Below are 576,716 nucleotides of genomic sequence, written 5' to 3'. Positions count from 1 at the left end.
CTGAAGGGAATTTCAGACCTAAATCCAGCTAAGCTCCTTAGGCCAGTCTACAGGATGTAGTGTTCAAGAAACCCTGCCCATGCAACGGAAAGACCAGCTTATGTGCAGCTCGTCTGCAGGAGTGGAACTCAAGTCACTCCTGAAGAGACATCAGTGCTCGCAGAGAGTTTTTCGTAGGCAAGTTTAGGAATGTCTTCATAATCTGGGACGACGTACAAAATACTGAAAAATTGTACAGATGACTACCCAAATCACCCATTAAAATGTAGAATGAGGTTTTGTAAAAAAAAAAAAAAAGAAAAAAAAGAAAAGAGTTCTACGAAATAAAAACATTCTGTTAGGACTTCAGGGAGAAACTCTCCGTTCACGCTGTACATTCAACTTACACGTTCAACGAAGGTGAACAGCATGAAAGAACGACCTAATGTCACCTGACTTATGATAAAATTATACTCAAATTATGTTGTTGAAATGTAGCATCTCTTACATCTGCTCTCATTTCACAGAGTATCTTGAAAATAATTTAATCCTACGACAGTTAAGCAAGTTCTAAATGGTCTCTCAGTAAATGTTTACGACAGCGCTGAAACTTTACGTAATTTTCATAAAAGTACAGCGCACTTGTGAGAGGTATTTGGAGAAATGGCCGTGTCTCCAGTTGTTAAATGGACGAGGAAGAAAATTTGTAAGTAGAATCTGCGTATGTACAGACGCACTTCACAACAAGTTTTCGGAGATACATGGCCGTGGGGCCAGAGCACAACCGTGATTGGTCTCTAATGTGTGGTATTATACTGGAGTGTTTGACAGAAACTTTAATTCCTTCGCGGTCCACTTCAACTTTCCAGTTTAATCGTAAGTTATTTATTCCCACACTTGAAAATTATTACTGGTGGATAGCAATGTTCATTAAACGAAGGTCTTAACAATGTTGGAGAAGAATCTACTGGCATTGAAACAAAAACTGCTCTACGATGGCATACAAAATTAGAATACCACTGGGTCAGGAGTGTGTTAACTGTAGAAGGTGGAAGTAAGGTTCTGTCATCTGCTAACACCTACATTTATAAATCCTGTTGTCTGAACTATGCGTTTCTTTCTGGCTGCAACTTATTATTTCATACAAATTTACTATTTAACACAGTTTCGTTTGTAGTTGGTAAAATGGTTAGTCCTGCCACTGATCCACGAGCACAAAACTCTGAAGAGAAGGTGAAGACGATGTAGTATTTTTGAGATTTATAGCTACAAGAAGTCAAGCTCCCACCAGAAATAAGTATTTTTAATGCAGAAGTCATTGCAATCAACGTTTCAGATGGTAATGCAGCCAATAGGTTAGACGAGAACCACGTATAAGAAGCGCATAAGAATTAACAAATCACAAATGGGACCCAAAACTAGTCGCCATGCAATGGGCACACACAAATTTCACCAGAAATACCAGCAGTTACATAAACGTGTACAAACAGCGGGAGGTCGAACGCTACTGATACCACACTAGATGACACAGTGGAAAAACGGAGTTTGAGACAAGGTCTCCTGAAAAAAGTTTAACGACATTTCGGAACGGAACGCCGATGCGAAAAATTACTCCAGAATCAGTTAAGAGCATATATACTCTACACCTACAAGGAGCCGGTGCACAGTGCACAACCGGGAACACTTGTTACCAACACTGGATTGTGATAAATAATATACACTGAAGCACCAAACAAACTGATATAGGGATGCGTATTCAAATACGGAAATATATAAACAGGAATAATACGGCGCTGCGGACGGCAACGTCAATATAAGCCAAGTGTCTGGCGCAGTTCTTAGATCGGTTACTGCTGCTGCAATGGCAGGATATCAAGATTTGAGTGAGTTTTAATATGTTGTTGTAGTAGGCGCACGAGCAATGGGACACAGCATCTCCGAGTTAGCGATAAAGAGAGGATTTCCCCATACGACCATTTCATGAGTGTACCATGAATACCAGGCATCCGGTAAAACATCAAATCCTCTACATCGCTGCGGCCGGAAAAAGATCCTGCAAGAACGAGGACAACGACGACTGAAGAGAATCATTCAACGTGACTCAATTGCAACCCTTCCGTAAATTGCTGCACATTTCAATGGCGGGCCATCAACAAGTATCCGCGCGAACCATTCAACGAAAGACCATCGATATGAGCTTCCGGAGCACTTTATGACTGCACGACAAAGAAAGCTTTACGCCTCGCCTGGGCCCGTCAACACCGACATTGCACTGTTAATAAATGGAAACATGTTGCGCGGTCGGACGAGCCTAGTTTTAAATTGTACCGAGCGATGGACGTGTACGGATTTGGAGACAACCTCATGACTCCATGGACCCTGCATGTCAGCAGGGGACTGTTCAACTGGAGACGTCCCACACCATTAGAGAACCTCAACCAGCTAGGAGTGATATGGGACCCAGATACGTCTAGATATGACTGACAGGTGAAACGTACGTGAGTATCCTGTCTAATCACCTGCATCAATTCATATCCATTGTGCATTCCGATTAACTTTGACAATTCCAGCAAAACAACGCGACAACCCAAACGTCCAGAATTGCTAAAGAGTGGCTCTAGGAATACGCTTCCTAGTTTAAACACATCTGCTGGTCACAAAACTCCGCAGACATGAATATTATTGAGCATATCCGGAATGCCTTACAACGTGGTGTTCGGAAGAGATCTCCGCCCCCTCTTACTCTTTACGGATTTATGTACAGCCCTGCAGGATTCATGATGTAAGTTCCCTCCAGCACTACTACAGACACGAGTCGAGTCCATGCCACGTCGTGTTGCGGCACTTCTGCTTGCTCGCGGGGGCCTTTCACGATATTAGGCGGATGAACCAGTTTCTATGGCTGTTCAGTGAATATAATATTGGAACATATCAATGTAACCAATACAAACAAGTCTGTCCCACGTCACTCATATATGGAACGATGGAAAAGGAATTACACGACCCCACAAGAGCCGTAATCTCTTTTCGTCTTATTCTAACGATCCCAACGAAAGATGTAAGACGAATGCAGCAAAATAGTCCCGCACTCTTTCTTAAACACTCGTTTGTTTATTCAACACTTTTACGTGAAACAGGCTGGAGTGGCCTGTAACAAACATAGCAGCACTTCTCCGAATTCGTTCGAACACTGTTGTCATGCGTACTACAAACGCTAGAGCAGTTGTCAGAATATGGTAGTACTAAAAACTTATCTGAGCCTTTCTACTGCACTGTCCCATAATCCAACTAATCGTCGTTTGGCTTCCCTACTGCAGACGGCATGTTCGTCACATTTCGTTTAGCTTCTTAGTAGTGTTACCTCTGAATATTTCTGTGTTATGTGATGTGACCCGTTCCAAATATTTAGCACAAATCTTTAACTGGGAACTAGCTCGTTTCCTTATCTTTGTTATGCACATTATCATGCATACATTCAGTTTGGAAGAAATGTTATTAAGTAGGTCGACACTAATTGGAAATTTAGTCCAATGCGCTGGATTCTATTTCTGAAACATCCTTGTGGGCACATTCCACATGGTCGCATCTCTGTTACTGGTGGGCAGCGTAGGAAGCACAATGTCGAACGAAATTCCAGAAATCTAACAACGCTGTATGAACCTGTCCACCGGTATCTTATCTACTCTAACTCATCAAAAGTATCCGCACACCTCTACGTAATATGTAACTGACTACAAGACGTCGCGACAGACGGACCCGCCAGGTTAACAGGCGGCGGGGACTACGGTGTTGCCAGTAGAGAAGCAGTAACAGCAGCGTGGGTCTGTCAGGAGAGCTCAGCGACTTCGAACGTGGACTGCTCACTGGATGACACTTGTGTAAGAAAGCCGTCAGCGGCATTTCAATCCTTATAAAACTGTCCCAGTCGATTGTTCTTGACTTGAGTGTGAAGTGGAACGCTAAGGAACACACACAAATCGAAACCAACAGGAAGATCTCTCGTACTGACAGTGACCGTCAAGCATTGCGGTGAGTGGTCGTAGAAAGTTGCTTAAAATCAGAGGACGGAATCACTCTTGAGTTTCGAAGTGCTACCAACAGTCGGACTAGCCCAATGACTGTGCGTGACGAGTTAAAATCCACGGGGTAGGATGGTCGAGCAGCTCCCCTCATAAGCCACTAATTTCTAAAGTCAATGCTCAAAGCAACACTTGAGGTGGTGTAAAGGGCGATGTCATTGGACAGTGGATGACTGGAAACGATCGTTTTGGAGTGCTGAGTCACGATATACCCTGTGGCAATCCGACAACGATTTGGATTTGGTGAATGCCTGGAGAACGTTATCTTCCAACGTGTCTGGTGCCAACGGTGAAGTACGGAAATGTTACGATATGGGGTATATTTTGTTGTCACGGTTTGGCCCCTTTATTGCGCTAAAGAAAACAAAATGCGCAAGGAACTGAACACGTTTTACAAAGCAGGATCTGTGAGGCAATGGTGTGTGGACAATAATATTTCTGAAATGGAGCGTCGAGCCCAGACTCCCGACCTGAACTCAATGGCCCATCTTTGGGATGAGTCACAACGTAGACTTCGCTCCTGAATCCCGCGTTCAGCCTCATTACTTTCTCTGGGCTCGGATCTTTAAGAAAAATGCGTTGCTATTAGATATTCAGACACCTCACTGCGGGTGTTCTCAGCAAAGTCCAATCCGTCACAAAAGCGAAATATGAACAGGGCCCATATTAATGTCCACTAATACGTGTCCAGATGCTTTTCATCGGATAGCGCACTTTTAAGATATCGAGGTGATTAGATAGGCGTGTTTCACGCGAGTGAACTAACTGCCTACTGGCTACAGCGAGTATCACTGCCACTTTGGAGACATTACGAACAGATCGGGGAGTTCACAGGATACGAGTGTACCACGTTCCCTGCTCTGGTAATTTCTCGCGTCAGCGGGCAGGGCGAGTGGAGAACCAGACAATTGCTTGCTACGAGCCTCGCACGCGGCCTAATCAGTTTACTGGCGGTACTCGAAATAATCCGCAGTCATTTGGCGGGCGGCAGCTAAACGCTTCCACTCGATGCTAATTGGCCAGTCAGGCCGCCTCCCATGTAATCTGCCTCGCCACATGACATTCAGACGAGCAGGCGCGCGAGGAACACTATATGTAGCAAAGCTGAGGTATCGGCGGACGTTGGTTCTCTTACATCGAACTGCAGGCCAATGCCCCTCAAGCCGGCGGTCTTCTGTTTCAGGGCACAAACTCATCCCACTGGGTTAAGTAGTAATCGCTACGGTTATTGCCCCTGAATTTTAGGTACATATAATGCATACATCGATTTAGCCTTTATACGTACGATTGTCACCCAGTGATGACGCGCAAGATGGTCACCTTGGAGGGCCGTTTTTCAAAGTGTTTTCTTCTGATTTATCAGTCGCGTAATGGTAATTTTGTCATAACGTATTAGTGAGAAACGTGGCATGTCTAAGCTGCGAACCGCATTTTCTGTACTGCTAATCATTACAACAAATAAGCACAGGAAATAAAACACGTTTCAAAAGTTTATCTTCATCGGGGGTCTTCTCAGACGGACAGATCAATTATTTCGCATTTCTTTCCTTTCCATGTTCGACTAACAGCTACGTCAGTAGTGACTACACACTAATATTCCAGAAGAGAGAAAAGGGTCAAGTAAGGAATATTTGTACAGCAGCCTATTAATCTCTTCAGCGAAATCATTTAATACGAAATTGTATTAGCCCCCGTAACCTTTGTATTAGATCCTGTCGAAGCGAAGTATAGTTATGATCTCCAAGGTTTTGAGTCTGCATCGACTTAACGTTTTCAGTAATGGAGTCCAGTAAGCTACTTCCCAGTTAGCTCGCTCTTTTATCCATTACCCGTAAATTTCCTTACGTCAAGTGAAGCAGGTCATCAATACGTTTGTTCGAAAAAATATGCTGCAGAGGAAGGTCCTGTTTGTAGTGTGTGTTTCAGTACGTCTAACAAAATTCTCCGATTTGACAGTCATTGCAACGTTTAGCTGAAAAAATTTCACTTGCACGCTTTAGTTAATATTGAGATGCTCTGCTAACGAACTGGCAGCTTACGAAATATCTAGTTATTACACGCCTTCATCAGGAGAACCATTAGTCACAGTTGCATGCAACGACGAAATTTATGTAATTAACAAAATTTGAATTACTTCCACGATTTTTAAAAAAATGGAATTCATGATGACTGACTGGAATAACTACACAGTTAATGATTACATAGAGAATTCAAAGTAGGGCTTGCAATTTGAAAAAGGTGACTGCTGGTGTATATTAGCAGTGTCTCACTGTCTTTCCGCCTTTTACATCTCACTAGTGAGGGGAAGCTAGAAGCTGATACAGTTTTTCTGACAGGCAGAAAGAGAGCCAAGGGGATTTGATAAAGCCGTGAGAGGACAGCAGTACTTCTGGAATCAACTGCACGTGTCTTGGGTTATGTTCAGTGAAAAAACTAAATAAACCAGAAATAACTTTATATGCTGTTTAAGCTAACCTGTTGCGCGCATGTAAAAATTTAGGGGAACTACACATTAGGTAAAACAGCCTGAGGTAGTGCCTTTTAACACACGGTCCCAAATTCGGGAAGATGGAGGGTCATATTCTATTCGGGCATGTTGAATTAGTTTTCCATAATCATTGCAAGCAAATGCCGGGTGGCTCCTTCAAAAGGCCACGGCCGACTGCTTGTCCTATTCCATTCTCTCCTCATTAAACGCATGTTTAAAAATCATACGTATGTATATATGACTCATGTTTTCCTTGTATTAAATTGGCAGACCCTGTATCGTAAAATGATCTCTGGACAAATTATTAATGATACTGTAATTCCAAACACTGCTCCGTGCCTAGCTGTTACCTCGGCTGGAAAGCTAAGTATCAGCAGCGAAGCCTCCAACGACGGTGTCCTGCACACGCTGTCTCAGAAATACACAGCGCTGTAAACGTCTTGAGACAGCACTAAGGCATTCCCGACTATTCCTGTCTGCCCACAACGCTAGCTGCGAGGATACGGCGGAGCTGCCGTCGTGAGGCAGCCAGTGGTGTTAGAAGATTGAAGTGCCTGTACGGGAAGTTTCCGCAAAACCTGAGCTAAATGCATTTCCCATTTTTGTGTGAACTCGGTGGCCCGACAGTAAAAAATGGTTCAAATGGCTCTGAGCACTATGGGACTTAACATATGTGGTCATCAATCCCCTGGAACTTAGAACTACTTAAACCTAACCAACCTAAGGACATCAAACACATCCATGCCCGAGGCAGGATTCGAACCTGCGAACGTAGCAGTCACGCGGTTCCGGGCTGAGCGCCTAAAACCGCTCGGCCACCACCGCCGGCGGCCCGACAGTAAGGCTGCACCTGACTGATCTCTTAGCAGGTACCACAATTGCGTCCTCTGTGCTGAAAATCCACAGTGGAATGAGCTTTTTTGTGGAGTTCACCTAATTGTATTGTCTTCACAGTACTCGGCGTCATGAAAAAACAGATTTTAGACAAAATGTCATACCACGTTCCTAATGTGGTTCGGTATCACCTTTGGTATCGATATAACTTAGTACTTCTCGCAAAGATACTGTACAATACAAACAACAAAGGAGTATTCGTCACTTTTAACACGGAAGATGAGTTCCGAAAACGAGGATCTACATTCGCGAATTTACGTTGCTGGTGAAAAATCAGGAATTGCCATAATTGTTGTGTGTCGCTTTAGTAAAACAGCGAATTTCAGTCACGGAACGGACCATCCTGAAGTATCTATATGCAATGAAAAAACCATAACTGAGCACGCAGGAAACAAAAATAAAATGGTATCTACATAACACATTCGTTATATAACCTATTAATTTAAAGAAATAGGAGGGGTATTACAGGCTATCCGTCCTCTCATCATCATTCGTATCTAGATCAACGTTCGCGTTAACTTACTTACCAAAATCATACGTTGCAAAAATGTACCCATTGTGTGCATCAGGGAGTTTGTGAACACAGCGAAGGTCAGATATAAGTGGCATGTCCTCTTGTGTCACGAAAGCACTGACAAATGTTATTGAAGTCATTCTTGAAGTGCTGTACATGGATAAATGAACACTCATGTACGTGTGGTACCAAGAAAAAATTTGAGAAGTATAATATGGAAAAAGATATGGAATTACACAATATTACATACTCATGTGTAACTGTATAAAACTATTATCCTTAGGAAATTTGCGATGCCAGAAGACTTATTAAATGCAAGATGATCTGCAAAGGATCGATGAATGGTGCAATGAGTGACACTTGACCCTGAAGGAGTGGCAGTTGACCTTGAAGGAACGTTGTTGTTGTCTTCAGTCCTGAGACTGGTTTGATGCAGCTCTCCATGCTACTCTATCCTGTGCAAGCTGCTTCATCTCCCAGTACCTACTGCAACCTACATCCTTCTGAATCTGCTTAGTGTACTCATCTCTCGGTCTCCCTCTACGATTTTTACCCTCCACACTGCCCTCCAATGCTAAATTTGTGATCCCTTGATGCCTCAAAACATGTCCTACCAACCGATCCCTTCTTCTAGTCAAGTTGTGCCACAAATTTCTCTTCTCCCCAATCCTATTCAATACCTCCTCATTAGTTACGTGATCTATCCACCTTATCTTCAGTATTCTTCTGTAGCACCACATTTCGAAAGCTTCTATTCTCTTCCTGTCCAACCTAGTTATCGTCCATGTTTCACTTCCATACATGGCTACACTCCAAACAAATATTTTCAGAAACGACTTCCTGATACATAAATCTATATTCGATGTTAACAAATTTCTCTTCTTCAGAAACGCTTTCCTTGCCATTGCCAGTCTACATTTTATATCCTCTCTACTTCGACCATCATCAGTTATTTTACTTCCTAAATAGCAAAACTCCTTTACTACTTGAAGTGTCTCATTTCCTAATCTAATTCCCTCAGCATCACCCGATTTAATTTGACTGCATTCCATTATCCTCGTTTTGCTTTTGTTGATGTTCATCTTATATCCTCCTTTCAAGACACTGTCCATTCCGTTCAACTGCTCTTCCAAGTCCTTTGCCGTCTCTGACAGAATTACAATGTCATCGGCGAACCTCAAAGTTTTTACTTCGTCTCCATGAATTTTAATACCTACTCCAAATTTTTCTTTTGTTTCCTTTACTGCTTGCTCAATATACAGATTGAATAACATCGGGGAGAGGCTACAACCCTGTCTCACTCCTTTCCCAACCACTGCTTCCCTTTCATGCCCCTCGACTCTTATGACTGCCATCTGGTTTCTGTACAAATTATAAATAGCCTTTCGCTCCCTGTATTTTACCCCTGCCACCTTTAGAATTTGAAAAAGTTTACAAATGCTAGAAACGTAGGTTTGCCTTTTCTTAATCTTTCTTCTAAGATAAGTCGTAAGGTCAGTATTGCCTCACGTGTTCCAACATTTCGACGGAATCCACTGCACATAAACAAGTGAAGAAAGCACTACTGGTCGTTTATATTATTAGCGGCAAACAAAACAGGAGTGCTTGTTCTGCAAGGTTCGCAGGAGAGCTATTAAATTTGGAAGATAGGACAGGAGGTACTGACAGAAGTGAAGCTGCGAGGACGGGGCGTGAGTCGTGCTTGGGTAGCTCAGATGGGAGAGCACTTGCCCGCGAAAGGCAAAGGTCCGTAGTTCGATTCTCGGTCTGGCACACCGTTTTAATCTGCCAGGAAGTTTCATATCAGTGCACACTCCGCTGCAGAGTGAAAATCTCATTCTGGAAACAGTAACTACCGTAAAATCGCTATGGGATAATCATCCTGTGCGAACTGAAACGGAATGACAACACAAACTGTAGGAACAGCAGATTCCAGGGTAAAATACAAAACACTTATAAAAAACAAAACACTTATAAAATACAAAACACTTATAAAATACAAAACACTTATTATAGCAATTTCCGAGTACTGCTCATTAGTTCGAGACGCTTACCATGTTGGATTAATAGAAGAAAACGAAAAGATCCAATGAAGAGCAGTGCATTTTGTCACGTGATAGTTTGGCCGGGGCGAGAGCGTTACCTAGAGGTTTACTACCTAAATTCCGAGTGAACATTTACCGGAAGAATCGGGGAACACATTGCTCCCTCCTCGCGAAACGAGCATGACGAGAAAATTTAGAGAAATTAATGTTCATGTGGAGGTCTGCCGGCATTCACTCTTCCTGAAAGCCATGTGCGTTGGAACATGGGTAGGATGAGGGAGGGAGGACGGGGAGATGTGTGTGTGTGGGGGGGAGGGGGAGGGGGGGGACAGTGGTCCTCAAAGTATGCACCGCCATACACCGTAAGATGGCTTTCGGAGTATATCAGATAGATGTAGATTTCTACATTCTACTTCTAGGGCATTTGGTTGACACCAGATATACAAAATTGCATAAATATGGATTTATCCATATAGAGAATATTCAACTTTTGATAGTGTTCCTGCGACGAAAGAATATGCCTCTTAAGTGTCACCTGTTAACATACTGACTAATGTGTACATATGAGTACCTCCCAGCATTCTCTAATTTGGTGCAGTCAATGTGTAACCTTCATCTAGTTAGATAATATCAGGATTAAATAGTGGCCCTATAACCAACATAGTCATTCTGAGAATAGGTTGTTGTCAAATGGTTTATGGATTCTTGATTCTTTTGTTTTGCGATCATTGTGCCTACTATCTATCTACTTTAACTACGTATAGACATCAGTTTGACCGAAACTGGCAATTTTAATTAAGTGAGAGGCAGCTGTTGTCTACTGTGTACTCCACAAAACACGGGGCACAGCCTACACATAAGAGCGCCAAGCAGCCTACGACTCAGGTGCAATATAGGTTAGGCAGGCTCCAAAAGAGGCAGCACTCGCCAATGACTGTACTACGTCCTCGACGGACGTCACACAAATAGTTCCCACGTGGACACTGTCCGACAAACGTGAATGTACCACAAGATAGTACAGGGTTGTTATAACTATAGCGCAGCTGATCGCAGAATTTCAGTGTAGTCTGTAATTATCGTAGATATTCTAATGCATTAATGTGCATACGTTTCACGATGGAAAAAATTAGTTCCAATTCTAGCCACCACGTGCAATACAGGCGCTGTGAATGCGAAAAAGACAGTCACGTTTCCATACGTAATGGATTATGAAAACGAGGTTGGCAGAAAAGTCGAAGAAGTGAGGAATGCATAACGTTGATTTTATTATTAACCACCGCTTACAGTTTGTTCAATATGAGCACTGGAGACGTCGACGAGATGCTGCATCCGTAAAACGCAGAAATTCCGATGGAATGTGAGCAATGTGTCCCTGTATACCGGCATCAGATGCTTCAGGTGGCGATACTCTCTCAATGCAGCACTGTAATCGCTGTCATACACACAAAATAATTTCGCTAACAGCGCACGGTCTCTGTTCTCGATAGCCATACTGTTCACCCATGTTACGATATGTCAAATGACGGCCTGGATGTCACACCGCCATAGAAACTGTGTGCAGCGCCAGATTTACGACTGGAGGCCAAAACTAGAACAAATTGTTGTCCAGTGTGCCTAGGTTCCGCATTAACGCATTACAATATCTACCAAGTTTCGCTGCAATATATTAATTGCGGCCCACTCTGGACATCCGTAAGTAGCTGCACGTTAATTATAACCACTCGGTACCTCAGGAATATGTCTCAGCTACTGTAATCAAGAGTAAGAACCAACTAACATTATGGAAGAGATTTTATCCATCGTTCACTGGATATAGGACTACACCAGGTTTATAAAGAAAGATCGGTGGAAGTATTTCCACATACCATCTTCATAATCTAGTTCAGAACTCCACAACTTTAATGAATAAATCATTGCAAATTGTGTTGTACCCATTTTTGCCGTAGCTGTTTAAAATTTTAAAAGATGTATAAATCATCGCCCCCAATAAATAATACATTACATCGTCGGAAACAGAGCGCTTCAACGACAGTTCCGCAAGGAGGAGAACGAAAAGGAATACAAGCTGGGAAGAGGCGACTAGGGGATTGTGGCGGCGCGGCGGTGTTGCAGTGTTGTGGTTAGCAGGCGGGCGCAGGTGGAGAACTTCCGCTGTTAGCCGGAGTGGGCCTGCGACGGCGTGCAATTAACAGAGGCTGGAGGGGGCGGGGCCAGCTCGCGAATAAAAAGTCCGGCCGCCAGCACTCCAGAGTGGGCGCCCTCCGCCGCGGCCTACAGCCCTGCGATAAAAGGGAGAGCGGGAGGCGAGAAGGCGGCAAGCAACAAACCTTAAATCCCGTCACAGTGTGTCCACTCAGCTTATTAACATACTGCCGTAGTGTCAAACTTTTGCAATCGCAAACTCGCCGGGTCGAATCTAGTTAGTAGCTAGAAGCTTATTTAAATAATTATTTACGGAAAGTATTGCCAGAGCTGTAGTTCACTTAAATCCGAAACACTGCTTTATGCAGCTCTTCATTCTAGTCCACACTGTACAATCTTCATGTCTGCAGAACTGCTGCATCCTACACACATATGGATCTACATTCTGTACTCATTCCCAGGCCCTCCCTCCACAATTTTTCCCAACTTCCTTCCCCTCCATTTCCAAAATCACTATTCCTTGATGTCAGAGAATTGTCTTCTCAACCAGTCCCTCCGTTTAGTCATACTATGCCATAAATTTCTTTTTCCCCGGATTCCATATCTCCTTATTAGTTAGTCGAGCTACCCATCTAAGCTCCAGTATTCTTCTGTCACATCTGAAAGGCTTCAAATCTCTTCTTGTCTGCACTATTTGTCGTCCACATTTCACTTCAACTCAAGACTACTGTCCAGACAAGTACTTAAGAAAAGACTTAACACTTAAATTTATAACCAATGTTCACAAATTTGTTTTTCTGAAAAGCTTTCCTTGCTACTGGCAGTCTGCATATCCGAAATGGATTACATTGTCTTACTCCCAAGCTAATTCCCTTAGTAACGCCTGGTTTAATTCGACTACAGTTTTTTTTTTTTTTTTTTTTTTTTTTTGGTGATGTTGATATAACCTCGATTCAAGATTCTGTCCATCGCATTCGACTGATCTTCCACGTTGTCTACCACCTAACAGAATTAGACAGTCACTGACATACCTCACACTTACCTTCTGCCGGAAATTTAATTCAATTTCCATTTTCTTTATTTGCTTCACAGCTTGCTCAATACACGGACTGAACATCATCGGGCATCGGCTACAATCTTGTAAGGCATGGGAATCTGAAGAGTTTCTCAAGATGACCAAGACAATTTCCCGTAAACAGTGACAAAGGTTTGCGTAAAGAATGACAATTTTCTCGGGTCAATTGAAAAAGCTTTTACTTATACAAACATGTGGTTTGGAGCTCATTTCTGTTGCACTACTGACGTTTGACAGTCCTCTTTATTTTATACAGTGAATTAGAGACAGATTCGGGGAAGGCCCTGATCTATCTACTTGCGTGAGTAGTTGGAGGTTGTGCATAGCGGGAGGGGACGGCTGACGGGTGGCACGTGTCTGCCAGCACGCGGACTTGGCTGCAGCTGTAGGGACGCAGCGCTAGGCGTAATAGGCCACACCGCCACACAGCTGGCAACCTGTTCCGTTCCCGACTCTTGTTTACCGTGCCAAATCGACGGCCAACTGCCTGCCTCACGCAATCGGCGGACGCCTTGGTCCGGCCGTAACTCCAGACGCCAAGGGTCACAGCTGTAACGAAAGGTGCGTGTACACGGGACAGTTTATGGCAACAGGTGACTGCAATAGTGTTGCCACCAACATCGCTGCTGCGTGGCTGCAATACGCGGCAATACTGATGGTAGGAACACTCGACAACTATCTCCAACAGCAACAACCGAGGGTGGACAATGTTCCGCAAGGCCGTGCTGTACCTATGTCTTGTCTGTAAATGCTTCTCTCTCTCTCTCTCTCTCTCTCTCTCTCTCTCTCTCTCTCTCTCTCTCTCTGTCACCCTCACTTCCTCTCGCTCACGCCGACAGCGCTGGAGTGCCAAGTCAAGTAACCCTGAGCGCTGAATCAATATTATTTCTCCTCAATTTGGAAGAAGGCGCGAGTATTGCCAGGCAAAGGGAATTGCAGACCTGGCCAGTGTTGTAGCATCGTCGTGATTACGACAGAGAATCAGACAGAGGAGGTAGAACCAGCGTACAAACCAGTGCTCATATGTACGATATTGCAGTGCCAACACCTCCGAAGGAAAAAGCATTGCGGCGATTACAGCCGTTATGAAATACATGACATTTATTCTAAGTTGACAATATGGACCAGCATCAGCTGTATAATGAAATGACAATGAGAATTTGCACGGGATCGGCACTCGAACCCAGATTTCCCTCTTATCGCGAGCGGTCGCCTTAGCATTAGGTTATCTGACGACTCACAGCCATATCCAAACCTCCGTATGTCGTCAACCATTTGTTTACAACATACAGTCTTACATCCGTTACGTAAATTCCCGCATGTTTGTCCAAAGGAACACTGCATCGTAATTCAGAATAACAAAAAAAGAAAAAAAATGGTTCAAATGGCTGAGCACTATTGGACTTAACATCTGAGGTCATCAGTCCCCCTAGAACTTAGAACTACTTAAACCTGACTAACCTAAGGACATCACACACATCCATGCCCGAATCATGATTCGAACCTGCGACCGTAGCGGTCGCTCGGTGCCAGTCTGAAGCGACTAGAACCGCTCGGCCACAGCGGCAGGCTCCGAACAACACAGGCAATGCACTGTCACATTTATCCGCCAGCATCGAGCAAGGGACTTTCCAGTAAAATGTCTCGCCTGTACGGGAATATACATAATGGATGTACGAGTACACGTTGTAGACACATGATTGACGATTTATGAAAGTTTAGGTCTGGTCGTGAACCATGCTCCGATAGCCTAATAGTAAGGCGACCGCTAGCGAAACGTTGAGGGTCCGGGTTCGAGTCGCGGTCCGGCACAAACTTTCATAGTCGTTATTCCTCCATACAGTTGATGGTGGTCTATATTCGCAATTGCGAATACATTTCAAGTACTCATACATGTGGAGCACTGCTACAGGCTACGTGTCTGCCTCGGGCCTGCGTCGCCCAACCGTGAAATGAAAGGCCGATCAGCTAACCAATGTTCGCCGCATCAGTGTGCTAACATTTATTCGCAGTATGTCACTAGAAATCGGCATTTCGTCTATGTAAACCACTGGCTACGTTTATTCCGTTAACTCATATTTTCGTAAGACTCTAATGCAGTCAGTCTATTCGGAAACTACAGTTTCTCCCATGCACAATGAATACGTCGTTTGTTCTGGCGCCTTTTCAAAACATGTTTCGTTAACAGATCAATGTTTCTCACAAGGGGACAGCGTGGGGTCGAGGTTGGCTATTGGAGCACGGACTGAATGCTGACTTAGTTTAACAAGGCCGCTACTTTACAACAACGCCGTTCACACTGGTAATCTTTGTAAAGGAGAAATCATCCTCCGAAACCAATTTCCGCGTAATCCATTAAAACAGACATTGTCCTGCCATTGGGAACACTCAAGCTTTTATGGTTTATGGTTTTGGTATGCTTGGGGAATCCTGTTCGATGCTAATCGCGCGACTTCTTCTTCCTTCCTTCTTCATTAAATTTTTGTCGGCGAAAAATGCGCTGGTGTACACGATCAAAAAAAAGGAGAAGCGCGCTGAATTTGTTAGTCGCTGGTTTTTAGCTGCAAAACAGCATGAAAAACCTATATCGCAAAATGTTAATTGCGTAAGTTTCCACTCACATTTATTGAAAACTAATGTCGCTGCGGCAAATTGACCACATAATGTTCAGGGTGTAAGAAGAATTTAAGTTACTTATATTTCTGCGAATTACTGTCACTCTAAAAATTACAAATTGTAACAAAACAAATATTTTTGTCTTATAGTCGAGTTTTGCTACTCAAGAAGCAGAATGAACGAAGATGCATACACTGTGTAAGTGAAACGATACAACATGCAGATTGGTAATAGTAAGAAAAGGTTTTCTGACAAAAAGAAACTTTTAGTATAAAATATATGTGTTATACTTTGTTTTGAATGTATTTACACGAAGTTTAGCGTTAAACGGAAGTGAAAATGGTGCAACAGGGATACCCAATGAAGATGCACTGAATCGAACTTGAGAGGAAGAGTACTTACAACGCAACTTGACTAAAACACGGCACCGGTTCGCAGAACATGTCCTACGGCATCAATGAATTGTCAGTTTGATAACTGAGGAAAGTTTAGGGTGCCGGTAAAAATTCTACAGGGAGAGCAATGTTTTCATACAATAAGCAGGTTCCCAATGTATTAGGTTGCAGCAGTTCTGCAGGGATCACAAAGCTTACACGATACGAACTAGCGTGGAAAGTTGCATTAAACCTGTCTTCCAAATGAAAACCTCAAGTCATACTCTTCTCCATGATTTAGATACGCAGTTTCGTTTTTGTCGAACATTAATACGATACCGTGACCGTAAAACAGTGAGACAGAGAAAGAGGAAAAAAATAAATTAAAAAAGACACAGCTTGTCCACTCCACCACTACTCATTTACTTCCAAATACGTGATGCCTTATCTTTTAGCTTTATTATACGGCGCAGCTTTTTGCACCTATACGCGTGAATCATTATCTTTCCTTTATCAAAAAGGTAACCAGGTGCTTTGAACGAATGCGAACACTCGTAACGGTCATGTGATGAAACGACACTTAAACACGGCTTTCAATTGACAAACCAACAGCACGTAAAACATTATCCCAGTGACGGTCGGATACTGAACTAACAGCTGTTCGCTTCAGAGCACTAACATAAAATTATGGTCGAGCTGCGATCAAGTGGCTGCGAAATGTCTTTGTATAGGGTGCTCCACATCAAATCGGTACGACTCAGTGAGAATTCAAACTACACACGGAATTCGCTTGGGGTTTACGGGAAATCCCCGCAAGTCGGTAAGGAAGTTACCACTGCAAACTGGTGTATCTCGTACATCACATCATCGCGTACTGAAAGATATGAAATCAAAATCGTGTGAGTGCGGTGCAAGAGCTGAAATTTGAAGATCAGGAAAAAAGACTTCATTACTGAAACTGGCTGTTAACATCAATTGCTAATAGTTACTTGGACCCTTTGCTTCAAGTCAGATGAGGCCTAGTTTCATTTATCAGGTGATGCAAAATTTCAGAATTGTAGATACTGGTCGCAGAACAACCCACATTCTGCACGAAGAACGTCTCCACTCAGACAATGTGTGTGTGTGTGTGGGGGGGGGGGGGGGGGGGGGCTGGCGCATGCGCATTATTGGCCCCATATTTTTCTATTGCTGTTTAAACAATGGCACATATCTAGAGATCTTTGACATTTTCCATGCACAATTAACAGATGGTGAGAAGCTGAATGCAGTATTCCAATAAGATGGAGCAATCGCTCACACATCCAACCAAGTTGTGGCTCACATCACCAACGAGTTCCCTAGAGGCAGACTTGTCAGAAGATGCCTCTGTCACCCAAGATCCCTGGACATGTGATTTTTATTTATGGGGCACATTACAAAGTAAAATGTATCCTGACAATCCTCGCACAATAGAAGATAAACGGAATATTAATAGAAAAATTAAGAACACCACGCCTGTAGAATTACAGTGTGTTGCTGGTAACGTCATCACCCTAACTTAGCGATGCCTGTATACCAACGGCTACCACTTCCAGCACATCTTGTAATAAGATGACTACATTCTTTTTAATGTTACTATCATCTATTCTTTTTTAGTTCATTATTACTTGAATCCAGGGCGTGAAGCATATCGGTTTTACGTGGGTCACAGTGAAGTTCACAGGGAAATGCAATTTATTCTACTTTACGTCCCATTAGCATCAATTTTTAAGCACAAGGAAACGTACTGCAAAAAAGCGCCAACATATTCCAGATCTTAATTAAATGAAAATACTATCTAATGAGGTGGTGAGGGGCCTATTTTGTCTACCAGAAATTTGACCGATTCCCAAAAACAAATAATGGAGAGCCTTTACATAATTTTATGTATAATAAGATGGTGACTCGCCACTGCCACACACCTTTCGTTAACCAACTGATTTACAATTTTTCTTGACATTACACCAAGTTTCTTCTCCTTTGTAAGGCAGAATGTGAGAAACAATAAGAACAAAATCTGCTCTGACTATAATATTCGATTCAAACCACACTGGCGCTCTAGTAACCAGGCTGATTGATCGTGCAAGTCAGTTTTCACTGAGATCATTTTGAGACCAGGACTACAAAATTGCAACAGTATGTGCGTATTCATCTATCAGTTTGGAAATATTACTTCTATAATTTCTGTAGTACGAAAAGCATTTCATCCCATATTTTTAACTAGCAGTAATTTCTCCATCAGGAGTAACAGCATCGGTAGTAAGATTCCATCACACCATTTCTAAAAACATCATGCAAGTGCCTCCGTGAGTAACTGTTGAAGTAAAACATGTGTCTAAATCAGCTGCTTCGAAGGTTATCTATCATCGGAAACAATATGATTGAAGATTTGACAATAGTGGTACACAACAGAATGGTTGGGCTCAGAATGGGTTCAGCGTGTGGTGGAAGAGACTGAGAACGTTATCGCCAAATCCTCCATTTACCCAGAAATCACAAGCACAATGGAAAATAACTTTCCTATGTATACATAGTATTCTCTGTGGTCTTATATCTAGGGCGCGGTCGTGTAACAGGCCAAACTTGTTCCAGGCCACCTACGCAGTGTGGTTTAGACTCCAAGTTATTATTCCTTAGGTCGCAGCGTCACATATTGCACCACCACCACCAAAGAACTTTTTCTTTTGATACACCAAGTGCACCTAGTGTTTTGAAGTCTGTTAACTTTCGTACTGCTGTACACATACATTTTTCCAATTCGTCTCACTGCTTTCCGACCACCACTGACAACTGCACACTAGTTTCTAATTCTGTTGGCAGACTTAGGGCTACACATTACGGTTCATCATACCAGAATGAGATTTTCACTCTGCAGCGGAGTGTGCGCTGATATGAAACTTCCTGGCAGATTAAAACTGTGTGCCGCACCGAGACTCGAACTCGGGACCTTTGCCTTTCGAGGGTATGCGCTCTACCAACTGAGCTACCCAAGCACGACACACACCCCGTCCTCACAGCTTTACTTCCGCCAGTACCTCGTCTCCTACCTTCCAAATTTTACTGGCGGAAGTAAAGCTGTGAGGACGGTGCGTGAGTCGTACTTGGATAGCTCAGTTGGTAGAGCACTTGCCCGCGAAAGGCAAAGTTTTCGAGTTAGAGTCTCGGTCCGGCACACAGTTTTAATCTGCCAGGAAGTTTCATGGTTCTTCGTACACTGAATAAAACATTAGTCTTTGAAAGAGAATCTTCATCAGAATTCTGAACAACCGCCGCCCCTTAAAACATTGTCGACTTCTGTAAGTTCGAACACTGCGGTGAACAAGTGTCCGAGAAGTAATAACGCTCAGACTGATCACTGACCAATAGCAAGGCGATCGCCGCTCAGCGATTCTATTAATTCGTGCGAATCGTAATGTTCTCGAACAGCAGCGCTGAGCAGCTATAGAGCGATGTTCCAAATCGACGAATGCGAGACTCACCCAGCCTGGCGACACAATGAGGCGTGAACTCGAGGACGCCTTAGGATGATGTAACGCGTTAAGTGGAGAGCGCTGTGTGATTACAGCCGACGACGAGGTCGCGCGCCTACGACACAGCAGACGGCTCCATCACAACTAACACGTGGTTTCGAAGACTTCGTTCGTATCTATGATGGAACTCTAAAATGGATTTCCTACCAGCAAACCATGTCTGATTTGCAGTTACCGAAAGGAAGATTCTGTCTCATTAATAGTAATTGACACAAAGATTTTTCTTTTTCTTTCTTTATAATAAGTTTCGTCTCAACTACATGAGCAATAGCCCAAATCTTTTATGTTCCGCACTGCCTAGTAGTCGGCACTGAGGAACTGATATGTCGAATCAGCAAAGGAACAAGGATCAATAAGAAAATGCATATCAAGGAACATAATGAATCTGCGAGAGAAAGTTTGAGAAATAAAATGCATATTATCCAGTACAAGAAAAGCATGTGCAATTAAAAGAATCAAAATCTCACCTGTTGAACAATTTTCCCATACGATCTCGTCGGAAGCCAACTGATTTCGACTGATGGTCTAGTTACGTACCAACTCTCTGCAATTCTGATTTCAATTTTCCGCTACTACTACATTTATTCATTCATCCTACGCGCATTCATTACTATGACTAAGTCTAGATCACTATTGCTAGAACAGTTCAAGTTTTACGTGTTTATTAGCAATTAATCACTACGGAAATATGCATATGGCTTCCAACGTTGCGAGTCGATGTTTAAATTTGTCAGATATAAACAGCCACTCCAGACTAAGTTTTCAGCCGGTGGCGTTTCATCGTATCGTGCTCACCCTAAGCGACTAAATATGAAAATACAAACGGCATAAAATATTTCAAGCGATGATTTCCTGGCATTTATGTTATAATTTCATGCTTCAGGTATGTCAAATATAAACGAAGTTCTTCCGAAGGTTTTCCCGGAATCACAGAAGACACTTCGATACTGTGCTAGAAGATTCCACATTTTGTTCACAGTACTCAAGGCGGAGAACCTAGTGGTCTTTATTTAATTAATGGCGTGGGCGATGTCTCTTAACCTATCTGAGCATGGCTCGTGCCGTTTGACAAAATCTAACAGGTTAGTTGCCAAAATATTGTTAAAAAGGAAATGCTCATTTACTTCAGTGTGCTCTTAAAGGGCGGCAGGCGCTGATTTCGCCTTAGGAAGATACGACAGACGCTGATCTTCCTCAATGTACAGCAACAATCTCTCCCGACACGGAGAAAGTTTGCCCATAGCGAGACGTGTCATTGACGCTGAGTTTACGCCTCTGACAGTGGGTGGCTTTACACACGAACCTACCGTCACCCCTACAAAAATTACGTAAAAGTAATCTTTGATTTCTTTCATTGCTACATGTCTCTATACGGAGTAACGTGTTACCGTTAAACTCTACACAAGGCCGCTCACGCGCTGCGTATGTTCACGTTACGGATTAGATGTTGCTCACGTATCTCCAAGTCAAGTTGGATGCGGACAATAGGAGGCGTAGGAAACTAATGAACAACTGTTGAACGGATGCTAGTATGTGCCGTTAGATTACGAATTGATCTCATTTTGTGGACCTTTTGCTTCATATTGATGTTTATGTTAATTTATACGCACATATCTGCAGCAATTTTGCACCTCTTATGTGGAAATGTTGTTAATGATTTCACCTGAGTGGTTGACATTATTGTCTAGAGTCGTACAGACGGCTGTTACTTCACTTCTGCTTTGCCCCTTGCATGAATTTCTTTTACTGCTATATACAGCAGAGAGAGAGAGAGAGAGAGAGAGAGAGAGAGAGAGAGAGAGAGAGAGAGAGAGACCGTGCGTTTTGAAATATAATTCATGATTTCGTCTCAAAGGCGGAATCTGCGCTATGGTAAAGGACTCACTCAGAAAGTAGGCGGATATTTATGTTAATTTGGAATCTGGTGGTTTCATTTCCTATTAATTTCTGCTTACTTGCGTCCAAATTCCTGTAGCATATGCATTAATATGCTGCAAAAGCAGACTCAGTTTTGATTAATTATTTTGTGTGTGTGTGTGTGTGTGTGTGTGTGTGTGTGTGTGTGTGTGTGTGTGTGTGTTACTCTCTAGCAACTAATATATTATCATTGTTATGTTAACGAGACTGCGTAATATTTACCCCTCGATCTAAATGGGAACATCTTTAGGTCACTGAGCAATACAGACCAGCTATTCTGCCATCTTAACTTCCCATGGCCCCTCGCGACATGTATTACTAACATACAGCTCGAGATTAGGGCGTGGACGGCCTTACTTGAAGTTTTACCAGAGTTCTGTGAAAAAGGAGCTGGAGATCTGTGTACAGCGAGTACGTTTGGCTGTGGGTCTAACCAAGTAATCTGTGAAACTGTTGTAATATCTTTGGCTTCACAATGCAAAATTTCTTTGAGGCCGTATTAATGAAACACTTAGCAGGCGTACTGACGCTGCTAGCACCTTAATCCCAACATTAAGTTCGCTGTGCTGAAAAAGCTGCAGTGGGACGTACCCGTCCGTACTTTGCTCCATCGGTGGGCGTAACGCAGCCTAAACGCAACTGTGCCGTCTACGCAACGGCGACCTTGACCCACAGCGGACGGAACGGCCTTCATCTCCTCCCCTGCCGCCTCCTCTCCTTACCCATCCTTCCGCGCTTCTCTTGTCGGCCACACTCCTGGCTAATGCCGACTGCCCCACTACTGCCTACCTCCCTCATAACACCATACTTCCTCTCTCCAATAATACTTCCAACAGTCTCGCGCGAGCACGCTCATCGTAACTCTCCTCGATCACTCCGACGCCCAGTACAGTGCAACCTAGGTTCCTTCGCTGTTCGCAAGTAGAATACCACATCAAAATCTGTGAAGTTCAACGAGAGACGGAAGGTCGGCGACACGAAAATAAGGTAACTCACGGTCCAAACGGGCTACTGTTCCCCCGACAGCGATACATCGAAGTCGACCGGAAGGAGAGGAGTCATCTCGCGTCTCCGAAACACCTAAGCGCGATAGAGTTATTTCTAAAGACATTTCCAAAATCAGGACACTATCCCATTCAAGTGATGATACAAAGTCGGCACTCGAGAGGAGATATATCTTACGAGTCCCTAATAGCAATTGAAAATTTGTGTCAGAACGGGGAATCGAACCTGAATCACTGATGTTCAACTTTTGATTTTCGAAATCCACCGCCAGAGGTTCTCCTATGAGATACGTGGAAATAGACCAATAGCGGGGAGGCGGGGGTAGAGGGCATTGCGGGAGAGTTGGTTGAGGACCGTGGGTTACCATGCCACAATGGATACCTACGGAACGAATTAATTGCACTGCAATTACTGTGAGCACATCCTCTGACGCAACATTGCTGTGGACGCGTTACAATGGACCACTTGGCACACTGTGACATCATGGAAGTTAAGGCAGACATCGTAATAGCACTGACTCAAAAGCAAATGATAAACCACTGTCATTTAATGTATGATTTCATGTGCATAGTGTAACGGGACATCCTACTCTAACATTACTTTTCCTCAACAGTAGTTTTCGATACTAGTATTTTTCGAATTTCGGACAGGTCAGTACTATCTCAGTTGATTTTCTCAAAACTTTCACACAATTTTATACGAAATATGTTATATTCCAAGCAAAAAATTGTGAAAAGGAATTATTTTATAAAATATTTTAGTTTCGATGCTTTAATTCTGATGTTTTGAATGTACAGTTAAAAGTCTATTTTAGAAACATTTGAAATTACGAATTATTGGCACACTTAAAATTTCTATGATTAATTACGCAATCCTTTACCGTTAACTATGTTTAATTCTGAATTCGTTTATGAAATAATAATCGAAATTAATGATGTAACAGAAACTAGTAGAAATTCATTTGTTAAGAAAAATTGTAAACCCTTCCGATTGTTACTTCCGCTGAGTGTGGGAGTCGTAAGCTTGCTTCTGATGTGATCGGACGCATTTTTTCATTTTTGTGCAAACAATGTAACTTGGGCTACGTTAATATGAAAAATCAAAATACTGTATGATGTACTAAAATGTGAGAAAATATATTTACGTAAAAAAATGATGCAACGACAATATTAGATTTATTTAGTTCAAACCAACCGTGAAGACCTGATTGTAAGATTTTTAGCTTCAAGAATCAGACAAGACAAGAAGAACTGGAGCCATCTCAACATGACAAGCTAAGTAAATTAGAAAGTTTATTGTAATTATCGCTCGTCTCAAATCTTCATAAAGCACTTTGCTTATTAATTACTTGGACTGAACATTGTTAAATGTAGACAATAGATGGCAGAAGGAAGGAGAGGGGAGATAACAGTCGGTAGCAACAGTCGGTATAGTAGTCTAACAAGTCTGTTGAGATACGAAGTTCGAAGATGTCTGTCGACGTCGTGGACAAACAGGAAGAACAATCATTTTCAGCCGCGACAAATTAGGGTTGCTCTTTTCCGTGCGCATGGTGCGCCGTGCTGCCGATAGCAATTTTACTGGATGCGAGGAAAGAAGGTAATGGGCTGACGTCCCGTTGATGTCATTCGAGGCGGAGCGGGCGCGCGCACACAGATTTGACAGCGATGGTGGAGCAAACTGGCAGTGGTCTTATCAAATTAACCATATCGGCATGCGGCTTAACCCACTTGAGGAAACCACGGAACGTCTCAAGTTCTACGGCCGATGAGGATTTGAACCAAAGTTCAGAGGCTAACTACCGCACCACATCGGTTGATAAATGCCGTACAAGGTAGAGATTACTTATCGTGTTTTGCCACCACTGACAATCAGACATTGCACCATACTAATCTAAGGCTGCTTTATCTAGATATCGCATGAAACTCTAGATGTGATGCGTATTTGGAACGACTGCATGAACATGTTACAAGAAAAAAAACTTCGAAAACACCAACCAAAACAATTAGCCGTCACATATCTGCTTAAAATACGACGGCACAGTAAAAGTGAGGGCAGATCTGCATATGAATGACTCCAATACTTCAAACGTAAAGTCTCCTGGAAAGCGAGAAACGAAGATCAAGTTCCCTCTAAAAATCAGATGTAGAATAGCAGTGAAATGAAAGAAGCCAAAATTAGAACCATAAATGAAACGTTGAACAGTAACCAAAGTAAAATTCACTCTCAAGATGTGGCAAAAAGCCCCCAAAATGTCGGTCTTATGCTAAATCAATAAACGAATCAAAGCCATTGGTCCATACGCTCTGCCGTAATGCCATATACGTAGAGGATAACCGCGAGAAGGCCGAATTCCTTTTCCCAAAATTGTCTCACTGAAGATCGCATCGGGGTTGTTTGTTTAATTAGTTGCACGAACGTCAAAATACATATAGAAATAGAAATTCAAATTAAATTGTTGAATAGAGGAATGGTCACTGGACCTGATGTATCTATACGATCCTACAAGTAGTGCGCGAAAGAATGTGTTCCTGTTATAACCGCAGCGTACCGTACGTAACTGGGGCAGCGAAACGTTCCTACTGCCTAGAAAAAATTCAGCACACCGAAGACGTCTCTTCTGTGGAATCAACATGGATTCTGATAACAACGATCATGGGAAGCCCAGATCGCTCTGTTCGCCCACGAGACCCAGAAAGCAGAGGATATATGCGCGCATGTATGTACCCTGTTCCTTTGCTTCGCAGTGAAGCGCTTGGCAGTTGACCCTAAACATAAAAAAATGCAACGTGCTGCGCATCCATAGACAGAAAGACTCATTATTATATGTTTTACATGATTGCCGAAGCAGTCACATCCATTACATATCTGTGAGTATGCGTACGGAGCGATATGAAGTGGAGCGACCACATCAAATTAATCCCGGGTAAGGCGCTGCTATATAGATTCATCGTAAGAATCCTCACGGAGTTCAGTCCATGCACGAAAGAGGTAGCTTACAAAATCCTCTTTCGACCAATACTGAATACTGTTCGTCAGTTTGGGATCAGTGCCAGATATGCTTGACAAAGTACAGAAGTGCGTTGCGTTGCGTTACAGGTTCATTTAGTGAATGCAGAAGGGTCATGGAGATGCTCCGACAACTTTAATGACAAACGATGCAAGAGGTGTTTTGCATCACGATGTGGTCTATTGTTAACACTTTACCGTCCGCACATCTCTCACAAATTTATTCGCTTAGCGCCGGCAGCGCTAATTCGGATTACTCGACTTGTCGCCGGCCGTTCTTGACATTACCGGGAGATATAAACTGTTAAGTTCTACTAATCTCATGGTCAGTTCTCCTAAGTTCTCAACTCTGTTCCCTACTTTCATGAAATTCCGAAGAGACATATTTAAATAAATAAAAAATTGTTTCATATACTTGTTTATTTGCATTGTCTTCAAGATGTCTCCAAGATGTAACGCAACTTCTCAAGACTCGCACATTAATTTGTTGGTTTTTTTGTTTTGTTTTTGGAACATACATGGCAGTTTCTTCGTTTCGGAGTTGGTGTCGTTTTATGTGACCGCAAAGTCTGTCAACCGGATCATGATGAGACGTACGTGATGTAGTGGCAACCTTCAAGACTTGCTCGGCGTATTCATCGTAAATAATCGTATCGTCTCTTTCGTCTGCCATGATGAATGGGCAAAAGTACTTTAAGTACAGAAATCTTGTTGACCTGTGTAACTTATTGTTACCTATACAAAACAACAGAATCCAAGGGACACTAAAGTGCTGTCGCCGGCAACTGCGCAATACTATGCTCACCACACCACTGCAGTGTCGCTGCCCGTTGGCCGCTATTTCGCGCACGACGGCAGAGTGTTAAAAACCCCGAGAACGTACGTCTACAGTCAAGTCAACAAATATATTCGGTCTTCTTCCTTATACCTAACGAAACGACCGTTAAGGTAGAATTAAGAGAAATATGAGCTCACATGGAGACTTACCAATAATCATTCTTCACGCGGATCAATCGCGACTGGAACAGGAAAGGATGGGGGAGGGTGTAACAGTCGTACACTAAGTACCCTCCGCCACATATCATAATAAAGTTTTCAAAGTACAGATGTACCAGTACGTATGTCTAGGAGTGCCTTGCGACCAGAACGAAGAGAAAAGGGACGTAGGTTTTTGTGGGGTGTTTCACAGCACGCCTGTCTCTGACCGCACGTGCGATGACAAGTAGAGTTATCTGCTCCACCGCGATGTGACCAAATCCGGCAAATGGTGAAACTGTTCCCGGGGCAGCGGCCAGATAACCGCCAGCACAGAAGCGCACTGCGCTGTTCCTCAACGACAGGCATTTCTAATTCCGAAATAATTTCAGCGCCGAGTCGAGCATATTTGTTGCAAGTTATCAGCATTTACAACAATTTGTGTTCTCCTATAAACAAAATTTCTTATCGATGCCGTTGGGTCAAAAATCACTGGTTCTAAAACCAGAAATTACTGTGTCTACTGTGCTAAAATGTGACAGGCTGGGTAATTTCTGAACAGGTTATAAAAAAACAACATAACCAAAGCTTCTCTAAATGTTGGTTGATACAAAATTGTGGAAACAAAGCGAAAATTAAAGTGGCTTAGGCTGAGAACTTTAAACAGAAGACGATGGTGCAAAGCACTGACTTTACAAAAGACTAAATGTTTTCTTAAAACATCTGGAAGCAGTTCTAGCATCACACTGACAATGGATTTAATCGAACAACTAAGTACTTAGAAACGCTAACAACATTCATGCGGATTTCAAAAATCGACAAGTCTTCAGTGCTGTCGTTATGACGATAATCTTTTAGAATGAAACATGTTGACCGCGGATGAGCGCAGGTGGCATTATCACTGAAAGAAAAGTTAAGTTGTTCGAGTGTATTGTCCCAAGATCTTCGCAAAATGTCCAGATGAGTTGCAGACGCCATTTTATATGACTGCCGTGGCATGCTGTCAAACTGAATAACAGCGTGTAATTAGAGTCAAATCGCAGAAATGAACAAATGTCGCAAGCTTGGATAAAAAATGAAGTAAACAAGTATGTGGTGTCCTACACAGTCCCTCTGAATTACGAAATGGCCACTGTCCTCTAAAAGGAAAGCAAAGTTCCTTCTTTAATTGACGGAAAGTTACAATATGAAATGTACTGTGTGTCTATGTTAACTGCGTTAAATGATCTCTAAATATGAGATGTGGCACACTACTTCACGACAGACGTTGATATCATTTGCCTGAAGATACTTTTAATTAAAAATATCATCTGTGCACTTGGAGCGATCTGAGGCGTTATCATTGTACCACACTGATTTTGCGTCAGTACTACCAGAGTGAATGTTTCCTACTTTGGAATTTTGTTTTTCCGTAACAACAAATGATGATAGATATCTTTACAATTAGCTCAGGTTCTCTCTCTTACTCGCTCCCTCCAAGCAATCAACAAAAAGACTTAATATTCAATACTTTCTCTTTTACTAGAAAATCTCACCACAAAAACAATCTAAAATTGTGCATTCATAACGGAAAACTAGTTCTGGCCAAGGCCAATATTTGAAAATAGCATAATTTTTTATTTTGCAGAGAAAGTGCTAGTTCTAGAATACATGAAATATTCTGCGCACCAAACTTCCTTTCTAAAAGGACGGTTACGGTACAGCTACTTTGGAAGAGATACAAAACGTAATCTGCCACACACCAGAAAGATTAGCTTAGAGGAGTCTAGTACTACAGACAACTATATCTAAACGCGGAGAAATGCAAAATAATGTCCACACCAAAAACAAAGGAGAACTATGCGATTACAAGATCTGTGGTTAACATGCAGGGTTCGTCACATCGCTTAAATATTTGAAGGTAATACAAAGAAGCGATGTGAAATGGGACGAACATAGGAAACAGTTGTATGGGAATTGAGCGGAGTAATTAGATTTACTTTGAGTGTTCTAGGAAAAAGGGATGTATAAACAGATAGCATACGAGACGTTAGAATAACATATTTTAGTACACTGCGCCAGTACACGAAATCTTTAGCAAGTGGACCCTACGTGAAATAAATTCAGAGCCACAATAGTCAGACAGAAACAGATCCTTATATGAAAGCTTAATACAGATTCTCAGCGTACTTAAATGGGAATCTTTGGAAGAAAGTCGACGTTCTCGTAAAATCGTAAATTTAAAGAACCGGTATTCGAGTTTTGCAGCCTCTATCAAGCATCTCAAGTACGCATATTGATGTGGACAAAGCGCATAGGCTTTGCCCCTCGCTCAAAACACGCACTAAACAGGATAAAAAATCGCCGACATCGGAAAGAACTACCATCCGCCATCCACTATACATTGGCTAACGAGGTATATATATATTCAGACGTACGAGTAGCTGATCGCCAATTTTTTTTAGACATCATGCCCTGTAGCTAATACTTATGTAAAATATTTATTCGGATTATCTTTAATATATTATTACTCTACTACTGGACAGGTTCCGCATACACATTCCATTTTTAAATGCCCTCGTCAACAAAAAAAAAGCGCATGTACTTTCTATACATGTCCTGTATGGGAAAGGATATTGTCGCAACCTGAAAGTAACTCAAAATTCCATCATTCCTTCACGAAGCTGCGGGTTTACCCTGCCAATTTGAATGAAAAACTATTCCATTAGTCCCTCGTGGATTACCCGGGGCATGGCCAAGGTGAGTGAGTGTGCGTGTGTGCACGAAACGCTCTCGCTCTCTCGCTCTCTGTCTCTCGCTCTCTGTCTCTCGCTCTCTGTCTCTCGCTCTCTGTCTCTCGCTCTCTGCAGCGGGAACGAAGTAACTGTTCCACGAGAAAATATTAACAGTGTTTTTTCGACATTTGAAAGACATTGGTTTTTTAAATTTTATTATGGTTTCTGTGATCAAATAAAACTGCTCATCGAATGAAACAAGTCTTTCTCATTTTTAAAAATTTCGTTAACTTTCAAAATAAACAAGGTGTTCCATCAGAGTATCGGGGTTTTCAAAGTGTTCCGTCAGACGAAAAGTTTGAGAACTCTTTGGCACAGATTACTATCATGCCGCGATTATTTCCCTGACGGCACTAGCCATCGCGTCTATTACCCGGCAGTACAGGACTACAGTATTTTATCCATTTTGGTTGAAGAACGCCGAAGATGTTTCCGTAAATTACGCTGTAGGAAATAATGCAACCACCCACAAGTTCTCTTGCAATGATTTAATTATAGTATTACAATTTTCCGACGTGAGCCCGTCTGTGCCTGCTCTACATAATATACGACAGTGATTTGATTTTCTTTCAGGAGAACACAAATGTAAAACTTGCAAAGAAGTAAACGCTACCATCTGACGACAAGCTCAGGCGCGAAACTAGAAATGGCATAACAAAATCATTACAAGAAAACTTGTGGCTGGTTGCAATATTTCCTACAGTGTAATCTAGAGGACTACAGGTTGTGGCGGACTTGCGACCAGCGCGGCCGGTGTCATCGATTGCAACTGTTTACTGCTGCCAACGCCGAAGGCCCCTGTCGACAGTTTGTATGCAACCTCCCGAGCGAATTTTGTTCTACTGGCATCGCTTAACGCCGACGCAATACCAAAGTCAGCAGTGGGTTGTGATCATTATCGCTAAAAACTTCTCTAAACGACTGCACTACCTCTCTCTCAGGCAAACCATACAAACATGCCAGGTGCATGCTCGTAGGCTGTCTACGGAAGTGTGCACTCTTGAATCTACTGAAGCTCAAGAAATACTGAGCTATTAGTCGCGAGGACAAATCGCTTTTTTAAATTACATACATTGTCTGCCAACTACTACAGTCCATAGCAGATATTGCTTAGCGTGCAATAAAATCTTAGCGTTTCTTCCGTTCAAGTCGCCCATAGAGCACGCGAAATCTGAATATGTCTGCTGGTGCTGTAATTACTCTAACCTTTCCTTCACGATCTCTACGGGGGCGGTACGTACGAGGGTGAAGAACATATCTAGAAATTCATCACGTAATACTCGTTTCCTAAGGTTTATATGTAGGTTTTCACAATAATTGTACCTATCTACAAAAGTCTAATACTTCTGGATTTTGCACCACTTTGACATCAAAATCTGACCTATTTGTACACCTTTTTTTCAGAGGTACTTCATTACAGATAACTGCGCCACCTACGATAAGTCTGGGGTTACTATTAATGGAGTTTGCTGGATCACTAACACACAACATGAACAACAAGGATCCCAACCAACTTCCCTGCGACACTCATACAGTCGATGATTTGCTAGCCAAGACACATGCTGCGTCCTCAGTAACTAGTAAACCTCGATCCAGCACCACTTTTTGATAGCCACACCGTTAGAATTTGTGCTGAACCATCCAGTAGCAAATGAGCTTCAATACTTAACTGTGTCAATAGTTGCTGAGGAATCCGACGCGGCTTTGTCCAAGGAACTACCCGGCTATTCGGCCGACATGGTTTTGGGAGAGCTCAGGAAGCGACAATATATTGAAGAATAAACAGTCTTCAGTGCGAAGTTTTATTATTTTATATTTTGCCAATAACACGTTTCGCCTTGTTTAAGGCACCTTCAGGTTAGCCTACAAAAAAAATACCAACTTTTCTTAAAACGGCATGATCTCGATTTAGTAAAAATTTGGACTACCAAGGAAAATACTAAAACCAACTTAATGGCACAACACTTGTTAAACACAGAGGCTGCAGTGCATACAAATGTCTTAGCAGGCAAATGCCTGTCAGTATTTTAGAAACGGTGCGTGATGCCCCTTTAAAATTAAAATAAATGGAATGTAATAGCCAAAAGTATTCTGACGCCAGTAACTGATTTGTCCATCAAAGACACCAATACACACAACAGAATTTTTCTTAAAAACAAAAATGTTCAAATGTGTGTGAAATCTTATGGGACTTTACTACTACGGTCATCAGTCCCTAAGCTTACACACTACTTAACCTAAATTATCCTAAGGACAAGCACACACCCATACGCGAAGGAGGACTCGAACCTCTTAAAAACAACTTACTGACATACAATAGTGTTGAGCATACGGGAAGTCACGTTTAATATACATGAAGGCCCTCGTCGAGTTTTAAGAGGCTTCGCACAGTACCTCATTAAAATAAAATGGACCAAAGGATAGACAGAACGGCAATCAACACAGTGATGATCTTATTCCTTTAAGCTACGTACTGCAAAATAAAGAGGCAGTACATTACCTTGTAGAGTATATAGAACTGTCCGAAAGACACCGAAAACAGAATCAGGCCTACAAAAAGGCATCACAAAATGTAAACATGTAAGAAATGTCGTTGTACATGTTCTTCCGCGCAAATAATACTGGATATTGGACTAATAGAGACGTATTGCTAGTGTGCGCTGCTCACAGCAGGGCAGTCCAGTATCGTCTATTATTTGCGCGCCCCGAACATGTCCAACGACATACTTTCAGCTATTACATTCCATTTATTTTTATTTTAAGGGGGCACCAAGCAATGTTCTAAAAATATAGACAACGTTGTTCACCTGCTTGGACATTTGCCTGGACAACTGCCTATATCTTTAACACCTGTTGTGCCAGCAGGTTGGTTTTAGTATTTTCCTTGGTAGTCCAAAGTTTTACTAAATTCATGTCCTGTCTTTTTTAAAGAAAAGTTTGCCTTAAAGTGATACGCGTTATCATCAAAATATAAAATAATAAAGCCTGCAGCCAAGATTGTTTCTCTCTTCAAAACATTTATCGCCGGTTGCTGTATCATCCTGCAATGAATTGGGAAAAGTTCAACAACATATCGCATATGAAGAAAGTTCTTTCTATTAAGAGTATCCCGTATTTCTTTGTAACGCCACACCAATCTACTACAATATAAACGAAACACAGAGACGTTCTGATATAGGAGCTGATAAAACATGTGCTAAACAAAATCTCACTAGAGCGAACTCCTATAATATTAACGTTGTTATGCTTTCCCAACAGCAGCTCAGGCAACACACAACCCTTATCAGCATTCCGGCAATTACCAAAGCAGAGTTTCTGAAAAAGATTACGTGTATCTAGGGGATGTATCTGGTCTCTTCTATGCCCACGGGAAGAAACAGTCGTTAATTAGTCGAGAAAGTGGCATAAAACAACAACAATAAGAACAACAACAACGACGACGATTTAAAGTTTTATCACGTCAGTGGGTCTACTCTGCGCTGTTTATCACTACAGCTGCAATGACACGGATTTGTGTGTCTTCATTATTTCGAAACCACACTGATGTATATTGTAGGAGCGACTGATGTGTCAGTTTTAATGAGGCTACGCAGGTTCAAGTAATTAGAAGTGTCAAAGTGTTTTTATCCTGTGTGTGAATTGGGCTGAGTAAGTACACCACATACATGAAGCTACACAGCTAAGCAGGCAAGAATACGGGCAGGTGAATGTCCCTGAACAACAGGACGACATTAAGACACTGCGAAAGGCTGCCGGTGACTTCTAAAGAGAGTGCTCTTCAAGTGTGACTGCGTAAGCTGTGAACTACACGCAAAACCTATCGCATCAAATGATACAACACCAGGTTGAACAGGCATTACACTGTACAACGGGAGACAGGGAAAGCGCAGCTGATCCGCAGAAACACCTTAATAACTGGACGAAGGGCCAGCTTTGGTGAGCACCAAAAGTCTAGCTAGATCAGACTCCTGCCAAATACGCTACATTTAGAAACATGCAAACGGATGTAGAATTCAATTCCCTTCTGTTCCTGTTTTCCCACAGTCCATGTTTACCCGAATTGGTTCAAATGGCTCTGAGCACTATGGAGCTTAACATTTGAGGTCATCAGTCCCCTAGAACTTATTTAAACCTAACTAACCTAAGGACATCACACACATCCATGCCCGAGGCAGGATGATTACCCGAATTAAAACTGTCACAAACGCGATAGCAAACTGGACTATGCGCCTTGTAGGAAATCGTTTAATGTCCAAGGTAACAGGGCAAAGTCGACGAAGATTAGATAGTGGATATATGATATACTTTTTTTTAACGGACGACAGTCACGCATCAGTATTACGATCAAATTTCAGAGTATACGGAAACTGGATTCATAAGTAATATGATCCAGACTAAAAATGTGCGCAGTAGCGTATCCGACACCTGCTACCAAAACTATCGCCTAGATGCCAACGTATTTACTGTTTAACGACTAGTTGAAGGAAGGACATCCGACCAGGGAATCCTTAAAAATCGTTATCACCACACTTATATCGGTTTCTCTCACGCAAGACGCAAATTTTCCATAATTCACTAACTCTGCCTTAAGTCTGCATATACATTACTATTTCGTCGTAGGAACTTACTATTTGAAAATGTGTGGCTTACCGAGACAGTCAAAACCTTGTACTTCGGGGAGAAGGTTGCACCACTGAAGACGTGAAAGCCCAAGGACGTCGGCTACCTAAACGCTCGTCGACTATGACACCAGAATCGAAGACGATAGAATAAAGGCCGGAATACTAATTTCTATCTTTAACAAAGAAGAGCACAGCGCAAAGCCCTTCGTTTGATCATCTGAAGAGTAGGAAAATATATATAAATTAGTGACCGCGGAATGGAAAATAATTTAAATAGCTCGACAGAGGAAATGCTGCAAGGCCTAATGTGATGGCCATTGAGTCTACATTGAACACGCGGTCGAACTACTCCCTCTTTCAGCATCACTTAACCGTAGTCATTGGAAAAACAGAGCGTCTCACGTGGCATGAAACAATTTGTAAGAAATACCCAACAGAACTAAAGACCTATTTCGCTGACACACATTTCTTGCAGAGTTAAGGAACATTCATTTGTGTACGCGTATAATGGCTTTTCTGAAAACCGAACAATTACGTATGTGATGTGTTCCAAAAGTAGCGGGGAATTTTGTGATTTCCCGTGTTTTGGCGCGATTTTTAAGTTTTGTGTTGGTAAACATATCTGTGAAGTACCCGTGCAGTCTTAGCCACATCCGAAATTTAGTCTGATGCCAGGTGTCAAAAAAGGTACTTGTGTCCTCGTAGTATCGGCGATTACTTATTTTGCATAAAAACAGATTCAGAGAATTTGTATGAAGTTTTGCATAAAAAAGGAGTATGAAGTGAAGCAAATTTTCAGAAGTGGGTCTGCTACAAGTAAAACGTGGATGTCCGAATAGTAAAGGGTGGCGCAGTCAAGAGTGGCTCAGAACCCGAATACAACATTTCGACTTCTGTAATAAGAGTAAACAAACAGCTACGACGACGGAGAGTTTCGTGTAATGACCGGTTGTTAGCATTTCAGTCTGTTTCATCAGTGAAACTAGACGTTTCTCTAAGCAGTCTGCAAAATGACTGACAGAAGAACGAATTAAAATTGTGAAAACAGGTTATATTAACGAAATTCGCTAAATTTTCTGAGTCAAATGTCCGGTCAGAGAACTAATAGCAAACAGAGCAATACAGAGTGTATGAAAATCGGCACACCTACGGCAAAGAAATCCTTCACTTCGCTCAAAAGTCGTTAGGTCACATATTCGCTGAAGAATTATTCAGAGTCCAAAGAAGTCTGCACGTAAAGTGGCGCCACATGTCCATGTAAGTAGGCGGAGTTGCAAGCGGATAGAGAGTCCTAATCTGAAGCCATATCGTGCGACGCTTATGACAGTCAGGAACATGTACATTACTGCACGTGGCTTTTAAGTAACATAAATGGTGATTTGTTAGACCCTTTCCATAACATCACGCGCGATGAAGCATGGTGTCAATTTCCCAGTCTTGTTAACTCATAGAACATGAGATACTGAGCAACGGAAAACCCTAACACCGTCACCAACCTTTTCAAGATGGCTGCATATATTGAAATTTGTGATACATTTTGTGCTCAACTCAATGAATGATGAAGACAATGCTTCTTCCAGCAAGATGGGGCAACATACCATACGTTTAAGTTATCGCCGGAACGAACTGTCAGAAAACATTTACGGCCATCACGATCTAACATCAAGTGATTATTTCCAGTGGGGACACTTGAAGAGCGAAGTCTAGGAAACAAATCCCCACACAATATAGAAACTGAATGATAACATCAGTCGTCAAGTTGCCGCCACCGACATCCAAACTTGTGTAAGTTGCAGGACGTCATTTTCAATATCTGTAAATTTATCTTTCGCAGTATTTTTCACTGTACATAAATGTTAAGTCCGTTTCTGTAATTTCACTGCATTTCCTTTATGCTTAGACAGGCTACTTTTATCTGCGCCCGTCTGTATAAGCGTTTCGAAGAAAGCAGTGAAGACGTCGAAAATGGCATGCGACCTGTACGCCCTAACACTTCATCAACCAATGCAATCGTGGAAAAAGTGAAAGAAATCATCACGAATGAGTGTCTAATCAGATAAGATAATAAAATGTACGCATACCAGTTTCCTCGTGCTTTGATATTTTTTCATATTTTTGGGTACGAAACGTAAAGGCAGCATTCGTTCCAAAATTAGCGAATTTCGAAGGAAATCAGCGGCGAACGGTAAATTGATCAGGATAGATGAAATCAACAATAACGCAGAACTATTTGAAAGTGTCATAACATATGATCAGTGATAGTCTTGCTAATACAACAAGGTTCAATCGTCGCAGCGGTAGAATTCTGGATTGCCAAGACCGAAAAAAGCTCGACAAGTTCGGTAAAATGGGAAGTTAATGCCCACTTTGTTCTTCGATTTTAGCAGCATGCTAACATTAGACTTGTGCAGCTTTAGAAGCTTTGAAATGTCCCTGATAGATTTGTTACTCCGGTGACATCCAATGAGCTCAGCTGATCGACCCACTCTGCTGTTAGTGCTTCTCAACTGAAGAAACAGTGCCCCCGCCTCCTTTTACACTAAGCTGACGAAGTCACGGGATATCTTCCATTATCTTGTCGAACCACCTTTGGTCCGATAGTTCAGCAATTCTGTGTGGCACGGACTCAACAAGTCGTTGGACGTCCCATCCAGAAATATTGAGTCACACTACCTCTGCAACTGTCCATAATTGCGAAAGGGCAACCAGTACAGGATTTTGTACGAACTGACCTCTCGATTACGTCCCATAAATGTTCTATGGAATTCATGTCTGCCTCTGCTTGGCCAAATAATTCGCTTGAATTGTCCAGAATGTTCTCTTCAAACCAATCGCAAACAACTGTGGCGCTATGACATAACACATTGTCATTCATAAGAATGAAGTCTATCTATGGCTGCAAATGGTCGTTTCCAGAAAACGATCAGATCAGTTGGACCAGATGATCCAGTCCGTTTCTTGTAAACACCACTATGGCGCCACCAACAGGTTGCACAGCGCCTTTTTGAAATTTGGGTCCATGGCTTCGTGGGGTCTGCACCATACTAACCCTACCATCAGCAGCTCTGAACACTTGCAGTCCAGGACTCACTGACCAGATCACGAGTTCCCCAGCCGTCTAGGGTCCAACAGATATTGTCACGAGATCAGGAGAGTCGCTGCAAGCGATATCATGCTGTTAGCAAAGGCACTCGCGTCGGTCTCTGCTGTCATACCCCATTAAAGTCGCACGTCCCACATTGATTTCTGTGGTTATTTCACGCACTGATGTTTCTCTGTTAGCACTGACAACTATGCGAACGCCGCTGCTCTTTGTCATTAGGAGGTGGCCGTTTGCCACTGCGTTGTCCGTGGTTGTAAGTAACGAGTAAAATTTGGTATTCGCAGTATCTTGACACTGTGGATCTCAATACTTAATTTCCTAATTATTTCCGAAATGGGATGTCCCATGAGCCTTGCTCTAACTACCATTCCACGCTCGGAGTCTCAACCCCGTCGTGCGGCCATACTCACCCGAGTACGTATGACAGTTCTGCCAATGGCCTGCCCTTTTATATACAATTCGTACGCGGTACTGCCGACATCAGTATATGTGCATACCGCTACACCATGACTACCTTCTTCACATTGTATACTGGAGTGTCCGCCTCTCGTGACAACTACTGGTAGTTTCCCAGCACAATGTAGCGGTGTCCGATACTTTTGATTGGGAACTGTACGAGTATAACGCAAGGTTCTATGTTCGAGTCTCGGCCCGGTGGACTTTTCATCTGCCAGGAAGTTTCGAAAGAGATTCTCGAACTCCCAATGAACAAGCTATCATGTCACAAATTCCTCCACCCTGGTTGAAGACCAAGGAAAACACGGCGCACGCAATGGAAGGGACGGAGCATTGGTAGGCACATTAGGGGCGCGGCGCGGCGCGATGTGATGTGGTGTGGTGTGTCGTGGCGTGGCGTGCGGCCGTCTGCATCGGCACAGGCGCCGCCCCCGCGTCACGCGATGACCACGGTTTCTGTGAGGGTGAGGGTGTTGGCGGCGGTTCGATCAGAACTGCTCAAGCGGCAGCCTTTATCCGCCACTACTGGTTCTCACTGGATGTCTCCGCTTACACAGATGTTACCGTTCTCTGTGCAGAACACCGCGACAACTTTACATTCGGAGGAAGGGCCATGTTTAGTGTGTCACTTAAATAACCAGTAAACACCCAAGTGTTCAAAGCATCGCACTTCCACGTATAAAATAGCTTCAAACGTCTGATTACTTTACAAATGAGTTAATATGTTAAACATTTGACATTAAGTATCTAAGCGAGAAAAAGATCAGAAAACGTTTCAAATTATACTTAAAAGTTTGTTCGAAGTCGCTAAGTGCTGTCATTATGGAACACTGTATGAATATTGGCTAGGTAATTTGCTTTCCGTTTGAAGCAAAACCAAGTTTCCACGCATCTCAATGTTCATGACGTTACGTCATGAACTGTGTGTCGTACAATGAGATAATTTTGAACGTCATTCACCGGTACGTATGGATACTGTCTGCAAACTGTGTTGCGAATAGCGTCGGCTACGGCTGATGCTGAAATTTGATTGCCTGAACAGTTTTTTAGTTATTTACAACATGCTCCATTGCAACATTTGTTTACTGCATGTATGTATTGTGTGTATGGGTACGAGGGGGGTGTAGCATAATGTGTGTTGGATGAGGATGATGTAACAGAGGGAGAAACCCGGTGCCGGCACATAACCCATTCCTCGCGAATAGCACCTAGGGGGGCCGCCAAGCTGAACGTCCACATCCGAGGGACACTGTTACATACCCTCACTTCATGAGACACTGAGGGGAGTCTGGTGTTTAAATCCGGACATTTGGGGCAAAGTCTGGTATCAGCGACTTAACGCCACGACGTCTCCTCCCACTGCCGTCCATATTCTGGCAGTGGAATTTTTGCATCAACAGAATTCGAACCGGCTTAGCCACAAAGTCGAACGCTACTGCACACAAGCGTGCGTTAAAGACATCGGCCACGGAGGGGCCAAACCGCAGGAACGACAGAAACGTAGTAAGCACGAACAGTGACATCTAGAACGAGTTTCCTAAGAGTTTGAAATTATGCTTGAAGCTTGCTGGAACTCGCTGACTGCTCTCGTTCTCAAACACTGGATGAATAAACTCCGTGCATTTGCGCGCCGCCACGATGCCTCAAGGCATCTAACTGCAGAGCCGGTTTTATTGTGTTAAACATTTAACTAAGATTATACGTCTTACTGAATGGATAATAAAAGCATTTTAATTTTTTATATTCGGGCAATAACTACGGGAAATACTGAAAAATCAAATTTTTGTTGCCCCTGTAAGCCGTTGCATAGGCAACCTACGACTGGAGACATTTCCGGGATGCTCAGTAGTACAGATATCTAAAATACGATGCATTAAGAGAATGTAAATTACATCTCCAGTCTAGTGTTGGATTCTTGTTAATTACGTATCTGAAACAGTGGAGAAATCTAACTAAAGACTGTTTACTCTGACAAGCAATTACAGATACTAAAAAAAAATCACAAATTAAGAAATTATTCCTTAACTGATATTAAAATGTGCGAAGGACCTACTTCTGGACGTGGACCGAAATATATTTTTTACACCCTTAGCATCTGATGCGACTCTTCGTCTACTAGCATTTATACTATCAGTCACTCGAAGTCCTGAAGGCACGAACTACACATGCGATAGCGTATTTTTATCAAGAGCACACTAAACATAAGAATTTTCAAGAAAAGTATCTACATTTCCGTGTAGTACACATGTGGTCTTCTACTTTCACAACACACACATGTACAAGATCCGCACAGTGGATTTTTGCAATAACGTTGCAAATGCTTATCAGTTTTCTGTAGGATACCCACAGTTAAGAAAAAAGCACGCTAATTATTTTTGGAACAATTTCCTGCTACCACTTGCTGACACAAAACTACAAGAGAGACAAATTATGTGAAGGTGCGAATTATTCTGAAAAGTAGTGCGTTTTCTAACGAAGTATTGCAGTTTTATGATGGTCAGGTAGTTCAATCCTTCGGCAACCGTAACAGTAAACAAAATGAGATTTACAACCAGAAGCAAATAAATAATTCGGTATCACGTATGATCGAAGAAAACGTTTTGGGTAACTACAATATGGTGGACGGTGCAGACGACAGTAATTATGCTCAGATACCAGAACTCTACATCCAGGAAGTAGACAGAGCACTGTCCATACGCCAGAGACACAGCGCGGGCAATTTAAATCTGTCGTTCAATATAAATTACTGCATGGACGAAATAAAACTGGCACGGAAAATATTTGTTATATATGACAGGCAACTCAATTTACATCATTTAACCCCGACGTAACTTCAGTTGCACGTCTTTTCCGGGCCAGTTTTATTTCGTCCGCCATATATTTTGGTTCACCGACTTCGATTTCAATGAGGAAGACATAAATGATCATTAAAGACTTATCAGTATTCATAGAAAGATGCAAACTATTGTTTAGCACCATTAATTCACGATTTTGTGTACAGAGATTGAAGACCAAAAATAAATCTTATATTCTACCGAGCAATTATCCTTGACATTTATTAACAATTGTTTATGGAGAGTTTTGTTACGGAGTAACATCTTCATTTCTAAAACTGTTGCTCTTTATTTCAGCCAAATGACATATTGCGGTGGATATATGGGTTCCTGTTAGATCACCGACGTTAAGCACGATCGAGATTGGCCAGTATTTGGATGGCTAACCGTCCGACAACGCCGCGCGCTGTTGGCAGTTTTCCCTGACAGGAGGGTGCACCTAAGGTTTCGATAAACATATTGTCTACGTCTAGTCTCCAATAAACCTGCGACTTCAGTCCTTAGGTCCCGAACTATATCCAGACTATGATATTTTCGTCCTTAGGACGCCACAAATTCCATCTCTGACTGAACTTATTAGTTTCTCGCAGTCCATGTTTCGTTTTGTGTCAGTCAAGAAAATAAACTGATTTGAATTTCACCGATTGCCGTCCGAAGTCTGTTCGGGCGATGAGATAGGCTCGCTACATTGTGACCGCGCACGTAGTGCCGTGTACAGGGTTCCGACAACTTCTATTGGCACTGCTTGTTTTCTAAGTAACTCGCTACCATCGACTTCGTTTCCTTTTGTACTGAAATATCATTGTCATCACTGTGGCTTTTATGTACTGTCATGCCTGGCCACACTATCTATGCCATCGTTGAAAGTGTCGGGTGTCTACTTATCCTGTGACAGCTGTCTTATGTCTTTGACGGGTATCTACTTATGCTGTATCAAATATCTGGAAATCATACTGAGTTATCAAGAGAATTTCTGCTACTATACATACCAGAAGAAAAAAATATAAAATAACGCACAGAAAGGGGGCGGAGGGCATTAAAGAGAACGGTAATCAGAGAATCATATTCACAACAGTGAATGATGAGTGTAATCTGCGTCCATAGAGAACATAGTGCCAACGACAACTATGGCAGGAAGTGCAACGGCAAAACGCTGACCGTGGAGTTTCTACTGCAAAATCTGAAACTGGGGTGGATGCAAGGAAGGGATTCAGATCTGCAAAGAGAACACAACTGGGAAAACTAACCAATGGGGACATGTAATGCTCCCCGACGAGTCAAATTTTATTCCTTTCCCTCCAGCGAAATGTGTATACGTCTTGAAAATACAACAGTATTCACACCGAACTGTTTTCTTCCATTTGAGAAAACATGGACAGTTTATTCTGCACGTGATTCAACTGTTGTACTTTAATTTTCACACAAATTATTGTCAGACAAAGTTCTGAAGCGAGGTCTGAAGACCAGATTAAACCGCCGCGTTCGTTTAGTAGTTCCGGGCAGGTGGTTCCATCATCTATGACGATAATTACACCACAAAGACTGTTTGTAACGTCCGAGAATGATATACACGGCGATGAAATGAAGTTCTCCTTGGCCAGTACAATAGCGATAGTTTATTATTACGCAGAAACTGTGACATACACTGGAAAAATGACGAAAGGTTCGTTATCTCATTCCATATCTCTCGCGGAACTGGAAATTTTGATGCGAGTAATGCCATAAAAAAATCCATTCAGGATGTGTAAGCATAAATCACCAAGACGACGCAATCTGATTTGTATGTCAAACGATCATGAGGTGGGTGTGTACATCTCACACAGCTCCAATGGAAGGCACCTGCGAATGTGGGCGTGCATTACACCTCTATTTGTAGACTATGCCGCAACGTCACGCAGGCTAAAAGCGCAGAAATCAGGACTTGGCTCAGTTTATCCAAGACATTACAAGGAGGATGAAGACAGACGAAGATCGTTATGGTCATCCCAACCGTAATAACACCAATATGTTACTTTTCTTAGTGGGTTAGCTAACCGTCGACAAGAGGAGGAGGAGGAAGAGGAGGAAAACTTTAGAGCAGTACGCAACTCGCCAATTATTTGGAGTATGCTGTGTATTACTGTAGCCTCGTGTCGGTTGAAATGGACGTTGGTCTCACTTTACATGAGCGAGATAGATCTGCACAGTTATCAGTATCTCGTACACGCAGTATGAAAGACCAAGATTATTCCAGCCAATAGAGCATAGTATAACAGCTCAGGAAGGCTACAATCCGATATTTGTGAAATAACGCAAAAACAATAACAATGGGCCTAAAGATATCTATCCCATTCTACGCGTTAGAACTTCACCACGTCGCTCAATAGCGTAATTGACATCCTAGCCTGTGAAAGCCATTGTGCCTGCAACGCTGGGTGACTCCACAAAATTATTCATGAAGATGAAAGTATATTTTAACGGGAGGGGGAAAAAGGTCGAATACCTTGCATGAAACGCTCTCAGAAGTTCTGTTTATGGATGGCTCCTCATAAATAAAAATAAAGACACCTTTGTAATTTCACAAGCGTTGAACGTGACCTTTTCGACCATCGGACAAAAGTCCAATGGAAACGCCCACATCATATATACATATATACTCCCGATATAAAGAGATATGAACCGAAGCGTTACATAAGGCAAGAGAAATGTCAGAACTATCCACAAAGCGAACAGAAAATACACTAAAGTATTTCAACGGCAACAAGGTCCCTACTAGGTTGGGTGAACGAACAATTTTTAAAGTACGTATAACTCTGCAAACTACGGACGCTTAGCTTTCAGTCACGTGCGTTGTATTAATGTTCCACTGCGTAACTTGTAATATAATACTGTGTGAAAAGAAGAGTTTTAAAGAAGCACGATTCGAAACGGAAAGGTTATGGTACAACTTCTACCAACATCGGAGAAACTAGAGAAAGGCGTTCTCTCAGACTGGTTAGCGATGACTTGTTGAAGGAACCAATATATCAAAAAGAGCTGACAAAATACAGAACGACTATATTTGTACAGCCTGGGGGAATCGAGAAGCCGACCACTCCCGAATATTTGCCGCGTATTACCTCGGAAATTCTAAAAATCATTGGGGGAACTTTCAACCGAACCACTATTCAAATTGATTTGTAGAACCTATGGGGATACCAACAAACTATCAAAAAAAAGAATTCGGATATCCCAAAGAAAACAAGGGTAGGTAAGTGCAAGAATTATCGTAAAATCAGTTGAACATCTTACGAATCCAAGCTATAGGCAAAAATACTACACACAAGAAAAAATGATGTTGGATTACGGTCAGTTTGGGTTTAGCAAAGGTAAAGGCATCAGAGACAGTTCTATCAGTGAGCTTTATAATGAAAGCAATACGTCAGGAAAATCAATTTCTACTGTTGCTTTGAAGTGATGAAATGAAACGTCCAAATTCATGATAGTGAATTATAGATAAAACTGACTTTTAGTTTATAAGTAGTTTAAATTCCTGTTAAGCACAAACTAATAATGACAAACTTTGCATTCAAATACATCGAAATCTTCTGACGAAAATAGACATGTAGCTCGATCTTCCCACGCTTCCTGGTACAATCAGCGCTATTATAGTCTAAGTTGGGTGGCACAAAATCACAGAATCCGGAAAATCCACTATGACCAGAGCACCAGTCTCCACCTTACGTCATCCACGTATCGAACGAAATGAACACTTAATAATACTGCTGTGAGAGCAATCATTTTCTGAAACATGGACGTAAATGTGCAAGTACATGGTTAAAGCACAGCTGTGCATCCATACAGTTGCAATATTTGTAATGAACAACTTATTTACAGCTCTTACAATCTGAACTGTTATTAGGCAGTAGTGATTACAACCGATACTATTAGACGGCTTGTACCTTTTAATTAATATTATGTTAAACAGTGAAATCTGTATTCACTAACTTGATTGACACCTTACTGTATTCTAGTTCTTATGTCGCGTTGCACACCCATGAGACCATAACGCAAAAATAATTTGCACTATTTGGTTTCCTGTGATCGTCCTATCAGCCTTCAGTAGTGGAACTTGAAGTAGCCCAGCAGGTAATCTAATCAGCTTCAGCAAGTTAAAGTAAACAACTACGACGGCCTCGAGTCAGAAGATCAACAGCGTACAAGTCTGATAAGATCAGGATGTATGAAGTATACAGAAGCGTAGGAACCTACTAATGACATCTTCAGCAAATTTTATCACTTTAGAACACGCGACCAAATGCGAAGTTGAGATGAGTGATTGAAAAAACTTATTTGAGCTGTTTTCACAACTAATTTGTGAAGTTAACTGCTTTCCTTGTATTGGAACTATCTAGGGCTAACCGGTAAAATTTTTGGAAAATATGAGCTAAAGACGTAATTGAAGTCTGCCGCTGTACAGCTGCTTTTCGTGTGACAATAGAGAAGCGAGTCGATGGCACGATCGTTACGAGAGGCCCTTACGTAACTTAGTCGCCCCAATAGCAGCCGTTCGCATTCTTCCGTGCCACGGATTGGTTCGTATTATAACTGACAGAAGGACGTCACGACGTTCGGATCATGGATTTACCTCACACTTGTAATAATCCATAAGGACAACATAATGTGCAAGTAGTAACGCGTACTGACAATAGTTCGGGCGAGTTTGTGCAACACCTTACTCACCTGAAGATAGCGGCCAGGTGGAGCGTGGAAACATTGTGTCAAGATATCATGATTCTCCCACAGACCCAAGAAGAATTATCAGTTTACCCCGGCAAGGCCTAGGCAATTTCGAGAAAATCGCAAGCGAAATTTTACGCACAAAAGATGTACCGTTGCGTAGCGACCCTGAGTACGATGTCAGCCGTCATGTGGTTGACGTTCCAGCTCTGTAATCTATGGATCGCGACACGCACTTTTTTTTTAATTTACATTTTTCAGTACTAGTCACATTTCATACATGTTTGAAAAATAATATGATGTGAAGACATCTATTTGCATGAGATTTTATTGAATTTCCAAAGTTATTTGGCAGTTTACTACTTTTTTATTATTACGGCAAATAATATGCGACTGTAATTTCTACAGCCAAATTAAAAACTTTATCAAGCGCCCTTCAAACTTGACAACGAACGAGAAACTGCTTCTCGTAAAGATGCTATTGAAACACATTCAACCGTACATCGCTAATTTTCGGCACCGATGTTTACGAAAATGTTGCGTTACGCATGGCTTGCATCCAAATTGTTAGAAGAAAGAAATTTTTCAAGAATATCAACGAGCTTTATTCTTCTTTAGCAACTCTTACGCTTTCTTGTGCATGTGGGAAAAATTGCATTCTTTGGTGTAATATATGTTTTATGTATTTTATGTCTGTATGAAAAAATCATCCTGCAACTTACATCGAAAGCACATCGATGATTAATCGCAAATTACCCTCATTCTGTCGTATTTTAACACATATTCCTGAATGAAGTTCCACGTATATTTATCGATGTTTGACTTGCGACTTCAGCGCCTGTCCCTCGTCCTTGAAACCTACGTCTGCACACCAAAGCATCTAGATGCAAAGCAATTCTCGCTACTTTACCCGACTGAAGGTAAAAGGAATTCGGAAATCAGGGCAGATATAAATTTTCAGGACGTTTGGTCGTTTATATGTCGATGGTTATATATAGTTCTAATAAAAAAAAAATCAAACAACCAAGTAACGGAAATTCAATAAAATTTCATGCAAATACACGTGTCTTTTCATCATACTACGTTTCAAATGTAATATGTATGAAATCAAAAAACGTAAGCGGGACTCAATGCAGCAATCCAACTATAACGGAGCTTGACCGCTAAATTCATGATCGCCGCCGCCTCTAGCTCAGGATAGCAACGCACTGGTAGATCTCTAACGCGTAGATCTTCTCTTGTGATTTTCTCGAAATCGTCTACGCAGTACGTCTTATTATTGCTCATTACGTTGCGCTAATGGACTACTGAAAGTGTACTGTGTTTGAAGTACATCTGTGATTCGAACTTATTGGTCTCCGCTCGTATCTACAATGACAATTTCCAAAGTGGGCAGTTCTCCATTATACTTCAAATAACAAAGTTACAATGCTCGGCTACAAGAGGGCGCGTTTTTTGTCCGCTAAAATTCTTTTGCTTGATATGCAACATGCACAAACGCAGTTAAGTGTCTTTCACATGGAGAGGTGCCCAGTTCGACTTTCTGAAACCACCTATACGGTGGCATAAGTCAGAGTTCCAGGTTTTACATCCCGCACACCGTGGTGGCCCACGTTAATGAGTAATCGACAAAAAGAAATTTCAAAAGTTCTTATGATCCACAATAGCCTTAAAAATACCATTAATTATAAAACGGCGCTTTAGGCTAGCAGTTATACGACTTGTTTGCTGAAGGTTGTGGGTTCGAATTCTGTTGTCTCCAATCCGCTTTTCTATATTCTTATAGAAACGACTGCGATAATTGTTTTATTCAGTTGGTTTCAGTACATATTTCTTTTCTAATTATGTGTTGCGTCAATTTAAACATAGTATCAACTTTCATATTTGCTCTCATTTCTTGTTCCTACTTTTTTTCATTTGGAAATTTTGGCCGTGTGATTTTAATTATTTTTATGTATTTACGTCGATTTAATGTCTTCATTCCACCATTTCATATTTTCGGCCATGTTATTTATTGACCTCATTATTTATATTACCCATTTTGCATAAATTTCGGTTTATTTACTAATCCATATTTCGTAAAAATCTGTATTATTTGACCCATGGTACGACATTTTATGTTTTAAATGTTTTGTATGACGATCCCCATCTAAAAATATGTACATCTTCTAACGAAAAATTTTTCACATCGCTGCACAGTCAATATAAACGGATTTTTTCGTCTTTTGTTTTTAATCGATATGTCGTTATTTTTAAACTTTTGAATATTACGATGGTTAAATAGAAATAGCTAATATCACACTGACAAAGATTCCCGACGAAGAGAGCAAATAAAGTTAATATGCTGAACAAAACGATGAGGCAAAGGATAAGAAATGAAATAATACTTGAATCTGTTAACTGAATAACAACAATCATCATATCCTTTTCGATAAGAATGTAAAATAGTGGACCTCAAGTCGGGATTCGGACCCAAAACCTTCACCGCACAACTCCAATAACTTAACGGCTAGGCGAAAGCCGTTTTGTAAACAATCTTATTTTTAAGGCATCATAATAAATTCTCAAACACTCCTTGCCCTATAACTCGCTAACTAGGGTTCTCCAGGGTAAATGGTTGCAGAGTATGATACGTGGGACCCCAACCTACACCACAGTATAGGTGGTTTCAAAAAGTCTATCAGACCCCTGGAGATATCACCTTACCACACGCAGTACGCGCCTCTATGCCGTTACGCAGCTACGTTACGTACACGGAACGCTTAAAGAGCCTAAGGCAGGTCACAAATCAGAAGGGCAGTACCAACAAAGCTACTGTTCCATTCCCATGATCCGTACATAATTTAAAAGGCATTTTAGACTCACTGCGACACGGCAGCTTCCTCATTAACAAATATCGGCATGCATGTAATAATGTAATATATGTAATATATGTAATATATGTAATAAGGCACTTTTCTACGTACAACAAAAAAGAAGGAAAGAATATACGAAAAATAACCGTACATGCACAGGTTAACAATTTTTCAGTTTAGAGACTGTTTTTGTTATTAACAAAAGATAATAATAGCAGTTTAAAGAATTCTAAAAACAGACGATTTCTTGGAAATCTACCGACAGGCTCTTCTCTAAATCCCTTCGATTTTGTTTCACCAATGCTGCGAGTCTTAACACAACTTCAACTTCGCATCTTAACAATACAAATCCGTACCAAAAATCACACTTGTTATTTGTGTAAAAGAATCTGTAAGATTTGAACAAAAGTACATTAATATCAGGGAATTTTAATAAGACTACATAATGTAAACATGTAATCAAAAGTACCCGGACACCTGGCTGAAAATGACTTACAAGTTCGTGGCGCCCTCCATAGGTAATGCTGGAATTCGATAAGGTGTGGTCCACCCTTAGCCTTTATGACAGCTACCACTTTCACAGGCATGCGTTCAATCAGGTGCTGGAAGATTTCTTGGGGAATGGCAGTCCATTCTTCACGGAGTGCGCCACTAAGGAGAGGTATCGATGTCGGTCGGTGGGGCCTGGCACGAAGTCTGCGTTCCCAAACATCCCAAAGATGTTCTATAGAATTCAGGTCACGACTCTGTGCACGCCAGTCCATTACATGGAAGTTGTCGTGTAACCACTTCGCCACAGGCGGTGCATTATGAACAGGTGCTCGATCGTGTGAAACATGCAATCGCCATCCCCGAATCGCTCTTCAACCGTGGGAAGCAAGAAGGTGTTTAAAACATCAATGTGGGCCCGTGCTGTGATACTGCCACGCAAAACAAGGGGTGCAAACCCGCTCCATGAAAAACACGACCACACCGTAACACCACCGCCTCCGAATTTTACTGTTGCCACTACACACGCTGGCAGATGTTCAACGGGCATTCGCCATACCAACCAATGCCATCGGATCGCCACAGTGTGTACCGTGATTCGTCACTCCACACAACGTTTTTCCAATGTTTACGCTCCTTACACCAAGCGAGGCGTCGTTTGGCATTTACCAGCGCTGTGTGTGGCTTATGAGCAGCCACTCGACCATGATATCCAAGTTTTCTCACCTCCCGCCTAACTGTCATAGTACTTGCAATGTATCCTGATGCAGTTTGAAATTCCTATGTGATGGTCTGGATAGATGTCTGCCTGTTACACATTACGACCATCTTCAACAGTCGGCGGTCTCTATCAGTCAACAGACGAGGTCGGCCTCTACGATTTTGTGCTGTACGTGTCCATTCACATTTCCACTTCACTATCACATCGGAAACAGTGGACCTAGGGATGTTTAGGAGTGTGGAAATCTCGCATACAGACGTATGACAAGTGACACCCAATCACTTGACCACTAAGAAGTCCGTAAGTTCCGCGGAGCAACCCATTCTGCTCTCTCACGATGTCTAATGACTACTGAAGCCGCTGATATGGAGTACCTGACAGTAGGTGGTAACACAAAGCGCCTAATATGAAAAATTTATGTTTTAGTGGGTGTCCTGATACTTTTGATCACAAACTGTGTGTGATTTTTTTCGTATTTACTGTAGCTGAAGACTAAGGATGATCAAAAGTAGTAAGCAAAAATGTAAGAATACCTGAGAGGGTTTGTATGTTAAATTCGGCTTTTAACATGAAGGTTCCTATGTATGACGAGCGGAAGTTTACAATCAATGTGTTCTGCAAGTTTTGCACCAGTCAGACAGATTTCTGAGGTGACAATCGTTCAGATACAGATGGCTTCTCTGAGAACACTGGAGGGAAGTACGGGTACGTTCTGAATTGTTAGTAGAGAGGAGGGAAAAAGTGCTCACAAGCAAAACCGAAACAGAAGACGGAGAAACGAAATGGCGATGGATATGCAAACGGTAAGGCGAACGGGTAATAGTACACGAATCTAGAATTGCTAGCGTCCGAAAGAGAAGAAAAGACCATGAGAAGACTTATCCATCAGTGAATATCAAACTCATACGTATAAGAAGACAAGTCTATTACGAGACTTAGTGAACCATGTTAAAATCATACCTTCCCTTAACCACTTAAGACGATGTAACGTCACAATGACCAAGAACAGCGGAAAGCTTTCCGTTCAGATGTGAGGTATTATTATTGATCGAATGATGTAGTGTTGCTGTGCTCGCCCTACAGCGGTGTTCTCCCATAAAAAAACTAGAGCTCCACGAAATGACTGGACGTATTTGTCTGGCACTGCATCATACAGAGCATGACAAAAAGAGAAAAGGAGGAGAAAACTAAACTTGAGGAGTTGGGAGGTTATGGGACATTATTTCAGTGATGACATTAGAGAGAGAAATTTACAAAGACTTGTCAATATAAGCCCATTTACCAGTATGACATTGAACCCCTATCGTCCGTACATATGCAGCAATTCTTTGACAAGGCTGTCAAACCTGCTGTATCCTCTCCTGAGGAAAGCTGACCGTAAAGTGTTGTAACTGATGCTCGATTTCCTGAGTAGTGCCAACTAGACAGAGATGACGTCCAAGCTGGTCCAACACAGTCTATCGCGGACGGATCTGTGGATCTTGTTGGCTATGGGAGTGCTTCAACAAAAGATAGACAGTTTATCAGACATGTGCCTGATGTGGAGAGGGCTATACAATGGCACCACGACACTGTCACATGAGAGGTAGCATGTGGACGCACAATGTCAGTGACGTACCGTGTCGCTATCAGAGTTCCCTCAATCACTACCAGTTGCGATCTTAAGGCATACGCGATGGTTCGCCCCACCATGACGCCAGGAGTTGGTTGGTTTTGGGATCTGATGTGGGCTAAACATCGGGGTCATCAGTCCCCTGTTCCAGACAGACAAACTTGCAAAAAGCCTATACAGTAAAAGCGTAAACACTGCACCCAGGGGGAGGAACACCAAGGGGTACAGAGCTAAAATGAACACCGCAGTAACACAAAATAGAGGACACTTAAAAGGAGCAGAGCAAATAGTTGAGTAGAGTAAAACAGACTATAGTGGTTGATGGATCAGGTAAAAGGTCAACCACTCAACTACAAACGAAGAACCTCCAGCTAGAAAGCGTTGATAGAGGTACCAACACAACTTGTTACTATAAAACACACTATTTTGTATCCACTCCACAATTAAAAGCCGCTGGAGTGGGTGTAGCCTGAGAAGTCATGCGGAGCGCCCACACTAGAGCGAGTGATAAAACCCAGCTGCACGGATAAAAAGTAAAACTGAGTCAGTTATAGAGCCATTGTCACCTAGAATTAAAGGATGTGCAGCTGGTAAATTCAAGGACTGCCGCAAGGGGGGCTAAAAGGGGGCAGTTCATCAGAAGATGGACCATTATCAGCCCTACATCACAGCGACACTTGGGCGAGGTCTCACGACGAAGGAGGTAGCTGTGGGTCAACCGCGTGTGTCCAATTAGGAGACGGCAGAGAACAACTGAGTCCCTACGCGTGCCCTCCAAGATGAGTTCCATACGGCCGTGGACGACTTGACCATGCGGAGCTTATTTGGCGTATTCAAGCAGACCATTCAGAGCTCCAGACATCGCGGACCCTGCGATGTAGGGCTGACCGGAGGTCTCGTTCCACGAGGACGCCAGAAGTAACACCGTTGTGCCTCTCCTAAACACTGGGAGAATGGGACCTCTCCCCCATGTCGCGCCACAAACGCCGATGATTGTCATGCGGGGTAATACAGAACCGCAATCCATCGCTAAACACAATGCGACGCCATTCATCTACAGTCCACGTTTCTCAGTCACGCCATCATTCAACGCAGTCGTTTGTGTTGTGTTGACGGCAGCTTTCACAAGGGTCGTTAATTCCCTATTCCAGCTGCTCCTACTCTCGCACAAAATGGTGTGGGTTGACACACAATGTTGCAGGGAGTCATTAATTGTTCTTGGATGGCCGACGCAAATGTTACTATGTGCCTAGTACACAATACGCCGATCATATCTTGTGGTGTTCATACGCGGTCGACTTGAACCTTGACGAGGTGGTGGTGTCGCCTATGTTCCCAGAAAAACATCAGACCTCTGTCACATCCGAATGCCCGATTAGTCTATATATTGCACGGATCTTCCAGCCGGCGAAATAGTGACCCCACAATGAGATCCCTTCCAAACTTTGCAGGTGCTGCGGCATCTCCGTGTTGTTCACACCGACCACTGAACATCTGACGCTCTTCACACACCCTACCAGGACTGCTAACAATACTAGACATCAAAAATACTGACGCACTCTGGTGGCGGTTCTTTCTGTCACAGTCAATTGCAACTCTGATCTTTTAAGGACCCGTCGATGACTAACATATATGGAGTTACATTGACATCCGACCATGTCTTTCGGGTCCTTCGCTGTTTCCTGTCAGCCAGTTTATTACCGAAGGAGCCAGCTTGAGCTTCTGTTTAAAAATATTCCGATGTTGAAATTATTAAATCACTAACTAGGTGAGCTATGCTTGTTACAATATATCTGCTTAGTGCACATCTTTTATCTACTTTCTGCTCTTTTTCCGCGCACGATGATAAGACTGGTTGTCTTCGTTTACAGCTAAGTCATTCTGAGGTAAGCATCTATATGCCGCAAGTGAAGGACGAACTGTGGTCGGTGAAGCAGATTATCCAACCAAGGCGTACTTCACATGGGTCACTCCGGTGGGACGAAGTAACCCTGACCCGTCAGACTCAGGACACTGTCCCGAGACGCATGGTTTCGACCTCCAGCGAGAGGTTGACAGAGTACGAATCAATGTCGTATTTTAAGTGGGTGTATTTTACACTGCAATGAGAGGGCAGAACCAAATGTGCGCATTATTTTACGTAACGGCAAGATGGGCGTGCCAAAGCTCAAAATTGTGTGTTAATTCTTGCCAGAGCTTTCACGCGGCTAGTTTTAGTGCAGTGCAGAGCGGCTGGCACACCCTCTCGGGCGATCAGGCGGGTCACCGCAACTGAACTAGCATTTTGTTTCAACTGAATTCCTCACTTATTACAGATTTTACACGATACTAAATGTGTGATTTTAGTATGTGGAAGTTTTATCATTCTACCTTCTGTAATACTAATTTTATTTTATTTGGATCCGAACAATATGTTAAAATTAAAAAATCTACCTCCAGGTTTTCTGAGCATATCAGCAACTAAACTAACGTGGAACTTACTTAACAGTAGGGTAGAAGGCTCCAAATTTTTGGATGTACTTATTGATGAGAACTTTAACTGGTAGATGTTTTTCAAACAAGTTCAGCTACTTTTCCTCTTCATATAACAGCTAATCTTGGAAACAAACGTATCAACCTCTCGACATATTTTGCATATTTCCTCTGAGTAATATCTTGCTGAATAATTTGATGGAGTAACTGAGCACTTACAAATGAAGTATTGATTACACAAAAATGCGAGGGAAGAATAATATGTGGTGTTCACCCATGGAAGACATGTCGGTACCTTTTCAAGAAACAGAGTGTCAACAGCGCCACATAACACGTGTTCGCTTAATAAATCCATCACAATTTGAGAGCAGTGACGTCCATACCTACAAAACCAAAGGGGAAAATTAACCTTTATTACCCATTGTTAAGCTACCACCAGCTTAGAAAGGAGTTGAATATGCAACAACAAAAAATTGTGATCATGTGCTAAATAACAAAATGTCCGACACGTCGCGAAGCAAGTTTTAAATCCGATTAAAATCATTTCTCCTTCACAACTATTCCTATTCAATGATGAACTTGTTTAAAAACTGGTAGCCGAGAAGTAAATAAACTGTAGTTGCATGACTAAAAATAACAAGTTCATAAATGTTAACACCCATCATATATGCATTCGCTGTTAACTTGCATGATCCACATTATTTCGATGAAAGATTCATTCGAATTATTTATGGAATTTGTAACTAACATTCTATCTCTACGCTGGCAACCAAGCTCTATATATATTAGGGCGCCAAGTAAAGCAACGAGAAGTGAATGGAAAGCAGGAAGGCCGTACGACGAACTCTCCGGTGTAACCTCGCCCGGTACAATCTCAACTGAGCTGTGCGGACAGGTGACGTCAGTGGAAGCGCGCCGTTGAATGACTGCAGCCCAGGGCACAATGCGGGCTAGCAGCTGTACCCCACCCTTCACCGCTGTCCCTTTGTCGCCCACACTTCACCCCAGCTCGCTGATAACCGCTACCGCTCCGCCAGTTGCCGGCGTGTACTCTGTATACCTTTGGGCCACGTCGAAACGAACAACGCGCGGGCGCAGCCTATATCCAACGTCACGATCAGTTTAGAAGTTTCGCAGTTCGGAAGTACTGATTTGTTCAGTAACCGTTTAATACAATGTCTATTCTCAACATTTATTTACACGGAAACAACCAGATTCGGAACAGCAACGCGATATAATACAAGGTTTCACCTAGACACTGCTATTTTTCCATATAGTCACCACCACTCGTTATTCACCTTTGCCGACAAAGAACCACGGCTGCATGCAACGCTCGTAAAAAGCTGACCCAATGCTACCCAGTCTTAAAGCTTTGACGACAACGTACAAGGCTGGAAAATACTGGCCACGTTGTCCATCTTTCATAGGCCCAAGGTATCACGACTGTACAGTGAGTATGGTAGCACAGTTCAACCAAATTTGGAATTGTGGCCCACAGTCGCAAAACTGTTGTGGGGCCTAGCGTTACAGGGCTGACCCTGGAAATTCGGCATCTCAGCCCTATCACTGTCGTTTGGTAGTGTTGTGAATATTCAGTTGCTTTAGCCTCAAAGACACGCAAAAGCAGCACACCTTGCCTTACTTATAAACATCACTGCCTGCAGATGGTTGTGTTCTGAACTTTTATGTTGGAGAATTTGCATGTCAGCAGTCCATGGACACTCTTTGATGCTGGGTCGCTGTGGTGACACCACGTCTCCTCGACGACGATTGCGTTCAGAAAACTGTCACATTCCGTCTCATATTCGTCTAGCAGGTCCTGACAAATTATATTCGACGGATTTTTTGATCTCGTGTAAGCATCCGCGCGACCCATATCGCGCAAACTTTGTGATAAAAGAGGTTGCATAACATCTTGTCGATAGCATCACAGCAGACATTCAGCTGGGCACACAATTCCTTGGTCGTAACCCGCCAGTTTTCACATATTACTTGACCTGGACGGACTTCATTACGAAGGATGGCAGCTGAGCAGAGTGGACAGTTGCCTCGCTTTCCTGTGTGTATCCTTCCCACCAACACTGGAACTCAATACCACATTATTGACGCCGCCGGTACTGACCATTAACCATTAGTAAGCGACGACAGATCACAACTGACGCAATTTGTTCAGCGGTGACAGCTTCGATGACTCATTTCCGTTTTCTAAAAACCTCGATGTATGACGCCATGTTTGTACGTCCCCCTTCCACTATCATAAATAAAATTATGTCTGAGCACAACGAAATAACAGGTCATTCGCGGGAGATTCGAAAATTAGTACCGCACGAACATAATCCGATTAGGACACAAAGTTAAAAAAAAAGAAAAAAAAAGAAAACCACAGGAGTAGCTAGTTTCGGAATGACCCTCGTAAATATGAAACGTATTCGTAAGTAAGGTAATACTCAAGAGTTTGCAACTCAGAACAAAGATACACAAATGGAGCGCCATCTGTCGTAAACAAAGCTACACAAGTCACTGGTTGGATTGCCTGTGAAGAAACAATGGATACGCAAAATCGTCGCGACCACCAATTGCATACTGCATGCTTCAATTCGATTTATACGTGGAAAAAGTCATACAGCTGCTCAAATTCTTCGGAAGTTCGGCCCAAAGTAATGAATGAAGGAATGGTTAGACAACCGCATTGTGACTTTAAAAACAGTCGTATGAATGTGCATGTGCAGTGGCTGGCATCGTATCCACACCGATGAAATTGTGCAACAAGTACACCAAACACTGCGTTCTGCTAACCAATAATTTGCGATCTACTCGTAAATTTCTTCGTGTTGGAGTTGAGACGTGCCATCCAAAATCGGTGGCGCGAAAAACTGTCGACCGGTATGTCCACAACCCGTGTCCACATAACTGCCCATATCACAAATGATATTCAACACTTCCGTAGGCGGTTTTAGACCATCCTCCCTGCGCCTATTACTTCTTGTTGCACCTGAAACAATGGCTTGATGACCGACGGTTTTAAGTCACTGGAACAACCGATTACTCCGACATGTACCAACACTTGGTGCACAGACGCGTACTGCGGTGATTGCCACATGTGTAGTTCTTGTATACCCGTCACTGTGGTGTCAGTTTGGAACGATCATCTCAATCTTCGAGAGCCAGATAGAAAGTAAAGAACATTTTCATGTACACGCTGCTTCGTAGTGGTCATTAATATGCTGTTCCATAACGTGAAGACGATAGCCTACGTAGTCTCGTATTTACCGTTACTTGTAAAAATGATGCCTGCGATGTATACAGTCCTCGAAACGCGAGTGGTGACAGCATTCGAAAAAGTACAAGAATGAAAGGAGTTCCATTATAGAGGAAGCACAAGTTGGGGGTGGGGGAAAGAAACCTGTTAAAGGAAGTGTCAACATTTACCGTAAGCAAATTTTGGAAACCAAGAAAAGTACACTCCTGGAAATGGAAAAAAGAACACATTGACACCGGTGTGTCAGACCCACCATACTTGCTCCGGACACTGCGAGAGGGCTGTACAAGCAATGATCACACGCACGGCACAGCGGACACACCAGGAACCGCGGTGTTGGCCGTCGAATTGCGCTAGCTGCGCAGCATTTGTGCACCGCCGCCGTCAGTGTCAGCCAGTTTGCCGTGGCATACGGAGCTCCATCGCAGTCTTCAACACTGGTAGCATGCCGCGACAGCGTGGACGTGAACCGTATGTGCAGTTGACGGACTTTGAGCGAGGGCGTATAGTGGGCATGCGGGAGGCCGGGTGGACGTACCGCCGAATTGCTCAACACGTGGTCGGCGGAAAGTGCACGTGCCCGTCGACCTGGGACCAGACCGCAGCGACGCACGGATGCACGCCAAGACCGTAGGATCCTACGCAGCGCCGTAGAGGACCGCACCGCCACTTCCCAGCAAATTACGGACACTGTTGCTCCCGGGGTATCGGCAAGGGACCATTCGCAACCGTCTCCATGAAGCTGGGCTACGGTCCCGCACACCGTTAGGCCGTCTTCCGCTCACGCCCCAACATCGTGCAGCCCGCCTCCAGTAGTGCCGCGACAGGCGTGAATGGAGGGACGAATGGAGACGTGTCGTCTTCAGCGATGAGAGTCGCTTCTGCCTTGGTGCTAATGATGGTCGTATGCGTGTTTGGCGCCGTGCAGGTGAGCGCCACAATCAGGACTGCATACGACCGAGGCACACAGGGCCAACACCCGGCATCATCATGGTGTGGGGAGCGATCTCCTACACTGGCCGTACACCTCTGCTGATCGTCGAGGAGACACTGAATAGTGCACGGTACATCCAAACCGTCATCGAACCCATCGTTCTACCATTCCTAGACCGGCAAGGGAACTTGCTGTTCCAACAGGACAATGAACGTCCGCATGTATCCCGTGCCACCCAACGTGCTCTAGAAGGTGTACGTCAACTACCCTGACTAGCAAGATCTCCGGATCTGTCCCCCATTGAGCATGTTTGGGACTGGATGAAGCGTCGTCTCACGCGGTCTGCACGTCCAGCACGAACGCTGGTCCAACTGAGGCGCCAGGTGGAAATGGTATGGCAAGCCGTTCCACAGGACTACATCCAGCATCTCTACGATCGTCTCCGTGGGAGAATAGCAGCCTGCATTGCTGCGAAAGGTGGATATACACTGCACTAGTGCCGACATTGTGCATGCTCTGTTGCCTGTGTCTATGTGCCTGTGGTTCTGTCAGTGTGATCATGTGATGTATCGGACCCCAGGAATGTGTCAATAAAGTTTCCCCTTCCTGGGACAATGAATTCACGGTGTTCTTATTTCAATTTCCAGGAGTGTATAAATCTCAATGGCCGGACGAGTATTTGAACTACAGTCCTCTCGATAACGAATCGAGTCATCTAGCTCGGGTCAACTAAACAAAAACACAGCATCATCAGGCATGCTAAGTGCAAGAACGCATGCAGATGGTACGCATCTGGTGCGATAACTGGTCATTTTCCGTAATACAAACGAATACATAAGCAGGCGGAAACGCAGTCTTGGCTTTACACTTTAATGAGTCAGTTGAATCAGGTATGCATTACTTACTACAGTTAACCGTTTGGAGCGATTTAACAGTAATAGAAAAAAGATCTTAAGTTTAATTCATTCACGGAACAGATCGCCGCCTCAACAGTGACGCTTACAGAGTTGTGCCTACGAAATATGAGAAAATCAACTATAACCTGCGTGATTCGTAACTGGTCGGTGTTGTCGGCGCGAAGAGTGTGGCAGAAATTCCCAATCATTACGGCTTACATTAAGCCCAGCAGACAGACTTTCTTCCTGCACGCCATTCAGGAGTTGCGAGAATGAAGGAAATAAAGAAAGGAGCGCAAAATGATACAGCAACTGCCTCATTTCCCTACTCACCTAATCCAACCACATGCAACCACCGTACTATGGCTTGCTGTGAAAACGTTTAAATTTAGAAAATGGTACAACCTCACATTCATCACACTTTTGTAGTGTATCACGTCACTATTCCGAGTTAATTATTGGGAATGGCCAAACTGATACCATTGGCAATGACAAGTTCAGAAGACGTTCCTTTAGTATGAAACACCGCAAGAAATGATAGCCCTATCATTATACAGAACCACCGCACGTGACAAATATACCAGTGCCGGTAAGTGTACATTATTGTTTATGAAACTGTGATAGAACGTCTGAATTGACACAAAATTTGTGCACACTGGGTGCGAAGAATTCGAACAGATCAGTATAAAAATAGTACCCCCAATGCTCTTCTTACTACATTAACAATATAACGGCAAAAAATGCGAGATGAAAAATGTATTCTGGAGTGGTCTTGCTGAATCACTAAGCGAACGTATGATACAAAGGTAAGACAATATAAGAGTCAAGGCAGATCTGTATGTAAGCATGGTATGTTCTAATAATACCACACTGTTTGGGCGAAACTTGCATTGCTTTCCCCACAGACGTGTTCCCCCTCGAGGAAGCGTGAGCTGTCTGTCTCACAGACGTTGATATCGTTGAACTGTTCTTCAAATGAGGCATAGACAATATCTTTGACCAAATGTCAGTGTAGAGTGTGGAAGGTGCACACCCATCTCTGTCCAAATAATTCCATCTCCAAAGTCATAATAACGTCTCTAAAGATGAATACACGCAGGTCACAAGTCTCCAGCATAACCTGGCTACATTTCGACGGTGGTATCAGTTGGCCAACATGAATGACCACGGCAACATTTCTGCGAACATGCATGCCTTCCAACTTACCTCAAGGCTGAAACACACATGCCACACAGCCAGCATGAATAAGAAACGTACTAGAATTTAATTCGTTTGCCTTGTTAGCAACGACAAGTGAGAGTCTCAAAGAGAACTTAAGTTCCAGTTTATTTGGCTACAAATCGCTTCGAGACCACTACAATGGCTGGGGGCTATATTAGACGCCGCCGTGCACAGCTCCAAAGACGTTGGCAAACTGCCAGTGACAATGACCTTTCCACTTTAACACTTAACAGGAGCTGCATTGCTTAAGTTACTACTCTTCGAAAAAGGTGACAGTTTCGGTAGGGTCAAACCGATATTGATCATCTTTAGCTACAAAATCCCATGACGCCCTCGTCTAGTTTTGCTCCCTTAGTAATTACCTGGATGCGAGTGGGATATTAAGCCGTCAGGAACGATCCAGAATTAAACATACGTTTAACCCTTGAGGCGTGCCAGGGTAACACTGTAGCCTCTTCACTGCTGTGCAGAAGGCGAGGGATGTGGTTCGGAAGCCTTTCAGATACACAGCTTCTTTCGGGGTCGTGAGGATTAGTAACAGGGAGGCACAAGTATTTCCAGTCATTCACAACAGCGTCATCAGTAACCAGTGGCCAGTGACAGAAGAGACAGCGTGGAATACAACGTCAAATTTTACAAGGCCAGAGAAATAACATGTCGCCTAGTTGCAACCAGCGCTGCTTGTTGCGAGTCGCAGCTCAGACGCTTCGCGTGCTGCACAATTTGCTCGCCTCAGCAACGTTCCACGACTGACGTCGCCGCTACTTTCTGCAGAGCGTGCCGGCGAAGTGAGCTACAAGCGCACGAGTACAGCTCATGAATAATGAGGGAATGCGGCTATGGTTTCTCACGACATCGGTGACGACTACTGGCGAATGATCATCTCTCCAACAACATAGATTTTCTCAACAAATTTCGCTGTGCAGTTGGGAAGTCTCTTCTGGACTGTTTGTGTGGAGTTTAGCCTTAAACATAAATGAAACGTTGACACTTCGGACAAGATGAGAACAGAAGCTTTGGTGTTACAGAAGAACGCTGCAGATGGGCAAATCGGATAATTGAAGTGGAGCTACAGAGTCGAACTCACTCGGAATTTTCTGCAGTGAGTCTTACTATAGTAGGGCGCCGAAGTCAGCATGGTTTTTTTTTTCAGCATCTCTTCTCACCTATGCAACAGAGCAAAGAAATCAGTAACGTAGCACGGACATCTAATTTGCCCTATAAGGAAGTAGTATGCATATTGCGATAAACTCTACGGGTTGATTCGCGTCAATGCGCGCACATACGTCTCGCCGAACAATTTAGCATTCCCTCCATCATTATCGCCTATGCTGATTAATAAGTCCCATTGATACAAAGACGTTTTCTGTCATCTAACGACGTGTAACAGTGGTTAACACACAACGTCCACACCTGTATTTGCAATACGCAAGCCATCGTACATTGCGTGGCGTATGGTGTGCAGTGCAGTAGAAGTATTTCCCGTTCGTAGGAGATTGAGGCGGGAGACAATTTTTTGTTGCATCCCTGAAAAAGCACGAGCTTGTCTGATTTTTAAAGTAGTCCTAGTTACGTGAGATGAAATGTTGGGCAAGTAATGCGTTAGCTGATTTGTACTGGAACGCAATCTTGGGGGGGGGGGGGGGGGGGGCAATCGACAGTAAGATTCTTCCCTCAGCGCAAAGCCTTTCTTGTATCGTTTCCCATTGGATATTTTATTCTATGGCTCCCTCGCGCTGTTAAGCACATCCGTCACAACCCACAGCACTTACTTGAATTTTCTGAACCTACTAAGTTTTCCGAAGTCGCTTCTAGTCCACGCGGACGACCTTTATTGAAGCTAGCGAGGTTTTTTGTGAGTGACCATTGTGGAAGAATTACTTTTCATTGGAATACTCCCAATAAATTTCAGTTTGGTATCAGTCTTTCCCTCGGCACGATATATGTCCTCTTACTATCTTGAATCACTCTTCATACTATCAGATGGTTCACGGTTACGACCGACGATACATATAACATAATCGTCTAATTATGCCCATTAGATTACACTGATTTATGCTGAAAATCAGACCTTTACTGGCATATCACCATGTGAGAGTTTCCCAGCTCTCTAACGAATTTAGAGTCACATCAACGTTCTTGGGGGCGATGAACGGGACTGTTTCTTAAAAAGCATCCTGATCTATATCTTCTCTCATCCTCCCAAAACTTTCGATCAATCCTTTTTTATTTTTATTCCTTTGTTACAAGATGTTAGTTGGTTTTTCGTAAAACTGTAGTGAACTTATCGTCACAGTAACAACTGAGGTACAACTGATTTTCAAGATACGAAGACTACCACAGAGAGAAATCGTCAGCAACATAAAATGATTTACAGTGGAACAGCAGCTATTTTTTATATTCGCCAAGACGTCTAACCCGTGCACGTTAGGTCTTTAAAAAAGTGGGCCGCGAACCTTTCTGTACTGAAACGTGCAGTCTTGCCAGAAAACGGCCGACTAGTCAACTGAGTGGCCAGCAAAGCTACGGATATCTATAAAAGAACACTCCTTTTACACACGGATCAATAGAGCCGGGCGAGAAGAGATTTAAGGGGGAGCCGGAGAGGACCGACCTGCGCTTTACGCAAACCGATGGCCCTAGTTTACTGCCGGCTGTCTTTACTGCGCGCAGTCCCGAAAGCGGCTGAATCGTGAAGCGTCCGGTATTTGGCAGAGACTGCGCATCCATCCTCACCGCACAGCAGTTCACCTGCACAACAGACCCACAGACAAGTTTCGTAATTTGTCCGCAAAATCTGTCAACGCGAGTTGCTCTTTTTCCAGTTATCAGGGAGCGCTGATACTCGAAGAATAAATTCTCTCTCTCCTAAAACACACACACACACACACACACACACACACACACACACACACACACACACACACTTGGTTCCCGGGTGCACTATGATGGTTGTCAGATGGTAGCTTCTGTGGTCGCGGAGACTTAAGTGTCTGAAAAGGAAGCAGGACATCTGTCTCTCGAATCATTCACGGAAAAAAATTCGAAGTTGATCCATAACGTTCTCGAGCTTTTATGGATGTTATAGAATGTTCTAGACTATTCCAAAAAGTTCTAAAAAAACAATTTGGAAACGGCACATATTGCACTGTTTTGAACTTAACCTATGAGTTGTGCAATGCAGTAAACATAGAGGAACAAAAAAATGGTTCAAATGGCTCTGAGCACTATGGGACTTCTAAGGTCATCAGCCCCCCAGAACTTAGAACTACTTACACCTAACTAACCTAAGTACATCACAAACATTCATGCCCGAGGCAGGATTCGAACCTGCGTCCGTAGCGGTCGCGCGGTTCCAGACTGTAGCGCCTAGAAACGCTCGGCCACTCCGCCCGGCATAGAAGTACGACTAATGGATTAAGTCTGTCACCTTAGAGAGAGAAACTATGTTAAGTGAAGAATGGCTGTGTGAGCCAACAATTGTAGTAACGAAAAATGACGTTGTCCAACAAACGAATCAGTCTATACAGAATATCCCAGGGGAAGAAAAAGTTAACTTCTAAACATCACAGAAGCAGAAATATTAATCGGATAAGTTCCGCGCATTCAACTACTTTACCATTCAGCTTTAAGATGCTCCAATTTCCGGTAAGATTACTATCAATTAAGCAAGTGCAAACATTCCACTATTGCTGAGTGACAACACCAAAGGGGATATCCCGGCCAATAAATGCCATACGATCATTTCATTTTTTAAAAGATATGATTTGTCGGAAGGACAACTTCACGTAGCGTGTTAAACTTACTCGACTTTGCACCCGAAACAAAACACCATACGTAGTTTACAGGAATATACTAGAGATTGGTCGTTCGTGAACGAACGGGTCCAAAGGAACGGTTCTCCAAGATGAATGGAAGGAACGAGGAAAGAATTCTAAGGAATCTCCATTGCCGACTGCTCCTAGTTAGTATAGTATCGAGTTGTTCGTTTCGTTCGCTGCGCACACCCATTCTAAATCTGCTTCAAACCTTTTAGAAATCTTAACTTCTGGTTCTTTTCGTAGTCTATTCACCGTCCACGACCGGCAATTAAGACGTATTTTATAGTTACGTAAATTACATAAGAATTACGTGCTATGTAATACACAAATCTTTTCAGGTAACACAAAGGGCACATCAGCTTACTTCACTACTTCGATAAACAGCTGAAGAAAGGCTACTTCACTATTTCGATAAATAGCAGAAGACATACTTATAGAATGGCAAGTTTTTTTTATTGCATATGCAAAGGAAGTCGGCACGGTACACACGAGTGGACATTTTCCGTCTTTTTTGTTCATTGTTATGGAAGGCAGACAACCGAAAGAAGTCAGCTCTCCATAATCGAGTATCAGCTGACATTGAGTGAGGAGAATACGGTTAAGTTCTACATTATTATTTCAGTGGTACAGTGTGGCGCACGAAAAATCGGCCCCGAGTATTAGACTGCTCACTGTCGCCCCACCAATCGGCATCTATTGTTTCGAAGTTGTTTGAGTTAACTTATTTGTTATTTCTTTACTGCCTAATTAGTACATGTTTATCTATTCTGCTCGTAGCGGTCAACAAATCGTGCGTAATTGGCGAGCAGTCTGTACTCGGGGCCGCTTTCTCGTGCGCTACCTTATATTATTTCACTGCGATCAGCCACATAACGCGACAGTTGACTAAACGGGAGGTTTTGCTGAATCACGAAAATTACACGTGTGTGAGAATTCTGTAATGATTAAAGTTCTCTACTCCAGAGGTGAGGCAAATTCTCCTCTTGGCACCTTCCATCTTCAGTCACCTATTCTACTAATTTTCAATTTTTCATAAGAACCATATTCCATGCACATGTGAACGGTGAACGAATAAAAATGATCGGTTACCAAAAAAAAGAGTGATCACCTGTGAACTAGTTCCCAAGGATGAACGAGTCTGCCCATCTCTAGAATACACTTTAAACACGCCAGACGCTATGATTAACTGCATTTTTTTTTTCAATTCAAAAATAAAGAAAAATGGAATAAAGACGGTCCTTTTCAGCTAGAGGCACCGTCTCAATCACTATGAGGCTCTTCGCTGATAATGTTGAATACAGTAAAGTCAGAACATTACAAAATTGCTGGGAAGTACAGGAAGGCATGCAGAATATCTACGCTTGGTGCAAGGCCCTTAACATAAATTCAACATATTGTGCATAAATACGCGGCAAGAGCAGCTATCTTACTGGTACACCATAGCCGAACTGAAGAAAGCAGACGCATCCATTAAATATCTGAGTTTGCACACAGAGTGGAACGATCACACAAAACAAATCATAGCATAGCACAGGCTTATGCCAGACACATTTATTGGAAGAATCCTTAGATGGCGTAGCCCACCCACGAAGCTTATTGGGTTACATAATCTTCGTTAGCCGGAGACCTTAATATTGCTCATCAGTTTGGGACCCTTACCACATAACACTGACAAACGAAATACGAAAGATTCAAAGAGAAGCGCGTTACCATGGAGATGTTTATTTAATCCCAGTGGCTGACGTGTGAAGAGACCGGTGTTGTGCATCACTGTGTGTTTACTGTTAAATTTCCTAGAAGAATCAAATAATAAACGGTTTCCTCCTCCATACAGCGGTGGACAAACATATGAAAACACTAAAAACGCAACACACTATCGTGCCTAATACGGTGAAGGAAAACCGTTGGCATTCAAAACAGCTTCCAGTCGTCTCGGGATCGGTAAAGATAAGTCCCGTGTGATTTTCATATACCATTATTCCTGCAAAATCGTGGCTACTTCAGGTGAGGATCTTGGAGGTGGATAGCGATCTCACACCCCTCTCTCCAAAGCTGACCACAAATGCTCACAACAGGGGACATGACTTTTTGGAATACAGAATCGACATGGGGAAAGAATAATGTACCATGCGATGGATCTGACCAGACAAAACTGTCACATAATGCTCGGCAGTAATGCGAGTATTATGCACTTCAGAGTAACCATGGGATGCAATGCCACGACATGGCTGCCCAAATAATCACCGAACCTCCGCCAAATTTTACTTTTGGGACGTAAACACGGTCGGAAGTTGAAACAGTGTGAAACAAGACTCATTAACCATTGACATTCTTCCATTGCTCCATATACCAGGTTTTATGGATTCGGTACCACTTTTGCTGTTGCCGGAATTAGCGTCAATTATGAGTTTTTGGAATTCCAGCTCGCCCTGAATTCTAACCTTATGGGGCTCTCTTCGTGTTTTGGTGCTGACAAGATTCGCGAGTGCAATATTTTGTTCTGCAGTGACTTTTGCAACTGACGTCCTCATTTTTCGTCAGAACCCTCTTCAATGAGCGTCCGTCACGAACACTCAACACGCGCACTTTAGTCCGTTTTGCGACTTAACGGATGATGATTTTCTACTTTCCTTGTATGCGGTACAAATCCTTGATACGGTGACACCAGAAACAACAAACACTTCGGCTAGCTTCGTTACGGAAGCACCCATCATACGAGCAGCACCAATACGCCCCACGTTCAAAGTCACTTATCTTCGATATTATGCACTCAACTATGCATAAACTACTGACCTCGACTGACACTTTCAGCATATTGAGGGCATTGCGCAGGTGCTGTTCATCGCCAAATAGCACAGCCACCTGCAGGCTTGGCTTGCATCTGGACTTATGTTGAAGCATATATTTCTAGCGGTGTTCTGTCATTTTTGTCCAATCCCAGCATATCTCACGAAAGGGGCTTCAAGGCAAAGATTAGACACATACAGCCCACATGGAAGGTAACGAGCACCGTTCTTCCCATGCACAATCCGAGACGAAGTGGAAGAACGGGGGTGGCAGTGGTACTCTCAGTACACTCCGCTACACACCGTGTAGTGGCTTGAGGAGAATAGACATAGATGAAGGGTGTATAGTTGCGAACCTCCACCCTCTCAAATACGGCATCCAGTTTTTTAGTGTATGCCCTGTGCAACACAAAGCGGAAGAAGATTGAAAGGGAGAGGGGGAGGGAATCACCAGCTGCACGACAATAACAACATGTATGTTTCGACTTAATATCCACCAGGTATTTGAAGAGGCGTTGGGACAACTTTAACAAAAAAGTTATTTTACCCGTAGTTATAATTTAACAAGCTTGCCGATTATTGGAATGACATCCGTGACAAATATTCCCGTTTACACAGTCAACGGCGGATTTCCCAGCGGCTGAAAACCGTCTAACCTGCTTAGGTTCCACATCTGCAAAACACTCATTGAATTTTCATTCATACATTTTCCAACATGCGACTGATGCTTTGTCCGGCAGGTCCGTAACACGTCGCAAGGAAATTATCTTTTGGTTTCCTATCCTTTATACAAAACATTTTCGCAATCTATACACCCGGCTGCCGCTATTTCTTGTATACACAGAGTTACACACTAGCGAAGTTGGAAGCTTATCTTTCTTAACAAAACAGAATTAATCTTCTCATATGGCTTCTGATAACTGTCGAAAGCAGATTTCCCATACTCTTCCATCCCCACCAACATCTTTCCACTACAGTAGCACTGTCTCACGTTGCACTCGTCACAAATCAAAACGGACCAAAAGACCGACAACAAGAACTCTTACTGCACCTTTCGCTAGCAACGCTCTACCACCTGAGCGGATCGACACACTTCAAGCCACCGTAACACTCCGTCGTCCATGACGCGTCCTCACGGGTAAAGGCCTAGACATCCCCAGACCGGCAAACGATTGTCAGTGGTTATGGCTCAAATGGCTCTGAGCACTATGGGACTTAACAGCTATGGTCATCAGTCCCCTAGAACTTAGAACTACTTAAACCTAACTAACCTAAGGACATCACTTAACACCCAGTCATCACGAGGCAGAGAAAATCCCTGACCCCACCGGGAATCGAACCCGGGAACCCGGGCGCGGGAAGCGAGAACGCTACCGCATTCAGTGGTTAAAAAAAGCGTTTCAAAACCTAATTTTAGATGCACCAGGTTTGCTTAAAGGAAGGTTACTTCATATAAAGAATAAGTTGCCATTTAAATACTCGTCCTATCGAGTCTAATACGGCATTCTCAGCAACAGCATGAATAGAAAATATACATCGTCCGAAGAACAGTTGCGTGATTTGTCCCAGTTTCGTTTATGCCGTGCGAGCGAGATTCGTCGACTCCTCTGCTGTCTGCTGTCTCCAGTGGTAGACGTTACACGAAAGACGTCAAAGGCTTACTCTACTCAGAGAACGTTACGTTCCAACACAGGTCTCGTATGATTACGTTAACTGTTAAAAAAATTGAGGATTTTAGTGCCATAATATTCATACGCAGTGAACGAAGTACTTGCACACTCCTTTCCTGACTCTCCTGCTTCGAGAGTAATTTGAGAAAAAAAGCTGACATGACGACGTACCAGACGTGAATAGAATACGATGAGATACGGTTGAACGTTCAGTTTAGGGTAAGCCCAGAAGATAATCAGACTCGCCCCGCTGTAACAGCAGCTCATGGTCAGAAATGCACAAACACATTCTGGACTTATTGCGATAGTTTTAACACAACTGTTCGCGTTTGCAGTAGTGGGCGTCTAATTAGCGGCTACGAGGTAAATACAGTATGTCCAACTTGAAAAATCTGTAACTGTACTCCGCAAGCAACACTGTGGTGTGGGGCGGAGGACGTCGGATGAATGATTGTCGGTAAACCTCAAGATTAGCACGAATTTCTCGAATTTTCTCGTTGTATTCCGCGACACACACGTTGGAGGAAATACACACGTTGCCCGACTCTTCCAGAAACGTGTTTTCTCGCAGTTTTTGTAGCGCCTGCCAGTGGAGTTTACTGCGCAACTCCGTAACACATTCCAGCTGACTAAACGATCCGTGACGGAATTAATGCGCTATACAGGACTATCTTTGGAAGCCCTTTAAAGAATGTTCTCCAAATGTGAGGAGCAGATGTTCCTGCAGCCACAAAGATTGAGGTTTTTTAGCGCCATAATACTCATACGCAGTGAATGAAGTACCTGCACACTCCTTTCCTGACTCTCTTGCTTCGAGAGTTATTTAAGAAAAAAATTCAAAATTGTGGTGGGGAATAGAGACCTACAACTTAAAAGAACAATAGCCACCGAAAATATGTCTCACAAAAGTGCAAACTAGCTGTTCTCAGAGGTATACATTGTCAAATTTATGTGGAATAGTCTTCAAGATATATCTGCTGCATGAGAGCTAATTTTGCATGACCACATCCAATGTCATACTATCAGTATCTAGGTAATTGTCATGGAGGAAATTGTTACACATATTTTTCATATTCTATGGTGTAATCGCTTTATACTTGAACATGTTTTCCATATTTCATGCCACTAACACACAGCTACAGCCACTGCAATTTCTACGAATAGTAAAAGCCGAAGCCTGGGCAGACATAACTGACCCTGTGATCACTACATCCCCCGAACCAAAAATTCTGAGTGCATCTCACAAAGAAGTACTTACTGGAAGTCAACGAAGATGCTTCACAATATAATGGAAAAGGAATTTATAATTGCCACACATTTATATTCTGTGTTGCTGGCAGGAGAAAGCCAGTGATTAGTCCAAAATACACTTCTGACAAAAGTAGTAAAGCATGAACTGGCTAGACGAATAGGGCAATATCCAGATTTGTGGGTCAGTCTGATGTGATAGTGCCCCAATGTTCAACTGCCTGGGAATGTGAGAGCAGGCATAATTATCATCAAAGTTCTGATCAACCACATCTAACCATTACAGAAGATTGCCATACTGCGCTCCAAGCACATTGTAACCTCTTCACATCTGCACCTTCCATCTGAGAACATTTTGTGTAGAGGACTAGCAGCACTGGACTACCAAAATATAGTCCCGTGCATAGGGTACCATTAACATCGCTACACGAATAGCTGCACTGCTGATGAAAGGCATCACATTGTATTCCATGATGAATCGCGGTTTTGCACTAGCAGAAATGACCACAATTGGCAAGTATGATGGCGGCTTGGGGAGACGTCCCATTCTTATTCCTCAACAGTTTTGGAGAGAGAAAGGTGTTACTACTGGTATCATAGTGTGGGGAACCATCAGGTATGACTTCAGGTCACATCGGCTTGTGACTGAAATCTGACAGCACAATAGTACATCATGGAAGTCCTACAGCCTCTGTACCTCTTTTGCGATGGTATATCTCTCTCTCTCTCTCTCTCACACACACACACACACACACACACACACACACACACACACACACACACACACACACACTTATCACTGCTGCAACTTTGTGGGTTATGTTTTTCTGCTTTCCCTGTATGTGGTATAAATCTTTGTTAAGGTGCCTCTTGAATACTAAATACTTTGGTTAAATGGTTATGGAAGCACCCATGATTCGAGCACCAACAATTGGTCTACATTTGAATTCACTTAGCTCGGATGTAATGCACTCACAACGACAGACAACAGTGTTGTGAACACGACTGCCACTTGCAGTGTATTGAGAACATTGCACACGTACTGTTCATTGTGAAATGTGACATATAACCCACTGTTTTGGCTGGCATCTACATTTATGTTCAAGTACTAATTTCTTGTAGTGTTTCCGTAATTTTTCCAACCCATGTGCAGTACAGTATGACAAATATGTAACTAAATTTGTTGGCGATCTGGGGTTGATAGTGTGCAACGATGGCTCTAACCCAGCTAGCTACCCAGTTGAACTGAGTGTGGAGGACTGATGGGTATGCCATTCTATGTTGCTTGAACTCTATGTTCGAGTACAACCCCTGTGGCCAGTGAGTGGTAACATGCCAGTATATCAGCAATCCATGGTGAAATGTTTTCAATAGGTCTCTACAGAAAGTGCTGGCCAGGACAACATTCTAACAGCCTCTGTATCACAGCATGTCAAGCCTGCACACGTAACATGTGGTCTTGCATTATCTTGTTAGATGATATTGTTAGAGAGGTATCAAAGACAGGTTACACCCACTGCCATTAAGATGACAAATTTAATGCATTCAGTCTGAATTACTGGTTATATGAACCAGAGTTGATCATGTTGCATACTCCATGGGCACCCATACCATCACACTGTGATGATGATCAATCTCATCTGGCAATGTCTATTCCACTAAGGGCCTCCACAGATGGATACATCCATCATGATGCTGTATGCACAAATGGGCCCTGTTTGAAAAGATGACACGTTGCTGCACTTGGGCTCAGTGTGCTGCTGAATACACCACAGTTGGCCCACCTCTCACTGCTACTACACCACACGAAGTTACAATAATGGCCGTCACACTGAGAGACCACGGCATTCCAAACGTCCTCACACTGTTTATATGGATCCTTGTTTTTCTGTAAACAAGCCCATTTCCTAATTCCAGGCACATGGTGTGGCTGTATGACCCTGCAGAGCCATGTAAACAATATACGTCCTCTTACGCCCTAGCTGTATGGGGTCGTTCAGAACCAGCATGTCACACTCTGTGGATGGCCTCCCTGAACCCAACCATTTCAGATTCGCAAGATAATTGTCAGACCCCAAGAAACACAAGAACAGCAGTATGACAAACTAGTCTCCATAAGCCATAGTTCTGCAGCTCCAAATGTGACAAGTCGGTAGATGTTTCTCCTTCTTACGCAAGCCATAACACCATCTTCTCACAAAAAATTAATATTCGAATGCGAGTTCTACATGAATAATGCACTGTGTTGTGTTTCATACTGCAGAATACAGATGACATTACACCTACCGATTTTGTACGATTGTGCCAAAACACTCTTACTTCGCATACCCAAACAAGTATTTTATTTCTTGCTAATTTGTTGTTTGTTGCAAGCCACCTTCATTATACTGATATTTCAACATCCAGATTGTATTTCAGCTCCAGAAGTTAAGTATCGGCCAGCAATTCTCTTGCAAAATGTTATAGCTTTCTTCTATAAATTTTTCTTCTCACACAATTAATTCACAGTTGGATCTATGTTGCAATGCCACTGTAACTTTCTTTCAGCGAGAGGTAGTAATACAGTGGTACATATATTGTGCGACACTTTCTAATAGTACAGGTGATAGTGGAGGAAAGTACCCATAACAGAAACTACGCACAATATTGTGATCTCAAATAAGTACAATAATTTGAATGTTGAAATCTACATTTGGTACTGACAAAAAGAAAAAAAATCTCCAAGTGAACTAATTCCTATCTACTACTATTTTGCACCTACACTTTATTTGTGCACTTTTTGTCTCCCTCCACTCAGTTCAAAGTTACTTTTAGTTTCTTATCAGTAAAGAAGAAATCTAGCCACACTGCTTCCAGTCCTCTATTACTTCCAGTGTCTTTTCAGAACTTTTCACCACTTAACAAGGTGTTCTTGGTTGATTTCTTGACACTGTCTACATCAACACACACTTGGAAATCAGGTGATTTTTAATACTTCTGGCATTTTTGACTGACTAATTACCACTCTACTAAAAAATTTAGCAATAACTGTTCATATTTAGAATGAATATTAAATTAAGCATGCAACTGAAGAATGAGATATCTGTAACTATGTAACATGTCATCCTCCTGCATATGAGAGTTAACATCTGAATCCATAAAAAGTAAGAAATCAAGCAAAGGGAAAAGCAGTTTTGATGTAAACAAAATCCACGAGAATGACAAAATAGGGGCGAAATTCTCAACTGCAGGAACAAAATGGTACAAAAGATGGACTGCTCAGTAACAACCCATTTAAAGATAATCATATTCATTGTTAGACAGCTTAAAAGATTGGAATCAGGAAACTATTATTAAAAAAATTGTTCTGCTGTGTTGTTTAAAAAACATTGTAATTAAGACTTCCCCTGCACTTAGGATACCCTATATTTACTGGACATTAGGCTGAGCCAAGCTACCCCCACAGGACCCACAATTATAATTTAGAAAAAAGTATGTTTAGCATTTCAAGAAAGATACATGGATCTTAGAAAATTCTCAGTATTTTGTAATATGAAGTAAAAAAGACAGTACACCTACTCTGAAGAAAATGAAAATTCTGTCAATGAGTTTTAGATATGAACATATCTAATAGATGTTTGATATGGCTCACAGGAAAATCAGTATAATAGTCCAATTCCCATTCATCATGATATACCACTCTAATGGATGTTTGTTAAAGGTTCTACGGAATAATTATAGTAACTGATTTTAATTTTTCCCTAAAGTACAAAAAAATACATACAACCTCAGCAAACTAGACATTCAGATTGTCAAGATAGCATAAACAACACACTCAATGCAAAGAGTTAACTAAAAAATGAGAATAGTTCCAAACCTTGAACAGAATAGAAAATATCTGCAGGAAATTTTAACCATTTACACTGCACCAGCCTCAAAAGTATGACTCAACCACAGTAACACACAAGCCATTGTGTGATCCTTCATAATAAAGATTTAACAGTTTGAGTTTATAATACTGGAGGAGTTAAGTAAAATTCTATGAACTAAACAAACATCATAACCAAACCATGACCAACCCTTTGCTGATTAGTAGCCCTAGTTTACAATTTAAAGCAAATAGCATTTTTTTTGTTACAAACTACATCACTGAAAGGGGGAGAATTTGTTTATGGCAATAACTATTCTCCAAGTGAATATAAGATGAAGTTTGTGTCAATATTTACAGGTCCAAACTTTTAGAGACACAAAAATGTTCCCCCATATACATCCATATATGGAGGACATAAGTACCTAATGCCTAGGTTCTAAAATTATGGCAATTTTCTCAACAGTAGTACAATTATCAATGCAAAATCTCTCATAATAGTGAATGTAATAGGCAGGCGAATAAACATAAAACAATGTGGTCATAAATTCCAATAACATGCAATCAAAAACTACGCCTCATTTCAAGACTACTAAATTCATCAAATAAGACACCATCAGGAACCTACATCAATATTTCTGTAATAGCAAAATTTTATATGCGGTAATTTCAGTCTATCATGTTACCAACTAGAAAGTAATGTAAAAGACAACAACAAGTCAGCTCATCCTTTGTGGCTCATTCTTTGTGGCTGTCTTATTGTTTTGCACTGAATTACCTAACTTAACAACACTGCCGCAGCACTGGTATGCTCAAGAAATGTAGCTGTAAACAACTATAATCTGATAAGTCATATGTGTGTAGTGTAGTAGACTGATATGGGTTTCCACAATTTTATGCTAAAATTATAATTACGTACTACTTCTGTGGAGGTAATACTCTAAGACAAAGCTATGAATCTAATATAAAAATGAAATATGTAGGTGTTGCAGTACCAGTAAAATCCACATTAAATGTATTTATTTTTGCTCAGACACAACGTGATCACTAGTCAAGTACCTTCCGCTGTGCTCAGGTCACTTACTGACACGTTCTGAACAACCAACAGATTTTCCTTTTATTGCATTCTTTTACTAGTAGATTTATTCCTTCCTTAAGAAGTATAATTTTGCATTACAGAAACAATAAATAAAGTCCCAACCAAAAAATAAAATTATGAGAAAATAGTTCTGGCGACATTATAGTAGCAATTATAAAGTACAGAATGTCAAATCAAACACCTTTTAGCCATCTACGTTCCAAACTGTCAATTTATTGGGCGACCAGTTTGGTGATACATTACACCAACTTCAGGCCCCATGATGACATGTAAGAAGATTCTGACTTCAGTTTTGGTTGAAATAGGGACCAGCATTCAAAGATTGGTGTCTGTAGATTTCTGCTCAATACAGCAATCACTTCAAACATCATCTGCTGACAGTGAGCAGATGATGTTTGAAGTGGTCATTGTATCAAGCAGGAATCTACAGACATCAGTCTTTGAAGGCTGGCCCCTATTTTGACCGCAACTGACGTCGGAATTTTCTTACACATTGGTCAGGGGCTTCAGGATGGCATAATATATCACCTAAACTGGTAGTCCAGTACAATAATAGTTTGGAAATTACGACAGCAGAAAGGGGTTTGATTTGTCATTCTGTACTGAGTAGCCAAGTCCTGCAAACAGCTCTGAAAAGATGGACATACAGAGGCAATAATAAAGTCTTCAGCCACACAACTATAATGCGAGACTTGTTAAGAAATGGCAGAAAACTGAAATAAAGATTTCTTTTTAAATGACCGAATCCTATTCATTCCAATAAAATGACAACACAAATACAACCAGAAGAAGATGTAGACCACTGGATGCTAGACAAGTAACTAACACACCCTTATTTAACATACTTTTACATGTTGTGCAAGAATAATAATTGAAGTGTAGTTATTGTGAACAGATGTTTAATGGCAGACATTGTTATAAGCCACTGCCAAATCAGAAAACTTGCTCACTTTCTTTTTTCCAACTTAATTAAATGATATTTAGCAAAACCCAGAGCTCTCTTACCAAAGAGGAAACAAAGAAACCTAAACCATGTGGCAGAAATTCTATATATTTAGCAAACATCCTACGATGACCTAGAGCTCTGGATGAATCAGAAAGAAACAATGAAAATCCAAGAGCTTTACCCAACACCAGTCATTCCAATGACCCACTGTTTTATAGGGCCCCCTTCAAATTTTATACTAGTACAATATTTCCCCTGATAAAACAAGGTAAAAACTAAAGCCAATTTATAATGTCTTGTTTGAGAACGAGATCAAAACTTGAAACTCAGGAGTTATTTTTATTTATTTATGAATGTTTACTTTTCTATGAGTTACACAGAGGGAGAAATAGATGGCCAGCATTCTCAGACAATGACTTCTTTTCGAGGAGTTGACAATAATGAGTTCAAAATCTCTTACCTTGCTAAGTGGTATATCTTGTAGGTGTATTGTCCTTTGCTATATTTTCCTCCTAGCAGCGGATGGTCATCAAATGGTTCATTCTTTAGCACCTCAATTCCCTCACCACCACCTGTTTCATTTTTACTTGCCTCTGCTACCGAATATAATTGCGCAACTTGATACTGCAAAAAATTACATAAACAAATAAGACAAAAGGTTACAAACGGGTAATTCACAAAAGAGAGCAGAATGTTTATGTACTTACCTCCTCAACAGTAAGAGGGAGTGTGACACGGCTGCAAAAATAAAACAAGAACGAAATGTCAGTTCGGTCCCAGTTCTATTAAAAAAACAGCACAAGAAAAAGAGTTATTGTCTGACTCAAGCAAAATAAAATTTTCGAATTATTGAACATATCAAAGAGGAACGTCACTGGACATACAGGTCACCTTACAAAACGAAGAATATAAAATGAGTAAATAGTTCGTCGAATCGAATCCACGCAAATCTACAATATACCTTTCTAGTCTAGACGACACTCGCCATTGAAATAACTAAAACTGCTGACGCAAAACATTGCTGTTGAATAGTAATTTCACTTGGTTAACACGTAATACTGAAAGTGAACTCCACAATCTACACTCTCATAGAAACATTGGTCTGCTACTTTGTCAAAGAACTGCAATAAACCGTTCGGTTACTGCACCACATTACGGTAGTAAACGATAAATGTTTGGTCTTTTATTTCAATGAACAAAGAACACTATTCACAAAAGAAATAAACAGCTACACTTTAAATTTTAATGATACTGACATTACTTCTTAACCTATAAATGCCGGGGTATTTACTCTCGCGCAGGAACTATGAACATGATACGAACTTCATGTGGTACAAATACTGTATTTTATACTTTCTTTATAAGGAGACATTTTTGAAAATTATTGCTTCCAGTAACGCCAGATGCAAGTAAGATTCAGCAAGTCTCCCAGAGCGTCTGAGATGTCTGCTTTCTCATGACAGTACATATATTACGTACTATTTGCAATAAGCACTATGTTCATAATACTATATAAAGGATTTACAAACACGCAAAAGTATCAAAATACATAGTTTCTGTTACATAATACTTACTATTCCTTGATCAGCATCTTAAAGTTTCATACACATGGGGTGGACAGGCAGTACTACAACTGACGTAAGAAATGCGTCACTTTCAGCGCCGGAAGTTACGTCTAGGCTGAACGTCGAACAGATGAAAGACGGAACGCGAAACAGAGTGATTCACTTCAATAGCTGTCACTATGAACAATGTTAGTATTTAGAAATTCGTTGTTGAAAGCCTATGTTCTTGAATGATTAAGTTGTTGTTCTGAAAATTATACGGTATAATTATGATGCACTTCACTCACAGCTACACTCGCACTGAGCGCAGGGCTCTCGAGCACAGCGTTTTAAGTGGCGATAAAAAATAAAAGTCGCACCATCATTGCCGTCAAGCGTAAAACAACCAATACCAGCGCCGGAATATGATATTTCGTCAAAGATGGGCGTTCTCCACACTGCTAACCACAAAAACACTGCGTAAGCTGAACGCATCGACACTCTCCACAGGAAAAATTGTCGTAACACACAGCCTTTAAAAGACTCAGCCGAGAAAAATAAAAAGGCAATTCAGAGAGAAAAAACCTCTAAACATTGTGATCCGTTCATATCCACTTACTTAGACGTAAAATTTATAAAAACCACTTAAAGTCCCAAGTTAAAACTTGGCTATACAGTCAGTTTTAAAGATACTTTTAATTCATAAAGATCACCATATATTTCAGGATATTAAAGGTACTTTAAAATGGGGTTGTCACACAAAAGAATAACAACATTTGTTATTTATGTGCCACAGAATTATTCTGGTTTGTGCAAATAATACTAGAATTTACAGCTGTTAATTTAGTGATATTAGTATACAAGCTGTAATTTCCATTTATGAGCATAAAAACATAAATCTGCTACAGTAGTATATAATTTAATATAGAGGTCATCAACAAGATTACAGCAAGAAATTTTCCACTCAACAGCCATTAATAAAATAGCTTTCCTTTTTTTTCTTTTGTCAAAATTCATTTTTATATGTTGTTTTGTGTCTTGATTTATCAATGAATAGTCTGTTCATTTCATTTGGTGATTACTGCAGATGCATCCTCCCATTTGTACATTCACTGTGTTTCTGTAGATCTCTGGGTAAGGAGCAAACTTTAGGGAAGTGGAAAGAGTCAAGATGAACACTAATAAAGTGTTAAAATGCTATATTTTGTGTTTACTTGAACTAGACTTTACATAGTAACTTAACAAGGGAGTTGCTACTTTGAAGAAAGCTTATACTTCGTCATTTATGCTGTATATCATCTATTTATACCTTCACAACTACTCAATATTTATTATGTAACTATAGTTATCTACAGGGTGTTCAGAAATTCCCATTACAGACTTCTAAGACTTGTAAAGGAGAGTGAGTACAGAATATTTTGAATAGGAAACCATGTTTGGAAATGTCATCCTACGATGCTACAGACAATCAAAGTTACTGGCACCGTCGCCTGTAAATGTATGTACATTCTAGGTGTTTCCAAGGTGATATTAGAGAGTTTCTAGAAATATGGAGAATGTATCAATCTGAGGACAGGGCCTCAGTAGTGGAAACAAATGAGTCAAAAGTTTTAAGCAGAAACCATTCTGATACCTCTGACAGTGGAATACATGTACTGGTACTATTGCTACTTATATTTTAGGGTAGGCAACTTTCAGAGATGGTAGAAGGACCAAAACAAAAAAAGTCTATTAAACATGGGCTCTAAAATGCATATCTTAAGAGCTATGAGCACTTGTTCCTTAGAGGAGGTGTGTTGCACACTAACAAAGATGAAAAAGAGCTCATAGCTCCTCGAGTATGCATTTTAGAGCAAATGTTTACTAGTTTACTGGACTTTTTTACTTGCTTTGGTCCATATTACCTCCTTTAAAAGCTGCCTACTCTACACAGTTAGCAACAACAGCACCGGTACACGTATTCCATTGTCAGAGGTAGCAGGACAGTTTTTGCTTATAACTTTTGACTCATTTGCTTCTTGTACAGGGACCCTTACCACAAATTGATACATTCATACTTCTGCATCATCCTAGAAAGTTATAGCATCATCACAGAATCATCCTGTATATACATACATTTATAGATGCTGGCACCTATACCTTTGACGGTCTGTAATGTCATCAGATGACATTTCTGGACATGGGTTCCTATTCAAAACATTATATATTCACTCCCCTCCATGGTCCTAGAAGTTTGTAATGGGAATTTCCTAATACCCTGTATATAGGCATGGGTATGGATATCTCTGTCCAGGACCACTGTTGCTGAAATATCTAGGCTATATTTACTTGGCACATTGTGCAACACCAATTCATAATTTATTTTTAAACACAAAATATATCTTTCACATAACATAAGTAGGACAAATAGTAAATTGTTTCTCTCATAATGATGGTCAAATGATATCACTGAAGCATCCCTGTCAGCCAGGTTTAATTAAGATGTGGGATAATAGTATCACTGAATCATAAATGTTGATTCACTTATACTTTTCAAAGAGAATTCACAGGATGAACAATGGAAATAAATTTATCAAGGTCACCCAGTAAATGAGAAATTTCCTTAAAATATTCTTAAAACATCATAAATCCAGTTTTCCTTTACAATGGGACAGGAACAGTTACAGTCGAACATGTGAGAAAGGGTAGCTGACAAGTGGTCAAAGTGAGGTGGCAGGGAAAGAGAGCTTTATTAATTGGAGAAGGTTAGCTCTAACAAAGGATTAAAGGGGCATTACAACCAGTATTACAGGATTCTTTACGATCTCATCAGACGAGTAAAAATCTCTAAACATATATTTTCATGACCACAAAACAAGAACTACAGAAAATTACCTTATCTGCAGCAAAAGGCTAAGAATGATGAGATGAGGACCCTAGTAAAGCAGACCCTAGAAAAACAGACTGCTACTTAACACAAAGAGCACAGTGGTACTGATCGCTTCCATAGAAAACTGAAGAAGCATCTCATTTATAAGTGTTGGTATAAGCTGAAGCAATGCTTGCAGGCAAACTCATAGAAAAAAGGTACATTTAAAACTGGGGATGAAGTAAAACATTCCTTCTTCATGTGGAAACCAACTTTCTGAAGAGGGAAGGAAGGAAACCCAAGCAAAATGTTGAAGTAGAAAACATACAGCTGAACTGGAGAACAGTGCATCTGATGCTACATAATAGTGCAAATGTGATTTTAAAAACATTGTTCTTCATTTTGTATAAATATATTAGCAACCTTTCTCTTATATGGCACACATATATAACTTTATTTACTGTCTTTATGTCTGCAGAATGGTGTATTAATTGATACAGGTTATTAGTGCCTGTTTCAGGCCTAGCAATGAAGCACATGCATGGAAACCATAGGGTTGCAGGGTCCTGTCACAATTGTATAACAGAAATTTTCAGTGTGGCTTTAATCTTGTCTCCATTTCTAGATCATGTGAGAAGTTATCAGAACATTTTGATTCTATGTGAAACTGTAGAACCATTTCCCCTCAGCCACATACTATGAAGATCAAAGTTATTATTATTATTATTATTATTATTATTATTATTATTGTTTATTGCCTGTCATCATCATTACTTAAAATTTTTGTTTTCTCTGTGTTTTTATTGTATCTTCAATATCTGATTATAATACAAGGCTTTCGTGGCCATGTGTTGACAACTTACCTGTTGGCTTCTGTTTCAGGTTGTTCAGCCTCCATCTGCTTCATAATTTTTCTGATGTTTCACCAGCACGAGTGGCTGGCATTGTCAAAACTTCACCCTCCATTGCTGGTGGTGGACTGGAGTCGAGCTCACGGCTGCAGATTATATGCTGATGAAATGTCAGAAGAATTATCAAACAAACATTGGTCAAAGGACCCTCAAATTATATTTCTTATCTGTTATCAATATTATTACTTAAAATGTTGTTTTTTCTCTATCAATGATAAATTTTCAAGCAAGTTTGTTTATTCTCTATAAAACATGACATGTCTTACATCATTTTAAAAATGACCTATGGACAAAAATAAACCATTATAAACTAAACTACAAAAAAAAAGAGTACTAGAGATATTTAAGCTTTCAGACAAAGTCCTTCCTCAGAAGTAGAAGCTTCACACATTCTCCATCAACTCACACACACATGGGACCACAGCTCGTGAACTAGCGGCTAGCATTGCTGCCTCTGGATCACAGGGTCCCAGGTTCGATTCCTAGATTCCGAGCTGGGAGAGGGATTTTCTCTGCCGGGGCTGGGTGTTTGTGTTGTCCTCATCATTTCATCATCATTCATGACAGTGAATTGATTGGAGTGTGTACAAAATTGGACTGTGTAAAAATTGGGGCTTTTTACGGGCACTGATGACTGCGCAGTTGAATGCCCCACAAACCAAACATCATCATCATCATCATCACCATCATCACCACACACATGGCTATTGTCTCTGGATGCTAAGGTGTGGGGACAGTGGCCCCACATGTATGAGTTATTATGTGAAAGTGTGAGAGCTCTACTGCTGAGGAAGAACTTTGTCCAATACTCAGAGACAATAGCCATGTGTGTATTGCATGATGTGTGAATGTCTTAGTTCTGCTTCTAATGAAGGACTTTTTCCAGGAATTTAAATATTTTAGTATTCTTTTTTTATGCCTATCTATGAAGCAACATCTGCTCTACATTGTGAATAGCAGTCTATTCTTTCCATGTTATTGTTATTCCATCTTGGACTCTCCATTGTTTGATTTAAATTATGAACAAAAAAATCAGTTTTCCAGGAATGAAGTAAGGCACCTTTTGGAGTAACTATTTCAGTTATAATCCTATTGATGTCTAGTGTTGACCGCCAGCAGAGATTGTTCACTTGATGGCAAATTTGCTCATAGGCAGTACTACCACTGACGATAACCAGTCTACGGTTGTCAAAGACAGAACTGAGCAGTGGTTTCTGGAGAGCTCTACCCAAAATGCAAGTGACTGGGAAGTCAGATAGTATCATAGTTTGCCACCATTCCTTAAAAATGGGGAACTGAAATACCTGCAATATGTTTGCACAACAGTCAAGATTAACTCAGACAGCTGAGACCATCTGAACCTCAGCTTTAATGAGAACAGAGTACATAAGAACATAATCAGATCTTGGCCAAGTCATACATGAAGCATATTATGAATGATGTAGGACACACATAAGCCAACAACAATTAAAAAAATTGTCACAGCTTTACAATATGTGATCTTTCAGGTTTTCTTGGCATAGTTGATAGGCAGATGAACCAGCATTCAAATCAGAAGTACATCACATTCTGAAAGTGAAGCCAGGCAACAGAGTAATTGAGAATGTGCCTCAGCACATATTTTCTAGACAATACATCATAGGAACCACCACTGACTTCAGCTCCAGGAACAGTAGACTTTCCACACTCACCTTTAAAGGGGCAAATGAAATATACACTATGATCAATGCAGAGGACCTCTCAAATGAGGCTAACAGAATAGGCACAAAGAAAGTAGATGTATTTTGGGAAGACCTGGAGGGGACACTATCCAAGAATTTGACTAAGAATATTATCATACTCCTTTAGAGACTTCCTGCTCAACTCAAGAAAGAAGGAAAGTAATGAAAGATCATTGGGGACTAGCAAAGTCCACAACATGATTAAGCAACAATGAACAGCTTGTGGAAATTTGTAAATTTTGATATAATAATTAAAGTGACAGCATTCCAAGATGGAATAACATCAATGTGGAAAGGATAGACTGCTACTCACCACATAGAGGAGATGTTAGTTCACAGATAGGCATTAAAAAAAGAATACTAGAAATATTTAAGTTCATGGACAAAGTCCTTTCTCAGAAGCAGAACTAAGACATGTACACGTCAAGTAACACACGCATGGCTACTGTCTCTGGGCACTGGACAAAGTTCTTCCTCAGCCGTAGAACTTCTATACATTCATGTAATAACACTCACACATGGAGCTACTGTCTCCACACCTTAGCACCCAATAGCCATGCATGAGTTAGTTGATGTGTGAGGGTGTGAGACTTCTACTTCTGAGGGAGGACTTTGTCTGAGCATCTCTAGTATTCTCTTTTTGTAGTTTAATATATATTGCTTTATTTTTGTCCATGGGTCATTTTTGTAATTATATTAGACATGTCATGTTGCAGGTTTTGTACAGAATAAACAAAATTGCTTACAAATTTACCACTGATACAGAAAAAAAACAACATTTTAAGCAATAATATTGATAACAGATAAGCAATACAACTAGAGGGTTCTTCAGCTGATGTTTGTTTGATATTTTTCTGGCATTTTGTCAGCATGAGTGGCTGACATTGTCAAAGTTTTGCTGGTGGTGGACTGGAGCCGGTATCATGGCTGCAGGTTATATGTACCTTGTTTTGTCATGTCTGTGTATTTCTATAGCGTCCCTAAATAAGCACATGTAATAGTTCGCTACAGCAAGAACTTCCATGTCCATGACCTGCTTTGATAATGAAGGATGAAGCTGTGACAATATCAGCCACTCATGCTTGTGAAATATCAAAAAAATTATGAAACAGATGAAAGCCGAAGAATCTGAGACAGAAACCAACAGGCAATTTGTCAACACATGGCTCTAATATAACTAAACATTGCAGATACCCTTAAAAAAAACAGAGAAAACAAAAATTTTAAGTAAAAATAATAACATGCACTAAATGATAATAACAATAATAATAATAATAATAGTAATAACTTTAATTGTCATTGTTTGTGGCCCAATGGAAAGGGCTCCCACAGTTTAACGTAGGATCCAAATCATGTATCTTTCCTGAAGACTCCTCACATTGTGTAGAAGTGGGGATAAGATTAAAGCTAGACCAAAAATTTCTGTTGTCAGATTGTGAAAATATCCTGCAATCCTGTGATTTCCAGGCATATGCTTTATAGCTAGATCATGGGGTCTGAAACAAGCACTAATAATCTGCTACAATTAATACACCATCCTGCAGACATAAAGACAGTAAACAAAGTTTTAGGTGTGTGCAACATGAGAGAAAGGACGCTAATGCATTTATACAAACTAAAAAACTATTTTTTAAATCACATTTGCACTAATATATAGCCTTGTTAATCAGCTGCATTTTTGTGTAATCTTCTGTTTTTGATAAGCTGAATAACGTCTGCTGTAATCCATTTCCTCTTGTTTTTGGATTTTGTTTCCTCAACTATCTTTTCTGTTGCTTAATACATACCAGATTTAATTTGTTCCCAGCCTTCTTTTACTCCACCATGTCGAAAATTTTTAGCTACTTTTCTGTTTCCTGTGTTTAATGCTTTGTCAGTCCCTCAGTTTTTAGTTTTTCTATTTCCCATCTCTGTCTTATTGTATTTTTCTTCAAACATTTAAATCTGAATGAACTTTGCATCATGACCAGGTTGTAGTCACTGTCAATGTCTGCAGATGGATAGTTCCTGCAGTCTTGTACTTAGTTTCTGCAATGTGATTTTACTAAAATGTAATTGACCTGTTATCCCCTTAAGTCTCCTCATGCCTTCTAGGTGTATCTTCTTCACTTGTGATGTTGGAAAAGTTTATCTGCAACAACTAACTGGTGCCCGGAGCAGAACACAATTTGCTGGGCTCCTTGCCCCCATTCCCTCTTGCGGAGCCTTATCCACACTCACATTCTGACCCCCCATGTCAATCTGGTTTTCTTCTCCCTTAACATATCTTATCACATTATTTACTTCTTTACACATTTCATCAACTACCATGTCCTCTGCTTTGGATGTTGGCATGTAAACTTGTATTATCACAGGGTCCTTTTGTTTAGTTTTAAGTCTGATTAGTATTATCCTATATCTGTATTGTATGTATCCCTTGACACATGATATAGTGTTTTTTCTTAAAATTACCCCAACTCCTCCCACTTCTGGTCTGTCTTGATCAGTTCCACTGTGAATGACCCTTTATTCTCCAGACCAAATGTCTTCTAGTTGGGGCCACTTCATCTCTTTTAGACAATGTACACCGATTCCTAGCCATTCCATTGAAAGTTTAGGTATTCTAATTTGTTGCACCCCAACAGTATTCTTATATTCCAAGAGTCAATTTTAAAATTGGGGCTGTTTTTCTTCACCTTGTCTTATCTTATGAAATCCTCTTTTGGAGATCTGATAGGGGGACTATCTTATCTCCTGGAAATTTTACAAAGATACTGGCATGGTTCACATCTAATGCTTGGGATGTATGTGGATCTCTAACGTGGTGTTTTCCATTTCCCTTACACATCATGTGACATTGCCTTTCAGTTGGCTCTTTGACTTTGACCTTTGGAAATGGTTTTTCATTTCCAGGACAAGAGGATGCCCTGGCTCTTCCACCTTTGGAAATGGTTTCTCATGTGTGTGTGTGGTTTGAGGTTTTTGGGCGCTAAACAGCGTGGTCATCAGCACCCAAACGCATAGAAACAGGAACATATGTGGTGAAGGGACGAAGGTGGACAACGAACAAGGAGAACGGTGCAGTTCCAAATCCTCACATACAGAGGCAAAACAAGAGGAGAAGAAACGCACTAAAAAAGGAAAGGAAACACAAGGAAAAGGGAACAGAAATCGAAGTGAAACAAGTAGGTAATAGTGACTGGCGGACCTCTTACCTAAAACCCGGGTGAGCCTGTCACTCAGCAGCACATTAAAATCCTCTCCCTAAAATCCGAGGCAACAAATTGGACAGGACACAAAACCATAAGACCTTAACTACAGTCGTTGCGTCGTCTTGCAAAATAGAGGGCAAATCCGGTGGCAAGGAAACCACCGCCCTCTGGTCAGAGAATAAAGGACAGTCAAGTAAAATGTGGCAGACAGTAATCTGGATGCCACAAGCACTGCAGATTGGGGGGTTCTCCCGTCAGAGTAAAAACCATGCGTTAATGGACTGTGCCCAATGCGGAGGCGAGTGAGGAGAACCTCATCCCGCCTGCATGACTGGTAGGATGTACGCCATGGCCGCGTGGTGGCCTTGACCAGACGCAGCTTATTTTCCCCGACTGCCAGCCACTCCTCTTCCCATTGACGCATAACACGAAAACGCAAAAGGGAGGTAACAGCATGGAGGGGGACGGTACATTCAACAACTTGAGCGAGGGAACATGCATCTTTGGCAGCCACATCCACCAGTTCATTTCCCCTAATACCCACATGCCCCGGCACCCAGCAGAAGGAAACCTCCTTCCCATGGCGTTGCAGGTGGAGTAGGGCATCATGGATGTTCTGGACGACCGTATCCGCTGGGTACAAGTGTTGCATGGTCTGAAGGGCACTCAGGGAGCTAGAACAGATGAGAAACTTAAGACTGGGAACACATCTCATCTGCTCCAATGCCCGCAAGATCGCAAACAATTTGGCATCAAAGATGGTAAACGCCGCAGGAAGCCGTAACTTGACGACTCGATCAGGGAAAACAACAGCACAACCCCTGTTTAGAGCCATCCGTAAATACTGGTACATGGCCGGGATGTTGGTTTAAAATATCATAAAATAAGGAGGTAAAAACAAATGCAGAAGTGCAGCTCCTCCAGTACTATGACAAGTCTAAAATGACGCTAGGCCTCTGGAGCAACCAGGGAGGCAGGCGGGTAAAACCCTGGAGTTGGGGTGCCACATGCTCCACACCAAGGGACTCAAGCAAATGCTAGGCACGAATCCCAAATGGTCTCGTTGCCCTGGGAAGACTGGAAAAGAGACGTTCCATAGGCAGTCGGGCAACAGTAGGATACACAGGGGAGGTAGGACAGGCAAGGAATTGACACACCCGCCTCACCATGAGGAGTTTCCGCCGGATGGCGAGTGGCGGTTTCCCTGCCTCAGCACAGAGGCTGGGGATGGGACTGGTATGGAAGGCACCAGTGGCCAGCCTGATACCCTCATGGTGTACTGCATCAAGAATCTTCAGATATGAAGGCCTCGCTGACCCACACACGGTGCATCCATAGTCAAGACGCGACAGGACGAAAGCCCTATAAAACTGCAGCAGACGCACCCTATCTGCTCCCCAGGACCGATGGCTCAGACACTTCAAAATATTCTGTGCCTTCAGGGCTCGCACTTTGAGGTCTTTAAGGTGCGGCAACCATGACAACTTGGAATCAAAAGTGAGGCCCAGGAATCTCACAGTGTCTCTAAAAGGAAGAATGGTGTTCCTCAGACGCAATTCAGAGGAGGAAAAAGCACACCGAGAACGATTAAAATGAACACACAAACATTTGTCTGCAGAAAAGGTAAAACCCGTCTTCGCAGTCCATGCCTCTAATCGCTTTATCATAAGCTGCAGCTGCTGACTAGCAGTGACAAGACCGGAGGAAGAACAGAAAAGAAGCAAAATCGTCCACAAACAAGTAGCACTGGGCAGGACTTCGGATAGTGGACGTGATACTGTTAATGGCGATGGCAAAGTGGGTGACACTTAAAACGCTTCCCTGAGGAACACCATTCTCCTGCACGTACAAATCAGATAGCACATTACCAACCCGATATCGAAATAGGCAGCGCGAAAGAAAGGACCAAATGAATATCGGGAGATGGCCACGAAAGCCCCACTGATGAAGTTGATTGAGGATAAGGCGGCACCAAGTAGTGTCATACACCTTATTAATGTCAAAGAATACACCTAGACAGTGCTGGTTACGTAGGAATGCCTGCTGGATGGCCGCCTCAAGCAGGGTCAAGTTGTTTATAGCTGAATGACATCTCCGAAAGCCACACTGAGAGTGGTTAAGGAGCTGCCTGGTCTCGAGCAGCCAAACCAGGTGACGGTTGACCATGCGTTCCAACGTCTTCCCGTCACAGCTCGTCAAAGCAGTAGTCCGATAACTACTGGGATGCATTCGGTCCTTCCCCAGTTTGAGGAGGGGAATCAAAATCGCCTCCCTCCACGAGTCAGGGAACGTGCCGGATGACCATATCACATTAAAACAATTCAGGAGAACTTCCTTGGATGGCAGCAACAAGTGTTGCAGCATGCTGTACAGAATTTGATCATCACCTGGCACAGTATCATGAGCCACAGACAGCAACAATTCCAGTACCCACATTGTGAAGGAGCAGTTGTAGGGTTCAGAATTTGAAGACCAGAAGTCCAAGTGATCCCTCTCGATGGCAGTGCGGTAGCGGCAGAAATCTGGATCACAGTTAATAATGGCAGTAGATTCCGCAAAATGCATGGCCAGTGTCTGGGCAATGTCTCTCGGCGCCGTGAGTAGACAACCCTGATGCAGCAATGCTGTGACAGGTAGTTGGCTGCGTTTCCCGGAAATCCTCCTAATGGCTTCCCATACTTTCGTGGAACTAGTGGAGCGGGAGACAGAAATCAAGAATGATTGCCATGACTTTCGTTTGCTCTCTTTAACCACTCGCCGCACCTAGGCCCTTGCCACCCGAAAGGCCACAAGATTGTCAGCTGAGGGATGGCACTTCAAGCGGCGCAGAGCTGCACGGTAGGCTCGGATGGCTGAGCGGCACTCAGTGGTCCACCAAGGGACAGGACGCCTCTTGGGATGACTTGAGGACCGTGGGATCAACAATTCAGCAGCATGGGAGATCACGGCTGTAACATGATCGACCCATTCGCGGATGCTGGCAAGGTGTTCCAAAACAGCTAAATGGCTGAAAAGTGTCCAGTCAGCTCTGTAGAGATGCCACCTGGGTGGCACTGGTAATGCCACAGTCTCATCCAGGAGGCGAATCCAAAGGGGGAAGTGGTCACTAGAATGGAGGTCAGCAGCAACCTCCCACAGAGCAGAATCCGCGAGTGCTGGAGAGCAAAAGGAAAGGTCATAGCTGACGACGACCCAGGAGCAGTACAGAAATGAGTGGGAGCACCAGAGTTGAGGATGCACAGTTCTTCGGATGCCATGAGGCTTTCCAGAATGCGACCCCTGGGGCAAGTAGTTGTAGAGCCCCATAAGACATTTTGAGCATTGAAGTCCCCCAGAAGGAGAAATGGGCGGGGGAGTTGGCTAATAAGGTCTGTAAGAGCCTCAGAGTCTATTGCATCTTGAGGCGGTAAGTAAATGGAACAGATAGTGAGCTTCCGCCCCACAAGAAGGTCAACTGCAACTGCTTGCAAGTCCGTAACGAGAGGGAGCTCAGATAAGTGCTGCATGTCACAGACAAAAACCGCAACACCACCCTTTGTCCTTTCCCCTATCAGATCATCTTTTTGATACACGGTATAGCCTCGTAAAGAAGGAGCATCAGTGGCCCGAAAATATGTCTCTTGGAGACATAAGCACAAGGGGCGCTCTCGTACAAGGAGTTGTAATTCGGCCACATGTGTCCTGAACCCATTCAGGTTCCACTGTAATATGGGAGCCAGTGATCAGGGTGCTTGAATTTTCACCCTGCCTCTGTGCTTTGGAGGAGAGCCCATACTGGTCGGAGATTTATTCCTGGGGCGAGAATATCGCCACCGGTCGACATCAATGTCCATCAGCTCCGATGGCGACCCAAGGGAGATGTCAGACAGTATGATGGCATCGTCATTGGATTGACCCTGACTGGTCTCCTCAGGTGGCAAAACCTTCACCTTCGGCGTCTTCGTCTTGGGGGGCTTAGAATGCAGAACCTTGTCAACAGTTGGAGCTTTACTTGCTTGGGCAGAAGGTGCCATATAGGGAGAGGCAGGAAGTACCCCAATGTCAGCAACCATGGCCTTGTCCGACGTTGTGGGGAGAGCTACAGGTTGCAAAACAACCACAGCAGCACAAGTGCACTGGCAAACGAAGGTATTAGTGCTGACACTAGCAACCTCCGTTTGTGTAGCAACAGTGGTCAACTGTACCAGTTTCTGCAGAGCGGAAGCGAAAGATGTTGTAAAGACAGGAGGCTGTATGGCCTTAAAGAGCTTCTTGGCCTCACCATAGGGGATACGCTTAGATGTTTTGATCTCCTGTATCTTCCGTTCCTCGAGATAGATGGGGCTCACCCGGCTCCAGACAGGGTGACTCCCAGAGCAATTAATGCACTTCACAGGCGATGAACAATCGGCTCCTTCATGGGCAGGCTGACCACATTTACCACAAGCGGCTACCCCATTGCACCCCAACGTAGTATGCCCAAAGCGCTGACATTTAAAACAGCGCATTGGGTTGGGGAAATATGGCCGTACTGGCAAACGTAAGAAACCCGCTTTAACATGCTCTGGGAGTCTCGGGCAATTGAATGTGAGAATAAACGAGTCGGATTTTACTAGGTCCCCATGGACTCATTTCATAATATGCTGCACGTTGACAATACCTTCATCAGCCCACTCAGATTTCAACTCGTCCTTGGGGATATCCACCAAGTCCCTACATGTCACAACATCCTTACTATAGTTCAAAGTGGAGTGGAGCTCGGTCTCGATAGCGTTCTCTTCGAGACAGGTTGCTTTCCAAAGAGAAGTGACTTGACGGGAACTAGAAGTTTCAACTAACAGAGCCCCATTGCACAGTCGCTTCACAGATTTCAGTGTTCCTGCAATTCCCTCAAGACCCTTGTAGATGTAAAAGGGAGAAACTCTCTCAAAGCTACCTTCCTTCCGTATGACAATCAAAAACACATTCTGGGTATCAGCATGTGCTCTGTTACGACAGTCTGATAAATCTCTAGTAACACCAGGCACTGGGGGACTCGCAGCACGAAGTCGCCTTTTCGATGGGGTGTGTTTTCCTACCAGTGGCCCACCCAATCCACTGATAGGGGGAAATGTAGAGGTCGAAGGGTCCATTGTGGTCCCACGAGCAGCTAGGGAACTAAAGGTCCGCTCAGACAGAGCCCCGCGTGCCTGAGTAAGCCTTATACAGCTGGGGTGCGGCAGGTGCCCCAGAGGTTGCCCGCTTGTGACTGTTCCACCCCAACAGCCATGCATCTTATAGGAGCGCAGCACACCGTAAGATTGAGGGGTTTTTATAGAGGTTTACCTTCCTCGCAATCCAGGCGGTCAAGCCAAGATTACCATTCCCCGCAGCACACAACATTCCACCGCCGCGCCATGCAGTGGTCGCTGAAGCATGTCCGGGGGTTACGGTGACAGGAGACTGGCGGCGCTGACCAGTCCCAAGCTCAGGACCCCGGGGTCGCCAAGCCTGTACTCAGCAAATGAATGCTGAGTGCCTGGGGGGATGGTTTCTCATGTCCAAGACAAGAGGGTGCCCTACCTAGCAAATGCTGGGGTGGTGATGACTTATCCTGGTCATTGCTTGGGTCTCTTTCTACATCATCCATCACACAATGTGACATTGCCCCTCTCTACCATGTGGAGGTGTAGGTCATTTGGTCAAGGGCCTCAACAGCGTTTCCTACACCCCTCGAGCACATTAGGTGTATTACTTGACAGACTAAAGTGTGCGGAAGTAGCATCCATTTATAAAAGTGAACACAAGCAAATGGTCTTTAATTATAGACGCATCTCCCCCCTTTCAGAATTTCTGTACCTCTGTAGGACTTCGGTTATAAGTGTCCAGTACTGACAACAATATCTTCTTCTTACACTTTTCATAAGCCATCACTCACAGAGCAGTTATTTTGAAAGGTGCCTTGGATCATAGGGCTTTTAGTGCCCTGGACTGAGCTCCTATGCTTCCCAATCTTTATTTAGTATCTTGACAATACCATGTAGTTCCAGTACTATACAGTATTCAATTGGTGAAAGAATACCTTACTTTTTCCAGTAGTCTTTATCCATTCCTGTGATTTGTTATTAATTGAGTCTTCTTCCGCAGATCTTATTTCTTTTTAGAGACTGTCTCTGGACATACGTGATGTTGCTTTACATGTTGAGGCACAGACAGGTACTGTCTGGCCACCTCTCTTCTTTATGCTACATTTTATCAAAGCAGTATTCTTCCTTTTTGCTTCTTTCTTGATGTTCATTTTCCATGACAAAGCAGATTCAGGCTGAGCAATAATCAGGAGTTAATATTGTAATATAAGCCACTAATTTATTTCTATTGTTGGTTCTGGTGACAAGTGAGTGCCTACAGTACTTTTTTTCGGAAAACTCTCTCGCATTATCATCGACAATGACATCCCAAATTGTTATTCTTCCTTCAGGTTTCTCAGGAGAAAAGCACAGTTTGCATTTATCAACTTTTACTTTAACTGGCTGAGTGCAAATATCAGGTTTTGCAAGAACTCATAGTTTTCAATACACTATAACAACAGCAAATATTTGGTTTTGACAAAACCATTTCAGCAGGTCACTCATGGTAACAAGCTTGATTCGTAACTACAAAAATCTAAAGTTTGAACAACTGAGCATTTATCCACTTTTCAAAAAATGCTCCTCAATTGAAACCGATTCTTATTATTTAGCAGCAATGCCATCTAGATAAATGTATTGAGAGGAATATGTAAGAGTTCTCAGATCTTTGAAGAAACCTTTGTAAGATGTGCACTTCTCTACTTTACCAAGTATTCTTGCTACTTGGCTTGGTGAATGAATATTGTATTCATCTTAGCTGCATTGTCCCACAAGTTAATCTCATAAGACAACAGAGAGTGTTTGCTAGGAAATAATCAGCACAATCACAATTTTTTGGCACTTAGTTCACAATTATCAGTTTCAGCCGCTGTGTGTCATTTTCAGACTTACAATAAGGCCATAAATTCAAAATAATGAACAGAGGGTGAGAATGGCATCAAAATAACAGAATAAACAGAACATAGCAACAGCTAAAGATTTATGATTGTGTCAGAGGTTTCCTAATACACAAATCTCTCAATAATTTGAGTTCAGTGCTGTTCACAACATTATTCCTCGACTACAGCTATTGTTGAGGAATGATGGTGGACATATTGAGCATTTCCTGTAAAGAACATCATCTTTGCTTTGTCTTACTTTGTTATGCTAATTATTGCTATTCTGATCAGATGAAGCGCCATCTGTCGGACATTTTTTGGACTTTTGTATTTTTTTGGTTTTAATAAAACCCCCATGTTATTCCGAGCATGTGTGTCAATTTGTACCTCTCTATCTACATTATTCCGTGATTTATTCAGCTTTCAAATTTATACTGACTTTTTGATCACCTGGTATATGCTTATAGACTTTATTTAGTATTGATACTTAGACATTTGTAAGTATGTTTTTGCTTGTAAGTATGTTTTTGCAATACAATTAATGTCTATCTTCAAGCATCTGTCAGGAAGTTTTTCAGCATTCCCATGGTACTCTGCTATGACTGATAAGATGTGACCATTTGTGCTGCCCTTCTTTGTACACATTCAGTGTTCCTGCTTGCCCTAGTTGGTATATGGGTTCTAAACACATCAACATAGTGTTTCTTTACATGCAAGACCATTAAGGTCTATTTGTAATACCAATATGTCATGTCTATTTGTTTGAAATTGCACTGTATGAACTCTTGTGAGATTATGACTTGAACTGTTTGATGTGAACCAGATTTGTCTGCTACAGTTGAGTTTGGGCTCTTGATCGACATACTTGAATCACCAGCAAATATTACAGCTTTTGGAAAGTCCATTTAAAGCCACTGGAAAGTCTGTTCTGTGGATTACAAAAGAATACTTAGCTTAGTAAGGACTCTGTATTTTATGTTAACCTGTTCTGGATTTAGTTTCATTTTTTGTGCATTCTACCAGTTTGATTGGCAGCATTCTGTGATGATAATAAGAATCCTTTTCTTTTGGAGGTCTGAAACAATGTCATAAGATTTTAGTTTCTGAATTGAAATTTTATACACCATGCAATCAGAGGTCATGACCGCTTCACACCATAAACCAGTACACCAACAAGATAAAAGTTTGTTGTTTGGCTCTGCCAGGATATAATTTATAAAGGTACCTGTACTGCACCTTTGGAGATAATACTTTTTCCAAGAGCCAAAATGAGAGGCACCTAGCAAGTTACACTGCCAAAGAGAAAAAAGCTGTGAATTTGCGGAAAGTAAAAATTGGAAGTCAGCCTTCAATTGTTGAGAAATTTGTTAGAGACAGAGTACAAGCTTAATTAGCCCAAGGATAGTGAAGGAAAATGAGTGAGTCCTTTTCAGAGGAACCATCACAACATTTGCCTTAATTAATTAAATCATTTTCCTCTTAAATGTGTGTACAATGAAAATCATGCCACTTTGTCTCGTAAGGAGTAGATTGGGTCCCCAAAGGTAAATATGTTTACAAGCAAAGATTTACGTATATACAAAGGTCGTACACCAAGCAGTAAGAACGGCCAATGGTAAGTTTGAATCAGAGTCACCACATAAAAGCCAAGCAATTTGGAAAGATAAACAAAAAAAGCAAGTGTCCCTTAAAAATTGAAATATTACACTGAACCATGAAAACATTAGTGTAACTAATCTCCAACAGATATTTTCAAATATTCTAAAGCAGTGATGAAAAGAGGCAATCCTAACAAACAGTAAAACATAGGAAATTCTTGTCCCTGCTCAATCTATACATGGCGAACAACTTCAGATGAAATCATTCATGTTGCACGATATTTTCAAGAAAGCTTCTTTAGGAAATGGTGATACTTTGATGTCATTATAAAACAATGCATTACATTTTAGAAGCTCTTTCAGATACTGTAAACTCATCTTTTCTGGGTATGCAATTTCCTGATTGACTAAAAATTGTCAAAATGATTTCTATTGGTAATATGGGATATGAAGCAAATAGACCATTACCATGCTTTGGCAAAGTTATAGATACATTTAATATGTAACAGTTCAGTAAACTTTTTGGACAAAAACAAAATCTTTACTGATTGATAAAATGAATATTGCACTAGACTAATTTAGCACTGCTTTATCACATGGGCTCATAAAATTCCACTTTAAAAATCAATCTGTTTGCAACAGGGAAAAAAACTGCCGCTTTCTGTCAGTGCTGGGAGTTGCACAAAAGATGTAATGAGCAGTATTTTGTTTGCACTATCTCCAGTTACATGTTTCAGCAATAAAATTGCAAATATCTGCCAAAACATCAGAGAAAAAATGCCTGATGATTCTTAGAAGGGACACCTAGTATAAATGAACGAGAGTTAAATACTGAGTCACACAAAAATACCTATTTTCACACATCAGAATCCTTAAAGGAAACTAAAAAACAGCATCCAATAAGGCCTCGGAAAGCCCAGCAATACCGACCATCTGCCGTGTCATCTTCAGCCAACAGGCATTACCGTACACGGATATGGCAGGACATGTGATCAGTAGACTGCGCTCCCAGTCATTGTTAGTCTTTGTGACTGGAGCTGATGTTTCAATCAAATAGCTCCTCAGTTGTCCTAACAAGGGCTAAGTGCACTCTGCTTGCCAACAGCAGTAACAGACCTGGACGATCGTCATCGACGGGCTAGCCAATCCTGACAATGCTTAACTTTGGTGATCTGATGGGATTCAGCATTACCACTGCAGGAAGAGCATTGTTCTCTTACAGAAAACATGCTGGAGCAATTACAAGCAGCTCTATATAAAGCTATAGACAAGCTAAGTAGCTAGTTTGAAGGGAATAATTTCTTGACAAACAAACCATTTGTGTTTGCCCAGTTCGTTGAACAGAATTGTGTGATTGTTTTATAAAAGGCTTTGGCAAAGTCAAGGTAGATCTCCATTCTCTAGTGCTTCCAGAAGAACATTTGTAAATTCAGCTATAGCTGATCGTATGCCATTATATTTGAAAATGATGAGTGTAAGAGAGGAGCCTATAATTTCAGAGTCACCTTATTAAAAACTATTTCATCATTCTCACTATTTAATGAAACACTAAGGATAGGACTAATTTTGTCACGGTATGTTCACCCAAGGACCTCAATAACTTTGAGGAAATGTCATCTACTCCATGTGCCTTGCTTCTATTTGGGTCTTTCAGTGCTCTGCAAATTCTCACAATGTCATAGTTCTGATTTTCTCTTCCCTTTCTGTAACTTCATCAAATTTATTTGGTTTGCACAGCCTTTCTGTATATTCCTTCTACCTTTCCCTTCTTTGATCATATCTGGCTTGTCACCTGAGCTCTTGGTATTTATACAGCTGCTTCTCTTTTCTCCAAAAGTTCCTATAATTGTTCTATATATAATGTCTATCTTTCCCATAGTCATGCATGTTCCTCAGACTTTGCATTTCTCCTTTAGTCATTCTTCTTTTAGTGTTCTACACTTTATCAGAATCATTTTTGAGACATCTGTATCTCCTTATGCCTGCTTCACTAGCTGTTTTAAAATAAATTCAGTACCTTGTGGGTTATCCGAATATTTCTCCTGGCTCTCATCTCTTTGCCTAGTGGTTTCTATGCTGGCTTCACTGTACCATCTTTTATATTGTTTTTCTAAACCACTAGGGCAAATATCTATCAATCTCCTCTGTATCAGTTATTGCCTAATGCTCCCTTTGGAACTCTCAACCACCTCTCACACTTTCAGTTTATCCAGGTCCCACCTCAATCTTCTGCTGTTTATTAAGTTTCAATCTGCAGTTAATAACTGATGAACTATGGTCCGAGACCATGACTATCCCTAGAAATATTTTGCAACTTAAACTTTGTTTTTGGAAAAAATCTTACCATTACACAACCTCAAACTTACTGGTCTCTTTCACATATACATTATTCATTCAGCATCCTTAGACCATGGATTAAATTATGCTCGGTGCACAATTCTGCCAGGTGCCTTTCCCTTTCTGTTCCTTCCCACAGTCCATTTATGCTATTTTTCCTTCTCTTCCTTATTATCAAATTCCAGTCGCTGTGCAGTATCAACTTTTCATCTCACTTAATCATCATATTAATTTATTTGTGTGTCCTTTGAGTCTGTCGCAGTGGCCAATTACAAGAATCTTCATTTCGAATAAAATACTCAAGCTTTTGATATCTGCCTCCACCATCGTCATCAGGAGTTGAAATCACCGACTGCCAGGCCTGGCACAGTGTTCTGCTTATATGTATGGTATCATCTGGATACCTCCAGAGAGAGATGGTGCGACATGTGCAGGGAAGGCAAGTTTGCCAGTTCCTAGGGGTTCCGTTTTGCTGTAGACAGGGACACATGGTGCAAGCTGTTGGCACCACATTTCAAACTGCTGCTCCCACTTGTTACAAGTGTCAATCTTAAGTCTTTGCTTTCACTCAATAGCCAAAGCCTGCCCCAATGCTGTACTAAGTGCGTACTCCTGGTCTGTTAATTTGTTGCTGTTTATTCTAACTTCTCCCAAAACCTTTATAACATAAACCCAGTATGATTATGACTGAGCCAAAATTCTCTTTTTTCTAATCATATTTTATGGTTGTTTTCTAAGCAATGTTCAGCCATAGCTGACTTCTCAAGTTCCCTGTGTCTGATATTTTGGGAATGCTCTGTAACAATGAAATGGTTTGGCCCATGTAAATACTAACAGAGTGGCAGGGGACACCATAGGTGACAGAAACTCTTAAAGATCTATGTTGTCTTGAACAGGGCGTAACATCTTGTATCTTGGAGGCGGGTCGGAACGTTGCTTTCCGTTTTTGTCTTTTCAGCATGCACTCTATCTTTCCAGTACTTGCTCTACAGTGTGGAAGGAATGCAGCTGACTTGGCCTCTTTGCTGATTCACAAGGTGTCTGTCATCTGTGGTGCATAATGCTTTAGCAATTTCAACGTTACTCAATCATTTTCTCTGAAGATGCACATCAAATGCTTAAATTCAGACGCCAGGTGGTCACCACCAGAAATAATTTTTGCCCTGTGTACTAACATGTTCAGTACCACTTCTTGTATACAGGGTGGTGAAAACTGTTGGTGTTTAGGTAGCAGTCAATGTGTGTAAATTTCCTGCACACAGAACAATAAAGCCAGCCTTTGCCTTCCATTCAACTAAAATGTCTAAAAACAGAACCTCGTCATCCCTCTCCAGCTCAACAGTAAATTTAACATTGGGATGGATGTTGTTGACAAACTGCTGCCGTGCATTTTCACCATGATGCCACATCAAGGTGTCATCAGCATACCATAGGAAGCAAGAGGGTCATAACCTCACGGAGCTCAGAGTTTGCTCCTCAAAGTGCTCCATGAAAAAGTTCGCAACACCTGGAGACAGGAGGACCCCATTGCTATGCCATCCATCATCATCATTGTTGTACATAAAGTATGTTGTCTTGAAGGTATGGTGGAACAGCTTGATAATCTCAGGTGGAAATTGTCAGGCCAAAAGGTCCAGCATGTCTTTTACCAGCACTCTAATGAAAAGTGACAACATGCAGATTAACTACACTCATGTTCATAAATTAACGATAATGCTGATACATGGTGAAACAACTATCTGGTGGGTGGTTTGCAGGTTTGAATCCCCTCAGGGTATGATCAAGCGGTGCATTTGACCTGCAGTCGTCGCACGGTGGTGCTGGCAGTAGTTCATATATGCTGAGGCGTGTTAGTGCATGTCAGAGGACAGTGCACCGAGTAAGTGTGCAGACATGCTAGTGGTTACTGCGTGTTGAAAATGTCTCAAAGAATACATATTGATGTTATGAGGGATAGAATACTAGGGCGACTGGAGGCTGGTCAAACACAGGAGGTCGTAGCACGGGCCCTCTATGCGCCACAAAGTGTGATCTCAAGATTATGGCAATGATTCCAGCAGACAGGAAACGTGTCCAGGCCCTACAGTACGGGACATCCAAAGTGTACACCACCACAAGAAGCCCGATATCTCACCATCAGTGCCTGCAGATGGCCACAGAATACTGCAAGTAGCCTTGCTCGGGACCTTACTGCAGCCAATGAAACAGTTGTCTCCAGACACACAGTCTACAGACGACTGAACAGACACAGTTTTTTCACCCAGAGACCTGGAAGGTGAATTTCACTGACACCTGGTCATAGGAGAGCCCGTAAGGCCTGATGTCAAGAACACAGTACATGGTCATTCAAACAGTGGTTCATGGATGAGTCCAGGTATAGTCTGAACAATGATTCTGACCAGGTTTCCATCTGGTGTGAACCAGGAAGCAGATACTAACCAACCCCTTAATGTCCTTGAAAGGAACCTGTATGGAGGTAGTGGTTTGATGGTGTGGGGTGTGTAATTACAATTGGTGCACATATACCCCTGCACATCTTTGACAGAGGAACTGTAACATGTCAGGTTTTTTGGTACGTCATTTTGTATGAACCAGTATATCCATCTTCCCAGGAATGCAGTGGGTCCCACCTACCTCCTGATGGATGATAAGGCATGGCCCCACCAAGGTGCCATCGTGGAGGAGTACCTTGAAACACAAGATATCCGGCGAATGGAGTGGCCTGCCTGTTCTCCAGACCTAAACCCAATCGAGCACATCTGGGATTCTCTCAGTCAACAAATCACTGCACGTCTTCAAACCCCTACGACACTTCAGGTGGTCAGACAGGCACTGGTGCAAGAATGGGAGGCTACACCCCAGCAGCTGCTCGTCCACCTGATCCAGAGTATGCCAACCTGTTGTGCGGCACGTGTCCGTGTGCATGATAATCGTATCCCATATTGATGTCAGGGTACATGCACAGGAAAACAGTGGCGTTTTGTAGCACATGTTTCGGGATGGTTTTGTCAACTTATCACCAATACCATGGACACAGATCTGTCATGAGTGTTCCCTACGTGCCTATATTATTAGTGCCAGTTTTGTGTAGTGCCACATTGTGTAGTGCCACATTGTGTGGCACCACATTCTGCAATTATCCTTAAATTATGAGCATGAGTGTATGGCATTTTTGCCTATATTTATTGTATCTCATCATATATTCTTATCATCATCATCATCATCATCATCATCATCATCATCATCATCATCATCATCATCATCGAAGTAGAAGTAGTAGTAGTAGTAGTAGTAGTAGATTTCTATTTTTTTTTTATTCATTTTTAGATGCTTTACTATTTGATTTTGTGTTGGTAACACTGTACTCCCCTTCCCAGAACTCTTGTTCTTCCGTTGCACTTTGCAAAATTCAAACTATAACAACATATTAATTTCTCTTGAAATTCCTTTACCTATCCAATAAATCAGATGGAAACCCAGTTCTAAGCAAAGAAGGGAAAGCAGAAAGGTGAAAGGAGTATATAGAGGGCCTATACAAGGGCGATGTACTTGATGACAATATTATGGAAATGGAAGAGGATGTAGATGAAGATGAAATGGGAGATATGATATTGCGTGAAGAGTTTGACAGAGCACTGAAAGACCTGAGTCGAAACAAGGCCCCCGGAGTAGACAACATTCCATTAGAACTACTGACGGCCTTGGGAGAGCCAGTCATGACAAAACTTTACCATCTGGTGAGCTATACGAGACAGGCGAAATACCCTCAGACTTCAAGAAGAATATAATAATCCCAGTCCCATAGAAAGCAGGTGTTGACAGATGTGAAAATTACAGAACTAACAGTTTAATAAGTCACAGCTGCAAAATACTACCACAAATTATTTACAGACGAATGGAAAAACTGATAGAAGCCGACCTCGGGGAAGATCAGTTTGGATTCCATAGAAATGTTTGAACACGTGAGGCAATACTGACCCTACGACTCACCTTAGAAGAAAGATTAAGGAAACGCAAACCTACGTTTCTAGCATTTGTAGACTTGGAGAAAGCTTTTGACAATGTTGACTGGAATACTCTCTTTCTCAAGTTCTGAAGGTGGCAGGGGTAAAATACAGGGAGGAAAGGCTATTTACAATTTGCACAGAAACCAGATGGCAGTTGAGTCGAGGGACATGAAAGGGAAGCAGTGGTTGGGAAGGGAGTGAGACAGGGTTGTGGCCTCTCCCCGATGTTATTCAATCTGTATATTGAGCAAGCAATAAAGTAAACAAAAGAAAAATTCGGAGTAGGTATTAAAATCCATGGAAAAGAAATAAAAACTTTGAGGTTCACCTATGACATTGTAATTCTGTCAGAGACAGCAAAGGACTTGGAAGAGCAGTTGAACGGAATGGACAGTGTCTTGAAAGGAGGGTGTAAGAGGAACATCAACAAAAGCAAAACGACGATAATGGAATGTAGTCAAATTAAGTCGGGTGATGCTGAAGGAATTAGATTAGGAAATGAGACACTTAAAGTAGTAAAGGAGTTTTGCTATTTGGAGAGCAAAATAACTGATGATGGTCGAAGTAGAGAGGATATAAAATGTAGACTGGCAATGGCAAGGAAAGTGTTTCTGAGGAAGAGAAATTTGTTAACATCAAGTATTGATTGAAGTGTCAGGAAGTCATTTCTGAAAGTATTTATATGGAGTGTAGCCATGTATGGAAGTGCAACGTGGATGATAAATAGCTTAGACAGGAAGAGAATAGAAGCTTTCGAAATGTGGTGCTACAGAAGAATGCTGAAGATGAGATGGGTAGATCAAGTAACTAATGAGGAGTTATTGAATAGGACTGGGGAGAGGAGAAGTTTGTGGCACAACTTGACTCTAAGAAGGGATTAGTTGGTAGGACATGTTCTGAGACATCGTGGGATCACCAATTTAGTATTGGAGGGCAGTGTGGAGGGTAAAAATTGTAGAGGGAGACCAAGAGATGAATACACTAAGCAGATTCAGAAGGATGTAGGTTGCAGTAGGTACTGGGAGATGAAGAAGCTTGCACAGGATAGAGTAGCATGGAGAGCTGCATCAAACCAGTCTCAGGACTGAAGACCACAACAACAACATCCAATAAATCAAGGGTTTTAATATTTTCACTCCAGCCTGTGGAATACCAGATTTGTCCTGATGACATCATCCTCCTGATTAGCCCTCATCTGGAGACCTGATTGGGACATTTGTAGCTTGAGAATATTGTACCCAAAAGGACAAAATCATTAAACCCATGTGTCCTATCAAAACAAAATATGTAGTTCCACTTGCCTTCAGCCATTTACAGTATCAACACAGCAAGGCCATGTTGACTAATGTTACAAGGCCAGATAAGTCATCAGGACTGTTACTCCTGCAATTACAGAGAAAGCTGTTGTACATCTTCAGAAACCATATGATTGTCTGGCATCTCTGCAAATGGAGGGATGACTGATGAGGTTAAATGGCCGGAACTATGAAGTCACCAGTCCCTTGATCCTTTGTGCATCAAGCCAGAAATAGTTCCCAGAGAGAAAGGAGAGCTATATCTGAGGATGAAGAAAACCAGAAGAGACAATCAACAAGAGGTGAGAGAAGATCCAGGTGGTAGACTTGCCACATCCAGAAAGTAGCTGGAGGCCCCAGGCACATGTTACGCAAAGGGAGATGCATCCTCTGCATCCAACAGTAGTTACCACCCCTTCCATTACCACGAGAAAACTAACTACATGGACAAGTTGACAGAATTTGAGGAAAGACAATTGTGGCAAGACAGTAAACCAATGACAGATGCAAAAGAATGAAAAAGGTGGGATGGGCAGGAGTGTGTGGTGTGTGTATATATATATATATATATATATATATATATATATATATATATATATATATATATGTGTGTGTGTGTGTGTGTGTGTGTGTGTGTGTGTGTGTTTTTTTCCGACGAAGGCCGAGATCAGAAACTTGTTCATAAATATTTTTAAATTGGTCCTGCCTGCAACTTAGACATGTATCTTCTCCTACATCATCTAATTAATGTAAAAGAAACTTGCGTTTTCCCTCTTTTCTTCATGTTTGCACCATACCATTTAATAGTTACTTTCAGCAGAAAATTTTATCATACATATTTTGGTTGCATATTCTACTTTTTGTGAACACAGGAAACTAACTTCTTCAGAACTTTCAGATAATACTCTGTACATAAAGTCAAAATCATACAAATAACAGAAGAAAAATTAATCTGCTTCATACATAAGATTGAACTGGAAGATAAAAAAAAGAGAAAGTGATAACAGTAAGAAACCACCACAAATTAAATTTAAAGTTTTTTCCTTTTTCTAATTGTACTTTGTCATTTTCAGAAATACTGTGACTAAAATATGCTAATTAGTAAATATGCCAACAATTTTTAATTAAAAAATACTAAGAACTAATATGTAGGTGTGGTGGCAAATGAAAATACTATTACAGTTTTACTTAAAAATTTATTCATTTAACAAGCCATAGCGCTCCAAAACAAAGTCTCTTTGGTTCTTAAGATAGACACTAAGAGGGAACATTTTTTCCCCTCAGTGCATTTCCCTTGAATTATTTATGTTTGAGTTTTCCAAAAGGAGATTCTATCCAGTAGCAGAAACAATTACAAATCTAGTTTAACACATGACAGGTTCTTATTTTGACAGTTTGAGACAAATCATATTCAAAATTCAAATTTTATACGAATTCCTCATATCTACCATCTCTCTTCATTTATACGGTGCATTTAAACAAATATACTTTTAACTATGTAACAGTATTTATTACACATGTAATAGAGTACTATAAATTATAACTGTTGAATGTAGGATATATTTCATATCTATACTGGAACATCAATCAAATGGAATGTTAACTGTGGAGAATAGCATCATATGCTTGGAAAACACCAGGTGCGACGTCAAGAGCTCTAGACTTCAGTGACAGCTGCAACAGGGGGAGAAATAGTATAATGACAGTAAAAAATAAGCCAATTCACACTGAAGTAAATCTAACAGTGACATGACCATTATCAGGCTTTTAATACATACTGGTAAGCACTAATAATGTGATTAATCTTTTACACAATAATGTACTGAAAGTTCTATTTGATAATTACAAATTATTTAAGAATAAAGTAGATGACTCACTGAAAGGCAAAAGTGCTGCTTTGTCAATAGGTACCCCATCCCAGACCCCAACTCACTCACCCCAGTACAATGATTGGTCAGGTGTGTGATTATATATATAAAGATTCCAAGACTTACCAAGTGGGAAAGCGCCGGTAGACAGGCACAATAAAATAACACACACACACACACACACACACACACACACACACACACACACACACACACACACACACACAAAATTTCGAGCTTTCGCAACCAGCGGCTGCTTCGTCAGGAAAGAGGGAAGGAAAAGGAAAGATGAAAGCATGTGGGTTTTAAGGGAGAGGGTAAGGAGTCATTCCAATCCCGGGGGCAGAAAGACTTACCTTAGGGGGAAAAAAGGACAGGTGTACACACACACACACACACACACACACACACACACACACACACACACACAAAAGGAAAGCTAGAAATTCTGTGTGTGTTTTATTTATTGTGCCTGTCTACCAGCACTTTCTCACTTTGTAAGTCTTTGAATCTTTGGTTTTAATGTGTGTATATATTGGAGAGAGAGAGAGAGAGAGTGGGGAGAGAGAGAGAGAGAGAGAGAGAGAGAGAGAGAGAGAGAGAGAGAGAGAGAGAGAGAGAGAGTGAGAGAGAGAGAGAGAGTGAGAGAGAGAGAGAGAGTGAGTGAGTGAGAGAGAGAGAGAGAGAGAGTGAGAGAGTGAGAGAGTGAGAGAGTGAGAGAGTGAGTGAGTGAGAGAGTGAGTGAGTGAGTGAGTGAGAGAGTGAGTGAGAGAGTGTGAGAGGGCGGTTACGTGTGCATGTTGCTTTTCTTTCTACAAGGCTGAGAAAAAAAGAAGTGCATTCCAGAAGCTAGCGAAGCTCTGTACCTTTCAATTGTGTACCTGTCGAAGCACTGCTTCTGCCATTTTCTGAGTCGTCTCCTTTATTCCTAACCAATATATAATTCTAAACTTCTTACACATCTACATAATTTGTAACCTATCCACGATGTTATTCAATCTGTATATTGAGCAAGCAGTGAAGGAAACAAAAGGAAATTTTGGAGTAGGAATTAAAGTCCAGGGAGAAGAAATAAAAACTTTGGGGTTCGCTGATGACATTTTAATTCTGTCAGAGACAGCAAAGGACTTGGAAGAGCAGTTGAACGGAATGGACAGTGTCTTGAAAGGAGGATATAAGATGAACATCAACAAAAGCAAAACGACGATAATGGAATGTAGTCGAATTAAGTCGGGTGATGCTCAGGGAATTAGATTAGGAAATGAGGCACTTAAAGTAGTAAAGGAGTTTTGCTATTTAGGAAGTAAAATAACTGAGGATGGTCGAAGTAGAGAGGATATAAAATTTAGACTGGCAATGGCAAGGAAAGCGTTTCTCAAGAAGAGAAATTTGTTAACAGTGAGTATAGATTTGTGTGTCAGGAAGTCGTTTCTGAAAGTATTTGTATGAAGTGTAGCTATGTATGGAAGTGAAACATGGACAATCAATAGTTTGGACAAGAAGAGAATCGAAGTTTTCGAAATGTGGTGCAACAGAAAAATGCTGAAGATTAGATGCGTACATCACATAACTAATGGGGAGTATTGAATAGAATAGGGGAGAAGAGGAGTTTGTGGCACAACTTGACAAGAAGAATGGACCGGTTAGCACGGCATGTTCTGAGGCATCAAGGGATCACAAATTTAGCATTCAGGGCAGTGTGGATGGTAAAAATCGTAGAGGGAGACCAAGAGATGAATACACTAAGCAGATTCAGAAGGATGTAGGTCGCAGTAAGTACTGGGAGCCGATGGAACTTTTACAGTATAGAGCAGCATGGAGAGCTGCAGCAAACCAGTCTCATAACTGAAAACCAGTGCAACAACAACAACATAATTTGATAAAACTTCATAATTTGATAAAACTTCTCAATTTTCACAAAAATTAATTATAATTCAGAGAACATGACAAACTGCCAAATATGAAAGTATGAGAGCATGTTCAAAACTAATGCCTTGAAATTACTTATGTGAAAGCTCTTAAAGCTTCATAAATAAACCAAACTTTATTAACATCTTCATCTTTATTGTATATATATCGACAGATTTATTCCTCAATGTAGTCACCCCATATTTTTCCAGACGAGATACCCCTTTGTCAATACCGTCACTGTAGAATGCCTGATTTTGACGGAGCCACAATCTCTCCACTTTACACCATTCCATAACTATCAAATTTAAGTCATCAAAGGTGTTCGTTACCATTTGGAAACACATGAAAACTGGCTTGGGCCAAGTCAGGATTGTACAAAGAATTATCGATGACCGAGAACCCAAGGCATCTCATCATTGCAGATGTCCCATGTGGACGAAATCTTTGAATTCAAAACTTTATTGTAGTACACTGTTACTCAGGCACAGACATTTATGTTACTCAACCCACGCTACATACTGCTATTTGAAGCCTTCTATGGCAGAAAGCTGCAAATACGCAGATACAACGAATAAATTTGTTAATAACTTTATTTTATTTAAAAAGCTTTAAGAGTTTTCACAAAAAAATTCAGAGGCATTACCTTTCAGCCTGTCCTCATACCACAGATAACAAAAATAGCCATAAACAAAGCCCCGAGCTTTCGTTTTCAGTCTTTTCCCCTAGCTTTCACTTGGCTGTGGAAGCTTTCTTTTTTTAATCATCTTTACCTCATTTCACATCCCATACCTATTCTCATAATGAGCAGCAGAAAATGAACTAACAGATTTTTGGTACTTACAGTGATGTTAGGATTTCCTGGTTGAATCTTAAGTTCATTAAGAACCCATATTCCATTTGTCAGCTTGAGGGATTGGTAGAGCATGTCCTGACCTTCAACATTACGCTTTGCTATTGTAAAAACATTGTTTTGTTGCATTTTTTGCACCACTGCATCTGTGGATGAAAATGAATTTTAAGCGACATTAATTCCCTGGTTAAAGTTTCTGATTCTGATTACATTTACTCCAGCAAATACTACAAAAAATATAGCTTAATGTTTTCAGCTTACCAGCATTGCACTGCACATTTGTCAAATTATATTGAACTTCATTCTGAGCTGGAATGTCTTTCCATGTTGCAAGGAACACACGCTTGTCCATCTGCCCATCTTCAGTGAAGAAAACATTCATTGGTACCAAACAAGCAAAATAGAAAACGTCTATGTTGTTCTTTATAGCAACCTGGCAAATGAAAAAAGTATTAGAAGTAAAATTAAATGTAAGAGAAACAAAATTGTCAGCCTTCAAAAATTGAGTACAATTAATCTCCCACAAGTTTATTGTGCAATTATGCTTCATGATATCTAATATGTACAACAATTATAAATTCTGTGTTTCTTTAAGAATGTGGAAGTTGAGAAACATCAATAACAGAAATGTGTTACATTTATAAAGAACAGAAAATTCTACCAAAACAGACACCGATGAGAACAATTAAATATCATCCATGGACCATCTTCTCACACACTCATATCTGAATTTAAGAATTATCTTTTAAATTCAGTTGTTGTAAAGAAACTTTCAAATAGTCGAGTACTGTGGCGAATAATTTCAACTACTTAGCATTTTGTGTCAGCAATATATCACATTAAACAATGTAGCTTACAAAGCAATGCTTCATTACAAAAACCATCACATTATCAGTTAATACCACTTAATATTTATTATTTAGCAATGGCAATTCAAATAACAGCAATAGAAACACACCTTGAGTCTGCGTAGAACAGTGGAGTTACACTGGCAGACAGCTGTGTTCCTTTGAGTCACATGTTAATTGTTTTTTATCCCTTTATACAGAATCCACAAAACATTTTTCATTGAATGAATTCAGTATTTGAAGTGATTGATTAGAATAGTTCATCTGAATTATAAAGAGGTTTATCTTTGCATTTATGAGATTTTAATGGTATTAGAAGGCCTGTCTGTAGTGTGCCTAGCATTTTCACTTTAAGTAGGAAGAACACAATTCTATGCTTCTGAAATAAGTGGGTGCATACAACAGTACTTGCGAAGACTACTCTTCCATCTGAGAGACTGGGTAAAAGAGTAAGGTTAACTTACATTGACAGCAACGTTATTTAACCAACAGAGCTGTCCACTGTAGCCTCTTCAGAATTGGCGGCAAAGGAATCAGTCAAGATATTCCAAATACACTAAAGAAATAACCCCTCAAGTAAATACTTGACAATAGATAAGTAGTATTCTATTAAATTTTAGAAACACTTCCATGAAACTGTCAGTTGAAAATTTTAACTTTAACATATTCACTCATAATATTTTAATCTAACACTAAATCTCTCAGTTCAAAATAAAAAGAAATCTGATATGTGGGTTACTCAACTGCTGCTTCGGATACATTTCACTGAATGCACTGGAATATCAATGGCTTTACAGGCTTTACAACAGAACTACCTTATCCTAAATACTCTGAAACTTATCTTACAATTTTGCTTTCAGAACGTGTAAATATAATAATCTGTCAAAAAGAATACTGGTTAACAGAAGACTGTGAACGTGTAAATATAATAATCTGTCAAAAAGAATACTGGTTAACAGAAGACTGTGAACAAGTTTTAAATAATATTAATAATCTTAAGGTGGACAGCAGCTTTTGTAGGAGAAAAATCTTGTGGAGGCTCCTGCATTCTTATTGACTCTTCAGTATGTTATAAAGTAAGAGAAAATTTGAATAATTTAAATGAAGTGAATGTGTTTCAGAGTTGCTCTACAGAGTTAAGTTATCTGAATACAGTGATTATAGCAATTTATAGAATTTCTTTATGTTCTTTAGCACAAGTGTTTTTAACTAAATTTCACAATCTCTTGGGAAAAACTTCGCCCAGAAAGTAAGAAAAAAAATTGTGATTGTAGCAGATTTCAACAAAAATGTTGCCCGAAAGCAGTGATTCTGCAAAATTTTGCAGGAATCTAGTTTTAACTTAAACTTTTCTGGAGAGACTACAGCAGATCAATGACCTGCACTGATAATTTTATAAGTAATTACCAATATGAAAATGCAAATAAGTACTGCTAGTCCTAGGTACTTAGGATCATTCAGCTCTGCTTGTTGACCTCCCAAAAGCAGACAAAGCCTCGTGTGAATAAGAAGGAATTTAAGAAAATATAATAGGGATTTATTCTACAATAAATTAAGTATTGTTAGCTAACCTACAGACAACTACAGCTCAAGTGTCGGGCTAGGTAAATTGTTGATTTTTTTTTTTACAAGTATGTTTAATGGATCCTTTCCTCCTAGATGTGGTCAAGAAAAAGTGAGCAGTAAACTTAAATGGATTACGCCAGAAATAAAAGTGTATAGTGCCAGAAAGAGAACTATATGAGTTTAAACTGAACAGGAATCCTGATTTTGTAGAGTATGCGAAGTCTATACAGCAGTTTTCAGGAAGTTTGTAGTGGCAGCTAACAAATAACAAATAATACATTTATCCTCAAACACAGAAATAAGACAAAAGTGCTTGGTCAGTCTTTCAATCACAATTAGGAACCAATGTCAAAAGTCAAGAGATTTTGAAAATTAAATTTCAAAATCATATGATACACCCTGTTCAGATGTCAAATTGTTTCAAAGAATTCTTCTGAAATATATCAAGTACAGATGTAGATATGGCAGCCAGTCGAGGCAAAACAAATTTCCCAAGCTCCGAAAATAACTGAAATACGTCTTGTTAAGAGTTTGAAAAATCACCCAAATGGATGTTGAAAATGAAATACTCTCTAACAAAATAAAACCTCACCTGTATGGGATGAAATACCCTTCCTGTAATCAAGGATATCATTTCACAAACATTGTCAGTGGTTAAAAACCAATCTTTCAAGAAGGTATGCTTTTCAAACATATTGAAATTGCTGAGAAAACCACTATTCAAAAAGGTATTGGCTCAAGATATGTGGAATTATTGCCGTATCTCCCTTCTGCCAATCCTCTCAAAGTGTTTGAAAAGACTGTAGCAAGACAAATACAAAAATTTCTTACTACAAATGAGATTTAAAAAATCTGTTTGGATTCCAACAGGGAGAAAACACAGTAAATGTCATCAAAGAGTTTACTAAAAAAAGAGTTCTACATTAGAGGTCACAGGAATATTTGTGGTCTGACAAAATCCTGATTCAGTGAACCCTTTCACTATTTCTCTGCAAATTACATATATAGGAAATGATGACTAATTTTAATTTCAAATTCAAGCAATTACTCCTAAAACTGGAAAACAATTTCCCCAAGGAGCCCCACAAAATTCGATATTGCTCCCTGTCTGTTCTTTTTGTACATATATGACATATCACTTGCTATTGATGTTTATACAGTTTTATTTGCTCATGACATCAGTTTTAATTGAAAATGAGGTATCTGAAATTCAGAAAGTGTCAAACGCTCCAAAAGATCTTGAACCTTTGTTGTATCATAATGGACCCTTTGTTGTATCGTAATGGACTAAAACTAAATGTAACAAACTAAAATGATGCAATCTGAAGCTAAATTATTAGAATTGAGTGAAATGAAGGTAACCTATAATGATCAGGATTTCACAGAAGCAAGCTGTGTGAAGTTCTTAGGTTAAATCATCTTGATGAAATCTAAATCTTAATCTATATATTGACTAATTAGCAAATGAATTCAACAGCTTAACATCTGCTATGATTATTTTGGCAGTTTCTACAGACAAACACCAGAAAGGTAGACTTTCACTGTCATTTTGAGTCAGTTATTCATTGTAGCATGATCTGGGGAATTTAACAAATATAATTAAACTCTTAGTATTACAAAAGAAAATGATTTGGAAATATTTCCAGAATGAGATTTTCACTCTGCAGCGTAGTGTGCGCTGATATGAAACTTCCTGGCAGATTAAAACTTTGTGCCGGACCGAGACTCTAACTCGGGACCTTTGCCTTTTGCGGGCAAGAGCACTTGGCCGCGAAAGGCAAAGGTCTCGAGATCGAGTCTCGGTCCGGCACAAAGTTTTAATCTGCCAGGAAGTTTGAATTTGGAATATGTGTGTTTCCAAACAATGGGTATCCTGTTGGTGACTGTTAAATGATTTAAAAATACTGTCTATTCCCTCCCTTTACATATATGAAATACTGTTATTCTCTGATCAAAACTACAGAACTCACCACAGAGAGAATTTTGAACTCCTGACACACTGCTTAAAACTGTAACCCAACACGAAAGTATATGGCATTTAAAATTTACAATAAAATAAAAAGCAGTAACATTTTAACATGGGTCTTTGTTCACTGGAAAGATTACTATTTGCTCTTCTGGTTGAAAAACGTTCTACTGAAGAATTCATTTAGACAGAGTCACAGAACAAAGAATTTATACACTTTATTTTTGTATACTGGAAACTGCAGTACACATTTTAGTAGCAGTATCTCAGAAATATCTTTAAAATAACGTAAACTAACGTATTTCCCTTAATGTTTCTTATTTCATATCTTGACATGTCTCCTACACATCAAATCAAATTATTCAAAAATTGCACATTACGAGATGAATAGTCACATTTCACATATACCTGTAGATTATTTAGTGGTTCCATACGCTGTACAGCTCCTGTGGTAGCTAATGGAAGGGAACTTTCATGGGACATCCCAGGTGGCAATGGAGTCATCACCTGCAACTGTGCACTTGGTGTTAACCCAAAGCTGCAACAGAAATTAATCATTATCAGTAAAATACTCGATACAAGAAATTTAACACCAAAACTAATTATACAAGAAAAAAAAAATCTTTAAAATGGAAAACTACTTTGATCAATATTATGTGGTGCAGAAAATAACTGTAAATATCTACATATGAAGTCGTTGCCAAGACAGGAAAGTGATTTTGACAACTGACTCCACTCAAGCTCACTATCAAACTTACACAGACACCATCCATTGGGTCGAGATGTTCCTGACCTGCACTGTACAAAATTTCACATCACTGTCAACAAGAAGACACTGCAGCTACATTTATATACATACTTCACATGCGACCATATGGTGCATAGCAGGAGGATTCCATGTACCATTACCAGTCATTTTCTTTCATAATCCACTCGCAAATAGAGAGAGGAAAAACAACTGTCTAAAAGCTCCTGTATTTTCTCTCATCCTTAAGTGAAATGTATGTTGGTAGCATCAGAATTGTTCCGAAATCAGCCACAAATGCCAGTTCTGTGAATTTGCTCAACCTCACACAAAAAGAACATCGTCTTCCAGGGATTTCCATGTGGGCTGACAAAACCTCTTCATAATACTTGCAGGCTGATCAAACCTTATGGCGGCACCTCTAAATTGCTTTGTTTCACCTCTGATCTGACCTGGTGGGGATCGCAAACACACTAGCAGTACCCAAGAATGCTAGTGTTCTATACACCATCACCTTTATATATTAATTACACTTTCCCAAAATTCTCCCAATAAAATGGAGGCAAGCATTCGCCTTCCCCATGCTCATTCCATTTCATATCGCTCTGCAATGTTGCGCCTAGATATTTAATCAATGTATCTGCACCAAGCAGCATCCAATGAACTATGTAGATGAGCTTATGGCAGTTTGTGTGTTAATGATTTCACACTGGGAATGAAATTAGTTTGTTGAAACACAGTGATAAGAACAGACCACGATTAGAAATCACTTTTTCCTCAAAGTTAACATGTACATCTGTGCAGCTTCCAGTTTCTAATGTAATTTTTAGCAACAATATTTCTGTGAATATACACACACAGGTATGTCAGTATATATTTTATGGGTATAATTTTAAAAAAGTACCTCATAACATGAATTGGAATGTTAACTTACTGTATCCTCATTTACATAACTGGAATCTCACTTCTCGAAAATCTAAACAGGGAGAGCACAAACAACTTGCAATGTCGAATTAATGGAATTTAGTATTTGGTTCACTTCTGACTGTCACCTGTATGTTTCCTTATTTAGTATTTGGCTCCCTTCCGTCCCTTCAGCAGCTGCACATTTCATCGTTTTTCCTGTCGTTTCCAGTTGTCAAAAATTTTCAGAGGAAAGTATATAAAAATTAGGAAATACCTTATACAGAATCAGAATTTCAGCATCTACTTAAACATACGTCTACCCTGACTATGTAACAAGAATGCTCTGCACTTATCACAACATCAGCAACTGACTACAACAGAGGATACTTCGCAGCGTTCTTGTGCACGATTCATTTACACTGTTAATGTCAAGTGATCAGAATGAGATGTAAATATTGTGTTTTAGGACTGAAGCAAAGGAAGGGAGATTAGAGTTCCCCATTATGTCAACGAGGTCATTTGAAAAGATGCACAAACTGATCATGGAAGGATGAGGAATGAAATTAGCCATATTATTTCAGAAGAGAATAATTTCAGCTTTGCCCTCTTAACCCACCAACTCTGGATGGTCCATGAGGATTTCAACACTAGACTGTGCAAGTCCACTGTCAATTACTGTGCCACCTCCATCAGTAGTAGGCCTGATACTGATGAAAGACTGACGACTTGACACAGAAACTGTGGGATGGAACATATGCAATATTGCTATGGCTTGTACTTGGTTTGTATTGGGGACTGAAGTGTTTGAGTATCTCATTGCTGCCTGTATTTAAAATATGTAGGAGCTGCATATACATTCACAATCATTCAGAAATTTGGAAGATGTTGAAGACATTCACCACAAGTCGTGGAAAAAGTAATGCACAGTACTAGTAACCTCCCCCCATGAACCATGGACCTTGCCGTTGGTGGGGAGGCTTGCGTGCCTCAGCGATACAGATGGCCGTACCGTAGGTGCAACCACAACGGAGGGGTATCTGTTGAGAGGCCAGACAAACGTGTGGTTCCTGAAGAGGGGCAGCAGCCTTTTCAGTAGTTGCAGGGGCAACAGTCTGGATGATTGACTGATCTGGCCTTGCAACATTAACCAAAACGGCCTTGCTGTGCTGGTACTGCGAACGGCTGAAAGCAAGGGGAAACTACAGCCGTAATTTTTCCCGAGGACATGCAGCTTTACTGTATGATTAAATGATGATGGCATCCTCTTGGGTAAAATATTCCGGAGGTAAAATAGTCCCCCATTCGGATCTCCGGGCGGGGACTACTCAGGAGGATGTCGTTATCAGGAGAAAGAAAACTGGCGTTCTACGGATCGGAGCGTGGAATGTCAGATCCCTTAATCGGGCAAGTAGGTTAGAAAATTTAAAAAGGGAAATGGATAGGTTAAAGTTAGATATAGTGGGAATTAGTGAAGTTCGGTGGCAGGAGGAACAAGACTTCTGGTCAGGTGACTACAGGGTTATAAACACAAAATCAAATAGGGGTAATGCAGGAGTAGGTTTAATAATGAATAGGAAAATAGGAATGCGGGTAAGCTACTACAAACAGCATAGTGAACGCATTATTGTGGCCAAGATAGATACGAAGACCACACCTACTACAGTAGTACAAGTTTATATGCCAACTAGCTCTGCAGATGATGAAGAAATTGAAGAAATGTACGATGAAATAAAAGAAATTATTCAGATAGTGAAGGGAGACGAAAATTTAATAGTAATGGGTGACTGGAATTCGAGTGTAGGAAAAGGGAGAGAAGGAAACATAGTAGGTGAATATGGATTGGGGCTAAGAAATGAAAGAGGAAGCCGCCTAGTAGAATTTTGCACAGAGCACAACTTAATCATAGCTAACACTTGGTTTAAGAATCATGAAAGAAGGTTGTATACGTGGAAGAACCCTGGAGATACTAAAAGGTATCAGATAGATTATATAATGGTAAGACAGAGATTTAGGAACCAGGTTTTAAGTTGTAAGACATTTCCAGGGGCAGATGTGGACTCTGACCACAATCTATTGGTTATGACCTGTAGATTAAAACTGAAGAAACTGCAAAAATGTGGGAAATTAAGGAGATGGGACCTGGATAAACTGAAAGAACCAGAGGTTGTAGAGAGTTTCAGGGAGAGCACAAGGGAACAATTGACAGGAATGGAGGAAAGAAAAAGAGTAGAAGAAGAATGGGGAGCTCTGAGGGATGTAATAGTGAAGGCAGCAGAGGATAAAGTAGGTACAAAGACGAGGGCTGCTAGAAATCCTTGGGTAACAGAAGAAATATTGAATCTAATTGATGAAAGGAGAAAACATAAAAATGCAGTAAATGAAGCAGGCAAAAAGGAATACAAACGTCTTAAAAATGAGATCGACAGGAAGTGCAAAATGGCTAAACAGGGATGGCTAGAGGACAAATGTAAGGATGTAGAAGCTTATCTCACTAGGGGTAAGATAGATACTGCCTACAGGAAAATTAAAGAGACCTTTGGAGAGAAGAGAACCACGTGTATGAATATCAAGAGCTCAGATGGCAGCCCAGTTCTAAGCAAAGAAGGGAAGGCAGAAAGGTGGAAGGAGTATATAGAAGTATATACAAGGGCGATGTACTTGAGGACAATATTATGGAAATAGAAGAGGATGTAGATGAAGACGAAATGGGAGATACGATACTGCGTGAAGAGTTTGACAGAGCACTGAAAGACCTGAGTCGAAACAAGGCCCCCGGAGTAGACAACATTCCATTAGAACTACTGACGGCCTTGGGAGAGCCAGTCATGACAAAACTCTACCAGCTGGTGAACAAGATGTATGAGACTGGCGAAATACCCTCAGACTTCAAGAAGAATATAATAATTCCAATCCCAAAGAAAGCAGGTGCTGACAGATGTGAAAATTACCGAACTATCAGTTTAATAAGCCACGGCTGCAAAATACTAACGCGAATTCTTTACAGACGAATGGAAAAACTGGTAGATGCAGACCTCGGGGAGGATCAGTTTGGATTCCGTCGAAATGTTGGAACACGTGAGGCAATACTGACCTTACGACTTATCTTAGAAGAAAGATTAAGAAAAGGCAAACCTACGTTTCTAGCATTTGTAGACTTAGAGAAAGCTTTTGACAATGTTGACTGGAATACTCTTTTTCAAATTCTAAAGGTGGCAGGGGTAAAATACAGGGAGCGAAAGGCTATTTATAATTTGTACAGAAACCAGATGGCAGTAATAAGAGTCGAGGGGCATGAAAGGGAAGCAGTGGTTGGGAAAGGAGTGAGACAGGGTTGTAGCCTCTCCCCGTGAGACAGGGTTGTAGCCTCTCCCCGATGTTATTCAATCTGTATATTGAGCAAGCAGTAAAGGAAATAAAAGAAAAATTTGGAGTAGGTATTAAAATTCATGGAGACGAAGTAAAAACTTTGAGGTTCGCCGATGACATTGTAATTCTGTCAGAGACGGCAAAGGACTTGGAAGAGCAGTTGAACGGAATGGACAGTGTCTTGAAAGGAGGATATAAGATGAACATTAACAAAAGCAAAACGAGGATAATGGAATGTAGTCAAATTAAATCGGGTGATGCTGAGGGAATTAGATTAGGAAATGAGACACTTAAAGTAGTAAAGGAGTTTTGCTATTTAGGAAGTAAAATAACTGATGATGGTCGAAGTAGAGAGGATATAAAATGTAGACTGGCAATGGCAAGGAAAGCGTTTCTGAAGAAGAGAAATTTGTTAACATCGAATATAGATTTATGTATCAGGAAGTCGTTTCTGAAAGTATTTGTTTGGAGTGTAGCCATGTATGGAAGTGAAACATGGACGATAACTAGTTTGGACAAGAAGAGAATAGAAGCTTTCGAAATGTGGTGCTACAGAAGAATACTGAAGATAAGGTGGATAGATCACGTAACTAATGAGGAGGTATTGAATAGGATTGGGGAGAAGAGAAGTTTGTGGCACAACTTGACTAGAAGAAGGGATCGGTTGGTAGGACATGTTTTGAGGCATCAAGGGATCACAAATTTAGCATTGGAGGGCAGCGTGGAGGGTAAAAATCGTAGAGGGAGACCGAGAGATGAGTACACTAAGCAGATTCAGAAGGATGTAGGTTGCAGTAGGTACTGGGAGATGAAGCAGCTTGCACAGGATAGAGTAGCATGGAGAGCTGCATCAAACCAGTCTCAGGACTGAAGACAACAACAACAAAACAAGTACTAGTAATGCACAGTACTAGTAATGCACAGTACTAGTAATGCACAGTACTAGTAATGCACAGTACTAGTAATGCACAGTACTAGTAATGCACAGTACTAGTAATGCACAGTACTAGTCTCGCCAAAAAGTTTCAATAAATAAAATGAATACAAATAGCTTTTTTGACCCTTACTTGTAAACAAAATAACTGTTACGTGTGCTGAAGCTGTGCAGCACCCAAGCTTCAAAAGTTAAGATATAGAGAGCAACAAACACAGGCCTTTAGAAACATTGACATCTTATAGATAAGTAGAACTGTATATAAACAAAACAAAAAAGCTGTCTAAAAATTAAAAAAGTAGATTTCACGTACCTGTTTTTATTAAGTTGGATTGCAAAACCTGCCATTGGTTGCATGGCTCTGTTTGTAAACGTAAAATCCATCTGAATCTGCCCATTTCTGAAAAGAAATTTACACTAGTCACTAATTATGTTTTGTGATCATTGTACAAATTTTAATAGCATATCAAAAGGAGTTTATAGTGAAGTGTAACAATCAAATATCGATATGTAACTATCCGCACACCTTTCAGTGACTCATGGTTGCTGTATTCTGAACAAAGTACGAATGCTCGATGTTTTGTACTTAATTAAACTAGTGATTAGTATAAAAGTGATACTCCTAAGTAATTTTGGGAGGACAACAGTTCAAACCCACATCCGGCGATACTGACTTAGTTTTTCCGTGATTTCCCTACACAGCTCCAGGCAAATACCAGGATGGTTCCATTAAAAGGGCAGGGCCGATTTCCTTCCCCCTCCTTCCTTAATCTGATGGGACCGATGACCTCGCTGTTTGGTCCCCTCCTCCACCCCAAATCAACCAACGTAAGTAATTTAAAAGTCATGGAATTATTATACACTACAATATGTCTAACTATAAATCTTCTCCATTCACTGTCTACATTTGCAGATTCCTTTACCATCTACAAAAAGGGTGGGGAAAGGGTGTAGGGGTGTTTGATGGTACCAAAAAGTTGAAGCCAACCTTACAAGATGGAGCTCTACATGAGAAAGGAACAAACTAACTATCTTGCACAGTACTGTACTGTCAACAAAAGTAGGACTCTCGTTGCACTGAGAACCTGTGAATATTAACCAGTGAACAAATTGCCATTTCATTTTAGCCAAGTAGGGACCACGTGACTATTTTAATTTTCTTCTCATTTTTTTCCCCTATATATTTTGATCTTTTCACCATGGGTCCCCCCCCCCCTTTTTTTAGACCACTTTCTTCCTACTTTTATTGCTCCTGCCTTTCAAACCTTCTGACTAATATTTTCCTGCAGAAAACTCTCCTGTTACCTTTATCTTCTATATTTCTAAATCATCTTTTAATTTCATAGATCCTGCTTCTAGGTAATTTCTTTTCCGAAATATACTTTAAGATATGTGTTTTTAGCTTACTGTCATTTGTCCTACATAAATGTCCAAAAAATATCAACTTTTCCTTGTCATCTTATTCTTTCTATATTTTCTGAACACTGGAAAAATTGATACTTAAACACTGTTTCCCAATTCACAGGCTTATGTGCTGCTTAAGGGACCTGAACTTTTCTTCACAATTTTTCTCTCTAATATTTATAGTTTGTCTAATTCAGTGCTAGGCATTCACTTGTATACAAGGGCTCAGGTTTCATTACATTTTGTAATGTATTCCTTGATATGCACTTTTTACTGTAATTTTTTTTATTCCATGCAAACACTTCCATATTTTCTACAATTGAAGTTGACTTTGAAACCAGAACAAGTCTGTCTATGTAGAACTGCTTCATCACTGATAATCTAAAATACAGAGTGTGACAAAAGTCAATTAACTGAAAATTTAGTACAGTGTTTCGTAGCTTTAATGGCTTTTACAAAGTAGTTTGTTCCACTGAAATGGTTCAGTGTCCTCCATTGTAATCTAGATATTTAACCAATCATTTAAACACCAATTTACATACACTATGTGATCAAAAGCATCCAGACACCCCTCCAAACATATGTTTTTCATAATAAGTGCATTGTGCTGCCACCTACTCCATATCAATGACCTTAGTAGTCACACATCGAGAGAGAGAGAGAGAGAGAGAGAGAGAGAGAGAGAGAGAGAGAGAGAGAGAGAGAGAGAGAGAGAGAGAAGAATGGGGGCAATCCGCAGAACTTACGGACTTCAAACGTGCTCAAGAGATTGGGTGCAACTTGTGTCATATGTCTGTACCTGAGATTTCCACACTCCTAAACATTTGTAGGTCCATTGTTTACAATGTGATAGTGAAGTGGAAAGGTGAAGGGAGACGTACTGCACAAAGACTTACAGACCAACCTCATCTGTTGACTGACAAGATCGCTGACAGTTGAAGAGGGTCGTAATGTGTAATAGGCAGACATCTATCCAGACCATCACACAGGAATTCCAGATTGCTTCAGGATCCACTGCAAGTACTATGACAGTTAGGCAGAAGATGAGAAAACTTGGATTTCATGGTCGAGCGGATGCTCATAAGCCACACGCCAGTAAATGCCAAACGATGCCATGCTTGGTATAAGCAGCATAAATATTGGACAACTGAACAGTGGAAAAACGTGTGGAATGACAAATCACAGTACACAAAGTGGCAAACTGACGGCAGGGTGTGGGTATGAGGAATGCCCGGTGAACGTCATCTGCCAGCATGTGTAGTGCCAACAGTAAAATTCGGAGGCAGTGGTGTTATGGTGTCATCGTGATTTTCATGGAGGGGGCTTGCATCCCTTGTTGTTTTGCACGGCACTATCACATCACAGGTATACACTGATGTTTTAAGCACCTTCCTGCTTCCCACTGTTTAAGAAAAATTCGGGGATGACGATTGCATCTTTCAACACGAGCACCTCTTCATAATGCATGGCCTGTGGCGGAGTGGTTAGATGACAATAACATCTATGTAATGGCCTGGCCTGCACAGAGTCATGACATGAACCATATAGTATACCTTTGGGATGTTTTGACTGTACGTATGTCTGCGAGAGTGGAAGCTATCATCAAGGCTAAGGGTAGGCCAACACCATATTGAATTCCAGCATTACTGATGGAGGACGCCACGGACTTAAGTCATTTTCAGCCAGGTGTCCAGATATTTTCGATCACAAAGTGTATTTCATTACACAACACCCTATTATTACCAAGAATGTTTTTGGAATCTTGTTCAATCAGCTATCTTAAATGCTGTAGGTTTAATGGTTTTGTAGCAAAAACATGCACCTTCTGTATCCCCCAGACTGAAAAATAACATGGTATGAGATTCATGGATGTGTAATCTGTAGTAAGGTAGAGCAATTACTTGCTGCCGAATGAGCTGTTTCATACAATTTCAAGTATAGCAATATTATTCGGTTCAGTATTGCCTTCTCTTAACATTTTAAGATACATGTCTGCAGTCATTGTCCCATCAAACAAATTGGGGCCTATCACTTCTTTACTGCATATACCATCCCAAACTAGATTTGGGAATATTTAACTTCTCCTCAATAACAAGTCCTGAATTTTCAAAAGACCAATTCACGGAACTGTATTTGTTAATTCTTCCATTTAATTAAAAACCTGCTTCAGACTACGGGACTGTTTTGTAAAAGTTATGATCACTTTCACTGCAGATGACATACAGCTCACAGAATTCATGTCTTCAATAAAGATCATTCCATTTTAGGGTATGTAGTAATTTTTCTTTATGGGGGCTTCAGATATAGTATTTTTAACTTTCTCCTTATACTTTATAGGAACTACAGCTCATTTGAAACTCTTCTTGCACATTGCTTGGGAAATTTAATTAAGACCTGTGCATGTTGCATGTTTTCTTCGGTAGTTACTAATTTTGGACAGTCACCTCAAACCTTTGATTTAATTTGTAGGTAGCTTGCCTACCTCATGGCTGTATATGCAGGGACTTTTCAACAAAAGGTTGACTTACATTCTCACAATTTCCAGTAAGGTTTCATCACATCTATGAAGCAAACAATCCCTGTTCGAAGAAAAATTTTCTGTTCATCATGTACACCTTTCATGCTTACGATGAATGCGTAACAAACAAATTTCACTGCACAAAGGCTTCTAAAGTTATCGATGTGGAATATATTAATTACCTGATTAAAATTTAACTGAGTTTCAGTATTACTTGATCACATGTGTTCGGAAAAAAAATTATTTGTACGAACTTTCCAGACTTCTTCAAATTCAGGACCAGAGTGCAGTGAAGACTATGATATGGTGCATGGGTAGTAAACAATATTTCAACAACATTCATAAAAATCATTTTAAACACTAACACTTCATGTTATTTGTGTCCAATGCTTATAACTTTTCTGATAATACACTGATGTGTGGACACCATAAATGGTAGCTAAAAATACAGCACAATTACGCAACTACTGATTCAGAAAGCATTAAAGTACATGTTGCACCCATGTATTCTGAGATAGATAATCACCTGCGTGAAAATGTTCCCCAAATGTCAAGTCCCTTGCCCTTTTCTGCTGGTAGCCAGTTAGCTTTGGGAGGTGAATACATAACTGGTGCAGAGGCAAAACCAAATATGTCACCAAGGAGACCAGTTGTTGATTGAGAAACTGGAGCAGCAGTTGCAGCAGCAGCGGCAGCCGCAGGAGCGGCATTATTGGTAACATCACCACCCAACTGGAAAAAAAGCCCTTCAGTCAATTAATAATGAAAAAAGTAAAGTTGAGTCTTTGGGAGGATATTTACTTTTTGTATACTAAGGAATGTTGTTTTTAAATAAGGCACAACTATTTTGTAACACACAACACTGATGCGGCAGACGTAGGTCCTAGCTACATAATAATTAATCACCTATTTTCATTGTACAAGACCAACTGTTCATACTACAGTTCACTGTGTGTCCTTAATGGAGTAGCCAAGTTTACCAGTGATAACTGTTTCAGCAGGCACAACAGCACCTATCTGAATATGCAAGCAAACAGGTAGTAACACAAAGACTTCTTACTTAAGTAATATTACTGTAAGGCAATCTTAGCTGTTGGGACATAGCAAATTGCAGCTTAACGCACCTGTTACATTTCCTGCTCCCAAGAATAAGCCCCCCCTCCCCCATTCTACATCTGAGGCAGGTGCACATGCAATATACTGTAATTACATAATTGGATAGATTAAAAAAATCTACTCACCAAGTGGCAGCAGGAGACACACACATGAAAAACTGTTTTGGTTGGTAAGCTTTCGGAGCCAGTAGCTCCTCCTTCAGGCACAAGGATTGAAGGGGAAAGAAGAAGGGTGAAGGGAAAGGACTGGAGGTGTCTAGGAAAGCAGGTAGATTTCGGGAAAGTCACCCAGATCTGGGGGTCAGGGGAGACTTATGTACGGGATGAGAAGAAATGTGTGTGTTTTGTGTGTATGTTCTGCCCACTTGGTGAGTAGATTTTTTACCTAAGCTTTTTTTTTTACCAATGATTGTTTTCATTGTTATACTGAAAGTACAGGAATATGTGAAAGTGTTATGTATCCAAAATCTCAAAGTTATAGCTCAATTGTTTATAGTTTTTTCCTAGTTATTAACACATAATTAGTTTTACTGGAAGTCTTGACAATTAGAAGATACAGGTAAATGCCGTAACTTCAATATCATGTAAGGAAAAAAACTCATGATCTAACCGGCAAGGTAGCTATTGTAATCTCTGATTGGCAAGCATACACTTAACTTTTTGAGAACATATTTGGAGTTATCTTTAAGTAATTTTATTGCTGTATTTTTTGGGGAGCAAAAAACACCACTCACTACTTAATTCAGTCAGTATTTTAATTTAAAATCATGAAACATTTATTCCAAGAGGGATAATATACTCTTAAATTGATAAGTTATACTATTTTATTTTTCCTACTATTTCGAACTATTCAATATGCCATACGAGTTTCAGACTAATCTTTGAAGGAAGCACTTTAATCACAAAATTCAGAAACAGAGGGTCCCAGTATGCCAATATCAGTAATTTTTGAGAGCTGCATTATGAGGTCTGAAGATGGCATACTGAATCACTGAAACTTGCAGCAAAAATAAAATAAGTCCTCAATTTGCATGGCTGTTTGACAAATTTCTTTGTTAAACAATCTTAATTCTGTCATCATACATACTGTCACTGTAAGCGAGGCAGCTCGTTTTCTATTATCGCAAAATAGGGGAGTGAATTCCACAGACATAATACATAAGCTGGGGTGGCAATCATTAAAAGAAACAACTGACAAATGCCCAAACAGCAGGGGACTGACATGCATTGATACTATGAAATAGTGCATTGACAATGGCTAGGCACAATAATCTAAATCTAGATTTGCTGAATAAGACCTGCAAGAAAGGACAACTGATTGCTCTATCATTTGTAAATTAAAACAAAAGCATTTTTTTTATTGAGGCAGAAGTTTGTGAAATTTCAATCACCAACTTTCGCCTCTGACTGCAAAAATATTTTGTTGGTACCCACCTACATAGGGAGAAATAGTTGTCTAATGAACAAACTAAGAGTTCACACAGAGAGATTAAAGTGTTCTTTCCTCCTGCAGGCCATTCAACAGTGAAATGGTAGAGAAATAGTTTGAGGGTGGTTCAATGAACAGGCACTTAACTGTGAATTGAGTAATTGTGTACATGCAAATGTACATGACTAGTTTCATCATACTGAACTTATTCTCATATTTTATGTGTAACAAAACTAATGAAGTGAATATCAATGTCACAGCCTGTAACAATGCTTTAGATGGATTTTATGAGCAAGACACCTCTCAGTGATGTGATAGGTGGCATTATTCAAAATATACTTTTAGTATATTTGATCCTGAATCATCCTGAGTGTTGCAACACAATTTTGGGACAAATTATCAGTAGTATGCTAAACACACTTTGCTGTGTCAGTGCCCAAAAGAACAACAGAAGCTATCCCCATTCAGGCCAGACCTACAGCAGGTGGCACCATCACTTCTAACTAATAACTGGTCAACACCATCTGTCTTGCTGCAATGGTCAGCTTTGATGATGTTTCTTTGTTTACGAAAGAGCCACTCAGTGACATTCTGAAGCACATCAGTTCCATTTTCCTGCAAGACATCACATAGCTCTTCCATGCATGTCTCACTAAGAGCTACTTCACGTGTAATGGCGTTTTATATGAACAGCTGGAAAGCGTCGCCACGGGTATTCCTCTTAGTCCAGTGGTAGCCAACTTCTTCATGGAACAGTTCAAAGCACACACACTACACTTGGCGACTTGCAAACATACGATGTGGTACAGATACATCGATGATACTTTCGTTGTGTGGAACCATGGTGAATAACAGCTCGATGACTTCCCAAGACACTTAACAGCCTCCATGGCAACATAAAATTTACCATGGAAGTAGAAAAGGACAAAAAACTGCCATTTCTAGATGTGCTGGTCACAAGGGATGGTAAGAGCCTGGGACACAGCGCGTATCGAAAACCGACACATGGACCAATACCTGCACAAACTATCAAACCACCACACGAGACAGAAAAGAGGCACAATTAATATGCTTGTCAAACACTCGGCGAAGTAAGGAACCAGAAAAAGAAATGTTGGGTAAGACCTTTCTGCCATACATTCCCAGAGTGACGGACAGAATCGGCCGTATACTGTGCAAACATGGTGTAAAGATGATTTTCAAACTTACAAGGATGACCAGAGTGTCTTAGATTGGCAAAGGAGAAAAGAGATCCACTTGCAATGTCGGGAATATACTGTATACCATGCACATGTGGAAAAAATTTTGTCAGAATGACTTCACGATTAATCAACACCAGGATCAAAGAATGAGAGCGACATTACAGGTTGGGGCAGGTGGAGAAATCAGCTGTGGCAGAGCATGCACTGAGTGAGACCGACTACGTAATAATATTCGCCAACACGGAAGTTCTGGCTGTAGAGAAGCACTATCACACATGCTTGTTCAGTGAAGCTGTAGAAATGCAAAAACACATTAACAGCTTCAACGAGAAAGAGGAAAGCCTTAAGGTAAACGGAGCCTGGCTTGCCATACTGCAGCGAACGACCGTTGCAGGTAGCACGAGGAGAACCGCAACTGAAATGATCGCAGAGAAGCCCTCGGACATTGGTGCGCGAAGTACATACAGTCTGCAGCTGTGAGCTCGGCTCCAGTTGACCACCGGCAATGGAGGGTGAAGCTTTGACAATGCCAGACACTCATGCTGGCGAAACGTCAGTAAAATCATTAGATGAACTTCAGCTGAAGAACCCGAGACAGAAGCCAATAGGCAGTTTGTCAAAAACTCAGAAGTTTCAGTAGCACAAGAGATTGCAGCAGAGAAGACACACACAACACTGTTGATGCAATCTGATGGAGACAGGACAAAGGTGATGAGAGCAGAGGTATACAACAAACAATTGCCAGCTGGCCCTTTGGAAGGCACAACGTAACAACTGATTCATCAGGTGGTAGTGACAAGAAGTGACAGGATAACTGATAGTTATCTCTGTTACAAAGATTATCATATAGTGACCACAGTAATAAAACCAAGACTGGAGGAGGAGGAGAAGAGATTGTAAGGCTACCAGCCAAGAAGGTGCAATGGGTGGCACTAAAGTGGATAGGGGTATTGCTAGTGAAGAGGTACAGAACAATGTCACAAAAATTTGACAGTCAGAAGGTCCCTATCAGATATTTTGGTACTTCCAACCCCACAGGGAGGTAGTGTGCACTAAAATCTCCATGTAAGGTAAGTGGGGGTTGTTCAGGAGGCCATATCAACATACTTAAGTGTCCAACCCAGGGCTAAATAAATAAATGTTGCCAGTGGTAACTGTGAAGATTGTTCGCAATCCTACTGCTATTCCTTCCAATGTGCTACAGAGGAGAATGCCATCACTGACATCTGCACAAACCAATATACAGGCCCCTCCAAATGGCCCCCTTAGCTGCAGTTCACTTATGACAGAATGCACACTGACATCAAAGAGTTGAAGAATGGTCATCAGTTTAATACATTTCTTTTTAGGACAACACAGATCACAAGGACATCAGTTGTTGCAGTAATATCCATTACAGTTTCATTTAACTATGTCACTGGTGTCCTGGTTAGGTTTAAATGGGGCAAGAGGCTAAGTCATGCACTGGGATCACTGTCACTGGTTGGGGCGCAACAACAATGACGACATATGAAGTCTGACGGCATTGGGAATCTAGCACCTCCAGGGTCACCAAAGCAGCATTCTCCTCCGCCCTCCTTCCTTCCTTCCTTTCTTTTTCTCTTACTTTAGGAGGGTTGGATTTACGGCAAGTGAGAAGAGAAGTGGACAGCCCTTGAACTCTGACAATGGTAGATCGGGGAGAAAGAGGATGCTTCTCTAGATTGGTGCAAAAAATCAGGTCCTTTAACTGCTGTTGCTGATTATGCAGGAACACAGCATATTGTTCTCAATGGAGAGACGTCTACAGACAAAGTAATCTCTGGCGTGCCACAGGCGAGTGTTATGGGACCATTGCTTTACACAATATATATGAATGACCTTATAGATAGTGTCGGAAGTTCCATGCGGCTTTTTGCGGATGACACTGTAGTATACAGAGAAGTTGCAGCATTAGAAAATTGCAGCGAAATGCAGGAAGATCTGCAGCAGATAGGCACTTGGTGCAGGGAGTGGCAACTGACACTTAACATAGACAAATGTAATGTATTGCAAATAAATAGAAAGAAGGATCATGTATTGTATGATTATATGATAGCGAAACAAACACTGGGAGTGTGCGTGCGGAACGATTTGAAGTCGAATGATCATATAAAATTAATTGTTGGTAAGGCAGGTGCCACATTGAGATTCATTGGGAGAGTCCTTAGAAAATTTAGTCCATCAACAAAGGAGGTGGCTTACAAAACACTCATTTGACCTATACTTGAGTACTGCCCATCAGTATGGGATCTGTACCAGGTCGGGTTGACAGAGGAGGTAAGATCCAAAGAAGAGAAGTGTGTTTCATCACAGGGTTATTTGGCAAGCGTAATGATGTTACAGAGATGTTTAGCAAATTCAAGTGGCAGACTATGCAAAAGAGGTGCTCTGCATGTAGCTTGCTGTCCAGGTTTTGGAAGGGTGCGTTTCTGGGTGAGGTATCAAATATATTGCTTCCCCCTACTTAAACCTCCCGAGGAGATCACGAGTAAAATCAGAGAGATTTGAGTGCACACGGAGGCTTTCTGGCAGTCGTCCTTCCCGTGAACCATACTTGTCTGGAACAGGAAAGGTTGGTAATGACAGCGGCACATAAAGTGCCCTCTGCCACACACTGTTGGGTGGCTTGCGAAGTATAAATTTAGATGTAGATGTAGAACCGTATAACAGGGCATTCCTCCCCCTTGGTTTAATTGACTTGTATGACTACCAGAGGTTAACATTGAGGGAATGGATGAAGTACGTACTTTAGGTACTGCCAATGACCTGGCCATTGTGCTGGCTGAAGTCGGCAATACCAGGGAGGAATATCCGCTATCATACTTCTAAATATGAGAGGCAATTTGAGACCTAAATTTTCTTGATGTTACATTCCTTAACGAGGATAGCACACTTTGGGAATCAAGGATAGTGAGTCTCTTCAATTCACACAAAAAGGCGGTTGCTCACATGGCAAGTTTTCACGAAGTAGCCCACCATAGTCTCTACAAATTGCATTGTTCATACAACGGGAGGGTATATGAAGCACTGGCACATAAAGCACTGCCACAGGGTGTGCAATCAGCCTCACATCACACAGGCAGACCATGATTTTTACTTTCTCATGAAACAAATCCCCTCTCAAAAGCAAGGATGAAAGCTCTAGTGTCGACCTTTTTGTCTGAAGGATCTCGACACGTACCTAATATGAAGTCAGATTCTCATTTCTCCAAGTTTCTGCGCAATTCCTCATCTGTCTGCGGCATTAAACCTTTGTGGAAAATTAAACCTTTTACTACGCTCAGGCTCTTGTGAGGTGTTACAGTAACATGTGCCTCGTGATATTTTAGTTACATGAGTAATGCTCATGACTAAGCAATATTTGCTATTTTAATTAAACTGGAAGCGTTTCATTATTCACTAAGGGGTGAAATTTCTCCAAATACACTTTCAGTATTATCTGCATCGAACAATGGTTTAGTAGACAGTCTCCTCCGCCATTCAGGTACAAACTGATGGGATAAAGTTTATGCAGATTGTTTGATTTAGCTTTCCTTCCACAGTGTGGTGAAGGAGGAAAAGTTCTCAGTGTCATAAACTACATTGCAAAATTCAATTGTACCTGAATGGACTGCCAGAACCTCACAGCCACCAGGTAATAACTTTGGTCTTTGAATTGATCCAAATATCTGCAATGGTACCACTACTCCTAACAAGTGTCAACCAGCAAGAGTAACTATCCTACCATTCGTATCTGGTATGAGTTAATATACATCAAACATTTTCGAAAACAAGACTACTGTTTAGACAACTCAAAATTCTTCTCCAAAAACTGAACTTTTTAATTTACATTAATAACTGAGAAGTCTAACAAAATTAAACAAATAACAGTACAAAATTTCTCTTTGTTTACATTAAAACTTAAGAATTTTGATCCTCTACAGGCAAATACATTTGCATTGTGGCATTAAACTTTTCTTCTACAATTCCCTAGCCACTGACTTTTCCATTACATTTGTAGTTACTATTACAACAACGAATACTATCAACATTTTGAATGCTTACCAAACTGTCCAGTCCACCACCCAGCAAATCAACTGATGGTGGTGCCGTAAACACATTTGTAGTTGTCTGTGCTGGTATTGTTGGAGCACTGATGTCCATACTGAGCAAGTCTCCAATCAGTGAATCCTGAGATGGAATGACAGCAGGCTGCTCCGTAGCTGCCACTTCCAGGACATTCTCATTCGAACCAGCTCTAAACAGATTGCACGGAAATACTTGTTAACGACAACTTCAACATCACAGGACAAACTGAATGTCTGCCCAGTCAATCAGGCAAAGCAATGGCACATTAATATGCCTGTAAAATGGTACTAATCAAATGTGTCATACCCTAAAACAAATAAGTGAATGCAAAACCAGGCTGCATATTTCAAACAAATGGACATTACTAAATGTGGAGAGACAGCTGTTAAACATAGAAACTAAGCCTCTCCTGTTCAAATACCTTCGAAAACAAAACAATATAAACAGATTCTAATGTAATCTGGTTTTCTCAGAGTGAGTGATTAGTAGAGTATATCCAGGAGTTCTGCTCAGTTGTCTCCATTTTCCACACAGTATTTTTACAACCAACACAGCCTTTAGCACTGAAAGTTTTGCTGTTATCTGTACTCACACCTGGGCTCTAAATATGCTTTATTATTATTGGTCTCTTGCCACTGTTTATAGCCGACTTCGATTACCAGTACCTTCTATGCTCGTTTTTCACAGCTCCCACTTGTGAAACACAAATTCTCTCGGTATTTTCCATCTCTGGTGGATGTGACAACTGACATAACTTTAATAAATTGAGAGCCAGATTAAATGTTATTTAAAATGAAACCTCAGTCTCTGTTTATGAGATTTTTCTGAAAGCTTTATTTCAATAGACTCCATAATTATTCTGCCCCAAAAACTTGACATTTGCATCACAATACTGGTCTATTTCCTTTCATTTCATAGTTACTGTATATAAATAAATAATCCACACCATCGAATAATTTTCACACCATAACATTAAGGGAGGGAGGGAGATATGTATTGGCTTTAATTTTTGTTTATTTACAAAAGATTTTTTCTAACAATGACTGTATCGCCAGTTACATATATCACTGTACACCTTTGTATCTCATTGCCGCCAATTTGTATCATGACACTTTATTCCCCTTTCTTGTTCACAATATTGTTAAGCGACATCTCAAAATAGACTGGTCTTTGATCCACGTTAGCAATTTGCGATAGTATGTAGGAATGTTCAATGCACAAATCATCACACAGAGATGAAAATTCACTACTGTTTCCTCTTAATCATCTGGAAGCCATGAACTGATGGTAAGTTTACCTCGGGAAGCCTAACAAATTCTGATTGAAAATCTTGATAGCTAGCCTTGGTTAGCTTTGAAACTGGTGATGCATAGTTCTTTGGCAAAAGCTAATGCATTGAGCTGGTACATTTCACTAGTCATGTCACATCTATATCGTCACTTCTGATCTACATAATCACAGAGCCCTTTTTTAGTCTCAATACTTTGCTTTTTGGACATTAAATGACCAGAAATCACAGTTCAGACAGCTCTTGCTCATATCTTACTTTCTTCCCACTACGCAGTTCCCAATGTTCTCCGTTTAAATAATTTTTTTATTTAGCTGTGTATGAGTGGTAACAGTAGCTTGTAGAATAATTAACATGTGGTTAATACTTTACTTGCAATGTGCTACTGACATGTCACAGACTGAGGCTGCAATGCCCTTACATAATATATTGGTATCTTTTGTTGGAGGTGGAGCAGTACCTAGTTTATTACAATTAATCAGTGCACACCAGTTTGTCCTCAAATTTGGTAAAAAATATGCATAATATTCAAGGGAGTACTTGGTGACAGCTGATTTGCATGGCTGTTCTAGTTGTGTGTGTTGACTATGCTCCCTGCCTCTTTCCCCGTCTGTTCTGACAGTCTGCCCACATGTAAGACATGCCACATTCACATGGAATGCTCTACACCCCCCCAGCTTTCTGAGACTGTCTACTTCAGTACATCACTGATATCTCACCGGCCACAGCTGGAATGTCGAAGCGGAAACATGCTGTCTAACTCTTCTCACATTCACTTTTCCACTATCCACAACCCCCACAATTCATGGGTAGTTCTGGTAAAATTTACATACAAGCCACCTTTACAATATTTAGGTTTCAGTCTGGATACTAGGCTATTATACACTACTGCTGGCTGAAAAGCAACCATTGGTCAGGTCTGACAAATTTAGTATTGATCTGTATCTTAAAGTATACACTCCCTGGTGCTTTGTCTGCGAGGATGAATGAACAATATTCCTAATCTAAAAGCACTTAGGTAGTACTCTGCATCGTAAGACTAGCTGCTGAGATACCTTAAGTTGTGCTGGGACTTCCAGGGTCCATGTCATGAGGTTTTAGGGTGGTAGCCTCCCATATAACTCATCGAAGAGATTGAAAGTTTTTGCAGACTGCAATATCTGCTTTGCATGTCGACAGAGGAAACTATGAAATGTAAAACTGTTCGTGGCAATTCCTTTAAAAGTTGCAGAAAACCACTCTCTGAAGGATGTTCATAAACCCTATTGCTGTTCCCTACACCCATCCCTTTCTTTTGAGGCTAACAATCTGTAGAATACAACATTATCACTACTTCAGGCACGTTTAAGATTGTATAAGTTTACAAGCAATGTGTGACATACTTATTCTGTAGTTACTTAATGTAAGGTAAGAACTAAATTACACGAGAGCAAGATCAAAATTTATCACAAGGGCAGACATGGCCTCGGTGAAAAAATTATTTTTGCGTTTTAACAAGTTACGCAATAATTTGAGTGTCAGTTTATCTATGGAACAGTTACTTGTACAGCTCTTTAAAAAACTGTCATTTTTATTTCAAATGGATAAACTAGAATACAAAGCCAACATACAGTTTTCTGTTTGGGACAGTTTACTGTCAACTGAAATTCGTTTGAATTTGTGAAGGTTTTAACAGTTAAGAAATGGATGGCTGAATTTCAAACACTTTTACTTCATTTTCAGATGGTTCATATAAGAACTGTAACCAAAAATGGAACTATCAAGAAAGTATACAATATGACTTTGAACAAATGGTAAATTTTATGAAGCAGCTAATGTAACAAGAATATTTGAAGAAATAATATGCTAGTTTTTACATCAGCATTACCGATCAGAAATATTAATGAAAGATTAATACATTCGTCCATTTAGAATCAGTCAGACGGAACAACGTTTGTGCCACTTTTGAGTTGTTAGTACAATAAGGTACACAGACTAAAGACCTAATTTACAATCAAATAAGCCTAACTCTTCTGCTTCTTCCGTTTTAGCTGTCAATGTACCTGCATTTTCCTAAAAATAGCAAGGATCAGACAGACGAAAGAGCTGATCTGCTTTTAGACCACAAGACGTAGTGAACTAGTGAAACGAGACATCTCTTTTGTTTCTCTGATCCTAACAGAACTGTTAGAATTTACTTTTTCCACTATTTCTCTTCAGAAACACTGTAGTCGCCGCTCTGTGACAATGAAATGCGACTTCCTGGCAAGGAAAATACACTCCTGGAAATGGAAAAAAGAACACATTGACACCGGTGTGTCAGACCCACCATACTTGCCCCGGACACTGCGAGAGGGCTGTACAAGCAATGATCACACGCACGGCACAGCGGACACACCAGGAACCGCGGTGTTGGCCGTCGAATGGCGCTAACTGCGCAGCATTTGTGCACCGCCGCAGTCAGTGTCAGCCAGTTTGCCGTGGCATACGGAGCTCCATCGCAGTCTTTAACACTGGTAGCATGCCGCGACAGCGTGGACGTGAACCGTACGTGCAGTTGACGGACTTTTAGCGAGGGCGTATAGTGGGCATGCGGAAGGCCGGGTGGACGTACCGCCGAACTGCTCAACACGTGGGGTGTGAGGTCTCCACAGTACATCTATGTTGGCGCCAGTGGTCGGCGGAAGGTGCACGTGCCCGTCGACCTGGAACCGGACCACAGCGACGCACGCCAAGACAGTAGGATCCTACGCAGTGCCGTAGGGGACTGCACCACCACTTCCCAGCAAATTAGGGACACTGTTGCTCCTGGGGTATCGGCGAGGACCATTCGCAACCGTCTCCATGAAGCTGGGCTACGGTTCCGCACACCGTTAGGCCGTCTTCCACTCACGCCCCAACATCGTGCAGCCCGCCTCCAGTGGTGTCGCGACAGGCGTGAATGGAGGGACGAATGGAGACGTGTCGTCTTCAGCGATGAGAGTCGCTTCTGCCTTGGTGCCAATGATGGTCGTATGCGTGTTTGGCGCCGTGCAGGTCTGCATACGACCGAGGCACACAGGGCCAACACCCGGCATCATGGTGTGGGGAGCGATCTCCTACACTGGCCGTACACCTCTGGTGATCGCCGAGGGGACACTGAATAGTGCACGGTACATCCAAACCGTCATTGAACCCATCGTTCTACCATTCCTATACCGGCAAGGGAACTTGCTGTTCCAACAGGACAATGCATGTCCGCATGTATCCCGTGCCACCCAACGTGCTCTAGAAGGTGTAAGTCAACTACCCTGGCCAGCAAGATCTCCGGATCTGTCCCCTATTGAGCATGTTTGGGACTGGATGAAGCGTCGTCTCACGCGGTCTGCACGTCCAGCACGAACGCTGGTCCAACTGAGGCGCCAGGTGGAAATGGCATGGCAAGCCGTTCCACAGGACTACATCCAGCATCTCTACGATCGTCTCCATGGGAGAATAGCAGCCTGCATTGCTGCGAAAGGTGGATATACACTGTACTAGTGCCGACATTGTGCATGCTCTGTTGCCTGTGTCTATGTGCCTGTGGTTCAGTCAGTGTGATCATGTGATGTATCTGACCCCAGTAATGTGTCAATAAAGTTTCCCCTCCTGGGACAATGAATTCACAGTGTTGTTATTTCAATTTCTAGGAGTGTATATATATTTTCAGTTTTGAATAAGTTTACAAGCAAGTAGGCGCACTATGGAGCCCAGAGGAAGGATGGTGAAAATGCTCCTGGACAAGGAACAGAATTTAATGGACTCTTGTAAGTATTAGACACTAACTTCTCAGTGTATATATTTCAGTAGTTTGTACTTTATTATTATTATTATTATTATTATTATTGTTATTATTTCTCAGACGTTATGTCTGGTTAAAAATGGAAAGTGGCGCGGACCTTGATCAAGCGTGACTTCCTTTTAACTGTATGGTATATGTTACATTGCATTTAGGAACTTTCGGGTAACTGAACATGTATCAACAATTACTGATTTCTGTAGTAGTTTATATACATTTGGATGTAGCTGTATTGCATTGATGTACTGGTGGATATTGTGTGGTATGACTCCTGTAGTTGATAGTATAATTGGTATACTGTCAACTTTATCCTGATGCCACATATCCTTGACTTCCTCGGCCAGTTGGATGTATTTTTCAATTTTTTTCTCCTGTTTTCTTTTGTATATTGTTGTATTGGGTATGGATATTTTGATTAGTTGTGTTAATTTCTCCTTTTTTTGGTGAGTATGATGTCAGGTTTGTTATGTGGTGGTGGTTTATCTGTTATAATGGTTCTGTTCCAGTATAATTGGTATTCATCATACATTTTGTGGTGCATACTTGTATGTGGGAATGTGTTGTTTTATAAGTTTATGTTGTAAGGCAAGCTGTTGATTTATTATTTTTGCTACATTGTCATGTCTTCTGGGGTATTCTGTATTTGCAAGTATTGTACATCCGCTTGTGACATGATCTACTGTTTCTATTTGTTGTTTGCAAACTCTGCATTTATCTGTTGTATTGGGATATTTTGTAATATGCTTGCTGTAATATTTGGTGTTTATTGTTTGATCTTGTATTGCAATGATGAATCCTTCCGTCTCACTGTATATATTGCCTGTTCTTAGCCATGTGTTTGATGCGTCTCGATCGATGTGTCGCTGTGTTAGATGATACGGATGCTTGCCATGTAGTGTTTTCTTTTTCCAATTTACTTTCTTCGTATCTGTTGATGTTATGTGATCTAAAGGGTTGTAGAAGTGGTTATGAAATTGCAATGGCATACCCGATGAATTTATATGAGTGACTGCTTTGTGTATTTTGCTAGTTTCTGCTCGTTCTACAAAGAATTTTCTTAAATTGTCTACCTGTCCATAATGTTGATTTTTTATGTCGATAAATCCCCTTCCTCCTTTCTTTCTGCTTAATGTGAATCTTTCTGTTGCTGAATGTATGTGATGTATTCTATATTTGTGGCAGTGTGATCGTGTAAGTGTATTGAGTGCTTCTAGGTCTGTGTTACTCCATTTCACTACTCCAAATGAGTAGGTCAATATTGGTATAGCATAAGTATTTATAGCTTTTGTTTTGTTTCTTGCTGTCAATTCTGTTTTCAGTATTCTTGTTAGTCTTTGTCTATATTTTTCTTTTAGTTCTTCTTTAATATCTGTATTATCTATTCCTATTTTTTGTCTGTATCCTAGATATTTATAGGCATCTGTTTTTTCAATCACTTCTATGCAGTCGCTGTGGTTATCCAATATGTAATAATCTTGTTTAGTGTGTTTTCCCTTGACTATGCTATTTTTCTTACATTTGTCTGTTCCAAAAGCCATATTTATATCATTGCTGAATATTTCTGTTATCTTTAGTAATTGGTTGAGTTGTTGCTGCCAGTAGTTTTAGATCATCCATGTATAGCAAATGTGTGATTTTGTTTGGATATGTTCCAGTAATATTGTATCCATAATTTGTATTATTTATCATGTTGGATAGTGGGTTCAGAGCAAGGCAGAACCAGAAAGGACTTAATGAGTCTCCTTAGTATATTCCACACTTAATCTGTATTGGCTGTGATGTGATATTATTTGAGTTTGTTTGGATATTAAGTGTGGTTTTCCAATTTTTCCATTACTATGTTCAGGAACTGTATTAATTTAGGATCTACTTTGTATATTTCCAATATTTGTAGTAACCATGAGTGGGGTACACTATCAAAAGCCTTTCGGTAATCAATGTATGCGTAGTGTAGCGACCTTTGTTTAGTTTTAGCTTGATATGTTACCTCTGCATCTATTATCAGTTGCTCTTCACATCCTCGTGCTCCTTTGCAACAGCCTTTTTGATCTTCATTTATAATTTTGTTCTGTGTTGTGTCAATTTCTGTGTAATGACTGAAGTTAATATTTTGTATATTGTTGGTAGGCATGTTATGGGGTGGTATTTAGCTGGGTTTGCTGTGTCTGCTTGATCGTTAGGTTTCATATAAGTTATTCCATGTGTAAGTGTATCAGGGAATGTGTATGGGTCTGCAATGTAACTGTTAAATAATTTAGTTAGATGTGAATGTGTTGAGATGAACTTCTTTAGCCAGAAATTTGCTATTTTATCTTTTCCAGGGGCTTTCCAATTGTGAGTAGAATTAATTGCTTTGCTGACTTCATGTTGCAAAATTATCACTTCAGGCATTTGTCGTATCATCTTGTATGTGTTTGTTTCTGCTTCTATCCACCGTGCATGCCTGTTATGTTGTACCGGGTTTTACCTTATGTTGCTCCAGAAGTGTTCCATGTCTGTTATGTTTGGTGGATCGTCTATTTTAATGTGTTATCTATTGTCTGGTAAAATTTCTTTTGGTTTGTGTTGAATGTTTGGTTTTGTTTTCTTCTATTTTCACTTTTTTGTATCTTCTAAGTCGTTTGGCCAATGTTTGGAATTTCTGCTTTTCATCTAATTGCTCTATCGCTTCTTGTTGTGAGATTTTACCTGACCTTTTTCGTTTTTTTGTCTGATATTTCTTTTCTTATAAATTGGGTTAGCTGTCCAATGTCTTTTCTCAGTTTTTCTATTCTGATCTGTAGCCTGTGTTGCCATGCTGTTGTTGTGGGTTTCTTCTGTGTGTTGGTTGGTTCTGATCTCTGCCTAGTGTGTATATTTAGTGTAGTGAGTGCTCCTATAGAAACCAGTAGTTTTAACTCTTCCATAGTTGGGTATGATTGTGTTGATAGTTTTTATTGTTGTTTCGACTTGTGGGTTATTTGGCGGTCTATGCAAGAATGGTGTAATGTCTGTATTTGTGTCTTTGTATTCTATATATGTCAGCTGAAATTTTTCTTCTATATCTAACATGTGTCACTTCGTGTTCTATTTGTACTTGTTCTGGTGGCAGTCGTAAGATTTTGTTTTCCTCTGATTTTTTAATTGATGCATGTTGTTCTTTGTTTGTTTGCTCTGGGATGTGTGAGTCCATTACTGTATTATCTTCTTCTGATTGCACATTATTTTATTCCAGTATTTGTTGTAGTTGTTTGATGTTCTCATTCTGACTGGGGTATACTGTTATTTTTGATTATTACACGGATCTGATCAGCTAGTCGTTCTGTTAAAAATTTTAATTCTGGGTATCCGGTAATAAATGTTGTGTATACTTGTGATCTGTATCGAGTTGTGTTAGTTCCTAGGTTTGTTGCTTGGTAATAACAGAACATAAGGTGTCGATTAACTTCATCTGACCATCTCATCCTCTGTCTGTTTTCCTTCTAGGGTGGTTGCAGGAAGCATATCCTGCAAAACACCTCTATTTGGATTTAAATCATTTTCCAGTTGGCTAGCAGTGTCGTTACCATTGTGGGCGGGCATAGCGTTCAAGCGTCGTCCCCGACCATGACGGCACTCGTCCGAGGCTTCTTTAGTTGTGTCCTGAACCACCTGATCACACTAAAAGGGTGTTAGCCCTATTAGTGGTTTGTTCTTTTCGTCGCCTTTTACGATTACTACTACTACTACTACTACTACTACTACTACTACTACTACTGCTGTCATCATCATCATTTTTATTACTACTACTACTGTTTATCTTTATAGCTGAGGAAGAACGTGATGTGGAGATGCTCCAGACATTCATTCATTGGTTCAGGTACAGATCTGTCCTATAAACCAGACAACGCTACAGATTCTGGTGAGTAAACGAACAATTACCTGACACTACAGCAGTTCCATTTAATTTTCTTTTCCCTTCCTCTGAATACCTGTCATGTTATTGTTACAGACAGCAGTGAAACATGGAACATCCCTTGTAAAGAATGACACAAAAACTGAGGATGCAACTAGTGCACAGTAAATCATCATAATCAGGACAGGGAAATTGCAGATGACAACGTGGGTATCTAGAGTAGTAACAAAACAAGAAAATGAAAAAGGGTAGCAGTTAAAGAGGAATGAAAAAGAAATCAATAATCAGTCGACAGCATGGAAGGGCACATATTTCTACGAAGAATTCTGAAGTACCAGCAAGAAATTGGTAGCCAAAAGATTGCTCTAAATATCCATGAGAATGCAGCAGTAAGTTTACTGAGCAGGACAGACAAAATATCCACAGAGCTTACTGGGATCTTGGATCAGCTGAGCTACAAAGGCAGTACCTAAATAAATTAGTGGAAGAAGAAGAGAAAAAGTGACGACAAAATCTGATAACTCATGAGGGAAGAGGACTAAGAGATTCTATCTAATAAAAGGACCTGATACAGTTCAAGTGTGTATGCACTTTCCTGAAGACTGACATTTTTGAAATCTTTGTAAAATATACTATTAAAAAAGAAATGAACATTGTGTAATTGAGAAAGGGCAAAGAGGGTGTCATCAACCAGGTAGAGGGAGACCAGAAAAAAGTAAAGAGGCTGTAAGGAAACACATTAAGAGTTTTCCTACCCTTCCCTCTCATTACAAGAGGAAAGAATGTACAGCAGATTATTTACCTGCCGATATGAGTATTAAGATAATGTATCGGTTATATAGGGAACAATGCTACGAGGAAGGAAAGGCAGTCGAGAAATTATGGCTGTATAGGGAGATATTCACCAAGGCATTTAATGTGAAATTCCACACGCCATGAAAAGCTATGTGTGATTAATGTTTACAGTTTTCACAGTTTTTGGCTAAGGAAAAGAAAGACAAAAATTTAAAAGGGAACAGGAAGAGCATTTGAAAAGGAAAGGAATGGCAAGAAAATTTAAGAACATTAATAAACAAAGTGCAAGAAAAGGTGAATCTTTGCTAGCTGAACTTGACTTACAAGCAGTGCTTTACCACCCTAAAGGGAATGCAAAGGCAGTATTCTATAAAAGAAAGCTCTCTGTGTATAATCTCAGAGTTCTTAACATAGGAGAATGCAAAATCAATTGCTGCATGTGGAACGAGACAACAGCAAAAAGGGGGTCCACGGAGGTGGCTTTATGTCTGTGGGATTTTTTGAAAAATCATGCACAAGGAAAGCCGATGACCTTGTTTTCTGACACATATGGGGGTCAGAACAGGAATGCCAATATGAGCACTGTGTGTTTATATGCAGTGAATGCACTGGACATTCCAGCTATTGAGCAATGCTTTTTTGTGCCTGGACATGGACAAATGGAAGTATACTGGTGCATGCGAGCATTGAAAGAAAAAGTAAATATGTGGATGTTTATGATCCCATTGGCTGGTATACAATTGTAAGAACGACCTTCATGAAGTACAGAGTGACGGAAATGGATAACACTCACATTGTTGATTTCAACCAGCTTCAGAAGAAAATAATTCGGAATAGGAAAACTTCTGAGAATAGAGAAAACAAATGGCAGAAGATTGTTTGGATGCAATATAGAAGGATCAGGCTGACATGTTTTTCAAATATTCCTACAATGATCGTGACTTTCAAGTTTCACACACCAAGAAAAGACCTGGCCTACAAAATTCTTCGAATTCAGAACCTGAAGACGAAGCTCTGTGCCCAGCATATGACAGTCCTCTCTGCATAAGCAAAGAAAAGAAAAATGTCTTATAGATCTATGTAATAAGGGTATTATACCTCCTTGGTATCACACATTATATGAAGAACTCGATGCTGCTAACAATTTAGAAAATGAAGAAAATGTGGAAGAATCACAGGAATAGACTTCACGTTTATTTTCTACTTTTTGTCTCCTTTATTACTGTTGTTAGCTCATCACCTTAGCTGTTTCATGTAAACCACTAATTTTGGCTCATTAATATGTCTGTTCAGTATTATTTCTGAAACAGTAATCCACGAACAGACAAGTGTGAGGGAGCACTGTGTTTTGTTAAAATTATTTTTCCCATGTTTGTTATGTGAAGATTACAGAACAAGAATATTATTTCTGTTACCTGTAAATTATTTATTGGAAGTTCAATGTTACTGCAGACAAATAACACAAAGTGAAAATAATAATGGCTTTTATGTATTCTCCATCAAAGACTGAAGATAAACTTCCTGAGAAACAGTTCTCTTGCTTACAGCACTCAATAGCACTGACACACATTCCCACAGCTCACTGCATGTGTTCTGTATTTATAAAGGCATTAATAACACAACTGCAGTAATATTTAATATGATAGTATTGCTTGAAGCTGCATATTATTTGTTTGACGTTCATATGTCATACAGCAGCAACCATTAAGTTCAGGATCTGACTATTTTAACTATGTGCATAATTTCATTAGTCCATCGAATGACTAGAATATTTAACACCTAGTAGGAAACAACAGTTAAGTATACTTTTTATTTACCATAGAATAGTTTGTGAAAGGCTATTAGAAAGTACTCAGTTTTTTGGACAAAACACTTAAATTATCTCAAAACACTGTTTTTGGAGTTACATTTCTTTGATCCTAAATAGACGAATTGTTGAACACTGACCAAACATCAATGTGAAATCTAACTCTGGCCATTTAAAAAAATACACAATGACTGAGTGCCAATTTGTTATCATGGGTGAGTTGTGTGTGTATAATCACCCTATTCACCAGAATCAGGGTATTAACTTCCACACACTCCAACATCTACAGAAATTTGTGACTGAAAATCATGTTTAGTCTAATGAATAGGTTATGGCACTAAAAGGGGGGTATTTTACATACTTTTCAAATAGGAACTATGTTAGAAGTATATATTTCAATAATGTCAACTAACACTTTTTCACCCAGTCACTACAACAAAATTATATTATAAAATACTTCAATGTGTGACTAAAACAAACTATTTTGCTATGCATAAATACAAACCTTGCAGGCAACATCTTGCGCACACCTGCTCCTCTTCCTTCAACAAAAGCGTTGGGTGGTTTGTGATAGACAGATGCCAGGCTAGAAATATGACAGATTAATTCATCCAGCAATGTTGGTTCCAACAGATCTGTTTCTTCTGATATAAGTGGCTTTTCTGCAAGGACAACTTCTTTGGCTGCTGCAGGATCAGTTGAAAGCAGACGCCAATAAATGAAACCTCTGTCACGCAGATCTGGATTGTCAGAGTCTTGCGTAGCTAGACTCAAAACCTGTAAGACAAGACTTACAATTAAAAGATTAACATTACACAGTATCCTCAAGCTATACACTGATACCATACCTGTTGCACTAATTCTTGTGTGTCAGTAGGTCGCTTTAAGAACAGTTTCACAATAGCTGTAAGTAACTGCAGTTGCACCTGAGTATTCTCATCATGGAATCCTTCCAGAAAGCTTTCCAAGAGTTCATCTGCGTTGTCGATACGCTCTGCATACTCTCCAATAATCCATATCATGGACGCTCTGGATAAAATTACAAAGGTATTATTGAATTTTGTAATGTAACATATATAGATTTGTTTAGTATACCTATGGATATAGTCAATGATAAGTCCAAAAGACACAGATAATACAGTAACATTAACTTTTATCCGCATCCAATGCCAAGATACTTAGGTTTCAAATAAGAGAGAATCTGTATAGTCGTGTGGTAGCAATGTTTGAAGCTCTGAAATTCTACTGAAGTAATTAAAATTTGCATTCCCTGTATTTTTTTGAACACTGTATTGCTTGTGTGTTGCAACAGCTAAAGTATGTCGAACAGGGTAACACACAGCAGCACAGACAGTATATGTGACACTCTTACTGCCAGGATCTCTCTGCATATGTAGCTGACAAGAGCTAGTGTTTTGGCACTTGCCCAATACAATGGTTTCAGTGCACGTAAAGTGGCAGCCCTGTGCAGTGTCTGAACTTGCTGTGCCCAGAAGTAGGTAAAGCAGTGGTGCAACACCAGACTAACTCATCAGATTTAGGGGTCGGACAGGAAAAGTGTTAATGCCATAGCAAGACAAAGTGTTTGTTGACATCTGCATGGAATGTCTGCTTTTAAATGCTCTTCACATCAATCATATGAATGTTGTTGCAACTGCTACCCATCTTTAGATATGAAAGCTTGACAAGCACGTTCACTCAAAACACTTATCGAACCTGTTGACAATGTTCAGCTGTGTAATAGCCTTATTGTCACTGCCCTACAGCTCAGGCCCTGTGAGAACGAAGCTCTAATACTTCTCAACACAGCTGAACATTTACTTTAGTATGCATCTAGCTGTCTCACAGTAGAGAACTCTCCCATAACAGGTGCCTTTCCTCTATATTCAAGCCATTTTCAGTAATGAAAGCATCATTTGGATAAATTAAGTTTTACACCTGCAGAATGCGGGCATCACTGAGCTCTATTTACCTTGGATATAAGAGTGAAAAACAAACCATGACTTCCATTGTAAAACTATTTTCTATACTTTTCTTGCCAAGTGGAAGGTCATTGTATTTGGCAGTTTACCTTTTTATCTCTTTCAGATCATTATACACGTGCAACCAGAGTTTAATAAATATTGGCCATCAAAATTTAAATGTCTTATTCATACCCATTGTTGAACTAGCCAGCACGCAAGTGATAGTCATTTGCATATACGATGTAGAGCTGGAGAGTGCTGTCTTGGAGAAAGCAATCATCCAAAACACCCTGGCCCCACCCTGGAACACCCATTCTTTTTCCGTTCTTGCAGCAGGAAGGTGATGTGTTGTTTGAACAGGATAATGCTCATACACACACACACACACACACACACACACACACACACACACACACACACACTGTAAAACTCAATGTGTTTTGCAACATGTGCAGCAACTTTTCTGCCCAGCACAACCTCTGTACATGTCTCCAATCAATCCCCTGTGGGATATGATGAGACGAGAAGTGACTTGTGCATCTTTTCAACCAACATTTAGAACTACATTAACAGGTCGAGTAAGTGTGGCACAACATATCCCATGACAGTTTTCTCCGTTTGTACAATCAACTGTATGACAGGGTCAGCATCAGCACTGTATGGACGCTACACCATGTATTAATATGGGTGTTGCAGCATGGGTCAATACCTGGTATCTAAGAATAGCTTGTGTTACTAATCTGTAAATGAAATAACTTCATGTACTCCATATGCACTGTTGCAACACTAAATTTTGAATGAATTGGAAACTTCTAATTTTTTCCAGCAGTGTAATATGCACCTCTGTTACATACTTTCCACAGTAAGAAAATCTACCACAGCAACACTAATAGCTTCTCTGGACCGTATCTAGCACTGCTGGCTAAACAGCTGCATGATTCATGACTGCTGTCTACATCATATACTTCTCTATAATATTTAACTATTATTAATTTGTAATGCTGTATGCTTTAAGTCTTGCTAGTATGATGTTATATGGCCACTATAACATAAAATGGTCATTAATGAGTCTACAGCGTTGTCAAAATTTGTGACTTGACTACACGTGGCACTTTCCATCTTCTGTGTGAACAGTTTTGTTTTGCTGACTTTTCCTGTAACTTTTCATGGCAATAACTTCTTTATATGGTCATTCAAAATATCTGATCAATAATTTTGATATGCTGCCTGATCCTGGCTTGAAATGTCAGTTCGTGGGTCATTTACAATTATGAATATCAATACACAAGTAACAGGTACTTCATTATTTGTGTGTGTCTACTGTATTGTTTTATAAAATGTTAAATAGATAAAACAGTTGAAATTATTTTATATAACTGGTGACATACGTGAAGGTGATTACCACACATTAAAATATATATATAGTATGTGAAAATAAAATTATGACGATTTGTTAAATAAATAAAGTAAGTCTACTAGCAAAATTGTACTTCATGTTTAACAGGGAATGTACATTCAATAGCCTATTTGTTAAAAAAATTGTTTACATATAAAAAATAAAATTGTAAAAAAATTAAAGGTTATAACATACTGATTGTTAAAAGATTATAAGATGATGGTGCCTGTAACAATGTCTCAGGATGAGACAGTTACATGTTAGTTCAGGTTCTGCCTTTGTTCATTCTTCTAACTGGCTATTTCTGTATCTCAGTTTTTTTCATTTTGGTTGAGGGAGTGTCTTGACAAATTCTTTTGTAATGAAGTTCAGGATTTATGAGAAGCAAGAACTGTTCTTAACTGAGTCTACATTTATGCACACAGATCCTGGACTATAACAGCAGTACTGTTTAATCAAGCACTCAGGATTAATATTAATAGGATGGTTAGGGCAGGGTAGCAAATGGCACATTTTAGGGTAATTTGATACTTAATGTCATAATACCCTGTGGTGGTCAAACTAACCACAGTGTTGATAATGGTTGGTAGTATATACAGCTTACCTAGCCTCTGGTTCATCCAGTGTGTCCAAGTTTTCACACAAAGTTGAAATAATGCTTTCATATTTATTGGGATACTTGCGGAAAATGTCCTTTATTACTACAATTGCTTCTTGTACAACATAGTTGACCTAGACAACAAGTATATGGTTAGAAAAATATCAATGTATACAAATAACATTTCAGCCCAATACAGTGAATATTTACCTTTGTTTGAATCAAATCAAGCAGTGTAGAAACACATCTTTCAGCAGACTGTTCAACTTTTATAGCACATCGCCCTATCGCCCTGACAGCCTTACGAACAAAATCCACATCTACTTCAGTTGCATACCTATATCAAAAACATATTACTGAATTCTGTAATTTTACCGTTCTTTCAGTTACATATTAAGAGGTCAGCAGAATAAAGCAATAACACACAGGAGGGTATTTTGGATTGTTGTATGTTATATCTTTGGTTAAATTTGAAGACAATAACAAATACAACATGAAAAAATAATTTATACAGCAAAAAGCACTTTGTAACAGTAAATACGGAACTACAATTTACCAGTTTGTGGGGCATTCTAAAAAAATAGCTTGAACAGACTAGTTCTTACTAAATTGTGGATTAGCTGTTTCTTTTGCTGACCCCTTTGTATATCAACACGGAATACTCACTCCTTCAGTTCCGACAACACTTGAGCAATATTTGCCTGTGACGCAAGTCTTATCATGATGTCCAGCTTCTCCAGCTTAACATATATTGGATCATTGTACTTCACAAAGAACACTTTCATTTCATGTTTCAATATATCAGGACGTTTCTGTACAATGAGGTTGATATTTCTAAGTGCAACATACTGGACCTGTATGTTAAAGTAAGAAGTGAGACTAATGTAAAAACAAAATATCGCAAATATATGAAGATATCTTAATGTATTATTACATAATTTATCCGGAAAGGACAAATAAAACTGTAAGCCAAGCAAAAATTTATTTACCATGTTACATTAAAGAAACAAAAGTGCACAAAAACATAGCTCTAAAAACTATGGTCTTTTTCAACTGGTGAAAAAGAAAAGGATTGGAGGAAATTACATAACATGATGATGAAGTCAGCCAGGAGCCCAGAAACTATTACAAACCTACTGTTGGTTTGTTACATCAATATCCCAATGGTTACCCATCTCATTCCTCATATTCCAGTTATCACTGAGATGTTACTCATGCTGGTATTCCATTACTTGTTTCTCCTCTGTTATAGTAGTATATTGTTTTTCTCTGGAGTTCTTGCTCACCAGTTTGTTTCCCTTCAAACTTGCTTTTCATCAAATACAGCAACCCCTGCACTCAGAAGCTATGTTTTCTTTCTTCTTTTGTTCATACACATCACTGCCACGACCTGAATATAAGATTGTTCCTATGTGTAGCTGTGCCTGTCATTCATTACCTGTGTTAGCTTCAGTTATATACTTCTAGAATTCACTTTTTGGACTCCATTAAATGATTGAAGAAAAGTAGAAGCATTCCCAGACTGCTTAAAGCGCTGAAGAATCGTTACAACTCGTCAGCTTTGGCAAGTGACAGTATCAACCAGTATGGTGACAGATGTAACAAGTAACCATTACCAAGTAACCATAAAAATGTAGGTACCACCTCAAAAAATAGAGCTTTTGGGTGCCAATGTTCTTTTGTTGTTGTTGTTGACTTAATACTTGAAAATGTCCAACTACAGGGACATATACAGGGTAGTTATAACTAAAAGTTGAACTTTCAAAACACTGCAGAAATAACACCACTGGTCAGAATGATGGAAAATTGCAACATAATATTATCGAAGAAGGGGGGGAAACGTATGGCAGAATAAAAAATATATTGTGAAAATTTATCGATAGATGGCACTGCATGTGTCAGAATATGTAAATGAAAACACCTTTTAAGTGCACAACCTATTGAAGTTGGTATAAACACGACAGGTATATGGCTTTTCCTTCTTTCCCATCTGCGACAATCGCCATGACTGTCTCAATGCAGGATCGCGCTCTGCTTGTAGAACGGTATTACATGAATGATGAGTGTGCACACATCACTCTGCAGAAGTTCCAGACACTGAAGGGTTTGGAAAAAGGCACTGGTTCAATGACTGCCATGGGTCTGGAGAAAATGATATGGAAATTTGAAAAGACTGGTTCTTTTCGTGTGCAACCTGGTAGAGGGAGGAAACAAACTCATTCGGCATCAGTGAAAACAGTGGCTACAGCAATGCAGGAGGAGACGAGTGGTGATTAGCAAACGTGTAGTGCACAAAGAATTGCCCGAACGTTGGACTTGCCCGGGAGCACGGTGCGTAAAATCCTAGAAACATCCTTCTTTGCTATCCATTCAAAATTACCCATGTACACAAGCTTCTTCCTGTTGACCTGCCAGCGGGGATGTGAGGGACGTTGAGCACGTCTCACGTGTCCTCTGATCGGTCCATTGCTGTGACCTCCCCGGGTACTGCCTGCACTGAGGTTGTCCCCTCACCCGTGGTCGAGTGGGAGATCATTCCAAAGTCTGGCAGGCAGAAAGTAACTTTCCGTGGGGCTGATCGTAGGGTCTCCCCAGTTCATTTGACAAACAGGTTTTGGACGTTATCAGTGGCTGACGATGTCTCTGAGCTGGATGCAGCCATCCATGTTCCAGAGGAAGCTTCTCGGACGGCAAGGTCTGGGCATTCACAGAGGGTGGATTTGCTGGTAGTTGGGTGCTCCAACGTTAGGCGCATAATAGGGCCCCTTAGGAACATGGCTGCCAAGGAGATGAAGGAAGCCAGTGTGCGTTCTAGGGGGGAGTCATTCCATATGTGGAAAGGGTGCTTCCGGATGCCATGAAGAGTACAGGGTGCAGCCAACTGCAGGCGGTGGCTCATGTCGGTACCACTGACGTGTGTCACTTTGGATCGGGGCAGATTCTGTCTGGTTTCGGGTGGCTAGTGGAAATGGTAAAGACTGCCAGTCTTTCTTCCGAGATTAAGGAGCAGCTCACCATCTGCAGCATTGTCGATAGAACCGACTGTGGTCTTTTGGTGCAGAGCCAAGTGGAGGGTCTGATTCAGAGGCTCAGGAGGTTCTGTGACCATGTAGATTTCAGATTCCTTGACTTGCGCCATTGGGTGGTGGGTTTCCAGGTTCCGCTTAATATGTCAGGAGTCCACTACATGCGTAGCAGTGGCTGTGTGGAAGGGACTGGGCATTTTTTTTAGGTTAGGGGGTCTCAGGGAACCCCAGAAGGGGCATCCGTCACAAAGTGGGCAGGTAAAACACAGTAAGGTAGTTGTAGAAACGATTAGTATTGTAGATGTAAATTGTCATAGCTGTGTTGGGGAAGAACCAGAGCTCCAAGTCCTAATAGAAAGCACTGAAGCTCAAATTGTTGTGGGTACAGAGAGCTGGCTAAAGCTGGAAATAAGTTCAGCCGAAATTTTTTGAAACAATCTGACAGTGTTCAGAAAGGATAGATTAAATACAGCTGGTGGTGGAGTATTTATTGCTGTCAGAGGTAGTTTGCCTTGTAGCGAAACTGAAGTAGATAGTTCATGTGAAATAGTATGGGTAGAGGTTATACCTGACAATCAGACTATACTATTAATTGGATTGTTTTACAGAAAATATTGTTCTTGTGAAACACAAGTAGTTCTTTATACTCATGAAGTAATAAGTGCTATCGACAGGGGATGTAAAATTGATTCTATTTTTTTAGATTTCCAGAAGGCTTTCGACACAGTTCCTCACACAGGTCTTCTAATCTAACTGCGTGCCTACAGAGTATCGCCTCAGTTGTGCGACTGGATTCACGATTTCCTGTCAAAGGTCACAGTTCGTAATAATAGGCGGAAAGTCATCGAGTAAAACAAAAGTAATATCCGGTGTTCCCAAAGAAGTGTTATAGGCCCTCTATTGTTCCTGATCTATATGAACGACATAGGAGACAATCTGAGAAGCCATCTTAGACTGTTTGCAGATGATGCTGTCATTTAATGTCTTGTAAAGTCATCAGATGATCAAAACAACTTGCAAAATGATTTAGATAAGACATCTGTACGGTGTGAAAAGAGGCAATTGATCCTGAATGAAGAAGCTGAAAGCTCAAACATGTAGCAGTCTTTCTGTGACAATGTCTTTGTTTATATGGTAAGCAGCAATCTATGCCTTTTATAATACTGTCATTGTTCCATCCCAGATTTTCAGTTTTTTGTTATTACAGTTTGCAACGCATGACATTTTCCCTTGCAAATTATTATCTCCAGAAATTTTATAACTTTTGTTTGCTACAGATGCAAAGTGTACAAAGGTGTCATCCTCTTTCTCAATCCTCATCCGTTCTATAACTGGGGCAAACATCAAGAGAAGAAAACAGAGAGGTATGAATATTTATTGCCAAAGGAGAATATAGAATTAATGATTTTCGGTTCCTGCTGTGAACTTATCATCAATACATTTACTGGGAGGTAAACCAGCCTTTATTTTTTTCAAAGCTAGGATTTTGAGTACTCTCCACAAAACAATCCTTTTTTCAAAGTAATGTCCGTTATTCTTAATACATTTGTCCAACTAGTAAGTCTGATGACAGAAAAAGTGGTGTTTGGTTTTTCTTTTTTTTTCCAGTGACAGCCAAACAGATCCTCCCTCATTTATTTCCTTATCACTACTGTGCTTTGTGGTCATCAGCCTAGCACCACAACTCTTCACCTGTAGAGCTTTTGAAAAATAACTGTCAGCACAGCATTATTTGCAGTTGATACTTGGAATTTTTTTGCCGGTCAGTTCAAATCAGACACACAAATCTGGGAACAAACACCATTGTGTCCAAATGTTTGCTTAAAATTCAGTGACATCACTGAAATTTCAATCAAGTCAACTCTATCATGTGTTTAATGGATGTTTGTGCCACCTGTTCCCTCAATCAGGCTTTCCCAGCATAATATTTCTCACCTTTGCCCACTGTAGGAGAGGATCTACTCCTTTTGCCTGACCATTTCATTTCAGGGAGCTATGTAGCTGCTGGCAGTTTATGGCCTCTCAAAAGTCACAAATTTTCTCACCATTTTCATTTGCACAGATAGTTTCTGGACATGAAGAACCAAATTTGTCTTCAATTGGCATGTTGCAATTTTTAAAACATGAAAACCACTTTGCACTTCTCAGAGCATAATCTCTGTAAACTGTTTGCAACATTACAATGGGTTGCACAGAATTTTTCCCCAAATAGAAAGCAAATATTCACAATCACATATCGTTCACCTGCATTTGCTATCACAAAAAAGAAAAAGGAGACAGCAAAACAGCAGCAGTGAAAGAAAGGGAAAAAAAATCAATAAAGTCAGAGGAAACCTTTCCAGAGGAAGCCAGGGGTACTTCTGAACTCTCAGACAACTGTGTGATCCACCCTTGGCAAGAGAAATTCATACAATGCGAGCTATGCCCAGGACGATGTTCTTCTGGGGACTTGAGTACTCCCTCATATCAAACTAGAAGCTGGATATCTCTACCCTGAGAAATGTGTACACACGTATCATGGGATGGGATTATTTCCAAAACCTTTACCTCAAATTTTGCAAAGCTCTTACCTTTTCACATTCTCACTTCTAGAAGTTTTACTGTGAACTTTGTTGACAGTCTTCTTATATACCTCATGGTAAGCATGAATATTTCATGAGACGTCTACTGTTCACAGAAATTTGGAGAAATAACTATAAAACTGAGTATAACAAGAACCTTAGACTTTCGCAATATAAATAATGATGTACTTAGGACATACCTCTGGTTCTGAAGAAAGCAGTGTCACCAGTGGAGGAGCTAGCTTCTTAGTGAGTGTTGACACGAAATCAGAATCTGATGGAAGCATCTCCATAAATTTCATTAAAACCTTCACTGCAGACAAGACAACTGCAGCATTTGCATGGGCCAAACGAGGAGTGATCCGCTCACAGATGCTGCAGCATTAAATGTAACTTTTAAAATCAAATTCACTGATGCAACAAAAATAACCCACCCATAACAATATCATTAGTGACAAAGTGTTAAGAATAATACAACAGAAAGCAATAAAAATAATGCCATGTTCAACACTTATCTTTACAGGAATATTCTTCTTTAAAATTCTGTGTATTATGTGATTGCAAAAAATATCTGCAAAGAATCATACCTGCACAGAGCAATATCTCTCTCTCTCTCTCTCTCTCTCTCTCTCTCTCTCTCTCTCTCTCTCTCTCTCTCTCTCTGTCTGTGTGTGTGTGTGTGTGTGTGTGTGTGTGTGTGTGTGTGTGTGTGTGTGTGTGTGTGTGTGTGTGTCACATAGGTGTAAATATTTTATAAGCTTATAATTCAACTGGCACCAATAAATCGCAGCTTTTTAAAAAACAAGAAGAAGAAAAGATTAAACAGGATACCATCATCTGTTCTACTTCCCACATCAAAGCCAAGATGCTCACTACACTAAAAATCAACAATTCTTCCTATGTTTACTGGTCGATTTTCAATCTAGTGCAGAATTTGTTCCTCTTAGAGAAATTAGTAATGGATATGCAAGTGCGTGCACCCCCCCCCCCCCCCCCCCCCTCTTAGAACAATGCCTAAATAAGAAAATCAAGTATATGTTGATTGACAACAGGTGGTATTTGCTGCCATACAAACAAGAAATTTCTTGACACTTAACAGTAGCTAAAGGCTTCATCTCAAGTTATCTACATGCGACCCTGTAGTTACATGTGTATTTACTTTGAATTTACATGATCTTAAGCAGAAGTTATTTTGACGAGAACCTGGAATGGAATGAGTGTGGCCTTCTGCAAGGAATAGTTACGACATTATATGTGACATGTAAACAACTATTAATTTATATCTAAAATCAAAGATGCTGTAACTTACTAAACGAAAGAGTTGGTATGTCGATAGATACAATAAAAAACACAAACACACACAAATTTCAAGCTTTCACAACCCAAGGTTGCTTCATCAGGAGAGAGGGAAAGAGGGAAAGAGGAAAGGATGTGGGTTTTAAGGGAGACGGTAAGGAGCCGTCCAATCCCAGGAGCGGAAAGACTTACCTTAGGGAGGGAAAAAAGGACAGGTATACACTTGTGCACGTGCACGCACGCATATACAGACATATGTAAATGCCATTTACACATGTCTGCCTGTGTCCGTATATGTGCGGATGGATATGTATTTTTTGTTTGTGTGTGTGTGTGTGTGTGTGTGTGTGTGTGTGTGTGTGTGTGTGTGTGTGGTTTTTTTTCTATCGTCTATCGACATACCAACACTTTCGTTTGGTAAATTACAGCATCTTTGTTTTTAGATATAATTTTCCCATGTGGAATGTTTCCCTCTATTATATTCAACTATGAATTTATGAACACAGTGGCTTTATAGGTCCAAGTGCAACACTTGGAAATGTGGTAACAGGGAAGTAGGTACAAAAACTATTAGGAGAAAGAACTTAACAGATAATTCCAAGAAACCAATACAAAAGAAGCACACAAATTCATTTGTGTCATATCTAATCATAATTAAAAATAAAGGATGTAACAAGAGTGTGATGCAGGAGGGTGATGGTGGTTGGTACAACACAAGTGGTGGTACAAAAAGACAGAACTGACTGGATAAAAATGGGCACGAATATTCTATGGCCTTCTTGAAGGCACTAGCCCAGTAACCACCCTTAGTTATTTAGACAAACTAATCAAAATGTTTGTATTGCAACCTGAACCGAATTTTTCCAAAATTAAATAACTGTTCCTTAATCACTGCTCTTCCATTTGTCACTGCAATAAAATCTAGAGAATCAGTGCTAACAATCTGATTCAATGAAGTCATGATGACAGAGTGCAAAAATTTAGCTGTAAAGAAAGATGCCGATACCACACTACATTTTCCAGCTGTATTGTACCATACGATACCCTTTAACGCTCTCCCATGGCCAACCCATCCCACTAAAAAGATACTCCAAACAGGGTACACTTGTATAAATTATCTGCTTCACTTTCACTTGAGGCCAAAAGAAATTTTAAAATATGTTAGCCTGGGTCTTATCTAATTTCCATGAAAATGTGAATGTATTACAAGTTTCAGCTGATGTTATGCTGATAAAATGACAGTAAAACAACCTTTTCACACTTTTTAGAAGCCTGAGCCGAAAAAGTATAAAATGCAGTAAAGTATAAGGTACAGAAAAGCACAGGAAACATATCAAGCTGTAGATTTCATACCTATGTTCTCTGTTTACAGAAAATTGACAACTTTTGTATTTTAACTAATACTTTGTTGCAAATTTGTTTTACCACAGTTTTATAATGAAAATTTAGGATGTGTTAGAAAACGATCAGTCTGGTATTAGAAAAGGTAAAGGCACCAGAGGCAATTCTGATGCTGTGCTGGATACTGCAAGCAAGACTACAGAAAAACCAAGACATGTTCACAGCATTTGTAGACCTGGAAAAAACTTTACATTGAAAAATGTTACAAGATATTCAAAATTCTTAGAAATACAGGGGAAAGCTGTATGGAAAAGGGGTAGTATACAAATTATACAAGAACGAGGAAACAATACAAGAGGAAGATCAAGAACGAAGTGCTCAGATTAAAAAGGGTGTAAGACAGGGATATAGTCTTTTGCTCCTACTGTTCAGTCTGTACACTAAAGAAGCAATGACGGACATAAAAGAAAGGTTCAGGAGCAGAATTAAAATACAAGGTGAAAGGATATCAATAATACGATTCACTGACGACATTGCTGTTCTGAGTGAAAGTGAAAAATTACATGATCTGCTGAATGGAACGAACAGTCTATTGAGTACAGAATACAGATTGAGAGTAAATCAAAGAAAGACAAAAGTAATGAGAAGTATCAGAAAGGATAACGGCGAGGAAGTTGACATCAGGATTGATGATCATGATGTAAATGAAGGTAAGGAATTTTACTACATTCGCAGCAAAATAATCATGGCTGGAGCAAGAACAACACCAAAAGCAGATTGTTGTTGTCTTCAGTCCCGAGACTGGTTTGATGCATCTCTCCATGCTACCCTATCCTGTGCAAGCTGCTTCATCTCCCAGTACTTACTGCAACCCACATCCTTCTGAATTTGCTTAGTGTATTCATCTCTTGGTCTCCCTCTACCATTTTTACCCTCCACACTGCTGTCCAATGCTAAATTTGTGATCCCTTGATGCCTCAGAACATATCCTACCAACAGGTCCCATCTTTTTGTCAAGTTGTGCCGCATACTCTTCTCCACAATTGTATTCAATACTTCATCATTAGTTATGTGATCTACCCATCTAATCTTCATCATTCTTCTGTAGCACCACATTTCAAAAGCTTCTATTCTCTTCTTGTCCAAACTATTTAACGTCCATGTTTCACTTCCATACATGGCTACACTCCAAACAAATACTTTCAGAAACGATTTTCTGACACTATACATCTATACTCGATGTTAACAAATTTCTCTTCTTCAGAACTCTTTCCTTGCCATTGCCAGTCTACATTTTATATCCTCTCTACTTCGACCATCATCAATTATTTTGCTCCCCAAATAGCAAAACTCCTTTACTACTTTAAGTGTCTTATTTCCTAATCTAATTCCCTAAGCATCACCCAATTTAATTCGCTACATTCCATTATCCTCGTTTTCCTTTTGTTGATCATCTTATATACTCCTTTCAAGACACTGTCCATTCCATTCAACTGCTCTTAAAAGTCCTTTGCTGTCTCTGACAGAATTACAATGTCATTGGAGAACCTCAAAGTTTTTATTTCTTCTCCATGGATTTTAATACCTACTACGAATTTTTCTTTTGTTTCCTTCACTGCTAGCTCAATATACAGATTGAATAACATCGGGGAGAGGCCACAACCCTGTCTCACTCCCTTCCCAACCACTGCTTCCCTTTCATGTCCCTCGACTCAACTGTCATCTGGTTTCTGTACAAATTGTAAATAGCCTTTCACTCCCTGTATTTTACCCCTGCCACCTTCAGAATTTGAAAGAGAGTATTCCAGTCAACATTGTCAAAAGCTTTCTGTAAGTCTACAAATGCTAGAAACGTACCTTTGCCTTTCCTTAATCTTTCTTCCAAGAGAAGTCTTAAGGTCAGTATTGCCTCACGTGTTTTAGTATTTGTACGGAATCCAAACTGATCTTCCCTGACGTCTGCTTCTACCAGTTTTTCCATTCGTCTGTAGAGAATTTGCATTAGTATTTTGCAGCCATGACTTATTAAACTGATAGTTTGGTAATTTTCACATCTGTCAACACCTGCTTTCTTTGGGATTGGAATTATTATATTCTTCTTGAAGTCTGAGGGTATTTCGCCTGTCTCGTACATCTTGCTCACCAGATGGTACAGTTTTGTCAGGACTGGCTCTCCCAAGGCCGTCAGTAGTTCCAATGGAATGTTTTCTACTCCCGGAGCCTTGTTTCAACTCAGGTCTTTCAGTGCTCTGTCAAACTCTTCATGCAGTATCTTATCTCCCATTTCATCTTCATCTACATTCTCTTCCTTTTCCATGATAGTGTCTAACTACATCGCCTTTGTATAGACCCTCTATATACTCCTTCCACCTTTCTGCTTTCCCTTCTTTGCTTAGAACTGGGTTTCCATCTGAGCTCTTTATGTTCATAAAAGTGGTTCTCTTTTCACAAAGGTCTCTAATTTTCCTGTAGGCAAATATCTATCTTACCCTAGTGAGATAAGCCTCCACATCCTTACATTTGTCCTCTAGCCATCCCTGCTTAGCCATTTTGCACTTCCTGTCGATCTCATTCTTGAGACGTCTGTATTCCTTTTTGCCTGCTTCATTTACTGCATTTTTATATTTTCTCCTTTCGTCAATTAAGTTCAATATTTCTTCTACTAGCCCTTGTCTTTTTACCTACTTGATCCTCTGCTGCCTTCACTACTTCATCCCTCAGAGCTGCCCACTTTTTCTCCTGTACTTCTTTCCCCCATTCCTGTTAATTGTTCCATTATGCTCTCCCTGGATCTCTGTACAACCTCTGGTTCTTCCAGTTTATGCAGGTCCCATCTTCTTAAATTTCCACCTTTTTGCAGTTTCTTCAGTTTTAATCTACAGTTCATAACCAATAGATTGTGGTCAGAGTCCACACCTGCCCTTGGAAATGCCTTACAATTTAAAACCGGGTTCCTAAATCTCTGTCTTACCATTATATAATCTATCTGAAACCTGTCAATATCTCCAGGCTTCTTCCATGTATACACCTTCTTGTATGATTCTTGAACCAAGTGTTAGCTATGATTAAGTTGTGCTCTGTGCAAAATTCTATGAGGCAGCTTCCTTTTTCATTTCTTAGCCCCAATCCATATTCACCTACTATGTTTCCTTCTCTCCGTTTTCCTACTCTCGACGTCTAGCCACCCATGACTATTAAATTTTCGTCTCCCTTCACTACCTGAATAATTTCTTTTATCTCATCATATATTTCTTTAATTTCTTCTTCATTTGCAGAGCTAGTTGGCATATGAACTTGTACTACTGTAGTAGGTGTGGGGGTTTGTATCTATCTTGGCCACAATAATACGTTCACTATGCTGTTTGTAGTAGCTTACCCGCACTCCTATTTTTTTTTATTCATTATTAAACCTACTCCCTTCCCCCCATGAACCATGGACCTTGCCGTTGGTGGGGAGGCTTGCGTGCCTCAGCGATACAGATGGCCGTACCGTAGGTTCAACCACAACGGAGGGGTATCTGTTGAGAGGCCAGACAAACGTGTGGTTCCTGAAGAGGGGCAGCAGCCTTTTCAGTAGTTGCAGGGGCAACAGTCTGGATGATTGACTGATCTGGCCTTGCAACATTAACCAAAACGGCCTTGCTGTGCTGGTACTGCGAACGGCTGAAAGCAAGGGGAAACTACAGCCGTAATTTTTCCCGAGGACATGCAGCTTTACTGTATGATTAAATGATGATGGCATCCTCTTGGGTAAAATATTCCGGAGGTAAAATAGTCCCCCATTCGGATCTCCGGGCGGGGACTACTCAGGAGGATGTCGTTATCAGGAGAAAGAAAACTGGCGTTCTACGGATCGGAGCGTGGAATGTCAGATCCCTTAATCGGGCAGGTAGGTTAGAAAATTTAAAAAGGGAAATGGATAGGTTAAAGTTAGATATAGTGGGAATTAGTGAAGTTCGGTGGCAGGAGGAACAAGACTTCTGGTCAGGTGACTACAGGGTTATAAACACAAAATCAAATAGGGATAATGCAGGAGTAGGTTTAATAATGAATAGGAAAATAGGAATGCGGGTAAGCTACTACAAACAGCATAGTGAACGCATTATTGTGGCCAAGATAGATACGAAGCCCACACCTACTACAGTAGTACAAGTTTATATGCCAACTAGCTCTGCAGATGATTAAGAAATTGAAGAAATGTACGATGAAATAAAAGAAATTATTCAGATAGTGAAGGGAGATGAAAATTTAATAGTAATGGGTGACTGGAATTCGAGTGTAGGAAAAGGGAGAGAAGGAAACATAGTAGGTGAATATGGATTGGGGCTAAGAAATGAAAGAGGAAGCCGCCTAGTAGAATTTTGCACAGAGCACAACTTAATCATAGCTAACACTTGGTTTAAGAATCATGAAAGAAGGTTGTATACGTGGAAGAACCCTGGAGATACTAAAAGGTATCAGATAGATTATATAATGGTAAGACAGAGATTTAGGAACCAGGTTTTAAGTTGTAAGACATTTCCAGGGGCAGATGTGGACTCTGACCACAATCTATTGGTTATGACCTGTAGATTAAAACTGAAGAAACTGCAAAAATGTGGGAAATTAAGGAGATGGGACCTGGATAAACTGAAAGAACCAGAGGTTGTACAGAGTTTCAAAGAGAGCATAAGGGAACAATTGACAGGAATAGGGGAAAGAAATACAGTAGAAGAAGAATGGGTAGCTCTGAGGGATGTAGTAGTGAAGGCAGCAGAGGATAAAGTAGGTACAAAGACGAGGGCTGCTAGAAATCCTTGGGTAACAGAAGAAATATTGAATTTAATTGATGAAAGGAGAAAATATAAAAATGCAGTAAATGAAGCAGGCAAAAAGGAATACAAACGTATAAAAAATGAGATCGACAGGAAGTGCAAAATGGCTAAACAGGGATGGCTAGAGGACAAATGTAAGGATGTAGAAGCTTATCTCACTAGGGGTAAGATAGATACTGCCTACAGGAAAATTAAAGAGACCTTTGGAGAGAAGAGAACCACGTGTATGAATATCAAGAGCTCAGATGGCAGCCCAGTTCTAAGCAAAGAAGGGAAGGCAGAAAGGTGGAAGGAGTATACAGAAGGTATATACAAGGGCGATGTACTTGAGGACAATATTATGGAAATAGAAGAGGATGTAGATGAAGACGAAATGGGAGATACGATACTGCGTGAAGAGTTTGACAGAGCACTGAAAGACCTGAGTCGAAACAAGGCCCCCGGAGTAGACAACATTCCATTAGAACTACTGACGGCCTTGGGAGAGCCAGTCATGACAAAACTCTACCATCTGGTGAGCAAGATGTATGAGACTGGCGAAATACCCTCAGACTTCAAGAAGAATATAATAATTCCAATCCCAAAGAAAGCAGGTGCTGACAGATGTGAAAATTACCGAACTATCAGTTCAATAAGCCACGGCTGCAAAATACTAACGCGAATTCTTTACAGACGAATGGAAAAACTGGTAGATGCAGACCTCGGGGAGGATCAGTTTGGATTCCGTCGAAATGTTGGAACACGTGAGGCAATACTGACCTTACGACTTATCTTAGAAGAAAGATTAAGAAAAGGCAAACCTACGTTTCTAGCATTTGTAGACTTAGAGAAAGCTTTTGACAATGTTGACTGGAATACTCTCTTTCAAATTCTAAAGGTGGCAGGGGTAAAATACAGGGAGCGAAAGGCTATTTACAATTTGTACAGAAACCAGATGGCAGTCATAAGAGTCGAGGGGCATGAAAGTTAAGCAGTGGTTGGGAAAGGAGTGAGACAGGGTTGTAGCCTCTCCCCGATGTTATTCAATCTGTATATTGAGCAAGCAGTAAAGGAAACAAAAGAAAAATTTGGAGTAGGTATTAAAATCCATGGAGAAGAAATAAAAACTTTGAGGTTCGCCGATGACATTGTAATTCTGTCAGAGACGGCAAAGGACTTGGAAGAACAGTTGAACGGAATGGACAGTGTCTTGAAAAGAGGATATAAGATGAACATTAACAAAAGCAAAACGAGGATAATGGAATGTAGTCAAATCAAATCGGGTGATGCTGAGGGAATTAGATTAGGAAATGAGACACTTAAAGTAGTAAAGGAGTTTTGCTATTTAGGAAGTAAAATAACTGATGATGGTCGAAGTAGAGAGGATATAAAATGTAGACTGGCAATGGCAAGGAAAGCGTTTCTGAAGAAGAGAAATTTGTTAACATCGAATACAGATTTATGTATCAGGAAGTCGTTTCTGAAAGTATTTGTTTGGAGTGTAGCCATGTATGGAAGTGAAACATGGACGATAACTAGTTTGGACAAGAAGAGAATAGAAGCTTTCGAAATGTGGTGCTACAGAAGAATACTGAAGATAAGGTGGATAGATCACGTAACTAATGAGGAGGTATTGAGTAGGATTGGGGAGAAGAGAAGTTTGTGGCACAACTTGACTAGAAGAAGGGATCGGTTGGTAGGACATGTTTTGAGGCATCAAGGGATCACAAATTTAGCATTGGAGGGCAGCGTGGAGGGTAAAAATCGTAGAGGGAGACCGAGAGATGAGTACACTAAGCAGATTCAGAAGGATGTAGGTTGCAGTAGGTACTGGGAGATGAAGCAGCTTGCACAGGATAGAGTAGCATGGAGAGCTGCATCAAACCAGTCTCAGGACTGAAGACAACAACAACAACAAACCTACTCCTGCATTACTCCCATTTAATTGTGTTTATAACCCTGTAGTCACCTGACCAAAAGTCTTGTTCCTCCTGCCACCGAACTTCACTAATTCCCACTATATCTAACTAACCTATCCATTTCCCTTTTTAAATTTTCTAATTTATCTGCCAAGTTAAGGGATCTGACATTCCATGCTCCAATCCGTAGAACGCCAATTTTCTTTTTCCTGATAACAATGTCCACTTGAGCAGTCCCCACCTGGAGATCCGAATGGGGGACTATTTTACCTCTGGAATATTTTGCCCTAGAGGACGCCAAGCAGACTAGCACTGGCAAAATGGGAATTGCTGGTCAATGGAAGTCTACTAGTATCAAACATATGCCTTAATTTGAGGACGAAATTTCTGACAATGTACGTTTGGAGCACAGCATTGTATGATAGTGAAACATGGACAGGGGATGTGGTGCTACAGATGAATGTTGAAAATTATGTAAGGAATGGGGAGGTTCTGCACAGAATCAGAGAGGAAACAAATGTGGAAAACACTGAAAGGAGATGGACACGATGATAGGACATCAGTTAAGACATCGAGTATAACTCATTGTAATAGAAGGAGCAGAGGGGAGGGGGGGGGGGGCAAAAACTGCAAGTGCAACTCTGAGATGAAGGGGTTGGCACAGGAGAGAAATTCGTGGCAGGTTGTACCAAACCAGTCTGAAGACTGATTAAAAGTAAGTCTCAGAACACAATATCTTTTTAATGTGGTTTCATGGAAGACTTTTGTTTCGGTGTTTTATTTACACCATTGGACGTGACAACAAAAGAAACACGTGTGTGTGTGTATTAGCATCAACCATCACCTTCGTGATAATCACAATGGCAGTGACGAGTGCTGACACATACGAGCATGCGAGTTTTCCTTTTCACCCCAATAATGTCCAATGGTGTACATAAAACACAGAAGGGAATGTCTTTTGTGAAACCACATTAAAAAGATATTGTGATATTTATTACTGATAATCATTATAAAATTATGGTAAATAAATCTTAACAACATATTGGTTAAAACATCACAGCTGGCAGTCTTTGTAAACAGAGAACAATAGGCCCAAAGTCTAGAGCTTGTTACCGACAATAAGGTCACTCAGTTCAGAGATGTCCTGGACGAGAAACAGCTTTGTTCCAATCCTGATTTTCAGGAGGAATACAATGCACTTTTTGCAACAATCTGTTGAAAATAATTGTTAGAGGTCATGGTAATACCAACGAAAAGTTAAAATCCAAGAAATGTTATAACACAGAATTGTTAATGATGAGAAAGCATTTTGTTGAGAGAATAGACCGGGAGAATAGGCCTTTCGTTGGGACGAATAAAGCGGACGTATAAAGTGGGACAACATAAAATTTGAGAACACAGAATCAGGGTTTTACTGTACTACTTTATCCTATATTTTGAACTTCTCTTAAAAAAACTTAACAATGGGAGTGACACTCACCGAAAAGTTGTCCCACTTCAGTGAAATCAACCAGCTGGAATCCTGACAACTTCATATTAGTTCCCCCTCACTGAGAAAAATGAATCTTAATACTCTAATTTATGTAAAATAAACAATTCTTTGATTGTCTGATTATTGTTAAATGAATATTTCTCTACTGCCACTCAAACAGCACAAGAATCATACATTTAACTATGAAGGCTATCCACGATGTACATTACGTTTTGGAATAAAAAATAAGTAAAGTATTGGAATTTTTTTTATTATATACAGATGAAAGCTACACTTCAATACTACTTTTCTACATAGTTGCCATTTAAATTAAGGCACTTAACATAGCGATGGTCGAGCTTGGAAATTCCTTCAGCGTAAAATTCGGCCGCCTGCGCCTACAACCACGTATTACTGTCTTTTGGGACAGAAAAGGTGTGATTTTTGTGGATTTCCTAGAGAGGCACTACAATAAACTCTCAAAGGTATTGCCAAACTCTGCACAACCTCAGAAGAGCAATACAAACCAAGTGCAGGGGAAAGTTGGGCTCAAAGATCTTCCTGATTCACAACAACACCTGGGCCCACACAGAAAATGCCACTCAAGAAGTTATCGAATCTTAAGTGGGAGTTGTTTCCTCATCCGCCGTACAGTCCTGACCTGGCACGTGGTTGAAGGCGTAGGCGGCCGAATTTTATGACGAAGGAATTTCCAACCTCGTCCATCACTACGATAAGTGCCTTAATTTAAATGGCAACTATGTAGAAAAGTAGAATTTAAGTGTGGCTTTCATCTGTATATAATTAAAAAAATTCCAATACTTTATTTTTAATTCCAAAACATAATGTACTTTGTGGATAGCCCTCGTAAAATTATATAAAATTCAACTGTTACTTTATGCTTAAACTCAGTATGTAGTTTCTACTAACCTTTGGGCTTCCCTATCATCCTTTGGACTGTAATTTGCAAGAGAATCTAGAATGAAGACTTGGCCCCACTCTGTACATTCATTAAGAGCTGTTAACAGTTTGTTTATGGTCTGTGCATTCATTTCAATGAGTGGAGAGCCACTTGCACTTGCTTCATTTATTTCAGAGAGAGCAGCCACAGCATTAGCAACCACCTAGACCATGAAGTAAATATGTATTACGTCCACAGTCCTTGAATGAAAATTTTCCGTATTAAAAATTTCTATTTTTCTAGCTACAGATACTAAAACTGCCAACAGAATATTCTTACCATAGGATTGGAGTCAGAAAGAAGATCCTTCAGCTGATCAAGAAATCCCTGGTCTTCAACCAACTGGGCATTGATATCATACAGCTTGGCAACACACACAGCAGCAGTTTTTCTAACATATGGATCTTCATCTTTGAGGCACTTACGCAAAGGCTCACAAAGATATTCAGTTATTTTGTCAACTCTAATGCAGCCCATTGTTCTAACAGCCAGGGCACGGATTAAAGGATTTGGATCTTCACAATCCTACAAAAAAGTTTGAAGTTTCATTGTTGCTATTCAGTCCTGACACATTCTATTACATACACTATTTATATAGTGTGATCCAATATATGAGAAATAAACATGTTATGAACTGGAATTATCACTAGGGAAGCTTGAAGGAGGAATATTACATGTGTATGTTTAATATAGTGTGGTTCTGAAGCTTCAAAATGGGCCACTTATGTTATTCTGACTTTGTACATGTTCTTTGTAGTCTTATTCAATTTCCATTTGTATGCAGAAAGTGTAATTTAACTTGTGATTATTATGCTAAAAACTCAAGCTTAAATACTAGTGAGGTTACATTGAGTAATAGTTTCAAAGACTTGAGCAAAGCTACATACTATCTGCACAAAGTCTGTCCCTCAGCTCACAGTTGGTTGACTTCTGTCGTGAGTGCAATTGCATACTTACAAAATGCACCTCTAGCTGCCTCTGGATATAACATAGCAATAAATGGAGAAAGTATGTGCAAATTAGTAACAGTTAGTCTTGCTGTAACTATAATTACACTAAAGGCTTGCAATATGCAAAATGTCACACTGGATATACAAAGCTTGTTACATTGGAAATAAGATGATGTTATGCATAGTCCTGGCTGCAGATAAGTTGAAGTACTTACGTACAACAGCAACGAGATCGAAGGAGCTTTAACTCTAATTGAAACCCTTTCTTCACTCGGACCTGCACAAGTTCCAGTTCTCATGTTGGTATGATGGACTGGTATCATCATTAGGTGACATTACTGTTTTAGTGGCCTGACCATCTACTTGGGGTATTACATACATGGATGTGTGTGACATTTTGTCAGTTGGTTTTTCACTCAATACTTATCCCACTACCATTACACAAATTGATGTGTTGCAATTTCCACATCTATGTGTCTCCACGATATTTATCACGAACAGGCATTTGTGGAATAAAGCATTAGCTTCTTCTGTGACTTGTCAAAAACATTTTATTGTGCAGTTCACAGTATTTTCCTACAGAAGCTAAAATATTATGATATCAGATAACTGTAACTGGCTTTCATCCTATCTAAGTATACAGAGTGTTGCACCAAGAAATTTGGAGCGTTCACAACAAAGCAGCATTCCCAGAATAGGAAATCATTACAGGTGTACTGCAGGGATCAATATTGGGTCTTTTTTTGCTCGTGTTGTGTATAAATTATCTTCCTTGATATATCTAAAAAGCAGAAATAATAATATGGAAAGGAAAATTGCCACTCACCATATAGAAGAGATGCTCAGTCGCTTATAGGCACAACAAGGGAGTTTCATAATATTTTTTACATTCCATCCCGGATTTTCCATTGTTTGTTAAGAAGCAGAACTAGTTCTCTTTGCTGACAATGAAAGCACAGTATTCTAATAAAACTTAATGGAGCAACTTCACAGGATATTACCATAAACAATATTTTCTTGGAAATAAGCTGTGACTGGATTTAGGTAAAACACTATACATTCAATTCAGTGCTGCACAATGTCTGACCGCAACACTAGAAATAATATGTTAGGTTGAATCAAGAAATGAAACAAAATTCTAAAACTTGTAAGTGTTTATACTGGCAGAAACCTGAACTGGACACCACACGTTACAGTTCTTAAATGTCTTAGCTCTAAATCTTTGTATTGTGGATAATTTCAATGCCTGAGAATATCAAGTTGAAGCATTGCTTGATTTTCCTATTTTCATTCACTAACGCCTTATAGCATCATATTCTGGTATCGCTCATCACTAAGAAAGACAGTACTATACAGAAGTATGCAATAATATATTAAATACGAAGATTCCAGGACTTACCAAGTGGGAAAGCGCCGGCAGACAGGCACAATGAACAAAACACACAAACAGAATTACTGTGTGTGTGTTTTGTTCATTGTGCCTGTCTGCCGGCGCTTTCCCGCTTGGTAAGTCTTGGAATCTTTGTTTTTAATATATTTTTCCCATGTGGAAGTTTCTTTCTATTTTATTGAAGTATGTAATAAGGTTAATGTGAAGTGTCCACTCGGTAATGTATTCATGACAGCTCCACACAGTTGGGCGTACTGACAGCAGTCTCAAAGTAAACCTTCTCCCTTACAAAGTTTATCAACAACAACTGTTTGAAACCAATAACATTCACAAATGAAATATTAGGAGGAGATGTATCACTCACCCACACACACAAAAAGTGATGAATTTTTTTAGCATCATGCACTAGAAATTGAATCTCAGTTTTTAAGTTCAAATGGCTCTGAGCACTTTGCGACTTAACTTCTGAGGTCATCAGTCTCAGTTTCTAAGTCCTAACATTCATAGACAACAAAATTTCTTAATATATGCTGCCATAGTACAATACTGTTGATTAGTTCTGTAGGATTAAGTAACTATTTTAGTGTACTTTTTTAGTTCTGATTGCTTTCTCCTTGTTATAAAAATTACTGATTCCATAAAGTTAAACAATTCAATGCCCCAAATATTGAATATTTGAGGCTAATTAGGAAGAAAAACTAACTTTACGAAAGAATTTACCTCAATATCAATGAGAAATTGAGACTAAGACTAACAAAATTATTAAGAAATTATTTTGCTGAACATGACATATGTTAAACATCGATTTGCCTGCAATAAAGTTCAAAAACCAAGATAAAATATTTTAAGTATGTGCAATTACAATACTGCTAGTTTAGAGCAATAGAGGCTGTTGCTGTACAACTGCCTGAACAGCTTTATGTTAGTTTTGTGGAAAGTAGGAGTAAATGCCAAAATACAGTTTTCATAATGTGCATGAGCACTGTGTGTCTTGAATGCTGCTTAAATCTCCATAGTCCCGTGCTACACAGTTAAAATTTGCAATTACCCTTACTGTACCTTCTTAAAAAACCACCTTATCTGGCTGCATTACTTTCTCACATTTCATAAATGTGTTTTGGAAGTAAAAGATCTAATTCTAAAAACGAAATAGCTATGGGCAGTTGTTCAACCTTTTTACTGGAGCACCTGCCCATTGGATCTTCCATTTACAAAAATTCTGTATTCCATTACCTTTACTCAATTCACAAAACAGTCATCCAAAAATAAAGAGGAAACATGTTTATTATTAACCTGTCTTAACTCTGCGATAATTAAGTCTCAAATATTATCTTCAGTTTGTGTACCTTATATTTCGTTATACTAACTCTTCTTCCATTTTACAGGTTTCTTTGTACTGTGTGACAAGCTGTGTTCTGGAATGGAACAAAGAGGAGAATGGCCATCAAAGTATCAAGGAGCTAATGTGACAAGTGATATCAGAACCTATCAGCCTATGAAACCACTTGTTTCTGCATTCATACTATTATGAGCTGCACAGATAACATAGCAACAAAGTATTAATCCTCAAATGACTGGAGCCTAATGAGGCACCTCAGTCGTTAACATTCAGGATAAGCAAGGCGTCTTTCCAACAATTCCACTTTACTTTCTTCACAATACCCTCAAATTACTTTAGGCAAATGGTAAGTCGGTTCTTCAAACAAGCCCAAAGCAATTTCCTGCTACAACATTGTCCAGCCCAAGCCCAAGCCAGCTCTGTAATGATCCCTGTGTCAACAGAACTTTAATTGCAATCTTCCATTCTTCCTTATAAAATGCGTATTACCTTAAGACAACATTACAGCAGGTGCAAATTTTGCTCAGACAGTGCAAGACAATGTAATATTTGGGAAAAAATATTTCCAATGGGATATAAATTATCCAGGTCCTGTTTGCCATTTTAAAACGTGCTCCAGGGAGTGGGGCAAGAAAGCTCTGTATGCACCATATGGGGAATAGGAGTTTTCCACATCCATGTCTTCCAGTCAATATGGAATATGGCATTTTGGTGCTCTCTGCACCACCTGTTTGACTCACAGAAGTGATACACATAGCGAGTTCTTTCCATACTCTGAATCACAATGGCCATGTCTCCGTATGATACAGAACAAGTCACTTTTGCAGAATAGTAAATCATCTCAGCAGGCAACAATTCTCTCTCTCTCTCTCTCTCTCTCTCTCTCTCTCTCTCTCTCTCTCTGTCTCTGTGTGTGTGTGTGTGTGTGTGTGTGTGTGTGTGTGTGTGTGTGTGTGTGTGTTTAGTTGTATGTCATACAGCATTGTGAATGCATTGCACTTTTGGTCACATCGAATTCACGGACTAAACTCCAGAAAATGGGTAAATCATTCTTTCTTACTCTCACTTTGCTTGCACGGCACTAATGATACACCAAACTTGCCACAAAAGAAGGCTAACAGTATAATTTTAATTTTCTTTATTGCTCTAATGATTGTTACTATCATTTTAACAGTTTCCTAATTCTGCACACAACACACATACTCCACATATAAGTATTATACACTGAATATACACACTCTTCCAACAAACAATGATATTCAATCCACCCGCATTCCATAATAACGATTTGAGAATGCTGGCAAACTATTTTTATTTCAGCATATTAACAGACATGTGAAAATCACGTTTAATTGTTAGAAGTATCTACACGAAGTTACTGGAAACACTAGCAACAAAAAGGTAGCTACGAAATTGTGTGCAGAAAAATTGCAAAGGCCTACACAATTACTTGGAATATTTAAAACGAGATATGGCTGTCCATCAAAGCCAAAATTTGTCACCGCCATTCACTCACTCCTACAGAAGCACCCCATAGCAACTGAGACATCATGAACTACCAACATCAAAGACATCAAGAAAACCATATCACATAATGAGAAAAATATTTGGACCCAACATTCAGGATGGTATTTAGATTAGATCAAGTTAACAACAGGTTTCATCACCTGACAATTTTTTTTTAATAATTGTAAAATTACTGAATTATATGTAAAAATTCATTAATTGTGTAGGAGTAGTTGTCATTTAAAAATTCTTTAAATTTTTTAAAAATGCTGTTCGGTGTCTGTCAGACCTTTGATGCTATTTTATAAGTGAGCAAAGGCTTCTGTGGCAGCGTAATTCACTCCTTTCAGGTCCAAAGTTAGATTTAACCCAGAATAGTGACAATTAGCCTTTCTCCTAGTGTTTTAGCTATGCATATTGCTGTTGCTATTGAACTGGGATGGGTTATTAGCCCTAGAGCATGTGTGCCATTGATTATAGCACAAGTCGGCACGTGGCATACTTTGTACACATGTAAACAATAATTGTCTTTATGTTACAAAAGTAAGCATGGATGAGGGAAGTAACAGTTTAACCTTAATTTAATTAACTAACAATAACATAAGCTTTCACTATATAGGCCATGTCACCATTCAATTAAGCAATAACAAAATGCACTTTCATTATATCATTCTGCTGTTGAGTATAAGTGTTGCCATGCACTAACAACCCCACGTAGCATTAAACAATGCAGTTGCATTGGATCCCAGCCAACCCCTTATTTGATTGCTAATTAGCTCAGAACAGTCTCATTGGGGCTTATGCCACTAGCAGAAATTTAAAATTTTTGCTCACTAATCACACTATTTTATATTACTGCTGCTCTCCTTGGCACATGACAGCACAACTTAGCACTGTGTTAGCTGATGCAATAAAGAAGGAACAGGCATGCACTCGCAACTTTAAAACAATGAAATGATACAAGGCAATGTTATTTGTAGGTGGTGCACTCCATACATAGGCTCAAGCGTTAATGATAAATCTCTTAAGCAAATACACTTCCTTATATAAATGTCTGCAAGATGATCTTGGGTGGGCTCAACTATTATTCCAGTTCCATGCTTCTGAGAAATTAATACTTTTTCCTTAATGAGAAAGTACCCCAAAATATGCCATATGAGAGCACTGAATCAAAATAGGCTTAGTAAATTAATTTACTGATGTGTTTATCACTAATATTTGCAATAACCACAGCAGCATAAGTAGGTGAACAACACTTCGGCACATCATTAACATGTTTCTTCCAATTCAGTCTCTCATCAATGAACACACCCAAAAATTTTTAATATACTGCCTTAGTTATAAACTTCTGTTCAAAATCTGGATGCACAGAAGTTCTGAGTGTATTTGCTTCTTGCAGTTCACCTCAATTGCACAGAGAAGATGTGCAAAATTTGTTGGTCATATAGCACAAATAGATTACTCACATGAACAAGATACCTGACTATTCAAAATGTTGTTGATAATTCTTCCGGGTTATATGGCTGTGGTCCATGGAATATTTCTATTCTTAACGTTTCATCCAATACTACATTGGACATCTTCAGAGGTATGGCTGGTCCTGTTGAGTCCTGCCAACTCAACAGGACCAGCCATACCTCGGAGGATGTCCAACGTAGTATTGGACGAAACGTTACGAATAGAAGTATTCCATGTAACACGGCCATATAACCTGGAAAAATAAACAACAGTACCATTTGGTTGTGAAATCCTTCATTGTAGAATCCAAAATATTTTGGTTGGCAGGCACCGAAAGTGACCACAATGAAATTGGTATTGACCAACTGGCACTTACACTGGCTACACACAGGCAGAAAATCCACCCCCCCCCCCCCCCAAACCGAAGAGAAGATGATAAAATATAGGGTTAACACAAAACAGTAACAATCTTTTCACAGCAGTTACATATGTGAGTAAATGAATTACCTTTTATTCTCCCAAGGTCAATCCAACTGAAAAACTGCTTCAAATACTGAAATATAGATACAGAAACGAAATTTCTTATATTATTAGACTCACAAAGTAGTAGCTGTTGCTGGGTATGAAGAACAAATGGAGCTCAGGTGATACATTGTGCTCCAAGTGATACAGAATGAGAACATCAGACACAGAGCTTGGAAAAAAGAACATTGAAGATAAGGATTTAAAAACTCACAGTATCTCAGAGATGAAACATACAATTAGTGGGGCAGGATAGGAAAGGAAAATAGATGTATTCTTCCTAAGTAAACATTCTGGCATGATGGTTGATGAAATGAAGATGAGGTTTTCGAAGTAATTCGGCTCAATTGCCAACTATGTGAGGTGTTTTGTACAATGAGTATGAAGTTGACAAAATTCCCAGCTTCTTTGATTACGGACCTGCACATGAGTACTGCCTCAGTCCTGATTTGAGACATCTAGGTTGCCATCAGCAAGACTGTTTTACTTATAAATTACTTTTGTTACCGATCACCTTTACATTTTTTCTGTTTTTATTTTAATTGGCCTAGTAACTCCTGGGGATTTTGTATTTTGGGTATGGTTAGCTTCGTTTGAGATAAAGGGAATTTTGCAATACCATGTTTTGGAGTTGTGTGTATCGGTTTATCAGGTATTAAGGGTTTCATTAGGCCTACAGAGATCAACCTAAATTTAAGATTGCTGCACTATTCATGTTTGTAGCGTTACATCGTATGTTTTTTGTATTGTGTATTTATCTTAGCCCTCCCTAAACTATTTTATTGCTGGAGTGAAATACTCGCAAGTCATGTCTATTTCTGTTCGCGCGTGTATGCATTATATGCGCAGAGTAAGTTGACAACCAGCGCGGTGGCCAAGGATAATGATGTTATGGTCGCCATATTGTATACACTGGAATCTAAGAAATGGGTCATCATCGTCATACGCGATTGGAATCTTACGCTTCCATAGTGATTCTCTCTCTCTCTCTCTCTCTCTCTCTCTCTCTCTCAACCCCCCCCCCCACCCAACCCCCTTTAAAACTTACTTAATATTTGGCCTTGTCGAAAACTGAGGGAGGAACTATTGATACTATTCTATAGCAGTCATTCCATCTTAATACTTAAGTCAGTTTTATTTACTGGAAGGTAATTAATTTGAAAACGCTTATCTAACCAATAATAATTAGTTCACTAAAACAATTCGACTGCTACAGCAATCCACCGTCGCTTCTACACTAGGATATTATGCACGACCATGGCAAACGTAATTCTAAATACTGTCACGTCTTATCACTGTCGTCTGTGTAAAGTAAGGCCACGAGAAACGTGAGAAACGTATGAAACTCACCTTCACAAAAGTATTTACTGCCATTATTGCCATGTCAGGTTGACTCTTCGCGTAGTTCATCAAATATAAATACACTAGTTTCTTCAGTTCGAGATTGTCAGTCTGCATACAGTTAACGACATCAGGAAACAAAGCAGAAACATCTTTTCCTACTGTCATTGATGCAATAACCTGCACAGAGAAATCAGTGTTACGAGTGTTCAAAGAACTGTGTTCAAAAACTGATTGGAGGGCGGATACGTACTTTTTTAACAGCTTCCCGCTTCTTCTCTTTCTTATCATTGTTAAGTTCAGATTTCAGTTCAAATATTTCACCCTTTTTTGTTGTGGTAAAATACTTTGAGTCAGTCATGGCTGGATGCTGAAAGAAAATGAAAAATAATATTACACTATTCAAAATACTTCCGAACATCATCAACAGCCGGAATAGGCTAACGAAAACTATGATTTGGTGAGTAAGCCTGTTACGATGATAGCATTGTTTCACAATGTTATAAACAAAAATTACAACGCCTTGAAATGTCTTGTTCTAAGTTCTGTTCTTTACAATACTAAACAACATTATAACTATGTGCTGTTGCAGTAGCTCTGCAACCATAACCTACATTAGCCCCACCGTGAGGTAGCATGTTGCGAAATGGGACAAAAACTTCGGAACGGCAAATTCAGCAGACAAGAAACCGGTACAACAACCAACATACAATACAACAATCTATCAAAAAGCGAATGAAGAATAACTTACCTTGTTCCTTCACTTGACAAGATCCCACCCCACACACACTCGCAGTCAAAGATACACCTTTTGACAGCCAAAACAATTTAGTTATCGAACAGGTTTATCGAAGTACATTTTAAGCAAAAGTTGCACCACTCTTAGTTGTTGTGATTGTTTATTTCTCGTTGCAATATTCCTATGTCTGTCATCCAAGGGAATCTGTTTATCACCGTCAATCACGAAACACCGCAAGTTCGCAAACACCAGTTAGCTGACAACTAGGGAATATTGGTGTCAAGGTGCACACCCGCATTGCTCTTGCATATTTGAAAAGCTTTCTCCTACCACAAGATCTCGACAAATCAGATGGTATTAGTGATAATCTTTCAGTTCTATGTATAACGTTATCACCCTAGGTACGCGCCAGATACGTTAGTCTCATTTCTGTGTTACAGTGCAACTGGCGTGTTAGTGAAAGTGCAAGGGACGAAAAGTACTGTATGATACGTTAATGAAAGCTTCTAATACAAGCTATAAAATATCTTAAAAATAAGACTGGCAAGAAAATTAGCTGGGATATTCTGTATACATAAAATAAGTCTTTCTTTCCAGAGTGATGCAGATTTCGGAAACAGCATTTCGAAGTGTTTTGTTACTCTTTATGGTGATAACCGTCGATGGCACCAAGGATGCAGCTTCTTCAAAAGGCAGTGACATTTCCCTACACCCCATTAACTATGTAAGTTCAACTGTATTACGTTATTTGTGACAATAGTGGCATGTAAGAGTAGCAAAAGTTGACATTCAAGACAAGAAAAGTAGCAGGCACGCTTTGTTAGTATAGATAAACTTAAGCTATCAAGTCACTGAAGAGTGAGAGCAGCAATATAATATTGAGACTTCTGGTGTTAGGAACACAACAACTGCAGCAGCAGGTCTATCCTAATGGCAAGTTGGAGCTAGTACTACAACATGACACAATAACAGGCTTTCTTTTGTGTTATGTCTTTAACAAACAAACTTTGAAGACGCAACAACTTGAGTTCCAAAAACCAACGCCCATCACTGTTCTGTTGAAAATCCACATGGTTTAGTTGCAAATTATAGAACTAGGTTTATATTTTATGTTCAGTGCTTATTATTTAAAAAAATACTTCCTCATTACAAAGTCGGCACAGTGGCAGTAGAAATTTGGCAACATATAGGGACATACACACTTGTGCTTGTCTCTAAGCTATATCATGAAGTACTTGGTGCAGATTTGAATGTAACAAAATACTATGAAGAAAATATTAGTGTGACAATAAATTCGCTGAATATGGGGTCACTCATACAGACGCTACAGAACACAAGTGGACAACAACTGCAAGAGACTAAGCATGAAAAAACTTACCAGTCGATAGAGGATATCGTCAAGAATTGATTAATAATTCGCAGCATAGTGTAGGTTTGTAATGCAGAACTTCCAATACAGAAAAGGGCGCATTCTGCACTAATGTCTTCATGAAAAACCATTCCATGTTCACTTGTAGATGCTGAGTCCCTACAATATCAATCTTTGTTTTCATTCTTGCTCAGGAATGGCAATAGATTTTAGTGGGCAAGCTATGTGTTATGTGTCTCATCGACTGACACCTCCCCTTTCTTCATCGTTTTCTCTTTGTCCTTACAACAGGTGGGTCTCCTCCCATCCTGGATTCTGAATGAAATGCTTCTACCGCGCGGGATTAGCCGCGCGGTCTTAGGCGCTGCAGTCATGGACTGTGCGGCTCGTCCCGGCAGAGCTTCGAGTCCTCCCTCGGGCATAGGTGTGTGTGTTTGTCCTTAATATAATTTAGGTTAAGTAGTGTGTAAGCTTAGGGACTGATGACCTTAGCAATTAAGTCCCATAATATTTCACACACATTTGAACATTTTTTGAAATGCTTCTCCTTTCTAACATATCCCACTTTTTCTCCCTGAAAGGAAGTAATAGTCCCAAAAGCTAGGAGAGTTTTTTTACTGAATGTCAGTACGGATGGAAATGCAGGAAGTAAAATCGCGTCGTTACTAGAATACACAATATGGCTCGCAGGGTATGTGTGCAGTAGCAAGCTGTGAAGGCCAATTCACACTGGTCGTCATGTCACCTCACGTCATTCAGCAGTGCATTTCAAATGGCACCATTCACACAGGCCATCAATGGTCCGTCACTTCACCCCAGGTTTCTCGGGAAGAAAGTTTGGACGTTGTAATCGTCTGCTAAAATCGGAAGTTAACCTATTTTCGCCCCTCTCGCTCATATAATAGTACTAGACTTTGCGCTTTTGTTTCTTCTTAATCTTTATTTTATTATTACATTTTACTTGAAATGCGAATATTTTAGTTTAGGGTTTATCTCGACTGTTACCTACTGATATGAAATGAAACAACAAATTTACTCTTATTATTGTGCTTTGTTTTAGTGGCAACTTGTAAATGTTTCACGATGAACTGGATATTTTTTCCATGAAGTATTCTTCCACAAGAGAAGTAAAGCATTGAAAGCAAAAATTATAAAGGTTTTACAGTAACAGAACAGAGCTGATGCCCACACTGTATATCAATAAGATCACAAAATGATGAAGAATTTTTCAGCAAGTAATATTTTAATTGCAGAAGGGGGCTCTAATAAAGGAGAAAAATATAGTTTTTTATAATATTACTAATTATGTCAGAAATCTCTAATAAACATTGTTTGCTAGCAATGGAAAGTCGATGTTTTGAAATGTTGTTTAGCTTCTTAGTACTTTACCACACGAAACCGATCAAGAACATAGTTATGAAGTTTGCTTTGGCCATTAATAAACTTTATCGTTGTTAGCTCCTCAATTCCAGTGTTTTACTGACTTTTTCTAACGGATGATAACTCATAGCCTTACTTTCACTGTTCAGTACTGCACTAAGCAAACTGACATGACCTAACTTGACGGACAGTGTGTAAACACCCTGATATAGCAGTGCCATGATGTAATTTGATGTGAGAGCCACTTTTAGTTGTCCCTGGCACTGACTTCACAGCGGCCTCTGACAACACTTAGTAGCCCTATGCTGCCATAAGCTACTGTATTGTCACTGTAATGCTAAATGAGTACTAAGTTATTAACCTGTATGTGAGTTCTTAAGGCGATTGAGGATTAACCACAGTCTTACACAATTATCAGTTTTTCGAGGGATTCTGCGAGTAACATCAGCGAAATATAATGGTTTGCACTGCAATGGCGTATTGTACAAATCACTGCAGACAACGAAAAAGTGAGGAATCAAGTTTCACATATTTTCTAGTAGCAATGAGACGAAACAAAAATATATAAATGCTTGTAAATGTGCTGATTTGTTTGCAGTGACTACTGCTTGTGAGCTGAATATATACTGCTGACTTGGATTATGAAAGAGATTTGGAATTTGCCGTTTTGTATCTTTTTCCAAAATGCGAGTTGAAGTCTGATGCTGTCCCAGCTCTGTGTCCCTATTCTCCAGGGCTGATGTAGGGGATAATAGTGAGACTCACAACGACAAAAATTTGGACACAAAAACGAAGTCATCCTAAAGAAATATGAGGGCTGCCCAGAAAGTAATGTACCACATTATTTTCCTTAGCCGAAAATAACGCTAAGAATAAGAAACGTTATGTATGTATTTTTTTGAAGTCTCCTAAATGAGAGTAGTTGTAGGAAAGTGCTGTCATTGAATTCCTTACTGCAGAGGAAGAAACTGTGGGGAATATTCACAAACGCTTGTGCAAAGTCTATGGAGCATCTGCTGTTGACAGACGTACAGGTAGTACAGTTAGTCTCTGGGCATGGAGAATGAGGTCATCAGAAGGTGGTTTGGCTGAGCTCCACGATTTGCAGCAATTGGGGAGATCATCCACGGCTGTCACACCTGACATCTTGCAGCCCCCTCAGACTTCCACTTGTTTGGGCCATTAAATTATGCTATTCATGGAAGTCATTTTGAGAATGATGAGGAGATGCTTCACACAGTGAAGCACTGGCTGCGCCCCCAGGACAAGGATTGATACCAACAGGGCATACACACCCTAGTTTCGCACTGGAGGAATGCCATAGAACGGGATGTAGATTATGTGGAAAAATAGATAAAACACCATTCTTTCATGTGTGTAATTCTCATTAAGTTAGATAAAAAATTGTTGAAAAAGTTGCGATGAATTACTTTCTGGGCAACCCTCGTAGAAGAGAACTTACAGGTAAACATATGATTAACTAATGAAGAAGCTACTAATAGAGAAAACAACAACTATAAAAAGAAACAGTGTTGTAAACGTGACAATGCTCATTTTTACCAACTATTAGGAATGAAAGAAAAAGAAATAAGAGATTTTAGGCCAAAGAACGTACAATTACTGGATCATCTCTTTTGGTGTAGTGCTGAGTTACTTAAAACAAAATATTTTGATAAATTGGTTTGGGATTCTTTTTGTGACTATCAACAGTAAGTGGCTATGAAAAGACTGTGTGCTCAATGGTCATCTGAAAATATTATACAGGATACAACTTTACACTGTATATCTTTAAAAAAAGTGTTATGTTCCTAAATAAAGGTGAACATATTTGTTTATTTAATTAATCAGTAAGATAATGATAATAACATAGGCAAATATCTGTTTTGATGCTGGGATATTTGGAGCTGATTTCATATCAATTCTTTGCCCTAAATTTTAATGCAGCCTTTGTTTAGGCCTAGTAACTCGAATTTCTAAGATATAAAATTTTAGTGAAATATACATTACGCTACTGTAAGTTAAATCCACAGATCGAATGAAAAATTACACAGAATTTTTGTTATTATGTTACACAATTATTATTATGTACAAAAATAAATGAAAAGTCATCAATGAAATCAACAAGTTATTGAACACTTTGGAAGCTTTTTTGTGACAATCTCAAATGTATTTTGGATCAGTCCCTTCATAAACTCCAGCAGTTAACTGTCATATTGTGTGTATCCCATTTTTCTTGGTGGTAATATTTCACGGTTTTAATATCCTGGTGAAACCTTTCACCTTGTTCCTCACTATTGTTCTTAAATTTTCAGGGAAGCGACCAGAGTGGCGGTGTAAATACTGTACCTTAACACTCATGACACAGCCAAGAGATATGAAACTATTAAGCATCTTGTTTATCGTTCCAACAGTTCAGCTTTCTATTTGCCCAGTAAATTTATGAAAAAGCAACAAATGATGTCCAGGATTTTGTTCAGTCTCATTCAGTGAAGTTATGAGGGTAGGATCCTTAATAAGTTGTCTTATTTGTGGACCACCAAATATTCTTACTTTAATTTTTTATGCACTCAGCTGAGGAGCTTTTTCCCTACACATGAAGGACATGATGCTTTTTTACCAAGAGCCTTCACAAACTTTTTCATAAAGCCCAGCTTCTTATGCAGTGGAAGACAGTTGATTTTCTCTCATTCAACTAAGGGGTCTTAATGTCCTTCTTTCTGCTAACGCCAATGCTGATATTTTCTCTTTTAGGCCACTTGTTTATAATCCTGTGGGGTGTTTTTTCTCTGTTATCCGATATGTACAAGAAATCACTTTGCTGACCTGGGAGAAAGTTTATAATTTTTGAGTTGATATAAATATCTATCGATTACATGATACTTTATCTTCTTCAAGACAAAAGTTATGGTGTTGTTACGTTCTTCTTCATTTTCATGGAGTGAGTAATTGTTATTGAACCATATTTGTTCCCATCATATAAGACGCATTTTGCACTTCACTTTAAGCTGTCAATAAGTGGGTGCCAATCACCTAGAAAATATTCAGGAAAACCTATTGTTTCTAGTAGTTACATGTAGCAGTTCCTTTTCTCTTGCACAGTAAAAGGTAATTTTAGTTCCTTGTTCCAGCACATTTTTGTCACTCAGTTTGGATGCCAGTAATTCAAAAGATTCTTTTGACAGGTTGAGATATCTGGCGAGGTTATTTAATGCATTCTGGTAGAAACGTTAAGCAACTGATGACATCTCCTAATAATCACTGTAACATTAATTAATATAAGAGACTTAGCACTCATCCTCACAGAGCTCTGGAAACTGGTGAAATATTGGAATTGGTACGTTCACTGAGTAAAATATAAGGCATTTTGGAGAGACTAACTTGGAATAAGTCTACTTGCTGCAATTGTTTCGATAGATTCCAGAAATATTTACCAGGGAGAAATAACAATTATCAAAGTATTTTTCAGGGTCTGTTCAAGCCATTCTAAGACAAGTTTCATACTTTTTCTTCTCCTGATAATCCACTGTCATCTGCGTTCTGTATACTGTCATTTGCGTTCTGTACACTGAGATACCACTAGGTGCCTCTCCATATATCCCTCTTGAATCATTGTAGAGGTGGCAGTGAGCTGAGTGGTATAATTAGTTGTTGTTGAGAATATTTACTTTGTCGCACTTCTGTGAGTTCTCTGTTTTTTTGATAACTGGTCAGAAATAGCAGTGTGTCTGTACAATGTTTTGTTTTAAACAAGGAAAAACTGATGTAGTAACTCACCAAACGTGATGTAGAAAAGTCATTTTCTAAGTATGACAATGTTCTGATAAACACATGAACATAAGTAAAGAAAATTTGGTGAAATAGGTAGCTGTGTTCTGTTTTAGAAGAAAATAGAAATAAATATTGAACTGAATTTTGATACCCCTTACTTTCATTGTTTCATTGCCCAATTGCTTATGTTTAATGGCATGATACTGCACACAAGTTTTACGATTTAATAGGGCATGAAAGTCTGGTCTCTACTCACCTCACATCATTCTCTGTCCCTCGATTAGACAGTGATCCGCCACCACATATTTCTCAGGTTGCAGTGCAATGGGGGTCAACACATCTGTTGTGAATTGTGAAAATCATATGGCCACTATACCTTTTTCCCCACAATGGCAAGGGATTCTGTAACCACCAGACTTGCTCAGTCCTAGTTCATCTTTAACCAAGCCAAGGAGAGCTCTAATTTTGGTTGGCAGAAGAAACACAATCTGACTACGCTTTTACTAAAACATCCTTTGAACTGGTAATGTCACCCCATTACCCTTCCCGATTACCCTCCTCTCCTATCCCTGCCGGTCCCCTCCTTCTCTCAGGCTCTGTGCCTACAGTGGTGTTACAGTACACTTATCTACCATTAATAAATGATTGTGTTACTGCACAAATAATGAGTATGTCTGTAGCAGTTTACAGTAATTAATGCTGGTGGTGGGGCGACACAAGGTAATAGCAAGTGGTGATATCTCACCTGACGACATAGCCAACTGCACCAGTGTGCCACTTCTGTCTCTAGTGTCCGCTTCAGAGTGCAGATTGAACAGTTAGACTTGAGTGTCACATTGGTGTCAGAAAACTGCGATTCCTCATCCACTGTAATATTCATTTTGTGTAACATGAACCTAGCAAAGTAAGTATCTTATGAAGAAGCGATAGTTCCAGTTTTCTAAATACTTTTGACAGAAAGATTAAGAAGAAGAGGCTTTGCCCACATTTGGTGATTTCAACAGCATTGCCAGAAGAGAGAACAGTTAGATTGTGTAGTGTAAAACAAAGAAGGTATATACTGGTGACACCACAAAGTTTCGTTTTGCATGGGAGAACATATTGTGGCCCCAACTTCCTGCTTACATATTACTAATTGGCCTTATACATTCCACACAATTCTAAACGTATACTTGTTTGTTTTTCTTATGTTCTATGGCTCAGAAAACTCATACAATAGTACTGTCAACAAGTGTCTAACTAAAACACACATACTTTGACTTATATAATCATGTGCACTCTTACATAATCATATTTAAATTCATAAAGCCTAATAGAATGTGGTAAAATGCTTATAACCATGTGTAAAGATATTGAAATGTTTTGCTGTCTAAACAATCTGAAACACTTTTTATACTTGGTCAATAAGTGATGCCTTGTAGTGTTAAAATTTTAAAACGTGACCTGCAATAGATTCTGTCTTTGTCAGAAATATCCAATGTTCTTAATATATTAAAACAACAATAGTTTTTTTGTTGCTAAACATTCTTAAAACTTCAATAATAGAACAGGGTGTTTAGTTTGTGCAATACTCATATTGTATTGTATTGTATTTACAGTGTCAAATACAGTGATTCTGGTTTTGTTTAGTGTAAAGATAGTATTTAATGCTAAGAGATGAAAGCAAAAATATGTATATATATATATATATGAAACTGCCTAAATTGTTTATTGCACACTATATATACATATACCTGCTTGTATATAAGCATAAATACTCTTATTAACAAGATATGATACTCAGCTACTACTACCTGTGAAATCCCTAGTGGAGCAATATGTGGAGAAGGAAAGGATACGGAGCAAAGGGGAGCAGAGTGTTTCTGGGGTAAAAGCTCCACCTAGCTCACTCAGTGCTGGTATTATACAGGGTGATTCAAAAAGAATACCACAACTTTAAAAATGTGTATTTAATGAAAGAAACATAATATAACCTTCTGTTATACATCATTACAAAGAATATTTAAAAAGGTTTTTGTCACTCAAAAACAAGTTCAGAGATGTTCAATATGGCCCCCTCCAGACACTCGAGCAATATCAACCCGATACTCCAACTCGTTCCACACTCTCTGTAGCATATCAGGCATAACAGTTTAGATAGCTGCTGTTATTTCTCGTTTCAAATCATCAATGGTGGCTGGGAGAGGTGGCCAAAACACCATATCCTTAACATACCCCCATAAGAAAAAATCGCAGGGGGTAAGATCAGGGCTTCTTGGAGGCCAGTGATGAAGTGCTCTGTTACGGGCTGCCTGGCGGCCGATCCATCACCTCGGGTAGTTGACGTTCAGGTAGTTACAGACAGATAAGTGCCAATGTGGTGACGCTCCATCCTGCTGAAATATGAATTGTTGTGCTTCTTGTTCGAGCTGAGGAAACAGCCAATTCTCTAACATCTCCAGATACTGTAGTCCAGTTACAGTAGCACCTTCGAAGAAAAAGGGACCAAAAACTTTATTGGCTGAAATGGCACAGAAAACGTTCACCTTAGGCGAGTCACGTTCATACTGAATTGTTTCCCGCAGATTCTCAGTGCCCCATATACAGACATTGACTTTCCCTTTAGTGTGGAAAGTTGCTTCATCACTAAACACACTCTTTGAAACGAAAGATTCATGTGTTTCCATTTGAGCAAGGATAAAATCACAGAAATCGATTCTTTTAATCTTATCAGCTGCAGACAGTGCTTGAACCAATTTCAGACGATAAGGTTTCATAACTAACCTTTTTGTAGGACTGCATGCTACATTTTCATCACTCGTTCTCGGCTGTCCAGAACTTTTCCCTCTGCACAAACACCCATTCTCTGTAAACTGTTTATACCAACGTTTAATACACCACCTATCAGGAGGTTTAACACCATACTTCGTTCGAAATGCATGCTGAACAACTGTCGTCGATTCACTTCTGCCGTACTCAATAACACAAAAAGCTTTCTGTTGAGCGGTCACCATCTTAGCATCAACTGACGCTGACGCCTAGTCAACAGCGCCTCAAGTGAACAAATGTACAACTAAATGAAACTTTATAGCTCCCTTAATTCGCCGACAGATGGTGCTTAGCTCTGCCTTTTGTCGTTGCAGAGTTTTAAATTCCTAAAGTTGTGGTATTGTTTTTGAATCACCCTGTATATACACTTTGCAGTGTGTGCTAACCAAACAAGAAAGCAGATGTAGTACTCACTTTTATGTAAAAGGTGTTCTCCTTAAGAGTCGTAAGGAGAATTTTCTCTAATGTTTCGCTTGATATTTGCAATTTAGTTTTTTCAGTGTATAAGTGGAGGCAACCACAACAAATATTGCCTTTATGCGACGCACAGTGCTGACGGAAAGGACCAGTTTATTCCCCATTACAAACAAAGTAATTTTTAAAGAGGAATGTTACGTGGTCATTCGATAGAGTGGTCTCAAATTAGTCTCATGTGATATTCAAAAGGGACAGAAAACATGAAGAAGAACCAGTACTCCAGCAGCGACAGCATCGCCTTTATGGTGTCACTCGCAAGGTGTGGATGGGTGCTGCTATTGGTTGTAATTACGCTCCCTGTCTCTTCAATTGCAGCCATATTTGGGTCTTCCCTCCCTCCCCCCCCCTCCCCCCTCTCCCTGTCTTCATGTGACGCAACAACGTCACCGTAGTCGGGAAGTTATTATCTCTTTGTAATTTTTGACCACTTTTAATCATTGCAAATGATGACTGTATCATCATAATTCAGATCGTGCTGCGTTCTAATAGAACAGTTATTCAGATTTTATGTAAAGTTGAAGACAATTGCATTCTAATTTGAAACTATTCTTCTGCACTGACAAAGTGCGACATTATAAGTGTCAGCGATAGCATCAGATATATATCATCTGTGTGGAGACTAATTGTTTCCAAAGTTAAGCATTATCATTCTCAGGGTTTAATAAATTACCAATAATGTATGTGTGCGTGTTGTAATATTTGCTCGCCCTCCTTCTGAAGTACTTCGTTACACAATGTTGCACGACCGCAACCCATACTGTTACCACCACACAGCAGCGCTGCTCATTCGCTGCTGGAATTAATTCTGCTGTTTATTCTCCGTGCTTTACTGCCACTTTTAATACATATCGATAAAAACAAATACCGCAATAGACTACCTTACAAGCGTTCTGTCGAAAGGGCATGTAACATACCTCTTAAAACAATCATTGTGTTTGTAAAGAGGAACAAACTGGCGCATTTTCGCCGACAATGTGCGTTACATGAAAGACTTGATGAACAGTATTTGTTAGGGCTAACTCTAGGTACATATTGGAAAAACGAAAGCGCAAATATCAGCCGAAACATCAGGGGCATGCACCTGGTAACTCTTAGGAGGGGCACTGTGTTGAGTGAACTGTTTAATAACTCTTAGGCGACGGAACGTAATAGCTTTATCAGCGCTTTCAAAATGAAGAAACTAACAATGTAACGCAACAATCGCTACCTAATGGTAAATATATATACATTTTCAGGACAATTCTACAATTCACACTTACGTGCTTGGCAGATGTTCCATAGTCTCCAGACTATGCCCCCAGGATTCCATGCTAAAATAACACATGGGGAAAAAAGAACACTTAAATATTTCCGGTCGAGCTCTGATTCCTTTTATTTTATTACGAGGGCCATTTCTCACTGTGCAACGAAAACCCCCTTTGCTTTACTGATTGTCACTTCGACTCACTCCCATGTTTCAAGGTAATACAAAATGAGCTGACCTTTTTAGAACTTTTTCGATGTTCTCCGCCAATCCTATTTGGTAAAAATCCCATACTGAGCAGCAGTACTGCAGAAGAGGACAGACAAGCGTAGCGTAGGCAGTCTCTCTAGGTGGATTTGTTGCACCTTCTAAGTGTTCTGTCCACAAATCTCAGCCCTTGGTTCATCTTCCACAAATCATTTTCTACGTGATGGTTCCAATATAAGTAGTTTAAAATTGTAATCCCTAGGTACTTAGTTGAACTGACAACCTTCAAATACGTGTTATTTATCGTGCAGCTGAAAATTAACGGAATTTATTTACTAGTCATGTAGAGGGTTTGATTCTTTTTACTGGCACCACGCAGACATTTGTCAAAATCATTTTCCAATTCGTTTTGATCTTTTGAAGACTACTAGATGGTAAATACCAGCATCCTCTGCAAACAATCTAAGAGGATTGGTCAGAGTGTCTCCTACCGATTGTATAGTTTGAGCACAGCCTGTACCACTTCCTTGGGAAAATCAGATATGACTTCAGTGCCACTAGATTACTTCCCATCTATTACTACTATCTGTGACCCTTCTGTCAGGAAATCACGATCCCAGTCGCAAAACTGCGACGATATTCCACAGGCACACAATCTGATTGGAAGTCGCTTGTGAGAAACGAAGTCCAAAAGCCTTCAGGAGATCTAGAAATATGGAGTCAATTTGAGATCCCCTGCCCATATCACGCTTTACTCAGTGTGAATGGAGAGCCAGTTGTGTTTTACAAGAACGATACGTTCTGAATCTGTACTGGATATGTCTCAATAGATACTTTCCCTTCAAGGTATTTCATAATGTTCAAACTTAACACACGTTCCGAAATCCTGCTGCAAATTCGTGTCAGTGGCGTAGGTTTGTAATCCAGCGGATTACTTCCATTCCCTTTTTTGTATACTGGTGTGACCTGTGCAACTTTTCAGTCTTTAGGTACGACCCCTTCGTCAAGCAAGCGGTTGTATATGATTGCTGAAAGTGGAGCTATTTCATTATCATACTCCTAAAGAAATCTAACTTGTATCCAGTCTGGACTTGCTTTTATTAAGTGACTTGTGTAGCTTCGTTACACAGAGGGGATTTACTTTTAAGTTATCCAGGTTAAAGGCTGTTCTTGGTTTGAATCCTGGAATACTTATTTCATACTCTTTGGTGAAGGAGTTTCGGAAACTGTGTTTAGTAACTAGGCTTCAATGGCGCTGCCATTGGTAACATTACGATTGTTATCGAACAGTGAACTTATTGACTGTGTCACTGGTATACTTACATCTGACCAGAATCTGTTTGGATTTTCCCCCGGAATTTCGTTGTGGATGCTGTTAGTATCATTTACAGTATTACTGTGCAATTTGTGTTAGATCAATGAGGTTATCTACGGCTGCCTGAACGGTAGGTCCTAAAGTCTACTAGTTAAGAGCTAGGCAACGTACTGATCAGGAGAGATTCGACATTGCGATGAGGCCGTACAACTAGACTGATGTAGTAATGTCTTTTCTTGCAGGATGTACAACGTCAGCAGCCTTGCTCGGCGGTACTGGCTGTTCATTGGTGGCGGTCACAGGAAGTGAAGCTGCCCACTGGAGCAAGATGCGTGCTGAGTATCCATGCTGCAGGAGCGGGGATGGACACTGCACTTGCCCTCAGACTCACTGGGTCCCAACTAAGGGTCTTCGCGCCTCACAAAGGCTACCTCTGGCGTATCGCTAGGTGGGAATACGTCTGTATTTTTTCTTTCGCGTCATGTGTGTCAGAGAAATACACCAAGTACGTAACAATATTTTACTTTATCGAGCTATCCAGTCACGAGTAACGACCTATCCCCAATGCTTCACTTCCGCTCGTATGTGTCTACTACGAGGGTCACTCCAAAAGAAATGCACACTATTTTTGTAAAAATACAGTTTTCATTCTGCATGTGTGAAAGTTTTATAATGTGTAGATACACCCTTCCCACTTGTTTTCAAACTTAGTTCAACCTGTTCCCGTGAGTGGCGCCGTCACAGCACGTCTTCAAGATGACTGCTATATTTGACGTTCGTCAGAAGCAACGTGTTGTCATAGAATTCCTGTGCTGTGAAAACGAGACAGTGGGAAACGTCCAACAGAGGTTGAAAAAGGTGTGTGGAGATGCTGCTGTCGATCGCAGTACAGTTGGTCGGTGGGCAAGCAGGCTACGTGATGAAAGCAGGCACGGCAATATTGAGGATTGTTCTCGCAGCGGCAGGCCTCGCGCTGCACCCAGTCCAGACGATGTGCAGAGAGTTAACGAATTGGTGACCGCTGACAGACGCATCAGAGTGAACGAATTGTCACGCTACGTTGGGATAGGGGAAGGAAGTTTTTGCAGAATACTGAAAGTGTTGGCGTTAAAGACGGTTTATGCCAGGTGGGTTCCCAGGATGTTGACAGTGGCTCACAAAGAAACAAGAATTGTGACAGGTGATAAAACATGACTCCATTATTTTTCACCAGAGACGAAGAGGCCATAAATGGAGTGGCATCATGCAAATTCACCCAAGGAAAAAGAAATCAAAACCACACATTCTGCTGGAAAAGTTATGGCTAAAGTGTTTTTTTATTCCGAAGGACTCTTACTTGTGGACATCATGCCAAGCGGAACCACCATAAATTCTAATGGATACGTGACGACACTGAAGAAACTTCAAGCTCGACTGAGACGTGTTGGACCACATCGGCAAAAGTAGGATGTTTTTCTGTTGCACGTTAATGCACGGCCACATGTCAGTCAAACAACCATGGAAGTGATCACAAAACTCTGATGGACAACACTGAAACATCCGCCTTACAGTCCTGACCTGGCTCCATGTGACTATCGTCTCTATGGGAAACTGAAAGACTCTTCGTGGAACAAGATTTGAAGATGATGACTCTCTTGTGCACGCTGCCAAACAGTGGCTCCAACAGGTTGGTCCAGAATTTTTTCGTGCGGGTATACAGGCGCTGGTTCCAAGATGGCGTAAGGCACTTGAGAGGGATGGAAATTATGTGGAGAAATGAAAATATTGTTCCTAAAGGATTTATCTACACACTGTAAAACTTTCAGACATGTAGAATAAAAGATGGATTAAAAAAATAGTGTGCATTTCTTTTGGAATGACCCGCGTATCTTTCAAACTTCAGAGCAGTTCTCCTGTATAGCCATGCGGGAATAGCACTCCCGAAAAGAAAGATATAACGGAAAAATAGCATAGCCACAGCCTAGTGGATTTCTTCCAGAATGAATTTTCGTTCTGCTCTGATTTGAAACTTCCTGCCAGATAAAAACTGTGCCCTGGTAGACATTAACTGTACCCTGGATCGGCACACAGTTTTAATTTGGCAGTAAATTTCAAATCAGGAATCACTCCTCTGCAGAGTTTGGATACTTCTAAAGGCCTGTATACCTGAGCAATTGAATTAGAGATGGCTAATAAATAGCGCGTAACAATTCTCTTCCACCTGACGGTGATGATCCATCATGCCATGCACTCTATGAGACACCAAAAGACTTAAGCAATTATCCTCGTACGTGACCGGTTATTACAGCCCATCATATAAGATGTCCCTTAGTAAATATAGCTCCCAACTGAAAGAGACTGATTGAGCTGGGTGGCAGGCATGCACATACTGATCGATCGTGTCTGAGTATTGCGCAATAATACGGACCATTTGAGAGCGGTATTGGTGGTTTGCGCAATGTACTGAAAGAGACTGCACAGCTTTAAAAATATTGACTCTCGCTCAATATATTGCCCAGTATATTGTATGGTATAAGAATGACTATGCGCAATATATGCCAGTTTCTGCGAAGATTTCATAATTTCCGGACGTGTAAAGAACTGATACAACGATGCCAGTGAATATGAGCACATCAGAAAAGACAAATGAAAAGGAATCATCTGCTGCTTGATTATATATTTAATACTTATTCAGTAATTAACTGTAGAAACATTCGCCAAAAGTGCTTAAGTGTAGGGAAATAACACTGCAACTGCTTATTCGTTTCATAGGCTTGGCCGGCCATAGTGGCCGTGCGGTTATGGGCGCTCCAGTCTGGAGCCGGGCGACAGCTACGGTCGCAGGTTCGAATCCTGCCTCGGGCATGGATGTGTGTGATGTCCTTAGGTTAATTAGGTTTAATTAGTTCTAAGTTCTAGGCGACTGACGACCTCAGATGTTAAGTCGTATAGTGCTCAGAGCCATTCATAGGCTTGAATTATTTGTTGGAGAAATACATAACAGCGCTACCAACTGATCCACTACAATAACATAAGCTACTTTTCTCGGGTTTATAGATCGTTTTCACCACTGCGGAAAGTGAACACCAACGAGAATATGAACAGCATATTTTCTGAGTAAATAATATGTACCGAAGTTCACCAATTTGTTGAGAGATTTCTCGTTCATCCTCACAAAATTTCGATCGTCATCTGGCTCTGCTACAAGTTCTCTTAGCATGTTAGTATGGCCACGTGTAGAACGCCTTCGAAGACACTTTTCCCACACCACCGTTCCCTCTTGTTGTTCTGCTCACAGCATGTAGCATTTGAAATCGCAATACAAGCAATTTCTACAAAATCGAGCTCTGACTTGTTCGCTACCAAGACCGAGTCCTAACTGACGCGTCCCTGGCAAAAACATTTCACAACGATATAGGGCCGCTCTTGGCCTCGCACTTCCGTGCACTGTGTTGACACAATATTATGGCACAATAAATATTGAGCACGTGATGCCACTTAAATTAGCTATCCTTGTCCATGACCATAAAACTACATCTCCCAACTAACAGATACTGACTGAGCTGCATGACAGGCGTGTACACACAGCGTTCCTGATTTGATCATTGTAATTGGCCAACTCCAGCTCCGTCATGTCCGTGGAGTGTTCATCAGACCACCCTGTCACATTGTTTAGCTGAAATTCCAGGCTGCCTGTAGATTGTTGGAGACGAACAGAACGATGCACATGATCGAAAAAGTACGTTTCTACGTCTGCATGCATACTTTGCAAATTACATTTAAGTGCCTGGCAGAAGGTTCGTTGAATGAAAAAGAACAACTGTATCTTTCCGTGCGAGCTCTGATTTCCCTTATGTTATTACGATGATCTTATCTCCCTATGCAGGTCAGTGTCAACAAAATATTTTCGCATTCGGAGTTGAATTTACGACCCTTAGATTTGACTCATTAATCGTGTAACCGAAGTTTAACGGATTCCTTCTAGCACTCATGTGGGTGACCTCACACTTTTCATTATTTAGGGTCAAATGCCAATTTTAGCACCACACAGATGATGGCGTCCCCTTGGGTAAAATATTCCGGAGGTAAAATAATCCCCCATTCGGATCTCCGGGCGGGGACTACTCAGGAAGGCGTCGTTATCAGGAGAAACAAAACTGGCATTCTACGGATCGGAGCGCGAAATGTTAGATCCCTTAATAAGACTGGTAGGTTAAAAAAAATTTAAAAAAGAAAATGGATAGGTTAAAGTTAGATATAGTGGGAATTAGTGAAGTTCGATGGCAGGAGGAACAAGACTTCTCGTCAGGTGAATACAGGATAGCCAGGTAGCCAAGATAGACACGAAGCCCACGCCTACTGCAGTAGTACAAGTTTATAAGCGAAGTAGCTCCGCAGATGACGAAGAGATTGAAGAAGTATATGATGACATAAAAGAAATTATTCATATATTGAAGGGAGACGGAAATTTAAGTGACGGGGGACTGGCATTCGATACTAGGAAAAGGGAAAGAAGGAAAAGTAGTAGATGAATATGGAATGGGGGTAAGAAATGAAAGAAGAAGCCGCCTGGTCGAAATTTGCACAGAGAAAAACTTAATCATAGCTAACATTTGCTTTTAGAATCATGAAAGAAGGTTGTATAGATGGAAGAGGCCTGGAAATACTGAAAGGTTTCAGATAGATTACATAATGGTGAGACAGAGATTTACGAACTAGGTTTAAGACGTTTCCAGAGGCAAATGTGGGCTCTGACCACAATTTGTTGGTTATGAACAGTAGAGTAAAACTGAAGAAACTGCAAAAAGGTGGGAATTTAAGGAGATGGGACCTGGATAAACTGAAAGCGTCAGTGGTTGTAGAGAGTTTCAGAGAGAGCGTTAGGGACCGATTGACAAGAACGGGGGAGAGAAAAACAGAAGAAGAAGGAGGGGTAGTTTTGAGAGATGAAATAGTGAAGGCAGCAGAGGATCAAGTAGATAAAAAGGGGAGGGTAAATGATTGGGTAACAGAAGATATATTGAATTTAATTGATAAAAGAAGAAAATATAAAAATGCAGTAAATGAAGCAGGCAAAAAGGAATACAAACGTTTCAAAAATGAAATCGACAGTAAGTATAAAATGACTAAGCAGGGATGGCTAGAAGACAAATGTAAGGATGTAGAGGCATATATCACTAGAGATAATATAAATACTCCCTACAGGAAAATTAAAGAGATCTTTGCTGAAAAGAGAACCTCTTGTATGAATATCAAGAGCTGAGATGGAAAACCAGTTCTAATCAAAGAGAGGAAAGCAGAAAGGTGGAAGGAGTAAGTTTAAACAAGGGCGATGTACTTGAGGGCAATATTATGGATACGTAAGAGGATGTAGTTGAAGATGGAATGGGAGATATGATACTGCGTGAAGAATTTGACAGAGCATTGAAAGACCTACGTCGAAATAAGGACCCGGGAGTGGATAATATTCCATTACAACTACTTATAGCCTTGGGAGAGCCAACCCTGACAAAACACTACCATCTGGTGAGCAAAATGTATGACAGGTGACATAACCTCAGATTTCAAGAAGATATAATAATTCCAATTCCAAAGAACGCAGGTGTTGACAGGTGTGAAATTTATGGAATTACAAGTTTAATAAGTCACGGCTGCAAAATACTAACACAAATTCTTTACAGACGAATGGAAAAACTGGTAGAAGCCGACCTTGGGGGAAGGTCAGTTTGGATTACGTAGAAATGTTGGAACACGCGAGGCAATACTGATACTACGATTTACCTAAGAAGACAGATTAGGAAATGCAAACCTACGATTCTAGCATTTGTAGACTTGGAGAAAGCTTTTGAAAATGTTGACTGGAATGCTCTCTTTCAAATTCTGGAGTTGGGCAGGGGTAAAATACAGGATGCGAAACGCTATTTACAATTTGTACATAAACCAGGTGACAGTTATAAGAATCGAGGGGCATAAAATGAAGCAGTGGTTCGGAAGGGTGTGAGACAGGGTTGTAGCCTATCCCCAATGTCATTCAATCTGTATATTGAGCAAGCAGTAAAGGAAACAAAAGAATTAAAATCCGTTGAGAAGAAATAAAAAAACTTTGAGGCTTGCTGATAACATTGTAATTCTGTTGGAGACAGCAAAGGACCTGGAAGAGCAGTTAAACGGAATGGACAGTGTCTTGAAAGGAGGAAAGAAGACGAACATCAATAAAAGCAAAACGAGGATAATGGAATGTAGTCAAATTAAATCGGGTGATGCTGAGGGAATTAGACCACGTAACTAATGAGGAGGCACTGAACAGAACTGGGGTAAGAGGAATTTGTGGCACAACTTGACTAGAAGAAGAGATCGGTTGGTAGGACATGTTCTGAGGCATCAGGGGATCACCAAATTGGTATTGGAGGGCAGTGTGGAGGGTAAAAATCGTAGAGGGAGACCAAGAGATGAGTACACTAAGCAGATTCAAAAGGATGTAGGTTGCAGTAGTTACTTGGAGATGAAGAAGCTTGCACAGCATAGAGGAGCATGGAGAGATGCGTCAAACCAGTCTCTGTACTGAAGACCACAACAACAATAACAACACAGTTATTTTTTCTAAATCGTTTTGCAGTCAGTTGCTACGAACTGTGACCTCTCTGAAGGAAATCACAAATCCAGTTGCATAACTGAGACGACATTCCACAAGCACGTAATCTGACTACATGTCGCTTGTGAGGTACAGTGTCAAAAGTCTTCCGGAAATTTAAAGCACAGAATCAATCTGAAATCCCATGGATTGGTTGTCAGGGGCTCGCATTGCTAGCCAGTAAACATATTGTAATAATATTTGGAGAGTGTATATTTTGCTTAAACATACAATTTTTTAAGTTTAACAGTGCCTATGACACTAACAAACTAGAAGTTGGGAAAATTAGGATGTCAGTGGTGTTAGTTGGACGATTATAGTGCGAGTTGTTTAAAAGATATTGTGTTTAAGAAATTTCCAGACCGACGCTTGTTTGTGCCATTCAACCTGCGTAATTGCTAGGCAAGACGTTGTTACGTTTGCTTACAGTATGCTTGTGTGTTCCATGAGTGCATTGCGGCTTATTAGTTAGTTAGCGCGTGACAGTCGAAGTAGTTGGTCGTGAATATGTGATGGTATTTACTAATGCAGGAAAAGCCGACATGTTCATGGCAAATGGAGAGTGTAGGAAGAATGTAGTTCATTCTTGTACAGTGTAAGCGGCAAAATATACCAACAGACGTCAACCATCTCGAGAATTATTTATCACCCTTTTCAACCAGTCGCGTGAAACTGTTAGTGTAACACCTAGACAATGTAACAGAAGGAAACAAGTTACGACAGAAGAGCGGGAAATTAATGTTCTTGACGCTGTTACTGTTGATACGCTTGTTAGCTCCGGCGCAATCGTAAGAGGAAGTGACATGATTCAGGTAAGTGTCCTTCATGTTCTCCTTCGACATAGGTTAGATCCCTTTTTCATCTCTCTCCCTAAGAGCTGATTGGAAACGATTATGAGAATAATGTCAACTTCTGTACGTGTGTATTAAGGCAGAATACTCCAGATGTATCATGTATCTTGTTTAGTGATGAACCGCCGAAACATGCGCTATTGGTCTCTTGGCCGTCCCCGTTGGCTTCTTTAGGCGGAACGTCAGCTTCCATTGAGTGTAAATGTGTGGTGTGGGAGAGTGTACCATCAACTCATAGGCCCGTTTTTCATAGACGGAACACTGAAGAAGCACACGTCTCGCAATCTCCTAACAGACCACCTTCCACGGATGCTAGAAGATGTTCCCTTGCAAACTAGGGGGAAACCGAAGGTAGCAACATGATGGCTTCCAGCCCATAGTGTACGGGATACAGCAGCATGTTTTCACGAATTGTTTCCATATCGTTGGACTGGACGGAAATGACCTGTACCTCGGCCGCCCCATTCCCCGGATTTAACGCCTGCAGAACCGTTTCTATGGAGAAAGCTGAAAGATATTGTCTACAAGGACATACCAACTACACCCAATTATACGCAATGACATATTACTGCAGCCTGCTCGGACATCTCCGCTGAAATGTTAGCATCTGTGCAGCAGTCGTTCCATACCAGACTGGAAGCGGGTATTGCCGCTGCCGGCGGTCATTTTGAATACAGCCTGTGACGGTAAACTGTCTCCTTACTGGTCAGAATCCACATAACTACTGCAGGTACTTGTGTAGTTCTTTTGTGCTACCGCAGGTACCGTACAAGTGTCGGTGTGACAGCGTTCTAAAATACTATGTCTCATAAACGACTCCCACTAGAATCGTGCAGCACATTGACATTTTAATTTACCCTACTTTTAGTTTGCTAATGTCAGTAGTTATTGTTTCTTTTAAAAAGGGTATATTTACACAAAAAATGCAGTTTGTAAGTATTATTACAAGCTGTTGATTGGCTAAAAATACGAGCCCCTGGTTACCAATCTGTTCTTTGGAAGACCTCACATTAATAGCACTTTCCATTTCTGCAATATTTGCGGTGTAAGTGTTAGGTGATTCACCCCCCACATAATCCCTTGTACACAGGGTCAAATGCACATAGGAATTACGACGGCTATTTTTTTTTTTCAAGATCCGATCGATCGCGAAATGGAAACCACAATGAAACTCAAAAATGCAACATTAACTGCTTCTCATAGCTACCTCTTTAGAAAGGCGCCGCTTTGTCTTACAAATTTGTCGTAGCGTTGTACCAAGTTTCCAGTACCCTCGTGACAGAAGGCAGCCACCTGTGTTTTCCGCCAATTCTTTACTCTGGGAGCAGTTCGTTGTCTGTGCTAAAACGGTTTCTGAGCCGTGGCTGTCTCATGCTATGCGCTGGGTTAAACCTTCGTTGCGATTTTGTGTTTAGTCTCCCGCGGTTATCGCGATTATTCTGTTTTCCTCTCCTACCGCAGGTGGCAGCAGCGGTGTGTATCGATATTCGCACATTGGACTTGACCTGGCGCTTACAGTTTCCGGCTGAGCGGTGTACGACCAGGCGGTCGGTTGGCGTGGAACAGTGAGGATTTCTCGGGGCATATTTTGGCCGGGGCCTGCTGGCAGTCTCTACGCGGTGTCGGAGTGTGTGGCGCTGTTCCCATTGCTACGAGGTCCTTGGCTCACCGACCCTGGGCACGAAAGTTGAGTTTTGATTTAATCTACCAGCAAGTCAAGGCTGTTGACATTGAGTAGTTTGCAATTAGTGGTCGGCTGTTGGGATATTCCCGCAACAATTGCGGTGGAGTTTCACTGTATTTGTTATTTGAATTGAAGTGCACCAGCGGAATCTTCTGCCTTGTGGCCGTTAACGTTCCGGTTACCTGCCCTGGCCGTCGACGCAAATTTCAAGCAGTGTTGTTGCTGTCCAACACTGTGTGTAATTTGACAGCTCCGTGTATGATTGGTTGTGGGAGCCAATATCTTCTACGTTGTTCCGTTCAACTCCCTATTGTGACCTGGTTGGGTGAAGTGGAAGTTATCTTGTCGGTGGGTCCGCTGACTGTCGGTCGGTTGGGTTGTCGTCGGATCGTGAATGGTTGACCCGACTGTCTGTCTCACCTAAGCGAGCGTTAGTCTTAGGTGGAGATTTCAATTTACCAGATATAGACTGGGTACTCAGATGTTTAGGATGGGTGGTAGGGACAGAGCTTCGAGTGACATTATACCGAGTGTACTATCCGAAAATTACCTCGAGCAATTAAACAGAGAACCGACTCGTGGAGATAACATCTTGGACCTACTGATAACAAACAGACCCGAACTTTTCGACTCTGTAAGTGCAGAACAGGGAATCAGTGATCATAAGGCCGTTGCAACATCCCTGAATATGCGGTGGCCGTGAGGTTCTGGCGCTGCAGTCCGGAACCGCGGGGCTGCTACGGTCACAGGTTGGAATCCTGCCTCGGGCATGGGTGTGTGTGATGTCCTTAGGTTAGTTAGGTTTAAGTAGTTCTAAGTTCTAGGGGACTTATGAACTAAGCTGTTGAGTCCCATAGTGCTCAGAGCCATCCCTGAATATGGAAATTAATAGGAATATAAAAAAAGGGAGCAAGGTTTATCTGTTTAGCAAGAGTAATAGAAGGCAGATTTCAGACTACCTAACAGATCAAAACGAAAATTTCTGTTCCGACACTGACAATGTTGAGTGTTTATGGAAAAAGTTTAAGGCAATTGTAAAATGCGTTTTAGACAGGTACGTCCCGAGTAAAACTGTCAGGGACGGGATAAACCCACCGTGGTTCAACAACAAAGTTAGGAAAGTACTGCGGAAGCAAAGAGAGCTTCACTCCAAGTTTAAACGCAGCCAAAACCTCTCAGACAAACAGAACCTAAACGATGTCAAAGGTAACGTAAGGACGGCTATGCGTGAAGCGTTCAGTTAATTCGAAAGTAAAAGTCTATGTACCGACTTGACAGAAAATCCTAGGAAGTTCTGGTCTTACGTTAAATCAGTAAGTGGCTCGAAATAGCATATCCAGACACTCCGGGATGATTATGGCTTTGAAACAGAGGATGACACGCGTAAAGCTGAAATACTTAACACCTTTTTCCAAAGCTGTTTCACAGAGGAAGACCGCACTGCAGTTCCTTCTCTAAATCCTCGCACAAACGAAAAATGGCTGACATCGAAATAAGTGTCCAAGGAATAGAAAAGCAACTGAAATCACTCAACAGAGGAAAGTCCACTGGACCTGACGGAATACCAATTCGATTCTACACAGAGTACGCGAAAGAACTCGCCCCCCTTCTAACAGCCGTGTACCGCAAGTCTCTAGAGGAAAGAAAAGTTCCAAATGATTGGAAAAGAGCACAGGTAGTCCCAGTCTTCAAAGAGGGTCGTCGAGCAGATGCGCAAAACTATAGACGTATATCTCTGACGTCGGTCTGTTGTAGAATTTTAGAACATGTTTTTTGCTCGAGTATCATGTCGTTTTTGGAAACCCAGAATCTACTCTGTAGGAATCAACATGGATTCCGGAAACAGCGATCGTGTGAGACCCAACTCGCTTTATTTGTTCATGAGACCCAGAAATTATTAGATACAGGCTCCCAGGTAGATGCTATTTTCCTAGACTTCCGGAAGGCGTTCGATACTGTTCCACACTGTCGCCTGATAAACAAAGTAAGAGTCTACGGAATATCAGACCAGCTGTGTGGCTGGATTGAAGAGTTTTTAGCAAACAGAACATAGCATGTTGTTATCAATGGAGAGACGTCTACAGACGTTAAAGTAACCTCTGGCGTGCCACAGAGGAGTGTTATGGGACCATTGCTTTTCACAATATATATAAATGACCTAGTAGATAGTGTCGGAAGTTCCATGATGCTTTTCGCGGATGATGTTGTAGTATACAGAGAAGTTGTAGCATTAGAAAATCGTAGCGAAATGCAGGAAGATCTGCAGCGCATAGGCACTTGGTGTAGGGAGTGGCAACAGACCCTTAACATAGACAAATGTAATGTATTGCGAATACATAGAAAGAAGGATCCTTTATTGTTTGATTATATGATAGCGGAACAAACACTGGTAGCAGTTACTTCTGTTAAATATCTGGGAGTATGCGTGCGGAACGATTTGAAATGGAATGATCATATAAAATTAATTGTTGGTTAGGCGGGTACCAGGTTGAGATTCATTGGGAGAGTCCTTAGAAAATGTAGTCCATCAACAAAGGAGGTGACTTACAAAACACTCGTTCGACCTATACTTGAGTATTGCTCATCAGTGTGGGATCCGTACCAGATCGGGTTGACGGAGGAGATAGAGAAGATCCAAAGAAGAGCGGCGCGTTTCGTCACAGGATTATTTGGAAACCGTGATAGCGTTACGGAGATGTTTAACCAACTCAAGTGGCAAGAGAGGCGCTCTGCATCGCGGTGTAGCTTGCTCGCCAGGTTTCGAGAGGGTGCGTTTCGAGGGTGCGTTTCTGGATGAGGTATCGAATATACTGCTTCCCCCTACTTATATCTCCCGGGGAGATCACGAATGTAAAATTAGAGAGATTCGAGCGCGCACGGAGGCTTTCAGACAGTTTTCTTCCCGAGAACCATACGCGACTGGAACAGAAAAGGGAGGTAATGACAGTGGCACGTAAAGTGCCCTCCGCCACACACCGTTGGGTGGCTTGCGGAGTATGAACGTAGATGTAGATGTAGATGTAGTGTTTGAATTGCAGGCCGACCCTCAAACATGTGGGTGCCCTAGTGTGGCCTGCCTTATTTTAATTTGTTCGTGTTGTTGTATGGCTTCTAGCCGGTTTGTGTTTTAAATTAGAGTTGTTTTACTCTTAAGACCTTCAGCCTAGTCTACGGTACTGTTTGACGTAAGCCCTTTGGCATTTAAAAAAAATTCATGAAAATATTTTAGTATTGTATAATTATATTTTACCTCACTTTGTATGTCATACCTCTTTCTTCTTCTTCTCATTCTTATTTCAGCTGTATCTTTTCGCATAGAGGGCGGGTTTGCTTTGCAGCGTCCCCTTATGGTTTCTCTTTGTCATAGTCAATTCTCGATGTATCACTTTATGTTTGACCTCTGCTTAAGACAATATTACTACTCAGCGCACATATTGGTTGAAAGGTAAATTTGCATGTTCATTTTAAATGGTTTAATGCGTCTATATATATTTAATTGGTTTACGTTGCTTTATGTACATTTATTCATTTGGTCACTGTTATTAATTGTTTTTATTCTTGTATTTGTAGCACCGATGATGGCTGTTTATCAGTTGAAGTCGATTTGCAAAAGAGAATAAATTCAACATGATTTTGCGACTGGTTGCTGCATATTTGGTAATTTTATAAACAACTCGGCCTGGTGAACTTGTTTGAGGTTGTAACTGCTGTATGAGTTGTTATAGCCTCTGACGATGTCTCCAGCATTGTAAAACGAAACGTTGGCCAGAGAAATATCTCTTGGGACAAGACCTAATTAATGCTCACTAAACACCAGAAACACAAATGTCGGCGCTGACAGTCGTCATTGGAAGTGGAGATCATTTTTTATTGTACCACTGTTCCGATATCTCTATTACTCTAAGACTGCAATGCAATATTAACAATAAATTACATGAGTCAATAAATGAACTGCGAGTCTATGTCTAGTATTCCCAGTTACTTAAACAGACACTTCCAAGATGTGTATGTGTGAACTCCATATATGACTCTCATTGCTTTAGTTTGTGCATGAATACTTTTTGTCTAAGTAAGGAGTGACCCCAGAATACTATCCTGTAGAACATTACTGAATGAAAATATGGAAAATGTGTTGAGTCACTGATTTATGTATGCTTCCAAAGTTGGTGTTTATTCTGGCGGCAAAAGCATGTAGTATAAACATTTTAGCATTTCTACTAATGGTTTTCCCAATTGAAGATTGTTGCTTAGCACACTGCCAGAAAAACGACCTCAAGGACTATTTAGTGGCACCAGGGTATAATACATGTATACTGAATGGTTTTAGTGTTAGTATTTCATTTGTTATCCTCGATTAGATGGCGCTCAGGAAGCCTGCCTGCGCACACTCAGTTTTGTCTCTGCAGGGAGCAACTGTGCTGAGTTAAGAGTTGAACAGCGTTTGCAATATTCAGTCTAGGGTACCATAGTGTCCTACTAGCGAGTACGTACTACTGATGAACAACTTCAGCCATTTGAAGGAGATCGTATAATCAGCCTGGAGGGCAGTGGATGTACGTATCAGCGGATTGCTACACGTGTTGGGCACACTGTATCAGTGGCGTTTAACTGCTTTGAAAAGTGGTCTGTGAAACATTCCCACACCTATATACCAGATTCTGAATGCACGTTAAGATCGAAGGACTGTGTGAGCAGTGATGAGCCATCAAACAGCACCCAAGAAAGAAATTAGGCTACAGTTATCAGCAGTCATTGGGAACAGTCTTCTTGCATGGAAACTAAGAACTGGTGAGACTACCACTGATATCACCACATCGCCAATCACGAGTGCTCTGGTGTCGTGAAAGAGTCGATTGGACACTGGAATGGCGCTTTGTTGTTTTCAGTTTTCAGTGATGAGAGAGTAGGCTCTGTCTGTATGCGAGTGAAGCTCATACACGCGTATGATGTGGAACTGGTGGTTTATTCCTGAGTGCATTCGTCCACAACTCACGGGTCCCATCTGCCATCAAGGCTTCTGGAGGGGGATTTGGGAGAGGGGGAGGGCAGATGAGGCAAAAGTTACATTCAGTGCCCGCTACATTGCACAGGCTGATAAACAACTAAGCTGGCCATCAAAATAACCATCTCTCGCGCCGACTGAATATGTTTGGGACTTGATGAAGTGGGAACTTGCTCGTCCTCCAGGACCGGCAAGGCCCACTGCCGTATTGCAACAAAAGGTGCAAGGTTCTTGGGGCAGTCTTTCGGAGGATGGCATTTGACGCCTTTATGATCTTTTACATGCGATAATACACGTCTGGTTTCTTCCAGACGGGGCTGCAATGTGTAATAATGCTGTTGTTTGGGCTCCCTTCACTGTGGCAAGCGAGTTACATTTGATCTGATTTTTTTTCTGGCGGTCTCCTTCAGTGATGAACTACCTAACACTGCACTTGTCAATGAAAATACCTTGTCCGTGAAGTTGTCGCATTTTCTCTCGGCAGTGTACAGGGTGACTTTTTTTACTGTGTACAAACTCTAAGGATTGATCGATGAGACGATACGGAACAAAAAATATCTGATGAACTCATACCCAGAAAAGCATGGTTTCCATCCTAGAGATCATTTTTCCAGTGATACTTTATTACACAGACTGCGGTCTAATACACGCTGTATCATACAGCCACAGTTACAGCTGTTTCTGATACATTATGCCCTAGTACCCCCTCTTGCTATAGTTATTGATAATGCTGTGTCCAATTCACTTCCCTTGCTGGCACACCTTGTAGTGGATGTAATACAGCGTTGTACACTACGGTCCCGTATTCGAATAGAGAGCTTGCCGATATGGTGTTTACTTACAGAAAGGCAAATGGGGACGGGCGGCGGGCAGCAAGGTTGTTTCAGGAGACCTATCCCCGCCGACAACAAACACTGCAGTCAATGTTTGCAGCACTGTTTCGCCGTTTGTCTGAGATAGGATCGTTTCAGGAAGCAGGAAAACATGAAGAACGTATCCGAAATGTTCGCACATCAGACTTGGAGGAAAATGTAACTGACAGAGTGTAAGGCAACCGCTGTGTAAATATCAGTAAGTTGGGCCCCCAGCACAAGGTAAGCCAGATGACTGTGTGAAACATTTTCAATGACAATCGTTACTACCCTTATCACTTACAGGGAGTGCACACCTTACTATCAACAGATTCTCCATACTGACAGCAGTTTTGTCACTGGTTTCTTCACCAGGCAACCACGATTCCAGGATTCGTGTCATCCATTCTGTTCACAGATGAAGCCATCTCTACACGGCATGGCATCTTCTACTTTCATAACAGTCATCTGTGGGATAGTATGCAGAACCCCTATGGTATGGTGACAGCGAGTCATCAGCATCGGTGCTGCTGGAACGTGTGAGCCGGGATAACTGGCGACCATATTTTGGGGCCATTCTTCCTTCCACGTCGCCTAACAGGCGGGAATTATCGACGTTTCTTGCAGGTGACTTTGTCTCCCCTGCTGCAGAAAGTGACATTGATGATTCGAAGGGTTATGTGGCTGCTACATGATGGTGTTCCAACCCACTTCGTCGTTAACGTCGGGACGCATCTCAATCGTGTCTTCCCTGGTCGTTGGATCGGAGGAGGGTGTCCAGTTGTATGGCCTGCTCGTTCACCGGATCTTAACCCGTGCGATTTCTGTTTATAGAGCCATCTCAAAAGTATCGTGTATGTGGTGCACATTCCCAATGTGGAGACACTGGAGCAGCGTATTCATGCTGCCTTTGACACTGTTCAGATGCACCCTGCCCGACGTGAACGTGTGAGACAGAACATGCTACGGCGCGTACACGCATGCGTTGAGGACATGCAAACCATTTCAACACGTACTGTAACTGTGGCTGCATAGTACAGTGAGTATTAGACCGCAATCCCTGTATTGGTTAGGAAATGAGACACTTACAGTAGTAAAGGAGTTTTACTATTTGGGGAGCAAAGTAACTGATGGTGGTCGAAATAGAGAGGATATAAAATGTGGACTGGCAATGGCAAGGAAAGCGTTTCTGAAGAAGAGAAATTTGTTAACATCGAGTATGGATTTAAGTGCCAGGAAGTCGTTTCTGAAAGTATTTGTATGGAGTGTAGCCACGTATGGAAGTGAAACGTGGACGATAAATAGTTTGGAGAAGAAGAGAATAGAAGCTTTCGAAATGTGGTGCTACAGAAGAATGCTGAAGATTAGATGGGTAGATGACATAATTAATGAGGAGGTATTGAATAGAATTGGGGAGAAAAGAAATTTGTGGCACAGCTTGACTAGAAGAAGGGATCGGTTGGTAGGACACATTCTGAGGCATCAAGGGACCACCAGTTTAGTATTGGAGGGCAGCGTGGAGGGTAAAAATCGTAGAGGGAGACCAAGAGATGAATACACTAAACAGATTCAGAAGGATGTAGGTTGCAGTAGGTACTGGAAGATGAAGAAGTTCGCACAGGATAGAGTAGCATGGAGAGCTGCATCAAGCCAGTCTCTGGATTGAAGACCACAACAACAACAACAACAACATCCTCTCATCGATCAAGCCCTAGAGTTTGAATACGGTGGAAAAAATCACCCTGTATTTCTTTGTTGGTAAAATTACATTCGAGTTTGGTGGGATGTTTTTTGCAGTACAAAACTGAATCAGCTACGGTTTCCAAACTTTAAAGCTGGCCCTTTCGTGCAATATCAGTTAATAATGTTGACAAAAGCGTCATTGGATTGTAGTAATTATAGAGGGATATCGCTATTACCAGTATGTTCCAAAATTTTCTCGAATATTCTGCTAAGCAGGCTTACACCATAGGCAGATGAAATTGTGGGGGATTACCAATCCGGCTTTCGGAGGAACAGATCAACTATAGACCAAATATTCACCCTGTGTCAAATATTGGAAAAGAAATGGGAATACAATAAACCAGTTCATAATCTTTTCACAGATTTTACAAAAGCGTATGATTCAGTATTGCAGTCAAAATTGTACAGAATTCTTTTGGAACTTGGAATACCAAAGAAGAATGTTAGACTTATAGAAGCGAGTTTGAAAAACAGAAAAGGTACGCGTGGGGAAATTGGAGTCAGAAGAATTTGTAATAAAGAATGGACTTAAGCAGGGAGTTGCCCTGTCTCCGCTACTTTTTAATTTAGTCCTAGAATATATTGTACGAGTGGCAGCAGATAATTCAGAGGGTACGGAGTCAAATGGAAATACTAAGATATTAGGGTATGCAGATGATCTAAACATCATTAGCGATAGGAAAGAATCTGTAACAGCAAATGCGAATGCGTTAATCAAGGCTAGTGAAGATGTAGGTGTAAAGGTAAGTGAAGACAAAACTGTTTACTACTAGAATGCCAACAGCAGTAGATCAGGAAGTGTAAAGAGTTGGAGACATGCAGTTTGAAAAAGTGAACACATTTAAGTATCTAGGCGTGGACATCACTTCGAGAAATGAGATTGAATCTGAACTGAAGAAGAGATTACGGTCGGGAAATGAGTGCTACTTCTCACTGAATAGATTACTTTCATCAGGGATATTGTCTAGGAATTTAAAGATTAGAATATACAAAACTATTATTCTACCAGTTATGCTGTATGGGTGTGAGACTTGGTCTCTCACTGTGCAAAATGAAAAACCGTTTCGAGTATTTGAAAACAAAATTTTGAGGAAAATTTTCAAAGCAAAAAAAAAAAAAGGGGTGACATTAGCGTAGAGTGGCGAAAACTGCATAACGAAGAGGTTCACGAACTCTATTCAAGCCCTGACATAATCAGTATTATTAAATCACGTAGGCTGCGATGGGCGGGTCACGTAGCTCTAATGGATAAGGGCAGGGCAGCGCGCAGAGTACTGGTAGGGCACCTAGAAGGAAAACGTCCTGTGGGGAGACCGAGGCGTAGATGGGAGGACAATGTGAAGGCTGATTTGAGGAGCCTAGGTATTGAAGGTGAAGGAAATAGCCCAAGACAGGGCAGATGGCGAAAATACGTTGCTGCGGTAATGGACTCTCGAGTCCGGTATGACCAGTGAGTAAGTAAGTAAGACAAAAGCGTCATGTGATCCTACTTCAAAATTGAAAGTGCGAAATTTTCCCATTGAGCATGGGTAGAGGATGGATGAGGCTGTTTTTGTCAGAGAGCTGATCACACTGTGTGGTGACTGCAGGTGCTGCGACCCAGGACAGCCGTCGGCCGTGCTGATGTCGGGTAGTCGCTGGCTGCTGGTCACGGCGACGGGAGGCGGCTTCAGCCTCGAGGCCTTCACCTACGTCTCCAGGGCCAGCACCGACTTCCCGTCCCCACCACACAACACGGATAATGCTTCCGTGGTCACGAAGTACAGCGACCTCTGAGGAGAACTGTCTCTGCTCTAGCATCTCGATCCTCCAACTAGTTCGCTTTCGTGTACCAAAAGACTCGAATTCACATCTGGCATCTGCCCTTTATTTCGTACACTATGATTTTCGCTAACCTTGTGGTTAGTTAGACTTCGAAGACACTGGCAACTTTAAACATGGGTTAACGTTAATGTTGGTAATAAACAGGCTTCAACTGTATCAGTATGCAAACAACTCATCATATTCTGTGTAGAGTAGTCCAGGGTGTTTCACAATTCATATTACAGGCAACTAGGGGTTTTAAAGGGGACTGGGCAGATAAAATTCTGATGAGAAGTCCATTTTCGGAAATGTACCGTTTGGATACAAAATAAGTTTGAAGATTGGATCACTTTCATATATCTCGTTCGCAATACGCACACAAGCTGGGAAGAGGGAACCGTCGTCAGTTCCTGTTGTAATTATGACATCAAGTACCGTTTTCGTCGACTACAACATCGGCTGTGAGAAACTGGTGCGTACACACCTAGGAGGGTTGACTGTGGTGCTCCACGGATGCGCTGTACTTCCGAATCAGAAGAGGACGTCCTCCCGAAGACTGGTACTCGAAACATTGCTCGTACCATAGCCTCCTTTAGGACGCACCAATCAGAGCCCATTGTCTCCGTCGTGTGCCTACTGTGATTTGAAAGGGATCCATTCTTCAAACTTATTTTACGATTTCCGGACTAGAGTTTCCTATCAAAATCTTAACAATTAAGTTCCCTCTACAGCCACTAGAAGCCTGAACAGGAATTGTCGCACATCCTGTATAAATACTTACTTTGAAATATTATATACAAAACAGTAACCGAGATGTATAAGAGAAAAATCAGTGACTTTTTTGAAAGTAGCTGCGTTTCTATTCCTTATAATTCCCACGGTTATCAATGTGAGTAAATCAGCTAGAATAGTAATTTGTTGTTGGTGTACTTTACAGAAGTTGCCTGATGCGGCTGGTTCTCCCAGTTAAACCTTCAATCAGAACTGCATTAAAAATTAGAGGAAAAATTATGTTACTGGTTTTTTTCGAGTAAATAGAACTTCATGAATGGAATGATGTGTTTTTATAATTTTATGTTTTATTTATTTGAGAAATATAGGATGTTGATTATTGGCAGTCATTTCTTTCAGAGCCTAAAATATTAATAATATGTGTTTGATGTACTACAATCAGCTGTCTTTACCTTTTATATTTACACATACATTATGTTATCGATTTGAGACACCCAATTTCAGGCACCCTACTACAACAGAGATAACAAAGGTACCATGAACTCATTTCATTGAATGAATACACACAATGTCATTTATTAATGACATATGTCTTTAAAGTATTAAATTATAACAAAAACCATCCCCCCAATTGCTAGGTACGCTCTTGTCTCGACACAGGAACGGAAGGAAATTATTTTAAATATATAGTTTTGTAAATAACTTAGGTTATTGCCTTTAATAACGCAATCGTAGCTATTATTAATACCCACCACTGACCTTGTCATAGAATAGCGTGCGTGAATCAGTCACACAAGGCAACGTGGGTGTCTAAGCTCTTCAGCAGCAAAAACAGTAGTGTCCTCTCTTCACTTTACATACACTTCCTCCTTCACTGTGACAGCTGAAAGTGATATGAGCAGCAAAGATAGAACCACAAATATCGTTCGTCAACGAAATCAGTTTTCTGCGTAAAATTTTACTTCCTTTCGATATAAAGTATTTCTTTAGTAGTAATTTGTATGAATCGGCAGACTTGCATATCCAAGAATGTAGAACAACAATTGAAGGGCTTATTTCAATAGTGGTACAAATCCATTTTTGTTCATTCTAAGATACAGTCCTAAAGTTAAATGAACGCTGAAAAATCTGCAGTTGAGATACCAGAAATATTCATGTAAATAATGAACAATAAAGGACATGTTCCACTATTGAAATAAGCCCTTCAATTAGACGCCTGCAACATACCGCGTTAATGGTGCCACAGTTTTAATGGCTAGCATGAAACCTTTGTCCATTCAGCCGGGTAGTGGTATTTTGACTCACTCTGTTCTCATAACGACATGCTTTAGGAAACTAAGCTAATGAACATTTCCGTCTCCATAGGACGCAACTGGAAAGTTGCACGACTATACGAAAAAATTGGCCATGTGCGAATACGACTTAGTTATAGACATTTTGTCAATTCTGGGACTCGAGTACCTCGGCAATTTTTGCATGTTATAGACACTGATACTCGCAAGATATAGATTTCGCAATTCAAAAATTTTCGAGAATCTGTTAAGTTTGAAGTCGGATAACAAATGATAAAAGATTCAAAATGGTTCAAATGGCTCCAAGCACTATGGGACTTAAAATCTGAGGTCATCAGTCCCCTAGACTTAGAACTACTTGAACCTAGCTAACCTAAGGACATCACACACATTCATGCCCGAGGCAGGATTCGAACCTGCGATCGTAGCACCAGCGCGATTCCACACTGAAGGGCCTAAACTGCTCGGTCACAGCGGCCGGCATGATAAAATAAATACGTTTTTCCTGTGCCATAATTAGTGATTAACAATACTCTTTTTTTCCGTTACTTGTATTCTGAGTCCTTGTTTGTTGCCACATTTCACGATTCCAGGCTGTATAGGTTTTGATTAGTGAGCTTGCGAGTATCATAATATACACTCCTGGAAATTGAAATAAGAACACCGTGAATTCATTGTCCTAGGAAGGGGAAACTTTATTGACATATTCCTGGAGTCAGATACATCACATGATCACACTGACAGAACCACAGGCACATAGACACAGGCAACAGAGCATGCACAATGTCAGCACTAGTACAGTGTATATCCACCTTAAGCAGCAATGCAGGCTGCTATTCTCCCATGGAGACGATCGTAGAGATGCTGGATGTAGTCCTGTGGAACGGCTTGCCATACCATTTCCACCTGGCGCCTCAGTTGGACCAGCGTTCGTGCTGGACGTGCAGACCGCGTGAGACGACGCTTCATCCAGTCCCAAACATGCTCAATGGGGGACAGATCCGGAGATCTTGCTGGCCAGGGTAGTTGACTTACACCTTCTAGAGCACGGGATACATGCGGACGTGCATTGTCCTGTTGGAAGAGCAAGTTCCCTTGCCGGTCTAGGAATGGTAGAACGATGGGTTCGATGACGGTTTGGATGTACCGTGCACTATTCAGTGTCCCCTCGACGATCACCAGAGGTGTACGGCCAGTGTAGGAGATCGCTCCCCACACCATGATGCCGGGTGTTGGCCCTGTGTGCCTCGGTCGTATGCAGTCCTGATTGTGGCGCTCACCTGCATGGCGCCAAACACGCATACGACCATCATTGGCACCAAGGCAGAAGCGACTCTCATCGCTGAAGACGACACGTCTCCATTCGTCCCTCCATTCACGCCTGTCGCGACACCACTGGAGGCGGGCTGCGACGATGTTGGGGCGTGAGCGGAAGACGGCCTAACGGTGTGCGGGACCGTAGCCCATGGAGACGGTTGCGAATGGTCCTCGCTGATACCCCAGGAGCAACAGTGTCCCTAATTTGCTGGGAAGTGGCGGTGCGGTCCCCTACGGCACTGCGTAGGATCCTACGGTCTTGGCGTGTATCCGTGCGTCGCTGCGGTCCGGTCCCAGGTCGACGGGCACGTGCACCTTCCGCCGACCACTGGCGACAACATCGTTGTACTGTGGAGACCTCACGCCCCACGTGTTGAGCAATTCGGCGGTACGTCCACCCGGCCTCCCGCATGCCCACTATACGCCCTCGCTCAAAGTCCGTCAACTGCACATACGGTTCACGTCCACGCTGTCGCGGCATGCTACCAGTGTTAAAGACTGCGATGGAACTCCGTATGCCACGGCAAACTGGCTGACACTGACGGCGGCGGTGCACAAATGCTGCGCAGCTAGCGCCATTCGACGGCCAACACCGCGGTTCCTGGTGTGTCCGCTGTGCCGTGCGTGTGATCATTGCTTGTACAGCCCTCTCGCAGTGTCCGGAGCAAGTATGGTGGGTCTGACACACCGGTGTCAATGTGTTCTTTTTTCCATTTCCAGGAGTGTATTATACAAATGACCGTATAATTTGACTGCATTAATTTAGAAGCTTCAATTTCTTACACTGACAAGGGCCCGTAGACCTTAGTGTGTGACATAAATTTCAGCTTGATACGTCCATCCGATCCTGACAAAAAGCGTGTTTAACAGTCGGACAGACGGATAACAAAGTGACCCTATTATACACTCCTGGAAATTGAAATAAGAACACCGTGAATTCATTGTGCCAGGAAGGGGAAACTTTATTGACACATTCCTGGGGTCAGATATATCACATGATCACACTGACAGAACCACAGCCACATAGACACAGGCAACAGAGCATGCACAATGTCGGCACTGGTACAGTGTATATCTACCTTTCGCAGCAATGCAGGCTGCTATTGTCCCATGGAGACGATCGTAGAGATGCTGGATGTAGTCCTGTGGAACGGCTTGCCACCTGGCGCCTCAGTTGGACCAGCGTTCGTGCTGGACGTGCAGACCGCGTGAGACGACGCTTCATCCAGTCCCAAACATACTCAATGGGGGACAGATCCGGAGATCTTACTGGCCAGGGTAGTTGACTTACACCTTCTAGAGCACGTTGGGTGGCACGGGATACATGCGGACGTGCATTGTCCTGTTGGAACAGCAAGTTCCCTTGCCGCTCTAGGAATGGTAGAACGATGGGTTCGATGACGGTTTGGATGTACCGTGCACTATTCAGTGTCCCCTCGACGATCACCAGAGGTGTACGGCCAGTGTAGGAGATCGCTCCCCACACCATGATGCCGGGTGTTGGCCCTGTGTGCCTCGGTATTATGCAGTCCTGATTGTGGCGCTCACCTGCACGGCGCCAAACACGCATACGACCATCATTGGCACCAAGGCAGAAGCGACTCTCATCGCTGAAGACGACACGTGTCCATTCGTCCCTCCATTCACGCCTGTCGCGACACCACTGGAGGCGGGCTGCACGATGTTGGGGCGTGAGCGGAAGACTGCCTAACGGTGTGCGGGACCGTAGCCCAGATTCATGGAGACGGTTGCGAATGGTCCTCGCCGATACCCCAGGAGCAACAGTGTCCCTAATTTGCTGGGAAGTGGCGGTGCGGTCCCCTACGGCACTGCGTAGGATCCTACGGTCTTGGCGTGCATCCGTGAGTCGCTGCGATCCGGTCCCAGGTCGACGGGCACGTGCACCTTCCGCCGACCACTGGCGACAACATCGATGTACTGTGGAGACCTCACGCCCCACGTGTTGAGCAATTCGGCGATACGTCCACCCGACCTCCCGCATGCCCACTATACGCCCTCGCTCAAAGTCCGTCAACTGCACATACGGTTCACGTCCACGCTGTCGCGGCATGCTACCAGTGTTAAAGACTGCGATGGAGCTCCGTATGCCACGGCAAACTTGCTGACACTGACGGGGGCGGTGCACAAATGCTGCGCAGCTAGCGCCATTCGACGGCCAACACCGCGGTTCCTGGTGTGTCCGCTGTGCCGTGCGTGTGATCATTGCTTGTACAGCCCTCTCGCAGTGTCCGGAGCAAGTATGGTGGGTCTGACACACCGGTGTCAATGTGTTCTTTTTTCCATTTCCAGGAGTGTAGTTCCGTTTTTACCGATCGAAGTACCGAACCCTAAAAATCCCAGCAGGGTTGGGTCGGGTCGAACGTCACATGTATACTAACTAATCGTTGATTTCTGCGTACTGTGAGCGCCTCCAGTGCTGTGTTCGTGTTGGCATCGATGATACGACACCGTGTGACTTTGCAAGACCGAAAATCGCACGCCTGCGGAAGCACAGCCTAAGGTACAACCCGCTACCGGTGTAAAATTCTGAAATAGTGCATAGACTTTCTTCGGGATGTGAATGTTATCTCACTGTTCTAGCCTGCATGCGGGTCGTTTATTACGAAACACGCTTTCCAAACGCTGTAAAAGCTGATGTGGAACAGCGTGTGAAATGTGCATTTCTATTAGATATGTTTCCCTTGGATTAACAATGTTCGTATTGTTTCGATTAAATTTAATTACTTTGGATTGTGGCCGCTTCTCTGTAATGGTTTGAGATATTTGCAAGTAAACTGCGTGTATACTCGTACAAGTGCGTAGACGGATCAGATGGCTGGTAGCGCACCTCGCCGGCCGTTGTGGCCGAGAGGTTCTAGGCGCTTCGGTCTGGAACTGCGCAACCGCTACGGTCGCAGGTTCGAATCCTGCCTCGGGCACGGATGTGTGTTATGCCCTTAGGTTAGTTAGGTTTAACTAGTTCTAGGGGACTGATGACCTCAGATGTTAAGTCCCATAGTGCTCAGAGCCATTTGAACCGTTTAGCGCACCTCCAAATCCGTGGTCCTGGAGAAATAGAGATATTGCCGAGACATCTGATACAGGGCTGTTTCAAAGCCGTGCGGAGGCCTTAGAAGTTAGAAACTGCGGGATTCCTGAATAAACAATATGTAACCACTTTTCTTGAATATGTTTTCTATATAAAATTTGTAGGTAAGTTATGATAATTTAGGGAAATTAAAAATGAGTAAAGCAATTGCAAACGGCTGTAACCACATTGACGGAAAAAAAATCGCAAAGCCAAGATATAATTTACGTATAGTAACGAAATTTCGGGAATACATTTCTAGGCAACATATTTAACTGACTAAAATTCCATGGTCACAGGTTAATTTAAATGCGATGTAAGACATTTCAAATGTGACATACTTGTACACTAATGACCGGGTTAACTGCCAGAGTGTTGCAAATGCAAATGCAAATGTGCACGAATTGTTTTGCACAAGTCCGAGATGTCAGTTTGGGGGATTGAGTTCCATGTCTGCTGCATCTACATCTGCATGGATACTCTGCAAATCACATTCAAGTGCCTGGAAGAGGGTTCATCGAACCACCTTCACAATTCTCTATAATTCCAATCTCGTCTAGCGGGCGGAAAAAATTTCCCTTATTTTATCGTGCTGACCGTTCCTCCCTATGTAGGTCGGTGTCAACAAAATATTTTCGGATTCGGAGGAGAAAGTTGGTGATAGGAATTTCGTGAGAAGATTCCGTCGGAACGAAAAACGCCTTTCTTGTAATGATTTCCAGCCCAAATCCTGTATTATTTCTGTGACACTCTCTCCCATATTTCGCGATAATACATACAAAACATGCTGCCTTTCTTTGAACTTTTTCGATGTACTCCGTCAGTCCTGTCTGGTAAGGATGCCACACCGCGCAGCTGTATTCTAAAAGAGAGGTGTAGGCAGTCTCCTTAGTAGGTCTGTTACATTTTCTAAGTGTCCTGCCAAATAAAACGCAGTCTTTGGTTAGTCTTCCCCACAACATTTTCTATGTATTCCTTACAATTTAAGTTATTCGTAATTGTAATACCTAGGTATTTAGTTGAATTTACGGCTTTTAGATTAGACTGATTTATCGTGTAACCGAAGTTTAACGAGTTCCTTTTAGCACTCATGTGGATGACCTCCCACTTTTCGTTATTTACGGTCAACTGCCATTTTTCGCACTATTCAGATATCTTTTCTAAATCGTTTTGCAGTTTGTTTTGTTATGCAGATCTGATCCGTAACACAGGGACGGCTAATGCTATTTGTGGTTGACGCTGAAGTTGTCGTCTGATGGTGTCCCATAGGTTTTCGACTGGAGACAGATCTAGTGATCTGGGCACGATTCCCGGCTGGGTCGGGGATTTTCTCCGCTTAGGGACTGGGTATTGTGTTGTCCTTACCGTCATCGTTTCATCCCCATCGACACGCAAGTCGCCGAAGTGGCGTCAACTCGAAAGACTTGCACCAGGCGAACGGTCTACCCGTCGGGAGGCCCTCGCCACACGGCCACTTCCGTTCTACATCTACATCTACATCTACATTTACATGACTACTTTGCAGTTCACATTTAAGTGCTTGGCAGAGGGTTCATCGAACCATAATCATACTATCTCTCTACTATTCCACTCCCGAACAGCGCGCGGGAAAAACGAACACTTAAACCTTTCTGTTCGAGCTCTGATTTCTCTTATTTTATTTTGATGATCATTCCTACCTATGTAGGTTGGGCTCAACAAAATATTTTCGCACTCGGAAGAGAAAGTTGGTGACTGAAATTTCGTAAAAAGGTCTCGCCGCGACGAAAAACGTCTTTGCTGTAATGACTTCCATCCCAACTCGTGTATCATATCTGCCACACTCTCTCCCCTATTACGTGATAATACAAAACGAGCTGCCCTTTTTTGCACCCTTTCGATGTCCTCCGTCAATCCCACCTGGTAAGGAACCCCACCGCGCAGCAATATTCTAACAGAGGACGAACGAGTGTAGTGTAAGCTGTCTCGTTAGTGGACTTGTTGCATCTTCTAAGTGTCCTGCCAATGAAACGCAATCTTTGGCTCGCCTTCCCCACAATATCATCTATGTTGTCTTTCCAACTGAAGTTGTTCGTAATTTTAACACCCAGGTACTTAGTTGAATTGACAGCCTTGAGAATTGTACTATTTATCGAGTAATCGAATTCCAACGGATTTCTTTTGGAACTCATGTGGATCATCTCACACTTTTCGTTATTTAGCGTCAACTGCCACCTGCCACACCATACAGCAATCTTTTCTAAATCGCTTTGCAACTGATACTGGTCTTCGGATGACCTTACTAGAAGATAAATTACAGCATCATCTGCGAACAATCTAAGATAACTGCTCAGATTGTCACCCAGGTCGTTTATATAGATCAGGAACAGCAGAGGTCCCAGGACGCTTCCCTGGGGAACACCTGGTATCACTTCAGTTTTACTCGATGATTTGCCGCCTATTACTACGAACTGCGACCTTCCTGACAGGAAATCACGAATCCAGTCGCACAACTGATACGATACCCCATAGCTCCGCAGCTTGATTAGAAGTCGCTTGTGAGGAACGGTGTCAAAAGCTTTCCGGAAATCTAGAAATACGGAATCAACTTGAGATACCTTGTCGATAGTGGCCATTACTTCGTGCGAATAAAGAGCTAGCTGCGTTGCACAAGAGTGGTGTTTTCTGAAGCCATGCTGATTACGTGTCAATAGATCGTTCCCTTCGAGGTGATTCATAGTGTTTGAATACAGTATGTGCTCCAAAACTCTACTGCAAACCGACGTCAATGATATAGGTCTGTAGTTCGATGGATTACTCCTACTACCCTTCTTAAACACTGGTGCGACCTGAGCAAATTTTCCAATCTGTAGGTACAGAACTATCGGTGAGCGAGCGGTTGTATATGAGTGCTAAGTAGGGAGCTATAGTATCAGCGTAATCTGAAAGGAACCTAATCGGTATACTATCTCGACCTGAATACTTGCCCGTATCAAGCGATTTGAGTTGCTTCGCTACCCCTAAGGTATCTACTTCTAAGAAACTCATGCTAGCAGATGTTCGTGTTTCAAATTCTGGAATATTCCATTCGTCTTCCCTGGTGAAGGAATTTCGGAAAACTGCGTTCAATAACTCCGCTTTAGCGGCACAGTCGCCGGTAACAGTACCATCGGCACTGCGCAGGTATTGTGTGCGTCTTGCCGCTTGTGTACTTTACATACGACCAGAATTTCTTCGGATTTTCTACCAAATCTCAAAGGTAACTAACGCTCACGACGTTACGGCGTAAATTTAGAGTAAACATGATTTGCATCCTCATAGTGGAGCTTCTACCGCCACTCTTATGCGGCCGGCGCGAAATTTGAAGAGACATCATATATCAGATGTAGAAACACGCCTTCCAACTTTCGTTTATGTTGTACAACTCCTTCTTGATACTGCATTTTTTCCGTCGTTGTATATAATGCACAGCGACACATCGATAAGAACTGCAGAGAATACAAAAGAAAGTTCAAAATTTTGATCGTTGCGCAAGCACAGTGAACTGGAAGCCGGCGCATGAGGAGTGATGCGTAAGTGAAAAGTTCCGGGTCGTAAGATAATGTGGCGGAGTCCGTACAGATGACATTACGCGTTTTAGAGTTCCAGCAAACGATGAAGTGTCGACCGGCCACTTGCGTCCCAAAAAGCAAAAAACAAAACGGAATTCGACGTTCGATACCAGTACGCAACTGCGTGTTGTTAGATGCAAAACTGAAAACGTAACCATAAGTAATTCCAATTTTAGAGGAATCCAATCGGGAAGACTGCGTCAAACGTACTCATTATGCTGCAGAAGTGCTGCAAGCCACAGAAGGAAGGAAAGTAGGAAGATTAGGGTACAACGTTCCGTCGACGTCGAAGTCAGTAAGGCGGAGCACAAACCCGGAATGTTTCAAGCATGAGAAAGAAAATCGGTTGTGCCGTTAAAGGAAGCGTCCGGGCAGTTGCCTGGCGTGATTTAGGGAACTCATGATAAACCTAAATCTGGATGGCCGGGCTGGGATTTGAATCGTTGTCCTCCCGAATGCGGATCCATTGTGCTGACACTGCACCACTCCACTAGGCGAAAGCAACAGCGGAAGAAACATTTGTTGCACATCCCATTGTTAACGATGGGGTAACCTTGCACTGAATTAGGAACACCCCAACCCTGGGTATGGATCTTAAATCTGAACGTATTGTTTCATTCCTTATTTTATCCATTTTATTATAGCCTAATATACATCTCACGAACTTCATCTCTGCTGCTTGCACATGTGATTTTTACTTTTTTGTTACTGTCCACGCTTAGGAACCATACACAAGAGTAGGTACAACTATAACTTTACAGAATTTCATTTGTTTTTCTTCTCGTGTTTTTCAGTCCAAATTTTTCTAATTGTTCCGCAGATAGCCATAGTTGAAACTAATATCACATCCTAGATAACTGAAGTGGGATTATTGTTCTAAGATGTTCTAATTCGTTATTTTTTCGATCTGAATGATTTCTTCCCTTTGAAAGCCATTATCTTTGTCTTATTTGCAGGTATAATTAAGTTGTTATGTATTGCGTTTTCGCTTAGTCCATATGCTCCTCATTGTAAATTATTGTCTGTTTCCCGTAGAATTATCTATTCATCATTATGTAACAGAATACTTAATGGTACGCTAGATCCTGTTTCAATCCCTAAGTATATTTTATCTTGCCACTTCATAACTACATATAAATTAAATAAAGTGGGTGATAGACTGTGTCCTTGTCATACACCTTGGTTTATTAAAATTTCATCTGACACTCTCGAACCTGAAAGTATATCAGTATTATACTGAATTGTTCACACATTTGGGCTTCGCGAATTCACAGTCTTACACATTTCCTTTGCTCGCAGATTTTACCAAGTGTACCTTACTTCCATGTTTGTTTATTTAATATTTATTTCGTAGTAGGTGTGTCGTATTCACTTGTCTAGAAATTTCCTCAGGATTTGCGCTATGTATGCTTGCAGTGCTTGCACTTATTTTCAATAAAATTTTTTGAGCAAAGCAGGTAAAGAATCGGTAATGTAGTTCCTCGAGCACACGACAGCCTGGACATCATCATAAATAATTGATTTTGCCACACAAGCCCTCTATTTTCAGGTTATTTGGTATTGTAGGCAACAGACAACAAAAACATTCGTCCTTGCACAATAGAGCCTGTGAGGTACGATTCTAACACATCGAGTTCACGTAATAAAAGATTCGCAGTTAACATCCACGTCATACAGGAATTAAATATCTGGTATTTCAGAGCATAAACTGGGTTCATAATCATACATAATACTCAAGTATAATTGCAAAAGGAGTGCCAGCACAAGAGAGGATGTGAAGATGGGCCGCATTAACCCCATTGATCAACATGTACATCGATGAAGTAATGGAGGAAGTGAAAGAAGAAAAAGTGAGATTAAGGTTTAACGTTCCGCTGAGAGAAAATTTATTTAGTAAAAGGACGAGGCCATGTATGACATGAAAGAGCCTTTGGTAGTCAGTTAGCACTTGACAGTACCCGAGGACTACTAGCACTAAGCTCTCTCTCATTTGGATAACCTAAATCTGAACGGCTGGATGGAAATTCGAATTTCAGTTTTGCCGAATGCGAGTCCAGTGTACTGACCACTGTACCACCTCGCTCGGTAAAAATGATAAAAAGTGAAGCAGGAGCATGTACCAATGCTAAGACTCGCAGAAGACATGGCTCTGCTGGACGTGTGGAGGAAGATTTAGAAGACCTGTTTAAAGGGATGGATAGCATTATTAGCTCAGAACATGACGTGAAGATAAACGAAGCAAAGCCGAGGAGTATTGGAAAGAAGAATAATGACCTGCTTAACACCAACATTTGGAACTTCGGCAGTCGGATGTAGAGAAGAAGAAAGCTGAAGTGTTTGGAATGAGATGCTACAGAAAAATGTTAAAGACACAAAACACAAAATGAAGAAGTCGTAAAAAGAATAGATTAAGAAAGAAGTCTATGAAAGAGCCTTTGTATATAGAAGAAGGTACAGCTTGAAAGGCGGCTGTTTTTAGACACCTTCCTGCATATTCTCGTGCGAACCTGTAGGATCTTGCCTGTTTCAAAGATTTGTAGTCAGTAATCACTCTGCTAGGGTACGATACCACTTAACAGAAATTGTGGGTTATCTCTTAGTGTTAGCAAGTCGCCCGAGCTTTCACTAGACTGAGTCTATAAAGAAGCTTGGTAGCCGTGTGACTGGCAGACAAAGGATCACCCTTCTTTCTACAGTCGTGCCTTCCCCTCGCTAGTGTGAAGTGTCGTGTCGATTCTGCTTTCTAGTGTAGACGCTTGTCTTGTGGTAAGGAACTGCTCATATTTAACCGATTACGTATTGTAGTATTGTGAGATGGTTGCTGACTCACACGCTTGTATTGCATTACGTGATTGTACATTGAACGGTTTTCAGATTATACACATATAGACTGATCAACCAAAATGTTATGACCACCTACCTAATAGCTGGTATGTCCACCTTTGGTGCAGATAACAGCAGCGGCGTGTAGTGACATAGGAGCAACGAGGCCTTCGTAAGTCGCTGGAAGGAGTTGGCACCGAACCTGCATACACAAGTCACCTAGTTCCCGTAAATTCCGTGGACGTGGGCGATGAGCTCGACGGCACGTTCAGTCACATTTATTCTATCGGCTTCAGAATCTGGTGAGCTGGGGGGGGGGGGGCAAAACATCTACTGGAACTCGCCACTGTATTCCTCGATCCACTTCATCGCGCTCCTGGCCTTGTGACATGGCGTATTATTGTGCTGAAAAATGCCGCTGCTGTCAGGAAACATGATCGTCATTAACGAGCGTACGTGGTCTGCAACCAGTGCACGATACTTCTTGGCCGTCATGGTGCCTTGCACATGTTCCACTGCGCCCATGGAAGCCCACGTTAATGTACCCCAGAGCATAATGGATCCACCGCCGGCTTGTCTCCGTCCAGCTGCACAGGCCTCAAGGAGCTGTTCCCTTGGAAGACGCCGTATTCACGCCCTCCCATCGAGATAATGAAGAAGGTACAGTTTGAAACGCCCTGCCACTGTGCCAACGTCCAGTGTGTCGATCGTCACGTGCCCATTTCAGTCGTGGTTGCCGATGTTGTGGCCCATGGATAAGTAGTCGGCTACGAAGACCAGAGTTAGGAGTGTTCAGACACACTTGTGCTCCGCTCAACATTAAAGTCTGATGTTAGTTCCGCCACAGTTCGCCGCCTATCCTGTTTACGAGTCTGCCCAACCTACGACGTCCGACATCTGTAATGAGGGGTGGCCGCGCAGCCGGACATAGGTTTCGCTGCGTGTTGAAGGCACTCACCACAGCACTCCTCGAACGCCCAACAAGTCGTGCAGTTTCCGAAATACTTGTGCAGAACCCCCAGGCCATCACAATCTGCCCTCGGCCAAACTGAGCTAGACCGCACGCCAGCCCCGATGTACACACGGGCAGCACACTCACTGATGCTACGTGCACCATGCGTGTGTTGCGTGTCTGACTAGCAGTCATTCCTCGCCATATGAAGCTGCTGTCGCCTGGATGTGTTTATGCCGATAACAGGTCTGTGGTCATAATACTCTAGCTGATCAGTCCATATTACTTTCTGCGATACACTTTTGCAGCCGAAGTTAACGTGAGAAATTTAAAAACTTTGCTCCTTCACTCACCTTTTCAGAACATGTGGTCATGTCTTTTCAGGGTACTAGTGTTGTAGGATATACAAGGAAAAACATTTCCATCACATGAATTGCATCTATAATATGAAATTCATACACATGTATAGTAAGTAGCTACATGAGGACTTTGGTAAGGATTAGTCTGGGTCAACTATTGTTAAACATACCTTTAATTATTCCGTGGCTCCTTGCGCAAGTTCTTAGCACTGTTGTTGCTGTTATTGTTGTCTTCAGTCTAGTGACGGGTTTGATGCAGCTCTGCATGCAATTCTTTCCTGTTCAAGCTTCTTCATCTCCAAGTAAACACTGTAACCTACATCCTTCTCAATCTACTTACTGTATTCATCTCTTAATCTCCCTCTACGATTTTTACCCTCCACGCTTCCCTCCAGTACTAAAGTGGTGATCCCTGGATGTCTCAAAATGTGTCCTACCAACCGATCCCTTCTTCTAGTCATGTTGTGCCACAAACTCTTCTCCCCAAGTCTATTCAATACCTCCTCATTAGTTACGTGATCTACCCATCTGATCATCATGATTCTTCTGTAGCACCACATTTCGAAAGCTTCTATTCTCTTCCTATCTAAACTATCGTCCATGTTTCGCTTCCATACATGACTACATTCCATACAAATACTTTCCGAAAAGACTTCCTGACACTTAAATCTATACTCAATGTTAACAAATTTCTCTTGTTCCGAAATGATTTCCTTGCCGTAGCCAGTCCATATTTTATACCCTCTCTACTTCGACCATCATCAGTTATTTGCTCCCCAAACAGAAAACTCATCTACTACTTTAAGTGTCTCATTTCCTAATCTAATTCCCTCAGCATCACCTGGTTTAATTCGACTACATTCCATTATCCTCGATTTGCTTTTGATATTCATACAACATCCTCCCTTCAAGACACTGTCCATTCCGTTCAACTGCTGTTCAACGAAATAATCGATGCGATATTCCTTGATGGAAAGGTGACCACTTAATGCTACGCGAAGGTTTTGGAAGATAATTTCATCCCCATTATACAAAGTGACCCTGATTTCAACAAGATGGCCGGCCGCGGTGGTCTCGCGGTTAAGGCGCTCAGTCCGGAACCACGTGATTGCTACGGTCGCAGGTTCGAATCCTGCCTTGGGCATGGATGTGTGTGATGTCCTTAGGTTAGTTAGGTTTAAGTAGTTCTAAGTTTTAGGGGACTGATGACCACTGATGTTAAGTCCCATATTGCTCAGAGCCATTTGAACCATCAACAAGATGTGGTTTATGCAAGACGGAGCTATATTCCATCGACGCAGGAGAGAGTTTGATGTCCTGGTGGAGAACTCTGGGGACAGCGTCCTGGCTGTGGGGTATACAGAGGCCACTGGCATGGGCCTTGATTGGTTGCAATATTCTTCGGATCTGAATACATGCGACTCCTTTTCGTGGGGATACGTTAAAGACAAGGTCTGCAGCAAAGAGCCTAAAACCATTCAGTAGGTCGCCGACAGCATCGATATTCCGACTTCCGACACTTCAGCGGGTCATGCAGAATTTCGCTGTTCTTCTGCGCCACATCATCGCCAATGATGGCAGGCGTATCGAACATGTCATAACCTATAATAACCTAAATCTGTAGTGACGTTTACATGTTGAATAAAGTGTGTGCACGCCGTAGTTTGTAGCTTATTTACGTCTTTTCATATAGTTCAACAATGCTTCCACATAAATATATACTGATTTCGATGTTGTCCTCAGCCCAAAGACTGCTTTGTTACAGATCCTGTGTAAGCATCTTCATCTCGGGATAATTACTTCACACTCCTGCTTATTGTATTTATCTTTTGATCTCCATCTAAAATTTTACCCATAACTCTTCCCTCCAGTTCTAAATTGGCAATCCCTTGGTGTCTCAGAATGTGTCCTGCCAATCGATCCCTTCTTCTAGTTAGTTTGTGCTACAAATTTCTTTTCTTTCAATTCTATTACGTACATCCTCATTAGTTACATGAGCTACCCATCTAATCTTCAGCATTCTTCTGAGCACTACATTTCTAAAGCTTCCATTCTCTTCTTGTCTGAACTGTTTATCGTCCACGTTTCTCTTCTGTACAAGGCTACATTCTTGACGAATACTTTTAGAAAAGACTTCCTAGAACTTAAATCTATATTCTATGTTAACACATTTCTTCTGTTTAGAAACGCTTTTCTTGCCATTGCCAGTCTACATTTTATACACTCTCTACTACGATCAGCCTCAGTTTACTGCCCAAATAGCAAAACTCATCTACTGATTTTAGTGTCTCGTTCCTTAATCTAATTCCCTCAGCATCATCTGATTTAATTCGACTGGACGTCCCTTGTTTTGATTTTGTTGATGTTGGTCTTTAATCCTCCTTTCAAGATACTGCCCATTCCATTCAACTGCTCATCCAAGTCCTTTGCTATCTATGAGAGAAATACAATTTCATCGGCAAACCACAGAATTTTTGTTTCTTCTCCGTGAATTTTAATTTCTTCTCCAATCGGTTTTTGGTTTCCTTTACTGCTTGTTGAACGTACAGCTTAAATAACATAAGCTACAACACTTTCTCACTTTCTTGTCAACCACTGTTTCTATTTCACGCTCCTCGACTCTTACAACTGCCGTCTGGTATTTGTACAAGCTGTAAAGAGTCTTTCGCTTCCTTTTTTTACATCTACTGCCTTCAGGAATTCAAAGAGTCTGTTTAAATCAACATTTTGAAATACTTTCTCGAGGTCTACAAATTCTATAAACGTAGGTTTGCCTCTCCTTGACCTATCTTCTGAGAGAAGTCGTAGGGTCAGTTCTGGCCCGCGTGTTCCTACATTTATCCGGATTCAAAACTGATCTTCCTCGAGGTCGGCTTCAACCAGTTTTACCATTATTCTCTAAGGAACTCACGGTTGTATTTCGCAACCATGACTTAATATTCACACCTGGCAGCACGTACTTTCATTGGAACTGGAATTATTACAGTTATGAAAGTAGTTCGCCTGTCTCATACATCTTGCACACCAGGTGGGATAATTTTATCATGGCTGGTTCTCCCAAGAATATCAGCAGTTCTGACGAAATGTCGTCTGCTCCGGGGTCCTCTTCTCTATTTAGGTCTTTCAGTGCTCTGTTACATTCTTCTCACAGCATCAAAGCTCCCATTCCATCATTATCTTCTTCCTCTTCCCGTACTATAATATTGCCTCCAAGCTCATTTTCCATGTATAGCTCCAGACTAACGACCAATACTCAAGAGTTGGTCAAACAAGAGCGTTGTAAGTCCCTTCTTTCGTGGATGAACTGCATTTCCTTAAGATTCCTCCAATGAATCTCAGCCTGGCATCTGCTTTTCCTACAATATGTGTTATGTGATCATTCCTATATAGGTTCCGACGCGCAAGTCACCCACTGTGGTGTCGAAAGCAATTAAGTACTTGCCCTCGGCGGCCGAACTTCCCGAAATGGGGGACTGCCGGCCCACAATGCCGTACGCTCATTTCCGATTTAGGTCGCTCCAAATGGTTACTCCAAGTGATTTGTCGCCAAAAGTGTAATGGTACAGTACTGTGTCCCTTCTTCTACTTATGCACAGTACGTTACAGTTATTTACGTTCAGGATCAACTACCAGCCGGCCGTTGTGGCCGAGCGGTTCTAGGCGCTTCAGTCCGGAACCACGCTACTGCTACGGTCGCAGGTTCGAATCCTGCCTCGGGGATGGATGTGTGTGATGTCCTTAGGTTAGATAGGTTTAAGTTGTTCTTAGTCTAGGGGACTGATTACCTCAGATGATAAGTCACATAGTGCTCAGAGCCATTTGAACCATTTGAACCATCAACTATGTCTCTGCACCAATAATCGATGTGCTACAGATTTATGGTGTTGCTACTTTCTTATGGACAACCGTATCCCCTAAGAACAACATTATGCGTCTTCCGGCGGTATCCAATACATAATTTATATATAGAGGCTGGACAAAAACATCGAAACGCCAAAGACACACCACATTACCTTGCTTATCACGGTGTACGAAAACCGTATAGTCTTTCCACCCTTCAGATTTCCATATTTTGCTTAATACTGGGTTTCTATTTGAGCTTTTGATATTCATGAAGCTGCTTTTCTTTTCTCCAAGGTCTTTTTAACCTTCCCATAGGCGGTATCTATCTTTTCCGGAGTAAAATAATCTTCTGAATCCGTACATTCGTCCTCTTGTCATTCCTGCTTAGCCTTTCTGCCCTACCTGTCAATATCATTTTTTAGACATTCGTATTCCCTTTCGTCTGCTTCGTTTACTGCATATTTTTATTTTCTCATTTCATCAATTAAATTCAATATCTTCTGTGATATGTAAGGTTTTCTTTTACGCCTTATGTTTTTAAATATTTGATCCTCTACTGCCTTCACTATTTTATCTGTCAAAGCTATCTTTTCGTCTCTTGCTGTATTCCTTTCCCCTGTTGCAGTCAATCGTTGCCTAATGCTTCTCCTTAAAGTCTCAAGAACATCTGGTTCTTGAAACTTAGCCAAGCCCCATCTCTTCAATTTCCTACCTTTTTACAATTTACTCCTTTTTAATTTATAGTTCATATAAAATATATTATGACTAGAATGCACATCTGCCCTTGGAAATGTCTTATAGTTTAAAATTTACTTCCTAAATCTCTATCATTATATAATCAACCTGAAACTTCCCGGTGTATCCATGTCTCTTCCGCATATACAGCCTTCTTTCATGAATCGTAAACCAACTGTTAGCGGTGATTAAATTATGTTCTGTGAAACATTATACTATGCTGCTTTCTGTCTCATTCATTTTCCCCAGTCCATATTCTTCTACTATTTTTCTTCATCTTTCTTTCTATACTATCGAATTCCAGACCCACATCATAATTAAATTTTCGTCTGTGTTAACTATATGCCTAATTCCTTTTATCCAATCATAAATTTCTTCAATCACTCCATGGTCTTGGAGCTAATTGGCATATAAACTTGTACTACAGGTTCGTGGTGCCTTTTTGGCTACCTTCGCTACGATAATGCGCTGACTGGTTATTATATAAATTATCATTAACGTGAAACGGCACTAACTGTATAAATATTATTATGCAGTACAAGAGCACAATTCATGCGACTAATGATTCTGACACTGAATTAAAACAGTACAGACATCTGAGCATGGGCATAATAGTTGGAAATGGGCCTTAGTAATAAAAAATGTTCCTTAAAAGTATCTGAGATTGATAGTGGCCTCCCTCAACAGCCATTAATTGAATAACAGTCACGGAACTCAACATACAGTGAGGATGATATAACACTTGAAGTATTTTCATTGATGTGTAGCTATGTATATGCACAATAACTAAGCTCTGTTATTTCACACTACTTTACTTCTTTTTAGGGTAAAATATTAAATTTAAAGGGGTATAATGCATAAAAATAAAAAAACTGGATCTGTTTGAGTGACGAACGCAAATGACGACAAGAAAGAAGATGAACACATGTTTGCAAAGAAGGAAATAGCACTGAGGACAAAATTATAAGATGGGAATCGATCCTTAGCCCCTCAGTGTGAAAACAACAAACAATATGGAAAAAATTATGTTGTGCCTAACGGTTATTTATGGTGTAAGAGTAAAGACAACACCGGAAAAGTAGAGTTTTGGATACATATTATCACAAAATAAGAAGATGAAAACATGTTTGCCAAGACGAAAATAACACAGAGCGAAGAATTAAAAATTCGGATGTGGTCCTAATCACTCAGTATGAAAAATGATGTTGCATCTGACGATTACTTAAGATGTCAAGATTTACACCTCTGACGTCCGTCTGCTGCAGGATCCAAGAGCATTTTAGCTCATTATGACGTTCCTGGAGGAAAACCAGCTTCTCTCAAAGGCTCAGCACTGTTTTTAGGAAAAACCGCATTTGTGAAACACATTTTACTTGATTCATATACGACATCTTACCACCGGTAGATGCAGTTGAACAGGTAGATTCTGTCTTCCTAAATTTCCGAAAGGCATTTCTAATTGTGCCACATTGTCTACTATTAAACAAGTTACCATGTAACTGACTTGGGGAATATTTTACTAACGGAACCCAGTAAGCCATACTAGATGGCGAATGTTTTTAAAAAAACGGAAGTATCATCGCCTGTGCCTCAAGGAATGGTAATAAGATTTCTCATATTTTCATTATTTATAAACGATTTATCAGACAGGATCGCCGGCCGGGTGGCCGAGCGGTTCTAGGCGCTACAGACTGGAACCGCTGGTTTTATGAGCTGTCCACCGTTATCATCATCATCTGAAGCTGCCATATTTTGCAGGAGAACTAGTATAAGATCTCTTAAAAACCGTACAGGAGCTAGTTTTATCTATACATTCCGGGACGACTGTAAGCTGTATTGAATGCCAACGATTTTCGTGCACTGTGTTAGGCAAGGTAATGGTTCAAATGGCTCTGAGCACTATGGGACTTAGCTGCTGAGGTCATCAGTCCCCTAGAACGTAGAACTACTTAAACCTAACTTACCTAAAGACATCACACACATTCATGCCCGAGGCAGGATTCGAAACTGCGACTGTAGCGGTCGCGGTTCCAGACTGTAGAACCGCTCGGCCACTCGGCCGGCGTAAAGTAATGTCTTCGGTATTTATATGTTTTTGTCGAGCCTCTGCACGTAAATTATGTATTGAATAACGTCGTTATCTGCGTAATGCTGTTCATGTGGGATGTGGTTGTCCATAAGAAGATAGCAAATCGATTACCTGGTGTTTGTAGTTGATCCTGAATGTAATTAAATGTAACATATAGCGCTACTTCTGTGTCATTACATTTTTGGCGATAAATTAATGGTTTCGGAACTGCCATGTTACACCTTGGAGTAACCATTGGGGCGACGTAAACTAGAATGGTCACATAATACACAACTGGCCATTAAAATTGCTACACCAAGAAGAAATGCAGATGTTAAACGGCTATTCATTGGACAAATATATTATACTAGAACTGACATGTGATTACATTTTCACGCAATTTGGGTGCATAGATCCTGACAAATCAGTACCCAGAACAACCACCTCTGGCCGTAATAACGGCCTCGATACGCCTGAGCATTGAGTCAAACAGAGCTTGGATGGCGTGTACAGGTACAGCTGCTCATGCAGCTTCAAGACGATACCACAGTCCATCAAGAGTAGTGGCTGGCGTATTGTGACGAGCCAGTTGCTCGGCCACCATTGACCAGACGTTATCAATTGGTGGGAGATCTGGCCAGGGCAGCAGTCAAACGTTTTCTGTATCCAGAAAGGCCTGTACGGGACCTGCAACATGCGGTCGTGCGCTATCCTGCTGAAATGTAGGGTTTCGCAGGGATCGAATGAAGGGTAGAGCCACAGGTCGTAACACATCTGAAATGTAACGTCCAGTGTTCAAAGTGCCGTCAATGCGAACAAGAGGTGACCGAGACGTGTAAGCAACGGCACCCGATACCATCACGCCGGGTGATACGCCAATATGGCGATGACGAATACACGCTTCCAATGTGCGTACACCGCGATGTCGATGTCACCAAACACGGATGCGACCATTATGATGCTGTAAACAGAACATGGATTCATCCGAAAAAATGACGTTTTGCCATTCGTGCACCCACGTTCGACGCTGAGTACAACATCGCAGGCGCTCCTGTCTGTGATGAAGCGTCAAGGGTAACCACAGCCATGGTCTCCGAGCTGATAGACCATGCTGCTGCAAACGTCGTCGAACTGTTCGTGCAGATGGTTGTTGTCTTGCAAACGTCCCCATCTGCTGACTCAGGGATCGAGACGTGGCTACGCGATCCGTTACAGCCATGCGGGTAAGATGCCTGTCATCTCGACTGCTAGTGATCCGAGGCCGTTGGGATCTAGCACGGCGTTCCGTATTACGCTCCTGAATCCACCTATTCCATATTCTGCTAACAGTCATTCGATCTCGACCAACGCGAGCAGCAATGTCGCGATACGATAAACCGCAATCGCGGTAGGCTACAGTCCGACCTTTATCAAAGTCGGAAACGTGATGGTATGCATTTCTCCTCCTTACACGAGGCATCCCAACAACGTTTCACCAGTTCACGCCGGTGAACTGCTCTTTGTGTATGAGAAATCGGTTGGAAACTTTCCTCATGCCAGCAAGTTATAAGTGTCGCCACCGGCGCCAACCTTGAGTGAATGCTATCACAGCATCTTCTTCCTCTCGCTTAAATTTCGCGTCTGTAGCACGTCATCTTTGTGCTGTAGCAATTTTAATGTCCAGTAGTGCACATATTATAGAAAAATCAGATGCCAAGCTGAGATTCATTGAAAGAATCGTAAGGAAATTCAGTTCGTCCACGAAAGAAATGACTTATAACACGCTGCTCGACCGTCTGTTGAGTATCTGCTGTCATATTGGTATCCTTATCAGGCTGGATTAATATACGAAACATAGAAGAGCCAGTGAAGAGAGGCGCGTTTCCTCACGGGATCGTTTACTCAGGGCGAGTGCGTTATGGAGGGCACTAACAAACTCCAGTGGCATACACTACATGAGAGACTTGAACATTACACAGAGGTTTGCTAATGAAGTCCGAGATGGAGATCTTCCGAGAAGAATCGGATAATATGTTGCTTCTTTCCAAATACGACTCTAGAAACGATCACAAAGAGAAAGTCCGAGGAATTGGAGCTAATATGAAGGTTTACCGACAATCATTATTCCCGTGCGCCGGCTACGAATGGAACGGAGAAGTGGGAACAGACAGCAATACCAGAAGTACCCTCCGCCGGACACCGTATAGTAGCTTTCGGAGAACAGTCGTAGATGTTAGCGAACATCCTGAGCATGTCACATCGTATCAGTATTTAGGGATGATGCACTGACGTGCAAAACTAAAGGATTCTCTGAAAATTATTTCGAGCAATTATTTCATGAGCCGACACGAATAGGCAATGGTTATGAAGACACACTTGACCTCTTAACAACAAATAATCTCGAGCTAATAACGAGCATCAAAACGGATAGGGATTAGTGAACACAGGGTAGTCACAGGGAGACTGAATATTATTGTCCCCAAATACTCCAAAAATAAACGACAAATATACCAATTCAAAAAAAGCAGATAAAAATTCGCTTGAAATCTTCCACACAGACAATCTCCACTCCTTCCATATTAACAATGTAAGTGTATTCCAGATCTGGCTTGAATTCAAAGAAATAGTATCGACAGCAATTGAGAGATTCATAACAAATAAATTAACAAACGGCGGAGTTGATCCCCCTTGGTACACAAAACGGGTCGTTTAACACTGTTGCAGAAGCAACGAAAAAAGCATGCCAAATTTAAAGAAACGCACACTCATCAAGATTGACAATCTTTCACAGAAGCTCGAAATTTAGAGCAGACTTGAGTGCTGGATGCATATAATAGTTTACACAACGAAACTTTATCTCGAAACCTGTCAGAAAATCCAAAGAGATTCTAGTCATAGGCCTATGTAAAGTATGCTACCGGCAAGACGCAATCAATGTCTTCTCTGCGGGATAGCAATGGAAATACCATCGACGACAGTTCTGCCAAATCAGAGTTGCTAAACACAGCCTTCCGAAATTTCTTCACCGAAGAAGACGGAGCAAACATTCCAGAATTCGAATCAAGAACAAGTGCCAACACGAGAAACTTAGAAACAGATATCCTCGGAATAGTGAAGCAACTTAAATCACTAATCCAGACGGCATACCAGTTAGGTTCCTTTCAGAGTATGCTGATACAGCAGTTCCATACTTAACATTGATATACAACCGCTGACCCGACGAAACATCCGTATCCAAAGACTGGAAATATGCACAGCTCACACCAATAGCCAAGAAAGGTAGTAGGAGTAATCCCCAAGTTGAAGGCCGTTTCATTAACGTCAATATGCAGCAAGACTTTAGAACATATATTGTGTCCGAACATTATGAATTACCTCGAAGAGACACACAGTCAACACAACTACATCTTCACTCACACGCAGGGTTGAGTGCTATTGTAAGGGGATTTCAAACTGATTCCGTATTTCTCAGTTTCCAGAAGGCTTCTGACACTGTATCACGGATACTGCGTATAGTGAAATTACGTGTTTATAGAATATCGTCTTAGTTATGTTACTACCGGAGAGATTGCAGTTCATAGTAAATGACTGAAAGTCATCGACTAAAAGAGATTTCTGGCGTTCCCCAAGATAATGCTATAGGCCCTCTACTATACCTTATATATACAGACGATTTAGGAGACAATCTGAGCAGCTGTGTCAGGTTGTTATCGTGTAGTAAAGCTATTAGAAGATCAAAACCATTCGCAAAAGATTTAGAAAACGTGTCTGTATGGTGCGAAAATTGGCAATTGACCCTAAATAATGAAAAGTATGAAATCATCCATACGACTGCTAAAAAAATTCGTTAAAGTTCGGTTACGCAATAAATCAGTCATAAAGGCCGTAAATTTAACTAAATACTTAGGAATTACAATTATGAACACCATAAATTGGTAAGAACACATAAAAAAATGTTGTGGGGAAGCCAAACCAAAGACTACGTTTTATTGCGAGAATAGTTTGAAAACGTAACAGATCTACTAAAGACACTGCCTGCACCACGCTAGTCACTCCTCGTTTGGAGTATAGCCGCGCGGTCCTACCATACCAGGTAGGGTTAACAGAGTACACCGAGAAAGTTGAAAGAAGAGGGGGGTTGTGTTGTTTGGGGGAGAGAACCAGACAGCGAGGTCATCGGTCTCATTGGATTAGGGAAAGACGGGGAAGGAAGTTGGCCGTGCCCTTTCTAAGGAACCGTATCGCTGACATAAGATTTGGGGTGGACATAATTAAAGAAAAGGCGCTTTTCGTTGTGGCGGAATCTTCTCACGAAATTTATTTCTCCAACTTACTCCTCCGAAAGCGGAAATATTTTGTTGACGCCGACCTATGCAGGGATAAGCGAGCATCATAATAAAATAAGGGAAATCAGAGCTCGCACGGAAAGATATAGGTGTTCGTTTTTCCCGGGTGTTGGTCGAGATTGGAATAATAGAGAATTATTGTGAAGATGGTTAAAAAAATGTTCAAATGTGTGTGAAATCGTATGGGACTTAACTGCTAAGGTCATCAGTCCCTGAGCTTACACACTAGTTAACTTAAATTATCCTAAGGACAAACACACACACCCATGTCCGAGGGAGGACTCGAACCTCGTCGGGACCAGCGGCACAGTGAAGATGGTTCGATGAACCGTCTGCCAGGCACTTAAATTTGATTTGCAGAGTGTCCTTGTAGATGTAGGATGTAAGTAACGCATGACATGTCGCTGCCAAGTGACAGCTCTGTGAGACTAGGACCATACGTAGTAAGAAGTGCTGTAGTATAGTGTGCAAGGTAACTGTAAGAAACACACAATGGGACGAACAGAAATGACACTTTTATTCAAAGACATTAATTACACTAAAGTCACCGCGGTTCATGACAGTCCTGTGAACATTAAAAAATGATGGAAATGGTTCTTAATAGTTGTGTGACTACCACGGACGAGGAGTTCTTGTGGTAGAGCATTCCATTCCTCCACCAGCGTGGTTGACAACTAACAGATGGTCTCTGATGCATGTGGGCCTGCAACGCATCCAATGCGAGTGTGACGCGGGGGGAATGGGTAGGCTAGTCGATTCGGCGAATACCCTCTCGTCCAAAACCTCCTCCACCTGCGCAGTTCGATGCGGGTGCCCACTGTCAACCATAGAAATGAAATCAGGGTGACATACATCTCTGAAAAGACGCGCTAGTAAGGAGTACAGTGTCACAATAACGTTCACCTGTGGGTACACCGGGTTCAAAGATTTGCGACAGTGCCAAGAGCATAGGGACAGGACCAACGAGTGTAATCGCGTGCTCCTCTCGACTGAGAGCAGATTGGTCGGCCGGTGTGACCGTGCGGTTCTAGGCGCTTCAGTCTGGAATCGCGTGACCGCTACGGTCGCAGGTTCGAATCCTGCCTCGGGCATGGATGTGTGTGATGTCCTTAGGTTGGTTAGGTTTAAGTAGTTCTAAGTTCTAGGGGACTGATGACCACAGATGTTGAGTCCCATAGTGCTGAGAGCCATTTGAACCATTGGAATTTCGAGATCAGATTCAGATTGGGTTGTGAATCTGGACGCTCCCTCACATGGTGAAAAGTGATAACAACTAATGCAACCAGGAACATTGTCTAACATGATCGTTTTAGTGGTGGAGGTATTATTGTATGGGGAGGCATAATGTTTCATGGCCACACTGACCTCCATATCTTTGATCAGTAAACTCATTGATCAGCATTGTTGTGACACTGTGGTCATGTGGGTGCATCCTACCCTGACTTCATATTGATCTATGGGAATGAGCGATGGCATCGTAGAGCGCACATGGAGGAGCTCTTGGAACGAATTGATATGGACTGGCCTGCTCCTTCCCCCAATTTAAATTCCATGAAGCGCGTGTGGGATGCGTTGGGGAGACGTGCTAAGGCTCGTCCACACTCCACATACGCCAATGACCATAGTCAGCTGTCAACACGCTGATGGAAGAAAGGAACACCCTACCAGCATTTTGCCAGCATGCAAGCATGTAGCAGAGCATGGACTGCTAAGAAACATGCCACGCCTTTTGTAATGTCCAGGAGACAATCATGAATGGCGGTGACTTCATTGTGATTATTGGCTTCGAATAAAAGTGTCATTTCTGTTCATGTCATTACGTATTTCCTTCGGTTGCCTTCTGTAACAGTTCTTCCTATGTATGGTTCAAGTTTCGTCGAGCTATGTTACTTGCCAGTCGCGCATCATGTACAAGTTTTCGTCCTTAGGTTTTACACATCACTGTACTAAGAAGCGAAATGAAATGGGGTCGTTGCCTAATATCACTATTAGGGAATGCTAATGGAAGACTATGATTCATTTGAAGGATTGTGGAAAAACGGAATGCATCTATAAAGGAAATCGCATAAAAGGGCTAATACGACCAGATTTAGAATATTGTTCCTTTATCAAGTAGTCATCACAAGAGAATTAAGAAACGCGCTGCTACATCTACATCTACGTAGATACTCAGAAAGTTACCACGAGTGCATTGTGGAGAGTAACCTGAACCATTGCTAATCATTCCATTTCTTGTTACATTCGCAAATGGAGCGAGGAAGAAACGACTCTCTACACGTTTCCGTACAAGCCTCAATTTATCTCGTCTTGTCTTTTCGGCCCTTACTCGAAATAGATGTTATCAGCTGTAGAATTGTTGTACAGTCAGCCGCAAATGGTGGTTCTCTAAATCTTCTCAACAATCTTTCACAGTGGAATATCGTCTTCGCTCCGGGGATTCCCATTTGAGTACACGGAGGATTTCCATAAAGTTTCCCCCTCCTCGGCAGCTGAGTGGATTTCCCGGTAAGGTAGCTCAGCGTTTCGATCAGAGCGCTGCGACCTCGCTGTAATAAATTTTTAAAAAAAAAAAAAAAAAACGGCGTCAAAGAATCAACGATCAAGTTGAACGGATGTCTTGTGACGTCCGCCCAGACCAAACGCAACGAACTATATTGGAATGAAAATTGGTCAGGGTGACAGAGTGTCATTCCTAACGCCCCGGGTTCGATTCCCGGCTGGGTCGGAGATTTTCTCCGCTCGGGGACTGGATGTTGAGTTGTTCTAATCATCATCATTTCAACCTCATCGACGTTCAAGTCACCGAAGTGGCGTCGAATCGAAAGACTTGCACCCGGCGAACAGTCTAACCGACGGGAGGCCTATATATATAAAATAAATGTTATTTTTATTTCCATAATGCTCACGTGTTGAGCGAACCTACCAATAAGAAATCTAGCAGCACGCTCCTGGATGGATTCCATGCCTTCCTTTCTTCAGGACTCATGGGTAGCCCAGTCTCGAGCAGTAGTCAAGTGTGGTCACATTAGAGTCGTCTTCATTAACTTACATTTTTCTGCATTTAGCGCAAACTGGCATTCATCACACCAAATAGAACTTCTGTCTAAGTCATCCTGTATCCTCTAACTGTTACTCTACGATGACACTTTCTCATACATTGCAGCGTCATCGTAACAGGTCCGTGTAGCCCATACCAAAGTGTAACAGAAAGGTGTGGGGGTCTTAAATGGAAAGCCTTGTAACAAAGACAACGCAGTTCTCACAAAATTCTGTTGGGTAAATTTAGAGAACCCGTATTCAACGAAGATAATGTCACCATTTTGCAGCCACATGCGTGCATCTCACATAGGAGTCATAAGAATGAGACAAGAGGGATTTAGGGAAGTTAAGAGGAATACAGACAGTCGCTATTCTTCGCTCAGAACACGAATGGAATAGATAGGAAAATTAGTAATATTGATAAGATGTGCCATCCGCAACGCACTGTAAATTGGCCTGCGTAAAATATATATATATATATATATATATATATATATATATATATATATATATATATATATATATAGGGTGGGTCACCTAACATTACCGCTGGATATATTTCGTGAACCACATTAAATACTGACGAATCGATTCCACAGACCGAACGTGAGGAGAGGGGCTAGTGTAATTGGTTAATACAAATCATAAAAAAATGCACGGAAGTATGTTTTTTAACACAAACCTACGTTTTTTTAAATGGAACCCCGCTAGTTTTGTTAGCACATCTGAACATATAAACAAATACATAATCAGTGCCGTTTGTTGCATTGTAAAATGGTAATTACATCTGGAGATATTGTAACGTAAAGTTGACGCTTGAGTACCACTCCTCCGCTGTTCGATCGTGTGTATCGGAGTGCACCGCATTACGTAGGGATCCAAAGGGAACGGTGATGGACCTTAGGTACAGAAGAAACTGGAACAGCACATTACGTCCACATGCTAACACCTTTTTATTGGTCTTTTTCACTGACGCACATGTACACTACCATGAGGGGTGAGGTACACTACACACGTGGTTTCCGTTTTCAATTACGGAGTGGAATAGAGTGTGTCCCGACATTTCAGGCCAATAGATGTTCATTGTGGTGGCCATCATTTGCTGCACACAATTGCAATCTCTGGCGTAATGAATGTCGTACACGCCGCAGTACATCTGGTGTAATGTCGCCGGAGGCTGCCACAATACGTTGTTTCATACCATCTGGGGTTGTAGGCACATCACGGTACACATTCTCCTTTAACGTACCTCACAGAAAGAAGTCCAGAGGTGTAAGATCAGGAGAACAGGCTGGCCAATTTATGCGTCCTCCACGTCATGGTAATGTACATGTTCGTCAGTGAAAAAGACCAATAAAAAGGTGTTAGCATGTGGACGTGATGTGCTGTTCCAGTCTCTTCTGTACCTAAGGTCCATCACCGTTCCCTTTGGATCCCTACGTAATGCGGTGCTCTCCGATACACACGATCGAACAGCGGAGGAGTGGTGCTTAAGCGTGAACTTTAGGTTACAATATCTCCGGATGTAATTAACATTTTACAATGCAACAAACGGCACTGATTACGCATTTGTTTATATGTTCAGATGTGCTAACAAAACTAATGTGGTTCCAATTTAAAAAACGAAGGTTTGTATTAAAAAACACACTTCATGCATTTTTTATGATTCGTATTTACCAATTACACTAGCCCCTCTCCTCAAGTTCGGTCTGTGGAATCGGTTCGTCGGTATTTGATGTTGTTTACGAAATATATCCAGCGGTAACGTTAGGTGACTCACCCTATATATATATATATATATATATATATATATATATATATATATATGTGTGTGTGTGTGTATAAATTATGTACATCTAGATGTTGACAGAACAGGAGAAAAGGAAACTGTTGGATGCTTGAAGGAAGAAGGGCAGAAATTTGCGCAATTCGGCAGTAGAGATTCTAACCGTGGAGACAGCTGCGGCAGCATACTGGTGTATCCGGACGGTATGGGTGCCCGCTTTACCACAGGGGGCCCAGCCATGACGTGGGCGACAGGTGGGTGGAAGAGAAAAGCGGAACAGGAAAATCGGCGGAAGATGCGGGCAGCGTCGAGCGCGCACCAGGCTGCGGGCTGCCGGGGGCGGAGACCCCAGCGCTACCACGCCCAGTGCAGCCGGCGAAGTGGCGAAACATGGACGCGCTAGGCAGCAGGTGAGTGCTCAGTAGGGATGGACACTGCAAATATACGTCGATGTTTTTATAGATACAATATCGTGACGTCGATGTGGTGAGGATATATCGAAAAACATATCTACTTTTCGAAATCATCCATTGTTGTTTACAGACGAATACGGATATACACACATAAAAAAAAGTTTTGCATCACGCCACTTCCCAGAACTCCTGAAAATAGACATTGACGTTGGATACTGTATCACAGACACAGACCCTTTGACAGTTTAGAGGTGTCACTAAACCCGCCCAAAGCGGCCGGAGTGGCTGTGCGGTTCTAGGCGCGACAGTCTGAAGCCGAGAGACCGCTACGGTCGCAGGTTCGAATCCTCCCTCGTGCATGGATGTGTGTAATGTCCTTAGGTTAGTTAGGTTTAAGTAGTTCTTAGTTGTAGGGGACTGATGACCTCAGAAATTAAGACCCATAGTGCTCAGAGCCATTTGAACCATTTGAACCGGGCACACTTCAGCAATTATGGACGGCTCCAGAGGCAGCATGGCTCAATATTTTTTCAGCGGACTTCCAGTGACTTGTCGAGTCCATGGCACATTGAGTTTCTTCACTACGCGTGGCGAAAGAAGGTCCGGCACGGTTACTTTTGTCACCTCAGTGTATAATACCAGGTCACTGTAATGTAGTCAGTAGAGGTGTTCTGTTGTAAAGTCGAACTTAACTAGTTCGTGTCCTGCTATACAGGGTGTTACAAAAAGGTACGGGCACACTTTCACGAAACATTCCTCACACACAAATAAAGAAAAGATGTTATGTGGACATGGGTCCGGAAACGCTTAATTTCATTTTTAGAGCTCATTTTAGTTTCGTCAGCATGTACTGTACTTCCTCGATTCACCGCCAGTTGGCCCAATTGAAGGAAGGTAATGTTGACTTCGGTGCTTGTGTTGGCATGCGATTCATTGCTCTACAGTACTAGCATCAAGAACATCAGTACGTAGCATCAACAGGTTAGTGTTCATCACGAACGTGGTTTTTCAGTCAGTGCAATATTTACAAATGCGGAGTTGACAGATGCCCATTTGATGTATGGATTAGCACGGGGCAATAGCCGTGGCGCGGTACGTTTGTACCGAGACAGATTTCCAGAACGAAGGTGTCCCGTCAGGAAGACGTTCGAAGCAATTGATCGGCGTCTTAGGAAGCACGGAACATTCCAGCCTATAGCTCGCTACTGGGGAAGACCTAGAACGACGAGGACACCTGCAATGGACGAGGCAGTTGACGATAACCCTAATGTCAGCGTCAGAGACGTTGCCGCTGTACAAGATAACGTTGACCACGTCACTATGGAGAGTGCTACGGGAGAACCAGTTGTTTCCGTACCATGTACAGCGTGTGCAGGAACTATCAGCAGCTGATTAGCCTACACGGGTACACTTCTGCGAATGGTTCATCCAACAAAGTGTCAATCCTCATTTCAGGGCAAATGTTCTCTTTACGGTTGAGGCTTCATTCCAATGTGCTGAAATTGCAAATTTTCACAATCAACATGTGTGGGCTGACGAGAATCCGCACGCAATTGTGTAATCACATGTCCACATGACATATTTTCTTTCTTTGTGTGTGAGGAATGTTTCCTGAAAGCTTGGCCGTACCTTTTTGTAACACCCTGTATACTGTATAAATATACAGCCATCTCATCAGTGGAAGATACGACTGTGTTGCATATACGCAGACTGAAGCAACGAATGAAAATTTGTACCCGCTCTGGAATTCGAACCCAGTTCGCAAGCGGAGAAAATCTCCGATCAAGCAGAGAATCGAACCCTGGTCCACTCGATATGCAATGGGCCGTGCTGACTCCACAGATACCGAGGCGGACATTCTACAATATTCAAGCATTTTTAATTACTCTTCTTGTTAAAGTTTTGGAAATGGATACGTGCTCAGCGACCATTTACAAAGTGAAAGTAAAGCAATAATAGCCCTCGGTCGCAAAAAAGAAGTCTTCTGACCTTGGTTTCGGCACTGATACTTGATATTTATTTTACAATTCGATATTTATTTTGTACGTGACATGTAAGTATTGTTTTTTGTTGTACTGCTAGTCAGTACTCACACTTAAAAAAAATTTCCAGCAGTTTTGTACTTATGTTTTAGGCCAGTTTGAGTGTTTTACTTCTGATGAAGGCACTCATAGTAATGCCGAAACCTAGGTCAAAAGACTTCCTTTTGCGACCGAGGGCTGTTAGTGGTTTAATTTTATTCTTCGTGTTTTCTAAGAGATTTTGGATATCTCTTATTAATTTAATCGAAGTGTGGTCGGTATTATTCGGGGCTACGTATGTATATCAACAACCTCTCTCCGGAGCGTGTTTATTTGATGCTATGAACATACCAGGGAAAGTGGTGGACCAACGAGTTGCAAGACTGATTTCTCTGTCACTGCGTTATTCAATCGCAAATCAATATTTACTTATTCATATAAAAAAGTTTCTGAATTTTGGGACACATATTTTTTTATAAATATTATGACTGTACGTGCAAACACGCACACGTTCACACCACTGAAGTGCAGAAAACTAAATAATTTTTTTGACTTTATCTGAAAGAGAACATGTACTGATTGCAACAGGATATTTTGCACTGTCTTGTTTGAAGTCTTATATTTCACATATTGTAAGACTTACGATTCTCGAAAAGAAGGAATAATCTAATAGAAACGACGTTAGGGTCTCGGCTGTGAGCACAATACGACTTAACTTCTGAGGTCATCAGTCGCCTAGAACTTAGGACTAATCAAAAAGAATCAACGCAAGGGCACCACACACATCCATGCCCGAGGCAAGATTCGAACCCGCGACCGTAGCGGTCGTTCGGCTCCAGACTGTAGCGCCCAGAACCGCACGGCTACTCCTGCCGGCTAACGTTAGGGTTTCACTAAAGAGTGAGAATAATGAAATAAAATTTATCTTATGTCAAGACAATTGTAAACTTATATCACACTGTTTCTGAAAGAAGTTTTAAATTCTGATATCCGTTGTGATTGGAGGGGGAACTTTCCATTTTATCTTTTATCTTGTTTGTGGACATCAAAGTTTTTACTTGTATATGTTACAGACAGAACAAGACGGTCAACATATGGAGCAGGGAAGAATTATGGCGTCTTAATTGATCGAACACAGAAATTTTACGCTCGTCCATTTTCGTTAACAAACTGCGTGATTTGCGCACCAGACACAGCAGACAACTGCCGTTGGAGGGCGTTGCATTCGCAAATCGTAATGAAACACGTTCCTTGTTGTGTACCAGCTCAGGTCCAATTGTGCAGCAACCATTATGGAAACTAGAAAACAATGCCTGGCGTGCTTCCTGTCTGAGGAAGGCTGGAATTCGTTTCCTGTATAGCAATGCAGGGCAGCGGGCTGTGATTCGCTTACATTCTTATACGGTGATTCTCTTACATTCTTGTACTATGTATTCAGTGACCTGAGAGCATGCGTTAGTTATATTAGTCACTAATTTTGTATTCCGTATATCGTTAACGTATTTAATGGAAAATAAACGCTGCAGAGCGTGTCTGAGCATTGTGTTGCCATTTATTTAAAAGGCACGTTGCGGATGGGCACTTATCACATTGGTAGACAACCGGTAAGTGCTTCTTGTGAGACAGTATCGCAGAGAGAGAGAGTGCAGACTCGCCCGCTACAGCCATTAGAGTAACTGATCCATCGGGAGTAAGCTGTGGAATGACAAGCTTCACACAAAAAAGTTGTGCTGTGTATAGTAATCGCCGGCCGGGGTGGACGAGCGGTTCTAGGCGACCGCTACGGTCGCAGGTTCGAATCCTGCCTCGGGCATGGATGTATGTGATGTCCTTAGGTTAGTTAGGTTTAAGTATTTCTAAGTTCTAGGGGACTGATGACCTCAGCAGTTAAGTCTCATAGTGCTCAGAGCCATTTGATTTTTTGAACTGTTTTAGTGAAACTTCTAAGGTAATGCTTAATAAAACATTAAAAAATTTATCAAATACAGCAGCTAGATAAACTTTTTACAACAGTTCTGGTTACAAGCAGTCGATGATAAGGCGCCAATTTATCAGATTTATACACTCGACAGTTATTTACCATTACTTAGGGTAGAATCTGAGGTAATTGTGAAACAGATTCACCGTCAGAAGATCTCGCTTGTCCTTTAGTGCTGGTTTGTTTAATTTAATGGCGACATTTCTACCTTGGAAACCACCCTTCGGGAGCGATAAAGTTTTTTTATCACATAAATCAAAGTGAAATTTTGCACCTTGGGCTTTAATATTAACCCGGAAAGTGGCTCCACCTTTACTTCACTCTATTAAAAACCACTTATAAAAATATTCCTCAAGTTCGCTTCCTTTCCTAGTTTCGTCATTTTAAGACAATTTCCGCATGACTTTTAACTGTTTTGCCGGTCGGTGTGACCGAGCGGTTCTAGGCGCTTCAGTCCGGAACCGCGCTGCTGCTGCTACGGTCGCAGGTTCGAATCCCGCCTCGGGCATGGATGTGTGTGATGTCCTTAGGTTAGTTAGGTTTAAGTAGTTCTAAGTGTAGGGGACTGATGACCTCAGATGTTAAGTCCCATAGTGCTCAGAGCCATTTGATTTTTTGAACTGTTTTAGTGAAACTTCTAAGGTAATGCTTGTCGTTCATCCATCCCCTGATTGTTCCTTGAGATACGTCATACTTAAGTGCTGTATTTGCTGTTATATCACCGTTCTCCATACGATCAATAATCCTTAAATGATCTCTCACAGAATACGCTTTTCATTACTGTGACATGGTAACAAGCACGCTAAAATCTAAAGTTTGAATAAATAATGTATGTTGCATGGTATGGATGTGTTTATCTCGTTTACTGTCTAACTGTGTCACATTAGTAACTGTGATATTTGTATTCAAGTCTGTATGCAGCATCAGCCCTGATATAACGATAATAAGACAAATCCCTATCCCTTTCAGTTATTGTTTTCATGATTTGAAAGTTGAGTTAGGAAACGATACTATAGAAACGCTACACGGAGAGTATAATAAGATTTTTTCACCTCGTTGAATTCGAATCCTCGTTATATCAGACTGTAATATATCGAACTTTTACCTTATTTTTTCTACGCTTTTTGAAAACAGAAATTGATTACATCTCTTGCACTTCGAACGATTTCGGGTTTGAAATTATATTTAGTAATCATTTATGGTCTTTCCAGATTCCCAACGTATTTTTGTTTGTTCTTCCGACTGGAGTTCTCACATAAATTGCAAGTTCATCACTATAACTACTTTCAGATTTATTGCACTTTCAATTAAGGATCTACTAATTTATGGTGGTCATCCTCCCAGGTGACAAAAATTATTTTTGTTAAGGTAACAAAACAAAAAAGAAAGTCAGTTCACTTAGTCGATGCTTCAATTATTAAAAACATCGATGCATCCAATATGTCGAAGCGTTAAGCGTCGATTTAATTCGAAGCAGCGATACTAGACATCGAATGCTTGTATTGCATCGATTTATATAGCTCATCAGGGGCTGGAACTCATATAGGGACACCAAATGAATTCCCAATTGCGAATAAGGACTACCAAACTGTAGGATGGAATGACCACAGTGAAAATTGGTGCCGGACGGGGACTCGAACCCGGATTTCCCACTTATTGCGAGCGGTCGCCTTACCATTTGGCTATCCGTACACGACTCACGGCCACAGACAAGCTTCCATACGTCGTCAACCATGCTTCTACGACTTGTACATCCTTAATGTATATTCCCACACAGGTCAGACGTTGTACTTGAAAGTCGTTTGCCAGGTATTGGCAGATAAATACGATATTGCAGTGCCTGTGTTATTCTGATTATGATGCTAAGTTCCTTTGGACATGCATGCACATAGGGACATCCGGTAACAGGTCATTTGGAGCGTTACAAGTTTAGCATCCCATCATTTCGCTTTCTTATTCAGGTACTACAAACAGCACAATTTAGCAGAAGTCAGATAAAATTTCTGTGGCTTCCATTAAACGCGAGAATACGGAAAATAGAATACGAGAAATAAACTTGCAATGTATTTAAATCGAGCTGTTAGCACACGGATTCGTAAGCAGCAAACACAGTACCATGCGATGAAACCTGCTTCTGTTTCATTCGAAACAAAAATAAATGTGAAATCATTTATCCCACCCAATATTGCAGATGAGAGCAAAAATTGAGCAGAATACGAGCAGTATATATATAATGCAATTCAAAGACTGCGATGCACACAAGAATGTCGTGATTAGGAACATAATTTCCGCTTAGTAATAGCCAATCGGTGAAAATTGCAATATTGTGTTTTACATATAAATACACTTTACCAGCAGACTACCAGAACAACCCATGAAGCATAAATGAAAAATGTTATCATCTAGTACTCGCATATCGCAAAGCAAGAATACATGTTACAGCACCATATTTTCCCGAGTTCGAAGTTGTCTGCCAGGCCACTTGGAGCGCTACCGTCGGTCCCTGCTCCCGTGTTGACACTCGCACTTCTGCCTGATATTTTGGTGTTTTGTGTCGTTCATTCTTAGTGTTGCAGTGAGGGATCCTCACAGCTGACGCTTTGCTTCACAGCAGTTGTGACTGGGCTCTCCGTCTACAATCCGAGAACTGCAGCTCCATCTTTAGACGAGCGCAAAGAAGCGTAGTCCTCAGGCTTCCTGGCGTATACTGTAAGATTCACTAGGAACAACATTCAACATTACTAATACGTAGCTGCATGTTATTACATTCTTCAAGCACAATAACCAAATTGAATGCAAATTCTTTGAGCGATATTTTGCGCAAGTTAAAAGTCGCATTCTGTACCTAGACAAGTGCACCCTTTTGGATGGGCAAAGATAACTTAAGAAAATGACACGTGTGATTTTCTCCTCCTCATCTGACGTTGCACTCCGTCTCTAACGACCCCGCCATCGGCGGCGCGTAAAGCTTGATTTCTTTTTATTTTTTTGTGGTTGACCAAATCCCAGCTAGATGTAGCAGGCCACTGATCTTTTATTCTTTTTATCTTCAAAATGTTAGCTATTCTATTAGACAGCATGCCAACTCTTGAAGTAATAAGTTGTGCAACACAGGCAACGTATTGACTGTTCTCGTGAAACAATATGGTACTTGTGTGGAATTGTGCTTCCGTAACACTGGACTCGCGTTCAGGAAGACGGCGGTTCAAATCCCCGTTCGCCCATCGATATTTAGGTTCTCTCTGGTTTCCTTAATTCGTTTAAGACAAATGTTTCAATATTTCCTTTGAAAAGCTCTTGATTGATTTCTTTCCCCACTCCTGCAATCTCAGCTTGTGATTCTAGTAACTTCGCCGTCGATGGGACTTCAAAACCCTCTCTTCCTTGCACATCAGCATCAGCATGTGCATCGGCATCTGACGGTGTGTGGAGGAGGATACTTCTGGTACCTCTTCCCTGTTCCGCTTGCAAATGGCGCATGGGAAGAATGATTGTCGGTAAGCCTCAAATTTCTTGAACTTTCACGTCGTAGTCATTAAGCGAAAGGTATGTGGGGGAAAGTATTGTGTTGTCCGACTCTTCCTGGAAAGTACTCTCTCGAAATTTCAATAGCAAACCATTTAGAGATGCTCAACGCCTCTCTTGTAGCGTTTGTCAGTCGACTTTGTTGGACATCATTGCAACGTTCTCGCGCCGACCAGACGAGTCCATGACGAAACGCGCTGTTCTTCGGCGGATCCTCTCTATCTCTTCTGTGTCTCACCTGGTAAGGGTCTCAGATAGGTGAAGAATATGATGGTGGGCTCCATGTGGTTCCCAAGTTGTGCAGCGACCGTAAACCATAAAATTGACAAATAAGCAGCAACCAGTTGCAAAATCATGTTTTATTTATCCATTTTTGCAAATCGATTTCAACTGATTAACAGCCATCATCGGTGCTTTCAACGAATATGTATTACTACTCAGGGCACATATTCGTTGAAAGCACCGAAGATGGCTGTTAATCAGTTGAAATCGATTTATAAAAGTGGAAAAATAAAACATGAATTTTGCGACTGGTTGCTGCTTATTTGGTAATTTGAGGCGAAGGATACTCAAGAATCGGTCGAACAAGCATCTTGTAAGCCACTTCTTTCTTGAATGAGCTACATTTCCTTAAGACTCTTCCTATGAATCTCAGTCTGACATTTGTTTTTCCTTCTATTTATTTTATGTGGTCATTCCATTTAAGGTCCCTCTGGGTAGTTACTGCTAGATATTTGACGGTCTATACTCTTTCAAGCAACTTGTCATAAATACTGTAGTTGTGCAGTAGTAGATTTCTTTTCCTATGTACGCGCAATGTGTTACATGTATTTACATTGAGGGTCAACTGCCTGAGCCTGCACCGTTCATCAGCCTTATGTAGGTCATTCCGCAAATCGACAATGGCTTCTACTGGTGCTACTTTATAATAGAAAACCGCATCATCCGCGAACCGAGTTAAAGAACTTCAGATGCTTTCTGCTAAATCATTTATATACTTATACATTGTAAACAGTAACCGTCTTATCAAACTTCCTTGCAGTACGCCCCAAATTACCTTTACATTAGTGGATTTTGTTCCATTATTGCCATATGTTGAGTTCTATCTACAGGGAGATCTTGGATCCAGTTGCAAAGCTCATCCAATACTCGGTAAGTCTTCTTTTTTCACTAAACAGATGCGGGGGATGGGATGAAATACCTTCCTGAAGTCAAGGAACTAGACATCAACCTGAGCGCCTTTGTCTACAGAACTAAGGATCTTATGGAGAAATAGAGCGTGCTGAGTTTCGTAAGATGTCTGTTTGCGAAATCCTTGTTGATTTTAGTAGGAGATATTCGTTCTATAAAAAGTAATTCTTGTACATAAGTTCCACAATTCTATAACAGATTGACGTCAGATATTATTCCTTATTTGTAATTACGTGTTTCACTGATACTGTAATAGTATCCTACACTCTGTATAAATTTCATCATACAACACGTAACTTGTGATTTATGATTCAGACTTTGTGGAAACGCATGTACTTACCGAAGAGGTGTAAGCAGAGCGGGCGCAGTACTCAATAATTAACCGCCTGGAAGGCCTCGTCTTGCGCAAGGAAGAGTTGTGACCGTTCATACTTTTCGAGTAAGCTGTACGTCAGCCGTGGACTGGCGGGCATCTACGTCGCCGCCTAGCGCTTCCCCTTGCACGGCAATCACTGGGCGATCAGCGGCAAGGCCGCGCGCTGCGGGAGTCATTAAGGATGATGTGGTAACTCAGGACACACACGCCGCTGCCCCTATACCTCGTGTGGATGCCCGAGGGACGGTCCTGCGGTGTAAATTACAAGCATCCGGAACTGAAGCTATCTGTCTACCAATGCTCTACATCCTCACGATGAATGACGGAATGTAGAAATTTGGCACGGACTTCAATGCGAGATGCCTTTAATAGGTTCCACAACGAAACATTGTCTCGAAATTTAATAGAAAATCCGAAGAAATTCTGGTCATATGTAAAGTACACAAGCGGCAAGACGCTGTCAATACCTTCGCGGCGCAGTGCCAATGGTACTGTTACCGACGACTGTCCCGCTAAAGCGCAGTTATTGAAGGCAGTTTCCCGAAATTCGTTCACCAGGGAAGACGAATGGAATATTCCAGAATTTGAAACACGAACAGCTGCTAGCATGAGTTTCTTAGAATTAGATACCTTAGGGGTAGCGAAGCAACTCAAATCGCTTGATACGGGCAAGTCTACAGGTCCAGATTGTATACCGATTAGGTTCCTTTCAGATTACGCTGATACAATAGCTCCCTACTTAGCAATCATATACAACCGCTCGCTCACAGATAGATCTGTACCTACAGATTGGAAAATTGCGCAGGTGGCACCAATGTATAAGAACAGGTGTTCCCCAGGAAAGCGTCCTGGGACCTCTGCTGTTCCTGATCTATATAAATGATCTGGGTGACAATCTGAGCAGTTCTCTTAGACTGTTCGCAGATAATTCTGTAATTTTCCATCTAGTAAGGTCATCCGAGGACCAGTATCAGTCCCAAAGCGATTTAGAAAAGATTGCTGTATGGTGTGGCACGTGGCAGTTGATGCTAAATAACGAAAAGTGTGAGGTGATGTACATGAGTTCCAAAAGAAATCCGTTGGAATTCGATTGCTCGATAAATAGTACAGTTCCCAAGGCTGTCAATTCAACTAAGTACCTGGGTGTTAAAACTACGAACAACTTCAGTTGGAAAGACCACATAGATAATATTGTGGGGAAGGCGAGCCAAAGGCTGCGTTTCATTGACAGGACACTTAGAAGATGCAACAAGTCCACTGAAGAGATAGCTTACACTACACTCGTTCGTCCTCTCTTAGAATATTGCTGCGCGGTGTGGGATCCTTAGCAGGTGGGATTGACGGAGGACATCGAAAGGGTGCAAAAAAGGGCAGCTCGTTTGGTATTATCACGTAATAGGGGAGCGAGTGTGGCAGACATGATACGCGAATTGGGATTGAAGTAATTACAGCAAAGACGTTTTTCGTCGCGGCGAGATCTATTTAAGAAATTTCAGTCACCAACTTTCTCTTCCGAATGCGAAAATATTTTGTTGAGCCCAACCTACATAGGTAGGAATGATCATCAAAATAAAATAAGAGAAATCAGAGCTCAAACAGAAAGGTTTAGGTGTTCGTTTTTCCTGCGCGCTGCTCGGGAGCGGAATGGTAGAGAGATAGTATGATTGTGGTTCGATGAACCCTCTGCCAAGCACTTAAATGTGAATTGCAGAGTAGTCATGTAGATGTAGATGTAGATGTAGTATCACTATATTCTTCCCCCTCTCTCGTCCATTCACGAATGGAGCAAGGGGAGAATGATTCTCGCTGAAACTTCGTATCAAATATAACTTCTTTGATTTTTCTCGTTGTGATCTTTACACGAGATGTAGGAGGGGGCGTTCAATAGGTAATGGAAAAAACATTTTTTTCTGATAGCAGATTGATTTTTTTCAGGATTCCATAACATCATATTATTTCCCACTCTTTAGGCTACAAAACCCTATTTTTTAAACAATATCTCTGTTCAATGCGACGGACTTTCTCAACCTTACGGAGAGGGCCTGTATGCCCACATGTTACCACTGTGCTGGTCGACGTCGGAGGCAACGTCTTGCTGCATCAGTAACTTCTGTATCCCGCCTGGTAGGCGGCGCGTGGATCTGCTTCGGAACTGAAAGGTTGGCCGAATGAAGGAAGTGAGTAGGAGCAGGAAAAGGCAATACATGTCAGTTCTGCAGTATGAATTTAAATCACCTTTACTCTATCAAGAACACGTAACTTTGCAAAGAGGTGCGAAGTGTCCCGGCTGTCTGCTCTAGATCAAATGGGCAGAATGTGGAGCGAAGCTCGTAGATCTGGACAGCGCCTGCTAGAGGGCGCTGTAGGTGTCGGTGTCGTAGCGCCAACCTACGCCGTGGCATCGTAGCTGTCGATACCACAATAACCTCCTCATCATTCATGTACTGCTTTCCTTCTTTGGGTCAAACAGATGGAAGGCAGAAGGTGCGAAATCAGTGATGCTGGGTGTACGAGGAAATTTTGTGAGCTCCTCTCGGGTGCGCAGTCTTGTGTGAGGCTTAACGTTGTCATGGACAAGGAGAAATTCGTTTGGTGAGGCGAGGAACACGCTGAAGTCGTTTCTTTAATTTGCAGCAAACTGAACTTCAGAGTATACAGGGTGAGTCACCTGACGTTACCGCTGGATATATTTCGTAAACCACATCAAATACTGACGTGGAGGACGAATAAATTGGCCAGCCAGTTCTCCGGATCTTACACTTCTGGACTTCTTTCTGTGGGGTACGTGATGTGCCTACAACCCCAGAGGATATGAAACAACGTATTGTGGCAGCCTCCGGCGACATTACACCAGATATACTGCGGCGTGTACGACATTCATTACGCCAGAGATTGCAATTGTGTGCAGCAAATGATGGCCACCACATTGAACATCTATTGGCCTGACATGTCGGGACACACTCCGTAATTGAAAATGGAAACCACGTGTGTACGTGTACCTCACCCCTCATGGTAATGTTATGTGCGTCAGTGAAAAAGACCAATAAAAAGGTGTTAGCATGTGGACGTAATGTGCTGTTCCAGTTTCTTCTGTACCTAAGGTCCATCACCGTTCCCTTTGGATGCCTAAATAATTCGGTACTCTCCGATACACACGATCGAACAGCGGAGGAGTGGTACTCAAGCGTCAACTTGAGGTTACAATATCTCCGCATGTAATTAACATTTTACAATGCAACAAACGGCACTGGTTATGTATTTGTTTATATGTTCAGGTGTGCTAACAAAACTAACGGCGTTCCATTTTAAAAAAACGTAGGTTTGTGTTAAACAACATACTTCCGTGCATTTTTTAATGATTTGTATTAACCAATTACACTAGCCCCTCTCCTCACGTTCGGTCTGTGGAATCGATTCGTCAGTATTTGATGTGGTTTACGAAATATATCCAGCGGTAATGTTAGGTGACTCACCCTGTATTTTTCACCACGAGGGAGGGCATTAATCAGAATAAACCATCCAGAATCCCAGAAGACCGTCACCATTACCTTACCAGCTGAGGGTGCGACTTTGAACTGTTTACTCGGAGGAGACGTGGTGTGGCACTTCGCCATGTACTGCTGTTTAGTTTCCGGTTCGAAGTGATGAACGCACTTTTCACCGCCTCTGACGACGTTCGACAAAATATTGCCACGATCAGCCTCGTAACTCGCAGCAGTTCATCATTGATGGTCCTTAGTTCTCCTTATGGTCTTCTGTCAGGCGGCGAGGAATCCAGCGAACTCACACCTGTGAGTACCCCAACTGGTAGAGAGTGTGTCAGCACTACCGACGGAGACGTCCAGGTGAGTAGCGAGGTGTTGTTGTTCAAGAAACAAGGCATCAGGTTCGATTCTCAATAAATGTATGGGTAGGCGTTCTTGGCTATACATTACTGAGGCCGTACATCTTACCACAGAGATTAACCAGGGCTCGTTATCACCGCTTTTTGAAGAATGTACTGCTTATCTTGATGGAGGATGTTCTATGTCAGAACTGATTAAATATGTGGTTTATGTATAATGGCGCACCAGCACATTTTCTCTGTATTATGCGCCAAGCGAAAATAGACAAATGACAGATAGTGAAAAGGGTATTTACAGATGAGGAACGACAAAAAATCAGAACAAATGAAAAGGAACTGCGTTTGCTGAACAACATTACATCAGTATTTTCGTCATTTAGCCCGCCTGCTTAGCTGGGTGGTAACGTGCTCGCCTCACAGCCAAGCGGGCCCGGGTTCGATTCCCGGCCGGGTTGGAGATTTTCTCCGCTCGGGGACTTTGTGTTGTGTTGTTTGTCCTCATTATTTCATCCTCATCACCGGCGCGCAAGCTGCCCAATGTGGCGTCGAATGAAACAAGACTTGCACTGGCGGCCGAACTTCCCCGGGTGGGGCTCCCGGCCAAAGATGCCATACGCTCATTTCATTATTCATTTAATTATAGTTGTTAGGAAAAGTATGTGTTTAGATTGGTTAGTACCTCCAAGTATATGTGACAAGAAAAGTCATTAATGCTTATTTTTCTCTGGGCAGCACGTCACATGTTGAAATTAGACACGTGGACACAAAATGGTTACTCCACTTAGTGATGCAGTTAGACTTTTCATAAAACACCAAGTAGTAAATTATGTGACATGATTGCGGGAAGACTGTTACATGCAGAGAAAAAAGCAACTATCATTCTTTAGTGGGTATACATTAAGATAACAATGATTGCAATATCTGCACTTATATCCTAACACCCTGTACATGATCGTAAAGACAATGAATAAATATACACCTATATATGGTCTTATTCTAAAAGTCTACTGTGTGCAATGGATGTGAGTAAAAGGCTGGAGAAAGGAGCCAATAAATATTAGTCCTACATTCCCTCACAACAGTTATGGGATCAATTTTCTAACCACACATTAATTCCCATATGTTACACTATCTACCCAATAATATCTTTTATTTCTCTCAGGTGAAACTGTGACTAAGCATACTTGATATACTGAATTCTACGTCTTTATTTTCGTACTATTTCTTCCTCAATAAACAAACCACTCTGTTGTCGTCGGAGCCTGTGCACAACTCACAAAACAAAAACAAGAAAATATTGTCATGGGTAGTTCTGTAGACACATGGTAAATAAATTACATGTCATGATTTACATTAGTATTCGTTGATTCATGTGGGTAAATCTACACCATATACACACGGCCATCTTCCTGTATGACACACGTAATAAGGAATACAACTATTTAAACTGGTAATGAAATCCTTAACATTCTATTATTTACAAAGCTAATGTTCAAACCAGGTGCATGTTGATTCCCACATCAAGAGACTCTTTTCGTAAGTTCTCACTGAATCCTTCTCCTTGTCCTTGACAGTAGTTTCGTCGCAGATCAGCAGATAATTCAGCCTCTTATCCGCTCTTTCGTGTTCTCACGTTTTAACTGAGTGCCGTTCAGAGATTTTTACATCAAAACAGTTACCTTCAACCATTCTTCCGCACACAAAGGTCAGTGAAATCCTTGGTATCTGTTGAAAACAACATGCGAAATCAGATCGTAGTATCTACCTCAAATTACGCAAGTGGTCCTCAACTATGAAATATCCAAGGTCTGTTTTCACCATTACTTATTTAATAATCATAACACGAATTGGTATATAATAAATTACTGATAGTATACTCTCTATCGTTCGGTTTCTCGACAGCACGCTTTTTCTATGATCCATTTCTTATTCTCTGGTTTCATCCTTCATAATCAGTTCTAGTAGTGGCAGCAATCTACTCAGTTTCTCTGATACACTATGTGATCAAAAGTATCGGGACACCTCGCTGAAAATGACTTACAAGTTCGTGGCTTCCTCCATCGGTAATGCTGGAATTCAGTATGGTGTTGGCCCACCCATAGCCTTGATGAAGAGATTCAAATCAAATGGCTCCAAGCACTATGGGACTTAACATAGGAGGTCATCAGTCACGTAGAACTTAGAACTACTTAAAGCTAAGGACATCACACACGTCCATGACCGAGGCTGGATTCGAACCTGCGACCGTAGCAGTCGCGCAGTTCCGGGCTGACGCGCCTAGAGCCGCTCGGCCACAACAGACGGCCAACTTTTACATCTGTCGATTTTGTTGCTTTAAGAACACCACAAGAAGGATGAAATTCACCCGTGATCTAGGAGTGCCTATATGGTAGCTCCGAATATTCGGCCAGAGGACTGCCTGCCATCTATAATAAAAAAAACATAAAAAATCTGAGTGAACTGTTCAACGTCGAAACTGAATGTGTGCTATGTGATGTCCACGCAGACCAAATGCCAACAACAACGATGAAAAAAAAATTAAAAATGGGTTAGCGTTTTCGAGTAGTAATCAGAACAGCTTGGGCCCCGGGTTAGAACCCAGCCACTGCTTATATTTTAATAAAAGTCATCAGCAATGGCGGGCAAAGACTCCCAGCCTAAGCAGTCGCCTTCGTTCTGCCAGCGCCAGTGTCAAAAAGGGCGCACGAGCACACAGTTTCCGGCACTTTCTTGCCATTGGGAAGGGAAACTACCACTAAAAGGTGGAGAATCAGCAAGGGTCAACGGCATGAGGAAGCAGTAGCAAAGGATTAAGGGCACATAAAGTGTATCCACAGAACATGTAACCTGTGATTGAGAAAGTGTCATGATGATCTCTCCATTGGCTGAAGATTCCCGATTAGTCCTCCATTCGGATCTCCGGGGGAAGGGGATGCCAAAGGGAGACGAACATGAGAAGAAAAATACAGAATAACCAACGATGGGATAACATTCTACCAGTTGGAGATTGGTATGTCAGAAGTGAATATTTGCAAAGTGAATGCGAAGGTCCAGTCTGGATATAGTGGGGACCAAGCGTGATGGAAGGGAGATAAGGATTTCTGATTAGACAAATACAGAGTAAAACCAACAGCAGCAGAAAATAGTGTGACTGGAGAAGGATTCGTTGTGAATAGGAAAGTAGGACAGAGAGTGAGCTACCGTGAACAGTTTGGTGATACGGTTGTTCTCGTCACTTTCGGCAGCAAATCAACGCCGAAAACACGGCAACGTCGCATTCAGAAGATGAAGAAATAGAGAATATTGAGTGGATAAATTGAGTATGTAATGAAAGATAAAAATGCAATAATCATGGGGGACTGGAACGCGGTTGTGGGGAAAGGAATAAAAACAAGGGTTATAGGAAAATATGGATTTGACAATAGGAACGAGAGAGGAAAAAACCCAACTGAGTTCTGAAATAAATTTCAGAGGGCAATAACGAATATTCTGTTCGCGAATCACACTACTGGAGTACATTATAGTGAGAGAGATTCCGAGGTCAGATATTGGATTGTAAGGCGTACCTAGAAGCAGACATCGACTAAGATCACAATTTAGTAATAGATAGAAGTTTAAAGGAATCGTTTAGAAGGAAGTGTAAGGAGGTGGGATGCTGCTGATGTACTGGGAGATGATGAGACTCATTTGAAGTTCGCTGAGGATGTGGGCACTGCGGTAAGAAGTACCAGAACCGGCAGTTCAGATGAAGAAGCGTGGGCGTCTCTAACAAAGCAATTGCAAATATTAGACACTTAAACATAAGTAGAAGGTACTTAATTACGCAGAAACCTTGGGTAACAGAATAAATACTTCAGTTGATTGAGCAAAGTAGGAGGTGCAAAAATGTTATGAGAGAGACACGAATAGCCAGCCTGGGTGGCCGAGCGGTTCTAGGCGCTACAGTCTGGAACTGCGCTACCGCTACGGTTCGAATCCTGCCTCGGGCATGGATGTATGTGATGTCCTTAGGTTAGTTAGGTTTAAGTAGTTCTGAGTTCTAGGGGCTGATGACCTCAGAAGTCCCATAGTGCTCAGAGCCATTTTAGCCAGAGACACGAATACAGCAATATAAATCCCTATGGAATGAAATAAACTGCGGAATAGCCAGGAAAGATGAGAAGAAATTGAAAATCAATAATCATCTAAAGGACTGACGCAGCATATGGAAAAGTCAAAGAGCTTTCGGTGAAATTAAAAACAAGGGTGATAATTCAATGGGAGTTTCACTCCTAAACGCAAAGGAGAGAGTGGGCAGATAGACAGAGTACTTTGAAGGCCTATTTGTGGGGCAGGATTTGTCTGCTGACGTGATAAAAGAAGAAATTGTAGTCGATATGGAAGATGTAGGGGATCCAGTATTAGAGTTAGTATTTAAAAGCAGTCGAGAAGATCTGAGATCAAATAAGGCAGAATGGATAAGCAACATTTCATGGGGGAAGTGGCAACCAAACGACTATTTAAGTTGGTGAGTATTTGACTGGCGGATACTCGGGAAAATCTCATCCACACAAGTTCGAAAATAGCAAGGGCAGGTAAGTGCGAGAACTGTTGCACAATCAGCTTAGTAGCTCAAGTTACTGACGAGGATAATATACAGAAAAACGGGAAAGAAAACTGAGACCGCGATCGGTTGGGGTTTAGGAATGGTAAAGGCACCAGAGAGGCAGTTTTGACATTGTGAATGATAATGGAAGCAAGACTGGAGAAAAATCGAGACACGTTCGTTGGCAATGTGTTCTGGAAACAGCGTTCGACAATGTAAAACGGTGCAAGATCGAAACTGGGTGAAAATAAGAGTGAACTATAGACGGGTAATATACAATATGGAGGACCAAGAGCAAAGTGCTGGGATTGAAAAGGGTGTGAGACAGGGATGCAGTATTTCGCCTGTACTGTTCAGTCTATACGTCGAAGAAGTAATGACGAAAATAAAAGTTCAAGAGTAGGATTCAAATTCAAGATGGAAGGATGTCAGTGATAAGATTTGCTGATGACGTTACCATCCTCAATGAAGGTGAAGAAGAATTACATGATCTGCTGAATGGAGCGAACTGTCCAATTAGTACAGAATATGGATTGAGAGTAAACCGAAAAAATACAAAAATAATGAGAACTAGCTGAAATGAAAATAGCGAGAAACTTAACGCCAAAATTACTGATCACCAAGTAGGCGAAGTTTAGAAATTCTGCTACCTTGGAAGCAAAATAACCCATGACGAATGAAGCACGTAGGACACAAAAAGGAGACTAGACAGGCGATCAGGACATTCCTGGCCAAGAGAAGTCTACTTGTATCAAACATAGCCCGTAATTTGAGGAAGAAATTTCTGAGAATGTATGTGTGTTGGTGAATCATTAATAGTGGGAAAACCGGAACAGAGTGGAATCCAACCGTTGTGTCGAAAATTAGATAAACCGCTAAGATAAGCAAAGAGAAGGTTCTCTGTAGAATCGGCGAAGAAAGAAACAAACGGAAAACACTGACAAAACGAAGGGGTAGAGTGGTAAGACATATGTTAAGACATCAGCTAATAGTCTGCGTGGTGCTAGAGGGACCTGTCGAGTGTAAAAACTCTAGCAGGAGACAGAGATTGGAATACATCCAACAAACAACTGAAGATCATTGGTGCAACTGCTACTTTGAGAGGAAGAGATTAGAGCTGGAAAAAGGAGACCTACGTTTCGAGATGTACCTGCAAGGAAATATTGAGTCCATTCACAAATCTGGTCCGATACTCGATAATATCCTATATGGTGGACGGTGTCAAATGCCTTCCTGAAGTCAAGGAACGTGGCATCAACCTGAGTGAAGTTGTCTACAGTAGTATGGATAACTCATGGAGAAATAGAGGGAGCTGGTTTTCACAACATTTCTTTTTCTAGAGATTTTCGTTCTTCAAAACCATCATAATGCGTGAGCATAAAGCCTGTTCAAAAATTCTACATATATTGACGTCAGCGATACAGGCCCATAATTATGCACTTCTTTCCGACTGTCCTTGAAAACGGGAATGGCCTGCGTTTTTTCTAGTCTCTAGGACCGTTCGTTATCCGGCGACTCACAATAAATTACTGCTGCAAGTTCGCAGAGTCACACGGGTATCTTATCTGGTCCAACCGAACGCCTTTCCACTGTTGACCAGGATCAGCTCATTCTTCCCAAGATCTCTTGTCTCAATATCTGCTGTTTCGGTGTTCGTGCAATGGCGTAAAGGACGAAACGTCTTACGATCTTCTGTAATAAAAAGAAAAAAAATTGAAGCATGAATTCAGTTTTCGGCCTTCTCTTCGTCACCTTTCGCTTTGGTACCAGTATGGTGACTGAGCGACTGAACACATGAACTCGACCCACTTACTGACTTAACGTAGGACACAAACTTCTTAGGATTTTGGCCCCTCCACCTTTCGGACAAGACCTCCCGGTAAACAGATCGGGTGAACACTGGCCTTTTTTGCTGAACTGTTCTTTATTTCTCCGAGATGCTACTTACCTAGTTCATCAGAACAGAAGAAGAGGGTCGCTGTTTGATGGGGAGTGTGCAGGCTGAAGGTGAGAGCTGATGCTGGGTAGAACGACGGCAGGGCTATGGGAATAGAGATTGGGTGTGGGATTTGGATCTTGACTCATGGAGAGGCTATGGAGGGTACGGTGAGTATATGTTAGAGAGGAATTCTGGACCAAGTCACCTTAGAGATAAACAGATAAACGTTAGTATATGTTGTCGGGCTAAAGGAGAATACAGGGTGTCCCAAAAAGAATGATCCGATTTTAAAGAGCATTATTTATTAGTAAGAAGGGATTAACACCAACAAATTGCATACTAAATTACTCAGAATAGACAGAAGTTTATAAAAATCCATCATAAATCTTCAGTATGTCCTCCATTGGCTGTACGGACGACATCTAGCCGATAGTCGAATTCATTCCAAACTGAGGGTAAGGTGTCTTCTGTCAATGTAGCTACAGCAGCTGATATTCTGGTTTTTAGTTCATCAGTGTCACGAGGTGAGGGAGGAAGGTAAACACATTGTTTAACATATCACCACAGGAAGAAATCACATGGTGTTCAGTCAGGGGACCTAGGTGACCTGTTGTGCGGGCGCCATATTGCGCGATACTGGCTGCACGCTCCAGGTCAGTGCTCGTAGCGACATCTAGCAGACTTCTTCTGAAACTCTACATGCCGATTACATCTAGTGTTGTTTCAATTACCTAGTGACATTTGTCTCAATATTATAACAAGTTAAAATCGTGTCATTCTTTTTGGGACTCCCTCTATTAATACAGGAGCAGCAATCGTTCATGGTTTGAAAGATAGCGGAGGAAATTCGCTTTGCTGATACAGATGAAAGTACGAGACGATAAATGGATGTGCGCAGTAAAGAAAAGTGTACGGAATTCCCAAACATACCGGGAGTAGTAGAATTTAAAAAATAAGTCAGTCATCAATCCGAAGATTGTTTTGAACGCTACAGTGCTTTCACAGCCATGGTGCTGATGGAGGTGGTATGCCGTTCCTTTCCTCTGACCTACGATCTGACATATCTACAGATTAACCTGGGTTCCCAACCACAGTGCAGGTTGGAATTTTTCATATCAACAAACACTGCGAGAGGTGAAGGACGTTGTAAATGGCTGATAAAAATAAAAATCCTCTTATGGACCGGAGATCGAATCCGGGACCTTGGGTACTTCACCACTTTTTCTGTTTTTCGTTCTTATCTATCTATTTCTCCGCCATTTTTGGTTAGTAAAATGGCTCTAAGCACTATGTGATTTGATATCTGAGGTCACCAGTCCCCTAGAATTACAACTACTTAAAACCTAACTAACCTAAGGAAATCACACACATCCATGCCAGAAGCAGGATTCGAACCTACAATCTTACCAGCAGCGCGGTTCCGGACTGAAGCGCCTAGAACCGCTCGGACACTGCGGCCGGCTTTTGGTTAGCAGTTCTGCGTGGATGTCACTGGACACCACTTTCATTCCACAGATTTTAACTTCAGTCACTTTTTTATTACAGAAGGGGACCAGTCCCCTGAATGAACACGCTGACTACCGTGTCGGCTTGACACTGAGCCACCGAGAAATCAGGAGATATGAATGTCTAAGACACGTTGCTGGAGAAGAACATGTTTAATCAAAGATTTCTAAGCGTGGAGAAAATCGAAAGGGAATAATTAGGAACTCTTACCAAGTAGTATTTGAATGATGTTTCAGCAGAGTAGTTATATCTCATCCTGGGAGTTCTGGACACCAGCTTCCCATTGCAGGCTCACACTATACGTACGTCACGGGATTGTTGCAGACAGGCAGACATTTGTAAAGGCTGAAACGCTGGTTGCGCCACAAATGTGATAAATCTTAAGTGGCCTTAAGTGGGCATTTGCTTCCACGCGGTGTGCTGCGGAGTGCGTGGCCTTTTTTGCTTCAGTGGTATATATGTAGCTGGCTGCAGCGGCAGTGGCGTATTTCTTACAAAACGGGAAGTGAGGCACCGGGTCAGTAAATTTCATGAGCGATCGGTCAGTACGCTTTTATAGAAAAGGCGACAGCCCAACGGAGTTTGTTTTGTGGCAAAGGAGCCGAAAGAGCAAATTAATGATTAAAATAAAAAGGTTTTAATGTAACACCATTTTTAAAATGGACTAAAAAGATAATATAATTTCTCCTAGCCCCATACAGATTCCTAGCCCCAAATAGATACTCCTAAAAAATTATGCTTGTGAATTTTTAATAGGTGAACGTAACTTTAAGAACGTAAAATTTGAAGCGAAAAACGAAGCGTGCGATAAATAGTTGATGCGTGAATAGTTCACCTAAGTCACTAACAATTTTATTGCATTGCGAATTATGTGAACTGTTGTGTTATTTTTCTCAATGACAACTGCTCTCCATACTATTACCTACTGCATGCGCCCCATCTTTTTCTTTTTAAATTTTACAAATGTTGTCATAGCTATTAAAAATGGACAAGCGCAGTACTATCTATGTTGCATCAGGAATCAGTATTGCGCTACAAGAAATTATTTTATACTTTTTAGTCTGCTTTAAAAATGTGTTGCATTAAACAGTTTTTTATTCAAATAATTAATTTTTGCTTTTTAGTCTTGCGTATACAACATTTTTCAATCGATTTCAAACCTGTGCCGAGATTACAATAGAGACCTTTCGTAAATTTCAGATTTGTTTCAGTTGATCTTCACCTGAGTCAGTCAATATTTTGCTTCCTCCCACGTACACCTCATGAAAAGACCTTGAAGATAAAAATTAGATTCGAGCTCATACGGAGACTTACCAGCAATTTTTCTCATCGCGAAACATTCGCGAATGGAACCTTTGCAGTCGTACATAAAGTACCCTTCGCCACACAACACACAAGAAAGCGAGTCTGCATTGTACTGCTATACTGCTCTGAACTACGTTGAAAGTTTCAAGCCTCTAGCTAACTGAGAAGTTAGTTTGAAATGAATTCCAAAATTTGTACAGAACAGACAGATAGACAGAAAAACAAAGTACCTTCCAGCGCACACTAGATAAGAAAGCGAGCTGATATCGAATTGAAAATTTCAAGTCTCTAGCTCACCCAGAAGTTAGTTTAAAATCAATTACTAAATCTGTACCGAACCGAAAAAGGGTTCAAATGAGTCTAAGCACTATGGGACTTAACATCTGAGGTCATGAGTCCCCTAGACTTAGAACTACTTAAACCTAACTAACCTAAGGACATCACACACATCCATGCCTGAGGAAGGATTCGAACCTGCGACCGTAGCAGCAGCGCGGTTCCGGATTGAAGCGCCTACAACCGCTTGGTCACAACAGCCGGCCCGATCAGACAACTAGACAATGAAGCAACATAATAAAATGTGTTAAAAAGCCGAAAGTGCATTGAATATCGAATATTTTGTGTGTACATTGTCAGTAGCTGTTGCTGCTTCATGAGGTTTAAGCAATAAATACCATAGTTTTATTGCTGTATAGGTATTAGTCGACCACAATATTGTTGTATCCGGGAGTGAGGGCAGTTCGGTCAGCTTATCGTGAATTTTTATCGTGATATTTCATGGATACACGCTGATTCACTTGCTAGTATATGCACAACTATCTTGAAATCGTTCCTCAGTCAGCACTGTACTTGTTTACTGTAACGCCACCACGTATTTCCGATTATGGCCACGGGAGACCAAGTGCAATAATATATGGCGGTCGGATGGTACAGTAGGTGGTGAGGAAGTTGTTGTTGTTGTTGTTGTTGTTGTTGTGGCTGTTGTTGCCGTCACCTCCGGCCCGAAGACTGATGGAGCGCGGAGTGGCCGTGTCACGGATTGCGCGATCCCTCCCGCCGGATGTTCCAGTCCTCTGTCGGGCTTGGGTGTGTGTGTTGTTCTTAGTATAACTCCGTTTAAGTAGTGTGTACGCCTAGGAACCGATGACCTCAGCAGTTTGGTCCCTTAGCAATTCACACACATTTGAACATTTTTTTTTCACACTAATCTATCCTGTTCAAGCGTCTACATCTCTGAATAACTGAACCTGCTTACTGTACGGTAAACGCTTATATTTCGGGTGAATGCCTAATTCCGGGTAGCTAATCTCCCTTGCTTGGTGCTACACTCCGTAACTCGCTCCGACAAGCAGTAGCGAAGGTCACTCTGCTACGCCATTGTGAGTGTGGTGTCTGTGTTGTCAACGTTTCGTCCTCCACAGGTATTATTGCATTGTCATCATCATCATCATCATCATCATCATTTAAGACTGATTATGCCTTTCAGCGTTCAGTCTGGAGCGTAGCCCCCTTATAAAATTCCTCCACGATCCCCTATTCAGTGCTAACATTGGTGCCTCTTCTGATGTTGAACCTATTACTTCAAAATCATTCTTAACCGAATCCAGGTACCTTCTCCTCGGTCTGCCCCGACTCCTACCCTCTACTGCTGAACCCATGAGTCTCTTGGGTAACCTTGATTCTCCCATGCGTGTAACATGACCTCACCATCTAAGCCTGTTCGCCCTGACTGCTACATCTATAGAGTTCATTCCCAGTTTTTCTTTGATTTCCTCGTTGTGGACACCCTCTTGCATTTGTTCCCATCTACTAGTACCTGCAATCATCCTAGCTACTTTCATATCCGTAACCTCAACCTTGTTGATAAGGTAACCTGAATCCACCCAGCTTTCGCTCCCATACAACAAAGTTGGTCGAAAGATTGAACAGTGCACAGATAACTTAGTCTTGGTACTGACTTCCTTCTTGCAGAAGAGAGTAGATCGTAGCTGAGCGCTCACTGCATTAGCTTTGCTACACCTCGTTTCCAGTTCTTTCACTATGTTGCCATCGTGTGAGAATATGCATCCTAAGTACTTGAAACCGTCCGCCTGTTCTAAATTTGTTCCTCCTATTTGGCACTCAATCCGTTTATATTTCTTTCCCACTGACATTACTTTCGTTTTGGAGATGCTAATCTTTTTACCATAGTCCTTACATTTCTGATCTAGCTCTGAAGTATTACTTTGCAAACTTTCAATCGAATCTGCCATCACAACTAAGTCATCCGCATATGCAAGACTGCTTATTTTGTGTTCACATAACTTAATCTCACCCAGCCAGTCTATTGTTTTCAACATATGATCCATAAATAATATGAACAACAGTGGAGACAGGTTGCAGCCTTGTCTTACCCCTGAAACTACTCTGAACCATGAACTCAATTTACCGTCAACTCTAACTGCTGCCTGACTATCCATGTAAGACCTTTAATTGCTTGTAAAAGTTTGCCTCCTATTCCATAATCTCGTAGAACAGACAATAACTTCCTCCTAGGAACACGGTCATATGCCTTTTCTAGATCTATAAAGCATAGATACAATTCCCTGTTCCACCCATAACACTTCTCCATTATTTGCCGTAAGCTAAAGATCTGGTCCTGACAACCTCTAAGAGGCCTAAACCCACACTGATTTTCATCCAATTGGTCCTCAACTAATACTCGCACTTTCCTTTCAACAATACCTGAGAAGATTTACCCACAACGCTGATTAAAGAGACACCTCTGTAGTTGTTACAATCCTTTCTGTTTCCATGTTTAAAGATTGGTGTGATTACTGCTGTTGTCCAGTCTGATGGAACCTGTCCGGACTGCCAGGCCATTTCAATTTTCCTGTGTAGCCATTTAAGACCTGACATTCCACTGTATTTGATGAGTTCCGACTTAATTTCATCCACCCCAGCTGCTTTATTGCACTGCAATCTATTGACCATTTTCTCCACTTCCTCAAATGTGATCCTATTTCCCTCATCATTCCTATCCCAGTCTACCTCGAAATCTGAAACTTTACTGATCGTATTTTCTCCTACATTGAGCAACTCTTCAAAATATTCCCTCCATCTGCCCAAGGCATCCACAGGATTCACCAACAGTTTTCCTGATCTGTCCAAAATACTTGTCATTTCCTTCTTACCTCCCTTTCGAAGATTGCTAATTACACTCCAGAATGGTTTTCCATCAGCTTGACCCATAGTCTCCAACCTGTTTCCAAAGTCTTCCCAAGATTTCTTCTTGGATGCTGCAATTATCTGTTTGGCTTTGTTTCTTTCTTCAACATAACTTTCTGTGTCTACCTGAGTTCTAATATGTAGCCATTTTTGATACGCCTCCTTTTTCCTTTTACAGGCTGCCTTGGCTGTGTCATTCCACCAAGCTGTTTGCTTCATTCTACTTTTGCACACTACTGTTCCAAGACATTCTTTAGCCACTTCCAGTACTGTGTCCCTATACCTTGTCCATTTCTTTACCAATGACTGTAATTGACTACATTCAACTAACTGGTACCTTTCTGAGATCGCTGTTATGTACTTGTACCTGATTTCCTTATCCTGAAGTTTCTCCACTCTTATCCTCCTACATATGGACCTGGCCTCCTGCACTTTCGGCCTCACAATCCCAATTTCACTGCAGATTAAATAATGATCAGTGTCATCAAAGAATCCCCTGAATACACTTGTGTCCCTCAGAGCTTTCCTGAATTCCTGATCTGTTATTATATAGTCAATGACAGATCTGGTTCCCCTGCCTTCCCAAGTATACCGGTGAATGTTCTTATGTTTAAAAAAGGAGTTTGTGATTACTAAGCCCATACTGGCACAGAAATCCAAGAGTTGTTTCCCGTTTCTGTTGGCCTCCATATCCTCTCCAAATTTACCCATAACCTTTTCATACCCTTCTGTTCGATTTCCAATCCTGTCGTTAAAATCATCCATGAGCAGAACACTGTGCTTGTCCTTTACTCTAACAACTACATCACTGAGTGCCTCATAAAAACTATCCATCTTATTTTGATCTGTCCCTTCACAATGCGAATATACTGACACAATACTAATTTTCTTGCTAGACATGGTCAAATCTATCCACATCAGTCGTTCGTTTACATACCTTATTGCAACAACGCTGGGTTCCATTTCTTTCCTGATGTAAAGCCGTACACCCCATTTTGCTATTCCTGCTTTGACTCCTGACAGGTAGACTTTGTATTCTCTCATTTCCTCTTCTTTCTCACCCCTTACCCGAATGTCACTAACAGCTAAAACGTCCAGCCCCATCTTACTTGCAGAGAGGCTGGGGCCAGCTCTAGCTTCTTCCCAGAGTAGCCCCCATTGATATTAATAGCTCCCCATCTCATTACCATTTGTTTGCCAAGTCGTATCTTAGGAGTCCCTGGTTTGTCAATTAGAGGTGGGACTCCGTCACCTCGAAAGGTCCGAGGCATTTTGCTCTGTTTGTTGTCAGCATCATATTTAAAGTACCAGGGAAGCAGGTTGCTAGCCTCACTTGCCTTGTCCCATTGGGTTTTACTCCTAACGGTTGAGGGACTAACCAGTAGATTTGGTAGTCTTTGCCGTATGAGCACAAAGGTGACCACGACTCAGAATATGCCCGAGATGCCCAGCCTTATTCCAAAGTAACTGGTATCCCGACTGTCGGGACCACTTACTGGGCCACTCATACGTTGCCCGTGGTTCATGAACTAGGACATGACTACAGGAACCACACCATTGTTGTCAAGGTAAAAATTTTCTACAGAGTCTAGTTGGAACTTTCCCTCAAGCCAGGTAAGAAGTACTTTCAAAATATAAGGGTTGTTCGGAAAGTAAGGAACGATCGGTCGCAAAATGGAAACCACAGGGAAAATCAAAACTGTTTTCTTTTGCACATTTAGCTACACCTTACAGGTACTTCTCTACATAGTCGCCGCTCTGACTTAGACATTTGTCGGAGCGTTATACCAAATTTCGAACACCATCGTCATAGAAGGCAGCCGCCTGTGCATTCAGATAATTCTCTGCACTGGTCTATAGCGCGTAGCCTGCGCCCAAGTGTTGTCTTCGTATCCAGCATTTCATATGAACAGAGATGATACTCAGGACGAGCCAATTAGGGTTGTGTTGTGGGTGATCGAACACTTTCCATCGAAAAGGCTGCAGTAACATCTTCACTGCCCCTGCAGAGTGCGGCTGAGAATTTCCATGAAGAAGGAAGTGCGTGGCAGTTGTGTTAGGTGGGCTGCATTCATTCAGGAGAAGTGTCTCATCGGGCGCTCCTACTTGGCGGGAGACATTATTGTTCTAGGCACCTTTACTCGCTCACAGTGCGCTCACAGCTGAAAAGAGCGCCTTGATGCGATCGATGGGCATACTAGAGGCACTACCCAAAGGCTCGTCGGATTTTCACAGTGGTTTCTATTTCGCGAGCGATCGTTCCTCACTTTCCGAATAGCCCACGTATTTCACATGAGACAGTAGTTTCAATCATGCTCTTTCTTATCTAATTAACAAAAGTATCGTCCAGCGCTCGCTTAGTGGTTAGGTTGTGCCTAAATACAAGCAACCGATGGTCCCTAATTCTGGGTAGTGAAAGGCTGGACTATTTCGGGTACCCGAAATTTAGTGCGAGTTTATACAAACAAATGTCCCGAACTTTATTCCAGATTCCACCTTTGTTGTGTTTAAGAGACAAAGACGGTGGGCCATTGATGGGTTGTGCATAATACAGAGCTGCAACAGTAGAAATGCTCCAAATGCTTTTGAAAAATGTGGAATCTATCGTTATGACCCTCTGACTTTTTCATCTGATTTTTCCCAACTGACGCCTCAATCTCTCTCAAAAAACGTCCAGGTACAGGCCATGTAACTCGCGAAAATAAAGGGCCGGTGATTTGCGACCGCGGTGATGGCGCCCGATAGCAACCCAGATGGGTTCCATATAATTTGCAACCGGCGAATTTTTACACCAAACATGATTCCACTATAATGCTCCTCAAACTGCTGTAAAATGATTCTGGCTCCGAGACACTGACAATCATGCTGCTGAAAGATTACATCACTGGAAAGGAGGACATAAAGCATGAGGGGGTGCAGGTAATTCGCAACTGTTAGCGTCTTCGATTACTACCACAGTTCCCATGCAAGCGCAGGAGAATGTCCCCGACAGCATAATAGGTACTGCTCCCATCCAGCCTCCGTCTGTGGCGCTTTGCGCGATTCGAGCAGCCGTTCACATCGATGACGGCATTTGTGGAGCCAACCACCAACTTAGTGTAGCAAAAATGTAATTCCCCTGAAGAGCCTAGACTTTTCCGTTGGTCCACGGTCGAATCCCGAAAATCCCGTGCCCACTGCAATCGTAACTGACGACATCGTCGGGTGGAGATGTGAACACGTTGGGGTGGTCTGCTGTGGAGCTCCGTGTCCAACCATGTTCCAAGGACAGTGTGGTCTGAAACACTTGTGCGTGCACCAGCATTGTCCTCTTTCGGCAGAGATGCAACAGATCACCATCTATCCTGCTTTACAGATCAGACAAGCCTCTGAACCCCAAGTTCCGTGAACGGTCGTGGACGTCCAACCATTTGGTGCTTAGTGGTAGTTTCACTATCCTTCTACCTCTTTCCGTAGATGTTCTCGATAGCAGCACGTGACAATTCGACCAGCTTCGCCGTTTTCGAGATACTCGTTCACAGGCTTTGCGTTATAATAATCTACCCTTTATCAAAGTCTCTTATTTCAACGGATTTCCCCATTTGCAGCCCATGTCTTCATTAGAGTGACCCCCCCTCCCCCGTCCGTGTCTGGTCCGCTTACATGCTTTCGTTATCGCGTCACGTGCCACTTAGCGCCACCAGGCGGCATCCAACGTTGTGGTGGCAATGATCATAATGTTTTGACCTATCAGGATATATTCAGATATGTGTAGTCCTATGGAAACTGTTGATAATGGTCTTTTAGCAACAAAAGAGCGTGAGCATAAACGATTATTTGGAGGCTGTGACAGAGAATCAATTCCGTGCAATGTACCATCACCATAAAAGATTTTAAAGCATATCTTCACTGACCTCATCCATCAAAAACGGCGGTTCATATCACCGTATGGCGTAACACACGTAGGTTTATAGTGATTTCTATAAATTGTTAATGGTAAAAGTTGCCAAGATTCTGTTGAAAGGGCACGACTGATTTTCTTTCCCAATCTGTGCTGTAGCTCCGTCTCTAATGACGTCGGCGGCGGGATATTAAACCCTAATCTCTCTTCTTTCCTTTCATCTCTTCGGCTCAGTAGAGGAAACTCATTCCCATCGTCGCTCTGAAGGCCTGGACACTCCAAAATTCCAAGTGGCCATGGCTGAGAAGCCGAAGTCGTAATTTTTACCGTGCGGAAATACATTGGTCAGCCAGAACATTACGACCATCAACCTAATAGCCGGTATGTCCGCATTTGGCACGGATAACAGCGGCGTCGCGGCATGGAAGCAATGAGGCCTTGGTAGGTCGCTGGAGGGAGTTGCCACGACATCTGCGCACGCAAGGTATCTAATTCTGGGGGGTGGGAAAGAGGGCTGGTCTGAAACCATGTCCAATCACGTCCCTGATGCATTCGATCTGGTGAGTTTGGGGGCCAGCACATCAATTGCAACTCGTCACTGTGTCCTTCCAACCACTCAATCACACTCCTCGCCTTGTAATATGGCGCATTATCTTGTTGAAAAATGCCACTGTCGTCAGGAAACACGATCGTCACGGAGGAGTGTACATTGGCTGTAACCAGTGTACGAAATCCTTTGGCCTTCATGATGCCTTACACTGTACCCATGGATGATCACGTGAATGTTCCCCAGAGCATAATAGAGCATCCACCAGCCTGTCTCTATTCTGCAGTATAGATATTAAGGAGCTGTTTCCCTTGAAGATGACAAGTTCTCGCCCCCCCCCCCCCTTTCAGCATGATGAAGAAGGCATCAGGATTCATTAGACCACGTAACGCCCTGCCTCTGCACCAGCATTCAGTGCCAATGGTCATGTGCGCCTTTCAGTTGTAGTTGCCAATGCCGTGCTATCAACATTGGCACATGCGTGGATCCTTGGCTGAGGAGGCCCATCGCTAAGGGGGTCGGACTTCTAACGGGCCGTCTTGGAGCAGGAGAGACGCCACAGGACATTTTAATTTCCACTGTCTATACGTTTACGAATAAATTCATAGAACTTTGTCAGCATGACCAGGAAGGATTCAGCATTCACAATCATAGCAGTGGAAGTTCAAAAAAATTACAAAATAAATTTTTTTACATGTGAAAGTTCATCATTTTTTCACTTCTATTGATTGCGTTTGTTGCTATAGGCACACGTTTCTTCATAAGTAAGAGAGATTCTTCGACGAATTTTCCACAGCATACAAACCATACTTACAGGTGTATGAAACTCTAGAAATTATTTAATTTATGAAAAAATAATGTGCTGTTACATTTTAAACACCATGCTTAGAAAAAACTCAAATTTTATAGTTTATTATCTTAATTTTATCACAGTTTTTAATAGATTTGGAAAATTCTACAGTTTCATACATCTGTAAGTCTGGTTTCTATGCTGTGCAAAATTAATCGAAGAATCGCCCTTACTTATGAAGAAAAGTGTACTTATAGCAACAAATGCAGCCTATGGTAAGAGAACAAAAGGTGAAATACAAATGTTGTTGTTGTTGTTGTGGTCTTCAGTCATGAGACTGGTTTGATTCAGCTCTCCATACTACTCTATCCTGTGCAAGCCTCTTCATCTCCCAGTACCTACTGCAAAAGTTCAAATGGCTCTGAGCACTATGGGACTTAACATCTTAGGTCATCAGTCCCCTAGAACTTAGAACTAGTTAAACCTAACTAACCTAAGGACATCACACACATCCATGCCCGAGGCAGGATTCGAACCTGCGACCGTAGCAGTCACGCGGTACCTACTGCAGCCTACATCCTTCTGAATCTGCTTAGTGTACTCATCTCTTGGTCTCCCTCTACGATTTTTACCCTCCACGCTGCCCCCCAGTCCTAAACTGGTGATCCCTCGATGCCTCAAAACATGTCCTACCAACCGATCCATTCTTCTAGTCATGTTGTGCCACAAACTCCTCTTCTTCCCAATTCTATGTAATACCTCCTCATTAGTTATATGATCTACCCACCTAATCTTGAGCATTTTTCTGTAGTACCCCATTTCGAAAGCTTCTATTCTCTTCTTGTCTAAACTATTTATTGTCCATGTTTCACTTCCATACATGGCTACACTCCTTACAAATACTTTCAGAAACTACTTCCTAACACTTAAATCAATACTCGATGTTAACAAATTTCTCTTCCTCAGAAAAGCTTTCCTTGCCATTGCTAGTCTACATTTTATATCCTCTCTACTTCGACCATCATCAGTTATTTTTCTCCGCAAATAGCAAAACTCCTTTACTACTTAAAGCGTCTCATTTCCTAAACTAATTCCTGCAGTGTCACCCGACTTAATTCGACTACATTCCATTATCCTCGTTTTGCTTTTGTTTTGTTCATCTTATATCCTCCTTTCAATACACTGTCCATTCCGTTCAACTGCTCTTCCAGGTCCTTTGCTGTCTCTGGCAGAATTACAATGTCATCTGCGAACCTCAAAGTTTTTATTTCTTCTCCATGGATTTTAATACCTACTTCGAACTTTTATTTCGTTTCCTTTACTGCTTGCTCAATTTACAAATTGAATAGCATCTGGGAGAAGCTACACCCCTGTCTCACTCCCTTCCCAACCACTGCTTCCCTTTCATGTCCCTCGACTCTTATAACTGCCATCTGCTTTCTGTACAAATTGTAAATAGCCTTTGCTCCCTGTATTTTACCCATGCCACCTTCTTAATTTGAAAGAGAGTATTCCAGTCAACATTGTCAAAAGCTTTCTCTAAGTCTACAAATGCTAGAAACGTAGGTTTGCCTTTCCTTAATCTTTCTTCTAAGATAAGTCCTGCAAATGCAAGAAAAAAAATTCTAAATTTTTGGACTTCCACCACTATATGGGTAAGTCCTGAATCCTTTCTGGTCATTCTGACAAAGTTTTATGAATTTATTTTTAAAAGTATAGACAGTCGAAATTGAAAATTCCTGTGATGTCTCTCCCGCTCCAAGAGTCCCGTTTGATGTCCTACCCCCGTTAAGAGAGTTCAGTGCACTGTGTGTTCAGACACACTTGTACTCTGCCCAGCATTAAAGCTGGATGTTAGTCCACCACAGTTAGCCACATGTCATGTTTTACCAGTCTGCCCATCGTACAACGTCCAACATCTGCAACGAAGGGTGGCCGCTGAACCCCCTGATGCCTCTATGTTGTTTCACCAGTTTCCGAAGTGCTCGCGCCGAGCCTCTGAGATATCACAGTCTGCTTTTAGTCAAAAACGTCGCTAGCCTTCCCGTTCCTCACACGGACAACACGCTCACCGGCAACACGAGCATCCTGCGTGTGACTGGCTAGCAGTCATTCTTCGTCAGGTGACGCTGCTACAGCTCGCGCACAGCCGATGAACAGTGACCAGTTTTCATCCAAAGTGCTCAGCGACTTCATTCGTTTGTTCGGAGGGGGAGGCCGATTATTAAGCGTTTTCCATCTTTCGGCCGGTCAGCGATGACAGAACCGAGGCACGCACACTGTAATCTTTCTCAAACGATTTCACAAAACCTACTTGGTAGAAAAAAACACTTTTGCTTTACTACATCTACACCACATCTACTTGATTACTCTGCTATTCGCAATAAAGTGCCTGGCAGAGGGTTTAATGAATCACCTTCAAGCCGTCTCTCTACCGTTCCACTCTCGAACGGCACGCGGGAAAAATGAGCACTTAAATTTTTCTGTGCGAGCCTTGATTTCCCTTATTTTATCGTGACGATCATTTCTCCCAATGTAGGTGGGTGGCAACAGAATGTTTTCGCAATCGGAGGAGAAAACTGGTGATTGAAATTTCATGAAAAGATCCCGTGGCAACGAAACACGCCTTTATTTTAATGATTGCCACTCCAATTCACTTTTGATGTCTGTGACACTGTCTCCCCTATTTCGCGATAATGCAGAACGAGCTGCTCTTCTTTGTACTTTTTCAATGTCATCCGTCAGTCCCACCTGATGCGGATCCCACACCTCACAGCAATACTAGAGAATAGCGCAGACAAGCGTAGTGTAAGCAGTCTCTTTAGTAGACCTGTTGCACCTTCTAAGTGTTCCACCAATTAATCGCAGTCTTTGGTTTGCTCTACCACCAACATTATCTATGTGATCGTTATAATTTAGATTCTTTGTAATTGTAATACCTAAGTATTTAGCTGAATTTACAGCCTTCAGATTTGTGTGAGTTATCGCGTAATCGAAATTTAGATGATTTCTTTTAGTACTCATGTGAATAACTTCACACTTTCCTTTATTCAGGGTCAATTGCCATTTTTCCCACCATACAGACATCTTATCTAAATCATTTTGCAAGTCGTTTTGATCATCTGATGACTTTACAAGACGGCAAATGACATCTGCAAATAATCGAAGACGGTTACTCAGATTGTCTCCTATGTCGTTAATACAGATCAGGAACAACAGAGGTCCTATAACACTTCCTTGGGGAACGCCGGATATTATTTCTGTTTCACTCGATGACTTTCCGTCTATTACTACGAACTGTGACCTTTCTGACAGGAAATCACGAATCCAGTCGCACAACTGAGGGATACTCCGTAGACACGCAGTTTGGTTAGAAGACGTTTGTGAGGAACGGTGTCGAAAGATTTCTGGAAATTTAAAAATATGGAATCAATTTGACATCCCCTGTCGATAGCACTTATTACTTCATGAGTATAAACAGCTAGTTGTGTTTCACAAGAACAATGTTTTCTGAATCCGTGCTGACTATGCGTCAATAAATCGTTTTCTTCGAGTTACATCATAATGTTCGAATATAGTATATGTTCCAAAACCCTACTGCAAATCGACGTTAGTGATATAGGCCTGTAATTCAGCGGATTAATCCTACTTCGCTTTTTGGGTATTGGTGTGAACTGAGCAATTTTCCAATCTTTACGTACGGATCTTTCTGTGAGCGAGAGGTTGTATATAATTGCTAAATATGGAGCTATTTTATCAGCATACACTGAGAGGAATCTGACTGGTGTACAATCTGGGCCGGAGGCCTTGCCTTTATTAAGTGATTTAAGCTGCTTTGTTACACCGAGGATATCTACTTCTATGTTTCTCATCTTGGCAGCTGTTCTTGATTGGAATTCAGGAATATTTACTTTTTCTTCTTTGATGAAGGAGTTTCGGAAAATCGTGTTTAATAACTCTGCTTTAGTGACACTGTCATCAGTGACTTCACCGTTGTTATCGCGGAATGGTGGTATTGATTGCGTCTTGCCACTGGTGTGCTTCATGTATGACCAGAATCGCTTTGGGTTTTCTGCCAGATTTCGAGACAGAATAGATTTATATGTCAGATTCATGATTTCGTTAATGATTATAGTTATTGTGATATTGACGCGAAAAGTAAGACACTGCGCAAAATTCGGAAAAGTGTGCAATGAAAAATAGAGGTTGCTATGATTTTGTGTTTGGTGCATATTATATAATATGTTGTCGTGCGTATGAAATTTAGCTAACATATTGAATTTTTCTTTAGATTTGGGTTTGGTTATCTACTTGTCACAAATTCAGAGAAAACTGACCTGATGTAGTACACTTATTTGCAGTCGCGCCGTTCCAGCGATAAGGACAGAATGAAATATCCGCAACATTTCTCACGCTTCATAAACGGTTTCAGATATCGAAATGAGATTTTGAAAAATGATAGCATGCAAAGAGGAGACAATTTTACCATATCGTTATTATGTAAAACTTCATTATTTACAGTATTATTCTAATAAAGATATTTTTGGTGAAACAATGTAATTTTTAGAGGTCATCGATAGCTCGTGAAGCGAGAAATGCTAAGGTTTTTGGAACAACATATGTGAAGAAATTACATATTTTTGCTTTTTCATAAGCTACTGACTTTACTTTTCCTCAGTTCCTCAAATGGTTCAAATGGCTCTGAGCACTATGGGACTCAACTGCTGTGGTCATCAGTCCCCTAGAACTTAGAACTACTTAAACCTAACTAACCTAAGGACATCCCACACATCCATGCCCGAGGCAGGATTCGAACCTGCGATCGTAGCAATCGCACGGTTCCGGACTGCGCGCCTAGAACCGCGAGACCACCGCGGCCGGCCTCAGTTCCTCACTTAATAAACTTATAAACTACTGATTGAGAATTCTCTCGCAATTATGTCTGCACAACATGTTAGTGAGAAGAGAAAGTGTAAGCTCCGCTGAGTTTTGGCGAAAGAAGCAAACTTTGACATAGCAGCCAGAGAATTGTGTAGGTTTAGCTCAAAATTCGCCACTCATGACGCTTCTCTGAAAGTTATAATTGGTTAACAAGCCAAGCGCTGCATTTTCGGACGAATTTCTTTTAGATACTAACGAAAACGGAGGTGGCAATAAATATTTTTGAATGGTGACCATGCAAGTGTGGGAGTGGAGGGGCCCCACTTAATATTTGCAGAAACTGTGAGCTTAGGCTATAGTTTAGAGCGGCATTTTCCCTCTAGTCCTAGGCATGTCTTCTACAGCGCTCTGAGCTGCCTTCCGCCACTGCCTCTCTTCCCACGCTTACCCAGCCGACTGCGCATCTAGCGGCCACGGCATTTTGCGTGCACTATTTCACCTGGACGGGTTTATATCGATTGCAGTTTGCTGCTCATAATGTTCTGGCTGATCAGTGTATGTTCGTACTTCGAAATTGGATAGAAGCTATTGAATAAGCCGGAAATTGTACTAAATGTTAGGCAACAACTCACGAGGAGTTTGATTTTGAAGTGCGTAAATTTAGTTTCTTTTCTTGTGAACTAAAAGAGAAATAAATTAGGGTACCTTACTTTCTGACCTATCCTCGTGCTACTAACAGTAGTCTTACTTAGATTTTTTCATTAATTATTCAGTATGAACGGAATGGATAGTGTCTTGAAAGGAGGATATAAGATGAACATCAACAAAAGCAAAACGAGGATCATGTAAGGTGATCGAATTAAGTCGGGTGATGTTAAGGGTATTAGATTAGGAAATGAGACACTCAAAATAGCAAAGGAGTTTTGCTATTTGGGGAGCAAAATAACTGATGATGGTCAAAGTGGAGATGATATGAAATGTAGACTAGCAACGGGGAGGAAAGCGTTTCTGAAGAAGAGAAATTTGTTAACATCGAGTATAGATTTAAGCGTCAGGAAGTCGTTTCTGAAAGTATTTGTTTGGAGTGTAGCCATGTATGGAAGTGAAACATGGACGATAAATAGTTTGGACTAGAAGAGAATAGAAGCTTTAGAAATGTGGTGCTGCAGAAGAATGCTGAAGATTAGATGGGTAGATTACATAACTAATGAGGAGGTGTTGAATAGAATTGGGGAGAAGAGAAATTTGTGGCACAACTTGCGTAGAAGAATGGATCGGAGGTAGGACATGTTCTGAGGCATCAAGGCATCACCAATTTAGTATTGGAGGGCAGCGTGGAGGGTAAAAATCGTAGAGGGAGACCAAGAGATGAATATACCAAGCAGATTCAGAAGGATGTAGGTTGCAGTAGGTAGTGGGAGATGAAGCAGCTTGCACAGGATAGAGTAGCATGGAGAGTCTCAGGACTGAAGACCACAAAAACAACAACATTCAGTATCAGTACGAAATACTTACAAGCTGTCTGCTTAGTACTTCTTTTGCTTTTTACGCAGTATATCCTACCTCCATAATTTAAGATAGCTTAAAAACCGAGTGCAACGACGGAATTAGAACGCGTACTCTGCCTTTCGTGGACAATGCTGTTATAATTGAACAGTCCAAACTAGTGTGACGGGTCGTCTCAGAACGCCTACAAGACCAGGTTCCTCATTGTTGCTTCCACAGCAGTGGGAAAACGACAGGAATCCAGGAAAACGGATTCAGTTAACACAGAAATGGAATTTATTGTTACCACAGTAGTGGTCGCTGAAACCATCACTTGGAAGCCGGCAGCACTACCAACAGTTTGCAACTACTTCTTGTCGTGTTGATTTATTTGATTTTTAAGGCGACGGCAACCACAGGACTGAATGGCATGATTTGGAAGCTAGCCAGTGTCACCAGACAAAAAACCTAATGACTGACACAACGATCTCTTGTCCTATGCCACTGTAACCACATGCCTACCTATAGTGCATCCAATTCAGGCAAATGAAAGATTTATAGATATCGAAGTCTCTATACAACTTCACTGTACGTTTGTGTAATGGTCTATTTTGTTGGACCTTACGCACTTCAAGACGTTAACTGAAAACGGTGACGATGATGTAACCCCTTCTTAACCGGAGCGCTGATTCCACAGGGACGGAAAATCAGCTCGCAACATCCCGGCAAACTTTCCAGAATGCCATCAGAGTAGGTGATAAGTTACGGTTGCCACGAATCCTGTGTCATCTTGGTCTCCCTTAAAATGTGTGATACGTGTACTTCTTATCAATAAGAGTATTTTTATGTTCTTCATTCCACTTGAGTTTTAAAACGTGTAATTGGATCATATATTGAAGTCCAAACTGTAACGAACGAGGTATGTTTTATCTCTTGAAACAAGAGCCGCTCACGTGAATAGAAATAGCTACATGGAACGCCAAACTTTGACAATATATTCAACACAACCGTGAAAATACATTGGGCAGACGGTATAAAATATTCAGTGACAGATTAAACAAAATACTAATCAACCATACATGGATAGCTTCTTCGTTTCTGCTAATCTCCAAGGACAGCCGTCATACTAACTCCGCAGAAAACCTCGGCGTTTGCTGTATTGATAATGGCAGACATGAAAGTAGCGCCCTACCGAAGTTATCCTGCGCCTCTGGCACAATTGCCCCCCCCCCCCCCCCCCCACAAAATATCTTTCTTCTTTCCCACACAAACCGCCTTTCTGCAATTTTTATACACAAAGTTAGCAAATAGTATAATTATGTATGTAGCTTTAACAAAAATTAAGCATTATTGCGCAGTATTACTTAAATAAGCTGTAATTATGAAAAATAATACACAGTACAAAATATATATCTTATTCTCTATGGTAACTCCTGTACATTGATTTATAATAATAATAATAAATTATCAGTTGTAGATATTCATTCGAAATAAAAGAAAAGCGTTACAGTTACGATTTCCTTTTTCAGAAACTGTGTTTTTGCAGTATTTTAGTTTTACTTTCCATTTCCTTGCCGTGCGGAGTGGCCGCGCGGTTTGAGGCGTCATGTCACGGATAGTTCGGCCCCTCCCGCCGGAGGTTCGAGTCCTCCCTCGGGCATTGGTGTGTGTGTAGTTCTTAGTATAAGTTAGTTTAAGTAGTGTGTAAGTCTATGGACCGATGACCATCAGTTTGGTCCCTTAGTAATTCACACGTTTGAACATTTCCTTGCTCTGATCAAACAATTTGGTTATGTTTATCAGTTGTATCCTGCTATTGCGAAGGTAGTGAAATCTGATAGTTTGCTTTCACCCCCACACTCGACCTTAGGTAGCTTTTTTTATCATCTTGAATTTTCCGAAACTGCGTTCACAAGATTCTGCAATCACTAACATTGCCATTTATATATCCTCAAAGCTATTGATACGTTTGGATAAGCGTTTGGAGGAAATTGGCAGAACTGTCAATAAATCTGTAAGAGTACGAGGGGGTGGGGATCTTTTCTCAACAGCACAGTCAAAGTTACACCAGATGTGCTCAATAATGGTCATGTGTGGGGAGTTTGGTGGCCAGCGGTGTTGATCAAACTCAGATGAGTGTTCCTGAAGTCACTCTTCAGCAATTCTGGACGTGTGGGTTATCGCATTGTCCTGTTGGAACTGCCCAAGTCCATCGGAATGCACAACGGACATGAATGGATGCAGGTGATCAGACCGGATGCTTATGTACGTGTCACCTGCCACAGTCGTGTCTAGACGTATCAGGTATCCCGTATCAGTACAACTGCACATGCTCCACACCATTACAGATCCTCCACCAACTTGACCAGTCCCCTGCTGACATACATGGTCCATTGATTCATGAGCTTGTCACCATATCCGTACGTCTTCATCCTCTCGATACAATTTGAAACGAGACACGTCCGACCAGGCAACATGTTTTCAGTCATGAACAGTCCAATGTCAGTGTTGACAGACCCAGGCGAGGCGTAAAGCAGGGGGAGGAGAGTGGGTGTTCGGCTCCGGAAGTCCATATCGATGATGTTTCGTTGAATGGTTCACTTGTTGATGGCCTACCATTGAATTCTGCAGCAGTTTGCGGAAGAGTTGCACTTCTGTCACGTTGAACGATTCTCTTCAGTCGCCGTTGATCCCGTTCTTGAAGGATCTTTTTCTGGTCGCAGCGATGTCGGAGATTTGGTGTTTTACCGGATTCTTGATATTCGCGGTACACTCGTGAAATGGTCGCACGGGAAAAGCCACACTTCATCGCTACCTGGGAGATGCTGTGTCCCATCGCTCGTAAGCCGATTATAACACCACGTTCAAACTCACTTAAATCTTGATAACCTGCCATTGTAGCAGCAGTAACCGATGTAACACCTGCACCAGACACTTGTTGTCTTATATAGGTATTGCCGACCGCAATGTCGTGTTCTGCCTGTTAACATAGCTATGTATTTGAATACACAAGCGCATACCAGTATCTTTGGCGCTTCATTGTAGAAATATATGTAGATCTTATGAAGATAACTGTAATACTTAAGGGCGTGACACACTGTACAAAAGGACACAGTTAAGTCCTGCCTTGTCGACAAAAGACTTTCCCCAAGCCACGGAAGGTGGACGACTGCTGTTTACAAGTGTTGTGCTTCGCTCTGTATGGGGTGCCCTGTTTAATGGCTGACAGACAGCTGAGAGCGCCACCGAGATCCACAGGCCCTAGCGCACTTGCAAGCAAACCTCCGCGTTCTGGCACTGATGAGCTGACCGGGATCGACCGACTGCCGTGTCATCCTATGCCAGTGTCATTATGCTGATGCGGTGTGGAAGGACGCGGATCATCGCTCGGTACTCCCGGCTGTTGTCACCTCTCTTGACCTCCAAGCCCCTACTTCTCACTCAAATGGCTGGTCAGTTGGCACCACGATGCTGTCCACCCCAATCTAGTCCTCTCTCCAAGGAAAAATCATTTGCAGTACCGGGAATTTAACCTAGTTCCTTCGCATAGCAGATAGATACGCTGACCACTGAGTTACGGATGAGGACCTAGAACACTCAAAGGTCATCTTGTTGCGGCCACTTGGACGCATCACACGCATTTTTTGAGAAAATATGACGTTTGTGGTGCTGAAGATTTCGCAAAGGGCTGTGAGACTGGCGCCACCACTTGAGACGGCGTGAGAATCGCTGCGAGAAACAGCGGCGTTCTTAAGTGCACCACCCAGGTCGTTGATGATAGGAAGCTCTGCCTCTGCGAAGAAGACTGATTTTTCCAGAGCCAAATATAAATGATTGGCGCTTCGTAACCAAGACTGGCAAGATGGAGCAAATGGTGCCGTTTGTTAGGGGACGTTGCAAATTGAGCCCACTAGTGCTGAGGCGATACGATGGGAAATTCAGTGACCTGAAGGACTAGAGCGAGGGAAACGGAATCAAAACTCCTATGTCGGAGCATTCGAGCAGTCATTCGCATTCTACGTCTTTTATCATTTTGATGATTTTGGAGTATATTCTCATTCTACATCTACATCTACATTTATACTCCGCAAGCCACCCAACGGTGTGTGGCGGAGGGCACTTTACGTGCCACTGTCATTACCTCCCTTTTCTGTTCCAGTCACGTATGGTTCGCGGGAAGAACGACTGTATGAAAGCCTCCGTGCGAGCTCGAATCTCTCTAATTTTACATTCGTGATCTCCTCGGGAGGTATAAGTAGGGGGAAGGAATATATTCGATACCTCATCGAGAAACGCACCCTCTCGAAACCTGTACAGCAAGCTACACCGCGATGCAGAGCGCCTCTCTTGCAGAGTCTGCCACTTGAGTTTGCTAAACATCTCTGTAACGCTATCACGGTTACCAAATAACCCTGTGACGAAACACGCCGCTCTTCTTTGGATCTTCTCTATCTCCTCCGTCAACCCGATCTGGTACGGATCCCACACTGACGAGCAGTACTCAAGTATAGGTCGAACGAGTGTTTTCTAAGCCACCTCCTTTGTTGATGGACTACATTTTTTAATACAAACCATACAAAAATGCACGGAAGTATGTTTTTTAACACATATCTACGTTTTTTAAAATGGAATCACGTTAGTTTTGTTAGCACATCTGAACATATAAACAAATACGTAATCAATGCCGTTTGTTGCATTGTAAAATGTTAATTACATCCGGAGATATTGTAACCTAAAGTTGACGCTTGAGTACCACTTCTCCGCTGTTCGATCGTGTGTATCGGAGAGCACCGAATTACGTAGGGATCCAAAGGGAACGGTGATGGACCTTAGGTACAGAAGAGACTGGAACAGCACATTACGTCCACATGCTAACACCTTTTCATTGGTCTTTTTCACTGACGCACATGTACATTACCATGAGGGGTGAGGTACACGTACACACGTGGTTTCCGTTTTCAATTACGGAGTGGAATAGTGTCCTGACATGTCAGGCCAATAGATGTTCAATGCGGTGGCCATCATTTGCTGCACACAATTGCAATTTCTGGCGTAATGAACGTCCTACACGCCGCAGTACATCTGGTGTAATGTCGCCGCAGGCTGCCACAATACGTTGTTTCATATCCTCTGGGGTTGTAGGCACATCTCCTTTAACGTACCCCACAGAAAGGAGTCCAGAGGTGTAGGATTAGGAGAACGGGCTGGCCAATTTATGCGTCCTCCACGTCCTATGAAACGCCCGTCGAACATCGTGTCAAGGGTCAGCCTAGTCTTAATTGCGGAATGTGTAGGTGCACCATCATGCTGATACCACATACGTCGACGCGTTTCCAGTGGGACATTTTCGAGCAACGTTGGCAGATCATTCTGTAGAAACGCGATGTATGTTGCAGTGCTCTCCGATACGCACGATCGAACAGCGGAGGAGTGGTACTCAGGAGTCAAATTTAGGTTACAATATCTCCGCATGTAATTAACATTTTACAATGCAACAAACGGCACTGAATACGTATTTGTTTATATGTTCAGATGTGCTAACAAAACTAACGTGGTTCCATTTAAAAAAAAAGTATGTTTGTGTTAAAAAAACATACTTCCGTGCATTTTTTGTATGGTTTGTATTAAACAATTACACTAGCCCTCTCCTCACATTCGGTCTGTGGAATCGGTTCGTCACTATTTGATGTGGTTTACGAAATACATCCAGCGGTAACGGTAGGTGACTCACCCTGTATAGTTTCGACACAACGTCTGTTGTCTACACTAGAGGTACGAGACGCTGTACGATTATCGAGAAACACCAAACTTTCTCTGTGATTCAGCATGGCTGGCCGCAGATGCTGAACCACTTTTTACTTGGATAAGTAACTGAATATGAAATAGGAAGCAGAGCACAGGTTAAGCTACTCTGAAATCTGGGTACACAGAGATGCGGAGATAAAAACTGTTGGCTGTCAGTCAATGCGCACGCGACTACCACCACCCTATCTTGATATCAACATGTCATCTGACACTATGCCACCTGCCCAATTTCGTTTAATTCATACTCCACAAGTACTACATTTTTGGTGCCCAACATGGGCCATTTAATTTAATTTGCTAACCCCAGTGTTACTCCATAACATAGGAGATTGACCTACAGTGATGTGGAATTTCCGTGAGCTTTCTCTGCATGAAGGAGCACTGAACCATGTGACAAAATGAGTGTATGAGCCTTTCTGGAAATAACGCGAAGCAAAACGCGAGTTCGTGATCAACCTCAGTTTCAGTGCGTGCGATAACAACTCTGAGGTGTAAACAAATATATGTAATGTGTAGGAGGAAGAGTGGAAAGCCAAACACGATAACATAGAAGCTGCCAAATATAATCTTCAACCTGGTGCCTCCCGTCAGCCGTTCGTACAGACCGAACATGCAATAGGTGATGCCTACTTTCATTGTAAGAATGGTCTTCAGTCAGAACATTTGTGAGTGATCCTCACTGTACAAGCACCAGAACATCCCATGCTTTCTCACCTGCTTAACAGCCGAGGGTGATCTAAATCATCTATTTTTCTGCGTGTGCGTTGGTTCGAGACCTGCAAATCACTTTGCGCAAGAGACCAACCGGAAAGATCAGTTTTCCACTAAATGTAACGATTATCCTCGTATCAAAAAAGCAAAATGCCACAAAACAAGCATGGTCTGTTAAATAGAATGTGACCTATATAAACAGGATGTCCCAGGAGGAATGGTCAATATTTGGGGATAGACAGGAAAGGCCATTCGAAGCAAAGAAGCCTAGTACACATGGTCTCTAAAATAGATACCTTAACAACTATGAACACTTGTTCACCTTAGATATTGTGAAACAAATCTCTTCTACTGCAAACTCTTTGCTTTCCATATTTTGAGAGGTGACAGTATGGACCAAAACAAGAAAAAATACCTAGTAAAGTTCAGACCTTCAAAGCTATAAACACTTGTTCATTTTCGCTAATGTGCAACACATCTCTTTAGCTAAACGGGGGCTGACAGCTCTTAAGGTATGCTTTTCAGAGCCGTTGATTACTTGACTTTTTTTCTTGTTTTGATCCATAGTACCTCCTTCAAAAATATGGAAATCAAAGAACTTGTGGTAGAACAGTTTTGTTTCACAGTACCGGAAATAAAGTGCTCATAGCTTTTAAGGTATGCACTTTAGAGCTGATGTTTACTAGACTTCCCCTTCAGGGGAAATGGGATCCTTCCTGGCGAATCTACACATCACTGTGAAGGCTAAGTTAAATGCAGAATCAATTAATCAAATACTGTGTGGTCTGACCGGGATTCGAGCCCAGGGCATTTAGATTCCTAGTCATCTACTTTACAAAAAAATGGCGCTGATAACTATGGGACTTAACATCTGAGGTCGTTAGTTCCCTAGAACTACTTAAATCTAACTAACCTAAGGACATCACACACGTCCATGCCCGAGGCAGGATTCGAACCTGCGACCGTAGAAGACGCGCGGTTCCGGGCTGAAGCACCTAGAACCGCTCGGCCACCACGGCCGGCCATCTACTTTACAACTAGTCCACTAAGCCTGATATTATTTATGGTAATCATAAGACCATGATGGTACTGGCTGGCTTTACTGTATGAGCAGCAAATGCCGGTAAATTTAAATAAATAAAATGTTGAAGAGCTAGTCTTCATTTGGTATAAAAAAAAGACCCACCCAGATATCCGTGGGCGTTAGCACGCCGTTTCCGTCATTCGAGGAGGTGCCGACAAGGGCCAGTGGGCTGGCCAGTCTGGATGAGGTGTTTAGGGGGTTTCCCACATGCAATAGATGAATACTGGGCTCGCACCCACGTCTCGCTTCAGCTACGCGATTCGCAAATATTTAGAAAACGTTCAAACACATTCATGTCGATATGAAACTTCCTGGCAGATTAATACTATGTGCCGGACCGAGACTCGAACAAGGGACCTTTGCCTTTTCGCAGGAGAGCTTGTGTAAAGTTTGGAAGGTACGAGACGAGGTACTGGCAGAAGTAAAGCTGTGAGGAGGGGGCGTGAGTCGTGTTGGGTAGCTCAGATGGTAGAGCACTTGCCCGCGAAAGGCAAAGGTCCCGAGTTCGAGTCTCGGTTCGGCACACAGTTTTAATCTGCCAGAGTTTCATATCAGCGCACACTTCGCTGTAGAGTGAATATCTCATTCTGGAAACAGTCACGTCGGACAGCACAGATGTGGACATCTGGGGTACACAAATTCTGCACACGCCGTGGGGGAGGGAGTGGGCAGGAGTGCCGACAGAAAGGCCATCCGAGCACCTCCTCCCGCAAACAACTGACTTGCCGACCTGTTGATGATATGGGATAAAGTGCAGAAAAAAGGACTTGCTGTAAAAAGAAAATTAAGTCGTGCGGCATTTTTGCCAGGGAGAACCTCGAGGGGATGTTCAGTTGTCTACTTGGAAAAGCTTTCCATTGTGAAGAGTGTTACGAGTCCTAATTGTATCCGTGGAAAGACAAGGGAGAGGATAAAACCAGATGCTATGGCATAGCTAAACGCTCTAGAATAGCACCTTAGGGTTACCAAACTTGATGTCACCAACTGTTGGTCGGATTGCCATCAACATCGTCACATGTCTTGACTCCATGAGGATACTCACGAGATTGACGCACAGTCTAATGATAATTAATCGTGCACTACCAGAGCTCTCCTTCCCTCTGGAGCCTAATGCTGGCGATGAAAATGTCTTTCGCATTCAGAATTCTAGCTGGATACGTCTAGCTCGAGTACTATTTCACAGGTGTGTTTCAGCGACAGCGGTTACGGAGGCGAGTACTTCGGAAATGAAGATACGACGCTGCTAACACGTGCACGCTGACAGTAGACAGCACGCGATGTAACCATCTTGCTGGCGATGCAAATTCCAGTTGACGTTTTCTCTGTGTTGGTTAGTTAAGTATGGGTTTTAAAACCCTCCATCTACGAGACACAATGGATTTGGTTCAAATGGTTCTGAGCACTATGGGATTTAACATCTGAGGGCATCAGTCCCCTACAACTTAGAACTACTTAAACCTAACTAACTTAAGGACATCACACACATCCATGCCCGAGGCAGCATTCGAACTTGCGACCGTAGCGGTCGCCACAATGGATTTCCCTTTGTGTTTAACAAAACACATTTCGACAACTATGTGTCGTATTCTGTGGGTCTCGATTTATTTCTGAAAAATGTTATACAAAGTTCATGGTTGTTTTTCTATTCTCTGCCTAATGACTATGACTTGTGGATTTTGTTTATAGTGTTTCTATTGCTCACATGAAACTATACTACTTATGAAAGTGTATTTCTACGGGCTGGCTTCTTTTTATGGCTTTTTATCGTTCGATGTAATGTTATCTGCAAAGTAGTCGTAAGGAATTTGCTTATTTTTCAAAATACTTTTCGGTGAGTAATGTTTGTGTACGTCTAATACTTACATTTTTCGTCCAGTTGTACTTGTCTAGTATGAATCCGTTTTCCTTTATCATGATATACACTGTTTTCTACATCGTTTTTTAGTTCTCTAGCCTGTCTTCACTCTATTTATACAAATGATATCTGAGAAAACGCTTAGGTCACCTTACTCATTGAGAAACTCTATATCATTTTCGCAGCTCACTTGTTCATCGTTTTGTTTCTGTTAAGTGTGGCGTTAATTTAGAACGTTTTGTGAAAACTTTTTGTAGTGTGTCTGCTGGGGAATGGGGAAGAATTTATTTAGTGTGTGTGTGTGTGTTTGTGTTTGTGTGTGGGAGTGTGTACATGTGTGTGTATGTGCGTGGAATTACAAAGAAAGAGAGATAGTAAAAAAGAGGAGGATTGGGAGCGGATTCGGAAGCAAGTGTTTTTGGATATTCGAGGATGTTTGAAATGAATGTTTTATTTGGGGAAGTTTCCTTGTATAATTCATTCATTGCTGCAAACAGTGTTTTCTTGCACAGTGTTGTGTATTCATTCCAAACATTATTTTCTTCTAGCCCTGCTTTTTGTATTGGTAGTTCTCCTCTACTGTATGTTCTTTGATAAGACCCTATGCTCGCTCTGAGGATCTTGAGATCAGATTCAATACTATTTTAGTGGTGTTTTTCCTCTATTCTATTCTCTGCAAAAGCACAATGTGTAGTGTCAGTTTTGAAGGCTCTGAGAAGCTCAGAATACCTCGTTTTAAAACCTGGATGTTTGGCCTGTGTACACAGATTGACATCAACCAGATATTAAATACTAAGTCCAACTTTGGAAAATTTATCTGTGGAATTATTGTTATCATATAGATTTTTTCTGTACTGCGTTGTTTGCACGAAATGATATTTGTATTCCTGTATGATGTTTGCAGGTGTAGCACAGTGGCCTTCGTTGCGGCAATGGTGGTGCCACTGCTGGTGGGAGAGGTGGCAGCCCTGAAGCTATCCCGAACGGAGCCAGACGCACAGCCAGTTGGTGGGGGCACGCACCTCTATCCCTGCTTCTCTGTCTATCAAATAGACCTCAATGAGACGAGGCTCTTCACTCACATCGGCTCCCCTGAGAGCGGTACGTGCAACAAAGATAGTAGCATTGCTTTTAATTACAAATATGTACATGCAGGGCGTGTCGCCAGCCTCACATTTTACAGTGTTTCGGTAATTATACGCAGTTTCGTCTTTGCAACGTGAGCTAATAGTCAACCGCTAAGAAATACTGCTATCACGTGTTCGCTTGTTTTACAGAGTATGATGAGCCAAAACATTATTATCATCTGTTTAGTAGTGTGATGGCCCACCTTTGGATCACAATAGAGCTTCGATTCGAAAATTTGTTGAAGGTTTCAGGAGGTGTGTGGCGTCAAACATGTAGGCACAGGTCGCGCAATTCCTGTACATTACGGCCGGTGGCTTGTGGGGTTCGCTCGATAACGTTCCAGATGTGTCCCATCTAGTTCAGATCAGGCGATTCAGATGTCCAAGACATCAACGTGAGTTCACTATCATGCTCCTCAAATCAATGTAGCACGACTCCGGCCTTGTGACACACATAATTATTCCGCTGGAAAATGTCGGGTAAGACATCAAGCATTATGAGATGCCATTACTCTGCGTTAATGTTCACGAAATTTACAGCTGCCATGGTGATTAGATCGCTACACCAGGTCCCATGAAAACCCAAGTGAAAGACCTCCGTACCGAAACAATACCCCCTCCCCTCCCGCGGCTCACAGGGTTGCTTTCGTGTTGCAGTGAATGTTTCAGACTGCCATCCGCCTGGATGACAGCGTATATGGACAAGACCATCGACATGGTGTACATATAAACGTGATTCGTCCAACAGAGTGACACGTTTCCATTGATCTACTGTCCTAACGCATCAGTTTATCAATCTCATAATTGGTTTTTTGCAGCTCATCAGGGCTCCCTCTCCTGTGCCAATTTCTTCATCTTAGAGTAACGCTTACCGCCAAACGTTCTCAGTTATTTCTTTGTATATATTCTCGTCACTCTTCCCAAACAATTTTTCTCATCTGCAGCACCTTCTAGTTCCTAACGTCTCTCGTGTCCGTCGGCCGTCGTAATTTAATATATTATTATTGTTATTATTTTGATTGTTGCCGACTTACGTGGTGGGCCTTGATAAAAATGATATTTCATTCAATTTAGGATTTACGATTAGATGCTTTTGTGAAGTTCTCCTTTTTAACAATATTAATCTTACATTATTTGTTATGTTAATGAATGTCAGACTCGCTGAATCTTAAAATATGAGAATATAAGCTGAACAATGTAATAAACTTTTCATATTAATTTCCTTGGCTAGTCAGCTCACTTTAAAGCAAAAGATCTTTAGTTATTAATTATAATTGCGACCCACACACGCGCGAGACTATTTTTTCTTACCTCCGTTAACCATTGCTTCGTAGTCGGAGTTCTGGCTGCTGGCTGTCGGCAATGGTACAGAAAATAAGAATCTTAAAGCTACTTTTTTCTGCAACGTCTGGCGGCTGTGGACAGTGGTGTTTATTATGTTAATAGCGGGCGAATATTCGCTTCCGCTAAATTTTATAAGTTAATATCGCCACGTAATGGCGTCGTTGGCTGCATCGGCCGGTGCGATTGTTGAACTGTAAATTACTTGAATGCAGGTTAATTCAAGGAAGGCGGACATGAAATCGGGATCACCTCTTACAAATTAAAAGTGCACAATAATATTAAATCAATATATTATCTGCTAAACTCATACAAATATGCTTACATTTGCCAGCACTCGCAAGATGTCCGTCTACACACAACCAAGACAAGAGAAGAAGTGAAGACGACTAAAAAAATTAACAAAAGAGCGTATCTTGTCGTCTCTTTAGATCATTTAGTTATATTTCATTGCACTGGAAACTCACACAGACAAATTATTATTTTACGGCTACATGATAAAAATATATTATTCAATTTTTAAATGTCTCTTCTTCATAACTACTGTTTTTTTACGTCTTTCCGTAATATAGCACTGGGGACGCCATATTGCCCCCCGAAATGTTTATGTCATAAAAAATGTTCGTAGTTTTTGACATCAATTATTTCCTATTTCATGTCTACAGTGTCCACACCCAGGTTTTTCTTTCACAGTCTACGTATGTCACATCGTATGTTTAAATCGTTGTAATTACTGAGGTTTGTTGCACACAAAGTGTAATACAGATGACGTTATTTACATAACAATATAATATACAATTGGTTACGTATACAGTCATGTACAAAAGGACATAGAATACAATTAGTTTCATTTGGCTGCTTCTTTTTAGGGTTGCAACTTTTGCAGTGTTCAAAGGTATACAATCACGAGTTAGGCTGTAATACTTTAAGTCTCAGGGGTGTCACCTGTTTGCTCCCCATATGGCACGGCCGTAGGGAAACCCTGGGGAAAACCTCGGCGGAGCGACAGACTGCTTTGGTTGCTTTCACTTAATTTTTTTTTTATGTCATTGGAGTACAGGATGTGCATACTTTGTCAACAATTTTTCGTTGCACTATGTAAAGAAATGAGGTCATTATAACAACTGATTGCGGTGTCGTTGATGATATACGCCGCGACGTTGAGCTCGCGACGGCGCCGGTTGGTGTGTTCGATGCTTGGCGTCCGCGGCGGCTGCGGAGAGGTCAACGCCCGCTCGACGCCAGCGTGTCTCTCGCCGTCGTAGAACGTCAGAATCAGCTGATCGGCTGCACGGTTGGCGATGCGCTTCTGTCTCGCCCGGGCGTGGCGAAGTAGGATGATATTCGCCCCCCCCCCCCCCCCCCCCCGCACTTGTTGGCAGGAGTCAGCTGTGTAACGCATCACCGACGTAGTACATGAAACATACACACAACCAACGTAATATTTGTTTCCCGCTGCAGATGGTTACGCTAGTGGGAAAGAAGCATTTATTAGTGCGGCAGTTGTTAAGTTTTCGCCAGTTTCCGAGTGTCAAGCCAGCACTATCGTGCAGAATACGTGTCACGGATCTTCTCCCGTGAATGCAGTTTTGATGCGCCACTGTTTCCATTACACGTCAGTTTTTGTCTTGATAAAATTATTTATGTTTTCGCCGCACTCGCAGGCACTGGTGAGTGTCCCAATAAGAGCTTAGCACAAACATTCGCCGTTTCTGCGGTCGCTGTTTCGTAACAGTCCACGCATCGCATTCCAACCTCGCATTATTGTACTTACTGAAATTACAGCTTGTCCCAAAAATATTGACTGTGGGTTCACTTTACGTTAACCGACCACATTTGTAAGCAAATTCATAGTTTTTCGTGCGTAATATTGTAGTTTGTCGTCTTCACCGCTGTTGAACGATCAATACTAGCACTTCACTGTCCGTATCACAGTTTCACCTTCACAGTTTTTCACACTGCTTAAAGTAACTGTTTCGAATAGTTCACAAGCACTAATGTATTTCATTCAGTCTGAACTGGATTTTGGCTCGTGCTGGATTTTACCAGTCTCTCGCACTAATTATCTCTTTTCATTTTCCACTTAGAGTCGTACTTGCCTTCAGATTTTTTGACTATACAATTGTATTTCCGTCTCATCTGAGGTAAATTTCCATGTCATGTCTGCCCACTCATTGCGTACTTGCCCTCCAGAGCCAGGTTCTACTTTACAGAACTTCGCCTATCGCATTATCGTACACATTTTATAACCTAGCCTAGCGTGCAAGTTCCTAGATTAATGTTAGATTTGTGACTTTTGTTTACACGATAAATTCCTGCAAATCTCTGCCTTAGCTGATGGCAATATATTTTAACAGTGCTTAGCGGTAGTCGCGTTTACTGATTTGCTTTGTACCTTGTCCACAACACATGAGGTACCTTGGGTGATGTACACCCCGCACTCACGTTTTTTAGTAAACTATGATTGAGCATACTTCAGGATCGGTATAGACCTAAATACATGGAACAACATATACACTATGATATTGAATTTTCATAAGTGTCATTACTACTACTGTTCAAAAATATTCATGACACGCCAATGAAAAATTCTTTCATCATTACATGCTGTTGAATTTTTTAAAAATATTTTTAAAGCATTTTTAAAAATGAAATATGTAAATTATTCTTAAACCTACGCTTATTTTTTCTTTCAAAATGCAATTGCTTAAAATTACCTTTATTCCTTAACATCTACAAAATTGAATCGCACTAATCTTGTGTGCTTCATTGTCTTTAAATGTTACACTAAAATCTGAACATGTATACACAGAAAAAATACACTCTAAACTTAACCCAGTATTCACATATGTAAAAGTTGCTCTACTGAGCGAACGTCTTTGTAAGTATTTTTCTTGTTTCCTTCGTAACTGCCTCCTTATTTGACCACAGGATGGTGTAGTTTGCGTGACAGAAAGTATCGTGAAGTACCACTTCGATGTTATAGGGGTAGCCCTCGATAACACCGGGTTTTTCAGAAAACACATTCTCATAATCTGTAAGTAGCTGAATCAATTCGTTTTGTTGTGCTTCTGTCAAATGTTCTGACTCCCTGACTTTCATGGCTATCAGTTTCCTTTTTTCCTCTTTATCTTCAGTAATAAATTCTTTATAATATGCTTGTCTTGTACTTAAGTCACAATATAAATCATTACCTGTATTCCTTCGAATCTCGACTGAAAGCTCCGGCAATATTTACCGTGCACTTCCCGTGTCCTCAACAATGGCAAATTTACACGTCTACCCTCATTCATAAGGCTTACTTCCCCGCACAAGAGGTCGATTTCTGCGTCCCTCTGGCGTAAAAATTCCATCCCCAGGATGCAAGCAACACCTAATCCCTTAACTACTAGGAACGAGCTTTTCATTGCTTCATTTCCTACCGTAAACTCGACTTGCACCTGGTGCTTTATGATATGAGATTGTGCATCTATTGCACCTGTTACACGACAGTTCTTCACTGGCAACACTGGTATTCTATTATTTTGACTCAAGTACTTGTAAAAATTTGCACTCATGACATTGGTTGACGCATATCTGTATTGGTGCTCCGAACATATCTGCTTGCAATGTAGCCTGCACAACACTTTTGTCGGTTCGGTTACATTTCTGCGGTATGTCTGCAAGTTCCTTTTCTATTTTTATTCCCTCATTGTATCTCAGCATACAAAGTTTATGGCTGTCATCCGTGAATGTGCCCTCACTACACCATCCTGCAGCCATCAACAGAGAGCGTATTGTGGCTGTCTTTAGTTTAACGGGTGAGCGTTAGTGGGTTGACAGTTGTCTGTCACTTCCACTAACCTCACATTGTGGTTCTAGTTGTTGTTGTTGTTGCTACTGTTGGGTTGGCCGCCCTGCCTTCCCGATGGCGTAGTTTGATACTGTGTATGGCTCTGGTTTTGCGGTGGTCGGTTGTAACATCCTGACATGCTCTGTGACGGACCTTTGTTGGCATTCCATTGTGGCGCTGTCTTTTGTTGGCACTGTGGTGTCGGTTCATTACAACCACGCCACTGGTTTCGGTTGTTCCGCCATTGCGGATTGCCGTTACCATCATATACTTTCGTCATGCGTCCATTATGATGTCTCTTTCGATTTTGACGATTATAACCGTTGGCGTTATAACCATTGCCATTGTTTGGGCCTAGATTCTGTTGCCGGTGCTCTTGCCTATTCCCGCTACCATCTGGTACTAAGTTACTACCGTTACTGTGGCTGCACTGTAATCGGCTTTTTGTTGATTACAGCCTGCATGGTTCCACTTGTTTTCGGTTTTCATATCTTCGATCAATAAGTCAACAGAATCCACTATTTCCATGAATTGTTCTACATCGTATTCCGGCACATTAATGAAATATCGTTTAATTTTCCTGGGCAACTTCATTTTTATTAATCTGATTATGTCACGATCGCACATTGGCTCGTCCCAGTACCTGGTTTTGTTTATATACTTATCAAAATATTTGCGTAACGTTCCCATCTTAGGATTGTACCTTTTTGGACTGTATAATTCCTTTCGTAGTCTTTCTCGGACGCTATCGGACCAGAATTTTTGCAAGAAAGCACCTTCAAACTGTTGCATCGTTAGAGATTTTTCGGACACGTCGGTGGCCCACAGTGCCGCGTCACCTTGAATAAAGGAGACCTCGAACTGTATTCTTTGTCTTTCCGTCCATGTCCTGGGAAACACATTCCTGAAGCTCTTAACAAATACAACAGGGTGGACATTTCGTTTTTCGCTATTGAAGGGTTGGAATGTCCTGTGTTTTATTACATTGTCTTCTTTTTTGCACATCAGATTTCGACATTCTGTGACCTTCATTACTTCGTGATGTGCGCTGCACGGTATCGCATGTTGTTCGTGCTCATAATTCACATTAGGTTGCGGTTGCGCACTCGCACCCTGCATACAGTCTGTGTTTTTACAGTAATCAGTACGCGGAGTCGGATTCATTATCTGTCCGCCACTGTTCACATTGCTTTCCAACACAGTCTCCGCGCGACCTCCTGTTGCCAGTTTGGCAACTGCGCTGTCACACGGGATTTGATCTGTGTTAATTCGGCACGTAGTGCGGCAGCGCTAGCGTCAATATTTACACTCGCGGGCGCAGTCGCTTGTTCTACAGCTGTTTTTACGTCGCTTTCAATCTTTGCAGAATCTAAAAAAATTAACAAAAGAGCGTATCTTGTCATCTCTTTAGATCATTTAGTTACATTTCATTGCACTCGAAACTCACACAGAGAAATTATTATTTTACGGCTACATGATAAAAATATATTATTCAATTTTTAAATGTTTCTTCTTTATAAATACTGTTTTTTAAGTCTTTTCGTAATATAGCACTGGGGACGCTATACGTCGAAACACATTTCCCACCATCCCGTTTCTTCATCTAATTTCCATTTTCCATTTATTCCTTTCGTCCCCGATTCTAAGATTAATCTTCTCATTCTTTATCCAATCAGTCCACCTAATTTTCAACATTCTTCTCTAGCATTATATGTCAAACGCTTTGGTTCTCCTCTTTTTCCTGTTTTCGAGCAGTTCGTGACTCAGTACAGTACAATGTTCTGTTCCACACGTACACCGTCTGAAATTTCTTCCTATAACTGGTACTTACTTTTGATATTAGCAGACTTCTTTTGACGAGGACTGATCTCTCTGCCTGTGTCTACCACATCCTACTTCCTTCACATCTCAGGCGTTATTTTGTTTTCCAGGTTGTAGACTTGTTTCACTTCATCTACTGCTTGATCTCTAACATATCCCAAATACCATTTCCGCTGGTTTATATATATATATATATATATATATATATATATATATATATATATATATATATATATGTATATGATACTGCCTACATATTAACAACGCCGAAAGTAATATCAAACGAGTATAAATTCATTGAGGTATAGAGAGAGGAAAGCTGCTAGGTATTTCAATAAAAACCGTAAAAGCTGGACGCAAAGTAAAACGGAATTTGTGAAACTGCTTCCATAATGTCTAGGAATGAACACAGTTCTACAAAGCTGAAAAAATTCTGCAATTATTCTACTTCACAAGAAACAAGACAGACAATATACAGAGTGCTGTTTGGGGTTTCTTCAGATATTTGAAATTTTGTTTTTGCAGTGCGTACCTGGAGTCAGCCTAAGCAAATTCAGCACGTAACATCTTTTACACGACGGTCATTATCGACGGAAAGCATTGTTTCGTTTCCTGTTACAAACGAAACGATTTTTAAAACGGAGTTTTACACGCCTATTCGATAGAGCGGTCTAAAATTAGTCAAGAGATTTGTTTTCTCGATATGAGTTAACAGGGACAGTAAAACATAAACAGTACTCCAGCAGCGATTGAGCAGATCTGCTGCATGGCGGCAGCAGTCAGTGTGGCTAGGGCGGTATTGTCGCTGCTGATGTAATCGTTATTTTTCATGTTTTCTTTCCCTGTTAAAACACATAGATAAAACGAATATTGCACTAGACCAATTTGGGACCGCTCTATCGAGTGAGCACGTAAAATTCCACTTTAAAAATCATTTTGTTTGTAAAGGGAAACAAGCGGACGCTTTCCTACAATACCAGGTGGCGCACGAAAGATGTGGTTAGCAGTATTTGTTTGCTGACTCCAGCTACCACTGCAAATCTCTGCGGAACCACCAGAGAAAATGCACCTCACGACTCTTAGACGAGACAGTCTGTGTAAGGAAACTGTAGAAGTTTACTGGCCGCTCTTTTTCGCTAAGCAAAATACACACTTAAAAAAAGTTTTGGATCACCTCAGTTCCGAGAGTTCCGGAACCTGTACAGAAAATTGGAATAGAGATCAACATAAACATCATTTCTGCCCTTTTTATTGCTCATGAAAACTACACACTGCATGTAGTACCATCAAACAGCGAGACCTTCAGAGGTGGTGGTCCAGATTACTCTACACACCTCTAATACCCACTAGCACATCCTCTTGCACTGATGCGTGTCTATATTCGTGCTGGCATACTATCCAGAGTTTATAAAGGCACTGTACGTCCAGATTGTCCCACTCCTCAACGGCGATTCGGCGTAGATCCCTCAGAGTGGTTGGTGGGTCACTTCGTCCATTAACTGCTCTTTTCAATTTATCAAGTTCAGCCTGACCGGGTTGCCTCCAAACACGTCTCCGACGATTGTCCGGTTGAAGGCATATGCGACACTCATCGGTAAAGAGAACGTGATGCCAATCCTGAGCGGTCCATTCGGCATGTTGTAGGGCCCATCTGTATACCGCGCTGCATGGTGTCGTGGTTGCTAAGAAGGACCTCGCCATGGACGTCGGGAGTGAAGTTGCTCTGCCTCGTGATGACTGGGTGTTGTGTGATGTCCTTAGGTTGGTTAGGTTTAAGTAGTTCTAAGTTCTAGGGGATTGATGACCATAGATGTTAAGTCCCATAGTGCTCAGAGCCATTTGAACCATTTTTTGAAGTTGCTCATCATGCAGCTTATTTTGCACATTTTGAGTCGCAACACGACGTACTGTGGGTGCACGAAAAGCATTATTCAACATGGTGTCGTTGCTGTCAGGTTTCCTCCGAGCCATAATTCATAGTTACCAGTCACTCACTGCAGTAGTAGCCTTTGGGCGGCCTGAGCGAGGCATGTCATCGACAGTTCTTGGCTTTCTGTATCTCCTCAATGTCCGAACAACATAGCTTTGGTTCAGTCCGAGACGCCTGGACACTTCCCTTGTTGAGAGCCCTCCCTGGCACAAAGTAACAATGCGGACGCGATCGAATCGCCGTATTGACCGTCTAGGCATGGTTGAACTACAGACAACACGAGCCGTGTACCTCCTTCCTGGTGGAATGACTGGAACTGATCGGCTGTCAGACCCCCTCCGTCTAATAGGCGCTACTCGTGCATAGTTATTTACATCTTTGAGTGGGTTTAGTGACATGTCTGAAAAGTCAAAGGGACTGTGTCTGTGATACAATATCCACAGTCAACGTCTATCTTCAGGAGTTCTTGGAACCGGGGTGATGCAAAACATTTTTTGATGTGTGTAGGTTGTCTCGTATGTTTTAACAACTAAAATTTTATGGTTTATTTTAACACATGCACTAGAAGCGTCAGTTTCTCCAAACGGGAAATCAGCAGCTTACACTGACTGTTCGGCGTGTAAATGAAGCACATCATTACTTCCAGCTTCTGCATGTGGAGGAGCTCACGAAAGAAGGGGTACCCCGTAAGGCACGAATCAGACCTGAAAAAGAAAAATGAGTCCGATCATTTCAGTCTTAAGTAAGGATTTTTTTCAAATTGTCACACTACTCTGTGTGGTACTTAACAGGTTTCAGATGTTTGTTCATTATATGAACTGCGTTTGTTCATTTGAAGTACTGCAAATATACCAACGGCCTTGACACAGTGGTAACACCAGGTCCCTTCAGATCGCTGAAGTTAAGCACTGTCGGGGTTGGCTAGCACTTGGATGGATCACCGGATTTGCCGAGGGCAGTTGGCAAACATGACGCACTCAACCTTTGGGAGGCCAATTGAGGAGCTACTTGATTAAGAAGCAGCGGCTCCGCACACGAAAGCTGACAACTGCCGGGAGAATGGTATGCCGACAAGATGCCCCTCTATATCCAAATCCAGTGACGCCTATCCTCTGAGGGTGACACGGTGGTCTGTCGGCACCGTTGGGCCTTCCAATGTCTGTTCGGATGGAGGAGATCTATTGGAAATACGACCGTACGGGCACCATCTACTCTACATCTACATCCATACTCCGCAAGCCACCTGACGGTGTGTGGCGGAGGGTACCCTGAGTACCTCTATCGGTTCTCCCTTCTATTCCAGTCTCGTATTGTACGTGGAAAGAAGGATTGTCGGTATGCTTCTGTGTGGGCTCTAATCTCTCTGATTTTATCCTCATCGTCTCTTCACGAGATATACGTAGGAGGGAGCAATATACTGCTTGACTCTTCGGTGAAGGTATGTTCTCGAAGCTTTAACAAAAGCCCGTACCGAGCTACTGAGCGTCTCTCATGCAGAGTCGTCCACTTGAGTTTATCTATCATCTCCGTAACGCTTTCGCGATTACTAAATGATCCTGTAACGAAGCGCGCTGCTCTCCGTTGGATCTTCTCTATCTCTTCTATCAACCCTATCTGGTGCGGATCCCACACTGCTGAGCAATATTCCAGCAGTGGGCGAACAAGCGTACTGTAACCTACTTCCTTTGTTGTCGGATTGCATTTCCTTAGGATTCTTCCAATGAATCTCAGTCTGGCATCTGCTTTACCGACGATCAACTTTATATGATCATTCCATTTTAAATCACTCCTAATGCGTACTTTTCGTTTGTACATGTTTTTGATTACTTGTTGGCCCGTAGACGCGATGCAGATCCTTGTTAGCAGCTCTTATAACAGAGTTTCTGTCCTTACTGAACTTCGTACAGTCGTCGCTGCCATAGACACGGAGGCAATCCAATGTTTTTCCGCATCTGGCCGAGCCATGTTCGGCGATTTTTACGCCTTCGGTGGAGGAGAACCAATGTCTAGCCGCTTGCCTTGCCTTTTGTGTTTATGAAATTATGTAGTAATTTTTTCGAAAGTTTCTCTGGAAACTTCCAAAAACGTTAAAAACTTAGCACCTGTGTCCAACATATTTAGAATAAGTTTATAACACTTCTTACGGCAATAGGCGGCCGGCTGCCGCTTCCGAGGCAGTGCGAGGAGTGATCTATGATCGTGGGACATGTGATCAGCAAGTCGCCAGTCCCTCCAGCCGTTATTGTCAGTAGATGGATCGTGCTATTTATGTAAGCAACTCCTCATTTAGCCTCACTTGGCTGAGTCCTCTCCATTCCTTATCCGCACAGGAAGCAGCGACGCTTGCCAGAGAAGCTCTAAAGAAGTATACTGGTGTCCAAAAGGAAAGCAACAAAAGGAAGTTTTGCAAGGTTACTTTTATTTCGCCACAAAACAGTATAAACAGGTGATAATGAAGTAGAAACAATGCAAACAATTCATAACGTAAACAACTACAAGAAGCATAACGATAGACAAAAATGTGCTCCGTTTTCTTCCCATTTAAACGGATTTGCAAACTCATTCCGACAACTGGTTAATGCGCTCAGTATGGTGTGCTCCCCTCTGGCGACAATACAGGCCTGACAACGATGCTGTGAATGATGTCACCAGTCTCATGTTGCGGCAATAACGCCTCTCCTTTCTGCAGAGTCTCTCGCAGTCTTGGAGAGTGGTTGGTAGATGCTGAAGTGATGCAAGCCTCCTCTCTAGTGTATCACTGATATGCTCTATTAGATTCAAATCGGGAGAGCGAGTGGGTTCCGTTTCCAAGACAACATCAACCACCTGTGCTCTATAACCTCGAGCATTGTCACCCATCAGTACGAAGTCTGGGCCCACAGCACCTCGCAACAACCGCAAATGAGGTCCTAAGATCTCATTACGATAGCTCACAGCAGTTATACCTTGCCGATTTACCCGTACAATTTCATGAATAGGTGTTCGAGTGGTAAACATAATCCCTGCCCACACCTTTAGAGATCCTCCTCGGTAGCAGTCTCTTTCCACAATGTTTGTGTCCCGAAATCGTGTTCTACCTTCCCTCCAGATGCGAATCCATCGAGAATCACTCTCCAGACTAAATCGGGAGTGATGTGTGAAAACAGCATAGGGTCGCCGTTCGACCGCCTAGGAGACATGTTAATGACACCACTTTAGACGTTCCCTTCTGTGAAGACGCGTCAGAGGTACAACAGGTCTCTGAGAATAAAGGCCACTCTGCCGAAGCTTTATGAGTACCGTTTGTCTCGATACAACACGTCCAGTGGATGCTCCTAGTTGCCGTGCAGTACAAAGGCGGTACTGTTATGCCCTTATAGCCAATGACGGTCCTTCTTCTGAAGTCATGCGTGGTCGGTCCTGCCCTGCTATTCGGCATATAGTTTTGGTCTCTACAAATTGTCGCAGCCGGCCGCGGTGGTCTCGCGGTTCTAGGCGCGCTGTCCGGAACCGTGCGACTGCTACGGTCGCAGGTTCGAATTCTGCCTCGGGCATGGATGTGTGTGATGTCCTCAGGTTAGTTAGGTTTAAGTAGTTCTAAGTTCTAGGGGACCACAGCAGTTGAGTCCCATAGTGCTCAGAGCCATTTGAACCATTTTATAAACTGTCGCCACATCCGGGAAACAACAGAGCGATTCACATTAAGCCATCGGTCCACAACAGTTTGCGACTGTCCCGTTTCCCTTTTTTCTATGGACCTCCACTACAGTTACTCTGGTAGTCATGTTCTCTGTGCCATTCTGCATTACGTTTCACAATATTTCCTAAACAAACAATAAGTGTTAGGCGCTACGAACAAATGACATATCTGTTCAAATTACATGTCAACATACACTGAGATGACCACTTTTTGCAAACCATGGTGCTGCAACTCGACGCGCCATGGACTCAAAAAGTCATTGCAAGATTCCTGCAGAAACGTTGCCTCTATAGCCGCCCACAATTGTGAGAGGGTAGCCGGTGCAATATTTTGTGCACAAAGCGACCTCTCGATTATGTCCCATAAATGTCCGATGGGATTCATGTTGGGCTATCTGCGTAACCAAATCAGTCGCTCAAACTGCCCAGAATTTTCTTCAAACCAGTGGTGAACAACTGTGGACCCATGACATGGCGCATTGTCATCCGTAAAAATTCCATCGCTGTTTTGGAAAATGAAGGCAATTAATGGTTGCAAATGGTCTCCTAGTGGCTGAACATAACCAGGATGTGGTCCATTCCATGTAAACACAGTCCACGCCATTATAAAATCATCACCAGCTTGCACAGTCCCGTGTTTACAACTTGTTCAAATGTGTGTGAATTCCTAAGGTCATCGGTCCCTAGACTTACACATTACTTAAACTAACTTATGCTAAGAACAACACACACACCCATGCCCGAGGAGGGACTCGAACCTCCGGTGGGAGGAGCCGCGCAATCCGTGACATGGCGCCTCTAACCGCGCGGGCACAGAGCGAGGCTTGTCAACTTGGATCCATGACTCCATGGGGTCTGCGCCACACTCTAAATCTGCCATCAACTCTTACCAACTTAAATGAGGACTCATTTAACCAAACCACAGTTTTAAAGTTGTATAGATTCCAGCCGATAGGGCCACGAGCCGAGGAGAGGGGCTGCAGACGACGTCATGCAGTTAGCAAAGTCGCTCCATCGGTCGCCTTTGCCATAGTCCGTTAACGCCAAATTTTGCCCCACTGTCATAACAGATAAATTCGTCGTTCGTCCCACATTGATTCCTGCTGTTATTTCACGCAGTGTTGCTTGTCTGTTAGCACTGACAACTCTACGCAAATGCTGCTCCTCTTGGTCTTTAAGTGAAGACCGTCGTCCACTGCGTTGCCTTGTATTGTCTGAAATATGATGTCTTTGGCACAGTCTTGACACCGTGGATCTCGTAATATTGAATTTCCTAACGATTTCCGAAGTGGAGCGTTCCATGCATCTATCTCCAACTGCAGTTCCACGTTCAAAGTCTGTTAATACCCGTTGTGCATCCATAATCACGTTGGAAACCTCTTCACATGAATCACCTGAGTAGAAATAACAGATCTGCCAATGCACTGCCCTTTTATACCTTGTGTATGGGATATAACCGCCGCCTGTATGTGTGCGTATGGACATCCCTTGACTTCTGTCACCTCAGTTTATAACCTGAAGAATGGTTTTAACGAAGTCACACTTTGCACTCAACAACAATTATTATAGTAACACAGCTGCCTCGAAACTCCGCCGAGAGGAGCTTTGCTATTGGCCGCCCTATAACAGGTAAAAAGGGGCACCTAACTGTCGCCAACATTTGCAAGTTGAGTTCCAGGTGAGACCGGTGCCCCTCACCCAGATGCGATAAAGGTCACACTGGGCTGGCATCTGCAATACTGTCCACCTCGGGTTCCAGACTCCGCATCAACGGACATGACCTTTCGCTTCGGGCACTGCAGGAACAGTTGCGCCCTCTATGTGATCCAGAGGTGTCTGGGAAATTCAAATTCAATCCCGACACGACTGCAGCAGTGCTCTGTCGATCACGGCGCACTTACATACCCTTTATTTGGCGACCCCTCCTCAGCCCCCACCCGTCGCAGAGTTTGCACTGCACGTCCTGCTCCGTCCACACCCAAAGAGAAAAACAAGTTGTACAAAGGATCTTCGATAAAAAGTTTTGAGTGCATAAAAAGATAAAAATTTATTGTTGAAATTAAGTAATTTACATGTTACTGCTGTGTATGCCATCAGTCATAGTGAATGAAATATTTTTATTTATTTATCCAAGTCCAAAAAAGCTAAAAAAATATAATCCTAAAACTATTGTCTAATTTTAATGAGTGGCAGAATTTCATGCTTTGGGAGTCCAATGTTCAGCACTCAGAGCGGCAGGGTTGATCGTTGCAACCACGTCCTCCATATCATAGTGTTCGCTCAGACGACTGGAAACCAACAAACCCGAAACTGGTCGTGTCTTAAATAAATCACGTGCAGTTGTGACTGGTAGCGGATTTCATTATACACGCTATAAAGCAAAGCTCCCAAAAATTTGTAGGCTTGAAATCTACCACATGTAATTTAGTCCATTTAGAGATCTACTGACTTAAAAATTCATATTTATTTAAGCACAAAAACAACACCATAGATAAAATTAACCATTTCAATTTCATAAAATACATAAAAGGTAATTCTCTCTTCATCAAAAGTTGTAGGTCCACGTCATACAGTTTTAAACATGGCTGTTACCCACAACCGTGTACTAGTTTCAACATACTATTATACAGCCAACCGGTTGCACATATCGAAATGGTCGATCACAACCGGTTCGCTGTATAAACCTATGGTGAGCCTACAAATCCTATTTATTATAATCTGGTTAAAAATTTGTCATAATGAACCACTCACAGTCTGAATGATGAGATGGTTATCTGATATGTCAATACAAACAGGCACCTCGATTTTGAAAACACAAGTACACTACTGGCCATTAAAATTGCTACACCAAGAAGAAATGCAGATGATAAAAGAGTATTCATTGGACAAATATATTATACTAGAACTGACATGTGATTACATTTTCACGCAATTTGGGTGTATAGGTCCTGAGAAATCAGTACCTCTGGCCGTAATAACGGCCTTGATACATTTGAGCATTGAGTCAAACAGAGCTTGGATGGCGTGTACAGGCACAGCTGCCCATGCAGCTTCAACACGATACCACAGTTCATCAAGGGTAATGACTGGCATATTGTGACGAGCCAGTTGCTCGGCGACCATTGACGTTTACAGTTGGTGAGAGATCTGGAGAGTGTGCTGGCCAGGGCAGCAGTCGAACATTTTCTGTAACCAGGAAGACCCGTACAAGACCTGCAACATGCGGTCGTGCATTATCCTGCTGAAATACAGGGTTTTGCAAGGATCGAATGAAGGGTAGAACCACGGATCGTAACACATCTTAAATGTAACGTCCACTGTCGAAAATGCCGTCAATGCGAACAAGAGGTGACCGAGACGTGTAACCAATGGCACCCCATACCATCACGCCGGGTGATACGCCAGTATGGCGATGACGAATACACGCTTCCAATATGCGTTCACTGCGATGTCGCCAAACACGGATGCGACCATCATGATGCTGTAAACAGAACCTGGATTCATAGGAAAAAATGACGTTTTGCCATTCGTCGTCGAGTACACCATCGCAGGCGCTCCTGTCTGTGGTGCAGCGTCAAGGGTAGCTGCAGCCACAGTCTCCGAGCTGATAGTCCATGCTGCTGCAAACGTCGTCGAACTGTTCGTGCAAAAGATCGTTGTCTTGAAAATGTCCCCATCTGTTGACTCAGGGGTCAAGACGTGGCTGCACAATCAATTACAGCCATGCGAATAAGATACCTGTTATCTCGACTGCTAGTTATAGGAGGCCGTTGGGATCCAGCAATGCGTTCCATATTACCCTCCTGAATCCACCGATTCCATATTCTGCTAACAGTCATTGGATCTCGACCAATGCGAGCGGTAATGTCGCGATACGATAATCCGCAATCGCGATAGGCTACAATCCGACCTTTACCAAAGTCGGAAACGTGATGGTACTCATTTCTCCTCCTTACACGAGGCATCACAACATCGTTTCACCAGGCAACGCCGGTCAACTGCTGTTTGTGTATGAGAAATCGGTTGGAAACTTTCCTCATGCCAACACGTTGTAGGTGTCGCCACCGGCGCCAACCTTGAGTGAATGCTCTGAAAAGCTAATCATTTGCATATCACAGCATCTTCTTCGTGTCGGTTAAATTTCGCGTCTGTAGCACGTCATCTTCGTGGTGTAGCAATTTTAATGGCCAGTAGTGTATTTGACTGATCGTTACCTCCGTCGAGGACATTGTCGTTTCGTGAAAACTGGAAAACTGAGGTATGTGTTGCCTACTGGAGCCGAAGCTTGTACACATTCCACTCCGCGTGTCACACCTCATCCCGCAGAAAACCCTGACTGCTCTTCCCTCTCACAGCAAGACCCGGTCACAACGTTACAGTTTGCGAGTAGCAACCTCACCAATGAGGAGAAAAGACTGTTACTTGGCGCGAGCGTGGAAGGCGGTAAAATGGAGACGAAAGAAGCGGAGGCAGTGTTGCTGGATTTACCGCTAACAAGAACCGTGCAAAACACTCATTGTCAACAAACTGAAAGTTTGCAAAAGCAGCTCATCTAAACATACACTCCTGGAAATGGAAAAAAGAACACATTGACACCGGTGTGTCAGACCCACCATACTTGCTCCGGACACTGCGAGAGGGCTGTACAAGCAATGATCACACGCACGGCACAGCGGACACACCAGGAACCGCGGTGTTGGCCTTCGAATGGCGCTAGCTGCGCAGCAATTGTGCACCGCCGCCGTCAGTGTCAGCCAGTTTGCCGTGGCATACGGAGCTCCATCGCAGTCTTTAACACTGGTAGCATGCCGCGACAGCGTGGACGTGAACCGTATGTGCAGTTGACGGACTTTGAGCGAGGGCGTATAGTGGGCATGCGGGAGGCCGGGTGGACGTACCGCCGAATTGCTTAACACGTGGGGCGTGAGGTCACCACTGTACATCGATGTTGTCGCCAGTGATCGGCGGAAGGTGCACGTGCCCGTCGACCTGGGACCGGACCGCAGCGACGCACGGATGCACGCCAAGACCGTAGGATCCTACGCAGTGCCGTAGGGGACCGCACCGCCACTTCCCAGCAAATTAGGGACACTGTTGCTCCTGGGGTATCGGCGAGGACCATTCGCAACCGTCTCCATGAAGCTGGGCTACGGTCCCGCACACCGTTAGGCCGTCTTCCGCTCACGCCCCAACATCGTGCAGCCCGCCTCCAGTGGTGTCGCGACAGGCGTGAATGGAGGGACGAATGGAGACGTGTCGTCTTCAGCGATGAGAGTCGCTTCTGCCTTGGTGCCAATGATGGTCGTATGCGTGTTTGGCGCCGTGCAGGTGAGCGCCACAATCAGGACTGCATACGACCGAGGCACACAGGGCCAACACCCGGCATCATGGTGTGGGGAGTGATGTCCTACACTGGCCGTACACCTCTGGTAGTCATCGAGGGGACACTGAATAGTGCATGGTACATCCAAACCATCATCGAACCCATCGTTCTACCTTTCCTAGACCGGCAAGGGAACTTGCTGTTCCAACAGGACAATGCACGTCCGCATGTATCCCGTGCCACCCAACGTGCTCTAGAAGGTGTAAGTCAACCATCCTGGCCAGCAAGATTTCCGGATCTGTCCCCCATTGAGCATGTTTGGGACTGGATGAAGCGTCGTCTCACACGGTCTGCACGTCCAGCACGAACGCTGGTCCAACTGAGGCGCCAGGTGGAAATGGCATGCAAGCCGTTCCACAGGACTACATCCAGCATCTCTACGATCGTCTCCATGGGAGAATAGCAGCCTGCATTGCTGCGAAAGGTGGATATACACTGTACTAGTGCCGACATTGTGCATGCTCTGTTGCCTGTGTCTATGTGCCTGTGGTTCTGTCAGTGTGATCATGTGATGTATCTGACCCCAGGAATGCGTCAATAAAGTTTCCCCTTCCCGGGACAATGAATTCACGGTGTTCTTATTTCAGTTTCCAGGAGTGTATTTCGGACAAAGGTATTGCAAGATCGATTCATAGAGCCATGTCAATCGACTAGTCGATCCCGATCGACAGGTTGAACACATCTGCTCTAAACGAACAGCCACCGAGTTCAACAGGGCCCAATATGGAATGAGATTTTCACTCTACAGCGGAGTGTGCGCTGATATGAAACTTCCTGGCAGATTAAAACTGTGTGCCGGACCGAGACTCGAATTCGGGACCTTTGCCTTCCGCGGGCAAGTGCTCTACTACCTGAGCCACCCAAGCACGACTCACGCCCCTTTCTCACAGCTTTAATTCCGCCAGTACCTTGTCTCCTACCTTCCATACTTCACAGAAGCTCTCCTGCGAACCTTACAGAACTAGCACTCCTGCAAGAAAGGAGAGCTTCTGTGAAGTTTGGAAGGTAGGAGACGAGGTACTGGCGGAATTAAAGCTGTGAGAAAGGGGCGTGAGTCGTGCTTGGGTGGCTCAGGTAGAAGAGCACTTGCCCGCGGAAGGCAAAGGTCCCGAACTCGAGTCTCGGTCCGGCACACAGTTTTAATCTGCCAGGAAGTTTCAGGACCCAATATGGATAGAATTCACTTAAACCAACAAGTGTTCAGAGATCTCCCTTGCCCCACACTGCCAAAGTTCATCGCTGACATCTAATCCTTCAAATTAATTTTGCACGTTGTCACTCGCTAATCTTCGGAGGGTCTTCAGAGTCCCGTGTTGGAGATGGCATTGTGATGATTCCTTCCGTTTTATTGTCCATAAACCTTCAGAGAACTTTGCGCTCCGCTACTCAGTTCGGCGGGTTTCTGCTAACGTTGGAAATCTTGCTGTTGTAAGGAGGAAACTTCTTTCGCATTTCAATCGTGATGGATAAGCATAATTTCCAAACCATGGATACCTTGGATCTGTTTCTCGATTCTTCTTTTCAATTTCTGTTGCTAGCTTTCTTTTTAAATTCAGAGCTGCTACTCTCACAAGTGGAAAGATCTTATTAACTGGAGTTGGTCTTAGGCACGCTGTGACTATGCGTCATGTATCATGAAGAAGTCAACCTAGCATGTGCAGAGTTACTCCAGACTGTAGCACCGTATTACGCAGCAGAGAAGTGCAGAGCAAGAGCAGATGTGAGAAGGACCCTGAACTGTGCTCCCCACTTTGTGTTTGTCAGTCTGCGGGCGAGATTGTCCCTGGTGCATACCTGCTGCCTGGTATCTATACAGCATGTGTAAGTTAAGGTACGATCCAACTTGAACCGAGGTATTTCGGGTGTTCACCGTGGCTATAACTTCGTAATTCCAGGTCGTGTTCATTCTTTTTCTTGCCTCCTTCTTGCGAAGGTGGAATCCACACACACCCAGGTTTTATCTGGGTCGGCTTAATGCTTTCCAGCAGAACACTCGTTCTTTCAATGAAATTTTCTATAACCTGTAAGTAGGCTGTTTAGATTCTTATATTGGTAACGCCGCCGCCACGTAGCGCTCTGTATGAAAAATCACTGGCTGTGCTGTGTGCAGTCAGTGGCTGGTTGGCATTGTTGTAATACTCGCCATTGTAGTGTTGGGCGGCTGGATGTTAACAGCGCGTAGCGTTGCGCAGTTGGAGGTGAGCCGCCAGCAGTGGTGGACGTGGGTAGAGAGATGGCGGAGTTTTGAAATTTGTAAGAATTGGTGTCACGAACTGATTTATATATTACGACTATTAAGGTAAATACATTGTCTGTTCTGTATTAAAATCTTTCATTTGCTAACTATGCCTGTCAGTAGTTAGTGCCTTCAGTAGTTTGAATCTTTTATTTAGCTGGCAGTAGTGGTGCTCGCTGTATTGCAGTAGCTTGAGTAACGAAGATTTTTGTAAGGTAAGTGATTTGTGAAACGTATAGGTTAATGTTAGTCAGGGCCGTTCTTTCGTAGGGATTTTTGGAAGTCAGATTGCGTTGCGCTAAAAATATTGTGTGTCAGTTTAAGCACAGTCGTGTAAAATTTTTCAAAGGGGACGTTTCATAAACCTTTCGGCACATTAACTCCGCTAATTCTGAAATTTGAATCTCTGGAACCGTGGAAGCGATCGTGTTTAGTTGGCGTACACACGAGATTTCAGATACCCCACAAAAAGAAATCACTTGGCGTCAAATCACAAGTGGCGGTCAGTTCATATAACAGTTGTGAAAGTTCAGTCATTCACGGAACTTCTCTCGTAACAAGGCCGCTAAAAATACACGCTATTCCGTTCATCATGAAGCGCTCCATTGCTTACCACAAAAGAAAAGAACAAAGGAAAAAAAGTCTCCAACGATCAGTGCTGCCAACTTACAAGAGAATAAACGGAGAGCATTTTACAAGTAGCGTTCTTTATGGAACACCCTTTTATTAAGTTGCGGAGTTGGGTAGTGCAGTTTCAGAAACTGTTTCCCACACGACGCATGCACTGTGTGACGTCACGCGAGAACCAAATGGTTGGGACGTCGGCTCCGATTGCCAGTGACGCTTCGGCCCGTTCTTCGGGCTCTGGGTGGTGGTGCATCAGGACAATGAGCTGGAGAGTCATGCGGTGATCGGCGCCTGCCACACAACACTGGCTACAGAGCATGCGTTGTGCCTGGAAAATCCTGGCCTTTCTCAGCAGCATTTATTAACAATCTGCGATACGTAAGAACAAACAAAGTGAAAAATTTGGTATCACCCTGCACAAGCGCGTATTGCTTTACAAGTTCGTTGAAGAAAATGTGTTTTATTTTACAAGGGGCGTTCAATAAACAATTCCCCACAATTTTTTCCTCAGAACATGTTTGTTCTTCAGAGTTAGAATTTAGTGTCAAAATCAGTCAACATTTCTTTTATATGAACTATTCGGTTGGTGCGTAAGTTCGAAGCGTTTTTCTTAACTTTAATAAACAAAACAGGTAAACACAACAGGGACTTTGATAATCAATAATATATTTTCATTCACTATTTACAGCATTCTGTCAATACTGGGGTAGCTTTTCGATTCCGCGACTGTAGAAATGACGTGGTTTTGAGGCGAAGAACTCGTCAAGATGGAAGTGCATTTTCATCAGGAAAGGAAATTCCTTGTAGATCTGAGGGTGAAAGATCAGGTGAATGACTTCCCACCCCTTCTCCTGTATGTTGTCTTTGTCAGTCTAGCAGACCGCGAGCGGGCGTTGTCGTGGAGCAGCGCAACTTCACGCAATCTTTCTGGCATTTGTTCTTGGGTTGCGTCTGCAAGACGCCTTACTTATTGACAATAAAGATCAACGATGATGGTTATACTGTGGGGAAGCAATTTGTAGTACACCACACTTTAGCTGTTTCACCAGATGCTTAACATTATCTTTTGTGGGTGTGCACAGGTCTTTGTGCGGGGAGCTGCTATTTTGTTTGGGCTCACCCATTCTTTTCCTTTTTTTATATTAGTATGAGACACTATTTCTCGTCACCAGCAACTGTACACGGCAGCAATGGCCGGTGTTTTAAGAGCTAATCGATGATCACGAAGCAGAGATGCACATATGGCCACATCCTGATTTTTATGATTTTGGCTTAGAACATGCGGTCGCAAAACACTGAATTTTTAACCATCTCCATTGCATGCAAATGTTTGTCGATGGTGGTGATCACAGTTCATAACTTTTACGAGTTCTCGAGTACACTGACGTGGATCATTGTGGATTATTGCTTTTGAAAGATCTTTCTCAAACCCTGAAGGCGGAGAGGTACTACTATCAAAACAATCCTTACAATCAGAAAACCAGTTTCTTGCCATCCTCTTTCCAATGGAATTATTCCCATGCAAATGTTTTTGGCTGCCTCAGCTGCTGTCAGCCCTCTATTGAACTCAAACAGAAGAATACTTCGGAAATATTTCTCCGCTTGGTACTCCATTTTATAGCGTCCACAGCTCTGCTCACTATTTCCAAATGACAGAATGACAATATATAAACTCAAATAACAACAGAGAACTACAAATGGAAAATGAAACCCAAAGCAATCGCAATATCAAAATGCGAAACAAAAATACCTCGCACTTATTCGCCAATCATATATTTTTCTGCATAGTCTCTATCACGCTCTTGGCCTTACGCGAGGGTTGTGTAAGAGCAAGATTCCCTGTTGGTAGAATCTCTTGTCCAGTGCTCTTAGACATGTTTTAACTGCATGAGTTACGCTATCGTCATCTTCAGACTGTGTCACACGTAGAAAATCCGTAAGTGGTCCAACAAATGGGAATCTGAGGACGCCAGGTGGCTGAGACAATAATTTCCAACTCACTTTGGTGATTTGTTCTTGGATTCTGTAATTCGTGTGTGTGCGCGCATTTTTATATTGTTTCAACATTTCTTTTCGATTCTTATCTGATCAAACACGTCGGAAACAGTTCGCCCTTGAATTAGTGGTTAGACCTTTTGGCAACACATCCATGAGAATGGCACCATCACTAGTGCAGAATGTAAACATGATTTTGCCAGTAGAGGGATCTGCCTTAAATTTCGTGGTTTTTTTTTTGTGACTGCACTTGTTGCTACTCCAGTAACTGTTTTTTTGTTTCCTGCTCAAACTGATGCACTCACGTTTCGTCACCTGTAACGATCTGTAAGAGAAAGACATCTTCCATTGGCGTCAAAGTACTCCATCAGTTCACATGAAATGGCTCTTCTTTAGATCTTGCGGTGTGTTGTGAGTAATCGTGGAAAAAATCGCAGAGTCTGAACCACTGCACACGTATTTACGACGTTCAACGATAGCGGAAGAATCAGTTGTCGAGTTGTCTGCACAAATAATGGCATCCAAGCGATCTACCACGTCGGCAGAAGTGGCTGCGACAGGACTTCCTGAACGTGGAGCTCGGTTTATTCACATCCTGATGCTTTAATTCTCTGTACCCATCATCCAACAGTACTCCGATCATCTACATCATTACCACGCATTACACGCAAACTTTTATAAATGTTCACAACGGTTTCTTTTTCCGCAACATACAATTCAAATACAACAGGTTGCTAGTAACGAGTGTCTTGCGTATACATCATTTTGATGGTTCAGTATGGCTCTGCTATCTGTTAGAATTGTTAGAAACTTTGCATATCTGCAGAAGAAACATCAAATATGAAGCGCTTGTGCGGACGTTTTCATCCAGGGTGGACATTAAAAAACTGACAGAATGTACGTACGGATTCCTGACAAGAAATGCAGGAAAAATGGTCTTATGTGTCAGGAGATGCATCGTTGCCACAGTAGGTGGTGCTGACGAATGAAAGTTCCTCTGACCACGTGCCATGTGGTGCTTGTGTGCTGCAGGCCGTTTGTCTGACGCAGCGTACTATAAGTAGCAGAATGTTTCGGTATTCATGTCGGGAACAAGTCGAGATTGTGTTTGCGTCCGGTCAAGGGAATGGAAACGGTCGAAAGGCAGCATAGCTGTACCAAAACAACTACATTCACAGACACCAACCACATTACACAACATTTCAAGCCCATTTTGGGCGTCTAGGTGAGGGTCTTTTCAGACAGACGAACGTGGAGGAAGCAAGACAAAACGAAACCTCACACCTGCTAGATCAGTGGACTTATATCCCCTGTATTTTTACCTCTGAGTTAGATAGTTAGTTAGTTACGTGTTCCATTGGTCAATAGCACGGAAAACCGTTATGATGTGGAACGCGTCAACTGCACAAGAAATGCGCACAGGAAACAAGTCTTTTTGTTTACATTATAATGTTATACCTAAATATTTCTATTATCTATCCCATTCCCTTAAATGGCACAAAATGGATATATTATATCTCCAGATTTATTTACTCATATTCAAGAATTCATCTATGGTATAGAAGGAGTTGTCAAGGAGGTATGATTTCGTTTCGTTTTTGAAACTATTACTGCTGTCTGTCAGACATTTTATTTCATCTGGTAATTTATCAAAAAGCTTTATAGCAGCATATTTTACCCCTTTCTGTGCCAAAGAAAGGGTTAAGTAAAGGATAGTGTAGGTCTTTCTTTTTTCTGGTATTGTAATCATGAATGTCGCTGTTGATTTTAAACTGGTCCATGTTGTTGAGAAAAAATTTCATTACTGAGTAAATGTACTGTGAAGCAGTTGTAAGAATTCCTAACCTTTTAAACAGATACCTACACATTATTCTAACTACTTTCTTTTGAGCAGTGAAAACCTTTTGCCAAAGTGTTGAGTTGCCCCAGAATATTGTTCTGTATGACATCAGAGAGTGGAAGTATATAAAGTATGTTAGCTTACTAATTTCTACATCTTCAAAATTGGCAATTATTGTCGTTGCAAAAGTTGCTGAACCTAGTCGCTTTAGTAGGTCCAAAATATGAATTTTCCAATTAAGATTCTCATCAATATGTACACCCAAAAACTTAGTATGCTCTACCATGGCTACTGACTTCCTTTGATGTGTTATGTTTATTGAAGGAATTATACTTTTTGCAACAGAAAATTGGATGTACTGTGTTTTTCAAAGTTCAGAGCCAGCCCATTCTCAGAAAACCAATTAATAACTTTTCGAAAGACCTTATTTGTATCATTTTCTATCGGACTTCCTTTTGCTGGATAAATAATTATGCTTGTATCATCAACAGTGTCAGTTCAGCATCTTGTTTCACGTAAGAAGCGAGGTCATTTACATATATCAATAACAGGAGGAGACCCATGATCGAACCTTGTGGAACACCTAATGTAATTTCACCCCAGTTAGATGAAGTGGCAAACTCCTTTGAATCACTTGAAGCATATAAAGAGACTTTTTGCTTCTTGTTCTGTAGATATGACTTAAACCACTCATATGCTGTTCCATTTATACCACAGAATTGTAATTTCTCTAACATAATGTCATGGTTCACACGATCAAACGATAAGTCACAGAATATTCCTACTCTGGGAATTTTACTATTTAAAGACTCTATTATGTGGACAGTGAAATTGTATATTGCTGTCTCAGTGGAACAGCATTTCTGAAATCCGAACTGTGAAGTATCCCATTGCTGTTGAGATGGCTAACCACTCTTGAATACATTACTTTCTCAAAGGTTTTTGAAACTGCTGTAAGCAAGGATACTGGCCGGTAATTATTGACATCTGTGGTTTCCCCCTTTTTGTAGAGAGGCCTGACAATGGCATATTTTAATCTGTCTGGAAAAATACCCTGAGTCAGTGGTGCATTACATATGTGACTCAAAATATCAGCTGTAATTGCTCCACATTGTTTTAATAACTTGTCAGAGATGTCTTCTACTCCAACAGAACATTTATTTTTCAAAGATTTAATAATTTTCCTTATTTCACAAGAGGTTGTTAGATGAAGCTTAATCTGACTAAAATTTTTCAGATTGACTCTCTCTTTTTCTTTTGAACTATTCTCACCAATTTCTTCTCCTACACTTAAGAAGTGATTGTTAAATACATTGGTTACTTGTGTACTGTTGGTTAAGATGGTCTCATTCTCTTTAACAGTAGCACTACCTACCGCAGTGGTTGCTTTTCCTGTCTCCCTTCTAACAACATTCCATATTGATTTGATTTTATTGCTGGAGTTGTTAATTTCTTCTCTAACATACATATCTCTTGACGGCATCTGAAAAGCGTTGTGTATGCTGAACTGCTTCCCGATCTGTAGACTCTTCAACAGCGTATTCTCGACGCCTATGACGCTATTCAGAGAGAGGCCGGAACGTGCGACACAGTGCGATAATCCATGATGCGACGTGCGAACGCGTTCATTGTTCATCAGTTGCGACATGGAGGCGATACAGTTCTGTAGTGCGTTCCGGGACGATTTTTCGTCTTTGCATGCACTCCCTCCATTTCCGGACACATGTTCACGGGACCTTTTTCCCTCCATATCCAGTCTGCAATCCATCCCTGCAGTTTGTCGGTGTTATTAATGTCCACCCAATAAGCAGCGTGCCGCTACTGTGAGTCACCAGGTGCATTTACACTGTTGTTTCGGCAGTATTTACAATTTGGTTTTTCCGAGTCAACTGAAGCAAATACTGCTCACCACGTCGGCAGTGGCCAGGCCCACACTGACTTCTACCGCCATGCGGCAGAGCTGCTCGGTCGCTGCTGGAGTACTGGTTATTCCTCGTTTCTACTGTCGCTTTTAATACGTGTTGGTGAAACGAATATCGCACTACTCTATTTGGGGCCGCCCTAGCGAATCGACACATAAAACTCCGTTTTAAAAATCATTTTGTTTGTCACAGGAAACTGTAGTAACAACGTTCGATACCACACTTGTTACGAGTTGCAGTTATCGACCGCGGTCCGTGTCAGTATCGTTGGACCCGCGAGTCGCGACTAGCGCCGCTCCGCGGCTTGTATAAAGTTTCTAGCGAGCTCTCGTCCACTCTTGCTCGGGACTCAAGTAGTAAAGTAGCATAGCCTTCAGCTGATAGGAAGCCACCTCTAACAAGGCGCTTAGTAACGTGCGGCCTAAATTGAGGCGTCAATAGCTATCTGTTTATAATTAAATGTATGCAGCCAAGAAGAATCCGGTACAATCAGTTACGTACAATATATATTATTTTTTACAAACGACTTCTAATTATTTTAGTCGTTGCAGATCCAGATCATGTAGCCAGCACCTTATCGACGTTACTGACAAACCTGCTGTGATTTATATGTTTCTGTTTAGCAACGTCCGCCCGCGGTAGCTGAATGCTCAGCGTGACGGAGTGTCAATCCTCTTGGCGCGGGTTCGATTCCCGGCTGAGTCGTGGAATTTTCTCCGCCCAGAGACTGGGTGCTGTGCTGTCCTCATCTTCATACTATCATCCTCATTGACTGCAGGTCACCGAAGTGGCGTCAAATTGAGAGACCGGCACCCGGCGAACTGTCTGTCTGACGGGGCCCTAGCCATACGAATAAATAAAAAAAATAAATTTAGCATTTCCACCAGTCAACGTTGGCGACGACTCGTTCGTCGTCATCATAACAGAAACAAACCGACTCCCGCCGACGGTAGCCAAAGTATGAAAAAAGTGATGAGCGGTATTTGTTTGAAAATTGTTAAAGCTTTCGAGGCCGTTTGTTGAGAAATTACCTGTTGTCTTCTGTTTCGGGTTCTTCAGCCAATGTTCGTTTAGTGATTTTTTTGGCGTTTCGCCAGTTGAGCGGCTTCACTTTACATTGATGGTGGCGGACTGGGATCGAGATCGCGGCCGCAGACTATATGAAAGGGAATATTGAGAAATCCGACATATGCAAAAAACTAAACTTTTCAGGACATATAAAAAAATTCCAGGTCGAAATTCGGTTTTCTTCTCATTTTTCACTGCAATGGATGTAGAAGGTAGAATGACAATGCACTGTAAGCAAGACGATAGGTTTTCTTGACATTAATTTAAACTTTATTTGGTGAGCATGTGGGCTTTCTCAATATTTTTTAATAAATAATCACATACAATTACATAACACGTACTTCATTGGTAATATGTGCAACAATCAAACAAAGTATACCTTTTTTCATTCTTTTTGCAATTATACTCCATACATGGTTAATTTTTGACATATGTTGCGCAGTATCAAATGGCAGTGTAGAAGTTCTGGATGATTTCTTCTTTTAGTAGGAATGGTAGAAATCGCTTAAGGACACGTATTATCTTGTCATTTATAGGTATATATCGATTACTGCATTGTTTAAAAAAGTGCTGAGAACACAATATTATGAGAAAGCTCATATCTTTTGTATATGAGTGTTTCTCTTTCTTTAGGTGATACAATAGCTGCATGATAACACAGAAAATGACAAAACGTATGGATTTTCTCTATACCTTGATCGGTCTAGATGTTTAAAGTACTAAACCATAGGTAAGTCAGTTTTGCCAAAAATAGACATGTGGGGTGTTTCGATATTCCCATTCATATGTACCTGACGCACATACGTCCAAGGGCTTTCCCGTGGGGAGAACCTCAGCGCCAATGACCACGGAAGAGCCCCTGCACTAAAGTGTGCCAGGTGCGTAGAATCTGCGTTCGAGAACTCAACTGCAATCCACCACCAGCAATGGAGGGTGAAGCTCTGAAAGTGCCAGCCACTCGAGCTGGCGAAAGTCAGAGAAATGGTGTCGGCCGAAGAACCAGAGACAAACGGCAACAGGCAATTTGCCTTTTTTGTTTGGGCTGACTGCGGCTACGCATTGGAAAAACGAAACTGTAAATATTGCCGAAACACTAGAGAAAACGCTGCGGACGATTCTAAGCAGAAACATCCGGGACATATGAAATAATGTTAAGTAGTTTTGGGGAACTATTTATTGAACTCGATTTCTCTTTCAAAATCAGAAGGCGGCAAGGTAAAGTACAGGGAGCGAAAGGCTGTTTACAATTTGTACAGAAACCAGAGGGTAGTTACAAGAGTTGGGAGGCATGAAAGGGAAGCAGTGGTTGCGAATGGAGTGAGACAGGGTTGTAGCCTATTCCCGATGTTATTCAATCTGTATATTAAGCAAGCAACAAAAGAAACAAAAGAACAATTCGGAGTAGGAATTAAAATCCATGGAAAAGAGGTAAAAACTTTGATATTCGCCGATGACATTGTAATTCTGTCAGAGACAGCAAAGGACCCGGAAGAGCAGTTTAACGGAATAGGCAGTGTCTTGAAAGGACATCAACAAAAGCAAAATGAGGATAATGGAATGTAGTCGAATTAAGTCGGGTGATGCTGAGGGAATTAGACTACGAAATGAGACATTTAAAGTAGTAAAGGAGTTTTGCTATTTGGGGAGCAAAATAACTGATGATGGTCGAAGTAGAGAGGATATAAAATGTTGACTAGCAATTGCAAGGAAAGCGTTTCTGAAGAAGAGAAATTTGTTAACATCGAGTATTGATTTAAGTGTTAGGAAGTCGTTTCTGAAAGTATTTGTATGGAGTGTAGCCATGTATGGAAGTGAAACATGGACGATAAATATTTTTGCTAAGAAGAGAATAGAAGCTTTCGAAATGTGTTGCTACAGGAGAATGCTGACGAGTAGATAGGTAGATCACATAACCAATGAGGTATTGAATAGAACTGGGGAGAAGAGAAATTTGTGGCAGAGCTTGATAGAAGAAGGGATTGGCTGGTAGGACACTTTCTGAGGCATCAAGGGATCACAAATTTAGCACTGGAGGGCAGCGTCGAGGGTAAAAATAGTAGAGGGAGAACAAGAGATGAATACACTAAACAAATACAGAAGGATGTAGGTTGCAGTAGGTGCTGGGAGATGAAGAAGCTTGCACAGGATAGAGTAGCATGGAGAGCTGCATCAAACCACAACAACAACAACAACAACAGCAACATTTATTGAACAGCTTTTGTAGGTAGCTGACTTTTTTTTTTTTTTTTTTTTTTTTTTTTTTTTTTCTTTTTTTTTCAGCCGACTGCGCGTACACGTTCGAAGCTCCAGAGGAGGCGTCTCTGGAGCTTGAGGTGGGCAACATCGCGGCGGCGCCGTCTGGAGGTTCGGCGTACAACTACGGCTACAGCCACTCGTGTGGACCGCAGGCCGTCCGCATCTTCGACTTCCGGCCGGACGGCGCACTCGTCGTCGCTGCCACGTGAGTCTGCGCGAATTCCTGCTGATGTACACCATCTGGTGAAAAGTTCCCGAACATTGCTATGTAACGTGGAATCAATTAGTAGTAGTCTCGTGAGGCGGAGGCTCCAGTATAAAACAGGCAGTACTGTGCTGTCAGTAGAGAAGCAGTAGAAGTACAATGGATCAGCCAGAAGAGCTCAGTGATTTCCAACGTTAGCTAGTCTTTGGATGTCACCGAAGTAGGAGTTTCATAAGGAATATTTCAACCCCCCAATTAACTGTTAGTGCTGTGACTGTGAAGCGGAAACTCTGAAGAACAACCACAGCTAGATCGACACCAGGCGGACCTCATTTACTGACGGATAGAGTCCGTCGAGCATTTCGCAGGACCGGCCACTGTGGCCGAGCGGTTCTAGACGCGTAAGTCTGGAACCTTGCGTCTGCTATGGTCTTAGGTTCGAATTCCTGCCTCGGGCATGGATGTGTGTGATGTCCTTAGGTTAGTTAAGTTTAAGCAGTTCTAAGTTCTAGGGGACTGATGACCTCGGATGTTAAGTCCCTTAGCGCTAAGAGCCATTTGAACCATTTCGCAGGGTCGTTGTAGAATTGGCATGAAACAGGCGGAAGCAATCACTAGTGAGTTCCAAAGCGCAGGCAGCACTCCATCTAGCACAATAACTGTTCGTAATCAGTTAAAAAGGATGGAATACAGTGGTTGAGCAGCTCCTCATTAGACATGCATTTCTGTAGACAATGCTAAGCAACGGTTGAGGTGGTGTAAAGAGTGATGTCGTTGGACAGTGGATGACTGGACGAGTGATTTAGAGTGAAGAATCACGCTGTACTCTCTGGCAATCCGTTGAAGAGATTTGGGTTTCGCGAATGCCTGGAGAAAGTTACCTGCTATCATCTGAATTGCCAACAGTTAAGTACAGGGGAGGTGGTGATACAGTATGGGAGTGTTTTCTGTGGTTGGGGAGTGGTCCCTTTTTACGCTTAAGAAAACGCTAGACGCTGAAGAATATAAACATATTTTAAAGCATTCTGTGCTGCGTATACTACAGGGAGACGATGGTTGTTTTTATTAGCATGACAACAAAACTGTAGACAACAAAATTTCTAAAATGGGCTAGCTTACTCAAAGCCTACAACTGAACCACATGGAAAACCTTTGCGTCGAGTTAGAACTTTGATCTCACTCCAGAACTCAACGTCGTACATCCCTACCTTACATGAATTCGGCTCATCATGGAGAACGGGCTAGCCAGCCATTGTGGCCGAGCGGTTCTAGGCGCTTCAGTCCGGAACCGCGCTACTGCTACGGTCGCAGGTTCGAATCCTGCCTTGGGCATGGATGTGTGTGATGTCCTTAGGTTACTTAGGTTTAAGTAGTTCTAAGCCTAGGGGACTGATGACCTCAGATATGAAGTCCCATCGTGCTTAGAAACATTTGAGCCTTTTTTTTTCAGTAGGCTACTATTCCTCCACAGACATTTAGACACCTTACTGAAAATGTCGCCATCAACGTTCAAGATGTCATAAAGGCGAAAGATGGCTACAATCCTTATTTAAATCCCTAATAAGTGTCCAGATGGTTTTAATCATAGAGTGTACGTCTCTAGAGACATCAGTTCAGAGACGGCGTACTCATTCGCAGAACGGTGACAAAGATCAAGCCGACCACGGACAATGAAAGCTTTTGAAATACAAGGGGCGTTCAAAAAGTAATGTAGATTTTTTCTGCAAGCATGTTGGCTTCTAACGCAATATATTAGTACTTATTCTTATGACTATGAAACTCTATCTGTGAACATAATCGTTCAATTGATGGCCTTATACCACCTTACTGGGAGGGTTTGTATGCCCGCATTGTACCACACTACTGGTCGAACGTTTTACAGCATCAATAACCTCCCCATCATCCACATACTACTTCCTGCGAAGTGCATCCATCATTGGGCCAGATAAATGGACATCGGAAGGCTTGAGATCCGGACTGTACGAAGGATGAGGAAGGACAGTCCAATGAAGTTTTGTGAGCTCCTTTAAGGCGCGTTTGCATTTTTGAGGAGACGAATATGCTGAAGTCATTTCTTGAGGGTAGCACAGTACACCTTACAGTTGATCGTTGCACCATGACGAAGAATATCAAACACAATAACTCTTTCAGAAGTCCGTCGCCGTGGCTTTATCGGCTGAAGGCGCAGCTGTGAACTTTTTCTTTGTAGAAGATGCGAATAGGCGCCAATCCTTAGACTGCCGTTTTGTTTTCGGTTCGAAGAGATGAATCTGTGTTTCATCGCGTATGACGATATTCGACAAAACATTGAAACGATCAGCTCCGTAATGTGTCACAAATTACGCATAGACGATCCTCCGTTACTCTTTATGGTCTTCTGTTAGAGAGCGAGGAACCTTTGAGTTCCCAAGTGGTGGACGAGTACGCCATCACTACCAACAGAGACGTCCAGTTGAGAAGCAAACGACACACCGGTCTCCACAAGTCCACAAAATCAGAAATTGCCCGACATTGCCTTCAGACCAACCATAAAATGGAATACGAAGGTAGAAAAACGTTGCACAACCCGCCCCACAGTTGGGACTGTGTATACAAGGAAGCTATCGAAACCAGGCTACCCCGTTAACAAGGACAATGGATCCAGAAGAAGGCCACTGCAACCGTGGCCGAAACGTTGGTTTTTCTCCAGCAGCACTAGTTTCATACATTATGACGTGGTACCGTACCCAGAAAACTTTTATGGCGACTGACTCTGGTCGCGGAAGCCTACACAATTATAAGGACAATGGACTTCAACTCAGTCAAGCGTGGGCTCCGGCACTGAAAATTCTCCAAATGGAACACCGCCCACAGAGAAGGGGGAACGCAAACTCGATTCCCGAGCGCGAGCTAAACCATCACCGAGTCCTGCACATCGCACGGTCCAAACACCTGGTGAGTGGAGGGGGAAATGACCGGCATATATATCGTTCCCACTAGTCCAGGATGCTAATCAGCAGAAGTAACCTGATAATTATAAGGACAGTGGACTTCAACTCAGTCAAGCGTGGGCTCCGGCACTGAAAATTCTCCAAACGCAGCGGGAATGGAACACCGCCCACAGAGAAGGGGGAACGCAAACTCGATTCCCGAGCGCGAGCTAAACCATCACCGAGTCCTGCACATCGCGCGGTCCAAACACCTGGTGAGTGGAGGGGGAAATGACCGGCATATATATCGTTCCCACTAGTCCAGGATGCTAATCAGCAGAAGTAACCTGATAATTATAAGGACAATGGACTTCAACTCAGTCAAGCGTGGGCTCCGGCACTGAAAATTCTCCAAACGCAGCGGGAATGGAACACCGCCCACAGAGAAGGGGGAACGCAAACTCGATTCCCGAGCGCGAGCTAAACCATCACCGAGTCCTGCACATCGCGCGGTCCAAACACCTGGTGAGTGGAGGGGGAAATGACCGGCATATATATCGTTCCCACTAGTCCAGGATGCTAATCAGCAGAAGTAACCTGATAATTATAAGGACAATGGACTTCAACTCAGTCAAGCGTGGGCTCCGGCACTGAAAATTCTCCAAACGCAGCGGGAATGGAACACCGCCCACAGAGAAGGGGGAACGCAAACTCGATTCCCGAGCGCGAGCTAAACCATCACCGAGTCCTGCACATCGCGCGGTCCAAACACCTGGTGAGTGGAGGGGGAAATGACCGGCATATATATCGTTCCCACTAGTCCAGGATGCTAATCAGCAGAAGTAACCTGATGATGATGGCACGTTGCGTCGTCAAAAATTCGTTTTACAGCGATCAATCAGTCCGACTGCGTACTAGAGACCTTCAAGCAAAATATTCGGCCGGAAAAACTACGAACACAATTCTTGGACATCGATGTGCAGAGATGCTCCTGCAACGACCGAGTGTTAAAAAAAAAAAAGTGTGTGTAAACTTTGTCCCGTGCACCTTGGCTCCCAAACAAGAACGACGTGTGCAAAATATGAACAACGCTTTTCTGAAAAAGACCATGGTGGGTGACGAGACTTGGTTCAAATGGCTCTGAGCACCATGGGACTTGACATCTGTTGTCATCAGTCCCCTAGAACTTAGAACTACTTAAACCTAATTAACCTAAGGACGTCACACACATCCATGCCCGAGGCAGGATTCGAACCTGAGACCGTAGCAGTCGCGCGGTTCCGGACTGAGCGCCTAGAACCGCTAGACCACCGCGGCCGGCACGAGACTTGGTGTTATCAATACAAATCTACCACAAGACAAAGTAAAAAACTTCACATGAAGGGTGAACACTTTTGCAACATAACCGACATTCTAACCAATATGAATAGCGTGTTGAACAACATCCAAAAGGGGAGAGCATATACAACACATGAATCTTTGGAACTACCATCATAACTTTTCTCTATTTTTTTTTATTAGCTCATTCTCGAAGCATTTTGAACTAAGGGACATCTACTTAATTTTGACATCCGACACGTCCTCAAACTGCCTACAAATTTAACCATTTATTTTTCGACCAATACCAGTGGTCGTCAAATTGCGGTCCAGATCATGTATTCGTGCGTTCTGCGGTTATTAGCCGTACGTGCCAACTAAGAAAACGCCAAATAAAGTTAGGAACTTCTTAAAAGTGTAGTTTTCATGCTCAGTAAAAAACAAAAATTCCTACAGAGACATTAATATTTCAATATGTGCTCAGGGTAGTACAACTACTATGGGGTTAGAGTGACTAGAGACTACACTACTGGCCATTAAAATTGCTACACCAAGAAGAAATGCAGATGATAAACGGGTATTCATTGGACAAATCTGTTATACTAGAACTGACATGTGATTACATTTTCAAGCAATTTGGGTGCATAGACTGAGAAATCAGTACCCAGAACAATCACCTCTGACCGTAATAAAGGCTTTGATACGCATGGGCAATGAGTCAAACAGAGCTTGGATGGCGTGTACAGGTACAGCTGCCCATGCAGCTTCAACACGATGCCACAGTTCATCAAGAGTAGTGACTGGCGTATTATGACGAGCCAGCTACTCGGCCACCATTGACCAGATGTTTTCAATTGGTGGAGATCTGGGAAATGTCCTAGCCAGGTTAGCAGTAGAACATTTTCTGTAACCAGAAAGGCCCGTACAGGACCTACAACATGCAGTCGTGCATTATCCTGCTGAAATGTAGGGTTTCGCAGGGATCGAATGAAGGGTAGAGCCACGGGGCGTAACACATCTGAAATGTAACGTCCACTATTCAAAGTGCCGTCAATGCGAACAATAGGTAACCGAGACGTGTAACCAATGGCACCCCACACCATCACGCCGGGTGATACGCCAATATGGCGATGACGAATACATCGTTCTAATGTGCGTACACCGCGATGTCGATGTCACCAAACACGGATGCGACCATCATGATGCTGTAAACAGAACCTGGATTCATCCGAAAAAATACGTTTTGCCTTTCGTGCACCCAAGTTCGTCGTTGAGTACACCATCGCAGGCGCTCTTGTATGTGATACAGTGTCAGGGGTAACCGCAGCCATGGTCTCCTAGCTGATAGTCCAAGGTGCTGCAAACGTCGCCGAACTGTTCGTGCAAAAGATTGTTGTCTTGCAAACGTCCATATCTGTTGACTCAGGGATCGAGACGAGGCTGCACGATTCGTTACAGCCACGCGGATAAGATGCCTGTCATCTCGACTGCTAGAGATACGAGGCCGTTGGGATCCATCACGGCGTTCCGTATTACCCTCCTGGACCCACCGACTCCATATTCTGCCAACAGTCATTAGATCTCGACAAACGTGGGCAGCAATGTCGCGATACGATAATCCGCAATCGCGATATGCTACAATCCGACCTTTATCAAAGTCGGAAACGTGATGGTAGGCATTTCTCCTCCTCACACGAGGCATCACAGCAACGTTTCACCAGGCAACGCCGGTCAACTGCTGTTTGTCTATGAGGAATCGCTTGAAACTTTCCTCCTGTCAGCACGTTGTAGGTGTCGCCACGGGCGCCAACCTAGTGTGAATGCTCTGAAAAGCTAACCACTTGCATATCACAGCATCTTCTTCGTGTCGGTTAAATTTCGCGTCTGTAGCATGTCATCTTCGTGGTGTAGCAATTTTAATGGCCATTAGTGTATTTATGTAAGTTACCGATTAATTTAAAGACCGGTAAAACGGCCCAGAGTGATGGCCCACAAAATCAGCACTGACTCTTGAGCAAAAAAGTTTGACGACCACTGTCGTATTGCAGATGCAGGAATGAGTTGGGGGGCGTGGTCGCTTTGCAGGTGGTGCGGGTGGCCGGTGCAGGGGGCGGCGCTGAGCGCCCGCTCGTCGCGCAACCTGGCGGTGGTCACCTCCACCGTGGCTCTCGGCTCCTTCGACCTGCGGGTGTCCGCCGCCCCACTGCCTCAGACCGGCAACACCACCGACCTCGTGCCCGTGTCCGAGCTGCTGCCGCCGCCGCCTCCCTCCACAGCCGCCTCCACCAGGGGAGACACTCCCAGGTACGAGCGTAGCGGTACTTTAACATTTACAACGGCCTCAGCAAACGATCAAACAACTTGTCAAACTTCAATGGTTTCCTTAAATACTTGTGAGTGTGCGGCTTTGTTTGGCCTGTTTCTCAATAGTTTATATTTCGGCGCACGTGTCTAAAGAAAATGAGTTTTATTACGAGCCGTAGTAAAGTTAGCTTTGAAAAGCGCGCCGCTGCGCGTAGCGTGAAGCAGTAACACCAACTCAAAGGAAAGCCTCAGCATACTCCCAGGTACGAATGTAGCGATTCTTTAGCATTTCCAAGGGACACAGCAAACGATCAAACAATTTGTCAAACTTCACTGGTTTCCTCAAATACTTGTGAGTGTGCAGCTTTGTTTGGCCTGTTTCTCAATAGTTTATATTTCGGCGCACGTGTTTAAAGAATATGAGTTTTATTACGAGCAGTAGTAAAGTTAGCTTTGAAAAGCGCGCCGCTGCGCGAATAGTGAAGCAACAACACCGACTTGGTCGGGACACACACGTTCGGGCCGTGTCAGAGCCGAGCGTCGGACGAGTGACGGCCGTGCTCCGGTCCGTTCCTGCAGGGGCCACACATTACCGGGGCACGTCCGCGTCTTTGTTGTTCCTTGTAGTGACTCGGACGCGGTGATCTATGTTTCTGTTTGTGAAAGCTGTAAAACATGCTCACTAATTTTCGTAATAGTGAATTAGGACTTACAGCACTTGCTTTAGACGAAGAGGAAAAAGAACGAAGGCAAACAAGAAGAAGAAAATTATGGATCCACAGTGCCTCGAAATCACGACCAGTACAGGGAGAGTTCGAACATTATTTTCTTATCCCATAGATGATGAGACTAAGTTTTATCAATATTTTAGGATGACGCAGTACAACTTCTGTGAACTTTTAAAGAAACTACAGAGTGTTTCAAAAATGACCGGTATATTTGAAACGGAAATACAAACTAAACGAGCAGCGATAGAAATACACCGTTTGTTGCAATATGCCTGGGACAACAGTACATTTTCAGGCAGACAAACTTTCGAAATTACAGTAGTTACAATTGTCAACAACAGATGGCGCTGCGGTCTGGGAAACTCTATAGTACGATATTTTCTTCATATCCACCATGCGTAGCAATAATATGGCGTAGTCTCTGAATGAAATTACCCGAAACCTTTGACAACGTGTCTGGCGGAATGGCTTCACATGCAGATGAGATGTACTGCTTCAATTGTTTCTGTATTCTGGCGGTACACCTGGTCTTTCAAGTGTCCCCACAGAAAGAAGTCACAGGGGTTCATGTCTGGCGAATAGGGAGGCCAATCCACGCCGCCTCCTGTATGTTTCGGATAGCCCAAAGCAACCACACGATCATCGAAATATTCATTCAGAAAATCAAAGACGTCGGCCGTGCGATGTGGCCGGGCACCATCTTGCATAAACCACGAGGTGTTCGCAGTGTCGTCTAAGGCAGTTTGTACCGCCACAAATTCACGAAGAATGTCCAGATAGCGTGATGCAATAATCGTTTCGGATCTGAAAAATGGGCCAATGATTCCTTTGGAAGAAATGGCGGCCCAGACCAATACTTTTTGAGGATGCAGGGACGATGGGACTGCAGCATGAGGCTTTTCGGTTCCCCATATGCGCCAGTTTATTGACGAAGCCGTCCAGGTAAAAATAAGCTTCGTCAGTAAACCAAATGCTGCCCACATGCATATCGCCGTCATCAATCCTGTGCACTACATCGTTAGCGAATGTCTCTCGTGCAGCAATAATAGCGGCGCTGAGGGGTTGCCGCGTTTGAATTTTGTATGGATAGAGGTGTAAAGTATGGTGCATGAGACGATACGTGGACGTTGGCGTCATTTGGACCGCAGCTGCAACACGGCGAACGGAAACCCGAGGCCGCTGTTGTATCACCTGCTGCACTAGCTGCGCGTTGCCCTCTGTGGTTGCCGTACGCGGTCGCCCTACCTTTCCAGCACGTTCATCCGTCACATTCCCAGTCCGTTGAAATTTTTCAAACAGATCCTTTATTGTATCGCTTTTCGGTCCTTTGGTTACATTAAACCTCCGTTGAAAACTTCGTCTTGTTGCAACAACACTGTGTTCCAACACCAGAAAAATCCTCTGTTCTAAGGAATAAACCATGTTGTCCACAGCACACTTGCACGTTGTGAACAGCACACGCTTACAGCAGAAAGACGACGTACAGAATGGCGCACCCACAGACTGCGTTGTCTTCTATATCTTTCACATCACTTGCAGCGCCATCTGTTGTTGAAAATTGTAACTACTGTAATTTCGAAAGTTTGTCCGCCTGAAAATGTACTGTTGTCCCAAGCATATTGCAACAAACGGTGTATTTCTATCGCTGCTCGTTTAGTTTTTATTGCCGTTTCAAATATACCGGTCATTTTTGAAACACCCTGTAGAACAAAGACTGAGAAAAAGCGACACTTTCTGGAGAGTATCAGTTTCACCCAAATAACAACTGGTAGTTTTTTCAAGGTAGGTTAAAGAAAAGTACACAGAACACAAATAAATAATATGTTTTAGGGACAGCATTTTTATTTTATGACTGGTAATTGAAAGATAAATACATAAGTTAGTAAATAACAGTTATATTTCTACTACCCTAAGAAAAACAAATGAGGACTACTCTGAGAATTAGTTTCTGAAGCTGATGAGGATGCAGGGGAACTTGGGGGAAGATGGCTTTCGTTATTTTTATACGAATTGTGGGAATCCCTTTGCAAATCCAAAAGCTGCTGTGTAGGTTCTGTTGGATCGTTTTCCACAGGTAAAGGATATGGTGTTGAAACAGATTTTGTTGAGGAACTGGAGGATGATGGAGTGAATTGATGGACTGATACGTCATTCATGAGTTGCTTCAGTTCAAAGTCTTGTACAATTGAAAAAATCCTACTTTTAGGTTGATGAAAAAGTAGTGGATGCAACGATTGTAGGGCTGGTGCTACACCAGTAAAAAAAAAGCGTCAACTGGGTTTTGTACTTCTCTCTGTTTTCCAGCTTTTTTTTCTGCCAACTCAAAGAATTTCTGACTTCTCCACAATTAAGGTCGGGACACACGTGTCCGGACCGTTTCCGTGCCGAGACACGTCCGAGTATCGGCCGTCACCGAGACAACGAAATACATCATTAAAACAAATGTAGCAGGCACCACTAGACCGGGCCGTGCATGAGGAACGTCAACGGGCTGGGGCTGTGCCGGGTGGGATTCGCCGTGTTAAATTTTTCACGTGACGGACACGGCCTGACGGTAGAATTGCCTAGTGAGCTGTGCAACTGCGCAGGACTGTTCTGTGTACAAAACATGGATGTGGAACGAGTAATAGAAGAACTTCGTAAGTTTCCTGTTCTTTACCATCAGGGAAGTGAAAACTACAGGAATATCGAGTACAAAGAGAGTTTGGAAGACAATTGCAACAGATCTACAAGCCAAAGGTAAAATAAAAACTATACAAGTTTTAATACCCGCAAGATATTTATTTACTTTTTATTTTACAAACAGATGTTTGGTTTATATTATCGTTATATCCCCAAGGCGACATGTTCTTGCCATTCCACAGCCAGGAATTTTTTGAGTTGTTCTTGTACAGCAAATGCAGCATCTGTTGATCTCCCACGAATTCGAGGTAGGTTTCGAAGATTTGATGATCTTCCGGATTCCTCAGCAGTTTCCTTTTGATCCATCCTCCGTTCGGGCACCCTATAACCTTCCATTTTTCGAATAAAGTTGTACAGTACACATGCAGCCGTCACAATCATTGTAAGGTTATTAGGATCTCCCTGAAGGATTCTTCTAAATATTCGAAATTTCTGTTGCAATATACCGATTTTTTTCAATTGTACAAGACTTTGAACTGAAGCAACTCATGAATGACGTATCAGTCCATCAATTCACTCCATCATCCTCCAATTCCTCAGCAAAATCTGTTTGAACACCATTCAACGCCATCATCCTCAAAGTTCCCCTGCATCCTCATCATCTTCAGAAACTAATTCACTGAATAGTCCTCATTTGTTTTTCTTAGGGTAGTAGAAATTTAACTGTATTATTTACTAATTTATGTATTTATCTTTCAATTACTAAAGTAAAATAATAAAATTTCTGTCCTTAAAATTTCTTATTTATTTGTGTTCTGTGTACTTTTCTTTAACCTACCTTAAAAAAACATCCAGTCGTTCTTTGGGTGAAACTGATACTCTCCAGAAAGTGGTCTTGTTTTCGAGGCACTGTGGATCCATAATTTTCTTCTTCTTGTTTGCTTTCGTTCTTTTTTCTCTTCGTCTAAAACAAGTGCTATAAGTCGTAATTCACTATTACGAAAATTAGTGAGCATGTTTTACAGCTTTCACAAACAGAAACACAGATCACCGCGTCCGAGTCACTACAAGGAACAACAAAAACACGGACGTGCCCCGGTCATGTTTGGCCCCTGCAGGAACGGAAACTGACCGTCATTCTTCCGACGCTCGACCCTGAAACGGCCCGGACGTGTGTGTCCCGACCTTTATACCGTCAGCCGTGTCCGTCACTTGAAAAATTAAACACGGCGAATCCCGCCTGGCTCGGCCCCGGCCCGTTGACGTTCCCCGTGCACGGCTCGGTCAAGTGGGACCCGCTACAATTGTTTTAATGATGTATTTCGTTGTCCCGGTAACGGCCGATACTCGGACGTGTCTCGGCAGGGACACGGTCCTCGCATGTGTGTCCCGACCTTCAAAGGAAGGCCTCGCCGCTTGTTCGTGACGTCACGTCAGCTAGGCACGGCGAACGCCAGGTCTGTTGCAGGCTTACTCATAATGGTGGTGTCTCCCTCCCAGACACAGGAAAATGTCAAACTATTGGCGGTAGTTGACCAACACACATTGTTCTGAGAGATTTCTGCAATCAATTAATTGTGCAATTCATTACACTTCTTAACAAATAGTGTACTCCTGAACTTAATTTTCCACCTGTTTTAAGGATTGACATACAAAAACAACTTCGTGGTCCGGCAGCAAATGAATTCGTGCTTCTTTACCTTATTTGTAAATCTGACGGAGTTACGTTTGTACTGCGTTGCTTTTACAAGAAACTGTGAACATCTTGGTGCTCTTCTTTAGGTATCTTGGATGACTATGGGGTGAGGAGCACTGAATGTTAATGACATATCTTGCGATTGTTCACGTTGGGGAAGGGGTGGGGGACAGAAGAAGAGGCAAAAGAAAGATACTTGTTTTATCAAATAAATTTTTTTATCTTATAAAGTTTCTCCTTTCAGTTGCAAGAGGGGAAGATTTATCTTTTCTAATGTCCATGCTAAAAAAAGTTTAAGCTCAACAGTATTTTCGATGTATGAAGCTATTTTGTTTCCTGTTTAGAGTTCCTTTCGTTGAAAACGACTGTAATCTAATGACTGGCAACACAACAGTTGGACATTTACACATGTAAATTAGTTCACATTTCCAGTGACGATGTCAAACGAAAATAAATAAAAGAAACGATTTCATTGTAAGAGGGTTGGGGTAAGTTTCGATAACAAAATGGATCAAGTAAATATAGTTACTTGAATGTAAAATTTCCGAAGCTTGCAATGGGGCAAAGCGTCTTCTCATATTGATCTACGTTTGTTTCGGCAGGATTCAGTAATACAGAACTATGATGTTCATTTGTAGCTTTACGATAGTAAGAAAATCCTTCATCTAAATAAAACTGCAGAATTCAAAACAATACCAAACATTTTGTCCAAAAATAAGAGATTTATAGTGTTAAGCACGCCCAGGCGTTTCTGCCTGCAACAGACCTGGCGTTCGCCGTGCCTAACTGACGTGACGTCACCAACAAGTGCCGAGGCCTTCCTTTGAGTCTGTGCTGGAAGCAGTCGTCCTCCGTTTTCTGGCGGTGGCGCCTTTGTCGCAATTGAAGGCTTCGGGGTGTCCCTCTAGAGGGAAAGAGGAAAAATGGGATGTTCGCGTGGGTTTAGGAGGTGGCTGGATGAGCTCTCGTAGAGAGTTGGCAGTCGGGGCATCAAGAAGCGACTTTTCCGCCGGGGCTAGAGGGACAGCACGCAGACCGCGGCATCTACGTAAGCGACGCGAGCAGCGGCTCCGTGGTATGGGGCGTTAACTGCTGGTTGCGAAAGGAATCTTCCTGAGCGTCGGTCCCCAAGTTTGGCGGTATGCTGTCGACCGGCGAGAAGGTTCTGAAAACCTGCGTCCGTTGAAACGGCTTCAACGGGCGGCTCGGCAGAGCATTTGGAGGTGCTGCGTTGGTTCGGTCCTGGGAGTCGTAACACACCAGAAGTTGAGTATTGGTGTTAACAGATTTTATGAAGTTTAATTGAATTCAATTTACTTAATCTTGGCCGGCCAGAGTGGCCGAGCGGTTCTAGGCGCTACAGAGTGGAACCGCGAGGCCGCTGCGCTCGCAGGTTCGAATTCTGCCTCGGGCATGGATGTGTGTGATGTCCTTAGGTTAGTCACTTGTAAGTCGTTCTAAGTTATAGGGGACTGATGACCTCATAAGTTGAGTCCCATTGTGCTCAGAGCCATTTGAACTTACTCTTGATAATTATGCCAGCCGTATTTTGTTTTTTTTTTTTTTTTTTTTGGGGGGGGGGGGGTGCGGGAGGTTTCCCGCCATTCATTCTCGTCTGCCCACCCGCGGGAAGGTGGTAATATTAGAAAGGATGGCCCGTTTGTCCCCTTTTGAGGACGAAAGGGGGGGGGGGGGATCAGAGTAAATCTGTGGTTAGGATTTCTTCTTTCCCCTCCCAGCTTACGTACGGATTTATTCGACTGTTAGCCTCTGCCATGTCGGTGAAAGTCTAAGGCATCAATGACTGTACTGTTTAAAATGCAAGGCACTAAGACCTGATCCATTCTCTCGCCTGCCATAACTAATGTTACAAGACTCACGTGTAAACGGTACTCTAAGAAAGAAGAAAAATTCCTTTTGACTCGTGGTAAGAACTAGTCAATTGCATAACGAATTCCTGCTCATCTGGAAGCTGTAACTTACTTAAATTTTTGTTTATGTATATTTGGCTATAATAAGCAAGATTGTTAATGTACGCCATAGTGGATTTTTTATATTGTTTCTAGTCAGCAAAAACTGTTGTGTGTTTTACCAATTCAATACCATTAAGGCTTTTACTCATCGTGCTTATGTGTTTTACGCAGGTAGTTGGTTATTAGTGTTATTTCTTGCCATGCAGAAGTTTGCCATTTCATTACGGGTAGAAATTGTTGCCTTGAAAGGAGAATGTTGTAAAAGTTCGCAAGTCCTACCTGGGATCGTGTGTGTTTCCCGTAAGTTAACTGGCAGAAATCTGTAAAATTTATTTGTTTTTTATATTTTTTGGAAATGTTAATTTTATTAACTGTGAGTGTCCCCCGTGTGCATGACTCGTGCGTTTTGGTTTTTCTATATTGAGAACTTATGTAGACAGGATTGTCTTTATATGTTGCAAACAAGTTAGATTCTGCGCCATTTAATGAATGGAGTGAAATTAACCTGTAATTTAGCTGAGCTTGAAATATTATTCAGCGTCGCGTTGTATACGTTCAATTGATTGCCTGTACTTGCCTTTTAATGGCGTGAAATTTTTTATAATAATTTAATAATTTAAAGGTCCTTTCCTATCGTAAATTGTGACTTATTTGTTAAATGATTGTTGGTCTTTTTTTAAAAAAATATCCTAAAGTCTTGCACCAAATTTAAATAAAGAGTGTTATTGAAAATTGTGTTTAATTTCACCAATTCCTTGGCGCCTACTTCCACTTTACATTTTGTGTATTGATTGAGATTAACAACCTTTGGTGAACTAATAGTAATTTTACGGTTCACCATCTCTTTCACAACCATACGTTGAGGTGACAAAAGTCATAGGCTACCTCCTAATTTCGTGTCGCACCTCCTTCTACCCGGCGTAGTGCAACAAATCGACGTAGCATGGACTCCAAAAGTCGTTGGAAGTCTCCTGCAGTAATATCGAGCCATGCTGTCTCTACGGCGGTCCATAATTAGCAAAAAGTAACCGGTGCAGGATGTTGTGCAAGAAACTGGCCTCTAGATTGCATCCCATAAATATCCGATGGGATTCATGTTGGGTGATCTAAGTGGCCAAATGATTCTCTCGACTTCTCCACAATCTTCTTCAAACCAATCGCGAACAATTTTGATCCGGTGGCATTGCTCATTGTCATCCTTAAAAATTCCATCGTTGTTTGGGAAACTGAAGTCGATGAATGGCTGCAAATGGTCTCCAAGTATCCGAACAAGGAGCGAATCAGTGATCGGTTCAGTTGGACCAGAGGCCCCTCTGCATATAAACACAGCCCACAGAATTATGGAACCGCCACCGGCTTGCATAGTACCTCGTTGACAACTTGGGTCCAGGGTTTCGTGGGGTTTGCCGGTTGTGATGGCCGTGCGGTTCTAGGCGCTTCAGTTCGGAACCGCGAGACTGCTACGGTCGCAGGCCTGCCTCGGGCATGGATGTGTGTGATGTCCTTAGGTTAGTTAGGTTTTAGTAATTCTAAGTTCTAGGGGACTGATGACCTCAGATGCTAAGTCCCATAAGGTTCAGAGCCATTTGAACCATTTTTTCGTGGGGTTTGCGCCACACTCGAACCTTACCATCAGCTGTTACTAACTGAAATCGGGACTCATATGATCAGGTAACGATTTTACAGTCTTCTAGGATCCAACCGATATGGTCACGAGCCCAAGAGACGTGTTGCAGGCGATGTCGTGCTGGTTAGCAAAGGCACCCGCGTCGGACGCCTGTTGTCATACACTTTTTACGCCAAATTTCGCCGTAGTTTTTCAACGAATGTGTTCGTCGTGCGTCCCACATTGATTTCTGCGGTTAGTTCGCGCAGTTTTGCTTGTCTTTTAGCACTGACAACTATACGCAAACTCCGCAACTCTCGGTCGTTAAGTAAAGGCCTTCAGCCACTGTATTGTCCATGGTGAGAGGTAATGCCTGAATCTGGTATTCTCGGCACATTATAGACGCAGTATAGCTCCAACTACCATTCCGCGTCCCAATCTGTTATTCCCGTCGTGTGGCCATAATCACGTGTTCGCGTCTGAAACGTTTTCAAATGAATCAGCTGAGAACTTGGAAACATGTACCTATCTTCTACAAGTTGTAAATAAATAGATGCCGCAATTAATGTTCCAACCCTCGTACACAGAAAGAAGTAAGAAGGAAATCGTATTTTATGCACAACACACTAGTGGGAATGCAATAGAGCAAAAAAAAAAAAAAAAAAAAAAAAAAAAAAAAAAAAAAAAAAAAAAAAAATAAAAAAAAAAAATAAAATAAAATAAAATAAAATAGCCCTCCGGTTCTTCCATGGGCGATGTGGTATTTTAATTAATTTACATTAGAGGGCGAAGTTGGAGAGAATAAATTTCCGCATACTTGTGTCGCGAAGTAATCCTAACAAGTTATTGTTAAGTTTGACTGTGCGGTCGGAGAAAGTTAATGTTATCATACGTTTCTTACAAACATATTTTTTTGACAAATCGTATGGGTATATTTATCTCTCAGTTTCAACCACTCCTTGCAGCGGCGCCTGGATTTATTTTTCTTTTTTAGATACAGTTCTGAAATCAATGCAAAAATGCTTTGTCTCCATTGGAAGCCATTACCACTAACGTCAAAATACGTCGCCACACAATACTGACAGTGCGATAGTTGTCTCAAACGAGAGGTTAAATTTGGCAGACCCGTTTGGTAGGTTTGCGCGCTTATTTGATAAAACCGCAGTTAGGAAACAGTGAATTTAACAGCAAGTTTAATCGCTACCGGCGGCCTTACGCTACCTGAACAAATAATGAATCAACCTCAGGATACGTCACGCTAATACCTTGAAACACAGCCTCTAACGTTGATAATGACTTGAATTCAGCCAGAAAGAGGGCCCAAAATTTTCTTCAAGTGTGTACTATCCAGCTGGGCCCACTCGTTGTTTATTAGATCCCGTAGGGCTATCATATTGAGTGGATGTTAGATCCTACGTATCACAAGCTGATGTAAATAGTCCCAGACATCTTCTGTGGTGTGAAGCAGAGTGACTGACAAGGGGAGGCCACGACTTTTGGAACGCGGATTTACTTCAAACTTCGTACACTCGTAGTACTCCACGAGGACAACAAAATGTGTAAGCAGTAGCGCGTTCTTCTCAAGGGTTATTGAGAAAAACGCAAGAAAATTTCGGTCGTCAGATATACAAGGTGTTACAAAAAGGTACGGCCAAACTTTCAGGAAACATTCCTCACACACAAATAAAGAAAATATGTTATGTGGACATGTGTCCGGTAACGCTTACTTTCCATGTTAGAGCTCATTTTAAAACTTCTCTTCAAATTACATTAATCATGGAAACACACAGCAACAGAACGTACCAGCGTGACTTCAAACACTTTGTTACAGGAAATGTTCAAAATGTCCTCCGTTAGCGAGGATACATTCATCCACCCTCCGTCACATGGAATCACTGATGCGCTGATGCAGCCCTGGAGAATGGCGTATTGTATCACAGCCGTCCACAATACGAGCACGAAGAGTCTCTACATTTGGTACCGGGGTTGCGTAGACAAGAGCTTGCAAATGGGCCCATAAATGAAAGTCAGGAGAGTTGAGCTCAGGAGAGTGTGGAGGCCATGGAATTGGTCCGCCTCTACCAATCCATCGGTCACCGAATCTCTTGTTGAGAAGCGTACGAACACTTCGACTGAAATGTGCATGAGCTCCATCGTGCATGAACCATATGTTGTGTCGTACTTGTAAAGGCACATGCTGTAGCAGCACAGGTAGAGTATCCCGTATGAAATCATGATAACGTGCTCCATTGAGCGTAGGTGGAAGAACATGGGGCGCAAGCAAGAAATCACCGACAATGCCTGCCCAAATGTTTACAGAAAATCTGTGTTGATGATGTGATTACACAATTGCGTGCGGATTCTCGTCACCCCATACATGTTAATTGTGAAAATTTACAATTTGATCACGTTGGAATGAATACTCATCCGTAAAGAGATCATTTGCACTGAAATGAGGATTGACGCATTGTTGGATGAACCATTCGCAGAAGTGTAACCGTGGAGGCCAATCAGTTGCTGATAGTGCCTGCACATGCTGTACATGGTACGGAAACAACTAGTTCTCCCGTAGCACTCTCCATACAGTTACGTGGTCAACGTTACCTTGTACAGCAGCAACTTCTCTGACGCTGACATTAGGATTATCATCAACTGCACGAAGAATTGCCTCGTCCGTTGCAGGTGTCCACGTCGTTCTAGGTCTTCACCAGTCGCGGTCATAGGCTGGAATGTTCTGTGCTCCCTAAGACGCCAATCAATTGCTTCGAACGTCTTCCTGTCGGACACCTTCGTTCTGGAAATCTGTCTCGGTACAAACGTACCGCGCCACAGCTATTGCCCCGTGCTAATCCATGCATCAAATGGGCATCTGCCAACTCCGCATATGTAAACATTGCACTGACTGCCAAACCACGTTCGTGATGAATACTAACCTGTTGATGCTACGTACTGATGTGCTTGATGCTAGTACTGTAGAGCAATGAATCGCATGTCAACACAAGCACCGAATTCAACATTACCTCCCTTCAATTGGGCCAACTGGCGGTGAATCGAGGAAGTACAGTACATACTGACGAAACTAAAATGAGCTCTAACATGGAAATTAAGCGTTTCCGGACACATGTCCACATAACATCTTTTCTTTATTTGTGTGTGAGGAATGTTTCCTGAAAGTTTGGCCGTACCTTTTTGTAGCACCCTGTATACTTGTGAGTGGCCGTTTTTACTATGAAGCGCCGGCAGCCGAGTGGGTAGGAGGCTAGGAGCATCCTTATGTCGTAACGGGACGACTTCCTGTTATTCTGTTTATGTAGCTGAAGAGGAACTGCTTTCCTTTATCCATTTGTATATAAAAAAAAGCGGGTAGCGTTCAAGCCCCGAAATCGCTGGATGGTGTCCAATTATTCAATTTTTTTATTTTCAGCACAGTCATTTTCTTTACTATTTATATTAAAATTGATATAATGGGAAAAATATGTGTAATCGGATGAAATTTTTTTAAATTTGCAATGTTATTTGACAGTCAACAAATTTTTATTATCACAAATAATATAATATTCATAACTATCGACTAGTAAACGACCAAACGCATAAAGTGATAGTGAAAAGCGCGCAGCTCGTGGTCGTGCGGTAGCGTTCTCGCTTCCCACGCCCGGGTTCCCGGGTTTGATTTCCGGCGGGGTCAGGGATTTTCTCTGCCTTTTGATGGCTGGGTGTCGTGTGTTGTCCTTAGGTTAGGTTAGGTTTAAGTAGTTCTAAGTTCTAGGGCACTGATGACCATAGGTGTTAAGTCCCATAGTGCTCAGAGCCATTTTTGATACTGAAAATGTATGCTTGTCTGTGTCTTCAAAATTGTTCGTATTTAATGGAAAAAGAACAAGAAATTGCTTCTCGTAAAGACGCTATTAAAATACACTCGATATTGCATGAGCATGATCAATTATCAGCGCCGATATTTGAGGAAATGCTGCGTTATGCATGGTTTGCTTCCAAATTATCGGCTGAAAGAGAGGTTTTTGAAAATGTTAACGAGGTTTGTTTTCCCATGGACAACCTCAAAAGACCTTGCATATGAGGAAACAACATTTATTCAATGCAGCTGGTGCCGTTTAACTTCGTGTTTTCCATGTTTTTACGAAAAATACCACCCTGCCATTGTAATCGTAATGTCGAAAGCGACGATTAATTGTACATGTTTCGAAAGCCGTCTGTGCCGGTCAAAGCTTGGAGGTAACAAGTAGTTTCGGGCTTCTTCCAGGTATAAGGGATTTCTCAAATCACGGACAAGCATACATTTTCAGTATCACTTTATGCGTTTGGTCGTTTACTAGTCGATAGTTATGAATATTATGTTATTAGTGATAATAAAAATTTGTAGACTGCCAAATAACATTGTAAATGTAATGGTGGTGGTATGTTGGGGCTTATGGGCGCTCAACATCGAGGTCACCAGCGCACTGACACACATTAAAAAGAACGAACGTGGACAGACCTAAGAAAACTAAAGCACACACTCAAAGAAAGCAGGAAAAGAAGGAAAATGCCACATAAGAAAGTAAAACCTAAGGAAAGGAAACAAGAATGGCACAGGAAATTGTTATTGGCTGGCCACTTACATAAAATATGGGCTAGCTTGTCACATAGTGAGCAAATTAAAATCCTCTCCCTAAAATCTTTGTAAAAACATTGGACATGGCACAGAACTTTAAAACTTTAGCCACATTCGTCCGAGTGTGCCTAAAAGAGATGGCAGGTCCTCTGGCAAGTCAGCTGCGGCCCGCTGGTCAGAAAATAAAACGCAATCCAATAAAACGTGGCGCACAGTGACCTGGACGCCGCAAGCACCACACATTGGAGGGTCCTCTCGTCGGAGCAGGTAGCCATGCGTCATAGGGCTGTGGCCTATTCGAAGCCGAGTGAGGAGAACCTCGTCCCATCGATGGGGCTGAAAGAAAGTACACCACACACGCGTTGTGGGCTTGACTATACGGAGCTTATTGTCAGTCACTTCCAGCCACTCATCCTCCCACCGACGCATAACCCGTGAGCTCAACAGCGAGGTGAGTGCGTGCAAGGGGATAGCACACTGAGATACGAGTGGGGCGAGACACGCCTCCTTGGCTGCGAGATCTGCCCTTCATTCCCAGCAATGCCGATATGCCCCGTAACCCAGCAGAAAGCTACAACCTTCCCCAGTCGCTGTAGTCGGAGGAGAGCGTCCTGGATGGTCTGGACAGTTTTGTCTGCCGGATACAAACATTGCAATAAGTGAAGGGCACTGAGTGAATCGGAACAGACAAGAAATTTACGAGAGGAAGAATGTCTCATGTGCTCCAGTGCCCGCAAGATCGCAGACAATTCTGCATCAATGACAGCGAAAGTCTGAGGCAGGCGGACCTTGAAGCCACGATCTGGAAAAACAACTGAGCAACCAACAGAGTCCCCTTGTTTCGACCCATCCGTAAAAACAGCTACATAGTCGTGGTGCTCAGATAAAATGGCAGAAAATGCTGCATTAAAAACGGTGGCAGGAGTGCAATCTCTCTTGTACTGCAATAAATCTAAAATCACTCCGGGCCTCTTCAGTATTGTAAATGTAATAAAAGTTCATCTGATTACACGTATTTTTCCCATTATATCAATTGTAATGTAAATAGTGAAGAAAATGACTGTGTTAAAAATAAAAAAACTGACGAACGGGACTCGACCCAGCGATTATGGGGCTTGAAAGCTACCCACTTTTTTTTAAAAAATCTCATTTTGTTCGTCTTCATTCTTTGTATCTGCTCGGGGCGGACGTTGCAACACACCCGTTTCAGTTCGTCGTTGATCCATGAACTCAGTTTTTTTATGGGGTTGAAGAAAAACATCCGCTACCAGTCACAATAAAAGGTGTTTATTCGTCACATGACCGGTTTCGGGCTTGTGCCCATCTTCAGGTGTTAATACATTCATTTACGTGTTTGTACTGTTGGAGATCACTGTATAAATACAAAAAATTATTTGCTGGTGACTACACAAATACAAGTGGGACAATTCTAAGTGGTAAGGCAGCATTTGATGAAAATATATCTGTACTTACAAAAAGATGAAGCACCATTTTTACATAATGTGTGTAAAGAAATGTCTATAATAGCTTTTTAAATTTTTATATATGCAACGCCTTTGCACTTCCGGTGGCTAAGTTCTTTGGCCAAAACCCATGAGTTTCTGTGTGAGCAACATCTTTACATCTGCTACATCGAAGTTCTTTGACCGCAACATGTTTGTATGTAAACGTAGTGTAGTGCACATCATAGCAGTGTAATATGGAGCTATACCTGATATATGGACGTGAAAGTGACCATAAGTATATAACTAAGTGGCAAAACTATCATCACAGCATAACTGTAATAATGGTGCTTCATCTTTTTGTAAGTACAGATATATTTTCATCAAATGCCGCCTTACCACTTACAATTGTCCCACTTGTATAGTCACCAGCAAATAATTTTTTGTATTTATACAGTGATCTCCAACAGTACAAACATGTAAACGAATGTATTAATACCTGAAGATGGGCGCAAGCCCGAAAACGGTCGTGCGACGAATAAACACCTTTTATTGTGACTGGTAGCGGATATTTTTCTTCAACCTCATTAAGGAACAGTCACGGAGTTCGACAGCATCCACTGTGGATAAAATTTATCAGGTTTTTTTTACTACAGAGGGCAGATAACCCTCTGACCGAACACGCTGAGCTACCGTGCCGGCACCCACTCTGCTGGCGCCACTTCCTGGTAAAAACGGCCTCTCACAGGTATAAATTTTGCGGCCGAAATTATCTTGCGATTTTCTCAATAACGCTTGAGAAGTACGCGCTACTGCTTACACATTTGGTGTCCTAATGGAGTACTACGAGTGTACGAAGTTTGAAGTAAATCCGCATTCTAAACGTTGTGGCCTCCTCTTGTGAGTGGGCCAGTTGTGGAAGATTACCTAAGCGAAAGCTCGTCAAACTAGAAACATATGCGTGCAGTCCTGTGAACAAGGATGGTGTCTGGAATGATATAGTATCCGCAGCGCATTCATCCAGAGGAAGCAGAAGAACATGCAACATTTAGCTACGAGAATGTTGAAATAAACATTGCCATTCATGTTCCTGGTAATGGAAATGAGCGTTTGGCGTCGTTGGCCGGGAGACCCCTTGCGGGACAGGTCCGGCTGCCTTGGTGCAGGTCTTACTACATTCGACGCCATATTGGGCGACCTGCGCGCCGGATGGGGATGAAATGATGATGAAGACAACACGACAGCCAGACCCTGAGCGGAGAAAACCACTACCCAGCCGTGAATCGAACCCGGGCCCGAAGGACGGCAATCCGTCACGCTAACCACTCAGCTATCGGGGCGGACATGTTCCTAGTAAACTGAATGAACTGTGGCTTGATCTACGAGGGGCGTTCAACAAGTACAGGAACACTTTTTTTTCTGAAAGCAGGTTGGTTTTATGCAGTATTCCAATACACCATGTAAATCCCCACTCTTTTGTAGTTTGGCTACAAAAACCTTATTTTCGAACATAATCTCCATTCACTGCGACGGCCTTACGCCATCTTGCTGGGCGGGTCTGTATGCCCACATGGTACCACTCTACCTGTCAACATCTACATCTACATCCATATTCCACAAGCCACCTGACGGTGTGTGGCGGAGGGTACCTTGAGTACTTCTATCGGTTCTCCAGTCTCGTATTGTTCGTGGAAAGAAAGATTGTCGGTATTCCTCTGTGTGGGCTCTAATCTCTCTGATTTTATCCGCATGGTCTCTTCGCGAGATATACATAGGAGGGAACAATATACTGCTTGACCCCGGGGCAGCCGGCCGGAGTGGCCGAGCAGTTCTAGACGCTACAGTCTGGAACCGCGCGACCGCTACGGTCACAGGTTCGAATCCTGCCTCGGCCATGGATGTGTGTGATGTCCTTAGCTTAGTTAGGTTTAAGTAGGTCTAAGTTCTAGGGGACTGATAACCTCAGATGTTAAGTCTCATTGTGCTCAGAGCTATTTGAACCATTTTTGACCCCGGGGCCAACGTCTTGTTGCATCAGTAACCTCCGCATCATCCACGTACTCCTTCCCGCGAAGTGCTTCATTCATTGGGGTAAACAGATGGAATTCGCAAGGTGCGAGATCCGGTCTGTGAGGTGGAAGGGGAAGAACAGTCAAAAATGGCTCTGAGCACTATGTGACTCAACTTCTGAGATCATCAGTCCCCTAGAACTTAGAACTACTTAAACCTAACTAACCTAAGGACATCACACACATCCATGCCCGAGGCAGGATTCGAACCTGCGACCGTAGCGGTCCCGCGGTTCCAGACGGTAGCGCCTAGAACCTCACTGCCACTCCGGCCGGCGAAGGACAGTCCATTGAATTTTTTTTTTTTTTTTTTTTTTTTTGGTTCCCATAGTGAGCGCAGACTTGTATGGCTTTACGGTGTCATGGAGAAGGAGAAGTTAGTTAGCATTTTTCTGGCAACGAACAAGGTGAAATCGTTTCTTTAGTTTCCTGAAGGTATCACAGTGTTCTTCAAATTGTTCATATGGCTCTGAGCACTATGGGACTTAACATATAAGGTCATCAGACCCCTAGACTACTTAAACCTAAGGACATCACACACATCCATGCCCGAGGCAGGATTCAAACCTGCGACCGTAGCAGCAGCGCGGTTCCGGACTGAAGTGCCTAGAACCGCTCGGCTACACGGCCGGCTATTCTTCAGAGGTGATCGTTATATTTTGAGGGAGGACATCAAACGGAATAACTCCTATTCAGTTCCAGAAGACCGTCGCCACGGCTTTACCAGTTGAGGGTGCGACTTTGAACCTTATCTTCGGAGGAAATGTGGCGTGGCGCCACTACATGTATTGCCGTTTTATTTCCAGTTCGAAATGATGAAGTCGCTTTACATCGCCTATCGCTATTTTCGACATAGAAATTGGCATTATCAGGCTCGTAACGCGTAAGCTATTCCGCACAGATGGTCCTTCGTTGCTCCTTATGGTCGTCTGTTAGGCGGCCAGGAACTCACCGTGCATTGAGTACCCTAACTGGCGAACAAACGTGTCAGCACTATCAACAGAGACGTCCAGTTCTGCAGCGAGCTTTTTGATTGTGATCTGTACGTTTCAACATCGCAGGAGCCAAGCTGCATGCGGCCGGCCGGTAAGTGGGGAGGTCGGACACATCTGCGCGACCTTGTTGCAATGAGATAACATACGCTTCGCCCAACGTCTCACCGTGCTTTTGTTCATTGCCAGCCCCCCTCGACATTCTGCAAGTGCTTATGAATACCTTCGATGCTTCGGTTTCCCGCCAAAAGAAACTAAATGACAGCTCTCTGCAACAAATAGTGTCGAGCAAAAAGAAAAGAAAATTGGAACTTCATGAAGTTACAGGGCCTCAAGCGGGAAGCTTGACGAACTCCTACAGCAAATTCCGTATCTTTCAAGCGAAACTAGATGACAAAAAAGTGTGTTGCATTACTGGACGCCCCTCGTATATTCTTTCGTTCATGAAGTATGAGGTGTGATCAAAGAGTAACGACATTTTTTTTTTATTTCATGGTCTTTATAATCCGATTTTTATTTTTTTATTTTTTGGTACACATGCTTCTGATGTATGTTTGCAGTTTCAGCTGTTTCGAGTATTTAGTTTATTGTTGATAGTAGAAAAGGTTATATGTGTTTTGGAGTGCTCGGCGAATTTTTACTGTCGAAAGAGGTGGATTAAAGAATTTGCATTAAATTGGCGTGGAAAATGTAATAACGTCCAGCACCGCCTTCGACATGTTGACTGTGGCTCTTGGTGAATCTACTATGAGTAAAATTAGAGTTTTACGAGTGGTATAATCGTTTCAAAGAGAATCGAGAAAGCGTTGAAAACGACGACCGTCCAGACGCCCTAGCATAGCAATTATTGATGATTGTGTGGAAGAAGTAAGGAAACTGGCTCTGTAAAATCGCCCAGTCGTAATCAGAGAGGATGCTGATGATGTCGGCATATCCTTTGGCTCATTTTTCAGGTCTTTTGGCCATGAAATGTATCAGAAAATCTTGTTTCGAAACTGTTAACTTCTGACGAAAACCGAGCTCGCGTATACATCTCTCAGAAACTGCTGAGTGTAGTCGACGACGATCCGGAGGCTCTAAATAAGGTTGTGGCAGGTGACGGAGTATAGGCAGGCGGGCATGACGCCGAAGCCGAGGCGCAGACACCGCAATGACAGCTGCCTGAAGAGGCAAGACCGAAGAAAATTCGACAAGTTCGATAACATGTGAAGGTTCTTCTCACTGTTTTCTTCAATTCCAATGGGTAGTGCATCGAGAGTGCCAACCTTATCGTCGGACGGTCAATAAGGAATACTATCTACAATTACTCGTCGTTAGTATGAAGCAGTCCGAAAAAAAAACAACCGGAGTTGTGGCAAAACAATTAGTGGAAACTGCATCACGATAATGCTCCCGCTCACAGCTTAATACTTGTCGCGATTTTTGGCCAAAAAAAAAAAAAAAAAGCGTTACGTTGCCTCAGTCACCGTATTCACGGACCATGCACCTCTACGATTTATTTCTATTTCCGGCACTAACGAGAACCATGAAAGGACTTCATTCTCCCACCGTTGATGAAATGAAAAGAGAATCGCTGAAGGATTTGAACACCCTCATTAAAAGTGAGCTCGAGAAGTGCTTCCAAGATTGGAAAAAGCGCTGCCACTAGTGTATTTGATGATGAATAAACACCGATTCTTTAAGAAAAACCAAAATTCTCGTTACTTTTTCATTAGACCTCGTATGTTATAAAAAATTTAGTACAAGGGCTATCCACAAAGTACATTACGTTTTCGAATTACAAATAAATAAAGTATTGGAAATTTTTTTTATTATATAAAGATGAAAGCCACACTTAAATACTACTTTTCTAAATAGTTGCCATTTAAATTAAGGCACTTATCGTAGCGATGGATGAGCTTGGAAATTCCTTCGTCGTAAAATTCGGCCGCCTGCGCCTTCAACCACGTGGTTAATCAGTAACCCGGTAGAAATACGATTTTTGTGGATTCCCTGGAAAGAGGCACTACAATAAACTCTCAGAGGTATTGCCAAACTCTGCACAATCTCAGAAGAGCAATACAAAACAAGCGCAGGGGAAAGTTGGGCTCAAAGATCTTGCCGATTCACGACAACGCCCGGACCCACACGGCAAATGCCACTCGTGAAGTTCTCGAATCTTTTAAGTGGGAGTTGTTTCCTCATTCGCCGTACAGTCCCGACTTGGCACCGAGCGACTTCCACTTATTCCCAGCAATGAGGAAGTGGTTGGCTATGCAGCGTTTTGATGACGACGCACAGCTGCTACGGTCGCTGGTTCTAATCCTGCCTCAGGCATGGATGTGTGTGATTTCCTTAGGTTAGTTAGTTTTAAGTAGTTCTTAGTTCTAGGGGACGACCTTAGAAGTTAAGTCCCATAGTGCTCAGAGCCATTTGAACCATTTTTGAACAACGCACAGCTCTAGAAGAGGTAACCACGTGGTTGAAGGCGCAGGCGGCCGAATTTTACGACGAAGGAATTTCCAAGCTCATCCATCGCTACGATAAGTGCCTTAATTTAAATGACAACTATGTAGAAAAGTAGAATTGATGTGTGGCTTTCATTTGTATATAATAAAAAAATTCCAATACTTTATTTATTTTTAATTCCAAAACGTAATGTACTTTAGGGATAGCCCTCGTACAATTCAAAGTAACGACGATGTGCCTAATTACAATACCATAACAAAAGGTTGACAGACGTTACTCCACATTAAGGTTGTCTTTAGCACAAAAAGGGGTGCACAGTGCTGCTACCTGAATTTTTATCATTCGTCAAATGATATTAAATGCCTGACAGCTAGCGAACGTAAATTTGGAAACCAAACTAGAAACGTTTGTCCTTAAAGCTCCTTCTATTGCGTCGAAAAATACCTGTTTATGTAAAAAGTAAAAGGTGGTGAACAGGAATTGTTAAATCACAACTGAAAACGAAAACAAACGGAATGGGGAAGAAAGCTTCTAAATTGTCAGCATGTAGCCTTATTAATGTATGACTCTGTGATATGAACGTATCATGACCCGGTCCACATCATTATGATTAATCACAGAAATGATCGATGGAACATATAATTAACAAACTTAGTAAACACGTCGGAAAATGTGTCAGTCACAGCTTACGGCTTGTTCACTGGATTGACTATTTTCTTTGTAGAGAGGTGCCTGAACTTCGCCAGCACACGACTGGCAACGATAAACGTAGCGTCGGACCGTGGCCGAGAGCGGTGTATTTGAAATTCAAGCTATCTCTGCACGCCATCCGCAAACAAGATGTTGCCAGTACGGATGGTGACACGGCAAAGCACGCAAATGTGCTTTCGTGTTAGCGTCCCATCAGCAAACTGCTAAAGCATAACGTTCCAGTGGGCAGTAACACCAGCTCTCCTCAGGAAAGTCACCACATGTGGTCCTCACATGTCATGTAATATCTCCCGCGCTGCTGGAAGTAATAGCACTTTTGCAAATCGAAGCGCAGACGCTGCTGCACTCGTTACGGAAGGAGATCAATGGAGTTCCGTGTGGCCGTAACACCATTATACAGATTGTGGCAGCTGTGTGGATTGGCCCCTATTCCAGAGACCTGCTGCAAGAAGCGAAAGAAGACTCTATGCAGGAAACTAATGACCCCCTCCTTTTTCTGGTTCCTGGTATTCCTCATTTCTTCAGCACGCTTGCGAAATATCGGTGAGATGTCAGATGTCGACACACTTGTAGAGTTAGTTGATGCCTTATTAGGGACAGTCCAACTTCTTTTGACGTTGGGACTGTGCACCGTGACAAGCTTGGATCATCTACAGAGTTTCTCCAGAGAGCTTAGATATGCGGATCTCCACCTGCCAACAAAGGACAAACGAAAAGGGAAGATAATAGGAGGCTTTCTCCTGGCTGTTAACTGTACGGCTGTAGCAGGATCATTACTCACCATGGTTCCAGAGTGTGTCGGAATCGGTTTGTCCATCTTCTATGCCTTCTATGTGTGTTTTGACTCGCTGATAACCTTGCACTTTGTCATGATGGTACTGGAACTGTGGACCAGACTTTGTACGCTCAACTCCACTCTCCTGGAGGTACTTCCAGTGGCCGTCGTAATTTCACCAGTGGGGGTGTATCGGTCACTTCCAGCCAATGGAAGACTTCGCCAGCTGCTGGCGGCGCATATGGCTCTACGACGCGCTGCCGAGTCCCTCCAGAACCACTTTGGGCTACCAGTGGCTGCCGTCGTAGCATTTACCTTGTGGGATGCCACAACTACTGCATACGGAGTGCTGGTGGTGGTGCTGAGACCGACGCCGTTTTCTGAAGAACGTGTGTGTTGGTCAGTGATCGGCTTGATCATGTGGCTCTTCTTCCATTCGGTCAAGTTTTCCACGATGGCGTTGGCGTGTGCGGCGATCAGGGATACAGACGCAGCCATCGGCGTTGTCCTCCTGAGGGCGTCAGTGTTAAGTGATCGATGCTGTCCGGCCCTGGGAGCTTTCCTACGGTGGACCATGTACAGTCCCTCGCTTTGCTTCAGCGCTGCTGGATTCTTCACCATCGACCGCTCACTACTGGTCAATGCACTGGCCATTATTATAACTTACGTTGTCATCCTGGGCCAGCTCATGCCAAAGCAATGACCATCAGTATGATCATCTTTATATCTAAAAAGCCGGCCGCGGTGGCCATGCGGTTCTAGGCGCTCCAGTCCAGAGCCGCGCTGCTGCTACGGTCGCAGGTTCGAATCCTGCCTCGGGCATGGGTGTGTGTGATATCCTTAGGTTAGTTAGGTTTAAGTAGTTCTAAGTTCTAGGGGACTGATGACCACAGCAGTTGAGTCCCATAGTGCTCAGAGCCATTTGAACCATATCTAAAAAGCATATATTCGTAAACTATTTTTTCATAGGTATTTCTATCACTGTGACGCGAAACAGCTGCTGTGCAAACCACTAATGGGAAGATTACAGTAGTGTGTCTACATATGGACATGCCTCCTACGTGTTCTTGCCTCACGGACAGTGCTGCATTTTTTGTGGTGGTACGGCGACTTTTGCCTCCTGGAGGTGCTCCCAGTGATCCTTGCGACATCCCCGGGAGTGTCTCGATTGCCTTCAGCGCCTATAAGACTTCACCAGCTGCTGTTGGCTCACATGGCTCTAAGACGTGCTGCCGAGTTCCTCTAGAACCTACGGCTGCCATCTTGGCATCCAGCTTGAGAGGTCATGGTCACTACATATAAAGTGCTTCTGGTGGTAATGAGAATTAAATGGAACTCTCGAGTACGTAAGCGACCAGCTCCACAATGTGGTTCATGTACAAAAATGGATCAAGCTGTCGATGGTGGTAATGTCATATGCGATGATCAGGGATACAGACACGGCAACCGGTGCGATCATCCTGAGGACGTCTGTGTCACATAGTCAACGCTGTATAGTTCTGGGGTCCATCCTGTGGTGGACCACAAAATCTGCATTGCTCTGATGCAACGCCACCGTATTTTTTACCATCGACTACTCGCTGCTGGTCAGTGCGTTGGCTGTCATTATCTCTTACCTTGTAGTCCTGGTCCAGTTCACCCCAGCTGAATGAATGTGAGTTTTATTTTATATTTATATATATCCAAATTAATGTATGTTTGTAAGCTTACTTTTCATAGACAATTTCTGTTATTCTCATATAGAGGAACTGGTCTGTGAAACGCTATTAGGAAGATTCCAGTTTTTTGTCCCTATTGGGGCAAGGCTGAAGACTAGGAAGGAAGGATCTCACCAGAAAATGATGTCCCTTGATAGTTTTGGGGGGAGTGAGATTTTATAGCCAGAGAGCTTTATTGGCTAAACTGTTGACACTGTATTTTCATTTGACACAGTCACAAAACGCTTAATAACGTTAACTTCTGTTACCCTACACTGGACATCAACAGACTCGTAATAAAAGCAACGAATGATGAATACAATGACACACGGCGACTTTTGCATCTGCTGTATGACGAATTACCTAATTACCTATCTGCTACTTGTCTGTCTGTATTAAAGTACTTAGTACCCAGGCAGGTGAGGCTTGAAATTCAGAGACTGGGCGTTTTATTGCTTTCTTTGTACTTTAATGTAAGCTGGAAAAATACGAATTGGTTTTGATTCAAACACTGAAGAGTTAATGTCTTAATTAATTAATGTAATAGTAAGTTAATAATAATTCTTAAAAGTAATTGCTTTAAATGACTTTATTAATACTGTATAATTAAACCAATATATTTGTAATTAAAAATATATAATTTTGTTGAAATAAAAACAGTTATGATGTACTTTAATCATGTTCTTCACGATCACACATTGTGTCATTTTTACTGATTACAATTGCTGCACTTGTGTGCACTTATATGCAACTAATAGGGGAAAGCGGAGAAATATCGGAAAGCTACACTCTAAAGCCATTTAGAGCTACACTGTTTAACCTAGAGACTGTCAGATTTAGTATAAGTAATCACTGTTCACTTGGACACAACATATTATTCCTTAAAAGTCATAGCTTCAGTATTTTTTTTTAATGAGAGTTCTTTTATAGCAAAAGTCAAATCACCTGGTCTTACTCCACTACAGTCAAGAATAATGGTGGTTGAGTTTCGGCTTGTTCTGCGCACGTACGTCACGTGTTCTTCGACAGCCAACGAGCGTTTAGTAGTGTACTGAACGCTCTACTGCGAATACTGTAGCTAATGTGAGCATTAAACTTGGTAGTAGCGAGTTGTTCAGTGAATTTCGATTCCATTTGTTGCGCGTTGTCGTCGCTGACTGCAGCGGTAAGTGATAAATTCTGCATACACAAGTGAGAGACATGATTTGCAGTATATACGGGTAGCACACGCATGCGCGTATCGCAACTGTCGCTTGGAATCGTCAACAATGCAACCCCTTTCTGTGCTTCGACATGCTCGAATCGCCATATATTCGTGGATCGGACTGTAGTGGCGTGCGAACGACTACACGTACTAACTTACAGGACCGTGCGAGGTGGCGCATTGGTTAGCACACTGGATTCACATTTAGGAGGACGATGGTTCAAACGCAGGTCCGGTCGCCCGAATTTCGGTTTTCCGTGATTTCCCTACATCGCTTCTGGTAAAATCCGGGATGGTTCCTTTGAAAGGGCACGGCCAACTTCCTTCCCTAATCCCATGAGATCGATGACTTCGCTTTTTGGTCCCCTCTCCCAAATCAACCAACCAATTAACTTTCGAGAATACAGAAAAACAAGATTTTCAAGTAAACAATCAGAAATATTTATTGAAATATAATTTAACTAACAATATTATTCACAACAATCACATATGAAGCAACACTCCCAATCATCCGCTCCGCTGCAGCTTTTGTGACAGCACATTTTCTGCATTGAATCCAACCTTCACATTCTTCAGAGTTTCGAAATACGTCGTCACAATATCCGCAATTGACACCTGATTTGTTTCTATCGTCTTCATGCACAGAATCATTGTTCGAGAACTGATAATTTTATGACGACACTCCGTTTTTATGTTGGCTTTTCACATGCGTCTCTTTTTGATTGATTTGCTTTGATAATATCTTTTTCTGCGGTGTTGAGCTTCCATAAAACAACTTTCTCTTCCGTGATAGCAGTTTCTCATTTATTTGCTTCTTTTATTTTAACCGACATTCCCGGTCCTAGCCCCACTCAACGTACCCCGTCTTACCCCAGGTGCAGAGGTTATAAAAACGAAACAACAGTACGTTATTGTTAAATACAGCCCCTATTGTTTATTAGTCTATACACACTCACAAATAAACTGATAATCCTAGCTAAATAGAGTTCTTAGAAGTGTAATGGCTATGAAATATTCACAGCTTAAAAACAAAAGAACATTATTCGGTTGACCCCGTAAAGGAAATTTATCTTCGTAGACGCGGTGAACAGAACAGTAACAACACGCCAATATAATCGCTCTTTCATCTTGACTCGTGGAATGTAATTGTTTATATCTCCAGCACAGGGCGTTGTCACATGAGAAACACGGTAACCGGTTGCATCCCAGTACCCAGTCTTACCCTACAATCCTCTAATTAATTGTAAACAACAAAGGTTAACTTCCATGATGTATATTATAACAAATCCATCGCTACATAAGTAGCTTATTTTGATTTCTTAAACTCCCTCTTGTCTTATGCAGTCGTACAGAGCGAGGAGGGCGCAGCGCATAACATATTGGACTCGCATTCGGGAGAACGACGATTCAGATATGCGTCCGGCCATCCCGATTTAGGTTTCCCGCGATTTCGCCAAATCAATCCAGGCAAATGCCATAACGCTTCCTTTGAAAGAAAAACTTTCCAAGCTTGTGCCCCGTTCCTAATGATTTACAATCATGGTCATAAATTAAGGATAATTGTAGGCTAGTATGTGGTGCTACACAAAGTGGCACTACACAAAACTGGCGCTAATAGCATAGGCACATAGGGAACACACACGACACAGATCTGAAAGTCCAAGGCATTGGTGATAAGTTGAGAAAACCGTCCCGAAACAAATGTGCTACAAAGCGCCACTGTTTCCTGCGCATGTACCCCGACATCAGTATGGGATATGATCACCATGCACACGTACACAGGCCGCACAACGGGTTGGCATATTCTGGATCAGGTGGTCGAGCAGCTGCTAGGGCATAGCCTCCCATTCTTGCACCAGTGCCTGTCGGAGCTCCTGAAGTGTCCTAAGGGTTTGAAGACATGCAGCGACACGTCGACCGAGAGCATGCCAGACGTGCTCGATGGGGTTTAGGTCTGGAGAACAGGCAGGCCACTCCATTCGCCTGATATCTTCTGTTTCAAGGTACTCCTCCACGATGGCAGCTTGATGGGGCCGTGCGTTGTCATCCATCAAGAGAAAGATGGGACCCTCTGCACCCCTGAAAAGGCGGACATACTGGCGCAAAATGACGCCCCGATACACCTCACCTGTTACAGTTCCTCTGTCAAAGACATGCAGGGGTGTACGTGCACCAATCACAATCCCACTCCACACCATCAAACCACAACCTCCATACAGGTCCCTTTCAAGGACATTAAGGGGTTGGTATCTGGTTCCTGGTTCACGCCAGATGAAAACCCGGCGAGAATCACTATTCAGACTCTATCTCGATTCATCCGTGAACATAACATGGGACCACTGTTCCAAAGACCATGTACTGTTTTCAGGCTTTACGGGCTCCCCTGTGACCAGGGGTCAGTGGAATGCACCTTCCAGGTCTCCAGGCGAATAAATCATGTGTGTTCAGTCGTCTGTAGACTGTGTGTCTAGAGACAACTGTTCCAGTGTCTGCGGTAAGGTCCCGAGGAGGCTACCTGCAGTACTCCGTGGCCGTCTGCGTACACTGATGGCGAGGTATCGGTCTTCTTGTGGTGTTGTACACTGTGGACGTCCCGTACTGTAGCGCTGGACACGTTTCCTGTCTACTGGAATCGTTGCCATAATCTTAAGATCACACTTTGTGGCACTCGGAGGGCCCGTGCTACGACCTGCTGTGTTTGACCAACCTCCAGTCGTCCAAGTATTCTACCCCTCACAACATCATCAATAAGTGTTCTTTGAGCGATTTTCAACACACAGTTACCGTTAGCAGGTCTGAAAACGTCTGCACACTTACTCGCTACACTGTACTCTGACATGCACCAACACACCTGTGCGTATGTGGACTAATGCCAGCGGCACCGTGCAACAACTGCAGGTCAAATGCTCCGTATGGTCATACCCTGAGGCGTTTTAAACCCGCCAACAATCCACCAGAGCGTTGTTTCGCCATGTATCAGCATTATCCTTAATTTATGGGCATGATTGTAGTTGTCGCCTGAACATAAAACTCTAAACCTTTCTTGTTTATTTTACGCAGTTATATTCTGGCATAACACATCTAATGTAAGTTATGTGCTTGTCCAGCAGAAGCGAGTAGTAAGAATAATGGGTGACTTAGATCACTGTACCTCTTGCAGGCGCCTTTTTGAGAATCTTGGAGTTTTTAAAGTCACCAACGCATATGTTTACTCCTTAACGGTATTTGTTGTTGATTATAAAAAAATAGTTTCAGTTCAACTATGATCTGCAAAATCACCATACAAGATACTCTAATAATTCTCATGTTGACTGTACAGCCTTGTCTGGAGTGCAAAAGTATGATGGGTACGCAGATGCAAAGGTATTAAATAAGTTTAGGATCCCTGCCAGTTGAAACGAAAATTTAAAACATTCCTCATGATCTGTTCCAACAACAAGTTATCTGAATATCTAGGTTCAAGGTTTCTGTTACCTACATGGTCCTTAGCAGTGTTTGTTGTAGAAATGAGTGATGAGTCGTAATGTACCGCACCACAGTACTTATAGGTGCAAGTAACTACACTGGTGTGCAAAATTTAAGAACGAAACTAACTTTCGCGTGATCCACCACTGCCAAGTACGAGGTGCATTCAAGTTCTAAGGCCTCCGATTTTTTTTCTCCGGGCTGGAAAGAGATAGAAACATGCGCATTGTTTTAAAATGAGGCCGCGTTCATTGTCAATACGTCCCAGAGATGGCAGCACCGTACGGCAGATGGAATTTTACCGCCAGCAGCGAGAATGAGAACTGTTTTAAATACTTAATATGGCGACGTTTTCCTTACTTGAACAGCGTGCAATCATTCGTTTTCTGAATTTGCGTGGTGTGAAACCAATTGAAATTCATCGACAGTTGAAGGAGACATGTGGTGATGGAGTTATGGATGTGTCGAAAGTGCGTTTGTGGGTGCGACAGTTTCATGAAGGCAGAACATCGTGTGACAACAAACCGAAACAACCTCGGGCTCGCACAAGCCGGTCTGACGACATGATCGAGAAAGTGGAGAGAATTGTTTTGGGGGATCGCCGAATCACTGTTGAACAGATCGCCTCCAGAGTTGGCATTTTTGTGGGTTCTGTGCACACAATCCTGCATGACGACCTAAAAATGCGAAAAGTGTCATCCAGGTGGGTGCCACGAATGCTGATGGATGACCACATGGCTGCCCGTGTGGCATGTTGCCAAGCAATGTTGACGCGCAACAACAGCATGAATGGGACTTTCTTTTCGTTGGTTGTGCCAATGGATGAATCCAGAAACAAAGCGCCAGTCAGCTCAATGGAAGCACACAGATTCACAGCCACCAAAAAAATTTCGGGTAACCTCACCCATTACATTCCAAAGGGCACTACGATAACAGGTGCATCCTACGAAAATGTTTTGAAGAACAAATTCCTTCCCTCACTGCAACAAAAACGTCCGGGAAGGGCTGCACTGTGCTGTTTCACCAAGACAATGCACCCGCACATCGAGCTAACGTTACGCAACAGTTTCTTCGTGATAACATCTTTGAAGGGATTCCTCATGCTCCCTACTCACCTGACCTGGCTCCTAGTGACTTTTGGCTTTTTCCAACAATGAAAGACACTCTCCGTGGCCGCACATTCACCAGCCGTGCTGCTATTGCCTCAGCAAATTTTCCAGTGGTCAAAACAGGCTCCTAAAGAAGTCTTCGCCGCTGCCATGGTATCATGGCGTCAGCGTTGTGAAAAATGTGTACGTCTGCAGGGTGATTACGTCGAGAAGTAACGCCAGTTTCATCGATTTTGGGTGAGTAGTTAATTAGAAAAAACTTGAATGCACCTCGTAATATGCAGCTATGAAACGTGGGTAACTAAAAGAAACACGCAGTGAGACTAACAGAATTGATTTATTTAGAGGCAATAATGTGCCAATTTTCGGCACGGTTGTGTTCCGGCCGCGAGTGTTAAGGTCGATATTGGCCTCGCCAGAGATGCTGGGGCGCCGAGTTGGTGGCGAGTGGTCCTCTGGCGACGAGGAGAGGAGGGTTGGGGAGTACCGAGCGAGGAAGACAGAACGGCAGTGTGTTGGTGTACGGATGGTCCGAATTGTGCATTGAATAATTTACGCACTCTGTGGTTGTGCACTGATGGTGAAACCGAGACGCTTGGGAATTCAACGGTGCTGTGGAACGGTAAGCCGTGGGCTCTGCAATTGTATGGGCGCAATTATGGCGATCTGTGGCCGATGTCGTTTGTGGGTGTTTTGCCACAGCAGATAAACAAGACGGCGTGGGCCGAACCTGAACACGCTGTGCTGTAGCATGTTCGCCCACAATAAGAATACCATGATATTGGAGAAGAAAGTAGTGGAATACGCTACGTGTATTAACCTTCAGTGACTGAGCAGTAACTGTCACTTTTCAAAGGAACTGGCGAGTGTGTAAAGGTGTGGCCAATGCCGGATGGGCGTTCTCTTAAAGTTATTATATTTCTTATTTGTGAACATAATTTTGTCAGGATTACTCATTGGATAGATCTGAAATTCAGTTTTGTATATGTTTTTATATCTGCGTGTTAAATGAAAGTTAATTCTGAAGTTTCAATGGTACCTTTCTACCATTACGATTCTGTAAGTTTTTATTTGGAAATGATGTTGTTTACTACTGTTACTGCTTGAGAATTTATTACCCAGAGAAGCAATTATTTAATCAGTCTTTTATGAAGTGTTTTAGGATTTGTTGTTCATGGTGAACAATTACTGATAAATTACGTAAATTAGTAATGTTTTGTAAGCAGTTATTGAGGGCACCTATCTAGCCAATGAACCATGGCCAGTTGGGAACGGGCATTGATGTAACATTAGGGAACTAGAGTGTGTTTGTTATAGTGTGGCAACGCCAACCCTGTTTTTTGTTATTGTTCATCTACATCTACATGGATACTCTGAAAATCACATTTAAGTGCCTGGCAGAGGGTTCATCGAACCACCTTCACAATTCTCTATTATTCCAATCTCGTATAGGGCGCGGAAACAATGAACACCTACATCTTTCCGTACGAGCTCTGATTTCCCTTATTTTATCATGGTGATCGTTCCGCCCTATGTAGGTCGGTGTCAACAAAGTATTTTCGCATTCGGAGGAGAAAGTTGGTGATTAGAATTTCGTGAGAACATTCCGTCGCAACGAAAAACGCCTTTCTTTTAATGATTTTCAGCCCAAATACTGTATCATTTCTGTGACACTCTCTCCCGCATTTCCCGATGATACAAAACGTGCTAACTTTCTTTGAACTTTTTCGATGTACTCCGTCAGTACTATCTGGTAAGGATCCCACACAGCGCAGCAGTATTCTAAAAGAGGACGGACAGGCGTAGTGTAGGCAGTCTCCTTAGTAGGTCCGTTACATTTTCTAAGTGTCCTGCCAATAAAACACAGCCTTTGGTTAGCCTTCCCTACAGCATTTTCTATGTGTTCTTTCCAATTTAAGTGTTCGTAATTGTAATACCTAGGTATTTAGTTGAATTTGCTGCTTTTAGATTAGACTGATTTATCGTGCATCCGAAGTTTAACGAGTTCCTTTTAGTAGTCACGTGGATGACCTCGCATTTTCGTTGTTTAGGGTCAACTGCCACTTTTCGCACCATTCAGATATTTTTTCTAAATCGTTTTGCAGTTTGTGTTGATCTTCTGATGGCTTTATTAGTTGATAAACGACAGCGTCAACTGCCAACAACCGACGACGGCTGCTCAGATTGTCTCCCAAATCGTTTATATAGATAAGGAACAGCAGAAATAACTTCTGTTTTACTCGATGACTTTCCGTCAGTTACTATGAACTGTGACCTCTCTGACAGGAAATAGAAAATTCAGTCACATAACTGAGACGATACTCCATAAGCACGCAATTTTACTACGGGCCGCTTGTGTGGTACAGTGTCAAAAGCCTTCCGGAAATTAAGGAATACGGAATCGATCTGAAATACCTTGTCAATAGCACTCAGCAGTTTATGTGAACGGTTGTATATGATTGTTAAGTATGGAGCTAGTGCATCAGCATACTCCTAAAGGAACCTAATTGGTATACAGTCTGGACCAGAAGACTTGCTTTTATTAAGTGATTTAAATTGCACCACTACTCCGAGGATATTTACTTCTACGTTGCTCATGTTGGCAGCTGTTCTCGTCTTCTTTTGTGTTGAAGTGTCTAGTTGCCCCTAAATTAAATAATAATTCTGAACAATAATTACACAGATACGCCGCGGTTTGTTGTGTCCTCTTGACATTCCAGAAGGACGTTAGCGACTTTTCGTAGAGTATGAGAACAGCATGGACGGCAGTCCATAATATGCAGCGTGTTCCCAAGCTGGCCACAAGGTTGGTAAGGAGTTCTTAGGGTGTGGCATTACATTCCTCCAGCAATAGGAACTACGCTGCTGCTAAGGTCGCAGGTTCGAATCCAGCCTCGGGCACGGATGTGTCGGTTTAAGTAGTTCTAAGACTAGAGGACTGATGACCTCAGATGTTAAGTCCCATAGTGCTCAGAGCCACCTGAACCAGTTTTCGGACGTACTGAAATACGTCTCCCCAACGCAGCCCACACGTCCTCGATAGGATTTCAGTCAGGGCAACTGTAAGACCAGTCCATTCTCCGAATATCCTCTTGTTCCAAGAGATCTTGCACGTGCTCTATTCGATGTGGTCATCCATTGTCATCCATAAAAATGAAGTCTGGCTGAATTCGTCCCTGAAAAGATGCGCTCGAAGAAGGAGTAAAGTTCCACAATAACGTTGACTGGTGAGGGCACCGTGTTCAAAGATTTGGACCCCATACAATTTATACCTTCCCAAACCGTACAAGCCACGAGTGGTAGCCGCGCTGTCTCAGGCGCCTTCCCACGGTTCGCGCGGCTCTCCACGTCGGAGGTTCGAGTCCTTCCTCGGGCATGGGCATGTGTGCTGTCCTTAGACTAAGTTAGTTTAAGTGGTGTGGAAGCCTAGACACCGATGATCTCAGCAGTTTGGCCCCAGAGGAACTTAACAGAAATTTCCAGATTACCACCACACCGTATTACCTTGACCTCCAACACGACCATGTTCGACAGTGTTTCTGGATGCTTTACGTGTTCTCGCCTTTCGCCGTATCGGGGTATGTTCAGCAATATTGCTTCCCCATGTGGCGCTTACTTCATTTTTGTGGATGACAGTCCGCGTGTGCACAGGTGGATGAATGGACCGCCCTGCCTATTTCCCTTACTTAAATCCCATTGGGAGCGCGTGGGTGCGTCGAGGAGCTGTATTGCAGCACGTTCCAGTAGTCGTCAGTTGGGCTCGTGGAGGAATGGATTCCCCTGGGAATCAGATCGAATGGTGAAGTGTGGATGTGTGGACGCAGAACATCTGGTCTTTACTGTCAGGCGCAGTCCTCTTAGTGCTTCAGCTATAATCATACAGAAAATACTGTATCAGGCAGTATATTATGTGAGGGGTTTGTGGAAAGACCATTGGACACAGAGAGAAAACAATTAACACACTGACAATTATAGAACTATACGAAATTAAATCGTCATAACTTTTGAACCGGTTTGCGTTAGGACTTTCAAACTGCATGGTTTGCCTCGGGGCATGATGGCAATTAGTATGTCCATGCACATGGGCCTTGTTGTTGTGGGTCATTTGCACATGAAAATATCACGGTACAGCGTGCCTGAGCGTATAGCGCTTGTGAAGGCCTACTATTCGAGCAACAACAGCCCATGTGCGGCTCAAAGGAAGTTTGCGGCCAAGTTCCGGCTGAAGACAACCGGGCCAAGTGCGCTAACATACACGAGTTTCATTCACAGGTTTGAGAGAACGGGTAGCGTTCGTGATGACAGTGTTGCAATGTTGGTCGTCCGAAAAGGGTGAAAACGCCTGAAAACCATGGAGAAGACACGCGCTGTGTTTCAAACCAGCCCCAGGAAACAGTTTAGACGAGCTGCACAACAGGTGGGAATCAGGCGGAAGACACCGCTTCAAATTGTCGCCTAAGACCTACATCTCTTCCCATACAAAATTCAAACCCATAAGCCATTAAGCCCCAGGGCCATGGAACAGCGGTTGTGTTTCGACAGCACTACTGTTCCCAGCATTGACGAACCGGGTTTTGATGTGCATATGGTCTGGTTAAGCGATGAAACCCGTTTTCAAAAAAAACATTTGAATGTGAAATCTTATGGGACTTAACTGCTAAGGTCATCAGTCCCTAAGCTTACACACTGCTTAACCTAAATTATCCTAAGGACAAACACACACACCCATGCCCAAGGGAGGACTCGAACCTCCGCCGGAACCAGCCGTATAGTCCATGACTGCAGCGCCCTAGACCGCTCGGAACCCGCTTTCATTTAGATAGTTTCGTCACTACGCAAAATTTGCGAGTTTGCGAGGACTGAGAACCCGCATTTCGCGATCGAGACGTCTCAAAAAATGGTTCAAATGGCTCTGAGCACTATGGGACTTAACATCTGAGGTCATCAGTTCCCTAGAACCGCTCGCCCACACCGGCCGACGAGACGTCTCTTCACCCTCAACGGGTGACTGTATGGTGCCCAATGTCTAGTCACGGAATAACCGGTGTGATGGGACGGTGATTACCGAACGCTACGTGAATGTTTTGGAAGATGATTTCATCCCCACTATCCGAAGCGACCCCGATTTCGACAAAATGGGGTTCATGCAAGAAGGAGGCATCGAAGCAGGGAAGTGTTTAATGTCCTGGGGGAGCACTTCGGAGACCGTATTCTGCCTCTGTGGTATCCAAAGGCCACTGGCATTGGCCTCGACTGGCCGCCATATTCTGCGGATCTGAACATATGCGACTCCTTTTCGTGATATTATACTAAAGACAAAGTGTACAGCAAAAACCCGAAAACCATTTCTGAGCTGAAAATAGTCATTCAGGAGGTCGTCGACAGCATCGATATTCCGGGTCATGCAGAATTTCGCTATTCGTCGGCGCCACATCATCGCTTACGATGGCAGACATATCGAGCATATCATAACCTAAAACCGAATATCTCTAGTGATGTCTACATGTTGAATAAAGCGTGTGCACGCCATAGTTCGTAACTAATTTAGGTTTTTTTTCATATTGTTCAATAATTGTTACCATGTATTAAGGCACCAATGATCACAATATCTGCAATATTTGTACAAGCGCAAAAGACACAAATAAGGGAGCCGTTATAACGACGATAGGAACCGCAGAAAGGGAAAATCACTGAAATAAGCGACTTCGATAAAGCGTGGACTGCTACGACACAGTGCCAGGGAACACGCATGGCGAAAATGGCGAAGCTTGTCTGCTGCTCGAGTGCTATTATGATGAGTATCTATATAAAGTGGTTGAAAGACAGCGAAACGACGACTAGGCCATAAGGTGTTGGACGCCTGATCACAGACGTTGGCGGCATGACCGCCATGCAAAACAGGAAAGGCAGCGATCTGTTTTAGACCTGATGACGGAGTTCAACTGAGGTGCCGGCACTGGTACTTCGGAACACATCGTTCGACACACGTTGTTGAATATTGGGCTCGCAGCAGACGATCCACACATTGTACGAGTAAATAACAATTGCAGTTGCCATGGGAATGTCAAGACTGGACAGTTTATTAACGGAAACGTGTTGCTTTGTCAGTTGAATCACATTTATTGCTACACCACGCCGATGATCGTGTCCGGACACGCCGTCATACTCCGAACGGCTGCTCTTAACATGCATCGCGACTCGTACTTAGTCTGATGGGGGCAGTATAATGGTATCGAGAACATTCACCTGGGCCTTCATGGGTCTTGTGTTAGTAATCGAAGGTCAGTAAATCAGACAAATAAACGAGTCAAAGATCAGACTCGAGCCGTCACGGCTCAGTCTTCCATGACGTCGATAGCGTCTTCTCACAGCACAAATGACCGTGCCACAAACCAGAGTCTTGCTGCAGTCGTCTGAAGAGGACACCGAACTCACGTTATCTTGGCTGATTCTGATGAAGCCTATCCACAGCTACCTCAGAGTCTAAAAACTACCAGCCCGTAATTTAAGGAAACTGCAAGACCTCTGGTTTAAACTCTAGCGCCACATACCTCAGGAAACGTGCCTAAACTTTTCGGAACGGTGCAACGAAGAATTGCGTCTCAAAGTTGAAACGACAAGCTATTAAACAGGTGATCATTATCTTCTGGATCAACGTATGTAAGGATCATTTTTTGTGTAATTAATATTCATGTGGATAACATCTTTTTGATTTAACGAATTAAAATATATACCGTCATGTGATCAAATATAACTTATACGTCGAGCCAGGAACCTGTTTGAAAGATCCATGAATTATATTTATATTTGTGTATCAGGGACGTAAGGCTGACAATAAAAATTAAAAATCTGAAAGAGCAGAAAAGAACCGATGGAGAAAACCATGTTGGAATCTTGCGCTATCTGACATTGTCCAACGCTTTCCCATTCTTCTGTATATTATTCTTGTCAGCAACTTGGATACATGAAATGTTAAGCTGATTGTACGATAATTCTGGTACTCGTCAGCTCTTGCAGCCTTCGTAATTGTGTGGGTGATGTTTTTCCGAAAGTCTAATCAAATGGTATGGCGCTAGTCTCATACATTCTACACACCAATTTTAATAGTTTAATTTATGGTTCAAATGGCTCTGAGCACTATGGGACTTAACATCTATGGTCATCAGTCCCCTAGAACTTAGAACCACTTAAACCTAACTAACCTAAGGACATCACACAACACCCAGTCATCACCAGGCAGAGAAAATCCCTGACCCCGCCGGGAATCGAACCGGGGAACCCGGGCGCGGGAAGCGAGAACACTATCACACGACCACGAGCTGCGGACACTAGTTTAATTATCTTCCTCCCCCCCACCCCCAATGATCTTAGAAATTGCGATAGAATGTTTTCTCTCCCTTCTGCCTAATCTGATCTTTTGTCTTGCAAGCCTCTTTTAAATTCTGTATCTAATACTGGATTCCCTATCACTTCACCATTGACTACTCTTCCTTTTTCTGTCACGTCATCATACGAGTTCTCCCCCTTATATAAGCCTTCAATAGACTCTTTCCACTTATCCGCTGTCTCCTTTCCATTTAAAAGAGGAACTCCCATTGTACTCCTAATGTAACCATTTAATTTCATCGAAGGTTGTTTTGACTATTCTGTATGCTAAGTCAGTCCTTCCGACAATCGCTTCTTTTTCGATATCTTCACATTTCTCATACAGCCATTTCACCTTAGCTTCCCTTCACTTCCTATCTGCTTCATTTCTAAATAAATTGTATTTCTGTACGCCTGAATTTACCTGAACATTTTTGTTCTTCCTTCTTTCGTCGATCAAATGAAGTATTTCTTCTTTTATCCATGGTTTCTTCGTAGTTATCTTCTTTGTACTTTCGTTTTTTCACCTACTTCTGTAATTGTCCTTTTTAGAGGTGTCCATTGCTCTTCGACTGAACGGACTACTGATGTATTGAAACTTCCTGGCAGAGTAAAACTGTGTGCCGGACCGAGACTCGAACTCTGGACCTGAGTGGTAGAGCACTTGCCCGCGAAAGGCAAAGGTCCCGAGTTCGAGTCTCGGTCCGGCACACAGTTTTAATCTGCCAGGAAGTTTCATATCAGCGCACACTCCGCTGTAGAGTGAAAATTTCATTCTACTGATGTATTCCTTAGAACAGCATCTATAGCTTCAAATTTATCTCTTCATCTCTTAATATTTTGGGCATCCCACTTCTTTGCGCATTGATTCTTCCTGACTACTCTCTTAAACTTCAACCCACCTTTCACGATTATTGAATTGTGACCTGTGTCTATATCTGCTCCTGGGTACGCCTTACTATCCAGTATCTGATTTCAGAGTCTCTGCCTGGTCATAATGGAATCTAACTGAAATCTTCGGTATCTCCCAGCCTTTTCCAAGTATACCTCCTCCTCTTGTGATTCTTGAATAAAGTAGTCGCTATTACTAGCTGAAATTTATATCAGAACTGAATTATTCTCCTCTCTCATTCCTGCTATCAAGCCCGTATTCTCCCATAACCCTTTTTTCTACTCCCTGCCCATGACTGCATTGCAATCACCCGTAACTAATAGACTTCCATCTCCCTTTACGTGCTGAATTACCCATTCAGTATCCCCATATACTCTCTTCATCTTTGGCTTGCGACCTCGTATTGTATACCTAAAGTATGGTTGTCGGGTATGGTTTGATGAGAACAACCATATCAGGGAACTGTTCTCGGTAACTCACTCTCTGCCCTACTTTCCTATACATGACTAACCCTACACGTGTTATACCATTTTCTGCTACTGTTGATGTTACTGTATACTCATCTAACAATAAATTCTTGTCATCTTTCTATTTTCCATCACTGACCCCTATTATACCCAGACTGAGCCTTAGCATTTCTCTTTCCAGATTTTCTATCTTCCCTAACAAGTTCAACGTTTTGACATTCCATCACTCAACTCGTGGGACGCCATCTTTCCGTTCATTATTCAGACTTTTTTCTCATGAACAGCTACCGCTTGGCAGTCCCCTAGTTAAGATCCGAATGGGCGACTCGTCCAGAATCTTTTGCCAAGGAGAGATCATCAAGACACATTTTTCGATTACATGCCACATGTCCCGTGGATACACGTTACGTATCCTTAATGCAGTGCTTGCTATTGCCTTATTCATTCTGATGCCGTTAATCGCTGCCGAATCTTCCCCCTTTTATGGACAGTTTCGCACCCCACGGGTAGGAGAGTGCCCCCGATCTCTGCCTGCACCTCTGCCCTCTTTGACATCTACCAAGCTGATTCTTTAGCATTCTATAGCTGTGACACATGTTAGTAAAAATATCATCCTTATGGGAGCCTATCTTTAGTACCGAATAAGCGATTCCTATAAATGAAGAATTGTGTAAATACATGCTGTTGGGTGTATCTAAAAGTTACCTCAAGTTTTCAGGTTGAGATCGTAATAGAGAATACGCTGTGAATGTGCAGGGTAATGCCATCTTTCGTAATCTGAGAAAGGTCGAATCACTGGCCTGAGGGACGCGGCAGTATCATGCCGACAAAGAACATAGACAGTTGTCTGCTGTGTAGTGACTGCAGAAGGGCATGAGGAACAAGCATGGAAGTGTGGATCCTTCCAGAACGATTACAACACGAGAAGATCGTAGGATTAGCCGACTGGTTCTGAAGAATAGTAGGACAACAACAGCTGAAATCCAGGCCACGTTTATTGATAGACTGTCACCACACAGAGTAGGGAATGGATTACTGGAAACTGAATTGAGATCTTGGTTGCCATGCTTTATTGGTAACATTTTAACACAATCAGTAGAGACTTGCATTGTGTGGAGACAACTGGGGCATTTGGTGGCATTGTGTTGTGCTCAGCGTTGAATCTCACTTCTGTCTGTTGAATCCATCCCCCTATCTGAGTGGTTAGCGCATCTGTCTGCCAAGCAGCAGGTTCAATTCCTGGCTGGGTTGGCGACTTCCCCCGCTAGAGGACTGTGAGTTGTGTTGTCCTCATCATCCGAGAACGGGACTCACAACCCGAACCGCACGCCACTATTAAGCTCTAATGGAGGACTGGGTCCATTACTTCGATTGCACATAATTCATTAAGGTCATTCCAACACATTTATTTCAAATAACATAAATGAAGTTACATTTCAATCTGTCTGACATTAAACAGGAATAAAAAAACAATTTCAATGTCAGCTGAGTTAGTGTGTGAAGTGCGAGTTAAGCCAATAACCAGATAAACTAAACAATTCTCCGTAGTTCAAAAAAAGAGAAAAACAAAATTGAATCAATACACCCCCACTGAAAAATATCCAAAAAAAACCTTACAATACTACTCAAAAGAATACACTGAAGTGGGGAGCAGTCATTCACCCTACAGAACACATCAAAATGAGTACAATAACAAAGCTGCGTGCCCAAGAAAACTGCAAGACATTAAATACACTTTACATACAATTAACATTACGCCACATCTGTTTGAACTGCAGTGTCCCAAAGAAACAGGCGCTTATTCTTTCCCCTTTCTAGGCGGAGGCTGAGCCATAAACACAGATTGCCACAGAAACACAGTTTCGCTGTGAAATCTTACCGGACACCCGGAAGCAGTTACAGACCAGAGATCGGCACCCACAAATAACACAGAGTACGAGTCAGGCTGGGAGCACATCCTACGAGAACCTGTTCACTCTTTGCTCACCACAAACTGTAGATATTCCGGCCGAAGATCCGCTTGCGGTGGCTGCAAGAAGAACGAAGCAAGCAACAGACTCACGCTGTGCTTCTCATACAGACACCTCAATTTGTACAAACATCTAGGCCAACACCAACATCGGACTCCCCTCTCACTGCGAGGCTTGGCACAGTTTATATTAAATGCCTTCCAGGCTACCACTAACCGCCGCAGGAGTTTCACGATTAGCAACCAGCCCCAGGGTAACAGGCATCACGCCCGAGCCACCACTCCACTAGTCTCACCGGCCGCCCCAAACCGACTGCTCTCGCCGTCCCGCGCGCCCCAGCCGAAAACGCAAAGACGCTCATGCCCGGGGACGCACCAAAGATAACAAGCCGATCGCTGACGATCGACCAGCGATCTGGCTCAGTCCTCATCATCAAAATATGGTTGAAATGGCTCTGAGCACTATGGGACTTCACTGCTGACGTCATCGGTCCCCTATAACTTAGAACTAGTTAAACCTAACTAACCTAAGGACATCACACACATCCATGCTCGAGGCAGGATTGGAACCTGCGACCGTAGCGGTCGCGCGGTTCCAGACTGTGGCGCCTAGAACCGCTCGGCCACTCCGGCCGGCCCTCATCAGCAGTTCATACTCACCTACATTCGACGTGCCCAATATAACGTCATCTAAAAAGACTTGAAACTTGACACCCGAACTTCTCCAGTTGGGAAGTCCCGACCATCAATGTCATACGCCCATTTTCATTTTCTGTTTGTGGCAGTCATTTCTACTCCTATGTGTCTGTAGAAAACTTGCTGATGGATCACAGGAAGCAGCATTTCTCGAGGACCACACCTCTCTAGCTTCTGGAACTGTGAAATGGTGGATTGTTGGGTGTGACAGAGGACTGATTTGGTAGCTGCTAGAGGGAAGCTGAATGCTCGCCAGTAAAAACCTGTTCACACAGAGCCACTGAAATGCACTCTCGATCACCCTTCTGCTGCTGAGGCACTGGTTTATATGGGTGCCTTCAGATGTGCAGCACCACTGCACTTCTGTGGCGCTCAGTGGCGCAGTTCCGCCACCGGCCGTGTGGAAGCGCCACTGGGTCACTGGTGGCGGAACATTGCTTCAGGACCTTCACACAGCGCCACTTGAGGTCGCTGCTAGCCGACCATAAAAGGTGGAGCTCCTCACAGAATTCGAACGCTGAATGTCGCTATTTTCGCGTTCTCGAAGTATTGCACCTAAATTATTACAATGGTTCAGAAGGTCCTCCTTCATAAAGACTTCAAATAAGGGGTAAGGCTGCGTTCACATGGAGCCACTCAGAGGTGCTTCTCAGTAGCAGTTCCACTGGCGAAGCATTGGCTTATATGGGCGCCTTCAGATATGCAGCACCTTTTCTGTACCAGCGTTTTAAGTATCACATGCACATTTTGCCGTATTATGTAAAACACGATTCGAACAATGAACCTGAGCCGTCCGCGGCTCGTGTTAATTCCGTTTATTGTTTGTCATCTTCTCTTACCGAGCGGCCGCCTCGTGTTCTTATTCCATTTACTGGCGTCACTAACTTCCTGCCTTACCTACCCGGGAGTGGCAGCAGCAGCGCTTATCGATAAGCGCACTGTCGTACTATCTCTGGAGCGACCGATTGTACCGGGTGATCAAAAAGTCAGTATACATTTGAAAACTTAATAAACGACGGAATAATGTAGATAGAGAGGTAAATACGTGCTTGGAATGACATGGGGTTTTATTAGAACAAAAAAAAAAAAAAGTTCACAAAATGTCCGACAAATAGTGCTGGACAGCAAAACGTCAGTGACTGCGCATGACAATCGTGTATAAAAGGAGCTGTAATGAGAAAGAGAATCAGATGCGCCAGCAGTCGCAGCATGTTAACGTAACCTGAAAAGGCACTTTTAGTGAAGCTGTTCAAAAATGGTTCAAATGGCTCTGATCACTATGGGACTTAACATCTGTGGTCATCAGTCCCCTAGAACTTAGAACTACTTAAACCTAACTAACTTAAGGACATCACACACATCCATGCCCGAGGCAGGATTCGAATCTGTGACCGTAGCAGTCGCGCGGTTCCGGACTGAGCGCCTAGAACCACGAGACCACCGCAGCCGGCAGTGAAGCTGTATTATCAGAATGGGGAATGTGCTAGTTCTGCGTTACGATCCTATCGCCATAGGAAGGGGATTCGAACGGATAAAGGTCCGTTGACAAATGCAGCAGTGGCGAGTATGATTTCGAAATCGAATCCACGGGTTGTTTAGACGATAGACCCCGTAGTGGCCGACCGAGCACAAGTCGTAATGCTGCTGAGACAGTTCAGGAAGAAATGTAGCGGGTTCGTCTATGCACGGGGAAGTCAGCCCTCGTGCAGTCGCACGTCGCACCGGCATTCCATACACTACTGTTTGGTTGGCAATTAGGCGTACCCTCCAATGCTATCCGTACAAAATCCATCGGCATCATGAACTGTTACGTGGAGATTTCGTGAAGCGGAGGGCATTTGCGGTGTGGACGTTTCAAAATATGGTGGAAGATGACGATTGGTTGAGTAAGGTGTTGTGGACCGACGGAGCTCATTTCACGCTCTGAGGGTCTGTCAACGCCCACACCTGCAGAATTTGGGCGCTAGAACTGTCGTAGAAACTCCACTGCACGACGAGAAAGTCACGGTATGGGTTGGATTTACCACATCTACCGTTATCGGGCCTTTTTTCTTCGAGGAAATGCGTGATTATGGTTTTGTAACTGCTACCGTAACTGGTGAGAGATATGCCAATATGGTACAGTATCGCATCATCCCCAGCCTGGCTGATAAATACCTTCTGGAACATACGATGTTTATGCAGGATGGCGCTCCACCCCATGTTGCTAGACGCGTGAAAGATCTCTTGCGCGCGTCGTTTGGTGATGATCGTCTGCTCAGGTCCCCAGACCTCAGTCCGTGCGATTACTGGCTTTGGGGTTACCTGAAGTCTCAAGTGTATCGTGATCGACCGACATCTCTAGGGATGCTGAAAGACAGCATCCGACGCCAATGCCTCACCATAACCCAGGACATGTTTTACAGCGCTGTTCATGACATCATTCCTCGACTACAGCTATTGTTGAGGAATGATGGCGGACATATTGAGCATTTCCTGTAAAGAACATCATCTTTGCTTTGTGTTACTTTGTTATGCTAATTACTGCTATTCTGATCAGATGAAGCGCCATCTGTCTGACATTTTTTGAACTTTTGTATTTTTTTGGTTCTAATAAAGTCTCATGTCACTCCAAGCATGTTTGTCAATTTGTACCTCTCTATCTACATTATTCCGTGATTTATTCAGTTTTAAAATTTTTACTGACTTTTTGATCACCCGGTATTTCCGGTCGTCGTGTGTCTGGAAACAGCAGTCGAGGACGGAGCGCCAATGAGGCGCGGACAGCCAGTACTTGCCGACCGCTGGCCACATACATGAACTGTCCGACGGAATGAGATAGGAGCGGAAACGACCACTGGTCGGTAGTTCGGTTGGTCGTCTCAATGAGCGATGTTTATTTGGTCTTTTACCATTTCTGGGCCTCGTCAATGGATCATCTTGCCGGACGTGCAAATGGTTCAACTAACTCTGAGCACTATGGGACTTAACATATGTGGTCCTCAGTCCCCTAGAACTTAGAACGACTTAAACCTAACGAACCTGAGGACATCACACACACCCATGCCCGAGGCAGGATTCGAACCTGCGACCGTAGCGGTCGCGCGATTCCAGACTGAAGCGCCTAGAACCGCTCGGCCACACCGGCCGGCTTTGCGGACTGCGGTCGGTTGCTTCCTTGTGCAGAGATGTTGTGGCCAATGGGCAAAAGTTACCTCTCCATGGTTAGGTCCGAGCCAGTGTGCCAGTTATCAAGACGTAGTGCTACTGAGATCTAAGTCCTCGCTGATATTTTTGGCTGTCGTACCGTTGGTTTGGTGGAAGGGAATTGATTTGGTTGTTGGTTGGTTCGTCAGCCGTCCCTAGATCGTGCTGCCATCCGATTATTTAGTGTTACGCTTGGCTGCCTGTCTCGCCTAACCTGTTGTTTGAGTTTCCTCCCCAGGCCGACCCTTGGAACACTTCTGAGCACCACTGTTTGTTGTTTGTGAGTCTTTTAATTTGGTCGTGGGTAGTGCGTCAGGCCTTCAGCCGCGTATTAATATTGTCTGTCTTATGTTTAGTATATGGCCTTCAGCCAACTTCATAACAACTTTAAGATTAGGCCTTCAGCCGTGTTTCATTTAAAATTCTAGTCTCTCTGTATTTAGGCCTTCAGCCGCGTTTGTTTCAGAATCTGTGGCTATAATATGTAAATCTTTGTCTGTATGGTTTCTCTTTAATTATCTTGAATTCTTGGCTCAAAACCGAGCGAGATGGCGCAGTGGTTAGCACACTGGACCCGCATTCGGGAGGACGACGGTTCAATCCCGTCTCCAACCATCCTGATTTAGGTTTTCCGTGATTTTCCTAAATCGTTTCAGGCAAATGCCGGGATGGTTCCTTTGAAAGGGCATGGCCGATTTCCTTCCCAATCCTTTCCTAACCCGAGCTTGCGCTCCGTCTCTAATGACCTCGTTGTCGACGGGACGTTAAACACTAACCACCACCATCTTGGCTCAAACGGCTCTGAGCACTATGGGACTTAACATCTGTGGTAATCAGAACAATCAGAACAATGCGCTTTATGACGATTATCTCTTAGAAGTGCAATCCGCGAGTGCGTTCCCTCCCAGTTAGTTCGATATTCATAACTTTTTTATTTTATTCTTTGGTGAATTTTGTTCTTCACTATACTCACCAGCATCACTAACTTTAACTCTTCATAAAATATATCAGTGCCAAAGTGGTACAGGTTGTTCTCGTACAACACAGCTACAACGATTCACCGATAGTGAAAAAGGAATTCCTCGTCACCCATCGAGATGTATCGGTCCGACGCAACACCGAACGGAAGTCACATTGGCGAGCATCAGCAGCATTTTAATTTTTGGCTGGACAACGTTTAGCGAAGAACATTGTTCCAGTAATAAATTAAGATGGTTCCAATCTCCCGGTTCCAACCAACGTTTTCGAGAAGTTTTCCTTGGCAGTAGGGCGTATGACGGAACTGGGATCCATTCAGTAAGGGATCCATTCAGTAACACACACGTACACATATGTTCACGTACGTACAGTTCGCACATACACAACACAACTTTTTGATTTTTGGCTGGGACAATGTCTTCATCGAAGGATGACGTCCCAGATGAAAATTAATAATATTCCAATCCCCCACTTCCGGCCAAGGTTTTTAAAAGGTTTCCCTTGCTTCTAAGGCGAATGCCAGAACTGGAAAGCAACTTCCATTTATTCTCAATAGGCATCCCCATCTGCCCCACTAACAGATTATCCGATAATTAACTGGCGAATAGAACCGCGACTCTTTAATGGGCGGATCCATAACAGATCTTTTTAAACGTAGTCTTTCAATAGATATTAGTATTATTTTTAAGAAATTGTTCTTTGCTCTCTCCACCCCTACCCCATCTTCAAAATTAATATTAGTTTAATCCCTTATACACTAAACCAGATCAGATCCTTGGTGTACTCTCTGTGGTTTCTATTCATTGTTTTAATGGATGATGGTTGCCACGAGATAATAAAGGCGGACATTGTATAGCTCATAATGTGTCACGCTGTTTAACATGAATATTGTATTTCAAGCAGTGCATAGCGTGACTGGAGAATAGATAAGTAGATTGATGTTGAAACGTACGTGGTAGCGGCAACATGCAGGGGCTTCAGACGACACAGTTTCTGTACTTTGCTCCTTAACGAACATTCACCATAATTATCACCAGCAGTTTAGAAAATAAGTCGAAAGTTAATGAACTGCAGGTTTAAGCTGGCTTTAGCAGCAGCTGTGGATCATTTCCAAGTCGAGAACTTAAGCATGTTGTGGTTCAGAAGATTTTAGGAATGCTTTTGACTCAGTTTCAATCAAATCTCTTTTAATCCTCTGTGGACGGAATTACTTAATGTTCACAATAAACATATTCTGATAAAAGCAGATGTTGGTCATATTTACATAATATATTTTATAGCTTTACATGTTTCTGATTGGAAGAATTTAGTGGTACAGGTTAATTAAATGTTGGCTTCCGAATAATTAATCACAGATATACTTTTCCGACATTTGAAAATATACAAGATTTCGTTACTTTTGACGTATTCTTTGTGGGATTCCAGAATACACTTCCTTTTCTTCTCTATCTACAAATAAACATTACAATTCTCGTAGATAGTCGATGACCACACCCTTGCAGTTCGACATTTTTCTTCTATCTCTCTTCTCAATATATGCAGGGTGTTTACAGAAACGTACGGACAAACTTCCAGGAAACATTCCTCACACACAAATAAAGAAAAGATGTTATGTTGACATGTGTCCGATAACACTTAATTTCCATGTTAGAGCTCATTTTAGTTTCGTCAGTATGTACTGTACTTCCTCGATTCACCGCCATGATTTCATACAGGATACTCTACCTGTGCTGCTAGAACATGTGCCTTTACAAGTACGACACAACATGTGATTCATGCACGATGGAGCTCCTGCACATTTCAGTCGAAGTGTTCGTACGCTTCTCAACAACAGATTCGATGACCGATGGATTGGTAGAGGCGGACCAACTCCATGGCCTCCACATTCTCCTGACCTCAACGCTCTTGACTTTCATTTATGGGGGCGTTTGAAAGCTCTTGTCTACGCAACCCCCGTACCAAAAGTAGAGACTCTTCGTGCTCGTATTGTGGACGGCTGTGATACAATGCGCTATTCTCCAGGGCTGCATCAGCGCATCAGGGATTCCATGCGACGGAGGGTGGAAGCATGTATCCTCGCTAACGGAGGACAAAGTGTTTGAAGTCACGCTGGTACGTTCTGTTGATGCGTGTTTCCATTCCATGATTAATGTGATTTGAAGAGAAGTAATAAAATAAGCTCTAACATGGAAAGTAAGTGTTTCCGGATACATGTCCACATAACATATTTTCTTTCTTTGTGTGTGAGGAATGATTCCTGAAAGTTTGGCCGTACCTTTTTGTAACACCCTGTATAACCAGTTTTCTTTCGAATTGACAAATTCGTAGCGTTTAAATAAAACGATCACCATCTTTTCCATTCATGTCTACCATAATAATACTTTATCCATGTACACTCCTGGGAATGGAAAAAAGAACACATTGACACCGGTGTGTCAGACCCACCATACTCGCTCCGGACACTGCGAGAGGGCTGTACAAGCAATGATCACACGCACGGCACAGCGGACACACCAGGAACCGCGGTGTTGGCCGTCGAATGGCGCTAGCTGCGCAGCATTTGTGCACCGCCGCCGTCAGTGTCAGCCAGTTTGCCGTGGCATACGGAGCTCCATCGTAGTCTTTAACACTGGTAGCATGCCGCGACAGCGTGGACGTGAACCGTATGTGCAGTTGACGGACTTTGAGCGAGGGCGTATAGTGGGCATGCGGGAGGCCGGGTGGACGTACCGCCGAATTGCTCAACACGTGGGGCGTGAGGTGTCCACAGTACATCGATGTTGTCGCCAGTGGTCGGCGGAAGGTGCACGTGCCCGTCGACCTGGGACCGGACCGCAGCGACGCACGGATGCACGCCAAGACCATAGGATCCTACGCAGTGCCGTAGGGGACCGCACCGCCACTTCCCAGCAAATTAGGGACACTGTTGCTCCTGGGGTATCGGCGAGGACCATTCGCAACCGTCTCCATGAAGCTCGGCTACGGTCCCGCACACCGTTAGGCCGTCTTCCGCTCACGCCCCAACATCGTGCAGCCCGCCTCCAGTAGTGTCGCGACAGGCGTGAATGGAGGGACGAATGGAGACGTGTCGTCTTCAGCGATGAGAGTCGCTTCTGCCTTGGTGCCAATGATGGTCGTATGCGTGTTTGGCGCCGTGCAGGTGAGCGCCACAATCAGGACTGCATACGACCGAGGCACACAGGGCCAACACCGGCATCATGGTGTGGGGAGCGATCTCCTACACTGGCCGTACACCTCTGGTGATCGTCGAGGGGACACTGAATAGTGCACGGTACATCCAAACCGTCATCGAACCCATCGTTCTACCATTCCTAGACCGGCAACTGCGAGTAAATGTTCCTTACTATACAGATACAACAAGATACTGGAAGTGTTACAAATTTTATAAGCTCGTCCATAAAGAGTCAATATCACAAAGAAACCGGGCATTATGGTATGATAGTCAATAACAGAGGCCGACGAAAAATAGGCTTGGCAAATATCAAACTTGTGGTTTTTCACGCTGTAAATCTGCATCTAATCTCAATTTTTCTTCGTTGTATACATTAAAAGATAAAAAAATATCCGGACAGTCTTATGTAATGAGGAGTGGACCCCTAGGTGCCACGAGAGGTGGACCCACGAGTAGAGAAGGAGGCAGGTGGTATTGTGTTGCAGGTGATCTGTTGCATGAGTATAGCCTGATTAAAATTACTTAATAGATTGAAACTGAAGAAACTGCAAAAAGGTGGGAATTGAAGGAAGTGGTAATGGATAAACTGACTAAACTAGAGGTTGTACAAAGTTGCAGGGACAGCATAAGAGAACAATTGACAGGAATGGGGGAAAGAAGTACAGTAGAAGACGAATGGGTAGCTCTGAGGGATGAAGTAGTGAAGGCAGCAGAGGATCAAGTAGGTAAAAAGACGAGGGCTAGTAGAAATCCTTGGGTAACAGAAGAAATATTGAATTTAATTGATGAAAGGAGAAAATATAAAAATGCAGTAAATGAAGCAGGCAAAAAGGAATACAAATGTCTCAAAAATGAGATCGACAGGAAGTGCAAAATGGCTAAGCAGGCATGGCTAGAGGACAAATGTAAGGATGTAGGGGCTTATCTCACTAGGGGTAAGATAGATACAGCCTACAGGAAAATTAAAGAGACCTCTGGAGAAAAGAGAGCCACTTGTATGAATATCAAGAGCTCAGTTGGAAACCCAGTTCTAAGCAAAGAGGGGAAATCAGAAAGGTGGAAGGAGTATATAGAGTGTCTATACAAGGGCGATGTACTTGAGGACAATATTATGGAAATGGGAGAGGATGTAGATGAAAATGAAATGGGAGATACGATACTGCGAGAAGAGTTTGACAGAGCACTGAAAGACCTGAGTCGAAACAAGGCCCCCGGAGTAGACAACATTCCATTAGAACTGCTGACGGCCTTGGGAGAGCCAGTCATGACAAAACTCTACCATCTGGTGAGCAAGATGTACGAGACAGGCGAAATATCCTCAGACTTCAAGAAGAATATAATAATTCCAATCCCAAATAATGCAGGTGTTGACAGATGTGAAAATTATCGAACTATCAGTTTAATAAGTAACAGCTGCAAAATACTAACACGAATTATTTACAGACGAATGGAAAAACTGGTAGAAGCCGACCTCGAGGAAGATCAGTTTGGATTCCATAAAAATGTTGGAACACGTGAGACAATACTAACCTTACGACTTATATTAGAAGAAATAGTAAGGAAAGGCAAACCAACGTTTCTAGCATTTGTAGAGTTAGAGAAAGCTTTTGACAATGTTGACTGGAATACACTCTTTCAAATTCTAAAGGTGGCAGGGGTAAAATACAGGGAGCGAAAGGCTATTTACAATTTGTACAGAAACCAGATGGCAGTTATAAGAGTCGAGGAGCATGAAAGGGAATCAGTGGTTGGGAAGGGAGTGAGACAGGGTTGTAGCCTCTCCCCGATGTTATTCAATCTGTATATTGAGCAAGCACTAAAGGAAACAAAAGAAAAATTTGGAGCAGGTATTAAAATCCATGGAGAAGAAATAAAAACTTTGAGGTTCGCTGATGACATTGTAATTCTGTCAGAGACAGCAAAGGACTTGGAAGAGCAGTTGAACGGAATGGACAGTGTCTTGGAAGGAGGATATAAGATGAACATCAACAAAAGCAGAATGAGGATAATGGAATGTAGTCGAATTAAGTCGGGTGATGCTGAGGGAATTAGATTATCAAATGAGACACTTAAAGTAGTAAAGGAGATTTGCTATTTGGGGAGTAAAATAACTGATGATGTTCGAAGTAGAGAGGATATAAAATGTAGACTGGCAATGGAAAGGAAAGCGTTTCTGAAGAAGAGAAATTTGTTAACATCGAGTATAGACTTAAGTGTCAGAAAATCGTTTCTGAAAGTATTTGTTTGGAGTGTAGCCATGTATGGAAGTGAAACATGGAAAATAACTAGTTTGGACAAGAAGAGAATAGAAGCTTTCGTAATGTGGTGCTACAGAAGAATGCTGAAGATTAGATGGGTAGATCACATAATTAATGAGAAGGTATTGAATAGGATTGGGGAGAAGAGAAGTTTGTGGCACAACGTGACTACAAGAAGGGATCGGTTAGTAGGACATGTCTTGAGGCATCAAGGGATCACAAATTTAGCACTGGAGGGCAGCGTGGAGGGTAAAAATCGTAGAGGGAGACCAAGATATGAATACAATAAGCAGATTCAAAAGGATGTAGGTTGCAGTAGGTACTGGGAGATGAAGGCGCTTGCACAGGATAGATTAGCATGGAGAGCTGCAACAAACCAGTCTCAGGACTGAAGACCACAACAACAGCAACAATAGTTGACTCTTCACATGTTGGAGATGTCTTCGTACTATCAGAGCGCTCAACGTCACTCCTAAACTGTTCGCCATTCCCAAACTGCCACAAAAAGCGGTCAGTTCACTTCTAAATCTTTTTTTTTTTGTTTCTTGTTGTGTTTGGATTCCGAAAGCTGTATCCGTCCCTTTTATTTCGCGTTTAATCACACGTAAGAAACACACCCAAAACAAAACACACAAGAAAATGGTAACGGGACAATGTACATTTCGAAATTTCCTGTCTCGAGATTTGGTCCGGTACTCAGTTTTAATCTGCCAGGAAGTTTTATATCAGCCCCCACTCCGCTGCAGATTGAAAATTTCATTCTGGAAACATCCCCTAGGCTGTGGCTAAGCCATGTCTTCGCAATATCCTTTCTTCCAGGAGTGCTATGTCTGCTGCGTTCGCAGAAGAACTTCTGTGAAGTTTCGGAAGATAGTAGACGAGGTACTGGCAGAATTGAAGCTGTTGGGACGTGTCGTCGGTACTGCCGGCACGGTAGCTCAGCGGGTTCGGTCGGAGGGTTAGCTACCCGCTGTAATAATAATAAAAAAAACTGATTAAATGGATCAACGATGAACTTCATGGGGTGTCATGGGACATCCCCCCCCCCCCCCCCCCCGAACAAATGCAACGAAGAATACCGAACAAAATAAGATTTTTAAAAAAAGTCGGTAGAGGACTTGCCCGCAAAAGGCAAAGTTCCCGAGTTCATACCTCGGTCCGACACACAGTTTTAATCTCCTGGCAAAGTTCGTAGCAGCGCACAGTCCGCTGCAGAGTGTAAAGTTCATTCTGGAAATGTACATTTGGTACACATTACTAGCCAAAGGCTAATGGATTCTTCGCACAACACGCTATTCGGCTCCGCGTATTCTATTATTTTCATCACGGCAGTTAAACTGTTACGACATGACATGAAACCGAACTTTGTGAAGACAACAACTGATGGTTAGCACAGTGGTAATTTTACATTGTGAGCTGCAGCAGGTCTTGGCTTCGTATACGGTCAAGTGGTAATATTTTTTTCATTTTTAAATCTGTATCAAAGTGAACGATTATTGTTATTTCCAATTAATTGGTTTCAATGTAATTTTTTTCATTGTTAATCTTTTGTCGCATCATTTTCGTTGTCTTATTGACTTTTTATTTGCTCCCTGTCATTCGTTTTTCGTTTGGAATCTCCCTGTGTCGCCTATAACTTGCAAATGAGTTTCAATCAAGACTATCCATTGACCGCTAATCGTGTTAACTCACGTTCCGAAAGCGAAATGTTACATTTCGCTTTTAGGGCTCAAACTGAACTTTTGGTATCTTGAGTTTGCCTGTACGGATCAGCTTTAACCGCCGCGACCAAAGCGAATGTGATCAACTACCGTAGATTGCTGACCGCCGTTTTGTCAGATACATTGCACATCAAGAGATTCTGTTTAGGTTAGAACAAAAGTACGAGGTGCATTCAAGTTCTAAGGCCTCCGATTTTTTTCTAATTAACTACTCATCCGATATCTATGAAACTGGCGTTACTTCTCGACGTAATCGCCCCGCAGACGTACACATTTTTCACAACGCTGACGCCATGATTCCATGGCAGCGGCGAAGGCTTCTTTAGGAGCCTGTTTTGACCAATGGAAAATTTGCTGAGGCAATAGCAGCACGGCTGGTAAATGTGCGGCCACGGAGAGTGTCTTTCATTGTTGGAAAAAGCCAAAAGTCACTAGGAGCCAGGTCAGGTGAGTAGGGAGCATGAGGAATCACTTCAAAGTTGTTATCTCAAAGAAACTGTTGCGTAACATTAGCTCGATGTGCGGGTGCGTTTTCTTGGTGAAACAGAACAGTGCAGCCCTTCCCGGACGTTTTTCTTGCAGTGCAGGAAGGAATTTGTTCTTCAAAACATTTTCGTAGGATGCACCTGTTACCGTAGTGCCCTTTGGAACGCAATGGGTGAGGATTACGCTTTCGCTGTCCCAGAACATGGACACCATCATTTTTTCAGCACTGGCGGTTACCCGAAATTTTTTTGGTGGCTGTGAATCTGTATGCTTCCATTGAGCTGACTGGCGCTTTGTTTCTGGATTGAAAAATGGCATCCACGTCTCATCCATTGTCACAACCGACGAAATGAAAGTCCCATTCATGCTGTCGTTGCGCGTCAACATTGCTTGGCAACATGCCACACGGGCAGCCATGTGGTCATCCGTCAGCATTCGTGGCACCCACCTGTATGACACTTTTCGCATTTTCAGGTCGTCATGCAGGATTGTGTGCACAGAACCCACAGAAATGCCAACTCTGGAGGCGATCTGTTCAACAGTCATTCGGCGATTCCCCAAAACAATTCTCTCCACTTTCTCGATCATGTCGTCAGACCGGCTTGTGCGAGCCTGAGGTTGTTTCGGTTTGTTGTCACACGATGTTCTGCCTTCATGAAACTGTCGCACCCACAAACGCACTTTCGACACATCCATAACTCCATCACCACATGTCTCCTTCAACTGTCGATGAATTTCAATTGGTTTCACACCACGCAAATTCAGAAAACGCATGATTGCACGCTGTTCAAGTAAGGAAAACGTCGTCATTTTAAGTATTTAAAACAGTTCTCATTCTCGCTGCTGGCGGTAAAATTCCATCTGCCGTACGGTGCTGCCATCTCTGGGACGTATTGACAATGAACGCAGCCTCATTTTAAAACAATGCACATGTTTCTATCTCTTTCCAGTCTGGAGAAAAAAAACCGGAGGCCTTAGAACTTGAATGCACCTCGTATAAGCTCAGGGCTACAAAATGCGTTGTCTGCCTCAGTTGAGTCATCGCTCATTTAAAATCAACTGTCCTGCCATACCTGATAGGAGCAGTTTTCAACATTGCTAACAAACAGTTTCTCAGTACTTCTGAAGTGGCCCGCCATGCTAGCATGTCGCCTTTAACTGAACGGTAGCCGATATGACAACGCTTCAGCACCAAGTGACAGATTTTAATCGGACTATAGTCACACCATGCAGCAAAAGATGAAGAAATAACCAACAGACATCGAGAAAAGAAAAACCACTCCGACAGGCCATACAATCCAACCCCGGGAAAAAGCAGGAACAGCAGCAGCTGCTTAATTCTTTCCTGCCCGAGGGGTCTTAAGTCCCATCAATTTCTAGGATCAGACGACGGCATGGAATTCAATTAATGCACTGGCATCCACAACAAACAGTGTGTCAAACTATGCGCCCTTCTGAAAACGTCCTTTTCTTCAATTAAGAAAGGTGGTGCAAAAGGAGATTTTCACTCTGCAGTGGAGTGTGCGCTGATATGAAAATTCCTGCCAGGAAGTTTCAAGAAAGGTGGTGGCTAGTGCAGAGGTACTCCACGTTTCTCTAAATAAAAAGAAAATATTTCAGTTAATAACGAAAAAGTGAGAAAATTTAAGAATGAAGGCGATTTCCTAATATCATGTACATGTGCAGAGCAGAAGTGCGTCAGCTGCGTATTCTACCAATATCTCCCAGGTGTTGCCTAGGTGCACTTTGGTGATGTCATCAGAGTAGTAGTATAGCCGAACGACGACCGCATGTGGTCTGTGGGCTGGGACATACACAACCTAACGTATTTGCCATTCATGCTGCACTAATTTAATTATAAATGAAATAGCTACTTGTGGATTATTATTTACTCCTGAAACAATAGTTACATTACTTTTACTAAATGCTTCAGTTGTTACTTAATAGAAAACTGCGTTCTCAGTTATCCAAAAGATCTTATTTCAGTTATAATATTTTAAAAAACTTAAACCATAAAGATTCTCTCTACCTTAGAATATTGAATAACACAAGAAAATGAACAAAATATGCTTTGATTACTTTTTCAAGTAATATCGTACTCTTGCGGTCTTTCACACATTAAATCCATATCTAACCTCATTTTTTCTGTCATATATAGTTTCATCAGGATCTGAATTCGCCTAAAAGTGGAAAATTACAATTTTTAGTCTGAAATGTTGATTCGGTAATTTTTAGCAAATCATTTTCAGAAATGCATGAGAATTGCGTAATGATTAAGAAGTTACAATTATCCTAGATTCCAGGAGGAGGCAGTGTCTCATTCTAGATACCCTCCCACACCCTTTGCAGACCCCAATGTGAGGTCGCACTTTTTTCAGAATAAAAGGCATGGCCTATTGTCCAAGTTCTCGAGCGTGGGGTTGTAGCTTGATGGGCAGTGGCGTTGTATACGTCTCTTTATGCTTCAGCCCTCCGACAGAGCAAGAGCAACCCAGCGCCGCGCCGACCGCCGCTGCAGTGGAGGGGGTAGAATCGGAGACGACCACCACGACAACCACCACGACCACAAGCACGACCACAGCGGAATCCGTTAGCGAGCAGGACTCGCCTCAAGCCACGACAGGTACGTCTCAAGGTTTCTCCACTGCCTCTCAACATCTTCTGCGTAACTAAACTCTGGCTCAAATGGTTCTAATGGCTCTAAACACTGTGGGACTTAACATCTGAGGTCATCAGTTCCCTAGACTTAGAACTACGCAAACCCAACTAACCTAAGGATATCACACAGATCCGTGCCCAAGGCAGGTTTCGAACCTGCGACCGTAACAGCAGCGTGGTTCCGGACTGAAGCGCCTTGAACCGCTCGGTCACAGCGGATGGCAACTAAACTCTGGGAATTTCACATTGAAATGGAGCTCTCCCACTCTTTTGAGCCTGCAGTGGTTGCTGCACGTCTTATGCCCCACACAGATTTTATACGAGTCCCAATACACCCTAGTTAGGAACTCGTTATTAAAATAATTGGAAGAAATGAAGGTAGAGCCCTAACTTAAGGCAGTGAACAAAAATTGTAAAGAGAACACAGCAATTATTTGCTTTCCCCCCTCCTCCCCAAGGATACATCAACTCATACAGTGTTCAGTATTACACGCACGACCTCTAGCTCTGACTGTAGACCAGATTCGATAAGGAAGAGAGAACACCAATTTCTTCAGGCATGCTATTTCCAGCTAAAGCCCCACATTGAAATTGGAACCTGTATCCATTTTTAAAGACTGAGGAGAATGAATATTGGGGGGTTAAATTCGTCATCCTCCTTTGGCCCCGGCATCTTTCATGAACGTAGAGGGTGTCACTGGGTACAAGACAGGGTCAATCTTGGTTAACAGAGCTGGTTGTTTAGATAGTAGCTGTTCAATTTCTAACGTGTTAAGACCAATTTATGTGCAATATTTTCAAAATGACTGTGAGTTATCTTCCAACACGATCCGCGTACTGTATTTTGCCTAAGCTGCACTGAGCTACCTCAATGCAGAGGGTTCTCGACTGTTAACCTAGGCCACAAATTATCCGCATATCTCACCCACTGGATGCCCAGAGACTGCCACAGTACCATTCAGCAGCCACTACGATGGACGAACTTGGGCAGAGAGGGTTGAAGCAGTATGGAATGACCTTCTTATATCAGTCTACCAACATCAGCTCGACTCGATACCCAGCTGGTTTAAGGCCATACGTGGCAGCTCTGTATACTACATTTCGCACTCTGAATCTATCTACATTTGCATACAAATTCCGCAAGCCACTATATGGTGCGTGGCGGAAGGTACGTTCCATCACTACCAGTCCTATTCCACTTGCACATAGAGCAAGAGAAAAACGACTGCCTATATGCCTCCATACTAGCGCTTGTCTACACGGCCCTTATGAGAGATCTATGTCAGCGATAGAAGAAGCGTTCTGCAATCTGTCGCAAATTTTAGGTAAGTGCAGCTTGTTTATAAAGGAAGAGAGAACACCAATACTAGTGGGACCCTACCTTGAGTACTGCTTGAGTGTCTGGAATCCCCACAAGGTCGGATGGAACGAAGACGTCGAAACATTTCAGAGTCGTGCTGCTAGATTTGTTATCGGCAGATACATTCAGCACGCGACTGCTAGGGGGTTGCTTCTTGAACTTAAATAGAGTCGCTTGATAGAACAAGTTCTACCTCAATACAGAGATTTCTCGACTGTTGCCCTAACCTGGACATTATTGAGGAAGGCCTTCTGGCTTTCCCAGTGAGGCGTTGTCATCTTGGAAAATCGGGAGTACCTTTGTAACATTGTTGCATTAATTTGATGTGAAAGCGGTGATGATAGAATTACCATGCAACTGTTTCACGAGGTATCCAGTCTAGCTTACCAAATTCTCAACCAGACTAACATTAATTATAATCTTTTAAAAGTCATATGACAACCGGTGATATATATATATATATATATATATATATATATATATATATATATATATATATATATATATATATATAAGAGAATTTAAATAAAAAGAAATAAATCAGTTTATATTTGGAAATTTATTTTAACATATTAAACTTGATTCATAACTAAACTGGTGCCTTATTTAGGATTGTGAAAATATGAGATTGTAATCTTACAGAACACATCAAATATGGAGCCAAGATTGGGAGACTGCATACAACACTGCATTCACAAAATAACATACGAAGAACGTTGAAACATATGCAAGAGGAAATTAACCACAACCAACCAATTCAATTTTCACCCAAAGAAGTTACGTTCGTAGGACAATCCTGTCCATCATGTAATTACCACACACTGGTATACTAAATTCATAATAACTCTCTGTGAAATCTTCCCGAAAAAAATAGCTGAGGGCTACTTTGATGATTACACCACATGCTTCATGTGGTCAACTTGGCTTACACAAAGTGTGTAACTCCACTATAATTCTGATAATTAAAATAAATTAGATCGAAAAGGAATTTACAAAAGAAAAACCTTGAACTGGTTACTATCGTCTTACTATTAACATGATGGGCCGAACAACTGTATAAGCGCATGGTACTGGTCTCACAAAGTACACCCCACGTGGGTTGAACATAAAGAAAAGTTGCTATATTGAAAAATATTGACAAGACGAGACGTTATAATCTCACACACGTTCGCATTTAAGACTGATTAAGACTGATGATCTTAGTTAGAGCTACTTATCAACACGTGGTTCCACTTTACTCACAAAGTAGTAACAAAGCAACTACCGGAATATACTCTGAACTTCACACTCGAATTAAACTGCGTTGCAATTTAAGATAACATTAGATATTTTAGAGCTAAACCTGAAATAAAGGTGATTAAATTTTCAGTTAGGCTGAACTTACGAAATCTATTGTCCTACGGACTTAGCAGACACGCGCTTAGCTGGAGATCTTACCACTTCAGACGCTCGCCACGGACCGACTGACCTGCGCTCCTACCGAGCGTGCTTCCCAAATACAAACGGAAGTGACCAGAGAGGCAGCTCCCTATACCAACATGACAAGGGACAGACAGGACCATACTAAGGATAGAACCTCTTTGCTTTTAGAAAGCGTAGCTACCTTTTCCGACGTTGGTCCTACTGTTCTCTAGCAGACAGGCTTGTCTGCTACCATCCATGCAACTAGAAATACATTTGCTCATTCATCCGCTCACACAGAAGGGAAGGGGGATGACAGTATTTATCATATACAGTATATAAAAGAAATCGGATGTAGGTTCCGTATGAGACTGTGTGACATGAATTACATATAAACTGTGTTTTAAAGTGTAGTATTGTGACAGATCGTTCTTGTTTATGTGTCAAAGTAACAAGTTTCACTGCTCAGTCTCCTCCCAGATAGTCAGAAACACCACAGCAAATTTAGAAGAGGAATTTATGCCGTAAATTACATCAGATTTCAGAAATCAACATCAAAGGAATCCAACAGAGACCTTTCACCTTAGAAGGTTGCGCTCTGAGAGCATGGGCTATGCGATCGAAATATCGTGCAAGTATGACGCGGATTACCGGCAGAAAAGCCGATTTTCCAAGATAACAACGCCTCGCCAGGACAGCCTGATGACCTTTCTCAGCAATGGTCCACGAAACGAACTGCATGTTGATCGAAGCTGCCAGTGACAAATCTAGAAGTATGCCTATGAATTTCTTCATAGTGTTCCTTTAATCTGATCGAATGAGGATCCCAAACACTCGAGTAGTACTCAAGAATGGGTAGCACTAGTGTTCCTCAGACTAGCCCAGACATACAAAAAAAGCGAATTGCGACTTCTGTTCATATATGCAGTGGTTTCCATTGCTTTCTGCATCCTCCTGCGGTTGATCAATGTTGATTCTACCGCCTTTAGGGGTAAATTCCCACAGCAACGGCAAGAGAGTTACCTGAACCTCTTCCACTCCTCCACCCTCTTTGACATGGGCTTAGAAGAATGAGTGTGACTTCTTATGCCGGAAGCCTTCGGCCGCCACTGCTGATTATTAATCAAAATTTAAGCGGTAGTGGGTTTCAAACCCGGGGCAGAACACCTTTTGAATATGAAACATAGGCGCTACCCGCAGATCACTGTTCGTGTAACGTACTTCCACCTTAACAATTTATGACTTTTTCCTTGATTCTCATGATTCTAGGGGCACCCTGTACGTTTTGATTACTGTATACCAAAATATGTGACGTAAATGCCATTATGTTTTGATTGAAGTGACTTAGAACCTTAAAATTTTTTGCGCTTCCAAGGAACCATAGACATTAATACGTGACACAGATTTGGACTTGAAGTGTCTACCCGTTCCTCCGGGAAAAGGTTCTCAACAGTCGGGAAGACATACACAGGCAGATGAACAACAAAGCGATCCTGTAAGGTTTCCGTTTTTAAAGACTGAGGCACAGGGACCGAAAAACCACGAAGAACTTAGCAACATGCACCAAAAGAGAGTATGTTGTCACCATGGTAGTCCAGACAATTCTTTGCAAGTGACCAGAAGTTCTACATAATCTGCACTCCTTCCCCAGAAAAGCTCATTAACAAAATTCACATAGCCCCATAAGAAATAGACGTAGGGTGTGAGATCTCGGTGGCCAGAAGTGCAGAGCCAGGTCCTCAAGTCGCCTGAGACCGATCCAACACTTATGAAGGTTATCATTCAAAAAGCCTCGTACATCACGGTGTCAATGGAGAGGAGCTTCATCCTGTTGGAAAATGAAGTCCTGGGAATCTTCCATAACGCGACGGAACAGTCATTGTTCCAACATGTCCAGGTACACGATTCTCGTTACAGTTATTTCCACAAAGAAAAATGTTCATACACGTTTGTACAGGTTATGGCACAGAACACGTTGATCTTTGGTGAGTCTTTTTCGTGTTGCAATGGTGAATGTGGATTTTCCAAACCTCATGGGCGAACATTGCGTCTGTCGACTTTTCCACTAAGTTGGAACGTCGCTTCATCGCTAAAAATTACAGGCTGTAGAAATACATTATCCTCCATCTTTGCTAGCACATAACAACAAAACGCGAGACACTTCTCTTTCTCATGGCGTTTGTGTTCCTGCACAAGCTGTAATCGGTAGGGCTTGTAAGCAAATGCAGTCTCAGAACTTTCCATGCGGTTGGTTGCGGAATCCCGAGTTCTCGAATGGCTATATTGATAGATTTACTGGGACTGCGCACAAAAGTATCTTGAATCCGTCGGAAATCATCCTCTGACACAGCGGTCGCCCTGTGCTGTTTTGTTTGCACACTCTCCCAGTCTGTTAAAATCGCTTAAACTAATGACTAATGCTTCTGTGAATTGATGGTTCAATACCGAGTTAGGTATGAAGTGCCTGCTGCACTGCAATTTGCGACTCACTTTTCGTGAACTCGACAACGCAGGAAACCTTGTGCTCCACAGTGTCCATATCACTCACAACTGATAATGAAACGGATATTATGGCCCTATTGCAATGGACCCTCTACCGGCCTCTTCTGGAACCACCACTGCCTGCCCGCCGCCACCTGCCAAAAACTTTGAAACTTCCTCTTTTTATTGGTATAAGGCTTGATCATTTATTATTTGTACTTAAATACATACGCATTTTCTAAAGTGGATAAATCATCTAGAAAAACCTTGTGTATGTATGTATATATATTTAATTGATTTTGTGCAGAACCCTCAGTGTGTGAGTCCTTGCACTTGGCCAATATTTGTGATGTTTCCCTACTTATTGACACTTCTGGTGTCAAACTGTGATGAATGTTGCGATATTTGCCCGCCATAACACTAGTTGAAACCTCATTGATCATGCAGTGAAGAATGTTTCCTTTGCAGCTGTGCCACCTCGACTGTCGCCCGCCAGCCCACCAGATGAGAGTGCCAGCAATGATGACGCAGAACAGTCTGCACCGCCTTCCACTGCTGCAGCTGTGGTGGAAACCAGTGAAGACTTGACGCAACCACCACCCCCACTACGTAGTGCTGCTTCTGCTCTCTAGCACTGATAACTCTCGTAACTGCATTGCACACTTTGTAACTCCCTAAGCAGTAATGGAGATACGAGGTGCAAAGAGTTGCCAGTAGGCAACCTCCTCCTTTTTCCTCTTCTTTGCTTTTCTGTTTACCAAAATGACATCCCACAGGCAACAAGTTTGTTAGAGACAGAGCATGGCTCCATTTGGGAAGAACAAGAAACAACTTCTGTAGTATTCTTTGGCAGAAATAATCCCAGTGTATGCCAGTAATAGTGTCAAGCTTTTCCGATCACCAGAACAGTTCTCCATACCAGAGCTGATGTGCTCTTTTTTGGCATGCAGCTGCCTTCTATCTGGGGTAGCAGTAACCTTGAGACCTGTGCTGGGACCTCACAATACTGCAGCTGGAGTATATCCTATACAGACACTAACAGTCACATTACTTTTAGTCAGATTATTGTTAAGGGACACGCCACGAACAGTCAAATAACACCTAAGGATTCGCTACAGAATCTTCTATACACAACCAATGTTCTGCTTTCAGTCCTCTTTCTTTATTAACTCTGAATTCTCTGGAAATTTTGTAATCATCCTACATGAGGAATGTCAGCCCTTTGTCAGAAACTGTAGTAACTACTTTAGTATGATAAAAAATGTTTTAGTAAAATGTTTAATAAAAAGTAATTTAAAATAATTGTAAGCATGTTACACTTTCTTTGTATTAACACTTCATGTTTCTTGAGGTGATATAGAGAACTTCCATGATGTGTCCTAGCGTTGATTGTGTGCACTAGTTACATTATTTCATTAAGCTTCTCTTCCATAATGCTTGGAAAATTTTCTGGATATATCTTGTCATTAAAATATAATATCTCTAGTTTTGTACTTAATAATTTATTGTTTTATGTCCTGTATAAACCAAAGCACAGGTGAGTTTTTTCTGTTAATCATTTGGTACAGAATAGTGTGAGAGGGAGGTACATGTCTCAGTCCCTGTTAGAAAATTTTTGTGGCATTTGGCTGGCAATGTAACCACAGTTGTTAAGTTCAGACAAACTGAAACTGTGACATTCATCAGTTATGACTCAATAATGTTGTCAACAGAACACTTAAGTATATGTGCCTGGTGTAATAGAATTCAACCAGTCAAAAGCAGGTGCAGTTAGAAGTGTCATCTGTATTACCACTGTCTGTTCAAGATAATAAATCATTTATAAATGCTGCACATATTCTGTGGTTCTGTAACTTGTTCATATGAATGATAGATATCTGAAGTAGGAATAACAAGTAAAATCTTCCTAAATATATCTACGTATTATTTTTATCCCTATACTATGCGTTTATTCACTTTGATGTGACTATTAAGATAAAATTAGTCTATTTCAGTGAAAGATCTCCCCATTTTCTAAACACTTGATGAATATAAAATCTGACACCAAGCCAGATAAATCAACATTTGCATGGAAATTGTTTTAAATTTCTTTTCAGGCAATCTGTATTTAGTGTCTAGAGTTTCCCCTAAATCACTTCAAGCAAACACTAAGATGATTCCATAAAATAAGTTATGATGGACTTCTTACCCCACTGAACTCCAGTCAGAGCTTATCTTTTATCACTAGAAATCTGACAACTTCATATTTTCTTCTTTCAATCTAAGGTACAATGTGCAATGTTGTATATGATATTCATAATCAGCTAAGAGATACTGCAATTAAAAATATTGAGTGTAACACTGCTTTGAAGTTCAGAAACAGAAAAATGATGAATAATAAAGCATAGGTGTATTTCTTCAAACTGGAATTGCACATCTATCACAAATTCAGTTTAATCAGTATGCATATTAAATTTAAGTGTGGTGTGTCACTAAAACTTTGCAAGTGAATTTCGCAGCACCATTGGGGTTATATGGTGTGATAGCCCTAGACCCCTCATCCAATTAGAAGGTTTTACATTGCAACAACAGGGATTAGTTATGAAGAGATAGGTGTCCAAAGAAAGTATTTGTTCAAGATGACATAATAAATGTAAGTGTGGTTTGTTTGCACATGCTACTGGAATTTCATCACACACTCCTTCAGCACAGTGAGGATTATATGGTGCATTAACACTCCATCCTTCATCCAGGAAAAGGTTCGTTTGGAACTGAAGGGGAAAAGTTCGAAGATATGGGTGTCAGAAGACGGCATCACACTAATGAAAGGTTATAGGAATACAGCGAAATAGCTTGGAATTGAGTGCTGAAGAGGCTGAGACTAGTCAGAAGTCTCCTTCCAGAATGCTTGCGAATGCTCGAGACTCTTATAGATAACAGAGATAATCCAGAATTAACTGGAGGTACATTACTTACACATTCTGGGCATTTTCGGCAAACATTGCCAGTTATTGCAAAATCAACTCCAGTGTACGAAATCAATGCATGTTTGAAGGAATCATTTCTTTGCCCTGGAATGAAGAAAGTAAATTAAGAACACCAAGTCACCAATGATGAAGAAGCTAAACGTTTTGTCGAAAAACTCTTACAAATTAGTGAAGGCACTCACCCAGTTGATTGCATAACAGGCCAAATCCAGCTTACAAATGATTTATGGAACATTGTCAACAGCCTGAATGAATTAATAGTTTTTCTGAACATTGTTGGTTGTTTGAAAGAACCATTCTTGCAGTAAGAAATAGTGAAACGGTCATGACAATTATCAAACAGTATAACTGAAGCAAAGATACTACCAGGAAAATATAAAGAAAAACCAGCAGTTATTCTAAGGATTTTTCTTGTATTTACCAATCTGATGTATCAGCTTGAAAGAATTAGGCTTTCCTCATGGTCAGTTACATGAGGGTTGGGAATAAGATAATTAAGTATGAAATATAGAGAAAACAAAACAGACTTTTCTTTCATTAAATTAAATGCATATGTGTTGATAAGCTTTATAATTTCTATATATTAGCACATTTTACTTCCAGTCACTGGTGTTTGTGTCACATGCTACCCTGCATACTATAGTGATTGTGTGGTGGTAGCTGTTTCTGGAGATATGAGTGTTTAAAGTGGTCACTATCACACTGTGGTGGTCACCAAAACATCTTCCATCTCTTTTCATCAATATACATTTGAAGGAAAAAAGTTCGAGATTTATCTGTGTTGCTAATCTTTTATGAACATCTTTCAGGGTTAATTAATATCTTTGAATGTTGTATGAGTTTCACAAATGTTCTAGATTTTAGAATGTTTTATTAAGTTTCTGAATTTTTTAATGTTCTCAGATGTTTCAGAATGTTCACTATGTTGTTTAAAGAAAAATTAGGGTATTGTTAAATACTTCAGTGGCTTTAAGGCTACTAGAGATGACTTTTGAGCATTCAAGAGTACTTTTAATGTGGTACACTAAGATATTTAAAATTTTTAGGATGTTTATTTTTACTATGATTTCAAATGAACTGGATGTTCATAGAAAACACAAACCATGTGCAGTTTATCTTTTTCAGCTATGGAAGTATAAAATCTATTGGAGTGTTTAGGTCAGAGGTATTCTAATGACATAATCTCAATTCAGTTGAAAATATTAGATTACTAGATATAGAAATTCAGTACAAAAAATCTGAAATGAACTTTAAAATTAAGAATTATAAATATTGTAGGATCAGTTTGCCACATATTTGAGCTTTCTCTGTATCACAACAGAAATAATTTTCAGTAATACTATTCTCAAATTGATCTATATATTGAAACATTACTGAAAGTATATTAATTTAAAATTTCACATTTTATTTTTATTCACTTTGTACTAGAATTTATCACTTCCAAATCCACAATAATCATCACTTATTTGCAAACCTCAAGGGGTAGCCCTATTTGAATGTGTGAAAACTAGACAATTTTTCGTGATTGTTTCAAGTCAAATACAATGTATTACTAAATCTGATGAAATAGTTTTATTGCTTCCACTTTTGTCTTTAAGAAATCATTTTCATGTCCTATTCAGGCTCTCCCTGTAACCACTGAACAAGGTAGAAGGACCCCTTGCAGTCAGAACACTGGTCATTGAGAGGAACCCCAAAGCCTTCATACTGGACCTGCAACAAATTAATTTTGCATAAGTCATTTTTATATACGTTTTCTTTCAGTGTCTATGGGATAACTGGAAAATTATCAGCTCTAAGAAAATGGTTGCATGTTGAAACGAATGACATTTTCTTTGCCCAGAAAAATCGAGACAAAATCGTTCATGCAAAATGCACTTTTGAAGATATCACAAAACCGCTGTTTACACTTACAGAGAATTCAGTGCAGAGTGCCAGTTTTAAATTTCGATCAGAATCGTATGCACTATTCTCACATTCCTTTCCTCCCAATTTGAGAAGTACAAATTCGAGGAAAACCCATTTAAAGATTAGGGTTATATTTTCTGCAGTTAAGTTAAATATAACTCTAATCAGCGATCTCTGTATCATACAGTAATTCTTACAGATGTGAAAGGAGGTCCTCCTCCAACTTTTCATGGTTATCGTGGTCCTGCAGATCTCTTTTGCAGCTTCTGTCATCTGCTGCACTGCTTGCTCGATTCGCTTTTCGACTGCTTTTGTGCAAAAGTTGTAAGAGGCTGGTCTGATCTCAAGTTCGAGCACATTCATAATTTCCATAATGCCTCATAGGCTACTACCGATATTACATATGGAATATTTTTGCTCCACTGTAACTGATTTCTGGAGACACATTTTCACAAATCGTGTTGTAACTCGATAACAGAGCTTCTGGTGAACTGGGAATGACTACTACACTAAAGCAGACATTCCAGCGAATATTTTAAGCAAAAAAAAAAAGATTTCTTCAAATTTTCGAAGAGGATCACCCCTGAAAACGAGTTTTAGTTGGCAATCGTTTAAATTTGTCAATGACTAGTCAATACCTTCAGGCACTTTCAAGCATTAAACGCAACTGGTATTCAGCTGTAAAAGGTTTTTTATTTAATGAACCCTTTTCTCCACAATTGTAGAAAAAACATTAATGAGCTTAAAAATGTTTTTTCTAATTTAATATCTACAAATGTAAATATATTGTGTTGCATTAGTCTGTTACAAATAACACACTGATTGATTGACAAAGGATAAAAGAACTTTAACCCTGGTAAAGTTCAAGTATTTTTTTTTTGGGTCATCAATATTCTGACTGGTTTGATGCAGCCTGCCATGAATTCCTCTCCTGTGCTAACCTGTGAAATTGCAACCTACATCCTCTATTATTTTCTGGATGGATTCCAATCTCTTTCTTTACAATTTCTGCCATCTACAGCTCCCAATGGAAGTCATCCCCTCATGTCTTAACAGATGTCGTATCAGTCTGTACTTCTCCTTATCAGTGTTTTCCAATATTCCTTTCCTCTCCCATTCTCCACAGAACCTCCTCATTACATACCTTATCAGTCCACCTAATTTTCAACATTGGTCTGTAGCACCACGTCTCAAATGCTTCGATTCTCTTCTGTTCCAGTTTTCCCACAGTCCACGTTTCACTACCATACAACTCTGTGCTCCAAAAACATATTGTCAGAAATCTCTTCCTCAAGACCTAGTAGACTTCTCTTGGCTAGGAATGTCCTTTTTGCCAGTGCTTTCGATGTCCTCCTTGCCCCGTCCGTCATTGGTTATTTTGCTGCCTAGCTAACAGAATTCCTTAACTTCATCTACTGTGTGATCATCAGTGCTGATGTTAAGTTTCTCACTGCTCTCATTTCTGCTAGTTCTCATTACTTTCGTTTTTCTTCGGTTTACTCTTAATCCATATTCTGAACGCATCAGACTGTCCACTCTATTCAGTTGGTCATGTAATTCTTCTTCACTTTCATTCAGAATAGCAATGTCATCACTGAATCGTGTCCTTCACATCCTTTCACCTTGAATTGTAATTCCACTCCTGAACGTTTCTTTTATTTCCATAATTACGTCTTCGATGTACAGACTGAACAGAAGAGGCGAACGACTACAGCCCTATGTTACAGCCTTTTTAATAGGAGCATTTCGTTCTTGGTCGTCCACTCTTATTAATCCCTCTTGCTTCTCGCCCATATTGTATATTACATGTTTCTCCTTACAGCTCACCCCTCTTTTTCTCACAATTTCGAATATCTTGGACCATTTTACATTGTAGAAAGCTTTTTCTAGGTTGAAAAATCCTATGAACGTGTTTTCTTTAGTCTTGCTTCATTTATCAGCCCCACTGTCAGAATCGCCTCTCTCGTTCTTTTACCTTTCATAAATCCAAACTGATCGTCATCTAACGCATTCTCAATATTATTGGCATTCTTCTGTAAATTATTCTTGTCAGAAACTTTGATACATGAGCTGTTAAGCTGATTGTGCTATGATTCTTGCACTTGTCAGCTCTTTCCATCTTCGGGATTGAGTGAATGATGTTTTTCTGAAAGTCAGACGGTATGTCGCCAGACTTATACATTCTACACACCAACATGAATAGTCATTTTGTTGCCACTTCCCCCAGAGATTTTAGAAATTCTGATGGAATGTTATCTATCCTTTCTGCCTTATTTGATCTTAAGACCTCCAAAGATCTTTTGAATTCTGATTCTAATATGGGGGCCCCAGTCTCTTCTAAATCGACTCCTGTTTCTTCTTCTATCACATCAGTCAAATCTTCCCCCTCACAGAGGCTTTCAATGTATTCTTTCTACCTACCTTCTCGAATGTTATCACCCTTTCTTTTAATGTCGCCAAAGGTTGTTTTGATTTTCCTGTATGCTGAGTAAGTCCAACCCACATAATTTCTTTTTCGGTTGCCTCACATTTTTTACGGAGCCATTTCGTCTTAGCTTCACTGCTCTTCCTAATTAGTTCATTCCTCAGTGACTTGTATTTCTGTATTCCTGAGTCTCCCGGAAAATTTTTGTGCTTCCTCCTTTCATCAATCAATTGAAGTATTTCTTCTGTTGCCCATGGTTTTTTCGCACTTACCTTCTTTGTACCTGTGTTTTCCTTCCCAACTTCTGTTATCGCCAGTTTTAGGGAAGTCCATCCTCTTCAATTATACTTCCTACTGAGCTATTCCTTACTGCTGTATTTATAGCCTTAGAGAACTTGAAACGTATCTCATCATTCCTCAGTACTCCTGCATCCCACTTCTTTGTGTATTTATTCTTCCTGACTAATGTCTTAAACTTCAGCCTACTCTTCATCACTACTGAATTGTGATCTGAGTCTGTATCTGCTCCCGTTTGTGCCTTACAATCTAGTATCTGATTTCGGAATCTCTGTCTGACCATGATGTAATCTAAATGAAATCTTTCAGTATCAACCAGCCTTTTCCAAGCATACCTCCTGTTGTGATTCCTGAAACTATAACTAACTGAAATTTATTACAGAACTCAATTAATTTTTCTCCTCTCTCATTCCTTGTCTTGAACTGCATTCCATTCCCCAATGACTGTTGGATTTTCATCTTCCTTTACATACTGTGTTACCCTTTCAATACCCTCATACACTTTCTCTTCATCTTCAGTTTGTGACGTCGGTCTGTATACCTTAACTATCGTTGTTGGTGTTAGTTTGCTGTCGATTCTGATAAGAATAACATATCACTGAACTGTTCACAGTAACACACTCTCTTCCATAACTTCCTATTCATAACGAATCCTACTCACATTATACCATTTCCTGCTGATATTACCCCATACTCATCTGACCAGAACTCCTTATCTTCTTTCCACTTCACTTCACTGTCCCCTACTATATCTAGATTCAGTCTTTGCATTTCCTTTTTCAGATTTTCTAGTTTCCCTACCACGTTCAAGCTTCTGACATTTCACACCCCGACTCATAGAAAGTTAACCTTCCATTGATTACCCAATCATTTTCTCGTGGTAACCTCCTCCTTCAAGAGATCAGAATGGTAGACTATTTCAGAATCTTTTGCTAAAGAAGAGATCATCATGATACTTCTTCAATTGCAGTCCACATGTCCTGTGGATGCACATTATGTGTCTTTAATGTAGTGGTTTCCATTGCCTCCTGCATCCTCATACCATTAGTCTTTGTTGATTCTTCCACTTTCAGGGACAATTTCCCACACCTAGAACATGAGAGTGCTTTGAACCTCTGTCCACTCCTGTGCCCTCTTTGACAACGCCATTGACAGACTGAGGGTGACGTCTTATGCCAGAAGTCTTCAGACACCAATGCTAATTATTAATTAAAATTTAAGCATTATAAAATGATTTCTTCCACCTCTTACTACCTAGATATTAACAAGATTTTACACATTAATGTTCTTCCCTATTAATTTAAAATAACTCATAATTATATTATCAAAGTGACCATTATTGCAGATAAATTAGCATCAAGGAGGCAACAAAATTAGGTTGTCTCAATGATACAATCATTAGAAATAAAGTACGTACCTATATTGTGATAGAATGCTCCAATAAGAACTATTCTGTCAATTGACTTAATCAGTCCAGAAAAACACAGAATATCTAAAGGTAACCAGATCGGGTTTGAGAGACACTTTACTGAAATGCAGTTTGAATTAACTCATTAATCCAGAGTGTACGTTAATTCTGTATATACATTGTGCAATCCTCCATGAACATTATATGTGTAATTTAAATCTTTTTAATCACCTTGACCATTTTAGCTTTTTACCAGATTCATCTAATAGATAAACTCTTTAGACTGTTTTTCTAATTTTTCTTGTTTGATTTTATAGCAAAGTTACCAGTTTGTAGGTGCAACCTTTTAAAAGTAGAGTTGTAATTTACATCTTAACTTATCTGCAGTTACACTGTCTATAACTCCTTAAGTTTGTTGCTGCCATGGCGAATACAACCAATTGAAATGTATAGAAACATCATAAAATTGCAGTACAAATATTATTAACACAAAATTTTAACTTAGTTTTTTAAATTACCTTAAAGGACTTTGGGTTCCTTTAAAGAATCACTGAGGCCATAAGAAGTATCAGTATGAGTCATCTTTCCCTTTATATAAATTGACTGAATTTTATTAAAGGAATGGAGCAATTTGATGTCACATATATATCAAGGCTCCATAGATGATTAAGGTAATAAATCTGAGTAAAAGAGTGCTTCTAACACTATGTCCTAAATAGTTAAAAAGCAATGGGAAAACGGAAATATAATAACTGCAATCTTATTGCCAGTAGTATGTTCCTTTATAATAAAAAAAACCTTTAGCCAATTTACACAAAGTGTTGCAAAAGGAATATTTTTGTGTAATGTAGTTTTCACTTATATAACTGCGTGTTACAGTGTCTGGAATATATATTGAGGGTATAACAGGAAGGAATTGTAATGTAAATGTCTGTAATACCACTGTAAGACACACTAAATAACCATGAAATAATCACTTAGGCAACTTTGAAGCTCAGTTACTAACATAGGGAATTTGTGCAGTGTGGTGGTTAAGGAGGATTTTGGAATTCATTAAATGAGCTTAAGACTATACTGGAAGGAATAAAAAAATTATTTGTACGATTTTTCAGAATCACAAGCATTGTGTAATCATGCAATTAATATTAAATAAGTTGGTGTATTTTCAGAATGGCACATTTCATCATGTTCAGTATCATCAAACCCTTCTAGAAAACACTTACTGCAACCCTGTGAAATTGGAACTTGTCAGTAATCCTCCAATTACTACCACAATGTTTTGTTAAAACTTGACCATATCTGACATTCTGTTTTGATCAGGTTCAGGTAAATGCTATTGACTAGAGCTAGCTTGGTATCCAATACAGTTTTCTCAACCTTTGTTCCATCCTTTGTTATTATACATCATTTCTGTATGGTTGTTACCCATGATCTTTAATATTTTATAAAATATTGTTATATAGAATCTATTGCACTGACTAAATTTACAGCATTATGATGCTAGATTCTTGAAATACTAGCTGCTTGATCTTTTTAGTGGATCACTTGTTATATTTTATGTGTACCATAGAGAAAATTATGCTAAGATTTTCCCTCTATCTCAATTTTTCTGTTGTTGTTGTTGTCTTCAGTCCTGAGACTGGTTTGATGCAGCTCTCCATGCTACTCTATCCTGTGCAAGCTGCTTCATCTCCCAGTACCTACTGCAAGCTACATCCTTCTCAATCTGCTTAGTGTACTCATCTCTCGGTCTCCCTCTACGATTTTTACCCTCCACACTGCCTTCCAACGCTAAATTTGTGATCCCTTGATGCCTCAAAACATGTCCTACCAACCGATCCCTTCTTCTAGTCAAGTTGTGCCACAAACTTCTCTTCTCCCCAGTCCTATTCAATACCTCCTCATTAGTTATGTGATCTATCCACCTTATCTTCAGTATTCTTCTGTAGCACCACATTTCGAAAGCTTCTATTCTCTTCTTGTCCAAACTAGTTATCGTCCATGTTTCACTTCCATACATGGCTACACTCCAAACAAATACTTTCAGAAACCACTTCCTGATACATAAATCTATATTCGATGTTAACAAATTTCTCTTCTTCAGAAACGCTTTCCTTGCCATTGCCAGTCTACATTTTATATCCTCTCTACTTCGACCATCATCAGTTATTTTACTTCCTAAATAGCAAAACTCCTTTACTACTTTAAGTGTCTCATTTCCTAATCTAATTCCCTCAGCATCACTCGATTTAATTTGACTACATTCCATTATCCTCGTTTTGCTTTTGTTGATGTTCATCTTATATCCTCCTTTCAAGACACTGTCCATTCCGTTCAACTGCTCTTCCAAGTCCTTTGCCGTCTCTGACAGAATTACAATGTCATCGGCGAACCTCAAAGTTTTTACTTCGTCTCCATGAATTTTAATACCTACTCCAAATTTTTCTTTTGTTTCCTTTACTGCTTGCTCAATATACAGATTGAATAACATCGGGGAGAGGCTACAACCCTGTCTCACTCCTTTCCCAACCACTGCTTCCCTTTCATGCCCCTCGACTTTTATGACTGCCATCTGGTTTCTGTACAAATTGTAAATAGCCTTTCGCTCCCTGTATTTTACCCCTGCCACCTTTAGAATTTGAAAAAGAGTATTCCAGTCAACATTGTCAAAAGCTTTCTCTAAGTCTACAAATGCTAGATACGTAGGTTTGCCTTTTCTTAATCTTTCTGCTAAGATAAGTCGTAAGGTCAGTATTGCCTCACGTGTTCCAACATTTCGACGGAATCCAAACTGATCCTCCCCGAGGTCCGCATCTACCAGTTTTTCCATTTGTCTGTAAAGAATTCGCGTTAGTATTTTGCAGCTGTGACTTATTAAACTGATAGTTCGATAATTTTCACATCTGTCAACACCTGCTTTCTTTGGGATTGGAATTATTATATTCTTCTTGAAGTCTGAGGGTATTTCGCCTGTCTCATACATCTTGCTCACCAGCTGGTAGAGTTTTCTCAGGACTGGTTGTCCCAAGGCCGTCAGTAGTTCTAATGGAATGTTGTCTACTCCGGGGGCCTTGTTTCGACTCAGGTCTTTCAGTGCTCTGTCAAACTCTTCGCGCAGTATCGTATCTCCCATTTCGTCTTCATCTACATCCTCTTCCATTTCCATAATATTGTCCTCAAGTACATCGCCCTTGTATAAACCTTCTATATACTCCTTCCACCTTTCTGCCTTCCCTTCTTTGCTTAGAACTGGGCTGCCATCTGAGCTCTTGATATTCATACACGTGGTTCTCCTTTCTCCAAAGGTCTCTTTAATTTTCCTGTAGGCAGTATCTATCTTACCCCTAGTGAGATAAGCTGCTACATCCTTACATTTGTCCTCTAGCCATCCCTGTTTAGCCATTTTGCACTTCCTGTCGATTTCATTTTTGAGACGTCTGTATTCCTTTTTGCCTTCATTTACTGCATTTTTATATTTTCTCCTTTCATCAATTAAATTCACTATTTCTTCTGTTACCCAAGGATTTCTAGCAGCCCTCGTCTTTTTACCTACTTTATCCTCTGCTGCCTTCACTACTTCATCCCTCAGAGCTACCCATTCTTCTTCTACTGTATTTCTTTCCCCTATTCCTGTCAATTGTCCCCTTATGCTCTCCCTGAAACTCTGTACAACCTCTGGTTCTTTCAGTTTATCCAGGTCCCATCTCCTTAAATTCCCACCTTTTTGCAGTTTCTTCAGTTTTAATCTACAGGTCATAACCAATAGATTGTGGTCCGAGTCCACATCTGCCTCTGGAAATGTCTTACAACTTAAAACCTGGTTCCTAAATCTCTGTCTTACCATTATATAATCTATTTGATACCTTTTAGTATCTCCAGGGTTCTTCCACGTATACAACTTTCTTTCATGATTCTTAAACCAAGTGTTAGCTATGATTAAATTGTGCTCTGTGCAAAATTCTACTAGGCGGCTTCCTCTTTCATTTCTTAGCGCCAATCCATATTCACCTACTATGTTTCCTTCTCTCCCTTTTCCTACACTCGAATTCCAGTCACCCATTACTATTAAATTTTCGTCTCCCTTCACTATCTGAACAATTTCTTTTATTTCATCGTACATTTCTTCAATTTCTTCATCATCTGCAGAGCTAGTTGGCATATAAACTTGTACTACTGTAGTAGGTGTGGGCTTCGTATCTATCTTGGCCACAATAATGCGTTCACTATGCTGTTTGTAGTAGCTTACCTGCATTCCTATTTTCCTATTCATTATTAAACCTACTCCTGCATTACCCCTATTTGATTTTGTGTTTATAACCCTGTAGTCATCTGACCAGAAGTCTTGTTCCTCCTGCCACCGAACTTCACTATATCTAACTTTAACCTATCCATTTCCCTTTTTAAATTTTCTAACCTACCTGCCCGATTAAGGGATCTGACATTCCACGCTCCGATCCATAGAACGCCAGTTTTCTTCCTCCTGATAACGACATCCTCCTGAGTAGTCCCCGCCCGGAGATCCGAATGGGGGAGTATTTTACCTCTGGAATATTTTACCCAAGAGGACGCCATCATCATTTAATCATACAGTAAAGCTGCATGTCCTCGGGAAAAATTACAGCTGTAGTTTCCCCTTGCTTTCAGCCGTTCGCAGTACCAGCTCGGCAAGGCCGTTTTGGTTAATGTTGCAAGGCCAGATCAGTCAATCATCCAGACTGTTGCCCCTGCAACTACTGAAAAGGCTGCTGCCCCTCTTCAGTAACCACACGTTTGTCTGGCCTCTCAACAGATACCCCTCCGTTGTGGTTGCACCTACGGTACGGCCATCTGTATCGCTGAGGCACGCAAGCCTCCCCACCAACGGCAAGGTCCATGGTTCATGGGTGGGGGGGGGGCAATTATTGCAAAAAACCTGCCAGTTTCGATGTGTTAGCAGGGTCTCTGAATGAAGAAATTTACTCCTGTGTTTATAAGCTTAGACTTCCACGACCGTTGTCACATTCGATAAGATTTTTCTGTGTTCGTGGCCACAATGTCAATATACAAAACTACTGACGTTTTGGTCCCTGTTCAGACCTGAAGAAGGTCATTTACAACAGGGAGCAAAACATCGTTAGTTTTACATATTAACAATGCAGTCACAAACCCAGAAAATTGGCAATGCTTCTGTGTTTCTTCTTTTTACCCTTTAAGCCAGTTTATCAGGGCCAGCTTTATCTTCCTAGAAAAAAGCCACTGATAGTTATTCGCAGAATAGGCTAACTATGGTACAAACACGAGTACACGCAGTATGATGCCACAACTGAAACAGTATACTCATTCAATTACGTTAGCAATCCAAATAAAATGTGTAAAGCATCATTGTGTGTGATATGTATGATATTCCATACATTTCAATATCGTCTACACAAATTTCTATAATAAACATGAGGGAGAAACATTCAAAATGTTGAAACTGCACTCTTGTCAACGTAGTTGAGCCTAGTGGACATCATGGATGGCTTCAAAACATCATCACATCTACTAAAAAATAGTGACGAGAACATTTTATGAAGCTTGAAAGCTACTTATATATATAATGCAGAACTTTATATTGAAGTTAATTAAATAAAGAGTCCAATATATTCTTTAATCTGTTGGCTCAGTAAGTGATATGTCATACATTTGTGAAATTCAGAAAAAAATGGGAAAAAGCATGTCATATTTTCAACACCTAAATGTTTGTACACAGACTGGGTGGACAGAAGTGCGACAGACTTAAAAAGGATTAAGGAATATTATGTCTAGCAAAGGCAATAGTGTTTGCAAACTGGTGGTGACCCATGCATGGACCATTTCGCATAATAAACAATATAGTATGTGAGAGGACAAATATCTTATGCATTCCAAGACAAGCTAACATGCCATAGGTCCTGTGATTATTATAATTCTACATACTGCAGTATCAATTTGAAACAGTGATTTCTTTGCCTAAAAGTGATTCTAGGCTGTTCATAAAATATTGTAGAAGATATAGTATTTATAGAGTATCCTGCTATCTCCAGTAACATAAATATCAATGAGCAACTCATACTGATTCGCAATTCTGAAGTAATACTAACCGGCTAGCTTGTTGTATATAAATAATTGAATGATTAATTAGTGGAAGTAACTATAGGAGTCATTTCATAAATTCTTGCCCTATGTTTCCACATTCACTTTTCAGCTACATTTGCAGTTCTTGCAAATACACAGCTCCGATTTTTATCATGTGGTTGTTATAATAATTACAAGAAGATGACGCGCTACAGACGTGATATTTAACCTACAGGAAGGAGATCCTGTGATACGCAAATAATTAGCTTTTCAGAGCATTCACACAAGGTTGGCGCCAGTGGCGACAACTACAACGTGTTGACATGAGGAAAGTTTCCAACCGGTTTCTCATACACAAACAGCAGTTGACCGGCGTGGCCTGGTGAAACGTTGTTGCGTGTTGTGGTTGGCAGGAGAGCCAACCGTGTTTTTCTAAAGGAGGCCGAAATGCACGCGTCTCAACTCACGTAGGCTGGTGTGAGGTCTGGAACATGACAAGGGAATTAGAATTGAGAAAAAACGGACGTAGCTGGTGGAATACTTAACTTTAATCCATTAATGGAGAACGCCGCTCTTTATGGTACATGATTCACAATATCAATAGTACGGATACTGGCGCCTTGCTAGGTCGTAGCAAATAACGTAGCTGAAGGCTATGCTAACTATCGTCTCGGCAAATGAGAGCGTAGAAGTCAGTGAACCATCGCTAGCAAAGTCGGCTGTACAACTGGGGCGAGTGCTAGGAAGTCTCTCTAGACCTGCCGTGTGGCGGCGCTCGGTCTGCAATCACTGATAGTGGCGACACGCGGGTCCGACGTATACTACCGGACTTCGGCCGATTTAAAAGCTACCACCTAGCAAGTGTGGTGTCTGGCGGTGACACCACATTGCGATGCCTCATGTAAGGAGGAGAAATGCATACCATCACATTTCCGACTTTGATATAGGTCGGATGTAGCCCATCGCGATTACAGTTTATCGTATCGCGACATTGCTGCTCGCGTTGGTCGAGATCCAATGACTGTTAGCGAATATAGAATCGGTAGTTTCAGTTCGATCCCTGAGTCAACAGATGGGGACGTTTGCAAGACAACAACCATCTGCTTGAACAGTTCGACCACGTTTGCAGCAACATGGACTATCAGCTTGGAGACCATGGCTGCGATTACCCTTGAAGCTGCATCACAGAGAGGAGTGCCTGAGATGGTGTACTCACGACGAACCTGGGTGCACGAATGGCAAAACGTCATTTTCTCGGATGAATCGAGGTTTTGTTTGCAGCATCACGATGCTCTCATCCGTGTTTGGCTACATTGCGGTGAACGCACAATGGAAGTGTGTATTCTTCATCGCCATACTGGCATATCACCCGGCGTGATGCTGTGGGGTGACGTTGGTTTCAGGTCTCAGTCACCTCTTGTTACATTTCAGATGTGTTACGACCCGTGACTCTACCCTTCATTCGATCCCTGAGAAACCCTACATTTCAGCAGGATAATGCAAGACCGCATGTTGCAGGTCCTGTATGGGACTTTCTGGATACAGAAAATGTTCGAATGCTGCCCTGGCCAGCACATTTTCGAGAGCTCTTACCAATTGAAAACGTCTGGTTAATGGTGGCTGAGCAACTGGCTTGTCACAATACGCCAGTCACTACTCTTGATGAACTGTGCTATCTTGTTGAAGCTGCATGGGCAGCTGTACCTGTACACGCCATCCAAACTGTTTTTGACTCAATGCCCATGCATATCAACGCCCTTATTATGGCCAGAGGTGACTGTTCTGGGTACTGATTTCTCAGTCTCTATGCACCCAAATTGCTTGAAAATGTAATCACATGTCAGTTCTAGTATAACAGATTTGTCCAATGGATACCCGTTTATCATCTGCATTTCTTCTTGGTGTAGCAATTTTAATGGTTAGTAATATATATTGGATATAAATGGAGAAGAACAACGGTTGCTAATATTTACAATGAATAACAATAGCTCTTTTTAATTTCCACAGCATCCTGACACACATCCATGTTAATGTCCATAAATATTTTGATTCATATTGACACTGCAGGAATAGTACCTTTTGTGTTTTTAACTTTGGCTTTGGCAAACGTTTCTAGCAACTGAGGGTGGGAGGCTGTTCCACTCATTTATTTCTTGGCTGTGCTGCTGACCACACTGTTGCTAGTTATGTCTACCATCAGATAATTAATTCATATTCTGTTGAAAAACCAATCACTTTTTTTATTATACTGCAGGAAGTTTCAGCAATGCAATTTGACAACCCATTTAAATCACTAGGGAGTTACTTTTAAATTTTTGATGGTGCATATCACATGTCTTCAATTTTGAAATGTAATTCCACGGTTATTTATGACTGTGCATATATGTGCCCATTCACATATAATGTATAAATGTTGCATGATGTTATTGTTTGTTACAACAATACATCATTTACAAAAGCTGTGCAGAACTATTTTAAGAAGATTTTATGTGCAATTAATTGTTGCCACACATAAACCACAGGCAAGAATAATAAAAGCTTCTTCCTAAGCAATTTAATCCACTATACTGTGGGACTGTATATATTTAACAGCCACAGACAAATGTCTGAAGTGTGAATATTTTAAATGTTCTTGTACAGCATCTATTGTATCTACTTCTTGTAAGCTATAAGGCTGCACAGTAGACTGTCAAATATCTCTTACTCATAGAATTAGAAGCTGTCAAGTTGTATATTATGCCTCATGGTGACAGGAACAAGCTGTAAACGTATTTTGCCACATACAATGTTTTATTGTTCTTGTACTAATGTTATCTCAGATTCAAATACATTAAATTCTCTACTCTAAATGAGTATAGGTCATTGTATAAAATACATGGTACACTGACGAGCCATAACGTTTTGACCACTGCTCACCACAAGATTGTTCACAACTTGGTAGTTGTGCATGGAAGGGAAGTATATAAGAAGTGTAGATATGGTGGAGAATCATTCTAGAGATGGTATGGGCCACAATTGCGGAAATTCACGACACAATAGACTCTGACGAAGGGCAGATTCTGATGGCCTAGTGTTGGTAACAAGCACCTCGAATATGGTGAAGGTGGGTGGCTGTTGGCATGCTACTGTTGTGAGCATCTGAGGAAAGTGGTTGAAAAACAGTGAAACCACGAGCAAGTATTTGATGACAGCACCTCACAACCTGGAGGTTGGAGGTCGTTATGTAGCAGATAACTGCTATGTGCTCCCATGTTGATCCAACTACATAGCCAGTTATGATAGCAGTGGGCACAGCTTGACTGAGATTGAACTGTAGATCAACGGCAGCATGCTGATTGGTCAAATGGATCAAAATTCTTGTTACATAACATCAACGGTCGAATTCATATATGCCATCATGTAGCTACTCGAAAATGCACCTTGCCACGATTGCACGAGGGCTGTATTAGCAGTAGGGGTCGTTAACCTGGGCTTCTAAGGGGTCTGTGGTAGTAATGGAAAGTACCATGACATCTGTGTACCATGTAAACATCAATGCAGCACACCTGCATCCCGCCACGTTCGATGTTATCTTTGACCTCAGTGGCATTTTCTAGCAGGTAACAGCCCATGTCACAATGTCAGAATATGCTACAGTGGTTTGATGAGCTTATACTGATGTCTTGGCCAGTACATTTTTCTGATCTGAACTTGGTGGAAAACAGCTGGAACGTTACTGGGCGCCAAAATCACACTCACTAACCACCAGCCTGTAATTTGCACAAATTGTGTATCCCGTGTGCAGAAATCTGGTATCTCATCTGTTCAGAAAGTTACCAAAGATCTGTTGAATTTATGCCACTCGGAAATGCTGATGTATTGCATTCCCTAGGTGGACCCGTATGCTAGTGTGTACTCATAACATTTTCGCTCATCACTGTGTTGTGTGTATTGCAGATTAAACCAAAATTTCACTACATAGATACTTAAGATTTATAAGGAGTTATGTGTGGATCAACATGCTGGTGCGAATGAAGCTAAGTTGAAGAAATGTTCTTGTACTCTGCTACTTTCTTTAGTGTGTTTGAAAACTCAGGAGCATGGGACACAACGGATTGTGAGACTCTTAAAAATAGTCATGCTGGCTGTCCACTTGTTAATATCAATGGACAAGTCCAACTAAGTACCTGAGGTTTTGAACAAAAAAAAAAAAAACCTGAGAAACCTGTTGTATGCCATAGAGCTCCAAGCAACTACTCACTTCATACTAAATTCGACCCCAATCGAAAGACAAATTCTTCAGTAAAGGGTGGAAATAGAGTATATGGTTCTCTGACAGAAAAAGTGATGAAAATCGATGAGAAGTTAGCGCCAATTTTGTTTCTTTCAACACTAACGAGCCTGTCGTCTTAATAACTCCAGTAAAAAAATAATTGTCTTGTGTCAGTATTAGGCTGTTTGCGAAAAGACAACCGGTAATGGGGTAGTGTGGAATAATATTTTCTGCTGTAAATATACTGTTACTGTGGAAACAGAAGAACTACCCTTAGCATCAGAGGATAGAAAAAAGAATGCTGACTTATTCTATTCAATGAGTCTCCAGCGAGCAGGTTTTTTGCAGTATTGTTGGACCTACTTTTTTGCTAAATAAAAAGGCGAACAGTGAAAAATCTCTAGCGATGACGACACAGTGACACGAAAACGTTCAGCAGGAGATAAATTTGTCGCTCAGCCAGCTCGACAGACATAATCCCAGTTTTTATACTAAATAAAATAACATAATATTGATTTCTTCATTCTCTTATGAAGTAATGACACGAATTTTTGAAATAGCGGCAAGGAAAAACACATGTCCAAATTAATGCTGGAATAATGCAATAATGCTGTAGACTTACTTGTCAGTTATACTACTCACTTCCTCATTTAAAAGATCAGGAAGACTGTAGATCCCTCCAACATACAAAATATAGCACTAAATTCTAAGTCGATGTAGTCTTCGAAATACTTTGCCCTACATCCGATTTTCTTATCGAGTTCTACTCTGACGAACAATTTTGGAAAATCTCATTATCACTATTTGCTTCTATAGTTTTTTTCTACTTACCATTCGGTCTTATTTGCCAGGTAACCTCTCTAACGGTGCAGTTCCATTTCGGCAGCTGAGATGACTACAACTGCATGACCTAAGCTTACAACTGGAGCTGTGAGTTATGAGGCCCCCTATGCAAACACCAAAGCTGCGCCCCTCAGATTCTCTATGATGTCATGGCACAGAACGGAAATATATTTTTCTGATTTTCACGCTGTAAAAACACTTGGTCATACACAAAACTAAGCCACATCCGTTTTTGCGCATATATTTTTAGTAAATGTTTTAGATTTCTCGTGAAACAACAAAAATAGGAACTTTTAATTTCACATGTTTTTTAGTTCTATGGCGTTTCTCGACTTACATCCAATAAAGCAGTTAGTTAAAAATCTGCCTTTGTATACATTTGGTAGTGCTGAATGTCAGCTTTAGAGTAAGCTCCTTATCTTTTCCTAATTTGTAATTCTCATTCAGAAAGGAAGTTGTTTGTGAAGCATATGTAGTTAATTTACGATCTTCTATTGAAAATATATGATAGTGTGCAGCTTATTATTCACTTCACTTCATACAAGGGTCACTAAAAATGAAATACATACAATTTTTGTAAATATAGTTTTCATTCTACATGTGTGAAAGTTTTACAGTGTGTAGATACATTCTTCCCACTTGTTTTCAAACTTAGTTTAACCTGTTCCTGTGAGTGGCGCCGTCACAGCATGTCTTCAAGATGGCTGTTACACTTGACATTCGTCAGAAGCAATGTGCTGTCATAGAATTCCTGTGCTGTGAAAACAAGACAGTGGGAAACATCCAAAAGAGGTTGAAAAAGGTGTATGGAGATGCTGCTGTTGATCGCAGTACAGTTAATCGGTGGGCCAGCAGGTTACATGATGAAAGCAGGCATGGCAATATTGAGGATTGTCCTCGCAGTGGCAGGCGATCACAAAAACTCGGATGGACAACACTGAAACACCCACCTTACAGTTCTGACCTGGCTCCATGTGACTGTCATCTCCTTGGGAAACTGAAAGACTCTCTTCGTGGAACAAGGTTTGAAGATGATGACTCCCTTGTGCACGCTACCCAACAGTGACTCCAACAGGTTGGTCCAGAATTTTACCATGTGGGTATACAGACGCTGGTTCCAAGATGGCATAAGGCAATTGAGAGGGATGGAAATTTTGTGGAGAAATGAAAATATTGTTCCTAAAGGATGTAACTAGACACTGTAATACTTTCAAACATGTAGAATAAAAGATGAATTTTTAAAAAAATAGTGTGCATTTCTTTTGGAGTGACCCTCGTACCATTCAGATACGCTTTATATATTCAGAGGGAAAATGCTGAAAGTACAACAAAGTTTTTAAACTGGTAGTTTTAAAGGCAAATTTGCATGCTAAGTTTTTATTAGCAAAAAACGTAATTATAAGTAATGAAATAAAGAAATAATTTGAGTTTCAAATATAGTGCATGATTGTATAAATATTGTGTGCAGGTGCTGGAACCATTTGAAGACTTTTGATCGTCAGATTATTAGCAAAATAAGAGGCACCTTTTGTTTTCTAGATCTTGTCCAGATCGGACATATTTTGGCACACCGCCATTAATACTTCATTATTTTATTAATGCATTTACGAGTTGCAACCAAATGGCACTTGTAATTGCATAATTCAAGCTCAGTATAAGTGTAGTAATTTAATTGTGTTTTATTTCGGAATATACTGTAATTACTAACCTATGCATATTTTATTTTGTATATTTAGTCATTGTAAGATCGTTGGGTGACTATGCATGGGAAAATGTTCCATACTTCTAAGCAAAAAGTCGTCGAGCTCGATCCACCATCGTCTTTGGGTGCTGTCTTATTATGAAGTCCGATTGTAGTATAACACAGAGAGAAGAAACACGGTTAAAAAATACCTGAACCGACCTTTAACCAAAAAAGCCATGCTCAAGGACCGAAAGTTTGTATGATATATAATTCATTTTATTGCCTCGATCCAGGTAGGAACGAGCTAAAATTAAATATGCAGTTCAATTTAAATTCTCGTTTACACCAGATAAGAGTGTTTATCATTTTCGAGAACATTTTGCTCCCTGTGGTCCCATTCAAAATTCCTCCACCTGTCGAGTGGTCTTCATTGTTTTGGATCAAAGTGACCATAGGTGCAATAGTGAACCAGTTCTCGCTATTCAGACTTGCAGAGATGCACATATACAGAGATGCAACAGAGTAAATGTCAATTTGCGATGCACTCAAAAGTGTGTGCGCACTTCAATATGACAGTTTTTTCTGGTACTCAGTTTGTCTGGCGATATACAAATATTTGTACACAAGTGGACGTCTGTTGACAAGTCTTTATGGAAACAGTTCGTAACACAACTTTACATTAACAGTTTGTAAACAAATTTCAAACATAAATAGCTCATCACATCTATACACATAGCACTATATCATGAATATACTTTCTCAAATTGCGGTTTTGCACACCAATTTCCTCGTAGTTACAAGTTCAGCAACATATAGTAAACGTCCACAAGTGGTTTCACATTATGTAAGTCCTATAACTTCAGTATATGAGTACATGTTACAAGTACAGATAACTTATACAAGTGAACATATATCATTTAGCTTTACCTAAAAACAGATAAAACAGAGAAACATTTACATGCAAGTATTTACATAGATACTAATACATACAAACATATTACACATTGGCTTTACATAAACATAGAAACATATTTCTCTTCTCTTCATACAAGTATGATTGGTCACATAGAAATATTTTTCATATAGCTTTACTTAAGTTTACAATATTTACAGTATTTACAATCATTACAAGTTTAGATCCATGCTTTGATTTTGCAAATGATGTTACCTGAAAGAGAGGAGGATTAGACATGACATCCCACACCAGCAATAAGACCAAGCACACAACTACAAATATGCAAAACACAAAAGGAATGGACTAACATCAAACATAAAAAAATACTCTCGAAACGAGTGTGAGTGTACAGTCTAAGCATGGCCTTAGCTACTTGTAAGTGTGTGTGTGTGTTCAGTGGTGAGACGTATTTCCAACCAGTTTCAAGGTGAAAGTGTAAGGGTGTAGAATGATTAAGTATTCACGTCAATCAGCCATTAACAGTAGACGACTGATGGCGCAGATAGTCAGTCTCGTAGGCTGAAAATATATCTTCTTCACAATTGTATAAAAGTCAATATAAAATTTGCTTTAAAATTTTAAGAGGGTGCTGTAATTATTTGGCGAAGACGAATCTCTTCTTTCCCCTTCTACTACTGACAAGAAGAGCTAAAATAATACTCTTATACTATGTACCTTCTCTGGAGAAGTACTGTGAGCTATGTGTATTTAATAGTTGTGTATAACTTAAGCATGATCCGTAGATGTGTTTACTATTGAGCATGATATACTAATTTCTTCAAGGCCCACAGAATAGAGAGTGTTGTAGTTCTGTGATAGAGTAAGTGCATTCACATCAACTAAGTGTGCACCCACAAAACCAATAACCCTAAGCTATGGGATAAGGCGTCACATTCGTACAAAAATCTAAATTAAAATCTGGGTGATCCAAAATGTTTGTGTTAACCAAAGCATGCTTAGTACTATCAAAGTGTTTCTAACACTGGTCAAACCATATCCATACCTGATTCTTTTTTAATATGAACCATAGATGTTTGTTGTTTTAATGTTGATGTGGTAAAAATCTCGAAAGAAAGAACAAAGTCCAAGGCAAGATTTCAATAGTTTTCTAGTCTGTGGACCTACTTTACCTGGGTCAGGTCGTATACCTTGAGTATTAATAACATGTCCAAGATACTTAATTTCAATGAAAGCAAATTTTGACTTTTTGAGATCAGCTTGCACTCCAGCATGTGCGAATTTATGCAGAATCTTTTGCAAAGTATCAATGCCTTCAGACCAAGTGTTTAAAGCTAGGAGCAGGTCAGCAGTGTAGTGAGTGACTGAGTCAACCAATTCATTACCAAGTACAGTATCCAATGCAGTGATAAACAGGCCTGAACTGATATTCAGAAGAATACAAGGGAAGGATACAAGATTGAGAGGTTCACCCCCCAAATATAAATGCAGTATACTTTCTAGAGTCTGGCATGATTGTGACTTGCTAGAAAGAATTGGTCAGATCTGTCATAGAACCTAAAAATTTCTAGTGTCACTACTCTAACTTCTCAGGTTTCGTGCAAACAGGTATAATAATCTCATTAACTGCACGAGCATCCAAAACAACTCTGATATTGCCATTAGGTTTCTTTGCAACAAGTAAAGGGCTGCAGTAACGTGACATGGAAGGTTCGATGATTCTCCACTGTAACATTTGTTTCAACTCATGTCACATAGCAGATCGTTGGGATAATGGAACATTATAGGTTTTGTGGAAAAAAATCTGGTGAGGCTTAACTTCAATTTTATACAAATATGTGTTGACCACACCTGGTCGTTTGCTACATACTTGTATATACTTAGACAAAATATCATAAAGTTCGTTACATTCATTATGTGTAATGACGAGGAATGGTCATTTTACGATTCCATTACCTACCTTGTCTTAACCCTAGAAGACTTATTGCCTATGGCAGTTAAAATTTTGCAGTTCTAGACTGGACACTCTGGTACAGGTTCAAAATCACACATTTTCTTGTAAAAATCATAGGACAAGACACTAACAGCCGCTCCTGTGTCAAGAACAATAGTAGTGAAAATACCACCCACAACACCAGTAGTAGAGGCGAAAACAATTTCATGGGGTGATGAACAATATTGGGTGTTCTCACGTAACAGAGTGTCAGACAAGTTTTCATCATGATTATATCTTATGCCTAATAATGGTTGCTGTATTCATCTGTCAGGTACATGATCATTGTGCTGTTGCAAAGTGGGTGTGTCAAATAATAAATTTAAATTGAATTCCCCCCCCCCCCCCCGCTCCAAATCTTCGACAGCCACGACCTGGGGCACGGTATTGACTGTTTTTAGTTTGACATCATCACCTTTGTAGCGGGTGCAGGCACAGATAGAGTTGGAGTATCACTAGTTACTTCGATAATATTTACATTTGGGAATTGTTTAGTCCAGTCTCTGAACTGTGGCAGTCGTTGCGTTTTCACGTTTTGGCTCACCTGCAGGTTCATAGATGCATTCCAGTTTTGAGTTTCCATTTGCGGCGGCGGCAATTGCCACTGGCCTGTATTATCGTTTTGCTGTGGTAGTGTCGCAGTGTTTAATACAGAGAAGCGTAGTTGTTGTTACTCCAGGTCTGTAGTTTCTGTAGTTTCACAAGACCCTTTAACCTAAAAAACCGCCGAGTCCCCCCAAACAGCCCCCACTCTCCATGTAACCACATCCTATGTGTAGTTGACACATTACCTATTAAGCAGAACCAGAAAACCACCACCCTAAAGGGCCATTCGAGGAATCTGCAGGAATCGTCTAGGTGTCTGATTCAGAAGCTCTATTTGGGTCTGTACCAAAGGTCCACAGTCAGTCCTGTATACGACGCAACAGATTGTGTACTCCACTTTCATCTCACAAGCAAGACTGGCAGTCTCTATCACTTCAGATAGCCTCCTACAGAAAGAAAAAAATCTCTTCTGATTCAAAGCGAGAAACACCAATGGTTCCAATGTGACCCACCACCTGCAGTTGGCTGTACCCTATGCACTTCATGGCACCTGGAAGCACACTCCTCAGAGACATTCACTGGAGTGACGTTTAGAGTGCTCATGGGATGAATGAAAAATATAACACTTTTGCTAATGAAGTGCTTACCTTATTTGAACACTATTTTCCCCCAAAACTACCCAAGGTTAGAGCAAAGTCAAGATCCATAGCTTACTCTAAGAATAGATGTATCTTGTAAAACAAAAAGAAAACTATATATGTCAATCCGAAACCTGATGTTGATGCTATGGCACCTTACGAGAAACTGCCGTATGCCTCATGTCTGCCGTACAGTGAGCTATGTTAATTTAAGTATTAACTGTATCTTTCTTACTTGTCACTTCTTCTTCCGTGTGTGTCTGCTTTCAGGAAGCTTTAACTTTCGAGCGCTAGTAACAGTGTTCCATAGATTTCGTGTTTGTTTTGAATACAGTCAGAGAGAGTCCCTTTAATCTGCAGTAGTGCCAGTAGTGCTAGTGTTTGCTTTGAATACAGTCCGGAGGCAGGTAGTGCTATTTTCAAATTTTCGTACAGAAGTGTCTAGTAACCACAGTTTAGTCATCTATCAGCCGCCTTTAGTGAATTAGCAGTCTAGTTAAAAGTTGATTAACTGTCTACAGTAAATTGATTTCTTAGGATGGATAGGACGTGTGACTGCTGTGTACGGACGCAGGAGGAGCTGGCCACTGTTCGTGAACATCTGAACGTGTTGATGTCCGCGGACAGCCGTCTTCAGGCTGCTGCCTCAGAGTGTAGCGGCAGTGGGGAGTCCGGTGCGTCGCATAGTACACCCCAGGTGTCACATGCTTCACATACGGTCCCTGCTGTCGTGACATCTTCGCGGGTGCTGGGCGCGGTTGGACTACCCTCTCCCGAAGGGGAGTGGGGGGAGGGGGGTTCAGCGGTGTTCGCGGCGCACGAGGCGGAGGGTCAATGTGGAGGCTAGCCGTGTGGCATCGCCCGCTCTGCCTGTGAGTGGACATGTGGCCGCTCCTTCACCAGTGTCCGAGCAGGCGCACAGGGGGAGGGGTTTATTATTGATTGGGAGCTCCAACGTTAGGCGGGTGTTGGAGCCCCTTAGGGAAATAGCGGAAAGGTCGGGGAAGAAGGCCAGTGTTCACTGTGTCTGCTTGCTAGAGGGTCTCATCTGAGATGTGGAGGAGGCCCTGCCGGCGGCGATAGAGAGCACTGGGTGAACCCGACTGCAAATTGTTGCTCATGTTGGCACCAATGACTCCTGCTGTCTGGGTTCAGAGGTCATCCTCAGTTCATACAGGCAGCTGGCGGAGTTGGTGAAGGCGGAAAGCCTCGCTCGTGGGGTGGAATCTGAGCTAACCATTTGTAGTATCGTTCCCAGAACCGATCGCGGTCCTCTGGTTTGTAGCCGAATGGAAGGCTTAAACCAGACGCTCAGACGATTCTGTGGAGATCTGGGGTACAAATTTCTCGACCTCCGCTATTGCGTGGAGAAATGCAGGGACCCTCTGAATAGGTCAGGTGTGCACTACATGCATGAAGCGACTACAAGAGTAGCTGAGTAGGTGTGGAGGGAACATGTGGGTCTTTAAGGTTAGAGAATTCCTTCCCTAGGCCCGACAAGACACCTCATGAGACACGGCAAGGTAGTAGTAGGCAAAACGCAACAGGAAATAACAATATTAACATGGTAATAGTAAAATGCAGGAGTGTCTATACAAAGGTCCCAGACTGCTCCCATTAATAAACGATCACAATGCCCACATAGCACTAGGGACAAAAAGTTAGCTGAAACCAGATGTAAACAGTAATGAAATTCTAAACTCAGATTGGAATGTACACCGCAGAGACAGGCTGGACAGTGAAGGGGAAGGCGTGTTTATAGTGATAAAAAGTGCAATAGTATCGAAGGAAATTGACGTAGATCCGAAATGTGAAATAATTTGGGTGAAGGTCATGGTTAAAGCAGGCTCAAACATGGTAATTGGATGTCTCTATAGGCCCCCTGGCTCAGCAGCTGTTGTCACAGAACACCTGAAGGAAAATTTGGAAAATATTTCGAGTAGATTTCCCCACCATGTTATAGTTCTGGGTCGAGATTTTAATTTGCCACACATAGGCTGGAAGACTCAAACGCTTATAATGGGTTGGCAGGGGTAAAGAATTCAGTGAAAATTTTTAAATGCTTTATCTGAAAACTACCTTGAGCAGTTACACAGAGAACCGACTCGTGGCGATAACATAGAAGACCTTCTGGTGACTAACAGACCCGAACTGTTTGAAACAGTTAACGCAGAACAGGGAATCAGCGATCACAAAGCGGTTACTGCATCGATAATTTCAGCCGTAATAGAAATATTGAAAAAGGTAGGAAGATTTTTCTGTTTAGCAAAAGTGACAAAAAGCATATTTCAGAGTATTTGATGGCTCAACAAAAAAGTTTTGTCTCAAGTACAGATAGTGTTGAGGATGTAACGTTCCCTCTTTCTGTTTATTTAGGTTTGATTTATTTGATTGTTATTCTTTATTTCTATTATTCGGAATCTTTTTTTTTATTAAATTGAGCCTGAAACTTACGTAATAAATACTTCGCGTGAAGTACGATTTGCAGCATAAACAAAAATTAATTTCGGAAATGTAATCCACTGAATATTAAAAGTAAAGCTTTTGAACAACGCGCGTGACTGACTAGATACATTCAGAGGGTACGTACATTCGCGTGCGAGTGGTTGCGGTCTGATGAGAAATTTTCATTGTGAAATAATTTCGTCGTAACACACTCGGAGATTGCGAACGTACATTCAGAGTAGAGGCACGTACGTTCTATCATTCCCCGTGGCCTGGGTAAAAGAATGGCAATTATTTAAATCTAAGAGTATTTCTTTTGCATCGGACTAGTATTTTTATAAGAAAAAGAAGATTGCAGGTTCTGAATGTCTCGGCAAAACGAATCGGAAGTAATTTTAGCGGCCACGAAAGGAAAGTAGAGAGCACAATCACGTACCTCTATTGTTGAGCAGCGCCGTTTTGAAGATCTTCGGTTCCATCTAAAACTCGCCTTCTCTGCTTAACATAAATACTCCATAGGCATGGGAATAAGGCTTGTTGTGCGATGAAAATAATATAAAACACATCTTGCGTCTTTTAACTCATTCATTTACCACACACACACACACACACACACACACACACAAGTAATTAGACAGTACGACATCCCACCAGCCCATCAGAACAAAAAGTAGTCGTTCATACAAGAAATTAAAAAAAACGAAGGGCGAAATTGTTCCTATGTCTCTCAAAGATAAAAAGTTTACCAGATATTTCTCTGGTGTGTCACTGGAACAATTTTTCAGCACCTCTGCGATTAAATCACAATATTTTCAGTTCCTTTACATCGATCAGTGGACAAAGTTCAGAAACAGCATACAATATGCATTAGATGAGAATGTGCCAAGCAAGATCGTAAGAGATGGAAAAGAGCCACCATGGTACAACAACTGAGTAAGAAAACTGCTGCGGAATCAAAGGGAATTTCACAGCAAATATAAATATAGCCAAAGCCTTGCAGACAAACAAAAATTACGTGAAGCGAAATGTTGTGTGAGAAGGGCTATGCGAGAGACGTTCAGTTAATTCGAAAGTAAAGTTCTATGTACTGACTTGGCAGAAAATCTTAAGAAATTTTGGTCTTATGTCAAAGCCGTAAATTGATCAAAACAAAGTGTCCAGACACTCTGTGACCAAAATGGTACTGAAACAGAGGATGACAGACTAAAGGCCGAAATACTAAATGTCTTTTTCCAAAGCTGTTTCACAGAGGAAGACAACGCTGTAGTTCCTTCTCTAGATTGTCACACAGATGACAAAATGGTAGATATCGAAATAGATGACAGAGGGATAGAGAAACAATTAAAATCGCTCAAAAAATGAAACGCCGCTGGACCTAATGGGATACCAGTTCGATTTTATACAGAGTACACGAAAGAACTTGCCCCCCTTCTTGTAGCGGTGTACCGAAGATCTCTAGAAGAGCATGGCGTTCCAAAAGATTGGAAAAGGGCACAGGTCATCCTCGTTTTCAAGAAGGGACGTCGAGCAGATGTGCAGAACTATATACCTATATCTCTAATGTCGATCAGTTGTAGAATTTTGGAACACATATTATGTTCGAGTATAATGACTTTTCTGAAGACTAGAGCTCTACTCTGTAGGAATCAGCATGGGTTTCAAAAAAGACGATCGTGTGAAACCCAGCTTGCGCTATTCTTCCACGAGACTCAGACGGTCATAGACACGGGTTCCCAGGTAGATGCCACGTTTCTTGACTTCCGCAAGGCGTTCAGTACAGTTCCCCACAGTCGTTTAATGAACAAAGTAAGAGCATATAGACTATCAGACCAATTGCGTGATTGGATTGAAGAGTGCCTAGATAATAGAACACAGCATGTCATACTCAATGGAGAGAAGTCTTCCGAAGTAAGAGTGATTTCAGTAGTGGTGCAAGGGAGTGTTGTAAGACCGTTGCTATTCACAATATACATAAATGACCTTGTGGATATCATCGGAAGTCCACTGAAGATTTTTGCAGATGATGCTGTGGTATATCGAGAAGTTGTAACAATGGAAAATTGTACCGAAATGCAGGAGGATCTGCAGCAAATTGATGCATGGTGCAGGGAATGCCAATTGAATCTCAATGTAGACAAGTGTAATGTGCTGTGAATACATACAAAGAAAGATCCCTTATCATTTAGCTACAATGTAGCATGTCAGCAACTGGAAGCAGTTAATTCCATAAATTATCTGGGAGTAGGCATTAGGAGTGATTTAAAATGGAATGATCATATAAAGTTGATCCTCGGTAAAGCAGATGCCAGACTGTTGGAAGAATCCTAAGGAAATGCAATCCGAAAACAAAGGAAGTAGGTTACAGTACACTTGTTCGCCCACTGCTTGAATACTGCTCACCAGTGTGGGATCCATACCAGATAGGGTTGATAGAAGAGATAGAGAACATCCAATAGAGAGCAGCGCACTTCGTTACAGGATCATTTAGTAATCGCAAAAGCATTATGGAGATGATAGGTAAACTTCAGCGGAAGACACTGCAAGAGAGACGCTCAGTAGCTCCGTACTAGCTTTTATTGAAGTTTCGAGAACACACCTTCATTGAGGAGTCAAGCAGTATATTACTCCCTCATACGTATATCTCGCGAAGAGACCATGAGGATAAAATCAGAGAGATTAGAGCCCACACAGAGGCATACCGACAATCCTTCTTTCTACGAACAATACGAGACTGGAATAGAAGGGGAAACTGATAGAAGTACTCAAGGTACCCTCTGCTTGCGAAGTATGGATGTAGATAGATAGTAGATAGATACTGCAAAACATTAAAGACTGTAATATGGACATCAAAGCAAATATATTACTAGGAAAAGATAGTCATATCAGATAACAAAATGAAGACAATATCGGATATAGGGGAGGAGAAGACCAGTACAACCTGACATGAAGATGGGTAAATAGTATTAAGAGTAAGTGATACGTTGGTGACAGATGTGTATAGTGTAGCAGAACGTTTTAATAAACATTTTATAACTGTTACTGAAAAGATGGGGTTGACAGGTTGTGTGGATGCTCCTATGGAATACCTCAGACCAGACATTTCAAGTAACTTCCATGATATGAATTTGACCCTCACTAGCCCAGCAGGAGTAATATCCATCATAAAATATTTAAAATCAAAAACATCTAGAGGGTATGATGAAATACCAACAAAGTTATTTAAAGAATTTGCTTCTGAGTTAAGTAACATATTAAGCTATCTATATAACCAGTCTTTTAACAGTGGAATATTTCTCGAATGATTGAAATGTCCTGAAGTTACACCATTGTTTAAGAAGGGAGATAAAGAAATAGCATCAAATTTATGCCCAATTTCACTTTTGCCAGCATTCTCAAAAATTTTAGAAAAGGTAATGTACAAACAGCTTTATAACCATCTTATCACAAATAACATACTGTGAAAGTCGCATTTCGGATTTCTAAAGGGTTCTGATATTGAGAAGACTATCTATACTTACAGTGAAAATGCACTTAATTCATTAGACAAAAAATTGTAGGCAACTGGTATATCTTGTAACCCATCAACATCATTTGATTGTGTAAATCACAATATCCTTGTAAGTAAATTAGAATATTATGGTGTAACAGAAAGTGCTACAAAATGGTTCAAAGCTTATATCTCCGGCAGGAAACGAAGAGTGTTATTAGAAAAGAGACATGTATTTAGCTATCAGGCATCATCCAACTGGGAACTAATTACATGTGTGGTCCTGCAAGGTTCCATCTTAGGTCCTTTACTTTTTCTTGTGTATATCAATGACTTTTCATCAGTAACATTACCAGATGGCAAGTTTGTTTTGCTTGCTGATGATACAAACATTGCGAGAAATAGAAAATCAAGTGTAGTTTTAGAAACATCCTCTAATAAAATATTTGTGGACATTAATCACAGGTTCCTAGCCAATTCTTTGTTAGTAAACTTTGAAAAAACACACCACATGCAGTTAAAAACTTGTAAGAGGTGTCCCATGAGTATATGCCCAACATATGATGACAAGCAGAGAGAAGAAGTGGACAATGTTAAATTATTGTGATTGCAGCTTGATAATTAATTCAACTGGGAGGAGCACACCATAGAACTGCTGAAGCATCTTAACAAATCTTTATTTGCAATGCGAATTGTGTCAGATATAGGGAATATAAAAATTAAAAAGCTGGTGTACTATGTTTACTTTCGTTCCATAATGTCATATAGGATTATTTTTTGGGGTAATTCATCAAGCCAAGGTAAAGTTATCCAGGCACAAAATCGTGCAATTAGAGTTATAGTGGTGTGTACTCAAGAACACCCTGCAGAAGCCAGTTGGGGAACTAGGGATACTATCTACTGCTTCCCAATATATTTATTCCTTAATCAAATTTGTCATTAAAAATATATCACTTTTTCAAACCAACAGCTCAATTCATGAAATCAGTGGGAGAAATAAGAATAAACTTCACAAGGATCTAAAGTCACTTACTCTTGTGCAAAAAAGTGTGCATTATTCAGAAACACACATTTTCAATAACTTGCCGGCAGCCATAAAAAGCTTAACAACCAATGAAATTCAGTTTAAGAGAAGCCTAAAGGATTTATTGGTGGCCAACTCCTTCTACTCCATTGATGAATTTCTCAGTAGAACCAACTGATGTGCGTATGTATATATACCATTTCAGTGCAGTAATGTGTTCATTGTAAATAAGTATTGTAGTAGTTCTATTATATATTTATTACCTTATTAATAAAGAAAACATTTTTTTTTAAATTTTAAATTCAGTGCATTAATGCGATCGTAGCAAATGAGTGTTTGTAAAATGATTCTTTCATACAGTGTTCATTAAAAAATGACGATCATTCCCACTTGGGACATCAGTTTATTTGTTCCAGTTCGAAGTATTTGTTAGGTACTATTGTTTTTCTGACATGTTCTACATCCTGGAGGACCTCCTCAATACGGATCAATTGGAATGAAAGTAAAGCTAATCTAATTTAAACACACACACACACACACACACACACACACACACACACACACATCATACCCATCACCAAATATAGAGTCAAAAATTTCCCAAAAAATTCTTGAAACTGATTTCCTGTTCCTTTCACAGAGTATGCTATTGCTGAAATTGAAATTAGTTTTAAAATCTTTTTGAGCTGCGAGCAACGACGACCAGAGTGAATCGACTTTTAGGGAATTTTGACTATTTATTTGAACTTTAACCGTATTTCACAGTAATAAAATCGTCCAACACCACACGTCTAAAATAATTAAAGAGTAACATGTATCAAAAGTATGTGATACATCGTAAATTATGTGTCCGAAATTTTTGCAGAAATATCGATTTTTCCGTAGATTTTCGACTGTGACTTTCACGTAACTTCAATTTTGTCAGCGATAACTATGTAAATTGTCATTCTGAAATCTGTGGAACAGGTGTTTGCGTGTAGCAACTTTGAGATGTTTACATCTCTTGGGTGATATGAAGGCGAGGCTAATTGACGTGTTATCAGTGTGGGAATTATGAAAAATTGTACACAAGAATGGAGAAGACAGCACCAAAAAAACTCGTTAAGTCTAAGTCGGGATTACGATTAGTAAGCCTTGACGGCAACTTAAGTCCGTTTACTCTGCAAGAACCTTCATGGATACCCGACAGCGAGGTACGGGAATTGCAGTTTGACATGGAAGCGGAAACGAAATACCAAAGAAAGTATGTGAAATAAAATATTTTTGTTTCAGGCAGCACATTGTTCAAACTGCAAACTCAAGTTCGATATGTTACGCAGAAAGGTACTCATATTGCAGATACTAATTAAGCATATCCGTCATATTGCCGTTGTTAATATATATGCATTTTCATTTGGGAACTGACAGCTGTTACCTGTACATGCACATATTTCCGAGAAATACTGGGCGGAAAGTTTTTTTCCACTACATGTGCTGATTAAGTACTCCACCATTAGTAGTGTAATTTTGTCACAATAACAACGAAATGAAAGTATCAAAACTGCGGTTGCAGCATCACTGCCGACGCTGTGGTAACATCTTCTGTAACTCATGCTGTGCTACCAAGTTGGGTCTTCCACGTATGGGCTTCGTTGATCCAGTTCGTCTGTGCAAGCCCTGTGCTGATGTAACTGATCGCGAGAACGATTTCTTCAACAATCAGCTGAAGATACTGACAAATGGTGAGTGCTTAACAAAGCCACCTTGTGTTAGAGTGAAAAATAAAAAATGGAAAGCAAGTAAATTAGATCTTTTGTGTCATATTAAACTACTGAATAGATTTACATATTCAGTAAACAAGGTAACTAAGTAACATATCTTAAAGAACAACTCAAAATAATTACCTCTAGACAAGTACATGTAAGAGAACTGTGGCCTCGTTTAGAAGAATGGTTCTCAAAGTACTGGACAAACCTGGTAGAGCAGTCAATGTGATAGGAGATACCCTCCGTGGTGTATAGTCTTTGCGATAAAACTTCTTTTAAATAGAGACTATTCAAATGTGCACAACAAAGCAAATAGCTATATATAGATATGCTGAATGAAATACCTTTGCCTGTCAACAGAACAATTCAAAAAGTCTTCAATGATTACCATGTCATCTCTCACAAAATGCAAAAGAAGTTGAGGTTATGTATCGGGCCATCTTCTCTTCATGAAATCTTGGCTAGAGTGACAGATGACCTGCACTGCAGCCAAGATCCAAATTAGGTGGAAGGTGACAGTTTATCTCTGAGATGATGAAGCCAATGGCTGTGAAAGGAGAAATCGTGGCCATATTTAAAAGACTTCATTGGTGCCAAAGTTAGTGTCCAGATGTAGGAAATCAAAAGAAAATTAATGAAGTATTATTTTTAGTTGCGCCTTTATAAAGTGAGATATAGAAGGGGTATCCTAGTTTAATTCTCATGCCATTGCGAAGATTGGTGACACACACACTAGCACTCATGGTGTTGGGTAACAGATGAGTTTGCTCCCATGGTAACAATGATATATTTTACTGCGCTAAAAACGGTGGGACGAAAGGACAGGTTGAACACATCTACAAGTAGGGTGTCAGAAGAGATCCACTAAACTACGAACAGATATCATTAACACCCAGCTGTTGTAGAATTCTAGAATATATTCTGAGCTCCATTGTAAAGAGGTATTTTCAAATGTAATCACCCTCATGCTAACCACCATTCCTGAATATTTTGAAACCATTGGTTATGAGAAACTCGCATGACATTCTGGAAACATGGATCAAAGCAATTAAGCAGCAGCAGTATTTCTTGACTTCAGTAAAGATTTTTACTCCACTACATGCCAATTTTTATTATCACAAGTATGATTGTAAGGCAGTATCAAACAAAATTTCTGGCTGGTTTGAGGGTTTATAGGTAGAAAGGCTACAGCATGTTATTTTGGGTAGAAAGTCCTCAGTAGTAGTAGAAATATCTTAAGTCAGACATTACCAAAAATTAAACTAGCAGGACAACTATGGGAAACTGGGAGTTTAGGGCAGGGACAAGCTAAATATACAAAAATTGAAAAATGCCACACAATCCCAAAACAAACAATATAAAAAAAAAATCATGGCATTCCCGTAAACCAACAAAAACAAGAGGAACCGGACTATTCCCTTGACCAATGCAGTTCAACCACAATTGAACCAACTCCTACAACTTTGCAAAAATCAGACACCACCACATCAATTGAAACACAGTCGACCTAACATAAATACACAGAACATCACAGTTACTTTAGAATATAGCCAAAACAAAAATTACTTACCAACAACAGATTCTGGTGATAAAATCTACATTGACAACCCCAAGCACACAAGTATGTGTGTGTGCGTGTGCACCCCCCCCCCCCCCCCCCCACACACACACACACCAAAAAATACTCTTAAACTACCAACAGCCTACCACCCGTTAACCAACCTCAAACCACACACATCACCCCCCCCCCCCCCCCCCAAACAAAAGCACAAAATAAACCAAAATCAATCACAGCTTACAAATCAACAAAAACTAAAATCATGTTCTACAACATAATCATAAAACAGTGCCCCCCCCCTCTCCCTCCCACAAATTGACCCATTGACTCCACAACCAATACTGCCCCCCCCCCCCTCACCCACACAAACTCAACCCCCTCAACTCACCACCCACAGCCCTAAAAAGATGCAAAAAAAAAAAAAAAAAAATGTTCAAGAATCGCCAAGGACACTCTTCAACCAGCAATACTCATCTAAATGGGATTGCAAGTTGGAAGAGCACCTCTTCCTTCTTCCTGTAACTGAGTAAATTGCGCCCCCCCCCCCCTCCCTCCCCAGAAAAAAACTCCTCACTCATTCTGGTACACACCCCAGTTTCATGATATGTAAACTGAATACTGTGATTAACAACTAAATGCTCATAACCCCTCTTCTCCAAATACCTATAGGATGAAAATGCATCCCTCCCTCCCTCAATATATTCTTCCATCAAACCCACCAATTCCCTCTTAGTATGGCCCTCCAAAACCATATAAGCACAATCAGCATCCCCCCCCCCCCCCCTTCCCTCCACCCGCCACAAAATAACAGCCCTCCACACCCACAGGTCAACCTGAGAACTACCCCTCCCATACTTCCTCTTACCAGACTTAGATTCATCGATATAAATGACCATCCCTGGCCCATCCAACTTCCCTTTATATTTAACAAAACAAACTTCTCGACAAAAAGAAAACCAATTGAACACTATTCTCTCACTCTCACCAGTCTCAGGTGCATAAAAACTGATACAGCCCCTGTAACAAAAATAAGTCAGCAAAACCATCTCCTTCATGGCCAACCTAGATTTCTTAAACCATGTACCACATCTAATCCACTGCCAGATATCCCACTAACATTGCAACACATAGGTGTCCCTGGTCAGAGATGCCAGAACTCTTGTAAGACTCATATTATTACCACAAATAATCTGCAATCAGCCCAAATAACTGCAGAAATTTAATAATAGACATTATGTTCTCACCCATCTCGGCATGCAATGATGCACTATTAAAATTCAGTCATATTCATATCCAGCAACAGAAGCCATACAACAAATTAAACTTCTTTGTACACAACAAACAGTAAACTAATAAGACCCAACAAAAATGTCAAACACATAAAAAAAAATTCTTGATAATTCAGTAAAAACACTTTCAAACCACATTATGCCATCAGCTATGTACACACACAGCAATGTTGCAACTGTCAAAACCAAACCACAAATAACCCAGTGGAGCAGGTTACTCGGCACATATACATACACCACCAGATGCTACTGTCAAACTCAACAACACATCATCTACAAACACAGGCAACTCAAAAAATCTGCACTGTAGTGATGTCACACACACCACCACCATTATGTCACGGTTCAAAGCAGATGGTTGGATTTGGACACTTTTGATGATACCTTAAGTCATGCACCAGTGAAGTGTATTGGGACCCTGGATTCTCATGTTTTATATTGATGACCTGGCAGACAATAGTAATCACGCAGGTGATAGTTAACTTTTAATGAAGTACTATCTGAAAAAAGCTACACAGATGTTCAGTCATATTCTGAAAAGATTTCAAAGTGGCACAAAGATAGGAAACTTTCTTTAAATGAACAGAAATATAAAATTGTGCCCTTGATAAAATACAAAACTTTGGTAACCTGTAACTACAATACCAGTGAGTCACAATTTGAATCAGTCAATGAAGACAAATACTTAGGTGGAACAGTTTGTATGGATATGAAGTGCAATGTTCACACAGGCTCAGTCATAGATGACATACTAGATTTCATTGGCAGCACTCTGAAAGTGCAGTCTGTCTGTGAAGTAGACTACTTTACAAAACACCTGTGCATCTCAGCTTAGGATATTGCTCAAATGTATGAAATGTGCTCTAACAGGAAATGTTGCATGTTTACAGAAAAAGACAGCAAGAATGGTAACAGGTCTGTTTGACATGTGGGAGAGTATCACAGGGGTGCAAAGAAGTTACAAGCAGGCCCTTGAAGGTATACGGATATTACCCTGGAAAGTGCTAATTACAAAGTTTCAAAAACTGGTTTTAAGTAATGACTTTAGAAATATACTACAAGCCCCTACGTATCACTCCCATAGGTGTCATGAGGACAAGATTAATTAAGCACACAGAGATATTTAAACAGTTGTTCTTTTCCTGCTCCATATGTGGATGGAAAAGGGAAAAGCTATAATAACTGGTACAGTGCGACATATCCTCTGTAATGCTCTTCACAGTGGTTTGCAGAGTATGGATGTAGATGTAGATTCCTAGTAGGACTAACAGAAGATATGCATATTCAAAGAAAGGCAGCAGCCTAGTTTGATGGTAATTCTGAAAACTCTGAATGGCAGATTCGTAGATGAATAGCAGTTATGTCACTTAGAGTTTCAGGAGCCAGCATTAACCCATATTCAATACGTGATAGGAACTAGAAGAAACATTCGCATGTGACACAATGCTTAATACTCTCTCACTTGCCCTTCATACTTCCAAAGTTATAAATGCCAATTACGCAATAGAAATACTTATTTGGTTTGTTTGCTGTACATAGTGTTGTGAGCAGTTGCTATGGTAATTTTGGAAGTGGGGGCCCAACTACATTGATTTTTGTAAGAGGTTTTCTCCCCCTCTAAGAAGTTTACTTACAGCAAGTGATGATGTTATGTTGGTAACTTGTAACACAGTTGTTTGAGATTACTAGTTATCAACTTTCTGGCACACAGTTTAAATATACCAGGAAGTTTCACAATAGTGTGCACTCTACTGCTGAGTGATAGATTCATTCTGGATGCTTCTCAGTTTCATACATCATTGTTTGTAGTTCAGAATTAAATGTGAGTTTTCAAGGTGGCTGAAACTGTTCACAAGACCTTGTATATTTTGCATTTCTTCTGTGGCAATGACAACATTATTTATGCCGGCAGGGAACAGCTCAGTTTTATCAGATCTCAGATTATATAACTTGTGGAAAAAAGCCTGTTTATTCACTTGAAACAGTACGCTTTGTGTCCAGTCCACTAAATGCCCACAGTGGGGATGATGTAAAACTTTGACACTGCAGGTGTTCCTTGAACCAGTGATACATGTCTCAGACATGTGTTGCTATTTAAAGTATTAGCTAAAACTAGCTGCTGGGTAGTGTAAGATGAAGAGTGGCCACTATTTTCTCTTAATATGCATGTCAGGCAATATGTGATTGCCATAATAATTGTTTTTGCAGATTACCACTAGTGATAAATTACTGTTAGTAAATATAAGTCTGTAGGCGTTTGTGGCAATTGCCATTGAAGGTAGAATCTTCTGGGTTGTTATGCTGCATTATATTTCTTTTGCTATGATCGGTGTTTTGACCCCTCTGCTGGTATCTTCTGTAGGGTGTGGTGTCCATGGTTCACTGAATACTGTTAGTTTAGTATACTTTACAGAAGTAGCCTACAGTGGGTGCTTCTACCTGTTCATGTATAGCTTGATTTAGCAAAACTGGCATATTGTCTTTAGAGAAAATCCTCACTCACTACCTTTGCAGCATATTTTATTGTCCATCTGGGTTGCTTTTATTTTTAAAATGTATTTTGTATATTTTATTGTGTATCGTAGAATGTAAATTTTGCTGATAGTTGGATGGGTTACTCTGAAGACTCATCATGTGGTATCAAAACTGTTCATTTTAAAAATGAAAGCAGTCTAGATGGATAATGAAATCTGTTGCATGACTTGATGTGTTTCACACCCCTAAAGGCTCTCATTCATGGTGTTTTTTTATGGGTCAATATGTGGAAGTGAATGAATATTTTGAAATTTATTGAGTGTTGTCAGGTGTCTTGCCAACCACACATTGGCAGTGAATCGTGTATTTGTGTGCTTGAGATCATCTCCTACTTCTGGGAGACTCCTGTCACCCTTTGTTCCTTGCTTCCTTGACCCAAACGGTAACTCCATAATAAACATGTAGCATAGATTTGACAAAAATTTCTACTGTGTAATATTGCAAGATGCCTTTATATCCATCAAGTTGTTTGTCCTGCCAAAGGTTATACAGTAATGTTTTTTAGGCAATATATGTTGGCTGCAATAGGGTAACAATAATTTGCACGTGTATAAACACTGGAAGAGAGCAAGTGCTGATCTAGAGTCCAATAACATGATCAGTTCTTTCCCTTATTGGCAAAGATGCTGGAGACATTGTAGCTTTGCTGTTGTAATAGTTTTGTCTCGAGGCAGAAAACTGACAATATTTGTTTCACTTCTACATAATTTTTTGGATTGTCGGTTGCGATGACATACTGAATTGTTGTATAGTCCAGGATGTAGATTAAGTTGAAACCCAAGAAATTAATTATAGATTATGGAACCAGTGAGTGTGATTTCATGAAAATAACTATAAAGGTAGTCACACATCATGCAACAAGATTTCAAAATGTTCCATAATGTGTTTCAATTGACGGCATTCTTATAGGCTGTCAGCAGAATGGAACAGATGTTTACGCCAAGGTTTGTCAGAAAATAAGTTTTGACAGTGATATTGGTGTGGGGGAGGGTAACATTGTCTGCTAACAACAGAGGCTAACATATTCTCTCTGCACTCATGTTATATAAGTGGAATGGTTGCTTCTTCAGGAAGGAGAGGGAAAGACGAAAGGATGTGGGTTTTAAGGGAGAGGGTAAGGAGTCATTCCAATCCCGGGAGCGGAAAGACTTCCCTTAGGGGAAAAAGAGGACAGGTGTACACTCGCGCGCGCGCACACACACACACACACACACACACACACACACACACACACACACACACACACACACACACCCATCCGCACATACACAGACACAAGCAGACATATTTAAAGGCAAAAAAATTATTATTAATAAATGTGTGTGGCTTAGCGGCCTGGTGCAAGATTTTCTGTTGGACACCCTTTGTGTGATTGGTGTGTCTTTAACCTGTGCCAGTTGTCAACTGAACAAGTGGGACATACAGTTTAATGTGAAGTATGAATCACATGTTGTACCTCGTGGCACTTCATCATTGACAGGTGAAGACTAGTCAGAGCAAAGACTGAAATAACTGTGGTCCAGCCAAGATTTGTTCCTGTGACCTCTTGGTTTCCTGCCACGTGCTTTACCACTGGATCACTCTGCCCAACCTATGTACAGATAAATCCGTAGGTTTGATGAGTGAGTTTGCGAGTATAAGAGTATGTGACTTATTTGACCGTATCTTGTGATGACGTTGGCTTAGAAGCTAAAAATTATATACATCACCACGGGACATATATTTCAACTTGATCTCTCTACCCGTTCCTGAGAAAAGGGCTCCTAGCAAATGGACAGAAACAGGTGGGCAACAAACAACAAAAAAATATTTTTGTGATATAATTACAAATTAACAATTTTAGAAGTTTTTCCTTTACTTACACTGTGAGACCATGCTCCTTGCGAACATTTATGTTTCAACGAAAACAGGAAGGTTTTGATGAGTGAGTTTCTGAGTATCAAAATAAGTGACGTAAATGGTCATATCTTTTGATTGCATTGAATTAGAAGCTTAAATTTTTGACACTGCCAAGAGATCATAGACCATAGTATGTAACATAAATTTCAATTTGATACCTCTACCAATTCTTGACTCTTAACTGCCGGACAGACAAACAACAGAGTGAACCTATAATGTTTCTGTTTTTACTGATTGAGGTACGGAACGCTAAAGCCAATTATTTTTTATGTTATTTGGTCATTAGAAAGAGAAAGCAGTTGAATGGATATGATAAAAGGCCATACATGCTGCCTCGTAAATATTGTGTAGTGTGTTTGTATTATATATTTTCTCTAGTAAACAAATGTTGATGTTTTGGAATGTTTGGATAGCACTTTTTTGTTGTTCAGTTTCCAGCAGTTTACCATACAAACTTTATCAAAAGTGTCTGCTATGAATTTTGTTTCCACTGTTAATAAATTATATCATTTATAGTACTCTAATTCTGGTAGTACATTCTGATTCTGTAACAAGGTGGTGTCCCATAACCTACTATCACTATTGGGTACTGGAGAAGGTGGAGATTAGTGTTTAATGTCCCGTTGGCAACAAGGTCATTAGAGATGGAGCATCTACATCTACATATCGCTACTGGACTTAGTGGTGACTTTGTCTTGATGTTCCATCTAGTATGAATCTGCCATGATTTAACAGTGATGTCACCTTCAGTTCTGTTGACATCCGTTGTTAATTGGCCATAATTATTGTTATGACCTGTAATTTATGCATGTTAAATTTATGAGTTACTCATGTCTGCCATTGAGATAACGTCGAGTCGTTAAAGTGGAAATCAGGGATGCTGATGTTATTTGGAGTAACTGATAAATAATTTTTAAAAAGTTAGCCATTTTCGCAGAATGGAGTATTTGTGGTGGAATCTCGAGTTGATGCAAGGGGCACAGCAGCATCTTCATTGTCCAGGAGTCGTCATTGGATGCCTTAGCTTGTGTGACAGTGAAGAGTGGAACTGTGTTTTGCATTGCAAGTAACTGGGAACAGTCCAGTAGTCATCAGATCTGTCCTCAATTTATGTGGCACTGAAGAATGAAACTATGTTACATACTGCAAGTTACGTGAAAAAAATTGTGTGTAAATTAAGAAACAGCCAGGAAACTATATGAAGATACTAACTGTTCCAACAGAAAAGATATCAATGATGACCATGCAGCTTCTCTTAGAAAGAAATGATAATTAATCGAATCCTTTAGCTGCCAACAGGTGTTGTTGATATAACCCCCAACCGGGACGAATTTAGGTTGTGGACAGTTGGGCATGTGGGTCTCACGGGAAGTGTGCAAGGGATAAGTCCCTGTAGTCGCGCTATCCTCTGTGCCCTGGGTGGCTCAGATGGATAGAGCGTCTGCCATGTAAGCAGTAGATCCTGGGTTCGAGTCTTGGTCGGGGCACAATTTTAGGACAATTTTACGAAAGAGTGGTTGACGTGTAAAGGAGGCCACATGAAGGACACTGTTGCAACCTATTCTTGAATACTGCTGGAGTGTTTGGGATCCTTACAGGTCGGATTGAAGGAAGACATGGAAGCAATTCAGAGGCAGGTTGCTAGGTTTGTTACTGGTAGATTTGAACAACATGTACGTGTTACGGAGATACTTCATGAACCCAAATGGGAATTCCTGCAGGGAAGGCAATGTTCTTTTTGAAAAATTTAGAGAACTGGCATTTGAGGCTGACTGTGAAATGATTCTACAGCTGCCAACATACATTGCGCGTAAGGACCACAAAGATAAGATACGGGGAAATTAGTGCTCCTACAGAGGTGTACAGATAGCCGTTTTTATTTCGCTCTATTTGTGAGTAGAACAGGAGGGGAAATGACAAGTAGTGGTACAGGGTACCCTCCGTCACACACCATACGGTGGCTTGCGGAGTATCTGTGTAGATGTAGAAACATTGTACAATAGGGGCTTACCGAATGAGACAGTGCAGCTGTTAAGACACTGACCTCATATTAGGGAGGACGGAATTGCTCTGTTTAGCCATCCTGACTTGGGTTTTCTGTGGTTTTCGTGGGTCCCTAAGGCATATGCCGGGATAGTTCCTAAATCAAGACCACAGCTGACCATCTGTTCTATCTTCATAAAACATGTTATGTATGCTGTATGTTGTATATTTTGACCTATTGAATTGCATTGTATTACCTTGACATATCCTTACCTTGACAGATCCTGTATGTCTATTGTGTGATGATCCTTGGATAAATAAAAACAAATAAATAATTTTTTTGAAAAATGCAGGCAAAAATCAAAACTTGCTACATGTTGCCATTACAGAACTTTTGTCTAAGTAAGGCATATCAAATAAGGAAACCTCTCTGTAATGACATATTGAATTTAGCTGTCTTCTCAAAGTAAACTTATACACACCCAATTGTAAACATGCAGTATTACAGTAGGCTCCCCTTTAAACGAGGGGAAGAGTGAGTAAAAAATGGTGGCAGGTGACTTATTTGGCTACTTTGTCATGACAAAATGGCATTAATTAGTACATTCTTAGATTTTAAGTCTCATTTAATTGCCATTTTTGATGAGCATTGTGGTAATATCAAGCCTAAAATATTATCCTATGTCAGATTAGTCCTGCAGTGGTGAATGGAGCATTGGACAAAGCTGTAAGTATATTTGCTATAGCATTTTTGACTGGAGCAGTACTCAAACCGTTGTATGTCATTGTACGCCATAATATCAGAAGTCTGAGTGAATTTGATATGGCTTTCCAATATTTGTTGTAAAGAACTATATTTATCATTGTAGCAGAGTTTCGTTAATTCTAGAAAACGTGTGTTTATTGAAAGAATATTAGCTTTTATGAATATTGTACTTAATGTGTAATTGATTTCTGTGATTGTTATTTACTCCTTTTAGGGGCAGCTTTCTTGATTGAAGATCTGGGTCAAAATGCCAGTACATCTGGTTACGTAAGGTGCAAGCTATCTCGCGACCACAGGTATGAGTGAACAACTTTAGTTGATAATTTCGGTATTCATGGTGATTTTTCATAGATAGTTTACTGTGCTTATTTAAGTGTTGCACTTCATTAAGCATATTACAGTAGTTTAAAATATTTTTAATGAAAATTTTTTAATTTACACGGAAATACTACTTTTTGCACGCGCACTGTGTGTGTGTGTGTGTGTGTGTGTGTGTTGTTTGACTTAATTTAATTAGAGTGAAGTGGTGGCTAGAGTTGTTCCCTGAAAAGGCCATGATTGATTGTGCCACCATCCTTGCCCAATGTAACTAATTATCCATATTTGTTGATCTTATATCAGTGAGCTTTTAAGGTGTGCACTCTGTTATAGATATACTGTATTTACTTGAATCCAAGCCACACTTTTTACTGGTTTTTGTAGTCCAAAAAACTGCCTGAGGCTTAGAATCGAATGCAAAGTAAGTGGAAGTTCTGAAAAATGTAGGTAGGTGTCGCCACTACTAACTCGTGCCGTTGATTATATGTAGCGCTACACAAGCATGCTTTGCAGGCACAAAGCTAAATACTGGGGCCAAAACCTTTGCGTCAGTAAATAAATTAAAAGAAAAGGTAGAATAATGTAAACGTTATGCCATGTATTCTTTCGTGTTTGCTGCTATCTCATTTAAATCCTGTCTACCTAATAAACTATGAAACTAGGGTGAGACAACAGCAAACGTGGAAGAATATACATATGTCATGTTTATATTCATATTATTCTTATACTGAATAGTGATACAGCCAGAACTGATACACGGCAACTGACTAGATTTTTAAATCTAAGATGACTAACTTACGTGCAGAATGTAATGTACTCAAGAGGTGTCTGCAAAGATTTTCAAACAGAGAAATTTTTTTGCTAAACTCTCGTTCAGAACATCTTCTATCATACACAGTCTATTATTTGATTCTTGTTGATCATTATCAAAGAAAGCAGCAGTGTAAGTAACAACAAATAGCAGCGTCTTGCATTGTTTCTCTTATGAGACAATTCCTCTCTTTCTTTATTGTAAGCAGCGGTAGCGGGCACAAAAGCAAGCCATGCCGTGAGTGGCGACAGGTTGTAAACACTCATTATCAGAAAACGACAAACAATGCATGACACAGCACAATAATGCATTTCCAGTTTAGAGTGACGTAAACACCTCTAACAAAGAGAACGGCACTTATCAAATCAAATCAAAATAAGCAATCGATTCAAACCAGATGAAGCACGTGAAAAAGGAAAGGTACCCATATAAATATGGACTGAATGCCTGACACACAGCAATGGCTACTTGGTAAAGCTTAACCATCAAGCTTAAGACTTGAACCAAATTACTGTAGCTGTATATTCGTCCATTCGACCTAAATTCTGTCTCATGTTACAATGGACCAACCTTGTTTAGATTTGGAGGTGCAGTCTAAAATTTTTCTCTCCCCTTGAATTTAGAGTCTCAAATTTCAGGTGCGGCTTAGATTCGGGAACATTGTTTATCCTTGATTTTGAGTCATATATTTCAGCTGATTCGAGTAAATACAGTAGTTTCCATAATAAACATGATTTATACACATTTCCTAGCCTTGCATTGTGGTGAGAACTTTTGGTCTACACAGGTCTTAAAAAAAAAAAAGATTGCAGTTACTGTTGATACGAAACAAACCAGTTCCTGCAACCACAAACTTTTCAGACGGAAGAATATTGGTTAGAATAAAAAGTCTGAATTTATCACTCTCTCTAAACTGTCTGACCACACTCTCTCTCAACTGTCTGACCAATATTTCAACCATCCTGTTCAAACATAAGTGATACGTCCTTAAAAGTTTTGTTGTCGTGTCGGGACTAGTTTCCTTTCCTTCAGTTTGGTATCTTGTGATCTAAACTCGTCAAAGGTTAAGGCATATCTAATAGGATTAATAGAATGTTTATTATTCTAATGATGAAAATGTCTCTTCAAGAGAATGGATTTCTTCATTGCAAATCATTAGACCCCAAGATTTTCCCTCCGTGGCAAAGTCATAGAAGGAAAGTGGAATGAAGTGAACAGAAGTTCCTGCTCTGCACTTGGGCTGATGGAGCATCCTTTCTCCTTACTAAGGCCATTGTCTTCGTAGAGAATATCAAAAATATATTTAACTTAGGTATACACATTAGAGTTTTTTCATTTTGAGAGACCTTGCGAGTAATACATGTTGTGTAAACACCACTGAGAATCTGTTCACCGACAGTGTCTGAGTGTGGGGAAACATCTCATATAGTCATGCTTCACGAGTTTAGACCTCTCGTGTAGACTGCAACCTCCATCTCTCGGGAACTACTTGCCATAGCTCTCAGACAATAAAAGCTACTTGGGCACGTTAGGAGAGCTGAGAGTACTTTGAGATTGCTGCGCAGCTATACTGCATCCCAGACTTGGGCCATATTCCACAGTTTGTACAGTACCACATCTTGATAATATAATGTGCCATACTCGTGCACACATAAAATAGAAGTACCCACAAAACTGCATGATTTGAACTGCTTGAGCAGTTGGCTGATTTTGAAACTACTAGACTTAATGCTATGTTGGAAATAACATACAAAAGCATCATAGACATATAATAGAGAATTAATAAACAAAAATAAAAAAATAAAACATTTTTGCTGGATAGACTCAATATCGTGTTGATATGATACTATGAATGGCAGACTAGCACGCTACCCACTGTGCCAATTTAATACTGCAGCAAATCCTTGTGTAAATGTGTACAGGCATTGCTGTAATGATGGATACACACCATGAGTGAATATTGGTGATCTGGCGTAAAAGTAGTAATTAAGAAAGCTGCCATGATGTGTACTCAGGGTGAAGTTGCGCATTTAATTAGTGTGTAGGAGGGAAGGCCAGCATTATGGGATGTACAGTTACTGGACAACAGTGAGTAGGCTAAGAAGCAGAGTTTGTTGACAGAAGTGGCTACAGTTTTTAATACCCCCACAGAAGATATTTACCAGAATATTCACAATTCAAGGAATCAGGCAAATCAGTTTTATTACATATTAACTAACATACAGAAACAGATGAAGTTGTGTTTGGAAGTAATATAGTTGGAAGTTGGAAAATTGCCCTTTATCTTCAAATAATATAGCTGTATCAATAATTTTGTAGATGTGATATTTATTTATTTTACTAAGTTTTGAAGCTCCTCTTCTCGTTCTTCCATGTTTGCAGTTTAAAAACTGGGTTATTTCAGAAATCAGCCTTATGCAAACACTACTAGTTTATTTTTATATTTCCCCAGACAAGTTTTGACACCAGTGTGTCATCTTCGGTGGGTTAACTTTTATATTTTGTATCAAATTTGTAATAATTTAACTATTGTAGGCCTAAGAAATACAATATTTGCAATTTGCTTCGTTTTGTTTAGACATTCACCTTAAAATTACACTGTTGATTGAACTGTATTATTAAACATTGATTTTAGTGCGCATTTTTTGACAGCATGTCATCTGCAAACTAGGTAGCCCATTTTGGTGGGGCTGCCATGTACCCTGTTGGTTGTAGCCTCCTGACCACACAGGGATCACTCTGCTGATGCCTGCACCGTTAACTCCCCACGTATGCCAAGGGGTAGATGCCCATCCCCATGGGGCATCGGGACCCCCAGCAATGGCCATCCTGCCAGGTGGCCCTTGCAGAAGCTAGGTGCTGCCCGTGGGGAGGGCCACTGCTCAGAGGCATCAGGGCAGATGACACGTGATGAAGCATAGTCCATCATCTCTTGCTGGTGGTCGAACACCAGCAGACTCTGAGCATTCACAAGCTCAATTCAGTGCACAGAAGTATGACCCCAAGTAGTTACCCTCCCTGGCCCCACCATGGGAGGAACCTCAAGCTAAGGATGGCAGCAGATCTTATTCGCCCCGGTACCTTGTATGTTTGAGAGCTGATGGGGAATCTTTCACTATGATGAAGCCTCAGTTTTTTGTTGAGCATTTAGAGGACAAGTTTGGGGAGGTGGAGGGCTTGTCCAAAATGAGATCTGGGTCAGTCTTGATCAAAACAGCATCGTCTGCCCAGTCACGGGCGTTATTCGCTTGTGACAAGCTGGGGTATGTTCCTGTAACCATCATGCCCCATAAGAGCTTAAATATGGTCCAGGGAATCATATTTCACAGGGACCTTCTTTTGGCGTCTGACAATGAGCTGCACGCCAATTTAGAGTGGTGAGGTGTACATTTCGTTCGACGTGTCCACCGGGGTCTGAGAGATAATCAGGTTGCCATCAGTGCCTTCATCTTGGCTTTTGAGGGTGATACATTGCCTTAGAAGGTCAAGGTGGTGATCTACCACTGTGATGTAAAGCCCTATATCCCTCCCCCTATGCAGTGCTTTATGTGCTGGAAGTTCAGCCATATGTCTTCCCGCTGTACTTCCATCACATGTCTATTTTGCGGACACCCATCACATGCCAATATTCCATGTGCCCCATCTCCCATCCGTGTCAGCTGCAGAGAGCACCATTCGCCTTGCTTGCCAGGCTGCAGGATTCTCTAGAAAGAAAGGAAAATTACCCTGGACTGACTGTCCTACACTCAGGCTAAGAGAAAATTTGAACGCCTCCATCCTGTGCATGTGACATTGTCTTACACCTCCGCTACAACAGATTTGGGCACTATCAGCTCTGCCAACCCCAGTCACCTCTCAGAGCCGGAAGACTACACCCGGCTCCTTGATGGCGGGGCGCACTTCCCTCCCTGTTGCTCCTGCACCACCTACCTTGGGAGGAACATAATCGAGTGTCAGGTGGAGTTTGCGTTAATGTCCTAAACTCAGTCTGTAGTGAACCTGTGCTCCTTCAAACCCCTCTTGAAGCTGTGGCTGTCACAATAAGGACGACACAGGTAATAATTGTCTGCAGTGTATATCTTCTTCCAGATGGTGCAGTACCCCTGAATGCATTAGCTGCACTGATTGATCAACTCCCTAAACTTTTCCTACTTCTGGGAGATTTTAACGCCCATAACACCTTGTGGGGTGGCACAGTGTTTACTGGCCGAGCAGAGATGTCAAAACGTTACTTTCTCAGTTTCACCTCTGCCTCTTAAGAGCTGGGGCAGCCACACATTTCAGCGTGGCTCATGGTAGTTACTCAGCCATTGATTTATCAATTTGCAGCCCAGGACTTCTCCAATCTATCCACTGGAGAGCACATTATGACCTGTGTGGTAGTGACCACATCCCCATCCTTCTGTCACTGCCCCAGCGTCAGGCCCATAGACGCCTGCCCAGCTGGGCTTTAAACAAGGCAGACTGGGAACCTTTCACCTTTGCTGTCACTGTTGAATCTTCTCCACATGGTAATATCGATGTGATGCAGCAGATACTGTGATCATTCGCTCTTTAGGGTGCCCGAGGCGTAAGGCAGTTCCTTGGTGGTTGCTGGAAGTCGCTGAAGCAATTAAGGAGCATCAGCGAGCTCCACAGTGGCATAAACAGCAACCTTCCCTGTAGCACCTCATAGCCTTTAAACGGCTCCATGCCCATGTTCGCCAGCTTATCAAACAGCGGGAGCAGGAGTGTTGGGAGATATATGTCTTGACCATTAGGTGCCATACATCACCTTCTCAAGTCTTGGCAAAGCTCAAATGTCTTTTCAGGTACCAGATCCCAACAGGCATTCCAGGTGTTACCATAAATGGCGTGTTATGTACCAATAAACCTGATTGACGAGCACTTTGCTCAAGCCTCTGTGTCGGAGGCACTCTCAAATGGCGGTTGGAAGGGAACATACTCTCATTCACTACACGCCACAGTGAATCCTATAACGCCCCATTTACAGAGTGGGATCTCTTCAGTGCCCATGCACATTGCCCTCGGCCCATCAGCAACGTTCTTCCTAAGCTCCTGGAACATATGGTATGTCGGCAGTTGTGTTGGGTCCTGAAGTCACGTGGCCTTCTGGCTCCCTGTCAGGGCAGCTTCCGCCAGGGTCACTCTACCACTGATAATCTTGAGTCCCTTAAGACTGCCATCCGAACAACCTTTTCCAGACTGCAACACATGGTTGCTATCGTTTTTGACTTACATAAGGCATACAACATGACCTGGTGACATCATATCCTTGCCACGTTGTATGGGTGGGGTCTCCGGGGCCTGCTCCTGATTTTTAACCAAAACTTCCTGTTGCTCCATACTTTCTGTGTCCAAGTTGGTGCGTACCATCACTCCATCCATATCCAGGAGAATGGAGTCCCGCAGGGCTCTGTATTGAGTGTGTCTCTACTTTTAGTGAACATTAATGGTCTAGCAGCAGTTGTCGGGACCTCTGTCTCACCTTCTCTGTATGCAGAAGACTTCTGCATTTTGTACTGCTCCACCAGTACTGGTGTTACTGAGCGTCGCCTACAGGGAGCCATCCACAAGGCACAGTTATGGGCTCTAGCCCACGGCTTCCAGTTTTCAGCTGCAAAGTCATGTGTCATGCAGTTCTGTTGACATCGTACTGTTCATCTGGACACAGAACTTTACGTCCGTGATGATCCACTCATTGTAGTGGAGGCATATCAATTCTGAGGACTGGTTTTCGACACTCAATTGACTTGGTTTCCTCATCTTCATCAGCTTAAGCAGAAGTGCTGGCAGCACCTCAATGCCATCCGTTGCGTGAGCAACACCAATTGGGGTGCAGATTGCTCTACGCTGCTGCAGCTCCACAGAGCCCTTGTCCAATCCCAAATTTACTATGGGAGTGTGGTTTATGGTTTGGCAGTACGCTCAGCGTTGCCTTTACTCGACCCTGTGCACCACTGCGGGGTTGGACTAGTGACGACCTTTTAGGATGAGCCCGGTGATCAGCGCACTGGTGGAGGCTGGAGTCCCTCCATTGCCGATCAGATGTGCGCAAGTGCTCGCCAGTTATGCAGCTCACATTCATAGTTCTCCTGAGCATCCGAATTACCATCTCCTTTTCCTGCTCGCGGCAGTCCCTCTCCCGCATCAGTGGCCCAGGTTGGGGCTGACGATTGCAGTTTGAGTGCAGCCCCTTCTCTCCGAACTGGAGTCTTTCCCTTTACTACCTCTACTTGAGATCCATTCACATATGCCTCCATGGTGTATGCCTCGGCCGCAGTTTCATCTGGACTTTTCACATGGCCCTAAGGACTCCATTAACCCTGCAGCTCTCTGCTGTTGCTTCCTCTCAATTCTTGACGTGTCTCGTGGCTCTTAAGTGGTTTACACCAATGGCTCAATGGCTGATGGTCGCGTTGGCTTTGCCTATGTTCATGGCAGCCATATTGAACAGCATTCCTTGCCCAATGGCTGCAGAGCTGGTGGCAATTTCTCATGCATTTCAGTATCTCTATTCATGCCCTGGGGTGTCTTTTCTTTTATGTACTGACTGTAAACAAGTACGTAATTTTGGGTTGGGGAGAGAAACTTCTGACACCAATGTAAATGTTTAAAATAGCAGGGAAGGGGGAAAGGAGGTTGTTAAATATGCCTCATAGTGGTAGTGTGCAGGAGGTCGAGCAGTCAGGATTTGATAGTGGGCATCCAGGGCTACTGTTAAATGACAAAAAAGTGAATTAAGTACAGTAAAGAGGATGTATTTCGATGTATGGAGTACAATAGGCATGCCTAGGGTCAGAAGTTAGCAGGTTTAGGCCAGTCTAGAAGATTGAACAATTAAATGAAATGGGTAATGGAAGGGAAAGCGGTTCATGTTAACTTAAGTTGGGGGCCGGTCATGAAAGCAGAGCCAGAGGCCTTTCAAAACAATGTCTGTTCTGCTCAAGGTCTGAATTACAAGAGAGAGAAGCAACTGTGTTCTGCACCGCAGACCACTGAGCATCGACACATGTGATCGGCATCCCGTGCACGCTACTGGCTAAAACCAATGGCGTGAATTCGCTAGCAGTTTCAGCAGAGGGCTCAAGGCATCTCTTCTCAGCAGCTTTAACTGGACAGAACCTTGGAAATACATGTTTTAAACCATTTCCCTAAAATATTCCTTGACTGGCTGCCACCCTGTACACGACTCCTTGAGCGGCCTGAAAACTATCGAGAAGTGCTACCCTCATCATCTTTGGTATAGCGTCCATCCAGGAGTCCACCTATGCCCTGGAACAGTCGAGTCATGAACTTGCTGACAGGCTGGCCAAACAGGCTACACAGAAACCACTTCTGGAGATGAGCATCCCCACAACTGACCTGCGTTTGTTATTACGCCGCAAGGTTTTTCAGCTTTCGAAGATGGAATGGCAAAATCTCAGTACACACAACAAACTGCAAGCCAGTAAGGGGACCACGAATGTGTGGAAATCCTCGATGAGGGCCCCTCACAGGGACTCCGTGGTTCTCTGCCGGCTCCACATTGGCCATACCTGGGCAACCCACGGCTACCTCCTGCGCCGTGAAGACCCACCTCAGTGTTGGTGCGGCGCCCGGTTGACAGTGGCCCATATTCTTCTGCTCTGTCCTATGGCTGCCCTGTGGCTTCATCTTCGGTTGCCGGACTCGTTATCATTGATTTTAGCAGACAACGCCTCATCGGCTGATTTGGTTTTAAGTTTCATCCATGAGGATGGGTTTTATCATTCGATCTGAGTTTTGATGCATGTCCTTTGTTCCTCTGTGTACTGCACCCTAGTGCTTTTAGGGTGTAGGTTTTAATGGGTTGCTGGGTGGTTGGCTTTTTGTTTTTGTGGTCGGCCAGCCACTGTAATCTGCTCCCTTGTTTTACTCTCTTCTGTTTCTTGCATCTCTGTTGTTTTCTTGTCCTATTTTTTTGTTTTCATTGCCTTTTATTCGTTTTTGTGTTATATGTCTTGTCTGTTTTATTCTCACACTTGTGGCATTGTTTTATTAGGAACGAGGGGCCGATGACCTCATAGTTTGGTCCTTTTCCCCTCTTTTAAACCAACTAATCAACCATTTGAAGAAAGCAGGGGTAAAATACAGGAAGCAAAAGGCTATTTACAGCTTGTACTGAAACCAGACAGCAGTTAAGAGTTGAGGGGCAATGAAAGGAAGCAGTGGTTGAAAATGTAGTGATACGGGGTTGCAGCCTATCCCCGATATTCAGTCTGTGTATTGAGTAAGCAATAAAGGAAACAAAAGAAAAATTTGGAGCAGGAGTTAAAATCCATGGAGAAGAAATAAAAACTTTGAAGTTGGCCGATGACATTGTAATTCTGTTAGAGACAGCAACTGCCTGGGTAGAGCAGCTGAGCAGGGTAGACTGTGTCTTGAAAGGAGAATATAAGATGAATATCAGCAAAAGCATAACGAGTATGATGGAACATAGTCGAATTAAATCAGCTTATGCTGGGGGAATTAGATTAAGAAATAAGTCACTTAAACTAGCAGATTTTGCTATTTGGGCTGTAAAATAACTGACGATAGATGAAATAGAGGGGATATAAAATGTAGATGGGCAATGGCAAGAAAAGCATTTCTGAAGAAGAGAAATTTAACGTAAAATATTGATTAAGTGCTAGGAAGTCCTTTCTGAAAGTATTTATTTGAAGGATAGCAATGTATGGAAGTGAAGCATGATCAATAAACAGCTTAGACAAAAAAGAACAGAAGCTTTTGAAGTGTGATGCTACAGAATATTAGACAGATTGATCTCATAACAAGTGAGGCAGTATGAAATAGAATTGGGAAGAAAAGAAAAGTATGGCACAACCCGAATGAAAGAAGGGGTTGATTGATAGGTCACATTCTTAGACATTAAGGGATCATGAGTTTAGTACTGTAGGGAAGTGTGAGGGAGGGGGATGGGGAGGTAAAAATTGTAGAGTGCGACCAAGAGATGAATACAGTAAGCAGATTCAGATGGATGTAAATTGCAGTTGTTATTCAGAGATGATGAGCATTGCACAGGACAGAGTAGCACAGAGAGCTGCATCAGATCAGTCTTTGGACAGAAGACAACGACAACAACAAGAACAAGAATTAAGCAAAGAAACAGAACACAGAATTATGGGAGAATGTGGGCTTGGTAGCAGAAATGAGGGAATATAAAGACTAATTGAGTTCTCCTTTAATCTTTTGCCACTGATAGTGTATATACTGTTCAAAAATCACATGAGGAGGTATACTTGAAAAAAGCCTGGATACACGAGAAGATAATTGGATTACATCACAGTGAGAAATTCTGAAGTCTGACATTGAACTGTAAAGCGTACACATGCCCAGACACCATTCAAATCATAATTTGGTAATAATGAAGGCAGACTGAAGTCTATGAGAACTGTGTGTAAGAATCAGTGTGAGAGAAATGAAGTTCTGAGGGATGATGCATGTTTGAAGTTCTCAGAGGCTGCAAGTACTGCAGCAATGAATACCTCAGTAACCAGTTCAGTTGAAGAGGACACGTCAAATAAGGATGATGATGTAAGTTGGGCAGACAAACCAAGGTGCAAGGAAGGTAACTCCAAAGAACACTTGGGTAACAGAAGAAATGCGTGACTTGGTCAACAAATAAATAAAGTAAGTACAACAGTGCTCTTGAAGAGACTGAAATACAGTAATTTTACTTAGGAATGAAATAATAGGGAATGAAGGCTTCAAAATTAAAAGTGCAAGAGGAATTTCACTGTTACATATAGAGGAAAGAGCAGGTAGATGGAAAGAGTTCATTGAAGGCCTCTTTGAATGACATGAGTGAAGAAGAAATGGGAATCAATAGGACAGACATGTGATCTAGTATTACAGTCATAGTTTAACAGAGCTTTGGAAGAATGACAGTTGAATAAGGAAGAAGAAATAGATTACATTCCTTTGGAATTTATAAAATTATTGGTGGAAATTGCAACCAAACGACTATTCAAGTTAGTGTGAAAATGTGTGGGACTGGAGACATAAATCACCAGAATTTTGTAGAAATATCATCCACACAGTCCTGAAGATAGCAAGGGCAGAAAAGTGTAAGAACTACTGCACAATCAGCTTAACAGCTCATCCAGCCATGTTGCTATTAAAAACAGCATACAGAAGAATGGAAAAGAAGGTTGGGGATCTGTTCGATAGCAGTCATTTTGGCTTTAGGAAACATAAAGGCACTGGAGAGGCAGTTCTACTGTTGAGCTTGATAATGGAAGTGTTGTTGTTGTTGTTGTTGTTGTTGTTGTTGTGGTGGTGGTGGTCTTCAGTCCTGAAACTGGTTTGATGCAGCTCTCCATGCTACTCTATCCTGTGCAAGCTTCATCTCCCAGTACCTACTGCAAACTACATCCTTCTGAATCTGCTTAGTGTAGTCATCTCTTGGTCTCCCTCTACGATTTTTACCCTCCACGCTGCCCTCCAATACTAAATTGGTGATCCCTTGATGACTCAGAACATGTCCTACCAACCGATCCCTTCTTGTAGTCAAGTTGTGCCACAAACTTCTCTTCTCCCCAATCCTATTCAATACCTCCTCATTAGTTATGTGATCTACCCATCTAATCTTCAGCATTCTTCTGTAGCACCACATTTCGAAAGCTTCTATTCTCTTCTTGTCCAAACTATTTATCGTCCATGATTCACTTCCATACATGGCTACACTCCATACAAATACTTTATGAAATGACTTCCTGACACTTAAATCTATACTCGATGTTAACAAACTTCTCTTCTTCAGAAAGGCTTTTCTTGCCGTTGCCAGTCTACATTTTATATTCTCTCTACTTCGACCATCATCAGTTATTTTGCTCCCCAAATAGCAAAACTCCTTTACTACTTTAAGTGTCTCACTTCCTAATCTAATTCCCTCAGCATCACCCGACTTAATTCGACTACATTCCATTATCCTCGTTTTGCTTTTGTTGATGGTAATCTTATATTCTCCTTTCAAGACACTATCCATTCCGTTCAACTGCTCTTCCAAGTCCTTTGCTGTCTCTGACAGAATTACAATGTCATTGGCGAACATCAAAGTTTTTATTTCTTCTCCATGGATTTTAATACCTACTCCGAATTTTTCTTTTGTTTCCTTTACAGCTTGCTCAATATGCAAATTGAATAACATCGGGGACAGGCTACGACCCTGTCTCACTCCCTTCCCAACCACTGATTCCCTTTCATGCCCCTCGACTCTTATAACTGCCATCTGGTTTCTGTACAAATTGTAAATAGCCTTTCGCTCCCTGTATTTTACCCCTGCCACCTTCAGAATTTGAAAGAGAGTATTCCAGTCAACATTGTCAAAAGCTTTCTCTAAGTCTACAAATGCTAGAAACGTAGGTTTGCCCTTCCTTAATCTAGCTTCTAAGATAAGTTGTAGGGTCAGTATTGCCTCACGTGTTCCCACATTTCTACGGAATCCAAACTGATCTTCCCAGAGGTCGGCTTCTACTAGTTTCACCATTCGTCTGTAAAGAACTCGCGTTAGTATTTTGCAGCTGTTACTTATTAAACTGATAGTTCGGTAATTTTCACATCTGTCAACACCTGCTTTCTTTGGGATTGGAATTATTATATTCTTCTTGAAGTCTGAGGGTATTTCGCCTGTCTCATACATCTTGCTCACCAGATGGTACAGTTTTGTCAGGACTGGCTCTCCCAAGGCCGTCAGTAGTTCCAATGGAATGTTGGCTACTCCAGGGGCCTTGTTAAGACTCAGGTCTTTCAGTGCTCTGTCAAACTCTTCACGCAGTATTGTATCTCCCATTTCATCTTCATCTACATCCTCTTCCATTTCCATAATATTGTCCTCAACTACATCGCCCTTGTATAGACCCTCTATATACTCCTTCCACCTTTCTGCTTTCCATTCTTGGTTAGAACTGGGTTTCCATCTGAGCTCTTAATATTCATACAAGTGATCCTCTTTTCTCCAAAGGTCTCTTTAATTTTCCTGTAGGCAGTATCTATCTTACCCCTAGTGAGATAAGCCTCTACATCCTTACATTTGTCCTCTAGCCATCCCTGCTTAGCCATTTTGCACCTCCTGTCGATGTCATTTTTGAGACGTTTGTATTCATTTTTGCCTGCTTCATTTACTGCATTTTTATATTTTCTCCTTTCATCAATTAAATTCAATATTTCTTCTGTTACCCAAGGATTTCTACTAGCCCTCGTCTTTTTACCTACTTGATCCTCTGCTGCCTTTACTGCTTCATCCCTCAAAGCTACCCATTCTTCTTCTATTGTATTTCTTTCCCCCATTCCTGTCAGTTACTCCCTTATGCTCTCCTTGAAACTCCGTACAACCTCTGGTTCTTTTAGTTTATCCAGGTCCCATCTCCTTAAATTCCCACCTTTTTGCAGTTTCTTCAGTTTTAATCTACAGGTCATAACCAACAGATTGTGGTCAGAGTCCACATCTGCCCCTGGAAATGTCTTACAATTTAAAACCTGGTTCCTAAATCTCTGTCTTACCATTATATAATCTATCTGAAACCTGTCAGTATCTCCAGGCCTCTTCCATGTATACAGCCTTCTTTTATGATTCTTGAACCAAGTGTTAGCTATGATTAAGTTGTGCTCTGTGCAAAATTCTACCAGGCGGCTTCCTCTTTCATTTCTTTGCCCCAGTCTGTATTCACCTACTACTTTTCCTTCTCTCCCTTTTCCTACTACCGAATTCCAGTCACCCATGACTATTAAATTTTCGTCACCCTTCACTATCTGAATAATTTCTTTTATTTAATCATAAATGTCTTCAATTTCTTCGTCATCTGCAAAGCTAGTTGGCATATAAACTTGTACTACTGTAGTAGGTGTGAGCTTCGTATCTATCTTGGCCACAATAATGCATTCACTATGTTGTTTGTAGTAGCTTACCCGCTTTCCTATTTTCCTATTCATTATTAAACCTACTCCTGCATTATCCCTATTTGATTTTGTGTTTATAACCCTGTAGTCACCTGACCAGAAGTCTTGTTCCTCCTGCCACCGAACGTCACTAGTTCTCACTATATCCAACTTTAACCTATCCATTTCCCTTTTTAAATTTTCTAGCCTACCTGCCCGATTAAGGGTTCTGACATTCCACGCTCCGACCCGTAGAACGCCAGTTTTCTTTCTCCTGATAACGACATCCTCTTGAGTAGTCCCCGCCCGGAGATCCGAATGGGGGACTATTTTACCTCCGGAATATTTTACCCAAGAGGATGCCATCATCATTTAATCATACAGTAAAGCTGCATGCCCTCGGGAAAAATTACGGCTGTAGTTTCCCCTTGCTTTCAGCCGTTCGCAGTACCAGCACAGCAAGGCTGTTTTGGTTATTGTTACAAGGCCAGATCAGTCAATCATCCAGACTGTTGCCCCTGCAACTATTGAAAAGGCTGCTGCCCCTCTTCAGGAACCACACGTTTGTCTGGCCTCTCAACAGATACCCCTCCGTTGTGGTTGCACCTATGGTACTGCTATCTGTATCGCTGAGGCACGCAAGCCTCCCCACCAGCGGCAAGGTCCATGGCTCATGGGGGGGGGGGGGGGGGGGTATAATGGAAGTAAGACTGAATAAAAATCAAGAGAAATTCATAGGATTTGTCAATCTACAAAAAGTATTTGACAATATAAAATGGTGCATTATGTTCAGAATTTTCAGAAAACTAGGAGTAAGCTTTAGGGAAAAATGGGTAATGTACAATTTTTTCAAGTACCGAAAGAGAACAATAGGAATGGAAGACCAAGAACAAAGTCTTTGGATTAAAAATAGTCTAAGACAGGGGTGTTGCCTTTCAGTCCTGCTGTTTAGTCGACATGTTGATGAAGCAATGATGGAAGTAAAGGGAGGTTCAGGCTTGGGATTAAAATTTAGAGTGGAAGGATAGCAATAATACGATTCGCTGATGGCATTGCTACCCTCAGTGAAACTCAAGAAGAATTAGAGAATTGTTTGAATGAAATGAACAGTTTAATGAGTACTGAATGTGGATTGAGGGTAGACCAAAGAAAGACATAAGTAATAAGGAGTAGCAGAACTGAGATCAAATTTACAACAAAATTGGTGACCAGAAAGTAAACGAAGTGAAGGAATTGTGCTACCTTGGAAGCAAAATAACACCACTTGTGAAGCAGAGAAAACATACGAAGCAGATTAACACACTGAAAGAGGACATTTGCGGCCAAAAGAAGTCTACTAGTGTCAAACATTGGCCTCAGATTTATGCATTGTCTAAAAGTGAATCTTTGCTTGTTGGACAAATGTAAGAAAAGATAATTGAAGCATTTGAAATATAGAATGAGGCTGAAACTTAGTTGGACTAATAAGATGAAACAAAGTGGTTCTACACAAAATCAGAGAGTAAACAAACATGAGTTGCACTGACAAGGAGGGGGGACAGGTTGATAGTACATGCATTAAGACATCAGGGAATAACTTCCATGGTATTGGGTGGAGCTATGGAGGATAAAAACTGCAGGGGAAGACAGATTTGAATATATCGAGCAAATGAAATTCTGTGGAAGATCAAAACTGTATGCCACACTGGGACTTGAACCTGGATATCCAGCAAATAATGGGGACATTGGGAGCAAAGTGCTACACTTAAGATGAAGAGATCAGTATAGGAGAGGGAATTGTGGAAGACCACATCCAATCATTCAGAAGACTGATGATGAAAATATATATAAAAGTCTGTTACAAATATATATTTGTGTGTATTTGTGTTTGTGTTTTAGGTGTATATGTCCCTCTAAAACATCATCATGAAACTAGAATGAAGTACAATATATCTGTAGCAAAAGGCTATGAAACAGAATTCAGGAATAGAGCAGCACTATGGGATTCAGTCAATAGCACATTTATCATTCCAAACAGAATCTTAAACATTGAACATGTAAGATATACTTTCATGTGGTGTGCTAATACATCCCTTTCCTGTATTTTCCATGATTAGTGTTGTATTGAGTTTTAGGAAATGAATTTCATCATGAAAATACAATGTTTTTGGGCTTGTGTATGTAACATTTTCTTCTGTTATTCTTGAGGAATGGGTCCTGAAAGTTTCGCCATACCTTTTGTTGCATCCTGTGTCATAAAGTTCATTCCTATTTCCCCTGTTTCTTAAATATTTCAAAATATTTATCATGTTATGCATCTATCAAGGCAAAATTAAATCTGATTTGGGCAATAATAAACATACTGTAACTTTAATTTCAACAGTAATTTATTGTGCAATTTGTGTATGTTATGTAGGCTTCTTGAGGAAACCATTTTGTGGCACCATTTTGAGGTGTGCCCACAAGGTAATTGGAATTTTAGTTTATCTTAAAGAATCTTTATTTGTTCATCAACTTTGTCCCCTTCGACGTATTCCCCTTCAGATTAATTCACTTGTGGCGGCACTTTTTCCAATCTTGGAAGTACTTCTGGAACTCACTTTTCGACATGATGTTCAACTCCTTTTTTAGTGATTGTTTTCATCTCATCAGTGGTGCCAAAACGACATAGTTTCATGGTTCTCTTTAGCCTCAGGAATAGAAAGAATTTGCAGAGGGCCATGTCCGGTGAATACAGTGGCTGAGGCAACACAACAATTTTATTTTTCTACCAAAAAATCATGAACAAGTATTGAGGTGTGAGCAGGAGCATTATCATGATGCAATTTCCATGACTGGTTTTGCTGCAATTCTAATTGTTTTTTTCAGGCTGCTTCACTGTGATGTGCGTACTGTAAGACCTCCGGTACACACACCATCAGATTATTTGACTTGTCGCTCTAACGAAGTAGACGAGTGTCAGCAATATGTCTTGTGGTCTTATCGTGGCGTGTTTATCTTCTGCCGTTAGGTCAGACAATAGAAATGCCACTTACACGCTTAGAGTAGCAGTTTCACGGTGACCAACTTTAAACAGAACTTGATTAATTTTCACACACATTTATTAAAATAATAAAAAGCATAGACATTACGTAACTTGATTCTGGATGCTGTTTTCAATTGACAATCTGAAGTTCCTTTGGTCTCGGTATGTTAATCTTATTCTCACATATCTCTGATACTTGACAAAGAGTCCATTCAATTATCTTCATGGCTATGTACAAGAATATGGTAATCTTATTAGGTGCAGACTGAAACTTGACTATAGACTGGTACAGACAGGTGCAGACTAATGCAGACTGACTAATCGGAGGTCTGTACACTCGTTATAATACCTCACATGTTCCGGTATCGCTGCGCAAGTGTGATCCGCGAGGAGAAAAGGTTCTACGTTTGCAGCAATCTCATTGGCGGCATTACGTATTAATACGCCGATCAGCGGAAGCAGAATTTGGTCAGTCTCTAAGGCAGCGCCATCTCGTAGTGCGGAGACGGACGAGCGCTGCGCCTGCGCTGTTGTGCTTAGCGGGGAGCGCTCTAGTGGGAAAGTTGTGTATGCGCTGACTACGCGGAACTATGTACACAACATTCACGCAAATAGCACATAACTTTCAGGTGGTATTCTGTATTGACAGTGCTACCATAATGCAGGAACTCATGATGCACCATCCTGTTGGAATTGAAGAAAACAGTAAGAAGAACCTTCACATGTGATCAACTTTGCTAAGTTTCTTCTGGCTTGCTTCTTCAGACAGTTTCCATTGAGATGATTTGGCCTTGGTTTTTATGTCATATACCCATGTTTCATCACCTGTTGTAACCTTCTTCATTCAGCAGTTCGTGAGTGTTGTCTGTGTAATGTCGTTTTTGGTAGAGATATAACAATTTTAGAAAAAATGTTGCTGCTACAAGTTTCATGCCCAAAACATCTGAAAAAATTGTTTGGTATGAGCAGTCATAGTCTTCAGCATCTTACTGGCAGTCTTTGAAACATTTTTACCATTTGTAAACTATTGTCTTACTCGTAGCAGATTTGCAAAAAGCCACAGCCATTATTTTGAATGTGGTGCTGCACTTTATTCCATTTCCAAACAGATGTAATGTAGATTTTTTTGATCAACCTTTTTTGAAAGTAAAAACTTGCCGAGCACTCGGAAACGCTCATAAGCTTTTGATTGTCAACAATAAACCAAATATTGAAAACAGCTGAAAATGCTAATATACATCAGGAACAAGTGTACCAACAAAATGAAAAAAAAAAAAAATGCAAATCCAATGTATAAAGCCTGCAAAATTAAAAAAAAATCTTGTTACTTTTTGATCAAACCTTGTACAGTAATATTCTTATGCCTGCACATATGTTGATTACTGGAGATTTGAAAATTATTTTATCTAGAAAATGAAGTAGTAAATTTATTTTGATAATATATGATGATAAGTCAGTAAATAAGTCACAAATGTTAGCTTATCTTATACTGTGTTTAAATTACACATGCATATTTTGCCAGAAGATAGCAGTATATGTTTGCTTGTTACAGAGGCTGTAGGACATCACGTGGCAGCCTATGCTAGATGCCCGATTTGTGGCATGAGTGTACAGGATTAGAACAGTATTTGGTTGTGCATTTTTAGGGGCCAAAAGACCCTCCACAAAAGAAGTGCATCTTGAAATACTTCTCATGTATGGTGACAATATTTTATTGTGGAAAGTTTTCTTCAGTTTGATACTAGGATCTTAACAAGGATTGGCAAAGCATCAGAGACCGGGAGCAACCTGATGGTCCCTGCTGTGGTGGCAACTGAAACCACAGCACATTGTGTGGAACAAATCATTTGTAATGATTATAAGGCTCAGTGACATAGTTCATACTGTAGGCTGTTCACATGGAACTTCTTATAGCATTATGCACGAGTTGTTGAAGTTTCATGAAGTTTGTGCCTTTGTGGGTGCCACACAAGTCAACTGAGGAACACAGAATGAAGCAAATGAGTCTGTCTTTCCAATGCCTTATTCGATACTCAGAGGAATGGGAGAACTTCATGACATGAACTGTTGTAGGGAACGAGTCTTATGTTTGCCTTTTTCAACCAGAAACCAAATGACTGTTCGTGGAATGGAAACATTCCACCTCCCGACAGCAAAAAAGTTAAAGATCATTTCGTAAGCCCACAAGGTTATATGCTCACCAGGTTTCTGGACGTGCAAGGGATTGTACTGATGACATTCCAGTCTCACAGTGAGCCAGAGAATGCCACTTCATATTGCTCCACTGTGCAGGACTTCCAACAGGCCAGACAAAGGGAGTGATTCTTCTGGATGACAATGCTCTTACAGAGAGTGACTTTCATTTGTTTGGGTACCTAAAATTTACTTCTGGTGGCCAGTGTTTTGAAACTGATGATACCATAGCCGAAGAGATATGTTGGCTGTGACAGCAACCAAAAGACTTCTTTGCTGCTGGCCATCATGGAGATAGGATAAGTGTCAGAATGTACAAGGTCGACAGGTAGAAAAGTAAAATAAATTTCAGGAAATTATATTGATTATTGTTGTCTCTGTCACATTTTGTGACTTATTTATTGAATTATCCTCATACTAGGAATTGCTGTGATAAAATTTAAATCATACATCCTAACTTTCTTGGACAAGTACATGTCAGCTGTTAGTACAGTTTCTTTCTGCCATTTATAATATATTATTTATTGAATAATGAAATAGAAATGTGATGTCAAATACCAATCACCATTATGTTGATAAAGTGGTGATGGAAGTAGGTTTCACAATTAATTCTCCCTCTAGCAAATTTTCTGTCTGGTAAGCTGTGTTGAAATATGGTGTGGTGTGACTTACAGTATAATGCTATTTATAGGTACCTTCTCTTTGAGGGACATGAAACAGACAAACCAGAACCACTGAAGCTCTCTGAAATAAAATCACTCTGTGTTACCCGTTATCAAGATTCAGGTAAGGAACTGTCATTATGTGGTTGGAAGCTGCTATATTATGGATTTGGTTTCATAGTAACACTGCATGTCTGGATGCACAAACTAATAAAAATAGTTTTTTAAGCCATTAATTATAGGTAGAAGTCTAGACCAGGAGCAGTGCCATTACTTCCATATTTAGCATAGCAATTTTGGCAACTGCACACTTAGAGGTGTAACAAGAACAGATAGGAATGTGTCAACAGCTCGTTGTTAACTTTTTGCTAAATGTAGCTGAGCGTCCCATCATATCACTCCATTGGCTTAGCATGTTCTCAAAGTGTAACCTTTCAGCCTAACTTAGATCTCTCTCTGTCCTTCAGCCCACTGTATTGAATGGTTTCAGTCTTTAATTGGTTACCTTAAAAACATCCTACTATGGTGGCACTTCACTGCACATTGATTTTAGCAGTCTGGCCCCATTATATATGCATCTGGCTTGCTTTGGCTGTTGCTTGATGCAGCAAGGCTCTTTCTTTGTCATGTGATGGGACACCTGTCTACTATGGTCACTGGCTAATGGCGCCAAGACAGTAGCTTCAGATCTAGATAAGCTTCCGTTTTCTTAACCTCACTCTTCAAGACTGGAGTTCAGTCTCATGCAAGCTCTGCAATGGATGTGTTAGGTGGTTCTGGACTTTGTAGCTCTAATAGCGCAGTACACGATACCAAGTTCATTCTTGGGCATTTGTTGAGAAGTTATACCACCTTTACACCTACACCTACACCTTTATACCTACAGCGCAGCTTGGTATATACAGCAGTGCATCACACTGCAAGACTTTCTATCCAACAGGCAAATGCATGTTCCCACTTAGGTAGTAGCCAGGGTTTGAGCTCCTGCCCATCATGGCTGGTATGTTCACGTGAAGACTGTGTATCATTCTACAGAATCCTGCCCTGCCAATTTCTCTGTAAGAGACATTTGTCTGTCGCATGGCTTGTGATGACAGTTTTCTTTCTCTGCTTCTCACAATATTAAAATGTTTGTTGATAGCTCGAGGTGACAAGTTAGTGACTTTATTTTGTGTCTCCATGCTACTGTTGAACTGTATATAGTGTGTTTATTTTCTGGGCAAATCGGTACTAAGGATGCTAGTCTTACTGCACCTTGTGGCATCACTATTTTCTTTAGTGTGTGTCGTATTAGTAAGTGGCATCAATACTGTGTATGGCTTCAGGTATCACTGAGAACTATTAATTTGTGAAATTATTTCAATGATCCTTGTAGTATTTTGTTAATTGTCTTTACCTATTGTAAACATTATTCATTGTGTCTGTGAGGAACATACCTGTTCAAACATGCTCAGTTTTAGCTAATTTTATGTGGATTATTTAGTTAGGAACGAGAAGTTGCCAAATCATGTGCTTTAGAGGAAAACTGCCTTGTCTGGCATTGTCCCTTGTTGTAGACTTTAGCCCAAATAATATAATTCAAAATAGATTATATCTCAAATGTTTTTAAATTGTTGTAATTTCATGAAATTGGATTTGGATTCTGCATTATTGTCAAAAGCACACCATTCCACAGCAGTGGACTTGAGGAACACTGAACACCACATATTTACCATGGAAACGTGTAAAACTGTAGACCTGTTGATCCAATTTTGGCACCAGTATTTTGGTGATTGATGTAGTAGTCTTTCTCAGTTTAATTATTTTGGCTGTAGTCACTATCAGGATCCTGCCAGGCTGTGTGTTATTGTTAACAACATACTGCTGTTTAAGCCTAACTTTGATTCACAATACCTTCCAGGCACATAGTTACATGTCACATTTATTTTCTGGTATCAGCATTTCATAACATTTGTCTCGACATTTTCAATTCTTAAAGGATCATGGCTGTGCAATGCTGACTATCTCTCATAATCCTGTTGGAGTTCAATCAGCAAATGCATAACTTGCAGTGACTAATGAAGATGACTAGGTATTCTTTTCATAATTTTTAGATACTTGGTTTAGGTAAACATCACAATCAACCGAAATGTAGATCTTGTAGCAGTTCTGTATCTACACTCCTGGAAATTGAAATAAGAACACCGTGAATTCGTTGTCCCAGGAAGGGGAAACTTCATTGACACATTCCTGGGGTCAGATACATCACATGATCACACTGACAGAACCACAGGCACATAGACACAGGCAACAGAGCATGCACAATGTCGGCACTAGTACAGTGTATATCCACCTTTCGCAGCAATGCAGGCTGCTATTCTCCCATGGAGACGATCGTAGAGATGCTGGATGTAGTCCTGTGGAACGGCTTGCCATGCCATTTCCACCTGGCGCCCCAGCTGGACCAGCGTTCGTGCTGGACGTGCAGACCGCGTGAGACGACGCTTCATCCAGTCCCAAACATGCTCAATGGGGGACAGATCCGGAGATCTTGCTGGCCAGGGTAGTTGACTTACACCTTCTAGAGCACGTTGGGTGGCACGGGATACATGCGGACGTGCTTTGTCCTGTTGGAATAGCAAGTTCCCTTGCCGGTCTAGGAATGGTAGAACGATGGGTTCGATGACGGTTTGGATGTACCATGCACTATTCAGTGTCCCCTCGACGATCACCAGAGGTGTACGACCAGTGTAGGAGATCGCTCCCCACACCATGATGCCGGGTGTTGGCCCTGTGTGCCTTGGTCGTATGCAGTCTTGATTGTGGAGCTCACCTGCACGGCGCCAAACACGCATACGACCATCATTGGCACCAAGGCAGAAGCGACTCTCATCGCTGAAGACGACACGTCTCCATTTGTCCCTCCATTCACGCCTGTCGCGACACCACTGGAGGCGGGCTGCACGATGTTGGGGCGTGAGCGGAAGACGGCCTAACGGTGTGCGGGACCGTAGCCCAGCTTCATGGAGACGGTTGCGAATGGTCCTCGCCAATACCCCAGGAGCAACAGTGTCCCTAATTTGCTGGGAAGTGGCGGTGCGGTCCCCTACGACACTGCGTAGGATCCTACGGTCTTGGCGTGCATCCGTGCGTCGCTCCGGTCCGTTCCCAGGCTGACGGGCACGTGCACCTTCCGCCGACCACTGGCAACAACATTGATGTACTGTGGAGACCTCACGTCCCACGTGTTGAGCAATTCGGCGGTACGTCCACCCGGCCTCCCGCATGCCCACTATACGCCCTCGCTCAAAGTCCGTCAACTGCACATACGGTTCACGTCCACGCTGTCGCGGCATGCTACCAGTGTTAAAGACAGTGATGGAGCTCCGTATGCCACGGCAAACTGGCTTACGCTGACGGCGGCGGTGCACAAATGCTGCGCAGCTAGTGCCATTCGACGGCCAACACCGCGGTTCGTGGTGTGTTCGTTGTGCTGTGCGTGTGATCATTGCTTGTACAGCCCTCTCGCAGTGTCCGGAGCAAGTATGGTGGGTCTGACACACCGGTGTCAATGTGTTCTTTTTTTCCATTTCCAGGAGTGTATATGTCTTGTAGTAATCATCCCAGAAAGCCCAAGAAATTAATTTGGAGGAACAGTTCACTAATTGACATAATATCTATGCTCTTACTTCTATGGCTGAAAAGAAATCCTGAGAACTGCTTTCGTTTGTAGGAAGAAATCACCCAGATCTAGGGACAGCATACAGCCTGCTGTAACTCAATAACTGTTATGGAGTAGTGCATAACACATAGTAAGATTTTCCCTATTTCTTTAATGATGTCATTTTTTCCCCGCAAGTGTTGAGCTACATTCACTGCAGTAGCAAAAGAAATTCATTAGTGGTGTGATTCTAACACCTTGATGCTGCATGTTTTCCCTATGTATAATACATGTGCCTCATGTAATGAGACACAGTTGAGGTCATAGTCTCACTTGGCAGTACACTTCTATCTCTGCTGTACAAGTAAATTTTATAAAAGTCATGGCTGATAAAGTACACTGCCATAAAAACAACCTGTTGGAGCACCTTTTATCAGTTAAGTAGAAGCAGCATTCATGCCAACAGGGTTTATATGAATGTGGTTTGTATTTTGTTCTAAAGGGTACATTATTACCAGATAAAGGATTGTTACATACTTGATGTTCTCTTGAGCTCATCATGAGTGTCATGTCCTAGTGGATGATCTTAATGTGCAAAGAATATATTTATGCAGGTAGGGACTTGAGTGAACTTGATACTGTAATGCAGGGTGCAATGATGCAAACAGGGGGTTTTGGAGAAAATAATATCTAAATAACCAAAAATTTCAGATTCTTTCATCTTATGTACAAATATTTTGACAGTTTAAGAATTTCGTGTATTAATGTCATAGCTGACATTTAGCAGTTCTTGCACTTTATCATTTCTCAAGGCAATTACCATGCTGTGACTATTCTTATTTTCAAAACATAATTTTGAAATTCACAAAAAGTTACAAATTTTCATAGTTTATTCTTCCAGAATAAATGGAAAAAAGCTTCAGAAGTGTATATGTATTAATCATGTCCCATAGTATTGAGAACAAAGTATTTATTGAAAATAAATTCAGATCTCTATCACATTTGGTTTCTTTATTACATTTTTTTTTTAAATTTTCACAGATACTCTCATTTAGAGAGGTCTGTAACATTTTAACAAATCATCAGACAATCAAAATGTCGTAGTTTTGGAGGGATATTATGTATAACTTCAACACACATTTTTCTCCGCAGACTTTGAAATAGTGATGTGGCACATTCACTCTTGACCTGTGTTATTTGAGATGAATCGCCCAGCCGTAAGTACACTGCATTATGAAATGTCAGTAAGTTCACAGTAAAGTAATTGTCTTGATCCACAAGAAAATTAAATCAATTCGCACTACTAATATACTGTATATCACTTTATAAACCGAACACAAGCAAGCAGTTTACAGTAACACAGGTGTCACAATATTGATACGTGATAGTTAAAACCCCTGCAGTAGTTAGTTCATGTGACTGAATAAGTATACCAGTCTGTAGTCACTGAACTATAACTTCACTCTAGTAATCTCACAAACAGGCATATTTGACTTGCATGGTGGTAACAGCAATTTGTGTCATTGTTATGCAGAGTCCATAAATACAGCATCGTTGTTTAGGGAAGCATCTGTTAGACCAGGACACGACAATGGCTGACTCGCAGAGAATGAGACTGAGCTCATGCCTGCCAAGGCTGGTCTCGCATGATTGGTCAGCTGGAGATGATGTATTTTCCTTGCTAATAGCAGCCTCGCTGGATGTAGATGTAATAATGGTTGTTGCTAGTTCCATGTCTTCCATCGATCCCATCACCTGATATCACTGAAAAAAAAGAGTACTGATACAGTTTTTCAAGATACCCTCCCACCCTCTTCTATAAGAATGTGCTGAATTCTAGGTGTCACTGGTTGGATCTGGATTGCTCTTTTACATCATTATCATCAGTGGTTGATACTTTGTTTACAAAAGCATGCAGAAGAAATGTGTGCCCCAAGAAGATAAGAAAGATTCATACACACCATGTGTATTGAATGCTCCCGGTAAGCAGTGGAGACATATTCCAAGGAGCACACAAGCTCTTTGACAAATTTTGCATAAGAAACAAAGTATATTTCCAAAGAAAATGCACATACGAGGGCTATCCACAAAGTACATTATGTTTTGGAACTAAAAATAAATAAAGTATTGGAAATTTTTTTAATTATATACAGATGAAAGCCACACTTAACTCCTACTTTTCTACATAGTTGCCATTTAAATTAAGGTACTTATCATACCAACGGACGAGCTTGGAAATTCCTTCATCGTAAAATTCGGCCGCCTGCGCCTTCAACCACGTGGTTACCTCTTCTTGAAGCTGTGCGCCGTCATCAAAACGCTGCATAGCCAACCAGTTCTTCATTGCTGGGATTAAGTGGAAGTCGCTTGGTGCCAAGTCGGGACTGTACGGCGGATGAGGAAACAACTCCCACTTAAAAGATTTGAGAACTTCACGAGTGGTATTTGCCGTGTGGGCCCAGGTGTTATGAATCAGCAAGATCTTTGAGCCCAACTTTCCCCTGCACTTGTTTTGTATTGCTCTTCTGAGGTTGTGCAGAGTTTGGCAATACCTTTGAGAGTTTATTGTAGTGCCTCTTTCCAGGAAATCCACAAAAATAACACCTTTTGTGTCCCAAAAGAGGTAACCACGTGGTTGAAGGCGCAGGCGGCCGAATTTTGCGACGAAGGAATTTCCAAGCTCGTCCATTGCTACGATAAGTGCCTTAATTTAAATGGCAGCTATGTAGAAAAGTAGTATTTAAGTGTGGCTTCCATCTGTATATAATTAAAAAAAATTCCAATACTTTATTTATTTTTAATTCCAAAACGTAATGTACTTTGTGGATAGCCCTCGTATTTACTGGTTGTACTAGTAAACTTCCTTGTTTGAGCTTTCAGAATAAGTATAATGATTTTATTGCTGTTTGACACACACTACCATGCCCATTCACATATTTATTTGTGCCAGAAATGATTCATCAGCATACCTCAGCCTGGTCTTAGTGTTATGAAGGCATACTGAAAATTAATGCCTCTGAATTTTTATGTGAAAACTCGTAAAGATTTTTAAATGAAACAGATGTGATTAGCACTCTACATTATTATTATTCATGTCTACTTATTTATTTCTCAACGTAGTCCACCTGGCATGAATACATTTCTTCCAACGAGAGACCAGTTTGTTGACACTGTCGCCATAGAATGTTTGACTTTGTTGATGGAGCCACAACCTTACCTTTGCTTGCACTGATTCAGCAGTATCAGAATGAAGTCCTCAAAAGTGTTTGCAAATGGATGAAAAATCAGATGGGGACAAGTTGGGACTGTATGGTAGATCATCGATGACAGTGAACCCAAGGTGACAGATTGTTGCAGCACTTTTGTGTGGTATGGCATTGTCATGCTGAAGGAGAGGATTCTCAGTATGCTGACAAACTCTTCAAATTCCTAACTTGATTACAACTCACTGATTTTTGCACAACAGAGCTACCATGCTACACACAAGTTTTTAATCCTTTTACAGCAGAGGGCTTCAAATGTGTAGGCATCAAGAATAAAGATGTGGAGTATTAATCAGGTTTGCTTCACTTAAAAAAAAAAAAAAAAAAAAAAAAAAAAAAAAAAAAAAAAAAAAAAAAGGCTTCAAAGGTTTTGACATAAATTTGGAGGAATTACTTAGTTAGGTGTACTAAATAGTAAACTGCCTGTACTAAATGATGATGTATTTTCAGTGGTCTCATTTGTTGACAGGTACTGTGTGTGCTGTGCTTTTATATTTTTGAATGCTTATTGTTTCAAGGTCCATGTGGTGTGAAGATTGTTTACGACAATGGTGAGAAGGATGAGCCCTATCGGCAGCTAAAGTTATCTTGTGGTCAAGAAACCGATCAAACAGCATCTGGTCTGTGGGTCTCGGCCATTCATGAGGTCAGTATAAACAAATCTTCCATATGTAACAATGAAAGTTGCCACTCACCATATTGCAGAGATGCTGAGTCGCAGATACACATAACAAAAAGTTTGTCACAAATAAAGTTTTCGGCCAGTAAGGCCTTTGTCAACAATACACACACGCCGCCCCCCACCCACCACACACACAAAATTAGCAGTTTGCGGATGAGAATTTAATAAATCTCATCTGTTCAGTCCATTTTCTTTCAAAACCAAGTTAGAGGCCCTATATACAGATATCAGAGAGTGGCCAACTGAGTTCACACATAACATATGTATTTATATTCACTCATAAATGTTGGTGAACTTGTAACTAGACGCACAATTTTTTTTTTTTTTTTTTTTTTTAAGAAATAAATAAATTTGCATAAAACACAACACAGTGGAATATTACTGCATACTAATGTCCAAGTAATCGTAACAAATTCTGGTCTTTCGAGATGAGTGACAGTGATGTTGCTTGAAAGAATTCTGCCCATGGAGTTGGACAATGAGTTGTTAATCCTTGGTAGCTAGATTTGAACTGATTGCACACAGATGTTATTGTCACGATTTCATAGTGCAGACGGGGGTATATAAAGATGGGTGTATGGATTTTCAGTGCCATTGCTAATTTTATTTGCAATTATAATGATATAAGGTTCAAATTTAGGAGGGGTTCAATTTGTTCAGCCCAACAATAATATTGCTTAACTGTTTGATAGATAATTAGAAAATTATTAAAGTCTGAAGTATTGTTTGATTATTACACTTTAAACCAGTGCGGTGGGTTATTGATTTTCATGTAAAATTTCCATATTCATAATTTCTTTAATTTCTTTGACTTCTGGATGTTGAGGAAGGAAGATGAAAGAAGATTGGAGGCACTAGAGATGTGGATATGGAGAAGAATGGAAAAAGTGAATTTGGAAGAAAGAGTAAGGAATGAAGAAGTATTAAGAAGAGTTGGAGAAGAAAGAAATATGTTGAATGTCATCAGAAATAGAAAACTGAAATGGATTGGGCATTGTTTGAGGAGGGACTGTTTATTGAAGGAAGGGAAAAAGAGAAGAGGAAAAAGAAGATATCAAATGATGGACAATGTCAAAGGAGACAAATATTCAGAAATGAAAAGACTGGCTATGGACAGAAAAAAGAGGAAAAGGCTTAACCCGTGACAAAACCTGCCAAAAGGCAGAATACCATACTACTACTCTAGTTTTTGGCTTGTTTGAGTAAACAAAGGCAGTCTGATTCAGAAAAATTAGAGCAACAAAAGGATAATGTCAAATCTAGGTAATAAAGATACCTTGAAAGTTCCAATAATGAAAGTATTTTTGGTTCAGTCCAAACTTTAATTATGAATATTTACTTGGTTAATGAGTTTTCAGAGAAAGTAAACTGATTACAGGAAATAACAAAACTAGGACTATCCAAATAGCTAGGTCTTTTTACAAATGAACTGTTATTAACTCACGTAATTTTTTATGATTACATATTACAGGAACAACTTAAATTATCAATTTCTCTTAGCTAACAATCTCTTAGAGAAAACTGAAATATACCATTGGAATCACGAGAGTGTAAATTATAATATTTATAGCAACATTATGTAAAATACTGCGTGAATAATTATTTGGAAATTTTGTATATGAATCTGCATATGATTGGAAGCAGTTGGAATAGAATGATAGCAAATGGAGTAATTCCATCTTGCTATATTGGAACTGGACTTGTGTTCATGAGTGATATTCTAATGCCAATACAACTATTTTGATTTGATTTGTCTAAACTTTTTTTTTAATTGCTTGAAATGGATGCTGAGATTTTTTCTTAGATAAGACTGGTACTGGTTTTTCTGCCCCCTCACCAACTTTATTTTTGAAATTCTTTCTCAGCTGTGACAGTGCTCTTTGATAAATGATCTTGTTATTGATAATATGTTGGATTCTACATTACGTGGTAAACTTTTGGAAAAAGCCTTTGTTATAGTCAGTTAAAATGTTTTTAAAATACTACTCTTAGGCATTTACACATTTTTCCATTCTCTAAAGAAACTTCAAAAGCCTCAGCTCAGAGCTTAATAAAATAACTTTTAGAGATTTCTGATATGTGGACACTGACATTGTCCAAAAAGGCAGGGCCCTAAGCTGTGATGGGGAAAATCACATAAAGATGTCCTCTTGGCAGACGAAGACTGTTGTTGATGGGGTAAGCTAGTAAACAGCTCAACAAAGCAGGTTACTGAGGACCACTTGTTACCTGAACGTGTGGTCTTAAGGGTCAGTGGTCACATGACAGTGGTACATTATTACAGCTATTTGAACATGTAAGAAGCACATTTGCACTTAATTTATTTACACATCAAGTTCCATCAAATTGAGGAGCAAATCTCCAAGGTCATGGAATGTGAAATTACAACATAAAAGTAATAACGGATAAAATAAAATGTTTATGAACCCAAAAAAAGAGTAGCTATAAGTTTAAATAAATGCAGTCAACAATAGAACATCAGAATCAGCTTAATTTTTCAAGGAACTCCTCAACAGAATAGAAGAACCAACCCATGAGGAAACTCTTCAGTTTTGATTTGAAAGTGTGTGGATTACTGCTAAGATTTTTGAATTCTTGTCGTAGGTTATTGAAAATGTATGCAGCAGTTTACTGCACACCTTTGTGCACAAAAGTTAAGGAAGTCCGATACAAATGCAGGTTGGATTTTTGAGGAATGTTAACTGAGTGAAAGTTGCTTATTATTGGGAATAAGCTGATATTGTTAACAAGAAACAACAGTAAAGAATATATACATTGAGAGGCCGAAGTCAAAGTACCCAGACTAGAGAACAGGGGTTGACAAGAGGTTCGCAAACTAAACCACTTGTTGCCTGAACCTCCCATTTCTGAGCCAAAGCTATACTTTTGGGAAGAGTTACCCCAAAATACAACACCATACGACATAAGTGAATTAAAATAAGCAAAGTGGGCTAATTTCTGTGTTGAACAATCACTTACTTCAGGTACTGGTAGAATAGTAAAAATAGCAGCATTAAGTCTTTGAACAAGATTTTGAATGTGGGCTTTCTACAACAGTGTACTATCTATCTGAACACCTAGAAATTCAAACTGTTCAGTTTCACTTATAATATGCCCATTCTGTGAAATTAAAATTTCGGGTTTAGTTGAATTGTGTGTTAGAAACTGTAAAAACTGAGTCATAATGTTGTTTAGCATTAGTTTACTTTCTACAAGCCATGAATGTAGGTCATGAACTGCACTATTTGAAACCGAGCCAGTGTTGCATACAACACCCTTTACTGTCAAGCTAGTGTCATCAGCAAACAGAAATATTTTAGAGTTACCCATAATACTAGAGACGTATTGTTTATATAAATAAGGAACAGGAGTGGCCCCAACACTGATCCATAGGGCATTCCCCCCCCCCCCCCCCCCCCTCCCCCTCATTTGACCATACCCCACTCAGACCGCACATCATGGCCGTTCTCAACACTGTGAGTCATAACCTTTTGCTGTCTGTTGCAAAAGTAAGAGGTGAACCAATTGTGAGCTACTCCACGTCTTCTGTAATGGTCCAACTTCTGGAGCAATATTTTGTGATCAACACACACACACACACACACACACACACACACACACACACACACACACACACATCAGTTAAATAAAAATATTTGCCTGCCATTCAAAACCTTTTGTTTAACTCATCCAGTACTTCATAGAGAAAAGAGAATGTACCATTTTCAGTTGTTAAATGACTTCTAAAGCCGAACTGTACATTTCATGGCAAATTAAGTGATATAAAATTATCAATACACACCCTTTTCAATATCTTTAGCAAACACTGATGGCATACAAATAGGTCTAAAATTACCGACATTATCCCTTTCTCCCTTTTAATAAAGTGGCTTTACTACTGCGTACTTTAATCGTTCACGAAACTGACCATTCCTATAGGAAAAATTACAAATATGGCTAAGTACAGGGCTAACATGTACAGCAAAGTACTTTAATATTCTGCTAGGCACTCCATCATATCCATGAGAGTCCTTAGTCATCAGTGATTTAATTATTGACTCAATATCCACCTTGTCTGTATCACAGAGGAGCATTTCAGACATCAATCTCGGAAAGGCATTTGCCAAGAGTGTTACATGATTCCCTGTAGAAATTAAATTTAAATATTTAATTCACCAGCAATGCTCAGAAAATGATCATTAAATACTGTACATATATCTGATTTATCAGTAACAGAAATATTTTTACTATGAACTGACTTCATATCATTGACCTTGTGCTGCTGACCAGACACTTACTTCACAAGTGACCGTATGGTTTTAATTTTATCCTGCGAATTAGCTATTCTATTTGCATGCTGTATACTCTTTGCCTTCCTAGTAACATTTTTAAGCACCTTACAATACTGTTTGTAATGGACTACTGTAGCTCGATTGTGACTACATCTAACATTTTGGTATAATTCCTGCTTTGTTCTACATGATACCCTTATCCCACTATACCCGGGCCGGTGAAACATGTCACTTGACAGCTTGTGTGGGGTTGGCTACACTATGATTGCGAGGTTGCAGTAGCTGCCAGCGCACACGCCCACAACTTCGAAGTACGTTTTGTAAATGTAAGCTACAAACAACGTTTATATGTTAAGTGCAACAAAGTACGTTATTCTAACAATGGATAGAATGGCGATGTTCGATAGTATATGAAACTGGGAAGGAAAAACATCTGAAGTTAATGATAATATCTATGAAAATTCATTCTAAATCATTACGGTAATAGCTGCATGTAAAACGGTGTATAATAATGTAAATCTAAGCATACCAAATAACACACTATCCACACTCATAGAAAGAAATAAAGCAAAACATGCATAGCCTATCCGATTGCTGAGAGGAAAAGAGTTAATTCTGTACACATTTACACTCACCAATTTACAATGTCAATGGCGCAGTTCCATCCAGTTCACCTTCACTATCGTCTGAATCGGTGCCAAAACCTTTGTCTTCATCATCGTCACCATTAAGAGAAATCATTAATTGTTGGTTTTCATTTATAATGCTTTCTATGCTTTGTGCTTCTCTTATCAGTTTAGCAACATGGTCTACTGTCTTCCTCCATGAGGTAGCGTCTACAGTAGCAAGCCCTTCACATAGCAGTCTTTCCACTTCTGTTAAAGTAAAAGTCTTGTTTTTACTTCTAATGTATGCCTTGACTTCACTCCTAACCAATTCAATTGGATTAAAATGGCAGTGATAAGGCGGTAGCCTAATTACCAAGTGACCCTGTTTGCTTGCAATTTCATCTACAATGTAGTTAGGCATCACAGGCTTTTTTTGTTTCACAAGTGAGTATAACAACAGCCTTGTCATGCTCATGTCCGCAGCAATGTCTCCTCCTGCAACCACTGCACCATAGTTTCATTACGGTCACTAGTGGTGGGAGTTTTATCTGAAATCATGGAATGGTACGGTGCACTGTCCATCACAAAAACTGTCGGAACACTAAACTGGAGCAACAAATCTTTAAACCACCATAGAAACCGTGGGTGGTCCATACCCTCATACCAGTGTTTTTTCGATCGAAAAACTAGAAGTCCTTCAGGCACAAAGCTGTTTGAAGATCCTACATGAGCCACAATTAATTGGGACCTTAATTGGGACCATCTTCCTGTTGGCTGCTGATCGCTGCTGTTTGGAGTATCATCTGTCCAGCATTTCTCAACTGATTCTCCAGCATTGACCCAGGTTTTGTCTAACCATATGACTGATTGTATGTACTTTCCTACAGTTTTAGTCAATCTAATTTTTTAAAACGGAAGCCTGTACTGTTTAATATCATCTTAAGTGGCGTTTTCCCCCCTGAGAAAAGTTCACTTTCTTTTAAAGAAATTAGCAACTTTGCTTTTGTGGGGTATTCTTTCCTTTTATAGTATCCGTGTATGTGCTGACGAATTGCATCAGATTGGGAAGAATCAATATCTGTAACAGGATGAGGCTGCTGTTTTTTTCGTGCCTGGAGTACTTAAAAACACACTGTTTCTTCTGCAGGGGCTTTCTTCCACACTGTTTACTTCACTGTCTTGTAAGTCTTGAAGTAGCACACCTTTTCTTATAACTGTTCTTTCACTGAGTCCTAAAATTTTTAAGGTATGATCTAAAACTTTATCGACAGGAATTGATGCATGCCCATGAACAGAGACAAATTCTTTGTCTTGTTCGTAAAACTCGTGCTTTCTCCGTAGCAATTGCAAAGCCTGACTATTTAATGGCACTCCATGGCACAACGGATTGTTGTTTGGTGAACGACGTCATGTTGGTGACATGGTTTAACAAACAACACAAGAGCAGGCGTTCGCACACTAACATACAATGTTTACAAGTAAGCCGGCAATGTGATAGCATCGATGCCAGAACCGGCTTTTGTTCTGTGGTGTTATTGGTTCAGAAGATGCGGCACCTCCCGTTCCTCACTTGTTCGTTAGTTCTACTACCAACTCTACAGCGATTGAGGAATGACCTCGAAGTGACATGTTTCAGTGGCTCGGGTTTAGTCAGCCAGCCAGGTGCCCTTTTACCGAACCCCTAACCCCATTTAGAATGTTCTAATGGAAAGCAGCTCTCAAACAGCAAGAGAAATGTATTAAGGAAAGCATTACACTGTCAGCTATGTCATTGGCACTATAAACGTCCTGCCACTCTTGTTCCTTGATGAGTTTTCTAAAACTCTATTGTCATTGGAGTAAGTTTCCTACAAAGTTTGTATTTACATGTGACATTTATTTGAGTACAAAAGCCTTTTAGTGTCAAAATTTGTGCATCACGGTCTGAAATGCTATTCACCATTTTGCTAACAGAGTGCCCATCAAGTAATGAAGAATGAATAAAAATATTGTCTATGGCTGTGCTACTGTTCCCCTGCACCCTAGTTGGAAAGACTTTAGGAGATCTACCAACATGCTTTTTCTTGCACAATGATATACAAAATTGATATTGAAGCCACCACATATAACTGGTGGTTCCTATAAAAATCAATCAAGAACCCTCTGTAGCTTGAGCAGAAATGCTCTGAAGTCAGAGTTAGGGGTCCTATAAACAACAATCATCGGTATGTTTCCATAATTATTGAGAATCAGAATCTTATTGCCATTTTTCTTGTCTCCCAAACTTCTCAGTGTCAATATTGTTATCAGCATACCCATGCTAATTGATCTCTCCCTCTCTTACGTCTCCCACTCCCTAACATCTCTGCATTCCTCATACCAATCTCTGACTTTCTCTTGTTTTTCATTTATAGTCTTAAATTATCGTCTACCTCACACTTTTTATGTTGAAAATTCTTTATATTAAACTAGTCTTTAACAGTGTAATTTTTTATGATAGTGGTTTTATACAAACAACTACTCATACACTAGTGTCCAAAATTAAAGCAACACACTACTGTTTCCCCATCCTGCGTCTAATTCACAATATAATCATACAAACTGTCAAAAGATTTCCGTAGGATCGTGTCCTGCATGGTGATAACATTATGGTCAATGGACAACCACACCAACGATGACGTTGGCTGTAATGGCATGATGGTACCACCTTAGTATTGCACAGCACCTGGCATCTGACCTCCCAGCATCCACTGGATGCGTTGTAGCAAGTCAAACAGTGTACAGAAAGCTTCAGAAGAGTGGCCTTTATTGTTGGAGACCTGTTGTGTGTGTACCCCTGATGCGTCTTCACAGAAGGGAACGTCTAGAGCAGAGATGTTACCATTCTCCCAGGATGGTTGAACAGTGGACCAGTGTTCTTTTCACAGAAGAGTTCCAATTTGGTCTGGACATGATTTCGATGGATTCTCACCCGGAGGGAATGTGGAACATTATTTCGGGACCTAACCATTGTGGAAAGATACTGATATCGAGGATTGTCCCTAGTGGTGTGAGTAGGGATTATGTTGACCACTTAAACAACTCTTCATAAAATTGGTGGTTAAATTGGAAAGGTTTAACTGCTGTCAGGTATCATGATGAGATCTTGGGACCTTGTGCGGTTGTTGCAAGGTGCTGTGGGCCCAGATTTCATGTTGCTGGACGATAACCCTCAACCTCATAGAGCACGCGTGGTTGGTTTTCTTAGAAATGGAAGATATTGCAGCCGTGGCGTGGCCTGGTAGTTCTCCTGATTTGAATCCCATAGAGCATGTCTGGGATGCACTAAGGACATGGGTTGCATCACTTCAGCATCCACCAACCACTCTCAAAGACTTGTGAGCAGCACTGCAGGAAGAATGGGAGTTACTGGCTCACCAGAGGTTGACATCATTTGCAGTGTGCGCCATTGCTGTCAGGCCTGTATTGCTGCCAGAGGTGGTCACACCCTCTACTGATTGCATTAACCAGCTGTTGTGCAAATTTTTTAAGTTGGGGAAAAATGAACATTTTTGTCTACTGTCTTGCATGCTGCTGCTGTTTACATTCTTTATTCTTTATATAACTACCTTATCATCATCTGATTATACTCTTTTTGTGGCAAAATGAATGCAACCTTGCAAAATTTTGGTTTGTTGCCTTAATTTTGGATACCAGTGTATTTATTCACATGTTCTTTGATACTGAAAATGTACATCAGCTCAAGTCACTGTACTGAAAATAAACCCACTGATGCTGGAACAGTGATGTCAAATTAAGGTGCAGGTCAACTGATGTATTATTGAACCAGGACAGAGAAGGTTTTGAAAAGTGACGGTACGTTAACAGTATTGCCACGATTCTAAAGTACTCCTAATAATGAGCTGTTGATGAAAGATGAATTTTAATCACCAAAGAAACTAAAAGATGATTTAACATAGACAACAATGGTAAAAAGATGTATGAGAGTCAAAACAAAGGAAGAAAATAATGGTGATGGACTGTTAAGGAGAGAATGATAATGCTAAATGCAAAAAGAAAAAAGAAAGGAAGACCATGGAAGAAGTTGTAGGAATCATGGAATAAGAGATTGATGGTGATTGAGAATAACTATTGCCTATAACAGAGAATATGTTTGAAGGACTTCTTTGAGCTCTGATCCTAAAAACACTACAGCCAGATTAAAATTACTTGTTGACATTTCATGGCTGGTGCTAGTTTCCACCAATCAGGGTGCTCCACATCACTCCCAAACCATTTGCTGTTGCCAAACAGCACGCGCGCGCGCGCGCCCACACACACACACACACACACACACACACACACACACACACACACACACAATGCTAACAATATAAATATGTTTCGTGCACAGCAGTAACCAAAAACTACTGGATCCTTCCCCACTAGATTGACTGAGTGGCACATATATTGCTATCATCACAGAAATTGTTAGAAGAGTTTCGCGTGGCATTACATGAAGCTAAATTTTTGAAGGCACCAATGCATTGTTGTGTTTGGAATATCAGCGTCATAAATGTAACAACTTTATGTATTGTAGTGTCATAGAGTAGTGGTTAGCACAAAACCCTGGTGTGTAGAAGGTTGTAGATTTGAAACTTACGAGCAAATTTTATTTTATTTTATTATTATTTTTTATTTCTAAATCTAATGAAAAGACTTTTATTATTATTTTTACTCAGTTAACTCCTTTAAATGTATTTTTTTTAATTTCTAATACTTCACTCCATCGTTTTCAACATTGTTTTGACTTTTTTATTTGCAGCAGCTCGTGTAGACAGTGGGAGAATAGTTTCAGGTAACCAATGAAAGATGGCGAGAAATTACAGTTTGGTTTTTTTAGTACTGAAACTGAAATTTTGCTGTATTGAGTTTTCTCATAGAGGTTAGTTTTAATTGCCATGAACAAAGTGATTGTGATTTTAGTTCTACTGGTGCTTGTTGACTGCCATGTCTCAGATACAGTGCACATCATGAGGTTGTGGTAAGGTTAGAATGTGAGTTTAAATTCAGAGCTACAAAACATGTCATCTGCCACAGTTCACTTAGTTGACACTTAAAATCAGCTGTTGGCAGCACATCTTGGATTTCCATTGTACCTTGTGGTGGCCACTTCCAAGATTGCTCCATGTTACACATTAATAGCATTTGTGAAGTGACTTACTATGTTTGTGTGTCACCTATAAGCAAGCTCTAACAGCCAGCCAATGTGGCGACACTGTAGCCGCAAGTGTCAGAGATCAACTATTAAGTAATTTTAAGCTACATATTTTCAAATTGTTTACAAAACAACATTACCCTTTTAAAATACTCCCCATTACCACTAATACACTCCCCCACCCCCCACCCCCTACCCCCCACCCCCAGGTTCTTCCACAGTTTGAAATATTTTTTGTAGTTACCTTTAGAAATGGCTGACAGATCCTCCATTGTTTTTCTCTGTGACTTCTTCAATGTTGTCAAACTGGTGTCCTTACATGCCCCTTTTTATGTGTGGGAATAAGAAAAAGTTGCATGGAGCTGGGTCAGGGGAGTAAGGTGGGTGGGGCGGCGGAACCATGCCATTTTTAGCCAAAAACTAACAGAGATGGCTGTGTGTGTCGGTGCATTGTCTTGGTGGAAGAACCAGACTCATGTCTGCCACAAATTGTTTTTTAGAAACACTGTTGCGTTATCTTTTTACTACTTCCTAAAATGGTCTGTGAGCACAAGCTCTTGAATTTTTCAATGCCTTTGCCAATTCAGGCTGTTGATGGGCGTCCAGAACGAGGTTCATCATCAATTGACAAGTTGCCATTTTTAAAATGAGCAAACCACTGATACACTTGTTTTTCCCATAGCATAATCTTGGTAAGCTGTTTTCAACATTAAAACAATTTCAGCAGCATTTTTACTGAGTGGAAAACAAAATTTCACAGGTACAGTTGTTCACTTAAATTTACCATCAGAGATGTGTGCTACACAAGCTCTGGTTTTTATTTGGATACCCTTCGTATAGTACCCAGTTTAAACTGTTTTTGTGTAGATTTGTCTCTTATAAAAGACATTTTGAGTCATTTTATAGATCACTTAATATATTTAAAGTAACTTTCTTAATCAATGGAATTTGCTGTTAATTCATTTTTTAAAATTTTACTTTTGTTTTAGGCCTTCAAGCTGATTTGTCGGCGCACCACGGGGGAGAACAGATAATTGAATCAGAAAAAGAAAAATATTTTTAGAAGATGAATTTACATGAAGACAGATTTTATGTTCTATCTTGCATTGTGTGGCAAATGTTTAGATCAGGCAGTTGGTAAAATACTGTTGATAAGGGAGATTTATGAAAGTACAACCAAATTTAAAGTGCCTTATATATATGTATATCTACTTAAACCAATAGAAATTGTTACCTACAAGCAGTTGTATTTAGAATGTTATATTTTATATGTATGTTTCTTATGCATTCCTGTTTATTGAATATTTTGTTTTGTATTTAATCAGAATACTATATATTCTTATTCAGATATATAAATTATAATGGTGTATTCCATTTAAAACAATGTTTATGCATTCATAACCTGTGGCCAGTTGTGTGTTATTACTTAATTTTCATTGAGACCTGTACTAGGAAAACTATCAACAAAACATAAGTTAGCTTGAATTTCAACAGAACAAATTCTACTTAACAAACATCTGAACAAAGGTGGATTTATGTTATGACATACTCTTAGGTCACACATGGAGGCTGCTTCAACGTGATGTACCTTCAGCCTGTGTGGAACTCACTCGCAAACATTGTCACAAATTGTCAGGAGAGCTGGTAGTATATTGTTATGGTACACCATTACAATAATATTACTTGTAAGGAAAGACTTTTTTGTTAAATTACGAAGTGTATATACTCATATTCAGCAAGGGCACTAATACTCATGCTGTTATCACCTGAAAACCGCCATTGTGCCATCACGATAAACAGGTGTTTTCATCAACTGGAAAATTTTTCCAAAAGTAGATGATGGCTTGTGCTATTCACTCTGGTGGAGTATCCATGACTGCTTTTCAATTTTCATCTGAACCTTTGCTGCTTCAGATGTTAAGGGAGTAGATGGGGCCACTTTCAGCTATCAGTGCTGACATATCCATAAGAATGGGTTCTCCTGGGATCAGTCATGAGCACTATCCTCCCCATAGTTTCAATTGGTATCATTCTGCAGCACATCCTTCAGCTGCATTGTCACTGTATGTAAATAACTCCTGTCTAAATTACAGTGCTTCGACAATAGATACTGCCGTACATTAGCTCCAGGATGCCATAAGCTGTCGTGAACCTGATTGATGTGAACAAACCATTCTTTACTAGGTGTGGTCCTACTGAAGGGTCTATGCCCTTACCATCCGCTAATCTCTGAACTGACTTACTAATCAGTTATAGTCAGACCTACAGTTTAATATATACTCCAAACAAATGTTCATTTTAAACATTGTCAGAGGTGAAAGAAGTCATGAGAAACAGGTAAGTTCTTGGGCTGACCAGGGTGTTTTACTGTTGAGCCGTTGAGGAATACCTTCTGCAGGGTATAAAACTGAGCTTCTGATCTTTGAAAACTAAGGCAGTGCCCTTCTGCAGGTTTGGGCCACAATATCCCCAACCAAAACTCGATGTAGTAATGTGGTTGAGCAACATTGCATCGTGTCACTCTTAGAACAGCTGCTCTTAAAGCATACCACCTCATTTTTTTTATTGCTAAAACCAACAGTGGTATGGAGTGTGCATGCTTTCTATGCTTGTAGGCATACATAGTGGGCAAGCTCTCTCTCTCTCTCTCTCTCTCTCTCTCTCTCTCTCTCCCTCCCCCTCCCCCTCCCCCCCCCCCCCCTACCTACAGAAATAAGTCACCGGCTAGCCATTCCATTGACAAGTGAATGTGTGTAAGTGGTAGTCACAAGAGGTTGTGCTATGGGCAAAATGACAGAAAAGTGGAGTAATGTTGCAGCATCAAATTTTGTTTTAAGCTTGGCAATTCTCAAGACGAAGCAATCTGCAAGATTTGACAAGTCTCTGGTGACGAAGCAACAGGCACCACACAGATAAAGGAATGGTACAGCTGCTTCAGAAATGGGCACTTAACACTGAGGAGAGATGCATATTCATGTTGACTTCCAATGTCCACAAAAAATGATGATATTGATCACATAAGAACCCTGGTGATGCAGTATAGACAAATCATGATCAGAAAACTGAAGACAAGATTGTAATTAGTATTGGATCCATTCATTCCATTTAAACAAAACATTTGCATCTCAGGAGGATATCAGAAAAATTTGTGTAAAGTTGCTAACAACTGAGCAGAAGTGACTTCGTTCAGAGATCACAAAGGACATGCTGGATACTGTGAACAGTAATCCCCACATTCTTAACACAGTGATCACTGAAGATGAGTCTCAGGTTTATGGATATGATCCAGAAACAAAGTTCCTGCCATTGCAACGGAAGCATCCATCATTCCCGACACTCAAACTGAAAAAGGTTCTGAAAGGGACCAGATACCAGAATAGGTAAGACATCATGTAGAATTTTCTGGAGAAGCTGTGCACCATACCAAAAGAGGCTTTCCAGTGATACTTCCAGCAGTAGTGGCTGTGTTGGGAGAGGTGCGCAGAAGCTGAAGGGATTACTTAGAAGATAACTGGTGTCATACTGTTGTATCTGTATAAAAATTGATTTAATAAATAAAAGTCAGATACTTTTTGAACAGCCCTCATACACTGCAAATCACTAGGATTGCAGCAGTATGAAGGCATATGCAACAGATGTCAAATTGGCATGAAGTGTACTAAATACTTCGATATGCAAATGATAAGCATTTAAACCCCCCCCATGAACCATGGACCTTGCCGTTGGTGGGGAGTCTTCCGTGCCTCAGCGATACAGATGGCCGTACCGTAGGTGCAACCACAACGGAGGGGTATCTGTTGAGAGGCCAGACAAACGTGTGGTTCCTGAAGAGGGGCAGCAGCCTTTTCAGTAGTTGCAGGGGCAACAGTCTGGATGATTGACTGATCTGGCCTTGCAACATTAACCAAAACGGCCTTGCTGTGCTGGTACTGCGAACGGCTGAAAGCAAGGGGAAACTACAGCCGTAATTTTTCCCGAGGACATGCAGCTTTACTGTATGATTAAATGATGATGGCATCCTCTTGGGTAAAATATTCCGGAGGTAAAATAGTCCCCCATTCGGATCTCCGGGCGGGGACTACTCAGGAGGGAGTACTGGGAGATGAAGCAGCTTGCACAGGATAGAGTAGCATGGAGAGCTGCATCAAACCAGTCTCAGGACTGAAGACAACAACAACAACAACAACAACAACAAGCATTTAAACATAACTGCACAAAGCACATAGCAGCAGCAGTCCAGTCACCATTTTGTATTTAAGGTAAGACTGCGCATTAGGTGTCTCATTCAGAAATTGCACTTGAATGGTAGCTGTTTATGAGATCGTTACATTACATCTAATGTAAGTAGGAGAAACAGCTACTGACACCTGTCAGAATTCAACAGCAGCAGAGTCATGGCCTATTGACACTGTAATTTATTGTTCCTGGGATATCACTGCTCATTTTTGTTGGGCTTTAATGATTTCCATGCAAATATGTAATCTGTGGTTCAGGAGCCCCATACACATCACCATGAAGGACATCAGTGGGCTCACTGTTAGCAGCTGAGAGGGCAGACATATCATTTGCTTGGATGCGCTGGGCTGTACAGCCAGTCATGTACGTTAGGCTTGTTTGTAGCATGCCAAGTATGTGCACGGACTGCTTTTGCATCTAACAACAACAATGGACCCACAAGTGACACCACAGCATTTTTTCAGACAAGACCGGTTCTGCGTACGGCATCATAATGGATGTATTCATATGTGAATACACTGAGCAGAATGAATGTTATCAGGATGCATTCATCATAGTCGTATGGATCCAGCATCTAGTGTGAAGGTTGGTGGCTACACAACACTATCACTTCTGACTCATAGTGCTAGACCAGCCACATAGAAAAATTATTGACCCCAAAGACCAGCCATTCATGCCATTATTTAAAATTTTTCTGAGCATTTGTGTTTGATATATTATAAAGGTAACAACTGTTTAAAAACACCAACATTATATGTGAAAGCTTAGAGTTTCTACCTGCTGTTATTGGCTGGCTAGATCATGTGACATGAGCTATGATTGGCTAACAAAAACACATCGCAGTCTCGAATTCAGTGCTTTGGAAACCACTGTGCTGTGTTTGGTAGAATTCGTACTTATATTTTTGTACTGTGAAAATATACAGTGTACATGTTGCCATGCAACAAAGGTGTTTCCAAAACACATTTTTGCTGGATTTCATTTCATAAAGTGCTAGGGACTTCTACGATGGTGTATAAAACCTTTACCATACAAAGTTTTAGAGCTCTGAGGGAAAATACATTGTCACTTGACATGGTAAATATGTATTTTCATGTGGAAAACGTATTTTCACCTGGATTATTTTTTACTGGCCATGTGTATACCCTGTTACAGATAATGGGGCTACAGTTAACATTTTGATTGCTGCATGCATAGTGGTGGACGTTTCACTGCCAGGCTGCATTGTCAGGCATGTGGCGCTGGTGTGGTCACCTACAGGCGCAAGACATCAGGTGTATGGCTCTGCTGTGGCTAGTGGTGGCTTCGTAGCAGTAAATTTGTTAATACTTTCTGCCAGGGCATTAGTATGCAGCTAGAACTGTAAAGGTGTGTCCACACTATTCGTGCTCACCAGGCGTGTGCTTGTCATACTCGTCTGTCAGGAGACTTGTCAAACTTGTCTGACTTGAGCTTCTACTGCTTCTTTCTTTGACCACACTACTCCAGTTGCTTGCCAGGCTTTGGCTCATGAGAATCTGCACCGTAATCGCTGTTATGTCCACTGCCAGTTTCGTAATTAAAAAATGGATGAAGTGGTTATAGCAAGTGCCAGCCTCCTTGTTATGCACCTATTAGCTGAAGAAGGAGATATAAGAATGCTACAAAGACCCAAGAAAACGCAGGTGGTGGATGACTACAGTTTTCAGGAGCAGAAAAAGATAGTGGGAGTGATTTGATGGATGTCTTGGATTTTGAAAACATACATTTCAAGACATTTTGCCGTATCTCTGCGTCAGATTTCGAATATTTTGTTTATTTGGTTGGACTCAAAATATCAAAGGCTGGCAGCAAATTTAGGAAAGCTATACCAGTTACTGGGCGGTTGGCACTTACACTCAGCAACTGGTGATTCCTACACCAGCCTCAGTTTTTTATTTAAAGTCTCCGAACAAGTGATATCAAACATTGTTCCTGAAGTATTTGCAGCTCTTACTGGCAGCTTGAAAGAGTTGATAAAGGTAAGTTAACAAATTATACAAATTTTGTTATTAATGCACTTTTATTCATCAGTTAATAAACAAAAGAAATAAAAACATTTAGATTTAAAGAATGAGAAACAGTTAACTGCAAAGATGATTGCTTTTAATTATTATAAATCAGGCAGATCCAGAAAATGTGGAGACCCTTGTTCGGTGTTGTCAGAAGTCGAAGTAGAGGTAGATGTCTGTTGAAAGTTGCTTTGCATCTGCTCATGGGCATGAACATGTTGAGTTGAAGAAATTGCTAAATGTGACTAGCAGCTGTGGTCACTGTTGGTTGAACTAGGTCTAGAATGTTCGAAACAGCTGCTTTCTGCTCTCAAAATTGTGTCGGAAAATTCTCTTTTAACAAAAGCATGTGCTCTTTTGTCCACGGACCACAGAACGTTCGCTTTGTACTGTCCTTAGCCGTCAAACTTGTCTCTAGTTTTGGATAAAGCAGTTTGTAGTGCATTATATGCCTATCCTATACAAAGATCTTCGGCCTTTTTTCTCTGATTTTTTTCTAGGTGAAGCAAATACCTTCGTGCATTTGTTTGGTGTGGGTGGTTGCTTGTTGCCTTGCGTTGTTTGATGATTGACATCTTGACTAACAACTACTTCGCAAGTGTTTGCTGTACCTTCGTTTGCATCCATGCCTGCAACCCTCTGTTCTTCCAAATCCTCCTAAAACAAAGCAACAATAATAGATTTATATAAACAATAACAAAGCAAGTAAAATAAAAAAATAAAAGAATTGATGTATGATAGTAATCCTTAAAAATTGGGAACAATGTCAAGTTGATAAGTGAAATGCAGAAGATTTGTTATAATGATTACCTACCGATTATTACTCAATATTATTGATTTTAATTATTATTAATGCTCATTATTGTCAATGCTATTAATAAGTATTTATATTATTAGAAGTTATTGGTTTCTATTTACTTTTTCGCGGGTGCCACAGAGACAACAAGAGTGGTTGCTTGTAGCAAAGGAATATGAGAGAAAATTGAACTTTCTTCATTGCCACGGTGCAATGGATGGCAAACATTGCACAGTCCAAAGCCCAGTTAATTCTTGAAATGATTTTTTCAATTATAAGAATTTTTTCAGTATTGTTCTTTTTGGTCTAGTGGATGCTGACTGTTGATTTTTTGTATGCTGATGTCGGCTGCCAAGGTCGAATTTCTGGCAGTGTTTTTTGGCTTACATCTTTTTTTTAAGAATATGAGTAATGGTACCATTGTTTTTCCGGATGATCGTACACTCCCAGGTAGACAGAAAGAAGTACCCTATGTTATCATTCCAGATGATGTGTTTCCCCTGAACAGTCATATAATGAAGCCTTATAGTGGACAATAACCTCGGAGGTCAGTGAATAGAATTTTTAACTCCAGACTTTCAAGAATATGGTGTATTGTGGAAAATGCATTCGGAATACTTTTTTCCGTATTCCAGATACTAAAGAAGCCTGTATTACTACAGCCTGAGAAAGCCCAAAGTGTTGTTATGATTTCTATATACCTCCACACTTTCTTGCGGAAAAGTTCTGCTTCCAGACAAATTTATACTCATGTAGGAGCAGTGGATCATGGGGAGAACAGGTATTTAAAGCCAGGAACTTGGAGAAATGAGATCACTCCTGCTACAACATTTACATGATTAGTGAACATTACATGACATTCAATGCAGACTGCCCAAGATATTAGAGATTAATTCGCTGCTTATTCCATTTCCAAAGAGGGAAGACTGCCATAGCAAGATGATTATCAATAACTTATTAAAGAATTTTTTTCAGCTACTAGCTACATACATACTAGTGGCTGCCTGACTGCACACATTTCATCTACCTACATATGTGAAGTTTTACCTTCATTAATTCCTATTTTATTATTTTTATTTCCACAAATAACACTATATACAAATAAAATATGTATAAATGTACATATGCTTAAATATATTGTGTTAGAAAAATAAATGTTATTCAGTATTATTTATTTATTACTAGCTGAGTACCCAGCATTGCCCTGGTATGCATTCCAATCCTGTTAGTCCATTTCCTCCTTTCCCCTCTGTGATGTTCAGAGCTCATTTTGTCATAAACTCTATAATTTTGTTACAATTAGAGCTTTGTTTTAATTTTTAAATTTGAAAACTATAAGCAATTACTAAGTATATTACTAATAGAAATGGTAGTATGCTAAAATAAACTTGAAAAAAATATCTTAAGGTATGATATGATATGATTAATAGTATATAAGGGAATAACACCAAAATATTTAAAAATAACAAATGAGCAGGGACTGAAATGTAAGCTGATAAAGACAAAAAGTTAAGTAGCCATGGAGACGGAACAAAAAGGAACTGAACCCCATTAAGTTTGTTAGTAGGTTTTTTATACATTTTCAAAAATAAATACTTTTTACTTACATCTATGTTGATTGTCTTCCGCGGCTGATATTTACAGTGCAATAATTCAAATGCTTTGAAAGCGAACCAATTTGGAACGTTCACTTCCTCAACCCCAGTGCCAGACTTCCCAGGCTTATTTTTCTTTTGGCAGACTTTCCTGTAAGTGGCTAATAAGCTAGAATAAGCAACTCCACGCGGGGTTCAGTCGTGCTGGAATCCCATGCTTAATTTTATTTTATTTTATTTTATATTGGCAGTTTGTTGCATCCCACAGCACAGGATGTTGTTCATAAATATTAATGAATTTAATGGCAAAAACATCGATCCACTCCATTTTAAAAGAAAAACCGATGTCCACAACACAGAATAAGAATAATACCTAGTCCAAACTGTATGAGTGCAACAAGCCAACTGGTCAATGCTTGTTGCCGTCTGCACCACTCATGCAGCTCGCCACGCGTCCCTTTGTTGTGCCGATAACAGCCAGAGCCAGACAAACCATATGCTTGTGCCTCTTACAAGCCTGTTTCGTGACGAACTCTCTGAGTCTATCTCTGTTCACATTATTCGTAAGGCTCGCAAGTCTCACAAGTACACGAGCCACATGAATAGTATGGATACACCTTAATAAGTCCAACACACTTCCCAGGGTTGTAGTTCTATAAATCTAGGCTGTGGATGTGCAGGGTATGGATCCAGAGAGTCATCAGTGCTGTGGTTCCCAAGCATCACAAATCTGTAAGGCTAGGAACCAGTTGTGTTCTGCACAAGCATTATTAATAGTATGCTAACAGAGACAGGAATGTTAGCTGTTTATTAAGTATTCTGTAATCACTATTACTAAACAGCTGAAATGGTCACCCAGTGCCAATTGCAGATTGCCTATGCAATGGCTTCCAGGGATGACAAAAATTTGATTTTCAGTATTTCAATACAATTAGTGACTGAATTTAAAATACTATCATACTCTAACGATCAAGAGCTTTAATCTTATATATTTTTGTTGTGCCTATCTCCGCTATATGGTGAGTAGCAACTTTCCTTCTCTGGTATTGTTACATTCCATCCTAGATTTTCCATTGTTTGATTTAATCTTACATTAAAGGTTTTCACACAATAAGTAAGCATTAAAGTTAGAGACGGTATATGCCTGAAGGCAGCATAACTCATGACATGCAAATTACTTGGATTATATTTGTCCAGTAATTGAGAGAGAGGGAGCACTTAGCCACTTACAACAAACTTTACACATAAATTGTAACCACATCAACATTTTTTCACGCCAGAACCCCACCCCATAAAATAACGAAAGCATGTTTGCTGTTCATGCAACAAAACACCATCAAGCATGGTATTTTAATTTATTAATACCATTCTACTTACTCAATTTGTAACACATTTTGCAGATTATATCCACATATACTACTGGCTGTACCTGCAAAATTTATCATTGTATGATAAATAGTTCCGGAGGTATGACATCATAAACACTAATATGTGTGAAAAACTAAATTTCCTTAAAACAGAGCTATTGAAATTGTTTTATGCATGGGAGTTCAATTCTTTAAAAAATTTGGGAGATGTGGTGTGGGGGATGCAGAGCAACTGGTACTTCACTAAATACCAACACATATCTGTGTTATCCACATTTGCTTAACTGTGAACAACACTTAACATTTTATGAAACATCTCAGAATAGACAAGTCACATCTACATCTACATCTACATGATTACTCTGCAATTCACATTTAAGTGCTTGGCAGAGGGTTCATCAAACCACAATCATACTATCTCTCTACCATTCCACTCCCGAACAGCGAGGGAAAAACGAACACCTAAACCTTTCTGTTCGAGCTCTGATTTCTCTTATTTTATTTTGATGCTCATTCCTACCTATGTAGGTTGGGCTCAACAAAATATTTTCGCATTCAGAAGAGAAAGTTGGTGACTGAAATTTCGTAAATAGATCTCGCCACGACGAAAAAGTCTTTGTTTTAATGACTTCCATCCCAACTCGCGTATCATATGTGCCACACTCTCTCCCCTATTACGTGATAATACAAAATGAGCTGCCCTTTCTTGCACCCTTTCGATGTCCTCCGTCAATCCCACCTGGTAAGGATCCCACACCGTGCAGCAGTATTCTAACAGAGGGCGAACGAGTGTAGTGTAGGCTGTCTCTTTAGTGGACTTGTTGCATCTTCTAAGTGTCCTGCCAATGAAATGCAACCTTTGGCTCACCTTCCCCACAATATTATCTATGTGGTCTTTCCAACTGAAATTGTTCGTGATTTTAACACCCAGGTACTTAGTTGAATTGACAGCCTTGAGAATTGTGCTATTTATCTAGTAATCGAGTTCCAACAGATTTCTTTTGGAACTCATGTCGATAACCTCACACTTTTCGTTATTTAGCGTCAACTGCCACCTGCCACACATACAGAAATCTTTTCTAAATCGCTTTGCAACTGATACTGGTCTTCGAATGACCTTACTAGACAGTGAATTACAGTATCACCTGTGAACAACCTAAGAGAACTGCTCAGACTGTCACCCAGGTCATTTATATAGATCAGGAACAGCAGAGGTCCCAGGACAGTTCTCGGGGGGAACACCTGATATCACTTAAGTTTTACTCGATGATTTGCCATCTATTACTATGAACTGTGACCTTACTGACAGGAAATCATGAATCCAGTCACACAACTGAGATGATACCCCATAGGCCTGCAGTTTGATTAGAAGTCGCTTGTGAGGAACGGTGTCAAAAGCTTTCCGGAAATCTAGAAATACAGAATCAACTTGAGGTCACCTGTCGATAGCGGCCAATTGTTGGGATTGTGGACGGTAGTTCTAAGTACTGATAATTGACTGTCCCCTGCCATATTGTCTACACAGTTGCCTAATACGCAAGCGAATTGTAACATGTTTTGGCAAATTCCAGTGATCTGAGAGCAGCAGAGACCTTATTATATTTATAGTTGTGCCTCATTTCAAATCTATGAACATTCAATCCTGGAAGTGATGTGAGACAATGGGTCTAGGACCAATGACAGAATTCGTAAATGTTTGTGCACACAGTTATTTTCTTATGATATGCATGTTTTAGCTTATTAATTGAAAGCTGTCTCTAAAGTTTTGAAATGCAAAAAGAAAAAATAAGTTAATTTATTCTCCTGAACAGTGTCTGAGTTGCTACCTCTAAGCTCTATACCAGTGTCATACATAAAATATCCTATTGTCATAGATGGAAGACATGTTAGGTAAACTCCATAACAGAATCACTTTTGTTTTTGTTTGGTATGAAAGCATAGATTCATTTACAGATGTAGAAGTAACTCCAGCTGTGCCCCAGGGAAGCATGTTGGGACTCTTGCTGTTCAGGCTGTAAATTAATGCCATGACATAAAATAATCATAGCAACAAACTGCAGAAAATTTAAACAGATCTTGATAAGATTTCACAGTGGAAGAAGACCTGCCAACTTGCTTTAAATGTATAGATATATAAAATTGTGCACTTCCTAAAATGAAAAAAAAGTTGTATCATATGACTGCAATATCAACAACTCACAATCAGAATTAATCAGCTTATGCAAATACCTGGGGTAACAATTTATTAGGTTTTGAGATGAAACGATCACATAGAGTCAGTTGTAGTTAAGGCAGGTAGCAGGCTTGTGTTCATTGGCAGGATGTTTGGAAGATACAGTCAGTATACAAAAGAGATTGATTCCAAAACACGTGAGTGCCTCATCTTTTTTAAAAAAATTGCTGGAAAGTGGGCCCCACACCAAATATGACTAATGATGATGTCAAATTATGCAGAGAGGGGTGACAAAATGGTCTCTGTTTTATTTGACTTGCAGGGAAGCCTAATGGAAATGCAAAACTTGAATTTGCACACTCTCAAAGGCAGACTCAGATTATCCTGTCAAAGCCTACTTACAAAATTTCAAGAATTAGTATTACATGAAGAATCTACAATCTCTTGTATGTTACTCTCATAATGAAGACAAAATTTGACTAATTACAGCATGCACAGAGGTACTAAAGCAGTCATTCTTCGGGGGCTGTCAGATAGAAATGGGTAAAACCCTAAAATGCCAAGTGCTGTCTGTCATGCATTCCACAGTGGTTTTAAGAGCTTATATGTAGATGTAGATCTCAGAAACAGACCACAATGGTAAAATTAGAGAGAATCAAGCTTGTATGGTCACATTACCAACATTAGTTCAAACTACACAACATCTGTGATTGGAATAGAAAAGAGGTAAGTGACTATAGTACACAAAGTACCCTCCACCACACAACATACAATGTATGTGTTCTCAATTATTTTGTGCCAGTTTTCCAAATGCACACATCAGTAAGAAAAACCCCCAAAGTACCAAGCTACAGTAAAACAGTGAACATTTTTGTAGGTTGGGAAAATGAACATACTAGAGATCATTTGCAGAGGTGGCTGTAAAATGATCAGAGAACCATCAAGATCATCATCATCATCATCATCATTTAAGACTGATTATGCCTTTCAGCATTCAGTCTGGAGCATAGCCCCCCTTATAAAATTCCTCCATGATCCCATGTTCAGTGCTAACATTGGTGCCTCTTCTGATGTTAAACCTATTACTTCAAAATCATTCTTAACCGAATCCAGGTACCTTCTCCTTGGTCTGCGCAGACTCCTCCTACCCTCTACTGCTGAACCCATGAGTCTCTTGGGTAACCTTGCTTCTCCCATGCGTGTAACATGACCCCACCATCTAAGCCTGTTCGCCCTGACTGCTACATCTATAGAGTTCATTCCCAGTTTGTCTTTGATTTCCTCATTGTGGACACCCTCCTGCTGTTGCTCCCATCTACTGGTACCTGCAATCATCCTAGCAACTTTCATATCTGTAACCTCAACCTTATTGATAAGGTAACCTGAATCCATCCAGCTTTCGCTCCCATACAACAAAGTTGGTTGAAAGATTGAACGATGCACAGATGACTTAGTCTTGGTACTGACTTCCTTCTTGCAGAAGAGAGTAGATCGTAGCTGAGCACTCACTGCATTAGCTTTGCTACACCTCGCTGCCAGTTCTTTCACTATGTTGCCATCCTCTGAGAATATGCATCCTAAGTACTTGAAACCATCCACATGTTCTAACTTTGTTCCTTCTGTTTGGCGCTCAATCCATTTATATCTCTTTCCCACTGACATTACTTTCGTTTTGGAGATGATAATCTTTTTACCATAGTCCTTACATTTCTGATCTAGCTCTGATTATTACTTTGAAAACTTTCAATCGAATCTGCCATCATAACTCAGTCATCCGCATATGCAAGACTGCTTCTTTGTGTTCACATATCTTAATCTCACCCAGCCAGTCTATTGTTTTCAACATATGATCCATAAATAATATGAACAACAGAGGAGACAGGTTTCAGCCTTGTCTTACCCATGAAACTACTCTGAACCATGAACTCAATTTACCATCAACTCTAACTGCTGCCTGACTATCCATGTAAAGACCTTTAATTGCTTGCAAAAGTTTGCCTCCTATTCCATAATCTCGTAGAACAGACAATAACTTCCTTCTAGGAACCCAGTCATATGCCTTTTCTAGATCTATAAAGCATAGATACAATTCCCTGTTCCACTCATAACACTTCTCCATTATTTGCCGTAAGCTAAAGATCTGGCCCTGACAACCTCTAAGAGGCCTAAACCCACACTGATTTTCATCCAATTGGTCCTCAACTAATACTCGCGCTTTCCTTTCAACAATATCTGAGAAGATTTTACCCACAGCGCTGATTAAAGAGATACCTCTGTAGTTGTTACAATCTTTTCTGTTCCCATGTTTAAAGATTGGTGTGATTACTGCTTTTGTCCACTCTGATGGAACCTGTCCTGACTCCCAGGCCATTTCAATTATCCTGTGTAGCCATTTAAGACCTGAAATTCCACTGTATTTGATAGTTCCAACTTAATTTCATCCACCCCAGCTGCTTTATTGCACTGCAATCTATTGACCATTTTCTCCACTTTCTCAAATGTGATCCTATTTCCATCATCATTCCTATCCCATTCTACCTTGAAATCTGAAACATTACTGATCGTATTTTCACCTACATTGAGCAACTCTTCAAAATATTCCCTCCATCTGCCCAAGGCATCCACAGGATTCACCAGGATTCACTGAACTGTCCAAAATACTTGTCATTTCCTTCTTACCTTCCTTTCAAAGACTGTTAATTACACTCCAGAATGTTTTTCCAGCAGCTTGACCCATAGTCTCCAACCTGTTTCCAAAGTCTTCCCAAGATTTCTTCTTTGATGCTGTAGTTACCTGTTTGGCTTTGTTACTTTCTTCAACATAACTTTCTCTGTCTACCTGAGTTCTAGTATGTAGCCATTTTTGATACGCCTTCTTTTTCCTTTTACATGGTACCACGACTGTGTCATTCCACCAAGCTGTTTGCTTCATCCTACTTTTACACGCCGTCAAGATAATGAAATTTAAAAAATTGCTTAGAGAAGCAAGTAAACATAATTACATCTCATGGCTTGGGATTTCTAGAGGGTTCCAGGTGCCACAATTGAGTGCTCAGTTGCTGTTAACTAAATTAATTTTAAATTTTCTGTTAAGGTAGATGTAAACATTAGTGCTGTTTCTGAACTGACTTACTTGAAGGAGACTACTGATCGTAAGTAACAGAAATGGCAACATGGATTTACTAAACTCTAACTTCACCAACTCCAGTTTGACATTACCCCAGTGTCAGTGTTAAAATACCTGTTAGAAGGCACTTACACATCCACTATGGTTGCCATACATTTCCAAATATGTGGCTCCCATTAAGGTGAACTTGCTAAATCTCAGTATTTAGATACTGACTTTCAAAGTTTAGCAGGAGATTTAAAACCAATTTGATTGTTTAACTATGTGTTTTGTATCTGTTGTAAGAGCTCAGTAGCAGTAGCTGTACAAGGCCATGGAGCATTTTCCTTTCCTTTTTGTATATTTATTGGTTTGCATGCTAATATTTTGTAATTTGAACATCACAGGACAGGGAGCCATAAAAGTGAGTGTAAATTTCAGACAACATGATAGCCACTTAGGTATGTTGCTGATTTCTCATATCTTTTAACAACATAGTGTATCTAACTAGTTGTCGTCGTCAGGAATTTCCTGGCATACTGAATCATGCAGGAAGCTGCTAGGGACTAAATTGTGGAAATATTAAATACTTTGCTTAGAAAATTCAAGAAACTAGCAACAGCACAACAGAAGATAGCAATTGTCAAATTTTCTACAACACCAGCTTCAAGCCAGTTCTCTACGTCAACTCTAAAGTCATGGTTTTGAACTTCTCTGTGAATTTTTATGTTATTGCTCCTTGTTAAAATTTGAACTGGACTGTAGGTGTTGCATGTAGATGCAGGAGAAATTGGCAGTGTCGATAAACAAATGGAAGCTGCATTTTCCTTGGTTGACCAGTTTCAAGTTATTACACTGGGCTTTATTTGTGATAGGGAGGCTACAGTTATTCCTGAAATTTCACTGGTGTGCCTGCCATCACTAGGGACCCCTAATGCTTCTGCGCCTTTTGATGCATTTGACCTGGCTTGTTGAAAATCATTCCGCAGTGAATGACAGATAGTGTTAGGATCGCAGATCTATGGGCAGAGTTTGAATATGGATATTGTCTTCACAGCTGTGCTTAAACAACAGATGTGGGCTGCTGTCCACAATGGAATCTACATGTCTGCTACTTTGATATGTCTCCCCTGTTAGGATTGGGGCTGATAGCTCTTAAAAGAACAAACTACCTGCCATTTGAATATCCAGTTTACTACAGGTATCAGAACTCTTTAGGAAAATGGACATGACATCGAGAAAGAAGTCCAATGTTCATTCAGGATGTTTTCCAGAGGTCTCATCTGAGAGCTGGAGGAGACTGCCAGCATGAACTAAGTGCAGTGGTTGCAGCTGTTTGGAGATTGTGGTTCATATTGGCACCAATGACACATGTTACCTGTGTTCAGAGGCTATTGTCAGTGGCTTAAGACTTCTGGCTGAAATGTCCTATGTGCATAGGAAAGAAGGACTCCCTATTTTTAATAGGCTCATGATTCTAAGACAAAAGCTTGTATTGGGTAAACAGTGACTGATTAGAGTGTAGGCTACTGGTAAAAGTGTACAACATAATGCCACAAAGACACCAATTCATTCCGATTTTGCAAAGTAGATTCCTTGGATACATCAAAGCATACCAGTTGCTGCTCGTATTGTGAGTCATCATTTGTCATTTTAAGACTTTAAGTCAATACAGTTTCAAAAAGGACAAACCACTTCACAGTGGCTCTCATTTTGGGCCTTACTAAATAGGTGATGGCCATAAAGTGTAGTTCCCTACAGAGCTCACAGCTGTCTCATGAGTTGCCATTTCCTCTATATCTACATCGATACTCTGAACATCATTTGGAAGGGTGTGGCAGAAAGCACTTCACACTGTACCTGTTATTATGTCTTCTTGCTGTTCCATTTACTTATCGAATATGGAAAGAACGATTGTTTAAGCATGTATGTGAATACTGCAATAAGTGTAATCTTGTTATTGTGGTCCAATGGAAGTGACATGAAGGGGGTTGTAGTATATTCCTAGATTCATCATTTCAAGCTGGTCCTTGAAACTTACTATGTAGGCTTTTTTGGGATAGCCTGAGTGTACCTTCAGCTGTCTGCCACTTCAGTTTCTTCAGCATCTCCGAGTCACTCATCTATTGGTCAAACAAACCTGTGACCATTCTTGTAGCCTTTATTTGTATAAATTCAGTCTACCCTGTTATTTCAATTTTGAACATGTCCGCATACTTGGGAACTATACTCTAGAATGGGTTGCACAAGTCTTTTTATAAGGAACCTCCTTTGCACACTAATTGCAATTTACTAGAATTCTACCAGTGAACCAAAGTTTGCCACCTCTTTACCCATGACTGAGCCTGTGTGATTATTTAAGTACTATCTGCTATAGATATTAATTGTCACATAAGCATATGGATTTTTTTGTGGTTGTAATCAGCCTTCATGTGACTAGCACTTGCACCCTACATCCTAAATTATTTATTGGGTGTATTCCAGTGCCTGTTTTTCCCTACAGTTTTTACACTCTAGAGTGCCATCTAGTACCATGGAAGTTATTTCCTAATGTAATAAATGTCTGGTCATCTTGTCCTTTCTTTTTTTTCATTCTTTTCCATATGCTTCTTTCCTCACTGATTTTGCAGAGAACCTCCTTATTCACTATCTTTTGAGCACTGTTTGATAGCACAACATCCTAAATGCTTTAATTTTCTTTTCTGGTTTTCCCACAGTCCATGATTTACTACCACAGAATGCTGTGTTCCATGCGTACTTTCTTAGAATTTTCTTCCTCTAATTAAGGCCGATGTTTAAACAATGGAAAATCCAGGATAGAATGTAAGCCCGATGTTTGATACTGGCAGACATGTTTTGGCCAGAAACGCCCGCTTTGCCTCTGTTAATCTGTTTTTTATGTTTGTGCCATGTCTGTTGTGTATTATGCTTTGAAGGTAACAGAATTTCTTAACTTTGCTTTGTGGCCTCCACTTTTGATGCTAAATTTATTGCTAATCTCATTTACGTTATTCCTCATTACTTTCATCTTTCTTCATTTCACTCTCAATCATGTTCTGTACTTATTAGACTATTCTGCAGGTCCTGTAATTCTTTTTCAGTTTCACTGAGGATAATAATGCTGCAGCAAATCTTATTGTTGGTATCCTTTCACCCTGAATTTTAATGTTACTCTTGAACCTTTCTTTCATTACCATCACTGTTTGATCGATGAATAAATTGACCAGTAGGGGCAAGAGACTACATCCTTTTTAATCAGAGCACCTCATTCTTACTTACTGTATATTATCCATATTTCCCTGTAGCTTACTGATGTTTTCTCAGAATTTCACATGTGTTGTATCATTTTACATTGTCAAATGCTTTTCCCAAGTCAACAAATCCATTCATGGTGTATCGATTGTTCTTAAATCCTCCTCCTCTTATAGAATGTAATGTCAGAACTCCCTATCTAATGGTTTACCTTTCTGAAAGCCAGACTAATTGTCATCTAACCTTTTCTCAGTTTTCTTTTCAATTATTCTCTGTGTTATTCTTATCAGAGTCTTGTATGGATGAGCTGTTATGCTGCTTCTGCTATAGTTCTCACACTTATCTGCCATTGCTATTTCTGGGCTTGTGTGGATGGTATTTTCTGAAAGTCTGGTGGATGTCTCCTGGCTAACAGATCCCACACACCAACTTGAATCATTGTTTGGCTGCCAGTTCCCCCCAGTCATTTGGAAAAAAATGAAGAATGTTTTTTTGTTATGTATGTCTCTCACCTTATTTCATAAACTCTGACTCTAATATTGGATCCTCTCTGTCTGCCATATTGACTCCCTGTCCTTCATTTATCACATCATCAGACAGTTCCTCCACCTTATAGAGGCCTTCAATGTACTCTTTGCATCTGTCCGCTCTCTCCTCTGTGTATAAAGGGCAAATTGCCCTTCGACTCCTTAACACTGATGATCTGGCTTTTAATTCAGCAAAGGTTATTTTGACTTCGCTACATGCTGAGTCAGTTCTTTCGATGAGCATTTCTTTTGCCGATTTCTAAACATTTTCCTGCAGTCATTTCATTTTGGCTTCCTTGCACTTCCCATCCATTTCATTCCCAAGTAACATTTTTTGCTGTGGCTTCTATCTTTTCCTTTTTTGTACTTCTTTTGTTGAACAATTGAAATATGTTGATATGTCTTTTGTTATCCAAGGTTTCTTTGAAGTTATCTTCCTTGTACTTATATTTGTTTGTCCAGCAACTCTGTTTGCCATTTTTAGAGATGTCACTTTCTTTTAAACTGAACTGCCTACTATCATATTCTTTATTGTAATATATGTGGTCTTTCTTTCTTTTTTTTTTTTAATTCCTTTCCTGCGCTAACCTCTTCATCTCAGAGTAGCACTTGCAACCTACATCCTCAATTATTTGCTTGACGTATTCCAATCTCTGTTTTCCTCTACAGTTTTTGCCCTCTACAGTTCCCTCTAGTACCATGGAAGTCATTCTCTCATGTCTTAGCAGATGTCCTATCATCCTGTCCCTTCTCCTTATCAGTGTTTTTCACATATTCCTTTCCTCTCTGATTCTGCATAGAACCTCCTCATTCCTTACCTTATCAGTCCACCTAATTTTCAACATTCGTCTATAGCACCACATCTCAAATGGTTTGATTCTCTTCTGTTCCGGTTTTCCCACAGTCCATGTTTCACTACCATACAATGCTGTACTCCAGACGTACATCCTCAAAAATTTCTTCCTCAAATTAAGGCCGATATTTGATATTAGTAGACTTCTCTTGGCCAGAAATGCCTTTTTTGCCATAGCGAGTCTGCTTTTGATGTCCTCCTTGCTCCGTCCGTCATTGGTTATTTTACTACCTAGGTAGTAGAATTCCTTAACTTCACTGACTTCATGACCATCAATCCTGATGTTAAGTTTCTTGCTGTTCTCATTTCTACTACTTCTCATTACCTTCGTCTTTCTCCTATTTACTCTCAAATCATACTGTGTACTCATTAGACTGTTCATTCCATTCAGCAGATCATTAAATTCTTCTTCACTTTCACTCAGGATAGCAATGTCATCAGCGAATCGTATCATTGATATCCTTTCACCTTGTATTTTAATTCCACTCCTGAACCTTTCTTTTATTTCCATCATTGCTTCCTCGATGTACAGATTGAAGAGTAGGGGCGAAAGGCTACAGCCTTGTCTTACTCCCTTCTTAATATGAGCACTTCATTCTTGATCGCCCACTCTTATTATTCCCTCTTGGTTGTTGTACATATTGTATATGACCCATCTCTCCTTATAGCTTACCCCTACTTTTTTCAGTATCTCGAACAGCTTGCACCATTTTATATTGTCGAACGCTTTTTCCAGGTCGACAAATCCTATGAATGTGTCTTGATTTTTCTTTAGCCTTGCTTCCATTATTAGCCGTAACGTCAGAATTGCCTCTCTCGTGCCTTTACTTTACTTAAAGCCAAACTGATCGTCACCTAGCGCATTCTCAATTTTCTTTTCCATTCTTCTGTATACTATTCTTGTAAGCAGCTTCGATGCATGAGCTGTTAAGCTGATTGTGTGATAATTCTCGCACTTGTCAGCTCTTGCCGTCTTTGGAATTGTGTGGATGATGCTTTTCCGAAAGTCAGATGGTATGTCACCAGACTCATATATTCTACACACCAATGTGAATAGTCGTTTTGCTGCCACTTCCCCTAATGATTTTAGAAATTCTGACGGAATGTTATCTTTCCCTTCTGCCTTATTTTACCATAAGTCCTCCAAAGCTCTTTTAAATTCTGATTCTAATACTGGATCCCCTATCTCTTCTAAATTGACTCCTGTTTCTTCTTCTATCACATCAGACAAATTTTAACCCTCATAGAGGCTTTCAATATGTTCTTTCCACCTATCTGCTCTCTCCTCTGCATTTAACAGTGGAATTCCCATTGCACTCTTAATGTTACTACGGTTGCTTTTAATGTCACCAAAGGTTGTTATGACTTTCCTGTATGCTGGGTCTGTCCTTATCTTTTTCGATGCCTTCACATTTTTCTGCAGCCAATTTCGTCTTAGCTTCCCTGCACTTCCTATTTATTTCATTCCTCAGCGACTTGTATTTCTGTATTCCTCATTTTCCAGGAACATGTTTGTACTTCCTCCTTTCATCAACCAACTGAAGTATTTCTTCTGTTACCCATGGTTTCTTTGCAGCTACCTTCTTTGTACCTATGTTTTCCTTCCCAACTTTTGTGATGGCCCTTTTTAGAGATGTCCATTCCTCTTCAACTGTACTGCCTACTGCACTATTCCTTATTGCTGTATCTATAGAGTTAGAGAACTTCAAACGTATCTCGTCATTCCTTAGAACTTCCGTATCCCACTTCTTTGCATATTGATTCTTCCTGACTAATGTCTTGAACTTCAGCCTACTCTTCATCACTACTATATTGTGATCTGAGTCTATATCTGCTCCTGGGTATGCCTTACAATCCAATATCTGATTTCGGAATCTCTGACCATGATGTAATCTAATTGAAATCTTCCCGTATCTCCCGGCCTTTTCCAAGTATACCTCCTCCTCTTGTGATTCTTGAACAGGGTATTCGCTATTACTAGCTGAAACTTGTTACAGAACTCAATTAGTCTTTCTCCTCTTTCATTCCTTGTCCCAAGCTCATATTCTCCTGTAATCTTTTCTTCTACTCCTTCCCCTACAACTGCATTCCAGTCGCCCATGACTATTAGATTTTCGTCTCCCTTTACATACTGCATCCTTGTCCCAAGCCCATATTCTCCTGTAACCTTTTCTTCTACTCCTTCCCCTACAACTGCATTCCAGTCGCCCACGATTATTAGATTTTCGTCCCCCTTTACATACTGCATTACTCTTTCAATATCCTCATACACTTTCTCTATCTGTTCATCTTCAGCTTGCGACGTCGGCATGTATACCTGAACTATCGTTGTCGGTGTTGGTCTGCTGTCGATTCTGATTAGAACAACCCGGTCACTGAACTGTTCACAGTAATACACCCTCTGCCCTACCTTCCTATTCATAATGAATCCTACACCTGTTATACCATTTTCTGCTGCTGTTGATATTACCCGATACTCATCTGACCAGAAATCCTTGTGTTCCTTCCACTTAACTTCACTAACCCCTGCTATATCTAGATTGAGCCTTTGCATTTCCCTTTTCAGATTTTCTAGTTTCCCTACCACGTTCAAGGTTCTGACATTCCACGCCCCGTACTCATAGAACGTTATTCTTTCATTAATTATTCAATCCTTTTCTCATGGTAACCTCCCCCTTGGCAGTCCCCTCCCAGAGATCCGAATGGGGGACTATTCCGGAATCTTTTGCCAATGGAGGGATCATCATGACACTTCTTCAACTACAGGCCACATGTCCTGTGGATACACGTTACGTGTCTTTAATGCAGTGGTTTCCATTGCCTTCTGCAGCCTCATGTCGTTGATCATTGCTGATTCTTCCGCCTTTAGGGGCAATTTCCCACCTCTAGGACAAGAGAGTGCCCTGAACCTCTATCCGCTCCTCCACCCTCTTTGACAAGGCCGTTGGCAGAATGAGGCTGACTTCTTATGCCGAAAGACTTCGGCCACAAATGCTGTGGTCTTAGAGAACCGCAAATGCGTGTCATCATTCCTCTGTACTTCAGTATCCCACTTATTTCCACATTGATCCCTGCAGATGATTCTCTTAAGCTTTAGTGTGCTCTGCATCATTACTAAATTGTGATTTGACTGTGCATCTGGTCATAGTACTCCTTGCAATCAACTATCAGATTTTGGAATCTCTGCCTCTCTATGAATTCATCCAGTTGATATCTTCTGAGGCTCTGATGGGCAAATTGCTGGTCATGAATCTCATGTGGTGCTCTGACTCATTTGGATAATATCACTTGCAGTTCCACACCTAATGTGATTGAAACTTCATGGCCATTGCGTGAAAGACTAGGATTATAGTTAAAATTCACATCATTTCAGTTGGCAGTTCCATCTGTCTCTGTTTGAAGAGATTTGCCTCCCCTCCAAGATTACCCCATCAACCACTTTCCTCTCCCCTTGCTGCCATTCTGCACACTTAGTAGCCACAAAGCATCAATTGGCCAATATGTGTGATGGAGGTGCTTATTTGTCAGAAGAAATTGGCACATAACAAAGGATCATATTTCAAGACACACTTTAGGACTAAACATGTGTCATTTAGTACTAAGTATCCTGTTGGTGAAACAAGGAAGAAAGCATTTCTGGAAATTAAGAAGAATCAAGAAAAATGAAGTTCTGTATTTAATTACTAGATGCAGTCTTCAAGAAATTTTTAAGAGAGAAAAGTAGCCAAAGAGCTGTTTCAGGACATTATAAACAAAGCAGATATTCTTAAAAAAAACTAAAGAGTTGCCATTGTCTACTAAAATAGAGAAATACAGAACAGTCAGAATGTCTTTGAGTATAACCAAACATTTCTGCATTCCAGGTTGATGTCAAGTTGCTGGACAATGAGAGCACACTTGAGGTACAACCAAGCTGCATGTGCAACCCTAAGATCATTAAAAGTGGAGCAGTACTTTGTACCTCAAACAGTGCCACAGATTTCACTGCAGGCACCAATAGCCAAGGCTGTGGCAACGTTATTACCATAGGTCATGGTGACAAGTCAGGCAAGATGGAGCTAGATAACACTGGGTTGCGGGAGGCAGATTTTCGATCTCACAACTGTACCAACAAGGAAAAAACCACCCCTCTTCATCTTGACTGTGAAAACAGTCAACAGTCAATGCTGTATCACAAGATTGCAGAGAGATCTTTAAGGTGAGGAAGCTCTTAAGCTTTCAAGTAATGGTTGAGCCTCTCCCATTGGACCTGGCATATAGCCACTGTGATTCAGTTGTCAAGAACCTGGCTGTGTGACAAAATACTACCAACGTTTGCTGTGATGTGACAGGTGTATGAGAAACCATGAGTTGCATACCTAAAGGGTGGTCCATTCATCATGACTGGGCCAAATATCTCACGAAATAAGCATCAAATGAAAAAACTACAAAGAACGAACCTGTCTAGCTTGAAGGGGGAAACCAGATGGCACTGTGGTTGGCCTGCTAGATGACGCTGCCATAGGTCAAACAGATATCAACTGCATTTGTTTAAATAATAACCCCCATTTTTTATTACATATTCTTGTAGTACGTAAAGAAATATGAATGTTTTAGTTGGAGCACTTTTTTCGCTTCATGATAGATGGCGCTGTAATAGTCACAAACATATGGAATTTTAGATGAACAGTTGGTAACATGTAGGTTTTTTAAATTAAAATACAGAATATAGGTACATTTGAACATTTTATTTCTGTTGTTCCAATGTGATACATGTTACTTTGTGAACTTATAATTTCTGAGAATGCATGCTGTTACAGTGTGATTACCTTTAAATACCACATTAATGCAATAAATGCTCAAAATTACGTGCGTCAACCCCAATGCATTTGGCAATACATGTAATGACATTCCTCTCAACAGTGAGTAGTTCATCTTCCATAATGTTCAACTTTCCCCGCAGAAAGAAATCTGGGGACGTCAGATCTGGTGCCCGTGCGGGTCATGGTATGGTGCTTAGATGACCAATCCACCTGTCATGAAATATGCTATGCAATACTGCTTCAACCACATATGAGGTATGTGCTGGACATCCATCATGTTGGAAGTACATCACCATTCTGTCATGCAGTGAAACATCTTCTACTAACATCGGTAGAACATTACGTAGGGAATCAGCATACACTGCACAATTTAGATTTCCATCGATAAAATGGGGGCCAATTATCCTTCCTCCCATAATGCTGAACCATACATTAACCCACCAAGGTTGCTGATGTTCCACTTGTTGCAGCCATCGTTGCCATCTGTTGCCCAACAGGGCATATTATGCCGGCTTACGTTACCGCCATTGGTGAATGACGCCTCTTTTCTAAATATACTGCGTGCAAAAAATCTGTCATCGTCCCGTAATTTCTCTTGTGACCAGTGGCAGAACTGTACACAATGTTCAAAGTCATCGCCATGCAATTCCTGGTGCATAGAAATATGGTACGGGTGCAATCGATGTTGATGCAACACCAACATTTTTGAGATTCCCGATTCTCACGCACTTTGTCTGCTACTGATGTGCAGATTAGCCGTGACAGCAGCTAAAACACCTACTTGGGAATCATAATTTGTTGCAGGTCATGGCTGACATTTCACATGTGGCTGAACACTTCCCGTTTCCTTAAATAACGTAACTATCCGGCGAACGGTCTGGACACTTGGATGATGTCATCCTGGATACCGAGCAGCATACATAGCACATGCCCATTGGGCATTTTGATCGTAATAGCCATACATCAACATAATATTGACCTTTTCCACAATTGTTAAATGGTCCATTTTAACACGGATAATGTATCATGAAGCAAATACCGTCCGCACTGGCGGAATGTTACGTGATACCACGTACTTAAAACAGAAAGAAACTTCCACATGGGAAAAATATATTAAAAACAAAGATTCCAAGACTTACCAAGCGGGAAAGCGCCGGCAGACAGGCACATGAACAAAACACACAAACACACACACAGAATTACAAGCTTTCGCAACTGGCAGTTGCTTCGTCAGGAAAGAGGGAAGGAGAGGGAAAAATGAAAGGATGTGGGTTAAGGGAAGTCTTTCCGCTCCCGGGATTGGAATGACTCCTTACCCTCTCCCTTAAAACCCACATCCTTTCATTTTTCCCTCTCCTTCCCTCTTTCCTGACGAAGCAACTGCCAGTTGCGAAAGCTCGTAATTCTGTGTGTGTGTTTGTGTGTTTTGTTCATGTGCCTGTCTGCCGGCGCTTTCCCGCTTGGTAAGTCTTGGAATCTTTGTTTTTAATATACCACGTACTTATACGTTTGTGACTATTACAGTGCTATCTATCACAAAGCGAAAAAAGTGGTCCAACTAAAACATTCATATTCCTTTACATACTACATGAATACATAATAAAAAATGAGAGTTCCTATTTTTAAAAAAGGCAGTTGATATCCGTTTGACCTATGGCAGCGCCAGCTAGCGGGCCAACCATAGTGCCATCTGGTTTCCCCCTTCAAGCTAGATGAGTTTCATTCTTTGTAGTTTTCTCATTTGATGCTTATTTAGTGAAATATTTGGCCTGGTCACTATCGATGGACCACCCTGGGGTGGGGGGGGGGGGGGGGGGGAAGAGGGCGCTCCATCCTTGTGTGTGAGCTGTGGAGAATAACTCATGAGGATGCAAGGTCTTCTCAGACCACACCCTTGCTGTGAACAAGAAGAAAGAATTTGGAAAATCAGATAAATCTGGTGAGAGAAGCCATGTCTGGTGAGGGGACAAGCATAGAAAATGAGCAACAGCTGCCCAGCCAGCCATACCAGAGAAAGGCATGCATTCCTTGACTGTGCAGTGCAAACTTGTGCGGGAACCTGCCAAGAAGAGTGGTGGAGGAAGCCACAAGGAGACACAGCAGCATTTGCTGTGTGGCTGCCAGACTCAGTAAGGGCATGGAAGTGCCCAGCTGAGCAAATGGGCGAATCCACCACAGACTCTGCAAGAAGTAGTGGCAAGCAAGCTGTGCAGTATTTCGCCCGTAGAACAGCGACAAATTTCTTGCTTGCTGCACAGTGAGGATCAATGAATGTGTGGTTGCAAGTTGTAAAATCAAGTAATGAAACTGATAGCTACTACCATGTCGATGCTGATGGAACAGTTAACAGCCACAATGTGTGATGACATGATGACTGTGTTTTTCACAGTCAAGAAGCAACCAACGGTGGCAATATCAGCAGCTCCAATTGATATATTTGGAGTTTTCCCTTGGGCATAAGGTGAATGCCAGAGATGTCCCCTTTAATCCCCTCAAATAAATTCATAATTAGGAGACATAAGACAGAATCCCCCCACCCCTTCCTAAGCCCACAGCAACAAATAACAGAGTCACAACAGAATAAAGTAGATACAACCTTAGGCCCAATAGAGCAGTCCTCTCAGTGGCCCACCCACCTCCCTCAGAGATGGGATTGAAAATGGGGGGGAGCTTGATCCCTTTAGTTCAACTTGTTATTGTATGACTTACTGGAATGATGCATGAGAGGTTAGCAAAAGTTGTAACACTTGCATCTGGCCAGTCTCTCTCAAAAACAATTAATAGCAAGGAAAGAGTAGCCAACACTGTGGCTAATGTGACAGCATGTAATTTCAACAATGGCCTAACAAGCATTATGAAAATTATGAAAGTGCTCAAATGTGAGATCAGACAAGCCTGTTGCAGCTTCCATACAAGAGTGGACGAATAGCATATTGAGCAAGCAGAGCAGTGATGACAGAAGCTGCCAAAGGGGCCTGCAGAACTACCATGGTCATGACAAAGATAGAGGAGGACTCCCTTTTGGATCTGGAAGGACTACTGTGTGGTCCAGGGATTGCTGGCTAGAGGTATGTTTGTTTAACTTAACTACCAAAAATGTAAATCAAAACTGTAAACACATTTTCTTGAGACCATATTTTTCAAATTGAAACATAACTTCAGAGTGGTACATATGATTTTGATTGAATTTTGATGCACACATTCAAAACTGAATTCTCTGTCAGAATACATAGCCATTTTGCAATATCTTCAAAAGTCTATTTTTGGTGCAAGCTTTTGTCTATAATTTTTGGGTGAAATATATGACTTTTTATTCAACAAATCGGTATTGTGTTAAAACTCAATATTTTTCTGTTTTTCAATTATGCTGTGTATGCTAACAGAAAATGTCTTGAAAACAACTTACACAAAATTATTTTGTTACAGGTCAAATAGGAGGGCTTTGGTAATTCCCACTGATGACCAGTATGCTGGTTGCAAGGGGTCCTTTTACGTGGTGCAGTGGTTACAAGAAATGGCCAGTGTGGACACAAAAATGATTTCTTCATTTCATGCCTTCAAAGAGCACTATCCCCTTAAGTATGATACCTAGTTTTATCAAAATAATCAGCAACCAGCTACATAAAGTCAATTTCATTTTGTTAATGCCTCTCTTCAGAAGGTTACAACTATCTCATTATTTTTGAATGTGAACAATAAGATCCTCAAAGCATATTGCTGTGAGCATGTGGTTGCTGATTATTTTGATATATACAGCTGCAGTTGCTGAAGATGGATAAAATACTAAAATATCAAGTTTTATTCAGTGTACCTATAGTTTGACTAAGATTTAAAACTTTATGTGAGTTAATTTTAGGGAGCATTTTGCAATGGAAGAATGTGTACTGTTGAGAAAAGTATGTGTTGAGATGGTCTGAACATACAGAGAGGATGAATAAAAGGAGACAGATGACACAAGTACACAAGACAATGGGGGATGGGAGAAGGGAACACTCATAAATCAAATGCCAGATTTGGTGTACCGTGATTAAAAAATTAATGTATTGTTTATTTTTACTTGTCAGTTGCATATTTTTTACCGTATGACAAGTTTCAATCACATTTGATCATCCTTGGATCTACGCAGTTGCATAAGCAACCCATCATATCTGTGTCGGAACTACACATCAGAATACTCAGCTACATAGATTTGAAGATGATCCAGTGTGTTTGAAACCAGTCATACTGGAAAAAATTGTGCAGCTGAGGGAGAAAAAAATTTGTGCAGCTGAGGGAGAATCTATATATATGAACACAGTTGCTAAATTCTTTCACAATGAATATTTCAGCTATAGTGCCCTAATTAAGTTGTAATAACAATGTATCTACCTATGTAGCTAAAGTTTAAATAATGTGGCTCTCAAAAGAAATTTCAATCATTTGTTGTACTGTTGACTAATGAGTTTGCTGACCATTGCTCTGGGATATTCAGGCATTTTCAAAGTATACCTCCTCCTCTTGTGATTTGTGAACAACATATTTGCTATTACTAGCTTGAATTTATTGCAGAATTCAGTAAGAATTTCTTCTCTGTTTACCAAGCCTATGTTCTCCCTTAGGTCTCTCTTCTATTGCTTTGATTACCAGTGCATTCCACTCCCCCATGATTATTACATTGTTATCTCCCTTTACATGCTGAATTATCCATTCAGTATTCTCATGTACTTTTGCCATCTTCTGCTTGTGACACCAGCTCATTTGGCATTGATTTGCAGTCTATTCTTATGAGAAGAATTCTATCTCTGAACTGTTCACAGTAATGCTCTCTCTGTCTTAGCTTCTTTTTCGTAACAAATCCTACTCCCATTATGCCATTCTCTGCTGCTTTTGATATTACCTTGTATTCTCCTGACTATAAATCATTATCTTCTTTCCATTTCACCTCATTGAATTCAGTACATCTACATTGAACCTTTACATTTCCATTTTCAGATTTCCAGCTACCCTACCTTGCTTAGATTTCTGACAATCCATGTTGAGACTCATAGAATGTTACTGTTACCCGTTTGTTGGCTCTTTCATGTTTTCTTCATGCTCACCTCCCCCTCGGTGGTCCTATCCCAGTGATCCAAATGGGTGACTGCCCCATCCCAGAGATCCAAATGGGGAACTAATTTGAATCTTTTACCAATGGAGAAATCACTATGATAAATTTTTCAGCTATAGGGCACAAATCCTGAGGATAAACATTGTGTGTCTTTAATGCAGTGGTTTCCATTGCCTTCTGCACACAGTTGATCATTGATAATTCTTCTATCTTTTAAGGTTAATTTCTCTCTCTCTCTCTCTCTCTCTCTCCATTGAAACAATTGGTGCTAACTATCTGCTGTAAACAACAAATCTGACATTGTTACATTGTTTGCACATGTAGAGGTAGAACTGGCAAAGCACAGGAAGTTGAGTAAGGGAAAACTGGAAGGAAAAGACTCTCCACTAAAAACAACAAAAGATTAAAAGAACTTCAACTTATTTATGTGTTCACATAGCTGTAATCTTCAGGTTAGCGTTCACAGTTGTAATTGTGAGAGTTTGGTGCTATTCATGCAAATCAAGTTGATACTCGGTGTAGTGGCTGATAGGAGTGACTGTAAATGGAAAATGCATTTATAGTTGCTCCCATCATCCAACAATGCAAGTGTCAACTTGGTTTATGTGTATAGTACTACTATAATTATAATTCTTAAATTAATGGAATGACTCGTGGTGTTCTCAAATTTTTGGATGAATGTTTTTGAAGTGCTGTGTTTCTCTCAATTGCAATTTTATGAATATTAAGTTAAATAAATGTATTGCCATGAACAGAGTATTATTATTATTATTATTATTATTATTATTATTATTATTATTATACTAAGAAATTTTACATATTTTATTGTCATTATAATTTGATTTGTAGGCGTCTGTAGTACGTTGAAGGTGCGAGTGACCACAAATAAAAGCAATATTTGGGCATGGGGGTGGGAGTGGGAATGGAGGGTGGAGAGAAAGTGTGTGTGTGAGAGTAGCAAACAGCCAAACTGGACCCCCCTCCCCCTTCCTCAGACCTGAATGGTATGTTCGTCTCCTGTGTTTAAACTCATTTCTGTAAAATTTTCATATGTAATTTGCAGTTTAACCCACTCAGAAATGACAGTATGGTTATTAGCTCCTGCTGAATGTTGTAGTATTAGGTTTTCAGCTTCCACTGCTAACTACAACGCTGATTGAGGCTTTCCCAACCTATGTGCCGAAGCAGTTGGAATGGTCCTATGAATGTGTAGTAAAATTTTATTTGGTCCAAAGCTCTAAATATTATAAGTTTATAATATCATGCATTTTCTATTTAATGTGAACAATAATAATTTATCATACATTTGAGATGTCTGTGCAATTAAACAGCTGCAGTGGCTGAAAACAGTCTGTTCTGCTGCAGGTATTTTGATCAATAATAACAATCTGGAATAATGGTTAGCTTACTCTTTCCAGTTGCAAGGGAAGTGCTTAACCTCGAATGCTCAGAACCTCATGAAAGTGTGCATACAATGCTTAGAATATAAGTACATCATCCCAAAAACAGTGGCATGAGCTATTACCTTTCAGAACTGCATGTCTGACCATGGAAGGCATTTGAATGTTCTCCTATTTGAGGTCAAAGAGAGGAATACCTTGGTAATGCAAAGACACAAAATATTCATGTTTAGAGCAAAAACACACCAAACATAATAAAATATTGCCAATCTGTTGAGGTGTACTTATTTAGGTAACATAACTTCTACATGAGAAGCTTTATTTATTTTGTAAAACTACAATGAGAAAAACCATCAGCAGTCAGATGATCATCATTTCACCATCAGACTTTCCTATGTGCTATACAGACAGCTTTCTGTGCAGAAGTACAAGCCTACGTTACAGTACACTTGGAAAATGGCGGATTATGACACTGACATACTAATGTAATCATTTGAAAGTTTAATTAGTGTGGCATTTGATACAAGACTCATCATGTGCAGAAGCAATGTTGAATAAAAAAGCAGCCTTAGTCAGATGGTTCAATTGTTCTATATCACTTTGTTTTGCCCATTTCATTGAAATTCCATACCTGTGCTTTTAAGATGGAATAGTAGGGTGACACTACAAAGCCAGTACAAGAAGTTTGTTGTTCCAATAGTGTAATTATTTTAAGCAGAGGAAAATATAACAGTGACTGATGAGAATGAAATGTGTGTCTATTGTTTCTATTATATCAATATTTTATTTTTTCACATTGCCAGTGTTCCACTCTTAAACCCTGAATAGATGATCACTCAAATGTCTCTCTTGGTAAGATGTGCAGTTTTGCTTATGAATGGCTCATTCCACTGTTTTTGGGATGAGCATATTTTATTCTAAGCATATTTTGGTGGGATTCTGAGCGTTTGTGGTCACTCACTTCCATTTTTAATAGAATAGGAATACTAAAATCCTTCTCACTGGGTTAGTTTTCAATGTATACGTGGCCTAGGTAAGTAGTGGTCCAAAATTTTTTTTCTAGTTTTATAATAGAGAGAGTAACACGCAAGCAGTTGTTTCTCCCTCCTATGTGCAAGCAGCTAATGAGAGTTGACTGTGCTGAGTGATTTTACTGTGTTGATTAATTTTACGATAGTTAGATAATAGTTGTAAAACCAATCTGCTTCCCATTTCTTTGAGCTTGAATTAGTATAATAAGATTTTATTAGATGTTACATGTACATATGATAAGGGGTGATCAAAAATTTTCCTGCCTGAGATTGAGGGGGTTTGAGGTTTTTGGGTGCTAAACAGCGTGGTCATCAGCATCCTGTTTGAGGGTACTGCTGCTGTGTATATGAAATTTAGTGTGACTGATGAGGGCATATAAGCACTGACACATAGGAAAGGCATTAGTTTGGTATTTGTGCCTTTCCTATGTGCGTGTGGTAAACACAGAAATGTAAACTATGGAGATGTTATTACAAAATATGCCCAAACAGGAAAATTTATTGTTATTCCTCTCTTGGCTGCCAAGCGACAATCAGTGGTAGACATCCTTTGGAAAATGAAGAACAAGTAAAGGGCAATACATCTGTGGAAAGTCACTGTTGTGGAATGATGAGCCAAGTTCTGTGCTGGAAAAGTGATGGTCACCCTGTTCTTTCATTACTGGGGCCTAATACTTACTGATTTTGAGAAATCTGGTGTCTCTAACATAGGGAATGTTATTGCACAACTCTGTAGAAATTAAGGCATGCAATTAGAGCGAAATGCCCAGGAAAGCTGCGACTAGGGGTGCTGGTGCTGATTATTGATGTTCCCATGTCACAAATGTCATAACACAGAAGTTATGTCAACTAATGTGGGAGACACTCGATTGCCTGCCCTATAGCTTTGATCTTCCCCCATGCTTTTATTATGCATAAGTCCCTTAAAAAAGGCCTTGAAGGGTCGTCGATTCGTGTTGGATGAGGATGTGCAGCAGGCAGTTATGGACTTCTTCATGCAGCAGGACATCGTGTTTTACCAAAGGGGTGTCCTCAGCTTGGTGCATTGGTGGAATGACTGCCTCAATGCTCATGGTAATTTTGCCTGAATGGCATACTGACTGTGGACTGTTTGGCCTTTGGATGGAAACTTTTGGTCGCCCCTTATATATGAGAGTAAAATAGGATGTTAAAAATGTGAGAACATATATGCCCCACAATTCATCAGTGGTACAGGCCTCAGATGATATTAAACCAGCCCTGCTCAGAGCAGTTGGCTTGTGTAGCAAACATCTGACTTGCCCACTGCAGTGCAGTGCTCAATATGTTTGCAATGGTGTCATCAGTGTAAAGACTGGACTATAGGAGGATGCATGTATTTTTTATGGTTAAATTACAATTCAGTTTGCAGGGTGAGTTCCATTGGGTATTCGTCTTCATCCACATCTGTAGCCTGTGTTGTAATTTGACTTTGTCACCAGTCGGATTGGCTACTGGGACTTATCTTCACAACAACAGCCTACAGTGTGCCATTGATACGTCTGTGTAAACAGGGCCACTGCTCCCAACAAACAGTATAAGGCACACATACACATAATTTTTACAACTACTGAAATAACTACAAATGTCTATGTTCAAATTACTGATTTACTCAGTAACACAAACACTCAGTTTCCACGTGAAGACCCTACAAATCTTGCCAGCCTGTGTCAGTGTCCTGTTCAGATACAATGTCCACACTGATGCATACAACTTTTTTCTTTCTGTCATAGACACTACTATGAAGCAGTGTCTTGTGTTCTCACTGGACTGCTGATTTCACATTGGACTTGTCTTCAACAAACGGGGCAGTTCCTTCTTCAAACGGGTTGATGCTGCTCAACAGGTGAACAGTGATGGAATTGGAGCCTGATGGAATTGGATATGCCCATTAAACTGTGGGATATGCTGTATACACTTGTTTACTCAGGGGTATGAAATTGCATATGACTTGTTCCATGTGACAGCTGGCAAGCAACATGGTTCCAGTTATACTAATGACCTCTGTTGCAGGCTGCTTGAATTGATAGTGATCTTGCAGTGTCTGCCCTGTGCATCTGCATTGCTGGTGGGAAGGCTAGCTTGAAAGCTTCCAGTGGGATTGTGACCTCATGACTCATGGTTACACCACTTTGCAACACAATGTGAGGCGTGTGACGGAATGTACTTTTTATTGTATCATACAAGTATATTAAGGTTTCTTTCCATTCTATTTGTGGATGGTGCATGGTAAGAATGACTGCCATCTTTGTATTAATTGTTTCTGCCATGAAAGATGGTTCATGAAATTTGTTTAGCAGAACTGAAAATATGTTACACGTCAGCAATCATGTGGAACAAGTAGGACCAGTTTTGTTTCACTGCGAACTGTTATTGGTTTTATTTGTGATCGCCATGAGATGGATTCTAATAAGAAAAAAAATATACTCGTCACTCATGTCCTGAAAGATGGTTCACGAAAGTTTTTTAGCACATTCTGATGACATGTGCACTGACTTTCTTTGAGTGTCTGCTAATTAATATCGTTCAAATTTTCTGTGAGTTTTTTGACAGTGACCATTCACACCAAGTTTCTTTGCGTGTGCCAGATGCCTTCTGTTTGTTAGACTTGGTGTAGGTCCCATAAACTTAAGCAGTATTAAAGTGTGACTTATAAGTTTTCTGTAATGCAGTTACAGGAATCAAAGGGCAAGGAATGGATGAAGTAGTTAAGAAGGGAGTGAGACAGGGTTATAGCCTATCCAAGATGTTATTCAATGTGTACACTGAGCAAGCAGTAAAGGAAACCAAAGAAACATTTGTGCATGGAATTAAAGTTCAGACAAAAGAAATAATAACTTTAGGGTTTGTCAGCAACATTGTAATTGTGTCATAGATAGCAAAAGACTTGAAAGAAAAGTTGAACAAAATGGACACTATTTTGAAAAGAAGCTGCAAGACAAACATCAACAAAAGTCATAACATAATTGAATTAAATTAGGTGATGCTGAGGGAATTAGATAAGGAAATGAAATATTGAAAGTAGTACATGAATTTAGCAACTTGGGAAGCAAAGTAACTGCTGATGTCCAAAGTAGAGAGGATACAAAATGCAGATTGTCTATTGCAAGGAAAAAATTTCTGTTAAAAATAGCTTTGTCAACACTGAATATGAATTTAAATGCTAAGAAATCTTTTGTGAAAGTAGTGTGAAGGGTAACATTGTATAAAGTGAAACATGGGCAATCAGCAGTTCAGACAAGAAGAGAATAGAGTCACCCAGAACAATATCACCGCCAGATGTCAACTTCAGTCTACCGACAGACTGACGTAAGGACTCACACAGACCGAGCGCCAAGCAAAGCCTGCAGAGTGCTGAGTAAGAGCAAGTGAAGCCAGCACGCTAAGTTACGCTACAGTATACTGCAGGAGTAATAAGAAAAGCTACCACCGGGGGTAAAAAACGTCCCCCTGCCGGATATAAATAGTGGAGTGCAGGCAGCAACAGATGGAAGCCATTAGGAAGCAATTGGGATCTGAGGACGAACGTTGTCCGTGTCCGAATGTTCCACCTTCGTAGGTGACGTTTCCAGAAGTCTGTTCCAGCTCGCAGGAGTCATCCGTTCGCCGCCAGATGTCAACTCCAGCTCTGGAGGTCGGCCCGAGTTCTGTCGGCACCATGGCTGACTAACTACAGCGAGAACTTGCCGGCCGCAGCGCGGTCTCGGTCACAGGCGCCGCCGGGGACTGACGCCCAGACTTCACGGCAACCCGGCCCAACGGCGCGTGGTCCGTCCATGACGGGACCTTGCGAACATCGCGACTGATCCCAGCCGCCGGTGCAGCGGTGACAAGTTCATCTCAACCAGAGGGCATCCTGGCTTCAGCGGAGCACTGGTGGCCTGAGGCTCCCGAGTGCGATCGGCGGCGCACGTTGCGCGCATTGTCGGAGAATCTACACAGCAGCAGCCAGGCGGAGGGATCCGCAGGGCTGGGCAGCGACAACGAGTGAGAAATGTTGTAAAGAAACTTCAATATATAATTGTAAAACTTCACGCCGTCTCAGTCTTTGGCGCAGCCACTGTGTCTGCTGCTTACAAGAGGTGCAGAAGTCGTAACACATGTCAGTGAAAGTTGCAAAAAACCCAAACAAACAGCGTAGAGTTTTCTTGTTTGGGAAAGCAAATAAAAGGGTCATTAATAGGTATCTTCATAGTCAGCTCCAAGCATTCACCGCAGGACACAAAGATATTGAGCATTTTGGTCGGAATTTATAGGTGTCCACATTGTGCTGGAGAAGTATGTGCCTAGCAAAAATATAGGGGAGGGAAAGGTTCCACCTTACGAACATATTAGGAAGTTGCTGAGAAAGCAGAATATTTTGCACAGTTGTTTTAAACGTAGTCACTGCCCCGCTGACAAACAGTATTATGCAAAATGAAATCAGCTGTCAGAAAGACAATAAGGACAATGAGAGATTCTTTTAAAGAATTTGAAAGCAATATTTTATCTTCAGATCAAAAAAAAAAAAATTGGGCGTACGTAAAATCTATGAACGCTACAAATAATTCAATAGCTTCTCTTGTTGACAGTACGGATAATGTAACTGATGATGATAAACAGAAGGCAGAAATTCTAAACCTAGCTTTCAAAAACTCGTTTACGGCAGAGGACTTCACCACCATTCCCCTTTCAATTATCGAACAAACGCAAGGATGGCTGACATAGTGTTTAGTGTATCTGGGATTGTAAAACAGTTAAGATCCTTAGACGCCAGGAAGGCATCTGGCCCAGACGGTATCCCCGTAAGATTATATGTTCACTATGCAACAAATATAGCACCATTCTTATCCATAATCTATCATAGATCACTGGAACAGCGGAAAGTTCCACGGGACTGGAAGAAGGCCCCGGTCATAGCAATCTATGAGAAGGGTAGAAAATCGTAGCACCTAATTACCAGCCAATTTCACTGACGTCGATGTGTTGTGGAATCATGGAAAATATTTTGTGTTCAGGAATAATGAGCAGACTCTGAGAAGCTAATCTGCAGAAACCAGCACGGTTTTAGGAAACAGCTGTCATGCGAGACACGGCTGGCCCTCTTTGTGCATGATATACAACAGGCTCTAGATACTAGGTCCCAGGTTGATGCCATATTTCTCGACTTTCGAAAGGCGTTCGACTCAGTTCCGCACTGTCCTTAATCCAAAAAGTGCTCGCTTACAGTCTATCCGATGACATATGCGGTTGGACAGAAAGTTTTCTAACAGACAGAGAGCAGTATGTCGTCCTGAACGGGGTGACTTCAACAGAAACAAGGGTAACTTCAGGTGCGTCCCAGGGCAGCGTAATATGTCCGCTGCTTTTTACGATTTACATAAACGATGTGGTTGATGGTATTAACAGTGGCATTACACTGTTTGCCGATGATGTTGTAGTCTACACGAAAGTGGTATCACACGAAAGTTGTGAACAAATCAATGAGGATTTGCAGAAAATAAATGTGTGGTGTAATGACTGGCAGTTGTCTCTCAATATTGTTAAGTGTAGCCTACTGCGTATAACAAGGCGAAAATCCCCTTTAATGTACGAGTACAAAATAAATGTCCAGTCTTTGGAAGCGGTAACATCTCTCAAGCATCTGGGTGTGACTATTCGAAATGATCTCAAATGGAATGATCAGATTACAAAAGTAAAGGGTAAGGCGAACTCTTAGATTGCGGTTTATTGGTAGAATCCTGAAGCGATGCAGTCCTTCAACAAAGGAAATAGCTTACAATACACTAGTTCGTCAGTCTTAGAGTATTGTTCGTCTGTGTGGGACCCTTACCAGTTGGGTCTGATTCAAGAGATTGAGAAGGTCCAAAGAAGAGCGGCAAGATTCGCGACTGGTACATTTAGCCATCGTGAGAGCGTTACAAATCTCATAGAAAGTTTGAAGTGGGACACACTGGCAGTTAGACGGCGCGCTAAACGGAAGGGGCTGCTCACTAAATTCCGAAATCCGATCTTCCCCGAGGGTGTAGAGCATATATTATTACCACCAACTCTCAAATCGCGCAATGATTACCACTCAAAGATAAGGGAAATTTGAGCTCGTACTGAGGCTCCAGACAGTCGTTTTTCCCTCGCGCGATTCACGAGTGGAACAGAGGGGAAGAAATATGACTTTGGGGCGAATTGTGCCCTCCGCCACACACCGCTTGATGGCTAGCGGAGTATATATGTAGATACGCAGACGTAGAAGGTGAGGAACTGCCTTACACATTTACATGCCGGAAATGAATATCTGTTGGTATGAAAACTTCTTTAACGAAGAATTTGATCACTGCACGATACTCGATTTTTTTCCATTTTCAACACCACGCGCACCACAGCTACTTCAAATGACTGCCTACTGTCAACTGCTGCCTGGAATGTCTTGCAATTTTAAGTGGAGTCTACTAACACGTGTAGCGACGTAAGAGGAAAGAAATGCACAAGTAGTGCTGTAATCTCTGGGTGAGCCAAAGCACTTTGCAGACAGCCCTCTTAGGCGGTGTGAAGAGCTGTATCAAACCAGTCTTCAGATTTAACAGAAAAGCGACAAGAGTTTTGCATGAAACGTCTTTTGAAGACAAACTGTAGTTTCTCAGTATTCTGACAACCAGTAGCAGTGCATCTTTGTTTTTATGCCTTTTTAAGTGCTCAACTGCCGGCCGTTGTGGTCGAGAGGTTCTAGGCGCTTTAGTCTGGAACCGCACTACTGCACGGTCGCAGGTTCAAATCCTGCCTCGGGCATGGATGTGTGTGATGTCCTTAGGTTAGTTAGGTTTAAGCAGTTCTAAGTCCAGGGTACTGATGACCTCAGATGTTAAGTCCCATAGTGCCATTTTTGATTTGTAATATCTGACAGTGAACAGTGTAAGTGGAAGAAAGACTTACGCGAAGTAATAAATACACGCCAAAATGAGACTTGCAAAACTGTCTGGAAGATGAAGTGTCCAGGGTGGACATAAAGTCACGTTACCCTACTAATAACCAATATAAAACTCTGAACTTTAATAAAGAGCATGAACAACAGTTCTCTAGAGGAGTTTTCTAGAAATATGAACCATTTACAACTGCTCATGGGAGTCAATTCACTGTTATTAATAGAGATCTACGAGACTGGTTCCTCCGAATCAGAACTGAGATGAACATTACTGATTTCAGAGAAATTATGACCTTTAGCTGTTTACAGACGTTGATAAATATCAACGGGGACAGCTGAAAAATGTGTGCCCCAACCGAGACTTGAACCCGGGACCTCCTGCTTACATGGCAGACGCTCTGTCTGACCTTTATTTTATCTCATTTTGTTCGGTATTGTTCGCTGAATTTGATCGAGGCTGACGTCCGATGACACCCATTTAGGTTCTTCGTTGATCCATTCACTCAGTTTTTTTGTTACAGACGATACCTACCCCTCTGACCGAACACGCTGAGCTACCGTGCCGGCGTTCCTTTAGTGCGTTGCATGTGCTCGGGGCGGACGTCGTAAGACATCCGTTTAAGTTCGTTGTTGGTCGATTAACTCAGTTTTTTTTATTACAGAGGGCAGCTAACCCTCTGACAGTCTGACCGAACACGTTGAGCTACCGTGCCGGCATCCGACTGAGCCACTGAGGGATACAGCCAATAGTGCGACTACAGGGACTTATCTCTGGCACGCTCCCTGTGAGACCCACACTTTCCATCTTTCTGTCCACACACTACATCTGTAGTGTCCCCGCCCACCATACTCATTACTCGTGGCACTCAATCTACCGATTCCCGTAAGAGTTCGGGCAATTTGAGTGCATCCGCACTGAAGACGATCATTGGTCGGTAAGCCTTATCCATATGAAGCTGGTATCTGTACAGATATCGCTGGTGACCTTGCAGCTCCAGAAGAATGAAATTATAACGAAATCTAGGCCTTTAGCTGCTTACAGGCGTTGAAAAATATCGACAGGGACAGTTGAAAATGTGTGCCCCGATTGGGATTTGAACCTGGAGTCTCCTGCTTACATAGCAGACACTCCATCTGAATGAGCCACCGAGGACAGAAGGACAGTGCGACCGCAGGGACTTATCTCTGGCACGCTCCCTGTGAGACCCACATTCCCAAATTACTGCTCAAATGGTTCAAATGGCTCTGAGCACTATGGGACTCAACTGCTGTGGTCATCAGTCCCCTAGAACTTAGAACTACGTAAACCTAACTAACCTAAGGACATCACACACATCCATGCCCGAGACAGGATTCGAACCTGCGACCGTAGCGATCGCGCGGTTCCAGACTGTTGCGCCTAGAACCGCATGGCCACACCGGCCGGTCCCCAAATTACTGTCCACACACTACACTTGTAGTGCCCCTACCCACTACACTCCTTACTCGCGGCAGTCAACTACCGATTCCCATAAGACTTTGAGCGATGTGAGTGGTTCAAATGGCTCTGAGCACTATGGGACTTAACTTCTGAGGTCATCAGTCCCCTAGAACTTAGAACTACTTAAACCTAACCAGCCTGAGGACATCACACACGTCCATGCCCGAGGCAGGATTCGAACCTACGACCGTAGTGGTCCGAAAGAACAGCTCTTGAAGAATGAAATTACGATGAAATCAGACCTTTAGCTGCTTACAGGAGTTGATAAATTCCCAACTTACTGTTCACACACTACATTTGTAGTGACCCTGCTCCTGCCCACCCCGCAGTGGCACTATTCTCTGTGTCCTCCGTGGCTCAGTAGGACAGAGCATTTGCCATGTGAGCAGGACATTCTGGGTTCGAGTCCTGATTGAGGCACATATTTTCAACTCTCCCCATTGATATCTGTCAACGCCTGTAAGCAGCTGAAGGTCTGATTCCATTGTAATTTCGTTCTTCGAGACTAATTGCTGTTGATGAAGTTCAGTGTACACAAATACAACCGTTACTTACAGATAACTGCTGTACACACATTCTGGTGACGGAAAGCCAAACACAAGACTGTTTCTTAAAAAGCACACCACACATATCATTTCCATCGTTTGACATGCATTGCTGAAGACTTTCACTGAAGCTCCTCATTACATTCTCAGTTCCTGGGAACTGATAAGGGAATTATCTAAACTGACGTGTCGGAACATGCACTGAAATTTTTTATACAGACAAATTATATGGGAAAATAGACCTGTAAAATTTTTTGCTGCTAAGATGTACTGCAAATTATGATTTTTTAAAAATAATGTCTCCAAATTCGTTGTCCGCCAGGCAGCTGGAGAAATATACATTCCTGCTGGGGTTGTAGTGGACTGAGCATGCATAACATAGCAGGCATATATCCTTGGTTGACGCATCGGTAAACAGATAACACGACTCGCAGCGATCGTGATTTAAAAAGCGAATTTCAACCAATGCTGATCTGGCATCTTCATATATGATAGCTTTAATAGAAGCTTTAGTCAGTTATGGTTATAACCATGTTACCTGTTTGTTATGTGTGTTGCAAATCTATTGGACGTTAACTCATCATGTCCGTGATCAGCGTCTTACTAGAGTCCCCTAAAAGCTGGAAGCAGAAAACCATATAGCTACTGAGTGAGGGCTTAAAGGGCCGCGTAACCTACAAAACATATTTCTTCTACATAGTTATCCTTGTGCCTGTTACTTAAAAATAAACAGTATTTATAGCAAAATTGAACGTGTCAATGTTTAATTCAGAACTGTTGATTTGTAACGTAAAACAGAGGGATGTTGCGATAAAAAAATACAGATTTATCATTTGGCGCTAGAAAACACAATTTCCTCAACAAAAGATAAAATTAAAAAATCCGCAAAAATATCACAAACTTTGGTTCAATACTTTGTCGAACACACATAAAACATGTTTCTGTAATCGTAAACCACTTCTGCATTTATCAGTAATAATAGGAATATATTGCCTTTGATCATGTATAAGAATGTTCTATTGAGTATACACATATTTTGTTATGTTTGTCATGTAAACTGTACTTGCATCAAAAGTACTTGCTTTGGTTACAGGACACTAGCAATACTGTATCCGAACATTACAGGTTTGATCTTTCTACTCGCCCGCATTGACTTACATTTTTTCACATTTTGGGTTAGCTGCCATTCATCGCCCCAACTGGAAATTGTGTTTAAACCGTCTTGTATCTTCCTACAGTTACTCAACTTCGTCACCTTACCGTACACCATGGTATCATCAGCAAACAACAGCAGATTGCTGCTCACCCTGTCCGCCAAACCGTTCATGTATATGGTGAACAACGGTGGTCCTATCACACTCACCTCAGGCACTTCTGACGATACCCTTGCCTCCGATGAATACGCGTCGAGGACAACATTCTGCGTTCTATGATTTAAGACTCCGAGCCACTCACATACCTGTGAAATTCCATATGCTCGTACCTTCGTTAACAGCCTGCAATGAGACACCGTGTGAAATACTTTACGGAAATCTAGAATTATGGAATCTGTCTGTTGCCCTTTGTCGATAGTGCTCTGTATATCATGTGGGAAAAGTGCAAGCTGAGTTTCACACGAGCAATGCTTTCTAAAACTATTCTGTTTCGTGGAAAGAAGTTTCTGAGTCTCAAGAAAGTGTACTGTATTCGAACTGAGAATATGTTCAAGGATTCTGCAGCAGACATAACTTAGGTGTATTGGTCTATAATTTTGTAGGTCTGTTCTTTTACTTTTCTTGTATAGTGGAGCCACATGTTTAAGCAGGTTCAAAAAATCATCTAGTATAGGAAATCGCAAAACAAAATTTACTTCAAATACAAATATAGAGGAGATGCCATTAATTCGTGGCTGACGTTCAGACGAAGCTTGTTATCTCCACGCCTATTGTGTTTAACACCCATCTTTCAGATTTTGTGAGGGAACTGTCAGCAACACGGCACTTTATCATTTTGAAGAGAAAAAAGACAGTCTTTTTTGCAGTCGATTAATGCTGTGTCACATTAATGTACAATGACAGTGATAATTAAGAAGAGGTTGCTGTTTCCGCAGCTTTATATCTGTCCTCAGGGCCCTCAAATCATGTTAGGGCCAAAAATAAAAGGAGGACTGTTTAGTGGGGAAAAACAGGAAAGAATAATTTTCAATATTTCATTCGAAATGGTTTCTGTCGGTTGTGGAATTTAATTATTTGCTTTTGTTGGCCTGGGCATAACGTCACCTTTGGATTTCTGGAGGACATCGAAAAGACCGTTGATATAATTCATATTCCACCTGGAGTATCCAATGTGAATTTTTTCGACTGTGGTAAATACACTCCTGGAAATTGAAATAAGAACACCGTGAATTCATTGTCCCAGGAAGGGAAAACTTTATTGACACATTCCTGGGGTCAGATACATCACATGATCACACTGACAGAACCACAGGCATATAGACACAGGCAACAGAGCATGCACAATGTCGGCACTAGTACAGTGTATATCCACCTTTCGCAGCAATGCAGGCTGCTATTCTCCCATGGAGACGATCGTAGAGATGCTGGATGTAGTCCTGTGGAACGGCTTGCCATGCCATTTCCACCTGGCGCCTCAGTTGGACCAGCGTTCGTGCTGGACGTGCAGAACGCGTGAGACGACGCTTCATCCAGTCCCAAACATGCTCAATGGGGGACAGATCCGGAGATCTTGCTGGCCAGAGTAGTTGACTTACACCTTCTAGAGCACGTTGGGTGGCACGGGATACATGCGGACGTGCATTGTCCTGTTGGAACAAGTTCCCTTGCCCGTCTAGAAATGGTAGAACGACGGTTCGATGACGGTTTGGATGTACCGTGCACTATTCAGTGTCCCCTCGACGATCACCAGAGGTGTACGGCCAGTGTAGGAGATCGCTCCCCACACCATGATGCCGGGTGTTGGCACCTGTGTGCCTCGGTCGTATGCAGTCCTGATTGTGGCGCTCACCTGCACGGCGCCAAACACGCATACGACCATCATTGGCACCAAGGCAGAAGCGACTCTCATCGCTGAAGACGACACGTCTCCATTCGTCCCTCCATTCACGCCTGTCGCGACACCACTGGAGGCGGGCTGCACGATGTTGGGGCGTGAGCGGAAGACGGCCTAACGGTGTGCGGGACCGTAGCCCAGCTTCATGGAGACGGTTGCGAATGGTCCTCGCCGATACCCCAGGAGCAACAGTGTCCCTAATTTGCTGGGAAGTGGCGGTGCGGTCCCCTACGGCACTGCGTAGGATCCTACGGTCTTGGCGTGCATCCGAGCGTCGCTGCGGTCCGGTCCCAGGTCGACGGGCACGTGCACCTTCCGCCGACCACTGGCGACAACATCGATGTACTGTGGAGACCTCACGCCCCACGTATTGAGCAATTCGGCGGTATGTCCACCCGGCCTCCCGCATGCCCACTATACGCCCTCGCTCAAAGTCCGTCAACTGCACATACGGTTCACGTACACGCTGTCGCGGCATGCTACCAGTGTTAAAGACTGCGATGGAGCTCCGTATGCCACGGCAAACTGGCTGACACTGACGGCGGCGGTGAACAAATGCTGCGCAGCTAGCGCCATTCGACGGCCAACACCGCGCTTCCTGGTGTGTCCGCTGTGCCGTGCGTGTGATCATTGCTTGTACAGCCCTCTCGCAGTGTCCGGAGCAAGTATGGTGGGTCTGACACACCGGTGTCAATGTGTTCTTTTTTCCATTTCCAGGAGTGTATTTATAAGAAAATTATCAGACACATAATTTCCGATAACTGCGTGCCATTTGAGATTTGTTAGAAGAGCAGCATCCTTAAATTACAGTCATTTGTGAATTATCATTTTGCATGAGCACGTTTTACGAATAGCTTTATGTAGGCTATGGCAGGCATGCCGCACAATATGCACAGCAACAGCCAGGAACATTTCGTACTCCACCGCTTTTCTGTTCAAATATAAGTAATTACTATGTTGTCCGTGAAAGCATTAATTTTTCTATCGTCAGATGTGCCTGGTCAAAGAAAATTTTGTTTTCATCGTTCAAACGACCCTTCGCTGCATGGTAACGACTAAAGGGAGTAAATAAAGAACTCATTGTTACTGACATGTGCATTATTCAGAAAGTATTGTAAGAACTATGCTGTAGAATTTGCTATAAAATGATGTTGTGTAAGAAATATTTCATTTTGATAAATTAAAGTCACGATTGACGAACGTCGTCTATAGTGTAAACATCAAGTGCTACCTTCATTTACTTTCCTTCGATAGTCACCTTTGTAAGAATTACGTATGCAACAGTTTAGCTGTCGGTGTGAACTGCCTCTTATTCAAAACATTAATGATATATGACATTTTTTGTGTGGCTTAAGTGCTTCAAATTCTGTGTCCTGGATATTTGCACTATGTGGCGTTATGCTCTCTTGTTACGGGCGGTCGCGCACTACAAACAACTGTCATTAAGTGGTTCTTGGTGTGACGAAAACGTGTAACTTCAACAATTTTTAAAAAAATACTTGCAATGAATCTTAGCGGCTAAAATTTGGACCGTGCATTTATTTCGTCGTATTCTTCCTGTACTAAAAATTTCAGGCTGGGTTTCATGTGGGATTGGACTATTCCTTTGTGAGAAATCATGGGATTGAGTCCAGATCGGACCACAGAAATTACCAGTTTGCCTTTAAATTAGCCTTCACCTCCCAACGATGTGAGGAATCGCCAGGGCAGACACGTAGTTCGCATTCCGCGTCAAACTTTAGATGTCCTCTGTCCTGCAGTATTACTGGGATCGATTAAGGGCATGCAAGCTACTGAAATGGCATCCAATTGAAAAACTTGTGCAACTGGCTATTGAGCTACACGAAATTACTATTTACCGAACTTATTGACTTTTGCAAGTTCTAGCAAGCGCGGTGAAAGTGCACTCTCTGTTTTCATTATTACTTTGTGTTTTGCAGTTCGGCAGACGTCAGAATCCACTACTGCTCGCAGTTGAACGTTATTGATGTCCGCTAATGCCTTTCCGCGATGTTGACTTATGAAGGGCGATAAGGTGCGATCCCAATTTTATGAACAGTCCTCGGTGAGTCTCCCACTTACTTTGTAGCGCTCAGCTGCTTTACTGATCTTCCCCGGAGCCTTTGCTACGATTTCAACTCTCAAAGTAAGAGTAGCTGTAGGTCTCTAAGGCTTTGGTTTATTTACACATTTTCTATTGTAAAAATTTCTTATTTGCGTTGCCTGTGGAAGCTTGCGTCAGTTTCCGATGCACTAGGCATGTTTATCCAGGTTCTGTGATTCCAAAGTTAAAAATGTTATATGCAATGACCAGACAATTTTTTATTGTATTTTATTTGGCACTAGATAAATTTTAAATACCCTCCAGCCACCAGGCACAAAAAGTACTACAATGCAATTTACATTTTATCTTTATAAGATGTATTGCATGAAAGAATTTGCTTGTGTAAATATTCATAAATTAAATAATAAAAGAAACTCAAATAAATATTTATATACGTTTATGCTGTTACTATATAACAGACGGAATTCCCCACGAAAACTGTGGACATACTTTCATCAACTCTTCCATTAATGGTTTCCTCTACAGAGAATGTACGGATTATGTAATAGTTACTTTATTTAGGTCTGCAGTGGATTCATTGTCACAATTGCACTGTTAAAAATAGCATCAAATGGGCCGTAATAAATGACCAACATGTTATGCCATAATGAGTTGAGACACCGTTTCGACTAGACTGCTAGTAGTCTCTTTACTTATGAGAAATGGAATGATATGCGCGTAAATCAGAGACGATGATTCTATTCTGAATATGGTGCAGTAGTCAAAACATTTCATATTGTTACCACTTTTTTCAGAGTCTTCTTTAATATTCTTGACTGGCGAAAGCACAGGGTAACGATTTGTCTGGAAACTCGGAAATTCTGGAATTCTCAGAGGAATAGAATTGGTAGGAAAGTAAAGGCTATGTCAGGTAATTCTAAGAGACTTGAGGTGGAGCTTAACTACTAGTTGACAGAAAGAAAATGCTCTGAGTCATTTTGTTACAAATTACTCAGAGATTCTGCTACAGAAACAGGAAAACTGAAGGACTATTGACTGATAATGAAATGAAATAATAGAATTATAGCTGCAATGGATCCTAAACAGACAATGAAAAATGTTTAAGCTCAACCTGATTGCCAATAATGGCACAGAAAATGTAGTGAATCAAGGACCCTCGACACAATGTGCAAAAGCTCTTTTTTATTGTAGAACGTAAGTGGCTTCACTTACAACTTCCGGGCTGATAGGTCGTAGTGGATGTATAAAACTCTCCCCTGACGTTTCGTCTCCGACTGCGGGAAACATCTTCCGAGGTACATCGGCGAACTGCCTACATTGTATGATCGAACGTAAGGTGATTTTCCTTCCTGGAACAGATGTGTGGTAACATGAACTTACCACTGTTAGGTGAAATTAATTGTATTTCATGTGACAAAAATAATATATAATAATTTAAAGGTTAAAACGTAACAGTCAACTGAGATACGTACTTCTCACACTCCGACGTTTGGATTCATAAGAAGTCAAAGGAAAATGTACATTAGTTCGTCTCTTCCAGTATCATGTCGTACATCCACTCACTGACACATTTTTCTGTGTCAGGACTGCACTCGACCAAAACTGCAGTTCGGTAGTTTTGGTACACTACATAAATGACGTAGTAAATGGTACGATTACAAGTAGTATTGGTAGCATTGTGAGGCAAAGGCACACAAATGAATGTGTAGGAGAGAAATTGGGAGCCGACGGTATCTCCTTTTTCTGTTTGTTTTGCAGATAATGAGAACCAAACCTCATCCAGTGCTATTACACTATGCATTTTATATCCTTACATAATATAAATCGTATTTCATAAGTAATGAAAATAAATTGCTCTCACGACTCCTGCACTTTAATGTAACCTAAGCAAGTACTTTTGATGCAAGTATAATTTACATGACAAACACAACAATATATATTTATTGTCATAATTTCGTACTTGATAGAACATTCTTCTTCATGATCAAAGGTAAGATTTTCCTGTTATTACTGATAAATGCAAAAGTGGTTTCTGATTACAGAAACATGGTTTATGTATGTCCGACAAAGTATTGAAGCAAAGTTTGTGATATTTTTTGCGGTTTTTTAAATTTATCTTTTGTTGAGGAAATTGTGTTTTCTAGCGCCAAATGATAAATCTGTATTATTATTTTTTTTATCGCAACATCCCTCTGTTTTACGTTACAAATCAACCGTTCTGAATTAAACATTGACACGTTCAATTTTGCTATAAATACTGTTTATTTTTAAGTAACAGGCACAAGGATAACTATGTAGAAGAAATATGTTTTGTAGGTTACGCGGCCCTTTAAGCCCTCACTCAGTAGCTATATTGTATTTTTTTTATTTTGATTATAACATCCCTCTGTTTTAAGTTACAAATCGACAGTTTTAGAATAAGACCTGAATTAAACATTGACAAGTTCAATTTTGCTATAAATACTGTTTATTTTTAACACCGTGACAGCATTAGGCCCATTATTTTATACCAACACCTGGGATTATCTTTTTTTTTGCTTAGTTGTAGAAAATTTCATTCTGCACTAAAAACTTTATGACTTGGCTGCATTTCTATAAAAATACATGATTTCTTCATGGTATTACGAACAATTCTTAAGTATTCGCATATCGAAGTTTTTCTGGACAAAAAGTAAGAAAATATTCAATTTTTATGTTCTCACATAACATTTTAAGTGAAATGTAAGTATGAAGCATGACTGTACTTAGTGGTTCGAATTAAAAGAGAATAACGGACAGCAAGAGTGACTATTTGTTACAGAAAATTCATCGCCCAAAATAGCGTACTGGAAACGCATCGATTAGAGATGGGACTTTTTGCCCCAATGGCGGTTTAAGGGGGTTCAACAAACCTGGTGGTTGCAGTATTAAAAGTCAGAATCCAGAGAGGATACGCTCGACTAGGATGTGTTACATATCTGCTTTACGTCTCACAAATAGTCCACCAGTGGACGCTGCTTCGGCAGACTCCATCAACAGTCGCGGCCAAGAAAAGCCAAATAGGACATTACACAAGTGCAGTGGATTTAGGACTATACCAGAGTTAAAGACACTTCAGTGTAACTGAAAACTGATCTACTTTATCATGCACAATCTTCATGTTGATTATTATAATACGTCTTTCAATAACTCATGGTAAATTGTCGATGATCGGTGTTGCCATCTACTTTGGACATAACTGTTGCCTAACTGTATTTGGTCCTGTGACCTGGCTGTGTAGTTGCTGTGTGCGAGCAAGCAACCAATTAACAGCAACTATTTTGGTGGTAGGGGGCTCTCATAATGTCATATTTATATGTTTGACCCCAAGTTCATTTGGTGAAAACACTAGAATCCCATGTGGCACACAGTTTGAATCTCTCAGGAATTTTCATTTCGATGTACATGTCAGAGCTTAGTGATCGCTTAACAAAAATGGTGAACAAAACATCAAAAATCTTGATTTTTCTTTCTAAAAACATACTCGACGCCAACATTTCAAACGATATTGCATACAAGTTTGACTTAAGAAAAACAGTAAGTGCTTAGCATGTTATATGGGACATTTCAAGAGGCGCCCCAGTCCGGCAATGTTTTGTTTGTATCCTATGGGTCATAAATGTTTGAGAACAGTGGCGTCGAAGATTTTTAGTCTGGAAACCCAGTGTCGGCCGGAGTAGCCGAGCGGTTCTAGGCGCTACAATCTGGAACCGCGCGGTAGCTACGGTCGCAGGTTCGAATCCTGCCTCGGGCATGGATGTGTCTGCAGTCCTTAGGTTACTTAGGTTTAATTAGTTCTAAGTTCTAGGGGACTGATGAGCTCAGAAGGTAAGTCCCATAGTGCTCAGAGCCAACGGCATGTACACAGGTGTCCGTATGCTGCTTGCACACGGAAAAGTTAATGAAAACGGCCGAACTGCAGCACGACTGTTTGTGGAAAGGTTTCCCAAGATTTTCGTGCACATGCATAGTCCAGTAGTTACTTTTATGGCACAAAACAGCTTATTGATAACTTAAAAACGATGCTTTTGAAGGAGGTGGCGTGGTGAAATGCTGGTTATTGAAGAGAGTATGATAACTGAGGGGAACATTACACAAGATTTTGCTGGTAGCAACACGTAACTTAGGATACTAAACGACGTAAACGTGACAAGAGGGATCTTCAAAGATTCAGTTTTATGAAGCGAAACGTTATTGCAATTAGACTACTGATTGGTTTCAAAGTTTAAAACATTGCTGTTGAAAACAAAAACCATATGTAAATCGTATATTAATAAATTCCGCCCACTCCATTCCTCATTATTTAAATCAGAGGCTCTCAAACTTCTTTGGCGGTAGAGCCCTTTTGATATAACAAATACTTTATGGAGCTCAAAGATAAGCAGAATTTGGTTTTATATTCATTAATTACGATCATTTAATGAAAATTTTACAAGAATATATGCGTTGTACACTACTGACTTCTACAACAATATACAAAACAACACACAATAATACAACACAAAAATAACACTGTATTAATTCTATTGTAAATTGATAAAATTGTTTACATTTAATGGGGTATGAAGCTGCCTTACTGTTTTTGACCAACTGTTTAATGTCATTGTTGGTAGACGAGAGTTGAAGAAGCATGTTAGGTTCAGTATCCAGTGTATAGCGGTATTTTATCCTTGTAGCTGCATATCCTGAGAATCCTGTTTCACACAAGTATGCTGTTGGGGAACGGGAGAAGATTAGTCAGAGCCTGGGTGATAGGTTGCGGATATTCATCACGAACCCCGCACCAAAAACCTCAAGTAACATTCTTTTTATTAACGATTCCATCCATGAATCTGATGTCATTTGTATAAAGATTTGTAGGTTTGGTTTGAAATATTTTCTAACGTATACAAATTTGACACAAAAAGATGCTGAACCCATTAATTCATTTCAGTTTTGTATTCTGCTCTTCAGGAAAATACGTCTCAGAAGATGTGTATATCACTAAGGTATTGGACCAGGAAAATACGTCTCAGAAGATGTGTATATCACTAAGGTATTGGACCATTTCTTAAAACATTTCATTTGATAATTTTGCTGTCTCACCAAAGAACACATTCAGAGTTAAAAACCATTTAAATTTTTTCTAACCAACACAAACTATTCAAAATTCTAATTTTTAGGTGATTCTTTTATTGTTAGTATTGAAAACTGTTGTCTGTTTTCCTAGTAGACATATATTTAATTCATTAATTTTTCCAACTGTATCTGCCAAACAAGCTAGTCTGAACAACCAAGTCACATTGCACAAACAGTCACTTAATTTAAAGGAAATGTCAACCACAAAAGTTTGTGATTCACGTCTTAGTTCGAATAACCTCGTTAAGGTCTTACTCTGAACAATCGTCTAAGCTTGGGGCAGATCAGTAGTCTTTTATGTCTGCTCCCATAATCTTCACACAATACTGGAGGCTATCAGCAGAGAATAGCATGTAATTTAACATGAATGATTAATTTTTACTGCTTCATCAAGAACCAGTTTTAGGTTTGGGCAGCATCCTCTTTATCGTGAATGCTTCTCTATGCAAGATACAATGGTTGGAACTACTGATACCGCTCCTGTTGTTTTATCAGTCATTGCCTTGGCTGCATCTGTACAAAAGACGACACAGTTGTTCAAATCGAAATGGTTGATTTAAAAAAATTCTTAGTCAAGATATATACTTCTTTTCCAGTAGTGTTAGTTGGCAGCGAAGCGAATATAAGGAAGTGTTCTTCCAGTGAATCTTTATATGGATGTCGCACAATTACATATTTGAGATGGTCAGTCCAGCAACATAAGTCGACTCATCCATTTGCAAAACGAATTAGTTACACTGAAGGCGACCAACTGTTTCTTGCTTTATATAGCCTAGGACATTTTTAATTAGAAACGAAACAGTGTTGTATTAAAGCGGCACTGTAGAAAGATGCTTTTCAGACTTTTCACTGAACAAACATTGCTTTATGTCTACTGCACATAGTTTTATTAAATTCTCAGCGCTACTGTGCGCTTCGCCAACTTGTTCAATGTGTTAGCTGACCGACATGATGCCTCAATGGCCTTTTCATTCAAACTTTTTTGATCTCTTAATAAATGTTTCTTGTCTTTTAGTTATAAATCTCCTGACTGGTTTTTTGCTGCCCTCTGCGAATTCCTCTCCTCTATTACCATGGAAGTTATTCACTGATGTTTTATTAGATATCATGTCATACCGTTCTTTCTTCCTCTCAGTGTTTTCCATATATTCTTTTATATAGCGTTCGAAGACTGTCTGATGACTCTTTGATTTCACTTGTTAATTTGATTTTTTGTTTATTTCCATTATCTTCAGAGTGAATGAAATATCATAGCAGTACTTATAATTTGACAAGAACTTGTTGAATTTTATATCTACGGAACTATTGGTTTCCATGCCCCACTTTGGATTTTTTTAACATTAGATTAAAGACTCTAATACTGTCATCATTAATTAATTTTCTCTCAATATATCTCCTGTTGTCACTTTTCTCCTGAGATTTCTCTATAGTCAATTTAACTGCTTGATTATTAGAGAAACCTGTATCCAATACCTCAGATTTAAAGCCACATTTTGATTTGTCAATGAATGTTTGTCTATAGTACTTTCATTTTTGGTGCTGTATCTGGTGGTATCTTCTACACAGATGTCCATATTCCTTGTTTTTAGTAGATTAACAGGTTTTTGCCTTTTTTTACAGCCGGCCTTGAAATTAATATTGAAATACCCAAGCACAGTTATGTATTTTGACTGACAGTTTAGACAGTTAAGAAGATTTTCAAATTTTCATAGAATAATTCAAAATTGCCAAATAGGGACCTATATATATATGCAAATAAAATTTTACTATCTGTTAGTTCACATAAACAATATTCAAAATATTTTTCAATTTAGCATACATTTTTAAACCTAATTTACTTTGATTGAATACCTGTTATTACATATTTACATGTTCCACCCTCTTAGTATGTTTCCCTGCAAAAGCTGCTGACCAACTGGAAGTCTGAAATCCCAATTGCACATTTTTGTACTTCTTGTAGCCAGTGTTCACTCCTACACAAGATAGAAATCTCCTTCAATGAACCATATAAAAGGACCTCTAGATCATATAGCTTACTGGCTAAGCCCTGTACATTATAATATAAGAGAGTTAAAGAATTATTCAGTTTTATGAGAGACATGTTCCTTGCTTTGTTACTTCTTTAAAGAGTGGGCTCTAGTCTTTTCGTTTCTGACCTGATTTTCACCTCCTGTGGGTCCTGGACTTCTTGGTTGTTTTCTTCTGCAGTGGTTTGGGCCATAAAAAGTCGTTCATATGTTGTTTGGATGCTAACTTCTGCCAGGTGCTTCGTCGTGATCTGTTGTTGTTAACTTCTGTCCACTCTGGTACGGCTTTCTCCTCAGTCTCTTTACATGGCGATATGGTCTTCTGTGCTGGTTCCCTGCCATTTGTTTGTTTCACTGAAGGCATATTTACTGTTAACTTTTTGGTTTCTTCTCCTGTTATTTTCGTGTACTGTGGTGATACTGTCTTCTGTGTTGCTTCCTTGTCACTTGTTCGTTCTATGGAATGCATATTTACCGTAAATTGTTTTGGTTTCTTCTGTTATTTTCCCATATTGTAAGTATAGAGTTTCGTTGAGTGACTGATGTGCCTGTTGCAAACAGTTAACTGCTTACTTTGGTGACCAGTAAAATGTACTACCATGGCCAATACAGCGTTTAGAGTAAATGCGGTTGAGATGTTCCCTCACACGTCTGGTAAAATGTGGGAAGGCTCCATCATGCTAGAAGTACACGGCAGTCTGTGTGGTCAAAGGAACATCCTCAAGATATTGTAGACAAGGTTCTGGACGTCCTAACAGCACAGGCGTCCACCAGAATCGTCGTAGCAGTGGCAGATCGTACAGCTACTACACCACAGATAAGAGAACTTGCGAGTGCAGATGTGTAACGCGAACTGTTGCGAACCGATTATTATCTATGGGACTGTGGGCACGCACGCCTGTAGCCTGTCTTCCTCTCAGAACACAGCATCTACACTACTGGCCATTAAAATTCCTACACTAAGAAGAAATGCAGATGATAAACGGGTAGTCATTGGACAAACATATTATACTAGAACTGACATGTGATTACATTTTCACCCAATTTGGGTGCATAGATCCTGAGAAATCAGTACCCAGAACAACCACCGCTGGCCGTAGCAATGGCCTTGATACGCCAGAGCATTGAGTCAAACAGAGCTTGGATGGCGTGTACAGGTACAGTTGCCCATGCAGCTTCAACACGATACCACAGTTTATGAAGAGTAGTGACTGGCGTATTGTGACGAGCCAGTTGCTCGCCCACCATTGACCAGACGTTTTCAATTGGTGAGAGATCTGGAGAATGTGCTGGCCAGGGCAGCAGTCGAACATTTTCTGTATCCAGAAAGGCCCATACAGGACCTGAACTTGCGGTCGTGCATTATCCTGCTGAAATGTAGGGTTTCGCAGGGATCGAATGAAGGTTAGAGCCACGGGTCGTAACACATCTGAAATGCAACGTCCACCATTCAAAGTGCCATCAATGTAAACAAGAGGTGACCGGGACGTGTAACCAATGGCACCCCATATCATCAAGCCGGGTGATACACCAGTGTGGCGATGACGAATACACCCTTCCAATGTGCGTTCACCGCGATGTCGCCAAACGCGGATGCGATCATCATGATTCTGTAAACAGAACCTCGACTGCAGTGTACTTCTAGCATTTTATCAGACGTGTGAGGGAACATCTCAACCGCACTTACTCTAAACGCTGTGTTGGTCATGGTAGTACATTTTACTTGTCACCAAGGCCACCAGATCTTAGATTATTAGATTTTTGTTTATGTGGTCGGAAGAAGCCTGAGGTGTACAAACGAAAGATGAGCACGGGCGATTAACTGCTAGGTCGCGGACGCTCCTGCTGTCACCAGGGAACACACTCAGATAAGCAACACGACATAAGCTCCCAAGAGGTCACAAATGCACGGAAATTGACGGTGGGGTATACGAATATTCATTGTGAACTGTACCACATCTGTAATGTCACGTGTACGATAGCGCTTAGAGGTCAGAGTGTTAAAAATACATATTTTCCATCTGATAATTTGTAAAACACATGTTTTAATGTATACTATGTATTGTGCATGTAGTAATCTGAAGATGTATTGAATAAATTGGAAATTTGTTGTACGTTCTATGGGACGAAACTGCCGAGGTCATCGGTCCCTAGGCTTACACACTGCTTAATGTAACTTAAAGTAACTCACGCTAAGGACAAGACACACACCCGTGCCCGAGGGAGGACTCGAACCTCCGAGGGAGCCGCGCGAACCGTGCCAAGGCGCCCAGCGCGGCTGATGTATTGAATAACACAGAAAATTAATAACAAGGCACATTCGGAATAGGATATATGTCCAAATGAAGCTTTTTCCTTACTGTTTCATCCACGAATATTGATCATTCCTCCTAGGACCGCTGTATGGTTGGCAACTACCATAAATTTAGCTATTATACAAAATCGATCAATTCCGTAGGTATCTAATTTCTGAAGGACGGTAAAAATATTCATCGCCTTAATAACAGCAGCCCTGCGACATCTTGCGGAATTTAGGAATGATTTGAAAAAATAAGAAGTAGAAAAATTATCAGATGATAAAAAAGTAAATACTGATATTATGACAAACATTTAACTCTCGATGATGTACCTAAATCACTGCAATCACATACTAATGATCTTTTGTGGGCAGAAATATTCATCATGGGCATATTCAATAACTGAGGTACAGCAATTATTTGTCCTTTTGTGATAACGGAGGAAAGGTAATATTTAGAGTATTTATGTACGTTTCATTTGGCAGTAGCCCTTAGTAACTATCATTTGGTACAATAAACATTTGGAAAAATGTTATATGTAGAGTATTTGTGTAGGTTTCATTTGACAGCACCTTCTAGAAGGTATCATTTGGTAAAATGATCTTTTATGTAACTTACTGTATTTGCAAGTAGTGCATTTTCAAATTTCATAGCCTTATTTACAGTCTTCCGACGTTCAAACGTCCCAAAGTAATTAATGCAAAAAAGTGCGTTGTCTACATCTAATTGTAATGGGTTACCTGATTGTGTTGCAGCGTGTTTCCTTCATTCTAAAACACCGTCGTATAATCCATATACTTTCGTATTTCAGTCGGTGTTAGGTGTGTTCGGTGGCTACTGCAACGTTGCCAGTTGGTCTTATCCTTGCAACATATGATTTCCGTCCATGGTGGTCACAATTGTGAACGGCACCGTCGGTTCCCAGGTTTCCGTGTGACTGAGGCTGTTCTCGATCTTGGGAGTAAACTTTCTTAATGCGGCTAAAATGAGATGGTCCGGCCGTGGCTGTTTTAGGGTTGATTTCCACAGGATGACTGCTGTTTTCTTATACCATCTGAAACTGTCGGCAGGTAGCAGCACCATATGCGGCCCTCTCTCGGGAGGTGAGAACGCAGCTGGACAAAGAGCTGGTGACCTCACAGCACTGAATGCCACATTCTGCTACACTACGGAGCGTGAAATGAACAATCCGGCATGTCAGATTTTTGCCTCGTACAGAGAAACGTGGCTAGTGAGATGTGAAATCGTTTTTACGTCACAAGCACAATTTAGGAGCTGCTATATTGTATGGAGCCAACGGCTTTGCCGCAGTGGTAACACCAGTTCCTGTCAGATCACCAAAGTTAAGCGATGTCGGGCTGGGCTAGCACTTGGATGGGTGACCATCCGCTCTGCCGAGCGCTGTTGGCAAGCGTGGTGCACTCAGCCCTTGTGAGGCAAACTGAGGAGCTTCTTGATTGAGAAGTAGCTGCTCCCGTTTTGGAAACTGCCATACGGCCGGGCAGTGCGGTGTGCTCACCACGTGCCCCTACATATCCGCATCCAGTGACGCATGTGGACAGAGGATGACACGGCGGCCGGTCGGTACCGTTGGGCCTTCTCGTGACGAAATACGCAGCTCTTGTTTGGATCATCTCCATCACTCCTATCAGTCCTACTTGGTGAGTGTCCCAGATTGATGAACATTGTTCAAGAATCAGTCGAACAAGTGCCTTGTTACCCACTTCTTTAGTGGATACATTACATGTCCTTATAATTCTTTTTGTATCCCGCCTGGGAGGCGGCGCGTGGGTAAGGAACAGGAAAAGGAAAAGGTAGTAATCTCTCGGTACTGCGGATACCCTTAAAGCACCTTTACTAGCGGATAAACATATGCAGACATATTACATACCTTGCAAGGTGGTGCGAAGTTGAAGCGACGTGTCCTGGCCGGCTGCACCTGATCAAATGGGCAGAATCTGTAGCGGAGCTCGTAGAGGTGCACAGCACCAGCTAGACGGCGCTGCTGTCGGTGTCTCGTGGTAGTGCCAACCTTTGAAACTATGTGGTATAGTTACTATCGATACCACATTCATCTTAGGAACATCATGAATAGTAGTGTGGCATCTTCTTTTCCTACTAGTTGTGTTATGTAGTCATTCCACTTAGTGTCGCTCCGGACAGATACTCCTAGATTTTTTACGGTGGTTACTACAGCCGGCAATTTTCATCAACAGCGTACGTCTACAGTAGTGAATTCATTTTCCTATGTATGCACAGTATGTTACATTTATTTACGTTCAGGGTCAACTGCCACAGCCTGCACAATTCGCCAGTCCTCTAGAGGTCACTCTGTAAATCTTTACTGTATTCTGGTGTTGCTACTTTCTTGCACACAACCGCATCATCTGCGAACGGCCTTAAAGAGCTTCCGACACATTCTACTGCAGTACTTACGTACATTGTGATAATAACAAAAATTTCGCTACCTGGGAGGACTTCAAAGAAAAATGAGCTATCATAGGATAAAGAAATTTCGTTGCAACATTTGTAAGGATATGTGGAAGAGAAATAACGAATAAACCATTGAAAGAAATTTTAATTTCCACATGACAGACTAACATTTGTTAATAGCATACCGTTCACGTTCCAGGTTACAAAAAATTGCCATCTACCAGAAGCAATTCCTAAATCGCCAGTTAACTCGAACTTACGAATTTCCGGTGCGGAAGGAGGAACTATCCGTGCACCTTTAATGCATCGATAGCCGAGAAGAGCACCAGCGCTGTTGCTATTGTTTTGGCAAAAGATTCATGATGGCTGTCGACAATTGTAATGGGCACTGATGTTTTGTGGTTTAACGCTACAGCGACGTACCTGCACCAGAGCTTAATAACAAGTCGTTACCTAACACTGCTAACAAAGCAAGTATAGCAGCGCACAGTCCGGAAGTCATTCCTATGAAGTTGGGTACTCATGTGATAAATGGTTTTCTAGAATCATTAGCACAAAATATCGGGAATCCCTACTATCTTTAACCTTAAATGGGACTACAACAAGATTTTTCGACTGGTTCTGACAAGAAGAAGGATGCCAGCAGATGAAATCCAGGTAGAGGTCGCAGGCAGAGGGTCACCACTAACAGACGGGAATCGATTGCTGGAAGCTAGCTTGAGATCTGGAGTTTCTGCCCGTCGTTTGCCGCTGATACAATTCGACAGACAACATGGGCTCGAGTGATGTTTGAGTGATGTAGGGCCATAGTCAGCGACTTTCTGTGGTGTTCAGCGTTCCGTTTGTGCGGGTCAGATCGACGCCAACAAATCCATAGATGACCTGATCAGAGGTCACAGGAAGCAGCGATACTCGCTACCCATACTTCTCCATTTCTTGGAATCGTGAGATTCCCCAGGGTTCAGTATTATGTCCTACACTCTTTTCATCATACGTAAGTAATGTGTCATCAGTTTTGACCTACTGCAAATACCACAAGTACTTTGATGACTTCTAATTGTATCTAAATGCAAAATCTATCAACATGTTGACAGCTATTGAGAATCCCAATACCGACCTGTGTGTATTATCGAAATTGGCGCATCCAAACGACGGTGGCTGGTCATTCTAAACTCATTAGCTCACAATATTGGGAATTCGTTCCTTCTTTAACTCTAAATGGGACAATTGTCAATTCTAGTCCTGCAGCAAAGAATCTAGGCATAATAATAGCTGAAACTCTAAACTGGACTGAGCACGGAGCTGTCCAAGAAGACATCAGGATCTCTCCATGCCCTACAAGAATATTTAAAAAGCTCTTACTTCTTGACCTCAAAAAGAACCTGTAGAAACATACTCCCAGTTATTGATTGCAGCGACGTTATCCTGCGAGGCGATTCACAGGGAATCTTACGACCCCTGGCTTAGGAATGCCTGTGTTCCTTATATTGTGATATTCGACTCTTTGGTCACACTTCACAGCTACCCTTTCCACGTGGGTGCAGAGATTACCATACCTTCTGCCTTCTCTACTGGCTTATCAATTAATACTGTTCCTCATGACTCTCCTCGACCAGACCGCTCTAGTCTGAACAACAGGACAGAAACACTTGCTCCCACCAGAGCAAACTCCTTTCTGTCCCATTTTATCGTTCAGCCACTTTCTCGAAGTCCTTCTCATTAACAGGAACCGAACTCTATAATAACCTTCCGCATTATATTAGAAAACTGAAGAACATCTCCAGCTTCAAAAGACAGCTACTGACATGCCTCCTAAGAATTACCATTGTCCCCATAGATACTCGTTACCCTTGTATGTCCCTCTTTTCAACCTGCCTTTCCTCATTTCTCAGTGTTCTTCATTGATGCTTAAATCCCCTTTCCCCAGAATTCGTTGTATCAGAAAACTTCCGTTTTTTACAGATAGTGCCACTATTAGCTGTATTTGCCCATAGTCAGTATAATTTACTCACAATGCCACTTCAGACACACAAATAATTTTAATATTAGCTGTCATATTAATATTGTTATTTCTTAGGGAACTAGGATGTAAAAAATATACTGTATGGGCGAAGCCCTGGTCCAGTGTAAGAGAGGGCATGTTGACCCTAATCATATGAGGTTCACTAAATAATTAAGTAAAAGTAAAGTATAGAAGCTATTAGATACCGCAAGAGGAAAGGTTTGGTAATTGCTGAAGAGATCAGTATCTGGCAAGAATGTCATACCCTTCTTGACGAGTATGTCAATTGGCATACTTCAGGAGAGTAATCCAGAATCGTATAGCTACCCCTAAAAGGCAAAGAGCAGGACCTAGAACGAATCATTTTGCTTGAGAATACAAAGGTGACGCTGCAGGAATCCTGTTATCTTAGACATGACTTGATGGGAACGTGAAACTTACATGGACTCACCTGAAGAAGCCACTATGCGCCGCACGGCACTGGCTAGACGTAATACGGTCACCTGAGGTGTCACTAGACGTTGGCCAGAAGCGTCAGTGTGGAGTAGGCGACGTGACCTAACGCACTAATTACACTACTGGCCGTTAAAATTGCTACACCAAGAAGAAAAACAGATGATAAACGGCTATTCATTGGATACACATGTTATACTAGGACTGACCTGTGATTACATTTTAACGCAATTTGGGTGCGTAGATACTGAGAAATCAGTACCCAGAACAACCACCTCTGGCCGTAATAACGGCCTTGATACGTCTGGGCATTGAGTAAAATAGAGGTTGGATGGCTTGTACAGGTACAGCTGCCCATGTAGTTTCAACACGATACCACAGTTTATCAAGAGTAGTGACTGGCGTATTGTGACGAGCCAGTTGCTCGGCCACCATTGACCAGACGTTTTCAATTGGTGAGAGATCTGAAGAATGTGGTGGCCAGGGGAGCAGTCGAACATTTTCTGTATCCAGAAAGGCCGGTACAGGACCTGTAACATGCGACCGTGCATTACCCTGATGAAATGCAGGGTTTCGCAGGGATCGAATGAAGGGTGAGCCACGAGTCGTAACACACCTGAAATGTAACGTCCACTGTTCAACGTGCAGACAATGCGATCAAGAGGTGACCGGGACGTGTAACCATTGGCACCACATACCATCACGCCGGGTGATACACCAGTATGGCGATGACGAATACACGCTTCCAATGTGCATTCACCGCGATGTCGCCAAACACGGATGCGGCCATCATGATGCTGTAAACAGAACCTGGATTCATCCGAAAATTGACGTTTTGCCATTAGTGCACCCAGGTTCGTCGTCTAGTACACCATCGCAGGCGCTCCTGTCTGTGATGCAATGTCAAGAGTAACCGCAGCCGTGGTCTCCGAGCTGATAGTCCATGCTGCTGCAAACGTCGTCGAACTGTTCATGCAGATGGTTGTTGTCTTGGAAACGTCCCCATCTGTTGCCTCAGGGATCGAGACGTGGTTGTACGATCCGTTACAACCATGCGGATAAGACGCCTGACATCTCGACTGCTGGTGATACGAGGCCGTTGGGGTCCAGCACGGCGTTCCGTATCACCCTTCTGAACCCACCGCTTCCATATTCTGCTTACAGTCATTGGATCTCGTCCAACGCGAGCAGCAATGTCGCGATACGATAAACCGTAATCGTGATAGGCTATGATCCGACCTTTATCAAAGTTGGAAAGGTGATGGTACCCATTTCTCCTCCTTACACGAGGCATCACAACAACGTTTCACCAGGCAACGCCGGTCAACTGCTGTTTGTGTATGAGAAATCGGTTGGAAACTTTCCTCATGTCAGCAATTTGTAGGTGTCGCCACCAGCGCCAACCTTGTGTGAATGCTCTGAAAAGCTAATCATTTGTATATCACAGAATCTACTTCCTATCGGTTAAATTTCGCGTCTGTAGTACGTTATCTTCGTGGTGTAGCAATTTTAATGGCCAGTAGTGTAAGTATGGAGGCAGGGGCGCTCGCTAGGTCAGCTAGAGAGTGAAGGCACCCGTACACAAGTTGACCAGTCGCCGAGGCGATCAGGCCCGACCTACCCGCCTATGTTTGAGCGAAGGGCTCGTTGCCGGCTCTGTTTCGGGTGAGTCATTCCCACTGTCAAGTCCCTCCCTCCTTACCTCGACTGCTACCTGTCGGCTCACTCCGTCAGTACTGGTAAGCAGCGTCTGCTAAGCGCTTCGAAGTGTCCACACACAGCTGGACAAACCACGGCTATGGCTGACGAGCGTGTGGGCCAATCGGTCGGGCTGTGAATGAATGCCTTCACAATCACCATAGAGGGAACTTGGTATAGATCAAGCCGGGATCTCGATTTAGAGTATTTGCTCTGGCTCTGCTCGCATTTTGTACACAGCTGTGTTCCGCCCTCCAGGGGACAGACAGGAATCGTATATCATTATCCATTTTGCTCAGACGAGTAGTAAAGTGCATTGCTGCTCAAGTTTTGCCTTAGTTTGTTCATATTTCCGAACCAAGTTCCACAGATAGTTCCTGAAATCATTTGGTCAGCCTTCACCACGTTGGGTGAGTGAATGGACAGCTCTCCATATCTATGACATTCAGTGTCTATAGTTCAATTCATTTATATTGGCGGTTCGCGCATGCCCGCCCAGGTGCGGGTGATTGCTGCGTTGCCAGCTGTACGCGCCAAGAGAAGCAGCGCCATAGTATAGTTCGCAAACTTACGTTTAGGAGGGAGCGCGCAGTTTATGAAGTAAAGCCACCACGGCCGCATTAACCCTTTCGCTGCTACAGAGACGTGCTCCCCGCATTCCGCGATGTGTGCGATTTTTCATCATTGCACTGCTCGCCTGTGCAGACACATGGTGTTTCGACTGCTTTGACACACTTTATCATTCGATTTCACAGAAACTATTTGGCCCAAAAATTTGATTTTTACACATCTTCGTGACTGATACCTTCCTTCCCATAAATGACTTAATTTTGTTTCGAAGTTCAACGCAGATATTGTGCAGCTTTAGATGTAGTAAGCCATTGCACGAAATTTTGAAGAGTTTGCAGAGGTAAAAGTCCATAGCGTGTACTTTCCGTACAGTTAATTTTAGTTGTCACTAGAAATTTCACAAAATTACATTTAAACGAATAAAATTCGTGAATTAAGACACTTCGATACTGTTTTTAAATAAAGAAAATATTTAGCACCAAACAAGGCTTGAACTCAGAATCTTTGGCTTAACAGCCGTACACTTTAACCATTACACTTTTTTTTCTCAATCTCATTTTGTTCGTGTTTGTTCGTTGCTTCTGCTCGTAGCGGACGTCGCAAGACGCCAGTTTCAGTTCGTCGTTGATCAATTAATTCAGTTTTTTATTACAGAGGGCAGCTGACCCTCTGACCGAACACGCTGAGTTAAACATGCTACACTAACGCAGCTCGTCATTCAATAAATCTCCCGAAGGACTTTAACATATCACGCAAAATACCGACAAACACTGTTGGTATGACTATGAATTACTCACGTTTCGTCCAAGTACAATAGGAAATAAACAATTACCGTTGTTATTTATTGCGAAAAAGCGGTTTGTGAGAATGATACAAACACCTCTCCTTGCTATCGCCTGAATTAGGAGGCTTATTGGTTGTCTGCTTTAATTAATTAATAGAATATTGAAACGTCCCCTTTGAACAATTGTACAAGACTGTGCTTAAACTGACACACAATAGTTTTTAGCGCAACGCAATCTGACTTTCAAAAATCCCTACGAAAGAATGGCCCTCACTAACATTAACCTATATGTTTCACAAATCACTTACCTCACAAAAATCTTCGTTACTCAAGCTACTGCAATACAGCGAGCGCCACTACTGCCAGCTAAATAAAAGATTCAAACTACGGAAGGCACTAACTACTGATAGGCATAGTTAGCGAATGAAAGATTTTAATAGAGAACAAACTATGTATTTACCTTAATAGTCATTATATATATATATATATATATATATATATATCAGTTCATGACACCAATTCTTACAAATTTCAAAACTCCGCCATCTCTCTCCCCACGTCCACCACTGCTGGCGGCTCACCTCCAACTGCGCAACGCTACGCGCTGTTAGCATCCAGCTTCCCCTGCCCAACACTACAATGGCAGACAACAATGCAAACCAGCCACAGGCTGCACACGGCACAGCCAGTGATTTTTATACAGAGCGCTACGTAGCGTCTGCGTTACCAATAAAAAAACCTAAACAGCCTACTTACAATATGAAGCAATTGATATAAAGAATGCTTTTTCCAAAACTTTCTATAAAAGAACTTCTGCTATCAAGACACTGCTTTTGTTCAATTGCTTTATTTATGACTGAAGGTTTCTAAAACTGAAGGCACTCGTCCGTGCCCTGCACTGCAATCGAGCTCTGGCAACGTCGTTCTCTGTTCATTGGCTGACTATTTTGTGACGTCAGGCGCGCAGAACGAACCTAAACTCGGCCGCCGTCATAAATGACGCGCACTTTAGAACACTCACTGGACTCGATCCCAAGACCCCATATAGCAGCTCACACCACAAACATTTTGAGGAATGTAGGGATCATCGACTGGCCTGCCCAGTCCCCTGATTTATTACCCATAGAACATGTCTGGGATAGGATGGGAACCAGACTCCAGCCAGCAATCGTCGTGTATTGACACAGCATCAGCTTCAGGCACAGCAAGAATGTATTCGTGCCAGTAACTGTCGCACCTTACACTGATCATGAAGGATACCGTTTTCAAATAGGATGAACGTTTAATCATTTAATACCCTTTATGTGATGACCATCCCCATAAATACTGAAAAATGTCAGACTGGTGCTGGATGCTGTAACGTTAACATTCCAATCAGTGAATGCTTAGGGATATGCGATGACAGCTAAACAGGCAAAACATTCAGTAAACAAACGAAATCAGTAGTGCTTTTTGAGTACTAAAATTTATTTATTTTTTGTAATGTTCTTTTATAGATTTGAAAAAAGGGAAAGGTCGCTCTTGATTTGGAAACAGGAATAGTGTTAAAAGTCTGAAGTGTGGAATACACTGAAAACTTTAAAATAAGGTAGAGATATGTGTTTCTTGGTGCTGCCAGCAATTCGCTCAGCCGCTGTGGAAGTGCACGGATATTCCCCAGCGGTCTTGCAGCGCCTGGTCCCCGGATGCCTCGTCGCCCGTTACTGGCTGCACCGGCTCCTGGTTGCTGGCGACATCCCCTCCAGGGACCGCTGGTGGTGGCGCGTCAGCAGACTGCTGCGCCATGGCGGCCACAGCCTGCAGACAAGTGCGACAAGTAGCTATTGGAACCAGCGCTCATTTTTCAATCAGCACGTCTTGAGAAAAATCCAAACACGATCGTATGTCTACCTAGAAAAAGCGTTCGACAGTGCAAATGCTACAAGATGTTTGAGGTTTTCAGGACAATAGGTGTAAGCCAAAGGAAATGACGAGTAATACACACTACACTCAGTCGCAAAAGTATTCGGACAGTGAGAAGATTCACAGTGAGTACTAGAGAAACACTGATTATGAAACCCAAACATATTTATTAGCAATATATATGCGTAACAACATTAATTACAAACGAATTATTGTATTATTTCGTTTCCAAAACATAAATAACAGAAAAATTAACAATCTTATCTTTGTGGTCTTTCCGCGAAATGTAAGTTGGCGGCAGTAAAATTGTACTGCAGTCAGCCTCAAATGCTGGTTCTCTAAATTTCCTCAGTAGCGATTCACGAAAAGGACGCCTCCTTTCCTCCAGAGACTCTCACCCGAGTTCCTGAAGCATTTCCGTAACACTCGGGTGATGATCAAACCTACTACTAACAAATCTAGCAGCCCGCCTCTGAATTGCTTCTATGTCCTCCCTCAATCCGACCTGTTAGGGATCGAAAACATTCGAGCAGTAATCAAAATAAATGCTCGAAATAAAAGAAGGTTTGAGGAAAGGGATTAAGCTCCAAGATGAAAGGATATCAATGATAGGGTTCACTAATGATATTGGTATCCTCCCTGAAAGTGAGGAAAAATTACAGGGCGTGTTGTATGGAATGAACAATCTTCTGAGCACAGTGTATTGCGAATTTGCTATGAAACGACATCACAATACCATTCAGAAAGAATTAAAGATTTAATTGACAGTGAAAGAGCACAAAATTGGCAAGGTAGGCAGACATGATTCATTGTTATGTACATGCAGAAGCACTTTGTGCTAAATTTGGAGTTGTGGAACACGTGGAGAAATTAATGGTACGAATATCAAAGTTTCTTAAGTCGCACGCGTTATTCAACTCTCAGTTGCAAGTTTTCAAGGGAGCTGAACGAAGAGTATGGATACTTTGTATGTTACTGCAAAATACTTGATTTAGTCAAGAGGCATGCCTGGAACAATTTTTGGATTTAAAACTCGCTATTATTGAATTTATGAAGGGAAAATAAGAACAGGAAAGAAAATTAGATCTGGAATGGATGGCAGACCTCGCGTTTTAAGTGGACTGCACTCTGCCCATAGTAAGATACTGCAAGATAAGAAACAAGTACTTTCTGATCTGACGAGGAAGCATTTAAAATGAAAATCGCGCTGTAGAAGGGAGATATTCTGACGAACACAGGCCAATTCGCGAACACAATTCAGTTCACTAAACTCACTGTAGTTAAGGAATACGCGATGTTTGAAGAATTCGTTGTGACCCTGAAACAATTACAAGGACAGTTTCCTAAACGTTTTGAGGACATTGCCAGTCTTACAGCTGTTTAGGCTGACCACTGATCAAAAATTAAAAAAAAAAAAAACTTGTTAACAATACATGTGTTGGAATTTAATGTAGAAGTACGACATTACTTTTCGATCCCACTGATATTTCATTACTTACAACTGTATTAGCTCCAAAAATATGAAGTTAATGTTAATATGTCTGCCTGGTCATTAAGATGTAATATGAACACCAAGCGTCGCAATAAACTTTCCTCCTGTACGTCTGAGGTTACTTTTACATCTGTCAACGACTCCTCTTCCAAGATGACATACTCTGTCTTCCCAACTAAGAAATCTTCTTTCCAGTCACACGTTTCATTTGATACCTCATATGGCCATACTTTGATTGATAGGTGTTGATGTTGTTCTGAGCCAGTTGCACTTGCCTATGTGAATGAAAGAACGAAGCGTAGTCGAACTTACCGCTAGAACTATACAGAGGAGCAGGAGAGACTTGCAAGCTGTCATGACGACTGATGGAGCTCTGATGTCTCCCTGGGCCTTATAAAGGATTTGCTGCGTGCTCCTCGAAGCGGAAGAGAGCCGAAATGTCGCGTGAGGCTTGCTCTTACAGCTGTCTGCGTCAACCAAAAACACATTTTGTAAGGTGCCGGAAAGGGCTACTGCACAAAAGCACCGACTGTGACATACAATGGCCATTGTGTTTCGTCTACAGATCGTACAAATAGGTTTCGTGTGGTGGCATGTGGCATTCTGTGAACTACTTTGCCGAATATTTCTTTGATTATGTTAAATTCTTGTTTTGTTACCGAAAAATACTATTAAAGTTGCGTTATTAACTTGAATGTTCTTGGTTTGCTGTCAGATAGGTCCAATGTGTTCATCATTATCACGGTACAGATTGATATCGAAACCATAATCAGACGAGAAAATATTTTACGTTTAGGGGACCGGATAGTAATGTATTTTTACATTAAATTCAAACAAATAAATTGTCTTCATTTTTAATTCATGACGTAAGTAGCCTCGTTACCAACAACCTTACGCCATTAGTATGGAAATTACAATGTCAGATCGATATAAATCAAGTAGTTTTTGAACAAAATATCTGGACATGGCGTTTAGTACATAATCCTCATTTTCACATTTTTTGCTACTTAGAAAATGTTGTACCCTTCGAAAAAAATGGAAAACCGAAGGCGCAGTATCGGGCGAATATGGTTGGTGGGGTCATACGTCCAACTCCAGTGTAATGATTTTCTTTTTCGGCGTTCGTCTTCCGCACTGCGGTACTACGTTGTAGTGTTGCAGAATAACGATTTTTCCGTTGACAATCGCTGGTCAATTTTCAGTTAAAGCTATGTTTACTAAATCCAGTCATTGATAGTGTGGTGTCACCGCCAGACACCACACTTGCTAGGTGGTAACCTTTAAATCGGCCGTGGTCCGGTAGTATACGTCGGACCCGCGTGTCGCCACTATCAGTGATTGCAGACCGAGCGCCGCCACACGGCAGGTCTAGAGAGACTTCCTAGCACTCGCCCCAGTTGTACAGCCGACTTTGCTAGCGATGGTTCACAGCTTAGCCTTCAGCTACGTCATTTGCTACGACCTAGCAAGGCGCCATTATCAGTTACTATTGATATTGTGAACTATGTACCGTCAAGAGCAACGTACATCATTAATGGATTAAAGGTAAGTATTCCACCAGCTACGACCGTTGTTTCTAAATTCTAATTTCCTTGTCCTGTTCCAGACCTCACGCCAGCCTGCGTGTGCCTTTCGGCCTCCTCTAGTAACACGGTGCTGGCTCTCCTGCCAACCACAAAACATAGTAAAGGTCTGCATTTACAGTTTGTCCAGGTTTCAGCATCCCAAAATGAACGAACCCGAGAATACTCCACCAAACATACAAAAGCGCCGTTTTGGGATGTAAGCATAGCTTAGCTGTGCTTCGTGACGATTCATTCGGAGAGAGACAGTACCTATTGCGTTTTGGATTACCATAGAGGATTCATTTTTCATGTGGAGTGAAATGATCAAGCGATCAAAAAACGCTTCTGTATTGCAATGAGTTGCACGTGTGGATCGGTTAGCATTGTTTGTCTTTATCGATCTGCTGCGAATATTCTTGCATGGTCGAAAGTGTTTTAAAGTTCTTCCATTGTCTGACACGGATTTGCTTCCATTTCCACCCTCAATATTTCACTCTTTAACAGTTGTTGGAATTCCTGATTGATAAGAGTCGGAAAGATCAGAATTACCGGATTTAAGCTTAGAAAAGCCATTCAGGCATTTGAGAACGTCTAATTCACTTGGCTATACATCGCAGTTGTTTTTAGTAGCAACTGTTGCGTTACTACCCTTGAGAAACGTAGAAAGTATACTACAGCGGATGGTATTAGGCTGGCCGTTTCACAATAAATTAAAAAAAAAAGAGATTTGATTATTTACAAGTATTCAAGTCACTGTAACCTTAAAATCTTTCTAGCAGGACTTTAAAGTACACATTGAGCTGATAAATGGTAAACGAATATTGGCAGAAACGAGATTGCTCATCATAAATGCAGGCTCGTGAATTCGAAGGAAGTTAAGGAAGGACGTATACGAACCGTCGCTCTTTTCATGGGTGCTGGCTGCTGGAGTAAATAGTATATATCATGAATCATGAAGAGAAAATAGGAAAAAGGAGCCCATATTTGTTTAGAAATTGCCAGTAGCTCCCCTCCCCACCCCCTCCATTTCCTCCGACACCACAGTTCTTTAAATAATTGAAGATGTATGCTCCGTTTTAAGAACAGCTAGTTTTTCAGACATCGCATTGTGTTTGAGAATTTATCTTCAAGGCTACTCTTCAATTTACACTGAAGTGCCTAGTGATGGGTTTATCGAACCATCTCCAGACTATTTCTCTTCCGTTACACTCCCGAACACCGCGTGGGAAAAACAAACTCATACTATTTCCGTGCGAGCTTCGATCTCTCTCACTTTATTACGACGATCGTTTCTCCCTACGTAGGTAAGCGTCAACAAAACATTTTCGTATTCGGAGGAGAAAGTCGGTGTTTGAAATTTCGGAAAAAGATCTCGTCAACGTAACACGTCTTCTTTTTTATCGTGATAAACACTCCAACTCGTGTTAATATCCATGACACTCTCTACCCTATTTCGTGAAAATACAAAACGAGCTGCTCTTTCTTTCAACTTTTTCGATGATCTTATCTCATAGGGATTCCATACCGCGCAACAATACTCCTGAAGAAGACAGACTGTTTTTGTATATGTATGCAACTGTGTATGTATGGTGAAGCTGTTTAGTACACCTGTCGCATTTCTAAGTGTCCCGCCAACAAAACGCAGTTTTTGCTTCACCTTTTCCACAATATTTTTTGTATGGTCGTTCCAGTTTAAATTATTCGTAATTGTAATCATCAGGTATTTAGATGAACTGACAGCCTTTAGATTTGTGCGATTTACCGTGTGACCTAAATTTAAGGGATTCCTTATACTATTCATGTAGACGATCTCACAGGTTTCATTATTTATGGTCAATTCTCTTTTTTCGCAATCTAGAAGTATCTTGTCAAAATCATTGCGTAATTGGTTTTTATCTTTTCATGCTTTCACTATGCAATAAATGACAACCTCATCTGTAACAATCTGAGAGGGCTGCCCAGACTGTCTCCTAAACAGTTTATATAGATTAAGAACGGAAGAAGGTCTCCGACATTTACTTAGGGAACGCTAGATATCACTTCTGTTTTAGTCGACGGCTTCCCGTCAGTTACTACGAACTGTAACCTTTCTAACAGGACATCACGAAGTAAGACGACTGATACTCCACAGACACGCAGTTTGATTAAAAGCTGCTTGTGAAGAATGGTAAAATGTAATTGTTGTGTGACTAGGATTTCCCGTCGGGCAGACCCTTCACCGGGTGCAAGTCTTTCGTTGACGGAACTTCGGCGATTTGCGTGTCGATGGGGATGAACTGATGGTGATTAGGACAACACAACACCCAGTCTCTGAGCGGAGAAAATCTCTGACCCAGCCGGGAATCGAATCCGGGTCCTTATGATTGACATTCTGTCGCGCTGACCACTTTTTTTCTTTCAAATATCATTTTTGCTCTATATTGTTCGTTGAATTTGTTCAGGGCGAACTTCCGATGATACCCGTTCAGGTTTTTCGTTGATCAGTTCACTCAGTTTTTATTTATTTATTGAAGACGGTAGCTAACCCTCTGACAGAATACTCGGAGGTACCGTGGCGGCAGCACTCAGCTACCGGGGGCGGACGTGAAGAACGGTGTCAAATGCTTTCTGGGAATCTGGAAATATGGAATCAATTTGCGATCCCCTGCCGATAGCACTCATTACTTGGTGAGAATAAAGAGTTTGTTGTGTTTCACTAGAACGATATTTTCTAAATCCAAACTGGCTACTTGTCAACAGAATTTTTTCCTCGAGATAAACAGTATACGTCCAACAATACTACTGTATGAAACTTCCTGACAGATGAAAACTGTGTGCCCGACCGAGACTCGAACTCGGGACCTTTGCCTTCCGCGGGCAAGTGCTCTACCATCTGAGCTACCGAAGCATGACTCACGCCCGGTCTCACAGCTTTACTTCTGCCAGCATCTCGTCTCCTAACTTCCAAACTTTACAGAAGCTCTCCTGTGAACCTTGCAGAACTAGCACTCCTGAAAGAAAGGATACTGCGCAGACATGGCTTAGCCACAGCCTGGGGGATGTTTCCAGAATGAGATTTTCACTCTGCAGCGGAGTGTGCGCTGATATGGAACTTTACTGGCGGATTAAAACTGTGTGCCCGACCGAGACTCGAACTCGGGACCTTTTCAGGAGAGCTTCTGTAAAGTTTGGAAGGTAGGAGATACTGGCAGAAGTAAAGCTGTGAGACCGGGCGTGAGCCGTGCTTCGGTAGCTCAGATGATAGAGCACTTGCCCGCGTAAGGCAAAGGTCCCGAGTTCGAGTCTCGGTCGCGCACACAGTTTTAATCTGCCAGGAAAGTTTCATAGATATTTCGTTGAGCGAGTGGTTGTATATGTTTGCTACGTATGGAGCTATTATTACAGCATATTGTGAAAAGGACGTAATTGGTATACAAGTCGACTGCAAGACTTGTCTTTATTTGCTTTAAATTGGTTCATTATACCGAGGATATCGACTTCTAAGTTTCTCGTGTTTGCAGTTGTCCTTGGTTTGAATTCTGGAATATTTACTTTGTCTTCTTTGATGAATGAATTACGGAGCACCATGTTTAGTAACTCAGCTGTAGTTGCGTTATCATCGGCAACATCAGACGTTAAGTGACAAATAGTTTTCTGTTGAGGGAAAACACAGGTGATGTAATTCTTGTACCTTAGTTAAACCACTTTCAGTTGTATGTGAACTTTTACAGGAACACAACCGGAAGTATTTTATAGTTTAAGTGGTGATAATGTGTAACAGGGGCCTCTATCATCCACAAGATATTGGATACGAGCGAAAATGTTTGTAATTTTCGCCGCTACGTGTATGGTGGCAGTAGTGCTCTCAGTGACAAAAAGGAGCACTATGATTAGAGGTGAGGCGCTTGGAGTGTTACTGTCCGCCGCTTCATAGTATGAAGTGAGTTTTCTTAACCATTGCTTTTCAGTGTTGCTAGCTGAGGCTTTTACCTTTCCTTTCTTTCTTATTTTGCCCTTTAACTGCAGGTAAACGCACTTTTAACATGCCAGTTTTTCAACTGTTTAGTGGGAACTATGACGCTCTGCTTGTTGCGGGTAACATTATTCTGTTTTGACAAGTTTGAGTCTCACTCCTTCCCGTACCAGGGTTTAAGTGTTTTCACTGATGCGTGAGTATGTTGTATTGGTTGTCATAGAGAATGCATCATTGGAATGAGCATATTTTTGTCATAATGTTGATTGTACGTTTATTATCTTGTGGATGTACAACTGACGATGTGATGGGAAGTCACAAAACCAGCTATATTCCTGTATACGTTCACATGTAGCTGAAAGCGGTTTACTTCAGAAACGTGGACGTTAAGAGGTCTACACCGCCATCTGCTTCTCTCCCTGTCTCTGTATCTGATGCCTGAAGTCTTCTGATCACAAGGAAGGAGATTCTTTAGAAGTTACAGGATGCCAATCGGACAAAAACACACACAGTATCATCATCAACTTCACTTCACTAGTGTATTTAACTATCAGTTTCTATGTTAGACGTTTGATAACAAGTCTTTGTGAATAATGTTGATTAGTACGTTGGAGATTGGCTTTTCTTGTTTCGTTACGACTCGCTGTCTGCGTCCGTTGCTACGTAAATTATTTTCGTTTGAGTGAACCTAATGCTACCCTTATTGTCGATAAATTTGCGCGGCGCCAACTGTAGACTGAAATTTTAATTATGCAGTTCATACCATATATAACCCTCCTTGGAGTTGAATTTTGAATGGTGTCTAAGGTACATAATGAAAGTTTCCTCCAAATTTAATGTTCTAGGACCAATGAATTAGACTGAAGTAGCATAGCAGAGCCGGTTCCGCTCCTTATGCAAACAAACCAGTCACTTGGCCTATCAACTTTATGCAAAAATTGCTCACTTGTTATGTTTACTTAAATAAACTACATATGTAGGCTCTTATGTTTATGCAAGTCTAATTTTTGACCAGATGCTTCGAGACTAATCTTAATTACCATAATTTCTGACCTACAAAATGGCGGTCTCCTCTCCCCTATTCCTCTAGCCCGAAGAGGGGAGATGTGCTATTGTTGCAGGTTCCTTCCCCCCCCCCCCCTCTCCCCACCACCAACACTCTTAGCGGTATGGGTGCCCCTATCATAAAATGGACTCTTCCTCCATGCAGTGAACGAGGGCTGGTTAACAGAGACTGAGAATGATGTTTTCCTGTAGCTTCCATGATAGGTTCCTATTTGTGCCACGAAAATTTGAAAAGAGCGGGTTTTTGTGTATGATGTCCATAGGCAGCAGCAATCTCGTATCAGTAGGTTGGCAATTATTTTTATTTAGGCGCTCTTTGCATTTCGCATACCAAACAATGGAGGTGATGCAAAAGGAAGAGTACGGTGCAATAAAATTCTGTGTTGTTTAAATGATACAACCAATGAAACTTCCTAAAGTTGCAGCAAGTGTATAGTGAAGATGCATTATCTAGTGCAACAGTGCTTGGGTGGTTCAAGGACTTCTTTAAAGACTCGTCTGTGTTAAGCACGTAGGGCCTGGTGTTTCGGCTTCTGCTGAGACTGAAATCGACATCAACACAGCTGTTTGGATTGTCCGTGAGGATCGGAGGATAACATTACGTAATCTCTGTGAAGTGTTGAGAATTCATGTGGCAATGGTATTATGATTATGCAAGATCCTCTCCATATAACCCGTGTTTATGCCTGTCGGAAGCGACGCCTATTGACTCCCGAACAAAAGGCTGCGCGAATGGAGACATTCAGTGAGGTGCCGCGTCTCTTTGTGATAAGGTTAATGTGTTTCTGGATTCGATTATCACCAGTGACGAGTCGTGGCTACATTATTATGATCCGGAAGGAAAATGAGCGAGCACAGTGTGGAAATCGCCAGGTTCTCGAACACCAAAAAAGGACAATAGTTCTTTCATCTGCGGAGAAGATAATGGTGATCACATTTTTTTAACTGCCATAGAATGATTTACCAGTATGCAGTTCACACTGCTGTTACAGCAGCACACTGTACATCAGTATTGGATACATTAAACAAGCACATTGTAAGGAAACGGCCAGAAGTTTCTCGAAATGTACGCCTACTTCCTCGTGACAATGCACGGCCTCACGTTGCAAATAAAGTCATTTAGTTTCTGGCCAATTCAACACCACCTGTGTACCGTATCCACCTTATAGCCCCGATCTAGCAACTTATGACATTTTTGTTCCCATAAGTAACGGCAGGTTTGCGGGGCATTTGATTTAAGAACTCTGAAGGAATGCTCAGGAAAAGTGAGGCGATTTCAAGGACCTGAGAAAGAGTGACCTACACCATGTGTTCGAGGGCTGGCAGAGACGCTACAAAAAGTACATTCAAGTAGTGGGATGGGGGGTGTACTTTGAAAAGGATCATGAAACACTGAAATGGAGTTATAAATATATGTGAAAAAATACGTCTCAGCAGTTGTTGATCAATGTTCGTAAGTCGGTCGATCACCATCAAGCGCCACCAACGGCCAACAGGGATCAATCACCTCCTCCAGATAGAGTGAAAAGAACAGCAAGACTTTCACATTCGAATGTATGTATTATTCATCATTCCATCTTCCTCACTGCTCATTATATGTGTTACATTGATTATTATCTATCTAACAGTGCGCAACGAACCACTGATGATGCAGTGGCTCATTATTCTCGTATGTGCAGCCGCACGTTGGCGAATACAGGGTGCGTCGCTTACATCCGGGCAAATGAAACTTCTTTTTTAAAAACAAATTTACTAAAACAAAATTCAAATGAAAATGAAAAACCTTTTACATATAACAAGTGATAGCTTTCAAGAGTAACCCCTTTCAGCTGCAATGACCGCGTCCAATCTCGTCCAGAAGCGATCGCACTCAAAGCAGCGCTGCCCATATTCGCGAATGCTGCTTCGACAGCGATGCGTAAAGATGCGAAATTAGGGTGCTTCGTCTTACTGGCAACTCTTTCGACTACGCTCCAAATTTAGTAGTCGAGGGGCTTCAAACCCGGGCTATTCGGGGGCCAGAATTCCTTAGACCAGAACATGTCAACGTTATCCGAAAGCCAGTTTTGGACGAAATGGCTCGTATCTCCCCTGCCATCCGACGCATTGTTCTCTGTGACATTCAATGTTGACGTTAATTTCATCAGTGATTGCCCCGGGTCCTCCGAAATCAGTGCCTTAGCATTTTCGATGACTGCCGCAGTTTGTGACACGCATTTCCTCGGATGGGATTTCCTTGCCAGATTAGCGGAAGCCGGCCTCTGTGGGCGAAAGGATCTAGGCGCTTCAGACTGGAACCGCGCTGCTGCTACGGTCGCAGCTTCGAATCCAGGCTCGTACATGGATGTGAGTGATGTCGTTAGTTAGGTTTAAGTAGTTCTAAGTCTAGGGGACTGATGACCTCGAATATTAAGTCCCATAGTGCTTAGAGCCATTTGTACCACTTTTTTTTTTATTATTAGCGGAACCTTCTCCAGACTTCTCATAAGCATTATACTTGGCCACAATATCGTAAACAACTGATATAGGATACCTGACAAATCTGTTTCAGTCGGCGAACGCCCAGAGCGATGACTTTCGATAATCGCTGCTCTTAGGTTGTATTACGCGATTATGAGGTTGTTGTTGTTGTGGTCTTCAGTCCTGAGACTGGTTTGATGCAGCTCTCCATGCTACTCTATCTTGTGCAAGCTTCTTCATCTCCCAGTACCTACTGCAACCTACATCCTTCTGAATCTTCTTAGTGTAGTCACCTCTTGGTCTCCCTCTAAGATTTTTACCCTCCACGCTGCTCTCTAATACTAAATTGGTGATCCCTTGATGCCTCAGAACATGTCCTACCAACCGATCCCTTCTTCTGGTCAAGTTGTGCCACAAACTTTTCTTCTCCCCAATCCTATTCAATACTTTCTCATTAGTTATGTGATCTACCCACCTAATCTTCAGCATTCTTCTGTAGCACCACATTTCGAAAGCTTCTATTCTTTTCTTGTCAAAACTAGTTATCGTTCATGTTTCACTTCCATACATGGCTACACTCCATACAAATACGTTCAGAAATGACTTCCTGACACTTAAATCTATACTCGACGTGAACAAATTTCTCTTCTTCAGAAACGCTTACCTTGCCATTGCCAGTCTACATTTTTATATCCTCTCTACTTCGGCCATCATCAGTTATTTTTCTCCCCAAATAGCAAAACTCCTTTGCTATTTTGAGTGTCTCATTTTCTAACCTAATTCCCTCCACATCAGCCGATTTAATTTGACTACGTTCCATTATCCTCGTTTTGCTTTTGTTGATGTTCATCTTATATCCTCCTTTCAAGGCACTATCCATTCCGTTCAACTGCTCTTCGAAGGGCTTTGCTGTCTCTGACAGAATTACAATGTCATCGGCGAACCTCAAAGTTTTTATTTCTTCTCCATGGATTTTAATACCTACTCTAAATTTTTCTTTTGTTTCCTTCACTGCTTGCTCAATATACAGATTGAATAACATCGGGGAGAGGCTACAACCCTGTCTCACTACCTTCCCAACCACTGCTTCCCTTTCATGTCCCTCGATTCTTATAACTGCCATCTAGTCATCATCATCATCATCATCATTTAAGACTGATTATGCCTTTCAGCGTTCAACCTGGAGCATAGCCCCCTTATAAAATTCCTCCATGATCCCCCATTCAGTGCTAACATTGGTGCCTCTTCTGATGTTAAACCTATTACTTCAAAATCATTCTTAACCGAGTCCAGGTACCTTCTCCTTGGTCTGCCCGACTCCTCCTACCCTCTACTGCGGAACCCATGAGTCTCTTGGGTAACCTTGCTTCTCCCATGCGTGTAACATGACCCCACCATCTAAGCCTGTTCATCTTGACTGCTACATCTATAGAGTTCATTCCCAGTTTTTCTTTGATTTCCTCATTGTGGACACTCTCCTGCCATTGTTCCCATCTACTAGTACCTAAATCATCCTAGCTACTTTCATATCCGTAACCTCAACCTTGTTGATAAAGTAACCTGAATCCACCTTGCTTTCGCTCCCATACAACAAAGTTGGTCGAAAGATTGAACGGTGCACAGATAACTTAGTCTTGGTACTGACTTCCTTCTTGCAGAAGAGAGTAGATCGTAGCTGCGCGCTCACTGCATTGGCTTTGCTGCACCTCGCTTCCAGTTCTTTCACTATGTTGCCATCCTCTGAGAATATGCATCCTAAGTACTTGAAACCGTCTACCTGTTCTAACTTTGTTCCTCCTATTTGGCACTCAATCCGTTTATATTTCTTTCCCACTGACATTACTTTCGTTTTGGAGATGCTAATCTTCATATCATAGTCCTTACATTTCTGATCTAGCACTGAAATATTACTTTGCAAACTTTCAATCGAATCTGCCATCACAACTAAGTCGTCCGCATATGCAAGGCTGCTTATTTTGTGTTCACATATCTTAATCTCACCCAGCCAGTCTACTGTTTTCAACATATGATCCATAAATAATATGAGCAACAGTGGAGACAGGTTGCAGCCTTGTCTTACCCCTGAAACTACTCTGAACCATGAACTCAATTTACCGTCAACCCTAACTGCTGCCTGACTATCCATGTAAAGACCTTTAATTGCTTGCAAAAGTTTGCCTCCTATTCCATAATCTCTTAGAACAGACAATAACTTCCTCCTAGGAACCCAGTCATATGCCTTTTCTAGATCTATAAAGCATAGATACAATTTCCTGTTCCACTCATAACACTTCTCCATTATTTGCCGTAAGCTAAAGATCTGGCCCTGACAACCTCTAAGAGGCCTAAACCCACACTGATTTTCATCCAATTGGTCCTCAACTAATACTCGCACTTTCCTTTCAACAATATCTGAGAAGATTTTACCCACAGCGCTGATTAAAGAGATACCTCTGTAGTTGTTACAATCTTTTCTGTTCCCATATTTAAAGATTGGTGTGATTACTGCTTTTGTCCAGTCTGATGGAACCTGTCCCGACTCCCAGGCCATTTCAATTATCCTGTGTAGCCATTTAAGACCTGACGTTCCACTGTATTTGATGAGTTCCGACTTAATTTCATCCACCCCAGCTGCTTTATTGCACTGCAATCTATTGACCACTTCCTCAAATGTGATCCTATTTCCATCATCATTCCTATCCCATTCTACCTCGAAATCTGAAACATTACTGATCGTATTTTCACCTACATTGAGCAACTCTTCAAAATATTCCCTCCATCTGCCCAAGGCATCCACAGGATTCACCAGGATTCACTGACCTGTCCAAAATACTTGCCATTTCCTTCTTAACTCCCTTTCGAAGACTGCTAAGCATCTCTAAAATGGTTTTCCAGCAGCTTGACCCATAGTCTCCAACCTGTTTCCTGGCTTTGTTTCTTTCTTCGACATAACTTTCTTTGTCTATCTGAGTTCTAGTATGTAGCCATTTTTGATACGCCTTCTTTTCCTTTTACAGGCTTCTTTGACTGTGTCATTCCACCAAGCTGTTTGCTTCATCCTACTTTTACACACTACTGTTCCAAGACATTCTTTAGCCACTTCTAGTACTGTGTCCCTGTACCTTGTCCATTCCTTTTCCAATGACTGTATTTGACTACATTCAACTAACTGGTACCTTTCTGAGATCGCTGTTATGTACTTGTGCCTGATTTCCTTATCCTGAAGTTTCTCCACTCTTATCCTCCTACATATAGAGCTGACCTCCTGCACTTTCGGCCTCACAATCCCAATTTCACTGCAGATTAAATAATGATCAGTGTCATCAAAGAATCCCCTGAATACACGTGTGTCCCTCACAGCCTTCCTGAATTCCTGATCTGTTATTATACACTCCTGGAAATTGAAATAAGAACACCGTGAATTCATTGTCCCAGGAAGGGGAAACTTTATTGACACATTCCTGGGGTCAGATACATCACATGATCACACTGACAGAACCACAGGCACATAGACACAGGCAACAGAGCATGCACAATGTCGGCACTAGTACAGTGTATATCCACCTTTCGCAGCAATGCAGGCTGCTATTATTCCATGGAGACGATCGTAGAGATGCTGGATGTAGTCCTGTGGAACGGCTTGCCGTGCCATTTCCCCCTGGCGCCTCAGTTGGACCAGCGTTCGTGCTGGACGTGCAGACCGTGTGAGATGACGCTTCATCCAGTCCCAAACATGCTCAATGGGGGACAGATCCGGAGATCTTGCTGGCTAGGGTAGTTGACTTACACCTTCTAGAGCACGTTGGGTAGCACGGGATACATGCAGACGTGCATTGTCCTGTTGGAACAGCAAGTTCCCTTGCCGGTCTAGGAATGGTAGAACGATGGGTTCGATGACGGTTTGGATGTACCGTGCACTATTCAGTGTCCCCTCGACGATCACCAGACGTGTACGGCCAGTGTAGGAGATCGCTCCCCACACCATGATGCCGGGTGTTGGCCCTGTGTGCCTCGGTCGTATGCAGTCCTGATTGTGGCGCTCACCTGCACGGCGCCAAACACGCATACGACCATCATTGGCACCAAGGCAGAAGCGACTCTCATCGCTGAAGACGACACGTCTCCATTCGTCCCTCCATTCACGCCTGTCGCGACACCACTGGAGGCGGGCTGCACGATGTTGGGGCGTGAGAGGAAGACGGCCTAACGGTGTGTGGGACCGTAGCCCAGCTTCATGGAGACGGTTGCGAATGGTCCTCGCCGATACCCCAGGAGCAACAGTGTCCCTAATTTGCTGGGAAGTGGCGGTGCGGTCCCCTACGGCACTGCGTAGGATCCTACGGTCTTGGCGTGCATCCGTGCGTCGCTGCGGTGCGGTCCCAGGTCGACGGGCACGTGCACCTTCCGCCGACCACTGGCGACAACATCGATGTACTGTGGAGAACTCACGCCCCACGTGTTGAGCAATTCGGCGGTACGTCCACCCGGCCTCCCGCATGCCCACTATACGCCCTCGCTCAAAGTCCGTCAACTGCACATACGGTTCACGTCCACGCTGTCGCGGCATGCTACCAGTGTTAAAGACTGCGATGGAGCTCCGTATGCCACGGCAAACTGGCTGACACTGACGGCGGCAGTGCACAAATGCTGCGCAGCTAGCGCCATTCGACGGCCAACACCGCGGTTCCTGGTGTGTCCGCTGTGCCGTGCGTGTGATCATTGCTTGTACAGCCCTCTCGCAGTGTCCGGAGCAAGTATGGTGGGTCTGACACACCGGTGTCAATGTGTTCTTTTTTCCATTTCCAGGAGTGTATAGTCAATGACAGATCTGGTTCCTCTGCCTTCCCAAGTATACCGGTGAATGTTCTTATGTTTGAAAAAGGAGTTTGTGATTACTGAACCCATACTGGCACAGAAATCCAAGAGTTGTTTCCCGTTCCTGTTGGCCTCCGTATCCTCTCCAAATTTACCCATAACCTTTTCATACCCTTCTGTTCGATTTCCAATCCTGGCATTAAAATCACCCATGAGCAGAACACTGTCCTTGTCCTTTACTCTAACAACTACATCACTGAGTGCCTCATAAAAACTATCCATCTTATCTTGATCTGTCCCTTCACACTGCGAATATACTGACAAATCCTAATTTTCTTGCTAGACACTGTCAAATCTATCCGCATCAGTCGTTCGTTTACATACCTTACTGCAACTACGCTGGGTTCCATTTCTTTCCTGATATAAAGCCCTACACCCCATTGTGCTATTCCTGCTTTGACTCCTGACAGGTAGACCTTGTATTCTCCCACTTCCTCTTCTTTCTCACTCCTTAGCCGAATGTCACTAACAGCTAAAACGTCCAGCCTCATCTTACTTGCAGCTTCTGCCAGCTCTACCTTCTTCCCAGAGTAGCCCCCATTGATATTAATAGCTCCCCATCTCATTACCATTAGTTTGCCAAGTCGTATCTTAGGAGTCCCTGGTTTGTCAGGTAGAGGTGGGACTCCGTCACCTCTAAAGGTCCGAGGCATTTTGCTCTGATTGTTGCCAGCATCATATTTAAAGTATTGGGGAAGCAGGTTGCTAGCCTTACTTGCCCCGAGTCCCATTGAGTTTTACCCTTAACGGTTGAGGGACTAACCGGTGGATTTGGTAGTCTTTGCCGTATGAGCACAAAGGTGACCACGACTCAGAATATGACCGAGATGCCCAGCCTTATTCCGAAGTAACTGGTATCCCGACTGTCGGGACCACTTACTTGGCCACTCATACGTTGCCCGTGGTTCATGAACTGGGACATGACTACAGGAACCCACACCATGAACCACTGCCATCTAGTTTCTGTACAAATTGTAAATAGCCTTTCGCTCCCTGTATTTTATCTGTGCCACCTTCAGAATTTGAAAGAGAGTACTCTAGTCAACATTGTCAAAATCTTTCTCTAAGTCTACAAATGCTAGAAATGTAGGTTTGCCTTTCCTTAATCTTTTTTCTAAGATAAGTAGTAGAGTCAGTATTGCCTCACGTTTTCCAATATTTCTACGGAATCGAAGCTGATCTTCCCCGAGGTCGGCTTCTACTAGTTTTTCCATTCGTCTGTCAAAAATTCGTGTTAGCATTTTGCAGCCGTGACTTATTAAACTGATATTTCGGTAATTTTCACATCTGTCAACACCTGCTTGCTTTGGGATTGGAATTATTATATTCTTCTTGAAGTCTGAGGGTATATCGTATGTCTCATACATCTTGCTCACCAGATGGTAGAGTTTTAATTCATGAAAGGAGAAAATATAAAAATGCAGTAAGTGAAGCAGAAAAAAGGTCAAAAATGAGATCGACAGGATGTGTAAAATGGCTAAGCAGGGATGCTTGGGATATAGAGGCATACAGAGTGTTGCAGAAAGGTATGGCCAAACTTTCAGGGAACATTCCTCACACACAAATAAAGAAAAGATGTTATTTGGACATGTGTCCGGAAACGCTTAATTTCCATGTTAGAGCTCATTTTAGTTTCGTCAGTATGTACTGTACTTCCTCGATTCACCGCCAGTTGGCCCAATTGAAGGAAGGTAATGTTGACTTCGGTGCTTGTGTTGACATGCGACTCATTGCTCTACAGTACTTGCATCAAGCACATCAGTACGTACCATCAACAGGTTAGTGTTCATCACGAACGTGGTTTTGCAGTCAGTGCAATGTTTACAAATGCGGAGTTGGCAGATGCCCATTTAATGTATGGATTAGCACGGGGCAATAGCCGTGGGGCGGTACGTTAGTATCGAGACAGATTTCCAGAACGAAGGTGTCCCGTCAGAAAGACGTTCGAAGCAATTGATCGGCGTCGTAGGGAGCACGGAACATTCCAGTCTATGACTCGCGACTGGGGAAGACCTAGAACGACGAGGACACCTGCAATGGACGAGGCAATTCTTCGTGCAGTTGACGATAACCCTAATGCCAGTGTCAGAGAACAAATGTTGATGGTGTTAGGACAACAACCAGCCACAAATCTACTTTGAGTTCCTTTATTCAAAGGAAACCGTTACCGGTTTCGAATCGCTGCGATTCATCATCAGACGGTTTACATGCTTTCTTTCTGACATTTGGTGTGTTTTTATAGATTAATTGTCCTAAAATATAAATAAAACATAATTACAAACACGCCACACACAGACGGTTGCGTTACAGATTTTCGTTGCATGTGACTTACGTGAAACGTCGGTTTCGAGTGATTGTGTTCACAACGTTCGTCCAATCTATGTAAATGCATTCCCACTGTATCCTCGTTGTTGCACACGTAATAGTTATCACTGTACACTTTAGATTGGTCGCTGAGATCATTTCAACCACGCACCACATGTTTTGATAAATACAAAGAGCTTACAAACATATGAGTGTCACAGATGCTACGATATATCGTTACATTTGACGATGATGTCCTATGTTTGGGAAGGATCATATATTCTTTTACAAAACTGTATTGCCTTTTACATTAGTACAGAGAGATTGTTTTATTTTTTATAAATGTGATATTGCTAATTTAATTGTAAAGTTTTTTTATATATTTAGAACTGCATAGGTAAAATAGTGTATTATTTTATTACATTTGGCACCATGAGAATTATAGTAACATATAAAGTTGCTACTTGATCTGCAGATAGGTGTATTAATATTATTTGCTTTGGAGGCTGGAAAGTAATTTTTGGAAATTTTTCAGGAAAGGGGTGTTAGCCAATTCTGTTTGTTCGTTAAGGATATAGTCTGGGGTGCTGTTTTTGTGTGTGTGTATTTCTAGTTCTTCTAGTATATTATCAGTCAGTGTCAGAGAAGTTGCTGCTGTACAAGGTAACGTTGACCACGTCACTGTATGGCTACGGAAGAACCAGTTGTTTCCGTACCATGTACAGCGTGTGCAGGCACTATCAGCAGCTGATTGGCCTCCACGGGCACACTTCTGCGAATGGTTCATTCAACAAAGTGTCAATCCTCATTTCAGTGCAAATGTTATCTTTACGGATGAGGCTTCATTCCAACGTGATCAAATTGTAAATTTTCACAATCAACATGTGTGGGCTGACGAGAATCCGCACGCAATTGTGCAATCACGTCATCAACACAGATTTTCTGTGAACGTTTGGGCAGGCATTGTTGGTAATGTCTTAATTGGGCCCCATGTTCTTCCACCTACGCTCAATGGAGTACGTTATCATGATTTCATACGGGATACTCTACCTGTGCTGCTAGAACATGTGCCTTTACAAATACGACACAACATGTGGTTCATGCACGATGGAGCTCCTGCACATTTCAGTCGAAGTGTTCGTACGCTTCTCAACAACAGATTCGATGACCGATGGATTGGTAGAGGCGGACCAACTCCATGGCCTCCACATTCTCCTGACCTCAACGCTCTTGACTTTCATTTATGGGGGCGTTTGAAAGCTCTTGTCTACGCAACCCCCGTACCAAAAGTAGAGACTCTTCGTGCTCGTATTGTGGACGGCTGTGATACAATGCGCTATTCTCCAGGGCTGCATCAGCGCATCAGGGATTCCATGCGACGGAGGGTGGAAGCATGTATCCTCGCTAACGGAGGACAAAGTGTTTGAAGTCACGCTGGTACGTTCTGTTGATGCGTGTTTCCATTCCATGATTAATGTGATTTGAAGAGAAGTAATAAAATAAGCTCTAACATGGAAGGTAAGTGTTTCCGGATACATGTCCACATAACATATTTTCTTTCTTTGTGTGTGAGGAATGATTCCTGAAAGTTTGGCCGTACCTTTTTGTAACACCCTGTATAACCAGTTTTCTTTCGAATTGACAAATTCGTAGCGTTTAAATAAAACGATCACCATCTTTTCCATTCATGTCTACCATAATAATACTTTATCCATGTACACTCCTGGAAATGGAAAAAAGAACACATTGACACCGGTGTGTCAGACCCACCATACTTGCTCCGGACACTGCGAGAGGGCTGTACAAGCAATGATCACACGCACGGCACAGCGGACACACCAGGAACCGCGGTGTTGACCGTCGAATGGCGCTAGCTGCGCAGCATTTGTGCACCGCCGCCGTCAGTGTCAGCCAGTTTGCCGTGGCATACGGAGCTCCATCGCAGTCTTTAACACTGGTACCATACCGCGACAGCGTGGACGTGAACCGTATGTGCAGTTGACGGACTTTGAGCGAGGGCGTATAGTGGGCATGCGGGAGGCCGGGTGGACGTACCGCCGAATTGCTCAACACGTGGGGCGTGAGTTCTCCACAGTACATCGATGTTGTCGCCAGTGGTCGGCGGAAGGTGCACGTGCCCGTCGACCTGGGACCGGACCGCAGCGACGCACGGATGCACGGCAAGACCGTAGGATCCTACGCAGTGCCTTAGGGGACCACACCGCCACTTCCCAGCAAATTAGGGACACTGTTGCTCCTGGGGTATCGGCGAGGACCATTCGCAACCGTCTCCATGAAGCTGGGCTACTGTCCCACACACCGTTAGGCCGTCTTCCGCTCACGCCCCAACATCGTGCAGCCCGCCTCCAGTGGTGTCGCGACAGGCGTGAATGGAGGGACGAATGGAGACGTGTCGTCTTCAGCGATGAGAGTCGCTTCTGCCTTGGTGCCAATGATGGTCGTATGCGTGTTTGGCGCCGTGCAAGTGAGCGCCAAAATCAGGGCTGCATACGACCGAGGCACACAGGGCCAACACACAGCATCATGGTTGGGGAGCGATCTCCTACACTGGCCGTACACCTCTGGTGATCGTCGAGGGGACACTGAATAGTGCACGGTACATCCAAACCGTCATCGAACCCATCATTGTACCATTCCTAGACCGGCAAGGGAACTTGCTGTTCCAACAGGACAATGCACGTCCGCATGTATCCCGTGCCACCCAACGTGCTCTAGAAGGTGTAAGTCAACTACCCTGGCCAGCAAGATCTCCGGATCTGTCCCCCATTGAGCATGTTTGGGACTGGATGAAGCGTCGTCTCACACGGTCTGCACGTCCAGCACGAACGCTGGTCCAACTGAGGTGCCAGGTGGAAATGGCATGGCAAGCCGTTCCACAGGACTACATCCAGCATCTCTATGATCGTCTCCTTGGGAGAATAGCAGCCTGCATTGCTGCAAAAGGTGGATATACACTGTACTAGTGCCGACATTGTGCATGCTCTGTTGCCTGTGTCTATGTGCCTGTGGTTCTGTCAGTGTGATCATGTGATGTATCTGACCCCAGGAATTTGTCAATAAAGTTTCCCTTTCCTGGGACAATGAATTCACGGTGTTCTTATTTCAATTTCCAGGAGTGTATGTGCAAATGCTACAACTTTAGCTGAAATAATAAAAAGGTAATAAATCAAATCTCTCTAAACTGTGTTTCATTTCAGCTAGAATGAATCTACATAAATATATGCAGAGGAACTGCCAATGTGGTTAGGTTTGTGAGGAGTCTATGTATGGGGTTTTTGTAAATAAGAAAAAAATAGGGAAATATGTTAGCAAATTAATTTCTGGTTTATTCACTAACTATTGATATAATATTTTCTTTGGTAAGAAGTTTTTTGTAGAATGTGTGCAAAGATTCTTTTCCTTCGGCAGTAATACATGCAGATGCACTATAACAATAATGACTAGAAACTTTTATGTTCAGAGGTACTTTTTACACAAAAAATACTAACATGAGACATTAAAGAAGAATATGTAGAGTACCTTTCCTATGACAACCTCTTTTGAAAATATTAAAATGTCTTTGTTTGGTACCACTATTTGAGTAAAGACTTTTTTGCGTTTATCATTCTTTAATGTAACATCCTTCATGCGTCTGCCTAACACACACACACTACACACACACACACACACACACACACACACACACACACAATAGTGTACAATCAATGCAAACGTGTGGATAATACATATATACGAGAACGTGCTGAAACGTAATGTCTCCAAATTTTTTATGTGAAAACACTTACAGTTTTTTAAATAAAACAAACGTTATTAACTTTCTACAACTTTCCTCTTCATGTCTTCATTTTTATTTCTCAACGTTGTCACCCTGCGATGAAGATATTTCTCCCAATGAAAGACCAGTTTATTGATACCGTCACTGTAGAATATTTGACCTTGTTGATGATGGTGCCACAAGCTCACCTCTGCTGGCACCGCTTCGTGACTATCAAAGAGAAGTCCTCGAAGGCGTTCTTTAAGTCCTGGAAACAGACGAAAATGGGTTGGGGCCAAGTCGGGACTATATGGAGGATGGTCGATGACAGGGGAACCCAAGACGCCGGATTGTTGCAGATGTCGCAGTGCTCTCGTGTGGTCCGACATTGTCATCCGTTGCTCCATGTGTGGACGAACTCTTCGAATTCGACTCTTGATTAAAGCACGGTGTTTCTCACACACGGACTTAGAGACGCTCCACACCGCCATATTACAACCCACAATTCAGTCCTCTGTGGTGGTAGAGGGCTGTAAATACGTTGATACGAAGAATAAAAATAGAATATTAACAACGTTTGTTGTATTTAAAAAGCTTTAAGAGTTTTCTCATTAAAAATTCGGAGACATTATTTCTGAGTGCACCCTTGCACAACATACACACATGACAAATAGCGTGCAGTCAACTCTCACATACCTATTTACATAAGCTCATTTTCACTATATATATATATATATGAGTTTATGTATGTGGAATAGTATAGTGGCCCCTTTGTTATAGTGTAAATACGTATGTGAGAGTTGATTGCACACTATTTGTCATGTGAGTATATTGTGCACACACACACACACACACACACACACACACACACACACACACACACACACACACACACACACACACAGATATATATATATATATATATATATATATATATATATATATATATATATATATATATATAGTAAGGTGTCAGGCAAATCCAACACCTTCCATGAAAACCCTGACATGATAAGCAAATCCAGTAGTATGTCACATAGCTCAGAATAAATCGTGACATTAAATTAAACAAAGTAATACGAGTAACGAGTGAGCAAATGGAATACCACAGACTAACACAAGAATGCCTAAATGCATGTCATACCTTCCCACCGTGAGATAGACACAGTTCCGAGGGGAGAAACGAGAAGCCGAGAGCAGAATCATGTGAAGCTAGAAGGCCCTAGGATAAGGGACGGACACCCACGTCGCCTGCTAACCACCAGGACCACCCCCCAGTTCATCTTAAAAGCTAGAGCCCTCCAGAAGAACAGTATAGATCTTGTGATAAGACTAAAAGGGCCACACCAGCCGCAAGTTTTAGCGTGAGACTTTTGCGCGTCTCTGCAAACCTAAAAAACATTGCCCCACCACAAAAAGTAACCGACAGGACGACCCCCCAGCCTATGTTAAAAGATAGAGCCCTCCAGAAGAACAGTATAGATCTTACGTTAACACTAAAAGGGCCACACCAACTGCAAGTTTTAACGTGAGACTTTTTCGCGTCTCTGTTGTGTTACAAACTTTAAAAACATTGCCCCACCACGAAAAGTATAACGTTTCTCATTGGATAGACAGAATTTTTGTAGGCGGAGCTTAAGGTTAACATTGAGACCCTGATTGGTCAGATGAAAACACAACCAGATAGTTTTTTTTAAACCAACTTCGGTAAGTTGTAGTAACGAGAAGATAGGAGGGAGTTGCTTCCGAGACGGCGAGGTGAGCGGAGCTGTGCTGTCCGCCGCCCCCTGACGAACACCGGCAAGGTAATGAACGCACTCGATGCCGCATTTTTGAGCGCATAAGGCTTCACTCAGAACTGCATAAGTCTCATCTGTTACATCTCCTTTTTACGTAATACTAGTGTCGATCGTCAATTGAAGCTCATCAGTGACTGTAAATTATGACAAGTTAGATAAGTAATTAAAGATAATTGAGGGTCACTGTAGACCATTTTGATAGTTTTCTCTTTTGTGAATCTTAATTTAAACCTAGATTATAGATGTGATATGGCATAGGTCATCCTTCGATCCATTGTAGAACTTGGAAAAAGATTCAGGGAATATTCGTTCAAATTTTTGTTAAACGCAGTTGGTTTTATCATCCTGTATTAAAACATTTCCTTTTATCAATAGTGCAATTTATAAACAATGTTTTGTGAGTAAAATAAAATTTCCAATGGTAAACTTAACTGCCTTTTCGACGTTCTTTTACCAGCTAACTAAAAATAGGAAAGCCTTGAACCGCTTCCACTAAATTTAGTTAGTATTAAGATTCTTTTTACAGGGAGTGGAGTGGAGCTGACGCTGAAATCATTAAGGGTTTGATTATATCGTCGCTAGTCTCACTGAACTCTTCTGAACTCTACATGTCATATATGGTCTGGCGTCTCCTTACCAGCAACAGGTCCCAGGTTCAAACTAGTAAATTCCCTAAAAAACACGCTCAGGGCGCCGTTGCGCGATTGCGCGAAAGTGGTAGGGAGACACGACTTAGAACAACAGAAACCACGCAGAATATATATATAGTACGGCATTGTGTTGACGAGGCTACAGCCTGACTTTCTGTTGTGATACACTGTGTACGACGTGGTCTCGTGACCGAGTGCTTACTTGGTGTTCCATACGCTGAGGAGCAGGTGGAGCACCGCTAACAACACTCATCAAGCAGTCATCAAGAGTCATTGAGACCGTACGATGCATGCTCTCCGCTCTCCTTTGTCTGTACAGTATGGGTTCTTTTTGATCCATACTCACGAAGTACACAATCGTTCTTTATTAGACCGATAACGTTATTGTTTCGAAGTGTTATGCCAAAATGGTTATCGGCTGTGTATCCAGAGGTGTCGTCTGAGTTAGGGTGACACCTTATAAATTTATATGAATAAAAACCCTTCACCCAGTAGATGAAACTGTCTGTATCTGCACTAAGTAACTTGGGATCTGCAAAATGAGATTTTACAAATCTGTAATGAGAGAGGTGTATATTGAGCTTTGATAGGTCCAATAGACACATACCGACATAAGCAAGTTTCGTGAACTCTATCGAAACCTTAGTCATCTCCAGATCGACGAAATCTCGATTGAAGGTAGTAGCCCATTAAAAACGTAGCCTGGTGATATACACCCCTGGAAATGGAAAAAAGAACACATTGACACCGGTGTGTCAGACACACCATACTTGCTCCGGACACTGCGAGAGGGCTGTACAAGCAATGATCACACGCACGGCACAGCGGACACACCAGGAACCGCGGTGTTGGCCGTCGAATAGCGCTAGCTGCGCAGCATTTGTGCACCGCCGCCGTCAGTGTCAGCCAGTTTGCCGTGGCATAAGGAGCTCCATCACAGTCTTTAACACTGGTAGCATGCCGCGACAGCGTGGACATGAACCGTATGTGCAGTTGACGGACTTTGAGCGAGGGCGTATAGTGGGCATGCGGGAGGCCGGGTGGACGTACCGCCGAATTGCTCAACACGTGGGGCGTGAGGTCTCCACAGTACATCGATGTTGTCGCCAGTGGTCGGCGGAAGGTGCACATGCCCGTCGACCTGGGACCGGACCGCAGCGACGCACGGATGCACGGCAAGACCGTAGGATCCTACGCAGTGCCGTAGGGGACCGCACCGCCACTTCCCAGCAAATTAGGGACACTGTTGCTCCTGGGGTATCGGCGAGGACCATTCGCAACCGTCTCCATGAAGCTGGGCTACAGTCCCACACACCGTTAGGCCGTCTTCCGCTCACGCCCCAACATCGTGCAGCCCGCCTCCAGTGGTGTCGCGACAGGCGTGAATGGAGGGACGAATGGAGACGTGTCGTCTTCAGCGATGAGAGTCGCTTCTGCCTTGGTGCCAATGATGGTCGTATGCGTGTTTGGCGCCGTGCAGGTGAGCGCCACAATCAAGACTGCATACGACCGAGGTACACAGGGCCAACACCTGGCATCATGGTGTGGGGAGCGATCTCCTACACTGGCCGTACACCTCTGGTGATCGTCGAGGGGTCACTGAATAGTGCACGGTACATCCAAACCGTCATCGAACCCATCGTTCTACCATTCCTAGACCGGCAAGGGAACTTGCTGTTCCAACAGGACAATGCACGTCCGCATGTATCCCGTGCCACCCAACGTGCTCTAGAAGGTGTAAGTCAACTACTCTGGCCAGCAAGATCTCCGGATCTGTCCCCCATTGAGCATGTTTGGGACTGGATGAAGCGTCGTCTCACGCGGTCTGCACGTCCAGCACGAACGCTGGTCCAACTGAGGCGCCAGGTGGAAACGGCATGGCAAGCCGTTCCACAGGACTACATCCAGCATCTCTACGATCGTCTCCATGGGAGAATAGCAGCCTGCATTGCTGCGAAAGGTGGATATACACTGTACTAGTGCCGACATTGTGCATGCTCTGTTGCCTGTGTATATGTGCCTGTGGTTCTGTCAGTGTGATCATCTGATGTATCTGACCCCAGGAATGTGTCAATAAAGTTTCCCCTTTCTGGGACAATGAATTCACGGTGTTCTTATTTCAATTTCCAGGAGTGTAGTTCTCTGCCTCTCCCAGCGGATAAATAAGTTAATTTCGCTATCATTTCTAATATTCTCAATTGTTTTCTGAAAACTGCATTAATCATATGTTTAAAAAATCCTTTTTAAAATCACACACTGTGGAAGCCCTCTTGTCGGTGTTATTAACAATACACTCATCCAACAAGCATGAGGAGGAGATAACGCAGATGATTCTACTCGTTTTCATACCCAACTTGGTGCACTACTGGAGGTTTATGTAGTACATAATGTATCTGTTTATCCACCAGCGTTATTATAAATTTGGGAAGCGAACCACTGCATGGAATTAAGCACTCCGAACATAGCGGCAAATCGCTGTATGCATCATGCCATTTATGATGTGCCCTGTGCGCCTAACCTCCAATTGGCAGAGACTGTTGCATGACTTGTCCTTATTGTTTATATGCAGGTACAGGATGTCACTCAAATTATCAAGTGCGTATCATGTCATTTCAGGAAACCCAAAATTTAATCTGTAAGAATCAACATGGATTCCGGAAATTGCGATCGTGTGAAACCCAACTCGCTTTATTTGTTCATGAGACCCAGAAAACATTAGGTACAAGCTCCCAGGTAGATGCCATTTTACTTGACTTCCGGAAGGCGTCAGATACAGTTTGGCACTGTCGCCAGATAAACAAAGTAAGAGCCTGCGGAATATCAGACCATCTGTGTGGCTGGATTGAAGAGCTGTTAGCAAACAGAACACAGCATGTTGTTCTCAATGGAGAGACGTCTACAGACGTTAAAGCGTGACACAGGGGAGTGTTATGGGACCATTGCTTTTCACAAAATATATAAATGACCTAGTAGATAGTGTCGGAAGTTCCATGCGGCTTTTCGCGGATGATGCTGTAGTATGCACAGAAGTTGCAGCATTAGAAAATTTCAGCGAAATGGAAGAGTGGCAGCTGACCCTTAACACAGACAAATGTAATGTATTGCGAATACATAGAAAGAAGGATTCTTTATTGTATGATTATATGATAGCGGAACAAACACTGTTAACAGTTACTTCTGTAAAGTATCTGAGAGTATGCGTACGGAACGATTTGAAGTGGAATGATCATATAAAATTAATTGTTGGTAATGTGAGTGCCAGGTTGAGATTCATCGGGAGAGTCCTTAGCAAATGTAGTTCATCAACAAAGGAGGTGGCTTACAAAACACTCGTTCGACCTATACTCATCAGTGTGGGATTCGTACCTGGTCGGGTTGACATAGGAGATAGAGAAGATCCAAAGAAGAGCCGCGCGTTTCGGCACAGGGTTATTTGGTAAGCGTGATAGCGTTACGGAGATGTTTAACAAACTCAAGTGGCAGACTCTGCAAGAGAGGCGCTCTGCATCGCGATTAGCTTGCTGTCCAGGTTACGAGAGGGTGCGTTTCTGGATGAGGTATCGAATATATTGCTTCCCCCTATTTATATCTCCCGAGGAGATTACGAATGTAAAATTAGAGTGATTCGAGCGCGCACGGAAGCTTTCCGGCAGTCGTTCTTACCGAGAACCATTCTCTACTGGAACAGGAAAGGGAGGTAATGACAGTGGCACGTAAAGTGCCCTCCGCCACACACTGTTGAGTGGCTTTAGGAGTATTAATGTAGAGCAACATGTTGACATCGCTCAGTAGTGTGATGTCGACATGTGTCGTTCTGAGCACTGTGTCCCACGAAGCCCTAGTGTGGTGTGATAGAATCCAGGATCCAGTTTTATATGGTCACGCATAGACTCCGGAATTTCTTGAAAATATCCACAAGTAAGGGTATGCCACTATCCATATAAAGCTTCGCATACTCTCCTAATTTAGAGATGTGGAACTCTTGCCACTCATTTCATGCCTGTATCTTGCATCCGTTACGACATCGACTGTAAAACTACTGATGAATTTCGTTATGTCGGGCAATATGGTTTTGTTGAACCTCTCCACTGAATCAACATATTTGCATGGGGAGACTCAATTCTTCGCCACGAGCTGAAACTTTGTTTCAGGTTGGTGCAGCTCCAATGACGTCTATGTCATTTTGACTCATTGTCTCAGCAAGTTTCTCAAGTGGCGCGTCTCAGTCTAATGACAGCTCTCAAATACGACAGTAAAGGTTATTCCCATATATTCGTCGTTTTCCTGCGATTCAGTCATGGGAATGTTGGTGTAATAAATATCTCAACTTCCATTATAAGTTGTTCGAGCTTAGAGAGCAAACATCGCACAGTTTTGTCCCCCACGTCTGATTCACAATGATTAAGATTTGAGTAATGCGTGTATACAACTTGAGTTGCTGCCACATATGGTATGTGTCACTGTGCTTACGTTGTATGGGAAGCAATGGGGTCACCCTCACAGCCTGTTACAAGAGCGAGGAGACATTCGATGTCAGCGAATACTGCAAAGGAGCAACGCTACAGATGGTGGAAATTCTTAAATTTTAAGCACTTGTTTTTCTCTGTAGTCATTTTGGCATTTGCCACTTCCTGGCTAGAGCAGTCCAACAGATGCTTTGCTCGCTAGAAGCAAATGAGTTGAGCCATCTAGAAGAACAATGTTGTTTATGACATACACTCCTGGAAATTGAAATAAGAAAACCGTGAATTCATTGTCCCAGGAAGGGGAAACTTTATTGACACACTCCTGGGGTCAGATACATCAGATGATCACACTGACAGAACCATAGGCACATATACACAGGCAACAGAGCATGCACAATGTCGGCACTAGTACTGTGTATATCCACCTTTCGCAGCAATGCAGGCTGCTATTCTCCCATGGAGACGATCGTAGAGATGCTGGATGTAGTCCTGTGAAACGGCTTGCCATGCCATTTCCACCTGGCGCCTCAGTTGAACCAGCGTTCGTGCTGGAAGTGCAGACCGCGTGAGACGACGCTTCATCCAGTCCCAAACATGCTCAATGGGGGACAGATCCGGAGATCTTGCTGGCCAGGGTAGTTGACGTACACCTTCTAGAGCACGTTGGGTGGCACGGGATACATGCGGACGTGCATTGTCCTGTTGGAACAGCAAGTTCCCTTGCCGGTCTAGGAATGGTAGAACGATGGGTTCGATGACGGTTTGGATGTACCGTGCACTATTTAGTGTCCCCTCGACGATCACCAGAGGTGTACGGCCAGTGTAGGAGATCGCTCCCCACACCATGATGGCGGGTGTTGGCCCTGTGTGCCTCGGTCGTATGCAGTCCTGATCGTGGCGCTCACCTGCACGGCGCCAAACACGCATACGACCATCATTGGTTCCAAGGCAGAAGCGACTCTCATCGCTGAAGACGACACGTCTCCATTCGTCCCTCCATTCACGCCTGTCGCGGCACCACTGGAGGCGGGCTGCACGATGATGGGGCGTGAGCGGAAGACGGCCTAACGGTGTGCGGGACCGTAGCCCAGCTTCATGGAGACGGTTGCGAATGGTCCTCGCCGATACCCCAGGAGCAACAGTGTCCCTAATTTGCTGGGAAGTGGCGGTGCGGTCCTCTACGGCGCTGCGTAGGATCCTACGGTCTTGGCGTGCATCCGTGCGTGGCTGCGGTCCGGTCCCAGGTCGACGGGCACGTGCACCTTCCGCCGACCACTGGCGACAACATCGATGTACTGTGGATACCTCACGCCCCACGTGTTGAGCAATTCGGCGGTACGTCCACCCGGCCTCGCGCATGCCCACTATACGCCCTCGCTCAAAATCCGTCAACTGCACATACGGTTCACGTCCACGCTGTCGCGGCATGCTACCAGTGTTAAAGACTGGCTGACACTGACGGCGGCGGTGCACAAATGCTGCGCACCTAGCGCCATTCGACGGCCAGCACCGCGGTTCCTGGTGTGTCCGCTGTGCCGTGCGTGTGGTCATTGCTTGTACAGCCCTCTCGCAGTGTCCGGAGCAAGTATGGTGGGTCTGACACACCGGTGTCAATGTGTTCTTTTTTCCATTTCCAGGAGTGTATTTATTCAATTAGGAGGAAAGTAGACGAGACATGTTCTTGATCCATACATAGCGTTGTGTTATTTGACTTACTGCTTGGAGTGGATTATTTGCCCTCCAAGTTTATATTTCTTGGTGAAAATGTGTTTAAAACCGTCCCATGAATTCCAAACAAGAAGCTGCATTTTATGTGTATAATGGGGGTGTGATGAACAGACGATGTGGACATACTTTTCTCTTGCTTTGTGTATCACACAAATGTGATATAATGCCCAGTAAGAATTAGCACGATATGATCATCAGATGGGTTCACAAAGTTCACAAAATTGTTAACCACTTAGTTAATACATGAGTCTGAATCCATATAATATTAGAATGGCAAGCTGAAGTTATCTTAGAACGAGATAGCATATCCTAATATGCGACGCTGTCACGTTCTGGGAGACCTATGGTACAGCGTATTGGAAATAAGCCATCTTGCGCAGAAACCCAGCCCCATAGTTAGGCTACTCAGTTTGGAGGACAAGTCATTTAGCTAATGTAAGAGTACTTCGTGCAGAATATAACCATACTGTTGCAACATCTACACAACTTCAGGTATTAAAGCCCTACGAACACATACACTCAAAAAACCTTAAATTCAAGGGCTTTCGCCAGTTCCCAGCTATCGGGTATGATAATATGTCGCTGCTATAACCCAAAATCGGCTTTAAGGGGCGAAAGTGTTGCCACAATCTGTGACGTGACTGTACCCGCCGAGAAATCCGGATGTGGGCCATAGCCTTTTCGTGCTAACAGCTTTATTTTTCGACCGTACACAAACGCCTTGTTCGTCCACTTCTGACGACAGCGGTAGAATCCTGAACAGATTATAAAAATCTTCTCAGATTAACGAGGTATACAACATATCACTTAAGATGCTCGTGGTAACAAAAACATGCAGATAAATAATTCTTACCAGTTGTAGCCAATGTATGTCGTAAGGACGATAGGGAAACTCTTCTCCTTGATGTCGTCCTTGATCAGTTCTAAGTACTTTACTGTCTGGACTGGATTGATCGGATATGGTTCTAGAATACCTTTCTGAGCGTTTACTATTGCCGATATTAACGTGTCATATTCCCGATCTAGTTTATAGACGATATCAGTAAGCCATATCAGCTAATCCTTTACAGTGATCGGAATTACGGCTTTCAGTAACAGTACATGAGTTCTGTTTTCGTATTCTCAATACACCGGCTCAATTGTTTCATGACGTGCCTTATAATCCCTTTAATTTGTCCTACGGAGCCTACCGTACGATTAAATCTAGTTAAAATTGCTTAAACTATTATCAGTTACTCGTTCGAAATTCTGAGTGGCTGTTTCCGTTCCCCTTCTCACACACCTATTTTCGCCTTCAGATACATGATGTCATCTTCGTCTTTGTAGCTTAAAACCAAAGAAATTTCAAAGAGGCAGGAAATTAGGGAGATGGGATCTGGATAAAGAACAAGCCATTGTTGAGAGATTGAAAAGAACGGTGAAAAGGAATACAGTAGAAGACGAATGGGTAACTTTGAGAGTTGAAATAGTAAAGGGAGCGGAAGATGACAAGGCCTAGTAAAATCCTTTGATAACACGGGAGATATTGACTTTAATTGTTGTTGTTGTTGTGGTCTTCAGTCCTGAGACTGGTTTGATGCAGCTCTCCATGCTACTCTATCCTGTGCAAGCTTCTTCATCTCCCACTACCTACTGCAACTAACATCCTTCTGAATCTGCTTAGTGTAGTCATCTCTTGGTCTCCCTCTACGATTTTTACCCTCCACGCTGCCCTCCAATACGAAACTGGTGATCCCTTAATTGATAAAAGAAGAAAATATAAATAGGCAGAAAATGAAGCTGGCGAAAGGGAATGTAAATATCTAAAAGATCTAATTGACATAAGGTGTAAAATGGCTAAGCAGGAATGGCTAAAAGACAAATGTATGGTTTTAGACGTATCACTAGGGGAAAGATAGATACCTATCGGAAAATTAAGTAAGCCTTTGGAGAAAAGGGAAGAAGCTGTATCAAAATCAAGAACTCAGATAGACAACCAGTCCTAAGCAGACAAAGGCAAGCTGACAAGTGGAAGGAGTATATAAACGGTCTTTATGTAGGATGTGAACTTGCAGGCAGTATTATAGAAACAGAAGGAGACATAATGAAGGTGACATGGAGACATGATACTGCAAAACGAATTTGTGACAGCACTAAAAGATCTAATTCAGAACAAGGTCCTGGAAGTAGATGACATTCTATCCCAATTACTGATAGCCTTGGGAGAACCAGCAATGATAAAGCTCTTTCCTGTTGTGTCAAAAGTATATCAGGCAGGCGAAATATCCTCATAGAAGAATATAATAATTCCAGTTCCAAATGAAGCAGGTACAGACGGATGTGAATATTACTGAATTATCAAGTAGATAATTCATTCTTGAAATTTGGTAACATGAATTCGTTACAGAAAAATGGAAAAAACTGGTAGAAGCGGACCTTAGGGAAGATCAGTTTGGACTCTGGAGAAATATAGGAACTTGCATGGCAATAGTGACCGTACTACTTCTGTTAGAAGATAGGTTAAGGAAAGGCAAACCTACATTTGTAGTGTTTCTAGATTTAGAGAACGTTTTTGACAATGTTGACTAGAATACTCCCTGTGCTGGCATAAGCTGTCGCCAGCACAACTGTCGACAAAGAGGTTGCAAGAAGATGGATAATAGGTGCTGAATCAAGTGCGCCTATCAGAAGAGAGGCCATAGACAGACTCACAAGGAATGCGCCGCCAACGCCCTCTTGACCGCCGGTGTTTAGATCGCTGCCGTGGACCAGAGGGCCCAGCCAGTCACAGTTTCAGCCAGTAACTCGCAGTTGCAGGCTCAGTCAGTGTCACAGTCTCTAGCTCAGTGTCAGCCAGTACCTAGTGACCAGAGTAGTGTGTATAGTACTTCAACAGCACTGAGGCTAATATGGACTATTAGGATGAGTTTGTACCGTAAAACATGGACTAGCTTAAAGATAAGTAACTTCTTGTTAATAAAGAATCCTGGTAATGCATGTGTGCAGTTGTGTTGTAGTAGAGGAGACCAGCCACCAAACAACATCCTCTCTCCTGCTTCCCCTGGCACAAGACTCTACAGTGCCAACGACGACTCAAAACTCCCATTGGAATCCTGAAGGTAGCAGGGGTAAAATACAGGTAGCGAAAGGCTATTTACAATTTGCACAGAAACTAGACGGCAGTTTGCAAGAGTCGAGGGACATGAAAGGGAAGCAGTCGTTGAGAAGGGAGTGAAGAACGGTTGTGCACTATCAGCGATGTTATTCAGTTTGTACATAGAATGAGCAGTAAGTAAAACAAAAGGAAAATTTGGAGCAAGAATTAAAGACCAGGGAGAAGAAATAAAAACTTTGAGGTTTGCCGATGACATAATTCTTTTACAGACAGCGAAGGACTTCGAAGATCAATTGAACAGAATGGACGTTGTCTTGAAAGGAGTATGTAAGTCAACATCAATAAAAACAGGACCAGGATAATGGAATGTAGCTGAATTAGTCAGGGGATGCTGAGGGAACTCAATTAGGAAACGAGATAGTTAAGAGAGTAGATGAGTTTTGCTATTTGGATAGCAAAATATCTAATGGCGGCCGAAGTAGAGAGGATGTAAAATGCAGAATGGCAACGGCAAGAAAAACGTTTCTGAAGAAGAGAAATTTGTTAACATCGCATACAGATTTAAGTGCCAGGAAATTTTCTGAAAGTACTTGTTGTAGAGTGGGTACGTACGGAAGTGAAAAAATGGTTCAAATGGCTCTGAGCGCTATGGGACTTAACTTCTAAGGTCATCAGTCCCCTAGAACTTAGAACTACATAAACCTAACTAACCTAACCCTTTCTTTACCGAATTTCGAAGTTTTGAGAAAAAAATATCTGCATTCGTTTTTACACTTATTTAGGTGCATAAATGTAAAATATGATATAATCTTTTTTATAGGTTTTATTCCAAAAATTATTGAATGTTGCTTTTAAGCAACAGTGGTTCTTACAGGTAGTGACATCATAGAAACAAAATTCAATAAACATGGGTTCATGTAAGCAAAATATTGGTTTATACATCACATTTTATAGCCTAGAAGTCTATGTACAGCATTTTTATTATTGACAATGTGGTAATGACTAATTTTCCTTCAAGTAATTAACAAATTCAGCTCTGTGTAGTATTAAAAATTTGAAATTTTTGTACTGCAAACATTTCACTGTTTTATTTCACGTATCTTGTCAGACATCAGTGTGTGGTGTATCTTCGCCTTATGAAGTTATTATATTCCATGAAAGATGTGGAAACACTTCTTATTTACTGTGAGACACAGATGCACTTAACACTTGGAGCAAAAAATTTGTGTAGTAGGCTTAATGCAAACTTTACGTCGACCTTTCTTCTCTACCATATCTGCAAAGTGTTCGAACCCATCAAAACGCACATCCATAACCGGAGCTACACATACAGTCCTTTTTGCTGCAGGAGTCCTTGTCAACACATTAGAATTTGGTCTTCCTCTCTTCTTTTGGGAACCTGATTCCCCACAAGCAGTAGACTTACAGCAATATTAGCTTGGAACTGCAGGAGTGACATCTTTGAGGTTTTGCCACGTTGGCCCATATGACGTCGGTGGAGTAGTCATCCATTGACAACTGCCACAGACAAACACCAGTACACAATGCGCATATACCACCTCCGTGACCTCAAGTTGACATGGTATGGTTCTATCAACATGTCAGCAAGGTCCACGCCCCACATATGTTTGTTGTACTTTTCCACTATGTAAGGTCTAGGTACATCGATGAATTTCTTTTCAGATGCAGAATAGCGTCTACATGTTGCCATGGGCACAACACAAGCATGTGTTGACACGAAATTTATGCATTTTCTGTCAAACCAGCGTACTAAAGCTACATTGTTTGTTGTCTCCACTCTCCAGTCACAGGAATCACGTCCAGTTTTCTTGAGCTCCGCTTCAGTTTTCAAGGGACATTTTCCCATCCTGTCTGTCCTGATAGTGCCACAGAATTCAGTGCCCCTTTCTTTCAGGGCAATTGCTAATGGTATAGACAAAAACCAACTATCAGCAGACACTTTGAAACGCTGTTTCTCTGGCAATGTTTTCTTCAATGCCAAAACAATATCCCCAGACAAACCTAATCCTCTATCACTTATGGTGTTTTTGCCAACATAAATTTCAAAATCATACATCATGCCTGAAGCACCAGCTCTCGTAAAAGATTTGTAGCCCCACTTGTGAGGCTTATTTCTTACGTACTGTTTCAAACCGCTTCTACCCTTGAATGGTATTATATGTTTATCAACAGCTTGGTATTCTTTTGGAGGGAGTGTCTTCAATGATGACTGCAATGCAGATAAAAGTGGACGAATCTTGAAGTGTTTGTCATGATTACTATTAGCTTCAGGCAAGTCTTGATTACTGACAACATGAAAATACCGCAGTAGCTGGAAGAAGCGAGTTCTGCTCATCACATCAGCTATTGGTGAATACCTACACTCATTCGACCAGTATAAATGAATGGAAGGCATTTTGATTATGCCCTTGTGCAGTAAATACCAACAAACTGCTCCATTTCATTTTTGCTCGTCTGCAAAGAAACTGAATCTTTCTGCAAAGCATAGATATTGGACTGCTCAGCAACTAGTTCAAATACATCATCATTAATAAATATTTTATGACATTGCAAAGGTGTCATTTCCTCTACTGTGTCTTGTACCACAAAATCAATTTTTCTAAATTTATAATCACTACGCTTACATCTATGTTTTATTTGGTGCTGCTGCTACTGCTCACGTGTAGGTGGTGCTCCTTCATTTGTACTGTTGTCGCGTACATCTGATTTTGGCTGAGAATCAATAACTTTACCACTCATGACTGCATCAGCCTGAAATTTAAAGGTATTGACGTCTAAAATACGTAATTATACTTATACTTATGTACTTTCTCAATATTGTTACTTCTGTTAGTGATCCCTACCTTTGGAAATTCATATTCTGTCTCTTGCTCCTCTCTAATTGTCGAAATTTCATCTCCATTCTCCTTTTCCACCATCTGAATGAAATTCATGACAGCTGCTTCGGAAATAGCTTGAGAACTTTCATCAAATTCGACAGTTTCATCTTTATCTTCGTCCCCAACATCTGATATATCCCCATCAGGGACATCAATGTGCGCATTGAACTCATTATCGGGTAAATTCATAATATATTCTAGGTCAGCATCAGTCAAAAAGCCAGACATATTGACGCAATATTTAAAAAGTGTCTAGAATGTGATTTTATACCTGCAAAGCAAAATTTCAGCCATCTACATCAATAGATTTGTAAAGCGAGGCATTATATTACGGATTTTCCGCTCCATTCCACTGTTGTTTTGAAGCAACATAAGGTTTTTCGCAGTTTATCTTATCTGGAAATCATTATGCAAGTCAAATGTATGATGTACTTATGCAGGAAGGATTGTCACAACACACAATAATTATTTGACTGTAAACGAAAGTGCAAAACTTACGTATTTTACGCGTTTTTTATCATCATTTCTTCACAATGAAGACTCCAGCAACTAGTCACGCTCCACAATTGTTTCCTTCTTCCTGCGCGTTAGTTCCTGCCATTTGTTGTCAGGAACAATCACTACTTGCATGGAGCTTCAAGTAAACAGTGGCAAAGAGTAGTTAAAATCGGTTTGATGCAAAATACATCTATGGAAAGACGATGTTTCTCATAAACTACTCTGGTAAAGAAAGGGCTAAGGACATCACACACATCAATGCCTGAGGCAGGATTCGAACATACGACCGTAGCGGTCCTGCGGTTCCAGACTGTAGCGCCTAGAACCGCACGACCACCACGGCCGGCATGGAAGTGAAACATGGACGATAAACTGTTTAGAAAATAAGAGAACAGAAGCTTTTGAAAAGTGGTGCTGCATAAGAATGCTGAACATTAGATGTGTAGAACACACAACTAGTGAACAACTAGTGAGGAGGCACTGAATAGAATAAGAGAGAAAAAAATTTATAGCGCAACATGACCAGTAGAAGGCCCCTTACCTAGCTTGCATTTATCGTGAATCTATCGCCCAGCACAAAGTCCCAAGCGTCTGAAAAGAGGCGTAGGGGACTCTAGTGTACAAGAAGGGTAAAAAAAAAAAAAAAATTACAGGTCAATATCCCTAACTTCTGTTTGCTGCAGAATTTTACTTTAAATATGTTAAATTTTCTTGACACTGTGAAGCTAATGTCCACGAATCAGCATCGTTTTAGAAAGCATCGTTCGTGCAAAACTTAGCTTGCCCTTTTCTCACATGATATACTGCGAACTGTGGACGAAGGGCAACAGACGGATCCCATATTTCTAGATTTCTGGAAAGTATTTGACACGGTGCCCCTTCACACATGATGTTAATGAATTAGTTCACTGACACCTGAGTAGCTCGAAGATTTCTTAAATAATAGAACCCGGTATGTTGTAATCGACAGCGAATTTTCATCAGAGACAAGGGTATCGTCGGGAGTGCCCGGGAGTGTGATAAGACGGCTGTTGATCTGTATGTATGTAAATGATTTGACAGACAGGATGGACAGCAATCTGCGATTGTTTGCTGATGATGCCGTGGTGTACTGTAGAATGTCGAAGTTGAGTGAGTGTAGGAAGATAAAAGACGACTTAGCAAAACTTTCAGTTGGTGTGATGAACAGCAGCTTGCCCTAAATATGGGAAAATGTAAGTTAACGCGGATGAGTAGGAAGATCAAACTTGTAATTTATTACTAATGTTCTGCTTGATACAGTCAAGTCATTTTAATGCCTGGGAGCAACGTTGCAAAGCGATGTGAAGCGGAACGAGCATGTGAGAACTGTGGTAAGGAAGACGGATGGTTGACTTCGGTTTATTGGGAGAATTTAAGAAAAAGCAGAGGAGACCGCTTATAGGACGCTGGTGCGACCTAGTCTAGATTACTGCTCGAGCGTTTGGGATCCTCCATGTCAGATTGAAGGAGGACGTCGAAGCAGTCCAGAGGCGGGCTGCGGAGATGCTTCAGGAACTCAAATAGGAGTCTCTGGAAGGAAGGCGACTTTTTTTTCGATGGAAATGAGCAAATGGCCTCATTGGTCGGGACGCCCCTATTCGGGGAAGTTCTGCAGCCACGTGCAAGTCTTATTTAATTCGACGTTTGATGCAGCTCTCCATGCTACACTATCCTGTGCAAGACTCTTGACCTCCGAATAACTACTGCAACCTACATCCTTCTGAATCTACACCTACATCCATACACCGCAAGCCACCTGACGCTCTGTGGCGGAGAGTACCTTGGGTACCTCTATCGGTTCTCCCTTCTATTCCACTCTCGTGGAAAGAAACATGGTCTGTATGCCTCTGTGTGGGCTATAATCTCTCTAATTTTATCCTCATGGTCTCTTCGCGAGATATACGTAGGAGGGAGCAATACACTGTTCAGTGAAGGTATGTTCTCGAAACTTCAACAAAAGCTAGTATCGAGCAACTGAGCGTCTCTCTTGCAGAGTCTTCCACTGGAGTTTATCTATCATCTCCGTAACGCTTTCGCGATTACTAAATGATCCTGTAACGAAGGGCGCTGCTCTCCGTTGGATCTTCTCTACCTCTTCTATCAACCCTATCTGGTACGGATCCCACACCGGTGGGCAGTATTCAAGCATTGGGCGAACAAGTGTGCTGTAACCCACTTCCTTTGTTTTCGGTCTGCATTTCCTTAGGATTCTTCCAATGAATCTCGGTCTGGCATCTGCTTTACCGACCATTAATTTTATATAGTAATTGCATTTTAAATCACTCCTAATACCTACTTCCAGATAATTTATGTAATTAACTGCTATATTGTAGCTAAATGATAAAGAATCTTTCTTTCTATGTATTCGCAGCACATTGCACTTGTCTACATTGAGATTCAATTGCCATTCCCTGCATCATGCGTCAATTCGTTGCAGATCCTCCTGTATTTCCGCACAATTTTCCGTTGTTACAACCCCTCGATATACTACAGCATCATACGCAAAAAGCCTCAGTGAACTTCCGATGTTATCCACAAGGTCATTTATATATATCGTGAATAGCAACGGTCCTACGACACTCCCCTGCAGCACATCTGAAATCACTCTTACTTCGGAAGACTTCTCTCCGTTTAGAATGACATGCTGCGTTCTGTTGTCTAGAAACTCTTCAATCCAATCACACAATTGGTCTGATAGTCCATATGCTCTTACTCTGTTCATTAAACTATTGTGGGGAAGTGTATCAAACGCCTTGCGGAAGTCAAGAAACACGGCATCTACCTGGGAATCCGTGTCTATGGCCTTCTGAGTCTCGTGGACGAATAGCGCGAGCTGGGTTTCACACGATCGTCTTTTTCGAAACCCATGCTGACTCCTACAGAGTAGATTTCTAGTCTCCAGAAAAGTCAATATACTCGAACATAATACGTGTTCCAAATTTCTACAGCTGATCGACGTTAGGGATATAGGTCTATAGTTCCGCACATCTGTTCAACATCCATTCTTGAAAACGGGGATGACCTGTGACCTTTTCCAATCTTTTGGAACGCAACGCTCTTCTAGGGACCGACGGTACACCGCTGCAAGAAAGGGGGCAAGTTCCTTCGCGTACTCTGTGTAAAATCGAACTGGTATCCCATCAGGTCCAACGGACTTTCCTCTTTTGAGCGATTTTAATTGTTTTTCTATTCCTCTGTCATCTGTTTCGCTATCTACCATTTGGTCATCTGCGCGACAATCTAGAGAAGGAACTAAAGTGCAGTCTTCCTCTGTGAAACAGCTTTGGAATAAGACATTTAGTATGTCGGACTTTAGTCTGTTATCCTCTGTATTTGTACCATTTTGGTCACAGAGTACCTGGACATTTTGTTTCGATCCACCTACCGCTTTGACATAAGGCCAAAATTTCTTAAGATTTCCTGTCAAGTCAGTACATAGAACTTTACTTTCAAATTCATTGAACGCCTCTAGCATAGCTCTCCTCATACTACATTTCGCTTCGTTTAATTTTTGTTTGTCTGCAAGGCTTTGGCTATGTTTATGTTTGCTGTGAAGTTCCCTTTGCTTCCGTAGCAGTTTTCTAACTCGGTTGTTGTACCACGGTGGCTCATTTCCACCTCTTACGATCTTGCTTGGCACATACTCATCTAATGCATATTGTACGATGGTTTTGAACTTTGTCCACTGATCATCGACACTATCTGTACTTGCGATAAAACTTTTGAGATGAGCTGTCAAGTATTCTGAAATCTGCTTTTTGTCACTTTTGCTAAACAGAAAAATCTTCCTACCTTTTTTAATATTTCTATTTGCGGCTGAAATCATCGCAGGAAAAACCGCTTTATGATCGCTGGTTCCCTGTTCTGCGTTAACTGTTCTGCTTACTGTATTCATCTTGGTCTCCTTCTGCGATTTTTACTCAGCACGCTTCCCTGCAGTACTACATTGATGGCCGGCCTCTGTGGCCGAGCGGTTCAAGGCGCTTCAGCCCGGAACCGCGCTGCTGCTACGGTCGCAGTTTCGAATCTTCTCTCGGGCATGGACGTGTGTGATGTCCTTAGGTTAGTTAGGTTTAAGTAGTTCTAAGTAGTTCTAGGTAGACTGAGGACCTCAGATGTTAAGTCCCATATTGCATAGAGCCATTTGAACTAAATTTATGATCTCTTGATGCCGTAGAATGAGTCCTATCAACCGATCCCTCCTTCTGGTCAGGTTCTGCCACAAATTTCTTTTCTCCTCAATTCTGTTTACTACCTCCTCATTAGTTACGTGATGTACCCATCTTCAGCGTTCTTCAGCAGCACCACATTTCAAAAGCTTTTATTTTCTTCTTGTCGAGACTGTTTATCGTCAGTGTTTCACTCCCATACATGGCGACACTCCATACAAATACTTTCGGAAAAGACTTCCTGATACTCGATGTCAACAAATTTCTCTTCTTCAGAAACGTTTTTCTTGCCATTGCCAGTCTACATTTTATATCGTATCTACTTTGAGCGACATCAGTTATTTTGTGGCCAAACAGAAAAATTCACCTACTACATTAACTGTCTCATTTCCTAATTGTAATTTTCTCAACATCACCTGATTTAATTCGACTACATTCCATTATCCTCGTCTACTTCCGTTGATGTTCATCATATAGCCTCCTTTCAGGACCTTATCCATTCCGTTAAAGTGCTCTTTCAAGTTCTTTGCTGTCTCTGGCAGAATAACAATGCATCGATAAACCTCTAAGTTTTTATTTCTTTTCTGTGAAATTTAATTTAAACTCTAAATGTTTCTTTTGTTTTCTTTACTGTTTGCTCAATGTACAGATTGAATAACATCGGGGATAGGCTACAACCATGTCTCACTCCCTTCTCAACCACCCCCTCCGATTCATACCCCTTGACTCTTATAACTGCCATCTGGTTTCTGTACAAGTTGTAAATAGCCGTTCGCTACCTCTAATTTCACCCTGTTACCTTCAGAATTTGAAAGAGAGAATTCCACTCAATATCGTCAAAAGCTTTCTCTAAGTCTACAAATGCTGTAAACGTAGGTCTGCCTTTTTTAACCTATCTTCTATGAGAAATGGCGGGGTTAACATTGCCTCACATATTCGTGCATTTCTCCGGAACCCAAACTGATCTTCCCCTGAGGTCGGCTTCTACAAATTTTTTCCATTCTTCTGTAAGGAATTTGTGTTAGTATTTTGCAACCGTGACTTATTAAATTAAAACTTCGGTAATTTTTCTACCTGTCTGCACATGCTTTCTTCGGAACTGGAATTATTATATTATATTTCGCTTGCTTCATTTACTGCATTTTGTGTTTTCTCCTTTAATAATCAATTTCAGTATCCCTTGTGTTACCCAAGGATTGCTACGAGCCCTCGTCTCTTTACCTACTTGATCCTCTGCATCCTGCACTATTTGATCTTTCAAAGCCAACCATTTTTCTTCAGCTGTTTTCCTTTCCCGTGTTTTTGTCAATCGTTTCCTAATGCTTCCTCTGAAGCTCTCTACAACATCTGGGACTTTCAGTTTATTAGATCATATATCCTTAAATTTCTACCTTTTGAAGTTCCTTCAGTTTTAATCTAGAATTGACAATCAATAAATTGGGTTTAAAGTTCACATATACCCGTGGAAATGTCTTAAATTTAAAATCTGATTCCGAAATCTGGAATCTTCCAGTGTCTTTAGCTCTCTTTCACGTATTCAACTTTCTTAGATGATTATTAAACGAAAAGATGATTAAATTATGCTCTGTGCAAAATTCTACCAGGCAGCTTCCTTTTCCTCAGTCCATATTCACCTACAATTTTTCGTTCTTTTTCTTTTCCTACTATCGAATACCAGTCACCCATGACTGGTAAATTTTTGGCTCCCTTAACCATTCGAATATGTTCTTTTAACTCGTCATACATTTCCTCAACCACTTCCTCATCTGCGGAGCTAGTTTGCATATAAACTTGTACTACTTTGTTGGGTGTGAGCTTCGTGTCCATCTTGGCTACAATAATGCGTTCATTATGGTGTTCATAGTGTCTTATCCGCAATTATGATAGCAAGTGTAAAATCGTTGTCAAGTACGAGTGACATTTCATAAATAATGCACAGCTTGGTATTACTGTATACTGATGTCACAACACTGGAAATTACGTCATATGCATTTGGGAGCTTGAGGAATAAGCACGTGTTTTTGTTTTTTCGCTGTGTGCTGTAACATAAAATTGACGAGAAGTAGAAACACACTGCGGCGGTCTCAGGTACTGTGACTGTTGAGGTCTAGGGGTCGTACATCAAGATCGAAACACTACGCGGCAAGGCCCAGGGGAAATCCACTGGGCGTTAAATGAAGTTTGTGGAGACTTTCCAGTTGACCGTAGTACAGTTTCACTTTGGGTTAATCGTTTTCGTGGTGGTCGTATGTCATTCGACAGATGAACAGATGTGGTGTCCTGGATGGAATAATAGAGCTTCCGAGATGTTGGCTTGTATTCAGCCACAGAAAGGCAGGGAGCCTACATAAACGGCCCTAAAGAGATATTGAAAAAAAAGTGTAAGTAAAAAAAAAGTTTGCATTATTTATGAAATGTTTCTCTTAAATAACGTGCACACCCATTCCTTCCATCAAACAGAATTGTAATATAGATACGAAGTGTCCACACACTATAACGTAAATGTGTTTCTCTTTCAGGGAAAAGATTGATTATTGTAAACCAATTATGTATTTCTTTCATTTGACAATGCAAAGCAACTTTTGATATAATGAAAAAAATGAATGAATGAAAATGGGGGAGAAATGGCTTTATGGCTTTAAATATTTATGTTATTTACTCTTTCAGTACGAACTTTGTTGTATAACCCCTTTTTTACGTGTGGTAATAAAAATTCATTTAGACAGAATTAAGCACATTTAAAATTACGCGAACCTTAGCAACCCTCTCATGCTGATAAATACAAACTAACTGATTAATAACATTATTTAAATTGAATTTTTTACGTATTTCGGCCTTGGCACATATTTTCTAGATGCAGTTGGTTTTTAAATATTTACTGAACTCTTTCCCGGCGTTAGCTATAGAACACAAGACTGTCTCTGTTAGCATAAAATGGTTAAATTTTGCCAAGCCGACCTGAACGTTTAATTATCATTGACAAAACACACTTCACTATACGTTTAAGTCATTTGCTTTAGAAATTGAAAGAGCCAACAGATTAACAACTTCAACGTTAATTATCCGCCTATGAATGCACAAATGTAAAACCAGTAATAAATTCAGTCAGCCTCAGGATCGCTGTAAAAGAAAAATATTTCGTAATTCACTGCTAATTTTACCTGCTCCCGATTTACGGGTTTGGTTAATTTTATAGCGGAACAATTTTTTAAATGTGCCGCCGCTGCAAATCTTTCGGTCGCGGCACAGCCCAGCAACACCAACGGTAATCGCTAAAAGTGCTGAAAATTCTTTAAATAAATATTATGGATGACATGGGCAAGCTGATTTACATTAGTAATACACAATTTTAATAATTATAATGTACTTAGACAATAACAATAATTAAAATTACACACCTTTATAATTTCTCCTCTAATGGCGGCTAAAGATAGATACAGACAAAAGAAGTCTACTCATTCATATAATGCTACGTCACAGGTTCCTCTCTCTCAGCTCTCGAGGAAGACGACAAAGAATGCACATTACGTAGTGCTATTTATATTATTGCTGATAATAAATATCTCTTTGTAATCTTACAACATTATTTTCCTCTGTGGCTATATTTTACATTTTTTCATCGCAGATATTAAAATATTTCGTAATTACATTATGAGTATAGAAATATTACAATCATAAATACATCGAGAATATTATTACAGAAAGTATTACAATAATAACCAACGTCCTTTATACAAAATTAAATAATATTTTTTGTTAAACAATTACAGTACATGCGAATTGCTTCATAGCGGCGTACATAGTACAATTAAATGTCATTACATTTTATTAATAGTGTGTGTGCTGCCAGGGAACGTTACAAACTGTGAACTTCTTTTAGATAACATAGTAGAGGGCTTCCAAATTTTTCCCTAGGGGAAGGGGAGGAGGAGGCGTTACATGTAATGCAACAATCTATGATAAAAGACGAAGAGGAGGACGAATGTTTTCGCTTATAAATACAAAAGTGACGCCACAGGAAGGACGTTAACTTCAATTTGGCCAGATGGCAATGTGGAACTCAAGAGGACTCGTATGAGGAAACCTCTTAGCGTGGTATTTCTTTTGTTTACCATGTCACACAATGCGTTGCTGGACGATGGCTGGAAACGCGGTCGTGGAGTAGGCGATGTGGCGTGCCACACAGCATAAGGGTAGAGGCAGCGGCGGCCACAGGACCATTTAGAGAACAACAGTCGCCCTAAAGGGAAGTCTACACAGGTGAGGCCCAGGCCCTGGAATTACAGAATTCGCTCTGGCCCAGCTTGCACTTGTTACTTACAAGGGAACATCCCCATCGCAACCCCTTCAGATTTACACTCCTGGAAATGGAAAAAAGAACACATTGACACCGGTGTTTCAGACCCACCATACTTGCTCCGGACACTGCGAGAGGGCTGTACAAGCAATGATCACAGTCACGGCACAGCGGACACACCAGGAACCGCGGTGTTGGCTGTCGAATGGCGCTAGCTGCGCAGCATTTGTGCACCGCCGCCGTCAGTGTCAGCCAGTTTGCCGTGGCATACGGAGCTCCATCGCAGTCTTTAACACTGGTAGCATGCCGCGACAGCGTGGACGTGAACCGTATGTGCAGTTGACGGACTTTGAGCGAGGGCGTATAGTGGGCATGCGGGAGGCCGGGTGGACGTACCGCTGAATTGCTTAACACGTGGGGCGTGAGGTCTCCACAGTACATCGATGTTGTCGCCAGTGGTCGGCGGAAGGTGCACGTGCCCGTCGACCTGGGACCGGACCGCAGCGACGCACGGATGCACGCCAAGACCGTAGGATCCTACGCAGTGCCGTAGGGGACCGCACCGCCACTTCCCAGCAAATTAGGGACACTGTTGCTCCTGGGGTATCGGCGAGGACCATTCGCAACCGTCTCCATGAAGCTGGGCTACAGTCCCACACACCGTTAGGCCGTCTTCCGCTCACGCCCCAACATCGTGCAGCCCGCCTCCAGTGGTGTCGCGACAGGCGTGAATGGAGGGACGAATGGAGACGTGTCGTCTTCAGCGATGAGAGTCGCTTCTGCCTTGGTGCCAATGATGGTCGTATGCGTGTTTGGCGCCGTGCAGGTGAGCGCCACAATCAAGACTGCATACGACCGAGGTACACAGGGCCAACACCTGGCATCATGGTGTGGGGAGCGATCTCCTACACTGGCCGTACACCTCTGGTGATCGTCGAGGGGACACTGAATAGTGCACGGTACATCCAAACCGTCATCGAACCCATCGTTCTACCATTCCTAGACCGGCAAGGGAACTTGCTGTTCCAACAGGACAATGCACGTCCGCATGTATCCCGTGCCACCCAACGTGCTCTAGAAGGTGTAAGTCAACTACCCTGGCCAGCAAGATCTCCGGATCTGTCCCCCGTTGAGCATGTTTGGGACTGGATGAAGCGTCGTCTCACGCGGTCTGCACGTCCAGCACGAACGCTGGTCCAACTGAGGCGCCAGGTGGAAATGGCATGGCAAGCCGTTCCACAGGACTACATCCAGCATCTCTACGATCGTCTCCATGGGAGAATAGCAGCCTGCATTGCTGCGAAAGGTGGATATACACTGTACTAGTGCCGACATTGTGCATGCTCTGTTGCCTGTGTCTATGTGCCTGTGGTTCTGTCAGTGTGATCATGTGATGTATCTGACCCGGGAATGTGTCCATAAAGTTTCCCCTTCCTGGGACAATGAATTCACGGTGTTCTTATTTCAATTTCCAGGAGTGTAGTTATAAGTTGGCACAGTGGATAGGCCTTGAAAAACTGAACACAGATCAATCGAGAAAACAGGAAGAAGTTGTGTGGAACTATGAAAAAAATAAGCAAAATATACAAACAGAGTAGTCCACGCGCAACATAGGCAACATAAATGAGAACAGGAGTTCTGAGCGCCGTGGTCCCGTGGTTATCGTGAACACCTGTGGAACGAGAGGTCCTTGGATCAAGTCTTCCCTCGAGTAAAAATTTTACTTTCTTTATTTTCGTAAAGTTATGATGTGTCCGTTCCTTCACTGACGTCTCTGTTCACTGTAATATGACTTTTCAAAAATGACTTCCTGACACCTAAATATATACTCGATGTTAACAAATTTCTCTTCTTCAGAAACGCTTTCCTTGCCATTGCCAATCTACATTTTATATCCTCTCTACTTCGACTATAATCAATTCTTTCGCTCCCCAAATAGCAAAACTCCTTTACTACTTTAAGTGTCTCACTTCCTAATCTAATTCCCTCAGCATCACCCGACTTTATTCGACTACATTCCATTATCCTCGTTTTGCTTTTGTTGATGTTCATCTTATATCCTCCTTTCAAGACACTGTGCATTCCGTTCAACTGCTCTTCCAAGTCCTTTTCTGTCTCTGACAGAATTACAATGTCATCGGCGAACCTCAAAGTTTTTATTTCTTCTCCATGTATTTTAATACCTAATCAGAATTTTTCTTTTGTTTCCTTCACTGCTTGCTCAATATACAGATTGAATAACATCGGGGAGAGACTACAACCCTGTCTCACTCCCTTCCCAACCACAGCTTCCCTTTCATACCCCTCGACCCTTATAACTGCCATCTGATTTCTGTACAAATTGTAAATAGCCTTTCGCTCCCTGTATTTTACCCCTTTCACCTTCAGAATTTGAAAGAGAGTATTCCAGTCGACATTGTCAAAAGCTTTCTCTAAGTCTACAAATTCTAGAAACGTAGGGTTGCCCTTCCTTAATGTAGCTTCTAAGATAAGTCATAGGGTCAGTATTGCCTCACATGTTCCAACATTTCTACGGAATCCAAACTGATCTTTCACAAGGTAGGCTTCTACTAGTTTTTCCATTCGTCTGTAAAGAATTCGCATTAGTGTTTTGCAGCTGTGACTTATTAAACTGATAGTTCGGTAATTTTCACATCTGTCAACACCTGCTTTCTTTGGGATTGGAATTATTATATTCTTCTTGAAATCTGAGGGTATTTCGCCTGTTTCATACATCTTGCTCACCAGATGGTAGAGATTTGTGAAGAAATTTCTCAACACTCAGAAAGTGTTGGGTTCCATTCTGTAACAAAAACAGGAGTATGCTTGTGAGTGTCACACCTTATACTGATGATGATGGATATCAATTCAAAATGGGATAAAAGTTTAATCATTAGTACCCAACATGTGACGAACGTCTCCACTAATATTGATAAATTTAAAACTGGTGTATCATGATGCATAACATTTTCTATCTCATCAGTAAATGATTAAGGGGAGCCGGAGGTGCTTATGCTGCCCATGTTAAAATCACTAAGTTTGAGGAACATTTATTAATAAACTACCAAATAGAAAAATTTGAACTTTTTTACGTATAGAGTGGTTTAGTATTGCAGTTATGACAGAGATATTTTGAAGTATATTTTCTAGTTTAATTCCAATTATTTTTTTGTTAATGACCCAATTTTTTTACAAATAATTGCTTTATAATTAAACTGAAATTAAACTACTGAACACATTGCCAAATGGCTGTGTTACAATCTAAGTTTGACCACGAGGAGTGCTGTATAAAAATTTCATCTCTCTAGCTTGAGTGGATTTTGAGAAAATGTCCCTTATATTCGAAAAATTCTAATTTACGGGAAATGGCTATCTAAGTTTCTCAATACATTCCTGCGCTATAGCATGGATTATCAGGCACTTCTTCATTCTCCAAAAGCTTCCTCTTCTGTCTTCTTTTCTGGCCTGTTGTTCCATCATACTTCATATACATTTCTCTTCTTTCTGTTCCTCTTATCCTTTCTCTGTTAATATTTCTTAGTGCTCGTACAGTGTTCACCCCAGTTGTAAATCCAGATGCCTTCAGAACTTCACACTTCACACTGTTTCCTTGGTTGTAGGTTGCTATTGCATCATAAATGCCAAAGTGCAGTGTTTTTATGCTTACAAACACCCTTTTAGGATTCACTTCCCAAATCAAATTGTTTACACTCTCATTAGGATTCTGCGTTTTTCCGTGTAGACATTTGTGTAACAATTCTGGCTGTGCTAAGTCATGAAAAATTGGTTTTATTGCATTTATCACAGCTGCTGGCAAACCATGTTTGTGATCATAGTCCTTTTTTGCATTATATTTGCACCATGAATCTTTTGGGCACAGACTGTGTTGAGGGTATTCATTGGAAGAGGCAGTATGAAGGAACAATGCCCACACTGCTTTTCGCATGTCACTAACATTACTAGTACTTGGTAATAGTCTTAATTTTCTTTTCCCTACGTTCTTCCTCTTCTTATATACACGGTTACTAAAACGTGGCATCGTAACCAGAAAAACGCTTTACACAAGAAATATAATACTACCAACAACAGGTGCAACACTGAACTAATTCGACACGGTAAACAGCAAAGAGACGATGTTCCGCGTCTTTGCGCTTCATTTGTCACAGAAAACAATGTAGCCAACCCTTGCACACTCGCTGTATGCGTAACATAAGGCGCTGTATGCGTAACAGGCCGCGAAAATCCCAAGCAGTTCGCCAGGAAGTCACGAGAGGGTGTTAGATGCATTCAGCGGCCGCCAATTTCCTCTGCAGGCGTGGGGGAAAATGGTAATAACTCCACTTCTAGGGCGAATAGAACAATAATTCAAAGTTTACATTAAAGAGGAATGTTCCAATTAATTTTCGGTAGCAAAGAAAAAAATCGTAATTTTTTGGATTTGACCACCTCGGCTCCCCTTAAGGATATACGCATTAATTTTATTATCTAGGTAAGATGGTTCAAATGGCTCTGAGCACTATGGGACTGAGGTCATCAGCCCCCTAGAACTTAGAACTACTTAAACCTAACTAACCTAAGGACAACCATGCCTGACGCAGGACTTGAACCTGCAAACGTAGAGGTCACGCGGTTCCAGACTGTAGCGCCTAGAACAGCTCAGCCACCCCGACTGGCATCTAGGTATGATACCAGACGAAAACCAGGGAAGAAATTTATGAGGAAACATTATTCAAAAATTTGCTTCTGTACTGAAACGTATGACTCATTTCGCTATTGAGATTATAGTTAAATTAGCTAAACAGTCAGTAACTAAATGAAGGCAGTAGTACATTGCTGAATCGTAAAATTTATTCAGTCTTTTGTAAAACATGTTAGTTTACAGTGGGAATTTAAGGATATGGGACCTGGATAAACTGAGTAAACCAGAGGTTGCATGGAGTTTCAGGGAGAGAATAAGGGAACAAATGGCAGGAATGAGGGAAAGAAATGCAGTAGAAGAAGAATGGGTAGCTTTGAGGGATGAAATAGTGAAGGCAGCAGAGGATCAACTAGGTAAAAAGACGAGGGCTAGTAGAAATCCTTGGGTAACAGAAGAAATATTGAATTTCATTGATGAAAGGAGAAAATATAAAAATTCAGTAAATGAAACAGGCAAAATGGAATACAAACGTCTCAAAAATGAAATCAACAGGAAGTGCAAAATGGCTAAGCAGGGATGGCTAGAGAATAAATGTAAGGACATAGAGGCTTATCTCACTAGGGGTAAGATAGATACTGCCTACAGCAAAATTAGAGAGACCTTTGGAGAAAAGAGAACCACCTGTATGAATATCAAGAGCTCAGATAGAAACCCAGTTCTAAGCAAAGAAGGGAAAGCAGAAAGATGGAAGGAGTATATAGAGGGTCTATACAAGGGCGTCGTACTTGAGGACAATATTACGAAAATGGAAGAGGATGTAGATGAAGATGAAATGGGAGATATGATATTGAGTGAAGAGTTTGACAGAGCACTGAAAGACCTGAGTCAAAACAAGGCCCCCGGAGTAGACAACATTCCATTAGAACTACTAACAGCCTTGGGAGAGCCAGTCATGACAAACCTCTACCATCTGGTGAGCAAGATGTATGAGGCAGGTGAAATAACCTCAGACTTCTAGAAGAATATAATAATTCCTATCCCAAAGAAAGCAGGTGTTGATAGATGTGAAAATTACTGAACTATCAGTTTAATAAGTCACAGCTGCAAAATACTAATGCGAATTCTTTACAGACGAATGGAAAAACTAGTAGAAGCCTACCTTGTGAAAGATCAGTTTGGATTCCATAGAAATATTGGAACACGTGAGGGAATACTGACCCTACAACTTATCTTAGAAGCTATATTAAGGAAAGGCAAACCTCCGTTTCTAGCATTTGTAGACTTAGAGAAAGATTTTGACAATGTTGACTGGAATACTCTCTTCCAAATTTTGAAGGTGGCAGGGGTAAAATATAGAGAGCGAAAGGCTACTTACAAATTGCATTGAAACCAAATGGCAGTTATAATAGTTGAGGGGCATGAAAGGGAAGCAGTGGTTGGGAAGGGAGTGAGACGGAGTTTGCAGCCTCTCCCCGATGTTATTCAATCTGTATATTGAGCAAGCAGTGAAGGAAACAAAAGAAAAATTCGGATTAGGTATTAAAATCCATGGAGAAGAAATAAAAATTTTGAGGTTCACCGATGACATTGTAATTCTTTCAGAGACAGAAAAAGGACTTGGAAGAGCAGTTGAACGGAATGTATAGTGTCTTGAAGGGAGGATATAAGATGAAAATCAACAAAAGCAAAATGAGGATAATGGAATGTAGTCGAATTAAGTCAGGTAATGCTGAGGAAAGGAGTTTTGCTATCTGGGGAGCAAAATAGCTGATGATGGTCGAAGTACAGAGGATATAAAAAGTAGATTGGCAATGGCAAGGAAAGCGTTTCTGAAGAAGAGAAATTTGCTAAAATCGAGTATAGATTTAAATGTCAGGAAGTCGTTTCTGAAAGTCTTTGTATGGAGTGTACCCATGTATGGAAGTGAAACATGGGCGATAAATAGTTTAGATAAGAAGAGAATAGAAGCTTTCGAAATTTGGTGCTATAGAAGAATGTTGAAGATTAGATCGGTAGATCACATAACTAATGAAGAGGTGTTGAATAGGATTGGGGAGACGAGAAGTATGTGGCACAACTTGACTAGAAGAAGGGATCGGTTGGTAGGACATGTTCTGAGGCATCAAGAGATCACCAATTTAGTATTGGAGGGCAGTGTGGAGGGTAAAAATCGTAGAGGGAGAGCAAGAGATGAATACACCAAGCAGATTCAGAAGGAAGTAGGCTGCAGTAGGTACTGGGAGATGAAGAAGCTTGCACAGGATAGAGTAACATGGAGAGCTGCATCAGACCAGTCTCAGGACTGAAGACCAAAACAACATTAATTTGCAGTTTTGAAAAAAGAAAGGAGAGTTCTTGAAAAAACAATGGAATAATGTTTAAAATGTTTAAACTACAGAAGAAACAAAAAGGTTTATAACATAGTAGAGCTTTCTGTTTCTTGGATCTGGCAGAAGTCTGCTCAGATATCCCCCAGCGGTCTTGTAGCGCCTGGTCCCCAGCAGCTCCATCGCCCGCCACCGGCTGCAGCGGCTCCTGGTTGATGGCACCTCCGCTAGGGACCGCTGGTGGCGGCGCGTCAGCAGACTCCTACGCCACCGCGGCCACAACCTGCAGACAAGGGCGACAAATCGTTACTGAAAGCAACACCAACGCCTCTTCATTTTGCAGTCACTGTGCCTTGAGGAAAATCGAGACAGTAGGTGCAAGCCAAAAGTAAAGATGAACAATATGTACAAGAATCAAAAGGGAAAAAGGCAGAAGACCAAGAACAGAGTATTCCTATTATAAAGAGTATAAAACCCAAGTA

At 41.6% G+C, this 576,716-nt stretch overlaps 4 protein-coding genes and 1 long non-coding RNA gene across 8 annotated transcripts in view; 2 read left to right on the top strand and 3 right to left on the bottom strand.

The window, feature by feature from the left end:
• The window catches only part of LOC126285423 (phosphatidylinositol transfer protein alpha isoform), a 188,065-nt gene extending 110,965 nt beyond the window's left edge, over window positions 1-77,100 (bottom strand). Inside the window, exons 1-3 of one of the 2 annotated variants that reach the window (XM_049984791.1) lie at window positions 76,601-77,100; window positions 75,734-75,764; window positions 75,487-75,650 (exon numbers count right to left, since the gene is read on the bottom strand). In XM_049984791.1, the coding sequence (XP_049840748.1) occupies window positions 75,487-75,650; window positions 75,734-75,764; window positions 76,601-76,617 (212 nt within the window). In that variant the 5' untranslated portion in view covers window positions 76,618-77,100. The remainder of the gene's footprint in view (window positions 1-75,486; window positions 75,651-75,733; window positions 75,765-76,600) is intronic. The other variant, XM_049984790.1, reaches the window with a different exon arrangement.
• Window positions 77,101-102,618: 25,518 nt separating this feature from the next.
• LOC126284791 (AP-1 complex subunit beta-1) lies at window positions 102,619-240,993 on the bottom strand. Of its 3 annotated transcripts, none has more exons than XM_049983955.1 (18): window positions 240,819-240,993; window positions 169,805-169,921; window positions 169,561-169,731; window positions 161,325-161,570; window positions 161,015-161,208; window positions 149,465-149,639; window positions 144,344-144,531; window positions 143,888-144,014; window positions 143,684-143,811; window positions 140,568-140,748; window positions 140,225-140,496; window positions 128,136-128,328; window positions 120,851-121,056; window positions 116,716-116,802; window positions 110,860-110,989; window positions 106,333-106,504; window positions 106,063-106,217; window positions 102,619-103,116 (listed from the first exon to the last, which is right to left on the bottom strand). In XM_049983955.1, the coding sequence occupies exons 1-18, from the start codon at window positions 240,906-240,908 to the stop codon at window positions 103,042-103,044; spliced, it is 2,907 nt and encodes a 968-aa protein (XP_049839912.1). In that variant the 5' UTR covers window positions 240,909-240,993; the 3' UTR covers window positions 102,619-103,041. The 3 variants fall into 3 exon arrangements, with proteins under 3 accessions (XP_049839912.1, XP_049839914.1, XP_049839913.1); XM_049983957.1 differs by lacking the exon at window positions 240,819-240,993 and adding an exon at window positions 170,303-170,410; XM_049983956.1 differs by lacking the exon at window positions 240,819-240,993 and adding an exon at window positions 170,166-170,305.
• LOC126284792 (mucin-5AC-like) lies at window positions 231,705-377,811 on the top strand. The gene is made up of 6 exons (XM_049983958.1): window positions 231,705-231,760; window positions 279,183-279,379; window positions 309,359-309,539; window positions 315,851-316,069; window positions 370,895-371,049; window positions 376,795-377,811. The coding sequence occupies exons 1-6, from the start codon at window positions 231,741-231,743 to the stop codon at window positions 376,956-376,958; spliced, it is 936 nt and encodes a 311-aa protein (XP_049839915.1). The 5' UTR covers window positions 231,705-231,740; the 3' UTR covers window positions 376,959-377,811.
• A 32,359-nt stretch (window positions 377,812-410,170) lies between these two features.
• LOC126284794 (zinc finger FYVE domain-containing protein 21-like) lies at window positions 410,171-459,957 on the top strand. Its single transcript, XM_049983959.1, has 7 exons — window positions 410,171-410,423; window positions 410,503-410,553; window positions 410,783-410,951; window positions 421,220-421,301; window positions 440,920-441,014; window positions 448,312-448,439; window positions 459,541-459,957. Exons 1-7 carry the CDS (start codon window positions 410,304-410,306, stop codon window positions 459,583-459,585), a joined length of 690 nt encoding a protein of 229 aa, XP_049839916.1. The 5' UTR covers window positions 410,171-410,303; the 3' UTR covers window positions 459,586-459,957.
• A 63,745-nt stretch (window positions 459,958-523,702) lies between these two features.
• On the bottom strand, window positions 523,703-526,049 carry LOC126284795 (uncharacterized). Its single transcript, XR_007551556.1, has 2 exons — window positions 525,963-526,049; window positions 523,703-524,053 (listed from the first exon to the last, which is right to left on the bottom strand). It is a non-coding gene; the product is annotated as an uncharacterized LOC126284795 (long non-coding RNA).
• Between the last annotated feature and the right edge of the window lie 50,667 nt (window positions 526,050-576,716).

The sequence above is a fragment of the Schistocerca gregaria genome, chromosome 8, assembly GCF_023897955.1.
Source record: "Schistocerca gregaria isolate iqSchGreg1 chromosome 8, iqSchGreg1.2, whole genome shotgun sequence".
Taxonomy (NCBI): domain Eukaryota; kingdom Metazoa; phylum Arthropoda; class Insecta; order Orthoptera; family Acrididae; genus Schistocerca; species Schistocerca gregaria.
Note: the sequence above shows the minus strand (reverse complement) of the source record. Positions and strands in the feature narration are given on the sequence as shown.

What these genes read in the sequence shown, in the direction of transcription:
- LOC126284794 (XM_049983959.1), top strand. Translation starts at nt 410,304, where the DNA reads ATGGAGAAGACAGCACCAAAAAAACTCGTTAAGTCTAAGTCGGGATTA. An exon ending in TCGATATGTTACGCAGAAAG is followed by an intron (nt 410,554 to 410,782) that starts GTACTCATATTG and finishes CTGCGGTTGCAG; the next exon opens with CATCACTGCCGACGCTGTGG. An exon ending in AAGCTATCTCGCGACCACAG is followed by an intron (nt 421,302 to 440,919) that starts GTATGAGTGAAC and finishes TGCTATTTATAG; the next exon opens with GTACCTTCTCTTTGAGGGAC.
- LOC126284791 (XM_049983955.1), bottom strand. Translation starts at nt 240,908, where the DNA reads ATGAACGGTCACAACTCTTCCTTGCGCAAGACGAGGCCTTCCAGGCGG. An exon ending in CAGTAAATACTTTTGTGAAG is followed by an intron (nt 161,571 to 169,560) that starts GTGAGTTTCATA and finishes ACTTTTTTGTAG; the next exon opens with GATTGTGAAGATCCAAATCC. An exon ending in CGCAAGATGTTGCCTGCAAG is followed by an intron (nt 128,329 to 140,224) that starts GTTTGTATTTAT and finishes CAATCTGTTTAG; the next exon opens with AGCTGGTTCGAATGAGAATG.
- LOC126284792 (XM_049983958.1), top strand. Translation starts at nt 231,741, where the DNA reads ATGGACGCGCTAGGCAGCAG. An exon ending in CATCGGCTCCCCTGAGAGCG is followed by an intron (nt 279,380 to 309,358) that starts GTACGTGCAACA and finishes TTTTTTTTTCAG; the next exon opens with CCGACTGCGCGTACACGTTC. An exon ending in CTCGCCTCAAGCCACGACAG is followed by an intron (nt 371,050 to 376,794) that starts GTACGTCTCAAG and finishes TTTCCTTTGCAG; the next exon opens with CTGTGCCACCTCGACTGTCG.